General features: G+C 57.4%; 1 protein-coding gene and 1 long non-coding RNA gene across 5 annotated transcripts; one reads left to right on the top strand and one right to left on the bottom strand.

Moving 5' to 3' along the window:
• Nucleotides 1-295,267: 295,267 nt before the first annotated feature.
• On the bottom strand, nucleotides 295,268-490,737 carry TAFA5 (TAFA chemokine like family member 5). Of its 3 annotated transcripts, none has more exons than XM_036073115.2 (4): nucleotides 490,528-490,737; nucleotides 370,227-370,376; nucleotides 326,377-326,504; nucleotides 295,268-296,930 (listed from the first exon to the last, which is right to left on the bottom strand). In XM_036073115.2, exons 1-4 carry the CDS (start codon nucleotides 490,637-490,639, stop codon nucleotides 296,922-296,924), a joined length of 399 nt encoding a protein of 132 aa, XP_035929008.1. In that variant the 5' UTR covers nucleotides 490,640-490,737; the 3' UTR covers nucleotides 295,268-296,921. The 3 variants fall into 3 exon arrangements, with proteins under 3 accessions (XP_035929008.1, XP_077932887.1, XP_035929009.1); XM_078076761.1 differs by lacking the exon at nucleotides 490,528-490,737 and adding an exon at nucleotides 486,455-486,645; XM_036073116.2 differs by lacking the exon at nucleotides 490,528-490,737 and adding an exon at nucleotides 417,314-417,488.
• Nucleotides 490,738-490,943: 206 nt separating this feature from the next.
• On the top strand, nucleotides 490,944-538,348 carry LOC118523519 (uncharacterized). Of its 2 annotated transcripts, none has more exons than XR_004911147.2 (3): nucleotides 490,944-491,211; nucleotides 536,861-537,012; nucleotides 537,371-538,348. It is a non-coding gene; the product is annotated as an uncharacterized LOC118523519 (long non-coding RNA). The 2 variants fall into 2 exon arrangements; XR_004911146.2 differs by having other exon boundaries at nucleotides 536,861-537,065.
• The last annotated feature ends 33,020 nt before the right edge of the window (nucleotides 538,349-571,368 follow it).

Here is a 571,368-nt window from a genome sequence, read left to right as displayed (position 1 = left end):
TAAATGTGTGTGCACGTGTGTGCATGTGTCTCTGTGTGAGTGTGTGTGCGTGCACATGTGTGCATGCATGCATGTAAATGTGTGTGCACGTGTGTGCATATGTCTCTGTGTGAATGTGTGTGTGCACATGCATGCATGCATGCGTGTAAATGTGTGTGCACGTGTGTGCATGTGTCTCTGAGTGTGTGTGCGTGCACATGCATGTAAATGTGTGCATGTGTCTGAGTGTGTGCATTCACACGTGTGCATGCATGTATGTAAATGTGTGTGCACGTGTGTGCATGTGTCTCTGTGTGAATGTGCGTGCGTGCACATGCGTGTGTGCATGTATTTAAATGTGTGTGCACGTGTGTGCATGTGGGCCTGTGTGAACATGTGGGCATGTGCATGTATGTAAATGTGCACAAATGCATGTGCATGCATGTGTCTCTGTGTGAATGTGTGTACGTGCACATGCGTGCGTGCATGTATGTAAGTGTGTGCACGTGTGTGCACGTGTCTCTGTGTGAACATATGGGCATGTGCATGTATGTAAATGCGTGTGCATGCATGTGTCTCTGTGTGAATGTGTGTGCTATACTCGTGTGCATGCGTCTATGTGTGAATGTGTGCATCTATGTAAATGTGCATGCACGTATGTATGCATGTGTCTCTGTGTGAATGTGTGTGTGTGCACATGTGTGTATTCAGTCTGTGCCCCACCAGATCTCATCTGGAATCCCCACCCCTCCCAGCCTGGCCCAGGCCTCCATGGATGGGGAAGGGGAAGTTGGGGGTCCTGGTTCCCAGGTTTGCATCCCCGTGGTTCCCCCCCACCCACTGGAAAGCTGAGCCTGACCCTGCAGGCTGGCTTTGGGGGAGCTGTCAGCAGCCCTGGACCCAGGACTGGGGAGGCCCCTAAGCCCGAGCGCCCGTGCTATGCTCCAGGCTCCTGGACCCCGGGCTGTGCCCTCCATGCTGTGTCCTGTCCCTTCTGGAGGACAACTTTCCCAGGAGCACCGCCCAGCGTGCTGGGGGAGCCACGCTGGGCCCCAGGGGATGCCCGGACGGACAGTAATTCATCATGGGTCCCCCCACCCCCGCTGCCCCACACCCCATGTCCTTCTCGGCTCACTCGGCCTTCCCTTCCATCAGTCGAGCTCATTCGAAAAAACGTTTTTATAAATATTTCTCATCTCCCTAGTCCCCGTGGATCTCACAGGGACTGATGTCACTCTTCAGAGTCTGACAGTGAAGGGGAGCGGATTCGGGAACCACCCCTGCCCACCGCAGGGGGAGGGGGACACTTGACCTGGACGGGCCATCGGCATATCCTGTGTGGCCCCTCTCAGCATGGCCTGTGGAGGTCTCCCACGTGTGCTCTGAGGGCACATTGGGCAAAGTCAGGGGGCAGGAAAGGGACGTGGGCATCCTGGCCCTGGCCTGGCCCACAGCTTGGGACCCTCGTCTGAGCTGGGCTTCCTGGCCCACCACCTACAAACCCCATGTCCTGTCTTGAGTTGGTGACCTCGGTGGTCTCCTTTGCTCCCCCGGGGCCCAGGACTCCACCTGTGGGGGGGTTGGGGGCGGGGGGCCCCACGTTTTCCAGCCCAGCAGCCAAAGGCTCCAAAACCTCACAGGAGCCTCCTCCTCCTCAGACAATCCCTTTAAAACAGTAATAACTGTCCTGTAATCAAAATGAAATATGCCCACATCTAATTTATTGAAGTTTCCCCCAAACTTAGACATCAAATGTTTTATTAATATTTTCTATCATCCTTGTAAGTTAAACCAGCCATGGAAATTACCGTCAACAGAAGAAAAAGAGGTAGAAAGTGCGTTCATCAGTGGGAGTGGCCGCGCAGCCTGGGGGGGGGGTCACGTAATCAGAACTGACTGAGGTGAGCCCTGCGCGCCTTCTCAGATGCAAACACCGAAATGCTTTATTGATGCCGATCGGCGCTGGGAAGCTGATTCACGGGACTTACAGCCACAGGCCCAGAGCTGCTGCTGGGCTGGGCATCAGTCCCGAGAGCAGGGGCAGGATCACCCTGCAGGCGGTCTCGGCCCCCTGTCCCAGCAGGACAGACGGACAGACGGAGGAGCCCGGCCGAGGCCACCAGCAGGGCCTCTCCCACAACCCGGGGCAGACCCCTGACCTGTCCCTGCCTGAGCCAGGGCGGAGCTCAGCACGCAGCCTGCCCTCTCCCCTCCCCCCTCCTCCCCTTCCCTCTTCACTCCTCTCCCCTTCCCTCCTCCTTCCTCCCCCTACCCGTTCCTTCCTCCTCCTCCCCCCTCCTCCCTTCAGTGACCGTCCACTCCAGGAGCCCTCGGACCCGCGGGGCCAGCAAGCTGATGGAACGTCTGGACATGCGGATGTTCCTGGGGCCTGGGGACAGCGAGAGACCCGGAGAAGCTCTTCAGACAGGAAATGAGCCTGCAGGGATGGAGGAGGCCGCAGGCTGGGGCCTGGGCCTTGGGCCTTGCAGGCAGAATTCGAGGTGCGGGCCGTGGTCCTGTCAGGGGGCCAGAGGCTAAGCGTGTGCAGGGGCTGCATGCACATGTGATCGAATTGCACAGAATGTGCACACGGATGCACACACAGGATCTGGGCATGTAGATCGTATTGAGGCCAGCGTCCTGGCTGTGTCCTGTCCTTGTCCAGGCTGTGGTGTTTGTGGGAACCCGGGGAGGGCCCTGGACCCTGCTGTTCCCCGCACCTGCACGCACACGCATCTAAAGTTACAGCGGTTAAACAACCCCATTAAAGATGCTGAAAACACGCCTCCAGCTTGTCTCTGGAAGGGCCCGGAATGACTCAGACCCCACGACACACAGCGCAAGATCGGGGGGCCGCGAGCACTAGAGCCTCGTGCTCCCACTGTGTGCGCGACAGACGCCTCGCTTAGCGCTCTCACCCGGGGCCACCAGGTTCAGCAAGTATGCATGGAGGGGGCCGGTAAATACGGATTTCAGAGAAACAACAGACTCATGTCTAGTGCACTGCGCCCATTTGATAATTGCAGTGTTTGGGACACTGTTGTTGTGAAGAAAGGTGCTGCTTATCCGAAACTCAGACTTGACTGGGTAGGCACCTGGCATCTGAGTTGGTAAAGTCCTTCTCCGGCCAAATGGCAAGAAAGAAGTCGTGTTTCATGGGGCGTGTGCTCTCGTTGGGGATCCGGACGACAGCAGATGAGGGAACAAATGAAGGCAAGTTTGCAAACAGGGCAGTTCTGTGCCGAGGACTTTACCTTGTGCGACATGGGGGCAAGAGAGTCTATGAGTGTGTCCGTGTGTGTGTGTGGTTGGTGTGTGTGCATGCGTGTGCATGCACGGCAGGCGTTTCCTGGCTGTGGTTGGTGTGTGTGCATGCGTGTGCATGCACGGCAGGCATTTCCTGGCTGGGCACCCCCACAGGGCAGACACTGCACTCTGTTCGGGGTCACTTGCAGCTCCTGAGCTGCCACAGCACAGACACTGTTGGTGAGCCGGGCTCTGCAGGGCTGGAGGTGTGGGCCGTGGTCGTAGGAGATGGGGGCAGCCGAGGGGGCAGGACGGGGGTGCCGCTGACCAGCAGGGGACGGCCGAGGGGGCAGGACGGGGGCGCCGCTGACCAGCAGGGGACGGCCGAGGGGGCAGGACGGGGCGCCACTGACCAGCAGGGGACGGCCGAGGGGGCAGGACGGGGGCGCCGCTGACCAGCAGGGGACGGCCGAGGGGGCAGGACGGGGGCGCCGCTGACCAGCAGGTGTCCGGGCTCCGGCCGCCCAGCCCTTGGCCCCCGTCCTCATGCTGCGGCTCTCTGGGAGGGAGTGTGCCGGCGTCAGGGGCCTTGGCAGCCCTTAATAAAGTCGTCAGCCGCTCGTGTCTGGATTCATTCTAGGGACATGATGCGGGGTTCGGAGGGAGACTTCCAGCAGCCCATCCATCCAGAGAGTGCGTCCTACCCTGCAGGGCACACAGAGAATTGTACCACTGGGAACAGAACAGCGAGGAGCCCGTGTGGCGTCCTGCTCCGTGGCCCCCGCTGGACACATGGGCACAGCGGGACGCACCAACGCGGCGATGTTTGAGGGAGGGGATGGAGAAGGCGGGCTTGCCAGACGGGTAATTCCGTACACGAAGGTGACATCGGCCTGGTGTCTTCTAAAGAACTGGCAGGTTGCTCCGCTTCCGGTTAGATGCCCGGACGGGACCTGGGGCGGACGCCGGCTTGGCGGGGGCGTCGGCACAGCTGGTTCATTCGGATGCGCGGTTTCTGCCAGCTGCCGGTCTGCGCACACGCCGTGCCCAGACCCAAATCCACCAGCTTCCTCCACGACCTGCTGCTTCTCTGTAGAAGTACCCACACCCCGGAGAGGCAGCAGGGCCTGGGGTAGTCTGGGGTTCGTGCTCGTCCCCACCCACGAGCCTGAACATCTGTCCAGTTGTCCCTCGGTGCTGCCCACTTTCCCAGCTGGACAGCCGCTCTGGCCCCAATGTCGCCCCCAGTGCACCACACTGACCGTCCCTCAGATGTCCCCCAGCCCCCAGTGCACCACACTGACCGTCCCTCAGATGTCCCCCGGCCCCCAGTGCATCACACTGACCGTCCCTCAGATGTCCCCTGGCCCCCAGTGCACCACACTGACCGTCCCTCAGATGTCCCCCGGGGAGTAGGGGATGCCTGGTGCTCACTGCACTCTGGGCTGCACCTGTTTCTTGTTCAGAAAGAGGCGGACAGACCAGGGCCTGCCTCGTAAAGTCTCCGTGAGGCTGCAGGAGCTGATATCCGCACATCTCGGTCAGGGTCGGCGGTCTCTCTTGCTGGAGCTGTGACACAGAGCCTGGCACCTGGAGGGGTCATGGTACACCCGGGGTGACCACCTCCCTCATCATCAGGAGTGGGACCAGCTTCTCCAGCAGGCAGGACATCTGGAACCGGAGGCCCCCGGCCACGCACTCCCCTTCCACAGGCTCCTGCAGCCGCTTCCCCGGTCCCCAGGGCTCGTCTCACCCACCGTCCCCACCTGCGCCCCACCCGCTGAACGGTCCCCACCTTCCACAAGATGGTCCACATGATAAAACACATAATTATTTTACACCAGAACTTGTGCATGGCACTGAATCCAGCATGCATCCCAGAATCGGGGCAACATCCATGTCAGGAGGGCCCCCCGGCCCCCGGGGCAGAAGCATCTGCACACGGCCCTGCGCGGGAGGGCCCGAGTCCTACCTCGGTCTCCCCTCCCGTCTCCTGCACAAAGTGCTCTGCAGCCCCTCCTCACCTGCCTCCAGGAGGGACGCCCGCAAGCAGCCATCCCTGCTCCCAGCAGTCCTATCCAGATTGGAGCCGCGACGGCTGCAATCCATCATGCGCGGACTCGGCCCTCGAGCCGGTGACGGCTGTCCACTCTCGGGGACCAGCCGGCCGAAGCCCCAGTGAGAGCACTGATTGATTAACAAGCACACGCTGAATTACTCTCTGTAATGGTGATGAATATGGCTTGGACCGTCCTGGCAATAATAGCTGTTTATCCATTTTTAGACCCAGAAACAGCAATCGAGTTCCTTCAGCTGGCTATTAATTACCACGCCAGGCCTGCGGTGGGGGGACGTGGGCTTTCTTTCCAGGGTCCCATCTGTTTTGGGGGAGTGGCGCAGGGCAGTCTGCTCTGTGTTTCTCCCCGAGAGACGGATCCTTCCAGGGCCAGCCTCGCGGGGTCAGATGGGCTCACACGTGGGCTCTGAGACGGTGAGCATAAGCCCGCGTTCGAGGAACCTGCAGAGGTGAGGGCTTGCTGGGTTGGCTGACCTCCCTCTGCCGGTTTCGGGGGGCCTGCGAGTCTGCTTCTCTGCAGAGCTGTCCTCTAGAACCGTGACCTTGGGGGCCTGGCCTCCGCCTCGGAAGCCTTCCAGGGTTGAAGGAGCAGGAATCTCAGCCTCATGGATGAGGCTGAGACAGCTGTGGTTGGGAAAGGCAGGATCCAGGCCCCGGCCTCCTCGGTTCCCGCACTGAGCCTGCAAGATCTCAGCCATCCCCGGTCCTCCAGGCAGGAGCTCCGCTCAAGATCACATTCACCTAAAGTGGCCTCCTTTCGATTCCCAGAGCGTCAGGGGAGACACGATGCAGCTTAGGTGCAGGTGTCCACAGAGTCGTGACGGCCCCAAGTGTCACTGAATTCTTAGTCTCATTAAAACCCTGTTTTACAGGTGGGGAAACTGAGTCCAAGATGGAGGAAATCTCCCCACTGCTGAGGTTTACCGTGGCCACACAGCTCCATTACCACCTTCATGGAAACCCGTGCAGGCTGGTAACGTCCCAGTGCCTCCCGGGTGGCCAAGCCCACGGCGGCGGGGACACGGGCTCACGTGGTGTCCACGCTTCGTGATGCTGGGACGTTTTAGCGCTTCTGTGTGTCCATTTCCCGAGGTGACAGTTCTGCGTGGAGGACTCGTGGCCGCACAAAGGAGACGTTATGGGTCACGAATGAGGCCCAGATTTAAAAACTAGAGCAAGTGTCAGTAATTAGTGCGGAGGGAGCCCTGGTGCCCAGCTGAGGGCTCCGTGCTCCTAACACAATCTTTGTTCCAAGCCCGTGTCTAGGTCATAACAGGATGAGCAATAAAAGTCCTTGTCTGAATCATTACGAATTGTTCTTCTTCAAAAGATGCATTTCCTTCTTCGAACGTTATCTTCAAGGAGGAATAGGAAACATCTACTTATCTTAAAGCTATGCTCCAGGAAAACATGATGTATGAAAATCTGGATTTACAAAGCAGATACATTTAGGGGATATTATTCATTTTGCAAGGAAGCAAGAAAATCTATAGTTGCCCAAGAATGCACGTAGGTTTTCTTCAAATGGCAGCATGTATTTATTCAAAATTCATATATTCCTTGAAGAAGAAGCAAGGGAAGGGTGGGCAGGAAACCTGCAGCCCCGGAGATCAATCAGCAAAGGATCAATCAATGAAAGAACAGAAATCGCTTGGCATAAAAATTCTCAGCAACCTGTGCGGTGCACAAGGACAGTCACACCTGGCAGGATGCAGGTGAGCTCCTCTGCCCGGGGCGGCCCCGCTGAGGAGGACTCGGCCGCCTGAAGCTGCGTGGGAGCCGGGTGGTCTGCACATCGGGGAGGAGCGGAGGCTGGGACAGCGTCCCAGGGTCCCTGGAGGCTCCGGGGGGTGGGGGGTGAAGCCGAGCAGGAGCCCTGACTCTGGATTCATCACCACTGCTGACTGTCCACAGTGGGGAGAGAGGGGGGAGCCTCCAGTCTCCTGGGGTGCTGGGGGCTGGCCTGTGGCAGAAGCCGGGGAATCAGGGGGCCGGCTTGGAGACGGATTTGGAGGCAGAGGGTGGGTGTTGGCTGCCCACGACACAGGAGGTGGGGGAGTTCTCTCCTTCTTTGGTGGAGATCTGCCCAGGTGCATGGAAGTGTGGCCAGCAAGGGAAGACCCAGAGACCCACTCTGGACAGGCGGGGGTCACCAGGTGACAGAGGAGACGTGTCTGTTGGCAGCGGGTTATTCGAGTCGAGATCCTAGACAAGAGGCTCTCAGCTGGGGATGAAGGAGTTTCCAGATGATCCAAGTTAAAGCCAGGAAAATACATCAAGCAGGGACAGAAGGGAGAAGATGCTCTGGCCCCGCGGGATCTGACCCCTGGTCTCAGGTTCCCCTACAGGATGCCCGGCCCTTTGTGGATTCAGAAGATGCCCCTGGGGCTATCCTCCCCCAGAGCCTCGTGTGCACCTGTTACCCGGGGAATGGCTGAGTCCGGCCTTACACGTGGGGCGTCTGTGGTCACCCTGGATGGGGAGGTGGATGGTGCACCAGCTCTGGGAGGTCCCAACAAGGACGCTCTGTGGGACAGGGACAAGATGCAGGTCTCAGCAGGGCGAGCCCCACATGGCTGGGCTTAAGGTGGTGCTTCATTTCCCTTGGATTACGGAGACAGCACGTTTTGGAGCACTGTATTTATTTTTGTTACATATTTTATTTTTATCAAAGGAACATATGTAATGATTTTAGAATTTCAGGTGTGTCAGTGACTGGACCTGCTCTCAGAGGTGACCCTGGGGGTCACTGCTGTCCTCTGAAGTCACGGGCCACCCTGCCCGTTACCAGCTCTTGACCCTGAATGCGGACTTTCTGCCATGAAGAAAGTGGACAGTTCTGCTGTCCCCATGGTTCCCCCCATGGCGGGCTGTCTTGTCTGTAACCTCCACCTTCCTTCCTCAGGTTTCGGGTCTTCTGCAAACATCTGGGTAACCCACTTCTCAGGGCATATTTTAAAGGACAAAGTAGGAAAACCGCCACTAGAATGTGTGTGGAGGCTGGGAGAGGGGGCTCCTCCAGACCCAGGGAGGGCGCTGGGTGGTGGACGTGGGCCTGATGCCGGGACCGCAGCTCAGAACTGGGTCCCCTGGGGTCACCACTGCTTCTGTAGCAAGTCCCCAGCTGTTTGTCGCTCTCTGCCCCCCGCGTCCTGCTGGAGACACTGAGCCCAGAAGCAGAATAGGGACGCTGGGGCCCGAGAGTGTTCACAGGGTCATTTCTCCTGTTCGCAGTAACCCATCGGCAAAACAAAAAGTAATTATTTCTGTACTTATTGTTTTGTTTATTGAGAGGTCACAGTTTGGAGAGGACACTGTGGCACACGCGTGTGCACACACACAGACATAGGAACACACGTGTGCAAGCATGCACCACGCAGTCGTGGAGACACATGTACACACACACACACCACACGTGGTGATGGAGACACACGCACACGCACATGCACACGCACCACACGTGGTGATGGAGACACACGCACACGCACATGCACCACACGCGGACGTGGAGACACACACACACACACACACACTTATGCACGCACACGGGCAAACACCCTGCCAGACCGGGACCCCTGTAGGCCAGTTCTGCAAGGGGCTTCCGTGCCCTAGAAACATTCCTGGAGCTGTCTCCGTGTAGGACACACGTATTTCTCCCTCTCTCTCTCTAAGCACGAGCCTAGAAACCCTTGGGATGTACGTACCGTAATTTAAGCTTACCCTGCCGCCTCCCTGTTGATGGACTGAGTTTTGTGTCGTGAGCCACTGCACGCCGAGCATGTGCACACGCAGCTCTGGGTGACAGACGGGGGTCATATGTCCCATCTTTCCGTCTGGATTTCTACGGGCAGAGTCACTCAGTACCTGTGCGTGGCTTCCTTTATCCACCGTGATTCTTCCAGAACGACTCTGCCAGTCTCCACTTACCCCAGTGTGATCCTGCTCCCCTGAAATCTCCCTGAATTCAGTTATCTGCGCTTAGAAATGACTGTCGTCCACTAAAGCAGGTGACACTCTGGTTCTGACTGACCCGAGTCTGGGAGGGTTGCGCGCCTTTCATATGTCCGTGGGCGTGTATGCATTTCTTTGTGTATCGATCACCCATGCACGTGGCCCGTCGTTTGCCTTTCTCCTCTCATTGATTTGTAACAGCTCTTTCTTTATTCCGAGGGCTAATCTGGTTTCTGTTTTGTGTGCTGCAGTGTTTTCTCTTGCATGTAACTTGCCTTCCCACTTAATTTATGGCGGCTTTTGTTAAAACATTGTTGAAAGGTCCTTATGAGGCCAGTTGTTTTGTGCTTCTGGTTTAAAGTTTTGATTTGGAAAACCTTGTCTGCTCACGATTACAGAGTGGGGTCCTCACCATCTCCTCCCACCCGGTGCAAGCTTCTGCACGCTCTGCCCTCCGGGCCCTGACCTCGCCGGGTTTATGGGGCGCTAATCCACTTCCTCTCATCACGGCCTCGGCTGGAGGGCCTCCTCATCTGTGCACGTGGAGCCTGCCCCACTCAGAAGGCCGCCCAGTCCCGGCCCCATGGGACCCTCCGTGCGCTGAGACGGTGTCACCCACCACAGGACCACCCTCTGCACTGTGTCTTCTCAGCAAGGGGGCCGGGCCGGCGTCTCCCGCGTGTATGCCACGTGGCCACTCCACACGCAGGCCCACAGATGTCTTTCTAATCACATCTGTTCCCTGGAGCCACTCCACCCACTTTGTTCCGTGCAGTTTCCCACTCTATCCCCTGGGCGGACTTGGCAGACAGGCCCCCTCGCACCCACCCAGGGCTCCTTCCTATAGATGTACCAAGACACCTGTTAGCGGGGGGCACTTGGCTTGGACTCCAACGGTCCCCTCTCAGGGAGACACTGGGGAGCCAACGGGATGTGTCCCCAGAGACGCTGGCCCCGCTGGGGTGTCCAGGCCATGGGAGCTGTGAGTCACTGCAGCTCCTAGGCGTGAGGGTCTGGTGTGAGGCCTGCTGTCAGTTTGGACTCTTGCTGACCCCTATTCTTGGCCCCAGGTTCCCCACCGGAAGCTGGAAGCAGCCTGGTCACCTCGGGGCGCCATGGGATTCCCTCAACATGGTGGCTGTTTCCTGAGTCAAGGAAGCTGAGGGGGTCCGCGTCTGCATCTGGCTCCTGATTGCTTGCTGTGCTCAGGGCCCGTGTAGAGAAGGACGGAGGGGATGCTCACTGTCCCTCACGGGCCGGCACATGGGCTCACAGCAGCTGGGAGACCCCCCGACCCACCCGTAAATGTGCACAGGAGCCCAGCCCGCCGTTCTGCCCTGGCTTCGTGGCTTTACGGCACGTGCTTCCTATATGCAGAGCCCGGAGCTAAAGTTTGGGGGGACGGCTGGGAGGAGGGGCAGCTGCCTGGTGCAGGATCAGCGCATAGTGGGGCTCGGCATGCATACGGGGGCTCCACAAGCACACAGGGCCCCCGTCGGTACAGCGTCTGGCTCCTGGGTGGTGGGGGGCTCTGTTAGCCCTGCCCCTGCTCCGCTCGCCCGGAGTAGCTGCTCAGTGACTAGCAAGGGGCCCTCGGGCACACGGTGCCCACGAGCCTCTGCTCCATGAGAAAACAGGGCTCTGTGAGCCGGTCTGTCCTCAGCTGCGCATCTTGGAGCCTGGCTTCCTGACGCTGTGAGCTCCAGCCCCGCAGCCGGTTCTGGATTTCTGCCCCGCACACACTGCAGGACCCCCGTGGGCAACCCCTCCGTGGGCAGCCCCTCCGTGCGCCTCTGACAGAGTGCCCACCCCCGGCCTCCCACCCCCACCTTACACGGCACCTGAGCCAGCGAGGCCCGTGGGGAGTGGGGCCCAGGTGCACGCCAGGTTGCTCAGCCGAGATGAGAGGCTGGGGGTGGGGGCTCGGGGGGCACATAGGGAGATGGATCCATCTGTCTCCTAACCTGGTGGCGTCAATCAAAATTTATGAAGGTTGCAGAGTGGCGCTTCCTTCTGGAGCCGGCCCCATGGTGGACCAGAGCTGTGGCCTGCAGGGACCCTGCCCCAGCCTGGAGGCCAAGGTGGGAAGTCCACGCAGCTCCCGGGCCCGCCTCAGATCAGGGGGGCCCCTGGGCCACACGCCATCCCCAGAGGTGACCCAAGGCAACAGGGATGCTATCTGCAGGCCAAGAAGAGCAGAAGAGGACTGTCCCAGCTGGAGACCCCGGCCATGGCCAGAAGACCCTGAGTTGTCACACTGTTACAGAGACCCCTTGGCATCACCCCACTTTAATGATAGGAAACGAGAGTCTACACCCCTGCTGAACATCCGGGAAGCTGGAACCGGGTCAGCAATGCATCCCAGCGGACAGCTCCCCCCTCAGTGTCAAGTGGGTCCGTACAATGCTGCCCAGAGTGAACAGGCCTGCATCTCCACCCTGACCCCACCTGCCCAGCCCCGGGCTCAGCAGCCCGCCCTTCCTTCCCCTGCCCACCCCAGCCCTGTTGTCCATTGAATAGAGGTCACCCTCCTGGGGTGTTTTCCAGAGCCATCTCCAATGCCGCTCCCACCCCCACGGTCTATGGTCGAGGTGAACAAATACTCGCTTCCCGCTAACAGCCCGGGGTCTCCTCTCCCTCCTGATACCCACCCAGGGCCTCTCCTGCCCTGTGGGTTTACTATTGTTCAGGCAATCGTTCTGCCAGGTCCTGCCTAAACCTGTACATGAGAAAGCTGGCTTGCTCTTTGGTAATTTAAACATAAAATCTTCTCATAAATTCCAGCAGCCTCCCCCTCATCTGGCCCTAGTGAGACTTTCCTGTTTATGGAAGAAAAATTGCCTTTCAGGGCTGGCATCGTCTGTCTCTCTGCTGTCTGTTGTTTCTGGGCAAGGTGGTTCTGGAGCCCTGCATGGAAGGACGCTGACCCAGTGCCCGGGGACACGGGGCACACATCTGTCTCGGGCACCGTCTCCACCCCTAAACTGCACACCTGTGGCCATGGAGTGAGTAATGCTCTGTCCCCGCAAGGGAAGGAAGGCGGGGGGACAAGTGAAGATCTGAGAGCCTGGTCCAGCCCCTCACTGATCCCACATGATGCGTCGGCCAGGGTCAGGACCCAGGTCACCAAACACGATGGAGGACACGGTGTGCCCTAGGAGTGGGCAAGAGGCTTCCTGGAGCTCCCAGGTGCAGGGGGTCTCACAGCCTCCGATACCATCTAGTATTTTCTGTGGAAGACCCCAGAATAAATGAGAGACCACGGACGGACAAGAAGGTCTTTGGAAGAGCCTGAGGTCCCCACCTGTCCGGCCCCTGCTGTGCAGACTGGCCATGAGGGTGCAGGATGGGGATGGACGGACTTGGACCCTGGGTGCCCTGTAGACCAGGCAGTCCCCTGCCCCCACCCAGGCAGCTGGGCCTCTGCAGTGTGTCCCAGCTCCCCGGGGACCCACGGCTAGTCGTGGAGAGGCTGCAGGTCAGCCTGGGACCACTCCCCAAACACCCATGCAGACCCCAGGGGCAGCCACCCATCTCCCAGCCTCAAACAACCTAGGGAGGGGGCTGCTCATTTGTGGAAACTTCTCCAGAGGAGTGTTGATTGAGTTAAAATTGGATTTCTGCTCAGATTGATTATCTAATGTGATAGAAAAATATACAGTCTGGGAGCAAATTTAGATTTCAGTGAAAAATTAAACTGTTATACCAAGTTGCCCAGTGAAGCATTAAATGCATTCTATATATAATTATATCTGCAGATTGCCGCCGTGATCTGGCTGTCTCTCCAGCTGCCTTTCTGGAGGTACTTAGGGCATGTGCGCACAGATGACAGATAGCACCTCGGAAGCATCCGGAAGGGTGAGGGGCCGAACTGATCTCAATGGTGACTCTCCATTAACAGACGGCAGTGTTTGGGGGTTTGGAAAAGAAACCCCACGACACCCCCCTCAGAAATGGCGAGTAAGGCGGCTCAGGCATCGGTGGGCACGAACAGGAAAGACCCCACGACAGAAACCGGGCGTTCACAGGGTCGGAGGTGCTGGGTGCATGCCCGCAAGGATCTGAAAAGCTGGGACAGAGGGCCTGCAAACCACCGGGTGCCCCGCATCCTCCTCATTGCTGTAATTTAAGAAAAATTAAATTCTCACCATCAGCGGCAACGGGCCTGGATTTGTCATGTCAGCCATTTAGCAGTACAGTAATTAGGGTTTTGTTTTTCAGGCCGGAATGTAGGATCGATAGCAGCGATAAGTTAACATAATTGGACTTCTGGATGGGTTTTCCTTCCCCTCAGTCATCCTAAGTGGCAGATGGTCACGCACGCCCATCCCAGCTGTCTTCACCGTCCCGGCCCGCGCCCTCCCCCATCCCCCGCCACGGGCATCACACGCCCATTTCACAGACTGGATTGTGTCCAACGTGCTCTTCCATGAATAGATACATGGAGAGGTGAATACAAGGCATAATCAAGTGTGGCTTGTGACGGGCAAAACCCAGCGCAGAGACTGCCATGAGGAAGGTGGCCGTCAGCCGTCCTCAGGGACCGGTGCCTGTCCTGACATGGACGGAGGCCCACATGAGGTGCTCCAGCCACAGCTGGGACCCGACATTAGGCAGTCCCTGCAAAGCCTTGTTCTCACCTGCAGAATGGCTTCTGCGGCTTCTACCTCCTGAATAATGTTTGACGTGTGAGAAGTAGGGTCAGTGAGACGTGATACGGTCTCATGCAGGACCTCACACACGCAACATACGCACGTCTTCTCTGTCAAGAGCAGGCCTATTCACGCCCATGACAAACCGCCAACTTCAAAGTGTGGACGGAGATGTTCTAATATTGCCAGAAACATCAGTTTGCAGCTCTGGGGTTCACACGTGTGTCTCTGGGACACTTTTCTTGGAGGATACAATGGGAAATGTGCCAGATCCTCTTCTGAAGTTTACAAGCAATTAACCATGGAAGGGTCCCTTTCTCTACATTTTTTATTAATCCTCTGCTATTGTTTGCTAGACAAATCACTATGATTGGGGCCATAGGGAGTTCAGAATTGCTGAGTGGTGCTTAAAATATTGGTGCCTCATTCTGACAACCTTCCCCAAGAAATCTCTTGAGTTTGCAAGAACTCATGGCTCATGTGGAAGCCTACCTTTGTGAGAAAAATGCTAGCATGACTGAAGCGCATGGGACTCTATCTCAGAGCTGGACAAGAACTTGAAGGCTGGAAGCAGAAACCAGTGTGGTACCGGGCCCCCAACGTCCCCACTGGCCCATGGCAGGACAGCAGCTGAAAACAGACTCTTGGCCCAGCCTGCTGTTTTCCCCATGATCTTTCTTCTGTTCAGTTGTTTTATCCAGTGTAGGCCTCAGTGACTGTATTAGTCAGGGTTCTCCAGAGGAACAGAACCAACAGGAAATAGATGATATAGGTGATAGATAGATAGATGTACATTTAGACATACAGATATAGATATATAACAAGATTTATTATAAGAAATTGGCTCACATGATTATGGAGGCTGAGGAGTCCCAGGATCTGTAAGCTGGAGACCCAGGAGAGTCTGTAGCCTAAGTCCCAGTCTGAGGATCAGAAGACTGATGTCACAGCTCAACAGTGACGCAGAGAGAGGGTGAATTCTCCCGTCCTTCACATTTTTTTGTCCTATTCAGGCCCTTGATGGATTGAATGAGGCTCCCCCACCACATTGAGGAGGATAATCTGCTTTACCCATATTCTGATCTCAACCAGAAATCCCTCACAGACTCACCCAGAAATAAGGTTTAACCAAATATCTAGCACCCCTTAGCACTGTCAGTTGACAAATGAAATCAATGTGATGGTGATCCTGATGCTGCTGCTGCTGATGGTGGTGGTGATGGCGGTGATGATGGTGATGAGGATGGTGATGGTGGTGGTGGTGGTGGTGGTGATGGTGGTTATGATGATGATGGTGATGGTGGTGATGGTGGTGGTGGTGATGATGATCGTTATGGTGATGATGGTGATGGTGGTGATGGTGTTTATAATGATGGTGATGATGATGGTGATGATGATGGTGATGGTGATGATGGTGATGATGGTGATGGTGTTTATGATGATGGTGATGATGTGATAATGATGGTGGTGGAGATGGTGATGGTGGTGGTGGTGGTGATGGTGGTGATGATGGTGGTGATGGTGATGGTGGTGATGATGGTGGTGATGGTGATGGTGGTGATGATGGTGATGATGGTGATGGTGATGATGATGGTGATGGTGATGATGGTGATGGTGATGGTGGTGGTGATGATGATGATGGTGATGATGGTGGTGATGGTGGTGATGGTGATGATGGTGATGGTGGTGATGATGGTGATGGTGGCAGTGCTCATACAGTACTAATACTGAGTCAGCCTACTATGTCCACGGAGAGCTTGGACTTCAGCAAGCCCTTCTTATACCACAATGAATCCATCCCCTGTAGCACACCCCAGGTGGTCACATTTCTCCCACTTGAGATCATGGGGAGCAAATCAGGCCGCTTCTGCCCAGTGGCTCCTCTGTTTTTCACCGTGTGATGGTCTCCCACCTGATGGTCTCCTCCAGACCGCATCCCCAGCCTCTGTTCTGTCCCTGTCAATGCTGGGGGTCCTGGCCAGCCTACTCAGAACAAACTCTCACTCACTAATTATTCATTCATCCATTCAGTTAACACCAGGAGGACAGAAGGGAGGCCATGCTGTAGGCCAGGGCAGCATCAGGAATGCATGATCTCCCAGGTGTGCTGTTCACATCCATAGCCAGTTTGCTGCATGGTGACCACATCACGTGGGCGATGCTCAGGGACTTGAGGTCTACCCTCAAGTCTTCTGTCAAGTTGAGCAGCAGCAGAGCCTCAAAGCCCTCAAATTATGGCTGGACAGTGGCATAGGTCCCCTGCAGACCCCAAACAGGTATCAGCTTGCAGAGTCTGAGGTCCTGATGCTCCTCCCTCCTGACCGGAAGCACACATAGGAGATGTACCCACAAACAGAAACTTCCCAAATCCTTAGGGTCACTCCCAAGAATATCTTCAAGACATGGGAGGCCGACCTGATGCTCCTGCACATCCAGGGACTGCTCCTAACACTGGCATGAAGTTATAATCGCCTGTCCTGCTTCAAGATAACAAATCTCCTCCCCTGCACTCACCATGCCTCCCCACCAACCCCATCAGGAACTCCATCCCAGGGGCCACAGCACCCATTAAGGAGAATTTGACAGGACTCTGATTCTGCTTCCTGGGAAAGGCTCCATTTACAGGAGATTGATGACATTGGACTCCTGCTAAAACATCCACATGCATCCTCAATAAAATATGTTCACACCTATTCATTGGTAATAAAATAAAATGACCAATAATAACAATTGTTGGAGAGGATGAGAATTCCCAGAGCCCCTTACTTTATTGATAGAAACATAAACTGTACAAAATATTGGAAAAACTCTTAGATATCATTCCCCAAAGTTGAACGTTGTCTACCATATGACATAATGTGATACCAGCTGCATTTCTAGGTATTTATCCAGAGGAGGCTCTTGAACATGGGCCAGGATGTATAAGAACTTCCAAACACTCTTCATAGCAGCAAAAACTTAGAAACAACGACACAGGTATCTGCAAACTTCTTCTGTAAGGGATCAGATAGGAAATATTTCAGACTTAGTTATATCAGCAAGACAGAGGAATAGGAGGTTCCAGCCCTCAACCCTCCACAGAAACACTGATTTTAACAGCCACCCATGGACAAGAATATGTGTACAGGAAACTGGGAGTATAGATGGGAGGCTGGAGTACAGGTGGGAGGCTCCAGCACACCAGTGGGGCAAAAACATCTCCAAACAGCTGCATGCAAGAGGGTGAGAAGACTAGTTTCACTTTTTCCAGTGCCAAGAGGCCCCCTCTGCTCATAATTTCTCCCACAGGGCAAAGTGGGAGAATGTGAGCACTTAGCTCCCCTTGTCTTGTGGCATGCTGCCCAGGCCCCCTTCTGTCTTGCCCTGCCCAGAGCACTTGCCATGGCAGAATAGTCTGGGGACAGATTGTGGCAGGGAGAGGGGCAGGGGCTCGCTGCAGCCAGTGCACAGATCTCAACAATCAGCTGCAGACCTGACTAATGTGTGCACCAAGAGCCCGGCCCACTAACTCTACAAGACACCACACCTGTCAATCCCCACAACTAGTTCACAGGTGCCCCCCGCCCCGAGATAGCTGGTGCCCTGGATTCCCCTGCACACAGCATGCAGAAGCCTTCACACACAACACACAGATATCAACAGGTGGGTCAACTCTGCTAGGTGGGGAAAAGGCGCACAACCTTGAGCATTTCAGGGCACTTTTCTTGGGAAAATAAATGAGAGGCTCTCAGCATGCATCATTAAAACCATACATGACAAAACACACCTCACATCATACTCAATGGTGATAAGCTGAAAGTTTTCCCTCTAAGATCAGGAACAAGACAAGGATGGCCATTTCTACCACTTTTATTCAACATAAGTACTGGAAGCAAATAGGCAAGAAAAAAGAAAAAAAATGCATCTAAATCAGGAAGGAAGAAGTAAAATTATTTCTGTTTGTGGATATCATGATCTTATATTTTAAAAACACTAATATCACCAAGAAAGAAAAAGAAAACCTGTATGTCCCTCTCCCCTCACCCATTTTGCCCACCCTCCTACCACCCTCTCCTCTGGAAACCATCAGTTTGTTCTCTGTCTTTATAGGTCTGATTCTACTTTTTATTTGTTTATTCATTTGCTTTGCTTTTTAGATTCCACATATGAGTGAAATCATATGGTATTTGTCAAATTAAAAAAATAAATGTGGCTATAGTAGATAATGCTGCTATAGACATGGGGTGCATGTATCCCTTTGAATTAGTATTTTTGTATTTTGGGGGTAAATACCCAGTAGTGCAATTGCAACTTTTTGAGGAGACTCCATACTGTTTTTTAGAGTGGCTGCACCAGTTTGCATTCCCACCAGCAGTTCACAAGTGTTCCCCTTTCTCAATCTCACCAACACCTTTTGTTTCCTGTGTTGTTGATTTAAGAGATGGGTGGGGATGGGATAAATATGTGATGGGGACAAAGGAGGGCACTTGTGATGAGCACCAGGTGTTGTATAGAAGTGTTGAATCACTGTATTGTACACCTGAACCTATTATTATGCTGTATGTTAACTATACTGGAATTAAAAATAAAACTTAAGGGGCGCCTGGGTGGCTCAGTCGTTAAGCGTCTGCCTTCAGCTCAGGTCATGATCTCAGGGTCCTGGGATCGAGCCCCGCATCGGGCTCCCTGCTCCGCAGGAGGCCTGCTTCTCCCTCTCCCACTCCCCCTGCTTGTGTTCCCTCTCTCGCTGTGTCTCTCTCTGTCAAATAAATAAATAAAATCTTTAAAAAAAAAAAAAATAAAAAAAAAAATAAAACTTAAAAAAAAGGAAACTGCAAAACTTAAAAAAGTTTAAAATAAATAAATAAATTAGGGGGGAAAAGAAAAAGAAAAAATCCTGATAGAATTAATGAGCAAGTTCAATAAATTTGCAAAATACAAAATCAACACACAAGTCAGTTGTATTACTCTACAGTAACAACAAACTATCCCAGAAAGAAAGTAAGAAACCAATCCCATGTATGATAGAATCAGAAAGAATAAGATGCATAGTAATAAATTTGGCCAAGGAGGTGCGATACCTGTACACTGCAGACAAAAAAAAAATTAATGAAATAAATTGAACAAGATTAAAATTAATGAAAAGATATCCCATGTTAATGGACTGGAAGAGTTCATATATTTTTTAAAGATTTTATTTATTTATTTGACAGAGAGAGACAGCGAGAGAGGGAACACAGCAGGGGGAGTGGGAGAGGGAGAAGCAGGCTTCCTGCCGAGCAGGGAGCCCGATGTGGGACTCGATCCCAGGACTCTGGGATCATGACCTGAGCCGAAGGCAGACGCTTAATGACTGAGCCACCCGGGCGCCCCAAGAATTCATATTTTTAAAAAATGTCTGTATTATCTGAAGCATCTACAGATTCAATGCAATTCTTGTCAAAATCTCAAGGGCATTTTTCACATAAATAGGAAAAGAAAAATTCCCACATTCATACAGAAACACAAAAGATCCCAAACGGCCAAAACAATCTCGAGCAAGAAGAACAAAGTGGGAGTCAACATGCTTCTTAATTGAAAATTATATAACAATCATCCCCAAACCAGGCAAAGACCCCATCACAAAGGAGAATTTCAGACTGATATCCCTGACGAATATGGATTCCAAAATCCTCAACAAAATCCTAGCTAATAGGATCCAACAATACATTAAAAGGATCATCCACCACGACCAAGTGGGATTTATCCCCGGGATGCAAGGGTGGTTCAACATTCGCAAATCAATCAATGTGATAGAACACATTAATAAGAGGAGGGAGAAGAACCATATGGTCCTCTCAATTGATGCAGAAAAAGCATTTGACAAAATACGAAATCCTTTCCTGAATAAAACTCTTCAGAGTATAAGGATAGAGGGAACATTCCTCAAGTTCATAAAATCCAACTATGAAAAACCCACAGCAAATATCATCCTCAATGCGGAAAAGCTGAGAGCCTTTCCCTTAAGATCAGGAACACGTCAAAGATGCCCACTCTTGCCACTATTGTTCAACATAGTACTAGAAGTCCTGGCAACAGCAATCAGACAACAAAAAGAAATAAAAGGTATTCAAATTGGCAAAGAAGAAGTCAAACTCTCTCTTTTCACAGACGACATGATACTTTATGTGGAAAACCCAAAAGACTCCACCCCCAAATTGAGGTCTTTCATCATACAGCAATTCAGTAATGTGGCAGGATACAAAATCAATGCACAGAAATCAGTTGCTTTCTTATACACTAACAACACAACCGTAGAAAGAGAAATTAGAGAAATGATTCCATTTACAATAGCACCAAAAACCATAAGATACCTCGGAATGAACCTAATCAAAGAGGTAAAGGATCTATACTCTAGGAACTACAGAACACTCATGAAAGAAATTGAAGAAGACACAAAAAGATGGAAAAATATTCCATGCTCATGGATCGGAAGAATAAACATTATTAAAATGTCTATGCACCCAGAGCAATCTATACCTTCAATGCCATCCCGATCAAAATTCCAATGACATTTTTCAAAGTGCTGGAACAAACAATCTTAAAATTTGTATGGAATCAGAAAAGATCCCGAATTGCCAAGGAAATGTTGAAAAAGAAAAACGAAGCTGGGGGCATCACGTTGCCCGATTTCAAGCTATATTACAAAGCTGTAATCACCAAGACAGCATGGTACTGGCACAAAAACAGACATCAGACCAATGGAACAGAATAGAGAGCCCGGATACGGACCCTCAACTCTATGGTCAACTAATCTTCGACAAACCAGGAAAAAATATGCAATGGAAAAAAGAGAGTCTCTTCAATAAATGGTGCTGGGAAAATTGGACAGCCACATGCAGAAGAATGAAACTAGACCATTCTCTAACACCATACACAAAGATAAAATTAAAATGGATGAAAGACCTCAATGTGAGACAGGAATCCATCAAAATCCTAGAGGAGAACATAGGCAGTAACCTCTTTGACATCGGCCACAGCAACTTCTTTCAAGATACATCTCCAAAAGCTAGTGAAATAAAAGCAAAAATGAACTTTTGGGACTTCATCAAGATAAAAACCTCTGCACAGCAAAGGAAACAGTCAACAAAACTTAGAGGCAACCCACAGAATGGGAGAAGATATTTGCAAATGACACTAGAGACAAAGGGTTGGTATCTAAGATCTATAAAGAACTTCTCAAACTCAACACACAAAAAACAAATAATCAAGTCAAAAAGTGGGCAGAAGATGTGAAAAGACACTTCTCTGAAGAAGACATACAAATGGCTAACAGACACATGAAAAAATGTTCATCACTAGCCATCTGGGAAATTCAAATCAAAACCACATTGAGATACCACCTTACACCAGTTAGAATGGCAAAAATGGACAGGGCAAGAAACAACAAATGTTGGTGAGGTTGTGGAGAAAGGGGAACCCTCTTACACTGTTGGTGGGAATGCAAGTTGGTACAGCCACTTTGGAAAACAGTGTGGAGGTTCCTCAAAAATTTAAAAATAGAGCTACCCTATGACCCAGCAATTGCCCTCCTGGGTATTTACCCCAAAGACACAGATGTAGTGAAAAGAAGGGCCATATGCACCCCAATGTTCATAGCAGCAATGTCCACAATAGCCAAACCGTGGAAAGAGCTGAGATGCCCTTCAACAGATGAATGGATAAAGAAGATATGGTCCGTATATACAATGGAATATTACTCAGCCATCAGAAAAGATGAATACCCAACTTTTACATCAACATGGAGGGGACTGGAGGAGATTATGCTAAGTGAAATAAGTCAAGCAGAGAAAGTCAATTATCATATGGTTTCACTTATTTGTGGAACATAAGGAATAGCATGGAGGACATTAGGAGAAGAAGGGAAAAATCAGGGGGGGAATCGGAGGGAGAGATGAACCATGAGAGATTATGGACTCTGAGAAACAAACAGGGTTTTAGAGGGGAGGGGGGAGGGGGGATTGGTTAGCCCGGTGATGGGTATTAAGGAGGGCACGTACTGCATGGAGCACTGGGTGTTATACGAAAACAATGGATCGTGGATCACCACATCAAAAACTAATGATGTATTGTATGGTGACTAACATAAAAGAAAATTATATAACAAAGCTGTAGTAATCAAAACAGTATGGTACTGACATAAAAATGACACATAAACCAATGGAAGTGAATTGAGACCTCAGAACTTATCCCCAGACTCACTCAGAAATACACTGTAGCATAAACAGTCAAGTACCTTCAACAAGAAAGCTAGGAATACAACATGGGGATAGGATAATCTAGTCAATAAATGATTTTGGGAAAATGGGTTTCCACAACGAAAGAGTGAAATTGGACCTCTATTTTACACCATGCACATAATTCCCCTCAAAATGGATTAGAGACTTGAAAGTAAGACTTGACACCATAAAACTCCTGGAAGAAAACATTAAAAAGGAAGTTTCATTTTTAAAGATTTATTTATTTATTTGAGAGAGACAGTGAGCAGTGGGGGGGGGGTAGAGGGAGAGAGAGAATCTCAAGCAGGCTCCCCGCTGAGTGTGGAGCCGAACATGGGACTCAATCTCATGACCCTGAGACCATGACCTGATCCGAAATCAAGAGTCAGACGCTTAACTGACTAAACCACACAGGTGTCCCCCCAAAAAGAAAGCTCTTGGATATCAGTCTTGGCAATTAGTTTTTGAGCTTGATACCAAAGGCACAAGCCACAAAAGCAAAAACAGGCAAATGGGCTACATAAAAGTAAAAAGCATCTGCACAGCAAAGGAAAACCGTCAACAAAATGAAAAGGCAGCCTATGGAATGGGAGAAGATATTTCAAACTGTGCATCTGATAAATGGCTTATGTCTAAAATATATAAAGAACTTATAAAACTCAATAGCAAAGAAAAAAAACCCAGATAACCCAATTAAAAAATGGACAAAGAACTTGAACAGATATTTCTCAAAAAAAAGACATAAAATGACCAACAAGTATATGAAAAGATGTTCAACATCACCAATCATCAGGGAAAGACAAATCAAAACCACAGTGAGATCTGTTAGAATCACCTCACATCTGTTAGAACAGTTAAAATCTAAACAACAGGAAACAAGAGGTGTTGGCGAGGATGCAGAGGAAGGGGACCCTCGTGCACGGTTGGTGGGAATGCAAGCTGGTGCAGCCACTCTGGAAGACAGTATGGAGGTTCCTCAAGATGTTGAAAATAGAGCTTCCCTACGACCCAGCAATGCCACTTCTGGGTATACCCAGAGGAAATGGAATCGGGATTTCCAAGAGAGGGTGCACCCCATGTTCACTGCTGCATGACTCAGAACAGCCAAGGCATGTGAACAAGCTAAATGTGCGTCGATGGACGAATGGATAAAGAAAATGTATGCACATACAATAGAATATTGTTCAGACTTTAGAAAGAAGGAAATCTTGCCATTTGGGTTGGCAGAGATGGACCTGGAGGATGGGATGCTGAGCGAAATAAGCCAGAACCGGAAGGACAAATACGGTAAGATCTCACTTCCACGAGGTGACTGAAATAGTCAAACCCGGAGAAGCAGAGAGAGGATGGCGGTGGTTGCAGGGGCTGTGGGGAGGGCGCGTGGGGAGGTGACAGTGAGAAGTTATAAGGTTTCAGTTGTGCAAGGTAGAGGAACCCTGTGGATCCTCTCCACAGACCAGGGGCTACAACGAACAGCATGTGCTGTGTGCTAAAAATGTGCCACGACGGTAGATCTTACGTTACGTGTTCTGTCCACACACTAATGAGTAAGTGGTTAATCGTAATAATAACAGCAACAAAGGTAATGCCAAAGGTGGCCGGGGGAGACTTTGGGAGGTGATGCGTATGTCTGTGGTCTTTGTGGGTTGGCGTGGCTCCCCTGGTGTGAACTTACCCCCAGACTCACTCAGGTGTGCATATTACCTATGTACAGCTTTTTACATGTCAATCATACCTCAACAAAGTGGTTTAAAAGAAGAGAAAATACATTTAAAGCAAAAAAAATATTTCAGGCTTTGCAAGTCACAAAGAGTCAATGCTCCCAGAGTAGAGCAGAAATGGCCACAGACAATACCGAAGCAAGTTGGCACAGCTGTGTTCCAATAAAACTTTATTCACAAACACAGGAGGCAGCTGGATTTGGCTCTCAGGCAGTTGGGACTCAGCAATCAAAACAAACAGGCTGTGGTTCCCGATACGATCGATGAACACCAGCAGGATCACACTAAGTGAAAAAGTATGAAGGCACGCTGCGTGTCGCCTGTCTATAAACGCTGAAAGCAGCACAAAACCAACAATGCAGCACACATATCCGGATTCAGGAGTGCACAGAACTGGAATAACATACACATGAGGGCGAGTGGGGAGGCAGGCTCAGGTGCGCGGGTGGGGAGGTGCGCGGTCTTCAGATAGAGGCCATGATCAAAGTCCCAGCAGTGACTTTAGCGGTGGGCTCATGGGGCCCATTTTAGATCACCAAAAAAGGATGGATCCTGTTCTTGGCACGTGAGCGGCCCTAAAAAGAAAAGGAAGGAAGGAAAGAAGACAATCGCAGATACAACAGTACGTAAAGGGATGGAGAGAGAAGTGTGAGGCCCGGCTGTCGCCCTCCACAGCAGACAGGTGGGGTGGGTATCTTCCTTCTGCCGGTCTCCAGCAGACTTTCTGCTTTGCCTGGAATCCCTCCTCCGAGCAGGGACAAAAGGCAAGAAGAGAGAAAGGCAGCCTAGCGGGGGGCAGCCTGGCAGGAGGCGTGCTGAGCGCAGCACTCCTACGGGCCCTCTGGCTGGACCAAGTCTCCTGGACTCCAAGCAAGCGGCAACTCTGGCCTGACAGTGTCTAAATGGGCCGAGCCTCAAAAGAACCTGTCTTTTATTCATTAGAATAGGTTTTTATCGGCTAAGTGCTTTTCAAGAGTTTAAAATGCTGTGAGACTCTTCAAAAGCTGTGGGAGGAAAGCCTTTCTCATTTATCAGCCTTCCAGGGGATTGCGGGCATGGGGAACGTCAGCTTGCAGATAATTCTGGCACATCTCCTCTCTCTACTCCAACGAACCTCCGCTCACCAGGAAGATATATTAATACAAGTGAATTTGGGGGGCTTGTGTGTTGAGTCATAAAAATGGCCATAAATAGTAATGACGGTATTTCTTTATATTAGGAAAACGCTTTAGATTTTTCAAAACCCTGCTGTAAACATTTTCTTCTTTAATCCTGACAAGAATCCAGGGAGCGGTGGAGCTCGCTCTCAGCAACACATGAGAGCCAGCCGTTAAATTTTCGGGAACTCTGTGAGCTGATTGTTAAACACAGCCATTATGAAGCATTAATGCATAAGCTTAGGATTAAATAAATTACATTTAAAACAAAGGCAATGAAATAAATAAAGGATCCCTATAACTCAACCTCAAAAAACAAACAACCCAATTAAAAATGGGCAAAGGACTTGAACAGACATTTCTCCAAAGAAGACACTTCGAAGGCCTATTCAATAAGAACACGAAAAGATGCTCAACACCATTGGCCATTATGGAAATACGAATCATAATTTCCAGGAGACACAGCCCCACACCTACTGGCATGGTTAGTATTAGCAAATGGACAATAGCAAGTATTGATGAGGATGTGGAGAAATTGGAGCTTTCATAATTGCTGGTGGGAATGCAAAATGGCACAACCACTGTGGAAAACAGTGTGGCAGGTCCTCAAAAAGTTAAACAGAATTACCGTATGACCTGGCACCTCCAGTCCTAGGTACCTTCCCCAAAGAGTTGAACCCAGGGTCTCAAAAACATACTGGTACGCTGTGTTCACACAGCATAGTCACACCAACCAACAGGTGGAAGCAACCCGAGTGTCCATCGACAGATGAAGGGGTAAACAGAATGTGGTCCATCCATAGCCTGGGATGCCACCCAGCCTCACGAAGGGAAGAGGTGTTAATGCCTGCTCCAGCGCGGATGAACACATGAGGACACGTGTAAAGGGAAATAAGCCGGTCACAGAAGGACAAACACTGTGTGGTTCCTCTTCTACGAGCAGCTTAGAGCAGTGAAAATCATGGAGGCAGAGAGTGGATGGTGGGCGCCAGGGGCTGGGGGAGGGGGATGGGGGCCACTCTTTCACGGGGACCGAGTTCCAATTCGGGAAGATGGAAAAATTCCAGGGATGGATGGAGGTGATGGTCGCACAACACTGTGAATGCACTTCGTGCCCCTGAACGTACGCTTAGAAGTGATAAAAATTGATGTGGGTTTCACATTATATACGTGTCATTACCTTAATAAAGGAATTTTAAAGAGCAATAATGCCAACTCAGCGTGTCCGGATTTGTTCAGTGTGCTTTCCTGTTATCTGTGATCTTGAGGTTTTGCACATGGCTTGTGTCTGTTGTGCGTCTGGTGACCTGTGTTCCGTGCTCCTGAAAGTGGCCAACCTCACCAGCTCCACGCAGAGAGGCCGGAACTGGACGTAGGAACGTCACCTGCTCAAGAGTCTCCTTCCTTTGCCTCCTTAATGGAGTAAGATCAGCTTTAAAGGAAAGTTTGGAAAACCAGCAGAGGTCAAACACAGGGGGAGGAAGACCCCGCGCCGATCCCTGCTCTCCAGACCCAGCGCCGCGGAGCCTCCTGAACCCGCGGGCGGCCGGCTGCATGGGAGGCTCTCTGCGGAGGTCCCTCACCCCGGCCAGCGCCGGCTACATGCGCGGACGACTCCGTCTGGGCGTGGTGGTGAGTTAAGGGCATCTCACCCGAATTTGTGCACACCTCTGGGTTGAACGACACCCCCCACTGGACCACGGCTTGACCTCCTCAGGGGTGTTCTCACATCCTCATACAGAAGTTTATACTTTCACTTTAAAGAAAGACATTGTTTCTTATCGGGAAAGGAAACACATTCATTCTAGAAAAGGTTTGCAGAGCAGAGTGATACACAAATAAACATAAACCAATAGTAGTTGAGCAGACCTTGTTCACATCTGCCACATATTCTCGGAGGCTCCTTTTTATGACAACATGCCATTTTTCCCCTAAAATTGGTATTACACTTTCTCTATTGTTTATGGCCAGATTTTATTGAATTGTCTTGTTTACCAAGTGTGTTCGTCATGGTTTTCCGGAGAAAAAGAACCAATAGGACGTGTGTGTGTGTCAACAGAGCCTTGGTATGTGGAGCCGGCTCCTGGGATCATGGAGGCTGGGGTCCAGAACCGGTTCGGTGGTGCTGTAGCTTCTGCCCCAGGCCGAAGGCAGGAGACAGATGTCCCCTCTGAAGACAGGCCGGCAGAGAGCAGGTCCCATGCCTTTCGTTCTATTCAGGTCTTCAACAGGGTGAAGAGGCTCCCATACTGGGGAGGACACCTGCTTTACTCCCTTCCCCAGGTACTGACCCCATCCAGAAACATCCCCACAGACACACCCGGGATGACGTTTAACCAAGTCTCTGGGCACCACTTGGCCCAGTCAAACTGACACATAAAATTAACAATTGCATAGAGATTACGTGTATCTATTGGAGAACACGTAAAAGCTTAAAAAAAACAACTAAGTGAACTAAAAATGATTGTAGAGATAATTTGGAAGTATTTATGTGAAAGGAAGATTTAGGGGAGAAAAGTGAGTAGGAAAGAGGACTAAACAGCGTGACTTCATCGTTAGGTTACTAGTCACCGGGCTACAGGAACACAGTGGTCCTGGAATCGAGGACAGATCTTTATGATGAACTCAGAAGCCCCAAACAGCAAAACCCTTAATACAAAAGTATCAACAGACGCGTACACAGCAAATCTCAACGTGCAGCCGTGTGGCCTGTCCCGGGGGGTCTCTGCAGCGAAGGAGAAGGAATCCCACGCGCTGTGTTGGGATGAGTGCGTGATGATTTAGCTCACGAGCCCAAAGCCCACGCAGGTGCAAGCTTCATATGGATTCGGTGTACATGGTAAAAAGCAAAACCGCAAATTCTCCCGAAGTGTGGGTAGGTAAGATTTCTGTGACCTTGGGGAAAGGTGGAGAAGACTGTTGTGATAAGCAGAACAAATCAACAGAAAAGGTAAGGCAGTAGTCATGTTTGGCAACCCCGGTGGGGTCTCAGCATCTGAGATGACCATCCGCCATCCCTATTAGCATTCCCCTGGACATGTATTTTTAAATATCGAGACATTTGCATTGCAAGAGAAAGCTTTACTTGGCAGTGCTGGAATATTCATAATATGCTACAGAATTCAATTTTCTCTTATTTTACATGAAATACTGATATCTGTATTCCTAAATGTGAATGCTTTGTTTCTTTATGTTATTTTACTGCTCCTCTCTGATTTTGGAGCCATAGCGGTCTATGCTTCCAAACAAATATGTGGGATTAACTCATTGCTTGGAAGTTTACCAAAAAAATTTTTTTTCTATAAAGTCCTGATGCTCTTGAGGAGGAGCTACCGTGAGTGCGTCTGCGTCCCCCTCCTCGTTCGCTGGCGGAGCATCTAACCCAGGCTCTGTGGTGTGTGTTCCAAGAGGGAGAAGAGGAAAGAGATGAACCAGGACAGACACGGGGAGAAGCTCTGAGATGAGCCATTCCGTGAGAGACACGGCTTTCCTCGCGTCCTGGGAATATTCCCTATTATGATGATGATGATTCCCTAATATTGCTTTAAAATCTCTGCGCTATCTCTCCCTTCCCAGTCCTTTGGTTTTTGTCTTGAATAGACTTGAATTTCAAGAAAATTGTCTATTCTTACTTTATTTTTCTAAAAGAGAATTAATTTTTTCTAATCTCCTTAGAAATTAAGGTTTTTTTTTTCCATTGTCCAATTTCATATGTTGAACGTTTAGTTCATTTCCTTTCTTCCTCTTTTGCACATGAAAAAAGTAATTAACTCCAGATGCAGCCGTGGCCCCCTCTGCTGGGGCAGGCTGTACACTCGGACTTCGGACTTCGGTTATTCTAGAAGCACTGTTACTATTGTTAATGATTACAGTGTTCCTTTTATCTTCCAGGACTCCCCTCTGTGATTGAAATTTCATTGTGTCTGGGTAGGCGAATGTTGTTTGTGCAATTTCTGGTGTTTTCCATTTACTGAAGTTTTCTTGGTGATATTTCTGCAGCACCGTTCTACGCTGGAAAAGAAGGTGCACACATTCACGTGGCAATTTGCAAACACTCGCCAGGCTTGTGGGAAACACCTCCCTTTAGGACACCAAGTTCACGACCTCAGCGCCATGCTTCCCCACTGGGAACGCTGGGTTCCCAGGGCACGTTTGGGCAAGATGGGGGCGTTTCCTGTCATCACAGTTGGGGACACGCTGCTGGCGCAGGGGTGGGGGCAGAGAGGCTTCTAAACGTCCTCCACGGCCAGGACCCCACGCCCTGTGCCGAGGGCACTGCCGAGAAGCCTACACAACACCCCTGCTGTCCTTGAAACCCTAGTTCTCCGTCACGTGTTGGGAGTGGACAGTGTGTGGAGTGGGGTGTGGAAGGCCGGCCCGAGGCGTCCTCAGCCTGGTGGACGTTTTACAGACCAGCCCCGGTCTTCTGCGGACTGCCGGGGAAAATACTGATGCTGCCCCATCTTTCATGGACGTCCGGCTGTACCGGTCCACCTTCCCGCGTCTCACCTCTCGTTCTGCCCAACTTTATCCTTTCTAAATGTCCTCTACTTCGACTCTCTCTGAGCCTGTATTTCTCACAATGGGGTTCGAACGATTGTGTTTCGGGCAAAACTAATGTGCTTCATGTCTTTGTATTTCATTTTCTCTTTCGTTTTCTGTATTTTATACATACAAGTGCTTTATTTCAATCTCCTGCAATGATCTTGGTTGGCCACATTTAATTTATTATTTCTGTCTGAGGCTGCGCCAAGGTTCTGAAAGCCATACCTAAACCTCTGGTCCATTCCCAGACTCACGAGGAAAATAGTGTTTACTCTAACATCCATATATAAGTTAAGGAATTTTGAGTATTTTACTGCTCAGACCCCACCCCCATCCTTTTACTATTAATTATAACTAACACTGAGTTTTAAAAAAATACTAAGCTTCTCTTTTATTATTATTTTTGTTTTATTTGCATCAACTTGACAAACACTCTGACCACAGCTCCTTAGTCTTGTGCCCCATACTGCGAACACACACCTTCTTCTGTGAGCAGATGCTGCTCCTGGGGCGGCCCACCTGAAACACAAACATGACCTGCTCTGGAAACTGAGGACTCACCATGCGCAGACAGGGTCGGCACGGGTCCTGGGTGTTGTCACTGGAGAAAATCTATCCAAGCACGAGAAACTGTAGCTGTGTGTGATTCCATGTGTATATGCCTTCTCGCCACGAGGTCTGGGGGGTGGGGCCAGCCTGGAGCCCAGCTGCCTGGAGCCAGACCGCAGGGAGCCAATGCAGAGTCTGGTCTGGGCACCCACACCGGCCTGGGCCCACCTGGTGGGGTGCTCCTGCCCTGACCTCCTACCCTGAGCCTCTTACCCTGACCTCCTGCCCTGACTTCCTGCCCTGCCCTCCTGTACTGACCTCCTGCCCTGAACTCCTACCCTGCCCTCCTGCCCTGCCCTCCTGTCCTGACCTCCTGCCCTGAACTCCTACCCTGCCCTCCTGCCCTGCCCTCCTGCCCTGACCTCCTACCCTGAGCCTCTTACCCTGCCCTCCTGCCCTGCCCTCCTGCCCTGACCTCCTGCCCTGCCCTCCTGCCCTGACCTCCTACCCTGAGCCTCTTACCCTGCCCTCCTGCCCTGCCCTCCTGCCCACGCATGGCAACATTGGCGTTCTGCCCCCTGAGTCATCATCCTTTCTCTCACCATCCTCCTCTTTCTCATCCATGCATCTTCCAGGTGATGCTTCAGAGTCCCCCACTGCACAAGCGATTGCATCTTACACAATGCCCACTCTGCTTTGACTCCCCCATAATGGAATTTGGTTCAGCCACAATCTACAAAACCTCACATTTCCTCGGGGACAGTCACCGGGTTGTTCGCTTACCTGAATATTCTCACCATCGTATCATGGTAAAGGCAGCTTTATGATCCCCGAATCCTTTCTGGGGAAACTACTGCCAGTGCCCGTTAAGGAGCTTTAGTGCCGCAGGTCAGTGGGGAAGCTGGCACTGCGTCTAAACCTCACTGCCTTGTGCACTTGGCACTGTCCACTCTGGGGCTGGGAGGACAGCTTCAGACCCTCTTCTCGCATTTCTGGCTCTGTCCTTGGGGAATGGGCTTCTGACGTATCTCCCCATTCAGGAGGGTGTTTGGGTGTCCCCGTGGTCTCTCCAAGTTTCCATTCGTGGGAGCCTTGCTCATCCTTGTGATCTAAGCCTGGTGTTCACGGCAGCATGACCCACTGTGCTGGGCGTCAGTTCGTTAGAAGCTGGTGAATCTGAGCACGGTCTGCTGGCCTGAGTCCCTGGTCCATCCACCCATGTGCGGAGTTGGGGGGCTGGAGGCAGGAGGGACTAGCGACTTCTCCCTGACTGCTGCTTTCGCACTGAACCTGGACACGGGGCTACCTTAGCAGACATTTGCTTTGACCCATGGTGCTTTCCCCATTCAGCCATTGCTCCTTGCGTGGTGACTCCCTGGGCGGGAACCCCGGGAGGAAGTGAGAAGAAACCCCTGGGGTCTGGGCGACTCTTCCTCGTGCACTCCCTGGGCACAGAAGGTCACTGAGTGCTCTCCCGACTCTTGAGGTTCATGTCTCTGGGAAGGTGAGGTTTCAGGAGCTGTCCCCGGTGTCACCCCTCTGTGCCCTGCTCCTGGACGCTGTGCAGTCTGAAACCAGCACTAGGCTGGAGGCTTGGGCCTTCCCCTGCTTCCTGTGCCTGGCAGGGGTCACGGCTGAAGGTTGCTGGGATGAAGGAGATCTTCTAGACCCACCACCTTCATTATTGTTTGTGTTCTGGAATTGCATTGCTACAATGTGCCTGGAACTGTCTTTTCTTCCTGGTCAGCTCTGTGAAACCTGCATTTCTCAGCATGAAGCATGCCAGCGAGAGCCCACTCCTTCCCTACCTGACATGTGTGCCCAGGGTGGGGTGGGGGGTGATGCCCCCCCCCAGAGCAGGGACTGCAGCCTCGCTTCTGCTCTCTGAGCCAGGGGAGGAGGGATAGGCAGGCACAGAAATCATCCATCCATCCATCCATCATCCATCCATCCATCCATCCATTATCCATCTATCCATCCTTCCATCCATCATCCATCCATCCCTCCATCATCCATCCATTCATCCATCCATCCATCCATTATCCATTTATCCATCCTTCCATCCATTATCCATCCATCCCTCCATCATCCATCCATCCATCCTTCCATCCATCTATCTATCCATCATCTATCTATCCATCCATCCATCCATCCAGACCTCTGAGGCCCGGGTTTGTGGGTCACGGGTCCTGGTCATTCCCTGTGGCTGAGTTGTCCCAGGCACCAGGAGGGGCCTGTGCCTGTCCCCACATCCACTGCCCTTCACAGCTGCCATCTCCCCTTAGGTTTGGGGGTTCAGAGAGGCATAGAATGCTCTGCTGGTAAATTCAAAGGAATTAATGATACAACTCATAATAGTTTTTAAAGTGGCATTTAATTCAACCTTTCTTTAATGCATAGAGTGTGCATATGAAGTCATAGAGTCCATTAGACTTTAAATAAAATATAAGACAAGTTAATTTCTGCCTTTCTTTTTATTTTATTTTGCTACTATTCAAATGTCCCCAGTTAATGATTTCAGAGGCGGGGAAACCTTCCCAAATAAAACATACTGAAGATTTTCTTTTTTCTGGAGTAATTTATCCAAAACCATTAAAATCATTGAGTTCATAATCGTTACCTCCTAATGGTTATTGAGCCTGATTCTGCCCTGTAGCGATTCAATCCAGAGGGAAATCACTCCTGCTTGGCCTTCAGTCTCACTGAATCTCAAGGTCAATGCTTGTTGGCTTCATTTTAGGACAGGAGCCATGTCCAACTTGCCCAAGAGCTTAGGTTCAGAAAATTAATGGCCTAATTAATAGAAATCATTATTAAACCACACAATTAACATCTTAGAGCAAAGCTAAATCTTAAAATGAAAGTCCTCCATGTGCTAATGGATAGATTTAGCAAACCTGTATTGAGTTTTCCCTGTGCACCTGCTACTGTGGCCCAAATAAGCATTCAGTATAACCTACAGACTACCTTCACCCTCGAAAGGGACGATGGGGTCTATCCTTAAAGAAAATGAATCAGCGACTCACAAAAGGAGCAAGACGCACGAGTGAAAATAGGCCCATAAAGTACATCCACGTGCTAAAACCAAATACAGCAGGGTCGTGGTCTCGGATGTAAGTTCGCCCGTGACCACAAAGCCTGGGAGGTGGACCAGCCCAGCTCGCCAGGGGCACCTGCAGGCAAAGCAGAACGCGGAGCTTCCAAGGAAGGATACTCCACAGCCAGGGGTGGGGCCCCAGGACATCATCAGAGATGTTTCCAAGTGTACGGTTTCTCAAGGAAAAATGAGAAAACCACGAAACAGCCACAGCAACAGCAGAGCAGTTAAACAAATGAGGGGGATCCCCCGCGGGCCAGCACCACGTGGCCGTGAGAACCCGTGGTGGGGCTGGCAGTCTTTGGAGGTGAGGCCTTCCCAGGACAGCCCCCGAAGTGGAAATCATCTCTGAGATTGTGTTCAGAATATAATCAACTTTTCATAGAAAATATCCCTGTCTACACACGTACACATGCAAACCGCGTCTGAGTTTCCACGAATGTAAGGAGGACGTTCTTGGATCTCCCTGAGCACGGGGACATGGGGCGCTGGAGGAGGTGAAGACCAGAGTCGTTTGTGGGAGAGACGGAGGCCTCCTGCCAGGGCCCCGGCACGTCCCCGCACCGGAGACAGGCCAAGCCGGAGGAAAACCGTCCCCAAACACAGAGCATGCCATCCTGGGGCTGCTCCACTCTTCACCATCTCCTCCAAACAAAGGATGTGATGCATTGTCCCTGTGGTGGGTGCTGAATTCAGCGCCCGGTGCCCTGTTCCTGCCCCACTCCGTTCCACGCCCACCTACTTAGACCCCGGCGAAACCCTCCACGTTCGGCAGACACAGGCACCGGAATGCCCCAAGCCGAGGCCGTGCAGCGGGCATCCTCCCGGCCCGGCTCCACCGCACCCGAGAACCCTCACGGCCTCACGTCCCCTCGGGGGGAAGGCGGCCCGGCCACCTGCACTGCTTGTCCTGCTGTGTCTGCATTCCCTCCCCGGCGTCTCCCGCTAGACGTGAGCTGGGGAACGCCGCACCCACCGTAGGCATAGAATAAGGTGATGCCCTTGCCCGGAGGTGGAGTGTGACGCCCACTGCAGAGCGTTCTCCCCTCTCGGCTTGGTGCAAAGGGGCTCTTCGCGGAGACTCTGCCTCCCCGAGTGCCACAGAGCCTCAGGGGACCGGCTCATCAATTCCGTGGTTTGTTCTGTCTGAAACAATGAAGCCCTCGACAATTTCAGCTACCCCTTTGGTGACCATTTCCCCACTAACCCAACACAGCAGGCTGGCTGGGCTCTTCCAGGCTGAGGGTCGGGAGGTGGGGAAGGGCCCGCGGCAGGTCCCCGGGCCGTCCTCCAGGGGGGCATTTCACTCTGTGCTGGAAGGACTCCTTCCCAGACCTCGCGGTGGCTGCCAGGCTGGGGTGACACCCGTGCCCTCCAGCACGCGGGCTGTTGCCCACAGCACACACGAAACCTGGCCCCAAGGACTCTGACAGACACCGTTAGTCAGTGCTGGTTGATTCTCTGAGCACAGTCAAAACTCAGCCCAGAGTCTTCCCGGACAGTTCTTAATGTCACCCCGGCTTGTAGCGTAGAGCTCTCAGAACAGGTGTGTTAAATCGTGCAGGTGAATCATGCGGGGACGAGGCTTCTCCCCAATTCCCTTCACAAAGTCTCTGCTCCGCTCTGGTCCCGCAGCTCAGACCCCCCAGGAGAGATCTCGGGGAGATTCGTTTTTGATTTCAGCAGGTGTCTCGGCCCCGTATTTTCTTGCTCGTTCTGTATTTCGACAGAGCAGTAATACTGAGATCTCTCGTTCTGCCATCCCCGGTGTAACAGGCCCCAAAATCTACATGAGTTTTGGTGGCACAATCCCGCTAACTGTGCTCTGCAGCTGCTGATAAGGGGGCCACATGGCCCGTGGCGTCTCAGCCACTCACCCGTGTGGAAATGACCAAGGATCGATGTTTATGGACATCTCCACAAGGTTTCCAATGGTAGCTCGGTCCCTCTCTTCGTCTTTGTCTTGGTTCCGAGCTCAGGAGGGAGAGCAGTGATGGTTTTGAGGCCACTGCAGAGAAATGGAGACCCACCCCAGGGTCTCCGTCGAGGACGCCGCACACGGGACATAAAGGGAAGCTGCTCTCAGTTCTGGGCAGCCTTGGCTTGAGACCCTGTCTTTAAAAACAACTTAGCCTTTCTGAGATCGGGACGGGATTTTATAGACAAAGGACTCCCTCCAACAGCACCCGCTCCAGCGACCATGGCAGGGAGCGTGGCCTGCATTCGTGTCCTGGGCCAGGTCCCAGGAAGAAGGAGTGGAAACACAGCCTGTCCTCAGACAGCGCAGAGCGGTGGCGGCTCTCAGGGATCAGCGCACGTCCTGGGCGAGGGAGCCCTCCACCTGCCGGCGGTGTGCCTCCCTGGGGAGTAGGAGTAGGCGGGGCCGCGAGCCTCCTTCCTGACGTCAAGTTAGACCATGTGTCCCGAGTCTCCTTCCCAAGTAAAGAGTATCTCTTGAAAACACCTGACGTCAGAGGCACCTGCGTGGGAGAAGTGCGCAGGGCACAGTGAAGGGGAGGATAAGACCTCACCCAAGGCCGCGTTGGCGAAAGATGGGGCCCCAAGCTCAGGTGCCGAGACTGTCAGGGCTTGCTCCCTGAGATCACGGTACGGGGAGAGGCCTGGCGCCCCACATTTCACCCATAGGTTGGGGCAGGTCCGAACGCGTGTGTGCTCAGTGAACGCTCTTCGGTAATGAGAAATCCTCCTTCAACACAGTAGGAAGGGATTCAGAAATCATTTAATGCTTGATGCTGTTCAACTCCACAGCGAATTTCCTCTGGCAGCCCCTTCCCACGCGAGCAGAGGAAGCCCCTCTCCCCCTGAAAGACGGCAGGTGGCTTCCCGGCCAGGGACTCAGAGCCACCAGCTCCTCACGGTGCGGGAAGGACAGCCCTGAGGCCCCAAACAGCTTGGCCAGCTCTGAGGCTGCGTGGGGACAGTACCCCGATTCATACCACGCTTCAGGCTTTCACAGACCTGCCCACAGGGGTCCACAGCCCTGCACGCAGATAAGAAGCCAAAGCTCCCGGCCAGAAATCCTTTCCACTGGGAAGTGGGAACCATGAGCCCCAAGCAAGGGGTTTTCAGCTCGGAGAAGGACGTGTGGGTCACAGGCCTCTTCCTCATGGACATTAATCTACGGAGGGTGCTCTGCTGGTCAACAGAACACGAAGAGGGCGGACGGAGTTGTTACAGGAAGTGAGAAATGTTTCGGTTAGCTGTCAGTGAGAATTTATATTCCAGGGAATGAACTCCTGCATTAGGGTAATGAAGGCTTCAGGCTGCCGGTCACTCCGGCGTCTGTGTGGTCCTCCAGCGCCCAGCACGGGCCTGGACATCCAGCTTAGAAGGGTCAGCCACACCTCTCTGGCTGAATTCTAACCCCGTCAAAAATTAGAAAGGGGATTTGCTGATGGTAGATCAGATTATGGTCATTCTTACAACAAAACTGATTTTTGGAGAATGTGGTTCAGGGGCACAACTCCTTAGCACATCCTTAAATCTCCTCCCTGCCCATGCCCCCAGACCAAGACCCTAGTGGGCACTGCAGACACCTGTGTATGGTCTCTGCCCCCCAAATTGCTCTTCCTTCAGAAGCAAGGCCAAACAGCCCCTGGTCACAAAGGTGGAGGCAGACAGAGGGGCTGGACTGCATACGCCCAACTCCTTATTCCGAGGTGCCCGTAAGCTCCCCTGAGCGGGATGGATGGCAGGATGGGGGGAGGGAAAGGCAGAGAAGGGATGTGAGAAGTTGGGAGCAGTGTCCCTCACTCCCAAGTCCAGATCACAGCCAAGCCTCACAACACACCTGGCCATTCAGTGGTTCACGGAGTTTTGGACCGAGTCAGACATGGGCATGTTTTAGAAAGCAGACAGCGAGACTTCGAGAGCATCCATGGCCCCTCATTATTCCCTAGTCACCACATGGAACCCCATAAACCATTCAGACAACCAGACCCCGCCCCATCCCAAGCCTCAGAGAAGCACGGCTGGTCCCAACCTTGGTTCTGGGGAAGTGATTAACAGGTCACATAGCAAGAAAATGATGGAGGAACCGCCACTTAGGGTGTGCTCACCACTTCCCTGGCCATGGAAAGGGGCCACACCCCGTGCATTAAGAAACTTGGCTTGCAAAATCCTAAGTCTGGAACTGTTCTCTAATTGATGGGTGGCTCAGCCTTCTTTGCAGTCTGAAGGTGACACCAGACATGGGAGACTGCATGTGCTCGCTAAGACTGTGTGGGATGCAGAGGACATCACTGCTCAGAGAGCCCAAGGCAGCTGTGGGGAGAGCAAGAATACAGGGGGTTGCAGGAACAGCTGGATCCAGGTGCAGGTACTCTTGGCCTTCCTCCAGCACCATCTTTTCTTCACTCCACAGCCAGAGTTCTCTCACAACAGGGTGCAAACTGGCATTTCCTAAATTTACACCTTCGGTTTTGGCTGCCAGAACAGTAATGCTCATCACAAGCCCCAACCCCCCTTGGAGGGAAACTCTTTGTCCAGGGTTGAGTCAGATGCTCATGGTGGACAAGCCAGGATAGGCAGGGGCAGGTGCCTCATCTGACCTTGTGGAGGGAGGACCAAGGAGCACAGTGCCTATGGCAAGGGTCCTGGGCACTGCCCACTAGTCTCCACGCTGACTCTGTGTGGGTCTAACATGCTGTATCCTAGGTCCCTGGGACAGGCAGGCGGGGATGGGATGAACAGAAGTGGATGACTTAACATTTTTATTCACAGTCCTAAAGGAAAAATATTCTGGAGCCACCGGGCATAGGGAATATCCCTGCACTCTCATTGAGCACCCCACAGGGTCAGTTCCCCAGAACACAAGTGGACAAGCGACACTGATGAGGATAGCATCCTCGCTCAGCACATGGACGGAGATTCCATGTAATGTCTGCAGTTTCAGAAGCCTGGGAATTATCCCATTTCATAGCTGCATTTGGTATGTTTAATCCAAATCTATAGCAGAGCTATTTTAAGAGAGGGAGAGAGAAAAGGGGGGAGAGGAAAGAAGGGATGGGGGTGACATATAAAATTATGCATAATGAACAAATGGGGGGCTCTCTACACAGTGCTGGGTTAATGGGGTAACTGTTTTCATACCTTTCCTTAAGAGAGAGGTTCACTTTCCACATTGTTGACCTGATTGATTATGCCAACTTGTCATCCATGAAATCCAATCAACAAAAAGTCTGGTTCCTCAACTACATGCATATGCTCTGTTTCTTAGTAAAGAGAGAACGTAACACCAGGGAGCCCAGAGCACAGACACTGTGAGACTCCAGCAAACAAGATGGAAAAGCTCCGCAGGAAGCCAGGCGGCGTCCCAAACCCTGGAGCTGGTGGTACCCGTAGACACACCACCCCCGCTACGGGTCCAGGTGCCAGAATCTGCGGGGGCCCCACACCCTCACGTTCCCCTCTGATATGCTGCTCACTGTGTGTCTGAGTGCCCAGGTCTGTGCTGGGATGTGGTGGTCCTCAGTGTTTGTCAGATGGAGGAGGAGCGGGGACGTGGTGGTTCTCAGATGGTGAAGTCCTGGGACTCAGTGGTTTTCAGTGAGTGTTCGTCAAATGGAGGAGCATCTGCACCACGTGGAGTGGGGTGTCCAGGCTCTTTCTCCATCCTTGTGGTGTCACCCCCTCCCACACCCACCCACCCAGGACCATAACCCTCCCCAAGTCATCACCACATCTCCGTGGGTTTCCCCCAACATTTCTCTTAATACACTGTAATCCGTTTTTTGGATCATTTCAGCTCTTGCATGGGGCAGAAGGGTGTTATTTATTGGGCCTCCATGAAACCCCAATGAACAAATTTTATAAAATGGGAAGGAGATTGTCAGAGTTAACATTTTTGTGTGGGTTTTGTACTGTTTTAGAAGGAGTTACAGGCACTCAGTACATATAGACTTTGTTGGGTTTAGTATAGATGTTACACAATTTAGGTACAGTGGCTTAAGGAATAGAAATGAAGCCTGGTATCTCAGTCAGCAGAAATGTCTAATCCATCAAATAATGAGCATGGAAGAAGAACATGATGTGTAAGAAGGGCTGCTAGTGCAAAACGTAGTCTCTAATGTAAAATTTAATATATATATATGTTATATCATATATAAGCTAATGTATATATTAGAAAGTAAGAAAAATAGTTTTCATTTAAAACATTAGAGAGTAACAAACTAAACCCAGAAAAACTGGTGAGCAGAAAATACCCAGGTTTGTGCTGCAATGAAAGGGTAAACAAAGATATAATAGAGAGGGTCCTGGACATCAGAAGCTGCTGCCTTACCATGACGACAGGAGGACTCCACTCCAGCAAGAAGCGCTACGGAAAGGATGGGAGGAATGACAAACATTCTCAAAACAGTAAAGAAATCCATCAGTGCAAATAAAATTGGGTAAAAGAAGATAATACTAGGAACAATTTTAACACAGTAATTTAAAAACTTAATCAGACTGTACAACCTGAAATACAACATTCCAAAACCATTTTCACACAGATAATGAGTAAGTACATAAATTTAAAAACATTAAGAAATCTAAAAAATGTTTTAAAATCAACTGGCATTTCTGCCTCCCAACCCATAAACAAACAAACAAACAAACAAACAAATAACTTTGCAAGTTTCTTCTCAAGGAATGGAAAATTTCCATTTTATACCAAAGTTTTGGGAAATTAGGAAAAATAGAAATATTTTCAAATATTTTTATGAAGCTATTAAATCCTTGATATCAAATATAGGACTTCAGTTACACAAGAAAGAAAAAAATGTTCCATTTACTTATGAACATAAATTCAAGTTCTTAAAATATAATTAAACCAAAAGTAGGAATGCATAAAAGTACCATGATATTCAGAAAAGGCTTAACCCCAAGAATGCAAGAATAATTTAAGGTTGGAAGGCATTTACACCGACCTCTACCTTCAGAGACAGCACATCAGCATTTACGCGGCTCTGGTTCCGGGCTGCCTCCTGCATCTCCCACCCCTCCCGCGCCTCCCGCGCCTCCCGCGCCTCCTGTGTCTCCTGTGTCTCCTTCTGTCGGAATTCCAGCTGTGGAGTCTCTGATTCTTGTTTAACAAATGGAATGAGATGAGCCCGTCTATCTCCTCTGTCTGTTCAGGAAAGTATTTGATAACATTTCACGTCCTGTTGTGACTCACAGCGAAGAATAATAAAGTCTCTTGGTCGACGCAGTTTAGAAGGGCCATCCTGACTTCACTGTGGGCGAACATTCCACTTCATGTGAAGTACTAGAAACCGATTTCAAATTGAGTACAAATAAGGAACATCAACAGAAATCATTTTTCCTCAAAACTGTGCTTGCAGAACTAGCCAGTTCAATAAGATAAGGGAAATAAATAAGACGTAGAACACTTAGAAAATCATCAAAGGCATTTTAGCTGTCAGTTCGAGGGTTCCAGGAAAGTTTATGGAAAAACCATCAAAGCCAACACAGCGTGTTTGCTCCTGTGCGTATCCACGTTGTCTCTCCGTGGCCCTCCACTCGGATGTCTGCACCACGAGTTTCCTTCTGTTTTGTCCACAAGTGCTTCCCGGCACCTTCACTGGTGCCTCACACACGGCAGCGCTCAGTAAGTGCTCACTAGTGAGCAGTGAGCAAACTCTCGGAGTGCGGGATGCACATTAATAGTCAAAAATCAGTGATGTCGCCCTAGACGAGCCACAGAAATAGAAAATGCGACCTAAAAATATAACTTATCATAGAAAGGGAATCTCTACTTCGCCCAATGGCACATCCTACAAAAGGAGCCTAGAGCTTTGCAAAAACTGTAGGAAATAAACCCAGACAAATGGTGCATGAAGCAGATGACTCAATACCAAAAATATTGCATTTCTTCCCAAAGTGAACCCACAAGTACCCCCAAATTCTGATAAACATCCCAACAGGGTTTTTCATGAACTTTGGGAAGCAGATGTTAACTTTCATTTGGGAAAGTAAGAGGCAAAAAAGATACAGAAGATGATAAAAGTACAAAGAAGACCTAAGGTTTCTTAGAAAATCGTCCCGCTGGTGGCAGACCACAGGCCAGACGGCTGTTGGGATGGAACAGAGGACTCAGGCTCACCTGCATGGAAGCCAGAGCTCATTATGTGGCAGAAGCAGTGTGGCTCGGGGTCGAAGGGAAGGTGTTAACCTTCCTGAGATGAGCAATTTCTGTCTGAGCGTCTGTGGTGTGAGTGTGCATGTGTGTGTGCATGTGTGAGTGTGTGTGCGTGTGTGTCCGTGTGTGCACGCGTGTGAGTGTGCATGTGTGCGCACGTGTGTGCGTGTGCGTGTGTGCATGTGTCCGTGTGTGCACGTGTGTGAGTGTGCATGTGTGCACGTGTGTGCACGTTGTGCGTGTGCATGTGTGCATGTGTCCGTGTGTGCATGTGTGAGTGTGTGTCCGTGTGTGTCCGTGTGTGCACATGTGTGCGTGTGTACGTGTGTGCATGTGTGAGTGTGTGCATATGTATCCGTGTGTGTGCGTGTGTCAGTGTGTGCATGTGTGAGTGTGTGCACATGTATCCGTGTGTGCACATGAGTGTGCGTGTGCGCACGTGTGTGCGTGTGCGTGTGTGCATGTGTCCGTGTGTGCACGTGTGTGAGTGTGCATGTGTGCACGTGTGTGCACATTGTGCGTGTGCATGTGTGCATGTGTCCGTGTGTGCATGTGTGCATGTGTGTCCATGTGTGCACATGTGTGAGTGTGCATGTGTGCACGTGTGTGTCTGTGTGTGCACATGTGTGCGTGTGCGTGTGTGCATGCATCCGTGTGTGCATGTGTGAGTGTGTGCATATGTATCCGTGTGTGCATGTGTGCATGTGTGTCCATGTGTGCACATGTGTGAGTGTGCATGTGTGCGCGTGTGTGTCTGTGTGTGCACATGTGTGCGTGTGTGCATGCATCCGTGTGTGCATGTGTGAGTGTGTGCATATGTATCCGTGTGTGCACGTGTGTGAGTGTGCGTGTGTGTAAACTGGCACGCTGAACATGGAGCTCACTCACGTGTGTGCACTGAGAGCAAACAGAGCTCCAAGTGTCCTCTCACACAGCGCACAGATGTGTGGTGCAGGCTCATCAGGCACATCAATGACATACAGGGACCAAGAAACGTAACTGGAAGTGTAGAAAAGATCTAGGTGACGACGTCATGACAGTGGAGCGGGGACTCCCCCAGCCACAGCCCGATAAGCCTGCGTCACACAGAAGATGGCTGATGGGTGGGGTTATACGCGTGTGCGGTCTGAGGGGTGAAGACGCCAGGAAGAAAGGGAAGACGTACACCTCTGGCTGCAGGTGTTATCCGCAGCACCCCACCCAGAAGAGGCTGGTCTGAATATAAAAAGGAACGCCTGAGGATTAGTGAGAGGAGACTGAGCACGCTCGGAACGTGACCGAACGCAGGCCCGGGGAATTCATGAGAGGCACCCAGCGTGGTCGGTCAGTAGGGAGGGAGACGTGTGCTTGTCCCGGGGAGACGTGGGCTGGATGGCGCCTGGCCGGGGCGGGCTTGCGGAGCGACTGGGGCTGCGCTGCTCTGAGCGCTCTGCAGGGTCCCTGGGCCACGTCTCACGGAGTGAAGCCGTGGAGCGCTGCCTGTGCTCTGGATTCAGAACACTGTGTACTCTCCCTCGAGAAGCACCCAGGTAAGTTGCCCCCCAGGTGCGAAGCACGGCAGACAGAGGACACCACCCAGCATCCCTCACTGAGAAGCGGGAGAGGGAGCTGGGTAGCTCGGGCAGCAGATAACGAATCCTGTGGAAACGACGATGCTAGACATACACGTGTTCACAGCAGTGACATTCAAAGCAATAATTGAGAGTGATAAAAAGGAAAAAAGTCACAGATGACTAAATATGATAATCTGCAAATGATGTAAATGTCTTAAACGCAGACCTAGCTGCAGACTCGATATGACCTACGTGGGCTACGTGGGGGCGATCAACACCCCCCACAGCAGGTGCCCCTCCCGAGAAGGCGGGGGTGGGGGCTGCAGCGGGAGCCGGACCAGGACGGCGCTAAAGCAAATATGCCAAATATTAGCACGGGCCTAATCTCTATGTGTGTACTTAGGTCCCACTAAATTGTTTTCTGAATTTTCCTGCATGCTTTAATATTTCATAATTAAAATAATGTTTTTGAAGATTAGTATTTAATAACGTCCATACACACTGACTGGCCAATGCACCCCATTTCTAGCCCTTGGGACACACAGGCACGTTTACTGTTCTGCTGAAACATCACCCGTCCTCCCGCGGTGCTGTCCGTAGCCACGTGGAGCTGCACTGGCCACTGACCATGTCTCTTACCGTGCTGGAGTCCACGCCATTTGTGTATTTATTTGTTGTTCATTATTTGTGGCCCCGTCAACAAACACAAGCCCCAGCCACGGCAGAGCAGGGGTGTGGGCCTCCCTGGGCTGCCAGGGTAGCGCATGGCCCAGTGGGCGCCCCTGCCCCACCTGCAGTCGGGGAGAAAGGCGGCAGATCACGGGCACCCCGTGACCTCTGGGTCAGGTTTAGGCCACAAGCAGCCACAGGCCCCACCCACCGATGCTATTCCCGTGAGTGAAGACCAGGCTGCGTATTCGAGTGGGTCTGCCGAGCGTCCACGAGGCGGGACAAGCCGCTGCCTGGTCCTCGGTGGTTGCTCAGAAGGAGGTCAGGACCGGCTTCCTAAATGGGGACGTTCAGCCCCACCCAAAGCACTTGAAACGCTGAGAGCAGGTCACACTCGGGCTTGCGCCTGGCCGTCCTGCGGGGCCCTTGCCTCTGTGGCCTCGCTGCCCACCGATCTCCCCTGCGCTGACGGATCGCAGACATGGAAACACCCTCTTTGATCTAAACTCTCTCATCTCTCTTCTGACGGGAACGGTTTCCGTGGCCTGCGACAGCCCCGGGGGCCCTGGGCGCAGCGGTATGTGCGTCCTGGTTGTCACGTCACTGAGACGTTTGAAATTACTTCTGGGCACAGAGCGCTCCCCGCCTTGGAGGCAGTTCTGAGACCTGACCGCATCTTAAATGCTGGGGGCGCCGGTGGCCTTCCTCTTGGTGTCCCCTTCGCAGGATCAGTCCATCCTCCCGACGCCTGCTCGGGACGACACCGTCTCTAGAGTTTTTGCTTTTGGGTCAAATGCTCGTGTATGTTCTGAAAACCAGCTTTCGCTGTGACCATTTTGGAGGGAGATGTTCCCGTAGTCACGGAAGCGCCAGCCTGTGGCTTCTGCAGAGGATCTGTCCCGCTACGAGGACGGGCCTGCCCACGGGACGCACGCTCATGGGTTTTGGAGTCCGACGAGCTGAGTCCCCAGGTGAGGAACATGCTGGGCGGGTGATTACAGCCTCTCACTCAATCCTAGTGGCGGGAGGATGAGGGCCAGGCCGTCTCGTGGGCGCCGGGGACAGGTGTGTGGCGCCTACTGCCACATCCTGGATACTGATCGGGGCTGACAGGCTCTGCCCCCACGCCGGGCCTGGGCTGTATGGAAAGCGCAAGAAACCACCAGCCACGTCCCCAGGCTGGGCATCGGGACAAGCCACACAGCCCAGACAGCGATGCCACGGGGGACTAAGAGCCATGTGGGAAATCCCAGGGCCAGACCGGCCGGGGACATGACTGAGACGCTGCACCGCCACCAGGTTGTAGAAGAGAAACAGAGGGGAAAATAAAACACCGTACAAGTCCCTGTGGCAGTTTAAAATCCGTGGGGTGCGTTCTCTGCTGCCCCCCGTAGATCGTGGGGACCTGACGCCCTCCAGCCCCGTGGACACAGAGGGAGCCGTGGCTGCTCCAGGGAAGGGGAGGCAGCTCGCCAGCGGCTGAGGGGCCCCAACTCAGAGTCCGGGTGGCCTGCAAGGACCCCAAGGCGGCCACGTGGACAGCAAGCCCAGCCACGCCCTAGGCCACGTGCTGGGGAGCTCAGCTGGGCTCCCGCCATCCAGAAAGGGTGGATGGACCGCCTAACAGTGAAAAAGCAAAGGCTTTATGACTTAAGAATGTGTGAAGGTTTCTTACGCTCAATCTGAAAAATAAAAACTGATGAAGATGCGCACATTGAGAGTCAGGCTCCTGCATGCACGCCCTGCGGACGGAGAGCACAGCCTCCGTGGAGAGACGCTGGCAGCACACGCGAGGAGCAACACGCTTCCTCCGAACGTGCAGTGAGCCCTGGAAATTACGCAGCAGGAAGCTGAGGGTGCCAGGGGTTGACCACTGCAGGGAAGGAGCCGCAGACCTGGCCACAGGCATGCTCAGCCTGGCTCTCGGGCGGGGACATTAGAACCATGAAAACATGCGTGTCACACCCTGCGATTAGCGAGAGGCGCGGGCTCGCGGCGGCAGAGCAGGGAAGCTGGGTGCCGTGCAGGCCGGCGCGGCCGGAAGCCCTGAGGAAACACGTGGACCGTATCTCTCCCCCGTGGATAAGACGACCTGCCCCGGAGGGTTCCCGCGGAGCCGGTTGTCACCAAGAAAAGAGAAACCAGTCCGAATGTGGTTTTTTCCGCAAATGGAGAATTACATCGAACTTAACGCAAACGACCTGCAAGAACGTGTAACAGATTTGATAAATCTCAAATGCAGGTTGGACTGTGTAAGAAGCAAAGCGTAGCACAGGATGTACAAGGCAAAGCGCTTTATCTGTTTTGAACACGCCGTACCTCCCTTCACCCGCTGAGGGGAGCACCGCGTGTGCGAAAACTTGAACTCAGGCAGGGGCGAGGGGCGCACCTCTGGGGGTCTCGAGGCCGCAGGCAGGGCACGGGGGCTCTCCGGGAGCTGCACAAGGACTCGACGGCATCGTGAGGGCTTTCTTAGGAAAGTAAAGCAAATATTTTACAAATGACTAAATCTGAGTGGTGGGAAATGACTGTTTGGTATATTATTTTTCTCTAGGCCTGAAATACTCCATTTTTTAAAAAAGTCGAATGAAACACTGCTTCTGGACTAACTAGAGACCCCTGGTGCCTCCATCAGAACATGATAGGGTTGCCTGCCGCGGCCCAGCCTGGCCTGGGGGCAGCGAGCTGGCGCACAGAACTGAGACCAGATCTGGAAGATTCACTGGCTCACACTTTATTGCAGTGTATGCACTGTGCAGGTGTGTGTGCGTGTGCATGCATGCACGCACAAGTATGTACACACGTGTGAGTGCACATGAGTGTGTGCATGCATTCGTGTGCACGTGCGTGTTTGTCATACAGGTGTGTGCATGTTTGTGTGCGTGTGAGCATACATTTGCGTGTGCATCGTGTGTGCACATCCAGGTGTGAGTGTGTGTGCATGCATGTGAGTGTGTGCATATACATTTTGTGTGTACATGGCATGTGCACACGTGTGTGCGTGTGTGTGTGCGTGCAAGTGAGCAGCAATGATTAATTTTTTGTGTCAAATGAACTGGGCCTGGGTCCCCGATACCTGGTGAATCAGTGTTTCTGAGCATGTCTGTGGGGCGTTTCTGGGTGGGATGAGCACGTGGACAGGGCACTGAGTAAAGCAGGTCACCGTCCCCGTGAGGCGACCTCATCCGACCCCATGAGGCCTGAAAGGAGCGAACAGAGGAGGAGCACTTGCTCTCTGCCTGGACTGGAACCCACAGCCCCACTGGCCAGTGTGCCCACCTGGACTCATCATCTACTCTGGGTTCTCCTGGGTCTCAGGACTTCAGGGCCCAACGGGAACTGCAGTCGGCTCTCCTGGGTGCCCCACACGCAGATGACGCTGTCTCGTCACCCGTCCCGGGGCAGCCGCCCCTCTCATGCTGCCTGAATCCCAGCCCAGGTATATGCTCCCCACACCTGCTCACCTCCTTACCCACTTCACTCTCGCTCCTGGCCCATCCTCCTCCCCACCCACACTCCACACACTTGCTAAGTCATCTCTCTCTGGGCCCCTCTCTGGACATGAGTCTGACTGTCTAAGGCAGGTGTCCAGGATCACTCCTCGGAGCCTGGAGCAGCGCCGACCCTTGGCGGGTGCTCTGCAGTGCATGTGTGTGAGCGTGCCTACACGGAAACCGGCAAGCGTGTGCTCGCTTGGCCTGGCCTTTGCAGCCAGGCTTCCGAACCTGCATCTTGTGACCAGAATTTCCCGGAGACCCTCGAGAGTCGCATGATCTGCCTGGTGCCGAGCCACCAGCCACCAGCACGCCCTCACGGTGTGCTCTCGGGACACTTGGGCGTTCCTGGGGCGCCCGGCCCGTGTGCAAGGCCAGGAGGCCAGGATTGGTCCTGCGAGGGCGCCCGCGGCTGCTAACGCGTGTCCTGCCTTCCGGTCCCAGGCTCCCGGCAGGTGTGTCTGCCAACGAGCTCCGCTCGGAACAGCAGAGTCACAGAGTGAAGCACAACGTCCACGTGACAGAGGCAGGGCCCTCGGGATGTCGGTGGGACCTCACATAACTGATGATATTCGAAGTCTGGAGCCTTCCGACAAGGACATTAATTAGGCCGAGGTGGCACATGCAGTGGCATCTTGAGTGAGGCTTAGCAAGCCGGCAGGAGCACACAGACACAGACGGGACGGGGGGCATTAGCAATGAGAGCGATGAGCGGATAGCTGGGCAGTAAGGAAAGACGGACACCGGTCAGCTGCGTACCAGGGCGCCGAGGAGACGCTGGACAGAGCTGTGCATCCGCAGAGGCTCCACCCTTTCCAAAAGATGTTCCACCCTCGTGGGAGATCACGGACGGACGAGGCAGAAGCTGTTTTAAAGGGAACGGCACGGGGCTCAGAGGGAACAGAAAGACAGGTGGGTGGGCAGCCCGTTGCGTCTCCTGGCCCTGCTGCTCCCTATCCCCGGGAGCGTGAGCCCCATGCCTCTCTGGGCCGGCCTGGCTGCTGGGAGGCTTGGAGGCAGAGGCAGGGTGCAGCCCACGTCCCCCCAGCCCGTGAACACACTGCAACTATCCGGAGCTGAACACACTGCAGTCACAAGGCTCTGCGGCTTCTCGGGCAGCTGCCGAAAACCATGGAGACCAAGAGCTTCGGGCAAAAGACTAGAGGTCCCGAGTTATAAGGCCACTGAAGCAGTGGGAAATCTACCTGAACACCTCAGGAATCCCCACTGGGGCTCCGGCTCATCCTGAGGATCATGACGAGCCCGCACAGAGCTGGTGGCCAAAGAGGATTTGTCTACATTGTGCCGAGCTTCAGGGCAGGCGGGCAAACGAACCCACCTCCAGGTGTCCGGCTCGGCGCCTGTCTGTCTGCCCGTTCCGCACGCTGCAAGACCGCCTCACGCAGATGCCCACGTTGGACAGAGGTGCTTTGTGCAAAATAAGCACCGTGACCATGGGAGGCTTTGTACATTAGGTTATTTCAATATTTAATTTGCTAAATGTATGCATGGCTGCTCAGGATAAAAAATGTCTGGAGTTCACTGTCATTCAATTAAAAATGTATGTATTGTTCAACTACTGCGGACTTTTGCCATGGACTGAATGTTTGCATCCCCCCAAATCCCTGTGTTAAAGGCTGACTCCCAGCGGGATGGTGTTTGGAGGAGGAGCCTTCAGGAGGTGAGTGGGTCCTGAGGGTGGAGCCCCATGCATGGGATTAGCACCCCTATAAAAGAGACCCCGGGGAGCTCCGTCTCCACACCTGCCATGGGAGGACACAGCAAGAAGGCGCCATCAGTGAGGCTGGTCTGCACCAGACACTGAATCTGCCGGCACCTGGACCTTGGACTTCAGCCTCCAGAACGGACTTACAAGCCCCCCAGCTGGGTGTTCTCTTAGAGAAGTGCACTGAGACACCAACCTCCTGTAATCCAGAGCTGGGTGGGGTGACCATGCTTCCGGCCTCAGCAGTGACAACCCACTTGTCCATTCACTCGCTCACTGTCCCCGTAAGCCCCATGGGCTCCATTCTTCGTGTCAAGAGCAGCAGGTTGTTAGGGACTAATCAGGATAGCTGTGCCAGGAAGGGTGTGGGGCGGCCGGTCTCGTCCACCTGGGAGGGCTCCCGGAGGAGGACGCCGTGGGCCTCAGTGACCGGAGAAAGGACCCTGGGAGAGATGCTGATTTGGAGCAGATGGTCTGACTGGGTGCATGGGAGCCAGGCTGGGAGTGGGAGCCAGGAGCCCATCTCAAGGTTGGGAGAGGTGGGAGAGCTGGGAGGGACTCCATCACAGCAGAAAGGGTGGGGAGGCCAGAGTCACTGGTCAGACAGGAACCGGGGCCCGCCGCTGTCTGGGGAAGGGTCCTGGCTGGAGGCATTGGGACAACTCCAGGTTTCTGCTCTGGCCGCTGGGTGGATGGTGGTGCTCAGAGGTTGATGAGGACCCCGGGGCAGGTTCTGCATGGTAGGAAGGAGGAAAGGAGCTTAATTCCAGACAGGCTCCACTTAAGGGTAGGACACAGGTCTCCCTAAATACGTCAGTGGCTCCCCAGTGCCTTCTGGATCCCCTTGCCTGACCCTGCACCCCAGGGCAGCCCCCTTGCACACACGCCTCACCTCGGGACATTTGTAGGTGCTGTGTTTCCCCCTTCAACCTGCCCTCCACTCCTTCTCCCCAAGCGCCTGCTCAGAGATCTGCACTTGGATGAAAGGCTCCAGATGCCGACTGGGAGCCCCTGGTCGATGCTCAGCCCTCACGCGGTGCAGCCGTCTGTCCATGTGTCTTGCTGGCCTGAGTGGTCCCGAGGGCAGAGCCTGCCAGCCACCTGTCCCGCTGCCGGGCCAAGCATCTTGCAGGAGCTCGGTGGCTCCTACATCTTTACGGATGGGCCACGGCTTCCCTCGTGCCAGGAAGCCTATTGTTCATGCCTTGGCCTCGCCTCTGGAGGCTCTGCCCCTGAGCTTGTTCGAAGAACCATTGTCCAGGGCGCGATTGGCCACGGGGCCTTGACCAGAGGGTGTGGTGCTGGCTCAGGACACAGGAGAGGGCTTGGCGCATCCCGTACTGACTGCATCCTCCATCTCAACGCCACGTTCTTCCCCAGCCTCGGGGCCGCGTGTCCCTGCTGGTGGCCGGGGCACGCACGGGCCTGCGTTCAGCGTCCTGCTCCCGGTCCAGAGGGCAACGCCAGAGCCCTCCTCTCTCTCCAGGACACGGGTGGCCTCCCTGGGAGGTGGGAAATAGAACAGAGTTCTAAGAGAAGTTTATTTTTATAGCTCTTAAATTTATTTATATATATCAAATATGTAACCATCACTAAAATCTCTTTGGAGGGTTTTCAAAAATTAAAGAACCGCATCTAAAAATACTGACCTTAATATTCAGTGTGCATGGATAACTCCCCAGTCCCAGAGACAAGAGGACTAAGATGTGGCAGGCGCCAGTGGGCTGGGGACGCCGGGAGGAGGTGTCTCTCCATCGCTTCCCCGCGGGCCCAAAATAGTCCCGACGACGGGCTGGATGTGACCACGCCAGACGCGGTAGGTGCAGCCGGAGAATCTGAGATCTGTTCATTTCCTTCGTTTGTTCATTTGTTGGTTCATTCAGCGTGCCCGGCATGAGTGTGTGCAGTCAACAATCATCCAGAGCTGGCTCTCGGGCGAACCCCACACTCTGCCCCCGCTGCTCGGACCCGCGCCCAGCGCGATGGCCTGTCCGGAGGACTGGAAACCTCCCCTTGCGGTGGCTGCTGAGAAGAGATGCTCCGGCACCTGCTCCCATGGGGAATCCCTCCAGGAAGCTCGAGTCGCGACGGCGCTGGGCTGGGCGCTGGGCTGGGCGCTGGGACAGCAGAGCAGACACGAACCCGTCCTCGCTGCAGAGCAGACTGGGTACAGGACAGTGCGCTGGCCGTCGGCCCGGGTGCTTCTCCAGCCAGAGCCTGTGCCCCTACTCTGCGTGCGCCCCAGATGGCAGCCGGCCGGGCTTCCCGGGGGCCGGAGCACCTGACCCTGGGAGAGGAGAGGCCTGGTCTCCAGAAGCTCAAACCTGTGCCTGGGGGTCCTCGGGGCTGGCCTCGCTGCCCTCACCCCCAGACTCAGTGTGGGGAGACTGCCCTGCAGACGGGAGGGGATGGAGTAGGCAGCGCCTCGGCCCGGGAGAGGACACACGAGTCCCCAGGGTCCTGGCCAGGAGGAAGCAGGGACTCTGCAGTGGGTGCCCGAGGAGGGCTGACCTGTCCTTCCAGGAGGGGGAGGAGATAAGGTTCCTCACGCCTCACCCCTACCCTGCACCCCCGGAGGTCAGGGTGCTCAGGGCTGGGGGGGGCTTTCCTGGGGCCCCCGGAGGAGGCTTTACCATCCCCTGTGCGCCCAGCAGAGGACCGGCCACCAGCAGAGTCTGGAAAAGTGGGCTGAACCCCACAGGGCGCCTCAGGGCAAACCCGACATTTGCTCAGTGAGTCCCCTCAGGGTGGTGACCAGTGGGGGGTGCCCAAGAGGGACGAGAGGGGCTCCCCAAAGTGGAAACACCATGTCATTGTTGAAATCGATCCTGACTCCTGTCGAACACGGTGTGCTGGGATCAAGGTGCTCTCCTCATGTAGATGCCAGGGCATCCAAGTGACAGAATCGTCCGCTTACCTCTGCCTTACCACGGCCGGCCCCCTGACGAGTTGTCCGTTCACGTTTCCCTCCTCAACCTGGACGGCCACACGCACCACCTCCTGGGTCCCCCAGTGCTTCCACCAAGGGCAAACAGCAGATGCCGGGGCCTCAGGAGGCCCCCAGCCAGCGGGGGCAGGAGGCTTGCAGGGCTGTGGCCTGAGGCCCTTAGACCCCAGAGGAGAGGCCCACCTGGGCAGGAAGGGGACACAGACAGCCTTGGCCACACCCCCTGCTTGGCAGCCCCTGGCCCTCTGCCTTCCTAGGCCCTCCTCCGGCACACGCAGAGGGCAGAGTGACCCCAAGTTGGGGCAGAGGGCAGTAATGTGGGGTGACAGGGCCTCGAGGCAGGACGCAGGGCTCAACCACCCAGCCATATTAGGGTGAAGGTCCTGACATTCCCTCCCAGCCTGTCCCCTCCCAACTAGTCCTGTCCTTCTCAGCCTGTCCCCTCCCAACTAGTCCTGTCCCTCCCAGCCTGTCCTGTCCTGTCCCTCCCAGCCCGTCCGGTCCTGTCCCTGCCAGCCTGTCCTGTCCTGTCCCTCCCAGCTTGTCCTGTCCCTCCCAGCCTGTCCTGTCCCTCCAGTCCTATCCCTGCCAGCCTGTCCTGTCCCTCCCAGCCTGTCCTGTCCTGTCCCTCCCAGCCCGTCCTGTCCTGTCCCTGCCAGCCTGTCCTGTCCTGTCCCTCCCAGCCTATCCTGTCCTGTCTCTCCCAGCCTGTCCCTCCCAGCCTGTCCTGTCCCGTCCCTCCCAGCCTGTCCTGTCCTGTCCCTCCAGTCCTGTCCTTCCCAGCCTGTCCCTCCCAGCCTATCCTGTCCTGTCCCTCCCAGCCTGTCCCTCCCAGCCTGTCCTGTCCTGTCCCTCCCAGCCTGTCCTTTCCTGTCCCTCCAGTCCTGTCCTTCCCAGCCTGTCCCTCCCAGCCTATCCTGTCCTGTCCCTCCCAGCCTGTCCCTCCCAGCCTGTCCTGTCCCATCCCTCCCAGCCTGTCCTGTCCTGTCCCTCCCAGCCTGTCCTGTCCTGTCCCTCCAGTCCTGTCCTTCCCAGCCTGTCCTTCCCAGCCTGTCCTGTCCTGTCCCTCCCAGCCTGTCCCTCCCAGCCTGTCCTGTCCCATCCCTCCCAGCCTGTCCTGTCCTGTCCCTCCCAGCCTGTCCTGTCCTGTCCCTCCAGTCCTGTCCTTCCCAGCCTGTCCTGTCCTGTCCCTCCCAGCCTGTCCCTCCTGTCCTGTCCTGTTCCTGCCCATTGGCCTTGGGAGCCTGTAGGTGGTCACCAGCCTGTGGGCAGGTGCTCGCACCGTGGCCCTCTGCTCCAGCTGCCTTAGAATCAGGAGGCAGCCGGTGCTCACCTCCCAGGCACAGGGGTACCAGGTGTAAAGGGCCACGGAGGTGAAGTGTGAGCAGGCCCAGGGGGATGAAGCAGTGCCCAGAGCCGAGGAGTCCCCACTGTCCTGTGGGAAAGTCAGGCGAGGCGCTGGAGGGCTGGTCCTCAGGGAGGAGGGAGGAGCAGGGGGCCCTTTCCCAGAATGCCACTATTTTTGTTTCTAAAGTCCTAAAATCTCAGGTGTGTGTGTGCACGAGTGCATGTACGTGCGCGTGTGCGCGTGGGATTCTGAGCGCCTCTGGCTCTGGGTTGGGCTCCCCCAGACGGCGGGACGGCGCACGCACATCTGCAGGTTCAGCCTCATCCTGCAGCTGACTCTCCGCTTGGAAGGCGTCTTGTCTCCCCTCCCACAGACCGCTCTTCCCCTCCCAGCAACTCGGAGCTCCAAGACCTTGTCCCAGGCCGTCCTCGCTGCCGCCCCCACCCCCGGGCGTGCTCCGTCCCATCACATGCACAGACAGGAGAGGTGCATCCGCTGCTTACGAGCATGCAGGGGCCGCGGCCACCGCCCGCCTCTGCCCTTGCGGACCACCGCTGAGGACATCCCGCCCGTCCTCACAAGAACCCTTCCTACTTGTCAGCAGAGGGTTCCGTAGATAATATTCTTCCTAAAAATGCAGTAATTATGTATTTGGTTGCTACCAACCTCGGAGAAAAATATGCATAATTACATAAGAAGCACTTTCTGTCAATTGCATTTTGCTACCATGGACTCTCTGTCCCCTTTATCTTAAAAAAAAATTTCAGAAACAATTACCATGAACACTAAAATGAATCGAGCACCAAGCATCAGGTTAATGTGAAATTAGGGGTTTGTTTGAGCCCACGGACAGGTTCCAGCTCTAGTATCACGGCCCTCATCATGAGGGACCTGGCTTCTCAGCGGAAGGCGGCCCCACAGTCAGGAGGGTCCGGGCCAGTGCCGTCCGGGCCAGTGCCATCCGGGCCAGTGCCGTGCCGCCCGTCTCACGGTCTCTGTGGGGCAGGCAGGAGCCCGTACCCCACACAGGTTGTGTAGAAACCCTACATCTACCCAAGGTTCTTCTTCCTGACCTCACTGCACACAAACAAGCAAAAGAAAGGAAAGCGGAAAACGGTGCAAAGCCCGGCACGGCCAGCTCTCTCTGGGGGCAGCCATGTGAGCTGTCCACACCTGGGAAGTGGCTGTGGCACTCCTGAATCTTCAGAGAAAAGCTCTCAGAAGAAACTGTCAGCTCTTCCCTCTGCCCTTTTCCTTCTTCTACCTGGAAGGATGATGCGATGCCAGAGGGGAAGCGGCCCTTTTGTGCCCATGAGGCAGCCGGGGCTGGCTCAGTGGAGGCATGAGGAAGCTGTGCCCTGACGGCACCGTGGGGCCGCCACACCATTCTGGACTCTTTCCCCCTCAACCATCTTGGTATTGGAGAAGAACGAGGCCCTCAGGTTGTTTTGACAACCCTTGGGAGAATCCTCCCACTTGCAGATTAACAGAAGGCCAGTAAGCTCTCAGCACAGATGCTGTTATTTCAAGGTGGAAATAATAAAGTCTTAGATGGCCCTTGTCCTTTGTCCTTAGTCCTGAGCCTCTGACTTTTTTGGGGGGCAAGGCTGTGAGGGCAGAATCAAGCACGGGGGCTGCATCCCAGGATGGGGTCCTCTCCTGCTGCTGAAGCCCAGGGGAGCCCACCAGCCTACAGGCTGCAAACAGGAAGTCCCAGAGCTGAGTTCCCAAAGCTCAGCTCAGAGCCCCGACCAAAACTTCACAGAAACCAGCCACTGCTGTGTGATGTTTGAAAACACGTGGTGCCTCCAGCCCTTTGCAGAGTCCACCTGCACGCCTCTACACAGATGGGCTGCACAGGGGTGCACGGGGTGGGCATGGTCCACCTGCACGCCTCTACACAGATGGGCTGCCCGGGGGTGCATAGGGGGGCACAGGGCTCCTGTCCTTGTCCAGGTGTGGGCTCTGAGGGGCTGTCCTTCCGTCCCGGTTGTGATGTCCCTCCGAGGGGCCCTTCCCTCGTGGTGTTGCTTCTCTCTCAGGGCCCTGGTCAAGGGTGCTGGGGACGTCATGTCTGTCCAGGCAGCAGACTGGGCCAGGGGTCAGGTCTGGTGGCTGGCAGCCCCTGGTGTGCCGTTTGCCCCAGCAAGCTATGCGGTGTCATCATTCCCACGTTTGCCTGGACCCGGAGCCTCCGTCTGAGCTGGATCCAAGTGCACAGCTTGGCAGGAGCCCGGGCGTGCGGAGGCTGACAGAGCCACGCTCTCTCCACCGGCTCCTCCAGGTCCACAGGCGCGTCCCTGAGCACCCACACCCCCTCGCTCCCTTTATTCAGGCTCCGAGTGCCACCCAGGGAGCCTCCCTGCACAGCGGCCGCTCCGCCCTGACGTGGCCCTGTTTCTGCCGTTGGTCCCCCCTGACGGGCTAATTGGCCTCATGGGCTCAGATGCTCAGATGCACCAGGACAGGGGCGTCCTCAGACAGGGATTTGCTCTGCCCTGAACTTGGAAAGCTGCTGGGCACTGAGTTGCTCCTCAGTGTTTGCAGAATGACAGAGGAATGGAGGAATGAGCAACAAATGAGTGAGTGACACTTCTCCATCCCGTTGGCTGGCCCGAGCTCTGTTCCACAGGCTCCGGACTCACTCGCCCTCCCGGCTGTGGCCCCACACATTGCTCAGACTCGGAGGAAGGCCCATCCCGCTGGCCCACGCGTCCCCAGCCCGGGAAGGCTCCCTGCAGGTCCCTGAGGCACCGGGGATGCTGGCCTCCGTGCTGTCCCTCAGCCCTGCACCCCGGGATCCCATTACACTGCCTGGAATCTTGGTGAATGGATCCGTGAGTGATAAGCGAATGGCAAAATTAAAACCAAATTTCCAATTACTTAAAAGTAGAGAAGTTTTTAGAAGAAAATAATCCAACAGCCAAGTTCTGTGTGCAAGAGCCGAAGCCAGGGCCAGAAAAATAAGAAAGAAACAAAGAAATCTGTCCTTTGATTCCTCTGTGCTGGAGGCGAGGTCCCAGGACGCGGCCACCTTTTGCTGGTTAGCCTCCCCGCACCTGCCAGGGGCCTCCGGGCCTCAGCGACACAGCGGGGCTGCTGCCGGCCTGGGTCCCTGGAAGCACGTTCTGGATGCCACCTCCCTCGGCGGAGCGGCTGTGGCTGGTGTCCCCTGACGGCCGGAGCCTCGCAGAGGCTGCGTCCAGCTGCCGCCTGCGGTCTCTCGCCCGGGGGAAAACACGGCCTCAGGAGCCCAGGCTGCCGGACGACGCTCCACGCGGCTGTGCTCCGGCTGCTCGAGGCCACAAGGCAGACGTAAGGTGGCCTGACCGTGAACACGGGCCTTCACGGGGCTCTCCGCCTGAGCTGCCCTGGGTCTGCTCGGGCCAGTGGGGTCCGTGCGGCCGGGTGGGGGACTCGGTGAAGACCACGGATGGGGAGCCCGGGATCCTGGAGCACGGGGTGTGGGATGCTGGAGGCTGTGGGTATGACTAAAAGCCCCAGTGGCACCAAGGCCTGGGGAGCAAGCCACGTGGTGGGAGGCCGGCGTCTCGGGAGGGAAACGGTGCACCCCTGTTGACCCCAAAGGGGCCTCCGTGTGGCTGGACAAGCCGGCTCCCAAGTGTGGCTCAGCTCCCCAGGGCGGGGGTGAGGCTGAAGCTCCGTGGGCCCTGGCGACAAAGCGGGGCTTGCAGTGCAGGGCTGCGTGGATGGACCCAGCTGCCTCCTGCCCCGCGGAGCACGAGGGTGTCCCCAAACCTCCCTCAGCGTGGCCATGGGGCGCTTGTCAATGTCGCCGGAGGTATGGAAGGCCAGCACTGGCGGGTTGGACATGTCCCCAGGGTCCCCACGAGAGCAGAGGTGGAAGGGTGGCCGGCACTCAGCCCCCTGGTCCTGCCCCAAGGGGCGAGTCCAGACACCGGAGTCCTTCTGAGCGAGGCCTCTGGATGCCCGCGGCAGCCCATTAGCCCGCCAGCCACTGGTCCCTGCGGGTGGGCATCGAGGCTGGGAGGAGCCCTGAAGCCAGGGGACGTCAAGAGCGCACTGGCTTTATTCACCGGGTCCAGCCCTCAGCCACACTTGGTGGAGGGCCACTCAGGCTGGGCTGCGTCTTGCTGAGGTCCTGTGACACGGCACACGTCAGCCCCATGACCACATGGCAGCGTGGTCCACAGGGCTGGCCCAGTCCCTCTGCCCTGTAGCCTTTGGGACTGGCCTCGGAGGGGCTCACACTGCTCAGAACGTCCCCATCCCAGCCACCCCCGCCCCGGGGGCCCTCCAGGTGGCTGCCCCACGCACCGCTGGACAGAGCCCCCAGGTGCAGCCCCCAGGGATGGGCTCCCTGTGGTTCAGCCCGGAGCTCACACGCCCCTTTCCCAGGGCCGGCACCCCCTTCCAGGGCCGGCCCCTCCTGCCGGCAGCAAGGCCAGGAGCAGATTCTCTGCCCACCTGGCTCCACTCCGGCCCCTTCCCTTTCCTGGGAAGCGAAGCCCTTGTGCCAGGCACCACCGCCCCCCAAGACCTCTCTGCCCTCGCTCCGAAGAGCCCAAGCCACGGGGAAGGTGGGGTGCAAGCCTGTAAGAGCTGCATGTGCCTTTCCGGTTGGGGTACAGCCCAGCAGGGGGCTGCATTCTTCCCTGGGGAGCGCACTGCAGGGGAGCAGGGACAGAAGTCCACCTTACTGTTTCCATGACTACCCACCTGGCGCAGCACCTGCTGTGTCCGGGAACGTGGCCACGCCCCGCCTGGGCACCTGGAGCTGTGTCCTCCCAGCAGCCGCGGGAACCCTCCTGAGCCCTCTCTGCAGGTGGGAGAGCCCACAGCCACGCGGGCAGGGCAGGGGCGGGCAGGAGCCGCGAGCGCCTCACCTCCTCAGCCCTCCCAGGTGCTCGAAAGGCTGTGTGTGTGGCTCTTCAGCGGTGCCCCTCAGACCCCCTCCGCTCGCTGTATTAAAGCCCGCACAGACTCCGTACTACGTGTTGGCTCGTTCTGTAAGACTCGTGTCTGCCAGGTGAGCGTAGCTGGACGCACGCGATCCGACTTTCACGCCCTATACCATTTCTCATAAACGAAGCTGACAAATCAGAAAACGAAGCCCTTGGTTTCAGAAGTTAAAGCCGCCACCGTGGTGGCCGCCCGGGGGGCCTCCTGAATGCCGCCATGCGTCAGAGGGCTCCGGAGGGGCAGGCGCTGGGCCATGGCTCCCACGCCACGGCACACCAGCCGAGAAAGCTCCATGCCGGCGCCCTCGGGTGGCGTGTTCGGTCAGAGCGAGGAGACTCAGCCTGGAAACATCCAGGGCTTTCCCGTCACCGCGAAGAGTTGATAGCGACGTGCGTGCAGCCCGTGGACCCCTTTGCAGCCTGTGACGACTCTGCGCACGTTCGTGGCTGTGTGTGAACGAGGCCCCTTCTCTCTCGCAGGGCGGCGCGCCCGGCCTGGGGAGGTGCTCAGGCTGCAGACTGCAGCAGTGGGGTCCTCCTCGGGCAGCACCCTCGGCTGGCCACGCCGGAGGTTACCGACCTTCTGAACTTGGTGACGTGTTTTCCATGCATTTTTAGATTTCCCTCACAAATATATATTTCTGTAAATATTAATTTATTCTATTTTTAGAATTCTACATTCAAGATACACTGTGTGTGTCATTTGGCAAACATGCCCTTTCCTGCTTGTGTTTGGGCTGCACAGTCTTTGGGACTCATCTTCTCTGTGTTGGCACATCGAGTCCGCTCTTACTGACGGAATCACTCCAAACCTGAGTAAACCATGGTTTGTTCTCGGACAGACCCGCCCCTTCCCCGGGCGCCTGCTGGCCCGCATGAACGTGCCTGCCCAGGGCGCGGGGCCGCCCGCTCTCGCGGGGGGATGTGGGGGCCCAGCGGTGGATTGAGCCGGTGCACCAGCCACCTCCCGGTTTTCCTGTGGATTCCTCTTGTCCCTGCTGAGCGGGACACCTTTCCACGGGTCTTCTTGTCTGTTCTGTGAACAGATGGCTCATGGTCTCTGCCTGTCTGTCCATGTGCTGTTTATTTCTTATTTACTTGTGCGCGAACTCTCTATGCTTCCATGTTTCCTTTGCTGTGACCCACTCGTCTCTGTCCCCTCCCTTGGTTCGCGCTGTGCATCCTTGTATCTTAGTCTGACTTCTGGCGCAGGGCTCTTCATTCCTTAAGAGAAAAATCGCCGTTTCCGGCCTTTGTGATAGCCCGAATTGTTGTCTTGCTGATGTTTTAATTCTTCTCTTTCACATTATTTCTTCTTTTTCTGTTGCATATTTATTTTCTTTTGTACGACTCAAGTTTCATTTGTTCCTTACAATGGTCTAACCGCTTTTCCCATCCTCTTTCTCGTCTCCCCTTACGCTCCCGTGTGCGGATGGAGACACACTTACAGACTCGGGTTCTCGCCGTTTTTGTCCATAATAGAAGCGCCCTGTGGCCTCCGTCTCGGGCCTGAGGGGAGACGCGGCGGGCTTTTCTTTCCCACCTCTGCTTCCCTTCTGTTTTGTCAAAATAGCCTGGGATTGTCGAGCTTTTGTTTACTTTTCAAAAGGGCCATTCTCTGGTGTCTGGCAAATCAGTCCCTTCCAGCCGGGCTGATAGCATTACACATAAACACCCAGGCCTGTCGGCGAGAAATCTGAGGGCATTTATTTAGCTTGATTACATACAGGTGTCTGGCAAGAGGAAGATTTATTGAATTTTTAACTGTCAGTTAAAATAGAGAGTATTGAACTTTCTATTTTTGTACCCTTTCTGAGCAAGGTCAATACAGGATGCCTGTCACCTGTCACCTCCGAGCTGATATTCATAATCCAAACAATCTTCTGCCTGTCAGGAGCCCAAAAGAAACAAACAAAGTCCCTCTGCTTCCCCAATAGCAGGAGGGACAGGGCGCACGCCCCGGACCTCCGGAGAAATCAGAGGGATCGCGCGGCCACGCTTCTGTCCCTGTCCCGAGCCGGAGCCCGGCCCGCCAGGGGGAGCGGCAGACACGTGCCCGCACCCCTCCTGCCCCACAGCCTCCGCTCGTGGAAGCAGGGGAGTCGCAGGGGCCATGAGCCGGGTGGACCTGGTGTGAGGGCCGCCCTGCTCCCTCCCAACCGACTTCAGGCAACGGTGCGTCTCCGCGGGCTCGGGCTCCTCATTCGGGACGTCGAGTTACAATAGTAAGAGCAATTTACACATTGCACAGCGTGTGCTTAAAAAGTACTGATCCTTTCCACCCCCAGATCAACCGGGATGCTGAGGCAGGCATGGAGCCAGGCTTCTGCATCCAAGAAGGTTCCCAGGAGGAGGTGTCCGAGCAGGCCTGCGTGGGATTGGGACGGTGACGGCGGGTGGGGAGCAGAGGAGGTGTGACCATGTGTGTCCCGAGGCGCCCAGGGGTTGGCCAGTGGGTTGGGCATGAAGAACGCTGTCACTTCGGGGCGGAGAGGCACGTTGGCATGAGGTGAAGCAGGAGGGGCCGGCCTGGGACATGGCCCCACAGGGACAGACACAGGGGCTTCGCTCAGAGAGGGGCGCTGGCTGTGCCCCAGAGTGGGGGACACTGTGCCTTTCCCAGAGGCTTCCTTGCAGGGAGGGGATGGTCCAGGGAGGAGAGGACCTCCTGCGCCCCTTCCTGTCCCTCTACCCTCTGACCCCAGCGCCTACTCCATCCCCTGCGCTTTGGCCGGAAACCCAGGCTCGCCCCGGGACAGACGCCAGCCCGATGTCCACCAGCCGCCATGCTGCTCGACCGTCTCGGCCCTTGGGGCCTGGTGACATGGCCCACCCATCGGAACAGAGAAGGAAGTACCCCTGGGGGTGTGGAACCTGCCGTCGGCCGTAGTGGGGCGAGCCTGGGCGCCTGATTCGGCCATCTCTCTGGGAGCCAGCTGAGTCAGAGTGGCTGGGTCATTTACATTTGATTTAAATTAAACGTCAAGCCCTCAGTCCCGGGCCCCAGCGACGGTGGCGCCCTGGGTCTCCGCATGGCCCCTGCTCCCTGCAAGCTTGGCCGAGCCCGCGGGGGCCTGAGGGCCGGGTGCTGAGGCTGCAGGCACGCGGCGGGCGGGGGGGCCTGGGGAGCCTCCCACCCAACACCTCCTGCAGCTCCTGAAAATCAAGGCAGATGTAGAATGAGCTGAAGGACAAGCAGAAGGACGCAGACGGGGCCTGCCCGGGGCCGCGTTCCACAGAGAGGACTCAGCTCCGGGCACCTAGAAATGGAGAAATTTCCAAAAACCAGCAAGGCTGTGCTGAGACAAGCCTCTGCAAGTGCTCAGGAACCCCACCCGCAAACACAAGGGAGGTTTGGGGGCCAGAGCAGCAGACTCCATGGGGTACGGATTCAAGGCCAATCCTGCACCCAGTGGTCATTCTAGAACCTTCTGCGTGGCTCCCGCCCAGCTCACCTTCCGAAATCTGAGCTCATGGAGCGCTGGAGCCGAGGAGGCCCTCCGGTTGGGAGCAGGCCCCCAGGTGCCCGGGGAACGGCGGAGTTGGGGCTCCTGGCAGGCGGGTCCCACAGCGCCAGCCAATGTAGCCAGACGGTGTGCACGGGCACGTTCGCACAGCCTCGCCGAGCGCTGTGAGCGGGGAAGGCGGGAGGCGGCAGGTGCAGGAAATGGAGCAGGGCTGGGCTGGCCCGGGAGCGGGGCCAAGGAGGCTGGCTGCTAACTCGTGCTGGTGTCTCCGCGGTCACGAGCCCCGGTCCGCCAGACCCCAGCGCCCTGCAGTTCACGGCCCAAGGTGGGGGCCGCCGGGCAGAAGGAGGGGAAGCTAAGGACGGCCCCGCAGCATGTTGAGACCCCTCCTCGCGGTCTCCTCAACACGTGGTCTGCGTGTCCTGTGAGGTCTGTGGGTCACGGAGGGCGGCCCCTCACAGCCCCCCGCACCCCGATGCGGCCAGCCTGGGGGTTCAGCCCAGTGCGGTGACCCTCCTGGCCTCCGGCTCTGCCCGTCTTCACAGAGCCTTTGCGTCCCCCGGTCATCTCCCCAGTTGAGATCGGCGTCTGGGCGGCTGATCCCGGGGACCCGGTGACGAGGTGTGTGCTCTGCCTCGGGGACACAGGCAGCACCCGTCCCGCACGCCCAGCGGGTCCGCGCAGCCATGACCAGGCTGTGCGGTGAGCCGGCCTCCGTATCTGCCGTCCGGGAGAGGGTTCGGGAGGAGACCCTTTGTCAGCGGAAGGTCACGCGGATGCTATCCCCTGCTGCGCACAGAGGGAAAGGCTGTCCTCTGCCAACAGCTGGGACTGAGCCTCCTGGAAAGCACAGAGCTGAAGTCACCTCCGAGGACAGAGCTGCAGCTTGGCTGCAGGAATCGCTCTGGAAAAGGCCACGGGGCAGGGACGGTCCCCGCAGCAGGGAGACGGGCGCGGAGCCGCACAGAGCCTCCTGCTCCCGCAGAGCTGACCAGCCGCTGCCAGCCCAGGCCAGGCGCCCCGCAAGCTCTCTCTCTCATGGAGCTCCCCCTTCCTGGAGTAGCGCCGCCTCCACCCTGCCCTCCCAGAGTGCACCCTGGGCCGGTTGGCAGGGAGACCTTGGGGAGGCTGTGCAAAAGCTGCCCTTTCCTCCTTCTGCCCCAGAGCTGCCCGCCCCCTTGGGCCCTGAGCAGTCCATTTCTGCACGTGTCTGCCCTGCTCACAAGGCAGAATGTGACCGGCAAGGGTTGAAACAATGAAATGATGGGGGACGCGCGACAGGGGCCCAAGTGCAAGCCCAGGGCCTGATCCGTCACAAGAGCAGCCCAAATCCAGCATCGCTGCATCACGCTGGGCCCAGTGTGCCCCTCCAGCGCGGCTTCCCTGCAAGGGACAGAGTGCCTGCCTGGGGCTCCGCACCTGCAGGGCACAGGTGATCGTGGGATCCAGGCTCCCCGAAGACGGGGCCTTGGATGCACCTCTGGGAGGAGAAAGGAGTTGGTGGGAGGGCAGAGGGGCGGGAGGGAGGACCCGCGCCCAGGATGCCGCGTTCCAGCTGCGCCTGGAGGACGAGGGGCCGGTGTGGACAGGGCTGCCCTCCGACTCAAGTCCAGATGGCGAGGCGGGCCAGCCGTGGATGGTGGACCCCCACTCAGCCCCCGATGGCATCCTCTCTGGGGTTTCTGAGTCAAAAAGAATTCGTCTTTTTAGTATTTATAGATTTCCAGATGCTTCCAAAGGAAGTTCTCATTTTGGCCGTCAATGTCAGGAGGGCCTGGTGCCCTGGTCGGGTAGGACGGCTAGTAATATAATCATCAGTAAAATAAAATTGAGCTTGAGCAGTTACTAACATTTTCCCTCCTTTAAACCACCTACTTATTCACACCCTTATTAAAGTCGTGTTATGTGTCTGCTTGCTTTTCGGAGGCCCTGCCCATTACGGGTGGTTGACCCTCGGGTTTCTGAGCGTGCTCCCAGAGGCTTCCTGCTGCAGGACCCGGATCCACTCTGGCCCCCGCTTTACGCGGTTTGTCAGCGGCACGTGTTTTCCCGGGCATGTGCGTGTGTTCACACAGGCACGCGTGCACGCGCACACAGGAGCGCCGGATACCTTCCTTTCTATCTCGCACGGTTCAGAGACTCCAGGCCAGAGGCTCTGGGAAGGGTCAGGATCCGCAGAAACCGCATGCAGAACACCCCTTACAGACACACCTCCTGTTTGAGATCGCACAGAGTAAGTGCATTATTCCAGCAAAATGCGATTTTTAGCGCAGCTGGATACAAAGTAAATAAATAGCAATTAGTAGCTTTTTCTGCACCGGCAGCTCGCTGTTCCACACGGACATGGAAAATGTTCTCCTGCTCAAAGATGTCATAGTAACTGAACAAGAAAGGCGCGGACACGGCCCTTTGTCTCCTCTAGGAAAACTTGATGTGATAAAGACGCAATTTGATCCTTGGGGTTTTACTGCATTTTGCTTTAAGGATTTATTGTTTATTGAACTAGTGTATGAATAGAAAACCATCCCAGGCAGAACCAAGGTGGAGTTCACATGGAGGACTAACTAAGTCCTCATCCGAGGATATTCAGAGAGAGGTTAACAGTGAGGGAGCGCTCACCTTCCCAGGTCTCGAAGCTCGGCGCCCAGCAGCTAAAATCTGGCCCCAGCACCCATACAGAGACGTGCAGAGCAGAGCAGGGACCACGCACGGCCCCCACGGAAGCCCGGCCCACTGTGGGCTCTGCATTTCATGAAGAAAGAACAGTTTATTGTCTTGGCACCCACCTAAGTGGCTGTCCATTCGGAATAAAAAAGCATTCCTACCTCACGATTATAATAAGTTTAGGATAGATCAACTGTCTGAAAGTAAAACATAGGAACATAGAGGAAACATAGAAGAAAATTTGGAGGAACGTTCACCTAAGTTTCTGCAGATGCAGAAACCAAGAGCCTGCAGGGCCGGGAGAGGCCGTCGTGTTGTGTGTAGCTGGTTGCACTTTGCACTGTTGATGGCTCTTAGAGAGATTCCATGAACTTGCATGGCCAACTCAACAGGTCTGGGCCTTGCCGCGAGGAGGCAAGGGGCTCCGTGGCCCCGACCCCGAGCTTTGGCGCTCGCGGCCTGCAGGGCGCCCAGGCCTGCTCCCCGAGCACCGAGCATCTGGCCTCCAGGGCTCGGCCGGAGCCGGCAAGTCGAAACCGGCCTCTAGGGGGTGGAAGCGATCCGTGCGCCGCAGCCTCGTGTCCCTGGGCTCCCAGCAGCCCCAGCGAACACAGCCACCTGCCTTGGGGCCTCAGCGCACGGGGGTTCCCGCGTCAGACAAGTGAGCGGCTCCCGGAGGCGGCCAGCGCCACGCCTGGCAGGGTCAGCGGCCGGGCCTCAGCAGCGTGAGGACGTCAGCAGTGAAGATGGGGCGTCCCCAGGCGTCCCCAGAATCAGCACCTGCCTTTGCCCTGGGAGGCCAGCCCCTCCCTGGACACCCTCGCGGAACCGTGTCCAGCTGGGGCAGCTGTGTCTTCAGCAGGAGGGCGGGCGTCTGGCTCCCCCGGACCCCCTCGAGCTGACTGCTGAGCACTGTGCTCGCTGTAAAGCAACAGCCCATGGGTGTTGGGGATTTCTTAAAGGGTAAATAAAATGTGTATTTCTTACACTTGGTGAGAACAAAAATCCATATCACACGTGTACTGATGCTAGACAGGCAGGGAATTATTAAGAGCTACGTGGATCTGCATGCCAGGCAAGGACATTCTGAATACATTAGAGGAATAACTTATGCTTTCTTCATGGTAATGCTTTTATTTAGGACTTCCTTCTGTGCCAGAATAACGCTATTTCTACTTAGCAACGCAGATCAGTCTCCATCCTTCCCCAAACATGTAAATAACAGTGAAAGCAGCATTAAGGTGCCCCTGAGGCAGGACACACACCCCTTGGGCCAGCATGACGGATGGTGATGAGCCAGGGATCCCCCCTCCTGGTGGCCGTGCCCCAGGCCCCCCACACTCCATCAGGGATAGGCTGTCCCCAGACTTGGCCCTAGGACGATGGGGTGGGGTCCTGCCTCAGCCTCAGAGAATCACCCTACTCCGTGCCCATCTCTCCCCCAGAGAGGAGCCCACCAAGCCGTGTTCACCATAAAGTTTGCTCATTGCCATTTTGATGTCTTGCTGGGCAATGGGGTCCTGCTCACCAGGCCCTGCCCCCCATCCTCACCCCCCAACGCATGATCCTCATCCTATACAGCATTAGGGGGGACTCTTCCTGGAGCAAACAGCATGGGGGGCACTTCCTGGAGCAGACAGCATGGGGGGGCACTTTCTGGAACAGACATCCTGGGGGGACACTTCCTGGAGCTGACAGCATGGGGGGGGACACTTCCTGGAGCTGACAGCATGCGGGGGACACTTCCTGGAGCTGACAGCATGGGGGGGGACACTTCCTGGAGCTGACAGCATGCGGGAGACACGGTGGTGCCCATCCAATGGACTCCATCAGGCCTCTGGACTCCCAGGGGGTGAGACACACATGGAGCTGGGGCGAGCAGCCCTAGTGGCCCCCATGAGACCCGTGACCCCAGACATGTGAAGGACCCCAGCAGAGATCAGCAAGGCTGCCCAGCAGAGCCCCCAGGGCTGACACTGGCCCTGCAAGGGTCTAACCTCTGTGTCACCACTGGACAGACCAGCGTCTGGGAGTGTCCTCACCCACATCACTGGGCTAATAGGTCCTGAGGCCCCATCTACCTCACCGTCTGCTGAATGAGCCTGAACTTGGAAAGGTGAAAGGTCTTGTCCCCTGCAGGAGGGCGCTGGGTCTCAGTCAGTGAGGGAGAAGCCCTTTGGGGAGTAGGGCCTCCTTGCACTCCATAAGTGCAACTGCACCCCATGAGCGGGCACGGAAGGTTTGTGGGGCAGGGGGGAGGTCCCAGGAACCTGGACCAGTTGGCTACCTGAACCCCAGAAGCAATAGCTGGTCCTTCTGCCTCCACCCTGGGCAGGTGGGTCGGGGTCCGGGCTCCCCGCACCAGCTCCACGGAGGGTGAGCGTCTGCCCTGCTGAGGAGGAGGCGGGCAGGGACCTGGTGTTTCAGAGCACTTGCCCTCCCCCAGCCCCGACAGCCCCGTCTTTAGAAAGGATGTAAAGCACAGAGGACTTTGGGCACAGGCGGGCCCCCCTGCAGCCCTGTGCTGCCCACGCATGGCCGGTCCTGCCCGTGGGAGCAGGTTGTCCGTCCACCACCCGCCGGCTCCGCTGCGGTGCACACGGACACGTCCCTCCCTCTCTGGAGAAGCGTCTCGGCCTCAGGAGGAAGGCCTGGCGTGGGAAAGAGCCGTGAGTCCACAGGTTGGCCGGAGAAGACTGCTTCCGAGCCATCCATCCCCGGGGCGCTGTCTCCGCCCGGGGCCCCCTGCTCTTGCCTTGCAGGGAAGCAGAGTCTGGAGGCCCTGGGTAACAAGGGGGTGTCCACACACCGAAGCCCTGATGAGCCGCCAGAGCTGCGTCACCTTTGACCTGAGGGCCGAGTCGCAGGTGGGAGACGGGGCCTGCATGGTGTTTAACACGGTCATAAAATCCATAACAGCTCATATTCATAAAGTGAGCACAATTCACCGCAGTGCGTTGGGACCCTGGCTTTCTGCAGGACTCTGAGCGCCACCGGACTGACCTCTCAGGCCTTGGCTTCAGCTCCAATGTTGCTAGCGGCGGGAGGAAGCCAGCGCCAGCCTTCGCCACACGTATCCGCAGCTGTAGGCCCTGAGCACGCACCTCCTGTGGGGCAGGCCGTCCTCAGCCCGAGCAATGGGGCGTCCAGGAAACTGGCCCTAATCCACCCCAGAGGGGCTCTTGAACTCAGCACTTCAGGAGGTAATAGTAAGAGCCAACCGCACGCTTGGAAATGAGCGGGGTACTCTGCCCCGGGCAGCTCCCGTCGGCCGCCGACGCACCATTCGCCTGGGCTCACCCCGCTCGCTGGAGCCGCCCCGGCTCCCACGGGGCTGGGCAGAGCAGGCTTCCCCTCCGCTCGGGTCCTGGCCAGGGGATGCTGGCTCTCTGCTCGAATCTCCACCCATGCTCAGCGCGGGCCCTTAACAGGACGTTCTTCTCAGGCTTCCACAAAGGACTTGCTCAAATTCACAACCAGAGCCCTGAGCCAGTTCCTGGAGGCTTCCCACCATCCTCCCCCCGGCTGCCATGGCCCTCACTCTGTGGGTGCAGCCTGGCGGCTCGGCCCAGGGCCCCGTGCCTATCCTGCAGCTTCGAGAGCGCCGGGCATGGCAGGGGCCGCAGGGTCACATGCGAAGGCAGGTGAGTGCTTCCCAGACACGGGGGCCAATGGGGTGCAGGTCCCTAAGCAGCAGAGACTGGGCCAAAGGAGGGCCAGGTGGCCAGGCATTCTGTCCCCATTCTGCACTTGAGCACCCATGTGCACCTGCCCCTCGGCACACCTTCCTGGCTCAGCGGGGAGCACCGGGCTCACGTGGGGCTGTAGCCAGAGCATGACGGAAACAGCCGGCGGCCACCCCAAATCTGCCATTTCAACTATTTCTTGGGGCCAACAGGAGCTGCTTTTTCATGATGCACCTGGACACAGAGTCAAGATCTGCAGTGATGGGGCCATCCTGGGGCTGGTGTGGGGCCCGGGGCTGCCCGTGCTGGGGTGGACGGGTCCGTGGTTCTGTTTGTGGAGAGTGCAGTCTGGGAGGGGGTCTCCCTCTCCCACCCATCAAGGAGGGGGCAGCCCATCCGCCTTGGACGGGAGACCCAGGAGCAAGGAGGCCCCTGTGCCGAGATGGTGGCCGGCCACGGGTAAAGCCGGGCCCGGGAGGCGTGTCCCTCATGCGCCACGGAGGCAGGTCTGGGCTGCTGGCGTGGGGACACTTCCCGTTCTGGCAACCCAGCAGCCCTCGGGAATTCTCTAGAGCTCCAGCAGCAGAGACGGAGCATCTCCGCTGGGGAGACTCCCGTGCGCCCCTCCTGGCCTGCCAGGTTCCCCAGCGGCCTGGACATGCTCAGAGCCGCGGAGAGTGAAGGCTGCCAACAGAGGTGCCAAATGGGGCATCTGTCTTCCTGAGATATCTTTGCAGATTGGCCTTCTTGCTGTTTGCACACACGGAAAGAGCTCTACGCCTCCCACGGGGTGCTGGTCTCTCCTCGTGCACGGACCACAGTAAATATTTGGTTAGCGCCATGATCCCCAGCGCTCCATATGGTGGCGGCCCCACTCCTCCTCCTGGAAAGGAAGAGGCTGCCCTGAATCCCTGGGCCTCCTTCCCCACAAGTGACACTCACCCCAAGTGAGTGACAGGTTCCCCTAGGCTCCAAGGAACCAGAACCTTGGCCCACTTATAGACTCAAACACCCAGTCCTGGGTGGGCACCCAGGGCCTGCTCCCACCAGCCGGCCCTGAGCCAGGAGGACCACGGCCCCGCCTCTGCCCAGGACCCCTCCTGGGGGTTCTGTGACACAGGGACACCTGCCCTTGGCTTTGAAAGGTCTTCATGAGACGCTCCATGCTCCTGGTCACGCTTTGTCCTACAAGGACCCTGGGGTCCGTCCCCAGAGGGCAGGGGCTGCCTGTTTGGGTGGATGTTCGGCCAGTGGATAAGCAGGAGAGCCCAGGGCCCAGGCAGAACTCTCCGGATGCCTCGGAAGAAGAGCCCACCCTCTGGGGACATGTTTGCTCGCTGCTGGTGGTGTGTAGGGTGACATTGGTCAGTTCAGGTCAGGTCCTGAGGAGGCCTAAGCTTCCTGGGTATAAAGACATCAACCTGCTTTAGTTTTGTTCTTCGGGAAACGGAGCTGTTGACCTTCAGAGAAAAAGATGATACAGCCGGGGGCTCTCGGGGGTCTGCACTGCACACAAACTCCAAACAAGCAGCCTATGACAAGACATGAGGGTCTTTGGCTGAAGTACATGCGTGTGCATGTATGTGCACACGTGTGTGCTGGATGGTATGTGTCGATGTGTGCACATGCATGCACATGTGCGTCTAGGTGTGCACACGTGTGTGCTGGATGGTATGTGTAGATGGTGGGCCCCTACATGTGCACGTGCACCTAGGTGTGTACATGCGGAGTGTGCACACGTGTGTGCTAGAAGATATGTGTAGATGGTGGGCCCCTACATGTGCACGTGCACCTAGGTGTGTACATGCGGAGAGTGCACACGTGTGTGCTAGAAGATATGTGTAGATGGTGGGCCCCTACATGTGCACGTGCACCTAGGTGTGTACATGCGGAGTGTGCACACGTGTGTGCTAGAAGATATGTGTAGATGGTGGGCCCCTACATGTGCACGTGCACCTAGGTGTGTACATGCGGAGTGTGCACACGTGTGTGCTAGAAGATATGTGTAGATGGTGGGCCCCTACATGTGCACGTGCACCTAGGTGTGTACATGCGGAGTGTGCACACGTGTGTGCTGGATGGTATGTGTAGATGGTGGGCCCCTACATGTGCACGTGCACCTAGGTGTGTACATGCAGAGTGTGCACACGTGTGTGCTAGAAGATATGTGTAGATGGTGGGCCCCTACATGTGCACGTGCACCTAGGTGTGTACATGCGGAGTGTGCACACGTGTGTGCTGGATGGTATGTGTAGATGGTGGGCCCCTACATGTGCACGTGCACCTAGGTGTGTACATGTGGAGTGTGCACACGTGTGTGCTGGATGGTATGTGTAGATGTATGTACACACACATGCGCACATGCACCTAGGTGAGTACATGTGGAAGGTGTGTATGTGCGTGTCCGTGTGTGCACACATGCCTGTGTCTGTACTGCGGAGTGTGTGCATGCGTGGTCATGTATGTGTCCGCACACATGTACGTGTGGTGTGTGTCCCGTGTGCGTGCATGTTGGGGACACTGTCACAGCATCATCATTCCCCGTGGAAGCCCTGAGTCCTCGCCCTAGAATCCTATGCGAGCACAGTGAGGGGCCCTGGGGGCCCTGACACGTGTGTGTGAACCTGGGTGTTCTGACCCGGGGCCTCTTTCCCCTCCCGCAGTGGGGTGGGTCTCGGGTGCCGGGTCAGTCCTGGAAGCTGAAGGAGGAGGACACAGGCATCTGCTCACACGCTGGTCATGGAGCCTCTGACCCCAAGGGGAAAAGGGCTGAGGGGTTGGCACATTCACGGGCAGGGCTCCCGCCTTGTTTCAGGATGAGAATTTGCATCATGGTTTTCTGCCTTTGAGGGGAAGACGAAACTGTCATCTTTAAGGATTGAGGGGGATTCTAATGATCTGTCTCCATTCCTCAGTCTGGGGTCCCCAACATCCACATTTTGGGTGCAGCATGGCCAGAAGGCCCGGCCTGCTGCTCAGTGACCCCCAGCCTTCTTGCCCACAAGCTCTGGCTCTTCGGGCCTCCCTCCGGGCAGGGTGCTGGGGCTCCGGGCTCTTTCCGCTCCATCCTGCTCCTCAGAGGCAAGTAATTTCCATCCTCCCTTTCTTCCATAAAAACGCGCCTACATCACTTTTCCTTGGTTTTCCTTTTGTGGATTATAGATCCGTTGATTTCCTTTCACGGAGAACGATGGTTTCCTTCTCCAGCACCTTCTTCTGCAAACCCAACAACATGCCCACGGAGGGGCTGCACCCCCAGAGCCGGGCCCACCCTCCGCGCCCGCGCCCCGTGCACGCGCCCTCGGCTGTCGCCTGGCCTGCTGTTCTGGTGAAGGTGGGCTGCCCCACCTTAGCGTTTCTGGTCTGTGCCTGCCCCGCGTGTATCAGGATGCTGGCGGGGGTCCCACCAGCATGGTCAGGACGCGGGGCTCGGGGGTCCCACCCAGACCGTCTGCCCTGCTTGGTGGGCGGCCCCGCTGTGGGCTCAGCACCCTCCGAGGACACCCCTGAGTTTAGGGCAGCATGTCCTGTAGTTTCCTGGGGAAAGTGGGGATGACAGTACGCAGCCCGCACGTCTGTCCTTGGATGTGATGGGTGGCTCCACCAGCTCCAGAAGTCCAGCTGGACACCCCTGCCCCACATGGCGTGGAAGCCGCGCTCCTTCCCCACGCCCCCACAGGGGTCAAGGACACGATGCTGTCCTGACTCTGGGTCTTCTCCATGCTACCTGTTCTCACCTCCTTTCCCCCGACCATGCTCAGTGTCTCCTTCATCTTGGATGCTCTGAAATCTCACAAGGGTGTGTTTCTGGAGTCCGTCTTTCCATCCGTCCGTCCATCTGGGAACTCGCCGCTGCACGCGCAGTCTCCAACCCGGGACCTTTATCACCTGTTTGTACCGCCCCCTCCTGGGTTTCCCGTCCTTGTCGCCTTGCCCATTCCCATGTGGGTTGTTGCCTGTTCTGAACGCCGTTTCCCCACCGTTGGCTTCTCACATGTGGTTTCTGCGTCTGCTTCCGTATTTCTGTTTTCAGAGTTTGGTTCTTGTTCTCTGCAGGTCCTTCGTCTCTGCGTCTCTGTGCTCCGCTGAGACCATCCTCATCGCTCTAGAGCCACGATGTGTGGTTTTGTGTGTGGCGCTTGCTCTCTCTCTCTCTCTGCCCCATGAGGGCCCCTCCAGCACCCCCGAGACCCTTCCCCACATAAGGACGTGGCCCCTGTCTTCACATTCCTGGTTCCCCGCTATCCGAGGACATGCTGATGGGAAGCTCTGTGGACTTTCCCTGGGCCTGGCGGGTCCTTGGAGAAGGTGTTGGAGAGGAGAGTGTGGATCCAAATGCCTCTCCTTGGGGCCCCATCAGAACAGGGCTGGGGACTGGCCTCCCTACGTCCTCCTCCATGCTGTCCCCCTGATGCCTCCACACTCCATGGTCCATGGTGTCCTGGCCTCCAGGGGAGCCTGTGTCCCCCTTCTGAGAGGGTCACTGCTGGGTGTACTCGAGCTGCAGTGAGGACACGGGGTCTGACCCTCCTCAGGAGGGTTTTCCACCAACCTGCACCCTGGCCCGATCCCCACGGGGGCCTCGTGCCTCTGCTGTGGCTCAAGGAGCCTCACTTCTTGCTGGAGCTCCAGCTGCAGATGCTCCTGCTGGCCCCTCAGCATCTGGTCCATGTGCCCCCTCCTAGCTCCTCCCTGTGCCGTCTTGTCTCCAGCTCTCCTTACTCGTGTGGGTTTGCGCGCCCCATGTGCTGAGCAGATGGACGGACAGATGCCCTGTGTCCAATGGGCCACGAGTCGCTTCCCTGGGCCCATGCCATCCCCTTATCCCCCAGGCTCTGCTGGCCCCTGCTTACATGTCAGCGGATCAATGGGGACCCCCGGACCCCCCCGGACCCCAGCACAGGCAGCCCCAGGGGTGCCCAGGACCACTAGTGTTGGCTTGTCTGAGCCCAGGGCTCTGCAGACCAGGCATCCAGAGAGGTGACCGGAGCTTCCTTCATAGGAAGTCTCTCCCTTTGTTCAGACCTTACTTCCCACTCTCAGGGACGTGTGGTAATCTTGCTCATCTTATGATAACGATAATCATCATCATCATGATGGCTGGCGTGCACCAGGCGCCATGCCAACCGCCTTCCCGGGTGCTCCCTTCCTCTTCCGAGCCCCCGACGAAGCGGGCGTCCCCATCAGCCCCCGAGAGGCTCAGCTGGGATCTGGCGGGACAGGGGCAGCCGAGGCTCGAGCCAGGCATGTCTGGTGACAGTGGCCACGTCCCCGTTTTGGGGACACCTGCACTGGCCTGGCCGATGTTCTCTCTGGGCATCTTGTGCATGTTTTGCCCGGGGTGGGGATGGGTGTGGTTCAGCGAAGTGATCTTCCAGGGGGCCCTCAGGGGGCCGTGTCCCTCTCTCGCTCCAGGGCCGGCTTTAGCCCCTGGACCCGGGTCCCTCGGACCCCGTTGCGGCACGCTCGGCGCTCCCATACCAAGGGATCGCGTTCGCTTCTGCAGCAACTGTGGGGGCCTGGCCAGGAACGGATGGCGACGGGCCCTGGGGGACATGCCCAGCCAGGACAGGCTTGGAGAAGGAGGAAGTCCCCATGCAGGGGTCCTGAGACCAGATACGGGTCTGCAGGGTGGAAGCACTGTCTCCCCACAGTGACGAGGGAAACAGTGGTTGATGCCAGATGGAAACGGCCTCCACTGCTTGTGGTCCGGGGGGCCGGCCTCTCTGTGTTGGGGCTGCTGTGCACGCGGGGGATGCGATTACACCCCTGTCTTCCTGTCATCACCTCCTTGAAGCCAGATGGTTTGTGGAAGCAGCAAACGGAGTGCCACATGCCACACGCTTGGCCCTGGGGCACAGAGGTCACCGCCACTGGCTCCCCGGCATCCCGCGCAGATCATCGCACATTGTCTGGTCCGCCGTCCTGCTGAGAGCTGCACCCTCCATGCTGCGAGGCTCCCCGCCAGCCCCACGTGGGTCCCCTGTGGCCTCAGAGCCACGGCCACACTGCGCCGTGTCCTCCGTCCGCTGAGAGCAGGGCTGGCCTCGGCTCCGGTCCGCGCCCTGCCCGGCTCTGAGTGAGCTCTGTAAGCTCCGCGGAGTTCGGGATCGGGAGGTGGCAGGTGCTCGGGCGTAGAGTGAAGATGGGGGATGAGCAGGAGCTGCCCGGACAGACTCGGGGCACGGCTGCCCCCGGACGTGCGTGTCGGGAGCTTCAGGCAAGGCGGTTCCTGGAGTAAGCGTGCGGGCAGGCTGCGCAGGGCCCCCAGGACGTCTTCAGTCCCTGGGACCTGTGGATGCCTCTTCCAGGGACAAGGGCACTTTGCAGGGGTGACTGACTCAGGAGCTGGAGATGGGGGACCCTCCCGGTTGACTGGGTGGTAACCTCAAGGGTCCTCTTGGGAGGGCGGCAGAGGGACAATAGGACAAAGCAAGATGCTGCGTCTGTGGAGGAGGGAGACCCGAAAGTCAGGAAAAGACCTTCTCCCCTGAGCCTCCAGGGGCGTGGCCTGCCCAGGGAACCCGACGTGGACCCCTTTTCTGGAGCCGTGGCAGGAAGTCCTGCTGCTTTACATGGTGCCCGGGATGCTCGTGCGGGCGGGTGAGGGTGAGGCAGCCGTGGGCCAGACCTGGGGGTGCTCCTGTAGGATACACGGGGGATGGGATGGGTCGCTGGTGGGGTCGCTGACGCACCCCCATCCCGAGTCAGGCAGCGTTCTGTGAGGGTGGAAGGTGGTTCCCACACAGGGGCCGGGGGTCCTGGCAGGTGGGACGCAGGGAAAGCACGCGGCTCAGGGCGCAGGGAACACAGCCCTGTATCGGCTGCCAGACGGAGAGGACCACTGACGGGGCCGAGAGGAGGCTGGGGCGCCAGGCCAGGGGTGGACACACTGAGGCGTCTGTCTCAGTGGGAGCGTCCCAGACAGCTGCACACGTGGGACCCAAACCCCAGAAGGGAGTCTGAGTGAGCGAAGGGTGGGTCGCCGGGGTGGAGGCCTGGTTGGACCAGGTTCCCGGACGGCGAGCAGGACGAGGTGGGCGCGTGGAGATGCTCCTGAGCCGCGCCGAGCACCTCAAGCCACTTGCTGCGGACCGCCCACGAGAGGCAGGTCAGCCAAACTGAGGCAGATGCTCAGCTCCAGGGAGCACTTCCCACGTCTCAGGTGCTCGGCGGCTGCGTGTGGCCGGCGGCCACCGACCTGTGAGCCGGGAAATCAGGACGGTCCTCGCAACGCACGTCTGGGTAGCTTCCGAGGTACCAGCAGGTTGCCTGGCTCGATCCCGTCCACTTACCTGACCTCGAGCAGGTCACGCTCTGTGCCTCGGTTCCCTTCTGTGACGACGGGGACAGTGACGACGCCCACTTCCCTGGGCTCTTGGAGGCTCAGACAAGTGTCCCGGGACCGCCCTGAGTTCCGTGGCCTCTCTTTGTGGCGTTGGCCGGCAAGCGAAGCACAGGCTCGGTGCGGCCTCGGTGTGGCTCTTTCTCGGCAGCACCATGCAGGGCTGGGGGCCGCGGCCCGGGGCCCAGGGCTGGGGTCTCCCAGGGGACAGAGCTGGCCGGGCGCCTCGCTCATTGTGTCAACACCAGCATGTCCGTGCCCGCCCCACGCACAGCAGGGAGGGCCGGGCTCACGGCAGTGCTGGGGACGGCGGGGATCCACGCCCCGTCCCCAGAAGTGGTCACCTCTCTGCACACTGGGATGCACCTGGACTTGGGGCCTGGACGAGCGGGAGGGCAGCCTCCTGGAGCCCCAGTGACCTCTGCTCCCGAGGATTTGGATCGCTGGTGTCCACCCGTTCACCCCGTGTCAGCGTCCACACCTGTGTCTCCAGCTCCGTGCTCCCGTGGAGATGCTGGACTGACGGCATCAGCCGTTGAGGGGACAGGGACAGACGGTGTCCTGACATGAGCACCTGCTGGGGCCACCGCCCGGGGGGGGGGCGCTGCGCCAGCTCCTCGCCCGCGCTCCTGCCCCGTCCAGCCGTCCTCCCTGGAGCGCAGCCTCACCCCACACAGCCCCGTGCCCGCGTGCCCTTGAGAAGCTGCAGAGGACACCTGCTGTTCTCATCAGGGGCCCGAATTAATGACCCGAGGAGCCGCCAGGTGAGTGCCACTCCGCAGAGTGGCCTGCAAGGCATGGGCTCTCTGCAGCCCGTCAGCCGGGCTCCTGATGGCCGGCGACGTCAGGCTGGCGGATGAAGAAAGGACAGACGCTAGCTGCGTGTCCGGGAAGTGGGGACCAATGCGCAGGCTCTGAGCATTTACGTGTCAGCAAAGGAGGGGAGATTCATCTGATTTCTGCAAGGTTACGTCCTCTCTGAGGTTCCCCGGACAAGCCAGGAAGCAGGGCTGAAGCCCCACGGTCCGCGACAGACACACATGAGCGCCCGGCCTGCTGCTGCGCTGGCTGGGCAGGGCACAGAGAGCCTTCCTGTCCCCCTAAGGTGACTGAAGAGGGGAGATCGCTGGGCCAGGTCAGCAGGGGCAGAGTCCAGGGAGTCTGGGAAGGAAGGACATGCTGGGCTGGCCTTTTTGGGGGTTTGGGATCAGACAAGACAGGAGCAGGGTGGGCATCTGGGGAGGAGGTGCCAGACAAGGTGGGGAGAAGCATGGTCCTGCTCTGTCCCCAGGCCTGCATGGCCCCCCGGAAGGACGCCAGGGCAGGGCCGCCTCCATCGTGAGCCCCAGCAGGGCCTTCAGAGAGGAGGAGGTCTCCCTATGACCACCCCCACCCACAGGCTCAGGGAGAGACCCTGGGAAACATCACCATGGGGTGGGCAGGAGGTGGGCCAGGAGCCCGTCGGTGGGGACCACGGACTGGGGAACCACGGGATTACAGAGGCTGCGCTGAAGGCCAGTGGGTCCTCAGCCCAGGTTCCGGGGGCATGGACATCCGGAGGCGTGCCTCCCCAGGATCCGCAGCATGCAGAGAGTGTCCAGAGGGACACGGGGGCCTCACCGGGGTGCCCAGCTGGGGTGGGGCAGTTCCCAGCCCCCGGGGGCTGAGCACCGGGCGGCAGACACAGCCTGACGGGCAGACAGGATCCGGAGAGTTTGTCACCGGAAGTTGGGTCCAGGGCACCAGCTCCTACCTACGAGCCAGCGCAGTGCGGAGGGCGAGGCCGGCTGGAGGCCCAGGCCCGGCTCCGGTCTGCAGCTCTCCCCGGGGGCCGGCGGGCAGCGGGCTGCACCCCACAGGAGCCACAGGTGGTGAAGAGCGGCCCCGCACAGGTGGGAGGTCAGGGGTGCCCCCGGCAGCTCTCTCGTGTTCCGGGGGCGTGCCTTGGGCCTCCTGGACAAGTACAGTGTCCCCACCAGGCCACTGGCTCCAGAAGTAGCCCGAGTGTCCTGGGGCTGCAAATGACCACAGACGCGTACTCAGCCCCCGTCTGCACCAGAGTCTGAAGTCAGGTGTGGGCAGCACTCTGGAGGCTCTGGGGAGGGTCCACCCCGCCTCGCCCAGCGCCTGGGGCTCCTGGGTCCCTGGCCTCATGGCCGTGTCCCCAGCATCTGCCTGTCTTCCTGTGGCCGTCCCTGTGTCTTCCCGTAAGTCACCGGTCACCGCATCAGGGCCCACGTAGGTCTGGTGTGACCGCATCTTTACTTGACTGCATCTGCAAAGGACTTTTGCACCAAAAAGGCCGATTCACAGGTCCTGGGGCCGGATGTGGACACGTGTTTGGAGTTCGCGATTCCACTCACTGCCCAGCCCTTCAGAACCCGGCAGAGGGCCAGGCCTCCAGAAGCCGCAGCCTCGTCCGGGCCCAGCTCTGCTGCTCCCTGGTGTGTGCCCGGGGGCCGGGCGCTAACCCTCTGTCTGTCTCCTCCTCCTCCGGAGAAGGGGTGTCGCCGGGAACTTCTCACGGCCTGCGGCGCGTGGCACGGGGCAGAGCCTCCAAGTCTGTATTACTAGCGGATACTAAGGTTGGAAGTTTTAGGAATCAGCAACTAAAGCAAGATGGCAGTCCTCACCCACCCGGAGTCGAAAACAACCATCAGGATAGAGAACGTCTCAGCGGCGCGCTTGCCGGCAAAGGAGCAGTTTCCCAGGTGCGGCTAGTTCACTGTGTCCGTCTTTTGGACCCAAGTGCAGAGTTTTCTTGAAGTTGGAAATGTGACGGAGGGCTCATCCACACCGGGCGCGCCGTCCCTGGAGAGACAGCGTCCGCGGAGGACCCCGCATGCAGAGATGTGCGTGAGGGCAGCGTTCTCGTGGCAAAATAAAGAGGAGGGAAGCGGGCCTCGCGGCCCTGGAAGCACCCTTCACAAAGGGCCTGCGCGCACACGGGCCGTGCCCCGGACTGAGCCAGTGGTGCAGGTGACACTGCTCGGCTGTCCTAGTACGGGTCCTCGGGCGCCGGGATCTCGCCCCACGGGCTGAAAGCCACACGACGGAGATGAACCAAAGTGTGCGTCCACGCAGTAGCTTGACTTCATGCAGAGGAACTGTTTTAAATGAATTTAAAACAGTAATTTGTACCTCATTAGTGGCTAAATCCTCAGGTTGAAAATAACATTAACCCGCTTCTGTAAACAGATGGTTAGTAATCTTGGTATTACGGTTCATACCATGATCCGTTAGCTATTTCTTAATGAGTTCGGTTTCCCTGTGCTGCGCAGGAGGGCGGTCGGCGAGGGAGGGTCCTCACTCAGGAGGGCCCAGGAGTAGCTCCGGGCGGCAGGGAGAAGCGGGGACGGGCACCCGGCCCTGCGGACCCCACGGCTTGTCGCCCCAAAGCAGCATTCCTCCGTACACGCCCTGGCACCCGCCTGGGCTGAGGGCACGTGGGCGGACACTGGGCGCACACTGTCTGGAGAACAGCGCGTCCGGGGGCGCGGGGCTGTCCACCGCCCACTCGGGCACGGCTGGCGGGCAGTGTTTTCCCGACGGTAAGCGTGGTCAGCGGTCACTGGGGCAGCGTGCTACTGGCGTAGGATGAGATGACGTAGCAAGTTTGTGACGTTCCTCTTATTCCCCGTACCCAGCACTAGTACCTGGTAGCCAGTGTCCAGCGCCCGGTGCCCAGTACCCAGCACTCAGTACCTGGTAGCCAGTGTCCAGCGCCCGGTGCCCAGTACCCAGCACTAGTACCTGGTAGCCAGTGTCCAGCGCCCGGTGCCCAGTACCCAGCACTCAGTACCTGGTAGCCAGTGTCCAGCGCCCGGTGCCCAGTACCCAGCACTAATACCTGGTAGCCAGTGTCCAGCGCCCGGTGCCCAGTACCCAGCACTCAGTACCTGGTAGCCAGTGTCCAGCGCCCGGTGCCCAGTACCCAGCACTAATACCTGGTAGCCAGTGTCCAGCGCCCGGTGCCCAGTACCCAGCACTAGTACCTGGTAGCCAGTGTCCAGCGCCCGGTGCCCAGTACCCAGCCCTAGTACCTCGTAGCCAGTGTCCAGCGCCCGGTGCCCAGTACCCAGCACTAGTAGCTGGTAACCAGTGTCCAGCGCCCGGTGCCCAGTACCCAGCACTAGTACCTGGTAACCAGTGTCCAGCGCCCGGTGCCCAGTACCCAGCACTAGTACCTGGTAACCAGTGTCCAGCGCCCGGTGCCCAGTACCCAGCACTAGTACCTGGTAGCCAGTGTCCAGCGCCTGGTGCCCAGTACCCAGCACTCAGTACCTGGTAGCCAGTGTCCAGCGCCCGGTGCCCAGTACCCAGCACTCAGTACCTGGTAGCCAGTGTCCAGCGCCCGGTGCCCAGTACCCAGCACTCAGTACCTGGTAGCCAGTGTCCAGCGCCCGGTGCCCAGTACCCAGCACTCAGTACCTGGTAGCCAGTGTCCAGCGCCCAGTGCCCAGTACCCAGCACTAATACCTGGTAGCCAGTGTCCAGCGCCCGGTGCCCAGTACCCAGCACTAGTACCTGGTAGCCAGTGTCCAGCGCCCGGTGCCCAGGACCCAGCACTAGTACCTGGTAGCCAGTGTCCAGCGCCCGGTGCCCAGTACCCAGCCCTAGTACCTGGTAGCCAGTGTCCAGCGCCCGGTGCCCAGTACCCAGCACTAGTACCTGGTAGCCAGTGTCCAGCGCCCGGTGCCCAGTACCCAGCACTAGTACCTGGTAACCAGTGTCCAGCGCCCGGTGCCCAGTACCCAGCACTAGTACCTGGTAACCAGTGTCCAGCGCCCGGTGCCCAGTACCCAGCACTAGTACCTGGTAGCCAGTGTCCAGCGCCCGGTGCCCAGTACCCAGCACTCAGTACCTGGTAGCCAGTGTCCAGCGCCCGGTGCCCAGTACCCAGCACTCAGTACCTGGTAGTCAGTGTCCAGCGCCCGGTGCCCAGTACCCAGCACTCAGTACCTGGTAGCCAGTGTCCAGCGCCCGGTGCCCAGTACCCAGCACTCAGTACCTGGTAGCCAGTGTCCAGCGCCCGGTGCCCAGTACCCAGCACTCAGTACCTGGTAGCCAGTGTCCAGCGCCCAGTGCCCAGTACCCAGCACTAATACCTGGTAGCCAGTGTCCAGCGCCCGGTGCTCAGTACCCAGCACTAGTACCTGGTAGCCAGTGTCCAGCGCCCGGTGCCCAGTATCCAGCCCTAGTACCTGGTAGCCAGTGTCCAGCGCCTGGTGCCCAGTACCTAGCACTAGTACCTGGTAGCCAGTGTCCAGCGCCCGGTGCCCAGTACCCAGCACTAGTACCTGGTAACCAGTGTCCAGCACCCGGTGCCCAGTACCCAGCACTAGTACCTGGTAACCAGTGTCCAGCGCCTGGTGCCCAGTACCCAGTACTAGTACCTGGTAACCAGTGTCCAGCGCCCGGTGCCCAGTGCCTGGTACCCAGTAACTGGTACCCAGTAACTGGTACCCAATAACCCAGTACCCAGTGCCAAGTACCTGGTACCCAGCACCCATGCCCAGTGCCTGGTACCCAGCACCCAGTACCCAGAGCCTGGTACCCAGTGCCAAGTACCCAGTGCCCAGTAACCACTACTCAGTGCCCAACAGTAGTGCCTGGGTGGATCCTTGCCCAGGCTGGCCCAGCACTAAGCTCCCAACCCTCATGCCTGTGCTGCCCCCACTTCCTCAGCTCAGCTCCTGCCCACTTGTTCTCCCAGGTGCTCAGACCCCTGCTCTCTGGTCAACCGCCTCCGTGGGGCCTGGACCTTACTCACTGCCTCCGGTTCCAGTCCACCCTTCTGGATGTCTCTGCCTAGAGCCCCCAGCTCCCCCATCGCCCCAGCAGGGTGGACTCCAATGGTCCTGCTCCTTTTGGACCCCTGACTTCCCTCTGGGTCGAAGGATTCTGACAGATCCTTCCCCATTTCTCCCCCGATGGTACGCAGCCAAGCCCACCCCCGGCGAGCATCAGACAGCCATGCCGCTGCCCTTGCCCAGCACTGGGAGCCCGCGGTTACTGTAGCCTACGGTCACCGCCCTGCTGGGCCGAGGGGAATGAGTGGGCCACAGAGGAAGGGAGGAGAGTAACTACCCCGTGCTCTGGACGCCGTCTAGACTGGGAACCACAGGAAAAGTACCTTATGCACAATCAGGAGGGAAAAAAGCACCACCACTTCCATCACCTGAAGAGGGGAGAGAGGCGGGCATGCACCCCCTGTGCATTTACCCCAGAGCCACCTGTACCCAGGCCGAGCGGCGAAGCCAGACCGCCCTGAGGAGGGCCACAGAGTCACTCTGCACAAGGCGCTGGCTAGTTCCTCAAACCCCACATCCTCCAGGGCTGCCGTGGCACGTGGCACCAGCCATTCCCTGGTCCCAATAAACCGCCCACTGTCATCTGTCCATGGCAGCCCCCTTCGGAGGGGCTGGGGCTGGGGGTCAGACGTGAACCCTTCAAGGTCGATCTGGTCAGTGTGCCCCCCCAACTCCCCGGCCAGCAGAAGCAGCCAGAATCCAGCGGGGGACACTCTGGGTTCCCACCCCGTCCTCCTGTCCCCACCCCAGCACTCCAGACCTGTGGCTGTGCCTTTAAAGACTGCCGTCTGGAAACCCTTGATAATTCTTCTTTCCAAAGAGACCTCACCTCTAGATTGATTTTTCAGGAGCTCTGGCTTTTTTTCCCCCAAATTGAAAAGGGTTTAACACAATTGACAGATTACAAAAATAGGTCTATCAAAGTGATTTTTCTTCTCAGGGGAAAAGCCGCCCCACCCCCAACGTGCATGCCACTGTGCCTGCCATGGAGGATGGGGGGCTGCTCCTCGCCCAGGACGGAGCGGAACACCCCTAGTTTCCAAAGCCATGAACTCGAAGGGCACTTGGCGGGACGGCTCTGAGGGGCCTCACCCTCCGACTGACAGACCCACTCCAGCCCTGGGGTGACACCACCTCCCGGGGGGTGGACTGGACCCCAAACAGGGAGGAGGAGGGCCCATCTCCCTAGGGGACAGGGGTGTCTCCCGGTCTCCAGGCTCCCCCACGCCCTCCCCGGGCAGAGTGGCAAACAGGGTTCCCGGAGGCCGGGTCATTTGCCGCGGTGGAACCAGGACCGGTCCCCTCGGAGGTGAGCCTGATGCAAACACCGCATCGTCTCTCTAGGCCACAGCCAGAGACTTCCTGAAGCACCGGGCCAGGGAAGCGAGCCCACAGCAGCTTCCTTTCCCAGATCATCAGAGCACATTCCAGATAGAAATCGCTCCCTGCACGCACGGCACGCCCAGGGCAAAGTTGACTTCATGGTTAGATAAATTATAAAGCATCCAATTTATCTGCCCATCTCTCTAATTAGCCTTCCCGGCCGGTATCTGCCGCAGACACGCAGATCCCGCACCTTTAATAAATGGAGGGGAGGCAGCCGCCCTAATCTCCAGGAGCTTGGAGATAACAGATTCACCCTGTTTACTGGGGATTACAGGCGAGCTTTGCCCTTGAGCTGGGAGTGATTGTTTTCTGAGCCGACTTTGAATTGGAAACCTTGTTGTCTTTCAAAGAAATGGGGGCCTGAAGATGTAGCCAGGCACAAACAGGCATGGCTGCTGCCAAGGACCCGGATAAATCCGGAGCTGCCTTATTAAAAGAAAATAACTGATTTCCAAACGTTGTTGCATCCCCAGAGCGAGCCAGAGGCAGCAATGTCTGCTAATCTTCTGGAGCGCGCTGATCTCGATAATGCATGCCTTAGCAATAATTAGATGCTTAGTAGGCTAATTATTTTGTGAATAAAATCAAACAAAATCAAGTAATTAAACAGCTGACAGAGAACGTCTAAAGTCCTGTCCTGAACCCTGGTCAAAGTCCCATCCGATGGGGGGTTTATGAATAAAGATGGAGTCTCCTCGTGCTGCCCGGCACGGTGGGGCCTCGCAGGGCAGGGTCAGGGACCATGGTGTCCTAGGGGAAATGGTGGGTGACCAGTCTAGATGGTCACTTGGGGAGGGTGGCCTGGGCAGGGGGAGTCAGTCACTGTGGACTGCGCGGCTTTCCTGGGCCGTTGGCACCCTGGATGCCCATTCATTCCTGGAGACGTCTTGCCTCTGCCCTGTAAACCGGTGTGCCCACCTGTGTCCTCTGGGCACCGAGCCCTGTCCCATGTCCCTCCATGTGTCACCGTCATGGACCCTAGAGCCAGGCTTGGAAGCCACGTTCTGTAATCAGCTGGGCCTGTGCACGGAGAAGGGCCCCTCCCACCACCGACCCAGGCAGGGAGCACTGCGGGGCCTGGCAGAACCTTCCAGATGGTGTGCTCTGACTTCTCATACAGGGGAAGCAAGTCCTTCCCCGCCTGGGAGTTCATTCTGCTCCTCCTCCTTCTAACTGTGGTGCTCAGCTTACCTTCCATCTGATCATCATTTCCCGGGTGGGTCTGGAGACCAAGGCAGGGGCATGTGGAACGTTCTCTGCAAGACACCAAGTACCCAGTGGAGACCAGGGCTTGGCAAGCGTGTTTTCTACGAGGGTAGATAGTGAAGGACAGTAATGGTGAGCTTGATAAGGGTTAGGTAATTCTATAAAGGGGCAGAATACAGATAGTTTAGGCTTTATGGACCCCCTGGTCCTTGTCACGCCAACCCAACTCTTCTGTCATAGTGCACGAGACACCGGAGACAATAATTAATAAACAAATGGACGTGGCTGTTTTCCAATAAAACTTTATTTACAACAACAGCTGCTGGGCTGGATGTGGCCTCTGGGCCATGGCTGGGGGCCCCCCGAGGGAGATGAAACCGTTCAAATCCACCTTCCTCTCTGGGTGGATGCTCTTTTTAACCACGGCTGCACCTGCCCCTGCCAGGACCAGGTCTGGTGGCCGGGAGCACTTTGCCCCGAGCTGACAGTTGTCAACCACGCACGGGCCCCCTCCCACACGCAAGCAGCTCCGTGTCCCCCCACGGCGGCACCTGCACAAGGAAACCTCCCACCTCGACGGCTGACACAATCCTACAGCATATTGTGTGCACAACACCAACGGATCTACCATTTCAGAAATAAGAAAACAAGCAATTTCAAACCCAAACACCAAACACAGAGCTCATGTTTACTTCTGGGAGGCAGTGTTTCGGAGTGTTTAGGACCAGTCCGATTTCCGTCCTGTTTGCCCCAGGCCATTCACGTCACTTCACTTAAATCTCAGTTTTTACATCGCCTTTTTTTTTTTTTTTTTAATTAATCCTCAAGATTCTTGCAAGCACTCAATGAGATCACGTCTATGAGAGGTTCGTTCTGGATGTCCCTAAAACGCGAGCTCTTATTGGTGTGCCCACAATCGCCAACCAGCACGCCCACCTGGGACAGACCCAGTATCACGTTAGGCACCTGGGGCAGACCCTCCACCCAGGAAGGCGGCATTTCTAGGCATCTTTCTCGCCAAAGAAATCTTGTTTTAAATAATAGCGTAAGAGGAGAGAGGCAACTGCTAACTATAGAATTAACTGCGTGCAGAAGGATTTGGGATTTGGGGACAGGAGGAAAGTCTGGCCAGGCACCCTAAAATAGTACATTTGCGTTCGATCCTTGCCCAAAATGCAGACGCCACATTGGAGCAGGTGCAGCTGCCTGTTTTCATACAGTCTAGCGAGTCTGGAAAATAAACACACCACCCTGAGCGGCCTGCCGGGGAGGAGCAGAGGAATCTGATTAAAGGCATTTCCATGGAGCAGAGCTGTTCAAACCAGAGTAAAATGGATTTGGAAGGGACTGCGTCGTGGACGCTAAAATGCGTGGGGAGGGGGTGAACGTTCACCGACTTCAAATTGGTTTTAAATGTTGTCTGCTTTTTAATAAGATTCAGCTTTACGAAGTTATCCTCTGTGCCTGGGGAATGTCCCCTCCCCTGCCCCCGCCAGACGCGGGCTGGAAGAAGCGGCCCGCACGCTCAGGCTCTGTGTCGGGCAGGCAGAGGCCGACCCGTGTCTGAATCTGAAGACCAAGAGAGGCTCTGGCACCAAGTGGGAGTGCTGTGGGCAGGCAGCCAGGCTGCAGGCCCCGAGTCTGAGCTGGGGAGGGGCGCGTCCCCCTCTCCTCCCCTCCTCTCTCCCTCTCCCTCCTTCCCCACGCACTGGGGCCCCCGCTGGGCCAGCCCTGTTCTGGAACCTGAAAGACAAAGCCCCCAGGAGCTTCCATTCCAGAGGACGGGCAGACCACAGATGGCAGACAAAGCAAAGCATAAGGCAGGTTGCACTTCAGGCAGGGATCACGGGGAAGAGAGAAGCAAAGCAGGGGAGAGGAAGCGGGGCAGGGAGGGGTGCCGCTGGACTCTGGACAGGGTGTCAGGGGACTGAACTTTATTTATTTATTTTTTAAAGATTTTATTTATTCATTAGAGAGAGAGAGAGAGGCAGAGAGAGAGGCAGAGAGAGAGGCAGAGAGAGCACAAGCAGGGGGAGCGGCAGAGGCAGAGGGAGAAGCAGGCTCCCGCTGAGCTGGGAGCCGGACGTGGGGCTCGATCCCAGGACCTGGAGATCGTGACCTGGGCCGAAGGCAGATGCGTACCCATCTGAGCCACCCAGGCGCCCCAAGGACTGAACTTGAAACAACCAGAGGAAAAGACATCCAAGGAGGCCAGCAGTGCAAAGGCACATTCTAAGCAGGGGAGGAGGGGTAGGGGAGAGGCTGTGGCCTTGGAGGTGGGCCCTGAAGTCCTAAAGACTGTGGCCTTTCCCAGGCCTGGAATCTCCTGGCTTTGAGGAACAGGCAGATGTCCCCGGCTCACACGTCCTGGGATCCCCTTGGCTGCTGGGGCAGGGGGGGCCCTGAGGCAAGCACAGAAGCCAACCGCCCAGGCCTAGCCAGGTGTGGACTCTCACAATAACCCACGTGGCCTGCGTGAAGGTTCACCCTTGCCTTCCCTCCTCCTGCCCTCGACCCTGTCCTCAGCCCCTGCCCCACCGGGCAGCAGGCTCCTCTGGCCCAGCAGGACCTCCGCTTTATGGCTCCTTAGGTCCCAGCAAGTGTGTGCTTGCCGTGTCTTATTCTGCAGTGAGCTCCCGCCTGCACGCTGCACAGCCCACTCCTGCAGCTTTCCCTCCTGACACCTGACTCTCCAGGGCCCCACCTCTGGGTTCAAGTGTCCCTGATGCAGGAACTGAAGGGAAGGCATCGTGGCCTCCCTGCTTTGGACCTCCAGCCCAGGTCCTCATCTGGGGCAGAGGACAGTCATGGACACGGACCCTGGTGCCTTGTCTGTGGGCTCTGGAAGTCAGGACCCACATCCGCTGGGACCCCAGCACAGACCCAGCAGAGGTGGTGTGTGCAAGCCGATGGGGAAGGGCACAGCACGTCCACCCAGTGGCCAGCCCCTAGGGAGCGTCTTGTCTTCGTCCTCACGGAAAACCCTTTCTCCCTGGTGGCAGGGGTGACAAACAGCAGTAGCCCAGTCTGCCCGTCCTGGGCACTGACAGGTGCAGTCCCTGCCCCCCACGCCCCCGCAGCCTACTGTTGGGGGTCTGCACTGGCCTCACGGGGTGACGCTAGGCAACCTCCATGACTATAACTAACCTCAATCACAAATGCTACCCCAACAAACGGCATTCACAAAGCATCTGACATCCAGAAGCCCGCGGTCAAGGAAAAAGCATTCCACAGTCTGCGATGAGGTGCCCAGTCTCAGGGCCCCTGAGTCTAAAATCTGCAAATCACCCCAACTCTGTCACCTGGACCTGGCACACGTCCCCCAGTCTGAGGGTCCCCTGGAGGCGGTAGTGAGACCCCACCCCTGCCAGTTACACTAGGGTGTGAGCTGATGTGAGCTCACCCAGTTATGAGATGCTGTCTGTGCTCAGGGTGGGGGTGGGCTGTGTTCTAAATCTGCAACCCCCTACGCAGGCTTACTGAGGACGCCCTGTGCACTGTGCTGGTTCACCGAACCCCCGGGCCCCTCCTCCCTTAGCAGCAGTCCCTCCTCGGCCTGTGCTGGAGCTCTCAAACCTCCCGACCACGCTGGTCAGGAAGAACAATGAGCTTGCCAGCACAGAAAACAGCATTCGGGTGCATAATGCAATTGCAGGAATCCCAGGACAGCAGGGAGAATAAGAAGCAATAAAAACGCTCGGCAGCCAGGGCCTCGGGGCAGGCACTCGGGAAGCTCCCAGACGGTAAATCAGAGACTCTCTTGACATAATTCCCTGAAAACAAGATTGTGAAATATGCAAAGCATGTACCGCTAATGTTAGATTCTGAGTTTGAGTATTTCATCTGTCCTATTTCTTCCCTATGTCACCTACGGGTTGGACAGGCAGGTGGCATCCCGTCCAGGTGACTGTTCTCCAGGGCCTGTCCTGAATAGGCCTCTGTCCGGTGCTGGAGGGAGTCACCATGAGCCCCTCCTTAGGCTTGTCAAGAAACAGGTGACACACCAGGGATGGCTTGCATGGCATCTCCCAGGCCTTGCCAGGGACCAGAGCCAGGACCCCTCCTAGCACCACCTGGAATGTTGCTTATAACAAAGGAGATCCCAAGCAGGACAGATTGCAAAACCCCTGAGAATGAGCAGGGTTAGACAGTCACCAGTCCCTTGCTGGTGGCTGTCCTCTCTGCAAGCCAGCCTGGGGCCATGCACATCCCCCCTGCTTCCAGAGGAGGAAGTCAAGGAGCAGTGTAGACCTGGTTCCTCCAGCCACACGTCTCACATCCATTGTGGGGGGGGGATGGCGGCCCCCAGATGTGTCCCCGGCAACGTGTGAAGGTGGCCTCGTTGGAAGAAGGGTCTGTGCAGATGTAGCCCAGGGAAGGGCCTCAAGGTGAGGTCATCCTGAATTAGGGTGAGCCCTGAATCCAATGACAGGCATCCCTGCAAGAGAGGAGAGGGAGACAGGACAGCCAGAGGGCCCCTGAGGACGCAGGCAGGGACAGGATGGACGGGACCTGGATTCTCCGTGGGGGTGGGGCCTGGACTGGGGGGCGGTACCTAGATCTCTGGGCAGCAGCAGGGCCAGGACGCTGTAGGGGCAGGGCAGGGCCTGGGTTCGGTGTGGGTGGGGCTTAGACTCTGGGGGCGGGGCCTAGACTCTGGGGGCGGGGCCTGGCAGGCTCTGCTTGCCCGTGGTCCCAGGTCATCTGCAGGGGCTCCAGGAAGAGGCAGAGCATCCAGGGGGTGGAGCAGCCCCACCTCCGTCTGTAAAGCGGGAGGAGGGGACTATGACCTCAGAAGCTACTGGATCACAGGCTGCATTAATTTAAACATACTGCCTCTCTTAGCTGGGTCTGCCTGCTGACCTCTCACTTCCAGAAATGTGGAAACTGTCAGTAATCCAGACACCAGCAGTCACCTGGGCCGTCAAAGGGAGATGCAGAGGGACGCTGACCAGGGGTCTCCGGTGGCTTTGCCATTTCTAGCAGAGGAGAGACGTGGCTCCTACCCCATCTGCTCTTTACAGGACTCTAGGCTCTGGGGGCACTTCCATCCCCGCTCACGGCGTCTCTAGAGGTTAATATGCACGGGGCCGGTCGTCCCTGTCCCTCACGTGGGACAGTGACAGGGTTGTGTTTGGCCCGATGTGGGCCTGCGAGGTCGCCTGAGCTCTGGAACCCCACTGGCCCCCATCGAGCTCGTCCACTGCGGGGCTGACACTGATGGGTTCACTCCAGGATGCGCCGGAAACTGCGTCCCTCAGTCCGAGACTGTTGGTGCTCAGGGTCCCGGGGACCAGGCAAAGACACAGGCGACTTTTACAGAAATGTGGTTTCCTCCCCAGTACTACCCGGTTTTGAGCAGTGGCCAGCAAGCCGTGTGGAGGCAGAGCTCTGCTGGCCTAGCTTTGGTTCCTGTGGAGCCAGGAAAGGCCCGTGAGGGTGCAGCCAGCTAGCTCCCCTGTCCAACCCTAGGGCTGGCTTTGCGTGGCCACAGGGGTCCACCAGACATGTCTGCATCATGACCCAGGCAGGGGTGAGGCCAGTCCCATCTCAGGCAGCTCCGAGGGCCTGCCCCTGCCAGGGAGAACTTCAAATCCAACAGGCTAGTCAGCACCGGATTTATATCCCAGGATCGAGCCTCCTTAAGACAAAAAGAAAACACAGCATCCCTCCCTCCCTCCCTCTCACTCACACACAGACATGCACACACACACTCACTGTGGTTTCCAGGGTGGAAACAGTGATCTGATTTGCTGAAACCGCTCCAGTAGGGACATATGCGGCTCTTCTCCCCACACCTGGTTCTTCGGTCTGGTATTTCCAGGAGCAGGTCTGTTCTGTCTTCAGCGGCTGCGAGGATGTCCTCGGGCTAGGAGGATTAGCTGCACTCAGCAAGTGACCCTCATTTCTTCCCATTATTTTCCCTGCGAGTTCCAGATTCCATTATGCCCATTAAGGAGGCAGCAACTCATTGTCCCCCAGAGCATTCTACAGGCCAGAGAGTTCCTTCCGACCCGATTTCCATTTTCTCACAAAGAGAAGTGACATTTCTGAGTTTTGCCAGCAAGTAAACTGCCTGGAAGGCCGCACACATCAGATCCCTGGCGGAGCCACGGGAGCGCCGAGCCTCGTCCGCCTAAGAGCATCCACACCGAAGCTGTTCCCCGCCGCCCGGCGCACGCTGCCGGGCCAGCACACGTGTGCACACGCACACGCTGCAGTCTCACACGCCTCTCAGCCCTCCTGAATCTCAGTCCAAGAGCCCTTGATGATGTGGGCCAGAGCCGGCTTGCGGATAGCTTGTAGTCGGTAGAGCAGACGGCTGCCATCTTTCAGGACCCGCCAGGGGCCGGCACGGTGCTGCCCCCGTATCAGAGTATTCCGTTCTGACCGCAGCCCAAGAGGTCAGTGAGGTCCCTGGCCATTTCCACAGCTAGGACACTGCGGCTGTGGTCCGGTAATGTTCAGGGAGGGGGCAGAGCCAGCACCCAACCCAGCCCTCTGGACGACAGAGCCCACCTCCATCCACCACACCACACTGCCCTCCGCACTGGACACAACGCACCGAGACCCGAGCTGAGAATGCTCAGATGAGGAGATGCAAGCCTGAGTGCACGCCCAAACGCACCTGTCAGGATTTCGGTGGAACTTCAAGGAAGCATTCTGATTTAAAGGCATTAATACATCTCCCACGTTTGTGCACACACGTAAATATTTGCACAATGGTGCCAAAGGCTTTCTAGCAGAGGAGCTGGGAGTTTATCTTGGCTGGGTGCTCTGCTAGATGGGGAAGGCCTGGAGGGCAAAGTAGGTGACCAAGGTCCTCCCACCTGCACCTCACTCCCCCGTCAGCAACCTGGACACCTGCTGGATGGCCCTGCCCCTCTGCAATGTGCTCCACGTGGCCCGGGAGCCCCGCTCTTCCCAGCATCTCCAGCGGGAAGCACGGGGGCAGGGACGTGGTCTCCCTCTGCCACGGTCTGTGGTTGATGAGTTAATGCAGGAGAAGGAAGACGCAGGAGCATCCCAGGAGTGGGCAGCCCAGCAGTCACGTCGGTCTGAATGACGACATGTGCCATCTGCATGACAGACTGGCTGTTAAATGTGACTTTCTCATGCGCACAGATCCAGCCTTGTCCTGGGCTCCACAGCCCCCACTTCCAGTGGGCACACGAGGTGGTCTGCTGGCTCTCTGTGCGCAGGAACCCGCCCCGCCCTGCCCATCCGACTCAGCTTCTCCCACAGGGTCACCTTTCCAGGGCAGCCTTCCGCAGCCATGGCACGCGGGACCCTCAGCAAGACTCCTCATTTCTTGTCTATGGGTTTGCTGTGAGCACCAAGCAGAAGGTGACTGAGCACCAGCCACCAGCACCCGTGTTGTGCACAGAGCATGTGACCAGTGGAAGTCAGGACGTGGGTGATTGCGGACGACAGACCCACCAGCCACTGAGCCCCGTGGCTGTGAAACGGTCCTGCTTCAACCACAGGATGGCACGTCCAGAGGCCGGAGTGAGCGTGTCACACTCCTGTGGGGTTAACTCCCACCCTCCAGCCCACGGCAAGGGGATACACGCATAGCTGGCTCTTGGTAGATATTTGTTGAAGGAAAATGTGAAAGGTTTTCCATTAAGTGATAGTCAATGAAAGTATGTTAATGGTGCTCTAAATAAAACCTAGAATTTGGTTTTACTTTTCCTTCCGGCTACATGGGTGACTACCGCCTGGGAGCAAATAGAGGGGCTGTGCCGGAAGACGGAATGTCTTCCCTGGACATATTTTGGCGAGGCCATTACTTGAGATGCTGGAAAAAGGAAAGTGTTTATTAATGGCAAGTAAACCTCAAAAGTTTCAGTGGATTCTGTTTCCTTCAGATAAGAATCCAGTTATGTAAATGCATGTACTTTCTCGTTCAGAAATAAGGTTCAAAATAATAGAACATCAAATTCCAACATAAAGATTTGTCTATTATTTTTAACTTGCAGTGTGGAGGTAGAATACATTTTATGCTGTGAAGGAAAAGAATATCAGATTCCTGACCCTGTGCCTCCCAAAGAGCATCATATGTTGGAAATATGACTTGGAAAGAAAGGCTCAGGACTGGGGCACAAACAAGGCCAACGTCACAGAATAAATTAGGTCCTGTTCATCACTCAACGAGAAACACGAGAGAACACGGAGTGAAGAAGCGTCATTCCCACTCTAAAGATGAGGGTCTGGAGGCCCAGAGAAGTTAAGGAACTCACCCAGAGTGCTACAGCCGGCGTGTAGCAACCTGGGGATCCAGAGGAAAGTCGCATGATGCCAGAGTCCGTGGTTAAGCTTCTCTGCTAAGACCCAGAAGTGTCCCACCCGAGTCCAGGCCACCATGTTGCTCCTGTTGTCCCAGTGACTGCCCACTGCAAACCAGACCCAGTCGATCGATTCGACAGGGCTTTTATGAAAGCAGGTATAAAACAATCCCACAAAAGTATGCTCAAAAAAGGGGGGGGGGCGGAAATGCAATATTTTAGGGTAGAAAATCTTAATGACCGATTTACAGTGTTTTCCTTAGTCCCCATACAATTCTGTCTGGTTTTAGCTTTGGTTTCTGGCGTAGCCAAGTTGATTACAAATGTTACCAGGAAACAAAAAAAAAGGATCCAAGGAAACCCTAATATAAAGGTGCAGGGTGGAGGGCTAACTTGTCAAATATCAAAGCATACCACGAGTCCTCTGTAATTACAAGAGTCAGTGCATGAACAGACAGGCTGATGGAAGCGAGCAGAAGATCCAGGAATAGACACAATTACATTTGAAACTTTGGTTTGAAATGAAGACAACAGCTCAAGTAGTACAAGAAATATGCACTTTTACCAGTAGTACTGAGTAACTGGAAAGATCCAGTTGGGCACATTTCTCTCCCTGTATATGAGGATCAGCTCCAAACTCCCGAGAAATTAAAAACAACAACAACAACAACAATAAAAGACCAACAAGTACGGGAAGAAATGTGATGAGTTCAGCTGTAACCCAGAGGATTACCTTGACTGCATAAAAAATAAAAAAAAACACTTTTGCAGGGCAGAGATGCCATGAGCAAAGTCAAGTGATGCATAACAACCAGGAAAGCATGCATGGCTTGCTGCAGATAGAGAGTAATTGCACTTAACAAATCGATAACTTTTTTAAATGATGAAAAATAAAGACCAAATCCAGTGAGAAAGATGAGCTAGAGCCATGAACACAAGAAAATAAATGCAAATTGTCATCAATCATGGGGAAAGAGGTTGTTCAGTGTTTCTCCTGAGAAGAGAACGGAAGTTAAAATTGCACCTGTCTGGGCAGGATGCCAGGGAAGATGGAGTCAGCACGCTGCACCCACAGCTGAGTCCTGGACAGGAGATCTGGAGCAGCCAGCCGCGGGTGCTGAGAGGTAGATGCAGCTGACGGTTTGGTGAACAAGACCAGGATCCAAAGTTCTGCCAAACCACCTGTGAATTTACTATGTCTGCCCTGCAGGGTCACCTGGCCTGCATGCAAAGTGGGTATGAAACCTGGACATGCATGCTGAGCACCAAGAGAAAGGACTCCTAAAGAAGTTGTTGTTTTCTGGTCCGAGGAGTGGAAAGGGCACAGTAGGCTCAGACAGAGTGGGGGGAGCCCCTATGTTTTCTTCCCGTTCTCACTTCTCAGCCCAAGGCAAGTGACAGAAGCAACATGGACAGCACAGTGGACACAGGACCACCCGCCTGAGCCCCCAGGGTGTGCGGTGACCTCCTTCTCTCCTCTTGACACCTGAGCCCAGATGAAGATGCTGGAACCTGAGCCTTGAACCTAATCTGGATTTCCTGTTAAAATGACGCAAAAAGAGATCAACATTCAGCTCGGATTCTGAAAGACCCAAAGTCTCATGGAATAATGTTGGGAATGTCCAGAACACAATCCAGAATTGCTCAGCATACAAAGGACGAGGAAAAAGCCATTCAGCTGGCAAGGGAAAACGATGAGCAGGAGCACAGAGACACCACACTGGAGTCACCGAACGGGCCACTACCATCGTGCTCCAAGGAGCAGAGGTGAACTCTCGAAATGCAGGGAGGAGGCTCTGCAAAGAAATGAAGGGTGTAGGAACAAGTCAGATACACATTGCAGAAATAAAATATTCATTAACCAAAGTAGAATATTCACCACAGGGACTCCTCCCCAAAATGGAGGTGGTCATAGAGACAGAAGAGGAATGGAAATTATTTTGAACAACAGAAAAGGGAAAAAAAGGTATTGAAAAAATATAAGCAGAGCTCAGAGTTTTGTGGGATAATATGAAAAGACCTCCCTCCCAAAAATAGTATGAGATTAGAGTCCCAACAGAGAAGAGCCAGGATGGACACTGGAGGTGGGGTCTGGGATGGGGCACGGCAGGTGTCTTGGCTGTGCAGCTGTCTCATGGGCTCATGCACGTCAGAGCTCCCCAAACTGCACAATTTAAATCTGGCTCATAGCTGAAAAATAAACAAATTAAGAGGTAGTCTTGATCAATGAAACCAAGAGCTCCTTCCTTGGAATGCTAATAAAATAAACATGGTAAATCAAAAGAGAGATTCAATAATCCTAATAAAATAAAATAAATATGTCACGATAAATTTTAAAAGCTAAATGAAAAATTCATGTACTTAGGAAAATGTAAATGAGAAAAACTGTCTGAGGGAGAGTAAAAAATAATTGTAAGGAAACATTGTCAAAAAGAAATTCAGAACCATCAGTGCTCAGCCTTCATGGGTATCAGCCCAGGTGGCACCTGGAGTGTTCTACTTGACCCTGCGTTGAACAGACAAAATCTCTAGGACTTCCAAAAAAGATGGAAAGCTGTTTTGACAAGATACTAAAAAACAGTATACGTCACAACTTTCTATCAGAAGCACAAAGCTGTGTCAACTTTAGGACATTTATTCGCATGGGTTAACTGATGATAGAGAAGATAAAACCTGTTAGTATCTTGATAAACACAAAAAGGATTCCATAGATTAAATACCTATTTAGTTTTTTAAAAGTTTTAACAGATTAATAACATGAAGAATCTTCCTTAATTTATTTATATGAATCTATGACAAAACTGCAGCCAATACTGTAATCAATATTAAAATTTAATAGTATTTCCATGATATAAAATAAAGCACATTCTATCACCGTTTCCTTATGCTACTGCTGTTTTTTTTTAATTCAAAGGATTTATTACCACAATGTGCATCGTTGTTCATCTGTTTATGATGTTACCCCCTAAATCTAAGCTTCCAGGAACTTTGTTCCACTCTATATCTCCAGGACCGCAAAGACAGACCCGCACAACATATGTCCTCCTTAAGAAACTGTGGGATGAATGAACAAGCAGCAAGATTGGCAATCAGAGCTACTTGCACACTTAGGAGAGGTGGTCTTCAATGCAAAAGTACAAGACAAAGGAGTTATAGGTATTAAAAAGGGAAAAAAAAGCTTTTAAAAATATATGATTTACAGATGGAATGAGAGTATCTGGAAAATCCAATAGAATAAAATGGAAACTAGTAGAATTATTTCAAGAATACAGAAGGTGGCTAGGTAACAAATCAAAATACCCCAACCAACAGCTTTATTTTATACCTACAAGTACTGAGTAGAAAGTATGTCTACCATATTCATGTTAGCAATAGAAAACTCAGACTCTAGAAAAATACATGCACATATATGTATATATATATATATATATATATATAAATATGAAATACAATGTATGTATTTCAGAAAGTTATAAACATTACTGAAAAGACATAAAAGAAGATCTATCTAAAAGGAGAGATAAGCAGTGCTTCTGTGGGGAAGACAGTACTGTAAGAATATAAATTCTTCCCAAATTATTGTATACACTTAATACAACTTTGATGAAAATCCCAGTGTTACATCTTTTGAAACTTCATCTTAAAATATATGTGAAGTATAAAACTAGCAAGGCTAACCATGAAAACAGAGGTGAGGAACAGGGCAGAGGGGCTTTCAACCAGACAGCTGGGAAAGCTATGCAATAATGAATTCAAAAGATAATGTATTCGCACAGGGGTGAACATAGAAAGATCAATAGATGAAAGAATAATAAAATCCAGAGAAAGACCCAAGCGCATATGAGAATGCGGCACGTGATGAAGATTACATCAAAATCACAGTTTTCATAAATTGTTTTGAGGCCAGGACAGCCCATCAGGGGAAAATTAAGACCGAGAACTACCATAAGCCATAAATAACAAAAAACTTCATTTCTGAGTGACACACAGAACTCAGATCTGTGATAAAAGACATATTTGTCAACATGGAAATGAAACAAATGGATAGCGGTGGCATCCTAAGCAACGTGAGTAGAAATAGTAGAGAAAATATTTGAAATACATGTGAAATCGAAGATTAGTATTAACCATATATCAAGAGATACACAGAACCATAAAGAAAAAGGCAACGGTGGGAACATGGGCAAGAATGTGAACAAGCAACTCACAGGAGAAAAGAACAGCCTGTAAGCCGAACAAACAGGATTCTGGGCTTGGAGATGAGGATGTGGGGCCATCGGACGGGGGCAGCAGGAAGCAGGCCACCGCCACTTGCTGTGGGCGAGGTCCCAGGACCGTGTCCTTTGGTGAGAACGCTCATAGGTCATGGCTTTCTGGAGGCAACCTCACCATGCCTGTCTCAGTTTAACCTTCACTTCGCTCCAGGCATCCCATCTGGGTGAGGGAGAAAGACTCAGGCTTATGTCACAGACACACTCCAAAAAAGTCGCTAAAACAGCATGTTTGCTAGGAAAACTGCGAGAAGCACCTCGGTGTCACCAGCAGGGAAACTGCTCCTCACCGACGGTGCATCTACCCTGCAGATCCCATGCAGTCACCCGTGGAAAGGGCAGATCTTTGTGTGTATGGGAAGACCCTAAAACACAACCTTAAAAAGGTAAGTAAAACAGCAGACACGCAAAAGCGGGTTGATGTCACTGATTTCCAAAGGATCAGCCCACCTGTGCACAGCGCTCCTGTGTTTCACCTATGGGTCTGTGGGGCTGGAAGGGCACCTGTCAGCGTCCCCGTGTCTGCTGATGTCAAGGGAGGAGGCTTCGCCTTTCGCTCTGCAGGTGCTGTTGGCTGAGGCTCCAGTCCTAGGTGCAAAGGCACAGAGTGGTGATGGGAAGAAGGAGGAGAGCGGCCATCTCGGGGTGAGGTGCAGGTATTTTGAAGTAGGGGGTGGAGAGAAGGGGAAGCAGAGAGGGGGAGGAGGAGGAGATGAGAGAGTGACATGGGACCCAAGGCCCTGTGGGCACAAATGGTGGGCAGGGCTGACCTTCACCCAAAGGCACCTCTTCCCTCAGCTCTGCCCCTGAGGTCACCTGGCAGCACCGCGCCCAAGGGAGGTGGCCTGCTCAGCACAGAGCTTGGCTGGCCTTCCCGGAGAGCCCTGCCGACGTGCAGAGTTAGCGGTGCCCGGAGACCCGGAGCGGTGCCCAGGTCGCAGGCCTGGATGGTGCAACTGGCGACATGTGTGTGCGTGTGCATGCATGCATGTGCACCTCTGCGAGTGCCAGTGCTCTGTCTTACCCGTGTCCCTGCTGAGTGTGCTGTCTGATTCTGATTCCTCAGGTCTTGCTTTCTGTTCGTGAGACTCGGAGAACCGTCACTGGCCCTGCTTCAGTGGCAGGGGCCTGAGTGGCAGGTCAGTGACCTCAGAGGTCACTAGGAACGCGTACCCCTTGGATCGTACTCCAGGGGCCTCCGACGCTACCTGACAGGCCCCTCTGGAGCTGCCTGCCATGGTCCTGCTGTCAGGGGTGGGGCTCCGGCAGCCCGAGGCGGCCGCACCCCTCCCCGGCGCCCCTGCCCCGCCTGCAGACCATGCCGGAGCCATCATGGCCAAGCAGTGATCGGTCCTGGTATTGGCGACGGGTATGGACAAAGGCCTTCAAAGTCACAGGTTGACTTGCCAGATCAATAACGATGCAGGGAAATAATTAAAACTGTCAGATTTAGAAAGTATTAGTGGTACTTAGAGCTTTCTGCCAACTATGGAAAACAGGGATTAATGGTGTTATCTCCAACACTTCTAAGTTACAGAGCAAGTTATTAAAGTCTTTCTTTGACACTCATTTGCAGTGAAGGGTCAACATCAACGGTTTCAGAGCAAACTCTGAGAGTCCATTAACCCGAAGCCCGGCTGTTTCCCCACAGAAGTCAGACAAGGGCCAGGAGATCAGAGATGCCTTCCATCAAGAGGCTGTAAAATTAAAAGGCACTTAGAGCGCTCACACCTCGCTGTCCCCGGGGCTCCGCTGGGGGTCTGATAGGGATGGTCTGGACTGCAAAGGAGGAGCCCCATTTGGGGACGACGTGCTGTCACAGAGCCAGGCAGGGCCGGCGGGGAGGGGCAGGGCTCACCGAGACCCCTGCCCGCTCTCTGCATGGCTTGCAGGGGAGCCTCAGCCCTGCTCCCACCTACTCCTCCCATGGGCGCCTTTCTGCATGACCCTCCCGTGGATCCCCTCTCCTGTCACCCTGCCTGAACCTTTCTGTCCCCCTGGCGTTTCTGGTGGAAGCAGGGCCCTGAAACCCAGAGGGTGGGGGTTCTGGGGCCAGAGGGCAGAGAGGATGTGACAGACAGACACCCACTGTTAGGGTGAGCACGTGCCTTCTGAAGCTCGAAATCCAAGTAGAATGCTCCCCATTGCCCAGGGGCTGAGAACGTCTTGGTGGCACAGGGCGTGGCCCACGTGGTCCACCCATGAGACCAACAGTCCCCTGCCGAGCATGTCATGTGGGCTGGGTTTGCGGCCACAGAAGCAGCTCAGTCACCCCTTGGCCTCAAGGAGCTTGCGGGTGTGTGGGCACATCCCCACAGGTGAGCAGGTGACAGGTGTGGTGGTGTGGTCGGGAGGGGAGGGGGCCACAGGGGGCTGGTGAGTGGGGTCCAGCTCTAGAGATTTAGGGCCCCCACACTCAGACACAGAGTGGGGGGGAGAGAGCACGTCCAGGGACTTGAGTGAGGTCAGCGAGCAGGGGGACACGTGGCGTTAGGAGCCCGGCCGTCCGGCGGGGACTGGGGAGCACCACGCGCTCAGGTGCAGCACCCCTTGGCAACAGTGTGTTCAGTAAGCGCTGCGGGAGAGGGAGGGCACCAGGCCGGCTGATTGGGGGACCCTGGGGACTCTGCCCCGGAGAGCTCGCCCTCGTGAACAGCAGCTACGGTCGAGGGCAGCCAACCTGAGGTGCCCGGATGTGGAAACGGCGCTCACCTGGGCCCAGCGCGCCCTCCGTGGCCTTACGCGTCTCCTGGGGGTGAGCGCCACAGTCCCCAGGGCTGACGCGGGCCACGGCATGACCTCCCCGCCTCCCCGGTGGCCTGTGGGCCCTCGGCCGGCTTTGTGCAAGCCTGCTAACACCCCAGGGGAAGCTGACTGTGGGCCGCGACAGCCACCCTGCAGCTGGGAGAGCCCCGGGGAGACACAGCCAGAGGCTCAGGCGCCCGCTGGTCTCCCCACGTGGGACGCGGCACGGCGGGTGCTGCTGCTCACCCGCGGAGCGAGCGGTGGAGGCGTGAGTGACCGGGATGGACATGGCAGAGGAGGCTGGAATCCACAGGCCGGCAGAGCAGGGGCGCGTCGGTGGGTCTGCGGCCTGCTGCTCCGCTTTCTGCCCCCGGTGCGGTTCCCGGTTAGCTCGTGGTCGGCGGCCCTGTGTCACAGCAAGAGCGTCCCGTCTGGGCAGCCTCATCCGCCAAGACCCGTCAGGTGGTGCCTTCAGTGTTTCTCTCTTTTTACTGTCGGGAGCCTCTGAGCTAGACCTTCAACATGACAACCAACAGTAAGAGAGTGAACCTGACTGATTGGACGCGGAGGTGCACACAGCACGTGTGTTGGGACAATCGCTGCAGCCCGGCGGAAGGACTAGGTCACGGGGTAAAAGGCACCACGTAGGGACTATGGCCAAGGACACTGTGATAGCGGCACTCGGGGACCCGTGACGCCCGGCCGTGCCGAGCGCAGCGGAGCGTCGCCATGTCGGGTGGCCACGCGCTCCACCTGAAGCCAGCGGAACGTCGCCTGTCAGCTCTGCTTGAATTAAAGCCGTTCAGAAATAACAAGAGCACCAACGCGACACACGCACATATATATTTAGATTGTGTTTTTTTCCAAATTTTATTGTATTTCTTGCACGGCCAGCCCGCCTCGGGCAACCACGGAGCTGCGCTCTGCGTCCCTGGGCTCGTGCTGTGGGTGTGTTTTCAGATCAGGAACAGGAGAGCCGCGCGGGTCTTGTCTCTCTCCGTCCCACTGGTTTCACTTGGCCGCCTCCACGGCCATCCGCGTCCTCACAGCTGGCGGGACCTCCTTCTGTCCCGGGGCTGAGCGGTGAACCACTGTGCATGTGCACCGCTTCTTACCCGCTGTCGCTGAGGGACGCTTGGGCTGCTTCCGCATCTTGGCTGTTGGGAGTGGGGCTGCGGTGAGCATGGGGGTGAAGGTGGCTTTTGATTTCGTGTTTTTGTTTCCTTTGGAGAAATACCCAGACGTGGAGTTGCTGGATCATAGGGTCGTTCTGTCTTTAATTCTTCAACCTCCCTTCGGCTTTCCAGAGTGGCTGCCCCAGGGCTGAGTGCGTGCCCCTGCCCCCCCCACGCCCCCGCACACGCGCACCCCCGCCCCCCCCCGCGCACCCCCGCCCCCCCGCGCCCCCGCACACGTGCACCCCCGCCCCGAGCCCCCGCACAAGCGCCCCCCATCCCCCCGCGCCCCCGCCCCGCACGCCCCCGCACATGCACACTGGCTCTCTGGCACCCCCCATCCCAGGGGATGCCTAGGAGCCCCCCCCCAGCCATCAGGGCACGTTCTGCGACGGACGTTCCAGATGGGCGGGAAGTGGGGCCTGGGCGCCGACCACAGAGCCCTGTGTCCCCCATGGCGGTGGAGTAGATGCAGCCTGTCTCAGGCCGGGGCTGGGGGCCTTCCTGGGCTCGGACCCAGCAGTGAGCCAGGGACACATGGCTGCGAAGAGCAGCCAAGTCCTGGAGCACCTGCTCTCCATCCCCCAACATCGTCCTCTGGATGCCGTGCTGTGATCTCTGCGCTGCCCTGGCCCCTCCGCCCGGCGCGGCGACCTTCCCCCGGCCTCGGCCCACCCCCCTGCCCCGGACCGCCGTGTCCGTGGCCCTGCCAGAGCCCGAGCCGTCAGCTTTAGCTCCGCAGACCTCTGCAGAGAGCGTCGGCGGGCGCGCTAGGACTGAGCAGGGTCACAGCCTGCGGCTCCTTAGGGAGGGCGGGGACGGTTAATGCAGGAGGAAGACAGCGGCCTTGCCCACGGGGACCCCTGCCTGCGCTACCGACTCCCGTCCTTCACTTGAAAGGGGGCTGCTGACAAAGCACGCCGAGACACTGGGACAGATTGGTGGTGCTTGGAAGGTAAGGAACAAAGGAGGGGGAGTGGCCGCTGGCCTGGCCAGCACCTTCCAGGGGGCCTCCTTGCCCCACCCCTCAGCGTCCTGGCTGGACGGCAGGCCCACAACCTGCCGCATCCGTGTCTGCAGGGGCCAATGTGACCCAGGGCTTCTCTGTGGGGTATGTCCTAGGACTACGTCCTGGGCCCGGGAAGGGCGGACATTTGAACGTGTCTCCTGCCCCAGGAGCCTGGTCTGACTTTTGAGGACCTCGGGCTTGTCACCTGCACAGTGGGGCGTGAAACACAATGCAGAAGGCTGTAGAAGGTGGGGAGGTGGCAGGGACAGAGGGGGCGGTCCTGGAGGAAGGTCCAGCTCCCCGGTTCCCCAGGCCCTGAGCACAGAGCAGGCCAACGTGGGGCCACAGACCCACGTGCACTCTTCACACCACGGTGCGTGTTTGGCCTCCAGACCGGGGCACCTGCTGCTTCTGCGTGGCGCTGGGCCCACTCGGGGCATGGGGGCTGCACCCTCAGGCCCCTGGTCCCTGACCTCCACCCCTCCGTGGACTCACAGGCAGAGTGGGAGCAGAACCAGCGAGGGGACTCGGCCTGAGGGATGCCCAGGTCCCCAGGAACGATGCAGCCTTGTGACGGCATCCTGGACACCTCGAGGACACTTGTGCACCTCATCACACACATGGACACACTCGCTGCACACCACACAACACGCCCCGTCTGGCTAGAAGCAATCACATGGTGCACCCAGCCTCTCCTGGCTCGGCTTCGCAGGGTTTGGGCGCAGCCATGCACATACGGGGCGGGGTGGGGAGGGACGCGTGCAGCCGCGCAGCAACTCCGGGTCCTGCCACACCTCGTGTCCTCGCCTCTCCTGCCCGGCGGCCGGACGTGCTTGCGCACGGCTGCGCTTATTTCTCAGCAACGAATATTCAAGATGGGAAGCCGGGTCCACAGTTTTCTGTATTTTTGCTGGAAACGTGTATTTCCGGACGGCCCTCCGGAGGAGCCGCCGTTCCTCCCACTGCCTGCAGGACCGTGCACGCGCTGTCTCCTTCTCAGCCCCTCCCAACGCTGTCACCTGCGTGATTTTTGCCTGAGAGGCGAAAACTGGTATTTCCTTATTAAAATAATTTGCATTTCCTGGCTACTTGTGACATGGTGTAACTTCTCATACTGAGTTTGGCCATTTGGGGATTTTCTAGTAAGTGCCTATCCATAGACTTGGGCTAATGTTCTCTTGTCTTTTTAAAAATCCATTTTAAAAGCTCTCCCCACACTGTGGCTGGGGGCCCTCTAACTGCTCTGTGCTTTGCAAAATGTCTCCCGATTGTTTTTCTTTGGGGCTACAGTCTCTTACGCTACACATTTGTTTAAACGTAGTGACATGTGTTTCTTACAATTTTTGTCTCTAATAGCGTCTTAGTTGCCAATATTCATTAAAAACATTTGCCTGAAGCATAGCTTATACAGATGCCCACTTTCTTCTAAGACTTTATTGTTTTATATGTTAATATTTTATCATCTGACGCATCTGCTCTCGCTTCTGGCGTGAGCCGAGATGGAAGCCGGTGCCGTTCCCTTCTGCACAGACGGCTTCGGGTCCGCGCCCCTTTGCGCGAATCCACGTTCCTCTGGCGCCTTCCCCTCTGATCTGCCCCCTCCTCCCCTGCGAGGGTGGTTCCTGACCTGTGCGGGGAGCCCACGCTGCTCTTCTCCACCGGACAAGACGCCAGGGCCCCGTTGGGAGAGCGGAGGGCGGCCTGGAAGCAGGACAGCCAGGAGGTGGGGGCAGGAGGCTCACCTGTGGGGCTCATGCCCCTGCAGTCCAGGCTCCGGGCAGGCAGGTCACCCCTGAGACATCCGCACCCCACGGGTCAGGAGATATCGGCCGGAGACGTCCCGAGGTGGCTCCGGCCACCAGCTTGTCCGGAAGGGATGCGAGGGCAGGGGCGCTGTTAATTCTCGGGCTCCGTTTGCGGGGCTCCAGACCTCGCTGGCCGAAGGCTTCTAACGCCAGGAGCTGGAGGTCGAGCCGAGGGTGCTAGCTCTGCGTGAACAGCCTGGCCTGTGAGCGGTGGCCGCCTGCACGCCGTCAGACGGGGAGTGGGCCACGGAGGCGAGGTCTGCCTGCAGGCGGCTGGCGGTCAGGGCCGAGGGGCGGCGTGTCCGGCGGCTCTGGGCTCCCGCCCCGCAGGTGCAGCGGCGGTCGGCCTGGATTGATCATGAAGCCGTGCATCTGCCCTCCTGAAAGATGAATGCCAGCATCGCTGATGGTTTCTATTTCAGTTCTCAGGAGTCGAGAACAGAGAAGGAACAATTAAGCGCAACCTGAGGCAACCCAAAATATTATCCATCAGAAGACTCACATCCAATCCTCCCGGCACATTCATCAAAATGTCAGTTATTCCAAATACGGTTTTATCTTATTAATGCTAATTTCTTCCATGGAAAGACTAACGGCTTTGCCGTTCAGTGCTTATCAGGGAACTGGAAGGAATGCTTTGCATTTTAATTCAGCAGGTTGCCTTATTTATTGTCAGCTTATTTATAGCCAGCTGCCAGTTTCCTCCCTTCTCGGCCTCGGGATGGCTCACCCATGGCTGGGCTGGGATGACAGTCCCCATAAAGAGGCAGCCACCTCCACTCAGGATTTTCCTGCCCCGTCCATGCCCTGTGTGTGACGTAGAAACCCCAAGAACAATTCCAGCCAAGCATGCCACCCCTCCGCCAGCCCCACACCCAGACCCGGCATGCTTGGCTGGAATCACTCCACGCATCCGTGGAACGTCTGGGTGCGCCGAGCTGTGTGTGGGGGCAAAGATGACCTCACGTTGACCATCGATCCCTCCAGATTCCGGGGGCCCCAATCTGCCATCTCCCCCCCAACTCTACTCCTGTGGGCATCAAGGCCCCGGAGGTGCCCCGACTCCTGAGGAGGTAGCAGGTGCATGGGGGATGGGCAGATTTGAGGCTGGGGTGGCACCTGGGGGTGTGGGTGGGAGTCGGGGCGTTCAGGCCCCCAGGTCCCCACCTCTCCCTTAAATAAAGGTCCCCCTGTGGCTGCTCAGGACTCCAGGGAGCGTTTTAAGTAGCATGTTTGGAAGGGATTCGAAGGGTCAGAAATCAAGATCCTGTTTGGCAGAAATGCATAATGAAAGGCCAGTCAGCACATCGGCAGACAATACGGTCCGTAAAGAGACAAGTAACAGATGAACAGGGAGAGATGGGGTAGATGCTGGGATCAGCTGCCGCCGCAGGGGAGGGGGGGCAGGCATGCTGCTAAATACCTCCTAGGTGGTGGCTGGCGTGAAGCATTCACCAGACGAAGCCGAAATGATGCCGCGTCAATGCCCGTCTCCTCGCTCGGCAGCGGGACACCTGCTGCTCACAGTCCTCGCGGTTCTACAGCCGTATCCGGTGGGCGCGGGCGCCGGGCGTTGGCTCAGGCGCAAGCGAGGCACCTGCCCCGGGGGGCGGCCTGGGGCAGACCCTGGGGTGCACAGTGGGCAGAGCACACGGCCGGAGCTCATGGGAGCCACCTGGGCCCAGGTGCTCGGGACCGCCTCCTGCAGGCGGGTACTCACGTCCCTGGTTGGCGGGCTCCAGGCGGGCGCAGCACCGAAGGGCCGTGGCGGCTGTCCGGGGGCGTGTGGACGGGCTGGGACTGAAGGCCACATGTGCTCAGTGGACAGAAGGCATCACTCTGGATTCGGAAAAGCACAAGGAAAGGCCCGGAAGGACACAGGAGGAAGAAGGGGAGACCCACGGCTCAGGCCGCGGGACACACTTCCGTGAAGCAAAACTCTGCGGTTTCCTTGACGGCTCTGACTTCCTTCCAGGAAGGAGTGGATATGCCAGTTTATTATTGTTGTAAGTCAATGAATCATTTCATATCATTAATAGAAATTGATGTATTAAATGCATTTCCATTTTATTTCTGTTTCTTCCTGAGAACTATTCCAAATATAAATAAAACCACAGCAAATAAATAGTGTAAAAAACACTCCTCACTTGTCGTTGTCTTTAACAAAGTTTTTATATTGTCTGTATTTATGTCTGATTATTATTTAAAGGAAATTATTACAGTTGTATGTGAAACCCCTTCTTCCCGTCCATCATTCCAGCCCCTTCCCTGCCCAGGAGTGACCATGAGGCGGGGACAGCACTCTTTCATCTCCTTCCACTTCCTCCTGCTACTGGCCCAGAGTAGAGGTGGGATTGCTGGAGCACTGGCAGCCTTCTGGGAATGCGAGGTGACCTTGAGAACAGAAGCTATTCACAAGGGATGCTGGAACAGAAAAATAGTGGGAGCCCATCACCCTCGCAGCCCCACAGAACCACACACAAGTCCTGGGTTTTGGCCTTTAGACTTCATAATTTTATGAGAGAAAAGCAGTTTTTCACTGTGTTCGATCTGCATTTACATTAACTGGTTTCTGCATGAGGCTGCTGAAGCTATTTCTAGCTGAACTAAGCCTCTCTCCTTAATGGGGTGTTCGTCAACCTTCCATCCCTCAACGAGGATGCACGCATCCCTGCACAATGCGTGATACCACCCTGCATTTGCACCACTGTCTTTTGTAGCAAACTCATTCTGCACCTTGTCACAAGCACGGTTTCTGAAACTCATCCATCTCGATAGACACAGGTCTTCTTTGCCCATTTTCCCCACACAAATATATTCTCACGCCACCCCGACAAACATTTTGGTTATTTCAGGGATGTTTGCATCATTAGAAACAGTGCAGCGTTCACAGGCTTGCAGCCTCTTTCCTTCTGTTTGTGGTGGAAGCTCTGTGGGGTGGGTGTCCGGAAGGAGGGTTTCTGGGTCACGGGGCGGGGGTGCCCTTGTTCCTGCCAAGCGCCGCCCACGTGGGCGTTCCCACTCACCTGCCTCTGATGTGGCAGGAGTCTCCCTGGGGCTGCCCTCACTGTCCTGGCTGTTCACAGGTTGGATGATCCAAAGGGTGTGATTTTTATATTCTATTGCCTGAACTTTTATTTTCCTGATTATTAGTAAGTTCAGACAGTTAAAAAGTTACTGGCCTTCATTTTTCTTCCCTTTTCTATGAAATGTCTGTTCAGACCCTTGCCCAGAGCTTTATTCATTTATGCCCACATTGGGGGTGCTTCCCCGTCCTGGTTTTTCTGCGTTCTATCGGCCCGTTGGCGCACACCCCAGTGTCGTCCACGGGTCTCCTGCTTGGCCCTCAGCTGTCTCTCCCCTAACGGAAATTTCAGGTTTAACGTGGTCAAATCCACCAGGCCTGCCCTAAGGCTTGGGCTGCTCTGGTCTGAGTAAGGCCCCCGTTCCTAGCTCAGGGTCAGTGATGTAATCCCCTATTCCCTCTGCCCAGTGTGTTCACAGTTCAGTGTTAACAATTAGGTCATTCACCCATTGGGAATTCAGTGTTATTTCTGACGCAAGTTAAAGACGGATTTTATTTTTCTTCCATTTGAAGAACCAATCGTCCCAGCACCCCGTCTTGCCCGCCGGCTCCGCCTCTGTGCACTGAGTTTCATGTCACTGGGATCTGACTCTGCCCTCTTCCTATCTCTCGGGGCTTCTGTCTGACCGTCAGTGATGTTTTATACACCTTTTCCCCCAAAAGTTCTTACAAATCTTTCATGTCCTCACAGAGGTGCTAACAGATGGGGTTTCTCGATTGCCCTTCCCTGCTGGGTCTCACTCGTCTACAGAACGGGGGCAGGCGCAGCATCTCAGGGATGGTCGGATCGGCTAGTCCGAAGACTTTCTCGGATCTTCTAGTCAGATAATCATAGCTTCGAATTGATCAAATGCAGAATAAGGACAGCTTTTTCTTTTCTTTCCAGTTCTTACCTGTCTCATTTCTTCCCCTTTACTGCTCTTCTGGCTGAGCCTCCCACATGGCGCCCACCTGGCGCATCCCGCACATCCTAGGCCAGGTTTGCCTACTTGGTTAGATTATTTCTCGAGGGACCAACCTGCGGTTTTCTTGGTTCTCTTTAGCGCTCGTTCACTGTCTAGTTTAGTAGCTGATGGCCGACTCATCACCATTCCTCTCCTCCTCTACTGCCTGGGGTCTGTCCTCGGGCGGGGAGCATGGGTCCCCGTCCCTCCCTGGCTGAGGTGGGCAGGAGCTGGTGCCCCCGAAGCCCATCATGTCTCCAGATGGCAGAGCTACAAGGTGGAAAAGCCCCCCCTAGCCCAGGCTGGATGCCCCACCACCAAAAAATCAACCCGTTTGGTATCAACCCATCAAGACGGGTGACTTATCATCCTAGTGGGGAAACTGACACTTGAAGGTGGGGGACAGCCCTGAATGCGATGTGTGCGCACCACCGGTTTACCAACGTGAGCCTCCGGAACTGCATGGGTGGTCGGGCAGGGGCAGTGCCACCCGCCAGGTCAGGGGACCGGCCCCCCCGGGCGTCCCAGACAGGGAGAAGCTCAGGAAAGATGCGTCTGCTCCGTAAGACATCAGAAACTGAGACTCACTGGGTTGAAAAAGCCGATGGCCTCTAGATCCTTAACATTGAAATGAGCCTTGAAATCTAATCAAGAAAATACCCAGTAGGATCTCTTGGTTGGATAAAGTCACTCAGATAAAGGGTGTGACGTTTGTTTTCAAACCCAAAATTCCCCCTGGAAAGCAAAGAAAGAAAGAATGTCAGGGGGACACAGGTGGACACAGAGAGGATGCAGGCGGGGACACGGGGGCGGGAGCACCGGGCTGGACATTCACTCCACGGACAAATGTGCGCCTGCCGCTGGGGGGCCGGGGTCGTGATGCCCGCCATCCTCCTGTCTCTGGGGTGGGTGTTGTGCATCGATGGTTTAAGGGTGTGCGGGCCCCCGGATGGGTCTGCACGCCACCCCGAGACCCGAGTGCATGTGTGTGTCATGAGGTCGTGCGTGCATGAGAGCACATTCTCATCACACTAGGTGCTCCAGGTGCTGGAGCAGAAACCTGCAGACGGAGGGGAGACCTCCGGCCTCCACGGGTCCCTGGGGGCCGCCCCGGTGCTCCCGAATGCTCCCTGTCACACTCACTGGCCTGATGTGGGGTGTGGCAGAAGATGAGCAACACCGTGGAGAGGACAGGAATGGTGTGTAGCTGGGACATGGAGAAGCCGTCCCAGATGCACGGAAGGGGCCCGCGACGTCCCCGGGTGGCGGCTCCCTGGTGAGACACCTGAGGGTGTGTATCACTGTGGCAGGAAAATGGGCTCTGGCCGGCTGAGCAGAAGTCCCTGCACGGCTCCGGGCCCGCTGTGCGCTCCGGAGCCTGGCCTCTCAGTCCTGGAGGCCGCAGGGCAGGCAGGCAGGAGGGCCGTGCCCAGGCTCGGACGTGGGAGTAGAGGTCAGGGACGCTGGGCGGCCCCATCTGTCCCCACCGCACAGTACTTGGCGGCCGGATCCTCCCGGCTCATGTCAGGGTATCCACCTCCTCCCCAGGCTCTGAGGTGGCATGTTATGGTCTTGGGTTTCCCTCTGCTCAGAATTGTGCTCTCGTCCCCCCACTGTCCTCATCCCCCCTGCTGTCTTCCTCGTCCCCCCGCCATCCTCCTCATCCCCCCACTGTCCTCCTCATCCCCCCGCCTCCTCCTTGAACCCCTGCCGTCCTCCTCGTCCCCCCGCCGTCCTCCTCATCCTCCCGCTGTCCTCCTCGTCCCCCCACTGTCTTTCTCGTCCCCCCAGTTGTCCTCCTCATTCCCCCGCCGTCCTCCTCATCCCCCCACTGTCCTCCTCGTCCCCTTGCTGTCCTCCTCGTCCCCTTGCTGTCCTCCTCATCCCCCCACTGTCCTCCTCATCCCCCCGCTGTCCTCCTCATCTCTCCGCTGTCCTCCTTGTCCCCCTGCTGTCCTCCTCGTCACCCACAATATGCAGGTGCCAGGACAGGGTCAGATGGTGCTGGGCCTCCAAAGCATTTGCTCAGAACTTCCAGCTTGGCTTGTGGTTTGGAATTTTCCAGAAAAGCTGGGGGGGGGGCAGGGAAAGAGAATGCAACCCCTTCATCTTTTCTGTGGCTTCTGCGTCTCCCTGGAGAACAGTGTGCTGTGTTCCCGATGCACGCCGCCCCCCAGCCTTACTGGAGATTGCTCCTACTCCCCACGTCCAGTACCTTCCCCACAACTGTCTTAATTACTTTGCTAATTAGGAAAATCTTCCTTGTTGGATCAGCATTTGGGAAACTCCCGAGAGACTGTGCAAGTGTGTGGGGTCTTCCTGGGAGGGCTGTGCGGGTCCCTGGCTGTCACCACTGCTCCACACGCCAGTTCTTGGCGAGATTAGTGATAAACTGCAGTTCTTGCCAAAATGGCAGCAAACGTGGTCTTTTCATATTTTCCTCTATCTGTCTCTCTTTTTTAAGTGCTTAAAGGGGAAAAATGCCCATGTGCTTTGAGCAAATGTTCTTTCTACTATTCCCGTGGAAAGACAGGGAAAAGTCCTTACGATGATTGGCCTCCCTCTTTTCTAATCAAGGAAAATTGACCTAGAGAGGAAAATGAAATTTAAATTTCCTGAAGAAGCCTGGCGCACGTTGACAGCCTGCCAGTTCCGTGAACGTGGCCCTCTGGGGACACAGGAGATCTGACTGAACCCCTCAGCATGGCATCTCCACCGAAGGGTCCGGCTTATTCTAATTAGGCAGCTCAATAGAATGAGACATTTCATGCTTTCTCCCCCAAACTGTTTCAGATACTGCATCTGAACGCGGAGGGGTCGGCGTGGCTAGCTGTGTGCGGGCACCGGTCCTTGGAAAGACGACCGCGAGGGTTGGCGTGTGGAATACCACGGACAGATCACGGGGACGGAGCGGCGGGACAGGAAACCGGTCGTAGGCCAGGGCAGCTGGGGAGCGCGTCGCGGGCGGAAGCGCGAGGCTGGATGCAGAGGGCCCGCGGACGATGAAGTCCAGCCCGACGATGCTATCCCCCTTCAGGCCCCACGGCGGCCTGTCCATCCTCCTCGCGGCTACCCGGGGCCCAGGATGGGCTTCAGGTCACGGCAGCCCCGCTCTGACCCCACGATGCTCCTTCACACATGGGGTCCAGCCCAGTCTGGCTGTGACCTGCCAAGTCCTCAGGGCCCGAGCTCTCCGTGTCCTCCGTGCCCCGAGCACCCTGCCCCTCCCCCGAGGCTGCGTGGGGTCCGATGGCGGCAGACAGTAGAAACGCCGGTGATGGCGAAGTGCTGCCGGCGCTGTCCTGGTGCTTTGTGTGGACGAAGCCACTCACGCCTGGCCTCGCCTGGTGCAGGGAGGCGTCCGGGCCCAGCACGCGGGTGGGGGCCTGAGAGGCAGCGCGCCCCCAGCACCTCCACCGTCCCGGCCCCGGAGCCCGCCCAGTGCACCTCAGCCCACGGTGGGGCCTTTCCGTCCCTAACCCCGTGGCCATGCCCACGTGTGGGCTCATGGACGTCCCCTCCGATTTATGTCCCCACCACCCGGCCCAGCGCTGGCCCAGCCCCGCCTTGGAGAAGGTTCTGTTGGCTTAGGGAATGGGGCGTCTGGGTCCTCACTGGGAGCTGGGAGCCCCGGGAAATCGGGATGCCTTCCTGGGACGCCAGGAGCGCTCAGATCGGGCCCTCGAACCCAGAGCTGCTAAGTCCGTCCCACATGCAGAGACAGCACAGAGTCCTCCAGGGAGTCGGCAGATGCCAGACGCCCCCAAGCAGTCGTGTCTCCTTATGCGGCTCGCGGACATGCTCCTGTGGTGATGACTCTTTTTCCTCAGATAAGAAATATTTGGCTGTCAGGTTTTAATTTACATATTTGTGGGGGAGAGCCCAGTTGTTCAGCTAGTCTGTAATGAGATAAGCTCTTCTCTGTCACACATTTGTATTTGCAAAAATCTTTTAAAGGTTCCAGGCCAGAAACAGAGCATTCCTGTGTGGGATCGCAGGGTGGGGTGGAGGGCGGGAGGGCAGAGGGGACAGCGGGAATGCCGGAGACCGGACCGCTGGGGCTCAGAGCATACCGGGTGGGACGGCTGGTGGGGCAGGTCACAGAATGCTGTTCACAGAGCAGTCCCCGCTGCCCCTGGACGGCTGACCCCACTGACCCTGGACGGCTGACCCCGCTGACCCTGGACGTCTATCCCCACTGCTCCTGGCAGGCTGGAGGGAGGCGGGGATCCGGACCCAATTCTCCATGCAGGCTCTTCAGCCATAAAGCCAGCGGGATGATTTCTGTCTGCTGCTCCCTCACATCCCACTTCCCAAAGGGCTCCAGACTCGGGGACAAAAGAGGGAATTATTTATTTGCCCCGTAAATTGCCCCAAAGCCCTCCTGATGGGCAGATCCCAAGCCCTGACGTATGTGGTTGTTTTGTGGAACTCGGAACTTCTCCCACGCGCAGACACCACGTGTCCCCATTTGAGGGAAGCTGGGTCACCTTCGCGTGTCCTGGAGCTCTGGACCCAGCACAGGGCACAGGGTAGCTGCTGGACAACTCCACCTTTGATTCATTCTGCCTTCACGACGACAACCCTGCACGCTTGGTTCTGTGGGCCTCGCTCCCCAGCTAGACAGGGTATCCTGAGCTCGACGGTGCTGGCTCGTCCCTCAGTGGCCCTCCCTTCCCTCACTGCAGGGCTGGGGGGACGACAGAGGGAACTGGTGGTTTCCCCGCTGCTGGGAGATTCTGCAGGGAAACGTCTGGGGAGCTGCACCGATGGTCTCAGCCTGGAGGGTCCAGCGTGGAAGCAGGAGGCCGTCCTGAGCTTGCCCGGGAAACCCCTGACCCTCCCATCTGACCGGCTCCTCTGCCCTCCGTTCCTGCGTGGACCTCTCTCAGCGAACTGCAAGCCCAGACCAGGAACCGGGTGGGGAAGGGATGGAGCGCTGCTAAGGTATGAAGGGCCATCCCCAAGTTCCTCACAGGCCCAGGGGCTCACGAGCAGTTCTGACTCTGAACTAGGGAGACTTTCTCTTCCCTGCCCTTGCCCTTCAGAACCCCAAACACAGGAACCCGAGATAGTGAACCCCTGGGCTGTGGCCTGGGTGATGTGTCCTTGTCCCCAGGCCTGTATACAGCATCAGCCCCCAAGTGCCCAGGACTCCCCCAGTGCCCAGAAACCCCAGGCCTGCCTGCCCACTGGCCCAGAAAGCCTTTTGCAGATGGTGGGCTCGGTCCTGGGGTTCACCACAAAGGCAGGTGTGGGGAGAAAGCTACTGCCTGCTTGAGGCCCACTGACGGCGCCCCCAGTCCTGCAGCGGAGGCCGCATTCAGCACTGAGACACTCTTTTTGAAAGCAGCATTTTTTTTTTTTTAATTTCCTTTTCATGGTCACCAATTACCCTCATTTCAGTGCTGAGTTCCTGTCTTGCCTCAAATGCTTCAAATGCAAACCAATGCAGCTAGGTCCGTGGAACGTTCCAAAACCAGAGCCTGGCTTTGTGGAGAAAATGACTCAGGAGCACTTCCGCCCGCACATCTGGAGCCTGATCATGAGACGGAGACCAGTGCGGAGGAGGGCAAGTGCATTTCCTGTAACTGTCGGAGACAATGTGAAAATACAAAGAATTCCCCCCAAAGCATCCTGCACATGCACTCTAATCACGGGGGAGGGGAGCATCTCAAAGGATCCAAGCCTCACCATGCCCCTGAGCCGACCCTACCTCTCCTGGGCGCCCACCGGCCCGGCCCGTCCACGGGGGACAGAAAGTACGCCTCACCTCCAGGGCTCTCCACAGAGCATTCCTCTGCGCCCCGTCCCCTCCCCAGAGACAGGCGGCTGTGGTCCAACAAAACTCCCCACTAGCGTCGTCAGGGTGGTCTGATTCAATATGCTGAATCTTGAGTCTTCTTAACGTGGGATCTGGCTCTGGAGTTAATTGTAAACGTGTACACATTAAATTTTATTGAGATTTGCATGCAGTTGCAAGAAACAGTGGAGAGATCTCTTGCATACCTTGTCCTATCTCTCCCAATGGTAACACTTCACAAACTCATGGTAGAATGTATTGATATCAATATAATCCACCAATCTTATTCAGATTTCCCCAGCTGTTTTGTGTATTTGTGGTGTGTACTTGTGGTGTGTGTGTGTTCATACAGGTGTATATCACCTGGACAGGTTCGTGCATCCACAAAACTACAGTTGAGACAGTGAACAGCTCCGTCCCAAGGATCCCTTTACAACTGCTCCCACCTCCCCACGCCACCAATCTCTCCTTCGTTTCCAAAATTTTTCCATTTACAAATGTTAAATAAATGGAATCATGCAGGATGTAAAGATCTTTCGAGATTGGATTTCTTGGCTCAGCATAATTCCCTGGAGATCACCCACGTTGTGTGGATCAGCGGTTCACTCCCTTGTTGGCATGGACGGGACGCAGCTGGTCTAGACATTAACCCGTTGAAGGCCGGACATCCGAGTTGTTTTCACTTTTGTCTATTACAAAGAAAGCTGCTATACACCTTGTGTGACTGTGAGTTCTCACTGCTCCGGGATAAAGACTCGAGCGTGCTTAGTTTTAGAAGAAACTGCCGAACCATGAGTGTGTGTGTCATCTTGCTGTGCATCCACATTGGCGCCTGCCCTCAGCACGTTCCAGCAGGTACGTAGTTGGGTTTTTGTTCGCATTTCTCACTGCAGACTCACTGAGTTCTCACTGTGGTTTCTGTTGGCATTTCTGCGCTGGCTAATGACATTGGACATTCTTTCACGTGGCCGTTAGTCATCTGCGTGAGCTGTTTAGATCTGTACCCATGCCCTGTTCCCATTTTCTAATTGGGTTGCTTGTTTCTTATGCTAAATTTTTAGAGTTTTTCTTATATATTCTAGATGCTAGCCTTTTGTCAGATGTGTGCTTTGTAGGTATTTTCCCCAAACAGCTTATAGCTCATCGCCTTACCCCTTCACGTGGACTTCTATAGAGGAAAACATTGAATTTTGGTGAGATTCAATTTGTTGATTTTTTCTTTCTGGTTAGTGTTTTGGGTGTCAGGTCTAAGAACTGTTCACTTAATCATAGAGAGATTCTGTGTGGTCGTTTTTTCTAAAAAAATGTACTTCACGTTTAATTGTATGACCTATTTTGAGTTAATTTTTCGCAAGTCTGAAGACTAGGTGGAGGTTCATCACTGTTGCCTACGGATGTCCACTTGCCCCAGGACTGTTTGTTGAGAAGCTTATCCCTTCCTCTACCGGATTAGTTTTGTGTTTTATTAAAATCCAGCTGGACGTACTTGTGTGGGTCTATCTCTGTGCTCTCCCTTCTGCTCTGCTGATCTGCGAGTCCGCCCCTCGCGCTAGCACCACCTTGCGCTGGTGACCGCAGCCGCGCCATGAGCCATCGACCGAGCAGCTCCTGCCACGTTCTTGTTCTTTGTCAGGAGTATTTTAGCTGTTTTAAGACCTGTGCCTTTCCATAGAAATTTAAGAATCATCATGTCTATGTTTACAAGACACCTTATGGGGATTTTGATAGGAATTGCATTGAACACAAAGATCAGTGGGAGAGAGAGGGGTTGGCACCTTCAACAAGTGAAGTTTTCCAGTCCTTGAACACGGTGTTTCTCTCCATTTGTTTAGGTCCTCTCGGAATACTTTCATCTGCAGTTTTTAAACTGCTCAGTGTCTACTAATGTGAAGTATTTAATTTTCTTTGAAGTGATCCTAAACAATATGGTGCTTTCCTTAGGCTCTGTTTTATCACCTGCAAACCATAGATTTGCAAATAATTTTTGTGTGTTGATGTTGTATTCTGTAATCTTGCTGAATCCATCAGTTCTAGGGATTTATCTGTAGATTTCTTGGGATTTTTCTATTCAAAGATAATTGTGTCATCTGTAAATAGAGGTGCCTTTATTTCTTCCTTTTCAACCTGTAGGTATTTTCTCCCTTGCCTCCTGTTAGTGGCTAGAACTTCCAGAACTGTGTTTATACTAAATAAAAGTAGTAAGATTGGACATTTTTGCCTTGTTCTCAATTTCAAGGGGAACACATTCAGTAATTGATCCTTAAATGTAAGAACAGCTGTAAACTTTTAGTGGGTGCTCCGATCAAGGGTAGCCAATCCTTCTTCCTTCTTAACTGGCTGAGAGTTTGCTCATAAACAGGTGTTGCATTTGGTCAAATGCTTCCTACGCCTCATTTGATGTAATTATATGATTTTTCTTCTTTAGGTTATTCATATGCTGGATTACTTTGATTGATTTTCAGATGTTGCACGCCTGGAATAAATCTCACTTGGTTATGATTATAAATATTTTTAAACATTGTGAGATTCGGTTTGCTAATATTTTTTGAGTATTTTTGCATTTAAGTTCATGAGAAATATTGGTCTGTAGTTTCCTATTTTGCTGTACTACCCTTGTTTGGTTTTCGTACTAAGGGAATCCTGGCCTCATAAGATGTGTTGGGACTTATTCCCTTCTCTATTTCCTGGAAGATATTATGTGAATTTGGTATTGACTCCTCTTTAAGTATTTGGTAGAATTCTCCAATGGCACTCTCTGAGACTGGAGATTTCTTTTTCAGGAGCTTTTCAATTACAGGTTAAATTTTTAAAATGGTTATAGGACTATTTAGATCATCTGTGTCCTCTTGGTTGAGTTTTGATAGTTTGAAGTGGCAGGAAATTGATCTTTGAAACTGCAGAGTATGTGAGAGTTAAGTTGCTTGCAATACTCCTGTATTGTATCTTTAAAGGCCATGGGGTCTGTAGTGATGCCCTCTAGTGTGCTCATAATACTGATTTGTTATTTACTCTTCTTAGTTTTTCCATCCTCATAAAGGTTTATCAATTTCATTCATTTTTTAAAGAACCAGATTTTTGTTTAATTGATTTTCTCTATTGTTTTCCTATTTTCAATTCCATTTATTTCTACTTTTATCTTTATTATTTCCTTCCTTCTACTTGCTTTGGGTTAGTTTTGACTTTCCTTTTCTGGATCCTTGCAGTAACTTAGATTTGAAACCATTTGTCATTTCTTATGGAAGCATTTAATATTATAAATTTCATTCTCTGCACTGATTTAACTGTACCCCACAAATTTTCATATGTTGTGCATTTTTTAATTCAAATCTATATATTCTTAAAGTTTCTTAGAGGTTTCTTCTTTAACCTACAGATTATGTAGAAGTGTGGTGTTGAATTTCCATGTATTTAAAGATGTTTTTGTTACAGATTTCTAGTTTGGTTCCTTTACTGTCAGAGGGCACACTCCATATGATGTCAATACTTTTAAATTTGTTAAGGTTTATTTTACGGCCCAGGAGATGATCCCTGAGCACTTGAAAAATGAGGTGTATTCTGCAGCTCTGCAGTGTTCTATACATGTCAGTTAGATCCTGTGTGTTGAGTGCGTATTTCAGATCTTCCTTGCCCTGTTGACTTACTGTCTGAGAGTCCTACCAGTAGCCAAGAAGCCAATGGCAAAGTTCCCAACCACTTATGGACTCATCTTTTCTCCTTTCAACTCTGTGAGTTCTGTTTCTCTCCCACATTTTTATTGTGGTCATATACACAAATACTTTACCATCTTAGTCATTTGTAAGAGCACAGCTCTGTGGCATTAGATATGTTCACAGTATTCTGAGCCTCTACTGCCGTCTGTCCCCATAGCTCTCTTCATCTTGTAAAACTGAAACTCTGTCCCCATTTAAAAACAACCTCCCCCCACCGAACAGCCTCCCCCCAGTCCATGGCGCCCACACCTCCATTGGTTTTGTCTCATGTATTTTGAAGCTTATTGTTTGGTGAGCTCACATTTTGGATTGTCATGTCTTCCCAGTAGACTGAGCCTTATATTGTTACATAATGTTCCAAATGATTTTCTTGGTTTTGAAATCATTTTATTAGGTATTAACAGAGTCATTTCTTTCTTTCCTTTTTTTTTAAATTGATGTCTGCATGGGGAACAATGTATATATTTTCATGTTTTACTTCCAGTTTACGTATGCCGTTAGACATGGAATAAGTGTCTTAGAAGCAATTTATAGTTGGATTGTGTATTTTGCTTTGTTTTGTTTTGTTTGTTTTTTTCACTCTGAAAAATCTCCATTTTTTAAATATCTGTATTTAAACCATTTACATTTGTGGTAATTACTGATTGGTTGGCACTGATGTCTGCCATTTTTTCTTTCCAATTTGTTTCTCTTCATCTCATGCCTCTGCTTCTCTTTTCTTGCTTTCCTCTGAGTTATCTGAACTCATTTTAGGATGTCGTCTTAGTTTATTTATAGGGGTTTTAGTGTATCTTTTATATAGTCCTGTAGTAGTTTCTCTGGATGTTTATACGAACTTATAGCAGTCTACGGGTGCTAGCATGTCACCACTTGGAGTGAAGCATGGAGTCCTCACACCTACTGAGGTTCTTTTATCTTCCTCACTTTTAAATATTGTCTTGGCCATTAGGTGGTGTTGTCATTTTTATTTTAATCATCAACTATGGTTCATAAAACTCTACTGTGTGTGCCCATATTTCTGTTCTTTCCTTTCCTCTATTTCTTTCCGATGTTCCAAGATTTCTTCATTTGTCATTTCCTTCCTGTTTGAAGAACATGCTAGGCCAGTCTCCACAGGTAGATCTAGTAGCAACAAACTCTTTTAGTGTTTCCTCATCAGAGAATGTTTTCATTTCTCTTTCATTCCTGAAGGTAAGTTTTGCCAGATACAGAATTCACAGTAAACAGTTCTTTGAGCAATTGAAAAATAATGTGATACTTACATCTGGTTTCAGATGAGAAATTCTCTGTCACTCAAGCTGGTTCTGTCGGTGATCATATTGCGCTCTCTGGCTGATTTCAAGATTTTGTTTATTTTCATTTTCCTTTAGTTTACAGAATTTTAACTGTGGTGCCTTTGTATGGACGTCTTTGGGCTTAATCTGTATGCTTTGCATGGCTCTCTTGGATTTGTGTGTTTGTGGCTTTTGCCAAATTTGGAAAGCTTTCAATCATTGTTTCTTCAAACACTCTTCCAGCCCCCTCTGTTCCGTCCTCCTTTAACTCTGGGACTACGATGATACGGATGTCGGACCTTTTGTTATTTTCCCACAGGTCCCAGAGGCACCATTCATTTCTGTTTTCTGTTGATTTCCCTCTCTTGCCCAGATCGAGCGAATCCTGCGGTTCTGTCCTCAAGCTCACTGATTCTGTTCTCTGTTATCTCTGTTCTACTGCTGAGCCCACCGAGCAAGTGTTTGTATTCAGTTTTGCATTTTTATTCTCTTTTTTTAACTTCTATTTTTTTTTTTTGCTAAGAATTCCCATTCTTTTGTTTATTTCAAGAGTATTTTTAATTGACTGCTGCAGCATTTTTTTTAAATAATAGCTGCTTTAAAATTCTCGTCAGAAAATCCCAACTTCCGATTCATCTTGGTGTCTGTGACAAGTTATTGTTTTTTCTCCTTTAAGCTGTGATTTCTGGTTCTTGGTGTGACAGGACATTTTGTCTATGATGCCAGGAGACTCTGGGTCCCCTTTAAAATGTTTGTTCTAGCAGGAAATCACCCTGTTTATATTTAGCACGTGGGTCCTGGACAACTTTTGTGTGCTGCAGTTCCAATGGCAGTTTGATTTTCAGTTTTTCTGTGCTATTTCAGTTTTCTTGGTTTATCTGGTGCCAGTGGGACTTACGCTGGTTCATGCTGGTGCTGTCCAAGAGGGAAGAAGTAGTTTCCCCAGGCCAGGCCCAGTGTCTCAGCGGGGACAGGTGCAATGTGACACCCGCCAGGATCCCTAATGTCCGGTCTCAGGCAGAGCAGGGGGCTCTTGGGCGGGGGCAGCTCAGGGTCTTCCCAGACCAGCTGGGCATTTTGCTGTAGCTGAGTCTCCTACCAGCTTTGCCGACTTGTGTCTGCATCTTTTAGCAGGAGAGGGAGTCAGACCTGGCAAAGAAAGAGAGGGCCCTGGCCGCGGTGCTGGCAGGGACCACAGTGGATCCCCTCACGGGTGCTGGCGGGCTGCTGATGCTGTCATGGGAACCTCCACGGGATCTGGGCGAGCGAGCCTATCTGGGATGTCTTCTGTTGCCGCATGAGGGGTCAGCAATCTCTGGGTCTTGCCTCCTTGTTCCCTTGGATGAGGGCATGAGACACCCCAATGCTGAGCTCTTCCTCCATCCCTGGGGCCCCACACCAGCTCACCTTCCTCTTGCCATATCCCCGAGTTCCTGAGTTCATAGCCACGCTCCACAGAAAAGACCTTGGAGAAATGGGACTTCACTGTCTTGTCTGGTCCAGAAGTCTACACATTTTTAAAATTGAGGTATTATATATTTTATTATATACCCTAAAGTTCACTTAAATTACACAATTCAGTGGTTTTTAGTACATTCACAAAGTTGTGCCATCTTTGCCTCCTTGTAGTTCCAGAACATTTTTATCATCCAGAGAAAGAAGCCCCATACTTATTTGCCATCGTCCCCAATCTCTCAGTCAGCCGAGCTGGGGGCAGGGTTACAACTCCAGTCGAGTCACGGTCCTGTTGTTATTTATGGTACTTGCTGTAAGGTGAGAGATTGGTTCTGTTCATTGTACCTTGTCATACGTGAGGTAAGGGAATCAGAAAGGCACCACGATGGGAGGGACAACGTGGACGGCAGGCCGGGCAGGCAAAGTGGTCCTGGGGGTGGAGGGCGTGGTCTGCGCCCGCTGCGGAGCCTTGCCTGTGGGTTTCACCGACCCCAGTAAACGGGCCCGAGTAGCAGCTGTGAGACATGTTTGTTTTCACTGGTTTGGTCTGGGTTCTGATGAGCACGTAGACCGTATGCGTGTGCACACACCCTCGTGCACAGGGTTGGAGGAAAGATTTCTGTATCCCGCCAGGAGCTCCTTCTCGGGGTAGTCGGGTGACAGCAGGCGGCATCACGTGGGTGTGGCCACTGGAAGCGTGACCAGCAGTCCCGGGGTGTGTGAGCTGCGGGGTGCATCCTGCAGTCCTGCAGCGGTCAGTCCTGGGTGGTGCGGGAGGGGCCGCGGCCTGCGCTGAGTAGGCAGCTGGACCCCTGCCATCCCCTCATCCCAGCCCATCCGGATCCGAAGGAAGTGAGACTCGCCTCATCCGGTACTTCACTTTTGATTTCCAGACAGCCCCCGTCACTTGCACTGTTTTTTGCATCTCTGGCCTGATGTCAGTGACTGGGGAAAAGACCACGTCTATCCAAGGGGAGGAGTAGGATCACCTTAGCAGTTTGGGAAGTCGGGACTCCAGAGTTTTCCTTCCAGGGAGAGGGACCCGTGGTATTAGGAGTCAGGAGAACGTAAGGCACACCACGCAGGCCTGGTGAAGGGGCGCGGGCGTCGGGCTCCACCGGGAGCTCACCAAGGGGCAGGCGAGTGGACTCAGGCACGCAGCCTCCCAGGCGTGGATGGAGAGAAACCACCCCGATGGAAATCCCTCCAGGCCTCGGCCTCTGCACCCCATCTGTCTCCTGTGGCCGAGAAGGTCAAGGAGACCGGCGTCCACAGCTCCGCACCCCCACACGCCTCCCGCACTCCTGCAGGTGCTTCAGATTCCAAACGGTAAATGGTACTAAATGATTAGAAGTAAATGCTTGTGAATGGGACAAGAAAGCCATTTATCATTTCAAACACTTCCCTTGAGGTACACAGGCATTATACAACGTTTATCTTTATTCTTCTGTACTGTAGCAGCCAGTCAAAAAGTCAGCTCATCTTCCCGACTACAAAACCATCTACTAAAACGTTTTTATACAATGCAAATTTTCAATATTTATCATCTCCCGTACCCATAACTTAGAATGCATTAAGCTGGTGTTATCAATTTTAATAGTAGGCTTCCTAGCTAAAATTTGGATCAACATCACTGGGTTTTTCAAAATTTCATTACGAGACTCACTGAAAACACAATATCCCATGAAGAAGGCATATTTCTCTTGTCAGGAATGGGGCTAGCCGTGCTGATGGCGGGCTGTGATTTCTCTTCTCCCTCGCGGGGTTTTCGTACCACGCCAGCCCACTTGACTCTGTCATCCCGTGTTTCCCTGTATCTGCGTCTACGGATTTCAGTGTCTGCTCTGCGCTTCCATATGTTAAATTAATCTACTCACATCTCTGATGTGTTTTCTTAGAATTCCCAGGAAAGCATGTGTTCCTTTCAAAGAGCCTTTGATTTCTCCAGGGAATGAAAGCCTGGGCTTCAGACTTCTTAGAAGCTACATCCACTGAGGCACGGCACCCCCCACCCCCAGCTCCCTTCTCCCCGGGGAGAGTCTGGGTCTGTCTCCAGAAGCTTTCCTTGTGGAGAATCCTTGTGTGGTGGGTTCTACTGCAAAGACCAGATGGCAGCTGAGAACCCTAATCTTCCCCAAACCTGGGGAGGATCAGCCTGGGTCAGTCGGCCTGCCCCGCGGTGGCATCAGGTGGACGCCGCTGGGCTCTCGGGCTCTTCCCCCGAGGTGGGCGTCCAAACTCAGATCGCCTGTCCACGTCCACGGGAGGAGCCGCTTTCTCATGTTGCAGATCCCTTTGTAGGGTAACAATGGTCCCGCGCGGCCAATCTGAGTGACTGGCCGCATGAATCAACTATGGATTGTTGACGCTTTTAAGGCCGAATGGTGCCAACCCCCGCCTCCCGCGTGCAGCCCCGTGTCACCCGGGACGGACTCCGACGTGCATGCAGACACGCCCGCGAGTGCTCTCCACCCTGGTCCCCGGGTCGCGTTCCTCTGCAGCGACAAGGCCACGGAAAGGCGCGTGACGATCAGAATCAATCTCTCACCTTTTAGCAAGAGTCATAACATAACAACAGGACCGTGAGATCTGACGTGGAAGCGACAGTGGGAAGTGGCCGGAGTGTCAGGCCGGGCCGGGCTGTGGTTTCCACGGAACAGGAACAGAGAGGCTCCAGGCCTGGCCCCCCTCCCCCCGCGTACTCAGGCCAGCCTCTGACCTGGGGGGAGGGGCAAGTCTTTTTGCCCTTAATTTTTTCCTTCTGGCGGAGGGTATGAGGCGTGGACTCAGGTATTATCTTACGAGACAGACCGTGCACAGTGCAGAACCAAACGCAGTAGGATGCTCATCGAACACCTGACCTCCCGGGCTGTGTTGGGGCTGGAGGTCCTCAGCGGCCCCGCGGGGGTCACCTTCAGTCAGGGCCCCGCTATAAAGGACAGAGACGTGTGCACCGGCACGTGGTGAGCGCAAGGACGGAGCTGCACGTCTGTGATCTGAGAAGGCCGCGGGCACGTCCGCCGTGGTGAGAGCTGCTGCCATTAGACTCGGCGTGAGAGCTGAGCCAGGGCCTGAAGGAGGCCCGGGCCCCCGATGGCTGGGCAGCCGTGCACAGGTGCCTGGGAGGAAAGCCTCAGCGAGCTGCCGCACCTGTGGAGGCCTGGCGCCCATCTGCTGGGCACCTGCCTCTGGGCTCTGGGGGTGAGAGTTCCTCTTGCTGGAGTTTGGGGAATGAGCTCCCTTCGGACGGGGACCCAACAGTGGACGTGGGTCCCCATCTCGTGCACTACACTTTCAGACCTTCACGGTAGAGTCAGAACAACAAAATCAAAATGCCACCTGGTCCCCAGCAAGAGGGCTTTCATCCCAAGGGCCCCCTTGGACAGGATCTGTGCTGGCCAGGTGACAGGCCATGGCCTCTGCCCGTCAGCCCTCACGGGGACCTGAGTCTCACAGAAATCTGAATCTGTGGGCACAGGCGCGTTTGGAGACGTACGGACAGGTACCCGGGGGAGTTTGTGCACACGTATGTGCATGCGTGTGCGTGTGTGTGTGCGCGTGTGGCAGGGAGGGGTCCTTTGAATGTCTGGACTCATGGCACTGATACAGGACGTCATCAACCCCTCCCATCCGGTCGGACCCCTCACGTCCATCCCCCGAACGGGGTGCACAGCTCCCTGTGTCTCTCCCTCACGTCCTACAGCCGGGGCCCGGGGAGGGGGCTGCGCTGCCCGCGCACACGCAGGTGGCACTCAGAGTCAAGGAGGCACGCGGGAAGTCGGGTATGAGGGGCCGTCACTAACCTGCAGCCGGGCCGGGCCCTGCGGGCAGGGGAGGGCAGGATGAGGCGGCCATACAGATCTCCCCACGGACGTCTGCAGGGAGACCAGAAGCCCCCACTATGGGTTTTCTCCGCGGAGCGCACGGAGGTTTGGCTCTCTGCACCACCACCGGCCTGAGAAGCCTCGAGGAGCCACCCGGCTCAGCTCATGGACCCACCGGCCTCCCCGTCTGTGCCGGCGGCTGCCGAGCCCACACCTCCCACCAGAAGGCGATGCTACGGCCCGGCTTGTCAGGACAGCCCTGTGCCCCCATCCAGGAGCCCCCGGGCTGGTGACGGAGCGCTCGGCCTGGACATTTCCACCGAGGTGTTGTAATCATGCTCCTGCATGCCCCCCTTCCGACCTTGGGGGGCAGCTTCTGTCTGTGGAGGTTCAGGCCCAGCGGCAACATGTCTCCCTCCAGGGGCACCTGCCCAGCTGCTGCAGTCCAGGGGCTCGCGCTGGTTAGGGATCCATCGAACGCGGTGAGATTTTACAGGAAATGAAAGGATATCGGGGAGAACGAGGGATCAGACATTCAGCCCCTCACCCTGCCGCCTCCACTCACCTATCCAGGCCGCTCAGCTCCCGCGGGCCCAGGGGCTGCTTACGCCCCGTCCATCTGTGAGCCGGGATCTGCACGCACTCCCTCCAGGGCTCTTGCCCGCGACCTGGGGGGTCACCGCGGGCGGAAGTGCCCCTCCGTGCGTGCCACGGGCCGGCCGAGAAAGGGGAACTGGAGGAACGCGGGCGGTGGTTCGCCCGCAAGCCCAGAGTTCCAAAGGGTCTCGCCATTTGGCCGAGCACAGTGTCATGGACGGAACGTCCGCGTTCCCCCGAATCCATGTTGCGCCCGGGCCGTGAGGGTGTCAGGAGGCGGGGCCTTTGGGCGGTAACGACAGGGGGATGACGTGGAGTGGAGACCCCGCAGAGCTCGCTGTTTCTCCGCATGGAGACCGAGAAGCCAGCGGGCTGCAGCCAGGAGCGGGGGCCTCCCCAGACCCGGCGGCGGCGGCCGCGAGCCCGCACCTGCAGCCCCAGAGCTCCGCGAATAGGCGTCTGCTGTGGGCGCCACAGCCTGGGCTGCTTGCACACGCTCACACCCACGCGCGCACACTCATGCACACTCATGCACGTACGCGTGCACACACTCCCCGGGTACCTGTCTGCACGTCTCCAAACAGGCCGCAGAGCTCAGAGTCCTTGGTGCGGACGCCACCCGTACTTGCTAGGCCCTTGTCCCATTCTTGGGGACAGACAAAAACCCAACGCGCACCCTCTGCGGGCCGGGCTGCTGAGCGCCCCGCCAGGCGGGACGGACCCCTGCCCGCCCTGAGCAGGGAGGCTCCACGCCCGCGGCTCCTGAGTGGCCAGACCAAGGATGTGTGCCACAGCGGCAGTGTCCACCTGTGAGCTTCCCACCCGCCCAGCCCCGTCTACACGGCCTCTCTATTCCACCATTCGGGAGCGCGTATTCCTCCTCAAATTCCCACCCCCTGTGATTGCAGACAAGCGGGAGGGGAAGTGAAGGGACCGGTCGCTCAAGAAGACCATGGCCGGGCCACGCATGTAGAGCCCGCCCCCGGCGCAGCCCTCCGGTTACCTCCGGACAGCTCCTGGTCTCCGTGCCCCCCTGCCAGCGCCCAGAGCCCCCGACGGTGACGTAGGACAGATCAGCACTCTCGAGCCAGTTGTCATCAGCCAACTAGAGCTGCCCTTGTCTGTGGGCGAGGAATGCTGCCTCGTCTCTCCCAGCTTCGGGGGTCCAGGTGCTCTGGCGCTCGCGGCCACATGGCCCCAGTCTTTGCCCCTGTCGGGACGTGGCCTCTCCTCTGTGTGTCTTTGTCTGTCTTCTGTCTCTTATCAGGATGCTTGTCGTTGGACTAGGCCCACCTGCACCACCCAAGATGACCCTTCTTGATCCTTAGCTAATCACACCTGCAAAGACCCTATTTCCGAACTGGGTCATTCACGGGTTCCAGGTGGACGTGTGTTTGGGGGACACGATTGCACCCACTACAGTGGGAACTCCATTTCCCGGCAAATACCCAGGGGGCAGGCGCTGGAGTGGGTAGCTGGCGAGAAGCGGTGTGCCCAAGCCCGCCGTGTCGTCAGGAGAACGTGCTCCAGAAACTTCCCGGGAAGAGAGGCCCCGGGATGTTCCTGCGAGATGCGCTCCAGGGAAAGGTCAGACTTCACACTCGAATGCCCTGAACTTGTATTTCAAATCCATGTGCTGGGTTCCCTGCAGCAAACTTGCAGCCGAGCAGAAAATATTTTCCCAATGAGCCGTCCCCTAAACAATGCCGTAAGCGTGGCCCGGACGCCTTGGCAGCGAGCGCTCGGACAATTGGCCATGATTTAACATCCAGATTCGGATCACAGACTGACGGCCACAGTGACAGACGCTGGAGAGGCTCGCTTTACGGAGGACAAACCGCTCCACGACCGTCCCAGCGCCGAGCCGGGTGGATGCTGCTTCCCGTATGCAAGGGACGGGCTCGCGCCCCCCCTCCCTGCTGGTCCTCACGGGGTGGGCTTCAGGAGAGGGGCGACGGCCGGCAGCGGCCACTCCTCAGCCGGGATCCGCAGCCCAGAGTGTGCCTGGGGTCCAGGCTGAGACGTCCCTGCAGACCATTCTCCACCCTCCCCCTCGGTCTGTGCCTCAGCACTCCCCGGCCCACGACATCCCCACCCCAAGTCCTGCAAAGCGACCCCTAAGCTCACAATAAGGCAACCGTGAGAGTGTGTGCTCCCCTCAGCTGCTCGTGCAAGAGGGCAGAACGCGGTGAAGTCCGGAGGCCACGGCCACTGGAGGGGCCAGGTGACCGGGTGCCTGGGTCCTCCTGGAAGGTTGCTGAGTACCTGACTTCATCCCACCCCTCCCTCCCTCACCCCTGCATCCCGCAAACCCTCAACAGGCGGGGACCGTGCCCAGACTCGAGGGGCCACTGCGAAGACCAAGTGGATCCCCCGCCCCCCGAGAAAGCAAGTGCATGGCACGGTGTTCCGGCCTCAGCGGAGGTGGAGGTCAGCTGGGACATTGCCTTCCCCGAGGTCCAGGGCCCTCCGCTCGCCGCCCAGTGCGCCCGAGCTGGCCGTCCCCTGAGCGGGGCTCCGGCGTCTCATACACGAGTCCAAGGCCCTTGGCTGGGAATGCGTCCCGATTTCCAGGCATCCCCAGGAGCTGCGCACCAATGACTAACCAGTGGCCCTTCTCTCCTGGCACCACGTCTGCAGGTCATGACAAGCCGGTGATGGACGGCCCTCCAGGGGCTCTCCCTGAAGTAACACAAGGTTAAAAGCCCATTTTGCATTCGCTGTGCGTCCCTATCAAAATTGTCTTAATTTCGGGCGCCTGGGTGGCTCAGATGGTTAAGCGTCTGCCTTCGGCTCAGGTCATGATCTCAGGGTCCTGGGATCGAGTCCCGCATCGGGCTCCCTGCTCCTTGGGAGCCTGCTTCTCCCTCTGCTTCTCTCTCTCTGTCTCTAATGAATAAATAAATAAAATCTTTAAAAAAAAAAAAAAAAAATTGTCTTAATTTCGCCAAGACATGTAGTTTCTCTTTAGGGAAACACCCTCTCAGGACTTGAGAGCGGTCCCTCGTTAACAAACCGGCATGTGCAAGGTTACCCGTCAGAACCGCGAGGGATGGGCCCTCAACGGGCTCTTCCGCCCCAGCCGGAGACTCTCAACTCCTGCCTTTGGAAGGTGGGCTCCCTCAGAGGCGCTGTCAGTGGGCACCTTGGGCTGGTGCTCTCTACGCCAGAGTGCCCGCTGGAGACACCCCCCGATACATTCCCCCATAATGCTCCTCAATCCTGCGCGTTATCTCGTCCACCACTGGAGGGACAGCACGGCTGGGAGGTTGATATGTTCCCTCCTTGGCTGCCGGGAAGCTCGCATTCGTCTGTCCCTTCTGACGCAGCAAGGAAGGAAAAGTCTTTATGGCGAAGAGGATACGACAGGGTGATTGGCCGTTTCTGTTTGTCAGAACACCGCCTCCTCTCGGTTTGAGTGGAAAGCATGGCTCTGGGGTCTGTCCGCGCCCCCCGAGTGCTCAGCGGCGGCCCTAACCCTCCTGTTTTTCACCCACCGGGTCTTGCTGAATCCCCACGCGCGGTGGACCCACCGGAACCCCCACCCAACGGGCATCACAAGCGTCTCTGCTAACGGAGCATCAAGGGGCAGTGGGCACCCACACTGCATGTGTCCCCATGGCTTCCACACAGGCTCCCTGGTCCCACTGGACAAAGCACAGGGTCAACGGTGTGACTCTTAGGAGTCTCGGGATGACAGCAGGGCTTTACATCAAGCCTGGGCCCTCCTGCGCTGCCCGGGCCCCCCCTTCTGAAGCCAGCCCTGCAGGTGGATGGGGCAGGTTTGTGGAGCGAGAGGGAGGAGCCCACCTGCTGCTCGTCCGCACGGCCCTGTGCTCACACGTCCGAGAGCCTCACAAACACCTAGAGTGTGGGGCTTAGCAGCAGAGCCCTGCTTACTGATGGACTAGGCATGCCCCCTTCCCAGCCCAAGCACCAGGGGAGACCCACTCTCATCCCTCTGCTCCCATCTGTCCATCCCTCCACACTCCTTCCCGCAGGGCAGCCAGGGCTGGTCTGGGGGTGGCCTTCCAGGTGCATAAGGGGGCCGAGGATTCTGGAACAAACCTGGGGACCCAGAGCTGTGACACCAGGGGCCCCTGGGAAGTTCCCCCTGGGGATACCACAATGCCCAGTCTCCCCCAGGCTGGGAGGGTGGCCGGCACAGCCCAAAGTTTAGAGCCAAGCACAGGCCAGGTTGGAGGAGGAGGTCAGGCTGGCTCACTTGGGAGATGTCTGGGCGTGGGACGAGGTTCCAGAGGGCAGGGCTGCTCGGTGTTGGGGCCTGTGGGCTTAGGGGCCTTGGATGCAGGCCCTAGTGTCCCCCACCAGCGCCTGCCTCACGGGGCATTGAGGAGATCCCGGGGACCACGGGTGGGAGGCACTCAGAACAGCATCAGGCACGGAAGCAGCTGCACGTCACGTGGGCTGCCACGACTCCAGGTGAAGCCCCCCACTCGAAGAGCAGGCAGACCTGCCAGATCCAAGCTTGGATCCTCCGGCCACAAAGGCAGTCGTGGTGAAAACCATGCTGATGTCCGGCTCCTTCGGACCGACAGAAGAGTGGAATAGGTGCAAGCCCCCACCTACCAGCCCGGAGAGCCCGCCGCGGCCTGCAGCTCTGCTCCTTCCCCAGCACGCCCACCCTCCCCAGCATGGCCCTGGGCCTCTGCTGCCCACAGGGGACCTGGCTCCCCACAGGGGGGTGGCGAGCTGGGGGCCCTTCCTCCAGGCCTGCAGGTGCGCACAGCTCGGACTCACCACCGTGGGCCCCGGCCCTCCAGAGCGCCTGCCCCAGAAGTGGGAAGTGGGTTCTGTCCCCCCGAGCCTGGGCAGCCCGTCTTCCTGCTTCTCAGCAGCTCCTTGTCCCAGTTTCTCAGCTCTGGGGACACCGGTGGCCGTTAAGAAGGGGCCGGATGGGAAGCAGGGCAGTCGAAGCGGCTGGAAGCGGCTCTCTGGCGGGAGGCGGCCTGTCGCATCTCCAGGCCCCTGTGAGTGGTTTGTTCCAACTCAGGCTGATGGCCTCACGCTCTGATTGCTTATGGATTCTATTTAAAAATGGGGCCGAGGAGGGAGGTGGGAAACGGAGCGCGCAGATGCCCAGGAGGGACCCCAGCCTGAAAGCAGAGAATGAGGCTTCCATCTGAACCGAATTCCTCGGTGGCCTCTGGCAATGCCAGCAATGTCCCCAGGCTGACGGCTCCGTTACCCTGAGGAGCCCGGGGGAGCCTGGTCACTGGGAGGTGAAAGGGGACGCGTGCAGCTGGGCTGGGAGGCTCGGGCAGGGGTCGGCCCTGCACCAGCCCCCACGCAGGCTTGCGACAACCCGCATGTGCTCGCTTCCCGAGGCCGGAAGTCCCGGGTCAGGCCGGGGGCAGGCTGGTTCCTTCTGAGGCTGTGCGGGAGGGTCCGCTCCAGGAGAAACTCCGGCTTCTGGTGTGGCTGGCCACCCTGGGAGTCCCTTGGCCTGTGGGAGCGCCGCTCAGATGCTGTTCTGTCCGGGTGACTCCGTGTTCTCGGAGGGCCCCGTGGGATCGCGTCAGAGCGCCCTGCTCCCGTGGGACACCGTCCTGACTAACTGCATCCGTAACAACACGGCTGCACACGTAGCCACGGTCTGAGGTTCTGGGGGTGGGGGCTCGGCCTTCTCTGGGGGCCCCCAGGTGCCCCCTCTGGGTGGCAGGCCCGTGGGGGGCAGGGGTTGCTGGGCCAGGTGAGCGGGAGCCCAGGCTGGTCGGCTGAGCCCGGGGAGACCCGTGGGCTGTGTGAGGGGACGCTGGGGATCCAGACGTGAGAACCGAGCCGCCGGCCCCCGGCCTGGGAGCGGCCAGTTCACGCGTCCTGGTGCGTTCCCCTGGTGCACGCGCACCGAGGGCCTGGCCCGCCGGATGCTCGGCTCCTGCCACCGCACGCCCTGTCTTGGCCACCAGAAAGTTCTCTCTTGCTCCGGAACTCGAGCTGCTCAGTTCCCGGTAATGCCGTTCCCAGAGACAGTTGCTTTTTTAGGGCGAATTGTCTCAGCACAGTGATTTCAGGCACAAGTGACCACGTATAAGCGACGCTTTCTGGAGAGGGAAGCATTATGGGAAACTCTCAAATCCCATCTTGTTTGACCCACGAGAAAAACCAGGGCAGGTTTAGAGGCCCGGCTCCGAGTCTGGCGAGATTCGAAGCCTTCTCATTTTTAAGCAGCGAGCGTTGTGAGCATCACCTCACCCGACCACGCTGTGTGACTCACTCACTCGCTCGTCAGCAATACCAGCGAGAGCGCTCACACGCCGCTCCTGGGCTCACAGGGCCCCCTCCTCGAGGCCCACGGCCCCTGGGCAGACGGGCCGGCTACTGTCTGAGTCCGAGGAAAAGGGCCAGGAGCCTGCAGACCAGAGGAGGGAGCCGGGGAAATGACTCCACGGAGGCAGCCCTACCTGCCCGGTGCAGCGTGGACGGTCTCTGCCCGCCGCCACGCAGCACGGAGGAGAGGGAGCGTCCTGGAGATTAACAGGAGGAACGATTACTTGATAACCAGAGAGGACAGAGAGGCGGGCACTAGAGGGAGCTGGGGGTGGCTCCTCATAGATGGGGACGCAGGGGTGGGAGGGGGCTCAGAGCGTCACGGGCAGCACCCCGGCAGCTGGACCGAGTCTGGTGGGCACCGTCTTGTTCTTCCCAAAGTGCTGGAGCCCAAGGTGGTCAGGCAGGGTGTGCCTGTCCCTGACGTGAGCCCAGAGCCCCTCTGAGAGCCCCGCAGTGGGGCCACGGCGAGTGTGGAGGGGGAGTGGTGTCCACGGCGGTGGCCCAGGGTGTGGGGCCCCTCGTCAGTTCTGCATGCCCAGTGCATTTCGGGATTGGGGTTCTCCTATCCGCACCCAGGCCTGGCTTGGCCCTGAACTCAGGAAGGAAGGTGATACCTCTGGGGTCTGCTCCCAATGCCTGGAGAGGGGACAGGGCACTGAACATCCCGAGGGCAGGGGTCTGGGCCCAGCAGCCTAGACAAGCCCGGACAGAGGTTCTCCATTAGCTCCAGAGGGTTAGGGGCCTGTCCGAGCTCAGTCCATCATGCCACCTGCAGCCCGACCACCCCCCACCCCAACTGCCCACCTCCAGTCCCTCCTTCCCGCTGCAGGGTCTCCCCTTGTCTCCGTGACCCCAGGGCGTGGCGTCCTGGCCCACGAGGCTCCAACGTGGAGCCACGGTCCAGCCGGCCTGGAGTGTGCAGGAGAGGGTGGTGTCCCAAGCGGGGAAAATCCACCAGGAAGAATTCCAACCCAATTTCCGAAAGCCTCATTTAGAGCTTCTTCTCGTTCCAAAGTGGAACACGCACGACAGATCGCAATTAGGTTGCAGGCTGGCAAACTCACTCTCCTGGAGACCGTGCAGAGAGGGAGAGTGACATCCACAGCCTGAGGGGACTGTCAGGCCGGCGACTGCGTGAGCCCGGCCCCGCGCAGCTTGTGCCTGCCTTGGGGAAACGCCGTCCACTTCTCCACCGGCAGAACTCAGCAGCCCGGGTCTGCTCTCAGCAAGACCGCGTCCTTTCCCGTCTCTGAGGCCCAGACCCCTTGCGGAGTGGACGCCACCCAAACTCTGGCTCATTCAGGCTGTCTGTACTCGGGGCAACGGAGGAGCAGGATGGAGGGGTGGCTGCAGGGCCGAGTCTGTGTGTGAGGAGAGTGGAGGCTGGAGTGTGGGACCCCCGTGCCTGGGCCACCCCCCAGGCCCCGAGTCGGACTGGGGCATCCAGGGAGGCCCTGCACCACAGAGCCGGCCTCACTGTGGGCAGGACCGTGTTGGGGCCCCGGGCCAGCTATGGTTTCCTCCGTGCTTCCCACACTCTCCTTGGGGCTCGAGGGGAAAGAAAGTCCTCGGCCTTGAGCCCCTCCAGATCTCCCTCGTGGAGCAGTTAGCCTCCTCCACCCCAGCTGTCCGGCCGTCCCACGTGACCCTCATTCCCTCGGCCACCAGACACCGCGGAAGGTCCCTCATCCTGGGTGATCAGACGCCCCACAAACCACAGAGCGCTGGCGGGCCGGGGACTATCCTTACCAGCATGCACACCTCGCCACGCTCCCTGAGCACTGGGGAGGGGGGGCAGCTGGATGCGAGCCTCACCCTGGCCATCTGCTCCCCATGTGCCCTTGGACAAGCCCCTTACCTCCCCATCTGTAACCCAAGAATAAAAACCCTTGTCCAGGCTCCACCCTGGGTCCCAAAGGGACAGCCACAGAAGGTGAGCTGTAATGAGAAGCCCATGTGTGGTGAGCACCCTGCATGGTCCATGAGGACAGGCACTGGAAAGGGGGGGACCTGGACCCCACCCAGAGCAAGTGCGTGGTGTGTGCGTGGGTGTGTGCATGTGTGTGTGCATGTGTGTGTGCGTGGGTGTGCGTGCATGTGTGCATGGATATGTGTGTGTGCATGTGTGTGCATATGCCTGTGCATGCATGTGTGCATGTGTGCATGCGTGTGCATGTGCGTGGGCATGTGTGTGTGCGTGCGCGTGTAGGGGTCGCAGCTGCGTGAGCTAAGAGCCTGCGCTGTGGCCAGCACTAATCGTGGTCCCTCCTGCCCCCAGGCTGTTCTGGATGCAGGGAGATGGAGGAGGAGCTGGTCCTCCCTCCCAGGCAGGTGCAGGGTCCAGAGACCCCTGCAACACACCCCTGCCTCAGGATGAAGGACCAGGCACCCTTCACCCCTGCCCCCAGCCCAGGACTCCTGTTGCCAGAAGCCCTGGGGTTCACGGCACCTGAGGCCAAGCCTGGGAGGCAACCTCACCCCAGATGGCCTCCTTCTTGTTCAGTGTTGTGCGCTGGCTTGACTTGAATCCTGCAGAACTTGTTGGACTAACAGATTCTGCTTCTTGAAGGAAGCATGGTAAGCTCACCAGCCCGGTGGCCTCCTCCATCAGCCCCTGGCTCTGCCCCCCACAGACGCCTCCCTAGGATCCCTGGCCTGGCTGCCTCGGTGCATTCGCCAACTCCTACCTGGAGTGACTCGTCCCCAGCTAAGCCACCCCCTCCTCCAGGCAGGCTTCCCTGACCTCACTCCTACAGGCTGGCCATAACCCTCTGTTTTCTGCGGGCCTCCCTGGCAGTCAGTGAGGTCCTGAAGAGCAGGAGGCTGTTTGCACCCCACTGATTGTTAACGCCCCGCCTGGACCAAGCCCGTGACGAGCCCTCTTGATGCATCTCCTTGGGCTTTCGGCAGGAGGACACTTCCAGTCTCCCTGCTTCTTACATCGGATCCAGGCCCCACGGATGGGATCTTGCCATCCGTGTGCACCTGGCAGGGGGCCGTGCACCCCGTCTGTAGCTGCACTGGAGAATCTGGGGTGAATGGGTCTGGGGAGAAGACATGGGGGCTGGAGAGGGGGCCAGAGTCTAAGCATGCCCAGGGAGGCTTTCTGGACCCTGGGGACACAGGGCCTGGGGTGGGCCTGCCCCTCCCGGAGCTGGGCACTGCCTTCCTGTCTCCCGAACAAATAAGACGTTTGTCCCCCACTCCGAGGGCTGCTTCCTGAGTGATTTATGGCCTTATTATGAAGCCCTCCTAAGGGTATGGATTTTTTTAAAATATAATTTACATTTGGGAGACAACTGATCACCATTCTGCCTTCTCCTCCGAATCTGAATCAGAACCACAGGCTGGTTGCTGAGGGTCTTCTACACCCCGGCCTTGGGGTCCCTCAGCCTGGCCAGCCTGGCCTGGGGTCCAGCAAGCGCCCACTCAGCCGAAATGTGGACCACCCAGCTCCAGGCAGGCCCCCGAGTCTCACGGGACAGGTGACCCTATGGCTGGGCCTCTGGGGTCCAGAGCTGAGGGGGCTATGCTTGTCCCTCTGTGTGGGCAGTCCCCGCACCCGTCCCCTGGTCTAACTGACGTGGACTGGCCCTTCCTTCCTCACGCGGGACTGTGTTCCCAGTACACCCCTGCAGGTGTTCTGTCTGTCCGGGCGGCCAGAACTCGTCACCACCCTGGGACAGACTGGGCAGGTATCAATTCCGATCGGCTAATAGAAAATGCCACTCAGAGGTGTGGTGTGACTCGGCCAAGTCCCCGGCTCGTAAGTGCTGGAACTGGCTGGCCCATGACGGACGCGTGAAGGGTCCCAGCTGCAAACCTGCTCTGTTAACTGTGAATCCACTGTTAGTATATAATTATTATTATTAATTATTATTAATATATGGGGTTCTCAATGAGACCTTATACATGAAGTCCTTAGGGGTTAGCTGTAAATATCCGTGACCATGTCAAGAGCAGGTGCGCTCGTGGAGGCGGGAGCCACGCCGTGGAAACGCAGGCCCCGGACACTCGGGCGCCAGGCCAGCGGCCCCTCCTTCCCCCGGGCGGGGTGAGCCCAGCAGAGAGCCGTGCGGACAGAGGGGTTGCTGTGCCCAGCGTGGCCCTAAGCCTCCCCGCTGGTGTCCAGCAGGCTCATCCCCCGGCTGAGCTGGGAGACCTGCCTGGCGTGGGCCTCGCCGTGGGAGGAGCGGGCTCTCCAGGCGAGCATGTGGACAGTGGGCCGACGGGCCCGGGGAAGCTCCTCGTGGGGGTCCCGAATGTGTGGGGTTGCTGGATGAGCCTGCCGGCCGCCCTGACCAGTGGAAACGGTCCGCATGCTGCTGGGCTGTGGTAAACCCCAGGGCTCCGGCAGGGCCGTTGGTGGAGATAAAGAGCAAACGAATTAAACAGTGAAGAAAGCAGGGGGAAGGGCGGAGGGACTTGGAGGGCCCTGCCTGAGGCAACGTATTGATCCTACTAGTGTCCTGGGGCCTATGACAAATTACCCCAAACCTGGCGGTTTGACACAGTTCCCTACAGCCTGGGGAAGAGAATTCTAAGCTCGGTGTGACGGGGCTGAGGCCGCGGGGTCAGCCGCGTGCTTGTCCTCCTGAGGCTCCGGGACAATGGCCCCTGGCGGCCGATGACGAGCCCCGGCTGGCGGCCGCGTCTCTGCCGGACTCACCCCACGGCCTCACCTCTGTAGTCAACCTCTCCTGCCTCCCTCTGATAGGGACGCCGGTGGTCACATTTGGGGCCCACCCAGAGAACCGGGGATCGCTTCTCATCTCAAGACCCTTAACTCAATTCCACCCCCCACTCGCTCTTGCCGCGTGAGGGGACGCCCGCCAGTTCTAGGGATGGGGTCCCGCACATTTGCTGTCAGGCCACCATGGGCCTCCGCATCTTGAAATGCTTAATAATTTGTCTGTGAACTTGTGTTCCATAGTGAACGCGGTGGGGCCCTGGAGCTCAGAGCCTCCTGCCACCCCAGCCCCTCCCCCCCCAGCCACCAGGGGTGACACGAGACCCCCGTCCGCCGTCCGCCACTGTCCTTCCTCCCCAGGGGGCCTGGGTGGGGCGGGGGTGCACACAGGCAGAGCGGGTGTGCCCCGGATACCTCGGGGCAGGGCAGGTGGGGGTGGGGTGAGGGTGCATCATGCAGGTGGCTCTCGCTGCCCACCTCCTCTCAATCCCGGGGGGACAGCAACCTGCGGGGAGTGGAGGTGACATCCCAAACCCTGGCTGGGCGTGGCAGGTTGGCTGCTGGGGTGTGAGGTCGAACCCAGGGAGGGCACGGCAGGAGAGGATACTTTGTGCCTTTATCCGCAGTTTTCCCACTTTTTGAATAAGGGCCCCCATTTCCCTTTTGTGCTGGACTCCGTCTGGTCTGGGGCGGCGTCAGGGGAGGGAGGGCCTGTGGGGAAACGGCCCCGGTGACCAGGCAGGGCTCCAGGGGCGAGAAGCTGGACAGGTCGGTGATGCTGGCTCGCTTTGCAAGGCCACTCAATGTGGATGAGCGTGGAAGGAAGGGCCATTTGGCCCAGAAATGAAAGGGCAGGGAGGCCACAGAGGGCTGGATGAGCCAACTGGTTCTAGACTCTAGAGGAAGAAGTGAGATCCAAGAATTCTGATGGAAGGAGACCCGAACATTCCTGTTGATGGACTGACTCGGTGCAGGGAGGGCCAGCTCAGGACTGGGGCTTTCCCTGGTTCCTGCGGCCTCGGGGCAGCCACCTCGAGGGAGCAGGGGGAGCAGAGATCTGAGAGCAAGCCCGAGGAAGAGCCTGCTGTGCCCCTGTCCCTGGACCCCAAGAGCAGCTGATGCAGGGGTGACCTCTCAGGTTCCAAGGGGCATCCGTCGCCAAGAAACCACAGTCCCGATCAGGAGCTTCTCGACTGTTGGACAATGAGACAAGCCTGGACTCCCAAACTTGCACGGAGAGGTGGGTGAAGGCCATCCGGCCCACGGGTGTGCACAGAGTGGTGGACAAGGGGTCCTGCCCAAGGCGAAGCCGGGCCCAGAGAACGCCCACCAGGAGTGGCTCTGGGAGGGGATAGGCTGGTGTAGGGACCCCTGCCCAGGCCTGAGCCTCGGCCACCATCTCCCCCAGCTCTGGGGTAGCCCTGGGCCGCTGACCGCTGGGCTCCCCTTCACCACACTCTCCAGTTAGCTGTTGTCCGCGTGTCATTTTGTGATGAATTGTATCACATCTCACTACCTTCATTTTGCTTCTCTAGAAACAAGTAACTTTGTCAGGGTTACCCCAGTGCTGAGCGCCGTTCAGGTGGCTCGGTTTTGTTTTCCTCTCTAAACCTGACACTGTTTTCATCTCTACTTTCCTGAATTTGAACCACAGTGCAGAAATTGCAGAGTACCCAGCCTGCAAGCGTGAAGAGAGTCAGTGTGGCGCAGGATCGTGGAACACGTCTTCCTGACCCCAAGCCCACGCTTTGCCTTCCGTGTCCTGCTCTCCCACCTCAAACAGCAACACTCCTTTCCTTGGAAATTTCCTCCCCATCTTTTTAAAAACTGGTCAGAGCATGCTGGGGCTGCGACACAATAGAACAGAGGTTTTCTATTCAATTTCCAACGAAAGCCAAATTCAAACAGCAAAAGGAATAAAACATAAAGAAAAAAAACTATCTTTACTGAAACCAGAAACAACCAACTGTAAACCATGGATTGTGAGGAAAGTGTCCAACACATGATATTTGGGCAAAATTTAGAACACTAGAAACAGCTATAAAATGTTATAGATTCCAAGAAAGCTACCTATTTCTCCGAAAGCAGACAGAGGAGCCCAGCCAGCAAGCAGATGGCGGAGAAGAAGGCCCGGTGCTGTGTTCCAAACCTCCCAGTAAATGGGCTAGAATGGGCCGGACGTGCAGTCTAGGCAGGGCTGGCAGAGTGGGGGATGTGGTGGCTTCGTGGACTCCGTCACTGTGGGGCACTTACTGAGGAGGGGTGCGTGTGCTGGACACTCGGCTTGCGGCTCCCCCAAGCCCTGCCCTGGATTCCTTCCAGGAAGGCGCAGCTGACCTCCAGGTCACACCCCACACCTGCCTGGCGGGGACCCCGTGAGCGGCGTCAGCTGAGGCCAGTACCAGGCTGCTGGTGCACACACAGCACTCACTCTTCCTGGGAGGAGTGATGTGCTGAGAAGCTCGGTCCAGCCAGGGCCTCCCTGGAGCTGGAGGTAGGATCAGGTTCTTATCAAGAACAGGGACCATGGGTGGGTAGATACCACCCCCAAGTCAACTGGGAGGGACATGTCAAAATGAACTTATTCAGAAATTTATGTGTTAACAAAAGCCTCACAATAACCAACAACGTGTTCACGCAGGACAAATGGATGGATCCTGGGAAGAACAAGGAGCTTTCTGGTATTTTCACTTGCCCTTTCCCATGCCCCCCACCCCCATAGCTTGCCTTGTGGTACCTTGAACACCAGCCACCCCACAGGTGCAGCCGCTGGACAGGGTAGGCCAGATTGGGAGGTCCTCACGAAGTCCAGTCCCCAGGGAAGTGTCATTATTTGCCTTGTCTCTCAGCTCCCTGGAAAATCCCCACTCCCAGAGCTTTTTGCCTATGACTAGACTCAGCATTAGCTGAACACAATCTGTGGAAATGCTCTAACATTTCAGTGGTCTGAAGAAGCAAGGCAGGTTTAGGTAAGGCAGAGGATGACCAAAAAAAAAAAAAATAATAATATCTGGAGGAAGAGGTATCTATAAGGGCCTTTGGAAAGCTCCAGAATATGATTATGAATATATAGAAACATGCACAATGGGCAGGTTTCCACACGTGTCTAGGAAAATCCTGAGAAGTTCCTGGTCTCTCACCTCTGGAATTTGAGGCTCTGTAGAAATGAAAAGTGAAGGGTAAGGCAGGGTTGTAGCTCCCTGAGCACTGAAGACACACCCGACACACACAGGCCTGGGAGACCGACTGGTTCACGGCATTTAAGGACCGTTCTGTCCGTTAGTAGTTGACCAATTGACCATTAAGCTAACCAAGCAGGGACTTGAGTGGCCACATACAATAGCGAGTACAAACTACAGAATTAGACCAGGTAATCACTAAACAAAAAGCACCGAGGAAAACAACAAAGATAGTAATAAGCCTTATGAAATCTGATTTCCAAAGTTGTCAAATCATATTACTAAAAAAGCCCATCTTTAAAACAAAAACTGAGACTTTCAAGGAAACAGGCAAGTATGATCCATACACAAAAGATCGGACTTACTAGACAAAGATTTTAAATACAATAGTTCAGGGATGCCTGGGTGGTTCAGTCCATTAAGCATTTGCCTTTGGCTCAGGTCATGATCCCAGAGTCCTGGGATTAAGTCCTGCATTGGGCTCCCTGCTCAGTGGGGAAACTGCTTCTCCCTCTGCCCCTCCCCCTGCTTGTGCTCTCTCTCTCTCTCTCTCCGACAAATAAATAAATAAAACCTTTAAAAAAATAAATACAATAGTTCAAATATCTTCAAAGGAAGGAAACCATGTCTAAACTAGAGGAAACCATGTCTAAATAATTAGAGGAAAGTATGAGAATGACATTTCACCAAATAGAGAATATCAATAAAGGGAAAGAAATTATTTTTTAAATAATTTACATTTAAAATAATTAAAGAAACAAGTAAGATCTGGAAATTGACTAGTACAATAACTCAAAGGAAAAATGTACTGTGAGACATAACAGGAGTTTTGAGTTCACAGAAAGAAGAGTAATCAAACTTAAATATAGGTCATTATTTATTACCTAACCCAAAGAACAGAAAAAAAAAAAAAAAGATAAAGAGACATTAACAGAACCTCGAGACCTGTGAGAAAAGATCTAACATACCAGCATGATAAGGGTCCCCCAAAACTAGCAGAGAAATAAGGGAGCAGAAAGAACATTTGTAGTAATAATGACCAAGAGCTTTTCAGATTTGATTTAAAATATTAATCAACACATCCAAAGCCCAATGAACTCTAAGTAGGGAAAAGTCAAACAGATCTACACTTGGTTGCATAGTAGTTAAATTGCTGAGGGACAAAGACAAAGAGAGAATCTTGAAATCAACAGGAGAAAAATTATTCTTCATGTATAAGAAATCATCCAAAGAGGAATAGCTGACTTCTCATGAGAAACCACAGGGGTCAGAAGACAGTGAGACGACATATTCAAAGGGCTGAAGGAATATTGTTAACCAAGAATTCTATATCAAGCAAAGTTATTCTTCAAAAACAGAGAAATGAAGGCATGTATGGGAAGGAACTCCTACAACTTAATAAAGAGCATCTATGAAAACCCACAGATAACACCATGCTTAATGATGAAGACTAAATATTTTCCTCATATGATTGGGAATGTGACAAAGATGTCCACTCTTAGGACTTTTAGTAAAGATTGTACTAGCCAAAGAAATTAAGCAAGAACAATAAAGAAATGGTATCCAGATTTGAAAGGGGAAATAAAACTATATATGTTTATAGATGATGAGTCTTTTATATAAGAAAATTATAAGAAATCCATTAAAAACCTTTATCATTTATAATGGAATTCACCAAATTTGCGGGATATCGGATCAATATACAAAACCAAATTCCATATGGTGAAGATGAACAACCTAAAAAATAAAGTTAAGAATACAATTCCATGTACAGTAGCATCAAAAAGGAATAAAGGTAACAAAAGAAGTGCAAGATTTGTATCCTCAAAACTAGAAAACATTATTCAAAGAAATTATTGAAAGGTATTTTATATGAGAAGCTGATCGTAAATTTCATATTTAAATATGAGGAACTTGGGATAGCTAAAACATTCTTGAGAATGAAGAACTTAACATTATTTAATTTAAAAACGCAATGCAAAGCTATAGTAACCAAGACAAGGAGGTGTTAGCAAAAAGACAGAGAGGTCTATCAAATGCAGTTGAGAGGGAAAAAAAAAAATCCCTACATTTTTTGGTCAGTTGACTTTTAACAAGGTTGCCAAGAATATTTAATGGGAATGTGCAGTCTTTTCAACAAATTGTACTGTTTAATTGGCTATCTGTGTGCAAAAAAATGAAGTTGAACCTCTACCTCAAACCACACACAAAAATCAACCCAAAATGAACTCTAGACAACATAAGTGTTAAAACTTATACTATAAATTCTTAGAAGGAAAAATCTGAGCAAATATTTGTAACTTTGGGTTACACAATTGTTTCATAGGTACTTCACCAAAACCGTAAGTGACAGGAAAAAAGTAATCAATCAGATTGCATTAAAATTATGGGCTTTTGTGCTTCAAAGGATGCCATCAAAAAAGTGGGAAGATACCCCACAAAATGGGAGGAAATATTTGAAACATACGCATGTGGTAAGGGTCTTCTAACCAGAATATACAAAAAACACTTACAACTCAATGATGAGACAGTAAGCATGAACCTGAATATACATCCCTCTAGAGAAGATGTACAAATGTCCAGTAAGCACATGAAAATATACTCAAAATCATTGGTCATTGAGGAAATGCAAATCAAATAAAAGTAGATAGTATTCTAGACCCAGGAAGGTGATTAAAATAAAAAAAGACAGACAACAGCTAACATTGACAAGAAGGAAGATAAATTAGAAACACCATTCATTGCAGATGGGAAATAAAATAGTGCAGCCACTTTGGAGAACAGTTTGGCGATCCCACAAAACACATAGCCCAATAATTCGATCCCTTGGTACATACCCACATCCACACAAGAATTTGTGAACGTTCATAGTAGCATTATTTATAACGGCCAAAGAGTGGCTAGAACTCACATGGCCACCGGTTGATGAACGGGTAAAAAAGTGTGGCACACCCACACAATTGCATATTATTTGGCAACAGGAACTGGAATAGTAATAATCACTGCACCATGGATGAACCTTACAAACATGATGCTGAGTGACAGCAACCAGTGGTAACGGACCACAAACTGTATGATTCCACTGGTATTAACTGCTCAGAATAGACGGATTCATGGAGACAGAAAGCAGACGAGTGGTTGGCGAAGCTGGAAAGTGACTACTGGTGGGGGTAGGGTTTCTTTGGCGGATGATGAAAATATTCTGAAAGTAGATAGTGGTGATTATTGCCGAAGTCCATGAGAATAGTAGATACCACTGAAGTGTCTGCCTGAATAGACTGAAACATCTGCTGGGTGAACTACCTCTCAATAAGACTATTTTTTAAAATCAAGGGAGGGCTTGGAAGGCAGGGGATGGGGAGCCAAACAGTGGGGAGACAACTGATGAATACTGATTGGGGGAACTGTCCACAATGCATCCACATGGAGCACGAGAATGCAGAAACCACAGGCAGAGGGGGGCTGCTACTGATTAAAGAGTCCCACAAAATGTACAAGTAAGGGCAAAGAAATGCAGGAACATTTGTTTGTAAAACAAATATATACATAATACTGTATACATGTATTTAGATTTTGACAAAGACACACACACACACACATACAGAGGACAAGTAGGTAAAAAGAAGTGTGAGGGCCCTGATTTAATTTATGAGCACTTGAAAATAGTCCTTGATGATAATAAACCAAAGTAGATTTTTACAGGTGTGAAAGTAACCATTTGAAGTCCTAAACAAATAACTGAGTAGAAAAATCAGAAGGTGGTGACAATATCTAGGAAATATGGAAGTGAATTAATTTCCCCCTTTTACATAGTGGGTGTTAATACACTATCTAAAGTTAATAAATTTAGAAATAATTTTTAATGTCATTAAAATGTATAAAGGCAACCCCCAGGAGAAAAAAACAGATGAATTAACTTTCCAAATTATCAGAAGGAAAACGCACACACACAGGAATTGCAGACTAAGTAGTAAAAGATAGAAAACAAATAAAAATAGAAACATAACAAAGGTGTCAGTAGAACTATAATCAAACACGTGTATCACAACAACGAATATAAATGAGGTAAATTCACTTTATTAAAAGAAGATTCTCAGATTAAAAGGGAAAGATCAGAATCCAGTATATGCTACATTTACAAGAACCATCCAGAATGGAGTGGTGAAGAAAGTGGTGAGCATACACGTAGACGAGTATAAGCAAAGCAGAAGCTGGACTGGCAATGGTGATACCAACGCAAAGTTGTGATCAGTACCAGGAAACCGTGAAGGAGACAGGGAAAGCCACATGACAATGGTAAGGAATACAATCCCCAAAGTCTCTATCACTTGTGCACCAAAAACATTGGTATTTGTAACCAACAGAAAGCAAAATCTACAGGAATTAAATAGCCGGAGGCACAAGAGTCCAAGTGTCTTAATTAGGGTCCCTGGACACAGGGCCAGGAACAGGGTTTGGGATGAGGTGAGTTTGGGAGGTGAGCCCAGGCAGTGGGAGTGGGGGGGTGCAGGCAGTTACAGGTGAGCCATTGAGGGGCAGGGGCTCCCAGTGCGGGGGGCTGCACACCACTCTGCTTCCTATAGTTTTGGGGAACTGAAAGCAGGTGAGCAGGGCTGCCCAGCACAGCAGCCCCATGACCTTGGGGCAGGTGGCTCCAGAGTATGTGGAGGGAGAGCAGCCTGGGACCCCAGAGGTGTCTGCCCTAAAGAGGATATTTATCCTACTTTGCTCATCCCATGAGGTCAGATGGACAAAATATATGTGAGACTTTGGAGGAGTACAGTTGTTAATAAGGATGATGTGCAACTCTGTATCCAACTCTGAAAACAGAGAAAATAGCTTCTTATCAGACCCTGTGAATTATTTACAAAGCTTCAGGAAGCCACCCAAACCTGCAGAAAACCTGGAGGGAAATAAAAATGAAATATGATCCTGTTGAAACCATATGATCTATATTAGCACCACGCCCAGAAGAAGATTATTCATTATGAATATTTCAAATTCTGAATTTAAAAAAGATGACTAAGTAAATTAACCACTCAACTAAAAATAGAAACATAAAAGCAAAATAAATGTATGAAAGCAGAAGGATTTTATAAGTAAATAAATCCAGGAATTAATGATGCATTAAAGAGGAAAAAATACAGATAGTAAATGATTTCCAGAGAAGCTTCTTTACCAGAACCTTATAAAATAAAAAATATCAAACTTAATTACAAAAGGGAAACACAAAACACAAAATGAGAAATTCAAGTGGGAGATAACAGAAAATGGAGGCAGACTATATACATATTATTTCTCTATATAAATAATTTGAAGAGCCAGAAGAATTAGGTGGTTATGTAAGAACTGATGAGTCTGTATCTGTCTATAGCTCTGTCTGTCTATCCATCCATTATTTATCTATCCATCTATCTATCTGTCTATCTATCTATCTATCTATCTATCCATTATCGATCTATTTATCTATCATCTACCCATTATCTATCTATCTATCTATCTATCTATCTATCTATCATCTATCTATCCATCCATCCATCGATCCATCCTCTATCTATCCATCATCTATCCATCCATCGGTCCATCATCTATCTATCCATCATCTATCTATCTTTTGAGAGTCCACAGATCATCTTCAGATGAGAATACAAATCTAAACCGACTAGCTGCTATACACAAAGTTGAGAAAGTTGTCCAGTAGTTATTTCCCTTTAAATCACCTTTGCCATGAAAATTCTTTATTGAATTCTTTCAAAACTTCAGAAAATAAATAATGTAGATGTTATTTAAAATTTTGGGGACCTTTCTTTTTCAGATTTGTCACCAAGTACAACCGAAACATTACATGCACACACACAGAGCTAGAAATGTGTCTAGTTTGTGAATAAAAATGCAGAAGCTCTACATAATATATTAACAAGTACAATCCAACAGTTCATAGAGAGAAAAATATGCTAAGTGTGGTCCTTTCCAGGAACGAGAAATGATTTTATATTTGGAATTTAGTTACAAGTTAAGTCCATAAATGATAAAATAGAGATTGCTAATGACTCAAAATACATTGTTGATAATACTGTATAAATTATTTAAAAAACAAGTCCTCCCAAAAAGTGAGTGATGGACCTGGGAAGGTTATCTTGCACAAGCTATCCAAGTAACCAATCAACAAAATACAAAAAGTTCAAAGCACTAGAAGTTAAGAAAAGCACGTTTCCAGGCCAATGACGGAGCATTCTTCTGAGAGGGTGGCCCATTGAACGTGAGATGTGCGTGGCATTGATGGGCCAGGGACGCACAGGACAAGCCCTCCCAAAGCCCTGTAGCGGCCCCATGACTTTGCCATTTCTCCTCTCTCGGGAGCATATTCTAGAGTGTTTCTCAGATTTCTTCTCATTTAAAACATTACCCTGCACAAATGCCTTACACAAGAGCAAAGATAAACAGTTCCATTTTTTAAAAATAATTACAAGTGCCTGGAACCAACCTAAGTACCTCTCGTTATGGGAATGAGTAAATAATTTATGGATTTCTGTGGAGCTATTTAAAAAAGAATGTATTAGAATAGCTTCAAAATATACTGTTAAATGAGAAAAGCAAAATGCAAAACAGGGTGTATATAATGCTCCTATTAGTGTTTTTAAAAAGGGTGATTTATGTATGAACATACACACAGAAATACCGACAGACCCATGTGGCCCAAAGCAGGTACAATGTCTTAGAAGGGCAAGCATATCTCAGATGGAAAATAGCTGGCTTTTACTTGCATAACCTTTTGAATTATTTGATATATCAACCATGCTGAAGTGTTACTTTTCCATATATATATATATATATATGCACGTCTCACGTTCAATGGGCCACCCTCTCAGAAGAATGCTGTGTCATTGGCCTGGAAACATGCTTTTCTTAACTTCTAGTGCTTTGAACTTTTTGTATACACACACACACACACAAATGCATATGCACAAAGTCTATGTGCATATTCATATTTATAGATATTTATGTATACACATACCTGCACGTACACACACAAGTATGTTGATGAGGGAGCCCGGTTCAGTGGCTGGGAGCACCTGCTCGAGCCCAGGTGCCACCTGATCCAGGCTGCTTGGCAGCTCCATGCCTGAGCTTTCTCATCTCCACAGTGCCTGCCTCAGAGGGTCACTTCAAGAACTGAGCTCACACATTTCAAGTGCTTTGGACAAGGTCAGGCTGAAGGCATATTTCAGGGTCACTGGCGTTGTTTTGTTGTTGTTGTCGTTTGCAATATTTGCTGTGTGTGCTCTCCACCCAGAGGGAGGCCACGTGAGGGTCCGTGTCTGAGCTCAGCTCTGCAGCAGTTTCCAGCACCTCACAGGAATGGACACACCAGTACATCGTGTTGCTCTGTCCTCAACTGGTTACTGCACGGGTTGCAGACGCTGCCCCTCTCACTGGGTTCTCACAACTCAAGGGGCAGCAACTGAAGGGCTCAGCCCCCCAGAATGTGCAGCCCCCCAGGACAAGAACGGGAGAACTTTCTGTAAAAGTGTTTTGTGGGCAGACCTGCAGGTGCTGTGGGAACACGTGGTCCTGCCTCCAGGACTTAGAAAAGCCTTTAGTTTACAGAAAGAGAGGAGGGGAAGAAGAAATCAAACAAATAAAAAAAAAACAAAGATACTTGCGGCCAGATTATACCTGCTACTTCAAAGATATAAATATTCTAGAAAGTGTTAAATGACCTTCAAGCCCAGCGTGCAAGCACGAATAAATATGACCGTGAGGTAGTAGAAAAGGTCCATGAGCATCTGCAAACTTGTGTGCATCCTCGGCTTATGACAAAGATGTCACTGCGATAAGTGAGGGATGGGTGGGCTATCCAATAAATGACACAGGGACAACTGGCTAGCCATATGGGAAGATAAAATTTTATCTTCTTGCAAGCCACACACAAAAATGAATTCCAGATGGCATAAAAATCTAAATGTTAAAACCAAAACTTTAAAATCTTAGAAGAAAATGCGTTTTCTTATTCTTATTCATATGCTTATTTCTTCGATGAGACACAAAAGCACAAAACCTAAAGGAAATAAATAATGTACTTCATTGCATCAAAATTTAAAAATTTATTCAGCAAAACCCCATAAATAATAAAGTAGGATATTTTTTATCCAATAAAATCAACAAAGACTTTTATCAAGAGTAGGCAAACAACTCCCACAAATCAACAAGAAAAAGACGAAAGTAAGAAAAATGTGCAAAAGATATCAATATACAAGTTAAGAAAGAGGAAACTCATATGCCCACAAAACACATGAGAACAAATGAGTCTCATTCATACGAAAATAATGAGATAACCCTAGACACATTGGATTTAGCACAATTAGATAGGCAGTACAAACGCGAGCCAGGTTGTGCACGTGGAGGCTCTTGTGGTGCAGCCTCTCGACCCGAGAGGGGCAGGGGTGAGGCCTGGGTCGGTGTGCACGCCTGAGCCCAGCACTCTGCCGGTGGTGCCTGCTCCACGGTGAGTCTCGCCTGTGCGCCATGCAGATCCGCACAGGAACGCGCACACAGCGGGCTGGTTACAGCAAATACGTGAACACCGCCAACATGTCGGCCAGCACGCACTGGGGTGTCCTCAGAAACGGGGCAGTCTGTAGTTGTTTGCATGAATGAACTCTGCGTATGCACCTCCACAAGAAGAGAGCTCACCCTACGGAGCTGAGTGAAAAACAGCAAACTGCAAAATCATACATACTAGCGTGTCACCGTTTTCATCAAGATTCAAGCATAATGTCTGCATGTCCTATCGCTTATATCTACAGACTTGTGTAGAAATATAAAGAAAAATTTCTGTATAGAAACAGAGAAAGACACTCTCACAAGCTTCATATTCAGGCTAAGTTCCAGGAACGTGTGGAGGCACGTAAGGTGCTTAAACTTTGACCGTATAGATGATGCTTCACTTACTATTTTTGTATAGATTTTACAGTTTCTTACATATTAGATTTACGGAAAACTTGAGCAGGTAGTACTGAGTTTCTAGGCCCACTCCATGCCCGCCTCCTGGAGAGACTTCCCCGCCTGTTAGCATCTTTTGCTTTTTCCCAGACGTCATATGGTGGGACTCATCGCGGTGAAGCCCAGTCACTCAGACTTCTTTCTAGGTTGGCTCCAAGTGTCTTCCCGGCTTGATGGCTCACTTCTGTTTATCACTGAACAACCTCCATGCCGGGGCCTGCCCCCGTTTGTTCATCCATCCACCTACTGCTGGGTGGCTCGGTTGCTCCCGGGTTTGGGTGGTCACGCACAGGCTGCCGTAGACAGTTGCCTCAGGGAATCCATCGCAGGCAGCCGCTGACCAGGTGAGCAGAGCACAGCTTACCTGTGATCTTGGACTCACCTGTGCCTCCCCATTTCAGGGGGTGGTCTGCCTGCCACCTCAGCTCTCAGGAGGTCCACGAGAAGTCACGGATTTTCAGTTTGTTCAGCGTTTTTGTTCTTGTAAGGACGGCGTGAGGTCTAGCGAGCGGTTTACATGGTGGTGCAGCTAAACGGTAGGTCTTGCCTGCTCGGCTTGCCCTTCCGTGTGGACCTTGGCACCCATGGCGGGGAGACTGTGGCCCGTGTACTTGATGCACAGAGCTCCTACCCTGGGCCTGCGCGGCGTCCCTGCCCAACAGCCGTCCCAGCAAGATGCGTCAGCTCAGAGTCTTTCTCTTCCCAGCATCTCACGTTCAAGGCCAGTCCTCACCAGGAAGCTCCCACCTATGAGCAACCCCCACCCCCCACCAGGGCATAGAAGGTGCTCAACGCACACAGCTCACGGAGGCCCCGGAGGCTCTGGCTCTTTCTACGGCACTTCTGCACATTCCAGGCCATTTGGGGCCATGTACAAGCGTGCCCTGTGTTTGAACCTAACTTTCTTTGTCTCTCCTCTTCACATGAATATTTATCACACGGAAAGCAAATCCAGCACACCAGCCCCCCATTCACAGAATTCATCAACAACTCCTTTGTAGAACCTGACCTAGGGACCGAGGATTGAGAAGCAGTGAATGTGTTTCGTTTTCTGAATCACAAGGTCTGTTATAAATAGCCTTTTCTTCTTCTTCTTTTTTTTTTTTTCCCCTGCATGATCCAGAACCTTGGGAGGGCAGAGTGATGGCAGATTTATTGCAAAATAAAACAGGGTCAGTGCACAGGGAGGAGACTTTGGGGGCGTCCCCGCTATGCTCCAGGAGACGCTGACCCCCTGCCAGATTCATCCTCAGTCCCACTCTGGGAGGGCTGTTGGTCCTGCGGGAAGTGCTCACCTGTCTGGAGCTGATGCGGCATGAGCCTCCCCTTTGTGAGCACGGCGTGGGTGCTCAGTGCACAGTGGCCACGGTCATCGGGGTTTGGGGGAGGGACTGAGTACGAGGGACTCTTTAGGACCGGAGCAGGACACACGTCCAAGCCCCCGTCTGCTCGATGTCCACACAGCTATAAATCCCACCATTCTGCAGTGAGATAGAGATCAGCCAATTGTTTGGTGTCCTGGAAGCAGCAGGTGCATCCATAAGCCTCTCCTTTCGGCCGACCTGTCCTCAGGTGTGCAAACCTCACGGCTAGCCGCGGCTGCAGCGCTGGTGGCCCAGACATACGGGACCAGAGCTCGCCATCCCTGGGCCCCCTCCTGTCTCTGCAGGCTGAGAGCAGACCCCCCTCTTCCAGAACGTCCCTGCGAGGCTGCTCCCAGTTCTCTTGACCCCCACATTGCATTTCCTCCTCCCTTTGGAGGTGAGATGTCCAGCAGGGACCCTCTGAGTCTCCATGTCTCTGTCTCTCTCCCTCTGCTCCTTCTCTGTCTCTCTTTCCCTCTCTGTCTCTCCCTGCCTGTCTCTCTCTCAAGCTCTCTGTTTCTCACACAAACACACAACCCAGTTCTCTTATAAAACTCTCCAACCTCACAGCCTCTCCCCCAAGGAGGGTCTCCGGTGCCCTCGGGCCTGGGTCTTTCTCCCCAGGGGCCCGGCTCTGTTCCTGCAGCTCTCAAACTATAAGCTCTGCAGGTGGACTCGGGTCCTGCGTGATCAGCCCTCCGCGCTGGCTCGCCCACGTGACTCCCGGCCATTGAACAAACGTGCCAGGTCAGCACCGTAGACACCAGGGCCCCCGCCCCTCAGGGGGAAGTGAGAGGAGTGGGGGGGGGCACGAGGGGTTCAGGGACGCGGAAGCCCTGACCAGAGAGGCCCGCGTGGCCGGGCCACGGGAGGGAGGCATCTGACTGGAGCCGGCACTCCCTGGGAGGCAGGTGGAGAAGCCAGGCCTCGGACGTCCACGGAGGACACAGATGCCATGACTTGTGCTTTCAGAGACACCGGGCAGAAGTTCCCAGCTCCCGGATCTTTCAAACCCTTCCCAAGAAGGTGATTCAGGGAGGCTGCAGGACATAGTGCTGCTCTGAGCCCCTATCGGTCTTGAGAAGGAGTATTATGTGTCACTCAAATTCCATCATGTGAAGACGCAGTCCTGTCCTAAACGGCACGGGGAATTAGAACAAGGTTCCCAGGCCCTGCAGGCCCCGAGTGGGAGGTGTCTCTGGTGCTTCAGGCTATGAAGCTGCCTAATAACCCTGGGGGGACATGGGTCACCTTGGACAAGAAAGGTGCAGGGCCCCGAAGTCAAAGTGGCTGTTTCTACACCAGCGCAGGGCACAGACCACTTCCCCCAGTCTCCTGAGGTGTCCACTTAGCCCCGACATTGTGCGGGGAAGGCTGTCCTCCGTCCTCCGGGACAGAGATGCACCGCGGGGGACACCTCCCCCAGAGCTGGGCTGCTTCAGGCAGGATGCCCGGGTTTTCCAGCAGGAGCACTTTCTGGCTGCATGTGCCCTCTGGTTTGCCATCTGGCCCCAGGCACTCTGAGCAGGGGCGTCGTCTGGGGTGCTCAAGGACACCGGGGCTCTGGGAGCCCAGCACCCTTCTCCAGCGGACCGCATCTGAGACGAGGCCGGTGGGAACCCGTGCAGGGCGCCACCCCCTTCTGTGGACACAGACGTCAGGCACTCCGGATGCGGGGGCTGCAGAACACCCATCCACGCGAGCAGATGATTCTTTTCCAAGTGGACTGATTATGCATGACCTTTATCATTTTGTTTAAAATGAGAACATCAGATAAAAATAATCATCGGCAAAAAGCAACAAGAAAACCCGATATTTTAAAAAGCTGTCAGTCTTGTGCTCCCACGCTGGAGGATGGAAGGGTTGGCATCCACGTGACCTCCACGGGTCGAGGGTGGACAGAAGAGGAAACCTCAAATCCTTCTCTGCAGGTAAGAACTGACTCATGTCTGCTATGTCACCTGGATTCAGTATGGCATTATTATGCACCTACTGCATGCACGAACTTGCCAGCCGGGAGGCCCCGCATCACCTTTACCTCCCACGCTATTGGGCCCTCACTAACTTGTCACCTGCACACCAAGAAATGCAAATTAAAATGACACCTCCCAAACCTCAGGGATTTGAATGGAAGAGAATGACAGACTCATACGGGGACACATTCCTGATCCACCTGCACTTTGCACCAGGAGCTCACCGATGAGTTGGTCTTCTGAGGATGGCGAGGGGGAGACAGAGAGAACTAGGAGCTCTGAAGTGGGAAAGTGGGTGCATCCGGGGGGGGGGGGAGCCCAGGGCACCGCGGTCCGTGGAACGCTGCCTAAGGTGGATGTGCTCCTTCCAGCCGGGCCAGCGTGGAGAGCACAGCAACCCCTGGTCCACCTTCTGCTTCTGCGCACATGGTGACAGGACAGGGAAAGGGGCCACGGTAAGAATAGTAACTTTCCACGGTGGTAGGCAGCAAACAGTGGCCACGGGAGCTGAAATCCGGATTCCAGAGGCAAATGAGTCCTCTTCGCCCATGAGGGGATGTCTGCCGCTCCCGTCCCTGGGAGGAGGGGCCTGGACCAGGTTTGCACAGAGGGTTAGCCTTGCTTGGAGGGGGAGAATCTGTGAGGAGAGCGGAGCCCGCCGAGCCTGGGGCGTCCTCGAGCAGTGGCAAGAGGGATCAGATCTGGAAACAACATCCACAGGCAAGTCTTCAGACCTGAGAGTCCCTTTCCGGCCACTCCCAAATTACGCAGAGGAGCTGGGAGTGGGAGGGGGCAAGGAGTGGGCTGAGAGCACCTGGACCTGCTCGTCCCTGTGATGCCGGATGTCTGGACCTGCCCGGGTTCAACCGCAGGCGACACGAGGGCACCAGCCCCGGAGCGTCACACGGACGAGGTCACAACAAGCGTGACCAGAGCTGCACATGGTCTAGCTGAGGATTCAGCCCCAGCTCAAGGGGACTCGCAGCCACCTGTGACCGATGAGGGAGGCAGAGAGGTAACACCCAGCCCGCCCGCGGGCCGGTACTGACGGCTCTGGGAAGCAGCGGAGGGGTTTGCAGCATGAGTGGTCGTTGAGGAAACGAATGCAAAAACACGCCAATATTTTTTTAAAGATTTTATTTATTTATTTTAGAGAGAGAGAGCAAGTAGAGGGAGGGGCAGAGGGAGAGAGAGAATCCTAAGCCGACTCCAGGCTGAGCGTGGAGCCACGGGGGGCGGGGAGCTCGATCTCACGACCCTGAGGTCAAGACCTGAGCTGAAACCAGGAGTCGGACGCTCAACCGACTGAGCCTCCCAGGTGCCCCAGCACTCCAATATTTTTAAAAACATCGACTCATAGGTTCAAAGCTCAAAGAACTCGAAGCAGAATTCATATAAAGAAAATTACACTTTGGCAAATCATTGAACGGCTGTTGAAAACCCAAAGTAAAACACAACATTGAGCACACAGAGAGGATAGAGACGCCGGACATGCTGGATCGGCGGGTGACCGCGTCATTGAAAACAATGCAGATGGGGGACAAAATAGAATGGGCGATTATTAAACCGAGAAAAATAATTGTCAGCCTAGAATTCCATGCAGTGAAATATGCTTCAAAACTTGAAGGTTGAGTGAAGGCATTTCCAGGTAAACAAGGCGGGGAGAGTTCGTTTTTGGAAGAACTGTACTACAAAGAAGTTCTCGGCGCAGGAAAGAACTTTGAGCTGGAAATCCTGGTCTGCAGGAGGAAAGGAAACGCAGGAGGACACCAGGTGGGCAGACATGGAGGCCGTTTTTATCTCGGGAAGCAAATGTCATGAAAGCACGGGGGGCTCAGGACATGCGTGGACACCGATCACAGGGCAGCCCCAGCTCCAGACGCCCGCTTCAGGGAGAGGCTCGCCAGACACAGGAAGCGCTTCCGGAACGTTCCAGGGAACCTACGCTAAATTTGGGATGGATTCCCCAGAGCATGTATTCCTTTAAAATAAATAAATAAATAAAAAGGACATAAGTTAAAAGCCAAGAGGTTGATTCTTTTCCCGCCATGATGGAGGATCGGGGATGGGTTTCACCTCCTATCTTGAACAACTAGAAAAGCAGAGCATGTGAAACACTGATTCTTCAGACGCTGGACGTGGAACACAGGACGGTGATCCCGGAGAGAAAACCTAACAAGCGGAGGGGGCCCTGGGAGGCCCTGCTTCCCTCCTGGAGAGGGTTTCCCAGTAGAGGCGGGTGGGCTGGCTCCGCTCAGAAGACACTGCGTGGCATTTGGGGTCAAAATATCAGAGGAGGAGGTAAGTACAGAAGGAATTGAGGGTCTGCGGAGGGGCTTCTGACGTCTTTGGCAGAACGGTGACCGGCATACGAGCAAGAGGAACGGCATCACAGGAAGGGGCAGACGGGCCCTGGGGCTCCCTGAGGCCGGGCAGGGTTTGCGTTCCCGGGGGTGCAGTAGGCCGGTCACCATGCAGACGGGATCACACAGGGCCCTCCAGGGGTTGCTGCTTCCTTGTAAGTCACACCAGCCCGGACCACGGATTGCTCGGGACGCACCCCTGCAACACTGAAAAGCAAGTCTAGAAAAGGTGCAACTGAGTCCAAGGGCTGTAACTGCTTCTCAGGACCTATTCCAACAACAATTAAGGAATACAACAAAATGCAGCAAAAAATAGCAATCAATCCACAATGCCTAACATGTAACACATTTTCTGCTTTTTTGCATAATTTGTATTTTTATTCAAATGTTGAACAGTAAATATAGGCACAGAAATAATGCAAATAATAGAAGGTGTTAAAAGAGCTTTTATGAATAAACTGCATACATTGAGAAGATATGAAAAAATACGAGCACCATTAGGAAAGAAATGGTAGGTTTATATTATATTGTATTGTATTATATTGTATTATATTATATTATATGTATACATTATGTAGTAACAAAAAACTTCTGGAGATGAAAAACGATGTCTCAAAAGAAGAATGGGATTAAAAGCAGATTAGACACTGTTCAAAAATAGTTTCAGTGACCCACTAGAAACTACCCAAAAAGAAGCACAAAGAGAAAAAAAGGCTAAAAAAAGACACAAGTAAGCAGTAACTTTGGGGATAATACTGAGGAGCCTAATATACATGTGATTGGAGTTCGGGGGGAGAGGGAAAATGGGACAAAACAAATAGTTTAAGTAATTATGCTCAAAAATATTCCAAATTGATGAAGTCCAGAAGTCTAGCAAACCTCAGTCTCAGAAACATGATGAGCAGTACATTGAAGCTCATCACCCAGAAACTAGATCAGACAAAGGCATCGAAAGAGAAGAAAACCACAGACCAACATCGATTATACTGATATTAAAATCCTTTAAAACATTTAGCAAAACAACTCCATCAGTGTATTAAGAGGATAATACATCATTACCAAATGAGAGTAATCCCTGGAATGCAAGATTGGTTTAATATTAAAACTCAACTAATACAAAGCACTATATCAAGAGAGAACAAACAAATGGAATATAGAAAAAATATTTGCCTATTAAATGTGCATGCAAAACACAAGCAAATACAAGCTCAACAAGCTGCAGATAGTGGGGGACGGGGGGTCCTCAGTGTGATACAGGACGGAAGCAAGGACCCTGGACAGTATGGGGGGTCCTCAGTGTGATACAGGACGGAAGCAAGGACCCTGGACAGTAGGGGGGGTCCTCAGTGTGATACAGGACGGAAGCAAGGACCCTGGAGAGTATGGGGGGTCCTCAGTGTGATACAGGACGGAAGCAAGGACCCTGGACAGTAGGGGGGGTCCTCAGTGTGATACAGGACAGAAGCAAGGACCCTGGACAGTAGGGGGGGTCCTCAGTGTGATACAGGACGGAAGCAAGGACCCTGGACAGTAGGGGGGGTCCTCAGTGTGATACAGGACGGAAGCAAGGACCCTGGACAGTATGGGGGGTCCTCAGTGTGATACAGGACGGAAGCAAGGACCCTGGACAGTAGGGGGGGTCCTCAGTGTGATACAGGACGGAAGCAAGGACCCTGGACAGTATGGGGGGTCCTCAGTGTGATACAGGACGGAAGCAAGGACCCTGGACAGTAGGGGGGGTCCTCAGTGTGATACAGGACAGAAGCAAGGACCCTGGACAGTATGGGGGGTCCTCAGTGTGATACAGGACGGAAGCAAGGACCCTGGACAGTAGGGGGGTCCTCAGTGTGATACAGGACAGAAGCAAGGACCCTGGACAGTAGGGGGGTCCTCAGTGTGATACAGGACGGAAGCAAGGACCCTGGACAGTAGGGGGGTCCTCAGTGTGATACAGGACGGAAGCAAGGACCCTGGACAGTAGGTGGGTCCTCAGTGTGATACAGGACAGAAGCAAGGACCCTGGACAGTAGGGGGGTCCTCAGTGTGATACAGGACAGAAGCAAGGACCCTGGACAGTAGGTGGGTCCTCAGTGTGATACAGGACAGAAGCAAGGACCCTGGACAGTAGGGGGGTCCTCAGTGTGATACAGGACGGAAGCAAGGACCCTGGACAGTAGGGGGGGTCCTCAGTGTGATACAGGATGGAAGCAAGGACCCTGGACAGTATGGGGGGTCCTCAGTGTGATACAGGACGGAAGCAAGGACCCTGGACAGTAGGGGGGGTCCTCAGTGTGATACAGGACGGAAGCAAGGACCCTGGACAGTATGGGGGGTCCTCAGTGTGATACAGGACGGAAGCAAGGACCCTGGACAGTAGGGGGGTCCTCAGTGTGATACAGGACGGAAGCAAGGACCCTGGACAGTATGGGGGGTCCTCAGTGTGATACAGGACGGAAGCAAGGACCCTGGACAGTAGGGGGGGTCCTCAGTGTGATACAGGACGGAAGCAAGGACCCTGGACAGTAGGGGGGTCCTCAGTGTGATACAGGACAGAAGCAAGGACCCTGGACAGTATGGGGGGTCCTCAGTGTGATACAGGACGGAAGCAAGGACCCTGGACAGTAGGGGGTCCTCAGTGTGATACAGGACGGAAGCAAGGACCCTGGACAGTAGGGGGGTCCTCAGTGTGATACAGGACGGAAGCAAGGACCCTGGACAGTAGGGGGGGTCCTCAGTGTGATACAGGACGGAAGCAAGGACCCTGGACAGTATGGGGGGTCCTCAGTGTGATACAGGACGGAAGCAAGGACCCTGGACAGTAGGGGGGTCCTCAGTGTGATACAGGATGGAAGCAAGGACCCTGGACAGTATGGGGGGTCCTCAGTGTGATACAGGACGGAAGCAAGGACCCTGGACAGTATGGGGGGTCCTCAGTGTGATACAGGACAGAAGCAAGGACCCTGGACAGTATGGGGGGTCCTCAGTGTGATACAGGATGGAAGCAAGGACCCTGGACAGTAGGGGGGTCCTCAGTGTGATACAGGACGGAAGCAAGGACCCTGGACAGTATGGGGGGTCCTCAGTGTGATACAGGACAGAAGCAAGGACCCTGGACAGTATGGGGGGTCCTCAGTGTGATACAGGACGGAAGCAAGGACCCTGGACAGTATGGGGGGTCCTCAGTGTGATACAGGACGGAAGCAAGGACCCTGGACAGTAGGGGGGTCCTCAGTGTGATACAGGACAGAAGCAAGGACCCTGGACAGTATGGGGGGTCCTCAGTGTGATACAGGACAGAAGCAAGGACCCTGGACAGTATGGGGGGTCCTCAGTGTGATACAGGACAGAAGCAAGGACCCTGGACAGTAGGGGGGTCCTCAGTGTGATACAGGACAGAAGCAAGGACCCTGGACAGTAGGGGGGTCCTCAGTGTGATACAGGACAGAAGCAAGGACCCTGGACAGTATGGGGGGTCCTCAGTGTGATACAGGACGGAAGCAAGGACCCTGGACAGTATGGGGGGTCCTCAGTGTGATACAGGACGGAAGCAAGGACCCTGGACAGTAGGGGGGTCCTCAGTGTGATACAGGACGGAAGCAAGGACCCTGGACAGTAGGGGGGTCCTCAGTGTGATACAGGACAGAAGCAAGGACCCTGGACAGTAGGGGGGTCCTCAGTGTGATACAGGACAGAAGCAAGGACCCTGGACAGTAGGGGGGTCCTCAGTGTGATACAGGACGGAAGCAAGGACCCTGGACAGTAGGTGGGTCCTCAGTGTGATACAGGACAGAAGCAAGGACCCTGGACAGTAGGGGGGGGTCCTCAGTGTGATACAGGACGGAAGCAAGGACCCTGGACAGTAGGGGGGTCCTCAGTGTGATACAGGACAGAAGCAAGGACCCTGGACAGTAGGGGGGTCCTCAGTGTGATACAGGACGGAAGCAAGGACCCTGGACAGTAGGGGGGTCCTCAGTGTGATACAGGACGGAAGCAAGGACCCTGGACAGTAGGTGGGTCCTCAGTGTGATACAGGACGGAAGCAAGGACCCTGGACAGTAGGGGGGGTCCTCAGTGTGATACAGGACAGAAGCAAGGACCCTGGACAGTATGGGGGGTCCTCAGTGTGATACAGGACAGAAGCAAGGACCCTGGACAGTATGGGGGGTCCTCAGTGTGATACAGGACGGAAGCAAGGACCCTGGACAGTATGGGGGGTCCTCAGTGTGATACAGGACGGAAGCAAGGACCCTGGACAGTATGGGGGGTCCTCAGTGTGATACAGGACAGAAGCAAGGACCCTGGACAGTATGGGGGGTCCTCAGTGTGATACAGGACAGAAGCAAGGACCCTGGACAGTATGGGGGGTCCTCAGTGTGATACAGGACAGAAGCAAGGACCCTGGACAGTAGGGGGGTCCTCAGTGTGATACAGGACAGAAGCAAGGACCCTGGACAGTATGGGGGGTCCTCAGTGTGATACAGGACAGAAGCAAGGACCCTGGACAGTATGGGGGGTCCTCAGTGTGATACAGGACAGAAGCAAGGACCCTGGACAGTATGGGGGGTCCTCAGTGTGATACAGGACGGAAGCAAGGACCCTGGACAGTATGGGGGGTCCTCAGTGTGATACAGGACGGAAGCAAGGACCCTGGACAGTATGGGGGGTCCTCAGTGTGATACAGGACAGAAGCAAGGACCCTGGACAGTAGGGGGGTCCTCAGTGTGATACAGGACGGAAGCAAGGACCCTGGACAGTAGGGGGGTCCTCAGTGTGATACAGGACGGAAGCAAGGACCCTGGACAGTAGGGGGGTCCTCAGTGTGATACAGGACGGAAGCAAGGACCCTGGACAGTAGGGGGGTCCTCAGTGTGATACAGGACGGAAGCAAGGACCCTTGACAGTAGGGGGGTCCTCAGTGTGATACAGGACAGAAGCAAGGACCCTGGACAGTAGGGGGGGTCCTCAGTGTGATACAGGACAGAAGCAAGGACCCTGGACAGTATGGGGGGTCCTCAGTGTGATACAGGACAGAAGCAAGGACCCTGGACAGTATGGGGGGTCCTCAGTGTGATACAGGACGGAAGCAAGGACCCTGGACAGTAGGGGGGTCCTCAGTGTGATACAGGACAGAAGCAAGGACCCTGGACAGTAGGGGGGTCCTCAGTGTGATACAGGACAGAAGCAAGGACCCTGGACAGTATGGGGGGTCCTCAGTGTGATACAGGACGGAAGCAAGGACCCTGGACAGTATGGGGGGTCCTCAGTGTGATACAGGACGGAAGCAAGGACCCTGGACAGTAGGGGGGTCCTCAGTGTGATACAGGACGGAAGCAAGGACCCTGGACAGTAGGGGGGTCCTCAGTGTGATACAGGACAGAAGCAAGGACCCTGGACAGTAGGGGGGTCCTCAGTGTGATACAGGACAGAAGCAAGGACCCTGGACAGTAGGGGGGTCCTCAGTGTGATACAGGACGGAAGCAAGGACCCTGGACAGTAGGTGGGTCCTCAGTGTGATACAGGACAGAAGCAAGGACCCTGGACAGTAGGGGGGGGTCCTCAGTGTGATACAGGACGGAAGCAAGGACCCTGGACAGTAGGGGGGTCCTCAGTGTGATACAGGACAGAAGCAAGGACCCTGGACAGTAGGGGGGTCCTCAGTGTGATACAGGACGGAAGCAAGGACCCTGGACAGTAGGGGGGTCCTCAGTGTGATACAGGACGGAAGCAAGGACCCTGGACAGTAGGTGGGTCCTCAGTGTGATACAGGACGGAAGCAAGGACCCTGGACAGTAGGGGGGGTCCTCAGTGTGATACAGGACAGAAGCAAGGACCCTGGACAGTATGGGGGGTCCTCAGTGTGATACAGGACAGAAGCAAGGACCCTGGACAGTATGGGGGGTCCTCAGTGTGATACAGGACGGAAGCAAGGACCCTGGACAGTATGGGGGGTCCTCAGTGTGATACAGGACGGAAGCAAGGACCCTGGACAGTATGGGGGGTCCTCAGTGTGATACAGGACAGAAGCAAGGACCCTGGACAGTATGGGGGGTCCTCAGTGTGATACAGGACAGAAGCAAGGACCCTGGACAGTATGGGGGGTCCTCAGTGTGATACAGGACGGAAGCAAGGACCCTGGACAGTATGGGGGGTCCTCAGTGTGATACAGGACGGAAGCAAGGACCCTGGACAGTATGGGGGGTCCTCAGTGTGATACAGGACAGAAGCAAGGACCCTGGACAGTATGGGGGGTCCTCAGTGTGATACAGGACAGAAGCAAGGACCCTGGACAGTATGGGGGGTCCTCAGTGTGATACAGGACAGAAGCAAGGACCCTGGACAGTAGGGGGGTCCTCAGTGTGATACAGGACAGAAGCAAGGACCCTGGACAGTATGGGGGGTCCTCAGTGTGATACAGGACAGAAGCAAGGACCCTGGACAGTATGGGGGGTCCTCAGTGTGATACAGGACAGAAGCAAGGACCCTGGACAGTATGGGGGGTCCTCAGTGTGATACAGGATGGAAGCAAGGACCCTGGACAGTAGGGGGGTCCTCAGTGTGATACAGGACGGAAGCAAGGACCCTGGACAGTATGGGGGGTCCTCAGTGTGATACAGGACAGAAGCAAGGACCCTGGACAGTATGGGGGGTCCTCAGTGTGATACAGGACGGAAGCAAGGACCCTGGACAGTATGGGGGGTCCTCAGTGTGATACAGGACGGAAGCAAGGACCCTGGACAGTAGGGGGGTCCTCAGTGTGATACAGGACAGAAGCAAGGACCCTGGACAGTATGGGGGGTCCTCAGTGTGATACAGGACAGAAGCAAGGACCCTGGACAGTATGGGGGGTCCTCAGTGTGATACAGGACAGAAGCAAGGACCCTGGACAGTAGGGGGGTCCTCAGTGTGATACAGGACAGAAGCAAGGACCCTGGACAGTAGGGGGGTCCTCAGTGTGATACAGGACAGAAGCAAGGACCCTGGACAGTATGGGGGGTCCTCAGTGTGATACAGGACGGAAGCAAGGACCCTGGACAGTATGGGGGGTCCTCAGTGTGATACAGGACGGAAGCAAGGACCCTGGACAGTAGGGGGGTCCTCAGTGTGATACAGGACGGAAGCAAGGACCCTGGACAGTAGGGGGGTCCTCAGTGTGATACAGGACAGAAGCAAGGACCCTGGACAGTAGGGGGGTCCTCAGTGTGATACAGGACAGAAGCAAGGACCCTGGACAGTAGGGGGGTCCTCAGTGTGATACAGGACGGAAGCAAGGACCCTGGACAGTAGGTGGGTCCTCAGTGTGATACAGGACAGAAGCAAGGACCCTGGACAGTAGGGGGGGGTCCTCAGTGTGATACAGGACGGAAGCAAGGACCCTGGACAGTAGGGGGGTCCTCAGTGTGATACAGGACAGAAGCAAGGACCCTGGACAGTAGGGGGGTCCTCAGTGTGATACAGGACGGAAGCAAGGACCCTGGACAGTAGGGGGGTCCTCAGTGTGATACAGGACGGAAGCAAGGACCCTGGACAGTAGGTGGGTCCTCAGTGTGATACAGGACGGAAGCAAGGACCCTGGACAGTAGGGGGGGTCCTCAGTGTGATACAGGACAGAAGCAAGGACCCTGGACAGTATGGGGGGTCCTCAGTGTGATACAGGACAGAAGCAAGGACCCTGGACAGTATGGGGGGTCCTCAGTGTGATACAGGACGGAAGCAAGGACCCTGGACAGTATGGGGGGTCCTCAGTGTGATACAGGACGGAAGCAAGGACCCTGGACAGTATGGGGGGTCCTCAGTGTGATACAGGACAGAAGCAAGGACCCTGGACAGTATGGGGGGTCCTCAGTGTGATACAGGACAGAAGCAAGGACCCTGGACAGTATGGGGGGTCCTCAGTGTGATACAGGACAGAAGCAAGGACCCTGGACAGTAGGGGGGTCCTCAGTGTGATACAGGACAGAAGCAAGGACCCTGGACAGTATGGGGGGTCCTCAGTGTGATACAGGACAGAAGCAAGGACCCTGGACAGTATGGGGGGTCCTCAGTGTGATACAGGACAGAAGCAAGGACCCTGGACAGTATGGGGGGTCCTCAGTGTGATACAGGACGGAAGCAAGGACCCTGGACAGTATGGGGGGTCCTCAGTGTGATACAGGACGGAAGCAAGGACCCTGGACAGTATGGGGGGTCCTCAGTGTGATACAGGACAGAAGCAAGGACCCTGGACAGTAGGGGGGTCCTCAGTGTGATACAGGACGGAAGCAAGGACCCTGGACAGTAGGGGGGTCCTCAGTGTGATACAGGACGGAAGCAAGGACCCTGGACAGTAGGGGGGTCCTCAGTGTGATACAGGACGGAAGCAAGGACCCTGGACAGTAGGGGGGTCCTCAGTGTGATACAGGACGGAAGCAAGGACCCTTGACAGTAGGGGGGTCCTCAGTGTGATACAGGACAGAAGCAAGGACCCTGGACAGTAGGGGGGGTCCTCAGTGTGATACAGGACAGAAGCAAGGACCCTGGACAGTATGGGGGGTCCTCAGTGTGATACAGGACAGAAGCAAGGACCCTGGACAGTATGGGGGGTCCTCAGTGTGATACAGGACGGAAGCAAGGACCCTGGACAGTAGGGGGGTCCTCAGTGTGATACAGGACAGAAGCAAGGACCCTGGACAGTAGGGGGGTCCTCAGTGTGATACAGGACAGAAGCAAGGACCCTGGACAGTATGGGGGGTCCTCAGTGTGATACAGGACGGAAGCAAGGACCCTGGACAGTATGGGGGGTCCTCAGTGTGATACAGGACGGAAGCAAGGACCCTGGACAGTAGGGGGGTCCTCAGTGTGATACAGGACGGAAGCAAGGACCCTGGACAGTAGGGGGGTCCTCAGTGTGATACAGGACAGAAGCAAGGACCCTGGACAGTAGGGGGGTCCTCAGTGTGATACAGGACAGAAGCAAGGACCCTGGACAGTAGGGGGGTCCTCAGTGTGATACAGGACGGAAGCAAGGACCCTGGACAGTAGGTGGGTCCTCAGTGTGATACAGGACAGAAGCAAGGACCCTGGACAGTAGGGGGGGGTCCTCAGTGTGATACAGGACGGAAGCAAGGACCCTGGACAGTAGGGGGGTCCTCAGTGTGATACAGGACAGAAGCAAGGACCCTGGACAGTAGGGGGGTCCTCAGTGTGATACAGGACGGAAGCAAGGACCCTGGACAGTAGGGGGGTCCTCAGTGTGATACAGGACGGAAGCAAGGACCCTGGACAGTAGGTGGGTCCTCAGTGTGATACAGGACGGAAGCAAGGACCCTGGACAGTAGGGGGGGTCCTCAGTGTGATACAGGACAGAAGCAAGGACCCTGGACAGTATGGGGGGTCCTCAGTGTGATACAGGACAGAAGCAAGGACCCTGGACAGTATGGGGGGTCCTCAGTGTGATACAGGACGGAAGCAAGGACCCTGGACAGTATGGGGGGTCCTCAGTGTGATACAGGACGGAAGCAAGGACCCTGGACAGTATGGGGGGTCCTCAGTGTGATACAGGACAGAAGCAAGGACCCTGGACAGTATGGGGGGTCCTCAGTGTGATACAGGACAGAAGCAAGGACCCTGGACAGTATGGGGGGTCCTCAGTGTGATACAGGACAGAAGCAAGGACCCTGGACAGTAGGGGGGTCCTCAGTGTGATACAGGACAGAAGCAAGGACCCTGGACAGTATGGGGGGTCCTCAGTGTGATACAGGACAGAAGCAAGGACCCTGGACAGTATGGGGGGTCCTCAGTGTGATACAGGACAGAAGCAAGGACCCTGGACAGTATGGGGGGTCCTCAGTGTGATACAGGACGGAAGCAAGGACCCTGGACAGTATGGGGGGTCCTCAGTGTGATACAGGACGGAAGCAAGGACCCTGGACAGTATGGGGGGTCCTCAGTGTGATACAGGACAGAAGCAAGGACCCTGGACAGTAGGGGGGTCCTCAGTGTGATACAGGACGGAAGCAAGGACCCTGGACAGTAGGGGGGTCCTCAGTGTGATACAGGACGGAAGCAAGGACCCTGGACAGTAGGGGGGTCCTCAGTGTGATACAGGACGGAAGCAAGGACCCTGGACAGTAGGGGGGTCCTCAGTGTGATACAGGACGGAAGCAAGGACCCTTGACAGTAGGGGGGTCCTCAGTGTGATACAGGACAGAAGCAAGGACCCTGGACAGTAGGGGGGGTCCTCAGTGTGATACAGGACAGAAGCAAGGACCCTGGACAGTAGGGGGGGTCCTCAGTGTGATACAGGACAGAAGCAAGGACCCTGGACAGTAGGGGGGTCCTCAGTGTGATACAGGACAGAAGCAAGGACCCTGGACAGTAGGGGGGTCCTCAGTGTGATACAGGACGGAAGCAAGGACCCTGGACAGTAGGGGGGTCCTCAGTGTGATACAGGACGGAAGCAAGGACCCTGGACAGTATGGGGGGTCCTCAGTGTGATACAGGACAGAAGCAAGGACCCTGGACAGTATGGGGGGTCCTCAGTGTGATACAGGACGGAAGCAAGGACCCTGGACAGTAGGGGGGGTCCTCAGTGTGATACAGGACAGAAGCAAGGACCCTGGACAGTAGGGGGGGTCCTCAGTGTGATACAGGATGGAAGCAAGGACCCTGGACAGTAGGGGGGTCCTCAGTGTGATACAGGACAGAAGCAAGGACCCTGGACAGTAGGGGGGTCCTCAGTGTGATACAGGACGGAAGCAAGGACCCTGGACAGTAGGGGGGTCCTCAGTGTGATACAGGACGGAAGCGAGGACCCGCACTGACATAGTGCAACGGCCTGAGCCAAGTCTCCCCCAAGGCCGGAAACAAGGCAGGAACATCCACTAGCAGCATCTCGCCCACAGGCCTGAGCCAATTCAGTGGGCCAAGAAGGCTATAAAAGGCTCTCGGTTTGCAGAAAAAGAAGAAAAATGGTCTTCATGTACAGGTGACTTGATCATCTATGTAGAAAATTCCAAGGAATCTACAAAAAAGCTATTCTAACTACAAGTGAATGTGGTAAGTTTCCTGGATTTAAGGTCACTTTATGAAAACCAGTGTATTTCTAAATGCTAGCAACATACAACGGAATACTGATTTTTTTTAATCCGTTTACAATAGCTATTACGATGTTCAAGATATGTTTGTGTTATTTGAAATCAAGGTGTCAGTGAGCTGTGTTCCTTTCTGGAGAAACTGGAAGAGCATCTGTTCTCATCGTCCAGCTCCTGAGACCACCTGCTTTCACAGGCTCATGGTGCCTCCTCCATCCGCAAAGCCAAAGAAACCGCTGGTTCCCTTGTTTCCACTCTTCTTCCCGAGTCACACCTCCCTCTGATCACAGCAGGGAAAGACTCTGAATTTAAAGGTTTATTTGGTTCTAAAGGGCCCTCCTGGAGAATCCAGGATCATCTCCTCTTCTCCAGGGCCCCACGTGCATCACGTCTACAAAGTCCCTTTTCCAGGAAATCTAGAACAGCCACGATTTCCAGTGGTTGGTGCTCGGACATCAGGGTGGGGGCACTATTCTGCCTTCAGCAATAATGCAGCCAGTGGAGAGAGAAACCATGACTATGAGTTGGATTAAAAATTACTGTTAAATAATGAGTTCTCGATAAATTCATTTATAGATTTGATGCAATCTCAACCAACATCCCAATCAACGTTCTGTTTTGTTTTGTTTTGTTTTGTTTCTGGAGAACAAAGCTGCAGGACGTATTGCACGAGCTCTCACATGGAGCACAGAAGCAGAAGGGACAGAACCCGGGTAGAAAGAGAGGCGTAGAGATCAACAGAACTGAAATCCAGAAGTTGGCCCACAGAAATATGGTTAATTGATTTTTTGGACAAAGGTGCCAAGATGATTCATTGGAAAAGAACAATAGTTTCAACGAGTGCCCACAAAGAATACACGCCCGTGTGCAGAAACAGTGAGCTGTGACCACGTGTGCCACATATAAAAATTAACTCGAAATAAATCATGCAATGAAATCGAACTGATAAAACCATGGATCTTTGGGAAAAACATATAACAGAAACAATTAGTGCCTTTGTGTTAAGTAAAGATTTCTTAATAAGAGAGTAAAAAACTTGAACTACAAATAATTTACAAATTATAGATGAGACTTTATCCAACTTGAAATGTTTGCTCTTCAAAGCACCCAAGACATGAAAAGGCAAACCACAGACTGGGAGGAAAAGGGAAGTTGTAAAACACATATCACAGACTTCTATCCAGAATATATATGGACCCCTCACAACTCAATAATAAGATGGTAAACAAAACATTTAAGAAATGGGCAAATATTTGAACAGATGCTCTACCTGAGAAGATAAACATGTGGCTCATCTGCATATGATCTGCATATGAATAGATGCTCAACATCACCTTAACCTTTAGAAGAATGCAGATTAAAACCATAAGGACATACCTCTTCACACCCACTAGGATGGTGAACGTTTAGGAGACCAGAAGCCCCAAGTGTTGCTGGGGATGCCGAGCAATCGGCACTCTCAGGGCTGCTGGTGGGAATGCAAAGTAAGACAGCCACTTCGGAAAACTGTTCAGAGGTTTTGTATAAGCTCAACGCACACTTACCACATGACCCAGTAATTCCCATCCTAGGTAGGTATTTTTCTAAGAAAAGTGAAAACATCTGCCCATGCAGACCTGTGGATGAATATTCATGCAGCTCAGCTTCTTTTGTAATAACTAGAGACTGCTAAGAACCCAAATGCCCATCAACTGGTACCCACATGAGCACACAGTGGTGCATTTGTGCGAACGAATGCTAGTCAGCAGCACAGCAAAATAGAACAGTGACTTACCCACGCCGCACAACGACCTGGATGAATCTCAGCGTCGTTATGTTACGTGAAGGAAGCCAGACATGAAACAGCAAAACTGCATGATTCGATTTACACAAAATTCTAGAAACTTCAGAGCTAGGGCAAGAGAAAGCAGCTCTGCATCGATGGGGGCTGGCGTGGGCACGTGGATTGCCTGCAAAGGGCACAGCGGACTTTGGGGGATGATAGAAGGGTTCCATATCTTGGTGGTAGTGGTAACAAAATTCATGGAATTATATACTCTTGAAGTGGATGCATCTTATTGTGTATAAAACATTCTTCAATAAGGTAAAGCATAAAAAGGCATTAGAAGAGGGAAAAAGAGTCATATATACCCAATTAATCTAAAATAAGGCAGGAAGGAGGAGCAAAGAATAGATGCGATAAATTGAAAATAGACAGTAGATTTAAATCAAGTATTCATTTAATATAAATGGACTGAAACCTCCAATTAAAAGTGAGGGACAGTTAGAGTGGATGAAGAGCAAGACTCTTAACAGATGTTGTTTACAGGGGATACAATTAAGTAAGAAGAACCGGGGGAGTCGACGGTAAAGACAAGCGGAGGGCACACAGGTGCACACCGGCAGGGGCTACACGACATCTTTCATGTGAAAGCATGCAAAAATTGAGCTTCAAATCCTTGAAGAGAAAGAGATCCACAGTTCCAGTGGGACGCCGTGACGGTGGTCTCCCAGCAATCAGACAATCGAGTATGTATGTGAGAACAGTAATCGTGAAGTTGGTGAGCTGCAGGTGTGTCCACACCGTTAACCCATTTAAACTGATCCGTCTCTGGAGTGCAGGCCACCCAAAGAAGAACCCACACCCTTTCCCAGCGCTCACGGAACAGTCGTGGAAACACACCTGACACGGAGCCTTAAAACAAGTCCCAATCAAATGCAACGGACTAAAATCACACAGGCTGGATCTTCTGATCACGAGTGAGTTAAAACAGAAATGAATTACAAGATGGTTACATGAAACACCCATCTATTTGAAAACTGAATAGCCCACTTGTAAACAACTCATGGGTCAGAGTGGGAATTCACAAGGAATATTAGGAAACGTTAAACTGAACAAGAGTGAAGATAAAATATATCAAAATGTTGGGATGTAGCCAAGTCCGTGGTTAAGGAAAACTCGTAGACTGAGACTTTTGAGCTGAAAGGAAGAAATGTATGAGTTCAATTATATATAATTCCACCTTCAGGAGTTAAGGGGTGAAGCATATCAAACCCAAGGAATTAGAAGGAGAAATCGATGGAATAGGAAATAGACAAGAGAGAAAATAAAAAAGTCAGAAGGCAGTTATTTGCAAGGATTAGTATAATCAATGAGCTTCCAGCTCGAGCCATGAATGAAACAGAAAACACAAGTCACCTGTCAATGGAAGGACTCATCCACATGTTGGAAGGACAATAAAGGAACATCGCGAACAGCCTTGGCCAATAAATTCTACAACTTACCTACAGTGGGGAAAAAAAAAAACCACAAGAAAAGCACAACTTAACAAAACCAACAAAAGAAGAAATGAAAAATCTAAGACGATAAAGAAGACTTCCAACAAAGAGTTTCCGGAAACCCATAGTTTATGCGGGAATTCTACCACACGTTGGAGGAAGAAATGGCGATGATCGTAGGGAAACATCCGAAGAACAGAGAAGAAGAGAGCACCTGCCTGTCCCAACGGCCAGTGCAGCACAAATCTGAAACCCGACGTGGGTGCCACAGGGAAATGATGATCACGGGCTACAAAATCCTTCACCAAATCCCAGCAAATCAAATCCTCTCGAAGGATAAGAATAATACATCATGACCACGAGCTTCAAAGTCAAAGGAATCATAACTTTAAGAAGAAGAAGCAGTGAATTTAACAACTTCACAGGATATAGTCCTCAACAAATTCAATTATGTGTCTATACACTAGATTCAAAAATCGGTGATGGAAACATTGAAAGTATTCTTTCTATTCAAACTGTCATTAAAAACATAGCCTCCCTGGGAATAAATTCAAGGAGAAATGTGTGAGTTCTCTATGAGAAAACCTGCCATCCATGGGCCACGAGAGGAGACAACCAGACAAGTGAAGACCGTGCGCAGAAGCAGGTCCCCCACCTCTCCGTGTGTCCGCATCGGCTCGTGGGGTTGTGATAACAAAGCCTCCAACTAGATGATCTGAACATCGGGGACCTGTGCTCGGCGCTCTGGGGCCTGCATGCCCAAACCCCACGGGCCGTCGGGCGGGGTGCCTTCAGTTCCGGGCCTCCCTCCTGCTCCCGTCCACGTCGGGCCTGGGACTCCTGTTTCCACACTGTCCTCCCCAGGTGTGTGTCTCTGTGCAGAATTTCCCCTTTCTAGAAGAACGCCCATCGTATGGCTTAGCGCCCACCCTAGCAACCTCATCCGAACTGGGTTTTCTTAAAAGACCCTTTACCCCAATAAGTTCACATTCACAGGTTCTGGAATTTAGGATTAAAATCAATCCCAACCCAAACCCAAACCCAAGCAGGAGTTTTACTTCCTTCTCTAGAAGTGGACAAGCCAAGTCCAAGAAACACCTGGAAAGGGCAAGGACCTAGAAGAGCAAACACAACTTTGTGAAGGGGACAGAGGTTCCAGGACCCACTGCCCGATTTCCAGCTCACCACGGAGTGACAGGATCCAAGAGGCGTGATATGGGTCCGAAGAACGTGGACCGGTGAGTCGGAATGGAGTCCAGAAACACACGCACGGCCGTTCCCTGCAACCAGATTCCAGAGCCACTCTGGGGGCAAGAGAAGTGGGCTGAGCAGCTGGGTTACGTTAGGGAGACATTCGGAGCCCGCACCACACAGAAACAAATTCGAGATCCAGCGCAGGCATAAGCTTGGACAGCAAAACCACCAAATTTCTGGAAGAAAACAGAAGAACGGGTCATAACCTTCGGATAGGCGTATGTTTCTCACTTCAGCTGCAGAAAGCACTAACCATAAAAAAAAAAAAAAATGAAAAATTTGTCTTCGTCAAAATTAAAATGTGAGCTCTCCGAGGGAGAGTGTGGACGGGAGGCGGCTGGCTGGCATGCGCCCGGGGCTGTCCGTCCCGCAGACGGGAGGAAGGTGGGCAGGTCCTGCCAAGCAGAGGGAGAAGCCGCCAGAACCAGGAGGGGATTCCGGAGGCTGTGGTGGCTGCCAGCCAAAGGGGGAGCCTTTCAGGACGGGCCCCGGGAGGCACTGGGGGGTCACCCGACGTCCGCCGCAAAGGCAGACCCAGGAAGGAGCCCCACGGGTTCGCTTCAGAGAGGAGGAGGGTACGGAAGGATTTCGTGGTGTCCCCTCAGTGCCCACCATGTACGGCGGCTACTGAGCCAGGCCCCGTGCAGGAACTGCACACGAGGACACCTCCCGCCCCCTGGCTGACCGTCCAGGGGCCGGCAGAGGCAGGGGACTGCATACCCGGCCGGGGCCAGACGGGGCCTCGCTGACGGCCGGGCGGCCCGAGCGCCTACTTGCTGGGCTGCTTCTTCTCAGGAAACACGCCCTGAAGGCTGCTGCTCGCCTCGGCTGCCCGCCCACCGGAGCCGGCGGAAGGTGGCTGGGGGCACTGTCGACATAGTCATTATCACACGGGGTCCTCTACCTTCTGGAAGAGACCCTCCCTTGTCACCACGTCATGGTGCGGACCGCAAGGACACGGGCCGGCCTGTGACGTCAGCCCCACGTCCACGGTCCCGCGGCTCCGTCTGTGCCCGGCTTTCGGTGGCCTGGTCATCGCCTCTGCCCCACCCCGCACGGGCCACATGCCGTATGCTCCCAGGCCAGTGTCCCCTCCAAACCCCAGGGACAGCACGTGGGCTCGGCCCCTCGGGTCACGAGATACAGTCTCCTTCAGGCCTTAAGCAGAGCAGAAGAAAAACGGTCACTGGTCAGCTCAGGCCCAGAGCCAGTGGGTCCTCAGCATCCGCCGAGCTGTCGGCTCGGGATCCTGGAACCGTCTGTGAAGACACACGGACCAGGGTGGACGGGGAGGACACTGGCCTTGGGTGGTGGACACTCCGTGATCCTGGCGGGATGGGAAGACACAGCAAGGCCAGTCCACCACCTCCTGCGTCCTCGCGCCCTGCTCCAGCCAGGCTGAGGCCCCGAGGCCTCGCTCCATGATGTCTCCTTGTCCACGTCTGGTTCCCCTTTCTTGGTTCACAACCCCGGGGGTCCCGCCAAGCTAGGGAGGTCACATCGCTTTGCAAGGGGCCGGCAGTGTTCAGGGCCCCCGGAGGAAGGTGGCGTCACAGCGGAGGTTGGGGTCCGGCCACCCCTCCCTCACTGCGGCTTCCTGACCCCTGCCCAGCCTTGCCAGGCTCCTTTGTTTCCCCATCATTCCACCCCGGACTTGGGGTGGCTGAGGTTTAGAGATAAGATGCTATTCATGGCCCCCTCCCAGGGCGTGCTGAGGCATCAGAAGCTCCGTGGTCAGGATGGCCAAGGCTCAGGCAGGTTCAAGGGGAAAATAAGTACGCAGACAGGCTCAGTCTCCCTCCTGCACGAAAGCCGGGGTGCGCACCCTCCACGGACAGCTCGCACCGCATGTCTGCTGTGGCTTCTCCCAGGCCGTCAGCCCCCAAATGTGCGCTGTTTCAGAGCATAATGGGCAGAACATGCCCCGTTCTCCAGCAAGCCAGAAACAATGGCATACTGGAGCGGTGTGGGGACGTGGCTAGGAGGGAGGCTTGTGCCCCCAGCAGAGTTTGGGCTTCATTTCCCTTCCGCGCAAACCCCGAGTCGTCCTCCTACTTTGCGTCCCTCGCCGGCCGAGGTCTCTGCTGAGTCAGGCTGTTAATCTTAGCGCCTTAGGCTTTCCCACGAACTAGGAGTCAGCCGGAGCTGGTGCGAGCCCCCGGGACCCGCGGCGGGCGATGGGGCGTCAGGGACCTGTTCTCGCGCAGCCACAGACTCCCTGGGGATGCTATCCCCTGCTGTCTTCGATGTCACTGCCCCATCAGTGGGCGCGGTTGCCAAGGGGCACAATTTTGTGGGAGGTGGGGGCCGGGGAGAGGCGAGTCGAGGCCTGGTGGCCAGCCCAGGGGTTCGGGGGCGACACAAAGCACAGGGATGGCCATGGGGGCACAAGGGAGATCCAGACCCGGGGCCTCCAGGACAGACGTGTAGGCCCAGGTGAAGAGGTTAGTGGGCCTGGGACCGCAGACGCTCGAAACATCAGGAAATCCAAGAGCCCCTGGATGCGATCAGCATCCACACGGCCCCGGGCTCGCCCTAGGGCATCGGAGGGGCGGCTGGACCCTGACAGCGCAGCCCCCTCCTCCGGGCAGCCCACAGAGGTTACTGACGGGAGAGGGATGCTCCGGCTCCGGGTCTGACGGGATTGATTAGCATCCCTCCCTGCACTTGAGGAAAGGCCACACTTCCCCCCGACAGTTGTCACACTGACCTGGAGCCCGAACCCTCACACACCAGGCCCAGTGGCTCCCAGGGTTGGCGTCCAAGAGCTCTGGCATTTGGCCTTCCCAGAGCTTTGTGCTTGGCAGCGTTCCAGAAAACACAATGTTAATTGCAAGGCTCGGCCAAAGACAGGCCCGCCGACGGCCCCGTCCGGGAGAAGCAATTAGTGGATGAATTAACGCAGGCTCCGAGTCGACATCCGCTCGCAGGATCGATGGCGGCTGAGGAAGCGCTTCGCCTTTTTTTTTTTTAAAGCTGCCTTCTAGATTTTTCACTTTCTGTAGAAAGACAAATAGAGCAATCCACTGCACGTGGGTGAGCCACGGGCAGCCGGTGCCGTAAAGGCTTCTTAAGAAGGTGATCACAGCGGTGATGGATGCCTTCCTCGGGCTCACCTCCACCCGTCCCACCCGGCGCAGACTGCTTGCCCTGGCCCTCGCTCCGCGGAGGGGAGCAGCAGGGCACCTGGGCATCTTCCCCTGCTTTTTGGGTTTCATTTCCAATCTCCGAATGTCATTCACCAGCCCAGCCCCGTCTCTCTTCCTCACTGTGGCCGTGGCATGCCTCAGTTTCTACATCTGTAAAATGGGGAGAAAGGGGCCCCCTTGCTGGGTCGGTACAAGGATTCAACGTGAAAACATGCCGAGGTCCCCGGCATCGCACCTCACATTCAACAGACACGGGGATGGAAACTCCTCCTCTCAGAGTGACCCAAGTGCGTGGTGCGTCTGGGTGTTCGGGAATCCCAGCAGTGCTCTGACAGGTGGCATCCTCGGCAGCTGCCGGTCAGGTCTCACGGAGGAGAGACAAGTGGAGCCCGAAGGCCTGGGAACACACCCGACCTCAGCCTGCAGGGTGACTGGACACATACACCAACGGGGCCACCAGTGGAGACGTGCCCAGAGAGGCCCACCAGGCCCAAAAGGGCGGAAGGATGACAGGCTCTTGTGGGGGGCATCTGGATTGCCCTTCTTTTTTCAAAATTCAATTTATTTAAACAAACAATTAAAAAGAAAAATAGTTTGCCCGTTTCTCGTACCCCCATCCCCTGCCTCTAGCAACCAGCCATCTGTTCTGTGCATCTATGAGCTGATTTTTTACGATCCACATATAAGAGGCATCATATGGTATTTGTCTTTCTCTGTCTGACTCATTTCACTCAGCATACTACCCTTGAGGTCCACCATGCTGCTGCCAACGGCAGGATTTCATTCTTCTTTTGTGGCTGAGTCGTATGCCATTGCATAGACACCACATCTCCTCTATCCTTCCATCCGTCCGTGGACACGTGGGCTGCTTCCATATCTTGGTGGCCGTAGAGAATGCTGCAGCAAATATGGCTTTTTGAATGCGTGTCTTTGTTTTCTTTGTATAAATACCCAGAAGTGGAATTCCCGGGCCGTAGGGTGGTTCTATGGTTTAAGGAACCTCCGTACTGTTCAGAGTGTCTGCACCAGCTTGCATTCCCACCAACGGCGTAAGAGGGGCCCCCTCCCTCCGCATCCCCGCCAACACCTGTGGTTTCCTGTATTGCCTTGTGGCCATTCTGACAGGTGTGAGGTGGGATTGTGGCTTTCATTTGCATTTCCCTGATGACCAGGGAAGTGTTGGACGGCTTTGCATGTACCTGATGACCATCTGTATATTTTTGGGGAAATGCCTATTTAGATCTGCCCACTTTTAATCAGATTGTTTTATTGCTGTTAAGTTGGATATTTCGGATACTAGCCCCTTATCAGACACACGACGCACAGATTTCTACTCCCATTCTGTTGTCTCTCCTTTCATGTTGCCGGTGATTTCCTTTGCTGTGCAAACGATTTTTAGTTCAACGTCCCATTTGTTTGTTTTTGCTTTTGTTGCTTTTGCTTTTGGTGTCAGAGTCAAAAAAATCCTCACCAAGAGGGATATCAAGGAAAAGGGTTTTGCCTCTGTCTGGGTAGTGGGTCCAGGACCTGAAGAGCTCGGGGAGGCAGCCGGGGTCACACACGTGGGAAGGGAAGTCCGCGGATGGTCCTGCAGGAGAAGCCGGCACTCTGGTCTCTGCCGTCTCTGAGCTCACACCGTCTGATGGAGGCAGACTCGAGCCACAGCGCCCAGATGCTGAGGGACGTGAGCAGGGGGCTGGACGGTCTTCCATGGTGCCCGAGAAGGAGCAGCCGACATGAGTGTGGGATTTTCCTCAGCTGAGTTTTGGAGGGTAAGTTGGAGATACCCGGGCAGAGCTGAGGGTGTGGAAAGTGGTCTGCGTGGGGCACGGAGAGTGCCGGCGGGTGGGCGAGTCGGGGCAGAGGCTCCCGTCACCGTGCAGACGGCGGCGGGCAACCTGGGGTCCGATCTGGAAGGTGTGGGATTTATCAGTGGGTGGGGAGTCGCCAAAGGGTCCGAATGGACACGTCATTGTCCGTGTGCACAGTGGGGCTGCTTGAGCCTGGGTTGGAGGCTGGTGAGCCTGGAAAGACAGAGGAAACAAAACTGGCTTGAGCAAAGAGTCCTGACCTGGACAACGGCGTGGCGGAGAAAGAACAGGGAGGAGCCAGCTCCCGAGAGGACGCACAGTGTGCCCTGCAAACACCACGCACAGTGGGCTTGCGGAAACTCGCAGATACTCTCCATAGATTCAGGCAGAAGTTCAAGAGACAAGCTCCAGACGAAGCTGGAGTCCTTGGTAACCAACAGAGGACAAGAGAACAGAAGGCGAAAATGCCCAGAATTCACGGACATGTGGCATCAGGGACAGGGTTTGTGTTTTCTGGTTTGGGGCTTGCATTGCACAGGTTGGGGATGACAGAGAAACTGTTAAAATTTATAAAGCACAATGAAGAGAAGTCTCACCCCGGTGACTCTGACACGTGGCGAGAGGGTTGCGCAGAGGGAACGGCGCCGCCCACTCCAGGCGCACGTAGCGGGGAGGGGTTTGTGCGCCGTGACGGGAGGACCCGGCCCCACTGCCAGTGTGGAAATCCCGGAGCCTCCCCAGGCTGGGGAGGAGGAGGCAGAGCGGGACACACTTCTCCACGGGAGACCCGTGCACGGCTGGGCTGGAGAGCGCGGGAGGACGGTGTGGACGTGCTCCCTGAGCACCCGGGACGCTCAGGTCACATCAGGATTGCCCTTTAAGGATCGCCGTTCACCAACCGGCCAAGGTCAGAGCAGTCACCTTCCCCTCAGGCCGGGGAGCCCCAGTACGACGAGGGTGGCAACCCGGACCCTGAGGTCTGGGAAGGAGTCCCCAGCTGTGCCGACACAGCGGAGGTCGGGGAGCCGCGAAGCAAGCGCTGAACCCACGGCTGGTGCAGCCCGCCTCTCCAGGGACCTGCACGGCTGTGTCCAGCGTGAGCGACGTGAGAGACGGGGCCAGCCCAGGGCGCCACCTGTGAAGGCACGCGGGCGGCTGGGAGAGGCGGGACCAGTGACTCAGAGCGCGGTGACGCTGGTCTAGAGGCGGTGGGAGCCCGGCCCGTGCGCGACGTGGAGAAGGCCGGACTGCAGGACACGGGAGAGTTCTGTCTCCTGTTCTGCTTGAGTCCACTCAGGGGCCCTGAAGGAAAGGTGTTGGATTGATTCTGCGTCGCTACAAAGGTCACTCAGAGCGTGAAATTATAGGGAAGCACAACTCTGCTCAACGGGAGGAACTGAGCAGCCAAACTGCCCAGAGCTGGGAGTAAAGGAAACCGGCCTCTGACCCTGGAAACGCTCCAGCTGGAGGGCCACCTGTCGGGGTGCCGGCCGAGACCCCCGTGCAGGGGCCGGCATTCCTTCCAGCTCGGGACCCACACCAGCAGCTGCAGAGACACGGATTGACACACAGGGTCCCGCTCCTGTCTTGTGACTCTGTGACGATGCTCGTCCTCTTCGCCGGCCCCTCCAGCCTCCCTGTTATTGCAGAGCCCCTGTGTGCGTGGCCCTGGTGTGCGTGGCCCTGGTGTGTGTGGCCCCGGTGTGCATGGCCCCCTGTGTGTGTGGCCCTGGTGTGCGTGTTCCTGGTGTGTGTGGCCCCGGTGTGTGTGGCCCCCTGTGTGCATGGCCCTGGTGTGCATGGCCCTGGTGTGCATGGCCCCGGTGTGTGTGGCCCCTGTGTGCGTGGCCCCGGTGTGTGTGGCCCCCTGTGTGTGTGGCCCCGGTGTGCGTGGCCCCCTGTGTGCGTGGCCCTGGTGTGTGTGGCCCCCTGTGTGCGTGGCCCCGTTGTGTGTGGCCCCGGTGTGCATGGCCCTGGTGTGTGTGGCCCCGTGTGCATGGCCCTGGTGTGCGTGGCCCCGTTGTGCATGGCCCCCTGTGTGCGTGGCCCCGGTGTGTGTGGCCCCCGGTGTGCGTGGCCCCGTTGTGTGTGGCCCCTGTGTGCGTGGCCCCCATGTGCGCATGTCCCCGGTGTGCATGGCCCCCTGTGTGCATGGCCCTGGTGTGCGTGGCCCTGGTGTGCATGGCCCCAGTGTGTGTGGCCCCTGTGTGTGTGGCCCTGGTGTGTATGGCCCCCTGTGTGTGTGGCCTCGGTGTGCGTGGCCCCCTGTGTGCATGGCCCTGGTGTGCAGGGCCCCGTCCCTTTCCACAGCGCCCGGCACCTGGTATCTCACGGCACCTCCCACGACCCAGGATGTAGGCAGTGCCGGGCGATTATTTCCGTTTGCCGCGGAACCCGGGCGACGTTCCAAACACAGCGTCTCGTCCGATGCCGTGGCGTCCCAGCAGCGGTGCCGGGCTCCCCAGGGCCAGCCATTGTCTTCCCACCCCGCTGTAGGATGGGGCATCTGCACAGGAGGCGTGGTGCTGCCCCCATGACCTGTGACGGACACACAGCGCACTCCCTGCACCAGCCCCAACACGTCCCACCTGCCGGCCGCGGGGCCCAGACATGCGCCCGGACCCCCGCACCCCTGCACCCCGAGGTCCAGAGGAGCCTTTGGAGAGTTCCCAGCACTGGGGCCACGAGAAGTGGGGTGTCTCCTCCTGGTGGAAGCAAAGGTCACGGTGTGAGGTGCTGTGTCCTTGCTGCCGTGAGCCGGGAGGGCCTGGTGGGACGGGACATCCCAGGTTGGAAGCCGGAGGAAGAGAGGGAGCAGAGTCCCCACTGGTGGGGACGCCCTGGCCACCGCCGAACCGGAGTGGGGGGAGGCGCCTGGATTCGGGGTCGAGCCCGAGGGAGGCGATGCCTGGGGACTGCAGGCTCACGCGTCTGTCCACCCCAAATAGCAAAACCTAGACCCAAATACCCCTCTTCACATCCGCCCCCAAGTATCCGGGCTCATTTTTGCCGTGTACATGATGACCACCCGAGTCTGGGGAAGCTGGATCCAGGCTCCTCTGGCTCATTCCACAGGTGCCCACCGAGGTCAGTCGCTCTCAGGCCTGGGATGTGAGGTCAGCTACAAACCACACAGGAAATACAGCAAAGCAAGCAAACAGGACCGGAGTCAGCAGGCAGGACGAAGGCGGCGGTGCCCCCGGTGTGAGCGATGGAGGGCCTCTCCCTTTGGGGTCCTCTCCCCAGAACCCAGAACCCACCTCCTCACCAGAAAACGTCAGAAAAACCCACATTAGGGAGGCGCTGGTCCTGAGGGGACCTGGCCGGCGCTCGTGGAGACGGTCATGCCCAGAGGAGCGGGGATAGGTCCAGTCCGTGAGGCTCAGAGCCAGGACAGGAGCCCGGGCAGCATGGGGACAGTGGTGGGGGGAGCAGTGGAGTCCGGGTAAGGCTGGCTGGAGTCCCTAGTGGGGGTCCTCTCACCTCGGGAGCCGGATGGGGAGCCCGCAGGGACGCTCTGTGAAGCTAAGGTGACTCCGACATAAAGAGACTAGTGGGCACGGGATGTGGGAAGGAGGGGAGTCGGTGAGCAAGACCGTTCTGGGGCTCGGCTGCACATAGGGTCCAGGGCCTGAGGCTGAGCCAGCAGCGCTGCGGAGTGCGGGGCGTCCGCTTCCTAAGGCGGGTTTGGCGGAGGAAACTGAGATGCCCGTCAGGAGAGAAAGCAGCACACAACCCCCGTCCGGTCTCCTCCCGTCTCTGGGAGAGCGGCTTCCGTGGCGGAAACTTCTAGATCAGCAAATGCGCAAAACATGACAGCGCCTCATTTCTCCACGGGGGACAACGCGGCCCCAGCTTCGCGTCTGCCAAGGGCGGAAGGTCGCCAGGGTCATTTTGTCTTGTTAGCGATGGGAGGGGAGCCAAGCTCCCAGCGCTGCGACTTCATGAGCCGTTCACGGACTCGTTCTCTCTTCACTGACACAAGCAAGAGCTGTTACAGCGCAAGCTTGTAAGTCCCACCCCGCGGGTCCCACGCTGCGGCGGGGGCCTTGGGCAGCCGCGCCCCGGGCCCCAGGGCGCCGGCATGGCCCTTCACGGGGTCACTCGTCACTCGTCCCGGGGCAGTGCCTGTGGGCCGCGGAGGCCCCAGACCCCCTCAGGAAACCGCATTCTCCCGCCGCCGGGACTAGACGGGGAGGGACATCTGAGCCCGGCCCGCGGCGTTCACACCGGCCTCTCGCGGAGCCCACAGACGCGCTGGCTGGTGCGTCCTGGAGCCACAGACAGACGGTCGTGCGTGGGAAAGCCTGAAAAGGACCCTATAACCACAGTCCCCGATGTGTTTATGGGGGGTTCCCGGTTGGAGCAGTGCCGGACTCCCCGATATCCGGGCGAAGTCAGGTGTTTGCAGAGCCGTGAGGGCCGGTAACCGCGTCTAGGAACACATGGAGCCGGGCCACAGTCTGGAAACACCAGGACGGAGCCTGCGGCTGAGGGAGAACAGCTGGGCCTGGGGGAGTCCCACACGGACAGAGGAGCCCGTTCCTGGCCTCTGTCGCCTGGCCTGTCCCACCGGCCGGGGCCACCCCGGGGGCCACTCCAATACAGCCCACATTAGGCACCAGAGGGGACGCCGTGGGGTCTGACCCTCAGGGCGAGGCGCAGGGGCCGATGCTGGGGGGCGACAGCCTCTGGGTCAGCACCCCGCGTCCAAGGCCTTGGGCAGCAGTGTCCCCGTCCCTGCTCTGGCCTCGCGCTCCACACAAGCTGACTGATGTCCACCCATGTCCTGGACCAGCAGGGTCACGCATGTGCCCACAGCGTGCTCCTGACATCCCAGGGCTGACCAGGTCAGGGGTTCGGGGGTAGCCAAGGGCTCCCAGAGATGGAGACACCCCCTCGAGCACTGATGGAGAGGGGCCCCCGTCACACGGAGAAGCAGGGGGCTGTCGGCCCCTCTCCTGCTCAGCCGGGGTGAGGTCAGGACACACGCTTCCCCTGGATGCACGGCTCCACCCAATCTTCCCCGCGGCCGAGCGCTGTGCCAGGCTTCCGAGCATCACAGCAAGCCCGCCGGGCCTGAGAAATGAGCCACCAGGGCCAATGGCCGCTGGTAAGACGCCACCAAGAGCAAGGTGCCGTGAAGTGTTCTGACGCAGCAGGAACGAGAGCCAGACTGCGAACGGAGGCGTCCTGAGATCCGTGCTCAAAGCGACCGAACGAGGTCATCCCCAGGTGGGGGTCCTCGGGGCTCCAGGTCCAGGGTCACGTGGGACGGTCAGTCGGGGAGCTGCAGAAGCTTGTCTGCGCCCAAGACCTGGGGCGGGCTCCGAAAGAAGTAGGAGGAGGCAGGGAGGCCGGAGGGAGGATGGGGGAGGCTCCGAGCCTCCAGGGCAGGGTAGTGAGCACACACAGGGGCTCAGGGGGCCCCGGGAGCCCTACCACAAGGCCCGCGGGTTGGCTCTGGTCAGGACAGAATCTTACAGCTGGTGCCCAGGACCAAGCCTGAGCCGCAAGGCAGAGGAGAACCAGACAGGACTTCGGGATTCCAGGGCCCCAACATGGGACCTGCCCAGGCCTTGGGGGGTCCACCATGCGGGCTGGGACCCCTCCTCTGCAGGGGCCACAGTGTCTGACCGGCCGCTGGTCCCTCATCGCTGCCCCGTGGACGGGAAGACAGGGGATGCCCCGCCAGCATCCATGGTTATCTGTGAATTCCCTCAAGAACTCCCGGGGCTCCTCCCAGTCCTGGTGAGCCCTGCCCCCCGGGGCCATGTTGGGGTGGGCGGACCCGGCCCCTGGCTCCTCCCAGCCGCCCATGGAGACCCCGCAGTGAGCCATGGGGTTTACCCGGCCTGCCTCCCCCCTGGTTCCTCCAGGTCCAAAAGCCGCTCAGGAAGCACCTCCCCCTCTGATTCCAGATGTAAAAGGAGCATAAAGATGCTTCCATCTCACACACCTCGAGAAAGTGCTGAGACATCGAGGAATACAGCCAGTGTGGTGCCTTTCAGAAGCTGGCTGTAGCCGAGCGTCTGAGCCGTTCCGCAGACACGAGGCGTCCCCGTCCCGGAGCAGATCCCAGGAGACGGGAGGCCGCTCTGCACTCCCGGCAGACTGGACGGGAGGTGATGCATGCAGCCTGGGGCGGCGGTGCCGACGGAAACCTGGGCCCAGCTCCGGTGCTGGGGCTGCTGGTGTGGGGCGTTTGGACTGAGGTGTGCGGGGGATGGACTATGGATGGCGGAGCCCACCTCCCCTGGGGCCACGGCCACCCTGTCCACCAACACCCAGCAGCTTCCCAGGAAAGGGGCCTCCCAGGTGGGAGCCTCCCGGCCCTGAGAATCATACCGCCCCACACACGGAATTGTGGGTGTGTGCGAATGTGCACACGTGTGCTCACGCATGTTCATGCATGCGGGGGTGTGGGTGCCCATGTGTGCGTGTGCCCGCATGTGCGTTTCCGTGTGCGTGTGCCCATGTGTGCATTTCTGTGTGTGCGTTTCTGTGTATGTGTGCCCGTGTGTGCGTTTCCATGTGCATGCCTGTGTGTGCGTTTCCGTGTGTGCATTTCTGTGTACGTGTGCCCGTGTGTGCGTTTCCATGTGCATGCCCGTGTGTGTGTTTCCGTGTGTGCGTTTCCGTGTGCATGCCCGTGTGTGCATTTCCATGTGCGTGTGCTCGTGTGTGCGTTTCCATGTGTGTGTGCGCGTGTGTGCATTTCTGTGTGTGCGTTTCTGTGTACGTGTGCCCATGTGTGTCTTTCCGTGTGCATGCCCGTGTGTGCGTTTCCGTGTGTGTGTTTCCATGTGTGTGTTTCCGTGTGCATGCCCGTGTGTGCATTTCCGTGTGCGTGTGCGCGTGTGTGCGTGTGAGCACATGTGTGTGTTTGCCTCCTCCCTTTAGGCGGGTCTGTCAGCAAGCGGCAGGTGCGATTCGGAGCTCAGAAAGCCTGCCGCTCGCTCAGCCCTGTTTGTGTGGCCCCGCGCGGCTCCCCGGTGCTGACGCCGCATTTTGAAGGTCGCAGGTTCTGGCGATGAGGCGGCGGGAAGCTCCCGTAGAGCCTGTCAGTGTCCTTGTAGGAACACGGTGGGGTGTGCGGATTCCAGTCATTACCTCGGGAGGCAGAGGGAGATGCGGCCCCAGCGGGGGCGATCGGGGGGCAGACGTGACTTGGGAGCAGGGGACAATCAGAGCTCGTCATGATTCAGGGTTCTCCTAACTGGAAAGCGTCTTGTGTGAACGTCGCACGTCCGTCAGGGGCTTCGGGAGGCGCTCAGAGGTCTCGGCCTCGGAGACCAGGACGGGCGGTGGCTCCCGTGTGTGCCACCCCAACACTGGGCTCCTGGGCAGGGACCCGCGTCTCCAGGACACTTGCTGCCCTGAGGGCGAACGGAGCCCTGGCCGACAGCCCTGGGTGGATTTGGGGGTAAAATCAGTCCCGACCAGCTCCTTAAAGCACTTGGAGAAATCAGTCCGACAAACGGGTGAGGTGGCTGCCCCTTGCTCTAAACTCCATCTTACTAGTTTCCTGGGTCCAGGGGCTGGCCTCTTTCTGGGACTCCTGTCCCCTCCTGTCCCCTCCACTCTTGTCCCCTCCTGTCCCCTTCCCTCCAGTCCCCTCCTGTCCCCTCCTGTCCCCTGCTGAAACAGGACCCGAGGAAGCTCCCGGTCTGGATCTTCTGGGTCCCCCAGACACTGACAGGGACCGTTTGCTGGAAGCACTTTGTTCCGTCAGCTTCGAGGACACTCCCTGACCCCCACCTCCTCCTGAGCTTGGCCGGCCACCTGCTGCTCTGGGAGCCATGTCGCCTTTTCTCCACAACCTCACTGGTCCTGTCCTGCCTTCCCGCCCCCAGTCCACCCGGCCAGCCCCTCTCGACACCGGACAGCTCCACCCGAGCCCCAACAGGACTCTGCCTCCACAGCAGCTGGGGCGTGGGGGAGAGATCCCACGAGGCTTTATAGACTGTCCCCAGGTGGCTCGTCCCTGAGTCGGGTGCCCCGGAGCGCTGGAGGTCACGGGGGCGTGTGCAGGGGCGGGCGCTTGGCCCCAGGGCCGACCCCAGAGCCCTCACCCCCAGGGAGGGGCTCATCAGCAGCGCTCCTCGTTCCTGGACCTGGGTCCCTGCACCAAGCCCACCGACCCCGGTCCATCTGGCTGGGGTGGAGGGTGGGCGGCACAGTGTCCCCCGAGTGGAGCCCCCTGTCACCCGTGGACAGGAGCCACCTCACAAAGCACAGGATTCACCAGAACCAAGACCCAGCTCGGCTAAAGGCTGATGGAGTTGTCCTTCTTGTTATCATGTCCTCAGAATAGGAAGGATCACAAGTCTAACAGTGGAAAACAAGGAACACGCCTGCAGTGAGAACCCGCGCGGCCCAGGTTCCATCCCAGGCCGACGGCCGCAGCATTAACAGACAAACATGCAGGTGGATCCAGGGCTATTCTCCTTCTGGGATGGGCCGTGAGCCGCTGTGTCCCGGGGCGCGAGGCAGACAGACGCCAAGCTCTGGTTCTCCTGGGGAATCTCTTGGGGAATCGCCATTAGGTGTTGCTGAGGGTCAGGGGTGGGGGCCTGGGTCCCACCTGCCGCCCACAGACCGCAGGCGGCCCTGGAGGGGGCCGAGCCCAGACGCAGGTGCACACACAATCTGTCCCTTCATCCACTGATCCAGGGAAGACAAGTCTCCTGCCCCAGCACGCCGCACCCAAGGAGCCCCAGGAGGGTGCAGGTGCCCCAGGCAGGGGTGGGGCTCCCGGGGCCTTGACGCTCCAGAACATCACTTCCTCCATATTCCCACGCGCAAGTACATCGCCAGCCCAGCCAGACGCCAGAGGAGAGGCCCGACGCCCCACCTGGGAGGTGCCCTGAGGAGCACGTCCCCGACAGGCCTCCTTGACCCCGGGCCTGGCTCAGCGGCTGCCCTGCCCACACGCAGGGCCCACTTGTCAGCCGGTGGCCACGGTCCAGGGCTGGATCTCCCGACTGTCATGTCTCCTCCAGGGTCCAGATCACCCGCTGCTGGGGCAAAGCAGGTCCAAGCCCCCCGCCCCATGGGCCAGGGCGAGGAAGGGTTCCTGGGAGAGCGGAGGAAGGACTGGCCAGGTGGTCAGACCTCCGCAGCCCCGACCCCACAGAGCACAGCAGAGGCAGTGGGCTTAGAGAACCCGGAAGACCAGGCTTTGGCAGGGCCCCTCCTGCAGATGGACCCCAGTGGCCTGACCTCCTCCAGGCCCAGCACCATGCAGACCTGAATTAACATACAGAGGACGAATCAGCTTTTTGCTCTGGCCACTGGACTGGAGGAGAAGGGATGGGGAGGGAGCTCCTTCCAACTCTGGTTCCTCCAACCTCCTCCGAACTCACCCGACCTCACCCGGCTTGGCTGCGCCGTGCATCTGGCCCCAGGGCCGCCTCCTCCCCTTCCCCCCACTGGCTCCTGCGGAAAGGAAGCCCCACCTGGGTCTGGGGGCCGGTGGAGGGTCCACAGATGCTTCAGATAAAACCATGACCGCAAGATCAGCCACTGCCTGCTTCCCTGGGCTGGAGCGGGGCCCAGAGCTGGACGCTGACCTACAAACCCCGCTGTAGGAGGACCTGTGTCCCTGAGTGGGAGCCGGCTGCCGTCCAGGTATAGGGACCCCGGTCCAGGGCTGCGGCCTCTCCCGTCCACCCCAAACCAGGTGCCATACGGATGGGCCTGAAGCGCCGAAGTCCCATGCGGCCGCCTCCAGGAACCTAATCCAGATTTGCTCCAGAAGGACCCCGCAGGTGGGCCCACAGGGGACCCCCATGGCCCTGCCAAGCCCCTTCCAGGCCCCGTCAACCCAGCCAACCTGCTGTGCGCCTGACCGGAGCCTGAGGCTACTCGTCCCTCCCTGCTCCATCCTGGACCAGCTCCAGCCTCTCCGGTTACGGAGGCAAATCCTGGGCCGCTGAGCAGCCGCGATGGATTCTGCCCTCCCGCGTCTCCCACTGCGGAAGATCCCTCACATTTGCTGTCGCCCGGGTGCCCCTGCAGGTCCATGGACCTCACAATTCAGGAGGAAACTGGAAGCAGCCCTTGTGACGTGACGGCGTTGGGAGGATGCTAGCGCTTGACCCGCAGGACTAATTTTTCTCAAACACCGTTTACTGTCTGGCTTGAAGCAAGCAGACTCGTGAGAGCCCGGCCGTTTCTAGGGCCCCATCAGGGAGCGGCCGACCGCGAGGTCAGCCACGGGGACTTGGCACATGAAGTGGAAGGATCCCTGCCCCCAGGGTGACCCCTGCGGCCCTGGTGTCTTTTTCTCTCAGGAACAGCTAGGCTGCCTCCAACCCTGTGGGACAGAGTCGTCCCTGGTTTGCTGTTTGCTTGATTTTCAGAACGCTGAGGCTCTGGATGCGGGGCCCCATAGGCTGCGGGGTCCACGTCCCCGTGCCGGGCCTGAGGCCCCCCTCCAACCTCTGCCTCACCCCTCCCTGCCCACCTGGGACTCCGTCCTCCTTCCCGAGACCGCAGTCTTACGCTGGCGCTCTGCCCCACCTCCAGAGGGGACCCCAAAACGCAGTGGAACCGAACCTCGGGTTGGGGTTGCACAGATATTCTCTGCATCCGTGGAATTAACCAGATTTCACTGACGGCTCTGGTTCTGGACTGCGGCACCAAGGGCACGCACGCTGTCCTGTGGGTTTCGGGCCAGGCCCGTACACCTGTGTGTCCTCTCTGACCATAGACCTCATTCCCCAGCATGCACAGAGGGAGCGTAGGAATTAGATTCCAGAGCCAATTTCTAGAAAGATGATCATATCGGTGACTTCCACGACACAGCCCACGGGAGGCAAGTCTGTCTGAGCCACTGAGGGGGGACATGATGCCCAACACAGCCCCTCCTGCCCTCAGCACCTCCCACATCATCTGTCCTCAGGCCCCGCCCAGCCTGGAAATGTCTAGAAGCCGTGCTCTGCTCCTGCCCGCCCTGAGCCCTGTCCTGGGCTCACTCGGGGTGCGGCCAGGGGGGCTCTCCCGAAGCCCAGGCTTGGCAGCAGTCTGCCCCTCGTCCCCACTCTGCTGGGCTGGTGGGGTCCAGGACACAACCCCAAGTTCTAAAACCAGATGACCCAGGGGAAATCAGGCATCTTTCTGGGCTTCCATCCCCTTATGTCTTTATAAAAATGGTGGTGGCAGGAATATCCATCCTAAAATTCAGAGAAGTAGCGTGGGCCCCTAGATGCCGAGGGGATCCCACGTGTCCTGGGCTGCAGCACTGGGAGGGAAGTCAGCCTGGGGGGCCTGTTGTGCTGTCTCCTCGCTTCTGTGGCATCGATTTATGTCACTAAGAAATGCTGTCCCTGTACATGGTCTCCGGGGATCCCTTTGTTAGCAAATGCAATACAAACAGGATTAGTTAGCACTAAGCTATTACACCTGAAGACTGTGATTTAAATGGTGTTCAGAAGAGGGAAGGAAAGCCACGCTGCGCCTTCTATCCCACGCAGGTGCTCCCAGAGCGCCGGGAGGCTGTGTCCTGCCCCCCGGCCCTACACCCCACAGGAGGCACGGCCCCCAAAGTCTCCCGTCCCTGTGCACTCGGCCCCGAAGCCACCTAAGTGCCCACAGCCGAGGGCACGTGTGGTCAGTGCATCTGGCGTGTCCACCTCTGTGTCCCTCTCCCAGGGTCACCCAGGCAGCAGTGAGCTCTGGGCTGTCCCCTCGATGTCACCGTCCTGAAACGCCCCTCACGGTGAATGAGAGAAACGGGCTTGAGCATTACAATGTGAGGCCGTCGGAGGCCATGTGGAAAGGAAGGGAGGGCAGCAGGGACTACGAGGGTCCCCGCAGCCACTGCGCACACCCGGCCGGGGCCAGGCAGAGGGTGGCGTGAAGGGGGGCGCTCTGATTTCCAGTAATCAAGGGCCGAAGACCAGAGACGCTTTCACTCCACAGCGGCCAGAGAAGACCTCAGGGCTCTCCAGAGAGCGCTTCCCCGGGTTTCTCGGGGAGGTCTTGGTTCCCTTCCATGGCCCTTGACCCTGTGAGTGGTCAGCGCCCTTGATCGTGTGGGTAGTCAGTGCGCTTGACCCTGTGAGTGGTGGGTCTGCACCCCCAGCGCTGCTTTCTCCCCGGGCCACACGTGGCCTTGAGCAAGGCCACCGGGACCCGCTCCAGGGTCTGCCCACCTGCCCTTGGACGCATGCTGAGGGCCTCCCGCAGCAAAGTGGGCTGCGCAGGTGAGCGGGGCCACTCACACGTCCCTGAAGTCCTGGGGCTCCCGCTGGGCGCCTCTCCACCTCAGGAGTCCTGGCCTGGAGGGGCCCAGGGTGGCTGTTCTGCAAACCGTGACACTGAAGTCACTGAACCCAAGGCCGGTGCCTGAGCCGAGCCGAAGAACTGGGACTCTGTGCCGGGCAGGGGCTCAGGTGGGCAGAGGAGCCAGGCGGGGGTCTCCCCACGTCCCCTGGGGCCGGCCAGCAGCCCCCCTGCGGCGAGGCTCAGGAGTCCTGGCCCCGGAGAGGTCACCTGGGCGCAGTACCCGTGTGTACATGTGAGCATGTGCGTGTTCATTTGTGTCTGTGTGTGCACTTGTTTGTGCACCTGAGGTTTGTCTGTGTGCGTGTCTGCATGTGCACGTGTGTGTCTGTATACATGTGTCTGTGTGCACATGTGTCTGTGTGCACGTGTGTGTCTGCGTGCACGTGTGTACATGTGTGTGTCCGTGTGCATGTATGTCTGTGTGCACGTGTGTGTCTGTGTGCACGTTATGTCTGTGTGCACGTGTGTGTCTGCGTGCACGTGTGTACATGTGTGTGTTTGTGTGCATGTGTGTCTGTGTGCACGTGTGTGTCTGCGTGCACGTGTATGTCTGTGTGCACGTGTGTGTCTGCGTGCACGTGTGTGTCTGCGTGCACGTGTGTGTGCCGTCCCTCGGGGCCTCCGCTATCTCCAGCCCCCGTCCCCCCGCACTTCTGCAGAGGAGAGCAGGGGTCTATGTCCTTGCACCAACAGCAGCTTCCAGGAGAACCCTCTGGAAAGTGTGCCCTGCACGCACCCCCGACCCGACTGCAGCGCCTGGGCGTTGCCCCGAGACAGGTGTGAGCCCGCACGGGTGTGTGTGCAGGGCCGGCGCAGCCCGGGTGAGGACGCCCAGCGGTGGCCCGCGGTTCGCCTAGGGTGCTTGCGGACGGATGGAGGGACACACGGAGGGCAGGACCCGGGTGAGGACGCTGGGAGAGCAGCGGCAGGCTGTCTGGAGGACCACGAAAGACACAGATTCCCAGACGCGCTTGGCGGCGCCTTACGTGTCCCTGTGCTCTTAACGGGAGGTAACTGTAATTAGCACCGAGGCTTTTATTTTTAATATCGTCCAGGCACTTTACATGAATTATCTTCTACCCAAAACTCTTCAAAATGCTTATTTCACAAGCTGGGACCAGGCGAGATGTTGACTTACCAATTTGCATATTTCTGTATTCTTGTTGGTCAGCTTCCACTTGTTTGTTTTTAAACAGAAGGGCGTCCTCCCCAGCGATGGCTTCCCAGGGGTGGGAGAGAGGCTGGCTGCGTGCTGTCAGCTCTGCATCTGTCCCCGACATCCTCCACTTCCAGGAAGCCCCCCTGGGGACCCCTCCCTGGTCGGCTGGGGGCGGGGGCAGCGTCGGGTGGGCGGCTTCCCTGGTGCTGGGCGCCCGCCTGCTTCCTGGGAGGACTGGCTCCCGGCCGGGCCCGAGGAGGGGAGAGGGACGGAAGCCTCCCGCACGCGTTCTGCGGGTGCCAGCGGGCGGTCCGAAGGGCGGCGGCGTTCGTGTGCACCGTGCCCACAGTACCCACCTGCAGCTCCGGGAGGGGGACGCAGACTCCGCCAAACAGCCCCCAAGGAGTGCCCACCACCGGCACCCGTGTAACGCCCTCGAGGTGGCGAGCCCAGCGTGCAGGACCCGTAGGACACCCCAAGGGCGGCCACACGCTCTGTCACGCAAGCCCGGGCGCTTTGCCTGAGCACAGATAGCCTGGGGGAGGTGCAGGGCACGCCCCCTCGCTCCCCCCAGATGCAGGCCGGCCCGCAGGACGGAGCACCCCTACTGAGAAGAGCAAATCCACGCAGGCTCTCCCCCTGCCACCGGCGCTCCAGGGTGGCCAGGTGGACCCGCGCTGGACCCAGAGCGAGCGGCCAGCGTGGTGGACCAGGCGCCCACGGCAATGGCTGCTAGCACTCCACCGTCCTCCAGGCTCCCATTTCCCCTTACACCTGGGGGCGGGTGGCAGCCCAGCTAGAGGTGACGCTTCCCGGACTCTCTCGTGTGGCATGCGACTGAGTTTCGACCGACAGGACCTAAGCAGAAGGAATGTGCCCCCCTCTCGTTGCTCTTCTAAGTAGCGGGCAACACTTCCTTTGCCCTGGTCTCTCTTTCAGCTAAGTGCAATGCAGATGTGATGGCAGGAGCTGGGGCAGCCACCTTGGGCCCAGCACTGGCAGCCGTGTGCTGAGATGGTGGGGTCACTGCCCCCCCCCCCCGGCACCAGCACAGTGACACTCCTGTGTCATTCCAGAGTGGATGGCACCGTGACTCATATCGGTCCAGTGAGCGTGGGTCAGTGACAAGCTGTCAGTGCTCAGCCACCGGTTTGGACATTCACAAGGGGCGAGACGCAGACCACACCCTGAGCTTGAAATGCCAAACTGCTCCCACCGCTAAGTCCCTCTTTGTCGGTCAAGGAACTCTCTGCCTGGCCACACCACCAACCCTCCCACCCCAGGGAAAACGAGCTACCTCTCCTGTGTGGGTTCCTGCAGCCTGGGGCAGAGCCCTTGCGGTCCAGCCCTGCTCATGGGCGACAGAAAGACGGAGCGTGCACACGGACACCAGATCTCAGTCGGCTCGGACCGAAGGGCGGTGTCCTTGCGATTACCTTTCATTGGCAAGAACTGGCCACGTGGCGCGGTGCCCCAGAGGTGTGGGGCTGGGACTGTGGGAACACACGGACACTTGGGCGGCCTTGCTCAGCTTCATGTTTTACCGGGAGATGGTGATCCGCTCTGCTGAAATATGTAAACGTTACCCTGTCTCCCAGGCAGCCGGGTGACGCAGAGAATCATAACAGAAATCGGAGGAAGGACGGCAAGGTTGCCCTAAAGAGACAGGAGGTTACGTGCTGCGAGGAAGCCAGACAAGAAGAACGCAATTTCACACAAGCAAGAAGCTTCTCGGGACGCGGGGATGTCTCTCCTCCCGCAGGAGGGCTGTGGACACACGGCGGGATCTTACAGAACCACCGGGCGCCGGAAATGTGGGCACGTGCGGCCATGTGGATTTATAAAAGTCCTTGACTTTGAACAAAAGGGAAAGTTATACAGTATTTAGTGTCCGATTAATGGTCGTTCCTGCATCTAATTACTAAATGTTGAACACATATTTAAAAGGCTATTTGAAGGACCCGCATGTTCCCCCTCAGTCTGGCTGTGCCCTGGAATGAACTTTCGCAGGCGCCCACAGCCCCAGCCCTCCCGTCCGACCCCCGTTCCACTAGGATGCTCCTCAGTGTCCACGTCCTGGAACGCCTCCCAGCACAGAATGCCACTCCCAGGGCACCTTCGACCGCTGCCTGTCCCCAGCCCACGGCCGCCGCCCCGCCCCTCCCCAGGGCCTGCTTTGATTCTATACCCCCTGCACTCTGTGCCCTCGGGAGCCTGGCCCCACTGAGCAGCACTTCACCGCTGCGGACAGACAGGCCCACACTCGCAGGATGCCCTGTGCCCTTGGGCAGGTCATCCCAGCGCCCCCACCGGGCTCCTTCCTTCCTAGCTACACAGGCTTGGCTTTACTCTTTCCAAGTCCCAGCTTGGCTCGGGGACATCGGGACGGTGCCCAGCTCACAAGGCATGTGGGAGGGTGGGCCTGGAGGAGGCCGCGAGACCGGGAGCGAGGTGCCGTGAAGACAGAGCTTGCTGGGGCCGCCGCAGAAACAGCACGGGCGGGCGGCTTTCAGAAACGCCTTCTCTCTCAGTCCGGAGCCAGAAGTCTGAAATCCAGCTGTCGGGTGTGAGCAGGCCTCTTCCTCCAGGGGCTCTAGGAAAGGGTGCTTCCTACCTCTTCCCCCTCCAGGCGGCTCCGGGGTTGCACAGCTCTCGGCTACGTCTCCGCCTCCCTCTTCACGTGGCTTCTCCCCTCTGCGTGTCTGAGTCTCAGAATGTCCCACTCCTCTCTCCTGTGAGGACTTCCGTTATTGCATTTAGAGCCCACCCAGACAACCCAAGATGACAGCATCCTGAAATCCTTAATCACACCCCAAAGACTCACAGCTTCCAGAGATTAGGATGTGGACGTACCTCTGGGGCTCACGACTCCGCCTGCTGTAGGAGGCGAGTACCAGCACTTCGAGCGACTCCATTCCTAGCCTCTACTTGTGTGGGCAGGAGACCTGCCCCTTCACCCCCTCCCATCTGTGTCCCATCAGCTAAGGTTGCCCCTCGCCCAGGAAGCCTGCCCTGACCTCCGGAGCCGTTTCTCCTTTCTCCAGACTCCCAGCAGCCGTGCCCACAGGCACATGTCCGGCCCCGGTGGCCCAGCACCCCGAGCTGTCCCATCAGGGCCTCCCTCCCAGGCCTCCACCTCCTCTACCTCGGTCAGAGCCCCTGCCTCAGAGGGTGTCTGGCTCGGAGGCTCAGAAACACATGTGGCATCAAACCCAAGCCACACTATGTGAGAGCTGCGCCAGGCAGACCCCGAGGGCTCACAGGCTGGAGCAGGAAGCCGAGGCAGGGCCTGGAGGGGGAGAGCCCGCAGATGGGCGCGCTGCAGGGGGGAAGCTGACCAGGGCCCGTGAGCGCTCTCTGCTCTGAGAGTTTGATTGAATGGGATTTCTGGTTTAGCCTCACTGGTTATTGTAGTTTTCCCATTATTTTATTGTGCAAATTCCTAGGAGCGTCAGCAGAATCTAGAGGTAAACTGAGCAGCTACTGTGAAGTGTGAAAAATTACCCTCAACTAATACAATCAAACTATTTGCTCGTGGGATCACAGCATGGAAATGAGGCCTCGGGGCTGGCAATCTGGCGGAGGGCTCCGGTCACCTTCCCGGCCGCCGCAGCCCAGGCTGGGGACCATGGTGCTCCCAGCCCCACAGGACGGGCATCGGGGTCATTTGCGTGGGCTCGACAGCACCATTACTTGTACATTGGCAGCACACCCCCGGGAGCCCGGCAGGGAGCACGGGGGGTGGAAAATATGTCCATTTTAGATATTCACTCACCCAGCAAACATGAACGCACCTCCCTCTGCGCCCCCACCCCACCCCGGACCGCAAGTCCCGGCAGACTGCGGACAGGAGGCTGCACTGTCCAGGGCGGCATTGGCTAGGCTGGGAGGGGGTGTTCAGTCCCTGCTGGACACGCTCCTCCTGTTCTACGTCCCCAGGGTCCGGCTCTCCAGCCAGGACCCCCGAGGAGGGCGGCAGTGCTGTGGCTGGCCACACCAAGACCATCAGAATATCCAGCTGGGAGCCTGGTTTTCGGTACTCCTCACGTGCCACACAGGTGTTTTCCGGAGCAGCAGTGTCTGGACCTGCCATCGTAGACAGAATCCTAGTATGTCACACTCACTCATCGGAACATGTGCCTGAAGGGTGGACAGAAAGGCCTTACACGCAGGGCGCCTTTCTGTAGCTTGTTCAGAGACTAGCCGGACACGCAGGCTTTTCTTCAGATCAGTAAGAACTTAAGGAGTGAGTGGTGAGTTAATGGAAGGAAAGAAGGATGAATGGACTGATGGATGGGTGAATGGCTAAGGACAGATGGATGGATGGGTAGATGAATATAGATCTATGAATACAGGCATGGATGGATAGATGGATGATGGATGGGTGGATGATGGATGGATGATGGATGAATGGGTAGATGGATGGATGGAGGATGGTGGATGGATGGAGGGATGGGATGGATGGATGGATGATGGATAGATGAATGGATGGATAGGTGGGTGGGTGGGTGGATGGAGCATGGAGGATGGATGGATGATGGTTGATGGATGAATGGGGGATGGATGGATGGAGGATGGAGGATAGATGGATGGATGGGTAGATGAATATAGATATGAATACAGGGATGGATGGATGGATGGATGAATGGGTGGATGGGTGGATGGAGTACGGAGGGTGGATGGATGGATGAATGATAGATGGATGAATGGATGGATAGGTGGATGGATGGATAATGATGGATGATGGATAAATAGATGGATGGAGGATGGAAGAGGGAAAATAAATGACAGACGGAGATTTTGCTGGAGGACTGCACAAAAGCATAGGATAGCACCCCTAGCCTGTAGGAACTTAAAAAAAATGGTTTACTGAAGCAACATGTGACTCAGCAGCTGGCTTGAGGAGAGGTATGGAGATCCAGTGACTGACACTTAACTGAGTACATGTTGTGTCCCTGGCCCTGGGCCTGGAACATTCCACAGGAGTGGCCTCATTCCATCTCTGCATTGTCCCTGACCACAGTTCTCACCATCTCCCCACTTTACAGGTGAGAAACTGGCACTGGCAGGTGCCCAGCTGCCATCCTGAAGTTGGGCATCTGGAAGACGGCCGGACTGGACCAAGCCTGGGCGTGCTTGGCTGCAGACCGGCCCTCTGCACCACACACATGGGGACTCAGTGCCCAGTGGGTGCCAGGAAGGACACAGAGAGAAGATGTGGGCCTTCTTTGGTCTCTGCATACATCAGGTAGGGTGGGACCGCCCAGAAGGGCCTGGGAAACCACCCGTCCCGTAGACGCCCTCCCTCTCCTACCGGCACCTCCAAGCATGCTCTTGGACAGGTTCTGAGGAATGAGGGGAGTTTCGGGCAGAAACTACTCTGACACTACAATGGTGGAAGCATGTCATCATGCATTTGTCCAAACCCACAGAATGCACAACCCCCAGACCAAACCCTAAAGCAGTTATGCACTCTGAGTGATAATGATGTGTCAACGTAGGTTCGTTGGTTGTAACAAACATCCCACTCTGGTAGGGATTTTGACAATGAAGGAGGAAGTGTGTGGGGGGCAGGGGGTGTATAGGAAATCTCTGTGCCTCCTGCTCAAGTTTGCTGTAAACCTGACATTGTTCTAAAAAAATAAAGTCTTAGTGAAGTAGAGGAAGAGGAGGAGAGTCCCGGGCTGGGGCATGGACTCTCCTGCCCCACTCCCTGGGGTCCTGAAGACAGTGAAGAGTAAGCTGTAGGTACGAGCAGGGGGAGAAGCCATAGTGGGGACCCAGCCCAGGGCACGAGGCTGGGGACTGGACAAGCAGCTGGCTACTGGCCCCCACAGCCAGCCGTAAGCCGGCCGGTACCCCAGACCACCAGCTCCATCCCCACGCTGAGCTGTTCAAATAAGCCCTTAGCCAATTGTACATAAATCCCCATGGGAGAATGCCTATGTGGTCTGATTCTGAGCGTGGTTTCTGCAGCATTCATAATGATACCATAAATCTCCAAAGCATGTATCTTTAATCTGACATAATTAAATGCTGAGTTATTTGCAAATGAAATGTTTAAAACAAGAACAACAGTTGTAAGGGTCCCAAGGCCGACACTTGGGAAGTGGGTCTCACCTGCGCCCCTTCTCCTTGGCCCGACCCTCCCCTGTGACGGCTGGTGGTGCTGAACAGGAGTGTGGGCAGGAGGGCCGAGGGCCCCTCTCGGCGGCACGGCCCCCCAGGGCCCGGCCCCCACTTCCGAGGCAGGGGCGGGAGGGATGGGCCAGGCCGGCGGCAGGTGATGCTGCCGCTCCCGCAGCTTTGCTCTGGGCTCTCAGAGGGCGGGAAGCTAAGGGGGACGTCGCAGCCAGGTGCTCTGAACACTCCCAGCTGTGACAAAGCCTCATGACAGGAAAGATAAGTGATGGGTTATTTACAAGCCTGTCTCCTCACCCCTCCTCGAGCGGGAGTGTCGGCGATGCAGTGCAGAGCTGGAGAGACTGCAAAGTCAGCCCCAGCGCAGAGCTAGAGGTCGCATCCTTGCAGGATGCCACAGAGGCCCAGGTCCAGCTGTGTCTCCCCGTGACCCAGGGCATCGGTGTAGGGGTGAGTGTGCGTGTGAGAAAGAGAAAGAAGCTTTGTGTGCATGTGTGTGTGCATGTGGGTGTGGGTGTGCACGCACAGGTGTGTGTGTGTGCATGTGGGTGCGGGTGTGTGCACAGGTGTGCGTGTGTGTGCATGTGGGTGCGGGTGTGTGCACAGGTGTGCATGTGTGTGTGCATGTGGGTGTGGGTGTGCACGCACAGGTGTGTGTGTGTGTGCATGTGGGTGCGGGTATGTGCACAGGTGTGCGTGTGTGTGCATGTGGGTGCGGGTGTGCGTGCACAAGTGTGCGTGTGTGTGTGCATGTGGGTGTGGGTGTGCGTGTATGTGTGCATGTGGGTGCGGGTGTGTGCACAGGTGTGCGTGTGTGTGCATGTGGGTGCGGGTGTGTGCGCAGGTGTGCATGTGTGTGTGCATGTGGGTGCGGGTGTGCGCGCAGGTGTGCGTGTGTGTGTGCATGTGGGTGCGGGTGTGCGCGCAGGTGTGCATGTGTGTGTGCATGTGGGTGCGGGTGTGCGCGCAGGTGTGCGTGTGTGTGTGCATGTGGGTGCGGATGTGCGCGCAGGTGTGCGTGTGTGTGTGCATGTGGGTGCGGATGTGTGTGCGCAGGTGTGCGTGTGTGTGCATGTGGGTGCGGGTGTGTGCGCAGGTGTGCGTGTGTGTGCATGTGGGTGCGGGTGTGTGCGCAGGTGTGCATGTGTGTGTGCATGTGGGTGCGGGTGTGCGCGCAGGTGTGCGTGTGTGTGTGCATGTGGGTGCGGATGTGTGTGCGCAGGTGTGCGTGTGTGTGCATGTGGGTGCGGGTGTGCGCGCAGGTGTGCGTGTGTGTGTGCATGTGGGTGCGGATGTGTGTGCGCAGGTGTGCGTGTGTGTGCATGTGGGTGCGGGTGTGTGCACAGGTGTGCATGTGTGTGTGCATGTGGGTGCGGGTGTGTGCACAGGTGTGCGTGTGTGTGTGCATGTGGGTGCAGGTGTGTGTTTACAGGTGTGCATGTGTGTGTGCATGTGGGTGCGGGTGTGCGCGCAGGTGTGCGTGTGTGTGTGCATGTGGGTGCGGATGTGTGTGCGCAGGTGTGCGTGTGTGTGCATGTGGGTGCGGGTGTGTGCGCAGGTGTGCATGTGTGCGTGCATGTGGGTGTGGGTGTGCGCGCACATGTGTCGTGTGTGTGCATGTGGGTGCGGGTGTGTGCGCAGGTGTGCGTGTGTGTGTGCATGTGGGTGCGGGTGTGCGCGCGTGTGTGCATGTGGGTGCGGGTGTGTGCGCAGGTGTGCATGTGTGCGTGCATGTGGGTGTGGGTGTGCGCGCGTGTGTGCATGTGGGTGCGGGTGTGCGCGCGCAGGTGTGCGTGTGTGTGCATGTGGGTGCGGGTGTGCGCGCACATGTGTCGTGTGTGTGCAAGTGGGTGCGGGTGTGCGCGCAGGTGTGCGTGTGTGTGTGCATGTGGGTGCGGGTGTGTGCACAGGTGTGCGTGTGTGTGCATGTGGGTGCGGGTGTGTGTTTACAGGTGTGCATGTGTGTGCATGTGGGTGCGGGTGTGCGTGCACAGGGGTGTGTGCAGGTGTATGTGTGCAAGGGCGTGCAGGTGTGTGGGCGGATGGGTGTGCAGGCCTATGTGTGCAGAAGTGCGTGCAGGTGTGTCTGGCCCAGGGAAGTGGCCCCAGGTAACTTGATCAAACCCAGGTGACACCTTGTTCTGAGTCGTCCAGCAGTCAGCTACCCAGGCCCTGTGGACGGCCAGCGCCGTGCCAGGCTCTGTGACACAGACCCCAGGGGGTCACTGCCTGGTGAGCCCTCCTGGCCCGTGTACGTGTAACAATGGCACGACAGCAGAGGTCCCAGGAGAAGGCGTGTGCAGAGTGCCCGGAAACAGATGGGAGGGGGCAGCGACCCCCACCTGGAGCCTCGGAGTGCTGGGAAATCGAGAAGGAACGGAGCAGGCGATCTGAGCGTCCCCAGGAAGGGAAGGAGGGACTCCAGGTGTACGAAGCCAGCTCACCTGGAGGCGGCAACACTGTCGTGTGACTGGGCGAAGCAGGGCCGTGGGGCCAGCAGCGGGGACACGGCGCTCTCAAGCACGCTGAGCCCCTGCAGAACCTGGAACGGGCGCGTAGACGAGGATTTGGCCGTTCTCCTCCGAACGTTACACCACGTGCCCGTTGGGGCCCCGACCCCACATCTAGCTCTGCAGCTGCCCTGAGGCCCCCCTCCGTGCTCATTCAGCGAGGAAACATGCTCCCGCGGTCACATGCTCACCACCTCCATCTGTGACACGACGCCATAAATGCGTTTGTGCTTCGCGTGTCAGGACGGGATCGTCGTGCGGTAGCTGGGGTGCCCCAGGCCGCGGGACCCAGATCTGTCCCCTGTGGCTTCGCCCTCCCCTATGGGGCTGGGATTCTCCGCTGGGCCCTCTGAGTCCCTGGAGGGGAAGAGCGTGCGGGAATGTGGACGCACATCCTTCATCCATGTTCCCCCGGCAGAACGCGGGGCGGCGAGCACTCGTCCGTGGAAAGAGAGTCTGTGAGCCCGGGAGGAAAGAAAAGGGGTTTTGTCAGCACCTGGGGGTTTGGCAAAGTCCTCCTCAGAGATGTGTGGGCATCGCTGGGAGGTACAAGGTGGCAAGACCAGCCCATGGAAAAAAGTGGGACCCGTGAGTCCTCCTCATCCCCTGGGCCAGGACCAACGGACGCAGGGTGGACACACAGACAGCGAGAGAAAGGGAAGCCCCTCCCTGAACATGTGGAGTCGCGAGGGAGTCAGAACATCACCCATCACCGTGGACAACCCGCGTGCGGTGACTGAGCCAGACAGAAACCTCTCACGGCGACGCGAGACCAGAAGTAAAGCATCACCCCAAATGTTATTCCTTCCGAAGGAGAGCGTGGTGACCTCGCAGGAGGGAATCCCCAACAGACGGCGCCTGTCTCTGGACCTGGGACCCAACGAGGGCCACAGACCAGACCGCGCCTGGCTGGCTGAGACTTGCCCGGGGCACGCTGGAGGCTGGCGGTCCCATAGGGGCGCCGCAGGTCGGCTCGTGGTGAGGATCCTGTTCCGGTTACAGATGGGAGACTTCTCGTGGTGTCCTCACGGGGCGCTCCCTGGGGTCTCCCCTGTAAGGGCCGTAACCCCGTGCATGGGGCCCCCCAAGTCACCGCCTCCCAACAGCACCCGCGACCGCGCCTTCACCGTGTGACCAGAGTCGACGCCCACGATGGGACAGAGCCACCACCTGCTTCCCTGTGAGCACGGGGAAGGGACACAGCAAGTTCCGTGGCTCCTGGCCACAAAGGGGCCACTGGAAACCCCCACGGAAGCATGGCACAAACCGCAGGATGTCCTGCAGCACAACCGGCATGTGGCCACGGCGGACAGCTGGTGGAAGGCGACCGTGGACTCCGGGTGCTGAGACAGGACCGGCTGGGCGGCAAAGGGCCTCGCGGTCACGTGAGGAAACGTGCTTCTTAGGACATACGGCCAACGCATCTGAGCCAAAAAGTTCTGAAAAGTTCATGGTTCTGAAATTCACCTTTTAAAAACATGTGTGCACACCTGTCCGTGTGCCCCTCCCCATGTGCCCCTCCCCATGTGCACACCTGTCCGTGTGCCCCTCCCCATGTGCCCCTCCCCATGTGCACACCTGTCCGTGTGCCCCTCCCCGTGTGCCCCTCCCCGCGTGCACACCTGTCCGTGTGCCCCTCCCCACGTGCCCCTCCCTAAGTGCACATCTGTCCGTGCACCCCTCCCCGTGTACCCCTCCCCGTGTGCACACCTGTCCATGTTCCCCTCCCTGTGTGCACCTGCCCGTGTGCACATCTGTCCGTGCGCCCCTTCCCCGTGTACCCCTCCCCGTGTGCACACCTGTCCGTGTGCCCCTCCCCGTGTGCCCCTCCCCGTGTGCACACCTGTCCGTGTGCCCCTCCCCACATGCCCCTCCCTAAGTGCACATCTGTCCGTGCACCCCCTCCCCGTGTACCCCTCCCCGTGTGCACACCTGTCCGTGTGCCCCTCCCCGTGTGCGCCCCGCACCGGCACAGCCACTCTGGATTCGCCCAGGAACTGCAGTCTGTCTGATGGGGCACACTCACCCCAACTCTCCCACCATTGGTGTTTCTGGTAAATCATCACCACCACCTTATTTTCATTTTTTGTACTGGAAACACATCAAACTCGGCGAGCAGCTGCTGGAGCACACGAGGCGCATGAGCACGCAGCACACAGGGCCCGACATGCTGACATTTGCTGCTTCCTGTGTCAACTCTGCCTCGGGTACACGGGGAGGGGCACACGGACAGGTGTGCACACAGGCAGGTGCACACGGGGAGGGGTACACGGGGAGGGGCGCATGGACAGGTGTGCACACAGGCAGGGAGCACACGGGGAGGGGCACACAGGTAGGTGCACAAGGATAGGTGAGCACACGGGCAGGGAGCACACGGGGAGGGGCACACAGGTAGGTGCACAAGGATAGGTGAGCACACGGGCAGGTGCACACGGGGAGGGGTACACGGGGAGGGGCACATGGACAGGTGTGCACACAGGCAGGTGCACACGGGGAGGGGTACACGGGGAGGGGCACATGGACAGGTGTGCACACAGGCAGGTGCACACGGGGAGGGGCACATGGACAGGTGTGCACACAGGCAGGTGCACACGGGGAGGGGTACACGGGGAGGGGCGCATGGACAGGTGTGCACACAGGCAGGTGCACACGGGGAGGGGTACACAGGGAGGGGCGCATGGACAGGTGTGCACACAGGTAGGTGCACACGGGGAGGGGCACACAGGTAGGTGCACAAGGATAGGTGAGCACACGGGCAGGTGAGCACATGGGGCAGGTGAGCACACAGGCTGGCTCACATGGGCAGGGCTCGGGCATGGGGCTTGATGACCTGGACACGAGAACAGACTCTTGCAGCCCCAGAACATGGGGTTGGCCCATAGGATCTGAGGCCAATTAGCAATGCTGCAGATTTTATTTCATCTTTCTCAGTGATTGATACAAGCAGTAGGAAAAAAATTAGCAAATATCCAGAATATTCAAATCATCCAATTAAGGAGCTCACAGCAGAAGACGTAGAGATGATTTTACACTAAGAGGTGCAGAATACAAATCCTTTTGGGCACCAGGAGCAGCATGTGCTCAGAAATTAGCCATGCACCAGACAGACTATGAAGAATCCCCCAGGTTCCAAAGGATGGGTATCACTAGCCTGTCCTTCTGGCCAAAGTCTAATGGAATTAAAATCTATTAACTTAAGAGTATCCTGAAAAATCTCATTGGAACCTAAATTACATGCAACTCAGCATAATTTGGGATAAAAATAAAATCACATGAAATTATGAAGTATTTAAAATGAAAATGAAAATATTACATTTATTTGTGGGGCACAGCTAAAGTGCTAGGAGGAATTTATGAAATAAAATATATTTATCGGCGAAAAAATGAAGCTAGGTTTTCAAGTCAGGAAGTTAGAAAATAAACAAAGCAAATACCCGCCACCCGCCATCCCGCAAAGGAGAAGGGGGATCATAAAGTTCAGAAAGCAACGAAATCGAGGATAACATGTGAAAAAAACCAAAGGCCTGAAAATATTCACAAGATCGTAAACTTTGGTCAAGACCAGGGGAGAAGAAAGCAGAGATGATGATGATATAATTCGAAATAAAAGAGGGTGGTAAAAACAGGCTCAAGAGAAATAAAATTCTATTTCCCCAGATGGCACGGTGTTAATGAATTGGAAAACTGAGAAGAAACACATTTTTTGAAAATCTTGAAAATGCAAACTTGGGCCAAGGAGGGAGCTGACTTGATGAGAACGGGGGGGGGGGGGGCGGGGGCTGCAGGCCTGGGGGTCACCGGCGCGGGCCGCCACCACCAGCCGACGGATTCGCTGGGGCACCTGGTACTGCCTGGTTCCCAAACCCGATGGCTGCCTTGTGAGGTAACTCAATTTTAGGTGGATTTTATTTATCACCATAGATACACAATAACGTGTTACAGACTCAAGTGCGTATTGGAAGGCTATTCGATGTGATTGATTACGATTTTTCCTTGAATGCAAGTACGTTTCAAGACTAGGATATCCATCCAGAGATCCCCTGATTCAATGAACTAAAAGTTAAAACTACATGATTCCCCAAAGAGATGTAGAAAAAAAACTGTTTAGAGTAAAAATAACAATCTGTTCAGTTAAAAAATAGAACTATCAGAAGGTTAAAGAGAATGTTCTTGGTTAAGACGACGCAATAAAATCCTACAGTGAATGTCATACTTCACAGAAACTTCACGTAGATCTCCAGCAAAGTCAGACCAAAGACAAGTTCGCTCATTAGACCTTTGCCATCCCTGATTTTTAATGTGGCGCCGGGAACTCTGGCCGTGGACACACACGGGTGTGAAATAAAATGGTTATTATCCCCAGATGAGAAGCCCGTACATTAAAGTACCAATACAGGAATCCAGCAAGTTCATCAAACACGAGGTCAACTCAACGGTCACCACCACGCTAGCCACGCCCAGCTCAGTATTAATGCAAAATAGAAATATAATTCACCAAAACAACAAAAAGTTTGGATAAAGTAGTTTAACAAGGACTTTGTTGGTCCAACAAGAATGCACAAGATCTTTATGAAGATTGCTTTTTAAGTCTTACTGAAGGGTGTAAAATAGATTCAACACAGTCCTGCTCAAAATTTCATCAGGATGATGTGGGGAATTTGATGAAATCACTCAAAAGTCTGCACAAAATCTACACAAACAGCTGAGTCAGTTCTAATAAAAGAGCTTCCAACACAGGTGAATCACCTAACAGGTGTCATGACATGTGACAGTCATGCAGATGAGCACAGTGACAAGCACAGAGTGGCTGTGGGGATGGGGCGGGGGAGCTCCGCGGGGAGGGAGACCCGGATGGGGACGGGTGGGGGAGCTCCCCGCCTCCACACACACCCACCAGCTGGCTAACATGGGTCGGGAAAGGCTGGGCGCGCGGGCGCAGAGTAGCAAACAGGACACTCCCCCGTGCTGGTGGGAAGAAAAAACATTATCCCTACAGAAGCTAACGTCCCAGGGACCCTGGGACTCAGCAATGTGGGACTGAAATAGTTCAATGGAAACACTCGCACGCATCCGCCAAAACACACACGGGAATGCTCAGCAGCACCGTCACCATCACCGAAAACTGGAAAGCATGCCGATGCCCACCATCAGCACCGGGGGGGAAGGGACTGTGCTCTGACCTCCCAGTGGGATCACCTGCAGCCAGGGCGGTGGGGACCCACAGTGGGATCATGTGCAACCAGAGTGATGGGGACCCACAGTGGGATCACCTGTGGCCAGGACGATGGGGACCCACAGTGGGATCATGTGCAACCAGAGTGATGGGGACCCACAGTGGGATCACCTGTGGCCAGGACGATGGGGACCCACAGTGGGATCATATGCCACCTGACTGATGGAGACCCACAGTGGGATCACCTGTGGCCAGGACGATGGGGACCCATAGTAGGATAATGTACAGCCAGAATGATGGGGACCCACAGTGGGATCACCTACGGCCAGAATGATGGGGACCCACAGTGGGATCATGTGCCGCCCGACTGATGGAGACCCAGAGTGGGATCGCCTATGGCCAGGACGATGGGGACCCACAGTGGGATCACCTGTGGCCAGGACGATGGGGACCCACAGTGGGATCACCTGTGGCCAGGACGATGGGGACCCATAGTAGGATAATGTACAGCCAGAATGATGGGGACCCACAGTGGGATCACCTACGGCCAGAATGATGGGGACCCACAGTGGGATCACCTACGGCCAGAATGATGGGGACCCACAGTGGGATCGCCTGCAACCAGGAGGATGGGGACCCACAGGGGCTGAGTCACTCAGACATAAGAATTTGTGGGGGTGGGAAACAGCTCTCTGCCTAGAGAAAAATGAAGCCAAACTCCCACTTCCTACATCACTCAGGTTAAATCCAGGGAGATTAAAGTGTAAGCATATGAGGAAAGACAAGGAAGCTGAGAGAGGGAAATACAGAAGAATATGTGTGTGAGGAAGGGTTGGGAACCCTGCTTAATTTAAAGGTCTTAGAAGCACAAGCAAATTATGAATTTGAGTACATCAGAGTTAACCATTTGGGGGTGTCCTGGTTTCAGGGAACACGGAGTAGGCACACTCCAGCCAGTGGTGTACCCTGGACAGACGTGTGGAGCGGCTCCCCGAGCACTGGGAGGGCACGTGATAGCAGGTGCTGGGGGACAGGCCAGAATGTGAAGGACCACCAGTCCAGGGTGGGGAGGTCTCGTCCAACTGCACATCTCGTCCAAAGGCAGCTCACAACACAAAAGTGAGCCCCTGGAGCAGACGAAATTTGCTTCAAGAGAAGCCCCTCCTTCAGCCCAAGGAGAGGAGACGGGGACCCTGCGGCTCAGGGAGAGGAGGAGATGGTCGCCTGTTCCTGGTTCCTCTCTTCCGTGTCCTTCCCCAGCCTCTGGTAACAGCACCGTGGTGGGCAGCCGCCGTGGCCCCTGGATGCCCGTGGCAGGCAGACACCGAGCCTCTGAGGGAGGGAGGCTTCTCTCCAAGTGGACGGCTCTGATCCCAAGAGCACCCCACATGGACCCCGAGTCCTGAGATGCAGGGATGGATGGGGCGGCCCCGAGAAGCTGGTGCTGCCGCCTGGGGTCAGCCCCGGGGCACTGCCCCCTCGACCCCAGCCCACCCTTCCGTGTGGGAACCTGCCGTGAGAATATCCTTCTTTAAAGTAAAAAGCCACATCTGGACAAAGACAAATACCACTCCTAGCCCCGGGGCTCTTTCATGCGCCCCAGCGAGAAGCGGGCAGGCCCGGGGCGTGTGGGCTCCCTCCTGCTGCGGAAGGAAGGCTTGCCCAGAGCCACACACGGAGTGTGGTGTAAATGCGCTCTGGCCTCATCATTTAGGGGGCACAGCACTATGATGGAAATTTTGCCTGAAATTATGGATCAGGTGTAATAGGTGACCCTCTCAGATATTAGAAACAGTTAAGCAATCTGTTTTTCCATCTCAAACACACATTCAATTTTATATGCATACCTGCATGGGAAAATGACTTCTCACAAAAGAGCATTTTCATTATGTCAGCTGATTGGCTTCCGGATGTGCATTTTGGAAGGTAATTCAAAACGCACAGGCAACCAGGCTGAAAGGGGCGCGTGATGCCAGGAGCTGCTGGGCCGAGGAGCCGACCTTCAGCGTCGGCCTCACAGCTGCCGCCGGGCGTCCCAGCCCCTCTGTGCACCCCGGGGCCTGCATCCCCCCAGGCCCAGCATCGCGCCCAGTGGGTCTGATTCTTTGTCCTCCCCCAACTCCAGGGTGACTGGCCCCGTGGCCTGTCTCCCCACGCAGCCGTCAGCCCCGAGGGTTATGACCGTGGTGTGTTGGTGCCGTATGTTATTGAGTGAACTGGAGAATGGGGAGAAACCCAGCAGGAGACAGGGCTCCCGTCCCAGAGGCGCTTAGTGGGAGTGGAGGGGCGCACAGATGCACACACCCAGTCTTGAAGAAGCGCAGGAATGCTCAAGGTGGGAGCACTGAGCGGGCACTGGGTGGGGAAAGGAAGGAGGAGGGTCTCCTGGCAGGGTAAGCAGGCAGAAGGAAGCGAAGGACCATGAGGAGACGGCGCAGGGCCTTTTCCAGCATAATGGGCGGGAAATGTAAAAGATGGGAACGAAACACTACAAAGACACGGTATCATTCAGATTGCAGTTTGACTACATACCGGGAGGGAGGGGAAAAGGAGCGAGGGCCTATACACTGTGCAAGGTTACTTTCCTCTTACGTGAACATGACAGGTGGTCCCGGGCAGGTCTTAGTGGATGTGGCATCATCAGGGGCTCTGGCCTCTTCTGCCCGACTGCTCTTGGATCCTTAACCCTATTTGCCTCAGGGTCCATTGCAGCGGCTTCTGCTCCGGCCCTCATACCGGCTTTCCTGGAGGAAGAGGACTTCCCAGAATCCCATAGGACGCTCTGCCGGCCTTTCATTGGCCAGAACCTGGTCAGCCAGACACGCCCGACTGCAAGGTAGTCTGGGAAGTGTAGTCCTTCCAAGGAAGCCGTGCCCAGCCTACAGGGAGTCCTGGCTCTCCGAGGACGGGAAGGCCGGGGCGGGGACGCCCGGCAGCAGCCCCTCCGCGCAGGCCCGATCTCGGTGGGCGCACAGGCCCGGCTGAGGAGGCAGGCGACTTCGCGTTTACTCGGGGTGGGTGGCGGAGGCCTCTGAGCGCGATGCTCAGGTGACCGGCTCTGGCTCTCGCGCAGGAGCCACGATGGTCTGGGGGCGCGAGCGTGCGGGGAACCACACAGACGTGGGGACCCATCGGCGGCCAAATGCTGCGCTAGTCCCAGCGAGTAGAAAAACTAAGCCCCCTCCGAGTGCGCGCCCTCCGTGCCTCCTGACCAGTGAGTGAAACCACAGCCCCCCGGGGGTTCGGGACAGACGCCTGCCCGGCCGCTCCCACCCGCCCCCCGGCGTCCCCACGGCCCGCGAGTCCTGACGGCAGGGAGGACCGTGGCCGCCCCCACTGGGCCTCGCCACCCTGGGAGCGCGCACGTGATCCATGCATGTCCGGAGTCATGTGGCCGCCCGTGGTCAGAGCGCAGGACAGCCCTGTCTCCCCGGGGACCTCCCGTGGGCCGCCCCATCGTGGCCTTAGCCGTACCTGAGACAGGTGGCCAGGTAAAACTTAGCGGACCCAAGCACTTTGAATCAATAGTCAACCATAAATAAATTTCAGTGTAAGTATGCCCCCAGTATCGTTCGGGACATACTTACACTAAAATAAATCATTCACTGTTGGGGCGCCTGGCTGGCTCGGTCAGAGGAGCATCCAACTCTTGATCTCGGGGTCGTGAGTTTGAGCCCCATGCTGCGGGTGAAGAGTACTTAAAATAAGTAAGTAAATAAATAAATAAAACGCAAATTTAAAAAAAAATTCACTGTCTGAAATTCAGATTTCCCCGGGCCCCTCTGTATTTTTCTTTGCTGACTCCAGCACACTGGATCTGGCTCTCCAGACAAACAGAAAGACTCAGGAGTGCAGGAGTTACCTCCCGTGGTTACGGAGGTCAGAGTCCCCGGATCTCTGCCGCCCGCCTGCTCGGGGCCCAGGAGGACTGGGGAGTCGCTCCATCCATGTCCCGGGGCGCACAGCAGGGCAGGTGGAGATGAGAGATGCCCCAGCAAGGCAGGGAGGCAGAGGGAAGGGGCAGCGTCCTCCTTCCCGGGCCCTCTGTGCTCCAGGGGCCCACCCGTGGGGAATCCTCTGCGGTGCTCCGTCCACCAGCTGAGATGCTCAGCTCTTCCTGAAACACGCTCACGGACACCCAGCTCTCGGGCCTCCTGTAGCCTCGTCACGTTGACACAAAAGGAACCATCACAGAGTCTTTCCAGAAACTATCTTTGAGCTTTCCTGAGCCATGTTTATTCTGGAACAAGGAGAGGGTCCAATTTCCAGGAGAAACCCACTGGTGATCAACCCCACGAACCCAGGGGTCAGTAGGCACGCGCCCACCTAGAGATCAATCCGTGTCTGAGATCTTCCAGAGGGGACCCCTCAGGGGGTGGCATCTGAACCCCCCCATTGGCAGTGGGCCAGCCGCGGGCTGAAAACACCTCCCTCGGCTTCCCTCCGGCTCCGGGGCTGATGAACCCCCAGCCCCGGCCGCCGCGCACCAGCTATAGGCAGAACCGCCCTGGTCCCTGATGGCCAGGACTGGCGGGTGGACACTGGCCTCCCGGCCTCCCTGCCGAGGGCAAGGCTGTCCCTCCCGTGCATCGTCCCAGAGCACGACACACAGTTCCCTCTGCTTCTGTGAGGCGGTCGCCAGAAACGCAGCTCTGAGAACGTGTTGGACGGGGCACGGACTGCATGGTCCTGCACTCGGAAACTGGAACAGGGAACGGGAACTCCCTCACCTGTCTGTGCAGACAAAATGGCCAACTGCGCGGCCACCCGTCTGCAGCGCCAGAGCTGAGGCTCTGTTTTAGACCTCGAGGTGGTTAAAGGTAATAAAGAGGTCACGTAGAGAATCTGCAGGACGGGGAGCCTGGCCGCTGCAGAGGACCTTGTCTCCCGCGCTCCCGAGCGGGTAACGTAAGACGTGCACAGCTATCTACTGCTCGTTTCAGGAGCCGAGCACGGAGACACACGGTGTGGCCCTCCTCTGATGCATCCGCATGCCGGACACCCTGCCTCTCTCCTTGGCCGCCCCGTACCCGACGGGCTCCAGCCCTCCCATCGCCCCACCGGGCAGCCTCCACGTCCACTTCCGCAACACGCTCTGCTCTTGCAAAGACTTGGCACGTGGATCCTGCTTCCTGGAAGGACGTGTCCCCCCAGATCTGTTTTGTAAACTCCTACTCAACCCTCAAGACCCACCACATGAAGGTCTTTAATTATCCGGGGTCTGGCTGGTCCCTCCCTCCTGAGTGTGCTGCTGCCCTATCCTACACCATCCCTTTACTGGAATGGGACCTGTCCAAGTGTGGGACCTGCTCATTTGGGTCTATATCCCCAGTGTTTGGCACAGAGCAGGAATGGTCTGGTGTTAGCCGAATTAATAAATTATCTCCTTATGTTCAGGCCTTCCCACGATGCCCGGAAGCCCGGACTCCGATGGCATGGGATAGACTGAAGTCAAAGTTTTACTTGAGTCAGTTAGAACGGTTTTCGGCGAGTGCACCCACCTTCCTGGATCTCTCCCCAGCTCTGCCCCCTCACTCTGTCCCCTCCTTCCTTCCTACAGGGTGTCTTCTTTCCAGAAGGCATTTCATGCATCGCAGAGCTGGGTGAGGGGCAGAGCAAGGACACCTGGACAAGCTGAGGCCACCTGGGGGAGCGGCGGGTCTCTGGGTCTCTTCCGAATGGGGCGTCAGATGTCTCCCCGAGGACTACCACTGGCTTGTCCCAGGAACCAAGCCTGGAGCTGGGGTTAGCGGGGCGGCTCTGCTCTCTCCGGGGACACCCAGGAGAGCATCCCGGCCCCAGGCACCCTGACCCCACTTCTGGCTACTGGGCGCCTGAAGTGAGGAGGGTCCGGGTGGAGATGTGTGCTCGAGGCATAAAATGCACATCGGATTTCAAAACTCACTATGAGAGAAAAATGTGGAACATCTCATTAATCATTTTAAAAATTGGTTACACATTACAGTCACAATAACTGGATAATTAGAGTTGAAATGATAATAACCAGATAATTGGATTAAATAAAATAAATGACTAAAATATCAATATTTCACCTGTGTGTTTTCCCTCATGGAGTGTGAGCGGCAGAAACCCTGAGATGACGCCGTCGGCAAGCACGGTGTTCCCACGGGCCAGTGCCAGCCGCACACGTCAGTCGCACCCACGTCCCCGTGTTTCCCCGCGCGCCTGGGCCCCCATCCCAGCCCCGAGCTGGGGTCTCCCCATTGCCACCGCTGGACCGCGTGTCGGGCCTCATGGCTGCCCGTCGGTGCATCTCTGGGAACGCGGTTCTGCGTCCGCGAGGGGAGTAGACCAGGCGGAGGCGGGAAGTTAATGCTGAACCCGGCCAACGCTGATTCCCCACTGCTCTAATCCTGGTTTGCCCCCAGCTCACACGTGACTCCCGGGTCCCACAGCAGGAAGGACTGGGGTCTGTGCACCAGCTTCTGATGCCCAGCCCAGAAACGACCGCGCCCGGGCCCCGTGAGGCCCACTGGCCAGAACGTGCCGCAAGCCTTAACGGCACGGGGGCTGGGGCCGGCGGGAGGCTCTGGGAGGCTCGGGGAGCAGCAAGTGTCCCCGAAGCCCGAACTACTGGGTTTGGGGCTGGTTCCAGGAACTACCAGCTGCTGTCTGGGACCCCACTTCCTGGGGTCCTACTGTCACTCCCCGTGGGGCTGGGGTGGCACGCACAGCCTCGGGCACCCTGACCGTCTCAGAGCTCAGGCCACACGCAGATGAACTGCTGCCCCACGAGCTGTTGCCCATGCTACTGAGGCTCAGACCATCCCACTGCCGTCCCCCCGGGGCAGCTCCGGGGAAGGGGCCGCTGGAACCCGGGCCAAGCTCTGGCACCGAGAGCGGCCATTGGAAGGGGCCGTGTTGGGGAAACAGAGGCAGGCACAGAGCTTGATTCTCCCCGCCACTAATGACTCGGAAGTGGAGTCCCCGGTGTCCAAGTGATCCCGTCCTGGTCCCATGATGGCCATGGGGAAGGGGGATGTCATTTGGAGACCCTCTCAGAAAGATCCCCGCTGATGCTGGGTCTGTGGAATCACCTCCGAAATTAGGGAAAAACAGAGAAAGCAGATTCATGCTTTATGGATATGTTTACAGACAGAAAACTAAGAAACTATTAATTTTAAAACAAATTAAGAAGCTCAAAATAATGCCATCTTTTCCCCGAACTGTCATAGATGAGGAGCTAATGTGTTATTTTAAAGAATGCCTCTCAGATGACACTGTAAAGTCCATTTTTATTCTAGCGATTAAACCAGAGTGATTTATGGTCTTTCGAAGGCACTTCCCCCGTATCTTAAAACATGGACAGAATGCATCAAAAGGACCCATTTACTGCCACTATTTCAGACCGATTGCATTCTATTATCTTATTTCGTGATTTATAACTTTGTTTTTCTTGAGATTCTAATCTTAATGTTGTTGACCTATTTGTAAAGCAGGACGCCGTATCTTCCTCTGGTGGAATAGAACCGTTACCCCTTCCCTTCCGTGATTCCCGGTCGCCCCTGCCCTGACGCGGGCCACACCCCTGAGGGGTTGGGCGCACCCCTGCCTGCACGCCTGGGAGAGAAGTCTGTCGCGTCGACGCTGGAGGGGAGGGCCTTACAGACCCCAACACCCACCCTGAGCGGGGAGGAGACGGGTGCAAGATGAGGTTAAGCTAGATCCCATAAACATTGCCCAATGGCTGCTTCTTTCCAGAAGAGACACAGCCAGTGAAGTCACCGGCGCATTGCCCGTGCGGATCACTGACGGGGTTCTGGCACTGAGTGATGGACAGACAGATGCACGGCAGACTGGGGTAAGCTGAGGCAGGCGCAGCTGTGTGTGGGGAGAGAGGAGAATGGCCCGTGGCGCTGATCCGGTGCAGGTCAGAGCTCCAGTGAGCCGCCGATGCGCACGCCCCGGGGTCAGACAGCCGGACACACACAGGACAGACCGTCGTTTTCAAGAAAGCAGTCCAAGCCCGTGACCCAGAACCGGAGCAGGTGCTAGTCCAGCTCCCCTACGAGGCGGGGTGAGGTCGGATGAGCCCGCAGGACCCGAGGCTCCTCCGCCCACAGGGGGCCTCCGGGACCCGGGCAGTTACAGAAACCTCCGTGTGGCCAGCCTGACTTGTGGTGTCTCTGCCCTAATCCCCGGCCATCTCTTCTGGATTCTGGGATGACCAGAACTGGCCTGTCATGCAACGCTTGGCCCAACCCATGAGCATCTCCAGCTGCTTCCAGAGAGCGCCAGCGTCCCTGCCGTCCTCAGTGCAGAGAAATGTCCTGGACCCCCTCTCCAGGAAGAGCTCAGGCACCTGCCCTGGGGTCTCAGCCCTGAGGGGTCCACGCCCAAATTCCTGCCAAGGACCCGGTGGGGATAACTGATGGGGAACGAAGACAGTGCCTGCTTGCTCACCGTGCTCCCCACTCCAGAAGCTCCTCGTCCTGCTCACCTGCACCAGTCACCTTTCTAGGAAGCTCCGAATCAGGGAGCCCCAGATTCATCCAGAACCAGGCTCCACCCCACAGCCTCGTTGGTCCCAGGACAAGAGACGAGAGGTGTCCACGCAGCTATGAAACACCATCTGCTTATTCTCTTTGGCAGTTTTGGTTATTTTATTTTTGTGAAAACGATGTACATGCATTGAATGTTTTTTAATATGGAAAGCAAAATATCCTCCCAAACCCCATCAGCTGGAAAGAGCCTGGCATCAAATGAGGGAAGCATCCTGCGGACAGCTACGGGGGGGGCGGCCCGGAGCCGAGGGGAGTCCTCCACTCACCTTCCCCCTGCCTCCCGGGCTGCCCTCGGGTCTCTGAAAGGCTGTGTAGCCTTCATTCCACACTTAAACGTGTCTCAATAATGCATGTCGTGGACACACCGGCGTTTTTACCAAACCCTCTTCCTGCACCAGCCGGTGGCATTTGCTTGCCCAACACGCCCTAGGCTGGATGATGGATCTCGTGCTTTTCCCAGAGAGGCTTACCGTTTCCCAAATTTTCTTATAGAGAATTTTATTCCTCTTGAATATATGGATGTGGGTTTTTTTTTAAAATCTATTTGCCTTCATATATGAAAGAAACTGGCTGGCTTTAAAATCGTGGAGCCCCCTTCCCACTGGTGCTATCCACGCCACCCCATGAGACGTGGCAGGAGCCACTGATGCACTCCTCCATTGTCCCCGCGGCGGCACCTGGCTCCGTCCCCCACACAGGAGGCCTGGGATGTGGCCAGCCCCACGGCCGGTGTGACCCCAAGTCTGAGCGCATAATGGCCAAGCCCATCCGTCCCTCACCGAGTCTTCGGCGTCCACTCGCCACATCACGTCATCACAAAGCCTAACGCGGGACGCAGGGGCTGCCGCGAATCTTACAAGGTCTGCACCTGCTTTGCAGGAAATGACGTCATCCGGGAGCCTTCATCCCCCGTCCCTCCAAACCCTTAGATGTGTGTCCCTGTGGGCTTGTGGGGAATGATGTGGCGGGAAGAATGGAAGGTCCGCGTGTCTCTCTTTAGCGCTTTCTTGTGTCTCCCTGGACAACAGCGATCTCCGGGTGGCCGGGGCCCAGTGAGGCCACCAGGCTCGCTCCTTTCTGACGTGGGCGCTGGCTCTCCCTTCCAGGGAAGGCTTCTCTTCTGTGACATCTTTGAGGACATCCTCTGTTTCCCAATGTGTCATGCTGGTTCTTCGGGGGGCCCCCTCGTGTTCCTGGGACCCCCACATCCCGTGTCCCCGTGTTCTCTTACTTCCCGGCCTCCCTGTGCCTCTTCACTGGCCCTGAGCCATCTCAACCACTCCCTGTGGCAACAGCTTAATTTTCATGCAAATCCCTCCTTCTTGGTGCTATTTTAAATGAATCTCCAGTTTGGGGATTGTGGCCCTTCTTTCTCAGCTTGTCCCCAGAGCCTGGAACATTTGCACCTGCTCGTGGTTTTGCGGTGGCCTCACGCTGAGCCGTGGTCTCGTGGGAACTGTGCTCTCCCTACGCCCCTTCTCTCTTAGGCTAGATTTTCTCCAGTTTGCTCCTTTGATGCTCCTTGTTTATTTCCTGTCTCTTCTTGCCGTGCATCCCCCCCCCCTTTGCCAACACGTTTGCTGAGTCCCCAGACCGTCTGTCCACGAGACCGTCCTGAGCGCTCAGGCCTCCCTGGTGCCCACTTGGCTCTGACGTGGTGGGGGTGGCTCCTTGCGCTCTCCGTGTGCCCAAGGACTGCTCGGGTCACCTCTGCCTCCCTGGCTGGGCAACCGGGCACCTGCGGCTCGTTGCTGATCCTGGTTTGTCCGACAGGGTTGAGCTGGGGGCACGTGGAGAGTGGCCCCAGGTGGGCACATGCATTTCCGTGGGGAACCCAGACTCTGACTTCTGTCTAGAGGTTTCTAAATACCCAGCCAGTATTTACTTTATCTCTCTAAGATGACCCTCCTTCCTTCAGCCCCGGGACCTAGGACGTGGCGAGCACTTGGTGCTCCTTCTCCCTCCACCGAGATCCGACCGTGCCGGCAAGGACTCCTGCTCTTGATAATCCTGTCTTCACTTGCCCCAGGCTGCCTACTGGGCTCTTGGTAACCTCCCCCCCCCCGCCCCCCTCCCCGTGTCTGGGAACATCCTTCTTCACCTGGGACGCCTTCTGCTGGACGGGCAGGAAGGAAAAGCACCCAGACACACAGCTGGGTCTGTTTGTTTTCAGGGGCAGTGATTTTCAAAAATTCATACGTTGACGTTGTGTGCTCTTTCTTCCTGGTGCAGTTGCTAGATGTTTTTAATATATGATCACACTCAACACTTCACCGCTTTTGTTCTCGCCCCCTTGATCCCCTGGCTCTCTCGTACCTGTGACCCCCTGGTTCTCTCGTACCTGTGGCTCATCTTCCTGGGAATCCAATGCAGCAAAGGTGGCTGGTGCATCTGCTAACACACCCTTGGAGATTTTTGTCCCCCAGCCTTAGCTCCCCACACAGTCACCGAGGTACCTTCCCGGGCCACTCACTGCCTGCCACACCCCTCCTACTGGTCCCGCTGCTCCCTGCTGCGGTCAAGGTGAAGTTCACACTCTTTAGCCAAACAGTTAGGTCCTTTCCTCCAGTAACAACTGCTTCTCCCGCCCTGACCGCAAACTCAAGCTCACTCCCATACCCCTCTGTTTAAGTTTTCCCATTTTCATTGCCTGGGACTGTTTTCACCCTGTGACACGACGCCGCATGATGTGGTGGAAAGGGCGCCTGGAGGGGCACAGGGACCCCCACAATTACTAGCTGTGCGTCCCTGGTCAGTTTGCTTGTTCACAAAACACCTTCCAGGCAGAACACTTGGGAGGATTAAATGAGATACACGTTTTCAACACTCAGCACAGAGCAGGTGGTAAAAGGCGTCACATTCCTCTTCCCACAGCCCAGCCTCACTCACATGTGAAGTCTCCCTGTCTCTTGGAGATCAGGAGCAGGTGTCCTCCATGTGCAGAGCTGTATGGTCTCCCCCTCCTGCCCCTCGCTGTTTCATCCCCCACTCCAGGTTATTCATCCTCCCGTTAGACTGAACTCCCTGGAGGAGGGGACGGTGTCTCAGCCCAAACACCACACCTGACGGTCCTCAAGAGAAAAAGAGGGAGCCAGAGCACCACTTACCACCCATCTTCCTGGCCTTCCTCATACATAATCTACAAAACCCAGCAATCCCACCTGGCAGGGCTCCAGCCTTCCTGTATCACAAGCAAGTGGAGGCTCAGGGAGGCTGAGTAATGCACAGCAAGTCCCATAGATGATGACCACAAGGTCATGATGCCCATGCATTCCTGACCACAGCAATTCAGCCACCATATAGTCAGGCATCTCTGTGGGGTCCAAGAAATGGGAACGGAGGCCAGGATTCCATGAGGCGGCCACAGCTCTTGTCAGGTCAGACTCCAGGAACAAGACCTTTCACGGGAGAGATGTCAGGAGTCGTCAGTGCAGACAACCATTTCAAGAGGGCTTCATGGGAAGATGTGGGCTTTGGGGATCATTCATCTGATATGGGACTCTGACACTGAACTTAACTTTCTTAAGCCCACCGTTTTCTTCTGTAACACGAGGTTAATAACAAGAGTTATCACTCCCTCCTAAGTTTTTGGAAATATCAATTGAGTTAACCTATGTGAAGCACCTGTGACTGGTACACAGCACTCAATAACTGTCACATAGATGGATGAATGGATGGGTGGATGGAAGAATAGATGGATGATGGAGGGGTGATGGATGGATGGATAGAAGGATAGATGGATGATGGAGGGGTGATGGATGGATGATGGATAAATGGATAGGTGGATGGAAGGAAGGAAGGAAGGAAAGAAGGAAGGAAGGAACGATAGTGAATGGATGGATGATGGATGGGTGGATAGATAGATGGATGATGGAGGGGTGATGGATGGATAGATAGAAGGATAGATGGATGATAGAGGGGTGATGGATGGATGATGGGTAAATGGATAGGTGGATGGAAGGAAGGAAGGAAGGAAGGGAAGAAGGAAGGAAAGAAGGATAGTGAATGGATGGATTATGGATGGTTGGATGGATGGATGTTGGATAGATGGATGATGGATAGATGGATAAATGAATAGGTGAGTGGATGGATGTATGATAGATGATGGATGGAAGGAAGGATGGATAGATAGTGAATGGATGGATGATGGATGGATAATGGATAGATGGATAGTTGGATGGATGGATGGATGATGGATAGATGGATAGGTGGATGGATGGATGATGGATGGATGGATGGAAGATGGAGGGAGGGAGAATGGGAGAGAAGGGGAGGTGGTAGAGGGAGAGAGAGGGATGGATGGGTAGGCACCTACCATAGACAGTCTCCATGCCAGGCATTAAGGAAACAATGATGTGTAAAATCTGATACATACAATACCCATCCTCATGGAGTTTACAAAATAGTGGGATAAACAGGCTTATTCAAATAACCACACAAATGTAGAATTGCAACTTTGACAAGTGCTGTACAGCAGAGATATGCAAATTTATGAGGTGCCATCCCAGAGGATTTAATCTGGTTTGTGAGACCAGAAAATATGTCCATGACAAGTTGACCTAGGCTGAAAAGTTGTCTGGCTTAGGTTGGGCATGCCCCAAAGCCCATGAGGGGTGGACCAGGGCAGCTGGAGCAGACAGAGCCAAGTGCTGCTTGATCAAGCTTCAGAGATGCTCAGGACACGGAACTGACCAAATGTAACACTTGCCTGACCATGGAGCATGTAAGGGATTGGAAGAAGACAGGGATGGCTTCCAGGTCTCTGGCAATATCTACAGGATGGTGTTGGTGCCACTCTCTGAGAAAGGGAGAGGGGCCATGAGCTGGGTCTGGGCATGTTGAGCTGGGCACTGCAAGACGTCCATGAGAAGGTGCTAGGGAAGGGGATGGATGCAGGTAGAGCCCTGGAGCTCGGGGCCAGGAGGGAGCTCAAGTGGGAGTGTGGGTGCGATCTGTATGTGCCCCATACCTGATGCTGTAGGTATGGATGAGGTCACCCAGAGAGAAGGCGTCAGGGAAGATGGGAAGAAAGAGGGTCTGGTTATCCTTGAGGAACCCCATCACCTAGGGGCTGGACACCCAGGAGAGAAGGTATGGCCAGAGAGAAGGCACAAAGCTCAAGGTGGCCATCTGGAGAGAGTCAAAGGCAGGGGGACGGGAGCAGGAAGCAGAGTGGGCTGGGAAGGCCTGGCCATGAAAAGGCCAAGTGGGAGGCACAAACCTGGAGGGAGAGGAGGCAGCAAGCCCTTGCCACATCTCCATCACTGCTGCCCACAGACATGGTCACGCATCCGATGAGGTCACCTCCCAAGGCATGTGCACTGGAGCCTTCTGGGAACTTCTGTGCTATCTCTGCCTCACTCACTCTCTGAAGGGCAGCCACACACCCACAAACACACACAGCAGAATTTTATCCTGTGTTCATATTGTCCTTTATCTGGCTGGCAGTCCTTGAACCCTGCAGTCCTTGGGAACATTTGGGGACCTGACAGCTAGACCTCAATTCTCCTTAGGGTTCGGGAGTCAGTTAATACAGCGGTCTACTCAGTCCTGTGTCTATCCACTCCTTGCTTCTTGGTCAAGGTTTTGGACGGGCTCGTATTCACACATGTACACATACATGCACACATATGTACACATGCACACACATGTACACACTCAGACACTTGTGTGCATATGCACACAGATGCACACACAGCCACATGCACACACATGTGCACACTCACATGCATGCACACTCACACATGCACACATGCATACACACATACACACTCACATGTACACAAGCCACGTGCACACACTCACACGTGTACACACGCATGCACACACATGCACACATACATTGCACACTCACACACACTCTTACACAATGCACAAACTCACACGTGCACACACTCACAAACATACAGACATGCATACACATGTATACACTCACATGCATGTACACGCATGTACACACATGCACGCTCCCATGTACACACGTGATTTGATTCTTCCTTCAGCCTAGTCACTCACTTAAAAATGATTGCATTTCAATTTCCTTCAAATTGATCCATTGCCAAAAAATCCTTTAACTTACTATTACGAAAATAATCATTACTATCTCCATAAATCGTGAACGTAGGACTCTCACTGTCATCATGGCATAGCGGTTGCTCTGGGGAGACGGATGGCATCCTAATCCCTGAGCCTTCATCCCCGCCACAGCCACCAGGAACTGCACCCTCCCTCGCACGCCAGGACAGGCCTCCGGGTCCGGCGCCTAGGCGACACCCCGCTGGCCCCGGTCCACCGGACAGATGCCCGCCCAGCCCAAGGCTGGCCCTCAGGCCCACGGGCCCTCCTCCTCGGGCCTCACAGCCCAACCCAGCCAAGCTGGGCCTGAATTTGCCCCCCAGGCCAGAAGCCCCCCAGATGCAGGATTCCATAAGCCTTGGTGTCCGAGGAGCATGTCTGCAGCCGGGGAGGCCAGGGGGCCGGGCTGCCACGTGCTCTACCACGTACCACTCCCTCAAAAGGCCAGCAGAGCTGCTTCCTTCTGAGGGTCTGAGTGGGAAGCTGGTGGAGGGTTGGGGTCAGGGCCGGCCAAGGGGGATAGGGGGAAGCTCTGGGCAACTGGGGCATGGGGAGGGCGAGGACTGGGCCTTGGTGGGCTGTGGAGGGGTCAGGGGGCTGCCGGTTCCATCTGAGGGGTGCTCGGTCATGTTGGCCCAGAGGGCCTGACGACATGTTGAGGGGAAACCCACCTAACGGAGGCACAGTGATGGGGCGTCCCAGACAAGATGACAACGGGAAGGGAAGCTTCAATGTCTATTGCAAAAACATTAAGATTTATTGACCCAGAAGTTTCCATCAATTCACAGGGAAGCAAGGTCGCCCCCTCCCCCGCCCCCCGGAGGTAAGTCGGCTTCTTGCCTGAGGCGGGAGCCAATATTTGCTCTTCTCAGGCTGTCTCTCCGCGGTGAGGCCACCACTGTCCGTTCTCAAGATTAATCCAGTCAACCCGGCAGGGAGGGCAGAGCAAGAGCCGTGGGGAAGCCCCAGCCTGGCCCCCCGGAGCGGACGCGGCCCGTTTCCTCTTCGCCTCGGAGATGCCCCCGGGTGAACCCAGACACCCCTCCCCTCGCCCCCGAACCACCGTCCGCGGACCGCGCAGGCTCCGGGACGCCCTCCCTGCCTGGCGCTGCCCTCGTGGTCGGGAAGAGGAGGCTGAGGCCCAGGCGGCACCCCCCCCGACCGCCCCAACCTGCTCCCGGGGTTCTAAGCAGGGACCCCTCCGGTGCCTGAGGACCACACGGGAAGGCAAGTACGGGACCAAAGCCGGGCTCGGCGCACAGTCGGGGCTGAGCTGCCCCCGCCTCACTCGCCCGGACGCAACGACGCCAAGTGAACAATGGACCCACCTTGGCTGCTCCCCTCAGGGTCACCCGAAGGCACCCCCTCCCCGAGCCTGGACACTCGAAGAAGACGAGGCCACCACCCCGCCCACGGCCCGCTCCTCTTGCTCGCATGGCCTCTGGCCTCTCGGGGCCCCTCCTCAGCACCTGGCTCACACACGGGGTCCCTGGCTCCGGTGCCGGGTCCACGGTCAGCCCATCACTCACCCTGGGCCCCACATGCCCCTGGGAGCCCGTGTCTGGCACTGGGTCCACCCAGACACCAGCATCATCATCGCCCTGTGTGTGCGAATTATCTCCTGGACCCCTGCCCCGAATGTCCTCGCCCTCCGCCTTTCCCTCCAGAAGTGGCACACCCGCCCGCACACTATGGGGCCCTCCAGCCCTCTGTCCAGCCCGTGCCTCTGCCTCTCCCTTCCTTCCCACCCTCCCCCTGCTCTGTCAATGGCTCCCCATCCTCCGCCTCTGTCTTCCCTCCTCCAGTCTTTGAGGGTCCGTGAGCTCTTCACACTCCTCACTACTTGTGCAAACATCATTCTAACCATCCTGAAATGCCGGGCACTTTCCTGCTAAAATCCTCTCCAGTCATCTCATTGCCCCCGGCACAGAATCCAGCTCCCCAGCCTGGCTCAGGGGGACCTGCCCCCCATACATCTGCCCCTGGGCCCCCAGGACTGTCCAGATTCCAAAGGAAAATGCCTCCAGGGCCGGGGGGTGCAGCATGCCCCTGAGTGTGCACGTCCGTGTGAGCACAGACTCGGCCTGGTCACTCAGCTCTGGCATGGACGCGATCCGGCGCCTCCCCATGGCCTGCTGATATCCGCCTTCATACCAAACTCCCTCGAAAAAATAAGCAGATACACAAACACCTGCCCAGGACCCACTCCTGCCAACGTGCTGCTTCCCCCAGAGGAGAGGGCCATGTGCGGAGGCTGCGCGAGCCTGGGCCAGCCGGTCCTGGGTCCTCTGAGCATGCCCTCCAGCACCAGTGAGCTCATTAAAGGTGCATTAACTAGATTAGCCAGGCCAGTCCCAGGGGTGGGCCCTGCTTTTCAGAACAACCAGATAAATTATGCAGAAAGCTCGGCCTGACCGTCACCCAGCACAGGGGTCCCACGGTGGGGCTGCCCCGGGAGGGGTCTGTGACTGAGCCCTTGGGGGCCTGGGGAGCAGAACCAAGGACAGCTGGGGATGGAGCTTGGCATGGACGCTGGGCATTTGGGTCTTGTCCACTCAGCAAGTGCGTGCTATTTACGGCTTTGGGACCTACACAAGTAACCTTGCCTCAGTGAGCCTCACTTTGCTCATCTATGAAATGGGACTAACAATTCCCTCCCCATCCACAGCCCCTGTCAGGTCTCCGCTTAAATGTCACCACTTAGAGGCCTCTCCGTCCCACATGCTTGATCAGTGCTCTCCTCCCCTGCTTGGCCCTCGTGCCTCCCACAAAGCCTCTCGTCCCCTCCCCAAGCTGCCCCCTGGCTGACCCACCCCCACGTGCCCCTCGGTGCCTGACGGTGCTGCAGACCTCATCTGCTTGCTCACACCTGCCTTCCCCAAACACAGGAACAGACGTTTGTGCGAGCAGCTTGGGAGGGCTGGAGCACCAGCTGGCGAAGCTGGAGGCGTTCTGCATACTCAGGAACCCCCACGTGTGGGGACGGTGCCAGCCCCCCACCCTTCCTCTCGAGGAGTGCCGCCCACAGTGGCCTGGACACGGCCCAGGGTCCTTGTGTGTGGATCCCACCTCCTCTGAGCTGTGCAAGCACCACAGGCCTGTCTCCCATGAGAGAACCGGGGGGGGGGGTGACAGCCAGAGGTACTGAGAGCCCCCTCCGAGAAGGGGCAGGACACCCCACGTCCCTGCACCGCCCCTCCTGCCTCGTGGGCCAGCCCGCCCTGAGCTCTGAGCCCGGCCAGCACCGCCTCTGGGCCTGTGGGCAGCAAGGCCGCAGCAGGGGCCCTCTGAGGCCAGAGCCCAGGTGACGGCAGGGGGGCAGCCCACTGGCCGCACCTGTGCCCCCCCCCACAGTGACCCTGACCTTGCACCAGGCCCCACTGTGTTATTGTGAGTGGGCCGGGTGTGTATCATCTCTGGGCTGTAAGCCGGGTGCAGGGGCAGCCCCTTCGGCCCCTTCCACCGCTGCCCGGGGTCTGGGGTCACGTCGGGCTCCATGCATGTTGAAACCGATTCCCCAAGACACTCTGGATGAGAAGCAGCTCTTCAGCCAGCTCCTCATTGCATTTCTGCTTTTGAAAAAGCACTTATTTTTAATAAGTGGTTGGAAACTCTAGGACCTTGACAGCACATCCACTTTTAATGAAGAATGTGTTTGTTAATAAAAAAGAGAAAGAAAAGCAGCCATCTCTGAGCAGCCCGGGGGTGACAGTTCCCACGGTCTCAGGCGGCCGCTCTCCTGCGCTCAGGCAAGGGGCCCTCGGTCTCAGGGACAGAGAGCGAGCCGGGATTGGTGGCCGCGAGGTGAGCCTGAGTTCAGCTCAGCTTAAGTGTGTGTGTTCACACACCCACCCCCACCCCCAACCCTCGTTAGTCAGTTTGCAAACGTCTCCGGCAGAGAGAACTTCCTCAGACACCCCACCATTGGCCCTGCTTGGCCCCAGCGGGACCTTGGAGCACCTCCTCCTGTGAGAAGCCCCCCTCGACCAGGGCGCCCTCACCCAGAGAGGCTCTTCTTTCCTAGTGAAGGCCTTCTAGGGCCTCTGGGGGTGGGTCAGAGGGACCGACAGTCCCTGAGGCCCAGGTGCCAGCCTTCCTGCCCGCCGTGCCCAGCACAGGAGGGTGTCTCTGCGGCTCGCCCCCACCCAGGTGCTCAGACCCACAGACCCGGAGTGGAACAGCAAGGGCAGAAGTGCTGACCCTCAGGCCACCTGTGGGGAGGGCCCCAGGGCAGTGGGTCCAGCTCCTCCCAGAGACAGGCCGTTAATTAGGGTCTTTACTGATGGTTGGGCTCCCATTTCCTAACAGTCAAGCCGCGTGTAAGCCCTCCCCGTGAGCGTAGGGGCCTAATGAACAGAACACAGCAGGAGACGTGGGGTGTCACTCTGAGATGAGGTTCCCAAGGGTCAGGAATTCCCCCGGGCTCATCCTGACGGAGCTGACCACAGACCCGTGAGGAGCTGTGTTCTGCCCACAGCCAGGGGGCTCAGTGGAAGCCGGTCCAGCCCCAGTCCAACCTTCAGATGAGACCGTGGCTCCAGCCACACCTGGATCACAGCCTGGGAGAGACTCTGAGCCACAGACCCCCAGGTCCACTGCAGGTCACCTGCAGTCCCTGACCCAGAGACTGTGATGTGAGAAATGTTCAGAGACGCTCGGTCTTGGGGTACTTTGTTACGCAGCAAACACATAACTGATGCAAGCTGTAACTGTCCATGTTTCATTTTATGCAGCCAGTCTCAGTAACACCCGTTCGAGGGAAGCAGTGCAGGCAGGCGGCTGCCAGACCCTCCCAGGGGCTCTGGGGCAGAGCAGAGAGCAGGTGGCTGGGGCTCTTTGCCGAGGACCCTGTCCTGGCTCAGGGCGGACTCCCAAACCTCATCACTCTGGCACGTCCAGATGCCGCCCAGTCCCGTTTGTAGCGAGGACCCTCATTCCACCGAGGCATGACCACAGGTGCCGCCAGGCCGGAGGAAGTGGGCTGTGCCAGGAAGGCCCTGGGGCCGGGTCAGAGGGTGTGACCTAGAGGTTGGTCCTGGAGAGGGGGCGATGGCCCGGTGACCCCCCATGCCTCAGTCTCCTCATTGGTAAATGGGGCACAGGGCGCTGTTGCCGGGCCGCAGGGAGGCCAGGGGGTGGACAGTCCTGGAGCCCTGACTCTCTCTCCCATGCCGAGGTTCCTGTGGTGGGAGGACTCAGAATCCTGCTGACTGGCTCCCGTCCGGCAGGGGCTGGGCCTGGCACCACGCCGAGGAGATGGGCAGGGATGGTGAGGGCTGTTGGCCAGGGCAGGGCCTCAGGCCTGCCCTGCTCTTGAGGAGGACATTGAGGGAAGGACAGTGCCCACGGCGCCCACGGCTCAGGGCTGGGGAGCCTCTGCCCTGTCCCTGCTCTGTTCTCTTCTCTTCCATCACGGGCTTCTCTTCCACTGCTTGTGTTTTCAGCCGACCCCAAGGCCTCCAGAAGCTCCACCCTTTCCTCCAAATTCCCTGATGTTGGTTCCACCGCAACCATCCCTGGCCAGGGGCCAGCTCAGGAAGCACAGGGGTCCCGGGAGGCCCCGCAGGGCTGGGCGGGAGCAGCGGCCCCAGGCTCTCGGCAGCCTGGTCTGGAACATTTTCACCCCGTAGCACTTCCCAAGTGTTTCAGCCCGAGAAGTGCGCTTCCCCAGATGGACTGCGCTCCAGTCTGTATTGTCTGCAAATCCACTTCTCGATGACAAATGGACTATGACCGTGGAGAAGGGAGACGTCCCCCGTAATGCTTTCATAACTGTGCTCTTCCCGCGGGCGCCGAGCTCCCGGACAGCGCAGCCCTTAATAGAGAGGGCTCTGTCACAGCAGCGCCCCCTCCTGCCGGGATCGGGTGGGGGGCTGCGCGGGGTTGGGGAGGGACCCTCGGCTGCACACCCGGGGTGGGGGCGGCCCTGGGAGGTAGAGGGGCAGCTCTCCTCATCCCTGCACCCTGCATACCAGGCGACCTTGTCAGACCACCCCAGAGAGGACTAAACCGGCCGCAGACTGGTGAGAGGGTTCACGGACAGACAGACACACTCGTGGTGCAGGTTCACCTCTGACCCGGCCCCCCGTCATCCTGAGCTCACCCCGCACTCTCCGACTAGCTGCCTGCCCTGCCCTCCGGCTCGGGCTGGGGGATTTGGGGAAGGGGGGCTTGATACTAGCAGATACATGGGAGGGGACGAGAAAGCCGGCCATGGTCCCTGGCCTGGAGATGAGTGAGCGGCGACCACGGTGGACACGGTGGACGCGGTCCAGCCAGCGGTGGCTCTGGAGAGCAGCAGATGGGGAGGGACGGGATGAAGACAAGGGAACCGCCTCCTTTTCCTGAGAGCGGGGCCCAGGAGGGGGGCGCTCCAGCCCGGGAGATGGGGAGCCCCGGGGAGATGGGGGGCCAGCCGCAGTGTGGCTGGAGTCCCCAGAGTCCGCGTCCCCTCTCAGGTCCCCGGGACCCCAACCCCTCCCACCCCAGCCTCAGGGGAAGAGTGGTAGTCATGGAAACCCCTCCCTTGTCTCACTGTGCTTCAGAACTGAGAATATTGGAGTCAATCAAGAAATTCAATTAGCTGAGCGACGTTTAGTGCCGCACGGCTATGTGCGGTAATTCCTGCTTTCTGGGAGATAATTGGTGTATTTGTGAAGAACTCCGATTCACTATTTATCAGCTGCTGGTTTTCAGTAAATGAATAATCTGTTAGAACCCTCTCCTTAGGAATGTCACTTTTACTCACACCTGCTGACGTGCATGTCCTCTCTTGGACGCGCCCCGACTTCTGTGCAGACGGGCTGGGCGAGGCGGGCACAGGGACTTGGGGTCCAGTTCCCGAGGGGCCACCCGCCGTCGGATCCTGGCCCGGCACCAGGCCTCTGTGGTTCAGCCTGATGTTCGTGCTGTGGGGCCGGCGGCCCACCGATCCCGGGAAGGTCCGCACTTGGGCCCAAGCGGCAGGGACGTGGGTGGTGCTCCCAGGCCCGGCCCCAGCTCTCCCTGGAAAGATGTCCGGCAGACACGGAGGAACAGGGAGGAGCCTGGGCTGGAGGCCTTGGGGGAGGTTGGTCCAGGGGCCAGACCTCCAGCTTTAAGGTGAGTAAGTCTTGGGACCCACTGTGCAGCCTGGGGGACCCTCAGTAACTGTACCGCACCCCTGAAAGAGGCTGAGGGAGGAGAGGGACGCTCTTGCCTTGCACAAAAGTAACTACGTGAGCGGAGGGAGGTGTTTACGATCTGCGTCCGGGATGTACACGGATATCGAATGATCGTGCGACGCACTCTAAATAACTGACAATTTTGTTTGTTAACCGTACCTCAGTAGAGATGGAAAAATAATCATAATAAAAGTTTTTCAAACCCTGCCTGACAGAAATGACCTTGAGATGCCCTTGTTCGCTAATGGGTCCCCCGGGGGGCTTCCTCCTCACTCCTGCTATCCTGTTCCCTGGGGTGGGGGCCCACGGAGTGCCCCTCCCCGCGGCTGGAGAAAGCGTGCGTCCGATGAAAACCGTCTCTGGACGGTCCTTCCTGGCAGCCTGGGGGCCCCCTGCCCCGTCGGCGGGTGTTTGTCAAACCCTCAAACTACACCAACTTTAAAGGCAGAGACCTGGGTCCTGCACACGTGAGTGGCCTAGAGACGTCGGGCCGAAGATCCTGCTGGCTGAGGACGTGCTCTGGCATCTCCTGGCACACACACCACCTGCGCCCCGCAAGGAGCCCACCCCCACCCCGGGCAGCCACTCCCTCGCGGCTTCTTGCGGGGACAGGGGTGCAGTCTGGGGGACGGAGGTGACCAGGTCACTTCTTCAGGGATTCGAGTTTGTCTTCCTGGTTCACTCACCTCCATCCCACATCCTTCATTCCTTCCCTCACTCAGGCCGCCCCAGGCCCATGGGCTGACTGTCCGTGCCCCCCAGATCCACCCGCCAACACCCCAACCCGCAGAGTGAGGGCGTGAGGCGGCAGGGCCCCTGGGCGTGAGGGGGTCGTGAGGCTGGAGCCCGCGGTGGGACCCGAGCCTCCGTCAGTGCCCCTGACACCTGCCGCCCCGTCCCCGGGTGCGGACACACTGAGGAGCGGCCTGGAGGACGGGCTCACAGACCCGCCCCTGCTGGTCCCTGCACCTTGCGCCCCAGCCTCCAGCGCGGGAGACGTAGGTGCCCGGGTGCAGGGTCACCACCGTCCAAGCTGAGACCTGAGCTGAGTGCCGACCCCGGGTTGTCACAGGAAGTGCCCCTCCCGCTCCCTTTATTCTGGGAAATGGGCATATGCTTCCCTTTTGGCCGTTCAGACCCCCATCTGCCCGTCCCCGCTCAGGCCGGCCCAGGCCGCCCCCCACCCGACAGGTTGCCTCACGGGGGAGCCCCTTCCAGACACGGAAGGAAGCAGAGGACAACACGCCGGGCCTTTGGTCTCGGGCCGGGGACGAGGAGGTGGTACAAGGGGTGACATCCGGCTCTCACCCCCCTGCCCCTGGGCTGAGCTCCAAGACTGGGGGCTCCGTGAATCCCCTGTGGGCACGGGAGACGCCCCGTTACCTGAGCTGCCAGCCAGCTCCCTGGGGGTCCGTCCGTCACCCGCCGGAAGCTTCTCCTGCACCCGTGTGAGTTGGGGTATTGTTGCAGCTCGGCTTTGGCAGAGGAAGGTTCTAGATATAGGCCCAGGTGTGGGGGGGGGATGATAGGGTGCTCTCATGCCTGTGAGGGTGCATGAAGGTCAGGACCCCACAGGGGCCGGGATCTGGGGCTGGGGACACAGGGAGGGGAGGCTGGGCGGGTTAGAGAGGGTCACCTCCCAAACACCCCGCAGGACACATCACCCCCAACCGAGGCTGGCGCTGGGCCCATCGCTAGGAGCAGGAAAGCACAAGCTCGGGACTCCACAGGTCACAGCACCCGTGTCCCCAAACACCTGTTCTTCACTTTGCAAAGTATGGGACTTTGCCTAAAAGGGGTTGCATTGCCCCAACCAGATGGCTTCAACAAGACCTGCGTGCAGCACCGCTAACCAAGAACCAGAGTGGCCCACACCACCCGCCCTGCGCACCGGACGCACTTGAAAGGGGCTTTGCCGGGAAAGAGAGAAAGACAGGACCCCTGCGTTGAAAGCCCTCTGAGACCTGCTCCCAGCGCGTGTGCCCTTCTCCTGCCCCGGCTCAGATGTGACGCTCCAGCCGAAATGGCCTGGGTGACGTCCCCCCACGGAGTGGACGGAGGCCCCTTGGTCTGCTCCAAGGGCTCCTCAGAAATGGCAGGACTGAGCTTGCTGGCAGGGGAGGGGGGATGGGGACAGGACACAGGGGACATGCCGGCGGGGGAGGAAGGACAGCTCGGGGTGGGAGCCCACAGAAATCAAAGCTAAATGTTCAGGTCTCTCCAAAGCCCAAAATAAATGGAAAAGCCTCTGGGCTGGGACGGTGGTGATCGATGGGGACACTCGGCACCATCAATCTCCGGGGGAGCAAGGGGCTGCCGTGGGGGACCTGCAAGGGAAATGGGCCGGAATTGGATTTTCTGGTGGTGTTGACTTTTGACCAAAGAAACAAACAGCTGCGAACATCTGACAGGATGCAAGGACGGGAGCTGTGGATCTCTTCACGGGTTAAGTGAAATAAGTAACTCCTGCTTTCTTGCAGTTACCCCGGTGCACATCTGAGGTGGGATCACATCGGCAGGGGAACAAGGGAGGGGTCTGTGCAGATCCCCCGTCCCCCGAGAGGCACCCACTCCTTCCTTTCTGGCTGGCCGCTGGGCACCTGCCACAGAGAACACGTGTCCAGATTCTGGGTCCTCAGAGGACTGGGGGTGGGGGGAGCCCCTGCCCTCTGTGCCCACCCCTGCAGCACTTGGCAGGCGGGCAGGTAGAGGGAGGGCCTCCTGGGGAGGGGTGAACAAAGAACGAGGCAGGGCCATCCCTCGGTGGGAATAGGGCCTGGGAGGCCAAGCCTCTCACATGTGTGCCCACATGCACACATGCACACGGGTACACATACTGGAAGTCATGCTCGCGTGTGCATGCACAAATATGCACACGTGTGTGTGCACACATGAACGCAGGCGGGTGCTGACCACAGAGGGACCAGCTGCCGTGACCTGCCTCCACGGAGGCTCTTACCCCACAGCGGGCGGAGTGAAGAGATCCAGTCTTGAGGCCCGAGTGTGAAGCCCATGAGAAGACGCGGCCACAGGACGACGCGTGAGGACCGTGGCGGCAAGGGCCCACTTACAACAGCAAAGGAGAAAAAATACCCGTGAGTACGTTTAACAGGAAATGGGTGAGACCCGTATGAAGGCAACTCCAAGGCATTCCTTAAAAACCCACAGTAAATTTGAGCAAATAGAAATTCATGTGGTCAGGAGACAGCACCACGAAGATGTCGATTCTTGGTTAATAGGTAAATTCAACACAATCGGAATGAAAACGCTAACGGGCTGCTTTCTCTGGGAACGGTCGAGGTTCCTGAGACTTTCTGGAGAAGGTGGAACAGGAAGCAGCCGGGAAAGTGGAGAGCAGGAGCAGCTGGCTCTAGCAGACACGGAAGCTTCCCATCCCTGTGGTCCTGCAGGGCCGTGGACGCACAGACCAAGGGCACGGAGGGACCCAGAATGAGACCCTGGTCAGGAAGCCCTCCCCTGAGCGTGGCCTGGCCTCGCCCCCTCCATGGCAGCCCCACCCCTCGAACCTGACGCGTGGCCCCGTCTCCCCAGCAAGCGTGTGCCTGTGCCTGGCTGGACAGACACGTGGACGGCTGAGGCCACCGGAGAATTCACCACGGGCTCCCAGGCAGGAAGCTTCAGGAACGAGCCGGCCTTCAGCCTGCCACGCCCTCCCTCCACGACCTGCGGCAAATGACTGCCCTTCTCTCTTCCCCGTGCCACGGGGCTGTTCCCAGCGGCCGATGGCTGTGAGGCCCTGCGGGTGGGCGGGAGAGCTCCTTCTTTGCCCCACGGTGCTGAGATGCTCGGTCGTGGGGCTGGGACCCGCTGGAGCGGTCTGGGCCCCCACACCATGCGGGTTGCAGCAACCCCAGACTGCGGTCCAGACGCCGTGCTGAGAGGACCAGGCTGGGCAGGCAAGCGATGGGCCGACAGGAGGTCAGCCGAGTCTGGGGGGCAAGGACCAGTGCGGCCAACACAGTCCTGGAAAGGCCAGCAGAGGTCAATCAGTTGTTCCTGTTGTTCCTGCACAACAAAACGTTATTCACATTTTCTAAACCTAAACCAGGGCAGATGGTCCGGGCGGGGGGCAGAGCAGTCAGTGGGCGCTGCGAACGCAGGACGGAGGAATTACCAGCCGCCCCTCAGTCTCAGGAGCAGGTGCGGGTCCCTCTGGACGCTGTGATCAGAACTGGTGCACCCCCGTCCTGCTGCTTCCCCACGAGGATGAGCCTCTCCTGGTCTGGGGTGCCTTCCTCACCCTGGACCTTGTCTTCCCTCTTTCCACAGGGTCCCTGGGCTTCCCCTCAGGAGCATGGTCTTCCTGAAGACCTCACGTGACCAAACGCTGGCGCGGCCACGGGCAAGTCCATGACCCCGGGTCACACTCCATCAGGCCACCACTGGCCTCCAGGGCGTGTAGGCTGAGGACCGAGGGCCCCCAGTCCAGGGGAGACACGCCACACAACGGCAGGCAATGGGGCCGTTCTCAAGTGCACAGTGCGGTGGTCTTTACTGCAGCCACAGGCTGCCCCCACTCACCTCTACCTGTTCCCAGACATGCCCGTCCCCTGAAGGAAACCCCACAGCCACGCACCACCTCCCCACCCCCTGCCCTGGAAACCCGCATCTGTCTTTAAGGATTATTCTGTGACTACGGACTTCATAGAAAGGGGACGATACCATATGTGGACTTCGGTAACGGGCTTCGTTCACCTGCACCCTGTCCTGGGGCTCATCCACATCGTAGACGGCGCCCATGCTTCCTTTGTCTTTTTGCTGAAAACTGTTGTGCTCTGGGGATGCGTCACCCCCTCCCCCTCCCCTCCCTCCATTCCAGATGGGATTACACCGTTACACCCTGATACATTCATCCATTTTTATTAGCATCCCCTGTCAGTTAGGAGAATGCTCCCTAATAGGGGTTTAATCCCATCGATGCCTCTGAATCCTCAAGGCTGGTCGTCAACCCCTGGACACGCTGGCTTCACGTTTTACTATTGCAAGTAAGACAGACATGAACATCTACGGAGCAAATCCTTTGCATCTAGATTTATATATATTTTATTTTATTTTATTTTATTTTTTTAAAGATTTTATTTATTTATTTGAGAGAGAGAGAACGAGAGACAGAGAGCATGAGAGGGAGGAGGGTCAGAGGGAGAAGCAGACTCCCCGCCGAGCAGGGAGCCCGATGCGGGACTTGATCCAGGGACTCCAGGACCATGACCTGAGCCGAAGGCAGTCGCTTAACCAACTGAGCCACCCAGGCGCCCTAGATTTATATATATTTTAGGACAAAATCCTGGAAATGAAATTTCTAGGTCCCATTATGTCCATTTAAAGACTTTTTTCAGTAGGACTTGCTAAACTGGCCCCTAGAACCTGGAGGCACCAGGTTGGGCTTCCCCTGGTGCAGGACGTTTTCAGCTCTGGGCAGCTTTACGACAATCGGCGATGTGGTCCGCGGGGAGGAGCGGGGACAGAGCGCGTGTGTTCCGCCGGCCACTGGCCCCCGAGGCAGGTGCAGGTTCGGGGAGACGCAGCCCGGAGGGAAGTCAGCCACGGCTGGATTCGCATATCTGAGAAGCCCAGCCGCTGGGTCCCCGCAGCAAGGCGCTGGTCATCACCTGTGAGCCCTGGTCCGGTCTCCTCGCTTTCTGATCTGCAGGCTCATCCGCACAATGGGCGGAGGACTCCTGCCACGTCCAATCGGTGGTGCCGTGACCTTGGAGAAACAGTGTGGACGCGCTCTGTAAACCGTGAGGGACTGAAGTAATTAAAGTAGGAGACGGAGGCCCTCCTCCCCAGGTCGGTGCCCTCAGAGCTCGGCCGGGTCCCCCTGCTTGGAGGGAACCAGGCCTCCCCGCGTACAGGTGAGAGCCTGAGCCTGGGGCCACCGTGACTGCGCCCCCCAGGCGGGATGCACAGACCATGTTCTTAACACCCTTCTGTGCAGCAGGGAAATGGAGATTATCATGGGTTCCCGTCCTTACCCTGGCCTCAGTCCTGGGAGCACAGGGTCGCAGGGAAGCCGGGCCTGTCCGTGGGGGGGCTGAGTTGCAGGGAGCCCATCCGTGAGCAGACGCAGCCGGTGCGCAGAATCCCGGAGGCGGCAGTCCAGTCTAGAAGACACACTGATTTTAATTAGTGAGCATGCGCAGAGATAGAGACAGAGATCTCAGAGGCTCCTTCTCTACTCTCAGGGGGAGACCGTGTCTCTTGGCTGTGTTGACCCCACGCCCCTCACGGAGTGACCGCAGGTCCTTGGATCCTCTCGGTTTGGGTGGGAGCCCGGCCCCAGCTGCCGTCTGTTTCCTTGGGCCACTGGGTTCCAATGAGGGTCTCCCAGGGGCCACAGCCATGGGGGATCTTCACTCTGAGACGTTAATTCACGAGAACTGACAGCGAGGAGCTATCCCCGTATCCCTGCCCCTGCCTGGGTTCCGACGGCCCCACTGACCAGGGGAGGGGCATCTGCAGCACCTGCTCCGACCCCACTGCTTCCTGATGGCGGGACCCTCACTCTGCTCCCATCCCCCTGCTGGCAAACTGGCTAATTCTGTCCTCAGCTTAGGCCTTTTGTGGGGACCCCAATGCCCAATTCAGCCAACAGTGTCCAAGGCATCCCGACCTCAGGCCCCCGGGTGGACGGGGGGGCCGCCCCACAGCTCTGGGGCCTGTGCATGCTGCAAGCCCACGCAGACCACGACCGGCTGCCCCCCAGTCCCACCCGAGCGGGGCGCCCTGTGTCAGACCAGCATGGCCAGGGGCAGAGCCAGGCTGCACCCCACGCTCTCCAGGGCCCTGCCTTAGGGTGGGCAGTTCGCAGGGGAGAGGAAACTAGAGAAGAACTGTGAGAAACGGAGCAAGGCTTGGTCGTACGCATCCCTGTGCACCTCCGCTCGCCCAGCATGCACACAGTAGGAGCCAAGCCCTGGGGGGAGCACCCGGTCTGAGCTATTGACCGCCACTCAGGGCTCAGGACAGCCCACGGGCCTTGCCGAGCAGCCCTTCCTTCGGCATCCCTGGAAGAACCAGGGCATCCCCGCCCAGCCCTCCAGCTGCCCGGGAGCCCGGAGCACCCCCCGCAGCCTCATTCATTAGACCCTGCCCCCCGAGAGGGTTAATGAGAAGGGAAACAGGTCGTGGCGATGGAGACCCCTCAGCCGGAGACGCCGCGTTGTGGGGGAGCCAGCGCCCCAATAGGAAGGCCCTCGGGGGCGGGGTAGCACCCTTGAGCCCACAGAAGGCCCCAGTGGCCCTCTTCGGATGTTTATTCTTATGCTGGTATCAACTACCTCGAAGCTCATCCAAAGTCATTAGTCTCTGCTTAGAATTGCCCTAAATGAGTTCCCTTCCCAGCAGGGGCAGCGCTGCACCCCCGGGACGGGTCTGTTAATCACTGCTCACCGCCCACCGCGCAGGCCTCCCAGAGATGCTTCCAGAATGAGCTGCGGGTGGGAGGCAGGACACCCAGGACGGGGGAAGAGGGGATGGGGCAGAGGAAGGAAACAATGCGGGTTTAACAAACAGCCCAGCAGCATGTCTTGGATGCCGACCCCCACCACCCCCATGACCCAGGCCGGGGTCTGAGCGCGCTGCCACCCCAGAGGCCGCAGACTGGGCAGCAGAGCCGGACCAAGCATCGCTTTCCAGGGTCTCGGACAACAGAGCAGGCAGGCTGCCCCGTCCCCTACAGGGGACACAGGCCCGGGACAGACCCTCGCTGGGAGGTCTGCTGAGAAGCTCAGCAAGAGGCTGGTGTGCGGAAGTGAGGGGGATCCCCGGTGGGGGGCAGCCCCCGGGCATGGCGGCCCGCTCAGGCCTGCACGCGGTGCTCAGAGGGCAGGAGTGCGTGATGCCGCGGCAGAGATGCTGACTCCTGGGCCCCAGCCCTGCGGCCGGCTGCAGGGATCCAGGAATCTGCAGTGTGGTGTGGCCCTGGGGCCGCTCTAACAAATGACCACAAACAAGGGCCTGACAACCACAGACGCAGGCCCTCCCGCAAGTTGTGGAGGCCGGGAGCCAGAAATCACCGTGTTAGCAGGGCCCTGTTCCTTGTTGGGTCTGGGGGCGTCCTGGCCGCCTCTTCGGGCCTCTGGTGGTTCCAGACGGGGCTTGCCCTGCGGCCATGTCCCTTCACTCTCTGCCTCCTCTTCTCTCTGAGTCTTTTCCTCTCTGTCTCCCGTAAGGACACTTGGCATTGATTTAGGGCCCCCCTCAATCCAAGATGATCCCATCCTGAGACCCTTAACTTCACTGCATTTGCAAAAGACTCTTTTTCTAAATAAGGTCATGTCACAGGCTCAGGTCGGGACATGAACATAACTTTCGGGGGCCTCCACTTAGGCGACCACACACCCCAGGAGCTGAACGCAGAATCACTGATCGGGGCGTGTCTTCACACGGATGAGGTTGGCAGCCTGCCTGCGTGTGGTCACAAAAACTTGAAGGCAGAGGCGGCACAAGGGGACAAGTATGCCGTAGGCCGGGGAGCGCTGGGCAGGGGCGGCCCTCCCAGATGGACACAGGTGATGGGAGCAGGGTCGGGGGCCCGGGGGCTGCCCCTGGTTCACAGTCAGCTAGGGGTGCCTGCGAGGGAGGTGGTCCGAAGGGAGAAGCATGACCAGGCGAGCCCGTTACACCAAGGGCCACTTGAGGTGTGGGGCGGAAGAGAGGTCAGCAGGGCTGAGGGCGGGACATTCCTCAGTTGAGTGGATCCACCCAGTGTCACACCCTGGCCACGGTGTGACATGCCTGGTCCTAGGAAGGGGCGGGAACCCCCAGGAAGGCAGGGTTCAGGGGGCAGCAGGGAGGCGAGTGGAGAAGGTGCTGGGCCCGGTGACGGTCACCAGGCTGATGGGGACGTTGGGGAGCCCTGTCTATGCCAGGCTGGGGAGCAGGGTCCCTCCTCCAGGCCGTCCGTCTTTGTGAGTGAGGCAGGGTTTGCTGCAGAGCTGAAGCGGTGGGTGTGAGCAGACCGCCTGGCTGGCCGGTGCCAGGCTGCTCTCCGCTGGGCATCACGGCTCTTCTCACAGAGCACGGTGTTCTGGCCACCACAGGCACTTGGGGAGTGGGCGGCAAGGCTCTGGGACTCTGGAGCTTGCTGGCAAGAAGAGGTGAGTGGCCATGTGAGGACAGGTCCAGGGGGAAGGCGGCTGGGGCACACGGAGATGGACAAAGCCCCGTAGGCAAAGCCCTGTTTGGCTGATGGGGAGCTGACGCCCCAGGGCAGAGCTGATGTCCCCAGGCGAGCAGAGGCAGGAGAGCCACGCTGCAGGACAAATGGGAAACCAGGCGTGCAGTGCAAGCACCTTTCAGGCTGAGCCCTGGGCCAGTCCAGCCCTTCCAGCTCGGTCCACCTCCAGCTTCCACTCCCGCCACAGGGAAAGCCTGACATCACCCCAAACCCTCATGCTCACCTCCACAAACCCATCAAGTTCCCATTTACTGAAAGCAAGAAACAAGGAAAGAAAAAATAAATAAAACTCAAAGCAAGGGAGCCAGCATGGAGGAGGTGTCCAAGCCACAGGTTTCCTGGAAGCCCATGTAGGGATCCCAAGTTACAAGTTTCTCTGGGCACTCTGTGCCCCGCCAAGTTTGGGGACCAGTGGCCTCTGCCAAAGGGACCATCCTGGGAGGGGCTCCTGTCCTTGCCCAGGCTCCAGCTGGCCCCCCAGCATGACTGCCACCCTCCTGCGTCCTCGCTGCCCACACCACCCTGGATGCCCCACGAGCAAACGGGGCTGGATCAAAGGCAGTCACGTCTGAACAATCCCGATGAGGAGTTTTTCGAATGGCTGTGCACATTCCTGATAATTGGCTGATATGTTTTGTCCAAAAGGAAAGGGGTTGAAAAAGAAAAATCTTTTCTTTAAAGTATTGGGGGGCATAATATCCTTGTTTGTGGGGTGGAATTAATATCTCATTGAGAGCATTTGCTGTTGTGTATCTGTCTTTCTCAATCTAGCTACAGGAGGTGACCTCCAAATAGAGTTAATTTAATCTGCAGAAATAACCCTGCAATTGACTTTCCCGAAACTGGTATTAGATGAAAGCTCTGTTTTGCTGGGCCTGGCTGTCATTAATGATTCCCTGTGAAAGTCCTAATGTACAGTGTTTAAAAATCTCCCCTGATGTTGTCAGATTTCATAAACGCACTCTTTTATTAAGGAATTAGCAACACGGGCTGCAGGGCTGATGGTGTGCCCGCAGATCCCAGGATCCTGTCCTGAACACACAGGGCTCCTGTGGACCGAGGCTGTGAGTGGCCAGTGGCAGAGACACTGACGCCACCTGCCCACAGGGCATGAAGGATGTGGGGACCCCAAGAGAGCAGAGAGGAGAGAGGACGCCTCCCCAGAAACCATGGCATGCACATCACTAACCCGGGCTCTGAGCAGGCTTGGGGTAGCAACAATGCAGGGACATCCGCTTCCCTGGGGGCACAGAGAGGACACGCGCTGCCCACCTCGACCTGAGTCCCAGGTGAGTGCCCACCCCGCCCCTGGTTCAGGGGACTGCACATATTTGCTGCAGGTTGGTGAGTGCACTCTTCAGGTTGGCGCAAGGAGCCTACGTCAGAGCTGGCTTTGAATCTCAGCTGCCTCCCTCCTTGCCTCCCCGTCGCTGTACCCAGATCCCACATCTATAAGTGGGCACGTGGTGGTCCCACCTCACAGGGATGTCAGGATTCACTGAGGCAACGCTGTCAGGATCAGCCCACACTAGACACAGACCTAGGGTGTCCTACACGTAAGCATGGATTAACATGTTCAGGTTCTCAAAAGGCTTCCTGTAGTCTTCACTTCATGGTACCTTAAGATGTGTAATGGGGATGGGCTTGTCCAGGGTCCCACAGCTCATCAAAGCCTGCGGGGTTCTTGGTAGAGTGTCCAGGCCACCCACTAGTTCCCAGTCCAGCAGTGTGTTTAAGGGGCAGAGCTCACCCTGAATTTTGATCTTATCTCCAAAGGAGACTGAGCATTGCTCCCCAGTCACCTAATGGGATGGAAGAAGGTCTCTTGCCTGAATCTTGGAGGTGCATCCACTACAGTCCACACTATCAATAGCACAATAACAGTGGGATTTTACTATTCTGGAAGATATTTTGGTATTAACTTTATATTTAATATCAACATTAAACATCTTGTAACTTGATTTAGCCTTGCTTTGTTATTTAAAATATACTAGAACCTAGCAGACAATCTCAGCTCTAGGGCCAAGCAAAGAGCCCTTGGACTTGGCACCAGAGCACGAGCCATCAAAGGAAAGACTGGTACAGTGGGCCTCACCAAAATGTAAAATTCTGTTCTATGAAGGTTAAGAGGATTGAAAATCAAGCTAAACACTGAGAGAAAATATTTGCAAACAACATATCTGACTCAGAATTAGTAGCTAGAATATATAAAGAACTCTCAAAACTCAACAGTAAAAAATAATGAAGCAATGCATTTAGAAAATGGGCAAAAGACATTTCAACAAAGATGATGTCAAGATGGAGAATCAGCACCTGAAAAATCTCTCCATTTCATTAGCCGTTAGGGAAATGGAAATTAAAACTATGATACAGTACTACACATCTATCAGGATGGCTGAAGTCCAAAGGCCAAATAGAACATATACTAAGAAAGGCAAGGAAGTTAAAGCATATAAAATACTCAGTTAAAACCACGGACGGCAGAAAAAGAGTGGAAGACAAAAATAGGAGCAGAGAACAAGGGCCACAAATCAGAAACAGTAATGAATGTGGTAGACGTTAATTCAACTGTATCAATAATCACTTTAAACATCAATGATCGAAATATGCCAAGTACAAGACAGAGACTGTAGAGTGGATCAAAACAAGATTCAGCTATATGCTGTGTACAAGAAACCCACTTTTTAAATTAAGTTTTTATTTTAGTTCCTGTTAGCTAACATACAGTGTTATATTAATTTCAGCTGTACAATATAGTGATTCAACACTTCCATACATCACCCAGTGCTCATCATGGCAAGTGCACTCCCTAATCCCCATCCCCTATTTCACCTATCCCCCTACCACCTCCCCTCTGGGAACAATCAGTTTGCTTTCTATAGTTAAGATTCTCAAGAAACCCACTTTTAATAAAAAGATGCATATAAGGGCACGTGGGTGGCTCAGTCAGTTAAGTGTCTGACTCTTGATTTTAGCTCAGGTCTTGATCTCAGGTTTGTGAGTTCAAGCCCCATGTTGGACTCCACACTGGGCATGGAGCTTACTAAAATAAAATAAAGTAAAATAAAATAATAAAAAGACATATAGATTAAAAGTAAAGAGATGGGGAAAGAAATGCCATGTTAACACTAAACAAAGGAAAGCAGGAGTGGCTGTATTAATTCAGACAGAGTGGACTTTACAGCAAGGACACTATCAAGAATAAAAAGAACATTACATAGTGATAAAGAGGTTAATATTCCAATAAGACATAAGAATCTTTAATGTGTATGTGCCTAACAACAGGGCATCAAAATACATGAGGCAAAAACTGATAGAACTGCACAGACAAATTTACTATCACAGCTGGAGACTTTAACACCCTCTACCAGTAATGGATGGATCCAGCAGGCAGAAAATCAGGACACAGTAGAACTCAACAACACCATCAATCAACTGGGTATAATTGACGTCTGCAGGCTACTTCATCCAACAACTGCAGAATACATATTCTTCTCAAGTCCACATGGAATATGCACAAGATAGACCGTAAAACACAGCTTAGCAAATTTAAAAGAATAGGAATCATAAAATATTTGTTCTTAGGCCAAAATGAAATAAATCTAGAAATTAATAACAGAAGGATAGCTGGAAAGTCTCAAAACACTTGGAGATTAAACAACATACTTCTAAACAACACATGGTTTAAAGAAGAAATCTCATGAGAAATTTTAAATTATTTTTAATTAAATGAAATAAAAACACAGCTTTTTAAAATTGGGGGTGTAGTGAAAGCCGTGCTTAGAGGGAAATTTGTAGCATTGAATGAATATATTAGAAAAGAAGAAAGATCTAAGATCAATAATCTAAGCTTCCACCTTAGGAATATAGAAAAAGATGAGAAAATTAAATCCAAAGTAAGCAGAAGAAAAGAAATAATAAATACTGGAGTAGAAATTAATAAGATTGAAAACAGGAAATCAAAAGAGAAAACCAACAAAAACCAAATGTGGCTCTTTGAAAAGATCAATAAATTTGATAAGCCTTTAGCCAGGCTAACTAAGAAGAAAGGAGAAAGGACACTAATTACGAATAACAGAAATGAAAGAGGAGACATCACTACAGATCCATGGACATTAAAAGAATATCAAAGGAATACTATGAACAACTTTATGCCCACAAATTTGATAAACAATCTGAACAAGCCTGTATCTATTAATGGAATTGAATCAACAATTAATAACCTTCCAAAACAGAAAGCATCAGGTCCAGATGAATTCCACCAAACATTTAAGTAAGATATTATACCAATTCTCTAATCTCTTTCAGAAGGTAGAAGCAGAAGGAGATACTTCCTAACTCATTCTGTAAAACCAGAATTACTCTAATACCCAAACCAGACTAAGACATTAAAAGAAAAGAAAACTACAGACCAATATCTCTTAGGAACACAAAGGCATAATTCCTCAATGAAATAATAAAAAATCAAATCCATCAATATATGAAAAAAAATTATACGTCATAACCAAGTAGGATTTGTCCCAGGTATGAAAGGCTGAGAATCACTTAATGTAATCCACCACATCAAGAGGCTAAAGAATAAAGATCACATGATCATATCAAGATAGCGAAAAATACCTTTGACAAAATCCAACACTCACTCATGACAAAAACTCAGCAAACTAGGAATAGAGAACTTTCTGAACTTGATAAAAAACATCTATAAAAACCATAGAGCTAACATTAGACTTAACAGTGAGAAACTCACAGCTCTCCACTAAGATCAGGAACAAAGCAAGGATGGGAGTCTTAGCTAGTATTGTACTTCACCTAACACTCTCCAGGGTATTCATTCATTGCTAGCTGTACAGGGGATGAGAAAAGAGCTAGTACATGGACATGTCTGAAATAGGCTGCCATATTTTAGAATTGTCAACATTCTCATTATTGAAGAGTGTGATGGGGACATTACGCCTAGCTGTTTAGAACCCAAACCACCATAACACAGGTTTTATATCGTCCGTATCTTTGTGGTGCAATGGTCTTATTAAGGCATTTACTGAAAATTGCCATTAGCTAGTCTTTCTTTCTTATAATAAATATTTAATAAACTACTTTAAAATTATAAGAAAAGGAAAGGAAATAAATGGTATACACACTGAGAGAGAAGAAATTAAAGTGCCTTTGTTCACAAATAACATGATAATCTAGGTGGAAAATTTAAAAGAAATAACAGCAAAACTCCTAGAACTCATAAGTGACTATGTAAGTTTGCAGATGCAAAGTTAATATGCAAAAGTCAATCAGTTTCCTATATACAAGCAATGAACAGGGGAATTTGATATTTAAAACCACACCATTTACATTAACACCCACACGATTGAAGTGCATAAGTATAGACCTGACAACACGTGCATAAAAACTCCATATGAGGAAAACTACAACACTCTGATGAAAGATATTTAAGAACTAAAGAAATGGAGAGACAGTCCATGTATTTAGATAGGAAGACTCAGTGTTGTCAAGACGTCAGTTCTTTCTAATTTGATCTATACATTCAACATAATCTCAATAAAAATCTGAGCAAGTTACTTTGTGGATATGGACAAACTGATACCAAAGTTTAGAATGAGAGGCAAAAGACCCAGAATAGCAAACTCAATATTGAAGAACAAAGTTGGAGAACTGGCCCTACTTGATTTCAAGATCCATTATAATCTTCAGTAAACAAGACAATCTCGTACTAGTGAAAGAGTAGGCAAGTGGATCAGTGGAGCAGAACCGACAGCCCAGATACAGATCCTATCAGAAACAGCCAAAATCCAGAACTCTGACAGGAGCACATGCTGGTGAGGTTGTGGAGCAAACAGAGCTCTCATTCACGGCTGGTGGGAATGCAGAATGATGCAGCTGCTTCGTCTTACAAAATTAAACATACTCTGACCATATGACCCAGCAATCACACTCCTTGGAATTTACCAAAAAGTGTTGAAAACATGCCCGAATGAGAACCTACACATGGATGTTTATAATAGCTTTACTCATAATTGCCAAAACTTGGAAACAACTAAGGTGCCCTTCAGTAGGTGAACAGATAAATAGACTGTAGTCCATCCAGACAGTGGAATATTATTCAGTGTTAAAAAGAAGTGAGCTATCGAGCCATGGAAAGACATAGAGGAACCTTAAATGCACATCATTAAGTGGGAGAAGCCAACAGAAAAGGCCACATGGTATATGATTCCAGCCCTATGACATCTGGAAAAGGCAGAACCGTGACAACAGTAAAAGGGGCGTGGTGGCAGGGGTTATGGGTAGGGATGAACAGGGGGAGCATAGAAGATTTTTAAGGCAGTGAAACTACTCTGCATGATACTATAATGGTGGACTCATGTCACTATACATTTGTCCAAACTCATTGAATTTATAACACCAAGAGTGAACCTCAATGTAAACTATGGACACAGGATGATGATGACATGTCACTGTAGGTTCATCGATTATGACAAATTTCCCACTCTGGTGAGGGATGTTGAGAGTGGTGAGGCTGTGCCTATGGGGAGGGGGATATATGGGAAATCTTTATACTTTCTTCTCAATTTTGCTGTTAACCTAAAACTGACCTAAACAATAAAGTTTATTAATTTTTTTAAAAAGGGAAAATGATAAGGAATTGTCCTCCAAAATTGACAAAGACATTAATCCACAGATTTAAGAAGCCCAACAAACCCCAAGCAGAATAAATAAAATGAAATACGCTCCTAGATGCATAAAAGGAAAACTACTGAAAACCTAACGCACTGAGAAAATCTTAATGATAGAGAAACATGACCGTTTACCTTTAAAAAGGCTGAAGGAAGTCCTATTTAAAGGTCCCAGCAGAGCTGTTGACACAACAGCACAGTGAGATCAGAGAGTGCCAACAGAGCATACATCAAAACAGGATTCTGCCTCCAGTAGAAATATCCTTTAAGAATAAACGTGAAATAAAATCATATCCAGACCCAAGAAGAAAACAAAAAAATGAACCAGCTAAAACCCCAGGGAGATCCACTTCAGCAAACCCCAGTCTGTGGCTTTGTTATGCAGCAGGTTTGTGGAGAGGACCTGATTCAGGAAGGAGGGAGCAGGTGGGTGGAGGAGAGAATGAGGAACCATGCAAGTGTGAACATCGCAGGAAATCCAAACGCAGATTGTATAAGATGCTAATTTTGAGACATTTGAGATAGAGAATTTGGATACGTGACAATACAGGCATAGAAGATGAGGGGACAAGTGGGATAAGTGTTCTCAGGCACTTCCTCTATTAGGGAAGATGGTGAGAGCAGCAGCGGCTATCAGACAATTCTGGGTCCAAAATGCATGCGGGAATTCTAGCACGTCTGACAAATGACAAAATATAGCAAACAAGTGTATAACTTTCAGCCAGAGGGGGAAAGTATAATAATGATAATTATCAGTGCAAAATAGAGCCAGAAATGAATGAAAGGGAACATAGAGCAGACAGACACTCACACGACCTTGTAATTAATCCCGAATGTATCACTAATTCTGTCGAATGAAGAAGAATCAAATGCTTCACTTAAAAGGCCATTAATGCTCTAACTGGATAAAATAGCAACACTCATAGATAGCATGTTTTAAAAATTATATGTAAAATAAAAGGACATAGAAAGTTTAAAGGTAAAAAGACGGAGAACAGTAAATCATGTGAAACACTGAGCAAGATGATGTTGGGGCAGCACCAGGAGCACCTGATGAAGACGATGCCCCAACTCAGCGCCGAAGAAACTTGGTTCACGGTGATGCGGGCTTCAGTCACCAGCAGATACAACAATTCTATCAATCCATCAAGGAAATGTACAATGTACTCAGAAGACAACAATCAGATTTATCTCAAGAGTTGTGAATTTTTTTAAATCATGGCGAACACAGGGAAAGAAAACTTCGCTCAGCTGACAAATGGTCTCTCAACCACAACAAAACCCAGAGCAAACACGCCAGATGACGGAGAACATTCCAAAGGTTTCTCTTTGAAATCGGCGACAAACAGGGAAACTCAAGCCTTCACCACTTTTAGTCAGCGGTGCTGTAGGAACGAGCCAGAGCATAAAGACAAGAACAATAAATAAAATCTATAAGGCCTGAAAAGGAAGAAATAAAACTCTATTAAAGATGATACGATTGTGTACACGGAAACAAGTAATAGCATTTATATCATTTTAGAATTAATATGTCAGTTTAGTAAGGCTTACATACAAAGTCAATACAAATTAAGTCAATTATATATATTTTTGAAGATGTATTTATTTATTTGAGAGATAGAAAGAGTGAGCAGGGGTCGGGGCAGAGGCAGAGAGAGAGAATCCCAAGCAGACTCTCCCCTGAGCTCAGAGTCAGACTGGGACTCAGTCCCACGACCCCAAGATCAGGACAAGACCTGAAATCAAGAGTTGGGACACCCAACCGACTGAGCCACCCAGATGCCCCAGTCAATTATATTTTTAGGTACTACAGTTAAAAAAGATTTTCTTAAAAATATAAAATGTACAAAGATATTGAAACTATAATAGCAAATCTAAAAAAAGACATGCAGGTGGCCAGACCCCTCCATCGGCCATCAAGACTCACAGTATCTGAAAGTCCAGTAATTAAGGGAACGTGAGTGAGACTGGAGCAGGATAATCACATGCAGGCTGGAACCGCACAGACAATAGGACGACAAATGTGCCAAAGGTAATCGGGAAGAAGAGCTTCGTGATCTGGGGTGGAGAAATTTTCCCAAACCACACACGTTGCACAACGAAGGAATTGAACATGCTGTGTGGTGCCGTCCTCCCCATCCATTTGCTTCTCTGTATGCGGTGAATCTCGCTCCCATGCCCGTCTGCCTGACACCCACCCGCACACATGGCACGATCGTGCGTGAGGTGTGACGGTGCCCGGCGCTGGTCTCTCGTGGTCCGTGTGCACGACCCTAGAGAGTCAGTCCAGTCACTCTCAGGACAGTCTGTGGTCCGTGGTGGCCGAGGAGCGTGGGAAGGTTTCAGCGCGGCCATGTCCTGTGTGACCTGGTGTTTGTTATGTTGGTGCTCGTTGGATGAAGTTTAATTCAGAGGCACGTCTTGTTTGATGAATTATATGCATTTTATATATATTTTTTTGCATCAGAACGCTTAAAAACAGTGACATCTAACATCTCAATCGTAACTCTAAAATGGTTGCAAAGATGTGATTTTTGCTGCATTTCAGAAATTAAAACCGTTACATTGTTACTTAAAATTTTTGCAACAGAACCTGAATACACAGCCACGGATACCGGGCATCATGCAGATTTTGAAGAAATTGGTAAATCCTCGCTTTTCCGCTGAGGTTGTTGAGGAAGCACTGACGTTCACCCTGCTGTCGCGTGCGGCGAGGCCTCCCCCAAGTTGTAGCCCCGGCACGGTATGGTTTATGCTTCCAGGGCTCCGAGAGTCCCACCACGACCCCTGTCGGAACATGAATAAACACGTGTGTAAACTGCTCTCCCTCCGTCCGGGTGCCGCTGGGCTCTGGCGCTCACATGTCCTCCAGGTCCAGTCACAACCACTAAGAGCAGCGGATAGAAAGCACATGACTGAGTTTTGCATTTTGACCAATACTTAGAAAAAGGAAAAAGCTCTGTGTCCCCTGCGTCTCCTAATACGGCGGACGCAGCTTCTGCCCACACCTAGATGGCACCCCGTGGATGACGAAGCCACGTCCTGCATTGATTTTATTCTTCAATTTTCTTCTAATTTAGGGAATTGAGAAGGGGTCCGTGTCAAAGAGATGAGGATGAAGGAAACTTCTCCAACAAATGGATCCCATTTTGTTGAAATTGCGCTTTGAGCCACATGCCGGGGGGCACACGCCTTGCCCCGCGTTCACACCGTCTGCAGGTGGGGTTGCCCGTGACACCCACCGGCCCCACCGTCGGCCGGCCGGGGACTCCGGCTTCCAGGCTGGGGCACAAATGGGGCACAGGCGGGACATGCGCGCCTCGCACCCACCAGGATGGCTGATACCAGGAAACCCAGCCAACAACAAGCGTGGGTGAGCGCGTGGAGGGTCTTACCGCAACCCCAGTTGGCCCCCCATCGCCCCGCCTGGTGGAGGCCCGGCCCCAGCCACGCTCTGACGTGGTGAACATAGCCATTCCTGAGTTAGGATGTGGGTTTATCCGGGGCGTCTTGGGGCAGCGTCTTGGGGCAGCCCCGCCTCACCGGTCATCAGCTCCAGCCTCCCGCGGGCATCCCACGGCCCCCTCTCACAGGAGCACTGAGAACATGCCCCCCACCACGGCCCGGGTGCCCGGGTCAGGCCGTCCTGTGGCTCCAGCCCGAGGAGGAGCGGGCGGTGCAGGCCCTGAGGGGTGGGAGGAGGGCCGCCCCAGGACCTGGTGTCTCCCCGCAGGCCTGGCTGCACCGTGGGCGCCGCGGAAGGCACCAGCCTCTGCCCCTGCTCTGCCCTTGTTCTCTCTCCTGGAACGCGACTCCCAGTGTCTCCGGGGCCAGGGGACCCACACCTTGACCCGTGGCAGAAGGCATTGGGTCTGCGTGCTGGCTCCATGGGGCCCCCTTTCCCCCAGGACACTCACCTGAGCCGACACCATCACCACCAGGCAATTCCCCCCGCCCTGGTTTCGGTGGCAGACAATCAGGCTCCCACCTTTCACTGCTGTGAGCATGGTGGTCACCTGCTCGCGAGGGCCTGGGACCCGACTCCTCGCCCCACGCCCTCGCCGGCTCCCCTGTGACAGAACACTCCCAGTGAGGGGGCTGCCTGGCTGTGCCCCCAGCTCTCAGCAGGTGGTGCTCCCCATCGGGGGGGTTGCTGGAGATTCTGGGGTTCGGCCACAGCCAGGGTCCTCCTCCCAACTTGAGGATGCAGGGGAGGCTAGGGTGGCCGAGGACGTGTGGGTGACAGGGACAGAGAGACTGAAGACAGGGCTGGACAGCAGGTGCGGGGCCAGCTGGGAGGAGCAGGATGAGGGAGAGGCGCATCCCCGCCGGCCCCTGCCTTTAGCCGCGTGGAGCAGAGACTCGGCTCTCCCAGGGCAGCTCCAGAAAAACAAAGACAGACATTAAGGGAAACAAATCTGCCTTCAGATTCCTCTGTGTTCTTAAAGACACTTGGAGGGCAGGTTTTCACTCCACGTTAAATAATTCACTCCGACACCAGAAAACCACAGTCGGTATTCTTCCAATGGCCACAGAAGAGCGCATGAACAGTCGGGGCTGGAGCGAGTGGGAAGGAGGCTCTTTGTTCTGCGCGGGCCCGGCCTCCAGCCTCTGCAAACCCTGCGGGTGCAGCGGCCGGCCGCTCACACTGGGAGCCTCCAGGGAGGAAATGTCTGAGGTCGCAGACGGGTTAATAAGACGGTCTGCACAAAGCAATCTCAGGTGACCCAGCCCCATCCCTTTCTTTGACTTCGGGACCCAATTCTCGGGAATATGATTGCGTTATCCATTAATCTCCGGGAGCTCAGGCTCTGAGCCAACCAGGTCCCCGCTGGGTGGAAACCACAGGTGCGTGCCACGTGGAAAGTGGGCCAGTAGAGCCCGATGCCCGGGGCACGCTCCAGTTGCTCCTTTAAAAAACGATCCTGAGGCACTCCACGGCTCGCTCCCTGACTCCCAAAACCACAGACTTGGGAGCCTGGGGGCGGCCGGCACCTCCTCTTTCACGCCTGAGGACATAGGCCCCCCACCTGCAGGTCCGGCAGCCTGAGCTCAGCCCCCCATCCGCAGGGCCTGGTTCTGCCCACACACACCTGCTTCCTTCGGCAAAGCCCATGCTGGGCGCCGGGTACGGGGGGTCAGCAGAGACCCTGCTCAAGGGGATGTTCGGGAGTCAGGCGGGCGCGTGGGTGGCCAGCTCCCTTCTCTCCTGGAGAAAGCTCCCGTGGCAGGAGGAGAGAGTAGGGACGGGGACTGTGACGTGATGGGGGGCAGAGGTGCGGGCGCAATCCCACGTGGCTCAGACAGACGGGGCCCTGGTCACAGCACCAGAGGGGCGGAGGAGGAGGTCCAGCAGAGGGGTCTGGTCAGGCTTGCGTGGGGGCAGCCCGCCATCGTCAGCCCCCCGGGGATGTGCCCACCCTGGAATCAGACGTGTCTGCACCCCAGCCTTGACACCCGATGCCACCATTCCCCTGTGCCAGACCAAGAGCCTGGCGCTCTCTCGAGCCCGCTCTCCCTCGAGCAGTCCTGCCCATGGGTTGGCCTCGGTGGCCTGCCCCAGCCAGCCCTCCCCTAGCTCTCTGCTCCAGGCGGCTGCTATCTGCTGCCGGATCCCGCAGGGGCCGCCGGCCTATTCCCTGCACAGAGGCATGGGTCAGACCATCCCCCTGCTCAGCATCCCACAGGGACTGCATGTCACAAAGAGGGAAACCCAACATCCTCACTTGGTGGCCCCTGGGACCTGCCGGAGCCTGTCGCCCCCTCCAGCCCCACTGGCCTTGTGTCCCTTCCTCTGGAAACAGCCTGTTCCCCAAAGCCTCGGGGCCCTGCCCCGCTGTGCCCAGCTTCCTCCTCCTATCCAGTCACGTGACTTGCTCTTGCAAAAGTCACCTCCTCAGAGAGGCCCTCCGGGACTATAGTATGGAAGCTAGCCCCTCTGCCCCGCGGAGCTCCTCCCCTGCTTTTTCTTTCTTTCCAGCGCTTTGCCTTGTTCTGTTCTTTATTTGCCCTTTGCCTTACTAACCCAGCCGCTTCCCTCCCTGTCCTACAAGCTGCAGGCCCAAAGGGCACGTCCACCCTCTCCCCACTCCGCAGGGAGCCTTCACAGGGGCTGCCCAGAGTCCTGATGGATGAACTGAGCACCTGCCGTGGGCTGGCACCAGGCTGCACCATGTCCTTGAATCGTGCAAACAAACCTGAGCCGGGAGCTGCCTGCGTCCTCTGGCGGCACCCCGCCCCCTCCGCCCCGCCCCTGTGCACCGCGGACTGGGAGGCCTGGGGACCCTGGAGGGGGCCTGGTGAGAAACCCCACAGCCCGAGGCTGCCTCGGGCCCTGAGTGACACATCGGTCTTCATATCACTCGACCGACCACAGTCCGGATATCCCGCCGCGTAAGTGCGGTGCGGGAATGCAAACAGGACGCAAGGCCATAATTGCTCCGTGAAATCTGTGTCCTCTTCCTGACATGCATTCTGCCCACTCAAGTAATCATTAACTGATAGGTTGCTGCATGGGGATAATATCTCTAATATGTAATGCAATTTCCAGAGCATAGAAGTGCTTATGGACACAGCTGCTGTTGGGGGTCAGCGACCTGCTTGGAAATTGATGAAGAAACTCCATTGCGGAGCCTGAAAGAGGCGGCCGCGCCCACGGGCCTGGTGCGTGGCGTTTATCTATGCAGAAGACGTATTTGTAAATCAAGGAGAAAGGAAAATCGATGCATTTGCATCTTTTCTCGCTCAAAAGCCCATTAGATGTACTTTATTTAATGTGAGGCTTATTTGCCGTCCATCACTTTGGGTGATGCATACGGGTCAGGACCCACCAATAATTTTAATCTCCTAAAAGCACATTTCTATGCTAATTTTTAATTACAATTAGTGGCGATGTCAGCTGTTAGCTTTGGTGATTGACTTAATGACCCACCCGTACTACCCCTCTGATGAGAGGTGCCAGGGAGAGGTCCCCGGACACAGCCACGTGGATTTTAAGTGGCACGCACGACAGCTCACGCATCTGACGTGGTGCGTCCGTGGAAAGACCAGTGCGGCTGGTCACCCCCTTTCTGTCCTTGGTGCCACTCCGTCTTCCCCTCCTCCTGAACCCGCTCAGCTTCCAAGGAGCTCTCGGCCCATCCTTGTCACCTGGGCCTTGAGCAGGACCTTGGCGACACCAGCTTTGCAATGGGCCACAGCAGAGCCTGGTTCTGGTTCTCAGGTCTGGGCCCTGATCAGCCGCGGTGGCCTCTGCCTTTGCGAAGGAAAATCCAGAAACAAAGTCTAGCCCCTGAGAATTTCCCCAGGAACTCTGAGGTCGCCATACTGACTCGAAGCTGACACTGTCATGGGTTCATGAGTGAAGGCCTGTCACATGGACAGGTGGGAAGGAACATGACCTGGAGTGGCCGCATGGAGTCCAGGTGGACGGTCTTCATGGGCACTCCTGTCCCTGTGCCACTCCTCCGCACAAGAGCCGGAACCGTTCCTCCCGCCCTGGCTCCGGGCTGGCCGGTGACCCGCTGTGGGCACATGAGTGGGGACCCAGGCATGAGGGGCAGGCAAGGCCCGGGCTCTGGTGGCAGCCCATCCAGACCATCAGAAGACCAAGGCCACACGGAGAACTGTGCCGCCCCCCCAGCCGAGGCACCCAGGACGGCCCAGCTGCAGGTGGACTGAGCCCCGCGAGGTCAGGCCAGCCACCCTACAGGCTGTGGGAAATGATAAAGTGCCACGGAGTTTGTAGGTACCTTGTCCCCCAACCGTGGAAAGCATGCGGGGGACACTTCATGCCTGGGGGGCTCTGCTCCTCCTGCCCAGATTCCTGCTGGGACGCTGGGAAAACCCCAAAGTGGAGGAGACTCTGGTCTCTGGCCCCCGGTGCCTGGACGGCAAGGAGGAGGACAGAAGCCCCCCCACTTGCCAGGGCTCTGGGGTGGGGATGGGGGGCCAGCAGGTCGGCTCCTCCGCACACCCCCGCTCACCACCCAGGCCAGGCCAGAGCCCCCCCAACATTCCCTTCAATATCTGAGGCTCCCTTCATAATGGAAGCTGACAGAATGCAAATGAGTTTCTAAAGGAACCAGCAAAAGTGGCAATTTTTCTCATTTAATCTTTGGATGAGCTGTCTGTCTTGCGGGTGCACAGTCTCATTAGAATTCGGAGATTAATTTTGTCCATCAACATGAGATTATTGGTTTGAGTGAGGTTTGGGGGACGTCCTGGGGGTGAGGCCGGCTCCCCCTGAAGAGGCCGAGACGTGGCCGGCAGAGCGGTCCTGACAGCGACGAGCCCCCCTCTGTGAGGCCTCTGTGCAGGGACCTGCAGGAGAAGCCGCCTGGCGAGCTCACGGCCTGCAGGGCAGTAAGCACAGAGGCAGAGGGCCTGGGGTCCAGGCTTCCAGGCTGACCTCCCCAGCGAGGGGAGGCATCCCAGGCCCACACCCGTGGCACAATCCCACACCCGCCACGTGCTGTCTTAGGATGGTCGGGGCCAGGTGGGCAGACGGCCAAAGAAAGGCAAAGGCCAGCAGACCCTGCAGGACCACGGCTCCCTGGGGGCCGCAAGACCCTCCAACACGGGCTCATGGCCCAGGGACAAGGGGCAGCTCCAGGACCGAGTAGGTGCCCCTTGTGGTCCATGTGCACCAAGCATATCACTTCCATTACCGCGTTCCATCCACACAGAAGCCCTCTGAAGGGCAGCATTGACCCCACTTTACGGAGGCAGAGACCCCGACTCGGACAGGAGCAGCCTCTCCAAGGGCGCCTGGCGCTCCGTGGTGCGGCCGAGCTGGGATTCCAACCCAGATCTGTGTGATTCCAAAATCCATGCCCTAGGCCTCAGTGGACAAATCCTCTGGGCCACGACACCAGTCATCGTGCCGTGGGGCTCCCGGGGGGTCACGAGACATGGGAGCTGGTCTTGGAGGGCTAGTGTAGACTGGCTCAACAAGTGTAGACTCTAATCATGGCACCGAGATGCAAGCTGAGCTCAGGCACCACGTGGGCTGCCTACCACGGCAGAGCCAGACCGGGGTGCTGAGTGCCCACCACGTGCCCCCGACCTGGGACCGCGCTCCAACTGTCAGTCTGACGGGTGGTCTTCACATGCAGGGCTGTGGGCAACGCGACCCTGCACAGATGTCTCCCTGAGTAAATTCACACGCAACACGATCAACACCGGCTGAGAAAACTTAGCAAGGTCTGAGATCAGCAATCGTTCCGGAAGGTGCAAACAAGTACGCACAGCGCGATCCGAGCTCCGGCGCTGCCGGGGTCCACGGGAGGAAGGGGGTGTTTATGGAGCACCTTCCACGTGCCATGGGTGGGCTCCACTGTCCAGGGATCACACCGTGCCACCGTGCAGTCCCCCAGGGGACAAGGGCCATCATCCACCAGGTCCAGCCGGGGGAGGCCACGTCATAGGAAGCTGCCCAAAGTCCCACAGCAGAGCGATGGCAGCACCATGGCCACATCGGCATGTGGCGGCCCAGCAGACAACCCACAGTTCAGGCCGCTGTTCTGAGCTGCTCCTTCAGCAGAGTGTACCGAAAGAGTGAGTTTTGTGGAACATCGCAGAAAGCCAGCAAACCAGACACGGTGACAAGGGTTTCCATTTTCATGAACACGAAAAAGCTGAATAACCTGGAACTTCTCCGACCACAGAGCCCTGGAGACACGGGGGCAGGACAAACAGCCGCATAAGCCAAAGTGTCTGTGGTTGGGTGGGATCCCGGTAGCAATGCTGTTTGTCTGTCCCCAAGTTGCCCACAGAAGCAAACGGGCTAGGACAGCCACAGACAGAATCCTACAGACGACCCTAATGAAGCCACTGAGCCAGGCACCTCTGCTCATCTCAGGATGTGGGCGGATGGCGTTGGGACCACGCGGACCTCACGGGTGCTCGGATGCAGGGACCGAGGCGGAAGGGCAGGGAGAGCCCCGCGCTCAGAGGCACAGGCGCAGAAAGACGCATCTGTTGATGGGAATCATTCTTTAGATGGGTCTGGACCTGCTTTCCCACTTCGAAGGGCAGGGCTGGGGCCTTGGGGGCCTTCCCAGCGGCGGGCCCATCCACAGGTCCACGGCAGTGTCCCAGCTGGAGGTGCACCCTCACGCCCTGGCTCCTGCCCCTGGCGGCTCTCAGACCCCCCACCCCGACACACACACACACACACACAGAGCGCTGCCCTCTTGGGCCTGGTATGTGCAGACAGCGGGCGTGCACGCTCTGGCCCTCGCTAGCCCCCACACTGAACACATCAATCATGCCCGACTGCGACCCTAAGAGAAGCCGGGGGACAGGCGCTCCCTGGGCCCCATTTGCCAGCGTGAACCACACCTCGGCCCGTCCCTCCGCTCGGGTCTCACGCCCCTGGAGGGGGCCTCCCCCTGCCCATGGCCTCCCTACACCACCTTGGATGAAGGGCAAATAGGCTGACCAAGGGCCCGCCCTGGGTTACAGTGATGGTGGGTCTCACCCAATTTGGGAAAGTCACAAAGACCTCTAAAGAGGAAATCAGTAGAAAACAGCACAAATGCAAACATCGCAGAGTGAACGGGCAGGTGGGCTCGTCTGCGGCTGTCAGGGGCTCATGGAATCCTGTCCCGACAGCCCGTTAAGGAGCTCCCGGCCGCTTTGGTGCATCTGCGCATTTTATTTTCCCGCTCTGATTGAGCCAGGCGCTGTGGTTCCCCGGCTTGAGGCTGCGGCTGAGCGCTCTGTTGGACGGTAATGGGCACCTGGAGGAGAGGATAATCTTTTAATGTTCTCCAAGAGGCCTCAATTGAAACCGTTCTTTATTAATACACCTGAGGAGTCAAATCGCTGCTTATCCTCCATTCAGAAGAATGTTTGATGAGAAGGTTTTGTGACTGGCTCCAGGGGGGACCAGCAGGTATAAATCCAGCTCTTTGTAGAGGAGGACGGGGCGGCCCAGCTCAGGGGTGTGAGGGGGCCCGTGGGCCGGGCGGCGTTCGGGCTCCTGCCCAGTGTGGGCATGCACCTGCAGGAGCAGAGGGGAGGCAGACCCAGCCTCACATTCACTGGGACCCTCACGGCTCAGGCACAGTCTGGGGGTCTCCCCAACACCTGTTAGCCCACAGTGAGGCTCATACCCAGCCCAGCTGCTGGGACCTTTAACTCCTGAGAGGCTGAGGTTCAGACCAGAGCAGGGGGTCTATGCCCTGGGGCCTTTGCAGGACGGGGTTGATGAAACCGGAGAGGGAAGCTTCCTGGAGGAAGTAGCCCAGGCTGAGGGCCGGCCTGCTGGGGGAGGGCACCAACAGCTGCGAAGCCCTCAGCCAGTGCCCTTCCCCTACTCTGGGATGGGGCTCAGGGGAGTCCTGGAGAAGCTTCCAGAAGGGTCTCTTGCTTCTCATCCTCACCTGCATTTGCTCACTGGGCAGGTGTGCCAGGTGGGGGGATGTCCGCTGGGTGAGGGTACCCAGCAGAATGCAGAGGCACCCGGCTGGGACATCTACCACGAGGCGCTCCCAGACGGGATGGTGGGGAAGGCTTTAAAGGCAGCTAACCAGGAGCACGGCAGAGGGAAAGCAGTGAGGCATGGCATGGGAAATCCAGAAGTGGCCATGGGTTTGGGTCACCCAGCCAAACTGGATTTTAATCCCAGAAAAGCTGACTTGCTGATGACCTTGGGCACATCACCTTGTTCCCGAGCATCCATTGTGTCTCCTGCCAAACCTGCCAAATGCCTTCACCCAGCCATGAGCACAGGCCACCGGGACAGGGCCCAGGACCCGGCTGCCCTCCTCCTGAGGGCTGCACGACCGGGGAGCCCGACTGCCCTACCCCATCTGCCCGAGAGGCCTGTCTGTCGGCTGCTGCTGGTCTGGAGCTCTGAATGCACTTGGCCCCTGCCTGGGAGAAGACGCGGGTGCGGCAGTGGGCCAGGGCCCATCCATCTCCTTAATGAGCCCATTTGTCACGCGAGGGGCTGCATTGTTCACCTGCCCGATGGAACGGGCCTGTTCCAGCCAGACGAGAGCCAGCCGGCCCTGGCTGTTCGGGGACACTTTTCAGGCTGGTCTAGGGGCTTAGCCAAGGCTGCGTTGCTGGTGGAAAGGGGTCTGTTCAGACCCCTTGGCTTGCTCTAGACCACGGGGTTCCTAAAGGTGCCCCTCGAGGGTCTGTGGGTCCATTTGTCCAGAAGCAATGTGGTATGATTGGTGGCCACACTTTCCTCACATGATAGGATGACACACGGGGGTCCCCACATGCCATGTCTGTTCCCAGCTGTCCGAACCTGTGGTCCGCAAGGACATCAGCTGACGGCTGCCCCAGTTACCAGCCATGGACAGGGGAAGGAGGTGGTCCCACTGTACCCCTCCACGGCTAAGCGACTTTGGGGAAGTCACCCAGGCTCCTGTATCCTCCAGGAGGCTCTGAAGGGCATAACGAGGTGCCACGACCTCGGGGTGCTAAGATGCTGAAATGTCAGCCAGCATGAAGGGCTGTGTCCCTGTGTAAGCATCTCCCAGGCAGGGACACACCCACGCTGCAGGAGGAGGCCTGGGAATACATGGGTACAAGGCTTCAGTCCCCAAAGCCGCTCCTCCTAGATGCACAGCTCCCGGGCACCTGCCAGGCAATTCCGCAATTCCACAGGGAGTGCCCAGCTGGCTCTGCACGGCCAGATTCACGGAGAACCAGAGAAGCCAAGGTCTGGGCAGTGCCAGGTGGGGTAGTCGGAGCAGGACGTGGTCCCCGCCAGGTGGCTGTCGGGCCCTCAGGGTTGGGCAGATGGGAAAGAAGGAAGACCGTGTCTGTCCCCGAATTAACCACCTTCCCCCTGCCCCTTGCAGAAGCATCCTGCCCTCCGCCGCTTCTTCGGGAGGATGCCCGGGCCACCCTGGGGGGGTGGGACTCAGGCAGAGCAGAGAAAGGGGGATTCGGGATAAAAAGAAACACAAATGTGCACACAGAGCTCCTACAGGGAGGCGCTGGGTGGCTTGCAGGGGTAAGACCCGGTTTGGGTCCTAGCTCCACTCCACTATCCCCTGGGTCCTGGAATCAACGGAGCAGGACACCCCCACTGTAGCCAGACTGGCCTGGGGCTGTGGCACCCATGTTCGTACCCCACCCCGCAGACCCTTCCTGGGTACCTGCCGGCCCGAGCACTAGCCAGGCTGGTGTCCCCAGTGACAGCCTCCCAGTGCACAGACACCTCATCTCCCTTCCTTCCCAGCTGCCCTGCTCAGCTGCCCTCCAACTGAGCAGGGCCCCCCCGAGCAGAGCCCCCCGCTGAGCAGAGCCCCCCACTGAGCAGAACCCCCTCCCACCGAGCAGGGTCTCCAGGGGCTCTGCTCCAGAAGATCCTCTGGACCTTCTTCTCAGGGAGACCCACAGTTGCTAAGGGCCCATGAGTCCATCGGGGTCCCTGTCCCCAGACCTCCTTGTCCCATTTCTCCCGTGTCTCCTTCCCTGAATGTCTGACCAATCAGACAAACCTCTGTCTATGGCTTCTTCTCTGTCCCCTAGGAGCATGCCCCTCTCTCAGGGCCACCGAGTAGGGATGCCTTGCGGTGACAGCCACATACTGACCCACCCAGGCATCAGAGATCAGCCCTGGTCCCCTCCAGCAGCCGGCCACGCAGCGGGATGTGTGGGCCAGAGAGGGGTGCACGGGGTGCGCGGCCGCGGGGATCGGGCGGGGGCCGCTCAGACGCTCAGGCGGCTCTCTCCAGCCCTCTGGACCCACCTGCTGGACATTTGCTGCCCACGGCCGATGTTCCGTTCCTGGCAGCCCCCAGAGCCGGCCAGACCCCTAGGGTGCACATTTTGGACCTCTTATCTGCGGCTCTCCATAAAGCCCATTGTTAGCTTTTCCCAGGACCAAACTGTCCACCATGGGGGCTGCTGGGCTGACCGGCTCACCCCGAAGTTACTCTGGGCCCCACTCAAATCCAGCTGCTGTTAGTGTCACCAAGTCGAGGGCTGGAGCCTCTCAGTGTGGGGACCCCCTCGGGGGGGGCGTGCACGGTGCAGTGACCCGACGTTGACTCAGTGGGGAGGGGGTGCTGGGCCGTCCGCCTCTGGGCCCTGGGAGCTCCGGCTTGGCCAGCCCCAGAGATGTTGTAGGGTCTGTCTCCTGCCTGCCAAGGCCCCCACTCCTGTCTCTTGTCCATCCAGCCCAAGGTCTTCCAGAGACTGGCGCCACGGGATGTTCTGGGCAAAGCCCAGGTGTTGGGACGGCCGACAAGAGGCTTCCACAGCCTGGGATTGAACTGTGGTCCATCCCAGTGACCGGGTGGGAACTGTCCCGTGGCTCCTTCCCGTCAGTGCTGGGACAGTGGCATCCGTAGGAACGGGCCAAGTACCAGGCCCGGCTCCTCTGCCCCTGGTAGCCCAGCCCCTGTGACCGCTGCGGCCACCCGACGGAGTCTGTCCACTGTCACCCTCCGGGACCCATCTGCTCAGCCGGCCAGACTGGACAGCGGAGGAAGGTGTGTGGGGAGCGCCTGATCGCAGGTTTTCTGTTAGGAAATGCAGCACGTTCCCAGCCGGCTCTGTGGATGCTTAACCTCGCTGTTGGCCTGGGCCCAAGACGGGGGCTGACCTGGGGTACGTGCTGTCTTCCAGGGCAGACACCGCTGCACCCCTTCAACCCTTTCAACCCCTGTGATTTTAGGGGGGAAGCCGTCAAGCAAATTCCAATTCTCTGGATCTGTCTGCACTCTGGTGAGGACAGCCCCTCTCTCATGGGAGAGCATGTCTACTCTATCTGCTCTCCCTCACCCGTGACCTTGGAGCACCACACAGTGTCCCTTCTTTACATCAGAACTGTCTCCACTCGGGGCCCAGACTTACCCACCTCAGTTTCCCTTCGGCTGTGAGGTCGGGGCCCCTCCCCACAGCAGGGGGCAGCTTCTCTCCCTACCTGGGACAGCCCTGGCGAGGGGGTGGCATCCCTGGCGGCCTGAGCCCCTCCCACAGCCCCTCTCCCTGCGCCCCCACCACCCTCAACTGCAGACTCTGATAAGTATTCCAAGCAAACATCCCCACATTCCCTGCTCATGGTTTTCTGACCTCCTAATGCAGAATGATGTTGTTTTCTCCTGCTCAGCAGCCTGAACCCAGAACCCTGAATTCACCCAGTCTGTCCCCCGAATCCCAAGTAGCCTCCGCACATCCGCACACACAGCCATCCGTCAGCCGCTGACAGCCGTGGAGAAGCGATTACCAGGAACCGTTAAGAAGGAAGGAGCGGGCGCTGTCCCAGCAGTGTGGAGGCGCGGGGAAGAGAGCCTCCGGGCCCAGGGGCGGCCCAGCTGGGGTGGTCACGCTTCCCACGACTGCCCCTGCTCAGAGGGGTCCCAGGTGACCGGAAGGGCCCAGGCCAAGGGTCACACTGCGTGCGTGCGTGCCTGATGACAAACCTCCACGTGCACGCCCTGTGGACTCAGACCCAGCGGCGGGGACACGTGGTCCTCCCATGTCCTGTGGGGTTCCTGGTGCAGCTGTCTCCCTGGGATCATCCTTGGCACCCCTCCCGTCACCCTCCATCCTCTTCCCTTCATCCCTTCCCCCCATTCCTGCCGCCCTCGTCTGGGCCCTGCCCAGGCCCACTGCCCCGCTGCCTCTCTCAGCCTCCAGTCCATTCTTCCACAAAACATCACTTTAAACCGTAACGGAAGCCTGATCAGTGCAATCCCCAGCTAAGCCCGTCCACATCCTGCCCTACAGGAATGCATCGCACCCTCCACACCCACCGCGCCCTGGGCATCCCATCAGGATGCAGTCACACTTGATCTACGTGGCACTAGGCTCAGCTCCCACGGCCGCTGGCCCCTTCCTGGTGGTCACAATCAAAACTCAGCCAAGAATCTGGGTGCCTGTGATGTTTCCCTACTGGAGGGGGTGCTGGTCAGCTCTGGGTGGAACAGTGTGTGTCCCCCACCTCCCATCGGCATGGCCTGGGAACGTGGACTCTGAGCCTGGGGGCTGCAGCAAGGCAGTGACCCAACCCTCCCCCCCCCAGGGTAGCCAGGAATTTCCCAGGAGCTTCTTTCCCCCACCCCTACTGCCCCCAGCTCCAGCCCGGTCCCCACGGGACTGGTGTGTATCTCCTCCCTGAGCAAAGGGTGGTCTCTGTCTGCACAAAACCTCCCTCCCAGCCACACCCATGAAAGCTCCAGCTCTCAGCTTGAATTGTGAGGCCCGCTGTGGACTTTTCTTTGGCAAGAGCCATAAGACAAGACACATCTTTTGTCTGTGGTCACTGCTGGACAGTTATGCTGCCACCCGGAATCAACCATGCCCGGTGCTTGATCTGGACACCGTGCTGGGCAACACTGGCCCTTACAGCCTTGGGATGATGATCGGCCAGGCCGGCGGCTTGTGGGATCCTGCACTGTGCTTCCTGTGAGAAGGAATTCACGGACCAGGGTCCCAATCCTGGGGTCTGCTCTCTGCCAACTCAGCAGGAGCTCAAAGGACACAGTATGAAAGCTGCTGGGCAGCGAGGCACAGCCTTTAATTTAGTGTTCAAAGCACACCGAGGCGGGTTCCCAGGGCTGGGGATGATGGGGGACAGGCAAACCCAAATCAGGACCCATGGGAACGCCCTAGGCCAGGCACGCTCTCCACGGGGAATGCTCTTCCTTTCCCGGGGGACACTTGTTTCCTGCCTGTGGCACGGGCAGACACACAGACTGAAGCAGATGGACGGACCCATGGACCGAGCCATGGGCGGAGGGACCGGAAGGAGATGGGTGCCACATACCTGCACGTCTGCCTGCCTCGCAGAAAGTGGTGCCTCTGAGCACCTTGGCCACAGCTAATTACTTGTCATCAGAGCCTCCTTAATGTGTTAGCGTGTTTCCGTAAGGGAAAGATAAACATTTGTCCTACTTCACGGAGTGCATCCAAGGCAACAATAGCAGATCAGATGCTCCCCACATCACGTGTCTTGGCGTGTTCTGTCCCGTGCTGCACGAGGCAGCAGGCTCCTGCCTTGGGCACCCAAGGGCCTGTGTGACGCCCCACACAGCCATGCTCCACGGGCTCTGAACGGCATGGGGACCAGGGAGAAATGTGCCACCCTCCTCATCTTGCACAATGAGCCCCGACCCCTCAGAGTTGGAAAGAGAGAGGAGAGACATCTCAGAAAGAGAGGGGGGCTTCCCTCCTTCTTGCCACCAGAGGTGATGGTTTCTTCCCACTCGGGTCCCTGGACCCGGAACCCCAACTCCCCATCCTCTCCCGAGCCCCAGGTAGACCGCATGCAGGTACACTCACAGTCCCACCTGGAGAACCACATCCCCTAGACATAATGAGCCGTACCTCTCACAGTATAAGACCCAACGTTACGTCTTGGAGGGGGCCTCCTCTTCACCCTCAGGGGCCTCACTGAAGCAAATGTCCCTCCTGAACCTCTGGGGACTGGAGGTGTCTCCTGAGAGATTTGCTCAGATTTCAAATGTTATGGTTTGAATTGTATCTCCCCCAAATTCATATGTTCAAGTTCTGATCCCTAGAACTTACTCAGGATCTGACCTCATTTGGAAATATGCAGATATAATTCATTAAGATGAGGTCATACGGGAATAGGTAGAGCCTAATGCAATATGAGGGGAGACCTTAGAAGGAGAAACACTAACGCAGAGCGAGGAGGGACACCTGAGGACAGAACATGCAGGGCGGACTTGGCCAGAGTCAGAGGTCAGAGGGAATGCCGGGGGTCAGCAGACACTGGAGGGGCCGCTGGAGGGAGCCTAGTCCTACTGAGGCCTCCAGAATTGTCCAGGAACTAGTTACTGTGGATTTTAGCCATCGTGTTGTGGTCCAGCAGCCCTGAGAAACTAGTACAGGCACTACATACAAGAGCCCCATGTGTGAGCTGCATGTAACCCAAGGACAGTCCTCCTGGAGACACACTCAGGAGAAGTGTGCACAAGGAGATCACCCACAGCAGCACGAGTCTCAGAACAACCTAAATCACCACCACCAGCAGAAGGAACAAAACCTAGCATACGATGACTGTGAGTACGAGCAAGACAGAGAAACCGCGGCCACACACACACACGTGGAGAATTTCACCAGTGTGGACTGAGGAAAAGAAGCCAGACACAAAAGAAAAGATGCTGCACAATTGTAGTCATATAAAGAGGAAGCAAAATGAACCTGGTGTCAGAAGTCATGGTGTTGCAGACCCGCAGGGGGCATCGCCAGCCAAGACGCCCAGTGCCCGCAGTGCTGAGCTAGGTACTTCCTAGAAAGACATAAAACACACTGAGCCAGGGGCGCCTGGGAGTCAGTTGAAAGTCTGACTCTTGGTTTCAGCTCAGGTTGTGATCTCAGGGTCGGGGGATGGAGCCCCACCTTCAACGCAGAGTCAGCTTGAGATTCTCTCTCCCTCTGCCCCTCCCCACACTCTCTCTCTCTAAAATAAGTGGGTAAATCATAAAAAAAAAAAAACAAAAAAGGAAACGTGGCCTGCCATGGCCTGAGGGGTGGGTACGTGGATCGTTCACAGCCTCACCAGGCTGGCCCTTGAGCTGTGGCACCTTCTTGGATTAAACATTTTGACCGCAGCTCTGAAAACATCTGTCACTGTACTTTCTCCCTCCCTTCACTGACTCTGGTCTGATGAACGGTGCAGTCTTATTTACCGTGCCTCTAAAAACCCCAATGTTAAATCCTACAGAACCTGACCAAGAAAATACAGGACAGAGTCTAACCAGCTGTGTATCTGGCGAGGGGTCTTTTGAGGGACACGGAAAGCATGGGCCTCCAAGGAAAGGTTGTCAAGTTGGACTTTACTCAAATCAAAACTCTGTTCTGCCAAAGACACTGTTAAGACACTAAGAGAAACCATACACCGGGAGGAACATTCTGATAAAGGACTCGTATCCCATATACACAAAGAATTCTTGAACTCAGCAAGGAGGAAACAACACAGTTGAAAACTAGGCAAAAGATCTGAGGAGCCTCATCGCCAAGAAGATGCAGGGATGTTGACCAAGCGTGTGAACGGAGGCCCCCAGCACTTGTTATTAGGGAATCTCAAAACAATAAGACACCGCGACACTGACATCCGTAGGTCCCTCCATCCGTGATGGGGTCGGGGAGGGGACGCACATGGCGGTGAGACCCTAGCTGTAGGAAGGCCGAGTGACACTTCTTCTCTGGAGCAGCCGTGGGGAGACAGGTGTGGACCTAAGAAAGTGGGGGGTGCTGTAGGGGTGCAGGCTACAGGCGGAGGAGAGTGCCGTCATCCAGCCACGCAGGCCTCCCCCCTCATCCCCCGCATCAGCAAGGGCAGGAAGTGGGAGCGACCCATGCGGTGATGGACCCGTGGGGAGACGGCAGTGTGAACTCGCGTTTATCCGAATACACACAGGTAGTCATGTACACGTGTGTCTGCACACTCGTACCTCCTTGCCCTGAGGGTACCTGGAAACAATGAGACCCCAGCAGCAATAAGCTCAACTAGACCTCAGATTCTAGCTCCTCTCCCTGCACGTGGAGGAGCCAGGGCGTCTGGGGGAACGGCTGATTGTAGGACTGGGGCGGGAAATAATCAGTCTACAGCATCACATTGTGTAGTGCGGAAAAGTAAGGAGGTGATGAAGAGGAAGGAGGGAGGGAGGGGGAGGAAAGGAGGGGAAGGGAAGGAGGAAGGGAAAGAAGAAGGAGGAGATGCCTGCTGCACAAAACACCTGCCCGGTGCTCCCCCAAAACTGCCAAGGTCATGAGGACAAGGACCGTCTGAGAGGCTGTCCCGGCCAGGAGCCCAAGGAGTCAGGACACCTGACTGTGGTGTCCTGGGTGGGGCTCAGGCAGGGACAAAGCACCGACGATGAAAGCGAAGGACACCTGGATAAAGCAGGGCCTTTAGCTCCTTAGAGGGACGGAGTGCAGTGAGGAAGCCTGGTCCCCGGGGACCTCAGGGTCCCCAGGCCTCCTTTGCACCCACGGGATCTGGGACCCTGTGGGACTCGGGGAGGCGCCCGTATCCACATGGTCCCAGAGTTAGCCTTCGGGAAAATCCTGGCCTGCGGGGGTGTTTACCTTGCCCCGACCCCATAAGGAGCCCCACAGTGTCTTCCCACCCCTGTGAGCCCCAGGGCTCTGCCCCCCTCACTCACCCTTGCTCCTGCTCCCCCTTCGCAGCCGGGACTCCCATACAGGGTCTCAGCACCATCCAAACTCCACCTCCTTCTGGTTTTGCCGAGCCCACGCCCACCACCCCGGCCCACCACCCCAGCCCAGCTAGCTCCTCCTCTCCCAGCCTCACCCCTCATTCCCGAGCTTGGCTGCCTGCTGTAGCCGGAGTCCCCGCAGGTGAGCGGCTGGCCGCCGGCCCGGCACTTCGGAACACCTGGCCCAGCTGTGCCTCTTGGCGGCGCCTCCCCATCCCGCGTGGCAGGGACCCCCGCCCACCCCTCTCAGGGGACAAAGGCTGCGCCCCGCACCGGGCACCAGGCTGGCTGTGTTCATGACGGAAGCCCCACGCCTTCCAGCCGCAAAGCAGAAATTGCACCCAGGTGGCCATGCGCTTGCCAGGTTCATCCACGCAGCGCGTTCCGTCCTCGCTAATTGTCTGAGCTGCTAAAAATAAGAGCCCGTAAAGAACACAGCACCAGTCCCCATGCGCTGTCAGCGGGCTCCACGCAGGGCTGAGACTCAGGTCGGATCCTGGCTGCAGGTGTGGGAGGGGGGCAGCACCGGGCGCAGTCCCAGGAACACGCGACCTCCACCCCTCCACCGAGGGGCTGCTTCTGGTGCACCCACCCCCACGGTTCAGGCAATCCCCAAAGCTCCACGAGGCCAGGGAGAATCGGGTCACCTCGATCAACACTCGAGTCCCGCAGGTGGAGAGGATCGGAAGCCAAGGACGCAGCGTATCAATGTCATCTGCCAACCAGGCCGGAAACAGTCCCGGCCACCGGGAGGCCGTGCCCCTCACTGGAGACAGAGATACAGCGGGAAGGACGTGTCCCCGTGGCAGATCGAGCTGGGGAAGGAGGCATAGTTAGAACTCAGGCTTATTCCTCCTTCTACCCCTTCCCTGGGCCTTGGGAGGGTGGGGGCACGGCCACTTCCAGACCCACCATGTGAAGTCCCTGACCTCCCGGCAAGGTGACGTGTAAGCTGACCACTGAGCACAGCGGTTCAGGGAGCACAGGGCCCAGACGCAGAGAACCGTCATGGGCCACCAAGCCATCACGAATACCAGCGCAGGAGTCCCAACAAGTCTGGCGGCTGACGCCCCGAGGAAGGAACTCCTCCAGCCCACCCTGTCCCTCCCCCAGGGCTGTCCCGGGCTCCAAGCTCCTGGCTCCCCTGCACGCCCAGGCCCAGGCTCCACACGTGCTGGGACAGGCCCTGGCGGCGTGCTGACCATCCCCAGGCTGGGACAGGCCTTGGTGCTGTGCCCGCCAGTCTCGCTGTGAACCGCTCCACCAGGGGCCGGATGCGGTGAATCTGTGCATCCTCTGTGAATCCCACAGGGAATTCTTACCCCAAGACGGTCAGCACACATGTCTCCGGTTGGGAGATGAGGAAACCGAGGCTCATCCTGTAAGGCACCGAAGCCCCGTGCTGTAGACTGGAGTTTGCTTGCAGGCCCAACATTACCCCGGGGCGTGGGAGGGAGGAGAGCGAGGACCAGGAGCCCACGAGACAGAGCCACAGACACGGGTCTCTGAAGCAGAGGACAGGAAGGAGGACGTCCAGAAGGCCCGGGCAGCGGGACCCGTGGTCCCACAAGGACTCCCAGGCCTTGGCGTTTACAGACCGAGGGGGCCAGGGGCACGGGGACATGCTGTCTCTACGGCAACATTGGTGGCCTCCTGCTGTGGCCACCACACCCCCTCCACGACCTGGCACTGCTCCCCCGGGGCAGGGGCACTTTCCAGAAACAGGGTCACACTTTTTCCATCAGCCCAACAACACTGTGGATTTGGGTCAGATCTTACAATGAATGATAGAAAATAAGTTATATTCATGCATAGCTCGCTTTTAGGACTGAGCTCTATACCCAGGAGAGATAGAATGTGTGTGCGTGCCCGTGTGCACGTGTGTGTGTGGGTGTGTACCTGTGTGCACGTGTGGGTGTGTGCACGTGTGGGTGTGTGCACGTGGGTGTGCACACGTGTGTGCATGTGTGGGTATGTGCACATGTGTGTGCACACGTGTGTGCATGTGTGGGTGTGTGCACGTGTGTGCGTGTGTGGGTGTGTGCACGTGTGTGTGGGTGTGTGTATGGGTGCGGGGGGTGTGCACAAGCACACATGTGTGTGCACACGGGCTCCCGTGGGAGATAAGAGGAGACAACAGCCTGCAGGCAGTGCTCCCAAGAGGTAAGAGCCTCCAAGGAAGCCCCCCGCCCCGGAATCCCTGACCCTGTGTGCTCGGCTCTTGAGACCCCTTCGGGGAGGAGCCTCACGGGAGAACCCACAGGCCTCTTCCCTTGTGTTGCTTGTATGTTTGGAAACTCCAGTTTGTTCCGTGTAGACTTTTCAGGAGCTTGGCGTGTTGACATCTCTCCATGTTCAAGTGAAGGCCAGACCTCTCTGACCTGGGCGAGTCCGTGTCCTCCCCAGGCACTCAGGCTGGGGGCTCCCACCCCAACGCGAATCCCGCCCTGGGACCAGGTCCTGCAGAAGGGCACCTCCACCTTGACGTCCTAGGTCGCTGCCTTCCTCCTGCATGTGAAACTACCCTTCCTTGCGAGGTTCGTGAGCCTTCCAGGGTTGGAGTGAGGACGGCAGACCTCAGGGACACCCCACCCGAGGTCACTAGCCTCCCAGGTGGCCTCCAGCTCCTGGGGACCGAGGCACAGGTCATCCAGAACCCACAGAAGTCCTGTTCAAAAAGGGAGTAGGACCCCCAGGGACGAGTCTGCCACCCAGGAAGGGTGAGGCGGGGGACCCACTCTGGGGCTGGCCACCTTGGCAAGTGACCTGGACTGGGCAGTGGGGACGATGGAGTCACCCACAGGTGCTCAGGAAGTGCTGACCCTGCAGCATCTCTACGGAGCGCCCCAGAGCTCTGCCTGGCTCTGAGTCCCTTCCCCCGCCTGTGCCTCAGCTTCCCCAGCTGATAGGAGATCAGCTCCAACCACAGGGACGGCTTTAAGTTCCACCACGGAGTCTGCGAATCCCTGTGAGCCGTAGAGCCCCCTGCTCAGCACAAGCCCCCCTCCCCCCCCACACACAATGACCTGGTGGCTCAACGTAATAAAGGAAACCTGATCTCCCCCACCCCCAGACACCCTGCCCTGCTTAGGACACGGGGTGGCAGGAAGCTGGGGCTCCCTCCCGGCGCTCCACCCCCACCCAGCCCACAGGGAACTTGGCCGATCCTTCTCTACTCGCCCTGCTCTTTCTGCGGTCTCCTCCTCGGCCCAGGCACCGCCCACCCTGGAAGAAGGCAGGAGCCTCCTGACTGCAGGCCCACAGAGCTCCCTGGGCTGGCCCTGCCTTCCCACTGCCCACTTGTCTCCTGGGCCCTGAGCCTGGTGCTCCTCTGTTCCCCAGTGCCCAGCCCCTGCCTCAGGGCCTTTGGACGGGCTGCGGCCTCTACCTGCAAAGCTCGGCACGTGGACTTCAGCTCACGGTGCCCACGGCCCTCGGACCGGTCGTGATCGGGAGTGTGTTGGCTGGACACTCTCCCCGAGTCCTCGACTCTGTCTTCAGAAGCAGCGCCCAAGGGAAGGATGGCTCCAGGAAGTGCTTGTTCCTACCTGACTGACCCCTGCCGTGGGCGTCTGTCTCAGAGACTGGACCTGAGTTAGCAAAGGCCACGGAGGGAGCCAGCGCGAGCCCCACCAGGAAGGGGGCCCCGGAACGCTGATGAGTGGGGGGTCCCGTCTGCCTCCCCTATGGCCACAGGGCCCAGTCCCTCCACGTCTGGGCTAGGAGGCCACGCCAAAGTCCTGCTCCCGGGGACCCTCGGGAGGTCACTGCCCCCAAAGATGGAGGGAGGCTCTGAGCTCTCTGGGCCCGAGCCTGTCTGCTGGCTGGAGGCCGTGTGGCTTCCTCCCGTCTGCCCCCCAGGCCTGCAGCAGCCTTCCCCATCCTCGTGTCCCCCCACGGCCCGTGCTGCCAGCCAGGCCCTCCCGTGGCCAGGGGAGGCCATATGCACAGCTAACTGATACCAGCCATTTAGGGTATTGAACGGGCCTTCGGGGCAGGGGTGACAGAGAAGACGAATCCCCTCCCCAGCGGCAGCCTCGGGGTGGGGACCCCCCCGCGGACCTGGGGGCCACCCTGCCCACTTTCTATAGATGGCTCTCCTTCCGCTGTGCAGAAGAGGCGCGGCCTCCCGACTCGCAGTTACGGAAAGTCCATACCTGGAGTATTATTCTGAGAAGGAGCATCTACGCTTGTGCAAAATCAGCAGAGACCTGCTCCGGCCGTAACTAAGCAAGCTGCATGGCCACGGCCATGGCCGTGGCCACGTCCCGCCCCGGGCGGTCCCCCCGCTGCCATCGTCTCCAGCAGCGGCAGAGAAGCCCCTCGCCTGGCCCAGCGTCCTGGTCAGCTTCTCTCCCTCCTCAGGCTGCAGTGTCCAGTGCCTGGGACCTGCCCTGAAGGGCACTGAAGGCGTCCTGATGTCTGGCTCCTGGGAGGCCACGAGGGGAGGCCCAGAGCACCAGGCGCAGCCCAGCCTCCAGGAGCGTCTGGTGGGAGGGACGGGCAGGTTGGGGGCTGCCTTCCCCCACGCTGCCCGGCCCGCAGCCCGGCCCCTCCTCTCCCTCTGGGCTCCCCTTCCCGAAGGCTCACCTCTGAGCGGGTTCCCTTCCGGGAGCCTTCCCTGCAGACCACCCCTTGCTGGCCCAGCGTACACCCATCGCCCTGCTCGGGCCTCCCGGGACTCCTAACCTCGGCCCCAGTGCCTGGGATGCCCTCCATGGACATGGGACAAGGGAAGCATGGCAGGAGAGCTCTCTGGCTCTGAGGGCCTTCCTTGGGGGGCAGACACACTGGACACGTCCAGTTCAGAAGCTCAGGGTGACTCACAGTGCCTGGCCAGGGCTCCCGGTGAATGGGGGCGCCATTCACGGAAGTGGGGGCTGTGGGGGGCAGAGCAAGTGTAGGGAGGTGGTGAGGGTTTGCTGGGGCGGGGTCACCGCTGGGTGCCGTGGGGGACTGTCCTTCAGGCACAGTGCAGGCGGATCGGCCAGGATCGTCCTCCCTCACCCATGCGGGTAGGGGTGCCTGCAGACTGCGGTAAACGCCGATTTTGCAGACACTCTCGGGGGTCCACAGCCCCCACGGGCAATCCGTGCTCTGGCCATTCAGGTCCACGGGGCGGGCAGTCCCGGCGCGGCGTGAGAGGGGATGGGGTCAGTGACGGAGTCTGCTCGGGCCACGGAGAAATACCACAGACCAGAGCAGACACGTACTTCTCTGGGTGCTGGAGGCCGCAAGTCCCAGACCAGAGGGTCGGCAGGGCTGGTTTCTGCTGAGCTCAGGGCCGCCTTCTCTGCGCCCGCGTGACGGAGACAGGGCTCTAGGCTCCCACTCCTCTTACAGGGACACCGGTCCTGGGGGATTGGGGCCACCACCTCCAGACACAGTGACCCCAGGGTCAGAGCCTCCGTGTGTGAAGACTCAGCCCGTGGCAGGCGGCAAGGCCAGGCTGCAGAGGTGGGGGTGGCGGGGTCAACGGGGAGGGGTCACCAGGTCCAACCCCAGCAGAGAAGACCCTGTCAGCCAGCGGGACCGGGAATCCCCGCCCCTGGGTCAAGCTGTGGGGCCGGCACCAACCGGGACTGTTTCTGAAGCAGGTGCGAGTCTGCGGCCCCCTTGACCTGACATTCGTCAGAGACCGTTTCCTGAGATCAGGACTTGTCTCCACAACCTGGGCTCAATGGGGGACCTGGGGACATCCCAGGAGGACGTGAGCCCTTTTCTGATCTGCAGCGCCACCCCCCACCTCCCCCCCCCAGGTGGAAGGACATCCTCTGCAGCGAGGCCAGGCCAGAAGCCCTCGCCTGGCCCCGTGGAGGCGCCCCCCCCGCCCCCCGCCTTGCCTGTGGGTCTGCTCCACCCCGCTGTTTTCCGGTGTCTTCCAAACGCAAAGACAGTGATGGACGGCCCAGGAGCTCACCGTCCACCTCCGGCAGCGGCAGGCCCCAGGCCCCGCGTGCACGTTGCCCAGAAAGCTGCTGCAGATACGGAGCTCCCGCCGCGGCCCACCTGGGGGATGGGCTTCAGGGCCTGGGGGGTCTGCAGGTTATCAGATGCCCTCTGTGGGTTTGAGAACTACCCTCTCGGCCCTGACTGTGGTCCTCAGCTGGGATTGGTGGCCTACCCGTGGTTGATCACTCATGGCCTGCGTCCCCAGGACACGTTTGAGGGAGCCAGCGAGGGAGACATCCCGGATCTGGAGGTTCCCTCACGGGAGTCTGATCAGGGCAACGGGTCACGGTTCCACAGCCAGCAAAGTCGGGGCGGGCTCGCTGCGGCTGCTGCGGGAGCCAGGCCTCTGGGGGGGCCCGACCGCTCTGCTGACCCCTCGAGGTCAGGCCCAGAGATGGACCCTGCCCTCCAGGCCCCCGAGGCTTTATGGACACTGGATGGGTATTATGGACAGACCATGCATTTCATCGCTGGGATTATTATTTTTTTTTAATTTTGGAATTAATAATCCAGGATTCCTCTACATATTTTATGAAAAGCCCTATCTACCATTTAACGAGCTCTAGGTGAGTCATCAGAAAAGAAAGCTTAAGAAGCAGAATGATTTAGCGGGTAGAATGAAGGTGAAGTAAGCGCAGGGAGCTGGCTGGGCCAAGGGAGGGTCAGGAGGGAGGGTCCGCGGACGGAAGGGGAGGGCGCCGGCTGCACCTGCGGGTCAGGAGCCCACGTGCCCTCGCGCAGCCCGGGGCTGCCTGCACTCCACGGCCCTGGGCCCATCCACGCAGGAGACCGCACAGCCGCCAGGCCCGGCTCTGAATTTGGGGCCGGGCAGTGAGGCTCCCGCCAACGACCGCTCACAGCCAGCAGAGGAGGCTGGGTGGAGGCCTGCTGCGCGGCCCTGGCCTCCCTGCCAGCCACCAGGCATTTCTTTTTTGGACATTTAGCTTTTAAAGGCTCCGGAGCTGAGCTGGGGTGTTCTTGGACTCTTTAGCTAGAGCAGAGTTCCCGGTAGCGTGCAGATCTCCCAGAGCTGAGGCGGCCAAGTGGCGGTCATCCAGCTGTAGGACCCGAGGGAGGCTGGTAGGGGAGGGTGGGGGGTGTGGGGGACCTGGTATGGGGGACATGGTATGGGGGACATGGTATGGGGGTGGCGTGGGGGATGGTGCAGGGAGACCTGGTATGGGGGCACACAGCACAGTACGGGGTGGGGGGCATGCTGCAATGAGCATCTAAATTGCCATGCCCGGCCTCTGCCCTGGCCTGGAGCCTTACGTGTCCTCCAGCCTTGGCACATTCTCAGCGCCCCTGATACCGGAGGCCGCCAGGCATTTTAAATGGCTTTCCTAAATGCTAAAGACGTATTTACATAAATGGCCAATAAACATATGAAAAGATGTTCAAACTCAATAGTAATCAAAGATATGCAAATCCAAACAACAAAACCCATTGATACCTTTTTCTGTTTAGCAAATTGGCAGAGATTAAAAAGAAGATAATCCGGGGTTTGGGCAGCAGTGTGGGAAAGGCGGGCCCTCTCCCATGGGTTGGAGGGCTTCTGAAAAGTTCCTGCTTCCCTGGAGGGGGGATCTGGCAACGTGCAGCTCCTGTAAAAACGTACAGAGCTTTTATACTCCTCACGCTGCAATCCCAGCCAAGGGTGGATCACGTCGGGTTACGAAGTGAGGTGCAGGGGTGACGCACACACAGATCCCCCGCGACGTGGGGCCGAGGCGGTGCGAGCAGGGAAGGAAGGGCTGCCAGCCCTCCGACGGGCTCCCGGCTGCCCTCTGAAACTGCAGGATGCATTTCTATTTATTCACAGGGAACAAGGCGGAACACAGAGTCCACTGAAGAGAGGGGGTACAAAGCCCTGAGCCTCACGCCTGGCCATCCCCCTGCTGTGCGCCTGGGAGGGTCTAGGTGCTGAGATCCCGGCCAAGAGCAGGACAAACAAGGCTCTGCCCCCAAGGGACAGGTGCAGAAAGACAGGGTGGCAGCTCCCAAGGGCTGCCCAACACGGGGCCGCAGACTGGTGGCCTGCCCCGAGGAGAACTGATTCTTGCCAGAAGTCGGAGGACAAGGCGTGTGCAGAGCTGCGTTCTGTCCGAGCTCTGGGGAGGACCCCGCACAGTGTTTCCTGTGGGTTTGCAGCCCCTCACTCCAGCCCCTGCCTCGGTCTGCACGGGCCTCTGTGCCAAGCTCCTCGCCTCCTCGGAGAGCTGGCCGTGGGGCGCAGCACCCGCCCCGCTCCAGTCCTCAGTGCGACTTCATCCGGACCTGTTTCCCAAAAAGGTCCCATTCCCAGGTGCTGGGCTCAGAAGTCCAGGGCGACCCTCTGGGGATGCGACCGGAGCCACAGCAGAAGCTAATCGTGGCCAAGAGTCGCTGAGGACTCGACCACCCCCTTCATCTTCAGGACCATCCTTGTCAGCCCCGCGACGGAAGGGGGATCTCAGAGGGAGGCCGGGAGCTCACCCGCGGCGGTGGGTGGTCAGGCTGTCTGTGGGAGCACGCCCCCCATCACACACCTCTCCCCTCTCCGTCCCCGGGCACGGCCGCCTTCCTGCCCCCGGGGTAACCAGTCTCCTAGTTTATGGACAGAACTTGCTTGTTTTCCTTCAGTGTGGACATCTCTGAGAAGCAAAGCAGAGTTTTGCGTCTTTCTGAACTTTATAAAAACAGAAGCCTATGTCACGCTTACTTCTGATGCCCTATTTCTTCCACTCGAGTTATGGTTTTAGGATTAACCCCTGCTTTGCCTAGATTTGTGGCAAATTCCTCCTCATCACTAAATATACCACAACGTATTGATTCATTTGGCTGCGGACGTGCCCTTGGCCTGTCCCCGCTCAAGGCCATGACGGGCAGTGACACTGGGTGCCAGGACCCCTGGGGCCCGTGTCCCCGACGTGCCGGCGCCCCTGCTCTCCTGGGAAAGGCCAGATGGTCCCTGGGGGGCCACACGAGGTTGGGCTTCATTTCCCCATTTCCCCCTCCCTATTTTGGAGGTTTGTGCACATTTCTGAACACTTACTGTTTAATAACTACATTATTTTGGAATAATGTTAAGAAAGAAGAAGCTGTATAGCGTTGTGTTGACAAGGTGGACCTGCGCCGGATGGACAGCCCGCCCCCATCCGCCGTCCCCGCGTGACGCTGGGCGAGTGCCTTGCCTCCTCCGGGCCGGGGGTCCTCGCGGGGCTGCCTCCCCGTCAGAGGGGAGATGAGAGGGATCGCCCCCACACAGGATACAGAGGGGGGCCCGCTGTGCCTCCAGGCCCAGGGCAGGATTGCTGGGATTGTCGGCATCACAGAAACAAAGCCATTTTCATTTTGGAAAAACAATGAAGCCACGACAGAGAGCAGATGGACTCACGGCCCAGCGTCCTTTGTAGGGCCCGGCGCCATGCTGGGATCACGCGGAGCCTCCACCTGGGCCCCGGGACTGCGTGTCCTGCTGAGCCCCACCCCAGCGTGGGTGCAGCCCTCACAGGCCTGCGCTCCTCAGGGACAGCCCTGTCCGGGGTCAGAGTCGAGGTCCAGTGTCAGGAACTGGCTGAAGACTTGGAGCCGCACCGTAGCCCAGGGTCTAACGAGGCAGCAGTGTGGACACAGCGCCCATCCTCCCCACGCACCTGCTTCCAGGGGCTGAGCTGGGTCCCCCAGGTTCACAGGCTGGACCTCAGGACGTGACTGTGCTTGCTGGGGCCCTTACAGGTGGTGAAGGTAAATGAGCACATGGGTGTGGCCTCGAGCTGACGTGACTGGGGTCCCTGTAGGAAGAGGGGACCAGGACGCAGACACAGGACAGCTGTGTGAGGCCCCGGGAGAGAGGCCTGGGGAGGCAGCCGCCCGCCCGCGCCTGACGTGGGACTCCAGCGACCGGAGCCGGGAGAGGACCAGACGACGCACCTTGGTTGTCGCCCACCCCCCAGCTCCCCGAAAATAACACATCTACATAACGTTTCTCTTTTAGGCTCAGCCTGAGGCTCAGGAAACTGCTTCTTCTTTGGTCCCCAAAATAGTCAATCCTCTCCCTTTTCTTCTGTTCTCTGTCTTCCTCCTCAAGTGGGTCCCTGTGACCACATTGTCATGGGACAGTTAATTTTATGTGTCCAGCTGACGGGGCCACGGGATGTCCAGAGAGCCAACACACATTGTTCCAGAGTCTGTGAGGGGGTCTCCCGAAGAGACGAGCATCTGAGTTCATGACCCGAGTCCAGCAGGGGCCCTGCCCAGTGTGGACGGGCCTCACCCGGTCCAGGGAGGGTGTGAATCCTCTCCCTCTGGCTGAGCCCAGACCCCCACCTTGTCCCCCTCAGACCCGGGTCTCCTGCGGGCAGATCGAGGAACTGCCCAGCCTCCACGGCTGGGTGAGCCATTCCCAGCCATGCATCTCCTCCGACTTAAATCTGCATGTCTCCTCAGGGCTCGGTTTCTCTGCAGAACCTGACTGTCGGTTTCTCTGCAGAACCTGAGGCCGCTGTCCCCTCGGGTGAGGCCCGGGCTGCCCCCCAGGCAGGGTGCACAGCAGGTCTCTGCAATCCAGCAGACTGGGTGCAAATCAGCCCGCTCCGTGTGGCCTTGCGGGGGGCAGGGGGGCTGCACATCTCTCTGAACCTCTGTGTTCCTCCTCTGTAGACAGGCCAGGCGGTGCTCCCTGCAAGGCTGTCCCACGGGTGGAACCAGGTGAATGTTGAGCCCGGCACCCAGCGCATGCCCAGCACTGCCCTTTGCCCCCGACGAGAAGGGGTCATCTTTAGTGTCCTAAAAGCAAAAAGGGGAGCCAGCAGGTGCACCCGCAGCAGCCCATCTCGGGGTGTGCACTGCCCTCCCGCCCCCGGGACCTGAAGGCAACAGCTCAGCGGGCAAGACGAGAGGGAACTGGACTTGGGGCCTGTGGACGCTGCTGAGCCAGACATTTTGCTGATGTTCAGTTAAATTCCAAGTAAGTTATTCAGAGAGTTTTGCAAAGTCCAAGGTTACAGGAAAATAAAGGCAAATGGCCCATTTTATGATTTTACATCAGCCACCATCGCATGGTAAACGGGCACCTCAGCGCAGGAACGGATGGATAAATCTCCCCTGTGTCCACATCTGTCCTGGCTCAGGGAGCAGCTCCCTGTCCTTTGCCGCTCTCGCTGGTGGGGCTGGTGTCCCTGGCCCTGGTCAGTGAGACCACAGTCTCGTCTTAGAGAACAGGCTTCTGGGGCATTCCGCCGGCGCTCACAGGCCCTGCCGCCCGGCTCCCGGCTCCTCCCGGGCCCCCCCCAAGGTCTGTGACCCCACATGGCCAGTGAGCCCATGAAGGCCCAGTCGGAGCGTGCTGCTTCTCCTCTCCAAGCCCTCCCCTGGCTCCGCTCACACAGAGTAACGGCCAGAGTCCGGCCTGCTGCGGTGCCCAGGTCCCCAGGATCCGTCCCTCGTTGGTTCTCTGACCTCACCCCCTACCGCCCTCCCCTGTGAACCCTCCACCTGTCCACTCCCGCCTCCTGGGTGTGCCTGGAGCACAGAGGGCTCCCTTCCTCCTGAGGCCTTTGCACCTGTGCTCACGTCTACCTGAGCCCAGGTATCCCCACGCCTCCTTTCCTTCAGGTCTTATGTAAGCGCCCTTACCCCCCTCCCCGTTCTGTGTCCCTTGGTGCCTCTTCCCATCTGACAGCAAGTCGGCCTCAGGAAGGAGCTGGTTTGGGTCCGGGTAACCCTTTCTGCTCCAGCAGTGCCCAAGACTGGGATGGGCGGGGCCCCCGCACTGGGTTCTCTCCTATAACCCTGAGTTCTGCGAGACCCTCTCAGTCCAGATGGCTTCACCTCTCGAACACACATGAAAATGTGTAATAAACATCCTGCTCTGGGGGCGCCTGGGTGGCTCAGTTGGTTAAGCGTCTCCCTTCGGCTCAGGTCATGATCCTGGGGTCCTGGAATTGAGTCCCGCATCGGGCTCCCCGCTCCTCGGGAAGCCTGCTTCTCCCTCTCCCACTCCCCCTGCTTGTGTTCCCTCTCTTGCTGTGTGTCTCTCTGTCAAATAAATAAATAAAGTCTTAAAAAAAAATAAACCTCCTGCTCTGGGGGTCACCCCTACAGCAAGCTGGCTGCCTTCTCTTCTGATACAAATGAAAACCAGGAGAAAAGAAAACAGGTGGGAACAGAGTCTCCTGCAATGAGGAGGGATTGATTACTTTGGATTCCATTGTATTTATAATATCTAATCACTGAGAGGGGCAGCAATGAGATAAGGGTAAGAGATGCCTCCCTCCCTGGCTTCTGCAGACCTCAGGGGAACCCACACGGCACACACCCACTGGTTTCTGCAGACCTCAGGGGAACACACACAACACACGCCCACCCCCTTCTGCAGACCTCAGGGGAACCCACACGGCACACACCCCCAGCTTCTGCAGACCTCAGGGGAACCCACATGGCACACACCCCCAGCTTCTGCAGACCTCAGGGGAACCCACACGGCACATGCCCCTGGTTTCTGCAGACCTCAGGGGAACCCACACGGCACACGCCCCCAGCTTCTGCAGACCTCAGGGGAACCCACACGGCACATGCCCACTGATTTCTGCAGACCTCAGGGGAACCCACATGGTACACGCCCACCCCCTTCTGCAGACCTCAGAGGAACCCACACGGCACATGTTTTCAAAGCAGTCAGCACACGGAAGGGCAGCTGCTCAGGGGAAATGATACAAAGACACACTGGGCTGGCCACATAGGATCCCCCACAACTCCTAACACCATAAAAGGTCATAACATTTGCAGTAAACAAAGAAAAGCACCATCTGCCACCTTTGCAAGAGGCTGCCAGTCCAACGTGTGATCAGAGGGAGGAACATTGTAGGTGAGAAAGGGTTTTGAAACCACTGATGTTGAGAGAGGCTCTCCCATACAGACCAGTGTTGCACACAGCGCCACACGCATGTCTGCACACACACCATCACACAGCTCTTAGCCAGCTGCACACCATGGGCCCCCTGGCCCACAGTGTCCCTCTACAGACGTCTGGCTTGGAATTAGCATTCCTCGTTCAAATCAAAATAACAAGAAAAGTTAAGATTGATACAGAGGAGGAAACTAAAAATGTACAACAGAAAAATTTGGCCAGAAAACCAATAATAGCAAATATTATCAAGGAAAGATAGTATCTCATGGATTTAAATACCCTAGTTTAAAAAACAAAAACAAAAAAAGTTGTGATGAGTCAGGAACTTAAAGCCAAGACACAAAAGAACAATGGAAGTGATAATAAAAGAGAAAAAAGAGATGAAAATAGATTACTAGATTTTGGCAAGGAATGGCAGAGGACAGAAGAAATGTGCATCACTGAGAAGTCCATATTGGAAGCATCTTAAGGACAAATAGCCATAGCCAGGGGGGGATGAGTGTGAAAAACGAGCAAAATGAAATAATTTGTCTAAGTGTTTGAATATAAGAAAGAATATGAGAGCTATATGAGACAAGGCAGATTTCCAATGTCTATATAACTGTTAGCCCTGATGAGGCGGATGTGAGATCCCTCGATTTGTAAGATACCCTATCCACCTATTCCCCCACAGAGTTGGGGGAAATATTGAGCTGTCTCTGGGCTTTTCCATAGGAGCCTTCAATGTTGGAAGAGTGTGGAGCAACATCCACAAAGATGTCAATGAAAGAAAATGCCACACAATAATTTTATACCCAGCTAAATGATTATTTGAACAGAAAGCAAAGAACAGATCTTTCCTCAAATATGAAAACTCTCATCAACTTTCCTAAAGACCAGAGCTAGCCAGCAAGGAGCTGAATAAAGAAGCTGGTGATAAGCCCCTTAGGGAACATTATACATTTAATAGTAAGGCTAAAGCAACTGCACAGATGATGGTTATGGGATTGACAGTAAGTAGTATAAGCTATAACAATGTAGAAATGATAACACAAGTAACCAAATAGTAGGTGGATGGGGAAGGCAACTACAGATTGAATGAAGAGAGATCTCACTGTCATTCTCAGTTCAGGAGACCACAGGTACTACGTAAAGCTCATAAATCAAGTAACAGAAGTATGATTAAATTGTATGGGCATGTAATGATAACTTCTAAAATAAATCAGAATAACTATGTAGCCAGTGATACTGGATATCTTATGCTTACCCCTCAGGCTCTTGAACCCACTGGCTTACAGCTGAATTTGTGAAAAAATTGAGCAAAGGGAGATCCAATGAGAGATCAAAGGAATGGAGAAGAATGGGTTCAGGGGGCTCATTCCCCAAGTTTCCTTGCTTCAGTTCTCCTTGAGCTGCTGTGCCCCTTGACAGAAGGCTACTCACAGTGGTCTACCTCACCCATCCCTTATTCCTCCCAGGGTCCAGGAAACTGTCCCTGTCCTAGTCCCTTTGGGTATAGTGCTGGCTCTTCTGACATGAAGTTCATGCACACATACACACAGATCCTGCTTCTAAGAGAGAGAAAGAAGAGAGAGGAAAAAAGCAAAAAACTTAGATAAAACAGAAAAATAGCACAAGGAGTTTTACATACATGGAAAACATTCAAATATGACTAATTATGACAATATCATGATGCAAGGAAAACCTACAACATAAGGAAACACATGTTGAAATCAAAGAGAATGATACAGGCTTGAAAGCTAATGAGACAAAAGCTATCTTGGCGTAACCGTGTGAAAAACGGAAAAAAAGCTACCAGAGGTGAAGAGGGTGGCTTCTCAGTGAAAATGGGAAAGTCATCAGGGAACATTAAAAAGTCCAAATATGAATGCACATACAGAGCTCCACATTTTATAATGTCAGGGAGAGATAGGCAAACCCAGCACCGTACTGGAAGATTTTAAAAGAGCTTTCACAGTAAATCAAGATGCAAACATATTTATTGACAAGTATATAAAAGATTGAAATAACACAATTAACAAATGGATCAAATGAAAATACAGACTGCAGAACTGTGCACCTTAAATTTGCAGGATATACTTTCTTCTTAAGTACACACAGAACACTTATGGAAATTGACCTGTATTTAGACTATAAGCCAAATCTCAACATATTTCAAAGGCAAAACATTTTTTTACCTTGAAACAATATATTCTGTGAACATAATTACATTGCAAACCAATGACAAGGTAACTCAAAAGCCCAAACATTTAGAACATCCAAACAAACTGGGGTCCATCCACACCCTGAAATACTACTCAGCAGTGGAGGGCAATGAAGGACTGTCCATGCATCTGCTTGCATGGGTCTCCAGGGAACTGTGTGGAGCAAAGCATCCATCCCAAAAGATTGCATACCATATGAGTCCACAGACATGACACTTTTAAATGACAAAGCTTTAGAAATGTAGGAAGTGTTTGCCAGGGGTAGGAGGGGGAGGGCAGGTAAGAGGGAGGTGGGCATGGTTAGAAAGGGCCGTGGGTATGGGAGCTGCTTGGTGTCTCGACTGCGTTGTTGGATGGATGGTATTCTATGCATGTGGATAACACTGCATAGAACTGAATGCACACACACGAGTACAATAAAAATGGGGAAATCTGAGTATGATCAGTGGATTATATCACTTAGTTGTGACATAGTGCTATAGTTTTGCATGACATTTTCAGTGGAGAAAACAAGGCAAAATGTACGCAGGACTGCTCTGTATCATTTCTTCCAACTGCACGTGAATCTCCAATTATCTCAATAAGAATTTCAGTGAAAATTTCTCTATATTAAAAAAATTTAAACATACTTATTTTTGATTACTTATTGTCTAAAGAATAAGTAGTAATGGAAATTATACAATACATATATCTCAACAGTAAGAAAATGCTATGTGTCCAAACATGTTGGATGCAGCTGATGCAAAACTAGAGAAAACTTTTAGTCTGAAATACTCATATTGGGAAGAAGAAAGATTGAGAATCAAGAGTTAGGAAATTAGGAAAAATAACAAAAAACAGTGGTGTGAATACCAAAAGTTAAGAATAAAGGCAATTTAAAAAGTGTGGAACTTAATGAAATCAAAGTCTTCTTCTGAATGAAGAACCTCAAAACCTAAAAGCTAGACTTTTGAGAAAAAAAGAAAGCATGATTAAAATTGACAACCTCCATGAAATTTATTAAAAAAAAAAAAACAAAAAAACCCCACACCTCAAAAAACAAAAAGACCAGTGCATTTTCAGTCAAATAAACCAATGCTAGGAATATAAAAGAGGATCATAATTATAGATGTAGTGTTGTCCTATTATCTCTTTAAAGATAAGACAATTTTCAGATTAAGATGGTAGATCACACATTCCATTTTTTTGCAACTTCCCCCAAACTCCACTAATACTGTATATTTTTTTAAAATCTGAAAATCTTTTCAAAAAATCTTAACAGATGGGAAGAAAAGGAACAAAATTTTTGAAGCTGAGAAACAGACCAGTGAATAATAACTCATTGAGTGAGCCTGAGAAATCTGAATCCCAAGCAGCAACCAGGAATGCTGAGAACCAAACTGATTTTCAGAGAGAATTCAAAAGGGAGGAAAGGGGAGGGGGAGAGGAGGGAAGGGGAGGTGGGGAGGGGGAAGGGAGGGAAGTGGAGGGAAGGGAAGGGAAGGGGAGGAGGGAGGAGGGGGGAGGGGACGGCAGTGGAGGGAAGGGGAGGAGGGAGGAGGGAGGAGGGAGGGGGAGGGGACGGAAGTGGAGGGAAGGGGAGGAGGGAGGGGAAAGGAAGGGAGGTGGAGGGAAGAGGAGGTAGAGAGGGGGAAGGGAAGGGAGGGGGAGGGAAGGGGAGGTAGAGAGGAGGAGGAGAGGGAGGTGGAGGGAAGGGGAGGTAGAGGGGGAGGGGAGGGGAGTGGAGAGAAGGGAAGGGAAGGAGGGAGGGAAAGAGGAGGGAGGAGGAGGGAAGGGGAAGAGGGAGGGGGAGGGGAGGGAAGACCCCCTCCCCCCATGCCCCAGCTGCATCAGCACCACCTCTGCCTCTGACCTGGGAGCTGAAAGGGGGCTGGAGGACGCAGTCTGAGATCTGGTCGGGTGTCCAGTTTTCTGCTCCCACCTCATAGCTTCTCCTGCACCCCTGCTGACATCTGCAGGTGTATTTTCTCTACAGGGCACAACTGAGATGTATAAAAAACATATAAAAACAAAAACAAACAAACAAAAATCCCCAAAAAACCAAACCTAGCAGACACTCCTTCCCTTTTTGGCAAAAATGAGAAGAGAATTTTCTGGGAAATAAGAGCAACCCAAGAGGAAATATTGAAAGAACTGACACAAGGTGGGGATTTTCCAGCAAAAAGCCCATCCCAACCCCCTTGTAGCAAAATTCAAAGTCAGTGATTTCATCTGTGTACAAAGAGATTCCAAACGATGTTCTAGACCCCCACTCTTTACCAGGAGCTGTCTGTTAAGGGTCCTCAAGTGTAGGGAAGTTCTCCCACATGGAGGGGAGAGGACAAAGCAGACAGAACCACACCGCTGGAGGTGCTTTTCAGAGAGCAGAGAGTCTCACGAAAGTCATCCAATACCCCAGAGAAATAAGGAGAAGATTGCAATAATAAATCACAGAACAAGGACTATCTGCAAAACAAGAGCAGATTCCAACAGCAACAGCAAAACAGCCATTGGGAATTGAAAACATGGCAGTCAAAATGAAAAACTCTATAGAAATCTGTGAGACGAAGCTGAGACAACCTTATAAAAACTTAGCAGAGGTAAAAACAAACAGATGAAATGGAAGAAATGAAATTTGAAGACCAGTCCAGAAGGTCCAACACCCAAATAATAGAGGTTATAGAAGAGATTAAGTCATCAAACATGTTTTTCAGAAAACGTTCTCAGAAATAGAGGACACGTGTTGATGGATTTGAAAGCCCCACTAAATATGTAGGTTCACCCCCAGGCTCATCTTTGTGAAATTTTAAAACAGAGCACAAAGACACTCTGCTTCAGTCAAGGTCAGATAAAAGGATGGGGAATCAAAACAGCTTTGGGTTCCTCAAAGCAACACAGAAACCAACAAGACAATGAAGCTTTACCTTCAGAAGTCAGAAGGGAAATGGTTTCCAACCAGAATTTCTTTACCCAGCCAAACTCTTCAGTATGTTTTAAGATTCAATAATGAAATACATAGACTATGTGGAATAAAATTAAGAGTTACTGTGGATAGGTGGGGTCTCAAAACATTGCTTCTGATGAACTCCTTCTAGAGAGGTGCCCCACAAGCTGGAAGAGCAGACCCACAAAGGGGTGACGTGGGCTACAGGACATGGGGGATCCAACATGGGAGGATGGTGTCCGCCATGGTTGGGAGGCTAGTGAAGGATCACCCTGTGTGGACAGCTGTTCGTCAGATGCAGACTTTAACCACCCTGTCCCATGGACAGGCATTTTACAGTTAACCCAGAACCTTCACCACCACTGTGCCTTCTCTTTCGCCCAGCACCAAATGCCTGGGGGTGCCCGTCATGGTTCTTCTCTGTGGCTGGCCTTGGCTGTGTGCTCTCCTCTCCAGCCCTGGATTCTGGGCCAGCTGTAGAGGCTGCATGCCACCCCATGGTGCATCTGCTTTGACCTGCTCCTGGTTGTGATCCTCCAGGACATGCAGCTTCTGGTCTGTCTGACAGCCCCGCCCCCCAGGTGTCCCAAACACAGCAGGCCCTCAGGGTCCAGCCTCATGCATGACCTGCTCCTGGAATCCTGCAGAAGCCTCAGATAAACTCTCCAAGACCCCAAACCAGGCTTCCACCCGGAAATTCTCTTCCGCTTGTTTCCTTGGGCACATTTGCCTATGTAGTAGGGATACTACTCTTTGCTCATAAAGCCTGTTCTGTCTTTAATACTCACATCTTAAACTAAACAATATAATGTTTATGGATACATTCCAGACCACAAAACTATAAAGAAACATAAGAAAATGATTTTCACAATGTCAGAGCAATGATCCCTGGGGACTGGGCATGGGGCTTCCGAAGGACTGCCCAAGATCTGATTCCTAACACAGGATCTGGAAGGATGAGTGTGCCATGTTTTACTGTTCTCCAAACCCTTCTATACAATGTGGCATGCATGATAAATTCCATAGGAAAGTTGGCAAAGATGGGAGAATTCTATAAACAAATTTGCACTGATAAATGTGCAAACTTCAGTAAGCTAAAATAAATTGTTGGAAAAGTATAACCGCCAAAAAATGACCCAAAAAGAAATAGCTAGCCTACATAGACCTATAACCATTAAAGAAACTGGGCAAGTATTTTAAAGTCCACCCACACTATATTTTCAATTTCAAGAAGAGGCACAGATGGTTTTATGGATGACTTCTACCAAATAGTCAATGAACAGATCATTCCAATTTCATAAAGAATTTTACAGACAATAAAAAATGAAAGAACTCATTTTATGAGGTGAGTATAATCTTGATCCCAAGCCAGGCAAGGACAGTATAAGAAAAAAAAACTGTAGGTCAGTATAACTTACAAGCATAGATTTTTAAAAATCAATCAAAATATTAACAATTCAAATGCAGTAATCCATTAAAAATTACTCATGACCAAATTGGGTTTTCTTAGGAGTAAAAGGGATGCATTAACACCACACACTATAATTCACCACATAAAAACTGTACAATTATTGGAAAAGATGCAGGAAAGTACATTTTTAAAAATTTAACCCTGGGGCACCTGGGTGGCTCAGTTGTTAAGCGTCTGCCTTCGGCTTGGGTCGTGATCCCAGGGTCCTGGGATCCAGCCCCACATTGGGCTCCCTGCTCAGCGGGGAGCCTGCTTCTCCCTCTCCCTCTCCCCCTGCTTGTGTTCCCTCTCTCGCTGTGTCTCTCCCTGTCAAATAAATAAATAAAATCTTTGAAAAAAAAATTTAACCCCATTCTTGATAAAAGCTCTGAGAAAACTATCAAATCTCTTAGCTTGATGTAGGTTATCTATAAAAATTGACAGCAAACATACTTCAGAATAAAACTTGTAGACACATTCTCTTTAAAACTCAGGGCAAGCTAAGGATACTCTAATCTGGTGGGAGTAAGACAAGAAAAATAAATAAAAGCTATAAAATTTAAACATAAAAACCGACATTTTTGCCAGACAATGTTAGTGTGCCAACAGATATATTATTCAAATTATGAAAAGTTTCCCAAAATGCTCTGTGTAAAAATAAAAGGAATAAAACCTTAAGATGTAAAAATCTCCTAAGGAGATACTAATAACATTGAAATATTGAAGGCCAACGAGAAAATCTGAATAAATGAAGAGATCTGTGATGTTAATTTGTGTAAAGTCTCAATTCCTTAAAGATGCCAGTTTTCCCTCATTAATCCATAAGCTCAATGTCTTTCTCATCAAAATTTTGTAAGATTTTTGGTGGAACTAGAGAAACCGAGACTCACGTGTGTGTGCTCAGATGTGTGCTGTTACATGTGGCATGACTCAGTTATGTGCCTGGGAAGGTGCAAAGTAAAACTATAAGACGCAAACCCGAGGAACTCGGCAGATCTACATGAACAACATGAAATAAACCCCAGCACAAAATACTATTTGTAATAGAGAGGACCACAACATAAAGATAAAAGTTTTAATTTAATGGTACAATACAGCAACATTTATCATGCTTACTCTTAATAAAAGAGCTTCCAAATATATAAAGAAAGAAATGAGCAGACCTCTTGGGAGAAGTCTATACTAATCCATCATGTTGGGGGAATATTTCAAGCCTCCTTTGTAAAGGCCAGGCTGAGAAAAGACCAGCAAGGACCAGATTAGACTTAGGGATCCAACATGTGAAAAATAAATATTTTTTCCAAGCATACATTGAAAAATCACAAAAATCAATCACGCATGAGGCCGAGAAGAGGGCCCTGATTTCTAACTAGATATATCTAGAATTCAGAGCAGGACTTCTGACCACCACTCAAATCGGGAAAATGTAAAAACCAAAAGATAAATTAAAAATCACCCGTAACTTTAGAAATTGAAACACCATTGCTAAATAACTCCTGCATTAAATCCATAATAACAATTAAGATGGAAAAGGATCCAGAGCTAATTGATAATAGAAACACCACATGTCAAGACGTGGTGAGCTAATGCTTTGGGTATGGTAGCGTGAGCCCCCGCAGCCTGGTCCTATAAGAACAATGAACCCTGGGCAAATGCAAATGCAACCACCTGAGGACACTAAGAGTGAGTGGGAAGGCGTGGATGGTGCAGAGACCTCAGAGCACGGAGAGGCCACTGATATGGGGAGAGTCTCTGGGCTTCGGTGCCTTGTCCTGAGTGTGGGCACAGCCATGGACTGGTGACAGCCTGCAGCTACAGCTCTTTCTGGTCTGGGAACTGGGGGAAAACGTCTGGGGAACTTCCACCAGTGATGGGTAAGGAGGCAGAGCAGAGGAAAGAGAGCCAGAGAAGGGGCCCCCAGTCTGTGCACGACCCACGTTTTTCCGAGAAGGCATAGCGTGTACACCGTAAGCGTATGAATGCAGGGGTGGCTACGAGAGTTTCAGGTGACACGGACTGGGTCAGCACTGCCTGAGCTGAAGACAGACCTCAAGCAAATGATAAAACGGTCAAGTGTTCAGGAAGAGATAAAAAATATAAATCTGTATGATAATAACAGAGACTTTGGATACTGAAGCAAACATTCATATAAAATCAAATGGAAAAATACACACCTCCATAACCAAAGTAGGAGACTTCCACACCATCTCAAGAGATTCATGAAGCAGCTACACACAGAAATAGTGAAGACATACAGGATTCAAATGAGGATATCAAACATTTTCATCTAATTGATATTTATAGACATTAAACAAAAAATATCAGAGTTAAAGGAAAAATGAGCAATTTTGTATCCATAGTAAAGGATGTTAACGTGTGTCTTTTAGCAAATTCATAGAAAACTTGGCAGAAAATCAGCAAAGACAGAATATTTGAACATCACCAACTACCTTGCTCTACACTACAAAACACTAACCCAACATTTACAAAATAGACATTTATTTCAAATTAATATAGTACATTCACCAAGATAGAGCATGTGATGGGCCATAAAACATGCAATCTCCATACATTTTTAAGAGGACCGAAATCACTGGGACGGTTTCTATCACCACAATGCCATGTCTTAGACGTCAACTATACTAACGTATCTAAAAAAAAAAATCCCCAAGAAATTAGAAATTAAACAACACATTTCTGAACAATTCATGGGTGAGAAAGAAATAACCAAGGAGATTGGAAAAATGTTTTGAACAGGACAATCATGAAAATTCAGCAGATCAAAATGTGGGTAATGCCTCAAAACCAACACTTGGAAGGACGCTCACAGCTTTAAACACTTAGGTTAGAAAAGCAGAAAAGCCCAAAATAAAACCTGTAAACTTTCACCTCAGTCATCCAGAAAACAAGAGCCAAGCAAACTTAAGTAGAAGGAGGGGACAATGACGAAGGCAATGTGAACAGAAAGCAGACAGGAGTGAGGGCGAGGAGGAGGAGGGTCCTCAGGGTGGTGGATGTGTTCTTGACTGTGGTTGAGAGACCGGCTGGGGCTCCTCCAGGTTCCCGGGTCCAGGTCCTCACCCCAGCGTGGCGGTACTCAGAGATGGAGCCTTTGGGAAGTACGTGGGCTTGGACACGGCCACGAGGGTGGAGCCTGGTCCCACAGGGTCAGTGCCTCCATCAGAAGAGACTCAGCTGTCTCTCCCCACCGTGCAGGACACAGTGACCGGGAGGCCACCTGGAAGGCAGGAGGAGGCCGCCGGCACCTTGGTCTTGAAGGACTTTCCAGCCTGCGGACCTGGGAGAAATGCATCCCTCTCATTTGGGGGCACCCCATCCACGGCATTTTGTTACTGCAGGCTGAGCGAAGAAGTGGCCACGAGGGAGCGTGCACACGGCGGGACGTGTCGAGCTGTGCACTTAACCGGGTGCAGTTAATCACCTGTCAATCATAACTCAGGAAATCCGTTGCTGAAAAACAAGCTTTGGGCTTCATTGCTTCCCTCTGTTATTCGAACGTTTTCCTTTTCACTGATGTGTGCTGTTCTCTGTGATACTACTTTCTTTTTAGTAACACTCAGTTTATCTTGCTCCTTTTTTTCTAGCTGTGTAAGATGGAAGCTTACATCACTGCAGACTTTCTATTGCTTTTAAAAGCTTCCAAAACTATATAATTTCTCTAAGCATTAGCAACATTGCACAGATTTTAGTATTTTGTGCTTTTGTTACCATTCAAATCAAAATATTTAAATTAATTCAATTAAATATATAACATTTGAATTTTCATTTTTTTTCTTAACCCATGGGTTGTTTAGAAGAGATTTCAGAATATTTGCAAATTTGCCAGACATCATTTTCTTACTGCTTTCTAACTGACTCCTGTGCAGTCAGATGGTCAGAGAACATACAGCGCGTGATTTTCATTCTTTGACATTTTTTGAGACTTGTTCTGCGGTCTAACATTTGGTCTTAGTTCATCTTCCATGTGTCTTAAAAACTGTGCAAAGTTAACAATCCCTGTATTTTAGAATGGCTAAAATTCAACAAAGACTGTTCAGACAGAGTACAGCCACTTCTGAATGCAGTTTGGCAGTTTTAAAAGACACGAGCACCTGAGGTCATGTGCTCCTGCTCTTCCCAGGTGCTCGCTCTTGGGGGCTCGGAATGTGCTATAAACGTCCATCAGATATCAGCTGCTGGTGTCCGCGTCTCCGGGCACTTGCTGATCCGTTGTCTGTTTGTCCTCTCAGTTACTGATAGAGGTGCAATGAAATCTCCATGGGAAACACTTACCCTGTTTCCTTTCCATTCTGTGGGTTTTTCCTTCATGTACTTTGCATGTATTCCCAGGTACATATACACATATTGTCACTCTCTTATTTTCCTGCTAAATTGACACTTGGTTACTATGAAAAGCTCCTTTTGTCTGAAGTAACCACTGGTCCTTGTCTGAAAGTCTGCTTTCTCTGGTGCTAACGTCCACTGAAGACTTCTTCTTGTTGTTCTTGTTCTTGTTCTTGTTCTTGTTCTTCTTGTTCTTGTTCTTGTTCTTGTTCTTATTCTTGTTGTTGTTCTTCTTTTTCTTCTTCTTCTTGTCCTTCTTTTTTAAGAGAGAGAAGAGAAAGAGAGAGAGAAGTGCAGGAGGGTGTTGGAGGGAGGGGTGGAGGGAGAGGGAGAGAGTCTTATGCAGACTCCAAGCCAAGCTTGGAGCCCGAGGTGGGGCTCCATCTCAGGACCCTGAGATCATGACCTGAGCCGAAATCAGGTGTAGGATGCTTTATGGACTGAGCCGCCCAGGCGCCCCCCACTCCAGACTCACATGCTCCTGGTCGCCCCGCTCTGTCTCCATCCTCTTGCTGTCCAAGGAGCTGCACTTTGTGGCAAAGTTGCTGAGAGTGTATATTGTGTTCCTGCTACTTTATCCCGTCCGTCTGTTCCAGCTCCTTGACTGGAGTGTTTCTTCTATTTGTACTGAATGTAATTGCCGACAGGCTTGGAGTCTGTGGTCCCTCCGTGACTTCTTTTCTCTTGTCTCATCTCATTTTTCTTTCTACATTTTTTGTTTCCTGCCTTCTTTGGTGGTCATCAGATATCTTTAGCATACCACTTTATTTCCACTTTCTACCTTTTACGTAAAATGTCTTTGTTCTACTTTCTAGTGGTTATCCCAGGGATTATATTATGCTATCACAATCAATTTAAAGTCAATACTAAATTCTCTATTTCTGAAAAACATGGGAACCTTGGGACAGAATATTTTCTATCTGTACCGTTCATTGCTTGGGCTAAATGCCTATATAACAAAATAAATAAAACCTCTGTACGTTTGAACCCAACAATACAGTGATAACATTTTTATTTTAACCAGCCACATGTTTCCTACAGGAAGGAGGAGATGATGCACACACACACATACTTACTTATATTTGTATAATGCTTCAGGAGTTCTTGCAATTATGCATGCTGGCCAGCGAGTGTTCTCAGCTTTGTTTTACTGGAAATGTCTTCATTTCACATTCTCTTTAGAAGAATCATTTTTGGGGATATAGAATTTTTGGTTGACAGATTTTGCCCTCCACACTTTGGAGGCGTCTGCTCCACAGCTGTGGGCTCCTTTGCTCATGACAGGGAGGAGATGACAGGAGCTCATGGTGTCCTGTCCCCTCTGTGGCAGGTGTCATCCTTCTCCTCTGCTCTCGGGACCCCCTCTCATCTCTGTCTTTCGGGGGTTGGACTGACACGTTCTTGGTGATGGTTTCTCGTGTTTATATGCTGCTTTGGGTCATGGGTCTGGATGGGTCTGGAGGTCCACGCTTTCCCCAAATGTGGGAAATCTTGGCCATCACTTCTTTTTTTTTTTTTTTTCAAGATTTTATTTTATTTATTTGACAGAGAGAGACACAGCAAGAGAGGGAACACAAGCGGGGGAGTGGCAGAGGGAGAAGCAGGCTTCCCGCCAAGCAGGGAGCCTGATGTGGGGCTCGATCCCAGGATCCTGTGATCATGACCTGAGCCGAAAGGCAGACGCTTAACGACTGAGCCACTCAGGTGTCCCTTGGCCATCACATCTTCCCGTGTTTTTCCTACACCGGATTTTCTCTTCTGTTCAGGGCTCTAATTCCACCTATGTTGGACCAGTTGATATTGTTCCAAAGCTCTCTGAAGCGGTTACGTTTTTCTTCAATCATTTTTCTGTCTCTCAGATTGGATCATTTTTATTGATTTATCTTCAGGTTCCCTGCTTCCCTCGTGTTTTCTACAATCTGCTGTGGGTCCATCTGGTAAAATTTTCCATTTTCCATTTGTTTTCTGATACTGTATTTTTCACTTCTAGAACCACCATTCCATTTAAAAAAAATTTCCACTTCTCTGCTGAAATTCTCGACCTATTTGCTCATTAATACCACATTTTCCTTTAATCATTTAGACATAGGAGCTACTTTGAAATCTTTGCTAAATACAACATAAAGGCTGCTCAGAGCTGGTTTCTCTGCCTGAGGTTTTTCCTAAGTACAGGATCCCACTTAACTGCTCCTTAAAACTTCAGTGGAAAGATCACCATTCTAATTAATATGTTGTGGACACTCCGAATGTCTGTATTTCTCTGAGGGCTACTGGTCTTTGTGACAGAAGGCCATCATCTTGCCCGTGCTCAAACTGTGAAATCTTCTTCCCCGAAGTGCGTAGCAGCTGATGTCTCTGCTTCGGGCTGCTGCTTTCTGGTTGTGCCTTCTGGCTGAGCTCTTTTAAAATCCTGAGCCCACGTGTGTGCATCCTACACCTGCACGGGGCATCCTACTCCTGAGCATTTGGACAGGGCTTATACTTGGACTTGGGGGTCAACCACTCTCACGGTCTCTTGCTTCTGAGACTGCCCTTACCTTTCACTTCCTCCGGGCACCCTGTGCTCTTCCTTTGGTGCCTCAAGCCAGAAGAACTTCCTTCCTCAGCTGCCTGGACGGTGCAGGTCAGGGAACGCGCTTGATCAAAGGCACAGAACTCTTGTGCCCACTGCCAGAGTCATTTCCGCTCTGCCTTCTGCCCGCGTGCCGCTCAGCCAGGGATTTGGGCAAAGCTTACACGGATTTTGGATCTTGACCCCTCTGTGCCCCTTGCTAGCACACACCATCCTCACACCCGCAGCTGCTCTGAGCCCCAACAGCTGCTCCCTCAGGCTGGCAGGGCTGTGCTCTTCTAGCAACAGGCTGGGGGTCTGGGGAGCAGCCCCAGGTAAGAAAGCCACAAAATTGCAGTTCCTACCTGACACAGTAGCATCCCTGCAAAAGTAGATTCTGCTCAACTTCTTCCTGCCTTTATCCATCTGCCCAGAGCCTCAAATGGTCGTTTTGAAGAACTGGGCTCACACCGCATAACAGTTACCCCAGGAAGGACCTGTAACCTGGTCCTTCTTCTACCAGCATCCCCACCTCCTGTCGCCCTCTAGTCCTTCCTGAACCTTCCGGAACCTTCCTCGGACCACTGCCCGTGCTCCCCCATCCTTTGGAGGAAGAGTCTCTGAGGAGACTGAGACATTCTCTCAGTTTTTATTTTCCTGCAAGTGTCTTTATGTTACCATCATCTGAAAACTATACCTTCGCTAGACATAGAGTTTTGAGTCGGAAAAGGTTGATTTTTCTCCCCAGATCTTTCGAGATACTCTGCTGCTCTCTGGCCGGGTTGTCTCAGAGTCTAAGAGCAGTCAGGGGCCCAGCAATCGCTCCGTGTGTCTGCGCCGTGGGCTGAGCTTGGCGGCGTGTTTCCGCTGCCGATCTCAGCAGGGTCCACGACGGCTCATCAGCTGGTAAGCTGGCTGCATCCTCCCGGTCAGAGGGTGCTAGGGCGTCAGGAGTGGGCACATTCTGACAAGCCAGCACCTTTTCAGTATCACATTTACTATCGTCCGTTTAGTTGAAGGGCATCATGTGAGCAAGCTCAGCGTTGGTGTGGGACCCACAGAGGGTGCGGAATCAGCTCATGGTCTGTTCTCACACCCTCTCCCCTCACACCAGGCTATTTGTCTGCAAGTGTCCAGGGTGGTATAGCCATGCTATCCTGCTTCATAGCAAATGCTGATCTGCTGCGGTGCACACACCATGGAACGTTCTAGAACCCAGAGCTGGTTCTGCAGGGGACAGTTTAGCTACAGAAAATTTAGTCCTTGTTGCTCGCAAAGATGCCTCTCCTTCACGAAGAGCCCTGCCCGTGACCACCGTACCCCTCCCATGGAGACCCCAGCCCTGAGATCTTGGGACCTAGAAGCTGCAGGGTCTTCAGAAGAATCCAGGCACATTCGTGCTGATACTTCCCAAGCTTCTGCCTACAGACACTCAACAAACATTTATTCCAGCAAACATCTGGACATTCCTCTAACACATGCGTGGAGAGAGCTCTGGAGATGCAAGGCAGGAGAGGCTCCTTCCTGTGTGCCTCGCAGCATGCAGAAGAAGCAAGAGAGGAGACACAGGTGCACCTCAGGGTGGGTGGAGGGAGAGAAGAGGAGAGAGACGAGCACCCCAGGGATCCGCGTGTAAAGGCAGGAGCAGGAGCTGTTCCCTGAAGAGGCAGACATGGACTGTAGACCAGGAGGGGGAGCATGGCGGCAGCTCAGGGAGACTTAGGGGGGAGCTCATCTGAGCCCTGCCAGGGAAGGCGAGTATGCAGGAAACATGGGTGTCGGGCTCTGGGCGGCTTTTCTCCCCAGGGGCTCAGGTCTCCTCCAGCTTGGCAGAGGCTGCATTAGGCCATCTTGTTGTCCATCCTGTTCTTGCTCAGGGAGGCTCCTCAGTGCCTTTGAATCTGCAGGACGCAGGTTGACCCATACGGGTTCTGGACTCCACATGCCTCCTGAAGGAGGTGGGTCCTGGGTGCTGGGCCACCCGGGTCCGTGGCCGCTCTGCTCCTCCATGGCCACCTGCATCCCCCTGCTTGGGCCCCTGTCTCGGTGGTGGGAGGGCTGTCTTCCTGGGCTCTCATTCAAGGTCGGTTGGCTCTTTCTGGAGAAGGAAATGGTGGACAGAGCCCAGGAGATGATGCTGTGGTGGGGCCCCTGTTTCCGGCACATCCCCTGGGCTGTCACAGGCATCATCTGTGTGAGAGGCCATGTGTCCCGTCTGTGCCCTGCAGGGGAGGAGGGACGTCACGCAGAGATGTCGCCGCGGCGTGGGGTGGAGAAGCCGGCCATGAGGACAGGGAGTAAGTGCTGGCTGGGGTTTCAAAGAGCTGGAGCGGACAGGAAAGCAAACAGAGCTGCAAACTTCTGTTTCCAGCACGCCCTGAGAGCAGGACACTGCGGGTGGGGAGCAGGGCGCCCAACCCCAGAGGTTCCCAGGCTTCCCGCTTCCCATCGGCCACAGGGCTCACCGCGCTTCTCTCCGCCTCGTCCCAGGCCCCCTGGAACCCAGGCCCCCGTGTGGGAGGTGCCCGTCTGGAGGCACCGGGAGGGAAAACGTGAGCCAGCGCGGACGGCGGGACTGGATGGCTCATGAGACTGTGTTGGGAGCAGGTCCGAGAGCTGCTTGGCCCCCTGTGCCGGTGAGGCCCCAGCCAGCGCCCCCCCGCCACCCCCCCACAGGGCCAGCGGGGCAGGACGTGACTTCCCTGCCGGGAGGAGCCTCATTCTGTTGACAAAAGCGCTGTCATCCTCCCAACCCCTCTTGGTGACTGTGCCCGGGAGGGTCCATCAGTCAGGGGGACCACCCAGGTGACTTAGACCTCAGCACAGGGGACCGTGTGACCACATGCCACGGCCGCCCTCACTCCACAGCCGGGCCACGTGCGGGACACGGCGGACTTTCTTCTCTCGCCTCTTTCCGTGGTGGCTTAGTATCGTCCCAACAGCAAGTAAAAATGAGGGGGGAAATGAGGGGCCACTGCAGCTGTCTGCGCGGGAGCAACAGGGGCAGATGTGTGGCTCAGCCCCCGGACCGCGGGCTCCGGGCGAGTCATCACTCCTGTGCATCACGTTTCGTGGCTGGGAAGGTGGATGGCGTATTCAGAGGCGTGAACACAGGTGTGATGGTCGCTCTCATCCTTCCCTGGGAGGGAGGAGGGGACAGGACACCGAGGCCACAGCTGCCCGTGGGCCCAGGTTCCCCGGCAGAGCCAGGGCTGGGGCTGGGCTCCTGACGCCCCCAGACCCCTTCTGCTGTCATTATGAGCACTGGGCCCAGCTCTGGGGAACGGGGCCGCCAGGTCCCCAGAGGCCCGATTCCTGGGAAAACACACTCATCCTACCTCCCAGCAACCTGGCCAGGGCCACGGGCGCCCCTAATCCGCCTCGCAAGCCGCTGCCTCTTCTGCAACTCAGGCCCAGGGACGCGGAGAGCAAGCATGTATTTCTGATGTATCTCGGCGGCAGCCGGCGCCCCAGGAAGCCGAAGGCTGGGGTTTATGTGTCCATAAAGTGATGCCGGTGACTTTGCTAAAAGAGTCTGAGCTCTGCTCTCAGCAAACACCAAAGACGGCATTTTTTATGCCCCAGCAGGGATCACTCAGACATTTATGAGCAAATGAAAAAAGATTGTTATAAAGGAAAGCATTTTTCAGTCTCATCTCTGCCCTCGCCCACCTCGCCCACCTACTGCAATGTTCGTCCCGGCCCAGAGGACATGGGGTCAGCCCGGCACCAAGCAGGGAGACGGAGCTTCCTGTCTGCAGACCCAGAGGAGCAGACCCCTGTCATCAGTGGCACAGGCTGCCTGCCAGAGGCCCGGCCCTGCCTCAGGGCCTTTGTACCTGCTGCGGCTTCCTCCAGAAATGCCTCTCTGTGGACACGGCCTCAGATCCCTCACGCCCGGCCACAGAGGCCCACCTGGCCGGCTGTATACGAGGCGGGCTCCCCAACTGTCCCCCCCCCCACCTTGGAGGCTCCATTTACCATCTGCTTGCGGGTCGTCTGTCCCCCCGCCCTCCCAGCCGCGCCGTGCTGGAACGTGAGCTCCACGAGCACTGGCGTGTTACCTGTTCTGCTCCCTGCTGTCCCTCAAGGCCCGCGCCAGTGCGGAGCTCACGTCAGCTGCTGGACGGGTGTGTGCAGGAAGAACGGGTGAGCAGTGAATGAATGAATGATGCCCGTCGTCAGAGACGACAGGGCTCATCTAGATGAGTGGCACTTGCTGAGGAAGGCCAGAAGGCGGCGGCCCTGGGAGCAGCAATGGCCCCTGGGGAGCGGTGACCCCACCTCTGGTGGGTTCCCAGGTGCACCTGCTCCTTAGAGCACCTTCTCTCCGTCCACGTTTTCTTCTCCATCCTTGAAACAACGGTTTCTTTGGGAGTGCCTGTGGGACGGTGCTCCCAGGGCTGATTCGGCAGCAGGCCGTGTCCGTGGTGGGGCATCCTGGGCATGGTCCCCTCTGTGCCTTCTGGGTTGGGGACTCGTGTTTGGGGGACTTGCGGGAGGGTCTCATGTGGCCGAGGGGAGGGTGTGTCCTTGCCACATGCCCCAGCCTGGAGCAGGCAGGCCACACATTCGTGCCCCTGAGCCCCCGAGGAGCCGCTGCTCCCCGGAGACAGGCCAGGCCCCACCTCCTGGGGCCAACGGCCGGGACGGGTCGAAGACACGCAGACACTCACAGAGACACACAGACACCTCCCAAGATCAAGGCCAATCAGCAAGACAAAACGTCTGTAGCTTAATCTGGTAAAGCAAGAATGTGCTGACGGATATCCCAATTGAGTGGCGGTGGTCCAGGTCCAACCACCCCACCGGCTCCCCAGGGCAGGCGTTTCCCTGGAGCAGTGGGTGCCTGGCCTGACACCCACCCTCCAGAGGGGCCCCCAGAGGGCTGTTGGCAAGCAATATTGGCCAGAAAAGGGAGACACCTGGCTCCCCTCCTCCACTGAGAGCTTTGCAGAATGACATCCGACCCTGACCTCACCTTTGCCCCTGAGTAAACCTCAGCCCCTCCTGGGGCAGAGCCCACCCGCCCACGGGCCCTTCCTGCTGGTCTTCACCAAGGGAGGGGTCCTGGTTCCTGCAGGGTGGGGGCGCCGCGGCTAAGGGCTGGACCCTGCGGGCTGCAGAGAAAGGCCCAAACAACTCGGGATTCCTGTCCTGTGGCCTTTGGCCTTGAATATGGAATATTGAAACCAAAGCACCTGTGAGCAAAAGCAGACTTTTCTGGATAAAAGCAACCAAGTTAGCCGTTCCTTGATTTCCTCCCGTAGGAGCACAGAGAATTCCCCAGGGACCTCGGGGTCAGAGGGGGTCTTCATTCCCTGCTGGTATCGGTTCTCCTGTCTTCCTGAAAGCTGACCCTGTACCCGCGGAGCGCTCCCCGTGAGGACTCCCGCCCCTCAGCTGCGCCGACCCGGTGATTTAGGGGCTCTGCAGTCGTAATGAACGGACAGTTTATGAATCCGAAGCAGAAAAGTAAGTTTAATTATTTGAAAGTCAGAAAGCTCATTCTCTCCCAGTGACTTACGACATTCGGCCTCCCAGCCTCGGGAGCCTACGTGAGGGTAAAATTGGGCTACATTTTAGGAATTAAATTGATAACTTGACCAAATCGATTTCATTAGTGAATGTGTCATATTTGCGGTTAATGATGGCGATCCCCGAAATGGGAGCTGACAACCGCTGTTGAAAAACTGGGCGGAGGGAGATTACATCAAGCCGGCGGCCGGGACCTGCCTTGGCTCTTGGCTCTTGGCTCGCACCACGCCCGCCCTCCACACCCAAGTCATCATCTGCCCTTAGTCTTACTGTCCCACGTTCACCAGCCCAGAGAGGAGGGAGGCTCCTTGTCCAGGTCCTCGGCAGGTGCCAGGAAGGGTGGCAAGCTGGGGCCGCCCCAGAGCATCATGGGGTGACTCCTGGGGGGTGTCCCCATCCTCCCCACAAGCACAGCCCATCTCAGCTGCTCCTGGAAGATGATGTCGTTTCTAGAAGACTCGGGTGCTTCCTTAATGCTCATGAAAGCCAAGCCCGCTGTGCCCTCCTCCCTCCAACCAGACTGGGCAGAAGGGAGGCCAAAAGGTGGACCCTGGGGCTCTTGTCAGTGTCCACAGTTAGCAAGTGCTCCCGGCTTCCCTGGGCTTTTGGCCTGGTGTGGCCCCACCTTCTCTGGGCCCGTGCTTGGCCTGGCAGACCCAGCCCTGGACAGGCCCGTGCATCCTCACTTGTGGCCCACGGGCGATGGTGCATCTGCCCTCTCAGGGAGGGAGGGAAGTCAAGGGCTTTGCCAACGGGCCGTGCGCCCACCCTCTGCTGGGAGCTGACCTTGCCACGGTCTGCACGGTATCGGACGGAGCATCACCCTCCTCCCCTCTTGTCCCCAGGGGAGCGTTCGAGTCCTGGCTGTGACCATGGGCTCAGCACGAGTCACGCCATCTCCCTGGGAGTGGGAGCCCTTCCGTCTCCTCTGTTCCCAGGACTGAGGTAGGGCTCAGGGAGAGGGTCGCTGGCTGCTTCTGCGTGGAAGTCAGTGTCTCGCGTGTGGAGAACGTGCCCCTTGAGCAAATTGTAGTCAGCCTCCTGGAGACCCAGGCCCGGGCTAGCGCGACCCGGGGCGTGTGCTGAGACGCTCCTGCCCTTGGTGGCGACGCCCTCGGCCCCACCCTGATGTCGCCGGCTGTGGGCCCCGCCGTCTGGGAGGGACTCTGACGGCCCCGTCCTTCCCACGGCCCTCGTGCTGCTCACCTTCCCTAGCGTCTCGGGCACAGAAAGCACTGCCGTCTGCAAGGTGTGTGGGCGCCATGGCGCTGGAGGACGCGACTGGATGGAGTGGCGGGCCTGGGGGCTGGGTACAGCTGGGCTCGCTCCTCCGGCCTGGAGGGAGGCTCTCTCCCTGAGCGAGACTGCGGGGGATGCGGGGCAACATCATCAGCAGATCCACCCACCCAGGAAGGAGACTGGTGCCCTCCCCACCGCGCTGGCGGGAGGGATAAAGGCGGTGATATTCGTAAAAGCAGAAAATAAATGTGGTTATTATTTGAGAGTAATTCCAGGACTCTGAGCACAGAAGGAAGAAAGAAGAGATATATAAAGTGCAGTGTATCTCCTAAATTAGCCGACAGCTAGACGAACACGGTGCGCATGCCCACGAACGTGGATCCGTCAGCGCAGGGAAGGGGCGCCGAGAACCACAGACGTCCAGGGGACGTGTCCAAGGGCTGGTGCCCGAGGCTGGCGGCTGGTGCTGGGCATGAGGGCTGGGTGCTCAGATGCTGGTGTGAGCCGGTGGGGGTGGGGGCTAGGAGACAGACGGACACCCAGACGTCTGGAACCAGAGCACGAGGCTCACGCACTAACCCCGCCGGGACCTCGTGCTCAGATGCCGCCACCGGCAGACGCAGCAGCAAAGGGCCCGCGTGAGGCAGGCGTGTGCGTGCGTGTGATCCGCCCTGCAGCCGTGTCCCACATCTCCACGCGTCCCTCCCCACCCTGGGGGCCGGGGAGAGGCCGGGGGCAACGCTGTGCGACATGTGCCCTTGTGGACTTTCAATTTGGTGGGGAGGCCGTCCGCAGGTCACGGCGAGGGGGTGAGGAGTGCTGGGTGGGCACATGGGGGGCAGGCGGCCAGCCAGACTCCCGACATGGGGACTTCTGGACACGTGTGCGTGGGGAGGGCGGGCTGCTCTCCCCCGCCGTCCGGAGGCCCCAGCCCTGCTCCCACCCCGGCCAGCCCCTCACCCATGGCGCCACCCCCTCGCCGTCTCCCCCACCTGTGCTCACCTCCCGGGACCTCGCTGCTGAGTGGGAATCGCCCCTCCCCCACCCTAGCATTACTTCTCCCTGGGTTGGCCTGAGGGGCAGCGGCAGTGGCTCAGGGGCCCTCCGCGGACCCCACACAGCCACATAGGGCCCAGCTCACCAGTCCTGCTGGGACCTGGACCACCTTCAGAGCAGATGAGCTGGGGCTGGGGAGGGATGCACGGGCCCCCACCTCTTCTTGCTGAGCCCAGCACCCTGAGAATCTCTGGGTCTTTCCATCCCACGAGGAGTTGCCAAGAGAAGCACACTCTCCACGGGCACCAGCTTCTCAAGGTGAAGGCCGCTTAGGACAAGGATAGCCAAGTGGTCACCTCCTGAACGTGACGGCATGATGGGATGCCCGGCAGGAGAGGATGCAGCCACGCAGGGTGGAGGGGAGGCGCCTGGCGGGCTGGCAAGTCCACTGGGACAGCCTGAGGTTCTGACAGCAGGTCCACCATGGGAGAGCCCGACTCAGCAGCCCTCCGGATGGACGCCTCTGAGCGTGACCTTGAGGTCCCTGACCTTGGTGGTCCTTGAGGTCAGGAGTCATGGAGGGCTCCTCCTCGAAACACTGGCTCACAAGATGCTTAGCACATGAGGGTAGTGGTGACAAGGGCACTCGTGGACACACACTCGTGGACACACACACACACAGGGACGCACACACCACTTGGACCACAGATGCCCTCCCTGCCCCGGAGGCTGAGCGTGTCCACTGTTGGCCTGGCCGGCCCAAGAGTTGGGCTGGAAGAGGAGGGCCCGCCCGACGGCAGCTGCGGGGTGATGCTCTGGCCACGGAGGCCCGCCGGACCCCGACAGACAGGCAGGGGCGCGGTCCCGCTCCCCCGCAGCCTGGGCTCACGTTAGCACCTGGTCAGAGGCAGACAGGGGGCCGCGGAGACCAGCGTTAATGCGGCGGCAGACGGGGTTCTGTGAGAGGGCGCGCGAAGGGGTCACGCGGTGGGCTGACGGAAGCATTCCTGCTAGTTAAGGATGTCCTGTGTGCCACGCTGGCCACAACCTCTGTCTCCCTTCATCTTCAGAAAAACCCAGTGAGCTCAGCACAATTCTCTCTTCTCCACCAATGAGGAAGTCGAGGCACAGAGAGGAGGTGTGAGCTGCCTACACCATGCCGCTAAATCATGACCCACCCAGCCAGGCAGCCTCCGCCAGGCCTAGGCCGTGTCCAGGGAGCGTGGCCTCTGCCGCACCACTGTCGTGGCCCTGGCTCAGGCCACCGGGACCGGCGGGCTGCAGGCGCGGCCAGGGTGCAAGCGGTGTGGAGGGCTGGCCCGGGCAGCCTCCGGGCACCTCTCAGTCTCTGTGCCTGGCACGGCTGGGACAGGGCACCACGGATGGAGCGCACGCCGTGCAGACCACGCGTGGCCATGCCTACAGCAGTGAGGTGGCCCTCACACCCTCGTTCAGGCTTTGGGGCATTCAAGCCAGAGAGGACTCTTCCCCAGCCTGGAAGTGGGCAGCAATCATGCCTGTCTCATTCGGTGCGTGAGCAAACTGAGGCCAGACCGCTCAAGTCAGCAAAGGCCAGAAGCCAGGGAGGTGGCTTAGTTCATCATGGAAGCCTTTGTTGCCAGGGCTGGAGGCTCGGCGTGTCTCCCCCGATCACAGAGACGGACTCACGGGACACTTGTCCCCGCCAGGCGCACCGGCTTGGGAGAGGGGAGGAGGGGAGAGCCATGCTTAGGTGAAGGTCGGCCTCCGAGAGTCTGGGCTGTTTGTTACGCAGCCTGACCCAGCCCATCCTCACTGATGCACGTCTGGCTCTGTTGGAGGCGGTCATCCTTATTCGAATGAACCCTGGTGGTCATGAAGCTCATTATCCTTTTCTCTAGCTTCACTGTTTGCGTATTTCCCTGCAACGCGCCCAGAAGACTGGGGAACGGTGATGTCGGGCCCCCAAGCTGTGTAAGCAGCTCAGGTGGCCGAGCCTCCCGGGAACTCCTGCCCCAACCACATTTCCTCCCTGTGGACTGACTCCCTCCTGCACCTCGGGCTTGTCCTTCCTCTGCATGGATGGAGGAAGGAGGCGTGACCCTGTCCTGGTCACGCGGGCCTGCCCCGTCCGTGCTCTGATGGCAGAGCCCAAGACCGCCCACCAAGCTGTGCCCCTGCCGTCCAGGGGGTCCAGTGGCCACTCCTGGGCCTGCACTCTGCCCCCTCCTCCCTCCCAGGACAAGCCCGCTCTGTGCCACCACAATGCTGCCAAAGGCCAGGGACGTCTCCTTAAAATCAGGAGCAGACTTCAAACTGCCTTTGATTGGCCCACCCAGCCACAGCCCCGGGGGTCGTGTTTTATAAAGAGTGGCTGGAAACGGACAGATGTGGCTTCCCCACCCCATACAGGTTCAGTCCTAGGACTCTGGGCGGCAGAAACAGTCTGACGCCAAAGACCACTCTTTGCAGATCTGAGCAGATTTTCCAGGAAAGGGGAAATCCTTTGGACATGGGTCTCCTTTGGGGTTCTACTTCTCTGTGTCCGGGACTTGGCCTCCATGTGGGAGGGGGTGGGCGCTCACACACAGGGCAGGGGGGGCCCCAAGAAGCTGGAGGCCGGGCGCTGTCCACTCACCAGGGCTGGGCTCCCAGAAGCACCGGACAGGTCCGGGCAGGCCCGGGCAGGAGGACCCTGCCAACCATGCCTGCTACGGCCCCCTCCCAGGACACCCCAGCCCGCGAACAAAAGCCATGCTTACCAAAGGATTTTTTCTTTATTTTCATAATTTAGCTGAATCAACACAAAATTGAATACTGTAAAACAAGGAAAAAACGCTGTAACATCTTAAACCTCCAGTGTCTGCCTCTGAAGGGGTCTACACTCGCCGTGGGAAGACACAGGCTCAGGGAGGCGGCAGAGACCCTCCCACGGCCACTGCCCCGTCTGCGCTGGGAGCCCAGCGCCCGCCATCTCTCTCCCTCCAGACACTCGGGCCTCTGAATGTGTGGTGACTGGAAAGGTAAATTAAATACTTGTGGACATCGAAACGGGTCTTAAATAAATGGGTCTTCTCTCCTATCTTTAGTCTATGGGTTGCTGGGACAGCTTCTATATATTTATTATTATTATTATTTTTTTTTTTTACTTTTTCTTTCTTTTTTTTTTTTAGTAGCATAGAACTAGCATAGTGCGCCTGTTAATTGGACCTCAGGTAGTATAGTTCTGCACAAACTCAGGAGAATGAAGGACCCCACGGGACCACGGCCCAGTCCAGGGACGGAGACGCAGAACTGTCCCTTGCTCGTCGGGCCCGGCGACCCCGTGCTCCGGGGAGGGTGCGGGAAGGTCAGGTGCCTGCCATTCTCTGCAGGGCGGCCCGCCCCAGCGACTCGGCCAGCAGACGTGAAGACAGAGAGGGAGCGGGACATCGACCGGGAGAGGAGGTCGGCGGCAGCGGCCTCAGAATCTGCCCATGGGGGAGGGTCAGGAAAAGGGACACCAAATCCGTCGGAAGAGGTGTGACCGACAAATCGCGCACTTGGCCTTCACCGAGCTGGGCCCAAGGCGGGTGAGGACGGCCACCTCCCACGGGCACCCGCCGCGGCTCCCGGGACGTCAGGCGCGTCCTCAGCGGCTGTCCCCGGAGTCCTGCCTGTCCACACCGGCTCCCCCCGTGCCCACCCCGGAGCCCTTCAGAGACACCAGTGCTCCGCCCGCCGCGCGGGCCGGCCGGGGGCTACCACATTAATTGTTAAATAGGATTTTCTACAAATATACAACATATAAAAACTGTTAAATATATAACTTTAGGCTTTGCAAAATACATTTAATGATCTCTTTCAAACAAGTGTTACTTTAGGTTTCTTTAATTTGCTTTCTGGAGCTAAATGGTGTGTCGAGCAGACAGCAGTCACGGGAGACCCAACATGCTCTTGGCGAATACTGGATTATCCCACTATCAGAAATGAGCTGTAGAGAGGCATGTTTAACTGGTTAAAACAGAAAGTGATTTTAGTCGGTCAAGTCCATCTAAGTACAGAGGAGCAGGGTGAGTGCGGTGGTCGGTGTTCCCGGCGAGCGGCACTGGCCCGCGGGGTCCGCGTGGGGGCATCGCCGGCCGGGCCCCGCAGGGCTGCCGTGGCGTCCTCTGCAGGCTCGGCCCTCTCAGCGCACCCCGCAGTGTTCGAGGAGGTGACACTGGTGCTGGGGCCGCCCTCCGTGTCCCGCCGGGGCCGCCGGCATGTCTCTGCCCCCGCGTCCCCCCGTCGAACCCAGGGACTCTGACGGTGAGGGTGAGTCCAAGTTAAAATAGATTTTGCTCTTTGGTCTATTGGGTATACTGAAAGGGTACGAAAATAAAAGTGATTCGCACAGTCTGGGGGGCGAGGAGAGGCCTCTTCTGAGCCCGAGGGCCCGTCCTCCCCCGGGCCCGGCGCTGTCCTCCTCTCCCAGGCTGGCTGGGCGGCCGCCCCCTGCGGCCGCCACCTCGTCCTCCTCGGAGAGCGCAGCCCAGGCCGCGGCCAGGGAGGGCGGGTGAGGCCAGGCTGCCACGGACACCCGGCGTGGCCCCCGCTGTGTGGCCCAGGCCAGACTCCTCACTGCGGCAGACACGCTCAGCTCAGGACGCCGAGGAAGCGGGCCGTCCTTGACGGGCGGGCTACAGAAAGACGGAGGGCGGGCAGATGGCGGACAACACGTGGAGTCCGCGGCAGACAGAGGACCGTGGCTGAGGTGTGGCCACTCCTGGGGCCCCTCTGGGGCTGCGTTTGTCAGGAGACCTGAAGGACAGAGAGAAGAGAGCGTCAGCCCCGTAGACACCAAGGGTCCCCACTGGGAACGGACAGGCCCAGGACATGCCCACCTGTCTGGCCTCGCGCACGGGGCACAGCGCATCCCAGAGGCCGGTCCTCATCCCTCCCCGACTCAGGCCGGCACACCCGCTCGAGGACATGACACTAGACTCAGGCTACGCCTGCCACACGGAGTGGCTCCTGGAAACACCGGCCTTCCTCTGTGTGCACAGTGGGGACCCGGCCCCCCTGGCCTGGGCACGACCAGAGGGCTCACGCCCCAAGCACTGCTGGCTCAGGGCACCAGCTACGTATCCTCGGCCCTGTGCCATTTACACAGCAGGTGTTGCATAATTGCACGGTTCAAGTGATAGGAATGCATGTGTCACACACCCGTGGAGACACCGGGAGGCCACAGAGGTGAGGTGGCATGCAGGTCCCCGGCTGACGAGGTCCCTGCATCCCCGAATCCCAGGACGTCCTGCCACGTGGGCTCCCTGGCTCGAGGCTGCCTCTGTCCTGCACCTGTCGCGTGGCCCTCCTTTTCATCCCAAACCTCGCCCTGGTCTCTCTTACAAGGACGCTTGTCACGGGATTTAGAGCCCAGCCAGGTCCAGAACAACCCCATCTCAAGACCCTTAACTTAATCACATCTGCAAAAACCCTATTTCCAAATAAGGCTGCATTGACGGGTTCCAAGTGGCCACACCTTTCTGGGGGCTACCGGCAACCCAGTCCAGCCCATCTGACCAGCTGCCCCAACTCAGCCCGCAGATCCTGACCCTGAATCTGGTCCACACCCTCCACCTCCAGTCGCCCCGATCTTAGCAGAGGCCCCACGGTGTGCTCTGTGCCCAGCCCAGGAAGGTGAGGCGGTGGGACCCTCACCTGGCCTGGACCCTGCACGCCCCTGGTCCCGGGCCCTCCCTGTGCTTCCTGGAGCACGTGGGGGCCGTGCCCCCCACCCACGCAGCCAGGTCGGGGAAGGCGGCCGCAGACCCTCCAGCACACACACGCACGAGCCCCCATGGGGTTAACCGAGGAGGGACGCACCAACTCTACTTTTCTCTATTTCTAGAATTGTACAAATCGTACTCGCAGCTGACGGCAAAGAGCGAAGAACAGAAAAAAAAACAAAATCCACCTACATTTCCATTTCCAGAGAGAGGTAACTATTTTGAAAATTCCAGCCTATTTCCTTGCCCTCTTCAGCAGTGCGAGCAGGCGGACAGGGCGGGTCCTGCACCAGTGACCGCGCACACGTCCACGGGGTGGCCCACGTCCCGGCTCCACCCGGCTCCCGCCTTTGTGTGTCACACCAGACACACGAGGTCCTCTTTCTCATGCAGGGAGCACCGTGAACGTCCATCGGGTCTCCAGCGCGGCTTTAAGCAATGCGGTCACTGCACGCATACTAGCAGCCTCTTAGAGCCACGGATTTTAGCACCTCCGGTCTCGTGGTCTGGACTCTCCTGACTGAGTCGCGGCTGCAACAGGGACTGTCAGTGCCGGCTTCCCGGGTGGGGCCGAGGCGACGCGCATGGGGGTGACCAGCCCCCCCAGCTCCACGAGCCGCACACAGGCCTGATCCTTCAGCCGTGTCTCTTCTCAGACCCTCCCCCTCTCGACTCACTCACAAGGTGCAAATTTCCACGTGGCCCACGCGGCAGGGGCTGCACCAGCAGCTCCTGAGAAACACCAAGACTTCCGTGGGGCTAGAGGACTCGCTCACGGTCCCCAGCGACACCGGCCCCTGGCTGGTCTCCACGGCTGTCACTCTCCTGGGACCCTGGGGGGAACCTGGCTTCTAGAGCCTCCGTTACGATGCATCATCTCCTCCTGCTTTGCTCGCCGTGCCCACAGCCCTCCCCACAAGGCTGGGCGGGGGGCCCCACGGGACAGCGCTGCAGTGGGGGGCCGTACCCCGTGCCGGGTGACCCGGTGCACGGAGCCCGCCCCTCCAGGAGTGCAGGCCTGCAGCCTGACTCGTGTCCCTTCATCTCCCCAAGGCCACTGCCTCACTCCCCACACGCCCGCGCCTGCTAGCGCCCAGACACCTGACCTCACCAGCACGTCATTCATTCCGTGGATTTCAACAGCAGCCCCGCCCCCACCCTGGGAGCAGCGCCGGAGGACGCTCAGGGCCCTCGTGGAGTGCTTCCCAACTGGGAGGTCCTGGCGGCCGTGGGGAGACGCTGGGCCTCCCACGGGGAAGGGAGGCCTGTGTGTGCATGCTGTTCGGGACGCCTCCGTCAGGCCCCACGTCCACCAGCACACAGAGCCAGCTCCACGTCAGGGTCACAGCTCCAGGGGGTCAGCTGCTCCCTGTGGACCAGGGAGCTGGGGTGCTGCAGGGCCCGGGGACACCCCCCTCCCCAGCCCCCACCTCCTGAAGGTAAGAGAGGAATCAGGTTTGCTTGCCACGGAGACCAGGAGCTGCTGACACTCCTCCTCGGGGCTGGGGAGGTCTGTGCCGGTGCTCCAGCCGAGCCTCCTGGAGCTTCTTGAACCTGTTCCCCCCCAGACATCTGAGCCCTGGTCCCAGGTACAGACGGGAGTGGGGCGTCCACCGCAGCCCTGGGCCTGGGGTCTGCCCACCGTGTCTCTGGGGCCGGGCAGCTGGTGGGACAGGTTGTCCCAGGGGCAGGACCACCAGGACAACGGCAGGTGGACGCCTGGCCACCGGGGACGCTGGTGGAGCAGCGGGAACAGGGCCTGGAACCACAGATCTGGAGGGCAGACGGCGGTCTCAGGAACCAGGCCTCTGCAGGCCAGCCGCCCTCCCCAACGTGGGGACAGGATGACACGGCCATCATCGTCGGGGCGGGCGCCTCCTCCCAGAAGCCCCTGCCACTCGCTGGCTCACTAACCATGGGTTTCAGATAATGCAGCCACTGACCTCTAGCATTTCTAAGCACAGATATTTTAATTACCAAAATAGCTCTGAATAGTCCCGGAACCCAGGAAACCTGTAGCGAAACAACCGTGAGCCCCGGGCAGAGCGGCAAGCCCGAGGCCCTGTGCCAGGACACACCATGCCCACCCGGCAGGTGCCGAAGCAGGGGCTGCTGGGGAAAGTGTCCCGGGAGGGTGAGAGCCTGGAGGGGCGGGCGGCAGGTCCTGCCCGAGGGCGAGGCCGCGTCTGACTTGCACCCAGCCGGGCATCCCCTCCTGGTCTTGCGCAGACATGTGGGTCCGTGAGGCCGGCCTGTCTCCTCTGTGAGACCGGACCCGGGCAGCGAGGGGTTTTCTCCTCTCCTGGCTGGCAGGCCGCGTTCAGGAGGATTCTGGGGCCCTTCACAGGCTTGGTGCAAAGGCTGGTGTGCGTGATTTACAACGCCGGCCTTGCTGCAGAAGGGCAGTCCAGGGGCTTGGGCCCAGGACCTGGGGTGCCGTCCGCACCCCCCAGCCCCCTCCACCGGGAAGCAGCTCCACGGTCCCCACCCTGAGCAGTTCGCACACCAAAGCCTGTCCCGCGTCCCCTCACGTCTGTCTGTGCCGACTTCAGTGGACCAACCGGCTTCCCAGCAGGCGCGCCCCACGCTGGCTCCCCACCCTGCCCCAGAGGACCGCGGCCCCCGGCTGATGCCGCTTCCCATCTTCCTCCACATGCCCTGGCCTCACGCTTCCTGCCGCTGGGCAGCCCGGGAGACAGACACCAAGCACAGCGGAGCTGAGGGGTCCCCAGGCTCCTGTCTGCTTGGGCCGGCTTCCCCACCAAAGGCCGACCTGGACTCGACAGAGGAGCCCTGAGCCCAGCCTGTCGGACAGACGCAGATGCAGGTCTGGCTTCCCTCCTCGGCGCCCACCTGGCCCCTTCCTCCTGCCTCGAGGCCCAGGGCAGGAGGACAGCGCAGAGAGGGTGCGCTGCAGGGGCCAGAGCCCGGGCCTGCTTCCCCGGCATCCGCCTGACCCCAGGAAGGGACGCGCAGCCTGATGCCCACAGTGCTGGCCCGGCCCACAGGCCCTCCCTAGGCCTGGACACAGGGACTCGCGCTTGCAGTCGGGGCTGCCGCGGCAGCATCCAGTGGGGCCTGGAGGCCGGATCCTTGCGGGCACTGGCAGAAGCCAGCCGGAGCCCTTCCGGCCCTGGGGAAGCCAGATGCGTCTGCAGCTCGGGAACCCTTGGTGGCGGCCCGTCTCAGGGCCCGTGCCAGCCGCCACAGCTTCACGGAAACCGATGGTGTGTGGGCCTCTGCCCGAGGAGGGACATTCCAGCCGGCTTTGCTGGCCTCTGGCTCCCTTCCTCGGGAACACCCGCTTCTGTCGCATCCTGACATCAGCCAGTCCCCCGAGGGGACACCAGGGAAGCTCTCCTGCATCCTGGCAGGTGCCCCTCACCCAGGGACTGCACGGCTGGGCTCCCGCGACAAGAAACATGAGTCACACCCGTGCAATGGGCCCCCACCAGCTCAGGGACAAGCTCAGCCCGTGACCTCTGGCTTGGAGGGACTCTGAGGGCCATCTTGGGCTCTGGGACAGCTCGGGCGGAGGGGACAGTCCCCCGTGAATGTCCCTGCTTCTCGAGAGCATGCCCTCGTTGGGAGACCCCTCACCACCAGTACACAGTCCCCGGCTCAGCAGGTGGGGTCCCTCCGGCCATGACCCCGTGTCTCTGGGGAAGGGTCCTGCTCGGGTGGTTCCTGAGCCCTGTCGGCCCCAGGAGGATTCTCGCCGACACCAGACACCGGCCTGCCTGCAATGGCCCTGGGGGCACGCCGGGGGTCCCGTCCCAGGGGGTCGTTCCGCCCACCCCGGAAAGCGCGTGTTCTCCATGGTGGCGGGCGGGCTTCCCTCAGTCCTTGGACGCTACAAAGCATCATTTAAAAAGCAAAACGAAACTGTCCAGCCCCTGTGAGTGCAGCGAGCGCTATTCTCTCTTCCTCATTAAAAGCTCGTGTTTGCTGTTAGGTCGGGACAAGTGTTTTGTAGGAAGGAGCCCAGTGTTCTGGACTGAGAGTCCCGAACAAAGGGTCCTAATAAACAGCAGACACACGGGCACCGTGAGACAGGGAGGTGATGGCAGCCTGCTCTGACAGGCTCGGGACGACAATGGCCGTTGCCATGGGAAAGATAAAGACATAACCAGGGCAGAAGCTTCTGGAAAGGCTACGCATCATCCCACCCGTGTCCTGCCATCCGTGTGATTGTGTCTCTGGGACCGTTCCCTGAGGCAGCACAGCTGGTCCACGTGCAAGGGAGCCTGGACCCCACGTCCTCCCCAAACCCGAGCTCACAAAGGTGGCTGGAATGGCCATGGTTTGCTGTTGGGTTAAAAAAAAAAAAAAATCAAACAGCACGACGGGGCCTAGGGCAGCCCCTTCTGGTAACCCGGCAAGTTCACGATCTCAGACAAGCCCTCACCCCATACCCTCTCCCCTGACATCTGAGCAGGTGCGTCCGGGCCGGGTGGGGCGTGCTCGAATCACCCCCTGCGTTTGCTCACTGCATCCACCCCCTGACCATCTGCTACCGCCGTGTGACTCACTGCCTCCCGGGCTCACGCTGCAGGGTGCTGGGGCGGGTCCCGGGGGACGCAAGGTCCCCGCCCCGGCCTCTCGTGGGGACGAGGCTCCAGCCTGGGGCGGGCCGGGCCAGGAGGCTGGGAGCAGGTGGCCTTTCCCGTGCCCTCAGGTGACAGGCTCGGAGGTCCCTCCTGCTCTGGCCCTAGAATGAGGCCCGACCACGCAGCCATCCCAGGGCCTTAGTGCCAGGTGAGGACTCACCTCAGGGTCCCAACGCTGCTCTGCCACATATGATCCAGGTGTCCTAGGTTACTTCACCGCTGCCTGCCTCAGTTTCCCCCTGAGTAAACACTTCCCCACCTCGCGGGTTCCTGACTTAGAGCCAGCACCACGCAAGCGTCTCTAACACTGAAACTAAGACAGGCGGTGGCTTCAGGGCCCCAGAGCGGGCAGTGAAGAGCCTGGGCTCTAGTGTGAAGGGGCCTCGGCTCGTCCCGGGCCGGGTGTGCACGCTGCTCCGGCCTCCTGCTCTGGAGTGGGGCGAGGGCAGCCGGGGCCATTTCAAGGCTCGAAGGGGACGACCCACTCCTGGAGCCAGGCTCTGCCGTCCAGGGCCACTTCCTCAGGACTCACTGTTCGCGGAGGAGGCACCGGGGTCCTGCCCCCGGCCACGGACCGTCTGCTCCCGAGCACCCGCAGGGCCAGGCCGGGCGCCGTGGGGTCCTCATGGTGAAACAAGGGTGGTCGGGAAGCCACAGGCTCCACTGCCCAGCCCACGGCAGAAAGGCAGCTGACAGAAGGACTCCTGACCGGGAATGGCCCGAACTGTCCCAAGAAGATGCTAACAGCCTGGCCAGTCAGCCTGCGTCTCCCAGGCCCGTTCCTGGAACGGCCCCTGTGGCGGAGCGGGGCTCAGCGGCTCACACCCTGGCCTCCGAGGGGCAGACCCTGTGGGCTTTTCCAGGTTCAGGTCCTGCTCATGACTCAGGCTCCCGTCCCCCGATGAGCACCCCTCCCTTTGTGAGAGCGGAGGCAGGGTCTGCCCGCGGTGCTGGCGGGAGGGGGCGCCCCACCATTACGCTGGGGTCGGCGGGCCCGGGATTCATGCCATGCCAGGCTCCCCTCGACGGGGCTCCCTGCTTCCTGGAAGCCCCTAAGCCACCCAGCAAAGGCACCGCCGTTGCCCCGAATTACCGAACGTTTGCTGAGATGGAGCACAGAGTTAATGCTAGGACCTGGGTCTTTCCCGCAAACGCCAGCACGCAGGTCCATCCACCGAAAATAGCAAACGTGTGTGCTTTGCTGGCTTGTGTCCCCCTGATCAGCATGGATGACCACACAGGCTGACTGAAAATCGCCAAGTCGAGCCCTGAGTGACCAGGGCTCCAGAACCACCGGGCCTGGGGTCCCAGCCCCAGAGAGGACACCACCCACCCTGCCTCGCGGGGCTGCAGTGAGAATTCCACGTAGGACGTTCGTGTGTGAAGCGCTTTGTGAACGCTCACACGTACAAGTTACCTTCAACAAAGAGAGTGACTTTGTCTACCGCCCCCCCAGAGGGTATGTACCCAAGACCTCGAGGGGGAGGAGGCCATGGGTGGGGGCAGGGGGCCGGACTTGGCTGAAATCCGGCCACCCTGGGCCTCCACCGTCTCTCTGCCATGGGATCTGACTTCCCTGGTCGTCCTGCAGCCTGGAGAACGGGGGAGGGTCCCATGGACAGGCCTCGGTGGCCTCAGTGCCGAGTCCTGGTGGCTTGATTCTTCACCAGGCACAGGAGCCCCTGGGTTGGTAGGGTGAGGAGGGAGGGGCAACCCCCCGATAGAACAAGTGCCCCCCACAGAACAGGTGCCCCTTCCCCTGATATTACAGGTGCCCCTCCCCCCCGATAGAACAGGTGCCCCTCCCCCCGATATTATAGGTGCCCCTCCCTCCAATAGAACAGGTGCCCTTCCCCCCCGACAGAACAGGTGCCCCTCCCCTGATATTACAGGTACCCCTCCCCCCCATAGAACAGGTGCCCCTCCCCCCAATATTATAGGTGCCCCTCCCTCCAATAGAACAGGTGCCCTTCCCCCCCCACAGAACAGGTGCCCCTCCCCTGATATTATAGGTGCCCCTCCCTCCAATAGAACAGGTGCCCTTCCCCCCCCATAGAACAGGTGCCCCTCCCCACCAGGCCCTGCCTAGAATCTCGTGGCACCTCTGAGGAGCCGGAGGGCCGGGCCAGCCCTGGAGCCTCGAAGCCAGGCCAGGCCTTGCAGGGCAGGAGCTAAGCAGGTGCCCGGGGTGGGTCCTGAGCCCTCGGCAGGACAGGCCCTTTCTACTCGGTCACCAGGCAGAGGGGCCTTCCGGAAGGCACAGCCGACGCCAGGTGACAGGGGACGGAGAGGAGTGGGCCGCTGAGCGGCTGCCCCAGCAAGGTTCCCTGTAGCCCAAGACCCCCCCGCCCCACCTCCTCCCCAACGAGGATGAGGTCTGACCCCGCTACCCTCTGGACGTTCCCTCGCGGGGGTTCTCCCTCACCCCACATCTGGTCAGCGGGCTCCCCACAGACGAAGCTCATGGGCCGAATCCTCAGCGTGGAAGGTCTAAGAGGCCCAACCCCGTGGAGGGAGGGACACGGCCCTTCCCGGAGGAGCCCCCAGCTGCGCAGACACGTCCCTTCACCACGCTGTGAGGCGGGAAGCTGGGCACCTCGACCCCATGAAAACACACTCCGGTGTGCGGAGCGCAGAGCACCCGAGACCTCACCGTGGCTGGGCCGGCCACAAAGGCCAGAGGCAGAGCCCAGGCCAGGTGTGAGGACAGCACCCTGGAGACGCAGGTGTCCCCCGGATGCACCTGCGGACTGATGTTCTGGTCACGGCGGCTGTTCTAAGGGCGTCTGTCCCCTCCCCCACCTCTGTCGCTCGTCTGCCGCCGTCCAGCAGGTGACACTGGCCACTTGCTACACACCGCTGGGGACGGGGGCTCTGTTGTCTCCTGCTACCGCGGAAGCACTTAGTAGGCACAGAGAGAAGCACCTGACCCCCCAGAGCCCATAGCCCACAGGGTCAGGTGCGAGGCCCCTCCTCTGTGAAATGTCGCCCAAACCCAGGCAGCCAGCCATGAGGGCACGAGACACGCACCAGGCCCGTCAGCTCGGGGGAACGTGTCCCGGGCTGAGGGCCGACGGCCGGTGCCGGCTGGGCCTTCCCTGAGCCGCATCTGTAGGCGCCACGCGGTGCCCCGGTGAGGGGGCGGCAGGGCCTGATGCACGGGGCAGCCCGGACGGGGCACCGAGCTCGCCAGGCTGGGGCCCCTGTCCCTGCCCTGCAGCCTCACAGTGCACCCCGTTCTCCTAGTAAGCAGTACGCTCAACCCCCCCGGGGGCAGAGTGAGCAGCTGGGCACTGCTGTGTGTTGTCACCCCCAAAGCACAGGGACAGGCCCAAGGAGCCACGGGCAGCGGCCAGGTGACCCCAGGGCCCATGTCCCTATGTACAAGGCCCGTAGGCCGGCCGGCCACCTCTCCCGGGGTCTGAGCAGATAGGCCGCGAGATGAGCTTCTCGCTGAGCGGGTTAGGAGCCAGCGAGAGGTGGGAGGGCTGCCAACGAACGGCCTACACGGGGGAGGGAACACACTGAATCTTAGAGTCAGCACGTTTGGGTGCTAATCAGACTCCCACTTGCAAAACAGACCAGGCGGTCCCAGGCCAGGCGCCGAGCCAGGTCCCCCGCATTGGCTGGGGGGGGCTGAAGGGCGGTGTGCATGCCAATCCCGGGGGTACCGGCACGAGATGGGGGCACGGAGACAGGATGGAGACAGGGAGGACCGCGGGCAAGCACACAGGGCGAGGGCCGAGCCACCACGAGCCCCTCCCCCCACATCTGTCTTAACATGTGTCCTTGTTGCTGCCACTGAGTCCCGCTCAGCCCCGCCCATGACCTCACTGCCTCCCTGCGCCCGCCCCCTGCGCCCCTGCTGGGCACCGCCAGCCCTCTGCCTGAGGGAGCACTGACTGGCCTTCATCCTCCCTAAAGTCTCCTGTGTGTTTGCAACAGCCCGGCTGGCCAGGCGGCTTTTCCTAAGGGCGTGTTGACAATTGCGGGACAGGCTTTGCAGCCTGGATTCCTGTCCTCTTTGTCTCCGCCCCAAGGCAGCGCCCACTTTGAAGCTAGTCCCTCGCCTGCGCTAATCCAGGGCAGGTGCCCCTGCCGGCCCCACGCTGGACCCCAGCCAACATCAGAGCCTCAGCCACCGGCCGCGGCAGCACACCTGTGGCCCACGTCCAGCCCACGTTCTCGGGCGGGTGGGATCAAGGGGACGCGGAGATGACAGAGCGGGCAGGAGGCGCTCTTCACAGACAGCACCAGAAACGCTCGGGCCGACACCGTGCCATCCGCAGTGGGGAGGGCAGGCCCCGCAAGCTCAGGATCAAACCCCTTCCCTGGTCTCCTTTCTGGGTCCACTTGCGGGGAGGACGACCACTCACGGTGGGGAGGTCACCTCTGCGAGACAGGGTCTGGGCCTCTGAGCTGGGCCAGACGGTGCCCGCACTGGGGCGAAGCCCCGCCAGGCCGCTGTCTGTCCGGAAGCCGGGGGACCAGGACTGGCCATAAGGACATGCCCATCTTCCTGTCCGCTCGTGGCGGCTTCACCGTGATCCAGCTCGCACGCCACACAATCACACTTTCAGAGGGTGGAGGCCACGCCTTTGTGTGGCCAACGCCACGCCCCGCCCGCGTGGAAGACTCGCCCCCAGGAGGAGCCCCTCCCCGTCAGCGTTCACTGCCACCCTCCGCCAGCCCCTGGGCAGACTTTCTGCCTCCGTGGATCTGCCTGCTGTAAACGTTTCCTGTACATGAATCACACCGCACGTGGCCTTTGTGTCCGGCTTCTTGCACTGTGTGCGATGCGTTCAGTGCTGGTCCACGCTGTGGCCTGTCCAAGGCCTGTCCTTCAGCCGAACGCTAGTCAGTGATCTGCTAGACCGCGGTTTGCTTACCATTCGTTGGCAGGTGGGCTCTGGGCCACCCCCACTTGCCGGCAGCTTTGCTTAATGCCGCGGTGACCCTGCGTGGACGAGTTCTTGCGCACACGTGGGCTTTCACATCTCGTGGCTCGACACCCAGGGTCCCACCGGGACAGCAACGGCTGGTCATGCAGTGGCCCCACGTTAACTTTGCAGTGACTGCCAGCCTGCCCCCTGGGGGGCCCGAGCATATATTTCTGCTTCTCTTGACGCCTACCCCACAAATCCACATTCTTCCCCACACCCTTCGTGAGGCCTCGAAATGAGACTGGAGGGAATTAAAGCAAACCACACAGGAGCACCTCCTTCGTGGGTCAGCCACCGCTCCCTGACCGCGAATCTCTCTTCCTACTTTCCTCGGCCGTTCGCGTGTGGGGTTTTAGGACCTCTCTACCTGTGGGCTATACTTATCTCCGTCCACCACGTGGTTCAGAACCAGCCGTGCTGCTCAGGTTCCAAAGACTCCCAACCTTGCAACCTGCCTGTTTTTGAGAAGTTGGGTTTGGGAGATGGGAGGTGAATCAGGGCTGCCCCTGGGACGCGGGGCCCTGCGTGGGCTCTCGGTCTGTGGCTGACGCAGTGCATGACTTGGCCCCTCCGTGGCTCAGTGTCCTCATCTGTAAGATGCGGATGAGAGCAGTCTGGGGCTCACGGGAGGCTGTCAGCATGAACAGGTGGATTTATGCACAATGCTTAGAACAGCATCTGAGCATGTGTATTTAGCATCAGAGGGTCCGTGGTTACTCTGGATTTCCCAGACTGGACTTACGATGACACATCGTCTCCCCAGCCTGAACCCAGATATTCCCCGCCCGCCCTCCAGCTAGTCCACAGCCTCAGGACACATATTCCAGTCTGTAATCCCCCTGGAATTCAGGCTGGGATGTGGTGAGTGGTAAGGCTCCGACTTGAGTACCCCCAAACATGAAGCCCGTTTTCTCCCACCCGCCATCAGGGACCCATCCCTTCCTCACCGGTCTGTGCTCGCTGCACCCCACAGTCCATCCCCCTGATGCCAGGGTTCCACTCAGGGCCACGTGGTCTGCTCCTTGGAGCAGAAAGTAACAGTAGCAAGACCAACATTTTCTCAGGTTTTAAGTGTGTCCTCGGGACTTGGACAAACTCTGTCCCCGTATCAAGGACAAGTTGGGTACCGGTGGGGGGCAGCCCGGGGCTCAGCCACTCACAAGCCGCACACCCAGGTGCACACCGTGGACACTGGGGAGGCCTCTCTCCCAAAGCCTTCCCACACTGTGACGGGTCTACACGCCCAGCTAAAATGTACAATCACCGGTAATGTTCCCAGAACCTCATCAGGGATCTGACTGAAACTGCATTTAATCTAAAAATTAAATCTGAAAGAATAGACAACCGCACAGGGTTGGGGCATGCACTGACTTCATCCAGGTATGTGACAGCTTCCTGCTTATTTATTCAGATCTCTTTAATTTTCTCCTAGTAAGACTCTGCCATCATCTTTACACAGGTGATCAGCCTTTTCTTAACGAAAGAGTTATTATTCATACATTTCCTGCTGTCTTTAGCAGAGACCTTGCTTCCCTCTTATTTACTCAGGTTTATTTTACTTACATATTTTAATTAAACCATTACTCTTCTGAAACCTATTTGCCTGGAAGTGAGAACACAACTGACTTTTGTCAAGCCTCTCCTCCCCGGCCAGGTAGGCAAGTTTCTTCCTTAAAGTCAGCCTGCGAGCTCACCTCTTCTCACCTAAGCGACACATTCCCCAGCCCGCTAATTCCGCATCCTGGCGGGCAGGCTCGATGGGCTTCCATTAACCTAGTCTGGGGTCGGCAAACCCATGTTGCAAAGGTCCAGGGAGTGCATCCCTAAAGCCTCTGTAAGTGAAAGCAAGGCTGCGTTCCAATAAAACTTTATTTATAAAAATAGGTAGGGAGCCGGATTTGGCCAACAGGCCATAGTGTGCTGACCTCTGATCTAGACCACAACTTGTTTGTGTCTATGAAAACTTAAGGCTGAATACAAGTAGAGAACCTTCTGTATTCATAATTTGTCCAACTTAATAAACTCCTTAATTAGTTTTCAAGGAACTTCAGCTGCTCCTGCAGAAATGTGGAAGCACCTGTTGACCTCATCTGTAAGTAATAAAGATTGCATTTTCTCATATCAAATACTGATGAGACTGCAGTTGCCAGATCTTCCAAGAGGTCACCGTGCGGATGGCTACAGGCCTGCACATACAGCCTGCCTCGGTCCTGATGTGAGAGGGCAGGGCGCCAGCGACAAGGGCGATGTTGGTGTTCATTTCAGAGGGACACTAGGTTCCAGGGGGCCCACCTTCTCCTCCAGGTTAACTCGGAGGTCTGCTGGTCCTGAGGGCGTTGTCTGTTTGATGTTTTTCTTAGGAATAAATGTGGTGCCTGCCTCCTGCCCTTTTGCAGCATCTACTTAATTAGAGCACATTTTTATCTGATCATCCTTTGGGGTTGGTCATTCTTCTTGATTCTAAAATATTAAAAATATATTTTTCTTTCTCATATAAATCTACTTTTGTGTTGTTTTAAAGGACCTCAGGATTCAGCGCACTGTCACTTCATGCAGGTTCAGGTGACGTGTCCCAATCACGCCTGCACGTTCCTGGGAGCAGGGATCCCCCAGATGTATCCACAACCTCAAAGCAAAGCAGGGTACACGGGGGCCTCAAGGGCACTTCGCTGAACCAGTCCAGTGCCTGGCACAGTACCAGACCCATGTCACAGACTCAGGGTCTTCGTGGAACACAATAGCTCCGTGTGTGCTCTCCTACCCTTGGGGAGACTTCGGCATCAGGGTTTCACCAGGCCCTAAAACGAACTGCGCAATTTTCCAGTATTTGGGGAAAGGACACCAACACATTAATGTTTTTAAGACCGTGCCTATTAAGCCATCTCCCTCTGTGATTTCTACTGGAGGATGTTAACATCTTTCTATTCCTTAGTTATGGTAATTTTTTCCCCAGAAAATCATATATGTAATGAAACCCTGTAGATTTATTGATCAATACACTAGCCATGTATGCACTCTTGAATAATCTGAGACCCCAATACAGGCTGGTTTTCCCTCCTTCCTATCAGATTTATTTTCTAACAAAAGAATTTGCACGTGATAGAGGTCAGGGCGCATATGGTTTTGCCAGATACGCAGTGAATGATCACGTCCATGTCTTTCTTTTAAAAGTTCACTAACAGGGCTCTTGGGGGACTCAGTCTGTTGAGCATCCGACTCTTAATTTCGGCTCAGGTCATGATCTCAGGGTCATGGGATTGAGTCCCGTGTCAGGCTCTGTGCTCAGTGCAGAGGCTGCTTGAGATTTTCTCTCTCTCCCTCTGCCCCTCCCCCCACCCTGCATGCACGGGAGCTCTCTCTCTCTCTCTTTCAAATAAATAAATAAAATCTTTTTTAAAAAAGTTCACTAATATTCCTGTTTCATGTTTTGTCTCTTTCTCCTCTCCTTTTGTGGGTGGATTTTCCATAGCTTAGGTTCTTTATTTTCATTTTTCCTGATTTAAAAATAAAGTTATTTAAAGACGTAAGTAGACCCAAGTCCATCTTTCACTGTGCCTGCAAAAACACCCCGTGTTATCCTCATAACATGCAGAATGCGATTCAACAATGAAGACGTGTGGACTTTATCATCAGGGACGTGCTGGCTCTGCTCTGATGATGTTACTGTTCTAACTCCTTCAATCTTAAGGCAGCCCTAGGAGGCGTGGAGCAGCGTTCCGCCCATTTTACAGATGTTGACCCTGAGGCACAGAGAGCCAGGTGACAGGTGCTCCACCAGCAGACTGACTTCAGACCCTGCACACGGCTGCACACTAGGCCTACTACACACCGTCTTTCACCTTTCGCCCCCTATTTGACCAAAACGTTGTGGGAAGGTACTGGGTTATTATTATTATTATTTTTGCTACATCTTAAATATAATGTAAGTGACTGGAAAAGAACATTGCCACATTTGTCTTCTATGCAAGTTCGATTCATAACTTGGATTACGGATTCTTCTGCACAGATTTCACAAATGATGGGGAATTAGAAGCAGCCTGTTTGTATGTTAAATTGTTCAATATGTAGTTGCAAATTCAGTCATGATACTTTTATTATTCAGAAGATCTGTGTCTTGGTTCTTTTAATTGTTGTTATTGGCGGTTTTCACTTGACCTTAATGCAGATTTAAGGGTTGTTTAAATTTTGAACTGAAGATTGTGTTCCTGATCATTTTGTCAATTTGAAATTGGGCTTGCTTCATATAAACATGTGCTAATCTGTGCCCTAAGGTTTCTGTGATACGTTCATTACTTTGAACTGTAATGTATCAATATGTGTCAATAATCATATATACTCGTATGATCTTACATGTATCAATATATGACCTATTGTTCCAATTTAATCATTTTACCTATTGATTTCCCTTTCCTCTCCTTGGCCTGGTATACTTTGCTTTATTATTTGCTTTAAAACTTTTATTTGTAGACATGCTCATAGAAAGCAATGTATATTTGACTTTTTTTTTTTTTTTAAGATTTTATTTATTTATTTGACAGAGAGAGACACAGCGAGAGAGGGAACACAAGCAGGGGAAGTGGAGGAGGGAGAAGCAGGCTTCCCGCCAAGCAGGGAGCCCGATGCGGGGCTCGATCCCGGGACCCTGGGACCATGACCTGAGCCAAAGGCAGACGCTTAGCGACTGAGCCACCCAGGCGCCCCTATATATTTGACTATTTTAAAAGCCTGATTTAAATAGTCTCTGCCTTTTAGGAGAGGAGATTAACCCATTTACGTTTATTTGTCACCACTGGCAGGGAAGTTCTGTCCTAAGAGGCATGCCCCATCCTGATTTCCGGTTATGCTCCTTTCATGGGTCATTTCTTCACACACATGCATAGCATTTCACCTGCTTTCTCTGCCATGGTTTCAAGAAATCATGTTCTTATTCCCATTAGTGGTGGCCTTTCTGTTAATCAAATGCACTCTTAATGATTAAGCCATTTCTCTAATGACTTAAGTCATTATGGCTCCTTCTACTCCACATTAAGTGGCTCTTCTCCTACTCAGCAGCTGCTCCCCCACCTCAGCCTTTATTAATGTAGCCAGAGGTTACAAATCAGTTTACTACTACACAGAAATTGTTTTTCACAATAAACACAGCATATTACATTATACGCTGTGGATTTTGTGTTCAGTGTTCTAACCACAGTCACGGGAATGATATTTACATTTAGCTCCGTATCTTTGTTGGTATCAATAGTCACCATGATTCTTCTTATCTATGACCTTTTCCATCATCAGCCCCTGATTTTTATTTCTTTGATTGGCTTGACATTATCTTTCATTTTTTTCAGGAAAGCTTTGTGGGTGGTATACTTTCTAAATCCTTACAAATTTAAAACCGTGTTCTTTAGTCCCTTGGTGTGAAAAACAACTAAAAGTAGGATTGAATCCATAAGTGAAAGCATTTTTCAGCCAAATCGCTGGCTGTGATCTTTCCTTTCCTTCTGGTTCAGAGGGCGGCTGGTCTGCGCCTTCGTAGCTTCTGCAGACTCCTGTCCTCTTGTCTGAATTTCATTTCCCCCATTTAACCTGGATTGTTACGAGGCAGCTTTCTTTCATTCTTTCAAATCAAACACACCCATGGTGTGTGTGGGTCGTGATGGTGTTGGTCTTGTTTTTAATTGGTTTTTCTTTTTTTTCCAGTCCTAGTTTCATCCTGATTATCCCTCCCCTCCTGGTCATGGTGGTTTGGCCTCCAGAGCACCTGCTTTCTCAGATTAGGTATCTGCCCTCCATCCTCCACACCTACTGACTTTTTTCTCTCTGACTCCATTTCTTTGCTTTCTCCTATGAACCGCCCCTTGGCTGAAGACTCGCCCACATCACTCCGTTGCTTTTCTGCAGGGACAGTTCCTTCGTTTGCAACTTCCAATACAGATCTCAATTGCACTCATATTTTGGGTATCTTAGTGTTTATCCCCCAGGTCACCCAGCAAACCTTGGATCCTTGCCTTTGCCCCAGCCTGTCCTTTCTCTGTGGTTCCTGGCTCCTGGGTCACAGAAGTCACAGCCCCTTGTAGCTCTCTGATATCAACAAACAGATGTTCTCCAGAAGTCTCCTCTGTGTATGTTAGAGGACTTTTCAGAGCTATCTCTGCCTTTAATCCTTTAGAAAGTATTCCTTTCCACAGTGTGCATTTTCCCACAGGCTCATGTTTGAACTTCTTTGGCTCTGATGTGTTTTTTTAATCCCCTTTAAACAGGCAGAGGCCTATTGGGGGCTGGAATGAGCCAACAGGCCCAGCAGTGAACAAGTCTTCATCCTTCATGTCAGCTCCTGGCTGGCCTGGAAGGTCTAGATGTGCAGAGACCCTGAGTCTTCATGCAACCCTCAAAAGTCTACCAAGTGGAGGGTGTGGCTCCCAGGAGTATCTCATTCCCCTTGGGAGGTCAGGGCCTCTGCCTCAGTTGGACATTCTCTTGAGAAAGGAGAACCAAGTGGGTAACATAGGCCCCTGTGTGCCCCAATTGTCTGCTGCATCCTCCTGCCCACCTGAGGGGCTCTTCCTGCTAACTCTGCCCCTTCCCAGGAGCCTCACCTCCACCCACCACCTCCTCTCCTGCCTCGCTGCTGGGAGTCAAGTCTCTGCAGTGGGACGGGGAGAGCTCCTGCTCTTCAGACCCCGACCTCTGCCCATTGCCTTCCCGGTCGGTGCAGCAGCGTCTGGGCCCCGAGGTCAAGCTCAGGCACAAGGAGGAAGTCTCAGCCTCCTTCTGCATCTTAGGAGGTCTTTGTCACTCCTGGGGCTCAGACGGTGGGGCAGGGGCCTGCCAAGAAGGTGCCTCCCATCCACTTGTGATGTGCCCACGGGGATGTTACCAGACCTCAGCACGTGTCTCTTTTCTTTGAGTCATGATGTGATTGCCAGTGGTTCTCATTTCCAAAAATATTTGGAACTGGGAGCTGGGCAGGGGCTGTGCCACTGGTGTAGGGGGTCTGCCACTGTATTAACCCAGAGAGCCAGGCCACTTTACAGACTTGGCCGAAGGACCGGACTGGTCCTCTCTCCTCCTAGTGTCGGACCAGCTTGTTTCCGCATGGTGGGGATGGCTGTGGTTGTGGGGAGGAGGGACGCTACCTCCCAGACTCCCCCGGTCCTATGGAAGCTGAAGCCACATGGCCGTGACGACACAAAGTGAGATGCAGCCAGAATTCAAACAAAACTGAAAGATGCAGCAACACAACCAGCACTCTGGGGCTTTCCCAGACGGGGGGCGGGGGGCTTCCCAGAAGGACCACGGGTACGGCTTCTTCTCGATGCAGCCTCTGGGGATATGAGCTCTCCAGAATGCTCTGGAAGGTGCCACACAAGGAAAACAGCAGTGCTTTTATCCTCACAGACTCCCTGGTCTTTCCCTTTCCCACCACCCCAAGGACCTGTGAGGCCAGCTGGGGGGGGGCACTCTTACCTCTTCCATGGATAAGGAAACTGAGGCAGGGACACAATCCCATGCAGAAAGTGGAGATGGCGACCCTAGAGGGGGCTTGTCATGGTGCAGGGCGTGGCAGGTGCGCTCACGGCGCCTGGCAAGGCTGAGCTCTGTGCTCTGGCTGGTGTGCGGGGGCAGGCGGGGGGACGGTGCCAGAACCCAGCGATGGTGAGGCGGGCATCAATACTACCCAGGACCTACGTCACCCACTACACCTCGGGTCTAACGGGGAGTTGACATTTACAGTAGTTTGGGTTGAGACACAGATCCTCCCATTTCATTTTTAAAGACTCATTTCTAATAAGTGACCATGCCAAATGCCATATTTCCTTCCCTGTGCCATGTGCAAGCACCGCTGGGAAGGGGCCCCTGCTCCCGGGAGCTGCCGTCCGGTGGGAAGGGCTGGGCTGAGAGCGCCCGCCAGACCCCGGCACATGGAGGACAGAGCGCGAAGACAGCAACAGAGACAGGCTTGGCGTGACCCGAGCCCGGGGCGTGAGGGGCAGGCCGGGACACGGCGGGCATGCAGATGACCACCGGCCCGCCTCGTGTGGAATGCAGAACCGTGCCAGACGGGGAAGGAGATCTCGCCCTGGTGGCTTCTGCGCCGTGCGCACTGACCGGCTTCCTGCTTACGTGATCCTACTTTTCACAGCACAGCTGATGGGGTTATGTTTACCTTCGTTCCTTACAAAGAAAAACAGCCCTGAGCAATGTCATCTGGAAGATCATAAGGACTTATTAAACCAAGAGGAAAAAACATGTTTTCAACCACTTTGCCAGTATTTCTGCCCAATGAGCTCATGAAACCTGGAATCAGAGAACAGAATTAACTCTCACAGCTCCGCTGGGAACTCGGGATCACTCTGAACTTCCTCCATCCTTCTCAAGTGCTCACTGTTGACAAGGTGACTGCCTCACGCTCGGGGGATCACAGGGACCCCCTTGACTTCGGCGCAAAGGAGCTCTTGGCAAAGGGACATGGCAGGGGAGGGCCATGGTGGGCATGGACAACCCACGGTGGGCACGGCGGGCTGGCGGAGACGGACAGCGTGGTGGCGGCAGCCCATCTGCTCGTTCCGGAACGCTGCCCTGTTCAGCGAGTTGTTCTCTGAAGGTTCCCCTACGGGGCACATACTGTCCCAGCCTTCCCTTAGGACTGCTGAGATCTGGGGCCATTTGACCTTTTCGGATTCCAGAGCACCCCCCCATCAGGATGAGCTGGGGGATGCTCCCCCCAACACACCGGTGGTGGGCATTCTCTTCCATTTATTCAGCACTTTTGACCTCACGTCTAAGCAAGGGCCATCTGTGCCAGTGCAAACGGCACCATGAGCTGCCCCCGCAGGGATTCTCGTGGGGTGCCCATCAGCGGTCTGAGAGCCAGGGGCTGCGCATGCTTCATCCCTGCAGCCCTCGCATCCACCATGGAGCCAGAAAGAATGAGGTGGCTGGGAACGGTGTTGGCGGAGGGGAGGGAGTAGCGATCAGGCGACCCAGCTGCCCGCGCAGGGCCAAGGGGACAGCAGGACTCAGCCTCCCAGACCCCACGCGGGGGCCTGTCCCCGACCCTGACGTGGTGCTCTCTGCAGGCTGGTGTCGTATCTACGGCACCAGGAACACCCACCCCCAGGTGGTGGGCTCGCCCCAGGACCACAGGCTTCTCCACAGCGCACGTTCCCTCCCAATTCAATGATTTGCCGTTTGTGTACTTAAAACTATTCAAGGAACCACGCCTTTAACGAAAATGGAGACTCACACAGCACCATTACCGTGAAAAGCTGCCGGCACGCGAAGCCTCCCGTCATGAAATTGGCCAACAGTGGCCATGGAAATCGCGTGGGCTTGGTCAAACCGATTTTTTGTTTCTGGGTTCATTTCTGCCAAGAACATGAAGAATGTCACAGCTCACGATCCTCGCTGATGCCTCGCCAGCCATATACGTTTTGTGTTTATGCACGGAATCTATTAAAACATCCAGCTATTACTGTGGTGATGAATAGCGGTGATTCAGAGAACACAAAATTGATCGCAGACAGAGATCAGAGTAATGACTCGGTATTTTTCATTGTTTGTGCCGAAGAAAGAATTAGCTGGGTGTAGGCACTGAGCTACTTTGGGGTGAGTCCCCGCCATCCGCTCTGCCTCCCTGGACGCTAATCCTAGAAAACGGACAAAAGCCTTTCGTCCTTGGGAGGACGTCCTATTCACTGGGGGCTCCTTGGAGGGCAGGTGGGAGGGGCCAATTTGGGTTGGAGTCCACCCCAGTGTCCACCCTCCTCTGCTCTTCTCTGGGCGGGTCTCCTCACGAGCCCTGCTGCCGCGCCTCATCCTGAGCTTGCTCGAATGCCTGTCTCCCCGGCACACCGGGTCCGTGCTCTGTGCACCGTCTGGGCTCCAGTGGACCCGCCATCAACACCATCCCATCAAGTTCCACATGACTGATGGACGGCACTGCTGGCCCCTCTGGCCCCTGATCCCCGCAGGTGGTAGGGGCGGCCCCAAGCCCCAGGCACGGTGCAGAGCCCTGCACCAGATCAGGAGGGACAGGTCAGTCAAGGACCCTCCCCGGGAAAAGGAGGCAGACCCTAGGAGCAGGGGCTGGGGCTGAGTGTCCGGGGGCTCTGGTCTCCTCCTCAGGAGCCACTGTCTCTGCTCCCAGACGAAGCTCCACCTGGCATCAGCTGCAGGAACAGAGGGCCCCACACACACGTCCGAAAGCACGTCCTCATGGGCACCTGCAGGGCGGGAGGGGCTCAACCACAAGCCCCCGCCACACGGATTCAAACAGAAGATCTCCAGCTGAAAATCCCGTTTGCCCACTAGAGGCAAGTCCACGATCCCTCTCGTTCTCGTGCCAAGACGTGTAACGGCGTTCTACAGTGGTATGGACGCTCGCCAAGTCCCGCGGCTGGGACCCAGCGTCCACGCAGGAGCTGCCCAGACGGCAGCGGGTGGACGGGGGACGATCTGACCCGCGGCTGGGACCCAGCGTCCACGCAGGAGCTGCCCAGACGGCAGCGGGTGGACGGGGGACGATCTGACCCGCGGCTGGGACCCAGCGTCCACGCAGGAGCTGCCCAGACGGCAGCGGGTGGACGGGGGACGATCTGACCCGCGGCTGGGACCCAGCGTCCACGCAGGAGCTGCCCAGACGGCAGCGGGTGGACGGGGGACGATCTGACCGGGACCCTCGCCCCTCCTCAACGATGAGGGGTTTCCTAGGCCCCAGGCTTGCCTCCCCTACCCCATCTTTGGTCCCTGCATGCTGCTGACCTGCATCTCCTACCTCGAGACCCATCTCTTGAGCACCTGCTGGGGTGTCCTCACCTGTATCCCAATCCCCCAGACAGGGGCCGAGGTGAGATGTAGCCCAATCTGCTCTTCAGGTACCTGGAGCAACACAGAGCCCAAACTGCCCCTCGGCCCCATCCCTCTGCCTAGGTGTCCTGGACCTGGGACAGCTCAGAGAATGCCCAGGGCGCCTTTCTATGAGGCCGGCCTGGGGCAAGGTCTGCAAGGGGGAAGCCCAGTCTACATGGCACGGGGGCCCCTGGCAGGGGAACGTGGCCAATGAGCAGCCCCCAGAGGCTGGGCATGCCAGGAAGGATGCACAGAGCCCGGGGGGCAGGGGGCTCTGCTGGGGCTTGGAACAGCTGCCTGGCCGGCTGACGGGAACCCCGGCAGAGCCCCAGGGACCACTGTCTCCCTGTTCCCAATGAACTTGTGGCCTCTGATCAACAGAGCCCCACGCTGCCTCACGCGCAACCCAGAATCATTTTTCTTGTGTTGTTTTTCAGAATGAGCGCAGAATGGCAGCTGAGACTCGGCTCTATAATAAAAGCTTCTAATTGCTGGGATGGCTCATTCGAGATCAGAGACAAACCCAAGCCCGCCGAACACCTCTGGGAGGCACTGCGCTCCTGGCTGGTGTCGGGATCACCCCATGTGCAGGAGCTCAGAGCTGGCGGGGGGCAGTCCACAGCACCATGGAGCCCCGGGCTCATGAGATGGACGAGCGGCGAGCTGCCGCGCGCTGGGGACAGGGCCCGCGGAGCCGGGCTGCGAGCACAGCGTTTGGGGGACGGGACATGCTGTGCCCAATGTTCCCCAGAGTCCCGGAGCTCGGGAGTGAAGGAGCCGCCGGTGGCCGTGAGCGCGCAGGGAGGTGCGTTCCCAGCAGCCCACAGCTGGAGGCGGACTCACAGGGGGAGAGAAAACTGGGGGCACAGAACCGCCAGGCGCCGCAGAGACCCCCAAGGCCGCAGTGTCAGCAAGGCTATGGGAGGTCCTGCGGGAGGGGGCCCAGGAGGACCAGAACAGGGGGGCCACCTCGTGGTGGATTTCGCCTGCCAGGACGCTGCTGGACCTGCCTCCACGGCCACGGTCTCCGCCCTCCCCGCTGGGGGCCTCCAAGCTGCCCCGCACGGATGCCAGGCGCTCTGCCACTCTGGCCTCCCCAACCTCGGATGGCCTCGTGCCCGCATGTGCGCAGGCCAGGAGGCGCTCACGGGCTGGTGTGGCAGTGACCAGGCCGGAAACCCGAGTCCATCCCCACACGTGCCCCTCCTCGGCCCTCCCTGCACCACGCCGGTGTCACGGGGTCCCCTCACAGACGTGGCAGACCCCCGCTCCTCCTCTCCGGCCACAGCTTCTCATCAGAGTGGCCTCACGCCCGTGGCCCCAGCCAGCCTCACCAAGGCAAAGCTCACTGCCTGCCCCAAGTTTCCCCGGGGCCCCTGGCGCACTCCGAATGGACGCCGGCATCTTCCATAGGCCCCCGGGGCCCCGCCTCACCCCTGGAGATGACCTGGCGCCTCGAGCTCCTAGGAAGCCAGGCTCTCTCCGGAGCTGGCCGCAGGGCGGGCCCTGTGCGCACCCATCTCCCCGCTCCCCGGTGGGATCCGGAGTTCCAGGTCCTGGACGCCCTGGCGCGCTGGACTCTGGCTTCGAGGGGCTCGGCTGCGCAGCAGGTACGCTGGCGTCTGAGTCTTTGTACGTGACCCATTTTTCCTTCTGGGTTTAGAGAGGGTGCTTTTCCACCTGCAGCCCGCGCAGACGGCCGCCGACAGATCTGCGCTCCCCCATCTCGGCGGGCACGCGCCCTTGGGAACCCGCGTCTGGGAGCTGTGGGAATTCCGTTTTTAAGTACTTCTCTGACAATCTCTTCTCCACGTTTCTCTATTTTTGGACCTTATATTCTTCAGAACTCCTGAATTGATCTTCTAGTCTGTTTTTTTCCTACTTCTCTTAAAAAATCGACTCCATGGCTGAGACTTCCTCATTCTACTGGATTGTGAACAACATCCATTAACACACTCACGCTGTGTACGTGCACACAAATGCACACACGTGCATGATCTTACATGTACGTGTTCATCTATGCGTGTTTTATACATACTTTATACCTCTGTTCTTATAAAAGTGATAACAGGTTATTTCCAAAAGTGCTCTTGATCTTCTTGGTGTCCAAGTCAGTGTCCTGAAACGACCATGACTCTCTTCTTCTCCTCGCAATCCTGGGGCTCGGGGGCCTGCAGGTGACAGCTCACCCCTGCGTCATGGGCGGCCCGGCCCAGTGGGGGTAGGTCGGCGGGGGCGTCTTGCAGGGGAGCATGCCAGCCGCGGGGTGATCGCACCTCCTATGTGGGGCTCAGGGGTCCCGGAGCCAAACGACCCCCAGGGTAGGGAGGGCCAGGGTCGGGGCATGCGGCCCCATTGGTGTGCCCTCCTCCTCCTGCTTCCTGACCCGCCTCTGCCCCCACGGGGCACCTGTCCGCTTCACGGCACTGCTGTGTGGCCTCCTCCCCCACCACCTCCAGCGGCCTGTTTGCTCCAGGTCCTCTGGCTCAGCGGGCGGCCTTTGGTTGCTCTCGTCAAGCAGTGACCCTTTGCTTCCCCCACATTGGCGAGTGGGATGTGAAGAACCGATGGGCAGATGGTGGGCTTCCCAGAAGGGTCCTCAGGCCCCAAATCACAGCGACCCATGGGTTTCAGCCTCAAGCTTGGTATGTTAGTGAGGGGAAGAGGACACCCCCCCAAACTCATGTCCACCTGGAACCTCAGAAAGTGACATTTTTGGAAATGGAGTCATTAATGATGTGATAAAGTTTGTGAGCTGGAATCATCGTTGATTTGGGAAGAGCCTGGGTGGAATGGTGTCATCACGAGGCCTGGTTCTCATGGCACGTGGCCGTGGGAGGACAGGGGCACACACTGGGAGACGCAGCCACACGTCCAGGAGGGCCTGGAGCCCCAGAGGCTGGACCAGGCCACACCTCGGCTTCACCCAGCGGGAACGAACGTCTGCCGCTGTGAGCCTCCAAGTGTGGGGTGATGGGGGGGCCGCCGGAGCCTCGCAGGGCGCGTCTCCACAAAGAAGCCGCAGCGACCCCTCCGGGAGCTGAGGGGCCGCACGTCTCAGGACCTGGGTCTTTAGGAAGAGTCCCCCCTGCTGGTGCTGGCGTGGCAGGGTCCAGAGTTGCCAGGCTTCTTCCCCTCGCTGGTGTGAACCCCCGGTGGGGCTGTCGGCCGCGGGGCCGGCTGCGAGGGCTGAGCTCTCCCCTGCAGCCCTGCCTGCAGGCCACCCAGGGGCCTGCACCCCACTCCCGAGCACCCGAGCGCGGGGCCCAGACCGGCTCATCCACCGAGAGCGTCTGCTTCCTGCCATTTCCTCTCCTGTGCGCTCTGCCTTTTCTCCTTTCCGTGTCCTGTCACTTCATAGACGTGTCCAGACGGCAAAAACGAGAGGCATGTATGTTCTCTTCTTTTAACTAGGAGCTCACAACAAGCGTTTGCTAAGTTTCTACAAAGAGCCCCTGTAGGAATCTCTGCACCAGTGTGTGGGGCTCAGATCTGGAGCCCAGTTCTCAGGGCCCAGCGCTCAGGGCCCAGCACTCAGAGTCCAGCACTCGGGGCCCAGCACTTGGGTCCCAGCGCTCCAGGTCCAGTGCTCGGGGCTCGGGGTCCAGCACTCCGGGTCGAGTGCTCAGGGTCTGGGGCTCAGGGTCTGGCGCTTGGGGCCCAGCACTCGGGGCCCAGAACTCAGGGCCCAGCACTCGGGGCCCAATGCTTGGGGTCTGGGGCTCCGGGTAGAGCGCTCCAGGTCCAGTGCTCAGGGCTTGGGGTCCAGCACTCTGGGTTGAGGGCTCAGGGTCTAGCGCTTGGGGTCCAGTGCTTGGCGACCAGCACTCGGGGCCCAACGTGCTCGGGGCCCAGGACACAGGGCCACATGTGCCCCTCCTCCTGCATGTCTGCCCCGGGCGTGGGCCTGGCATGAGGAACCCGAGTGGTGGCTGACTGGCAGAGCCACCCTCCCGGGCGCCCAGAGGGCCCAGACCTGGCACACGCTAGGCCCTCGGTGGTGCGTGGAATCCAAGGATGCAGAGACCTCCCGGTTACCTGGACAAGGCGAGCCATCCTCAGGACGGTGGAGAAGGGCAGCGGCCCCCAGCCTGCCCCACGCTCGCTCACACACCCGGGGTCAGACGCTCGGCACTGCAGGAGACGCTCGTCGGCAGAGCCCGACGGGAACAAATGAGAACATAACCCACCCGAGTGCTTCTCTGTCACGTGAACCGGTCTGCAGTGAGCGCTGACCTCTGGGACTGGTCAGCAGGCTGGGCCGGTGTCCCCTCCCAGTGTCGTCCAACAGAGATGCCCAGCCGCCCGCCCACACCTCCCGTGGCCACCCTCCTGGGACCGCTGGGCACACGGGTGCTCGGGGAGCTGCTGCTGTGCCTCCAGGCAGGGCCTGCTCTTGGGAAGTGTGGTTTGGGGGAAGCGAGTTCCCAGGAAATCCAAGTTCCTGGACAGAACTAGACGGACACCCCGTGAATGCTCCTCACCCCCCACAACGGGGCCTTCACGCAGTACAGAGTTCAGGTGTGGTGCGTGATGCTCCTCGGAAAGATGGGTTCCCATCTAGCTGGTCGACTCTGATTCGGGAGATGGGGCTGCAGCTCCTGCCGGGCACCTTGTAGTACGTCCGCGTTACAAAGTGTGGCAAAGCGACCACCGATCACGGCGTCCTGATCACCACCGGCACATGCTGCTGGCGGCCTCAGCAGCTCACATCTGGGGCGACAAGAGGCGTGGGGAGGGCAGGAGGGCGCTCTGCTCTCGGGGGGACCCACACCACCCGCCGTCAGTGGGCACAGCGGAGGACTGCGGAGCTCAGGGGAGACCGTCTCTGGGGGCGTCACGGGAGGGCACTGCTGCGCCCTGGGGTGGGGCCTGCGGCATCCCGTGCGTCTCCTTTCCTGGTGCAGACCGGCGTCCACAGGGCCGACACGGCGTGGGAAGCAGAGGCTGGGCAGCCAGCACAGAGGCCAAATCCTCCCCCGAGCCCCCAGCACAGCGGGCTCCCCACGATTCACCGTGACCTGCCGGAGTCACCGCGTCCAGCCAGTGACCCTGTGCACACGTGTGAGCCTCACCAAGTGGGACCCCCCTCAGGACACGGGATTCCCTGATATTTTTACTTAATTTCTTCTTCCCTCTCTTAAATGCAGATCATGATCCAGTAAATTAATTTCATGACCCACTAATGGGGTGAAGACCCGTCCTCTGAAGAGTAGCGCTCTCGGAAATACAAACATCAGCGTATTCCTGGGCTCTCTTCACAGGTGACCACATAATTTATCGCACGTTCTTATGTGGGCCCTGAGCGAGGGGCCAGGGGGGTGCCCGTCAGGCCCAGTGCCTGCCGCGGGTGGTTGGTGGGCACAGAGACGTGAGCAGCGTGGCCCTCACAGAGGAGTGAGCCTGACACGGTCAGCGGGGGGCGCCACTGAGACACGGCTGTGGCCACTGAGGCGGCGTGGGCAGTCACGTGGCTGAACAATCACAAGGGCTCTCAAAGCCCATCTCACGGAAAACCTACTCGTGGTGAAATGGGAAATCGCAGGGCTAGCCGGCATCTGTAACGGAATCGAGATGCCAACGCGAAAATGGGGATATACACTCCGGTTACACGGTGTTCGGGTCAAGAGCTCAAGTGACCTTTGAAGAACGCTGTGCAAACAGGTCACCGCACACCAGGACTGCTGTCAGCGCCAGAGATGCGTCTGCAGACACCTGGGGAGACCCCGGGCCTCCAGCATCGGCACGCAGCCCCTCCACGGGATGCACCAGCCCGAGCCTCAGTGCACACGCCCTCCATACTGCAAAGGGCACCATGCCCCAGGTGTGCACCCCATGGGGGTGAGGAGCCCCGAGAGCGGGCACTTCTCTTGGACTTGCCCCGAGCCTAGCAGGTGTCCTTCCCACACCTGGACCAGCAGGTGCATCTGCCCGAGCACCAGCTGGGGCATGCCGGCTGCCCCCCAGGGCAGGCTCCCCTGAGAACGGGCAGACGGGAGAATCGATCTTCAGAGCTAAAAGACCCGTGGGCTCGTGCAAAGCCAGACCCAGCGTTTGAGGGGGGAAGGCCCAGCAGACTGAAAGGCTGCCTTCGTGGCCCACTACCAGCTGTGGTTTCCACAGCGGTCAGACCAAGGCGATGGTCGCGAGCTCCTGGGCCCGTGGGGCCACGGGACTGGCTGCAGCAAGGGGGATGCATCCAGGAACAGAGCCTGCCTACAGACGCTGGGCCTGCTAGAGGGGCTGCAGGGCAGGGAATGCAGAGCACGGAGTGGGGAAGGGCTTGGGAGCCTCAGTCCACCTGTGCGACCGCGAGGGGTGCTGCTGGGCCACCTCCTTCAGCGGGCCTGCCCCCAGCACCGTGCTCGGGGCCTGGAGTGCAGGCCGGACCCCACAGCCACGCCCCAGGGCCACCGCTCTGGGTGGGCAGTCTGGAACCTCCCCCAGGCCTCCCCTCCTCCAGGTGTTCGCTCAAAAGACCCCATCACCTGGCATGTCCTGCCCACAGGGCTGCCGCGGGCCCTGCGGGGAACCCACATACTGACCCACAGGCCCCAGGGATGTGGGACGGCAGCCCTGGCCATGTAGGATCTGCTTGTCCCCACGTCTCTGCCTTTTGGGAACAGCACACAGACGGGGACTCCGGAAAGATCAGCTGCCTCCTGGATGCCCCTGGAGGGGGCAGCCTCACGTCAGAAGCCGCCCAGGCTCCCTCAGAGCCGCCACGTGGGTGACAGGTCACGAGCTGGCGATCCCCGCACACGTCACAGGTGCGAGGACAGGATCGCCTGCGTCTGTGCTGGACATGGCTTGGGCAGCTGACATGCTGGGGAAGGCCCCCGCTGGCCGCCCTTGTCTCTCGGCTGACAGCCGTGCTTGGCAGGTGCCCTTGGGTCCTGCCCACCTGCCGTCAATGCAGAACCACCTGATTCCCACAAACAGACGGCCTGTCCTCAGAATGTGCCCTGGAGGGGCCCTGATTGCGCTCTCCTCGGCAGCCATGGAGCTAGGCCCCCTGGACACATGGCTGGACGGCCCGCCGGGACTCCCTGCGGAGGCTGGCATGCGGGGAGGGAGGAAGCGCGTGGGATTTCCTCTGCTCCAACTCCGAGGGGCTACAGCCCCCACCTTCCTGCGCGACCCCACAAGGAGACTCGGATGCCAGCCCAGCTTTCCGGATCCTTCCCTGGGGGCCCCAGACCTCCCTGACTGGACATTGCCAAGGCACAGAGGCGGGAATCAGGGCCAAGAGATCACAACCCACTTCAGGTCTAGGTTTCTATGTGGAGCTCATGAGGAAGAGCCGAGACTGGGGTGATAATCAGCCTGGGGGAAGGAGAGGCCCCTGCCGTGCGGGCCGAGGTCTGCGGAGCCCCAGCGCCCAAGCCAGTGGACGCAGGTCCCGGCTCCCGTGGCTCGCACCGCCGAGCGTGTGCCTTGAGGAACTTACCTTTGGAAAAGGGACCTCAGAGAGCGGCCCCAGAACCCCTTCTCCCCCTTCCCTCCCAACCTGTGGGTCAGCAGCCACGGGGACCAGGCGGGTCCCGGCTCCTGGAACAGAGCATATGCGGTGTGCCCCTCAGCAGGATCTGGGAGGGACCAGGGCACCCTTGGGGGTTTTTGAGGTCTCCGCGCAGAGTGGCCACCACGCGGTGCCCAGGGCAGGAGCCGACCTTGAGGACCAGGCCCCTCCCCAATCCTTGCTCTTTAAAGAGGCTTCACCTGCCGTGAGGGGATCCTAACCCGTCCTCCTGCCTGGAGTCGTGAGCACACCCTCCGCCCCAGAAACGAGACGACGTTACCAACCACCCTGCGTGGACACTGAGCTACCTTTTGGGTGGACGCCTTCAGGTGGGCCCATCTGCCATAGGGACAGTCTGACGGAGCCCAGGGACAGACTGATCCGGCCCCAGAGGGTGAGGGGGTTGGGGAGGGGAGGCCGCGAGGCTGGAGGCCTCTCCGCACCAAGAAGCCCACTGCCACTCTCCCCGTCGCCGCCGACATGCAGCCCCCCTGCCCACGGGTACCCGCTGCCCGGGGCTGCTTGCCCTCCCGGTGCGAGGAGCGAGCGGGGCTGCGTACGCACCGTGGTGGTCTTTATCCGCCCGCCGGGCTGTGTGCACGTCCAGCCTGACCGGTTGATCAGCAGGTCACAGCCTTCGCCCTCCAGACACGGGAGCATGTCACACCACTGCTTTGTCTTGATGATTCGAGCTGCGGGAGAGAAGAGAGCCGTTCAGCCGCTGCTCACGGGCGCCCCGGGTGGCACCAGCAGCCCCCTCCTACACGGCGGTGGGAAGGGCGGTGGGCAGCGCCTGGTGCCCTTCGGGGTGGCCGGGCCGCTATTCCTCCCTGGCTCCCCATTTAGCGCTGCTCCCCGGGTCCAGCTCTGCCACCAGCCCCTCAGTAAGTGGTAGCAAGGGGTGTTGAGGACAGTTTCCTCCCTGACGGAAAGGCCTAGAAGCAGGGGCTGCGTCCAGAAACAGAGGATGATTGTATTCACTTAACCCTCACTCAAGGACCCCCGCAGAACAATGGGCTGTTCTCCAAATTAGGACCAAGTGCACGTCCTTCTAAATGCACGTATGACTGATTGGCTGCACGTTTATAAATCCAAGGCTGATACGAGAAGGGGGGTACTCCAGTTACAAAGTCTGGGCGCTCAGATCCGATGCCCACCATGGGCCAGACATTATTTTAGCTCAAAGCTAAGTCATCAACATGCATGCTTCCAAACACGGCATCCTCCCCAACTCTGGGCCACTGCTAGAGAAGCCACAAAACCTGCCATTTCCCAGGAACGAGGATTTGGAGTCCGGGTCAAGGCCATGCGAGGACAGATGCGTCTTTGGGCATTTGCCCTGTGCTTGCCACACCGGACTGTCCCCTCCGGGGTGGCAGGAAAAGGCAAGCGGGCTGGGAGAGAGCTTGGCCAGCCATGGTGTGGGTCTCCGGGCCGTTCCAGGGGATACAACAGCTCGTCACCCTGACACCAGCTCCTTTCTAGGCCCTGCCACGGACGGGACTGTGCCCCCAGAGTCACGTGGTGAAGCCCTAACCCCTGGTGTGGGGGTCCTCGGAGACAGTGTTTTATAGAAGTCGTTCAGGTTAAGTGAGGTCATGAGGGTGGGGTCCCGATCTGATAGGATCAGTGCCCTCGCGAGTAGAGACACCGAGCCGTGCGAGCCCTCCTGCCAGCACCTGGGCCGGCTGGCCCGTCCTCTCAAACTCCCGGCCCCCAGGGCGGTGAGAAGGCAAACGTCTGCTGCTGAGGCCGCCCGGCCTGTGGTATTCTGTCCCCGCAGCCTCGCAGGCGGTGACGCGAGGGAGACCCACCCCGCGGACGTGTTTCTCATCCCGCTGGGAAGTCGGCACAGGAAACACACCAGCCGAGCACCTGCACGGTTCCCCAGGCGGGGCGGGGACGCGCCAGGTTCTGCTCACCGGGGCACAGCCTCCGTCCCGGCAGGACCCCGGGACGGGAAGCTGGGTGCAGGCGGGAGCCCCTCTCTGGACCGCCGGCACAGGAGCTCGGCGCCTTTCCCCACACATCCCCGGGGCCTCGTTCCTCCCCTGCTCCTATCCCTGCTGGAGCCCCGAGCAGCATCGTCTTCCCAGATGCACCGTTTTGTGACAGTAACAGATGCCCCAAAAGGCCTGCTGTGTGCCCGCACGTGCACCCCTTATGCCCACAGAGAGGCTACGGGCGTGGAGCACACACACAGCCCAATCCCTGGAAACCCTGCCGGGGTGCCTGAGCCGCGATCCTGACGAGTAAAGGGGGAGTTTCCCCGGGATCAGCCGCGAGGAGCGGGGTGGAGCAGGCTAACGGGCGGATCGAAGAGCATCTGCAGCCACGACCCCAGCCGTGCCCCCCGAGCCCCACCCAGGGGCACGCGGCCATCGTAGCGGGCCAGCGGTGCAGAACCTCAGCCCGCAGGAGGCCCGGGGCCGCCCCAGCCCCTGCTGAGGGCCCGAGAGCGGGAGTAAGGCTGTCTCGGGGACAGATGTGCCCTCCTGTGGCAAGAAGGCAATGAGGTTCTGGAGGCAGGGAGCCTGAGCTCGCACCTCCCGCGAGGGCCCGCACGCCGGGCCTGGGCCATCCCGAACGGGGCTGCACGTGTGAGGGCAGGGCCTGGCCCGTGCTGGGCGGCCTGGTCTGCAGGACACGCGGTGACGCGGGAAGGCGGCAGAGCCAGGCCTGGGTTCCCTCCTGCAGTGCCGTGAGCTCACCCTGGTGCTCTGTCCCCCAGGGGAAGCACGGAGCTGGGGGCAGAGAAGGTGTCGCTGGAAGGACCCGGCCCAGGCTCGGCCCGTCAGCGCGCACGGACACGCAGCCCTCACGGTCGGGCCGCCTGCAGTCACTCGGACCGGGGCGTGAGGGGGACAGACGCTGACCTCGGGACTCACCCGTCTGCAGGCCTCACGGCAGCCTCCTTCCCCCACCTGGCCCGCGGCCGAGGCCCCCTCGCCCCGCGACGCCACCCTCAGTTCCACTGGGCCCGCTCGCCTCGCTCGAAGCAGCGTGGGGCTGCTCTCTCCACGCCTTCCTGACCGTCGTGCACTCAGCTGAGAGCAGGCAGACGTGGGAGGGAGCACGTGGCCCCCAGCCCTGGCCCCCAGCACGTGTGACCACGTGTGACCGTGGCCACAGGCCAGAAAGAGGGACAGCGAGGCAGGACAGGGGGCCAGGTCCTCACAGCCTTCCGGGGGGGAGGCACACGAGTCCCGCCCACACTGCAGCCACGCATCTGACCATACATGTACACGCTTGCGCACCCAAACACGCGTGCGCACGTACACACATGGTGAAATGTGTGAACACAGGCAAACATGCATACACAGACCCACGGGCATGCAAACAGCACACACGGACACGTACCCATCTGTCCGTTCACAAGTGCACACACACACACGCGGACACATACCCATCTGTTCACAAGCGCGCACACACACACGCGGACATGTACCCACCTGTCCGTTCACAAGTGCACACACACACACGGACACGTACCCGCCTTGTGTTCACAAGCGCACAGACACACGTATCGACCTCGTGTTCACAAGCGCACACACAGGTGTGCACGCACAAGCAGTCGCTGACTGTCCCCCTCCCCCATGCCGTGGGGCAGCCTGGGCGTGCCGGGTGCCAGGTCGGCTGAGGGCACCGCGGGGCCGCTGCTGAGCACACACGCCTTTTGTCTGCTGCTGGGCTTCGCTCACCCTGCCTGAGCCCACTTCCTGCTGGAGGCACAGCACTGGCCACCACATCGCAGGGACAAAGGGACCTTTCATGCCACACGTCACCACTTCCGAGACGCTCCAGCGCCGGGAGGGGGTGCACGGGGCCATGAGCGACAGTGGCTGACTGCGGGCCTCTGGGGACACTGGTGGCAGCCAGCCGTGTGCCACAGCCAGGGGAGGTGCCTCGGCCCGCGGCACATCAGGGGTCATCACCACGTCGCCCGTGCCTGTCCCTGGGCCCGGGGAGAGCAGCTTGTGCAGACGGGTGTGGGGGCTGAAATGGAGCCACTGCACCAACCCCGGGCCTCTGACAGGGCGCCGTCTGGCCTTGGGGTGGCGCCACCCCCTTCTCCCTCGGCGTGTCCCCACCTGCCCTGTGTCCCCAGAGAGGCCACCAGGCACCCAGCACTCCCGAATACGTCTTGCTCGTGAACAGGCTTGCAGCCACAGCGTGCGCCCCATGCACCTGCTGCCGGCCAGGCGGGGGAGTGAGCTCACCGCGCCGCCCACACGCTCTGCCCCGAGAGCTGAGGGCCTCAGGCTGAGGCTCCAGGCCGCCCTGCGTGTGGACATTTAGGTGCTTCTGGGACAGGAGCTCTGCCTCAGTCTCCCACTGCCTCAGCCCAGGCACGCGTCAACAACGGGAGCTGTGGGCACCGTGCGGGCAGCCAGCTCGGGACACTGACGGTGCTGGGCCGGCATTACGGGGACAGAGGGACAGCAAGGCGATGGCTGGCCAGGGCCGGTCGCCCTGGTCTCGGGAGAGCGGCGAGTGGTAGCCGGTGCCAGGCGTCAGGGAGAACAGCCGAGAAGCGGAGAGCGTGCGAGTCCCAGACACAGCATGTCAGATGGCCCCGGTCCATCTGCTGGAAGGCCAATCTGCCAGAACAACATTCGGGCAGGCCGTGAACGTGAATGGGGCTGAAGACAGATCAGGGCAGCCCCAGAGTGACAGGGGCCTGATGGGGGCAGCACGGACACTTCCAAGAGAGGACAGGGGAGTGAACTGCCTTCAAGGGAAAGGACAGCCCTTCGGAGACAGAGCAGGGCCGTGCTGATGCCCGCTCACGCAGGGCGGCGGCGGGATTGGAGGGAGGGTCCTCCCGGCCCACCAGCAACCCGGCCTCGCCTGCCTGAGGATCCGGCCTGGGGCACAGACCCAAGTGCGCTGGGGAAGCGCTATCTTCCTGCGAGAGATGCAGGGGTGGTGTGGTACCCGGTCCACGTAGGGCCTAGTGCCGCACGCAGCGGGGACCGATGAACACAGCCAGGAAACTCTCTCCACCAGCCCCTGCCCCCAGCTGGACCCCGAGAAGGACCAGCTAAGGGGGCTCCCTGCCTGGAGCAGGACTGGGCGGGGGGCATGGGGCCTCGGAGCCGGAGGGGTGGGGTCTGCGTCCATCACTCTGAGCTGGACGCTCTCATGACTGAAGGGTAAGCTCTCCACCGAGCCCCTGGTACTCTCCTGGAGCAGCCGGAAGCTTTCATCTGGGGCCAAGACGGGTGGCGAGTCCAGCTGTGGAGTCCCTGGCCCCATGCAGGGGTGCAGTCAGGGCCCCTGCTCTCTGCCCCTCATACAGCGGCTCGGGGGCACGACGCACATAGCCCTCCCGCCACACTCCCCGGGGTCCCCCTCAGTGACCAGCTGCCTGAGACCAGGGTTGAGCCGCTGTCCCCGAGCACCAACCCCCAGGGAGGAGGCAGAGCCTGACGGGGTCTGCAGAGGGCCCAGCCGGCGTCGGGGCCCCATGACCGTCTCCCACGAGAGTCTGGACTTCAGACACACAGAAAGGACCAGTGTCTCCCCCAGCTACTTGTATGACATCAGAATGACGGCTGTCACAGCATCGTCCTTCCAAGGCCTTTTCTAGAGAAAGCTAGGGACCTGCCCCCACCGGGAATCAGCTTGGCCATCCTGGCGGCACTCCCCATTCTTACGGGTGTCATCCCACACCAGGGAGAAGAGGCTCCTCAGGGTTTGCACAGGGAGAGGGGGTGAGTGCTAGGGCACCTCGTGTCACATGGCAGGCTGCCCCAGGGCCGTGGGGCGCAGCGCCCGGGGACACACACCCCACACGTGCGCTGCTTGCTCCCCGCCCGTCCAGGAGGAGAGCGTGTGGCAGAACACATGCAGGGCTCTGTCCCCAGCCCCCGTCGTGACTGGATCATGCAGCGAGGCCAATGTGTCTAGGTGCATGAGAAGCTCCGGGCAGGTACTGGGAATGCCTCTGGACGGCTCTAGATGAAATATAAGGTCTGCTCACGACACACAAAGACGCACAATGATCAGCACGATTTCATACAACGTGACCCCATGCGTGATCAGCATCCCCAACCTCACAGCCTCCAAGCAAGTACAGGAGGAAATTTAAACATGGAGCGAACCTGCAGGTACGTCCCTGCGGCGAGCACAGCGCTAGAGCTATGTCTTCCCCAAACATCTGCCTTGTAAAATGAATGCCGCAAATTTAAATTTTATTGGTTTTGCAGTTTTGGTTGTGTTTAATTTGTAAATGGTTTCACTTTATTCCAGTTTATGCTCTGGTGAGGGTTCCCAGCTTGGCGTTTGCTCATATTCCTGCAACATTACAATAAAAACGATTTAGGTCAATAGTGAGGGGCCCAAGGAAGTAGTTTCCCCTTAAAAGGAGTTTTCAAATGATTTAAGTCCCAGGAACGTCCCAGGAACACTGCTGCCCGCCCGTGACTAGCTGGTCAGAGAAGGAGGCAGAGCTGGTGCCTGAGACTGTTCAGAGAGCGGTTGCCCTAGACATACACGGAGCCTCCACACCCAGTGGACCAGCCTGGGGCTGCAGAAGGGAGCCCAGGAGGAGCCTGCCCTGTAGCCCACCACCCTTTCTCCAGCCAAAGGGGCTTTGGTCTCCTGTGACGGCCTCCTCTGGGGTCTCCCTCCTGTGGCCCCAGCCCAGAGACATGCGGATCTGGATGCAGGTGTGTGCAATGCTCATGGACCGTGGGGTAGCCTTGGTTTCCTACGGTCCCTCTGACCCCTCCAGTGGGGGAAGTGTCTCCCCTGGGATTCTGATAGATCCCACATTCATTTTAGTCATTTGGGTAACAGAATATGCTACGTCGCTGCCAGGGTCATGCAGTAATTAGAGCTGGCCCCAAACTCGATTAAGCACTGATCCATCCCTGCCCACAGCTGGGCCCACCCCTCCATGGAGCCTGGTCAGCTGCTTCTTTCTCCTTCCTCCCAAATGACCTGTGAAGGGCAGTGTGGAAGAGGGCACAAATGGATGTTGCCACACAACGGCACTACACTGAGCCTGGAGGATGCTCAGTCCTGGTTCTCCCTTTCCGGAGCACATTCCAGAAACCTCAAAGGCCCAGGGGTCTGGCTGCAAAGTCTTCTCTGCTACTCTACACTTACTCTCAGCAGATCTAGCTTCCTCAGGCTCAAGAGGCCTCCTCATCACCACCACCATCAGTACTACTACCAACACCACCACACCACCATCACCATCACCATCATCACCACCATCACCACCATCATCATCACCACCATCACCATCACCACCATTATCATCACCGTCATCTTAGTATATGTGCTGAAGTGAGCACATTCATCACCATCATCTTAATTAATCATCACCATCATCGCCATCATCATCATCATCATCATCATCACCATCACCACCATCACCATCATCACCATCACCATCATCACCACCACCACCATCATCACCACCATCACCATCATCACCATCACCATCATCACCATCACCACCATCACCATCATCACCATCACCATCACCACCATCACCACCACCACCACCACCACCACCACCATCACCACCATCACCATCACCACCATCACCATCATCACCACCATCACCACCATCACCACCATCACCATCACCACCATCACCACCAGACCACCATCACCATCACCACCATCATCATCATCACCACCATCACCATCACCATCATCACCACCATCACCACCATCACCATCACCACCATCATCATCACCACCATCACCATCACCACCATCACCACCACGCCACCATCACCACCATCACCATCACCACCACACCACCATCACCACCATCACCACCATCACCACACCACCGTCACCATCACATCACCATCATCACCCACCATCACCATCGTCATCATCTCCAGCACTATAGTAAACCATCAGCAGCATGAGCAGCTCCTGGATTGAGCCCTTGCTGTGCTGAGCACACTGGCCCCTTCATTCCCACCAGAGTCCTTGGTAGAGGCTCTCAGGAACCTCTTTCAGACGGTGCAGGTTCTGAGTACCCCTGGGACATGGAATCATGAGAAGCTGGGGTTTGAGTCTAGCAGTCCACCTGTAACTGCCCCCTGTGGCCCTTGTCATTCCAGCACAGCTCTCCCTTTTCAGACCCTCCCCGATGCATCCCAGCCTGGTACCTCCTGCCTTGTGCCCACAGCGCAGCATGGGGGAGGGCTAGTGAGGACTCGCATACCTTTTCCCGAGCCTGTGGATGGAGGAGCCCCCTGCATTTCATTCCTAACAACCTCTAGCATTGTTGGAGAACAGCAGATCGCGAAGGCTGCTGAGCTGCGTTTGCACAAACATCACACCCAGTTTCCTCCCATCAGCAGAGGACTCTGTTGGAAGCAGAGATGCCCAGCAGAAGTGCCTATGCAGCTGCGGGAAGCAGGGCCCCAGCTCAGCACCCCCAGGCCCAGTGGTGAGTACGCAGCTACTGAAGGCCTGTGGGCACTGGGGAGCATCCAGCCAGGACCACCTGCCTGCCCCGATTCGGCCTGCAAGGGTGTGTGTCCTCCCCAGTCTATGGAGTCTCAGGACTCACGGCGGAGGGTGAGCAGTGCTGGGAGGCAGGAGGCATGGGTTCGAGTCTCAACCCTGCCACCGGCTGGGCTCCTTGAGCCTCTCAATTCAGCTCCTGGTCGGTTTCTCCAAATAGATCAACAGAGAACACACTGCGCCCGATGCTTGACGCTCCCTGTGCAAGGGCCTCCAGATGCCAGGCTGCAGGCAGGACCTGATGCTCCCACCATGTCCACATGGCAGTAGAAGGTAAACCTGCGTCCCCACCGCACAGCAGCCCCAGGGCCTGACCTGGAATCGGGGTGTGACAGTGACACCCCAGGTCGGCCAGAAGCCTCGCAAATGCTATGTGCCATGAGCTGCAGGTTAAACGGGGAGCAGTCAGGAAGTGTGCTGCACCAGCACGGGTCCCCCTCCCCCGCTGTGAGTGCCGGGTGCGCTCCGGAAGGCACCTGCTCCTGCAGAGGCAGGTGGGCACCGAGCGGGGTGCAGTGCCCCAGGGCAGGTGCTCGACAGCACGAGGAAACAGCCAAGCATAGACAGTGCAGCCACAATCACCAAACCCAACTTCTAACAGGTCAGCTGCTCGCCCAGGTGTCCCCAGCAGCCCCAAGCGCGAACCTGCCCCCTTGGCCCGTAAAGCCCATGAGAGTACGGCATCCTGGAGCCTGAATTCTGGCCTCCTCATTTCTGTCCAGCCCCAGGGCATTCTGCCCTAAGTGGGATCACATCCTCTGTCCACTCGGCCTCCCAGGCCACCCTCTCCCCGGGCCCCTGAGCCCACGGGACCACCTGCCAGGCCCAGCAGGTCCCCCTCCCCGGGGACACAGCCCACAGACGCCCTCATTCCCCTGGAGCAGCTCTGCAGCTGGGCCACGTCGGCACTGGGACCCGGAGCTCACACCAAGGGCACCGCGATGCCTCGGAGCTCACGCAGAGCCTGGTGCACCTTCGGGGGTGCGTCCTGTGCGTCCGAGTTCACAGAGCGCACCCCCCCCCCCAACTTCCACCTGTTCAGTGGAGTCCTCAATCAGAACGCTGACTTTACAGGCAGGAATTAGCATGAGACCCGAGTCCAGCAAGGCATCCTCGTCCCAGGAAAACAGGTGAGCACAGCCTGCCGGGAGCTCTCCAGCTGCCCCGGCCTGGGGTCTCCCCCGTGAAGATCTGCCCCCGAGGCTGGGCCGGGAGCCGGGCTCCCAGGCAATCAGGCTCTGAGCTCACTCGGACCTAATAACAAGCAGAACGCTGAGCCATTTGCTGAGTTCATTTACTCTCCAGAAGGGTAATGGTGCTTTACTCCTGTGATTTCTCATGAATCCTCCAAACAGCCGCATCTTTCTCCAGAAGGCCCGGAAGACTTTTAATCAGCTAACGTTCCCTGAGCACTTGGCTCTGTGTGAGCGTGGCTCCGCACCAGCTCCTGGGGCAGCACCATGGCCCCGGGGGAAGCCCTCGGCCAGGAGTGTGAACCCCCTCCAGGCCACAGTTCTGAAGATGTCCGCCAGGGAAGACAACCGTGAGAGGCAGAGAACGCTCAAGGTGACAGCGTCGTCTGGACAAGCTCGTAAGGTGAGGCCCCGTGAGGAGGGAAAGGGCAGGAAAGGCCATCACGGAGCCCTTGCTAATTACAGGTAACTTGTATTAACAACTTCATCAAGCCCCAGGGCCCTCCTTCAGGGAGGGAGCATGAGCCCCTTTCACAGATGGGAAGACTGAGGCCTGGGAGTTTCTGTCTCCTGGCTCTTCTCTGCACCACCAGGTGAGTGCCGCCCTCCAAACGGGCCCCCTACCCCGCCACCACCACTCCCGTAGCCTCCTAGGAGGCCAGGGTAAGGGGCCACTGCTGGTACCCAGGTCCAGAAGCTTCTGAGCTCTGTCCCCCTTCCCTGCCCATTTGCTCCAGCAGCAGAAGTCCCACCTGGGTTCCCCGATGCTCCTGGGGGTCACACCTTCTAAGATGCTCTGCCCCCTTACTCTTCTGCCCCCCAAGTCTCCCTTCCCCCATGCAGGCATCCCCTCTCCCGGAAACCCTCTCTTCCACCCCCTCCCCCTTCTGCCTCTTCCTCCAGGACAGCACAGCCCCCCCACTGCTGTCCCTGTGGTGGGCTGTGGGGGTCTTCTGTCTGACAGCCTGACCCAGCATGGTGCAGGACCACCCACAGCTCTGTGAAGGTTCCCGGGGCAGGAAGGAGGATGGATGGAGGGATGGAGACACACAGGACTGGAAGGCCCCTGGTCCACCTGGCCCAACTGGTCATGGCTACACAGATGCTTAGAAACAGAGTCTGCGCAGGTGTGGACCCAGCGTGGCATCGGCATGAGGGCAATGGGCCTGGGGCCGGGCAGCCTGCTCGCTCCACCTCCCTGACGACAAGGGAGTCCTAGGACTGGTGTAACCACCCCGATTTCACTCCTCCCATTCCTGCCCATCAGGGGTCCACAGGGGATGAGCGTGAGGGTCTCAGTGGACCCCAGTTCAACCAGCTCACCAGAGCCACGAGCACTTCCCACGGCCAAGGTGCTCATGCTTCAAGCTGTCAACCATGTGTCCATAAGTGACTGAATCGGACAGTGTGTTTGTGTGTGCACACACGTATGTGATGCTGTATGCGCATGCACACGTGTGTACATAGTGCACACGCGTGTGCTAGCATGCAGATGTGTGTGCATATATGCACGTGTGCGCCCCTGCATGTGGTGTCCAGTTTAGGAACCGAACGGCACGTGTGGGAAATGCAGAGCCAGCTACCCCCCGCCAGGTGGGAAGGACCTGGAAGTCCCCCCTGGTTTCCTGGCACAAATACGCCTCAGTGCAACCCCTCTAGAGGGAAGCTCAGCAATGCACCCCAGCAGACTCCCTCGCCCGCCCCGAACCGGAGGGCCGCAGACGCAGCTGAGCCCGAGGCACCCGAGTCTGGCCGATGGCAGTGTGCGTGCACAGAAGTGACACCGCCCAGCGTGCCCCCGCTCCGGTCTGGACAGATGGACAGGGATGGACATGCTAATTTGCCTGGGGACCACGGAGACTGCGTGGCTCCACTTGACGCCAGGCTCTTTGCTGCTCATAAACTGCATGGCTCCCTTTAGAATAAACTGTTTCTTCATTTCCATTAGCATATGAATCTGCTTATTTTACTCAACAGCTTGGAAAAATGAATCATCCAGAACAAAGCCAGTGGGGCTGCAGGAGGGCTCCGGCCACGTTCTCCGGGGCGATCACACACGGACCCGGTCCCAGTCTGTCCGAGGCGAGGGCGTGACCCTCTCCGGCAGGTCTGACCCAGACGTGCATGTCCCCTGAAGCCTCCCAGATCTTACCGGTGACACGGGGTCAGGCCACATACCGGGAAAGGGGTGACTGACAGTTAATACACAGTCATACACACTAATTATAGGTACACACACACACTGACCCACAGGAGTCAAACATTAAGTGGGACGTACCAAGGTTCCAGAAAAATCTGCCGTGTAAAGAGCTGATGCAGACCTTGAAGTCTAAGTGAGCCAGGATCTTGGAGCGAAGGGCTGGAGGATGAGGAAGGCCCTGGGCTCCCATCTCTCTGCTCCACGGGGCCGTATAAGGTGCCTCCCGGCAGGAAGGCCCACGGGGCTGGGAGGTCAGAGGGCACCAGGGGTGGTCCCCAAGCTGTCCTCAGCCTCCCCTCCTGGAGCCCACTTTCTGCTGGCCCTCCCTGGGCAGCCTGGCCCTGAGGACACGGGTGAGTCACCTGAGCACTGCCCTGAAGGACAAGGACAGTATTAGGACAGGTGACTGGTACATGGGGACACGTGTGCAGGGTCTGGGGTGCACGGTGAGGTACCACCTGGCCTGGGGAGGGCTGGGGCCATGTGGAGATGAGCTAGCACATCCAGACCTCCCTGGACCCTGCCCCACCTGCGGGGTCAGCCGCACCGGGCTCGGGATAACAGAAAGCTAGAATGTCCGCAGGGTCACCCCCATGGCCGTGGGAGACATGTATATGCTCTCGCCCCCAGAGGCACCTTCTATGCTCCAGAAACGATCACCGGAAACACCAAGGCCCGAAGGCAGTGTGGGATGGAGCAGGGCCACCTGGCCCTTAGGGAATCCCACACAAGCCACTGGGGACATGCGTGAAGCCTGAGGACGCGGGGACACCTTGTTGGTCCTCCCAGGGAGTCCCGTGCTCATTTGTTGCTACGATTGCTGCTGCTCATTACTTAGCAAGGACTGAATGGCCTTATCTCGACATCACAGAGGGGGACCCGGGAGCTCAGAGGGTCAGGAAACTTGCCAAGTTCACACAGCTGAGGAGTGACCACGTGGGGGGCTGAGCTTTGGTCAGCCCAACCAAAGCCCCACGTGCACCACGGGCAGCAAGCGCTGGAGCCGTGGGGACACAGCGGAAGGGAAAGGGAGACGCGCCCGAAGGCAGGGCCCAGGACGGTGTCCGCAGGCAGCCCCGCGGGTCCGTGTCCCGTGGGGCCGCCCGCAGCGGGGCCCTGACGGGGGTGCCGGCCCTCTCTGCGCCCACTTCCCCACCTGCCACACGAATGACAGCACGACAGGGCGGGGCTGGGGAGGGCGAGCGGGTGGCGTGGAGCAAATCGGAAGGCCTCATGGTGCCCCGCGCTCAACAGCGGGCGGGTCGCCGCACGCGCGGTGCTGATGGTCACACATGACAGTGGCCGGCCTCGCGGCAGCACCACACCCGATGACCAACGCCGGGGGCCACCCGAGAGGACAGCGCGGTGACCCCCCCACACACTGGGGCAGACGTCCCCCCCCACCGTGTTGCATAACGGGCCTTCTGCTCGAAGCCAGCAGGGTGACTTGTCAAATTCCAAAGCCCCCCATGACAGGGCGCCCTGGTTCCTCCACAGAGGCCCCGCCCACGCAGACACAGCGTGCAGCCCGGCCCTGACCTGCGGTCAGAGAGCCAGCGTCTGCACGTGGGCCTGCAGGACAGGTGACCTGCCCCGTGCCCAGCCAGCGATACGGCACAAACAGTAGGGAGGTGCAGGCTGCGGCCCGTGATGGACGCGGGGACACTGGAGGTCAGGCACACACGGGGCTCACCGTCTGCAAAGGAGGCTGTGGACGCACATGGTGGGGGAGATTACAGGGGCCAGAAGCACAGTGGGACTTGGGGCGAGGGCCTGGCCGGGCCTCCACTCCTCGGCACCGCCACAGGCCCGGGCAGCCACACACACGCAGGCCCAGCTCGGTCCTCTCTGTGTCTTGGCCTGAGCTGGGGGGTCAGCCTCCAGCCCTAAGATCTGAGGGCTGGCGGTGGGTTGGGGGGCCCTGCAGCCCCTCATACAGCAGACACACTCACGGGGCCATGTGCAACGTGCGTCCGTGGAGACCGTGGGGTCCGCGTGGTGGTGGCCACACTGACCGTACCCCAGAGCGAGGCCGGAGTGGAGGCCAGCAGAGGGACAGCCCAGCCGGAGAGCAGGGGACGGGCCTCAGGAAGAGAGCAGGCTCCCCTGGGTCTCACGCTGCAGCTTCTTCCGCCCCCCAGCTCTGCCACAGCCTCCACGTGGCTCCGTGGCCGCCCTCCCTCTCGCCGCACCTCCACCCGGCGTGGCTGCTGCCGGTCGGCACACCGTCCTGATGGCGGGCGTTCTTGCTGTTTGTGCTCTCGGGGTGAGGCTGCTATCAACACACCTTTCCTCCCTTCGTTAGAATTATTTTCTCAAGACAAATTTCTAGGAATGAAAATACGGGATCAAGGGTCTGCGCACTTCCGTGGCCCTGGACATGACCCACCAGCTTGCACATGGAACAAATTCGACCCCAAAGCCAGGCCCTCCATGTGTCGCGGACGCCTGTCTTTCCCACGGGAGCCCTGACCACGTCCTGCACTTGGTGTGTGAGTCTCAGGGGAGAGAGGGTCACAGGCAGCTTCCGACGCCCTTGGGCCTGAATAAATCCCTCCACGAACATTTATTCTGCCCTGGTGTGGAAGTCGGGGCATAGTAAGCACAGCATCTGGTGATCCGAGAATCACACATGAGAAAACAGCAGTCCGGGCCCTCGGTGGAGGGCGTGCTCCTCGATCACTGCAGGGACCCAGGGCTACCAGGGGCGGGGGTGGGGCAGTCTTGGCAGGGGAACCCTCCCCCCATCAGCACCCGAGCAGTGCCTTGTCCGGGCCTGCGCTGTCCCCACGACAGGAAGCCTCTGGGGAGTAAATGAGGGTCTGGGGTCCCGGGGCTCTCATCGTGGTGGGCCACCAGATGACCTGGGAGCATCCAGCCCCCAAGGGGCCTCCAGGTCCCACCGCGGGCTCTGGGATGCTCCTGCTCCCGAGACCTGCAGACCCTCACAAGGACCTCCAACAGAGAGGCAGATGAAGAGACAGACACCCCTGTCTGTCTATTGCAAAAACCTCCAAATGCTCCCCAGTCCTACTGAATTTCCAGTTATTACAACCGGCCGTGTGTGTCTGCCGCACCTGGGTCTGTGGGGTGTGCTATGCTGATTTCATCACAACTTAGAGGACTCATTTCATCCCCTCATCTTTCCCCCACCGTCAGGCTGTGGCTGACTCCTAAGAACTGGGTAAATAAAATTGCCTCCAATGGCCCCGAAATATGCTTTAGATCCTCGCCTCGAGCTGGGTCTCTGCCAGGGTCAGCTGCGGCTGGTGGGGGCAGTAACTCACAAGAGGCTCTGGCCGCCCACCTGACGTCCCAGCTGAGAGCCTGGTGAGGGTCCCCAGGGCAGCCAGGACAGTGAGCACCCTGGGGAGGAGGGCACCAGAAGGATCCCCCGAAGCCTTGGCTGCCCGGGGAGGAGAGGCCAGGGGCCGCGGGAGGGACGGAAGCCTGCAAGCTGGGCTCAGGTCGGGAGCCCAGAGCTGCAGAGTATGCCCGCCCTCGGTCCAGCTCCCAGTCTGAGGCCCATCTGGCAGCAGGTGGACATCACCCCAGAATCAGGGCGTGAGGGCACGGCCCCCAGCGTCCCGTAGTCCCTGCTGCAGAGGTCTTGCTGGGTTGAGTTGGAAAAGGGGAGAGAGGACACCGGATTAACAGAGAGTGTCCTGGGCAGGGGACATGGCCACACCTGGCAATCCTAAGTCCTTTACGCAAGAGTGCCTGGTCCAGGTGATATGTGAAGGGCTCGCTGTGGCACACGGGGAGTGCACGAAGGAGGGCCACGGGGTACCGCGGGATGGGGACAGGCTGTCACCATCACCCAGAGAGGATCGGGCCAGCAGGAGGGCAGCTAGAACGCAGACCAGGGGACATGGGAGGAAACCGGGAGGTGCAGGAAGGGGTCAAGGAGGGACCATGTGCAGGGCCTCATGCAGAGCCTGGCCTTCCCTCTCCTAGACTTCCAGAATCCTCTGTGACCTGTCCGGTTGTGCTCCTGGTCAGGGGTGGGTGCCCCTGCAAATGTGTCCATCATTTCCACCCGGGGGTGCCTGAGAGCAGGTGCATCTGGTGGGTGACTGCCCATCCACACACACCGCTGCATGGGCCCATCTCCCTGGCCCTCACTCAAGACGGGCACGAAGGTGAAGCCAAAATCATCAGGGGAAGAGGTGCATCCATACCTCCGTGAACTAGTTCACTCAGTGCCCAGCACACCCCACCCCCGGGATCCTCAAGGGGCCACAGCAGGAAGAATGCTCCTTGCTGAGCAAGGTGAGGCCGCCCCCAGAGCTAAGCCAGGAGCAGCCCGCCGCGCCTAGGGGTGGCGCCTGGCCCGAGGCCCTGACCTGCTCTGGTCTCCTTGGTTACAGGGGAGGGAGGAGCTCGGCAGCCAGCGCCCACGCAAAACAAAACATCTCGGATGCAGAGCTGTGTCGCTCAGGGAGAATGCTGCTGGCGGCCTTCCCTGCCTCCTCACGCAGAGCTGTCAGGGCCAAACGCAGGAGGCCCGTGAGCTCCGGCCCGGAGAAACCCATCGGGAAAGCGAGGGGCTGGGAGCAGGCTCAGCTCGGACTCTGGGACCCCCGAGCTCAGGGGGGCGCTTTGCCTTCCGGGCAGAGAGAGGGCCACACTCACTCACTCAGGCTCAACCGAGTGTCCCCTGCCTCAGAGACACGGGCCCGTGCTGGGGAGCTCGGAGCCAGCAGTCCAAGAACAGGTTACACTAGGGATGTCCACAGGAGGCCCTGGGGCCAGCCGGGAGGGCTTCCTGGAAGAGGCGAGGTTCAGGGACGAGGGAGAGAAAGCACTGCAGGCAGTAGGGGCGCGTGGGGAAGACCCAGGCGGGTGTGCGGTCCCTGCTGTGAGCTTGAGCATCACAGAACGCTCTGCTGCGTTCAGGGAGCTCCAGAGGCCACTGGAGTGGACACCGCCCTTGGGGTGGGGGCAACACGCTGGGTGACCAGGCCCCCGGTGCAGCTCGGCGACCCGCCAGGGTCTTCAAAGGGCCACGGTCCTCCAGGCCACGCAGGGAGGGGAGCAAGGGTCTGAGGGCTCACAGTTCATTAGCCGGGGCCCCCCCACCCCGCGGCCCCCTGACCCTGCCAAACCCGACCTGGACCCTCAGGCAGCGTTTTCTGGAACGTGCTGCCCATCGTAGCTGGGTCCTCTGTGAGGTTCCAGCACGTTCAGTGAGCACCTGGTCAAGGGGTCAGCCAGCCCAGGCTCATTCCCTGAGGACTGTGTTGTGGGGGCGGGGAGGGCCACTCCCAGGAGCCCTGGCTAGGAGCCCCCACCTTGTCAGGGAGAAGGGGGTTGTTTGGGCAGTTTGCCCGGCCTGCCAGTCGGGGACAAGAGCAGGGATGCAGCATCTATGGGGCCAAGAGAAGGGGCACCCCCCCCCCGACCCCAGCTCCCCGTCTGCTGAGCCCCGTCTCGGGACATGCGGGCAGAGGCACTGTCCCCTGCGGGCGGTACCTGGACAAAACTCTCGTGGTGCCAGGAGGCTTCCTGACAGACGGCGGCTCCACGGGAGTGTGTGCCAGGCGGGGCGAGTCCCCGGGGCATTCGTGTGCCCCGGCCTGCCGGCCTGGAGGGACAGGAGCCCTGGGCACGGAGGACCCTGCCAGTGACAACAGGAAGCATCCAGCTGGACAGGCTCAGGGGGCAGGGACTGGGACAGAGGGAGGCGGCATGGAGCAGGCAGGCAGGGACAGTGGCCCACAGGAAGAGCAAAGCAGCCAGGGCGCCCACTGGAGTCGGACCGGGTGGCTGGGACGGGGCGTCTGCGTTTCTCACGCTCTGCCCAGGAGACTCTGACGTGCCTGGGTGCCAGGACCACCCCGTGGGGCCACAGCGGCGACCTGAGCTCCAAACCAAGAGCCCGTGTGCACTGAGTCCGCTCAGACTGTCGACCAGGATGGCCACCCATATCACCTGGTCAGACAAAACAGCCAACTGACTGGGGGGCCCACACGCTCACGTCACCGTGCTCTCCCGGCAGACACCTGCCCGTGCTTCTGCAACATTCGTCGCGAGCCTGGAACTCTCCACTGCGCTCTGACTCCCGGTCTGAGGTAGGAGCTCACCTTTTGGGGTGAATGTGTGTCCCAAGTAATGGATAACTGAAGTCTCCTGAACCCCGAGGCCCCGGGAATGTGGGAGGCAGGGGGGCTGGCCGGCCTGGCTTAGCAGAGTGGGTGAGAAGTCCCCCAACGCTGGACCAGGAGGTCGGTGTGCTAATGCCCTGAGTTAGAGGTGGAGAAAGGGCCCTACGCATTCCCCCAACTCCCCCCCCCCCCCACGCCACATGGCCGTTTTGCATGTCTGCAGCTCCTCTGTGAGCACCAGGTCCCAGGAGGGACGCCGGGGGTCAGGGAGGGAAGGATCGCAGCGAAGCCACACACCAGTGGTACGAGGCATGACGCACACTCAGGCTGGCACATCCACAACCATCTCCGGAGTCAGGACACACTGCTTGCAGGAGCTCATGAAGTCAAGAGTCCCCTTTTAACCCCCTATGCCAGGAAGGCAGGCAGGGAGCTCCCCACCCCTGGAGCAGCCTGGGGGTCGCATGCCTCCAAGGCCTGCTTGCTCACGGGCACAGTCCCCGAGGGGAGCGAGGGCCTTGGCCTGCGTGAGACTGGCCCTCCACACGCCCGAGGCCCGGAAGGCAGGAATGCTCCCACCCTGGCCACCCAGCGCTGATTCCTTTAATCACTCAGGAGAAGAAAAATCTGCAAAACCCAGATTACATCTTAAAATTAGACAAAATTCTCTTTCTACAACTTCTAGACAGCATAATTTAGTGAGAACAATCTCAATAATTATTTTTTCTTTAAATAGTTACAGGAGAATGTATTAATTTTCGAGATGGCTCTCTGATTAGCGTGATTCATTAGCTGCCTAGAACTATCCCCCAGCACTCAGGAGTGGAAGCCTCACTTTGCGATGAGTGTACCGTACTGCACCAGTGGAAAACACTCCAAATTTGGGTAATCAAATTAGATTGAGAGGAAGAAGGGGAAAAAAAAAACAGTTTTCATGAGCTAGCTGTTTCATTATTTCATTAGGATTAAGGAATTTAAGTAGAGGGAGAAGAAAAAAAAACACTCCAATCATTTTTCTTAGGCAAATTCCCACGAATTGACAGGAGCTACTGAACAGGGAGGCCAAGAGAGGAGCCAGGTTTTAATCTCAGTGTATGGAGAGGAGAGCGTCCCCTCTGGCTCCAGGAAGCAGAGGGCTTCCTGCTGGTGGAGCTGCACCTGAAGCCCCATCGTGTGGGGACAGCCCCCCAGTCCTTCACTCAGAGTTGGGACATCCCTTCATTGAGAGAGGCCATCGGGGACAGCTGTGTATTAGTCTCTGGGGAAGCAGCAGAGGTGGGGGCAACCGCAGAGGTGTGGTCCTGCTGGTATGGGAGACACTGAGGCAACAGCACGGACTGCTTCCTTGGGCAAGCCAGTGCCCCGCTAGCACACGGACTTACCCTACTCAGAGATTTCACGCACTGTGGAGCCCACAAAATACTGAGAAAGCCATCCTTTGTCTATCCATCCATCCACCCATCCTTCCATCCACCTCCCCACCCATCATCCACTTACCCATCCATCCATCATCCCTATATCCATCCATCTACCCATCATCCACCTACGATCCATCCACCCACTCATCCATCCATTCATCCACTCATCCATCCACCTACCCGTCATCCATCCATCCCCATCTATCCATCCATCCACCAATCTATCCTTCTATCCATCCATCTCCTCAATCATCCATCATCCCTCTATCCATCCATCCAATCATCATCCAAATACACAACCAACCATCCATCTGTTCACCTACCTACCCATCTACCTACCCACCCATGCATCCATCCATCCATCCATCCATCCATCTACCATCCATCTACCATCCATCCACCATCTGTCCATCTACCGACTCATCCATCCATCCATCCATCCACCCACTCATCCATCCATCCATCTACCCGTCATCCAACCATCCATCCATCCACCTACCTGTCATCCATCCACCTACCCGTCATCCATCCATCCCCCATCTATCCATCCATCCACCCATCTATCCTTCCATCCATCCATCCATCCCCTCAATCATCCATCATCCCTCTATCCATCCATCCAACCATCATCCAAATACACAACCAACCATCCATCTATTCACCTACCTACCCATCTGCCTACCCACCCATGCATCCATCCATCCATCCATCCATCTACCATCCATCCACCATCTGTCCATCTACCGACTCATCCATTCATCCATCCACCCACCTGTCCATCTACCCACACATCCATCTATCCAGCCATCACCCATCTATCCACTATCTGTATGTCCATCCATCCATCCATTCATCTGTCCATCTGCCGACCCAAATCTTGGGTGTGCTGAGCACCATGAACCCCTGAACTTGCTTTCCTTCCCCCAATGGTCAGAGATGTGTGGTAGCCTTAGACAAGGTCATGCCTACTGGTAAGGGCAGATGAACCCACCCCTCAGGGATGCCTCCTCTCCTCCCGTCCTCTGGAGTAAGCTTCAGAAGGAAAGGAGAGGAGGCTGACATCCCTAGCTGTGTGGGCCACACCCAGTCTCCCTCTGTCTGACTCCGTAGCATGCATGGCCTATATGCTGTCAAGACCAGGATTCTGGACTCCCGGCCTCTCCCTCCTCTGAGCTTGTCCTGCGGTCCACAAGGAAGGTCAGTGGGCAGTGATGGGGGGAGTGGGGACAGCCCATGGGCTCCACAGCTTCTGCCTATGGCTCCCTGTGCCTGGCTGGGAGCGGAACTGGGAGGAAGCACCGTGTGAGCACCTGCGGAGGGGCAGCCGTGGGGCAGACACGGGATGTAGGGGCTTGGGGTCTCCACTCTAATGGGGGGGAGAACCACCAGGCGTCCATGAAACCAGAAGCCCCAGCGGCTCCTGGAACATTTCCTCCAGGCCCAGCCTCTCCGTCTTCCAATAGCCCTGTCCTCTCTGGCCTGCTGCGGGCCTGTGACCATGGGGCCTGACCGCCTGGGGGACCCTCACCTGCCCCCACAGCAAGGATGCCTGGGGGGCCTCTCGGGCTGACCGGTTCAGGGACGCTCCAGAGACACAGCTGGTCCCTTCACTGGCACGGTGCCGACCTTACACCCCGGGGGTCCTCAGTGCCCAGAGCTCTGAGTGGGAAATGGCACCACATTTCTGTACCTTCCTTAGGTCACATCCTGAGACGAGGGGACTGTTCGTACAGAACAGTTACTGGAAAGTTCCCAGGAGCCCACCTTGCTCACTCTTCCCCAGGAAGGCAGGTAACTGAGGGTTTCTCCAGCTGACACCCCCGTTTCTGGGTTCAATGCTGCCTGTTCCCATGTCCCTCTGAACCCAGCTGCCCAGACTCAGGAAGCCCCGCGGCTCGCTGGCCCACAGGCACCCCTGCCCCCACAGGGGCCTGCAAGGGGCCACGCCCTGGTCCCCTTCCCAGGAAAGTGACCGTTGTTTTGACTTCGGGTAAGGATCTGCTCCAGGGTGAGGAGAATCACGGCCCCTAGAAAAACTAGAAAATCGAGGGCAAGTCTGACACTTTGTAGTTATTTCGAAAGCATTCTGTGAGCAGAGGCTCTAATGCAGCAGGTTGGCCTGGCCGGCGGAGTGGGGGCCGGGGAAGTGGGGGCCCGGGGCGGGATGCCATGGTCCTGGCTGCAGGGACGGGTGGCCGCGCAGGCCTGGACTGGACCCAGGCGAGCTCTGCAAACAGAGTCTCATGGCCTCACTTGGAGGGGGGCAAGCAGCCCCTATGGATGGCAGCTGCAGCATCGGGATGGTCCAGACCGAAGCAGCCTCTGCAGGTCAGGCCCCTGGCCCGGGGGTGCACAGGAGCCCGGTACCTGGTTCTCTCCACCACCAGCACCCCCCACCTCGAGCTTATCCACCTCAACTATTAAGCACCGTGCTTGCTGGTTTCTGCAAAGCACTGGGACATGCCCCAGGCTCACATCTACGCCTCCCCGAGCTCACTGGCGCACCAGGACAGTCGGTTCCCGATTACACTGATGACAGCTGGTGTTCTATATGGTGCAACTTCATCAAAGTTTCACAAGTCGGAGAGCCGCAGGGAAGGAAGCCAGCTGTCACTCCGCTAAACCACTAGCCGCACTTTACGGGAAGATCCAGGAACAGGGACTCGCTAAGGGACCTGCCGTGGGCTCAGGCGTGGATGAGGCAGCCGTGAGCCGTCGGGGCATCGGACCGTCCCTCCGTGACACCGGCACTGGTTGCCGAGGCCGTGAGTCTGGTCCCGACACATGGGACAGAGCTGCGGTGAGCAATGATGCACAGACCACACCCAAAGCCAAATGCCCCCGTGTCCCCACTCAGAACACTCAGGTGGAGCCTTTGTGGTGGTTTTCCTGACCCCTGGCCAGGTCGTCGTGGGCCCCAGGTGGCCCCGACAGAGCGTGCAGTCTTCAGGGGACATGGAAAACACCCAAGGAAGGCACAGCGCCAGGAAGCTCCCAGCGCAGAGATGCAGCGGGTCCCAAGGCCACCGGCCGCCCAGCCCGCGCCACTCCGGCTGCAGCCTCGGGGGCCAGTACTTCCCACCAACAGCTCTACGAGGCACGTGTCATAACAGGTACCCGAAAGGTGAAACCACTGGCTTCAGAGGTCACGTCTCTCATCCCAAGGCCAAACCATGGCGGAACTGGAGCTCCCACAGGCCGTGGTCTCGGGGACCCAGGCTGCTGGGCACGTCAGGAGGACAGCACTGGGCAGGAAACATCTACTGTCCCCAGGGCCTGGGGCCAAGGGGAAGCTGAAGGCCGCTCTGGGAGCCATCATCACGTCCTGGAAGGTCTGAGGGATGCTTCGGCCATCTCCACGCATGGGGTGGGAGTGGGGAGCCACGGCCTGGTGCTGGGCCTCCTCCTGAGTCTAGACACAGACCAGGTCTGAGGTCAGGACAAGAAGGAGACATACGGGGAGAGGGGCGACCTCCAATCCCCCAAGGAGCAGGGCCGTGCGGTGACCTCAGGTGAGTGGTCAGCCGGACCCCCTGCAAGAGAGTTCGCGCAGCGGGCACTCACTCCGTGGTGGTGTGGGTTGAAGAGAAAGCAGGTGGATGTGGGCAGGTGGGAAGGGGATGCCATCAGAGTGGTGTGTGCAGACCCCAGGGCCGGGCTCTGCCGAGGGATGCCTCCAGCAGTGGCCGCATGGGGCCAGGGCTGCCACGGAGGAGCAAGCTCGTGGCCAGGCGCCCTGCAGGGGGAGCCAGGCTGGAACCGCTGGGAAGAGGTGGGGCCAGGGCACCTCCTGGGACAGATGTCACGTGCCAGGGTCCTGGGGCCACCGTGACAGCACCACACGTTGATGGCCCAGAACAATAGGAACTTACTCTTCACTGCTCTGGAGTGGCAAGTCTGAGACCAAGGTGTGGGCAGGACCGGGCTCCCCCGAAGGCTCTGGGGGAGGGTCCTTGTGCCTCTTCCGGGTGCTGGTGGGGCCGCCATCCTCGGCCTTCCTTGTCCCTCAACCATCCCTCTGATCTCTCCTCCATCGTCCTGCAGCCTCCTTCCTGTGTGTCTCCGTCTCCACAAGGTGCTTCCCCCTTCTTACAAAGATTTAGGGCCCACGTTTAGGACCCCATCCTAACCCATTTCTCCACAAGGCTTCATGACCAGGCCCCAGGGTCAGAGCTCCGATGCCTCTCTCTGGTGAGTTTGACCCCCCAGTCACCCTTCCTGAGGCTCTGAGCACAGAGCACAGTGCAAGCCATGTGCCACGTTCTGTGTCCCAGGTCCAGTAAAAGGCCCGTGGCTCCGGGAAAGTAGACTGAACTGTGTGCGAAGTTGCTCTGATCCAAGATGACATCTGCCGGTGTTTGATCAGGTGTATGTGGGAGAGGCTGTTTGGACAACACTCCGGGATCCACTGTGTTTGCGAAACGGATAGCCGACTCCAAACTAAATCAAGCAAGTGCGTCTAATCCTGGAATCGGAGACAGGTGTCTCTATTGGAAGCTGCTCGCCTGGGTTTTGAACTTTACAAAGCTCGAGTAAGTAAGAGGGATTCAGGATCTCCTGATCAGCTGTCTGCTTGCTGGTGTGATCCCCGTGGGGTCTGAGAGTCTCCAAACTGGGGGTGAACTAGGTTCTGGACGGTAGGTATGGTTTCCATGGTGATGGCACGATCCGAGGTCACCTTACCTCACCAAAACTCTGCACCCAGGCCGGCCCGGAGGGGACTGTGGCCGGCCTCGCTGATTTTCTTGCCGAGAGGCCCGCACGGTGGACCCTGCGCCGAGATGTCTGCAAGGCTCTGGCCGTGTCCTGGCCACGGCACGTCGGAGCGAAAGGGCCCCAAAGACCAGACAAGCGCTCCCGACGGCGGTGGCTTCCACAGGCCCTAACACCATCTGCTCACGGGTCTGAGCCCGTGTGGAAGCGCTGGGCAGTGCACGGCGTGGACCTGGTGGCCTGACCCCTGCCCGCACTCCGACCTCAGAGGAGGGCGGATGCAGCTCCGCGTGCCCCTGACGTCCCGAAGCTTGTGCCGCTGCTGGATGCAGCATGACGCGTCCGGGGTACCTGATTCCCCCCCAGCTGACCCGCGGCCCCTGCGAGGTGAGGGCCACGGCGTGTGCAGACGCAGACTGGCAGCCCAGGGCATCAGCTGCACCCGCCCGGCCACGGTGGGCCTTCCCTCGAGGTGGCGTCTGTCCCCCACGGCCCGTGCTCCCTGCTCACGGGGGCTGCTTTCCTTACCAGCAGGGGCGGCCCTGCCCCCTCCGTCCAGGGGCTCTCACCCTCCCTGCCCACCTCTGGCTGCCGAGGACTCGAATGGGGATCCAGTGCCCCAGGACGCAGCAGGAGGGTGGCAGGGGGAGGCGCTGCGTGCAGGAGACCGAAGCTGAGCCCTAAGCTGAGCCCTTTCTGCGCGTCCTTCCCTTGCCCTGCCGTGAGAATCAGCCACGGCTGGCGGCCACAGAGCCACGGACTCGGACTCACTCACAGCTCTGCCTGCACCGACGGCACAACCGAGCAGGCTCCTGGGTTTGGGGCGAAGCCGGCATATCCGCCGCGAGAGGAACGACACCCGCGCCTCCTGCACACAGCGCCTGGACGCGGCTCGCTCTCAGGGCAGAGCCCGGCGGCCTCCCTGACTCCATGACAGCAGTGGCCTCTAGGTCCACAGGGGAAACTGGGGGCCCGGGCTTGGCTCAAGGCCATCTGGGAGAAGGGGGCAGAGCAGGGCGGCGAGGGGTGTTCCCCACAAGCGCAGTCCACACGGGGACAGGCGGGGGCTGTGCTTGGGGATACCTCGCTTTCTTAACAAGTGCTATTTCCTCGGCGCTGTTCCTAAAGACGGGGACGAGAGACCGCCCTGTGACGCCAGAGCTCAGAGACAACCTGCCGACACCGGAGGGGGGTCCCTGGGCTCCTCCTTCTCGGCTTGTTCCCCACATCATCGGGATAAGCGGCAAACCTACCTGCCACTTCTTACTGTTCTTTGTTTCCCTCCCAAAAGTTCGAGCCTGTGTGTTGTTTCCCATGTCACGATGATTTGTTCCTGCATGTTTTCAACACGTCCAGGCTTCAACTGTGTGTGTGCTGGGAGACCCTGGCCTGTCATGGGACCAAGACCACTGGGCCCCCTGCCTGCTGGCCCCCGTCCCCGCACATCCCCCAACATTGAAGGCAGAACAAAAGCACGGTTTGCAAACTGCGATTCGGTCCATCAAGCCCCTGCCCTGGGTGCACTCGGCCCAGCCCCTGGTCCCGAGCACCAGCTGCCTTTCACACCACGGTCTTCATGACCCTACAGAGCCCCACCTGGGTACGCGCCTGGGCATCTGAGTCTGAGCCCCACAGACGGGGAAGACTGGGGACAAGGGCGGGAAGACAGCCCAGGAAAGTCCCCGAGCGACCTGTGTGTTCTGTTCAAAGTGCCCACTGAGGGCCAACATGCCTACTAGGCCCAAGGACCCCCTGAACCCAAGAGCTCTGAAATTTGAAGAGGAGGAGGGTGCACGGGGCGCGGGGGTTACTGGTGCCAGACAGCATCACGGGGGAGTGGGAGGGCCACACGAAGACAACCAGACCAGCCTGCGCTCTGGGGCAGCGCGTCCCGGGCTCCCCGCCAGCTCCTCAATCTCCCGTGGGTGGCATCCCACTCCTGATAAATTCCAGCGAAAGTAATTCTTTCCAAAGAGCAGTTCTCCCTGGAGCCAAAAAAAAAAAAAATACTCCCAATCTCTTCTTCAAGCTACGTCGTTCTCCACTGTCCAAATTACCTGCTGTAAATATTGAGTATTTCACGCTAGTTTTAAAGGTCAGAATTAAAAGAAAGCGGATGACGGTATCGGGGCCAAGACGGGCAGCACGTGTGCGGGAGGCAGAGCAGTTTCCCACGAACCGGGTCTCCAGGATCCAGCAGGGGCACGACGGCCCAGGAACCAGGAGCTGAGAAATTAGCAAAGAACATCGAAGCCCAGGAGAGGGGGATTTGTGGGATGGACGTCTGCGCGGCGGCCGAGACTGGTAAACTCCGTGGGTGACACGTCCCCTCTGGCCCGAGGCAGGCGTTCCGCCCACTTGACAGATGAGAAAACGACTCAGAGAGGTTGAGGGGTTGCTTCAAGACACACAGGCACTAGCTAACTGCAAGACGCACGGACCCCCACGTCGCTGGCTGCATGCTCCGGGCCGCCCCCGGAACCACGAATCGCGCGGGTCTCAGACACAGGAGCTCTGCCCACGTCACGGTGAGGCCTGCTCCCCGGGCAGGGCCATGGGGCAGCTATTTGCTCTCCGCCCCAGTCGTGCGTCGGGGAGCACGTGGCCATCGCGGAGGTCACGGCTCTCCCGCGCGTCTGCGGAACACGGCTGTCAAGCGCATGATTTAGGAAGTGTGTCCGGGCAGCCTGTGCAGTCCTCCCGGGCTGGCTACGTCCTGGAATACCAAAGACCCTCCAGCATTTCCTGATAAACACCTGGGGGTGATGTTTCCCTCTGGCCTCCTAATTTACGGGTAATGAGCAACGGCAGTTTGACTTAACAAGGTTTAGGCTTTTGATTCAAACAGATAAGTTAGTACCAACTGTCCCAGCCTTTGGAAATGGTGCTTCCCCGCCATATTTATGACATGGAATATAGTCACCAGAGGCCCGTAAAGCCTGCTCGAGAGACGCTGCTGTTAATCATGGTCCATCTTGTAAAATCGCCCTCATCCAACACAAGAATTGCTCTCTCGCCGTCAGCGCCGCGACAGAAGGCCTCGGCCCAGCGATTTCCTACATCCTGATGAGACGGCAGATTTGTGGGGCCGCCACCCAGTAGCTCCGAATCCTGCCCCGCCCCGCTGGGAGCTTCGACCTTGGGCTCTACTCCGCCGGCGCAGCCCGGCCCCCCGAGCCTCACGCAGGGTCGGGCCGGGGCGCGCTCCCAGGGTCCGGCCAGCTGGAAGCCTGGCACCTTCAGCGGCACCTTCAGTGGCCCGTCCTCCCAGCGCCTCTCCAGCAAGGCCCTTTACTGAAGAGAACATTCCACCGCCCCCCCCAGCCAGATCGCAGCGACCTCTCCGAGGAACAACGCCCTTGATATAGGAATTGTCACAAACCCCGTATTTATTTACCATAAACACCACAATTAAGACGGCCATCCCACCAAGTGCTCAGGCCATCATTAGCCACCAATTACGGGATTATGGGCAGCGGACGCCTGCCCCTTGAGGACACCAGGGTCGCAGAGCGTGGTCAGGAGGGGACGCCCGCGCCGCCCCGTCTGGAGGACGTCAATGCGTAGCCTGGGGTCAGAGCCCACGCACCCCGCTCTCCGCGCCGTCCCCCGTTTCTGTGATTTGCACGGGTTTGGACAGAGGGCAGGGACATGCTGCCAGGCCTGGGCACACGGGGGGTGGGCCGGAGGTCGCGTCTCTCCGTTCCCAACTAACTGAATGGAGAGACAAGAGGCAGCCCGGCCTGGGGTCTGCACCATCTGGGTCCACGGCCCGAGCTCCGCCATCTCCTGGGACGGATGCTGACAGGACCCTTTCCCAGGGGTTCCTCCGCAGGGAACCCGCCCCATGCAGTCTTGGGAGTCTGGCAGCACAGGCAGGTCGGTGCAGACTCTCTCCTCCAGGCGGCCTGCGACCAGGTGCGGGGGCGGCGGGCTCCCTCCCCCACTAGGACGCACCTGGCAGGACGGCCCGCGGCCCTTCCAGAAACGACTGCTCGCTTGCTGTGCAGGCACCTCTGACCGGGCTCCAAGTGGGGGCCGGGGTACCTGCGGCCTGACTGGGTCTTGGGTTTGGTGCAGACAAGGCCAGGTGTGCTGAAACGCGGTCCCCCCTCCTTTGTAGTTCCGGAGACGGGTCAAGCCCTGCTCTGAGCACCTGGTCCGTTCTCTCATCTCTAACAGCCCGAGAAGGCGGACGCCCCGGCCTCCCGCCTGCATCCTCGCTGGGCCGGGCGCGTGTGAGCCAGGGCAGGAGGAGCTGTGGTGGGGCCGCGAGGTGGAGAACGGGCAGCCCACCTGCTCACCGCGTGGAGCTCTCGGCAGGGACTCCGCGCCCCCGCGGCCGCAAGCCGATTGCTTTTGTCAGCAGTCAGAATACAGGAGAAATTGAATTAAATGGGCGGCAAGATACACTGCAGTGTGGGCGTTCTGAGGAGCATCAGTATTCAGGTAAAGCCCGCAAGATAAACAAACATCGAGGGGACAGGGCCAGCCGAGAAGCGGGCGCGGTATTAGCGTGGAAGACGCTTTACCAATGTGCAGCTTCACGTCGGAGCCAACAAGGCTCCCTCATCGCGGGCTAAGGACCGAGGAATAATGGTGCCATGGCAGCGGGAGCCAGCCCCAGGCCTGGTCTCGCACACGAGCAGGCCCTCTCGGACCCCAGAGCACCGGCTGCTGGAGAGGGCACCAGACCCGGGCGCCTTCCCAGCCCAGGACCCTCCCCTCCACCAAGCTCCTCACACAGGGCCTGCTCCCCCAGCCCCAGCCAGGGATGCCCCAGTTGAAGGTGGGCAGGGAGCAGGGGTCCTGCCCCGCCTGCCCTCTGCGTCCCCAATCCTCCGGGGTTCACATTTGGGCTTCCCATCAGGACAGCCAGTGAGGATGGAAGGATCTGGAAACTCAGCTACTCTGGGCGTTTCTGCAGCAGGAGTGGACCGCTCTGGGGCACGTGGGGGCAAGCAGCCCAGGTCCTGTCTTCAGGGCTCGACCTCGCCCCTCGGGTGGCTGGCGGCCACTCTGTAGGGTCTCTGGACGCACCAGGTCACCCCGTCCATGGGTGCCCGGCACCAGGTCCTGCGTGGCCACGGCCCCCCTGGGGCCCCCACCGAGGCCGCCCGGAATCAGCAGCTCCCCCAACGCTGGCCCCTCCATGTTGGGTGGGGAGATTGGGAGGGTGGCCTGCCCTTGGGGGCACACACTCGAGGGGCCAACATGGACGCACCAGCACTCCTTGCTGGCTCCTCGCCTCCCGCCTCCCCGCCCGCCTGGCTGCCCAGCATGAAGGGCCAGATGGGAAACAGAGGCAAGAGGCAGACTCCGTGCAGCCTCCCTAGAGACCTTGAGGAGGAAGGTGCCGGCCACAGGCCTGGAGCTGGTGCCCACGGGCCTGAGCTGGGGGCAGGCCTACTCCTGGACCCCAGGGCCCATCCTTCCGCTACAGGGACACTCCCCAGCCCTGGGGAAGGGCCCCTGCTCGGACAGTGGGTCTTAGGACAGGTGTTCTGTGACATGCTGGGTCCTTGCCGTGATGCGTGTGGCTAAACCCAATCTGTACGACACGGAGACTGAGCCGGACGTCGACTGTGGGATTTGGCCAGTGCTGGTGTGTCCACGTTGGCCCCTCGAGTGTGATGACACACACAGGTGCCAGTAATCAGGGGCACTGCACAGGGAGGAGGACGTGAACCCTCTCTACTCCCTGCTGATTTCCCATAAACCTAATACTTCTCTAAAAATAAAGCGTATCAATTAAAAACAAACTACCTGCTCCAGCCAGACCTCGTGAAACAAGACACAGGCCCGTTTCTCTGCAGGGATGAGAGGAGAGTGCATACCCTCTGTGCAGGGCTGGGCCCTGGGCTTCCCTGCACTGGACAGAGGACCCCCCCAGCGTCTGTGGGGTGCAGCTTGGCCGCCCTGAGCAGGCTGACAGCCCTGGATGGGGGAGCTCGCTGCACGTCTCTTCTGCCCGTCTGCCCTGCTCTCGGGGTGAGGGTCCAGCTGCCGGAGAGGCTGCTGGGAAGACCACCCCTCAAGGCGACCAGCACCCCACCCCGCGGCAGGGCCCCTAGGCCAGGGCTGGGCTGGACACAGTGTTGGGGTGTTGGGGGACCCGGGGAGCACTCCCCCTTACTTCCCCGCTGCAAAGCCCCCGCTGAGAGTTCATGAAGGCAGAGGAGGGACCGAGACGCAGAGGTTCCCTGAGCTCAGTACCAGCAGGGAGGGGGCGTGAGTGCGGACAGTACGCTGGTCTCGGCTCCAGCCGTCAGCCGCGGAGACGGTAAGAGATGATTAGCTAATTAGGCATAATGTAATCACGGATGAGACCTATCTCTTCCATTCTGCCTCAAAATGTATTTTAGTGCTTTACATAAAACCATTATGAGTAAAAAAGGGGAGAACTTTTCAATAAATGATGCTCGGCCTGTCAGATATCCACGTGCGGAGAACAAGATGAAATCCGAAACTGATCTCAGACCACGTGAAACATGAATCAGCAGCGGGTCACAGGCCTCCGCGTGCGACGTGCTGGGGCAGAGCCCTCGCAAGAGCCTGAGAGAGGCCCCGCGGCCTTGGGAGGACATACTTCCTTAACGGGACATGGGCCGCACGACCCGGGGAGGGAAGATTGATAACTCACCCCAGTGAAAACTGCGGATTTCTGCTTGTCCCGGCTCACCGGCCAGCAACGGGAAGGCCAGCCACAGAATGAGAGAAGAAATTAGCAGACCACCACCACCCACACAGGCCTGGCGTGCGGAATACAGAGAAGGTGCCGGCAAGTCGCTTTAACAAAGACAAACAGCCCAATAAAAAGGGTGGGAGACTTGAACAGACACTCACAAAAGACGCGACCCAGCTGCTGGACGGGCCTGTGAAATCCTGCTCGGCGTCACCGCTCAACAGAGGAAAAGGCGTGTCCACACCACCCGGAGATGCGCCGCGCACCCAGCAGTGGGCAAGGACGCGGGGCCAACGGGACCCACGCACGCGGCGGGCAGGTTCAGCGGTACGGCCGCGTGGAGGAAGGCTCCGGTGGGGCCTGCTGCGTGCATCGCGTGTCCGCCGCTCCCAGGGACGTGCCTGGGAGAAACGAGCGCACGCGTGTAGCAGAGGACACGCGCACACGTGTTCACGGCTGCCGTATCCATAGTAGCCCAACACCGAGAGCACCCAAACACTGCCATCTTCTGTTGAACGGACAAAAGGAGGGAGGTACCGTCCTCCCGTGAGATTCTAGAGCGCTGGAAAATTAACAAAATGCCGCTACCCGCAGGGACGGTTCACAGACACGAGGGGAGAAGCCAGGTGCGGAGAGCCCGCCCACACACCGATTCCCCGTCCGGGATTCTCCGGAGCAGGCGAATCCGCAGTTACTCTGGGGACCCGCGGGGAGGGGGCCCACGTGGCTCGGCGGGCCCGAAGCGCCCAGGCCTGCGCTCGAGGGTGCACACGCCGCTCCGCGTTGTATCTCGGTCTTCAAAGGGAACAAACACCTGCTCCGGGTTTCTAAATCCCGCGCAGGGTCCTGCGACCTTTCCTGAGCGCGGCCACAGGGGCCTCCTCGGGAGTGTGTGTGACCATGCTGGTGTAGACACACAGGGTCGCCGAGGCCAGCGGTGCCGGGGAAACAGCGCTTCCTGAGCCGCGGGGCGTGTGTGCAGACGAGGGGTTGGGGCATTTCCTGGGCGCATTCAGCTTTCAGAGGCAGTGCTCGGGGGGAGACACGTCCGTGAGCAGATCGGCCCGCGGTCTGCGCTCACCGCAGCCGGGAGGTGATGGGGCCCGTGTCGCCCGCAGGCAAACATGAATCACGGCGTGCTGGCTTCTGCATTCCTTCTCTTCCCGTTAGTCTCACAGGCCGGCGCTCCACGAACCCTGGAGCTCGGGAGACAGGGCAGAGGCTGGGGAGGTGACCAGTCCAGGTCACTTGGGCAGCCAGGCCCAGGGGGACGGAGCCCCACCATGGGGCCCTCAGCCTGCAGCCCCCGCCTGGCCTTCGGGACCGGCACCCTGCTCCCCAGCTTACGGCCTCAGAACGTGAATACTGCACCCTTCCCAGTTACAAATACGATCTGTGTTCAATCAACTGGCTCGACGATGAGCCTTGGACACTTAAAATGACAAAAGTAAAAGCCCAGCGGTGTAAAACCGTTGAGGCCCAGGCCGGGACCCTCTGGCGGGTCCTGAGAGCCACCCTCGTCCTGCAGCCCTGAATCCTAGGAGCCTGTGCACCCTGCCCTCGGCTCGTCAGGCTCTGGCGGCGAGCTCGGCTGGGCCCTTCTCTGCCATCAGTCAGGTGACACTCTGGCATGAGCCGCGGCCGCCAGTACCCTGCCAGACATCCTGAATAATTAAAGGAGCCCACTGTTCCCCCTCAGCTCCTTCCTCCCACCATGCACAGCCCCCAAGCACAAGGAAGGCGAGGCCCTGACCTTTCTGCCCCGCCTCGAGCTCCTGGAGCATGGCCCTGTCCTGTGTTCTGAGTGGCCTTCTCGTCCCTCCCTGCTGACCTGCTCACCTTCACACCCACCCAGGTGAGTTGTCCACCCGCCCCTGGGCACCCACACACAGATCCACAGGTGCACTCGCACCTGCCAGGGTGGGGCCGAGCGCTGCAGGCACCTGTCTGCACATCCCGTGCGGCCTCCAGCCTGTGTCGGGCACTTCCCTTCCCCCACAGCGAGTGCCACCACCTCGGCCTCCCGCGCCGCCCATCCCCATCACGACTGTCACCAGGCTGATCTCTCCCCGCGTCCACTCCTGCTGCCCCAGATTTACTGTCTGGGGGCAGGGAGAGATTTTCTAGAAGGCCGCCAGCCAGCATCTGGGCTCCCAGCGCGCAGGATTCAGTCCCTGCCCTGCAGGCCTACGGAGCCTGATCACAGAGACCTGCCCCTCCTCCCTCCACCGCCCCAGCCTCCCTGGAAGCCGGTGCCAGCCTGGGGAGCACGGGGAGGGGAAGCTGCGTCCAGGGGGCCCCAGAGTGACCAGGGCTGCTACTCCATCCGTGCACAGAGCCCCAGAACCGGCAGGGTGTGGGGGGACAGGCACACTCCCCATCACCCCGATATCCCATGATCAAAGCCTCTCCCAAGATCAAAATAAAATTATTTCATCTAGAATCTCCCTGACTTTGATTTTTTTTTCTCATCACGCAGTTTAATTGAGTTCGAAATCTCCAATAACATCAAAGACAGAGGGAGGGCTCCGTGTTCATTAAAGCAGGGCCTGCTCTGGGAGACGCGGACACCGCTGGTGGTCCCGGCCCTCAGCAGAGCCCCACCGCACGCGGCCAGAGAGGGACGCCGCCCCACAGGGGAGACAAAAGCAGCTGAGGCCTCACACAGCACGGACAGGGTGGTCGCAGGGAGGGAAGGCGGGCAGGGCAAGGGGCACCCGTGCCCCACCCAGCTCAGCGCCTCCTCCGTCCAGGCCCCATGCTGGTGCCTGCAACAGTGCCTGAGTCTGTCTGCCGTCCTGAGCGGGGTCCCCGCCAGGGACAGGGACGCGACCCGCGGTGACCAGCTTCCCCGTGCCCTCCTCCCTTGGACTCAGCCTGGAAGCGGCCAGTAGGGCTGCGTGCACGCTTCTCCCTCCACAGGTCCCTGCAGACCCGGGGCGGGGCGGACCACGCGGTTGGGGTGCACCCCTCCACTGGCCCACAGCCCAGGAGGGACCGAGGCCATGGTGCCGAGCACAGGTGTGCGGCTGTGCGGGGCGTGTGTGCGTGTGGACAAGGGCACGCACCGGAGGCAAGGGCCGCTGTGTCCCTCCTCTACACGCAGGAAGACTGGGGGACCCTTGGCACGGCTCTCGGACTCGGCCCACAACCGCACCTGCTACCCAGCAGCCAGCAAGCTCCCTGGACGCGCTGCCTGGTGACGCCCACCTGCTCCTGACAACCACGGCCCCCACCACGGCTGCAGGTGGCACCTCCTCCAGGAAGCCCTCCCTGGATGCCGCAGCCCGAGTCTGCACTCGTGTTTCCTGCTTCCTCCACCCCCCACGCCGATCAGCTCCAGAGCAGGGCGCCCTCCCGCCCTCCTTCCCAGAGGCGACCGAGCAGTCAGCCACCTCAGAAGGGGTCCTGCCTCCATCAGCCTGGGCAGAGCGTGGGGTGGCAGGATCCCACCACCCTGCAACGAGGCGCGGCTGCGACGTCCCTGAGCCGAGACGCTGGCCCAGGGTGGAGGTGGCCTGGGGACGTGTGTGGACATCAGTGCAGAACCCCCACCCCTTGCCCAATTAATGCCATGCGCGTCCCTGCTAACGGGCCCAGTCAGAGCACGCGGGTTCCCACCCCACGCTGGGGCCCCTCAGCGCCCGGCTTCCTGGAGAGCGTTTCCTCAAAGATCTGTCTTCTCGCACATGCTGATCGTTCTCAGAGGCTGATTAAAATGTATAGGATGAGGGAAGTCACATTATCAGCACAGCTCTGGTTTACAGCTTTCAGAGCATGACTCTGACACTTGTTACGTCTATTTTTGACTATTTTGGGTTTCTTTGAGGTGACTGTAAATGGAATTGTTTTCTTAGGATCATTTTCAGACTGTTCACCACCACTGCAGAGAAATTCGATTTTTGTATATTGATCTTGTATCCTGCAACCTTGCTGAAATCCTTTCTTATTTCCAAGCATGTGTGTGGATTTCCTAAGATTTTATTTACGAAAGATCACATCACCTGTGAATTGACAACTTTACTTCTCCCCCTCCAGTCAGCCTTTTACTTATTTCTCCTGCCCAGCCGCCCAGGCGAGAGCCTCCAGGACAGTGCCGAAGAGAAGTGATGAGCACACGGCTTGTTCCTGAAATCGGGGCCAAAGCATCCAGTCTCCCTCCACGGAGGACCACGTCGCGTGCGGGCATTTCCTACATGCTCTTTGTTATGGTGAAAAGCTCTCTTTTTCCTAGTTTGTTGAGTGTTGTTGAGTGTTGTTACCCAGTACGCTGTCAGATGTCGTTAAATGGGTTTCCTGCAGCTACTGAGAGGATCACGGGGGTTTTGTTCTTGCTTCCGTGGGTACGGCATCCCATACGGGCTTCCAGATGCGGAACCAACCTCACACCCCACGGTGAGTCCCACTTGCTAGGGACTGTAGCCCTCCCAGTGTGCCCGTGGGTTCCGTGGGTCAGCGCCACATTGGGGACTTCTGCCTCGACACCCAGAAGGCCTGCAGTCCTCCCGATGTCTCTGCCTGATGCTTTTGGTGTGAGGGGGACGCTTGCCTCACAGAGCAAGTCAGAAGTGTGTCCTCTTGCATCTGTGTTTTTGGAAGACTTTGAGAAGGATTGGCACTAATTCCTTACAATTTTCCTGAGTCCGTGTGTGTTTCTGGGAACGTGCCCGCTTCATCTAAGTTACGTGACGTGTGGGCACACAGTTGTTCACGGTGTTTCTCTTAACCCTTCGTGCTTCTGTGAAGTGGGCGGTCCTCTCCTGTATTCCCGAGTGATCTCAGTCCTCTCTCTCTCTCTCTCTCTCTCTCTCATCAGTGGAGCTAAAGGTTTGCTAATTTTGCTTACCTCAAAGAATTCTGGTCTAGCTGGTTTTCCTTGTCGCTTCTATTCCCCATTCTAGGTATTTCCATTCTAGTCTTTATTACGGTCTGCCTTCTACCGGATTTGAGTTTAGCTTGCTCTTCTTTTTCTACTGTTCCAAAATGGGTATCTTTGTTTTGTTTGTTTTTTCTTTAAGATTTTACTTTTTTGGGGGGGGAACAAAGGGAGAGGGAGAGAGAGTCTCAAGCAGACTCCCCGCTGAGCACGGAGCCTGACGCAGGGCTCGATCTCACAACTGTAAGATCATGACCTGAGCCAAAACCAAGGGTCGGACGCCCAACCGACTGTGCCCTCCAGGCACCCCTGGATATCTTTGGTTTTAATATAGTTTACTCAGGTATACTAACGTGACTTAATTTTTAATACCGGCTGTATGTAACAGCTCACGAGATCCCTGAACACTGAACACACTCTCCCGTTACCGCAAGCCTGCCCCAGCACCCCACGGGGGCAGTTCTGGTGAACCCCACAACACGAGCAACACCGTGGGAGGAGGGAGGGCGTCCTCACGTGGTGAAGGAGGCCTGGTGGGGCTGCCTCTCGGCTCACACCTTCTGCGGCCCCTCCGCCCCCAGCTCACAGAGCCTCGGTGGTCTGCCGGAGGCCCCACGGCCACCCAGCTACGCACACACACGTTTCTAACTATACTGAAATCCTTACAGCCGGTTTTCTAGGTTTGGAAACACATAAAAGCTTTCCCCCCAAAGCCCGGAGGCCTGCTGTCCACTCTGTATCCCGCCCGCCCCTTCAGAGGCTATGTCCTCACAGTGGATGGGGCTGGGGCTCCGGACAGGGCCGGATGTGGATGTGGGGCGCCCTCTCTCTCACTCAGGCCTGCAGCTGGAGGCCCCCGGAATCTCGGGCGCAGCCCAGGGAGCAGCCGCGGGGGTGTGTGGCCACCTCCCCGGACGCGGTGCTCAGCCACTCCAAGAAGCCCCGAGAAGCCCCGAGCTGCCAGGCTGCACCGGGGCCCATCAGGTCCCTGCTGCCCTGTGACACCCCCTCCTCCTATCTATGCCTCTGTCTCTGCACCCCACCCTCAGCGCTCCCCCCATGGCTTCAGGGAGACACGGGTGCTCCCGGCTGGGCCCGGCTTCTCACCCCTCCTGGAAGCACACAGCGGCTGCTGGAACAGGACTTGTTCACACAGCCTGGGTCACAACCCAGGGTCACAGCCCAGGGTCACAGCCTGGGTCACAGCGTGGGGGTCACAGGATGGGGTCACAGCCTCAGTCACAGCCTCGGGTCACAGCCTGGGTCACAGCCTGGGTCATAGCCTGGGGTCACAGTCCAGGGTCACAGCCTGGGTCACAGCGTGGGGGTCACAGCCTGGGTCACAGCGTGGGGGTCACAGCCTGGGTCACAGTCTGGGGTCACAGCGTGGGGGTCACAGCCTGGGGTCACAGCGTGGGGGTCACAGCCCGGGTCACAGCCCGGGTCATAGCTCGGGGTCACAGCCTGGGTCACAGCCTGGGGTCACAGCCCAGGGTCACAGCATGAGTCACAGCCTGGGTCACAGCGTGGGGGTCAAAGCATGGGGTCACAACCTGGGTCACATCCTGGGGTCACAGGGTGGGGTCATAGCCTGAGGTCACAGCCCAGGTCACAGCCTAGGGTCACAGCCCGGGTCACAGCCTGGGTCACAGCGTGGGGGTCACAGCCCGGGTCACAGCCCGGTCATAGCTCGGGGTCACAGCCTGGGTCACAGCCTGGGGTCACAGCCCAGGGTCACAGCATGAGTCACAGCTTGGGGTCACAGCCTGGGTCACAGCGTGGGGGTCAAAGCGTGGGGTCACAGCCTGGGTCACATCCTGGGGTCACAGGGTGGGGTCATAGCCTGAGGTCACAGCCCAGGTCACAGCCTAGGGTCACAGCCCGGGTCACAGCCTGGGTCACGGCCTGGGTCACAGCGTGGGGGTCACAGCCTGGGTCACAGCCCAGGGTCACAGTGTGGGGGTCACAGCCCGGGTCACATCTTGGGGTCACAGCCTGGGTCACATCCTGGGGTCACAGGGTGGGGTCATAGCCTGAGGTCACAGCCCGGGTCACAGCCTGGGTCACAGCGTGGGGTTCACAGCCTGGGTCACAGCCCAGGGTCACAATGTGGGGGTCACAGCCTGGGTCACATCCTGGGGTCACAGGGTGGGGTCATAGCCTGAGGTCACAGCCCGGGTCACAGCCTGGGTCACAGCGTGGGGGTCACAGCCTGGGTCACAGCCCAGGGTCACAGTGTGGGGGTCACAGCCTGGGTCACATCCTGGGGTCACAGGGTGGGGTCATAGCCTGAGATCAAAGCCCGGGTCCCAGCCTGGGTCACAGCCCGGGGTCACAGCCTGGGGTCACAGCCCGGGGTCACAGCCTGGGGTCACAGTGTGGGGTCACAGCCTGACATCACAGCCTGGGGTCATAGCCCAGGGTCACAGCCTAGGGTCACAGCGTGGGGTCATAGCGTGGGTCACAGTTGGCTGGGTGTGTTCACACCACTTTGCTCAGCTGCCCCCAGCGCACTCTCTCCCCTCCCATCAGGGCCTGGAAAAGCCTGGAACCTCCCCCCCTCCCCAGCCAGGCTGCCATCTGGTGACACACAGCCTCTGGTGTGAGTGCGGCACCTTCTCTCTCCGTCACCCAGGCCCCGGTGTTCCTGGGGCTCTGCAGTGGGGGACCCCAGCAGAGTCTGGGATAGGAGAAGAGCCCCCCGCGGCAACAGGCTGATCTTCTGATCTCTTTCCATAAACACCAAGTGGCCACACGGCCAGCCGCTGTGTGGTCATCCAGGTAAAGGCAGTAGATTCTGGAAAATGACTGGTTCTCTCCCTTCCAGTAACACTGGACTCACGAAGCAACGGGCCGGCAGTAAGAGGCCAGTACCCCTGTGGGCGCAGCCAGTGGGGGCCAGGGCCCCAGTTCGTTCCTGATCCCGGACCCCACCTGTGCGCCCGGCAGGCTGGGGCCGGCAGCGGCCACATGCACCCCCTCTCCCCGGCAGGGCTGCCGCAGGGGCCCGAGGTGCTTACCATCCCTGGGCTGGGCCTTTCTGCACACAGCCCCCACCTTCCTCCCGAAAGAAGGACAGAAGATGGGGGGACCTGCCAAGCGCCCACCTGTCTACACCCTGCCTCCCTTCCCAGATCAGACCCCTGCTGGCCCCCCAGCCTCCCACCTGATGGGGAAACAAGGTACCAGCCCCACTTCCCAGGTCCAGACCTCGGCCCGGCCCTCCCTGCTCCATGCAGTCTTCATAATGGGGAGCTGCCCTCCTCCTCTGGGCCCCACAACCTACATCCTGGGCACCACCAGCCAGCTCCAGTTCCCCCTCATCCTGGGAACACCCCATGCCCTCCACCAGCATCCAAATGGCCTCAGGGTGCTTCCCCTTGGCTTTTTTTCCTGAGCCCCCAGGCCTCCCCCCCCTACTCAGCCAAAGGGCTCCCCAAGTGCAGGCTCGAGCTGCTCCAAGTGGGCCTGGACACCCCCACCGCCCGCATCCGGAGAGGCTGGTGCTGAATGGAGGCGCATCCAGCGTAATCCAGGGTCTGCTGAATCTAACAAAAACAGACGTCTACTTGAGTGCCTTCTGAAGGCTTGTTTTCCAGTGATTTATTTTCACCATGTCTCACAAACGTCAGCCCTTCTCCACCAAGAGCCTGAGAAACGGCGGTCTACGCTAGCCTCTCCTGGCCAACCGTCTCCAGCCACAGGACGGCCCCCGTCCTACCCCTCTGTCCTCGCCACCAAGGTGGATGGGGCAGCGCTGGCCCCGAGCCTCCCGCTGGCCCCGCCAATCCACCTTCGTCCTGGGAGGCTGAGAGCACCCCCGCACCGTGACTCACACACCCTACAACTCACCCACTTGGAGTGCGTCACCCGTAGTCCTTCGTGTGTGTTCGGGGCTGTGCCCCCACCGGCAGTTGAGAGCACGCTCACCACCTGGAAACAGCCCGGTGCTTGCTGCCTTTCGCTCCCCGTCTCGCCCGCCTGCCAGCGTCCCCGCAACCACTCATCTGCTTTCGTGCTCTACAGATTTGCCTGTTCCGGACACTCGTGTCAACAGACTCACACCGTGTCTGTCCTTTCGTGTCTGGCAGCTTTGATTCAGGGTCCCTCCACGTTGTAGCGTGGGTTGCTCGTTTTTACGGTTCAATCGTGTTCTGTTACACGGACACTGTGCTTGGTCACTCATCCACTGACGGACATTTGGGGCGTTTCCACTCTTGGTCCAGCAGGTTTACAGGGCTGAGAACATCCGTGTGCAAGGGTTTGTGTGGACACACATTTTCCCTGCTCTTCAGTGAGCACCTGGGGTTCCACAAGGGATGGAACGGCCCGGCCATGTTATGTGCAAATCCTCTCTCCCCTCTCGTGGGCTGTCTTTCCACCTTCCCGATGGTGTCCTCCGAAGCACGTCCCAAGTGCCGGGAGCACGTGGAGAATCAGGACCCTCATGCGCCGCGGGTGGGAAAGCAGAATTGTGCAGCTGCTTTGGGAACCGGTCCGGCTCCATGTCACACTGTCATGTGGCCGGGCCATTCCATCCCTCATGGAACCCTTATCCATTCTTCTCTCTCTTGTTGCTCGTGCTTTTAGTGTCAGATCTAAGAATCCTTCGCCAAATGCAGGTCGTGAAGATTCACCCTGTTTTCTTCTACGACTTCTATAGTTTCCGTCTCTGATTTATATCCCGTCAGCTTCCGTCCACGGCGGGAGAAGGGGTCCAGCCCTGCTGCAGTGCACATGGCTTCAGGTGGTCCCAGCACCTCTGTCAACCGTCAGCTGACGGAATTCGTCTGGGTCTATCTCTGGACCTTCACCTCCCCCCGACGGAGGACCCCATGCTCTGCAGCACCCATCTGCACACAAACCCCCCAACGTCTGCCCTGCTCTGCGTGTCATCGGCAGGGCACCCAGGCTGCACCTGGGACACGGGTCTCCCCCACTGCTGGCAAGAATGTACGGGGGATGCTGGTTCCCTAAGTCGGGTAAAGCAGGTAGGGGTTTAGAAAAGGCATCTACGCGTCGTACCTCACGTGCAGAGTCGACGACGTCCCGTTTGTGGATGAAGATGGGGGCTCAGCCTGCCAGCGCATGGGGGACTGCAGACGAGACCCTCCACTCCGTCCCCGGGACTCCCGGCACCCCAGGCTCCCCTGGAAAGGAGGGGCACATTACAAGTTCTGAACTTCCCGTGAGGGCACATGACGTGCTGTATTCCCCGCTCAGGAATAAAGGGCAAGGTCACCCCTGGAAGACAGGTGGGCTTCTCGGCCAGGGGGGCCCGGCAAGGATGTCGGAGAGCCTGGCTGGCCGGGCACTGACGGGACCGGTCACTTCCTCGGAGTCTCTCCAGGCAGAGTGCCAACCCCGGTCACCCTCCCGCTCCTCGGCCCTCACCACAGGCCTGCGTGGAGCTCAGACATGGCCCCCCACCCCAGGCTCCCAGGGACACCTCTCCTCTCCCCCCATGGCTGGGGGCCGGGCACCACCTCCTTTCTTTGCTTTGATTCCTTTCAAGAGTTTCATGAGAAGCCAGCCGATGGAAGTAAGAGCCTCCCCGTACAAAGACAGAGGCTGCTTCCCTGAGAAGGACCACAGGGTCGGTGGCTTCCTGCTGCGTGCCGGCCAGGGCTGCGGTGTGGGGCCAGCGCCTCGGTCCTCGCGACAGCCCTGCGGAGGCCCCGGGCCTGCACGTTCCTGCCCACAGGGCGAGGGGAGCTCGGGGCTGCACGGAGCCGCCGCTGCGGGTGGAGGCAGCTTGGCCCGGCGCGCCCGGACAGCACTGACTGCGGTGTTCACGACAGCGACAGCCCGGAGGCAAGCTGGAGGGCCCGTGTTTGTGTTGAGGACGCACGGCCTTGCAGAGAGGACTGCGGTTTGTTTCAGAGCCTCCTGTCCCACACAGGTCTAGCGGGTCACAGCACTGCCAGATACAGGCTGGGGAGACATCCACCCAGAAACACCTGGGGTTCAAAGACACAGCCAGGACTTGTCCCCTCCTTTCAGGAAAGAACGCTTCCCCAGCGAGCTCCTCTTCATCCCTCAATACCCTGCTCAAATGCTCCCTTGCAGATGTAGCTTCACCAGTGCCCTGGACAGGAAGAGACAGCTGTGCTCTGGGGTCCCACAGTCCCTGCCCCACAATCTGGGCCCCAACCCCGCAGCAGAGTCAATCCCCCCGGAGCACACACTGTATCTGAATGAATGAATGAATGAGGGAATGAATGGATTAGCAGCAAGTCAATTACCAAGTGAACAAACAGGTGCGCAGACACAGGTGTGTCCCCCTCGTCCAAGCTTCCCCGGTGAGCGAACAGTAGGGTCAGCCTAAACCGTCCCGGTTCAAACCCGGCTCCCATGGTTCCAACCAACCCAATAAGGCTCAAGTCTTCTCTCTCGCGGCTCCACCACACGTGAGGAAACTTATTATGCACACAGAGCAGGAAAATAGAAAAGTAAAAATTAAATTAGGCGGCAGCCGGGAAAATGCCCACCATGCAGAACACGAGCCAACTAATTTGTCTGGCGTCCCCTGGAAGCAGCCAGGTTTTAATTTGGGTCCCTGGGACCCTGCTCCCGAGGCGCGGGAAAGCTCGCGGGAGAGGGGCAAGAATGTGGTTTCAGATGAGCAGACCCAGATTCAATTAGTTTTCAGTTCTGACCCCAACTCTCCCCGCAGGCTCGCAGGGCTGAGAGAGGCGGGGACGCGGCTGTGAGCGTCCGCCTGGGTCCTGCGCCCCTCGCCCGGCCCGGGGCAGAATCAGTCGGCCTCAGCAGGGAGGTGTGCTCGCGGCCTGTTCCAGTTTGGGGAGCCGGACGGGGCGGGACGCGCGGGGAGGAATGCAGCTCGCTGGGAGCCAGGAAGGCCGGCCCGAGCTCCCCTGGAATCAGGCTCGGCAGCACGGAGGCCCCGAATCCACAGCCAGCAGCCACACCCCTGCGGGCTCAGTCACACGCCTCCTCCTCCCGGATGCCCACGGAGAGACGTTTCTAATAAGGACAGAGGACCATTCTTAAAACAAAGCCGGTCTCCATGACGAGCGCCAGATCCTCGAGACACTCCCGCCCGCCTCTGGACCCCCGCTTCCCCACAGAGCCCTTCAGGGCGTGGGGGCCAGAAGGCAGCCGACGCAGGGCCTGGGGGGGCAGTCAGCCGGGAGCCTGCGGGGCCTCCAGGGTACTCTGGCTACCGCAGGACCCCCTCGGCCAGGCGGAGCCGCCAGCTCAGCCCCAAAGGTGCCCCGGGCATCTGGACGGGGCGTGGCTGCGCCGGGCCAGCTCCTCCCTCCCCTGCCCTGCCAGAGGCCCAGAGGGGCCGGAGCTCCAGAGCAGACTCACTGCCCCTCCACGATCCCAGAGAGTCCTAGGACAGGCTCATCGGTGATGCTGGGGCACGGGGACCCCAAGCCGATCAGCCAATCAGTCTCCATCCCCCAAGGTGACCTTGTGGCTCTACTCTTCCCTTCCCTGGGGGCCTTTCTGACTTTGGGGGCCACCCTGGGGCCTGCCTGGCCTGTTAGAAACCTGCCCCCGGTGACGGTAGGGTCTTCACTCCCAAAGCAGCCCCACCACCAGAGCAAGTGAATTTCCAAGCTCACGTGCTCTGAGCCCTGAAGGTGTCCCAGCCCCTGCTCGGCACCTGCTGTCATTCCTCAGGTGACCTTCCCGAGGGCTGCGTGTGTCTCAGGGTCATAGGTCAGCAGGAAGTGGGCTCCCAAGCAAAGGCAGCTGAACCGGGGAGGCGCCCAGAGCCCCATGGTCGAGGAGGCTGCTGGGGCGCAAAGGGCACGCTGACCACTGGGACCCTGCCGTCTTGCCAGGCTGTGACCACACCTCCTGCAGGCCCCGAGGAACCAAGGCCTCAGCTCAGCCCTGCATGGGGCCCCCCACCCCAGGGAGCCCACAGCTGCTGTCCGCCTGGCCACGGGAGCCCTGCAAGGCCACCTGCTCTGGTCACAGGGCTCTGGGCAGGGCCCCGCCTGCCTGCGGTGCTCCCAGCCCGTGGGGAGGCCCCGCTGTGCACCGAGGGAGGCCCGGTCTCACGCTGGACGGCCCACAGCAGCCTCCTCGACCAGTGCACGCGCCCCAGTGCGTCGAGGGCTTCCCTGTACTTTTCCAAGAACGTCTGTGATTCTGTTTCAAAGACAATCCCCAAAGGTACCGCCTCACACGAGGCGCCTTTCTGAGCTCCTTCCGCAAGGACGTTAGCACGGCGCATCTCGGCAGTCGGACAGCCTGACCTCGGTGGCCGTGGGGAAGCCGTCACCACCTCCCTCCCGCCCGAGGGGGATGGGGCCAGCCCGCAGGTGCCTGTCGCCTGCCAGACCAGAAGCAGGAGGAGCCCACCTTCTGCACGCAGCCTCAGCGAGAAGCCACAGGGGATGGATGTCACCACGTCCCAAGCCACAGCCCATCCGGCGGACGGCATGGCCCGGGATCCGCTCCCTCTGCCCACGGCGGCAGCAAGGGGCCAGGAAGTCCCGCAGGCCGCCCGGGACCCTGGCTCCCCGCCACCCACAGCCCTGCGGACACCACGCTGCAGACAAGCCAATGCTGCCCGGGGAGCAGTCACCCCATGGGGACTGTCCAGCCCCAGGCCTGACCCGGAGAACAGGAGGCCTCTGCAGACGTCCCGGGCTGGGGGAGGGCTGGGGTGGGCTGTGTCGGGCGGCACCTCGCCGCCCCTGCCTTCGACGGGGTCCCTGGCCGTGGGCTCTTACCGTCCACGCAGGCGGGCCGGGCTCTCGTGGTGCCCGCGATCTGCCCCTTCCTGCAGGCGCAGCGAGCCGTCTGCCGGGCGATCGTCCTCCGAGGCTGGCTGCTGTCCCGGTCCAGGGTCACAATCTCACACGTGCCGGCAGCCAGCTGACCTGCAAGAGAGGCACAGGCATGCGCTGAGTGTGTGAGGCTGGGGGACGAGCCGCCCAGCCCCCCGGCCTCGGAGGCGCCCTGCTGGCCGCGGGGAGGCAGGCCGCCGCCCCAGAGCGCCCGTCTCGGACACCTTCAAGGACGTCGTCGGAAACGCGCCCAGGGAGCGGGCGCCGGGTCGGGCCCGCGGCCTCCACTGTACACGGCCCCACGGTGGCGTGCGAGGCCCCGCCGGGACGGGCAGGAAATTAAACGTGGCCCCATCTGCCACGCCCGGAAATGAAAGGCCACGTCACGCTGCCGGGCATCTGATGGAAGGAACCAGACTGCGCGCAGTACGGTGATCCGAACCCACGCTTGGCTCCGGGGTCTCTGCGCCCACCTGGCCCGAGGGCGGTGGACGCAGCGAGGACCCTCCCCCGAGTCTGTTAACGGCGGTGAGGGAGAAACTCCCTGTCGGCACAGGGCTGGCTGAGAGCAGCAGGGACGCGGCTGTCACCCTCCACGCCGGGCCGTCCGTGGCTGCCCCTCCCCCACACAGGCTGGTGCGCACACACGCACACTTAGCACGTGAGATGCACACACAGGCTACCGGATGTGCCCCTCTCTCCTGCTTTCCCGTGTGGACACAGCCCCAGCTCCCCAGAGTTCGTGGGCACAGGACTGGCGACAGCAGGGTGCTGAGGCCTTGGTCTGTCTCTGGGCCAGCGCAGCACGCAGAGAAGGGACACGCTGACTTTGCAGGGGACAAGTCAACCAGTGAAGTGGCCTCCCCCTCCCCTCCCGTCTCCTAAATCACAGCGGGGGCGCCTGTCTGGCCGAGGGCCCATGCGGCCCGCATCCCAGCAGACGCAGAACCCCGCCTTCCGTAGGACGTCCCCCTGCCTGGAATACCGGCGTGGTCTCCGCTAAGTGCCGAAAGCTGACTCGGACGATAAAGATGCTGTCAGCTCTGGACGGAGGACGGACCAGACGAAATCCGGCCACCTCGCCCCGTGGGAGACGGGAGGTCGTCCCTCACTCCGCCGAGCGGCACCGGTCCATCCTCGGGCCGGGACACCGGCTGCCCCCTGGCCACGCAGCCACGGCCTCTCCCTGCGTGCCCACTCCGGAGAACCACCGGAGGTCCCACTCACTCACGGCCTCGTGCGTCCATTCCCTCGGCAGGTAGTAAGCACCTACTGCATGCTGTCTGTGATGTTGGACCCTGGGACCCAGATGCGAGTGAAGCAGATGGCACAGTGCCCCGAGGGGCTCCCCCTAACTGAGAGCACAACCTCATACAGATGCCCGGATGCAGGGGTCCCAGCCTGCCTGTCTGTCACGTGGGGGCCAGGAGGGAGACGGGACAGTGCGGGGGGGGGGCTGCCCCTCAGAACAAGGGAATAACGAGGAAATGACGCCCAGCCACAGGGCCCAAGGGGCAGGTGGGGAGAGGGGCCACTCCCTCCTTGCTGAGGGCAAACAGGCAGCACCCTGGGGCTCCCGGGTGGCATTTCTCAGTCCTGGTGTCCTTCCTCATCCACACTACTGCGGTCACTGCAGGGCTCTCCCCCAGGCAGGCCCCCGGGTCCTCCGGGCAGCTCACTGCACAAGACCACCCTGCTTTTCTCTCACCTGTGTCACCTGGAGGTCTCCAGCCCAGCCAGGAGCTGCGTCCAAAGCAGGGGTCACCCAAGTCGGCAGGACGAAGCACGAGGACTAGCCACCCACTCCGGCCAGCTAGGAGCTGCCCAGGCCACCCTCGACCCCTGGGGGTGCTGCGTCTGGGTGAGAGCCAAGAGTCACGGGGGCATCGGCGGTGGGCACCAGGCACGCCCAGCCCTGGGCTCCGCATGGGCTGTGTGCAGTGACCAGAGCCTGCCGCGGATCACAGGGCGTTTGCTGGGGGCACGGCACAGGAGCCCAGTGGGGGTCTCCTGGGCACCCCCTCCCCAGATGCTGGGACCCCTCCCCATGCGGAACAAAACCCGACCACGGGCCGTGCCCCAGCGCCACCTCCCTGTAAGACTTCGGCTGCACGCTTGGACTTCCGTCAGCTGATTACATGAAAAATTACATACTGCACAGAGAATGAAGTAAAAATAAACAGGTAAGTAGACAAACAAATGCAACAAAAGGAAAAATGTTGGGATGGACAGAACAGTCCTCTGTGACAACAGCCCCGTGGATAAAGCCTCGAAGATGTGACCACGGGGAACCACGCACCTAAGCTGGTCCGTAGGCCACGGTAAAGACGCTGGGACTCACAGGCCGTCCGACGCTGTGATTTGCAGCTGGGAGGCCTCTGTCCCAGCCGCTCTTTTAAGCTCTGCCGGTGGACATGGGGCTTTTCCTCACTGCCGCCCAGCCTGACTCCAGACCCCTCCGGCTACGTCAGTGGGCAGCAGAGGCCCGTCTCCTACTTTCCTGGACACCGTGAACCCCGGTTGCTAATTAAGCAGCCAACCAGCCACGCGACTCCCCACTGAAGGCCAGTGTTTCAGCACCAGCCCCCGAGCCGTGAGAGATGCCTGCCTGGGCACACCGAGGCTCCTGAGCCTAGATCCCCACGTATGGGGATGGCTGCGCGGGGCCCCAGCACAGGGACTGGCAGGCTCTGCACGACCTAGAGCACCCCTCACCCAGGCAGGGTGTAACCAGGAGCCGTCAGCCTGGCACCATCACCCCCAGGGCCCGCAATGCTGGGCTGCACCCTACGGAGCAGGGGTGCTGGGGTTCGGAATGACAAGGCCGCCAAGGGCCCCCCACATGCTCTGCATGTGCATCCACACTGAGATGAGACCCAGAGCAGGTGCCTGGGAGGGCAGGTCAGCGTCCTGGGGTGGCCGTGGGAGGAACCACAGACACTGCGTTCTCCTACTCGGGAGCGTCCCCCACTGTGGCGCTTACTGAGCTGAACGGCTCGGGTTGCTAAGGGAGCCTTGTCTGTGCGGGTGTGCGGGGGGCTCTGCAGGGCCAGGCTGTGGACAGACACGCTCACGCCCGCGGCCCGCCTCAGGGCCCTGCTGGTGGCCGAGCCAGCCCCGGCTGTCCCCTGGAGCCCGGGACAGCAACGGTCAGGGACGAATCAACAGGCCTGGGGATGGGTCTGGGAGCCACCGGCCAGGACATCAGAGCCCTGCAAGCTGAGCACCCTCACTCCCCTCTCCCTGAAGACTTCACAGAAACTGCTCCCGAGGTTTCATCACCCTCCCGGGGCCATGATTTGGGGCCCCGGGACTCAGCGGAGGGACGGCGCAGGACACACCTGTGGATCAGGACTCGCAGGTGTGTGCTCGGCCCTGGGGGCCTCCTCGGTGTCCAGGGCCCCGGGCCGGTGTGGACGGGAGCCCCCACCCCTGGAGCTGGGGTCCACATGAGCACGTCCCGGCCTGTCAACGCTCACGTGCGCCCCGAGGCAGCCCAGGCTGGGGGCAGGACATCGGCCCCCCAAGAGTTCCAGCATGGTCCCCAAGGGAGGCCCGCCACCGCCCAGACCCGAGCGCAGTCCCTGGAAGGACCATGAGACTTAAAAACAAGCTGTGCCAAACTCTTTCTCAGGCTCACCGCGCCATTCTACATAAAATCGTTTCAATTGAGATTTATGGTCCAAGGCCTTGCAACCCGCTGGTCCAGGGACTGGAGCCCCTTCCTTCTGTGGGAGTCCAGAATCCCAGGCCCCAAGATCCAGCCTGACCTGGTCCCATTGCTCCTGCAGGGCGTCTGCCAGGGGCGGCCGCTCCAATGACAGTGACCGACCACGGGGAGCCCCAGGGGGACCAAAGCTCTCCATTGGCCGGGGGGAGACAGGGGCCCTCGCTCCTCAGGACGGGCTTGCTGGCCTGCAGAGGGCTTCAGACGCTGTCCTTAAGCTGTCCCCAGCCCTTGGAGGGCCACCAGCCAGGGACTGGAGCCGGAGACTCGGGTCAGGAGCAGAGCGGCCAGCACCCAATCCCACCTCCTGGCACTCCGTGGCGCTGCCTCGCCCACGCTGGCGTCCTGAACGTCACGGACACGGGGGATGCAGCCACCACACCCTGAGCTCGACGCTGACACTCCTGGAGTCGGCCCTGGGCTGGCCCCCACTGGGCTGGATCCCGGCCACGGGGCGAAGCCTCCCTCGGGACAGGCCGCAGACAGACAGAAACACAAGGACCAGTGGGGACAGGAAAGACTCTGCAGCCCCGGGGACCCGGCGGTGACAGGAACATGGCAGCCCAGGCGGAACCTGCGTGGGGTGACATGGGGCTCAAGGCCAAGACCCGAAGATGCTAGGCGCCCCCGATCTGTGAGTCGACCTCCAGGGTCTGTGTCAAGTAAGGGCGCGCAGACGCCAACGAGCGGCACGTCACGGCGGGTCACGGTCGGTCGCAGCGGGTCACGGGGACAAACCAGCGAGCGTGGAGCGCCCAGCCCCTCAGGGTCGTGCTCGCTGGCACTGCCCACCAGGGTGCGAGTTTCAACACGGGACACGGGTGCCCACGAACCATGTTCCCAGGATGCTGACAGGTCTGCAGCCGCCACCGCAGCGGGGCGCCACATACCCAGGCACCCAGGTCAGGCGTCCCTGGGGCTCACGTCCCCAAATCCGCGAATTTGTGCTTGGCTCCAAGCGCGAGTCAACGAGAAAACATCAGCAAAACCACGAGGAGGTGTGATTAAAGAAACCCCTGGTGGTGGAGGGTAGCACGCCCCCCGGCGCCCGACGGCGGACCGTGCACACGGCCTGGGGGGCAGGTGGGGCCGAGCTCGCCCTCCACCCACACTTCAGGGGTGCAGAGGCTTCGTCACACGTCACAGCGGCACTAGATAAAGGCAGTGCTCAGGGAGGGCGAGGCCGCGCTGCGGTAAAGGAGGTGGAGGGGCTCTGCTGTCCTAACTCTGACTCACAGCCGCTGTCGGGATCGCTAATGTCGCTGTTTTCATCAGGACGAGACCCGCAGCAGGACGGCCTGAGGCCAGGGGACAGGGCTTCAAGGCGGCAGCGGGAGGGGAGGCCTGGCAGGAGCTGCTCCGTGTCCGGGGTCTGGGAGACACGCAGGTGCACGCACGCCCCGCACACGTCCGCGGGCCCCGCCTCGCCCAGCACGGCCCCTTGGAGCCCCTGCCTCCATCACCTGGGAAGGCCGTCGAGGTAGGTGGAAGAGAGAAGGTGCGGGACGGGGGCCGCCCAAATGTGCTGGGAAGTCTGCAAACGGATCCTCAGGACAACGACCTTTCCTCCCCTCCCCCAGCAGCCCACGACACGCACCTCTCGCCCAACATGGACACAAGGACCCCCAAGTGGACAACTGGCTTGACTCACAACACGGGCGGGCTGGCCACGCAGATGCCACGGCGTCCTCTCCTGCCTCCCATGGAGGACCGTGTGGATGGCCGCTCGACCACGGCTGCAGCCTGAGCCCACGCTGGTTCTGTCCCCAAACCGCGGACTCTGGCGGGCGCGCCGGGGGTGCGGCCCCACCGGGCAGGACACAGCAGAGGACAGAGCCCTGGGCGTCCCTGCCCCACACCTGCCTCTCCCATTACAGAAGAGACGCGCTCCCGATTCACACCGTGAAGGACCTGGAGGGACCCGCACAGAGCAAGCGACATGTGGTTTTATCCCGATCACAGAGACAGTCGGTGAGAGGATTAAAATATACAGAAAAACTACACAATCCGACGGAGCATTACAGCCTCAGGATCTGAGCTACAGGAGGCCCCTGGACCCGGGGGTGTCCCCACATGAGACCCGCCTGCGTGGGGGGAACATGCTCCCACTCCCCGCGGCATGGGAAGGTCCGCGGTGGGTCACCTGCCCACATCCCTCCGCCGCCTCCCTCAGGGGGACCGGTCACCGGCTGGCCTCACGGGAGGATGGGGAGGGCAGTACAGGGGACGTCACGTGACCTCCGCCACGGTGCGCGTGGAACCGTCCTCTTCCAGTACTCGTCCTTGCTGTCCGTCGCCTACCGCGCCTGGCCCACGACTTCACGTGGGGCCGGGTCCTCCCCGCAGCTTCGGGCACCCACTGGGGTCCTGGGGCGTGTCCCCCGCAGGGAAGAGGGCTCTTGCACACTGAGATCCCCGGCCTCAGATTCTCTATCGCAGGTCGACCCGGTGGAGCCAGTTAAGTGCATGAGGCGGACAACCAAGCACAGCCCCTCGGCTCAGGGATGGCCTGCGCCATGTGCAGGAGGGGAGACCAAGAGAGTGAGGGAAATCGGGATTTACAGAAGCGCCTCCTCCAGCCAACCAGTGCCGAGTGGCAGACGGCGTGCGGTGCCCCCGACCCGGGCCGAGGCCAGCGCGTGCGGACGGCGTGCGGTGCCCCCGACCCGGGCCAAGGCCAGCGCGTGCGGACGGCGTGCGGTGCCCCCGACCCCGGCCGAGGCCAGCGCGTGCGGACGGCGTGCGGTGCCCCCGACCCCGGCCGAGGCCAGCGCGTGCGGACGGCGTGCGGTGCCCCCGACCCCGGCCGAGGCCAGCGCGTGCGGACAGCGTGGCTGGCCCCCATGGTTCATGTGCACAAATGACAGAATGTCCCCACAGGAACCAGGGGCTCCGGGGACCCAGAGCAGGCCCAGCCGGCCCACAGGCCCCTCAGCGCCTGTGCGGCCCCTGGGAGCACTGTGAGAGCTGGTGTGGGCCACAGACCACACGGCGTGAGCTCAAGGCCGAGACGCAGACTCCCGTGCACGCCCACTGCAGTGTAGATGCACACGTGTAACATGTTCACACGCGTGTGTACACAGGGCTCGCCCCCAGTGGACGTCAGTGCTCCCTCCCACGCAGCAGCTGGGAAGCAAGTCCGTTCCCGCTGCCCACAGACCCACTGGCCACCCCATCCGCCGGCCAGCCCGAGAGGCTCCCGTGACCACCATCAGCTGTGCGCCGCCGTCCTCCGAGAGGACCGCTCCCCCGTCTCTGCAAAGGGGTGGGGGGTGCGGCCCTCCAGCGGGGAAGCCTCCACCACGGCCCGCGCTCTGGAGATGCCCCCTGAATCGGCCCAGAGGGGAGTCAGAGGGCCCTCAACCCCGCCTGGCCCTTGGGTCCCCACCGCTGAACTCCCAGCTGGTCCCCGGGCTCAGCGAGCCCAGAAGAGGGAGGGGAAGCAGGAACGTGCGTGACCGCGGAGGGCCAGGTTCCAGGTGGTTCCCAGGACCTGGGGGCGGCCTGGCGCGCATGCCGGCTCCTTCCTGGTTCTTGCACGGTGCCCGACGGTCCACAGCGATCCTTCCCTGGCTTTACCTTACAGGCAAGCTCAAGGGCAGGGGCCTGAGCTTGGGATAAAGGCGGCAGGACGCATCTGCGTGGGTGGGTGGTCCTGAAGCTGCTCACAACCGGACAGCTGCTTCCTTCCCCCATCCCGAAGGGAGCCCTCGGCTCACCCTACTCTGCAATACAGCCCCGAGTCCCCTGGCCGTCCCCACTAACACAGCTCCGAAATACAACTACGGCTTTTTCCAGCAAAGTCAACCATCTCACGAAAACCTCCCACACCGGGCCGACCTTGTCCCAGCCTGCTCCTGTCCCGCTGCCCTTTCTCTCCCACGGCCATCCTCCCACCCGAGCCACGTCCCCTGCCCCAGCCCAGAAGCCGGGTGGGCTGCGCCAAGAGGGGCAGAGGGCGGCCCCACCCACGGCGGGGCACACCCTTCCAGAAACTTCTGCCAGCTTACCGCCAATACAAAGAGCCCCCAGCCCGCTGCCTGGCCTGTCCCTCAGCCACCTGTGAGCTTGGAAACATGAGAGGTTCCATCCCCGGGAGCAGGTGGGCTGTGCCAGGAGGGAAGGACGAGCCCCCTCCCTGCACACCAGCTCCGAGCGGAGCCTCAGCTGGAAGGCGCCGGTGCCGGCAGGCCCTTCCAGGTGCTGCTCAGGCCAGGCTCTCTGCGCGCTGGGCTCTGGAATCTGCGGAGGAGCAGGTGCAGGGCCCATCATAAAGAGCGGGGGAATAATAGCCGTGATTACTGCCACGAGGCAGGTTTTCAGGGCCTCCAGAGCCGAGATCAAAGCCTCTGTAGGTAAGTTCCCTCAGCTGGCTCCACAGTGAGCCTTAAATCCCGACCCCTGCCACGCCGCCCCGGCCCGAGCCCCTCCCTGCTCGGGAGTCCCTGGCCTGGGGCTCACGGGGCCGCACCGAGACTGGCGGGCAGTCCTGCACCTGCCGACACGGGTGGGGGACAGCCAGGCCAGGCCACGGTGTCGGAGCGAGCAGAAACCACCTTGTGGGGTCGGGGGCCTGCCCGTTGTCACTGGAAGCCGTTGATCCTGCTGGGGACAGGGCGGTGCCCAGAGGCGGTCGCTGGTCCAGGAGACACGGGATTTCAGAGCCAGCTGCCACCTGGGCCAAGCTGGCGGCCTCAAGAGGGAAATGCGGGAACCTGCCAGGGGCCCTGATGCACCCTTTACAGCCAACACCTGGGAAGACAGCTACCTGCATACAGAGAAGCAGCTGTTTCTAGAAGGTTCATGACCCCCAACCTAAGGAGGGGAGGGTCCTGGAAAGGGACAACGCGGGCGGAGTGGTGTGGGTCTGGGCTCTATGCTGGAGAAGGCTGGGAAGGGGGAGCCACCTCCCCGTACGACCTCGGGGCCCTCCCGCTGCCCAGCATCGCCTGCCTCCCCTGGTTGCTCCCTCACTTGCTTCACCTGCCGGAAAGCACCTGCTCACCCTTCAGATCCAGATTTGCTCCTCCCCACTCCTGCCCAAGGCCCCCCGTCTGAAGGACGTTCGCTGGGGGGAGCCAGGTGACCCCACCTGTCCCCTGCTCTTGCCCTCGCTGGGAGAAGGCAGAGGCAGCAGGAATGCGGAGGGCCACGCCGCGCTCCGCCCCGATGTCAGCAGGCTGGGCGCAGCTCCTCAAGCTCTGAGTCCCACAGCTCAGCCCAGGAGGCTCTGCAAATCGTGTAAAGGAGGGATGGCTGCAGGGCTCAGGATCAAACCTGGCCATGGGGGGTTCCCTCTGCCTCAGCCCGCACCCTCCGCGGTTCCCTGACCTGTCTGCTCAGCAGCACAGAGCCAGGCAGAGTCTCGCCCCTCCACCCAATGCTCTGCGCTCAGGGATGCCACAGCTCGGCGTCTGGGGTCTCTGGCGTTCACCGTGGGCCTGAAGACCAGCACCCACCCTCCAGAGCCAACGCAGGCCTCCAGGGACCCCTCGGACTTCATCCCTGCCAGGGACATCCTCCCTGAGGCCGTGTGCTCTCCGCAGTGACGACAGGCAGTTGCCACTTAGCACGGCTGCCAACCTCACACTGGCCAGGAAGCCAGCACAGAGCTCCGAGCAGCGGGTGCCCAGGCCCCTGTGGCCGGGAGCGCTCGCCCAGCACCAGGGTCAGGGCTCCAGAGCATGAATGACTCAGGCCACAGCCGCCCACAGAGCTCGGGGGAACCCCACCTGCCCGCCCCGCGTCACAGCCCGGACAGCAGGTGGCAGCCTCGGTCTCCCCATCTGTAAAATGAGCCGGTGGGACAAGCCCACATCCTTCCCTCTCCGGACTGGGCCACCATCATGGAGACCAGACGCTGTGCGGAGGGGGCAGCGGATGGTGGAGGGAAAGCCCCCTCTGTGGCGAGCCGGTGGGTGGGGGGCGGCGGGCGAGAAGGCGGGCTGACAGCACACAGGGTAGCTGCAGACAAGCCTCATGCGGACACGGAACCCAGCCTGAGGGAGGCCCACATCCCAGACCCTGGAGCCTGTGACTCGGGGGCCTTCCCCACAGAAGGGGGGTGTCACCTGCAGGGCACGGATGTGAACAAGCTCGGGACCTCGTGTGTGGATCATCTGGTGGCCCGGGTCACCTCGGAGTCCCTGCAAGAGGGAGACACGGGGAGATCTAACCACAGCGAGAAGACCGGGTGACGACGTGGGACACAGAGGCTGGAAGGACAGATGCCCTCGGAGACGGAGCAAGGGCCACACGCTGAACAGTTCGGGGAAGACAAGGAGCAGGTTCTCCCGGGCAGCTCCGGGGTAGCACGGGCCTGCCCACGCTCGGACTGGGGTGCAGTGAGCCCCCTTGTTGGATGTGAGACCTATCCAACTGTGAGGGAACAGGTTTGCATGGTTTGAAACCACGAGGTCCACGGGGGTCTCCGACTCGGCCACGGCAAACACACCCAGGGCGTGTGGTCACCACAAGGGCACGGGCCTGACGTGCAGGGGCTGCCGGACACGGGCCACCATGGGTGAGGCTGGCTGACCCAGGGCAGAAGGGCCTCAAAGGTACAGGCCGGGGAAGGGTGGAGGGTAGGGGTGCGGGGAGGACCACGTGGGGGTCCTGGGCTGGAGCCGGGCAGGAAGGGCTGCTGAGGGACGGGGCGCGACCCGAGTGCCTCCCAGCCTGGCACACAGCATGGAGCCGGTCCCCGCTGGTCCTCTTGCTGAGCCTGCCCCTGACACCCGGGCTGCCTGCACAGACCGGGGCGGGCCACACCCAGAGGGGGCTGAAGCTCACAGCAAACACCTGGGCTCCAGTCCCCTGAGCCTGCCGGTGGAAGATGACCTCTAAGTACACACAGCGGGGCCCGGGGCTCAGAGGATTCAGATTCTGTGCTTCACATTAAATAGTAATTATCGGTGAAAATACCGTTTGAACTCGATGCACGGTCCCAGGCCCCATGCCGAGCGGGATCCTGGCTGGTCCCTGCAACCCCCACAGCTCCCGCAAGGCAAAACGTGTGTCTGCATCTCAGAGAGGACTCAGGCTCGGGTTCCCCCAGTCACCCAGGGCTGGGGGTGTGGCCGAGAGCCTGCGTTCCCACCTGGGAGCGTCAGTCACCACCCAGGCTCCTCTGTTGTCCTTGGAGACTTCATTACAGACTCTAAACCCTGTGACATGTCAGGCACTTCAGAAAACCCTGAAGGGGTGACTTTAAGCAGAAAGGGGCTCAGCTCAGGCCAAAGGGACAGCGACCCAGGTCTCTGCTCCGGAGCCCAAACTCTCTGCTGTGTCAAGACCTCGGCCCGGAGAGGCCTCTCAGGACTCGGTAATGGAGCTGTAGGGGGCCCTGACCTAAAATAAAATGCTCAACGAGGACACAGACCGAGAGCGGCACACTGGGGCCGGCGGCAGCCCCTGCCACGGAGCCTCACGTTGCCTGTCCCCCATCCCCAGCCTGGCCGGCACAAAGGCCAGGACACCAGAGGTCATCAGGGGCTCCCCAGCTGGTCCCCAGACCTCATTCAGGGCAGCTGGGCTCGCCCTGCCCTTTGGGAATGGCCGAGGCTCCCAGAGCCCCTGATTCGATCTCTGACCTGGCCCAGCAGGTACTCCCTGGGTGGGGGAGGGCCACGGAAGGGGGACTGGGCATAGACCCTCCCCAGAATGTTCCTGAAGGACAGCTCATGACTCCAGGTTGCATTCCAGAGGCTGCCCCCGCCTCTCTGACCCCACGTCTCCCACCCCAGGAACAAGCACCTGGCCGGCCTGCCCCAGCTGGCGGCCCCAGGCGCCGAATTATGTCGACAAGGGAGCATGGTTTCGGGGCTCCCTCCGGCAGGTCCTCCTTGGGCCTGGCTGCTGGTGTCGGGCAGAAACACAGAAGGAGCCCAGAGTCCAGGCCCAGCGGACGGCATTTCTGCTTCCTTCCTTCCCCGGCGCTGGATTCATCCGGCAGTGGTTCAGGGCCCGGGATCTCCGGATGGCCCCATGGCCCTGCCCCTCTGCTAATATGCAGGCATTTTACGGGGGGACACAGTAAGGAAGGCGCAGACGCTTTTACTGTTCTCCTTGAGGCAGCGAACGTTGCCCTGAGACGTCCATTATCGAGCACCTCACCGCTGCCCAGCTGGCTCCCAGTCAATTATCCCCGGTAATGTGCCTACTAATGAGGCGTCGCCCCTCCTGGCAGGTCCGCGCCGCGGCCCCAGGGCCCGTCCCGAGCGGGGCTGGAATGGGCTGGCACAACATCGTAAACACTGGCTAATTACGCCGCACTTTATGACTTCGCAAAGGTCAATAAAGGCACGCCGGCGTCGCTCTCCAGAGCGGAGTGTCCGGGGGCCGGCTGGGGACTGCAGCAGAGCCCGGGCCAGCCTTCAAGCAGACGCACCAGGAAAACAGGGCAGGTCCTCAGTGACAGGCTCCCGGCGGCCCCCCTTCTCCGCCAGAGCCTGCAGCCCTCCATGACGTCCTGTGCCGGTCAGAGCCACGGCCTGGACGAGGCACGGAGCCAGGAGGGAGGACAGCCCTCCCTCAGCTAGAAAGAGCCCAGCCCTGTTCCGTGAGCTGAGCCCCTCTTAGAGCCTCTAGGCATTGCTGTGTTAGCTCCTCCTGGCTTGGGCTCTCACCCTCCCCACCCACCTACTCCCAGGCAAGAGACCCTCCGCCCAGGTGGGTCTGGCTTCTCCTGGCCCAGCTGCCTCCGTGGCAGACAGGATGAGCTCGGGATCCCCCGGCCCCTGGATCCCAGAGGAGCCACCAGGGTCACGGTGGGGGAGTCCTGGACGAGGGGGCTCTGTGTCCACCTGTGGAGCATGGAGGTCAAGGCCATTACCCCGGGGACACTCCCAGCCCGTGACCCGTCCTCACTCCTGGTACCCAGTGTTGTTGGCAGCCGCCCCCTTGATGACCAGAAGTGCCCCTGCAGGGCGGAGAGGCCAGGCTCCCTGGGCCACGGGGTCTCCCACACAGCTGTCTGCCCTCGGCCGCAGGGGGCTGTGAGCCAGGCCCTGTCCTGGGGGCACTATGGACGGACGGTCAAGCAGCTCGTTCTCGGGGCTGGGTTGTCCTCCGCCGCTCGGGGTGTTCAGGCTGTGAAGACCACACATGTCTGCAGAGCTTGCCGGATGCCTGCCCCCGGGGCCAGCACCTCCCCTGGCTGAGAACCCGCCAAACCCTGACACCAGCACCTGAAAACCATTTCCGGCTTCAATCTGAAATGGCTTCATTTGTCCTTCAGATCATTTCTGTGTCCTGGGGACACGGAGATGAAATGGATTCACCACAAACAGCAGCAGCAAAGCCAGGGCCTGGGGGGCCTGGGCGGGGGGCCGGAGAGGGCAGGGCAGGGTGCAGAGGGACCAGGCCCCTAGCTGGGAGGTGGTGGGAGAGGGTAGGACCTGAGCTGGGAGGTGGTGAGAGGGGGAGGGGGAGGGGCGGGGTGCAGGGACCAGGCCCCTAGCTCCGAGGGGGCGGGAGGGGGTGGGACCCAAGCTGGGAGGGGACAGAAGGGGAGGGGCGGGGTGCAGAGGGACCAGGCCCCAGCTGGGAGGGGGTGGAAGGGGGTGGGACTGGAGCTGGGAGGGGGCAGGAGAGGGAGGGGCGGGTGCTGAGGGACCAGGCCCCAGCTGGGAGGTGGTGGGAGGGGGAGGGGGAGGGGGAGGGGCGGGGTGCAGAGGGACCAGGCCCCAGCTGGGAGGGGGTGGGACCCAAAATGGGAGAGGGCGGGAGGGGGAGGGGGAGGGGGAGCGGCGGGGTGCTGAGGGACCAGGCCCCAGCTGGGAGGTGGTGGGAGGTGGTGGGAGGGGGTGGACCTGAGCTGGGAGGGGGCGGGAGGGGGCGGGAGGGGAGGGGAGGGGAGGGGAGGGATCCGAGCTGGGAGAGGGTGGGAGGGGGAGGGGGAGGGGGAGGGGCGGGGTGCAGAGGGACCAGGCCCCAGCTGGGAGGTGGTGGGAGGTGGTGGGAGGGGGTGGACCTGAGCTGGGAGGGGGTGGGAGGGGGCAGGAGGGGAGGGATCAGAGCTGGGAGAGGGTGTGAGGGGAGGGGGAGGGGTGGGGTACAGAGGGACCAGGCTCCAGCTGCTCCATGTGCTGTGACCCTCAGAGAGGGGGGCCCTGGGTTATCCAGGCCATCAGTCTGTCTGTCCTGAGCCGGAAGGTGACACCCAGGGAGGGCAGGGCGCTTGCCCGCAGCTCACATGTGGTCTGCAAGGCTCTCCCTTCCTGCTCTGCTATCTTTCAGGATGTGCAGGAAATGAGCTGAGAAGGGTTAAAGTCATGTTGAAGAAACCATGATTTCCACTCATGAGCCAACTCAAAGGCCTGGACACCCTGGGAGTGCTGGGGTCCTCAGGTGAGACTGGGGCAAGCAGGGGAGCCCCCCATCATCCGGGAAGGAGGGAGAGGCCTGACGGGCTGAGACGCCCCCTGCACGCCACTGCTGAAGGGGGTCCCACCATGAAGGGAGCCGGCCTGGGGCCCAGAGAACCCACACTCCTCATTCCCAAGGGTGTTTCCTCCTCCGGGGGGGCCTGTAGGCCCGACGCCCCTCCCCAGGTCTCCTTGCTCTCGGGGGAGGGGGCCCCTCGGCGCACCTGGGTCCCTGGAGGATGCTGCTCAGTCGCACCAGGCTCTCAGCCCACGCAGGGCAGAGCCCTCTGCTGGTCTAAATGCCCCCCTCAACCCTGTGACAGCACATACAGGTGTCCCTGACCTTTCCTGGAGGTCGTGACCATGGGAGGGCATTTTCGGCAGTGGCTATTTGTCCTAGAAAAAAGCACTCTTCGAGGAACCAGAAATGCTAACCTGGCCAGTCTCTCCCTGCCTTGGGCACCAGGGGGACAGAGAATAGCTGCAGGGACAGCTGCTTGCCCTCCATGAAATCATGCAGGGGTGGGGTGCTCTGGGTCCATTGGCCCCGTCTCCGCACCAGGCGGCCTGGGGTATTTGTCCCAGAGGGGACACAGGGGAAGTGCCTCTGGTTCGTCCAGCTTGGACAGGGCACCTGGGGACAAGCCTCCCTGGCGCATCAGCAAGAGGCCCGTGGAGGCCTCCCGTGGCTGCAGAAGGACCAGGCACTGCCCTGCCCTCCCTGGCCGACCTGGCCGACACCCACGCTGGAGGCACCTGGAGGGAGGCAGGTGCAGGGATGGGGGCTGTGTGTAAGGAGCCGTCAGCCGGGCCCAGGAGCAAGACGCGTGGAGGGAGGGGACAGGGTTCCAGGGGCAGGAGGGCTTGCAGCGGGGAGGAGCTCCACGGAAACCCCAGCAGCCTAGGATCCAGCGGAGCAGAGCCCATCCCTGAGCGGGCACAGAAGCAGAACATGCTGACGTGTGCTGACAAGTGGCCCCTTGCCCTCCTTCCGGCTGGATGTCCCCTCCCACACTGACCCTTCCAGCCCCTGCAGGCCAGACCAAGCCAAGTGGCAGCACTTCCTGCCCCCGCTTTGGTGGAGGCCCCCACCCTCCCTGAGCCTCCGCCCCTGCCTGGGCAGCAGGGGTAACAAGGCTAAGACCCCTCAGCGGGCAGCCTTTCCACCCTGTGCCCAGGTGCCTCCCGCCTGCAGTCTCCCACCAACCCCAGTGAGGCAGAGGAGGCCTTGGGGACGAGAATACCCGGTGGGCAGTTGTCCTAATGATCGAGGGGATCCCCCAGCAGCACCACTGGCCCACCCAAGGCTGCCGGTGCGCCTCCCCCAACCTGCACCGTGGGCCTGCGGACGGGGCGCACGTCACCGTTCCCAGGGCATGTGGAAGGCGCCTCCACCCGGGACAGCCAGCTCCCCAGCGCGTGCCGGCCGCAGGGACAGGTGATGGAAGCTCCCTTGCCGTGGTGGCTTTACCACCACGAACCATCCTGTGTTGGGAGGACCCACCCTCAGGATGCCCAGGATGGTTCAGAAAGGACAGATCATTCGTAACCATGTGTGGCCTCTCTCGTGGGCTTTCTTTACGCAGCACGGGTGGCACCCAGGCCAAGTTGCTGATCGGAAAACCACGTTTTCCAGCCTTGGCGTGCATCCTTTGGACCACAGGAAGCCACGGGATCTGAGGGCCGGTTACCTAGGAGGGTGGCCGGTGTGGTCCATGCTGAGGGGGCCCGCCACAAGCCTTAGGACAGCGACAGAGTGCGCACTGAGCCAACTGGTCTCTGACAAAGCCGCGAAGGCAATTCCATGGAGGAACGATCGCTCTCCAGCAGAAGATGCTGGAATAATTGGGAGTCTGATAGGCAAAAAGTGAATCTGGACTCAGACCTTACAGTGTTCACAAAAATTAACTCAAAATGGGGATCTAAATAAAAAACACAATAATATAAAACTTACAGAAGAAAACGTAGGAGAAAATCTATGTGACCCTCAGTTTGGTAACGAGCTGTTAAATAAACCACCGAAAATATGGTCCACGAACGAAAAAAAGCCATAACTGGGCTCTACTAATGTTAAATACTTCTGTTCTCGGAAGGCGCCGCTCAGAGCACGGAAGGGAGAAAATCCTTGCAAACCACACACATCTGACGAAGGGCTCGTGTCCGGAAGGTGCGTGAACCCTTACAACTCAACCATAAGAGAATGAACAACCCAGTGAAACAATGGGCACAAGATCTGAACAGACACTTCTCCCCCAGAATGACAAATAAGCACGTGAAGATCTACTCAACAGTGCTCGTCATCAGAGTTTCAGACGGGAGCAAGGAGATAGCCACGCGCCCCGCCGAACGGCTAAGGCAGTAACACCTGCAGGAGCGCGTGCACAGAGCGCAGGGCAGCCCTCGCTCACCGCGGGGGGACGGGCACCTGCTGTGCTCACTCTGGAGGACGCTCAGGCAGGCTCTCAGCAACCCTCTGCGCGATCATGCCATCGTGACCCGGCACCTGGGCTCCTTGGTATTTACCCTCATCGGCGCTCACACTTGCGTCCTCATGGCACGCCGCCTGGGAATGTTCATGGCACCTTTTTACTCACTCTTGCCAAAACCTGGAAGCAACCCAGAGAACCTTCTGCAGACGACTGGATGAACAAAGTGGGGAGCTTCCAGGCAATGGGACGCTGCTCGGGTGGCACCCAGGCCAAGTTGCTGATCAGAAAACCATGTTTCCCAGCCTTGGTGTGCAAGAGAAATGGGACATCCAGCCACGGAAAGACACAGAAGAACCTTAAACGCACATCACTCAGCAAAAGAAGCCAGTCTGGAAAGGCTGCATGCTCTAGGACCCAACTCTATGATATTCTGGAAAAAACAAATGACAGAGAAAATAATGCAGTGGCTGCCGGTTTGCGAGGAAGGAAGGAGGGAGGGAGAGGCGAAGCATGGGGACATTTTCGTCCAGGGAAACTATTCTGGGTGACCCTTACCATGATGGCGACCCACCGTGCACCTGCCAGAAGCCGTGTTACCTCACCACACAAACAGTGACCCTGAACACACTGACTTAAAGAACTCGTGTTGGGACCCCAGGACGGGGTTCAGACGCTGTCGGGAGCACCCAGCCACATGACAGGTGCGTGACCCTGACTGCGGAGTTTGGGGACACCGAGCCGCCCTACACGGGCAGAGGAACCAGGCAGAAATGCCGTCTCTAGCTACTAACGCTGTTTCCCTTGGGGCTACAAGTGCACAGTTCTGATCCTGCTGAATGTCTGCACTCGAATGGAACAATGGAGCCAGTGAAGGCAGATGGTGGGGCCAGGCTTCGCACGGCTGCAGTGGGAGGTTGGATCAGCAGGGCAGGAGGCTGGAATGACCCACGCAGACATGGGTTCGTCGGTGTGAACTCGTGTTTAGCACGCATGCACGCGCTGTCTTGTCCACACAGAGAGACACCCCGCTAGCCCCAAGGACACCTAACACCCAATGCTGGTCTCGAACACACTGTCCATAAAGGAGCCGGGACTCCTTGGAGAAATGGCTCATTTTAGGACCAGGTAGGAAATACGGCCTGCAGCATCCTGTGGAGCGAAGACGGAAGTGCTCAACAGACAAACAAAACCATTGGCGGGTGAGGGTGTGTCAAAGGCACACGGGAGTTCCCGATGGCCAAAGCTAAAACGTTTGAGCAACCACATAAATAAAGTGGATCTGACTCAAAACACAAACATGCTCTCAGTCTGTACTGACGTCCACAGATGAGTCAGGCCGTGCTCAAACGGGTGGAAGGAAACAAATCTCCAAAGCTGAAGAAGCCCCACTCACGTCGGTGGAGGGGGGCTGCACGGTGAGGGGAGCCCCCCTCACAGGACAGTCACGTTCCATGGTGACTTCCGTCCAAAGAGAAGAGCACGAAGGGGCACAGGAGACACGTTACCACGGAGGAGCCTCGGCCACGTTCACGGCACGAGCCCTGATATGATGGGACGAGAGGGGCACTTCACCTCTGTGGTCCTCCTTCCCCAGACCCACACCCCAGTTTGACAAGCCTGATAGAGAGCCATTCTGCAAAACACCTGCCCAGCCCCCTCGACACCGCCGAGGTCATCAGACACAAGGAAAGTCTGAGGAACCGCCCCAGCCAGGAGAAGCCCAAGGAGCTGCAAGGACTGGATGTTGTGGGGCGTCTCCTGGATGGGATCCTGGATCCAAAAAAGGACAGTCGGCAAAAACTATGGACTTCAGTTAATGACACAATAAAACTGTTTCTTTGGTTGTAACAAAGGCCCAGACTAGGGTAAATAAGGGAAGTGGGCACTGTGTGTATGTAGGGGAACTTTCTGAACTATCTTCCTGATTTTTCTATGGATCTAAAACCTTTCTAAAAACACGAGGTCTGTTAAAACACCTGTGGAGAGCATGAAGGACCACGCGTGCTGAGGACCCTGCAGAGCGGGCAGCTGGGGGAGGCCGAGCCAGCCTCTGACGCAGAGACATGGGCAGGGATTGGCCCCACGGGACTTCCAAGAACTAGGCGGATCCCTGGCAGCTTGAGGTCAGACTCGGCTTGGCAGTAAACGACCTCACTCCCTCCCCCTCCCCACCCCTCGGATCCCGTGTAGGCACTTCTGGGCACAATGTGACATGCCTCGGGCCAACATGCGTGAGCTACACCCCACAGTTACCTGACAGTGACCCTCGCCGAAGAGTCAGGTTCACGAAGTAGGCCACAAAGAAGCCAGTGAAAATGTGCAAACCCTTTCCTTGTCCGTGAGCGCTTCCGCCGAGGTCAAAGGTGATAGCTCTGGAAACACGGCTCTTCCCGGGGGCTCAGCTTTCCCTTGCTCTGTGCTGCGTGGGGAACTCAGAGCCGCCCCGGACCCCCGGAGGCAGGAGGGAAGCAGGGGCGGGAGCGCAGTGCAGGGCCTGGAGGGCGGGTCTGGACAGATCAGTCAGAACCTTCTAGAACCTGGGCCCCGGGCTCAGGCCCTGATGTCCGGCTCTCAGGAAGTCTGAGAGACCTGCCACAGGACAAAATGAAGGCCCAGGGCGGGAGGGGAGAAAGATGTTCACAGGACAGCAAGGACAACCGGGATCGGGACCAGAGGGCGATGGGCGAGGGACGCCCTCTCTCCTTCCGTCCCACCCCCGGCTGCCCTGAACTGGGGGTTGCTCTTCTTCTTGTTCTTCTCCTCCTATTGGATTGGACTGTCGGCATTTCTGTGAAAAGTCTGCAGCTCCGGGCCCCACAGAAAGCCGGGGCGTGGAGGGCGGCACGGCACCCGTGGCCCGGGACAGGGGGCAGAACGGGCTCCTCCCAGCCCCGTGGCCATCCCTGCGCCACCCCTCGCTGGGCGCTGGACATGCGTCCCCGAGCGCTGAACACTCCGCACCACAAAGGAAGTGTCTGGCAGCGTCACCCAAGTCCTCACCGACTGGGGTCCTGCGAGTCCGGGGTCCGCTTCCTTCCCGCGCTCCGGGGCGCACCCCACCAGCAAGGGACAGACGGAGCCTTCAACACCACACTCAGCGCAAAAAGGGGAGGGCGCCATGGCTCGATTCGAAGGGGAAAAAGACTAGAAATTCCTGGCTCTCTCCTAAAACACACCGAGGCTGGCGGCAGATCGCGATCTTGGAAAGCCTAGCAGCCGGTGTGTTTATCTGTCCCGTGAACAGCTGCGTTGTTCAGAAGGACTACAGAGGGCAGCAAAGCAGTCGGCTCAGGTCGGGAGGCGAGGGGGACGGGATGGGCATGGGGATGCTCTGGGAGCAAGGGAGGGCCAAGGCACCCCCTCTGGCCACTGCGCCCTCTGGGACGCCCCCCACGGCCCAGCAGAGGCACAGGGTCCCCGTTGCTCACACTGCCCGATGACACGGGACGGTCATGAGGCCACGCCCATCAATTACTTAACACCAAGTCAACCGTCCACGGTCTCTTTATGAACAAGTGAAGCCTGAGAGCTTCTTCCAGTAAAATATTTACGAGGCCTCTTGTTTCCAAACTGCACGGATGGCCTTTTTCCAATTCCGTCTACCCTGCAGAAGTAAATGCAGAAGCATCGGATGAAAGGCCCCACACGGGGAGCACCACGCACGCTCGCGGCGTCTCCCCGCCACGGCGCATTTCGGGCTAGGGAAGCGGGGTGCCAGGGAAGGCCGCTCGGTGCCCACACCAGCCTGCGGTCAGGGCACGGGGTAGAGGGCCCCGGAGCCCCGCTGGGCCTGGTCCTGAGGAGGGCGGGGCTACCCACTCTGGAACAGCCCCCTGCATCTGAAATTCGAGGGCCTCCTGCCGGCATGTCCTGTTTCCCTGCAGCCCCGAGGCCGCGCACACAGCCCGGGCTCACCGGGGTCACATCCTGCTCCGACACTTGCCAACTACCTGGGTCTCCCAGGTGTCAGGGCCCTCAGGACGACTGCCTGAGGTCCTCACCGACCAAGTGCTCAGGACGGGGTCCACAGCCCAGCACGTCAGGTGAGGTGCGCTCCATCAATGGGGAGCGGCGCAACCCCAAGTACAGTGTGGACGCAGGGGCCTCGGGGCATCTCCCAGAACACCCGGCTCATCGGCCACCGGGACTGGTCAGCAGCAGAATGGGGCAGCCCCACCCCCGGGAGCCTGCGAGCGCGACTGAGTCCCGCAGAGAGCGGTGATCCTGGAGGCTCGGGCGCCATGTCTCTGGCCGCATGTCTCTGACCCCTGTACCACCCTGTACATCGCCCACGGTCTCCCCTGACCTTCCTGCCTCCCCCTTTGCAGGACCCTTGTGACTGCATTTCAGATGGACCCGGAGAACCTGGGCAAACTCCCCTCTCAAGATCCATAATCTCACGGCACCTGCAAAGTCCCTTTCGCCCAGAAAGGTAACAGGTTCTCAGCTTTGGAGGGTCAGGACACGACGTCCGTGGGGTGGGGGGGTGTACTATTTGGCCGATCGCATGCTGGGTCTACATGATGTGTGACCCCAAATGAGCACGGGAACCAAGGCTCCCAGCACAGCTCTCCCTGCTTCTCGGCCAGTGAGCTCCCTGGGACGGAGCTCCTGGGACGGAGACAGACCCACAGGTCCCAGTCGAGCCCGGGCATCACCGAAAATCCTGTCCAAGGCGGTGCTCAGGTCCACGCAGGGCCGCGGGGCTGCTCAGGCGTGCTGCTGACCTGCACGAAGCCCGGGGCTGCTGGGCCTTGCAGGCGTCTCCGGGGGTCGAGCTGCCCCCCGCCTGGGCTGGCATTCCCACCGTCCCAGACCAGGGGAGAGGACCACGCCCCACGTCCTACCAGACGTGCCTCCGTGACATCGCTCCTGACGCCCACGCCCAGGCATCCTTCGCGGCCCTGCCTGCGGATTTCCCTCACGACGCCAAACCCAGCAGGACTCAGCGGCGCTGTAGACAGTCCGGATGGCCTGGATGTCCTGGTGAATCAGGACTTACCCTGGTAAGGTCAGGATCTTAGAAAAACAGGACATCGGTGTTGGCAGAAGATGAGAATGAATGTCACACCCCCTCCCTTTGGCCTCTCCTCTGCGCTCTGCTGGGTTGCTCCCCAGGACAGGATGCTCACTGCCCGTGAGAGCCCACCCCGCTGCTGAATACCTCTGTGGTTGCTGGTCCCCATCCACAGTGAGCCCAGGCCGGGTGTCCTCACGGGCCCACGCCCCCTTTCGCAGCTCCAGAAGCCAACATCTGATGGGCAAACCGCGGCATCCACACTGAGACCACGCTTCCATCCACATCCTTCCTACCACGGAGGAGCCGAGAAGGGTCCCCTCCATTCCCACTGAACCATTTACTCCTTGCTTGGGGACAGGTCTCAGGACAGGGCCCTCCGCCTGTCACTGCAGTCAACGAAGGGTGATTTTATTACAGCTTTGGGCACGAAGGGCGAGTGTGCCGATCCTGGCTGGGGAAGGCGTCCGGACCCCGTCTCCCTCTCCCCTCGCAGCTCCGGCCCCTGGGGAGGTGCCACCTGCCTACCCCCATTGAGGACGGGCAGGTCCCCCCACACCACTGTCCTTGACGATGCCGACACACAGGGGAAGCAGCCCCCAGGATGGAGGGAGGGAGGGCGGGGGCCAGGCTGGGGATGCTCTGCACACAGGGAGGCGTCCGCCCGAGAAGGAGCTGTGCTGTGTGTGTGTGTGTGTGTGTGTGTGTGTGTGTGTGTGAGAGAGAGAGAGAGAGAACGTGTGCATCCACGTGCCCACGGCTGTGTCCTCGCACACCTGTGGCCGTCGTGCTGGTCGTGGGGGACGTCACTGTCCAGCTGCTTCCCAATGGCCTGAAGAATGTGGCCGCCACGCCTGTTCCAGCCGCGCGTCGGCCTCGATGCCACCAAATCTCACCGAGTCCTACCAATCCCGGCCCCGCTCTCTACGGAGGAGAAAACTCCAGGTTACCACGGAACCAAGGACGGGATACGGGTGCTGCCGGTGAAACACGGGATCCGAGGCGGCAGCAACGCGAGCAGGTGCGTGGACACTGCTCTCACCGCGGGACACGCGTGGCCACCATGTGTGAAATTCAGTCACGCACAGCAAACATGGAGGGATGAGACTGCAGAAGAATGTGGGGCGCAGATGAGCTGCTCTCGTCGGGACGCCTGGGCTGACACCTGTGCTGTCTGCACCAGCCCCAAACTTCCTAGAGCCTGGTCGTTTGGATGAACTAGAAGGTTGAAGTCTGCGAGAAAGCAGGGATGCTCCCCGGGCGAGGGTGGAGGCCCCTGACCCCTGGGTTAGTGCCTGCTGAGCCCTGGGCATCAGGAGACCGAGCCCAGAGCTGACTTACGGATGCATCAGGGCACCTCGGGCGCCCCACATTTGGGTCCATGGTGCGTGCAGACCGAAAGGCTCCAGAGGACCTCTCAGGGCTCCTGCTTCTCACTTCGGAGCCATGGTGCGGGGGCAGGAGCTGTTTGCTGAAGGAAAACCATGCATCGGGGCTGCAGAAGAGCAGAGGGTGTGTGTTCCCAGCCGTGGGACCTTCATGAACACGTAAGCAGAGACGCAGTCTCCTGTCCGAGCTGGGGGCTCTGTTTTCCCACCAAGGGCAGCAGGACAGATGCTGTGTGGGGGCCCCAGCACCCAACACGCCAAAGGATGCCCCCAAGTGACGCCCCCAGGTGCCCCCCACGCTGATGCTCCTCCAGGACCAGGATGCCCACACGTGATGCCCAAAGCACGAATATAAGCCGGACCCTGACTCTGGGAAAAGGCTACAAAGTCCCCCATGGGACAGCCGGGAGACGTGACCTGGGGAGTCGGCGACGCCGTGGACCTGTGGCTCACCGTCCTGGGGCGGAGAGGAAGCTTCGCTGTGCAGGGACACCCACCATCAGGACACGCTCCGGAAGGCTCCGCTGGGGATCGATGCCCCGTGTGCCCACAGAAACAGCAGCAGGGCATTAAACTGTCGAGGCTGGGACAGGCCATGGCTTCCACGGCCAGCCTGCAGGGAGCCACCGCCCCACCTCCCCCTCCTCCTCCATGCCAGTCAGCCCGCTGGTGCGGCCCGCGCCCCGTCAGCAGCCTGACGTCCAGGGTTCGAGGCAGCGGCCAGCTAAGGGGCTGAGCCCTGCCCTGGGGGGCTCCTCCTGCTGGGCACCTAACAGGACCCCTCCCACCAGATGTCCGGCACCCTGTGGAGAGAGGGAAACTGAGGCCCAGCGGGCCGGGGGCTCCTTCAAGGTGACACTAACCGTCGGGAAGGATGGGTCTGCTTCTCGAGTCCACATCGGCATCTCACATTAGAGACATCTGAAAAGCTGGACTGAGGACACTCAGGCCCCCACCTCGCTGGGACCTCATGTCTGGCCTCCCGCGACGCACTGACGTGGCCACGGAGAGCTAGCCAGAAGGCCCTGGGTCCTGATGCTGGGGGGGGGCCTCCCTGCACAGCTCCCACATCGAGGGCCCTGCCCGCCCTCCCCGCGGGGCCCAGAACTGGTCTCCAGACCCTGGCCACCCTCCTCCCACCTGAGGTCACCTGCTGGTGCCCACCTCCTGCCAGCCAGCATGAGTGGTTCCAGGCAAAGACCAGGACAGAGAAACCATCTGAGACCACCACTCCTTCGGGGGACCCTGTGTGGATGGAGGACGGACACGTGGACAGAACTGGGGACACGAGGAGGGGCCCCGTCAGCAGGTGTATGGACTGCCAACAAAGTAGAGCGCACAGAAAAACACGCAGAGAGTACAGGCCCCACACGTGGGGTTCAGGCCATCCCGGCTCAGGAGGGAGGGCCTGCTGGACCGGGGACGAGGAGAGAGGACGCTGCCCATGCCCGAGGCCGAGGGCCCCCCTAGAAGCCACAGGTGGACGTCTTGCAGGGAGCAGGGACGCACCTGCAAACCCACAGTGCCGGCTGGGAGGGGAAGGTGTGGCTCCATCCCCTTCTGGTTTGCAGGCTTTCTGCGGACCATAAACCACGACCGTCTGGCTAGGAGCTGTACATGCCTGGTTCTGATTAGTCTAATCCCAACCCCAAGGTCCACTCCAGAGAGCACCTGCAGGGCCGTGCCCCGCCCCACCCGCACGGGGATGACCTCCCTGTGTCCACAGATTGTGGTCACCCACACTGTCCCTTTAGGACCCTGGGACCCTTGGTGTCTCCTCCCACGGCCCTCGGCAGGCAGGCCGTCCCCAGATGCCCTCAACTAAACAGATGAGTCTCCGCATGGCCCCGTCGTGCTGCTAATCACATCCAAGGCGCCCAGGTCATCGCACTCCAGACCACGAGGCGCCCAGTAAATACCCCACTGTCTGTGTGACCCTTGGCGGCCTACACACCCGCAGCACCCGGTACACCTGCCCGCCGCCCCCCTGCAGCGGACGAAGCACCATGTGTCAGCACGTGGACCCCACTGGGAGCCGCTGGTCTGCTGATGGGAAGGGAAGGAGGCCCTGCCCACCCCAGGCAGGCTCTGTGTGCCTGTCCCTCTGAGACGTGAGGCCAGGGAAGCCTCAGCAGGCGGCCCCGGCCACAATCCCAAGGCTGTGGGCAGCGCCGGGTCCTCTGACCTCAACCCAGGCCGCTCCCTGGCTGTCAGCCCTCCTTCCCGCCTGGATCCTACTGATCAAGGCACAGGGGCCCGGCCCACAGGGACAGTCAGGGCACCGCTGGGCCGGGCTTCAGGTCTGGGGACACAGAGGGACCAAGAGTGACCAAAGACCCCAGCAGCACCGGGTACAGGAGGAAGAAGGGGCCCCAGTGCGATGCCTCACGCCGTGCACAGGTCCCAGACTCCCGAGAATGAATCCTGAATTTAAAGGAAGGAGATTTCTATGGGGCGCCTGGGTGGTGCAGTCGGTTGAGTAACTCCTGGTTTCAGTTCAGGTCATGATTCGGGGTCATGGGATCGAGCCACGGCGGGCACGGAGCCTGCTTAGGATTCTCTCTCTTTCTCCTGCACACCACCCCACTGGCACGCTCACGCTCTCGCTCTAAAGTAAGTAAATAAACCTAAAAAAATAAAAGAATAGAAAAGATAAAAGAACGGCGATTTCTAGAAGCTGTTGCCTCTGCTGCTCACTGGGGAAATAGGGCCGCTGGTGAAGACTGACCGAATGAATGCCAGTAAACGACACTAACAAGTCAATCAGGCGTAAGAGGCGACCACAGAACACAACACGAAAGGACGGAGGGGAAGGGAGGAAACCGAGGACCGGGGCCTTGGGGACTCGCTGATGGCGGTTGTTAGGCAGCTCCCCGAAACGACCGGTGCCAGTGATGCGCAAGCAGGTGCGCAAGCAGACACGTCACCGCCCGCGTCCGCACCCAAACACGAGATCCATGGGTATAAACCCGACAAAACAGGCACAAGACCCCCTCCACTGCTCCATTTGGGGCGAGGACCCCCACTTCTCTGTCCTGAGGGACAGACACCCCCCTCCCCTGTGCTGGGGGCAGACCCCCTCCCCCACCCCGTGCCAGGGGCAGACACCCCCTACCCCCCATGCCTGGGGCAGATATCCCCCCCCCGTGCTGGGGGGCAGACCCCCTCCCCCACCCCGTGCCAGGGGCAGACACCCCCTACCCCCCATGCCTGGGGCAGATATCCCCCCCCGTGCTGGGGGACAGACCCCCTCCCCCACCCCGTGCCAGGCGCAGACAGCCCCCTTCCCCTGTGCTGGGGGGCAGACCCCCTCCCCCACCCCGTGCCAGGGGCAGACACCCCCCTTCCCCCCATGCCTGGGGCAGACACCCCCCCCCCCCCGTGCTGGGGGACAGACGGCCTCCGCGTCACCCATAACCTCTAGTCCGCTGCCAGCCACTCTGTGATGGACTCAGCCCGGGAGGAGCCAGGGGCAGAGCCCCGTAGAGGAAGGTCATGAGGCATCACTTACAAAGTGCAGGGGCCACACTGCAAGTGGCTCCCTTCAGGAACCTTCCTCCCCAGAAGCCTGGCCCTCTGCTGGAAGGTGCTCCGCCCACCTCTGCCCAGACCCAGTGACCCGACCTCAGGGTCAACCCTCTGGCCCCACCGGAGGCCATGCGATGGCGTCCTCCACCGCCCGTCATGACGGGTGCAGGGGTGTCCCCAACGGGCATGTCCATGCCCTAACCCCAGCGTGGGCATGAGCCCTCACGTGGGCAGAGGGGTCATGTTCGGACAAGGTCATCGGGGTGGGTCACAATCCAATGGACCCTCAACCTTCTAAGAAGAGGAGCGGCAGAGACGGACTCCCAGAGAGGAGGCAGCTGCACGGTGAGAAGACGGAGGCGGGATGACGTGGCCACGAGCCCAGGGACGCGGGGCCAGCAGCAGCAGGAGGAAGGCCTGCAGCAGATCCCCCCTCACCCTCAGGAGGCGGCTCTGCCTGACTCCGGGCCCCCGAGCTCGGAAAGGAGACACTTCTGTTGTGTCGGCTGCTGTGTGTGGTCCTTTGCCCCAGCAGCCTCGGGAGACTCGGGCCCCTGTCCTCACTTAGTGAGTGTCCGGGTCCCCGGGTCTCCTGTGCAGGAAACGTGAAGCGCTTCGTCTGCCGACCGAGGACGGACACCGAGGAGACCTCCCGGAAAGCTGGCCCAGCGTGCCCTTCCCGAGGACCCTGGCCCGGGGGTGCCACGGGCCCGACAGCTGCCCGGCTGAATGATGGCCGTCCCTTCCTTTGCTCAGTGTCACCAGAGAGCTTGGGGCCTTCCCCAAACCTGCCCCCTTTCCTCGGGCCTCAGGCAGGGACGCGAGCGGTTTCACACGGGCTCAGCACCCGCTCAGCACCTGTTGGTGCCCAGGGCCCGCCTACTCGCTCACCCACACCGACTGGGCCTCCGCGGGCTGGACACACCATGGCCGGTGGCCACCTGCCAGGGTCCAGAATGTGGACGCCAGGGCTGGAGGAGTGTATTCAGGCTCCAACCTACATGCCCTGAGGCTGCAGTGTCCGCACCCAGCAAGGTGGCCACTCACCCCCCGGGGCTCCTGTACTCTCTGCCCCACCCCTGCCTTCCCACAGCACAGGGATGGCTCCTCTCTCGGTCACACGGCTGTTCAGTCACTGACGGGACCAGCTTACTGGGAGTGGGGCCTGTCCTCCACCCACCAGCCTCCTCTATGCCCAGGTGGGTAAACTGAGTCAGGGCAAACGTCAAAAAGAGCCCCCACCTTCCACAGGCATTGCTGGGAGTGCCACTCACATTGGTGGATCTGTGCCACGTGGCTGCTCAGAGGGTGGCATGATGCCCATGGGTGTGAGCTTAGAACACGGGGGAGCCCCGAGCCCCACCTCCCACCCATCCAATGCCCTTCCCAGGTTGGCAGGCCAGAGAAACGGAGCCCTTGCTCCCCACAGACTCTTCCCAACACCCTGGGTGCGGGGCTCACTTCTGGGTGGTGCTTGTCCCAGGCACACGCCCTCACGCTGTTCTGACTTAATTGTCAAGCGCTGCTATTTCAGCTCTCCATCACCGTGACGTTTCCGCTAATGCTCTGTGAACTCGGCACTACTTAGTGACAGCACTCCTGCATTCCGGGCAGCGTGGGTTTACAAGTTTCCAATAACTGGACGTGAAGCCTTGTCTGCACTGAAGATCAAAGGCGAAACGTAAGCACAGACCCTCCTGGGAGGCCAGGTGCACATGCAGCGCCTGGAGGAGGGGCTTCAGCAGACCCTCACCCTCTTGTTCCTCACGACCACAAGGCAGGTTCAAGGTCACTGCTCAATGGAGCCACGCCCCTGAAGAGAAAGCTCCAGTGCCCACCTGTTGGGAAGTGATGCCATCCTGATAGCAACCAGATGTTTCTGCATCACTGCTTCACCACACTGACCCATTGTGGTTTCCTATTCTGCCTTCTGAGTCTAGCTTGGAAGTCACCACCACCACTAGGAAGAACCCCCCATATCCAGTCCATGATCAGATATTGTGAGTCCAAACCAGGGAGCAGAACACAGCACCCATACTGCTGTGGGTTGTGCCCTAACCACAGGGATGATGGGGAGACTTTGTCACTTGGCACAGAGCACCCTCGGGGTTAGAGGAGCCTTCCCTCCACCAGAACAGAGGTTCCTGGAACTCCAGCTTCCCCAGTCACAACAGCAAAAACCAGGGTGCTTCCACAGAGAGACCTCCATTGTCCTATCACCCAACATACACACACACGCACTTGTGCACACAAATACACAAGAAAGTGAGGGATGGAGACAGAGCCAGGGTTAGGGAAAGAAGAGGTGAAAAGAAGGGGGGCTTAGAAGGAGGTGCCAGACCTCACTGGGGCATCCTGTAGAAAGAAGGGCAAGTAGGGGGCAGAAGCTGCCCAGTGGGGCACTGAGCTGGCACTGGGGCACTCACAGTTGGGGGGGCAGCAGAACAGGTATTCTAGCCTTTGAGACATGCAAGTCAAGTGTGAACACCCTCTTAGCCTGATTGTCACCACTGTCATAACTGCCACCACCACCATTATCACCACCATCATCATCACCACCATTGCCATCATTGACCATTATCATCACCATGATCATCACCATTATCACCATCATCAACATTCATCATCACCATCATGATCATCAACCATCGCCATCATCAACCATCATTAACCATCATCATCATCATCACCTTCATCACCATCATACCATCACCAATCATTACCATCATCACCATCATGATCATTGACCATTACCATCACCAACCATCATTAACCACCATCACCACCATCATCACTGTTACCATCATCGATCATCTCTCTCATCACCATCGTGATCATCAACCATCACCATCATCAACTATCATTAACCATCATCATCACCATCACCACCATCATCACCATCATCCTCACCACCATCATCATCATGATCACCTACATGACTATCATCACCATCACCACCACCATCATCACCATCAGCACCCACATCACTAACATCACCACCATCACTATCGTGATGGACCATCACCAACCATCATTAACCACCATCATGATCATCAACCATCACCATCAACTGTCATTAACCATCATTAACACCATCATCACTACCATCATCGTCACCATCAACATCATTATCACCATCACCACCATCGTCACCATCAACATCATCGTCACCATCATTATTGTTATCACTATCATCACCATCATCCTCACCACCATCATCATGATCACCTACATGACTATCAACATGATTACCACCACCATCATCACCATCACCACCACCATCACCATCAGCACCAACATCACCATCATTATCACTATCATCACCACCATCACCATCATGATGGACCATCACCAACCATCATTAACCACCATCATGATCATCAACCATCACCATCATCAACTATCATTAACCATCATCAACACCATCATCACTACCATCATCATCACCATCACCATCATGATCATCACTCTCATCACCATCATCAACTATCATTAACCATCATATCACCATCAACACTACCATCATCATCATCACCATCAACATCATCACCACCATCATCATTGTTATCACTATCATTACCATCAATCATCCTCACCATCACCATCATCATGATCACCCACATGATTATCAACATGATTACCACCATCATCATCACCATCACCATCATCATCACAATAGTCATCTTCTCCTCAAAAACTAAAATGAAGATGCTCTATAAACAGAGCCCAGAGAACTACTCCTTCCCAAATGTCCTGCTTCTGCTCATACCCCTCAGAGGGCACTCAAACTGCTCCTTGCATCCCCCCATTGCCCTGCTTCTGGGAGGCCAGCAGAAGCCTGGAGGGAGGAAATATCTAGGGTCTGCAGATAACCCAGAGGCCACCACGATCCCAGAGCTCACCTCCCATGAATGAACTTGGAGATGACTGAGGAGCAGGGCCTGTCACTCTCCACTCACACTGCCATTCCTGACATGTTGTCAGCACAGAGGTGGGTAGGAAAGGAAGTAAAGAAAGGGAGCTTGGTCCCAAAAGCACCTGTCCCCAGGCCACAAGAGTCCACAGTCAAATCCCCCATCCGCCTGGGAATCAGTCTCCATGGCAATCACAAGCCCTGAAGACCAGCTAGGAAGGAGCACCCCACGGGGGCTCCAAAGGGATGTGTAGAGACCACTGGTGGCAGACAAGGTGTCTGGTGTCCTCTCTCCAGAGCCTCAACATACAGAGCCCCGGTACCTGCCATGAAAAGACAGAGGGAAGGTGCTGGGACCTTCTCGGGCACCCTCGGGATGCCCCCTGCATGTGTCCACACTGCATCATGACCCCGCCCGGAAGTGGGTCCCTCACTCTGCCCCGCAACTCCCCAGGCTGGGTGAAGTTGGGGCCTTTGTGACCCCAGGCAACGGAGAGGCAGAGGGGGGCCTCGTGGGGCAAGCAGGATTTTTCAGGAGACAGCCCACCCTGCAGTGCCTCTTCCTCAAGAGCCCAAAGCGGCATTCGGAGGCGGATGTCGCTGCAATCACGCAGCCCTGGCCCTGCTTCCTGGCAAGCCCGTCGCTGAACATCTGGGAAGCTGAGCAGCTGGAGGCCCTGCTCCATCTGCCTGGGGAGCTCCTGGCCCCGTCGTCTCTGGAGATGCGGGAACAGGGACGCGGCTTACTGCTGCTCAGACAGGCTGCCCAGCCAGAGAACCACCGAATAGCACCAGAGCCAGGAATGATGTCCGTGGCTCTAATGCAAAGTCTTTTTTAGTAAATGGAACCCCTTCCCAGGACAAAGGAGAGGCCGGCACCTCCAAGACCTGGTTTGGATCCGCTCTGGGCGCCCTCCTGCCGGGGCACGCACGGCTTTTCATCACGAGCACATGGTAAAGGCACCGCCTTGCGGTGAGGTCATGCCCTCCTTGGAAGGTCCAGCCAGGTCCAGAAACGGCAGCTTCTGCCCAACGTGCCTCTGAGCTCGTGCCTCACAGAGCAGCCCTGCCCCGCTCACAGCTTCCACGGCTTCTGGGCACCTGAAGCCATCGCCTCACCATCCCTCAGAACCCTGCAAAGGCTCCTCACGGGACAGAAGTCAGAGAGATGGGCCCTACCTGCTAACAGGGACTCCAGACTGGGCACGCCCCATGGCTGCTGGACACACCGGCCACCAGCCCCCAGAGAGGACAACCGTCCCCTGGGAAAGCAGCCTTGCTGCCCGACTCGGCCAGGGCTGGTCTCTGCACCTGCATGGCCACCTCCACCAGGTACACACCTGGGAAGTCCATGACCCAGAACCTCTGGCCCCAGGCATCACAATTTCCCCCCATGCGACAGCCCCACAGACCTAGCCTCCACCACGTCTGCACTGGGCCCGTCAGGGCCAGGCCTGTGTAGAGCATCTAATGAGGCATGGCCGTGAGCAAGACCCAGGAGGAGGAGGACCCACACGGTCCTCGCAGATCCGGCCATCATCCGAGTCCGTGATGCGTGGGTGATGGTGCCCACGTCCGATGGCCGAGGGTGCCCGTGTCAGCTGCAGTGATTTTCTGTAACATCCGTGCAGAAACGAAGACCGTCCCAGAAAACGGTGAGCCCTGCGGTCGGGACACAGTGAGCACCCCCCACAAAATGGTTGTGACAATAAAGAGTAAGGGGAATAAAAGGACTCCGTCGGCCTAGAGGGAGAAGCGGCATGCCAACCGCCCCAGACACCTGTCCACACCGGCTGATGGGGGAGGCCGCGCAGGATTGAGAGAGTACGTCGTGGGCACGGGCTTGGGGAGTCACCAGCAGGGGAACTCCTGGACGGGGTCCCTGGGCTCAGCTCCACGGAGCTGTGAGCGAGCGCAGACCCCCCACCGAGGGGCTGTGTGCGACGGCGTAGCCGCTCACGGGGCCCCAGAGGTGTGCATGGCCGCTCTCACCAGCACATTCCCTGCCAACTTAGACTCGGAGTGGAAGTGCCAGCAATGGGGATCCATCCCATGAATGAGTCGGAGCCCATGCCGAGGAATACGACACGACCGTCTAAGAGAGCCCGGCCACTCGCCACGCACCGTTCTAGAAAGAACTTCAGGAAATACTGCTGAACAGCCAACCCGAGAGCAGCTTTACCAGCACGCTCTCCCGTGTGTGCGCGTGTTCCCGGGGAGGGCAGGAGTTACGCACCGCACCGGGGGGAGAGCAGGACTGGCTGCTGGGGGCGCGCGGGGTCACGCCACACCGCCTGTACCTTTCGAAGCGCGTGCGATGCGAGGTGTCCCCTACTCAAATATACGCGGGTACACACACAGCATGAGCAAAGATTCCTACCGGCCTCCCTGGGGTCCCCGTGGGGTCTGGAGGGGCCCCGCCCGGGCACGCACCCCCAGCTTCGGGCTGTCCCCGCAGGACGCGGCCGCTCTAAGCTGCGCACCAGCCTCTCCGGGGCTCCCGACCCACCCGCCACTCTCTGGGCTGTCACGGTCCCCAACATGGTGACAGGCCAGCCGTGACAGCGCGCGGAGGGCCCGACGCCCGGGGCCCAGGGAATGCAGAGCCCCGAGTCGGACCCCACGGCGAACTGCAGGCTCCCGCTGACGCCGATGCGTGTGTCGGCTCATCACCGTAGCGGATGCACCGCAGCACCCGGAGACGTTAATCACGGGGGACGCCGCGCGGGAGCAAAGGGCACGTGAGGAGCGTCTGTACCTCCGGCTCAATTTTTCTCTAACCCTTCAACTGCCCTTAAAAAACCCTACAGTTTTACAAAATGATAATATAACAACACCGTTCTTGCCCTTTGATGCAATTGAGAACGTGCCTTTCTGCCCCCCCGCGGTAGGATACACGTAACGTAAAATTTACCACGTTAACTACTCCTAAGTGCCAAGGTCAGCCGCACCGAGCACATTCGCAGCCTGGCACCAACACGCCCATCGGCCTCCCGAACTGAATCCCCGTCCCCACGAAACACGACCTCCCCATCCCCTCCCCCAGCCCCAGGGAACCCCATCCGACCTCTGACTCCATGACCTGACCCCCCGGGTCCCTCATTTAGGTGGAATCATTCAGCACTTCTCCCTTTGTGTCTGACCGGTTTCACTAAGCACAAGGGCCGTCCGCGCCGGGACAGGTGTCAGGACGCCCTTCCTCTTGAGGCCTGAGTCACACCCCACGTTCTGGCGACGTGCGCGCTGCTGTCCGTTCACCTGTCAGGGCACGCTCTGGAGGTGCCTTCGCAGGACTCGGGAAGGCTGCGGTCTGCCCCTCCCCGGACGCACACGGGGCCCAGAGAGGAACACAGCCTCGGCCGCCCCTCACCTTCTCTGAAACGACTCTATCTCGGGAACTCTCAGGAAAGCAGTATGTTGTTTGTAATTAGGTGAAAAAACTCCTACTGGCACAACAACCCTAATTTTCACAGATTAGTGAGCTTTGCAGGTCCTCATGCTCACTCCCTTGTTAAACCGTGAGACGCAGAATCTGCCTTCAAGATACATTTCAAAAGCTTCGGAACGCGTTTGCTTAACACCAAAGTTAAGATTTAAACAGTAATGCCATTAATTCCCCTGGAATCAGGCTTAAGTACAGCAGGACGGGAGATGAACGGCCAGAACCACAAGGAAAGTTGCGTAATCGTACTTAATGATTTTGTTTGCATAATCTTGCCACTTAATAAGGCTACAAAATATCACGTACCAGAAGTGTTAATTTATTTGGCCTGGAACTCGGCTGTCGTTGGAGACAGTCTCTGTTCTCAAGGGATTAGGCCCCGAGGAAGTTGGCCGGACACAGACGCCGATTCACCAGCTCCCGGGATCCTCCCGGACCCCAGAGGCTCGAGGGGGGTGCTCGGCCCTTCACCTCCGGGCAGCAGCTTGCCGCGCCACTGAGCCCAACGTCCGTCCCCGAGCGTGTCACTTATCGTCCACAGCACTGGGACGGTCTCGGCGGCCCCCACAGAACCCCACTCGGCCCAGACAGCAGCTTCTGGCGCAAGGAAACACCTCCAGACTCACCGCCAGGGACACGGGGCTTCACTTGCCCGGTGCTGATGGGTACAGTGCATCTGGAGAGTCACCCAGCGGTAGCCGTGTCGTCTGGCAAGCCGAGGGTGCGCTCCTGGCACTCGGGGGCCAAAGGGCTCCTCTGGGCAGAACAGGGCATGTCTAGGAAGGGAACTCTGCTCCACCTGCCACGTCCATCCCAAGCCTTAGGGACACGCTGGACCTCCACACTGAGAGCTCCATCTTTCCATCCGTCTGTACTGTGCCGTCCACCCGTAAACACCCCCAGGGTGCCTGGTCCGAGGTAGACACAAGCCGAGAGACAGAGACCACAAGCCACAGCCCCACCCCACAGCGCTATGGTCACGCTCACAGACGAGCAGGCAGCTGATGGGAATGGGGGGCCCACGACCCCGGGCACTGACTTGTATGTGGCTGATACATGCTCAGCACGGGGAATAGACCGCTCCTGTCCCCCAGCCCATCGGCCACCTCCAGGGCGTCAGACACACCGAGGCCTGCGTGTCCTGGGCCATCTGTAACCCCTGAGCCTGGCCGGGTCCCAGCTGCACTCCAAGGCCGGGACAGCCCTGCCATCTAGAGCATCCCCCACGCCCCGGGTGCCCAAGAGCAGATGCACACATGGCTCAGTGAACAGAGAAAGCACAGCTTTGAGGGCCTGGGAGGGTCTGCGGGCCCTGCACAATGGCTGGGAGATGAACACTTCTCCGCAATCTGGTAGCTGGCCAGACTCGGCCCCAGCCAGCCCCAGGCCCCGTCCCCAGCTCCCCCATCCGTCCCCTCGTGCAGGGCCCCGGGCACCCCACACACAGCCTGTTGCACTGGGGAGAGACATCTGGAAGCCCTTGGCCACACCAGTCTCCCAGGCTGAGAAAACATTTCCCCGGACATCCACCAACACCATTAACGGAGACCCACGAGACCCTGGGCGAGTCCCTCCCCTGCCCCGGGCCTCAACTTCCTCATCTATAAAGTGAGGTGGATAGACCATCCCACATGCTTCTGCAGCCCTCATCTCTAGCATCTGGGTGAACGGGTTCTAAGGCTCCTTTTTATAAACAGACCGCGGAAGGCCGCCGGGGACAGGAGGGTGGGCCGATGGCCTGTGCGCAAACACTCAGGAGAACGCGGTGGGCGACCCGCAGCTGAAGATGGTCCACGGGCCCCCACCCCGGTCTGCTGACTTTCTAACCGGGTCACGAGGGGACGGCCCCCTCCCGTGGCTGCGGGCCAGGCCATCACTCTGACAGCTCCCCTCCCCCGCTCAGCAAGCCCTGAGGAAAGCCCTAGGCCCAGGTCCCCGCTGGTGGTTCTGCAGGCACCGACCCGACGGCCCCATGGGCTCAGCCCCAGAGGCCCTGACCGTCCTCCTGAGCGACCTCCCAGGATCAGCCCCAGAAAGCACCGGCGAGACCTTATGAATGCCCCCTTTGCTAAGTATTCCGGAAAATTCCAACTACACTTGAGTCCTCACCCAACATTGCGCTCCTCCCTCTGACAGCCTCCGTGCAGAGCCCCTCAGAGCCCAGCTGAGAATGGCCTTTCAGCACCCGAGGGAGGGGTCCGCATGAACACCGAGGAAGCAAAGGGGCGGGTGGGAGGACGGGGGAGCCAAGGGGCCACAGTGGCCGGTCCAGAGGCCTCAGCCTGTGTCGGAGGACGGGTCGGCAGGAGGGTGACCCCGAGCACCTTCCACACGCAGCTCTGACCCCCTGAGTGCGTGCACTCACCGCTCCCTCACCACCTGTCATGCCCCCTGACGGGAAACTGAGGCACGGGCACACAAGGTCACATGACCGAGAAGAGCACCAATTGCACCCGGGAGGCCACGGGAAGGGGGGCGGCTCGGTGACTGGTGGGCTGGGACGAGCTGGTCCCTGGAAGGACATTAGCCCACGCCCCGTCACAGGGCCGCTCAGGAGACCACCCGGACCAGGAGACTCCCGCACGACCCCCCAGGAGCCCTCCCACCCCACCCCCCACGGACCGCCACCAGGCATCGGGGGCTCAGGGCCACGTGGCCAAGCTTTGCCCCCCTCACCTGCCACATCTGGGGACACTGCAGGACCCAGGCACAGGCCAGGCATGTGGGGGGACAGACTCCTTGCCGTACAGAGCAGGCAGGGCTGTACCCCTATTTCCTTCTACCCAGCATGGCCCCAGCAGGCACCCCCGTCTCCGACCCCACCGCGGGGGCACAGTCCTGCCCTCATCCTCGCTCACTGGGACCGCTCCATGGCCCACGTCCCCTCCCCAAGCAGTAAGAGGCCTCTCTCCACAGTGAGGCCCCCTCAGAACCTTCTGGACACCCCCCTCCCCCATAGCATGCTGAGCCGTCCTCCAGGGGGGTGACTGCATCCGGCCGGCCAGCCCAGGCGTCCGAGGCACTCACTGACAGCCCTGAGAGCAGGAGCCCAGGGGCAGCCAGCGATGGGGCCTGGGGACCCCTCTCCCACTCCCCAAGCTCCACGGAGGAACTGCCTTCCCTTCTAGAAGCTCCCCTACAGAAAGTGGGGTATGGTCTCCCCGTTCACACCCTCCCAGCAACAATGGGGTTAAAACTCAAAACACAAACGTTTGCATTTTGCTCTCATTGCCAAGCCACGCACTTAATGAGAAAAAAAGTGCAGTTCAACTAACAGGAATTAGGATGCTAAGAAAAAACCAGGAATAAAAGAAGAAACACTAGAAAAACATTCTTAATAACTTAACAGGTAACCATTAAATTGGCAAGAACCTATTCCAATTGGAATCAGAAACGTTTTGGGGCAGGCCAGGCTCAAGTGTCAAACCGGTTTTCAAAATTTTCTTTTAAACAAAGAAAGAAAAATTAATTTTCAAAGGGTCATGAGCAGGCCAGCTGCCAGGGTGCTCCCAGGTGCTCAGCTGAGGCCCCGCATGGCAGGCCCGGGGTGGGGGGGATAGACAGCCATAATGGCGCCGGCACCTCCAAACACAGGACGCGGTGGACTCCACAGGGCTGCCCCTCCCAGCAAGGAGCAGCTGGGTCCACGAGAGGCAGGAAGCTGCCGGGCTCCCACCCCACCTTCCCGCCCTCCATGCCCAACCACAGCCCCCGGGAGAACTCCAGCACAGAGGGGACACTGGACCAGGGCAGGTCAGCCGGCTTGGGGCCTCTGGCCCAGGGAGATGGCGTCAGGCCAGGCACAAGGTACATTTCCTTCCACCCCCAACATGATGGGCTAACAGTGCCCCCCAAAGACGGGTCTACCCAGAACCCTGGAACGTGGCCTTGTCTGGAATCAGTGTCTTTGAAGACAGGATTAAGGCTCTTGAGATGGGATCATCTGAATCTGGGCGGCCCTAAATCCAATGATGGGTGTGCTTGCAAGACAGGACAGGGGGATTTGGGAGGGGTGAAGACCCAGGCGGAGACAGGAGAGAAGGCAGCCACGAGCCAAGGGGTGCCCAGGACTGCCGGGACCACCAGAAGCAGGAGAGGCCCCCGGGAGGACCAGGAGCTTCCAGAAGGAGCCAGTCCCGCCCACACTGTGGTCTAGGATGTGGCCTCCAAAACCAAGAGACCACAAGCTGCTGCTTGAGGCGCCCCATCTGCGGTCCTATGACAGAGCCCCCAGGAAGCTGATGGAGACACCTGCCCATTCCGATGGCCATCACGGGGCTTGGGTCCCCAGCTGAGAGCCTCTCTTTCCCCAGCCAGCCTGGACACCCGAGGAAGTGACCTGGATTCCTCAGGAGCACCCACATGCCTGTGGAACTCTCCGGAGCTGCCGGTGCCATGCCATCTGGCCCCCGTCCACTGGCCCCCCGTCCAGCGCTCCTTGGCCCAGACGACTGCCCGTGCCTGGCACTCAGTGGGTGCTCAGCCGGCGCGCGATCCTCCTGCTCAGTGTCTCACCATGACTTCCCCATGCCCGATACCACGTCCCTACCCAAAAGGAGCCCTCTCTCTCCTAGCCAGAGAGCCAGTGCCATGGCCACAAATAGAAGGCAACCGTAAAAGCAAACACACAGCTATTAAGATGAAAAACGCCCATCCGTGCCCGGCATAGAGCCATCTTGTGTGCCGAGAGTGGTGCGCGCCTCACTTTGGGAACCACTGGATTTATGGACGAGGCACGTTAGGAGTTTCCGGGCTGCTCCATCCCACCCCCGACCCGGGGAAGCCGCTTCCGCCCCAACCTGCAGCTCAAAGGTCGTGTTTCCGTGGCCCAAACACCCCGACGAGACCCCACTGCGAGCGTGTGTGCCATCCAGGCCGTCTGTGAGCTGGAGGGGAGCAGAGCCCCGAGGCCCAGCATCCTCCGCCCACAGCATGCCTCCCGGAGCCCCCGCCACACACGGCGTGAGTCCCTGCGGCATGGGGAGTGCTCCCCCTACCATCTGTGTGCGGCCCCTCCTCGCTGCCCTGACAAATCACAAACATGAGGCTTCAAGCAACAGAAGCCCACCCTCCCACAGGCCTGGAGACTAGGGGTCCTCATCCAGGTGGGCAGGGCCACCCTCGCCCTAGAGGCTCCCGAGGAGGCTCCTTCCAGCCTCCTCCCCTGCTCCTGGCAGCCCCTTATCCCCCTGCCTCTCCCCCCATGTCTCTCATAGGGACACCTGTCATGGGATTTAGGGTAGACCCTAACCCAAGATGATGTCGTCTCGAGACCATTAGCTTAATTACAGCTGCAAAGACCCCGTCTCCCTGTGAGGCTGCATGCACAGGTTTTAGGATCCCCCCAGCTGTGCATTTCTCACAAGTGCACACACTCAAGCCCCCGTTCTAACTCCCCACACAGCAGATCCACCGGCTCCCCAGCACAGAGCCTGGCCTGGCATACAGTAGGCGCTGGCTATGTGCTCCAGGCGTGTCCATCCGGCTGTCACCGAGGCAACGGGTCCGGGGAGCAGAGTACGGTGCAGGTGGCCCCGGGGTCAGAGGGCTGAAGACAGATGCACGGTCTCCAGAGCACAGAGTCATTACAAGCAGGGCCGGGGCTCCTCGCTTGCCGAGGCAAACCGGAGGGCCTGGCTCCCTGCTTCCACGGTTGGCGAAGAAAGGTAGTGAGTTAATAAAACCTGTCTTCCCCAGGCACGGCGCTTTTCTTTTTCTTTGTTTTTTAAGTAGGCTGCACACCCAGCGAGGAGCCCCAGGCAGGGCTTGAACTCACGACCCTGAGATCCAGACGGGAGCTGAGATTACGAGTCAGACGCTTCACCGACGGAGCCCCCCTCGTGTCCCAAAAAGCGTGCATTTTAAAGGCAGAACAGCCTCCTCTAAATATACGTGGTCGGAGCCCGTGGGGCCGAGGGTGGATACGGGCAGTCTGGGGACAGTATTCTGGCAGGGTCCTCGGACAGCATCCCCGAGGGCAACTCACTTGAATCTGCAGCCTTCTAGAACCACCCTCCCCACCTGAGGTGGGGGCCCTCGGAAGCAGGGGGCAGGGCAGAGGGGGTGCCCTCGGCACAACCAGCTGCGGGATCCTGCCGTCGGACCAGGAGACCAAGGCCCAGAACAGGCCCCTGGCCTCCAGGGGTCTCAGCGCAACGCCGGTGACCTCACCTGAGTGCACTGCAAAGTGGGGGGCTCATGGGCAGGCAGCTTGGAGGATGACGCCCCCCGAGACCGCCCGTGGCCCCCCTCCTGCAGAGACACTGCCACGCCTCGGCCTGGCTTTCCAGGATGGACACCTGCGTTCCCATGCAGAAAGGGCAAGTGACGTGCCCGCAGGTGACCACCCGGCCCGTGCAGGCCACACCCCGCCCGTCAGGAGTCCGCGGCACGCGGGGAAGTGAAGGCCGGCGGCGGCCGCCCTCCCTGTGCCTGAGCTGCAAGCCTGCCCCGGGGTGCGGCTGCTCCTTCCGTGCACCTCAGCCGCTCCGGAGGCAGGAGCCCTGAGGGTGTGGGGTGACAACTCGCCAACGCCAGGCTACGGCGTCACCGCGACGCCCCACTCGGGTCACCCCCAGGCGGCCGTCCGAGCCTCCGACACACAGGACGTCACGGCTGGATAGGAACCTGCCGTGGGGTGACCAGGGTTCTCGGACCTCCCTGCCACGGCCCGGAGGAGCCGGGGCGCGTGCGCTGGACCTCCACTCCACTTCCTACAAACCGTGTGCACGATGGGGTCCCATGCTCTCGGGGATCATCTGAAGAGGCCGTGGGCACCGTCAGGGTCACGCAGCTGAGCACGGCAGGTGCAGACCGGGCACGGCGGCCTCAAAGACACCCCATGACAGGGAAACCAACCTGTGTACCCCGACTTCTTCCCGGGCTCAGTCAGGCATGCCCTGCAGGCAGTGTGGACGAGGGAAAGCAGAATGATCCGGCAAAGCCAGGATTGCCAGGGAGATGCTCACCCTCCTCCCCACGTCCCCTTCCAGAGAGGTGGCCCCCCAGCACCGGGAAGGTGTGTCGACGGCACGGGCGTCCCACCTGTCGGCTCAGACCCAGCTCGGGCCGACACCAGGGAACCTCGCTCCCTGCCTGCAGCCGTGGGCCGGTCCTGTCAAGAGCATCTGCGGGGGGACGTCAGCAGTGTCCCCCAGCACTCAGTAACTAAGTAACGGCCAGAAAAAGCAGGTGCATCCGGCTTTCCTGCACCTGACTCACCAGGTCTACTTAGAGATGACAGCCCCCGCCAGGAAGTGCAGAGCACCAGCCCAGGCTGGTGAGCAGGCCTGCGCTCGCCCCATGTCCGCGGCCACCCCAGCCCGCCGGGCTCTCAGTGCCGGCCCCCTCTTTCTAGGACGCAGGCTGGGCCCCAGAGAGGACCTTTGTGGCCCGGGCGTGTCCCCCACCCTCGGCCACCCCTCCCCCTCTTCTGGTCCTGAAGCTCCCTTCCTGCTGGGAAGCCCCCTCTGGAGGGACGGTCCTGGTGGGCACAGACACGGGCCGGCAGTCCGCGCCCCCGGGAGGGAGGGGGGCCTTGCCCTTTCCCACGGGACTCCCCGGAGCCAGGACCCAGAGTCCCAGGAATGCTGTCGACCACGGCTGAGGCCTGCCATGCTGAGAGGGGCTGGGAAAGCGTGCTGGCTCTCGGAGAGGCAGAGGTGGGCGTGGACCCAGCAGAGACAGGTGTGAGCACCTGGAGGGCCGCTGACGAGATCGGCTGGCATCCTCTCCCGTTTCGGGGGTCTGGGCCCGGCGTCTGCCCCGCGCACCCTGAGCCCACCTCCACCTTCCCGAGCACCCCACCCAGTCTGGCTGATGGAACCAGGGGACCGTCTGCCCACGTGTGCTGGCGAATCAAGCACAAGTTGACAGAAACCGCACGGCTACCAGGTGCGTGGCGTGGGGTTAGAGACCCATCTGTCAGATACCCTGCACGGCCACCCTAAGCTTCAGCTTCTCGGACCCGTCCCCTCCTGCCAAGGAGGGGGCGGAGGGTCCCCGCTGCCCAGTGCCCTGCCTGACCTCAGCCTGCAATCTGGTCTCCTAATCCCCAAGGCTGTGTGCACAAGCGTGTGTGAGCCAGGGCCCAGGCCCAGGAACTGCCAGGATGGCAGCCAGGACACGGGAGGAGAGTGAGCGCGTGGGGTGCGAGGAGCCCGAGCAGCTCCGTGCGGCCCTGCTGCCTCGGGGCCCATGCAGAGAAAGGAAAACGTGAGCACACTCGCTGGCACCTGTCCCGCTGACCTCTGTGACCTAGCTGGGCCTCCCTCTGTTAAAGCAGCCCTTCCACAGGGTGGAACGTGGCCACGCGAGGTGTGGAACCTTCTAGAGGCTCAGCCACGTGCCACGTCAGGTATCAGACAGAGCAGCAGAGACCTCACCTTCCACCACCCTCATCACGCTAAGAGGCTGCAAGCACGCGGGGCGTGGGCTCGTGTGTGTCCGTGTGCGAGAGAGCGCGTCCGTGTGAGTGGGGGCAAGGCTGTGCCGTCCATCCCCTGGAGAGGCTGGGTCCGGGGACGGATCCGGCGTACGTGGGAGGCCGAGCTCCCAGGAGGGCCGGCTGGCCACTGCAGCAGGCAGCCACGAGGTCACCCACGTTCATCCAAAACACACCCTGAATCCAGTCACTAAACCCGTCACGTACGTTTAGATACTTGTTAGCTCTACGTGAGAAGAAAGGAGCGGCTTCCCTGGGCCCCGGTCCCGGAGCCGTCACAGGCGCTCTGTCCCTGAGGACATGAGGGCGCGGCTCTAGTTTAAGCCAGGTTCACGACGACCGTCGCAGATTCCAGACGCCCAGGGCGTTGTGCATCCCCACAGACACGCGCGGAACGTTCCAGTAATCCAACCATGTGCTATTTATTAGTCACTGACACAACCACCAAGCGTGGGGACGTGGCCGCTCCGACTGCCCTCCTGTCGTCCCCAGTGTCCCCAGAGACAGCACACACTCCGACATGCAGGGACCCGGAGCGAGGTAGCAGGTCCTCGGCTCCGCTTTCCCACGTCACGCCCAGGACAGAGCGAGGCCGGAGGCTGTTGTGGGAAGTCAGCCTCCGCTCGCCTGCTCTGCGTGTGCCCACGTGTGCAGCCCGGCTCCGCGGGCCCCCGGGGGGTGCGCCGGCCTCCGCGGGGGCCTCTGCATGCCGCCCCCGCCACCCAAGCTGGTGCTGAGCCGCGTCCCGTCTGAAACCTCCTTTCCCACCTTCTTGGAACTTCCAGCCGTCAGACGCTCAGCACTGAGGTTCCCGTTAAGGTGAGTGGTGAGTGTGGGTTTTACTTAGATTCTTTGTCACCCAAGAAATGATAGTAAATGATCAAGGAGTGGTGTTTTTTTAACGCCTGTCCATCCCCCCCGTCCTGCAGCCACACGCACTCGCCGGGCCCTCGGGAGTCTGCTGGAGCGCAGGGGGGAGTCGCCAGGCGTCAGGTGAGGTCAGGGTTAGCAGGACACGGGAGAGCGCTCAGCGCCCCGGGCCGCCATCCTCTTCGTGCCCGTACCCGCACCTCGGCGGCTGCACCCCGATGGCCCCAGCATAGTCCCCGGCCCAGAACTCCCAGGAACAGCATCCCCATGCGCAGGAGCCTCGCAGAGGGTCCTCCAAGCCCTCACCAGCGCACGCGGGCCTCCCACCAGCCCCCGCCCTGCTCATGCCTCGGGGACACGCGCTGTGCTAGAACGGGGAGGATTGTTTTTGATTCAACAAATATTTCCGACGGAACCCTAAGTTCAGAAAGGTGCCGTGTTAGCCCTAAATTCCCTGTCCGTTGTTTAAAATTAGCTGATGGTGGTAACAAACAGGGCAATGCTCGATGCTGGAGGCTAATTAGTGATCAGCACACGGAGCTGCGTCCCTTAACAGGAGGCCAGTAAGGGGACTGGACGGGGTCAAGCACACCCCTTCCCACCCTCGGGCTCACGGTTACCCTTCCCTTTCAGAGTAACTGGCTCACTCAGGGTGTGAACGTTGAGTCGTGTTTACTCAGTCCCGCTGTGAGCCCGGAGCTGCCCAGAGGCAGGGAGCCCTGGAAGGGAGGCCACCGACCCTGCACTCATCTCCCCAGGTGAGCGCTCAGCAGGAACCGCGGGAGAGGCTGCTAACACGGTGCTCACCCATCTCACGCATTCCCCTGCCACCCGAAGGATCTGCAGAGATGGACTTCACCTCCTGTCCACGTTACAGAAACAAATCCGGCCCCGCTCCTGCCTCCTCCACGTCCCAATGCCCCAAAACCTCGCCGCCCAAGTGGCCCGGCAGGCCGTCAGCTCTCACGTCTCGCTGCTTCTTTTTACTGTTTCTGTTCTTCCTGTTACATGAAGCATCAACACAAAAGCCGTTAATCTGCGGACAGGGCCGTAATCTGTCAAGTGAACGTAAGGCGGGAGAGAGAGCTACGGAAGACTGTTGAAGAGGGAGGTGGGAAGCTGTTACAATTCCAGCCGTTTCCTCACCCCCGTGTTCTGAGACCAAACGTAGTAAGGAGATGAAGGAGCGGCTTCTCTCTGCCCGGGGCCTGGCTCCCCATCACAGAGGCGCTCGGCCCCCTGAGTAAGCAGCTGTATTTCAAACCAGGTCCCGAGATCCCCAAACACACATTTGCACGTAGCATTCAGAAGCAGAAAACGGCCTCCTGCATCCAGAGGAGGGTCAGGGTGTCCCGAGGAGCAAGCAGAGAAGGTGCCGTCCAGGCCCCAGTGCGCCCCCGCATCCCACGCACGCCACCGCCGCGTCCAGGGGCTCTCTCTTCGGCCCTCCGGCTGCCCGAGCCAGGCAGGGCACGGTGACCAGGCCGTTCCTACAAAGGCTGGGCCGGCCAGAGCCACAATTAGGGAACCACAATGCGCGTCCCTCTCCGGTCACAGCCCTATTCATCTTCCCAAACAGTGGGAGGCAGGCTGGCCAGAGGGGGACCGATCAGCCACAGGGTGACCTGCATCGCCACACAAAAGGTGAAGTGTGGAAAAACGGCTCCCCGCGTCCCCATTCTTCATCCCTGAAACACCAGACTTATGGAAATGGCTATTTAAACAACTCTCCCCCACTCCTCTGCGGACGAGTCCCAGCTGCCTGCCGGCCCGCCTCGCCGCCTCCCTCCCACTGGCCAGCACGCTACTAGAGGAAAGTGCGTGGAGCTTGCGGGCCTGGAACAGCCCTATGTCTCCCGGGTGAGGTGAGGCAGCCCCCCCCCCGGGGGGCCAAAAGGGCCAGGTCACAGGACAGGGATGCTTCTCCCCATCCCCGATCAGTGGGAGCCACCATTTAAAGACCGACTAACAGGACTTCCAAGAATCCTGGGGGGCTGCCCAGGCAAACCCTCGGACTCGCCCAGTCTGTCTGAAGGATACGGTGGCTTCTGAGCACGCACCTGCTCCACGGCCCCGTGTCCTACGTCCCCATTCCTACACTGCCTTCTAGAACACCGACACGTATGTGTCTGCTTCAAAGTAAACGCCGAGATTTTCTGTGAAGGGCTCTCAATAACCCGTCCACGCAAACACTTCACTCCATGAGCCCGATGATTCGCTTCAACGTTGACCTGCCCCACGCCCAGCATCTTCAAACCCAGGGATAGCGGCTCTTGCCTCTTGACCAAAAGAAACTGTCCTTAAGATGCGAGGCCTCAGGAGGATGGCACCATCCCCCGAAGAGACCAGGGGCCGAGCGGGAGGGAAGCGTTCAGCCACACGCAATCAGAGAAGCTCCTGGCTTTAGTCTCTTATTAAATCACAGCTTCGGAATCAGGGACGATCCCCTTCGTCACAGAAACTCCCCACACAGACGGGCACTTTCGACCTTGGAGAGACGCAGTGAAACTTTAACATGCATTCCCTTTCCAAAATGAATCGCCCCAAAAGGAGAGATCCGTGGGAAGGGTGATGAACTTAACCCCCTAAACAAGGCCCAGCTGCCCAGGGACCCTCTGGCCACTTGGTGGGTCCTCGGATCACCTGGCAGAGGACAGAGCTGAGAACAGCCCTCTGGAGACTTGCCAGCCGTCCGGGACCAGCCCAAGGCAGAATCACCCACTCCTGAAACAGGTCAGGTAGCCAGTGTCATGGGGAGCTGGCCTCCAAGTTCAGGGGGGGACTCATCGGGCCCCTGCAGGGCAGGACAGGCCTGCAGCCAACCCCTGGGACAGCCACCTCTCCCTTGGGGGCCTGGACCCAAATTCAAGGGAGGGAGATGGACACCGGGCCAATGGAGGAGGTCACCCGGCCTGGGGCTGGCCTCCCACACCTACCTGCTTCCCTGGGAAGCCAGCAGCAGCTCATTAATTAGGCAGGGAAGCAGCTGAATGTTGCAAATCCTTCCTTTGTAGGAACCCAGAGCTAATGAGGATCTGCTGGCATTACCCACCCCCACCAGCTCCGGCCCATGCTTCCCGCTCCCTGCTGGTCAGGGGGAGCACCAGGCTCTGGTGGCAAGGTGCCCGAGGGCAAGGGCACCCGACAAGCCTGGGCAGTGGGCGCAACTGGGGGCCGGGAGTGCCTGGGTCTGCTGTTCTGCCGCGGCCAGACAGGCTGAGCACGGCTGTTCCAGGACCAAGCTCCAGGACAGCCCTGCTCCTGGGCCAGGAAGTTTCCAGGAGTGCCCACCCAACCCTATGAAGATCTGGGGTGAAAGGCTCCCCTGTCCCAAAGAACCCTCCAGCCTAGGGTCCAACCACCAACTCGCGCCTAAACCAAGTCTCCCAAGAACCAGATCCAGGAGCAGCGCGCTCTCCAGCATGCTCCCGGAGGGCGAGGGGCCGGGCACGCTGGTGGCCAAGTCCCCACTCCCCCAGCCCTCAGGTGTCCCCGATTCTGCCCCGGAAGGTGGGGAGCGGTGTGCTGCCCGCAGGCCTCTCGCCCTGGCTCCTGCCGGTCCCCCAGCCCCGCGCCCGCCCGGGCCCGCGGGCGTGGAGCTCGGGTGCCATCTACCGAGGGCCCGCGGAGAGCGGGCGAGCGCCGCTGCCAACGGGCCGTGTGGAGCAGGGGACCGGCACGGCAGCCACAGCGAGGGCTGGGGCCCCGGGCGGCGCGAGGGCACCGAGGCCCCCGAGCCCGCCCTGCGCTGCGGGTGAGCCCCGAAGGGCCGGACGCGGGAAGGTCCGCGCGGCCGCTCCCGGCCCGCAGTGGCGCTCAGCGAGCCTGGCGGAGCGCGGCGCCGGCAGCTGGGGAACGCGGCGCGGGGACAGCGCCCGGAGACCGGCCCGCGCAGGGGACAATTACCTTCTTTGAGGAACTGCGCGTGGATCACCAGGACGAGGAAGCAGCAGAGCGCAGCCCCTGCGAGTGCCCAGAGAGCCTTCAGGAGCTGCATCGCGGAGTGCCCACTCGGCCGACGCCCCCGAAGTCGCGCAGCGAAGGTCCAGGCGCCGCATCAGCGCCCCGCCGGGTGCAGCCGCCGCGGCCGCCCGCTCGCGCCCCCCATCCGCCGCCACCGCCGCGGCCGCCGCGACTGGAGGCACCACTCCGGGCGGCGATGCGCGTCTTTCGGGCAGGGGGAGGGGAGGGGCGGGGGGCGCCGGGGAGGGGCGGCGGGGCGGGGAGGTTAGCAGAAAGTCTCCGGCCGCGGCGGCCGCCGCTCCGGCCACTCGGCCACCATCGCGGGCTGCGGGGCGCCGGGGGCCCGGGCGCGGGGGGGCGGCCGCCGCGGCCCCATGAATCAGCCCCGCCGCCGCCCCCGGAGCCGCGCCGCCCGCAGGGCCCGGACGGCGGGCCGCGGATTGCGCAACGGCCGGCGGCGCGGGGGGGTCCTGCGCGTCCCGGCCCCTCCGCCTCTGCTCGGCGTCGCCTTCCTCCCCTCCTCCTCCTCTTTCTCCTCCTCCTCCTCCTCCTCCTCCTCCGCCGCCGCGCCGCGCTCGCTCCGGCCGGGGCTCAGGGGGCCGCGCCGCCGCCGCCGCGGAGAGCCGGGCTCGGGGCCGGAGCTGCGCGCAGGGCGCGGGGCTGCCGCACCATCGCCGCCGCCGGGGCCCGGCCGAGCCCGCCGAGATCCAACTTGCGCGGCCCGGGGCTGGCGGGCCAGTCGCCCCCGGACGGGGCCGGCCTCCGCGCTCCCCGGAGCCCGCGCCTCAGCCGCTGCGGTCGGACGAGGCCCGGGCCGGCGCTTCCGCGGGCCGCCCTCGCTGGCCGGCGCTGCCGGGGCCGGGGCCGGGAGAAGGGCCGGTGGCGGCGGCGGCCGTGCCGACAGGTGGGGCCGGCGACGCTGCGCGCCTCGCCGCCCGCGGGAAGCCGCTGCTCCGGCCCGGCGGCGCGCGCCCGCTCGTCCGCTCGGCTCGGCCCCTTTTGGGGAGGCGGCCCGCGCGGCGCTCGGACTCCGGCCCGCGCCTGCCGCCGTCTGCGCTCCGCCCGATCCGCGGAGCCGCCGATGCGCACTGGGCCGCGCAGGGGACCCGGGGGACCCCCCGCCGCCCTGCAGCGCCCCCGCCTGGCGCGCCGGCGGGTCAGGCGGGGCCTGTCCAGCCGAAAACCGCGGGTCGGGCTCCACCTAGGTGCGCAGGGGCCTCACTGCAGAGCCTCCGCGGCGGGTGCCCCAGCGGGGCGGGCGGCCTCCAGCGCGCCCAGCCCCCTTGCACCCCGCGGCCGGCGGGGGGTGGGGGGGGTGGGGAGGACATGGCCGAGGCCTCAGTGCTGCCCAGGGCTGACCCACGATGGGTTCTGAAAAACGGCACCTCTGCCCGGAAACACACACACCGCGTTCGGGGCCTGGTATGTGAAATCCTCCAGGCCAGCCGCTAGGCGCCCGAGCGTGTGGGCGCACAGTAAATGCCCAGGGACTGCTCTAGATGAAACAGTGGGCACCTTCCTGCCCCGCCTCTGTCCCGCCTCTAGGCAGGGCGGGTATTTCTTTCTGGCCAATTTTCCTCACCTTCCCGGTGTCCTGGACCAGGAGCATCTGTGTCCTGTACCGAGTGGCTCCAAGAGGCCAGTAGGGTAGGCCTGCAGGCAGTTTTGCCTGAATTGAATTCAAATGCCCAGCAAAGAGCTTTGGATGTGGGTCCGGTGCCCTGGACCAGGAGCCTCTCGCCCTGTTCCAGGTGGGTGGCGGGGCAAGGACCCCCCGGGGCAGAGGGTCATTGAGGGATAAGGTAGAGCCTGGAGACACAGTGCAGGGCGCACATGAAGGCTGTTTCCTTCCTGCCCAGACATCTGTGTACCAGGAAAGGAAAGAGGCCAGACCTGGAAAGGGCTCTTAGAGGTCAGCTAGGTCTAGTCCCTGAGTGTACATGTGGGGAACCTGGAACCCACAGAGGCATGGATGCTGATGGACATGGATGCTGATCCAACAATAAAGAGCAGGCCAGGAGGAGCGCCAGACTTGCTACTGTCTGCTTCCCACGATTCCACTGTGTCAGCCCCTGATCACAGAGCCCACCTGACAGTCAATCCCATACCTGTGGGGGCATCACTCCCCACGGCCCTCACCCTCCTGGGAAGGCGTTGGAGAAAGAACGCCAGTCCAAACCCTCCCCTGGGGAGAGGTGGCTCTGGTCTCATCCCAGCCGGGGACTCGGGACCTCAGAGAGGGTTGATGTTCTGCAGCCCCTCCTCAGAGCCTCGTCTCCGTCCGGGTCCTCTGCCTTCACCCCTGAGACACTCTCCAGGGATGCCCTACCTGTAGCAATCACCTGGGGAACCGCCCTGCCTCGTGTGCACAGCCTGACCTCCACCAAGGTCATTGCCTTCATTCCGTGGAGCAGAGCTGTCCGCTTCAGAAGGCATGAGGGTCACCAAGGTGCTTATTTCACACGCACACCCGAGACCCCAAAGGGACCTCAGTCAGGAAACAGAGCCCATCTCTCACATCCCCTGTGTTCCCAATTAGGTACATATTATTTGAAATTTTGAAAGTTGAAAAATATTTTAAATTCACCAGGAGGACTTTAAAAACTAACCATTTGGAGGATCCTTCTGTAAAGAGAATTAAAGAAAAGAAAGTTCATAAAGAGAAGCACGTGGGCATTTATTTTCAACAGGTGGAATGGCAGGACCTATGTGTCCTGCTGTGGGGACCAGAGCATCCTCCTCCTCTGGGCACCGGGAGCTTCTACCAGTGAATGTGTGTGGCATTGCTTGCACCCTGAGAGGAGGTAAGGGGGAAATCGGGGGACTGTGGCCGGCGCCCACAAGAGTCGGTGGACAGTGCACAGCACGGAGACCTGCAGTGCCACTGGGAAGTCTGTTCAGAAGGGTGGTGTGAGTACCAATGCAGACCTTGGGAGGAGACATCCAGTTTTGACCGGAAAGACATTTTCAGAAATGATAAAACTGTAACGCTGTTGGGAATGAAGAACGCAGACAATCTGTAGGCCAGAGAGGGTGAGAAATTTTGGGACCAGTGGCTGCAGGAAAGGGGCTGCAGCTGGAGCCGCCAGAAGGATGCCCTGGTCCTCCCCCACCCGCTCCCATGTTGCCAAAGGAGGAAGCAGTGCATCCAAGGGGCACAAGCATGGGCTCACCAAGGGGACACTCACTGGAAAGGGTTGTATTTTCAAAGTGCGGGGTTGGTTTGTCGCCCACTCCCCCATCACACACAGCTGGTGTCAGACAAATTTAGCTCAGGCCTGCGAGAGGGGAATGCTGTCCAAAGAGAGAGGTGGTCTCCACCTGAGGAGGGTCCCCAGAGTGCCAGAGGTATAGGACCCTGGATGGAGAAAGTGTGCATTTTGTTGAAGTCTCTAACTTACAATTGGCATTACCTTCCATTGGGCATGTGGGCAGGAAACACAATGGTTTAGGTATAACTGTCACTCTGTCACTAACAGAAACCATAGGGATCTTCATATCATATCACAGCTCTTTCAAATAGAGCAAAACAGCATTTATGTTCACCCTGACTTCAAATTACAGTTGTCCCACTGCCAGACCTTTTTATGTAACATTTTAATAAAGCAAACATATTACTATATCAAAATCCACTTTCCAACATTTGATAAAACTCATTTCGATATAATTGGTTTTCTTGGTATTCTTATGTATTTCTATGTTATTATGAGAAGGGTCCTAGCGGCGTCCCCAGATTGCACAAACAGGACTGGGAAACACCCTCCACCCCAGAATCTCCCAGACAAGCTAGAAGCCTGCCAGGCTCCACCAGACAAAGGTGGTCCCACACTGACCAGTCACAGCACACACCTCAGCCTTTATTCCTAGACAGAGAGGACCCGGCAGGTAGGCAGGACCGCCAGGTAGCGGCAGAAAGGCAGCGGCATGAACAGAAAGGAAGGCTCAGGACGCTGATACTCTACATCTGACAATGAGGTGGCAGAGAGCAGAAATGATTCAGGGAAAAGTGAAATCATAATAATCATTCTAAATAACCTCATTCAGGCTACTATGAAGGAAAGGAAACTGAGAGCAAGAAGGAAGTCTGAAAATGAATGTGCTAACCCACTTTAAGCTCTGGGGCATTCCTGAAAACCAGGGTACAGAAAATACGACAATGCTGTGTCCCAGAACAGAGCGCAAGGGGAAAGAGCTGGGAGAAGGTAGGTACAAGTCAACACACGTGGGGTATATCCTGGGTGCCAACCTTTCATTCACTAGAAATTCTAAAGGAGAAAAATAAAGACAACAGAGAGGAGAAATAGTCAAATAAATGAACACACATATTCAGATAGTAGGGGCCCCCATAGTCAGAACAGATCCAACAGACAGGCCCAGACCCAAGAAATGCAAGAAACCCTCAAAATCAGGCAGAATAAAAAGAACACCGACAACAATGACTTTTCATTAGCAATACTGGCTTCTGGGAGCTATGGGAGCAAGGGTCTTTAAGTTCGGACGGGAAAAGATACGGCACCTGGAATTTGATACCCAGCTAAACTGTCCACACAGCAAACCACTGGAGGGCATTTGGAAGTTCAGTTTCTCAGTGACAGACCCCTAAACAAAACCTGGTCCAGGATGACACTCTAGCAGCCAAAGGAATCCAGAAATGGGATGTGGGAATACGGGATCAAAGAAAAGGTAGCCTCTCTGACTCTTCAGAAATACAATAAAATGTAAAGAATGTGCATACAGATACACTTGGCCCTCACACTTGGAAGAACCTCCTTCTACTGGTAAAAACCTTTACAATAAACTCTTTCTCCACAGTTAGCCACAAATCTGATCTCTGCATGAAATCTGTGGAGCAGTACTGTACTCACCATATTTTCATTTTCAAGTTTTAAAATCAAGATGTAGATAAAGCTCGGAAAATTATTTATAGTAGAAAGATAAATAGAAATTCTTAAATCTTGTTTCTTCTTAATTATGTGGGAAAAGTTAGGTGGAAAGTTAAAGCAGAGAGTGGGCTCTGTGCCTTCTTCCCTGCTCGGAACGCAGGGGGCAGGTGCCGGCCACGGCGGCGAGTCACAACATGTCAGTATGCACCTAAAATCAGAAGGTCAGGGAAAAAGAAGTAAGTAAAAATTACAGCGGAAGGGCCAGAATGGGGAAAGAGTACACTATTAACAGTTTTGTTCCTGGGGAAAAGGTCAGGGTGGTAGAATCTTGCTTTGCATTTTGAACCTTCATTTGTTAACTTGCATTTTTTAACTTTCAGGTCATGCCATGTTCTGTGATTTGAGAAAACCTGGTATCCCAAAGATAATGGGAAGTGCATTCTATCCATGTAATGGAACAGTTTGCACGAGTTGAAGAGAATAAGATAATGGTATATACATCTGTGGGTAGGTATGTGCACATATCCATCTGCAGGCATTTGGTAAAATGGTGTGAATGCACACACTTTCTAATAACCAAAGGCATGAGAGTAGATGGGGCGGGACTTTGGCCTTGGTTAATGGGGAGAAGTCATCTAAGTGGAGGAGAGTCTAGGTGGCATCCTCGGAGGGAGGAAGACAGGGGTAAATGCAGGAGATAAGGAGCTAGCCGGCAGGCTTATGGAGCGGACAGCATGAGTCCAGGATTTGAGGAGAGGAGCAGTATTCAGGCCAGCATGCCAACCTAGAAGGCCACAGCCTCGGGAGGCCTTGGGCACAGGAAGCCATGTGGGAGAGGAGCTGGGGATCAGGACATTGGGGCAAACCCAGCATAGCCTTGAGGATCTATAGATGCTCCCGGAAGGTCCAGAGCAAGGTAGAGGGTAGAATGGGTCGAGGATGGGGAGGTGGCAGGAGGGCAGTGTCCTTGGGAACACCTGGAGGAGAGCCCCAAGCCCCCTGAGCAGTGTGCCCCCCCCCCAGAGTCAGAGCAAGGGCTTGTGGAGACTCTGCTGGAAGCGACCCCCACCACTCCTGCATGGATGGGCATGCATTTGCATGTCACTTTGTGAGACCCAGCCCCCACTTCAACAAGAATAGTGAATGCAACAAACAGGCAAGGCCTGACCCCAGGAAGCACAGAGCAGAGTTTCCATGGAAGCCTCAGGTACACCGGCCAGGACAGAGGAACGAGGCTCGTCTGCTGAGGCAGGCCATCCTGCCCACAAAGGACACCTTGATGCCTTGATTACAACCATACTCCCAGTGTCCTTGGGAGGCTCCAACCAAGGAGAGACAAGCCAACCCAGAGGCCACAAAAGAGAAAGCCTCCCAGACCAAATGGTGACGTCCAAATCACGGGATCACCTGTACTCATGCCGAGCGTATTCGAGAGGTGAGGGGAGAGAATGGGTGGGTTAGCAAGGATGGGACAGGCAGAGAGGATGGGCCACTGTCCTGGAATGCCGGGCTCTGCCTCATTGGTTGGGCCACAACAAGGCTCACAGAGATGAGACACTCGGGGCAGGCGCTCTCGGCCCACAGCTGAACACCACAGGTGAGACCTGCATCTCTGGCTGTGAATGGACCCAAGGTGGGTGTCCTAAAGAGAACAGATCTCTGGGGCTCAATCGAGGAAGCAGGGAGGCCGTGTAGGCCGTCCAAACCCAGAGCAGTGGGACGTAGTGGAGTGGGCAGACCTGGGCAAAGATCTACAGCCAGTTCCAGCAAGACCTGCGGGAGGCCTGGGTGTAGGAGGTGGGGTGGAGATGAGCCAGAAGCCTGCTGTTGGGGCCAGGAGTGCGGATGGGTGTTTGGCTTCCAACAAGCCAAGTTTGGGCCGTCTAGAAGGTAAGGGGAGGTGGGAGTGGACAGCTGGTGCCAAGAGTCTGGAGTTGTGAGTGAAGGTCTGGGTGCACAGAGCGGAAACAGGCCCAGAGTGGCCCATGAGCACCTGGAAGGAGCCCACGGCAGACGCCCCGTGGCAGGAACCCCACGGCAGCAACCCCGTGGCCAGCTCCCGCATGCCCAGCAGACGTGGCGGAGGGAGTCTGGCAGGTACCACGTGAGCCCATGGGTCACCACTGCTCAGCATCTGTAAGCAGCGTGCTCGTCCAGCTCGTGGGCGCAGGGAGCACGTGTGGAGGGCCGCCCGGGACACGCGCACCCTGCACAGCAGTCCACACAGGGGATGGGTGCAGAGACGGCTGTGGGAGGGCGCGTGCCACACGCACATCAGCGACACGTGATAGTCACGTGGCACGTGTGACTGGGCACAAAATGCACATGACAGAGGCATGTGGGACACATGTAATGGGGCCCGTGTGGCACTCGTGCCATTGACACAGAACACACATGCTGGGGACGTGTGACGACACGCTCTGGCGCCATGCTGAACACATGCGGCAGGTGCACATGACCCATACAGCGGAGGGCACACGCATCACCGGCGACCGAGGGGGCATGTGACACGTGTGACCCCATCATCGGGAAAAAGTGAGGACAGGTACACAGGAGCCACCTAGAAACACAGAAACTGTCGTAACGGACGGTGCCGGCCCCTCCACTTGTGTGCAGACGTGTGTGCGTGCTTACACACGTGTGAGTGTGTGCCCAAGTTTGTATCACGTTTGTGGGTGTGTGCCGTGTGAACATGTGCGGGAATGTGAGCGCATGTGTCCGTGCATGCACACACGCTTTGCACATGCAGCTGTGTGTTTTGTGTCTGAGCACGTGGGGCTATGAAGGGGGCATGTGTGTGTGCCCGCACATGTATGTGAGCATGTGTGTGCAAGCATGTGTGGGAGCATGTGTGCACATGCATGTGAGCGTGTGTGTGCGTGTGTACACGTGTGTGCTTATGTGAGCATGTGTGCACACGTGTGTGCTTATGCGAGCGTGTGTGTGCAAGCATGTGTGTGCGAGTGTGTGTGTGCACACGTGTGTGCTTATGCGAGCGTGTGTGCGAGCATGTGTGTGTGAGCATGTGTGTGCATGCTTGTGTGTGCACGCGCACAGCCCACCTCTGGAAATCCACACTTCAGAGCATTCCGAAGGAAAGGCATGTACTCCCAGGGGACGGTTCTCTTTCTTAAAGCCTCAAGTTTCAGAGACAGGTTTGTCAACATAGTGAAACAAATCCTCGTGCAGAACCCCTGCTTCATTAGCACACGCACTGCAGACGTGCGTGCCAGGCCCTCCGCCTCCAGGCTGGCTGCACAACGTGGGCTTCCTGGGGGGGAGAGGGGAGGGGGCCCAGCTTTTTTATTTTAAATTCTGTTTCACCATCTGGAAAGTCTTCCCAGCTGGGCTGGACTTCAGGAAGCCAGTATTTGTTGTTATTATTTTTAGTATCGAAAGGAGAAGAAACTCACTCTAAATCCGCTATTTCTGAAGACCTAAGGCTAAAATCTTGCATTAAATAGCCAGTTGGAATGCTGCCTCACCCAACCCCGTGGACAGGAGGCAAAGGGATTCTTCAAACCCAAAACCGCGCTGGTGGCCCTGCCCCGGCCAGGCTGGAGTGTACCCTGGGGAGGGGGACGCCTGGCCTCAAGCCCGTCCCACCCAGGCGGCTGCTGGCCCCCCACCTGCAGCCGTGAGGGCTGGGCCAGCCCTGCAGGTACCACGAACTCGGCGGCCACACCCCCCCCCCCACTCCTCTGAAGCAGAGCTCTGTGTGCCCACTGAGCTCGGCCACACGCCCACCGGTCCCTCCGGACCACTGCTATGACCACGTCCCAGAACTGAGCACATTGAATCCTCCCCAAACTGGCCTGTTTCACGGAGAACACTGAGCGGCTGAGGGCACAGCTGTGTGTATGAGTGCCCACGACCCACTGGGGGGGCAGGGGGGATGGACCCCACCCCAGGCCCGGATGCCCCCAGAGCGGGAGGATGGCCCCTCGTGGGCACCCCCACCCCAGGCAGGAGGTGAGCAATCACTGCAGGTGGGAGAGGGTGATGGGGACGGGAGGAGTCGGCAGACAGCCAGCGGCAGAACGGGCTAAAGAGAAGGGCAAGGACTCTAGGTGGGAGGCCCCACCCCGAGCCACCGGCCCTAGAACCCTGGAACCGCTGGCCGTTCGGTAATCCCTCTGCAGCCCCCTCCCCCCATCCCTCGTTTATGCTCAGGGCAAGGATTAGAGCAACTCGGGTAGAGCGCATTGCACGGAGATGGCCCCCAGCCAACCGATCCTCTCCCTTGTGCGTGCAGAGGACACGCCGGGTCTTCCTCCAGGGAGATCTCCGGAGCACACTGTTTCGGGGACACCCCCACCAGCCCTCATCTGGAGTCACCCCGAAATGGCATCTCTGTCTGAGCTCAAGCGTTGGTTCTTCGTACGGGGCAAATTCCCCGGCAGGGCTCGCTCTGAGCTGTCGTCAGTCCTGGAACCTCAGTCCAGGGGGAGTGCATTCCAGGTCCTTTCTCCAGAGCAGAAGGAAGGAAGGGAGCAGAACCGGGGCGGGCGGGCGGACACCGAGAGAACAGGAAAGAGAACGGCCACTGGCTGAGGGCGGGGGCAGGGCAGAGCGAGGCTCGGGGCTGGGGGCTGGGAGGGCGTGTCCAGGTGTCCTGCCGATCAGCTGCACTGCGGGACAGCAGAGCCCAGCGGGCCCCGAGGCCTCGGCCACACCGTGAGCACACACCTCCTGCTGGCCTGCAGTTTTACCCTTTTACTGTCACCTCTTTGTGGCCCCCTCCTGCTCTCCCAGAACGTCCAGGCCAGACTTCTCGTCGGCCACCAGCTGGTACTGATCCTCCTCCCCCTGGCACTCACGGCCACCCATGACCGGCTCTCACCCCTCACCAGCCTCGTCTCCCTGCCCTGGGGCACTCGGACCCCTCATGTCACACCTACCTCTGCCGGTTCCCAAGCCCACCGTCCTGCCAGGCTCAGCCAGGAGTCCCCGGCTACACCCTCATCCTCCTGGGCCACATCATGCACGATGGCATCTGGTCCCTGTGCCCCCGCGGCAGCCCTGGCCTGGGGCCCTGAGCCAGCAAGGCTGGGTCTCAGTGCTTTGCACTGAGGACCTCCTCGTACCAGTGCCAAGGAGGAGGAGGAGGAGGGGGCTGAGCACATCGGGGAGGAGCAGCGATGCCCCCCAGGGCTGGCCTCCCAGGGCACCTTTGTCCCACCTACCAATCCAGCACATCTGACGGCTCTTACCTCCCCACCCTGGACACTGTCACCATGCTCCCCTTTGCAAATTCTTATCTTGTCTCCACACACATCAACTCACACTTTAGCTGAGTTTACGTCCCATTCGCTCAGAGTGGGTGCTGTCTTTGGAGAGCATCTCCTGACGAGCCTAGGAGTGGCCCCCGATCCTCTGAAACAGATGTGCGCCCGCCGTGCCTCCTGTGGGCCTCGGGGGCCTGCGGAGCACTCAGGAGGGAGGAGGACGCAGACCCGCTGCCCTGAGCCCACCATCTGGAGGGGATGGACGCCGCTCCCGGCACCCCCGCCCCACTAGGCCGGCACCTGCTGTGATCGGGGCCAACATGGGTTGCTGAGAGCTGAGCACGGGGCTGGGTGGGCGGCAAGACAGGGGTCTAACGTGGCCAGAGGGCTTCCAGAAGGGAAGACCTGAGAACAACAAGGCACAGAAAGGCCTCCATCCGAGGGAGAAGAATGCTAGCTTCCGTTCAAAGCGCTGAGCAGTGCTGGAGATGGTGAAAGATCCGGGGCTCTGGTCTTCAGAACATTTCTTTAAATGCTGCTGGATGGAAAATCACGAGCCTTGAATGCTGGAATGGGAATTTCCCCACGCCCCTGTTGGGATAGGAACCTGCTCTGTCCATATAGGTGAGAGCTGGATCTGGGGACATCTGTGTCCCCATTGTTCTATACAGCCCTGGGGAGCCACTGCTGGTCCCCTGCAGCCAGCATCCAAGGAGTGCCCCCAACTGTGCATTCTGTGGGCCCAGGCCCCCCGCCCGGCACTTGGCCACGAGAGCGGGGTCCCGGCACCCACCCCATGCCTGAGCCTGGTGCCCTTGCTGGGGCTTGGGATCCTCTCCCACCTGCCCCTGGCCATGGCTGTGGCCTCTGGAGAAGCTCCAGCTGCCGGGTCTGGTTCCTGCTCCATGCCCACCCCGCCACCCCAGACTCCCACCCACTGTCCATTCCACTGCAGCCCCTGGGAAGGCCGTGTGGCAGAGGGAAGAGAGGCTTTGTCTCCTGAGGTTTCCGATCCCTGCCCCTAACTCCCTTCACAGCTATGGGTATGAGCTCGAAGCTCTCTGAGACTCAGTTTCCCCTCTCCATAGTCGCCCAGAGGATTCACTGCAGCTGGGGGCTGGGGGGGGGGGGGTACATGGCCCTGGGCTGCCGTGCTGACCTGGCTGCAGCTGATGACAGCTATCATGGGCGTGAACCGGCCCCAGGACATTCCCTCCCGGACCATGACCTTCCCTCCGGACATGACTTCCGAGGCCGGCCTCCGCATGGCTGGCCTGCAGGCTTTCTGCAGCCACTGGAGAGGGAGGTCGGAGTCTGGGGATGCCCACGCCCTGCATGGCTCCAGCCTGCTCCAGCGAAGCTCAGCGACACATGCCCACCCCCCTCACCGTGGCCCGTGGCTGGGACCTCCCCGACTCCGCAGGGGGCTGAGGAGCTGACCGCACAAACGGACAGTGGACGGTGGTCAGGCTGCCCGTGGAAGTGGGACTCTGACCTTCAGCTCTGTGCCAGCCACCGGGAAGCCCAGCCACCACCCCCCGCCCAGCCGCCCAACCGCTCAGGGCTTGGTCAGAGGCCAGCAGCGTCCCCAGTGTTGCCCCACCCCCAACTCAGGACCCACGAGAGAGCCAGACACGTCCCTGCCGGTGACGGGGAGGCCCCTGCGCTGCTCAGCTGCCCCGGCAGCCCCCGAGGCAGCACGGCGGGCCCTGGGACCCTGCCTCCATTCTCCCCGTGCGCCACCCCCTCCCCCCACCGGCCACCAAACCTCTGCTTGTTCTCCTCTGAGTGGCCTTCCTTTGTCCCTGGGTGGGGGGAGGGCAGCTGCCCAGCGTGGTGACTTAGCGGCCACCACCCTCCTGCCTCACGTCCTCACAGCGGTTCCCTTGGGCCTCCTCGGTGCACCGCCTGCCCACAGGTCCTTGTCTCGGGGCTGCTCTGGGGATGCCGGCCTAAGCCACCTCCCTGGATGATGCACCTTGTGAAAGACAACAGCATGGGGGTGGGGTGCATCCTGTGCTGCCCCCACGGCAGGAAGGACAGAGCATCTAGGTACGGAGCGGGACGTGGTCCTGGCAGGGGCCGAGCCAGGACAGGGCGCTAGGAGCAAGGACACAGTCAGGAAGCCACCGGGCATCACTGCTGGGCTCTCTGCCCTCAACCTCTTGGCCCCACTGGCCCCCCACCAGTTAACCAGACTCACACAGGCCTTCCCCTGACTTGGCCCTTGGGGTCCGGGGCTGGGTCCAGGCCATGCCCCCGCCCCCAGATGGACTCTGGCCCTGGGCAGGGGCAGCCATGGCTCTCTGCTGGAGGCGGTTGGCCCCTCCGAGTCACAGACCACCCCACTGCTGGTCGGGAGCCTCCGTGTGCCCCACCACCCCACTTTCTAGAAAGGGGCCGAGGAGAGTGACAGCACTGGTAGGGAGAGCGGACGTCCCACACCTCCCGGCCGGGGACACACCATGACCCTAACCCCTGCGACAAGGAAACCGAGGCACAGAGTCCCAGAACCCGTGCCAGGGCGGGAGCCCCGACGCCGATCCCCAAAGCCCACCCCATGGCTCCCCACCCAGGCCCCGTGTCAGAAACGACTCTGGTCACCTGCCACCTTTTCCGGAGTGTTGGAGGCCTGGGGCCCGACCCTGAGCAGGGACACCGGGAACCAAGAACACTTTGTTCCACATAAGGCCGAAGCCTGTGTCAGAACGTCAGAAAACAGCTATTTGATTTTAAGAAACGCGTGGGTCACCATCTGTGAGCACAGCGTATTACCACCTGCTGGCATCTGGAACTTTCCATCAGGGACGCTGGTCCTCAGCTGGGAGCGTCACCTCAGTAATAACAAACGTCCATCATCTGGGCACTGCAGAAGCGGCAGGTCGTTGCAGGGGTGACTAGCAGGTGAGTGCGGGGTGACTAGGCCAGAGGAGGCCGCACGTTCCCTGCGCTGTCCGGTGCCCGCCCCGGGAGGGCCTGCAGGAGCCGTGAGGCACCCAGAGTCCGCGGGCAGCTTCCTCCGCTGACCTGGCTGGAAACAGCCGCTGCCCCCGGGTGCTGAGCAGTGCGGCCCCCGCGCCTCCCCAGGGCCCCCGCGCCGTCCTGGAGCAGCCAGGGCCTCGGGCACCTGCACCGTGCCCCCGGGAGACGCCGCGGTAGGAAACCCCCATGGGTCCGACGCACCGCAGGCTCTGCGTCTCTGCCCTTGAAACGGGAAGGACATGCGTGCAGCGGTGGGCGTGCCAGGCCAGGCCCCGAGCCCCCCAGACACCCCTGCCGAACCCTGGGGCGCGGAGGGGCTACGAGCCACGGGGCCTCACGAGGCTGGTCGCGGCCAGCCCAGGTCCCCCAATGACACGGGCGGGCGAGGCACTGTCTGTAATTGCTGCCATGTGGGTGCCACGCCGCTGCTCAGGGCAGGCTTCAGTCACGCCAACGGGGCAGGCGGCAGGGACAGCGGGGTCGGCTGGGGAAGGGTCACGGGGGGTTGGGTGTGTCGGGTCACCCCCAGGCGGGGCCTCTGCCTCAGGAGGGCCGCTCACGAGGCCCCCCGACTGTGGCCCGCGTCCCTCACAGCCCTCGGCCACACTGAAGGCCCACGGCTGCAGGATCGTGAGTATCCGCTGCCCCCGTCTGCGTGGGCCACGGGACAAACACCACGGCCACGGAGGCTCCAGGGGCACACTCAGTTCCCCACAGTTCCGGAGGCTGCAAGGCCAGGATCGAGGTGTCGGTGGGTCCAGGTCCGATGCCAGGCCTCCTCCCGGGTGTAGACGCGGTCTTCAGAGACACGGAGACCACCGCTCTCCTGTCTTCTTAGAAGGGCACGAATCCCACCACGGGGACCCTGCTCCCTGCCCAACCGCTTCCCGGGGGCCTCACCTACACACACTTTGGGGGTGAGCGTTTCAACATATCCGCGTGCAGGCACAGGACCCAGGCCACGGCGCCCACCACGGTAAATGTCCCACGCCGTGTCTGGGAGCCCGCGGGCTGGAGAGGACATCCAGAGGTGACTCGCGTCGCCCCCATCTGTCCGGCCCACATCCATCCGTGTGTCCTTCTGGACCCCATGGATGCTCGACCCTCCCACTGCATGCCCCGCACCTCCCTTCCCACCACCTGCTCCATGTGCCCACTGGGGCCTGGCTCTCCTGCCGCCCTCCCCGCGTGGGGATGCTCGGGACATGCCTGCCGGTTGGCCGGAGGAATAAACAAACGCAGGAACAAACAGGGACTTCTCCCTGAACCAGAGCCGCTCCTCGTGGCCGCCTGCAAAGCACCGCCGGCGGCGGGACAAAGAACGGCGAGGTCCCGGCCGGGCCCGACTCCATTTAATAAGTTCATTACTGGCTTTGAGGAAACGTCCCTGTAAATAATCTGCAGCTGGAAAATGCAGATGATTATGGGCTAGAGACACGGAGAGGTGTGACGACTATTAAAACACATTATGGCAGCTCCAGAGAGGGACACATTCAAACCAAGATTTAATTTGTCCGTGTGTAAAACGCGAGACTTTAAGAAACACCTCGGGCAAGTAGCAAATGAGTGTGTGCCGCGGAAAAGCAGAGGCCGATTTGCTGGCTCCCAGCAAATTGAACATAAGCTCTCATTATAATGCAGCCACAGCGAGTGAGCACGCGGTAATGACTACTTCGGGACGGTGGGGGCCTGGCCCTGAATGAGAATGAGCGGCACAACCCGGCTCTCTACCCTCCCGGGAGTTCCTGACACCCGGCTGGCCCCGGGACCTTGTGCTGATCCTTGATGTGCAGAAACTGGGGGAAACGGGGAGGGGGGTGGACATGCAGACTGGCCTCCCTCGTCCCTCCATCCCTCCATCCCTCCGCCGATGAGCACCTGATGCCACGGGCTGCCGCATCTCCCATACCCGCTTCCCCAAAAGGCAGGCGGTGGCCCCAAGGGGAGTGAGCACTGTGACTCAGGTGTGGGCAGAACCTGGGGGGGCTGCTCTAGCAGGAGCCCCACAGGACGCTTCAATGTGGGAGGGCGACAGCCCCTCTGAGCCCCGCTGGACCCCCTCATTGTGCCTGTTTGCTGGTCCCCGAGGCTTTCGTATCTCCCAGAGGGAGCCCCTCAATCCCCAGGACCTGCTTATGAAGGGCGCTGGCCATGTCTGGAGCAGCCCCGGAGTGTCCACTGGAAGGAAAGGCCACTCTGCAAGGTCACAGTGAGGACTCAGTGGAAGGACGCACATCCAGGCCTTCCCCATGGTGAGGTGGGCATGCAGGGTCAGGCTGGGCCCAGCGGAAAGGCGCTCACCAGGGAGACTGTCAGGAGGCCGTGGCCCCGCCCAGGCCCCAGCAGGTGCAAGACCTGGAGGTAAAGTCTCAGGGCTGTTCCTCGGGGCCCCGTGGATCTCACGGTGGTGCTGGCACAGCGGTGGCCGCCCGAGGCCAGGGCCACAGCGACACTGCACTCACAGACACTCCTGTCTCCCCCGTGGCAACCTCCGGGCTGGGGGGAGTAGAAGATGTTTGGGTTGTTTTGCTGAAATCTTAAAGCGGAACTGGAGCCTGGGGACCCCTATTCCTCCCGAGGTGCTCTCAGCCTCCATCAACAGAGATGACCATCAACTTCACAGCCAAGAGCCCCCTTTAACTGTGGCCAGGATCCCGACTCCGGCGCGTCCCCCGGGTGCCAGGACGGGTCCTCTGCGAGCACGTCTTGATGCTTCTCTCCTCGCCAGCCGCGTGGTCCAGAGAAGGCCCTGAGGCTGCACCCTCCTGGTTGGCACCGTGTGCCCTGGGGCTGGGTGCCTGGGTGCCTGGAGTCTGGGCCACAGGAAGCTGGGTGCATGTTGCTCCTCTGGACAGCCCCCAGCAACAGGGACGCCACTGTCCGGGGCACAAAGGAGGTGGGCCGACAGTGGAGGCCGGGGGCTGAGAACCCGCAGCCTGGAAGGTCTCCAGTCAGATCCTAGAAAGAGGCCCCTGCAGGCGGCATAGGGCAGCGGGGCCAGCAGGCGGAGAGCCTGGCCACGGCTGCGGGAAGAAGAGGGGCAGGCGCTTCCGGGTCCCCGAGGTGCCCCTCGATGGCGGTTGGTCCTGGGAGCAGCCTCTGAGGGACCCCACACCCCGTCCGCCTCACCCTGTCCGGGCTGTCTGCAGGGACCGTCTGGCCTCGTCCTGGGTCGCGGCCCATCACAGCCGCTGGGAGTTCAGGCCCCTGCTGTCCCCGTGTCCCCCACCGTCACCAGCCCCTCCAGGACTCCCAGCCTCCCTTCACAAAGCAAAGGTGTTCCAACGTGGGCCTGCCTGGGAAGCGTCTCTCCCGGATGAATACAGATGGCAGAGGCTGATTTAAATAAATCTATTAATTATCCCCAGCTTAGCATGCGTGTGTATGTGTGTAAGCTGGAGCTCCTAAATAATGTAATTTCAAAAACCTCAGCGTCTATTACATTTAATTACTTCTCCCTGAGGTGTGCAGGATCGAGGCGCCGCGATAACCGTGTAGGCCCCCAGAGCCCGTGAGCCCCGCAGGGGGCTGCTCCACGGAGGGGCTGGTGGCCGCTCTCCCCTCCACCTCCAGGGGCGCGGGGGCCGGGAGCACTTCCTGCCGGGGACTCGCCTTCCCCAGGCCCCTTGGAGGCCTCATCTCCTCCGCCCTCTGCCCGAGAACCCCTCCCAGCCACTCCAAGCTCCCAGCAACATCACCTCCCACCGGTGGTCCCACAGGCCACCACCCTCGCCAAACTCCCAATCCACCTCATCCCCCTCCCAGGCTTCAGAGTTTGCAGTCGTAGCCAGGACCCTGGGCTGGGGACCCTGCCCCGGGGAGGTGGAGTGGGCTGTCCAAGCACGTGGCTGGGGTCCAGCCCTGCCCGTTGTCTCAGGACCTTGGCCTTGGAGGACTCTGCTCCAGAAGCGGTGAAGATTTCCGGGGTGTGACCCGACCCTGCAGTCCTGGGCCTTCAGCCCCAGCCCCACCTCCTGGCTGATGCCTTGGGGCAGGGGTCCTGACGGCCTCCACCCTGGCTTCCTCCGCTATGGAAGACGGGCTTGGACAGGTGGTCCCAGCAAAGGTCACCCCCTTCTCGGAAGCCCTTTGGCGATGGAGTCACCCGGCGCAGGAAGCCTCAGGCCACGGGGTGCCCAGCGCGTGGGGGTGCTCCACAGCCCCCGGCACTTTCAGGGTTAACTATTCCCCCGCCGCCGCCCCGTTTCCCTTCTCTCTCTCTCTGTCTCCAGTAAGGATCAGAACTTCTGAAGACACAGATGCACTTGCACATCCACTGCGTGACAGGGACGGGTTCCAGACAAAAGCCACAGCGGGAGCCGGAGGGGGACGCGGACCCCCTCAGCCCTGGCCCCGGAGGGAGCGGGTGTGGGCCCAGCGGTGGCGAGAGTGGGCAGGGGGAGAGGCCGGGCCGCCGCGGGCCGAGGGGGCGCGCTCCCAGATCACAAGGAAGCATGAACGTGTGCGAAGGAGGCCTGCAGCCCTCTGTGCCCACGGGAGTGCTGAGCCCAGTCCCCGCCACGCCCCACCCCTGCACTGCTCATCCCCCCCACCCCCCCACCCCCTCCCACCCCCACGGGGACAGCGACGGGCTGCCCAGGGCGTCCACCATCTTCTCCCGCTCCCGGCCCATGCTGGTGGCTACTCTTGTCCTGCTCCTTGTCCACCCCGCTGCCTCTCGGAATCCCGGCCCCATCCCCCCCACGGCCACCTCGGGGCCCTCTCGCCAAGGGCACCGTCCAGCAACCGCCGCAGATGCAGAGGAGCTGCCCCAGGGAGGCTCTCGGCGACCCCCTATCCCCCCGCGGATGAGACACCTGACCACAGGGATCTCCGCAGAGACCATCCCGAAAACTGACATCCAGGGACTGATGTGCCCACAGTTTTGGGAACACTACCACCTGCAAGAGACGGTTCTAGGTGTCAAGGGGATCTCGGCACCTAGCAATTCTGAAATCATACCCCAGACACCTGGGAAATTATGAAATAATCACAATTTGGAGGTCTAATCTGTTAAAACAATAGCTTTTAATATTCATTTGTTACTGGCCATAAATGGCCGTAATAATTTGTTGATTAAGCTGCCGTGACCTTCCCTGAGCCTCAGTGGACCTCATCTGCATTCTCATTAAATGACAGGCTCCCGCTCATTCTTTGAGATCTGAAATACTCTCCTTCCCAGAAATTCCAAAGCCTCCGTAAAGAGTAATTAACTCATGTGATTAAAAATGTAATATGTTGGGAACATTTTTTACTTTACGAAGGTACCAGGTTAAAAGTTTTAATATGCACTGTATTAATCATAAATCATTCTGATTAAAAAAAAAACTCACAGAATGAGAAGTAAATGAGAAAGCTTCATTGTCAATGTTGGATTATGATAATTTCCTTCCTATCTTAATTTTTATTAATGAAAAAAATGATGAACTAAACCAGCCATCAAACTCCTACACCTTCAGAACCAGGGGCCTGGGGAGTCCTTCCAGAACATCCTGAAGACGCCCGCAGCCCCGGGCCCTGCCGGACTCAGGGGCGGGGCCACCGGACGAAAATGCCGTGGTCTGCCCCGCGGTGTCCACTCTGGGGGAGTTTCCACGTCCCCTTCACATTCAGAGCACACTGGCCTGCACACTGACGGCTGTCCCCGCTCCCCAGGGAAGGACCCAAGCTTTGCAGGGTGCACCTGCCTGGCGCCCCGTTCCCGGCCATGTTCGGGGCTCTGAGGTGCCCTCCCAGTGAGGAAAGGCTTCGACAGAGAAGGGCACGGCCCCACGTGCCCGGGAATAGCGGGGTCTGGCAGACGGAAGAGGAGAGCACCGTCCACCAGGGACAGAGAGCCCAAGGGCGTCGGGCCTGGACTGAGGGGCCATGAGATGTGAGCTCAGGAACACGGCAGGAAACTTCCGGAAGGCTCGGTGAACCCTGGAAGATAGCAAGGCCCCCAGGCAGAGGAAGACTCGGGGAAAGGGGGTGGGCGGGCATGTCACAGGACCCTGAGGTGGCACCTACGTCTGCCCTGCCCGCGTCACACACGGCACTGGGGAGATGCGAGTCCCCCAATCACTCCTGTCTGTTGCCAGCCTGCCCGAAGCCTGTCACCCCTCCTGTCATCAAGGTCACAGGTGCCTAGTCCCCTGCCCCCGACCTCGTCGGCTTGCACCTGCTCCCCCTGCACCATGTGGCCCCTCCCTGCCCTGCAGCCCCCCCTTCTTACCCTTTCACACGGCACCCCGAGGCTCCCAGGGTCATCCCAGGACCTTCATCTCCTCTTCCGCCATCCTGCCCTGAGTCACCCTCCCAGACACAGGGTGACGGGGAGAGGGGGTGGAGGGCTGTCTGCGCACTGGTTACCCCCCACCTCCACCCCTGTCCCTCGTGCTGCAGGCCCCTCACGAGTGGCGGTCCCTGGTCAGGGTGCTGGGGATGCTGCCCTGAGCGCAGATGAGCCCTGACCCACATCTGCTGGGGCCGCGCATCCCGATGCCCCAACCATGGTCTGTAACACCTGCTGGGTGTGAGTGACGTCGCCACGGGGACACGCTTAGCGGGGCAGGGACAGCACGGGGGTGGGGTGGTCTGGGTCACGCTGGTCCTGGGCGGCCGCTCCCGGGAGGTGACATTGGGCAGAGACCAGGACTGCACAGGTCCAGCCGACGTGTGGAGGGACCACTCCAGGGGAGGCACGGAGGGCCGGGTCTGAGAAATGTGCAAGAATCTGCAGGCTCTCGGGCACGGCACGGGCCTCGCGAGGGCCCGCTGGGAGGCAGAGCATGGCTGGGCAGCAGGGGGCATGGGGCCGGGCAGCTCCGCAGGCTGGGGACCCCAGAGGGGGGTCCAAGGCCTCGCCCGCATGGGCGTCTCTAGTGTGTGGATCAGGCCGAAGCCGGGGGGTCTGTTGGGTGTCTCTCCCCTGCTTAGGTCTACACACAGGGCGCTGCTGGACTAGGGAACGTCCAGGGAGCACATGAACGAAGAGCATGGATGCCCAGAGTGGCTCTCGTCAGGTGCACAGCGAGGGGCCGAGCGCCCCCCCATCAGCCGCAGGGAGCCCAGCAGGGGAGGCAGCCCACCGTGGGCCCCGGCCGTGGCTCCTTCCCTCAGCGGGAGCCCAGCAGATGCCATCGGGCTATTCCTTCTCTTCCCTGGGAGCCCAGGCAGACCCCCTCCGTGCACGATAAATATTTATTTAAGGTTTTTCCAGTTGTCAGTGTGATAAACGGACCCTTGACACAATCAATGAATCAAGTAAGCGGAGTTAATCTACAGGAAGCCCTCCTAAGGGCACACCCCACTCTGCCCGCCACTCAGAGTGTGGGTGGGGGGAGCGGTGGCCGGTGAGGCCCCCCGTGACACGCAGAGCTGGGTACCACGAGGTCCAGGACAAGGATGGGCGCAGCGACGGGCCTGAGCAGGTGTCTGAGGAAGGCAGAGACCCAGGTCACCGAGGACAAGCAGGGACACGGATCTCGGGCAGGTCAGTGCAGCCTTGCCCCGTTACGTCAGCTGCCTGCAGAAGGGGACCCCGTCCCAGGCCGTCCCCAGGCCATCGGGCCTGTGGTCACACCCACATTCAGAGCCAGGAAGTCCCAAGGGGGCTTGTCCCTGAAGGCGCCCCTGACGGGGACCAAGTTTCAAGCCCAAACCTCACCCACGCGAGCTTGAGGCCGTGAGGCAGGAAGGGACAAACTAGGCCCATTCCCGAGACCAGACCCGAAGCCCTCCACCTGTGGTCTCCCACCAACGGGCCCACTTCTGACCCAGGCCTCTGCTGTGCTGGCCAGTGTCTCTCACTGTCCCCAGTGGGAGGGCCGGTCCTGGACATCGAGACAGCCACGTGAACACAGGCCTGACCTGGCCTGGCTGGGCCCCCAGGGCAGCCGGCCTCCCGTCAAGCCCTCCCCAGCCAAGGCCAGTCTCACCCAGGCAGAGCCAGGGGCCCTGGGCAAGCCCGGGCGAGCACCATGACCCGAGAGGCTCCTTCTGATGGATGGAGCGGAGCTGCTAACCCACACGGATCCTCCAAGGATCACATGCTTGGCACAGCATCTGGCCCGTGGCCCCAGGACACTCGGCCCACATGTGCTTCAGCCACGGGAGGGCTGGGGTGGTGGAGGTGGCTCTGGCCACGGGAGCGGGTGAAGAGTAGCCTGGGTCTCCGGGACAGGGGTCTTAGGAAAGATCCCGCCCACGGTTCCCCTTACCTCCTGTGTCTTCCTCCCTAAAGCCTCAGAAGGTAAGAAAGATGGAGAAACACCGGGCCCCTGGGCCTCCCCGCGCACGTAAGTACACACGCACCTAAAGACAACATTTTGTGACATACCGCAACGGGTCTATATTTAGAACTGAACTTTAAGTCAAATATCAAGGAGTTCTGGAATGGAATCCTTGATGGGCTCGTCCCCTCGGCGTGTGCTCAGAAAGCTAGTGAGGCCCTGTCTCCTGCCCCCCCTGGGTGGGACGTGTGGGGCCCGTCCCTCCTGGACAGACTTGCTCTGAACCGTGCCATCCTTCCATGGGGGATTCCCAGGGCCGCACCCCTTGCTTGATCAGACCTCACCCCTGCACTTCGGGGTCGTGGGGGGCTTTGCATGATGCTGAACCAGGGGGCCCAGGGCACCCCCGGATGAGCCGCAGGGGGTCAGCGCACCAGCAATGCACGAGCACCCTCCTCACCAAGACCCAAGGCAGGACCGTCAGCTGAGACGTGGTGAACCTTTTTCAACAGCTGAGCGTCTTCTGCACAATGAGAGGGACCCAGCTGCTTCTGGGCACCCTTCAGTCCAGACGCACGCCCCTGGCTCCTGGGGCAGGAGGAGGTGAGAGAGGGTGTTTCCATCAGAAGACAGCGTCCTGGACCAGGTTCCCCGGGCGCACCGGCTGCGCGGTTCCTGCCATGCCTCTGTCCACACGCGGGACCAACAGATCCGAGTCTGGACGGCCTTGGGCCTGTAGGGAACCGTCAGAGGGTGGGTCTGCCTCGGGATAAGACGCTCCTCTGGGGCTGGGTCCTTGAATCCGCACTGGAAGTCCCCACAGTGGGCCCCTTAAGCACCATGCACTCCACCTTCCAGTAAAGCTTGGATGGAAGGTGTGGGATCCCAGCCACAAACACCTCCCTCGCAGCTCCGGGGAGGTGGAACAGCTTCTCCAGGGCTCCCCCACCCTGCGCTCTGCTCTCCCGGCTGCACCCGCCACAGCATCTTCTCAAGCCCGGGGAGACGGGCTCCGGCTGCAGGAGGGCATCGCTCCTGACCAGTGCAGGGAGGGCGCGGACGGATAGACAACGGCCACACTGGCCACAGCCCTGTGGACGGGAGGGGAAGCGCCCAACCTTCCTGTGACCTCACCCTCGACGCCGGAGGCAGCCACATAACCAGGAGCGGAGCAGGATTCCTTATCGGCTCCCAACGGCCTGGTCCTCCCATCAGGACCAAGGCAGCTACTTTGGACACATCAAAGGGAGTGAGGAGATGCACATGCTTTTAAAATGCGCACCCAGCTTCAAAGAACTCATTCCCCAGCCCACTGCTTGAATCCCCTGGAGAAAATCAGTCCGAGGCCGCGTGAGGCCAGCAGGTTCAGCACTTTGGTTCCGAGGAAGTCACTGTGCTCCCTCCCTTGCCCGGGGTACGTATCCTGCGCCCTCTGCGCGGCCTGGCCCAGCATCCTCACCCTCAGCATGGGCAGGCTGCCCATCGGCCAGCCCAGAGCGGGCAGCTTAGGCTGCTCTGACCCCAGGTCACCGTCTGCGGGGGCACATGCTCCAGGGCTCCGCCATCACCCTGCGTTCCGATGACTTGGGCTGCAAAGTAGGCAGTCATGATTCTGGGGCTCCCAGATCAGAGACCAAGGGTCCCATCCCCTGCGCTCTGTCTAGCTGGGCCCAGCGCCCACCGGAAGTCAATGGAAACTCGGGCCGGGCTTCTCAGGCGGAGGTCGCTCTCCCCTCAAAGGCCACTTCATTTAGAAGGTCATTTGCGACCGTTCCTTGGAGAGTTTCTGCCTCAGTCCTGGGGGCTGGGAACTTGGGCGACCAGGTGGAGAAGCATCTAGTGCTGACTTCGAGGAGTGGTCCCGTCATTCCTTCACCCCACGCTGGGCGGGCACTGGCTGAGTGCCGGGTCCTGAGCTGCACCCTGGGGACATGGGGCCGGCAACACAAAGCTGCCCTGCCCTCGGGGGGCTGACGGTCACGGGGCCAGGTCATGCAGGAAACCCGTGCATAGCTTGGGGAGGTGCTCGAGCCACTCGTGAGGGGACATAAAGGCCGGCAGGTGACTCAGCACGCGGTTCCCGGCAGGCCGTGTGCATGGAGAACAGGTGGGGCCGCGTGCGTGATGGGAGCGGGCACAGAGACGCAGAGCGGGCTGGCCCGGGTGCTACTCTCCCCAGCACGCATGGGGGCCTGCGGCTCTGCCCACTGCCCCAGGCCACGCGGCTCTTGGAGCCAGAGGTGGATCCCGCCCGATGCAGCCCGCCCCAAAGCTGCCCACGGCCTGGCCCGGTCCTGCCGCGCCCCTCCCCGGGAGCACGCCGTCTGGGGTGGTCCTATCCAGAAGAGTGGCCTCGACACCAGCCAGCCCGGCCCCTCGGTGACACCTGTGCTGTTTGGCTGGAGCTGCTGGAGCCCGCTGCTTGGTAATCCTTGGTCCCCTTCTCCAAATGCCACCGCATGAATTCGATGAATAATATTTAAATTCAAATGAGGGCCCCTTTCTGAAATGTGTGCAGAATCATTTGCTGCACCAAAGTTCAGGATTAGCATGCTCCTAGTAATCCACCTCTGCCAAGGTGACGCGGTGGGCGCGGGGCCACGCGGCACCGAGCGGTCCACGGACGGGCCTCAGCGCGGACACGCTGCTGTGCGGGGTCAGGATGAGCCCGCTGCCGGGCGGAGAGAGTGCGGACGCCTCGGCCATTCATCTCCGGTGACTGGGAGGACGGAGGCAGAGGGACGGGCTGACGGCCCTGCATTTGGCCAACACCCGGTGCCAGCCGAGGAAGGGGTGACATGTATTCACCCTTCAGAGTTCCAATCAGAGACGATTTACCGTGAGACGGGAGGTGTTTCCTGCCAGCGAATTCACGTTTTAGGTTTGAGAACTCTTCTTTAGGTCAATTTGATTTCCGTAAAGAATTTCCCTTTGGCCGGAAGCCTCGGCATGGGTGTGATGGCATCCTATAATTGCATCCTATAATCTCATTCCCAGAAAGACAATGAATTCAGGGAACGACTGACTTTCGTCGAGCAGCGAGCGGGGCATGCATTAAGCCCCTGCTGTATGACACGTAATACAGGGAACTGGATGGAGGAGCTCGGGGAGGGTGGTGGGCCACTGAGTAAACGCCCTCCCTGCCCCCCCCACCGACGCGGGCTTGGTGGTGCCGCCTGCGTTAGCCGGCGGGATTTGTCCCTCGCAGGGGCAGGGAGTGACCGTGAGCTTGGCATGTGCTTCTGAGGTTGGGCCCCTCGAGCTTCAGGCACAGGGCAGCCCTGAACCCCGTGCTCAGGCTGGAGTGCCCCCTGCCCAGATCAGCAGAACCCCAGGGAGTCCACAGCCTTGACCTGGAGCCCGGGACCCGGTCTGTCCAGCCCCACCGTCACGGACCCACAGACGTGAGCGCCGCGCCTCGCCGCCGAGTTTCCAGCCTGCCCCACAGCATTGCAGCGCCAGGCTAACGGCGCCAGGCCTCGGCTTCCCACGTGGACTGGCCGGGGATGCGAGCTCACACCGGCCCTGGCGGGGACGGCAGTGTGGGGAGGCTCCGGGGAATGCGGCGGGCGGCTCACCTCTGGGGACTCGGCACAATCCCCAACGTCTTCCCGTCACATTTCACTCCTGAGAAGGAGCCCCCGCACCAGGGATGGGTCTCCCAGGAGTGCAGGGCCCCGGGAGACCTCCGGGGGCGGGCTCCCCCTCCGCTGTGCCTGGGGTCTCCTCAGCTTTGGAGCGAAGGCCGCCACGGCCCCCGGCACCGGGGCCCCAGGGACGTCGGAGGCTCCGAGAAGGAAGAGCGCGGGGCAGAAACACGCGTGGGGCCGAAGGCGTGGGGCTCGGGCTCTGGACGAGGACGGCCCTCCCCCGGCTCGGCCCCATCGCTGCTGAGCCATCCAGTGCCAGGCAGGTCAGATGACGTCGACTTCCCCGTTCCCCCCACCCGTAAAGGGGGCGGGTACAGCATCCCTCGGAGCAGAGGAGAAAGGTGTGAGAAACCGGCCCCGCTGGGAGTTCCCGAATCAGGAGATCTGGGGGCGTCGAAGGCGGTCCTGAAACCCACCCCCAGCTCGGCAGGGGCGGAGCGCATCCCAAGATGCGAGTGGCGGGCGGACGGACCCAGAGGCTCTGAAAGCAAGTCCCTGTCCCCTTCACCGCTACTGGTGCTTAATTACAGTCGTCCTGGCTGCCCGAACGCTGGCCAAGTGACCGGCCACGGCCGAGGACCCTCCGCCTCTCACCAGCACCCGGGCGCGAACCTCACAGGCAAAGAGACAGAAGCCCCAGGGAGGGCGTGGCCCACGGGGGACCCCAGCCTCCCCCGTGGACAGCTCAGGGGTGCCCTCCGTCCCGCACGGCCAGGGGCTCGCAGGCGCAGGACACCTGCACGTCCCTCCGGGCGGAGCAAGACGGCCCCAAACGCTCAGTGCACCAAGCACGGGAGACAGGTGGCCCCGGGCCGCGGGACCCTCCCATAAACGGCTCCGCTGCAGGTCTGCACCGTCTTTCCATTTCAAAATAGAGATACCATCAGACGTTTTGATCATTTCTATTTCTGTTTCCACGCTTCGATTTTGGCAGCACTCTCTTGGGAGCTTGGGGGGGAAACACATTTTTCTCTACCACTTTTAATCTTCTTTTATTTATCAAACTTAGCTCTGCTTTTGGTGGATTAAAACAGACTTGGATAGAGTCTGGAAAAACAAACTCTTTTAAAACAAGACAAAGATTGAGTCTAGCCAACTGGCTATTTTCAATCCTCATCAAATTGGGTGAAGGTGGTCGGGTGGGGGGAGCGGCCTGCCGCCGTCCGCCGCCCCTTCCCACGCAGGGTGGCCGGGCGTCCTGGGGCCAGCAGAGCGCGACACGTGTTCGCCGCACGAACACGCACTTAGTGACCCCACACCTGCTCACGGCGCCACGACCCGGGACAGGTGTGCACACCATGAGGTGAGAAGCTGCTTGAGAGCACGGGGGGCTTTCCCTGTGGAGGAGGCCCTCGCAGGTGAGCAGCAGAGAGGCCTCCTCCAGGCTGCCTGCCAGGGCTGTTCCGTGACTGAGGAGGAGGCCCCGGCCGGGACCTTGGGTGGCCCACACTGGCCCGGCTCCCTTGGGTAGGCCCTGCCTGAGGCCCACAGACCCCGGACCACCCGGTCCCCAAGCCAGCGCATGACACAAGGCATTCACTCATTCGTTCACTCATTCCTTCATTCATTCACTCAGCAGACACTGAGGGCATCTGCCCTGCCAGACTCTGGGGCGGACCCTGCTGCTTCTATAGGGTGGGCCGTGGGGACAGGGCTCTGAGCCCCACCATGTGCCAGGACTGCAGTCCACGGGGCTCCAAGCACCTGCAGCAACCCCCCACCTCCTCTGCAGGCTCTGGGGTCCCCCAGCCCGCAGCGGTCCTGCACCGTACCTGCCCGGGCCTGGTCCTGAATCAGTTCTGGGAGTCCGCCCTGGGTCTCTGGGAGACTCAGAGCCCTGGGGAGCGGGACAGCCTTTCAGCCCGTCCTCCTATCCATCACCAGCACAGGATGCTTAATGATGCCCCACCGGGCTCCACGAGCTTCGCACGCCCCACAGACACTCATTAAGCACCTACTATGTACCGGGCTGTCTGCTGGGCGTTGGGAACACAGAGCTGGTAAGGCCTGGGTTTGCTGCCGTCTTAGGGGGTCCCATTCCAGCCAAGGATCCAAGTCACACTGGTTACAATAAATTATAAGTGAGTTAGGACAGGCGGGTGCAGCCCCCCCGGAGCCAGGGGCTGCCAAGACATTTGCTCAAAGAGCGCAGGTGGTGATCAGAAAAACTGGCCCCAAGAATGTTGGAACCAAGTGGCCTTAGGCAAAGTGGTGGCCGTGGCCATGGGTAGGAAGGGCCTCACTGAGCTGATGGCAAAGCTCAGGACAAAGTGCAGAAAGAGAACAGTACGTTCTAAAAACCTATTTCCTCAGCGTCTGAAAACTAGCTTAGAACCTAAATGTCGGGGACCGATTTCAGAGGTGGCCGACATTGTCTTATCTAGGAGGATTCTTCTACCAGCTGAACTGCTGGGGGCTGGCCTGGGAGCTGCTCCCACCCGGACAAAAGGCCACTCCGGGGCCAGGTGCTGCCCTGATGGAAAATACGCCACGGAAGCTTCAGTCCACACCTGACCTTGAGGGCCTGGTGGTCCCGAATCCCAGCACAGCGCCCAACCTCCTCCTGGATGCTCGTGACCCCGATTTCAACACCACACCCTTCCCGATCGCCATAAAAGCTCGACCAGCCACTCTCTCCAAGGCCCAGACGGGTGATGGAGACGCTCGGGCCTTCCCCTGGCCTCGCAGGGACGAAGCAAACCCTCCAAGCTGGTGTTCACGAGGGAGTCAGGGCATTGGTGACAGAAACGCAGCCCCTGAACCCGGCCGGCGCCTGCTCTCCTGTAGCCGGGGGGAGCCGGCGGTGTTACTGCCTTCCGCCGCATCTTCACCCCCCCCGGCGCCGAAGCCCAAACTAGCATTCCGGGCAGAAGTCCTCACGCCCCCATCAAGAGCTGCCTTGCCACACGTCACCGGGTCCCCAGCGGTGACGAGGCCCCGGCCCCCTCTGCCTGCTGGGGGCTGCTGCCGTCGGCTGAAGTATGGAGGGAGCTGTCAGGGCGGGGCCAGGAGCTGGAGGGAGGCCAGGGCCCCCCAGCAGCTCTTCCTGCAGGGGAAGCCCACCCAGCCCCCGCCCGGAAGATGCCATCGCCACAGGCCCGGCCATCCCGCTAGCGCGTGCGGGGCTCCCACGTGAGGGTCTCCGGAGCCCAGTCTGCCAGTCCCACTGAGTACCAGGCGTCTGTGTGCAGGCTGGGCTGGCCTGGCCACCGCCATCCGACGACATGGTGTAGGTCCCCTGGGGCAGGACATCTGCTGCCCACAAGCCGCCCCTGAGCAGAGCCCGGAGTCCGTAGGGCTCCGCGGGCTGTAGGGACCCCATTTCCCTGCCCCGGGGGCCGCTGGAGTCCTGGTGGGGGCATTTCCAGCTGAGCAGGTGGAAAACAGGGCCCCTCCCTGGCTCGGGGGCAAATCCTCAGCAGGACCCACTGGCTGGGACGCCAGCTGGTCCAGGCGTGGGGTCTCAGGGACCCGTCCCCCGGCCGGGGCAGCAGGTCCCAGGCTGACCCCCAGGCGGCCCCAGCCCCACCTTCCCGCCCCTGGTAGCGGCTCTGTCTTCTCTCCAGACTGCGCGCGGCCGCCGGGCAGCTTCTGAGCGAGCCCCGCGTCTGCGCCTGCCTGTGGGGAGGCGTCTTCCAGCGTGACACCCCGCCCGCCCTCCTGGGTGGCATTTCCTCCAGAGTGTGGCCAGAAAGGTCACCTCCTGGCCATTCAGCCGGCTTCGTAGCATGATTACGTTTTATGATACTTCCATGAAGATTTTTGTGTTTAAGCTCCACAAATGTTATTGCAAAAAACGACTCGGGTCAGGTCTCCCGCCCTGAGGGGGTGATTCTCTTGACCGATGGGTGTTTAGCGAGAGGAGCGGACGCCGTACGAAGTCTTTACCCCAGCACAACTACAGGAAACATTAAAACTGAGTGGACCGGACCCCTCAGGCTTCCCTGGAAATACCCTGTGGACACGGGCGGGTGCAGGTGCCGGGACAGGGCTGGGGAGGGGCGAGGGGCCCGTGGAATGGGCACAGACGTGCCTCCCTGCCTGTCCCCCCGGGCACTGCGGGGCCGTCCATGTGACCCGCCGCGGGAGGTCGGCGTGCGGCTGGGTCTCCCCAGGCCCTCCTGGGGGTGCCCTCCCCGGGGGGCCCAGCACACCCGCCTGTCCCGGGGCCCCACGTGGGGCTCTGCTGCCTGCCCCCTCCCACTGCGTGGTCTCACAGCTGCAGGACGTGGGCCGGGCGCTGGCCCTCCATCTGGTCCTCCAACACGCACGCCTGGCAGGCTCACTGGAAGCCGGGGCTGAACATTTGCTGCGGGCGCGTGGGCGGGCGCACTCCTCTCCTGGGGACAGAGGAAGGGTATTCCCAACCTCTCTGGTGCAAGCCCAGCATCCCCAGCGTGGCCCTCCTGGAAATGGGGCCATGGCTGGTCGCTGCTGACCGTGGTCCTCCCGTTCGGGCCGGAGCCCAGGCAGACCCACCGGGACCACCACTCACCACCACCCCCTGCAGCCGGCATCCCACCCGTGCCTGGCAGTGGGTGTGCTGGGAAGGGGACTGCTCCCCTGGTCTGTGTCCAGGGGGCACCCCACGCTCCTGGAATGGGAAGCTGGACCCAGTCACCATCCCCCCACACCGGTTTGTATTCGCCAGGAGGGTGGCTCAGCTTTGTTTGAAATAATTCGTGCTACCTTCCACCAAATGTAGGCCTGTCCCATGATAGGTATTTTTTTTTTTTAAGATTTATTCATTTATTTGAAAAAGAGAGAGTGTGTGAGTACAAGCAGGGGCAAAGGCAGAGGGAGAGAATCTCAAGCAGACTCTCCACTGAGCATGGAGCCCAACACGGGGCTCGACCTCACGACCCCAAGGTCACGACCTGAGCCGAAATCAAGAGTCGGACGCTTAACGGACTGCGCCCCCCCAGGCGCCCCCCACCCCCATGCTAAGTATTTGCATCACGTCTCCCAACAGCCAGGAAAGGTGGTGCTAGATGGGGACACTGAGGCACAGAGAGGTCAACCTGCCTCTCAGGGGTTGAATTTGTCCCCTTCAAAGGGATGTTCGTGTCCCAGCCCTCAGAAACCTCAGGTGTGGAAATGGGGTTGCTGCCGATGTAGAGAGTGGAGGGGAGGTCCTGCCGGAGGGTGTGGGCTCTGATCCCGCCAGGGAGGCTGGGTCCCCGTCCAAGAAGAAAGGGGGCAGAGAACTCGCCATGAAGCCGGAGCGGAGGGTGGAGGGCACAGCCACAGGCCCGGGCACGCCGCCCGCCGTCCCCGAGCTGATTCTCCCTCAGAAGGAAGATCCCTGCCCCTCAGGCTTCTGGCCTCCAGAATGAGAGGCGACACATGTCCTTGGTATTAAGCCACCTGGTTGGTGATGCTTTGCTGGGGGAGTGCCCCAGGGCACACGGCTGGGACACAGCGGGTCACCCAAGCAGGTGGGTCCCAGGTGGTGGTCACACTGCCACCCGCCTGCGGAATACAGAGCCTCCCGGGCACACGCGGGTCACCGGGCCACCCTGAGACACAGGCAGAGTCCCCTGAGCCCAGAGCCCGGCACCAGGCCCTGCCTAGGATGGGAGCGGAGTCCTACAGGGGAGGGCTTGAGCCCAGAGCCTAGGGCCGTGCGGAGGGCGAGCTGAGCCCCCAGCACTCACCGCCCGGCAAGAACTCCCATCACCACCTCCTCCAGCCTCCCTACGAGGGAGATGCCGCCCGCACACAGCCCCTGATGCGGACAAGAAAATGTGACAGCATGAACCACGAACCTGCCCGGCACTTCGCCTAGAGCCGAGGGCAGCCCGGAATGCAGGTCTGAGATCAAACACGGAATCCTGGAGCCAATCCTGGAGCCTCCGCTAGAAAGACAAGGACCTTCAGGAAAACTGTGAGTCCCCGCACACAGCCCAGGAGCATGAGCATTGGGAAGGGTCTCTGGTCCCGGAGCACACAGCCAGGAGGCACGGGGCAGTGGGGTCCTGGGTCCCTGTGCTCACAGCCAGGAGGCACGGGGCGGGGGGGTCCTGGGTCCCCGTGCACATACCCGGGAGGCACGGGGCAGTGAGGTCCTGGGTCCCCGTGCACGTACCCAGGAGGCACGGGGCAGTGGGGTCCTGGGTCCCTGTGCTCACAGCCAGGATGCCCGGGGCGGGGGGGTCCTGGGTCCCCGTGCACATACCCAGGAGGCACGGGCAGTGAGGTCCTGGGTCCCCGTGCATATACCCGGGAGGCACGGGGCAGTGGGGTCCTGGGTCCCCGTGCTCACAGCCAGGATGCCCGGGGCGGGGGGGTCCTGGGTCCCCGTGCACATACCCAGGAGGCACGGGGCAGTGAGGTCCTGGGTCCCCATGCACGTACCCGGGAGGCACGGGGCAGTGAGGTCCTGGGTCCCCGTGCACGTACCTGGGAGGCACGGGGCAGTGAGGTCCTGGGTCCCCGTGCTCACAGCCAGGATGCCCGGGGCGGGCGGGTCCTGGGTCCCCGTGAGAACGGCTGGGAGGCACGGGGTCATAAGGGCCACAGCTGAATCTCTGGCACACCAGGGCCTGGGAGCGGGCACTGCCTCCTGGCCAGGTGGCCTTGGGCACATCCCTCAGCCACATCCCCGTTGCCCCGTGTGACTCTTCTCAGGGTCCTCGCACACACGAGAGCTACACACCCACACATAAATCACCCGTCAGGCCTGACGCCACCTGGCCAGCTTTTAATAAACGGCTGCTTTTATGATTGGCGATGAAAAACAGTCCAATGGGCAAACACGGAACAAACCCCTTGCACCGAACCCCACAAATCTTCCTCTGAGCTTCAGAAGCTGAAAATGAGACCCTGTGTTTCACAGCACATTAATCACTAAATTCTAAATAATATCATTTTGTAAATAAGGAATAATTGGCAAATTATAAGATTATTTTAGCGCAGTAACTTGAAACAGAAGAGAAAGACGGAAACCAAGGCTTGGATCTGTGAAAAGAACAAAGAACATGTTCGAGGGACAAAGGTGAGCCCGTGCAAGCGTGCGCCGACTTTTCGGCTGGAGGAGGAGGGAGACCCCGGAGGTCAGTGGTTCGCACGCCCCATCGGACGCCGGGACCCAGGAACGCAGAGGCGGGAGGACCTGGTCACTCATGAGGCGTGAGATCCTTCGGCTTCAGGACACCCCAGACAAGTGGCCTCTGAGAAGGGCTCTCTTGGGGGCCAGCAGCCTCTGCCCGCCCAGCCCCTCATAATGCCCACAAAGCCTCCTCTCGGGGGCCACCAGCTCCAGGCAGCCATGGTCCGGGGCAGCTGGTCCGTCCCCACTCGCTTCAGCACATCGGCACTTTCCACTTCTCCCCAGGGGCAGCCCAAAGGCAAGAATGGATTTTGACCCACGCTGGTCCAGCCTGGACGCACCTCCACCTGCCTCCCGGAAGGCGGGGGTCAAGTCTGTGCCCGGCACTGGGGGGAGGAGGGCCCAGCCCCGGGTGCATCTGGCAGGCTCACGGGGGTGCTGAGCAGGCCAGCCCAAGAGGGGTGAGGGCCCCAGCAGGCCCTGGGCCTGGACGCTCATCCCCAGCGGCCCCTTTGCAGCTTAAGCCAGTTTGGGCCGAGCTGTCTTGTCGCCTGCAACCAGAAGCATCTCCACTGCTCTGATTCCCTGGGGGTCACTCCAGCAGGTGCCCCAAGGCCGTGGGCACCCCATTCCCACCACACAGCGCTGCCACCATACACCCTGACGCTTCTGTCAGCCTCCCCCCAGCTCCCGACCCCCACCCCTGACCATCCAGGAGAGCCTCTCGAGCCTAACTCAGACTGCATCTTTCTTCTGCTTCCTTCTGCCTTCCAGAGGCTTTGGTCACATGTGGCATCAAACCAAACCCTCCCCCACCCCCCACGGCCCCAGGACCACGCACCTGCTCCCCTGTCCCCTAACTCTGCCCAGCGAAAGGCCAGTCCAGGGCTGCTGTAGATTTGGGACTCTGCGGTGTGCCCACGGAGAGCAGGTCTGACTTCCTGCTACCCCAAACGCGGCTGAAATGTCACCTGCTGGGGGCGACCCCCGCCTGCAGGCTCCTTGCTGATGACAAGCTCCCCGTCGCAAGGACCATCTAGCTGCCAGATGTAGGTGCTGCATCCATCTGCATTAGCTCCCGGCCCCTCCTTCCCCGGAGCAGGGCCTCCTGCCGCGGGTCCGGACGGGCTGCAGGGGCTGGTGTCCGGGCTCAGAGAAGCGAGGGCACCGACCCAACCCCGGCGTGTCTCATGGGGGCACAGGATGGAGTGAACGGTCACAGGAAGCCCTGGCGGCCTCGAGCACCTTCACAAACTGCGCCCCAGCGCCCCACCCCTCAGCCCTTAGCGCCAAGTAACGCGCCCCTGCCTTCCACGCGCGCGGCGCCCACTGAAAACACAGGACACCGAGGGCGGCGAAGGGAAAGCTGCATGGATGGGCTCCACCTCCAGGCACCTTTGTCTTTCGGAAAAGTCAGCCTAGTGATTCTCTTTGTTGCAGACCAGGTGCCAGAAGGGAAATCAAACAGCTTTTCCTGCCTGGGAAACGGTCACAGCCACTTCATAGTGACGGCCGCCCCCGTCCCCGCGCATCCCACGGGGGCCGGGCCATGCGCCCGCGATACAGGAGCCCATGTCCTATTGCGGCACCTTCTCTGCCTCCGATTATCTGGCAAGTAAACCAATTTGGGGGCCCGACGGGGTCTCTCCGGCCGCCTCTCCAGGGCCCTGGCTGAGCCGGCCTTGTCTTCACCTCCGTAGAGAGAGCATCCTCCGTGAGACGGAGAAATGTCATTACTGACCAAGAAAGCGGGGCCTGAAAATGGCAATGACTCGGGAGGTACCGCACTCAGGGGAACCGTGCCCGGCCCTGCCCGAGCTGGAAGGCGCAGCGACGCCCCGAGCCCGCGGTCTGCGAATCTCTGTGCACTGGCATCAGATCGTTTACAGAAACGACCGTGCGGCCCTCCGTCTGCGTCCTCACGCCGAACGCAGGCATCTACTCGCACCTTGTGAAACACACTAAGACGGGACATAAAGGAGGAAGAGGGACACAGGACGGAGCTCTGGTTTTTCCGTGGACCCTGGCGGGGTGTCTCCGTGGCTCCCGGGTGCCGTGGAGGCCGCCTGTGGTTGGATCTTGCAGGGTGCACTGCGGGCAGAGACGGGTTCCCGGTCCTGGGGACGCCGGGATGCCGGGTGACTTCCTTCAGCCAAGCAACCGCGAGTGGGTGTGACCCATGAAGGAGCCCCATGGGCCTGAGTTTTCTCAAGAAAAAGATGCTGGGAAGTCACTGGTCAAGAAAGCAGGAACCCCACGAAGACCTGAGCCCCTTGTTCCAGGCACATGAGGAGCTGCGAGCTGTCTGGAGCTCACGAGAAGCCTGTGAATTCACCTTGACGTCCAGCTGCCACGATTCAGAGGCCACGCTTGCCCAGGACCATGCCGTCGGAACATGGCCAGGCCAGGATGTGAGCCTCAACCCCTTCCTCCACGCCACGCGGTGCCTCCTAGCATGCACACATGGACTGCCCGGGCTTCGGCACGACCATCCCGGCAAGACCCACGGTCGTGGAGAGTGGACGAAGGCGGAGGAGGGGACACCACCCAGGACTCCCCACTTTTCCCCCACAACGTTCCCTCCTGGAAAACACTGAGGGAAATGTGCCAGGGACAGAGCAGAAATGCGTGTCCTCCGGTCTCTGGGGACCAGCCACGTGGCTGACAGAGGACACGGAGGGCATGGGGGCCACAGAACGGCCAGCCCCATCCACTGCCGCTGCCCAGCCTCTGGCCCATGTCAGCAGGGGCCTCCCTGATGTCCCCAAGCACGGCCCGCTCTGAGCTCTTCCAGGACAGGCACCCGAGGCTGGGAGGTCCCGAGGGTCCAGGTCCCCGACTTCCCCTGGGGAATGGGGCCAAGCCAGGCCTGGTGGCCACTTCTCTCTGGCCAACTTCGCCCCCTCAGAGCCCAGCCACATACCCGAGGAGGGCGCACCCTTTGCGTGAGCTCCACCGTCCGGCACCACAGACAGCGTCGCCGTGTCCCCGTGTCCCCGTGTGGCCACTGCAGAAGCAGGACAGCCCGACCCCTGTGTGCTGTGGACACAGACATGCAAGAGTTAAATGTTCCTCAGGAGGCTTCGAAATGTCCGATTTTGATAAGCCGGCGGGAATCCCTGTCCCTACATAGTGAATGTCGGCTCGACAAGCCCCACTGCGGGCTCCTGCCCGCGCGTCCCCGGCCCCCGGCCCCTCCCCAGCGGGCACGCTCGTTACGGGGCGGGCTCCTCGCGCTGACACGCTGCCACAGCTGAGACCAAGGCCTGCTGCGCGGCCGATCTGGTATGGACAAGACCGTGTGGGCGAACGGGGGACACCCGCTTGTTTCCCGGCTAGAGGAAGGGCAGCCCGGAGACAGACGGCTCTCCCTCTCGCTGCTCCGAGAAGCCTGGGTGGCCAGCACCGGCCGGAGCTGGGCGGGAGGGTGCACAGTCCACACCGATTTCCTGACACGCGTGTGTGCGTGTGTGGAGGACACGCTCCCATGAGTCACACACGTGGCAGGACTGCGTCTTCACAGAGGCCACGACCCATCCTCCAGGAGTCAGCCCCACACAGAACCAGAGCGTCCCCGTCGCCCTAAAGCCTGGCCAGGGCAGGGGCGGGAAGCCGGGCGGGAGCACGGGCACCGTCACAGCCTGGGGGACGGCGCGGCCAGGGGCCGGCCTCTGGCGGGTGAGAGAGGGAAGCGCCGGAGGGCGGAGGGGCCCGCCTAGGCCCAGCGGCCAGCACTCCGGCCCACCCCTTGCCTTCCACGGCCGATGGGCCCCGCGCTGCCACCCGAACCTGCGATCCCCGCACCCCACCTCTCCCGGCCGCACACTGCCTGGAGTCGGGCCCGGGCCACGTCCTCCCTGCCGGGCCCCTGGGCGCCCTGCCCAGCCCTCTGCTCTGAGCGAGCGCGACCTGCCCTGTCACCTGACCGCGGTGGTCAGCAGATCCAGGCCCTTCCCTGACCCCACGGCCCCCAGCAGGCTGCACGCGGTCTGCATTTCCTCCAACCTCCATCTAACACATGAAATAGGGCTGGAGGGCCCCACAGCCCCCACAGGCGCTGGCCACAGGCTCCCTCTCACCTGGGAGCCCCGTCCCTGCCCACCTGCCCCGCATTCCCCCGTACATCCCGCCGGGTAGTCATGGCCTCTCCTCTCCCGTCAGCCCGGAAGCAGACCACGCAGGGTCACCTCCATGGGGGCCCCAGGACGACAGGGCAGGAAGGCCTGGCCAACCCCGTGCCCCCGTCCCTGAGGGAAGCGGGCCACTGGCCTGTCAGCTCTGCCCGCCCTCTCCAGACTGTCCTCAGCTGCAGTGCTGGGACCCCAGCTCCAGGCATACGTGCTCGGCTTCGGGGAGCTGCCCGTGCCCGCACACGGCTCCATCCCCCGTGCCATCCTGTCTCGTCCCTCAGCCCAGTCACGATGAGCATGCGCGTGCTCAGGGCCCACGCCCTGCCCTGGCAATCTTCTCACCGCGTTTCTACTCGGGCTCGTGGCGCCGCCCCTTCCTGGCATTTGGGAAGGCGCTGGAGCCTCAGCTCTGGCCGGTCACCTCCGCGTGGTTGGGGAACCTGGGCACATGGGCTCTGGCACCCGCTAGGGCGGGCTGTCTTTTCTAGGCCCCTGGGCTCCGTGCACGGACCCTGCCCCTGGCTTGCACGCGGGTTGCTCACACAGGAGACCGTCCCTTCCGTCCCTGCTCCTAACCTCGCCCAGCCCACCCACCCGCCTCAGTGATGTGCCCCCCACGCCGTTGTGCCCCCAGCCCAAGGAGTCTGCTCCTGCCTTGTGTTTGCATCTGTCCGCTCTCCCCTCATCCCTGGACAGGCCTGGGATGCAGCCTCGCGCTCCCGCCTGGGGGACAGAGGACCGCACCTCTTGTGCGGGGACGCAGGGACCACAGCCCCAGCAGCCCCGCATGCAGCTGGTCCCAGAGCAACGCTGGCTAGGGCGTCACAGCCAGAGCCGCACCGACCCCTCTCTTGGTCCTCGCCCCTCCTCCGTGGGGACCTTGGGAACCGCAGGCTGGGGGACAGTCTCAGGAGACCCAACGACAGGGTCGCTGGGAACTACCTCAGCCACGGGCCCTACGATGCGCCCCGGGCGCTGAAACCCGCTCGGTCTGTGACCGCCAGCCAGTGGGTTTACTGTCTGCCACCTCCATCCCCTAAGGGCCGAGAGTGGTCCCCTGGTAGCACAGACCCTCTGAAGAAGCCACTTACACTTAATGCATAATTACCGACAGACCCGAAATTCATTACTTAAAGCCCTAACACCAAACCCCCAAAGAGTCCTGGAAACATGACCAGGGTCTGGTGAGCATGTGAACAGTTGTGGGACGGGGGGTAGGGAGCTGGTCTCTTGAGGTAAGACCTCCCCTGCTTCCAGAATGGAGCTTCCCCCGAGCCCGGGCGAGGCGGGAATCCCACAGGGGCTGGCAGGGGTGCCCACGGCCCGGGGGGGAGGAGGCGAATGCCCAGAGGCGGACTTTGGTCCCCGTAATCTCCCGCAGAACGCTGACCACGCACACGCGCAGGCGGGGACGGCATTAGCTCCATCTTCATGGATCCGCCCAGCTGACTGCCGTTTTGACAGAAAGGAAAGGTGGAGACCCCTCTTCTGTCAGAGAACAGAGGGCACAGTAGGGTCCAGCTCCGGGAGAAAGCCACCCGCCGCCCGCTCAGGGACCGTGGCCACTGAGGGGCTCAGCCTGGGGAATCCCACCCAGACCCTCCGTCAGATGCAGGGCCTCGTCTCCCACCTGCCCTGCGAGGCCGAGGGGGTTGGGAGCACCAGCGCTGGGCCGTCCTGGACAGGCCCTCTGTGCACATTGCTCTCTGTTCCCAGGTGTCCCAGTGGCCTTGTGCTTTCTGGTGCAAGGCCGAGGGCCTGCGGGGTGGTTTGTGGGGAGCTCCCGCTATGACCCCAGGAACAGGGTTGAAAGCCCGAGGTCCAGGGCGGGAACACCCTGCACGGAGATGGCTGCTGGGACGCAGACCTGCCTGCCCCACCACGCCCTGATGAACTCATCGGTGACCGACCTGCACATGCACCTGCTCCAAGACAGCTGCCTCGGGGCCTCCAAGGTCACCCATCCCAGGCACATGCCAAGCACACGCGCAGGAGAAAGCACAGCTTGCTGTCCACTCGCTCTAGGGAGGGTGGTGAAGCCAATTCCCGCAGGGCCTGCCCCGCCTCCCACAGCGCCGTAAAGGAGAGCTGGGGTGGTCTTCTCTCCCTGGTGCTGCACATCCCAGCGGAAAGGCCGCGAAGGGCCGGCCAGCACCGGCCAGCGGTGGACACGCTGCGTGCGGCTCCAGGCTCACCCGGCCACATTCTGGCTGTCCCCTGCCTGAGACCGCGTGTGCACGTGGCCTGACTCCTGGCGGGACTGACGAGGAGCCTGCAGGAGTTGAGGCCGTCCTGGTGCACAAAGCTCGGTGACTCCGGGCACCACCGTGATGCCACAGCCCTCGTCATTTGAAGCCCCGGCGGCTTTTCTGTCCTGTCATCTGCACATGCTGGGTCACCCCCCTGCCCCACACCCCCCTTCCTGGGACTCCCTCCACCACGACTCCTGCAGGAGGGTCAGGCCGGGACGGCCGGGTCTGGACCACACCTCACAGAGGAGGGCGAACTCCACGCCGCAGGGTCTAGTCAGCAGGGATTCGGGAGCCAGCCGGGGGGGCTCTGGGGTTCCCATCCCACCCAGGAGCAGAGGAAGGAGATGGGAGACCCCGGGAGGCCCTGGGGCTGACTCTGGGCCTCCGTTTCTCCCTGTCAAACATCAACAATTTGGACGAGATGATCCCAAGGTCCCTGGGCAGGGCTCCGCGGAGGAGCAGAGACGCGTGAATGGTCCCAGGAGAGCGCTCTGTCTGGCGCCCGGCCCGGGCGGACCCTTGGGGTCCAAGCTCTGATGGAGCCTTGATTTGGAAGGTTTGCTCGGCCTGTGTCCGCTCGGGGAGACGCACGATGGCGGGGAACACAAAGGCTCAAGAGTGTCCTGCTTGGTCATCACGGGGCAGGGAACACAGGCCTGAGACTCGCCAACTTCCTCCTGCTGCAAAAATGCAGATGCAGTCCCGCCCCTCTGTTGCCATGGTGACCGAGCTGGCTGAGGGGTCAGCAGCAGAAGGAGCCAGGGCTCCCCTGCCTGATGCCTGATGCCTGAGGACTTGGGGCCAAAAGCCCCATCCACAGTAGGCCTGGGAGGAGAAGCCGGCCCCCAGCTGTCCTGGATGTCCTGACTCTCATCCCAAAGCCCCTCGTTCAAGAGATGACCCCCATCTCACCCAGGGCTACCATCGCCTCCTCGTTCACGTGTGCCGCACCCGCGGGGGGCCTGATGCCCACCCTGCCACGTGCCCTGTGCCCACACCCACCCCATCGCCCGACTCTGCCACGGGCCCTGGTGGAAGACCCCCCCCACTTCTGCCTGGACACGCCCGTTCCCCTTCACAGGGGCCTCACACACATGGGAGCCAGAGACCACTCCTACAAATAAGCAGGGTCTAGCTGGTCTGCTCGCTGCCCCGTTGTGCCCCGCAGGGAAGCAGTGGACGGCTGCCTCAGTGCTCCCAGCCCCTCGAAGGCAGCCCAGTCCCCCTGCACGTTCCCTCCAGGGTGCTCCCCGCTGGGCCGGTGGGGCCGCTCTGCAGGCTGATGCCTCCTCCTCTGCCCGCTGAGGACCCATGTCTCCCTGGGAAGGCAGGAGCACCACCCACTCTCTGCCCCGTGGCTGCCCCGGCCAGAGCAGAGGCGCTGCAGGAGGCTGGGAGACCCAGGCCCACCGCAAAGGGCATGGTGTAGCTGCCCACTCAGCAGGACGCGGGCAGTGCCAGTGGGCCGCGGGAGACTGCAGAGAAGCCGCCTTCGTGGGAGCCCTTTTCCATGCTGGGGCTGGACTTGGGGTCTGCACAGCCGATTTGGAGAAGGAAGAGCAATCCCGTCCTCCCCTTTCTCTCTCCTGCAGGCTTGCGCACCAGCGACCACGGCCTCCGAGCCTGAAGGGCAGGGCTGAGGGCACAGCCAGGGATGTGGGCAGGGAAGAGGTGCGGGTGGAGGGACGGAGCTCGGACAGAGCCCTGGAGCCTCAGGCTGAGTCAGAGCAGCCTCCCCCACACTCATCCCCCAACACGTGCACACGTGTGTGCATTCACACATGCATGCTCACACACGGCCACACTCACACATGCATACTCATGCATGTGCACTCACACACGGCCACACTCACACACACACGCTCACACACGGCCACACTCACACATGCACACACGGCCACACTCACACATGCACACTCACGCATGTGCACTCACACACGGCCACACTCATGCATGCACACACACGGCCACACTCACGCACGGCCACACTCACACATGCACACTCATGCATGCACACTCACACATGCACGCTCACACACGGCCACACTCACACATGCACACTCATGCATGCGCACTCACACACGGCCACACTCACACATGCACGCTCACACACGGCCACACTCACACATGCACACATGGCCACAGTCACACATACACACACGGCCACACTCACACATGCACACACAGCCACACTCACACATGCACACTCACACATGGCCACACTCACACACGGCCACACTCAGGCATGCACAAACACATCCACACTCACACAAGCACTCACACAGTCCCATCACACATGCACACAGGCACGTCCACACTCACGCATGCACACTCAGACACGGCACGTGCACACACACACACACACACAGGCCCATCACACATGCGCACACACATGGTCACTCACCCTCACACACATGCACGTATGTGCGCTCACAACTCAGCACACATGCACATGCGCAGAGATGTACACACAGTGCACTCACACAAACCCACGTGCACATTCACACGCATGCTCTTGCAAGCAGGCACACACTGGTGTCAGCTTCCCGAGGGCAGGAGCCCTGTCTGTCCGATGCTTCCCTGCCAGGCTGGTGCTCTGGGCGCTCAGTGCAGACCTGCACACACGTGGGTTGGGGCGACCCGAGAGGGGGCATCTGAGGCTCCATGGAAACAGGAGCCACGCGCCCACGACAGGGATAGGCTGCTTTACCCACTGGCCTCCTAACAGTCCCTACAGCCCATGTCCCCAGGGCACAGGGAGCTCCAGAGAGCCGCCAGGCTGGAGGAAAAGGTGCCTCCAAAGCCCGGCCGTGTGTGCGGCGGCATCGGGACCCGGTCTCTCTGGATTCGGCCACAAGGGCAGCCGTGGGAAGGGGCGGGCTCTCCTCCGCTCACTTCCCAGACCCTCCACGGCGGCCCCAGTCCTGACAGACACACGGAGGAGGATGGACGCCACCCTGCAGGTTCTGGTGCAGGTCCCGGGAGAGGCGGGAGGGCACACGGCCCCTGAGCCTGACCCGTGGTCAGCCCTCCTGCGCGGGGCCCCCAGGACTCTGGTGTGGCTGGGGTGGAAACTTCCAGATGAGGCACGGGGGGGGCCTGAGCCCCTTCTGGAGAGTCTGCATTTCAGCTGTTGCACGATGCACATTCCCTCCCCAGTACAAAGAGAATTACTGGAAGGTACGTCCTCGCTCTGCTCCCACGAGGCCTCTGGGTAACCGCAGTTCCCGGGCTGTGGCCGCCTTCCCAGGCACCCCTCAGGCCTGGCCGGCTGGAGGGCGCGGGGCGGTACTATCGAGGCTGTCTGCTGCTCATCTCGGGCACGCCGGGGCTGAGGGCGGGGGTCCCCCCACACACTATGCCTGTGCCCCTCGTCCCTCAACCACACCCTGCTCTGTTTTCTGGAAGGTTCCGGGGCCCAGTCACAGGGTGATGCATCCTCCGGGCAGGAGGGAGAGAGGGAGGACAGTTGGGAGTGGCCACCCCCGGGGCCCCAGGGATTGCCAGGCTCAGCACACAGCCTTCCCCTGCTCTGTTCCCGCTTGGCCTCGGGGCCTCCCTGGCTCCCGGACGTGCAGCCCCCCCGCAGCCCACCTTGGCACGCGGGCATCATTCATTCCCCCGCCGACGCAGACACATCTGCCTTCATGGGACGTCACACCATCTGTTCCCGGCCGTGTTTTCTAAGTGTCCTCTGAGGGCAGGACTGTGCCGGGCTCCAAAACACACTGCGCCTTCCGAGAGACCCCAGAGGCGCTGAGGGGCCACGCTGGGCACGCCGCTGCCGCCACAGCCCACCTCCATGGGCTCAGATCCCAGTGACGGAAGCCCCCCACCTCCTGCCCCAGGGCCCCCTGGGGCTGGACTGGGCTTCCACGGTGCGGGGAAGGAGGCAGCGCTGACCTGGGGGCTCCACAGGGAGGGGGGCCGAGGCACTGACCTGGGGGGGCATCAGGGCTGGACTGAGCCCCCGCAGGGAGGGCGGAGGTAGTCCTGACCTGGGGGGGCACCGGGACCCCAGTTTGTGGCATCTTATGTTTGATTTCTCCAAACGCACACATCTTTCACAAAATGAAAAAAAAAGTTCTGATGAGTCTTCCTAATGAGAAATGTAATATTTAAAGGCAAAGAAATTATTTTTCAAAATTACAAGGACAACTCTACACCCCCTCCGAGAGGATCTGCAGCCCGTCCCACAGTTGATGCCATTGTTAATTTTTCCTAATGACACATTCAAGAAACAAAGCAAAACAAAAGAACCATCAACTCAGCATTTAGAACAACATATTTTGACAGCATATTTTTAAACTAATTCCCCTCTTCCAATGAAAGTGCCATCTTGCAATCTTTTTAAGTCTATTCAGTATATACCAACATGATTATCTCATTCTTCTCTCGATAAAAACTCCGAGATACATAATGACAGCGTGATCAACATGCAAATGCATTCGCGGGACATTGTCTCTTCTTGCAAGGACCAGGAAGGAGGAAACAATGTGCGATGTCCCCCGGGAGCTCCCGCGCAGCGGGCGTCCTGTGTGGTCAGCTGTGCAACAAGCCGCTCGTGCAGAGTTGGGGGAGTGGGCGGCACTCAGACGCCCATCCTGTCCCCTCCCAGGACAAAGGCTCCAAGGACAGGGACTCCGTGGGCCCCCGCACTGCCCACAAGGACCCGGATATCCCTGCACAAGGGGAGCTCGTCTGGGCTCCCAGCAAGAGTGGAGGGGACCTCCGTACAAGTGCACACAACACGGTCACCGTGTCCCCCTCACCTGGGAGGCCATGGGCTTGGCCCTCCCAAAGTGCCCACTTTCCCCATCAATACCGCGAGGCCAGTGGCATCTAGCCTCCCACCCGCTGGGGACTGTGAGCAGCACGGTACAGAGGGCCCTGAACCCGCAAAGGGTGGCACCAGGCGTGCATTCTCCACGTCTTTTTCGGGGGCCCCCTGTTGCCCCTGCCCAGACCTGCTGCATCAGGAACCAGATGGGGACAACAAGCACGCTCTTCTGAGCCCTCCAGGGACCTGACCCACGCGAGTTTGAGGACCGCCGGGAGAGCAAGGCAGGATGCGCCTAACAGTGTGGGTGTCTGGATGAAGCCAGGAGGAATCCAGGTGCCTCCCCAACCCCAAGGGATCAGCCAAGGTGGGACCCCACCACTCAGTGGGTGTGCCAGACTGCATAACGCCCCCAAACAAGAGCAGGACCTCATCCCCGGTGTTTGTGCATGTGATGCCGAAGTTGCAGGTCTTGACGTGGATGATACTGGGTTTCTGGGGGCCCGGTGTCCTCATAGGGGTCCCCACAAGAGGGAGGTGGGGATCTGGAGGCAGAGAAGATGGGGGGACAAAAGCAGAGGAAAGCAGAGGTCGAGGGGAGAGCAGATGCCGCTGGACAGGATGGGAGGTGGAGGAGGGGACAAGCCAGGGGACGCGAGCTCCTCCCGACGCTGGCAAGGGGAGGAAGCAGCTTCTCCCTGCAGCCTCCAGAAGGAACAGATCCTGCGGGCACTGACTTCAGCGCCAGGCCTGGGGATCTCATGGGAGCCATTCTGTCCCCCTGCTCATGTGGACTGTGGTCTCAGGCTCCAGCACCGGCGGGAACGGCGTCAGCAGGAGACCCATGTCCTTGGAGCAAAAGGGCAGTGTCCCTCGCCCGAGAAGGAGGCTGACTCATCCAGAAGCCCCGCAGGGCAGGGATGGACCCCGACTCCAGAGAAAGCTTACAGGGGCCCCACGTGCAAGAAAGGGAAAGAGGAGAGGTTTCCAAAGGTCTGTGTCCACCAAGGGAACCGTGTCTGCTTCTTGGGCCGTGTCACCCACTGGGACCCTGGAGGGTGAGGAGCCGTGGCAGACAGCCCTCTGCTGGAGGAATGCCACACAGGGGCCTTCCACAGCCTCCCACAGCCGGAGGCGGCTCTCCACCTTCCCCGCATCAGGAGGCTGCGGTGCGGTTTGGAGGTCAAGTGGACCAAGTCTTCGGGGGCAGCTGGTCACTCACACCTCTGGCAAAGTTGTCAGGTGCTCGGTCTTCACTGCAACGTTCACCTTCAGGAGCACCTCACAACGCCTCACTGGGGAGACCGAGGGCAGGGAGGGCGCATGCATGCTTTGTGATTGTGCGTGCATGCCCATGCACTATGTGTGTGTGGTGTGAATGCATGTGTGTGCATTGTCCACGTGTCTGTGTGCACGTGTGTGCATGTGTGTGCACTGTCCACATGTGCACTGTTTGTATGCAGGTGTGTACACCATTACGTGTGTTTGTGCATGTGTGTGCACTCTCCATGTGTGCATATGTGGTGTGTTTGCATGTGCATGTGCACTGTCCACATGTGTGTTTGTGGCGTTTGTGCTTTCAGATGTGTGTACTGTCCATGTGTGTGTTTGTACACGCATGTGTGCACATTATGTGCACTGTGTGTTGTGTCTGTGTGCATGTGTGCACTGCCCATGCGTGTCTGTACATGTGTGTGTGCACTGTGTACACTGCGTGCTGTGTCTGTGTGCACGTGTGCACTGCCCACGTGTGTCTGTTTGTGCATGCATGTGTGTCCACTGTGTGTTGTGTCTGTGTGCACGTGTGTGCACCGTGTGTTGTCTCTGTGTGCACGTGTGCACTGCCCATGCGTGTCTGTTTGTGCGTGCCTGTGTGTCCACTGTGTGTTGTGTCTGTGTGCACGTGTGCACTGCCCATGTGTGTCTGTTTGTGCGTGCATGTGTGTCCACTGTGTGTTGTGTCTGTGTGCACGTGTGTGCACCGTGTGTTGTCTCTGTGTGCACGTGTGCACTGCCCATGCGTGTCTGTTTGTGCGTGCCTGTGTGTCCACTGTGTGTTGTGTCTGTGTGCACGTGTGTGCACTGCCCCCGTGTGTCTGTGTTGTTCCTGTATGCATGCACGCCGTGTGTCTATTCCATGTACTGTGTGCTGCAGGCGTGAACGTCCCTCCTGTCTCTCTGGGCAGCGGGGCCGTGATTTCTGGCTTGTCCCAGTGCTCCTTGCTGCGTCCTGCCCTCCCAGCTGCACTCCATCCGCCACGCTGACCCTGAGCCAGGCCCCAGCCAGCCGTGGCTTCCCCTCTGTGCTGACCCCACGGCGCTGTCACCACTCCTCAGCCCTTGCCCCCAGCACGCGGAGCTCCCAGACCCGCAGGGCCCTCCGCTCCATCCACCAGTGCAGGCTGTGCCTGAGGAAGCTGGGTGCTGCGGGTGCTCCGTGCAAAGGCCCAGGGTGGGCCCTTCCTCCTGGTGGCGAGATGGGGCAGGGCGGGGGAGAGTCACCTGCCGGAAGTGGCCAGTGGAGGTGTGAGGGCATGTGGCGCTCCCCCGGGTGCTGGACAGACCGGTGACAGATGGCCAGGGGGATGGAGGCTGTGGAAGGCAGCTGGCTCGGGACCACGTTCAGGCAGAGTGGACAGTCTGCCCGCAAATCAGAGGCTGTGCAGCTGATCTTCCTTCCAGGCAGGATGCATTCAATTCCGGGACCCCCGCCACAACGTCCCGCTGACGGGCGGCTCGCTTCCAGCTCTGGGTGTCCAGATCATGTCGGCACGGCTGGTCCTTCGAGGCCGTGAGGGAGACTCTGCCGTGCCCATCCCTGCTCCTGGGGCTTTGCGGGCATCTTGGCGTTCCCTGGCCAACCCCTGCCTTCGGGTCCACTGCCCTTCTCCTCCTGGGAGTCGTCCCTCTCCACGTGGGCCTGTTCTTGTAGGGACACCAGTCACGTGGGGGCACGGCTCCAGCATGGCCTCATCTCGCCTGATTACATCTGCGACGCTGCCCTTTCCAATGAGGTCACACGCCGAGGTTCTGAGGATCGTGACCTCCACACACCAGTTCTGGGGGCAAAAGCCAGCCCAGAGCAGCGGCCTCGCCCATCTGCAGAGGGACCTCCAGCTACACGTCAGAGCAGAGCAGGTGCTCAGGCCCCTAACTCTGGCTCTTCAGAGAAACGGCGTGCCCTTGATCCCGGGGGTGAGCCGGGGGATGATTCCCTGCAGGAGGAGTGGTAGGGCAGGGTGGGGACACCAGGAAGCCGCTATGTGGTGGTCACTGGGGGCCTGGGCACTCTGGAAGGAGGGCGCTGGGCTAGGGGTCACCGGTGGGCGGCACGGAGCAGAGGGGACAGGGGGAGCCGGATACGGAGGAGCAGGAAGAGGAGGAGGTTCAACAAGGAGAGGGGCGCACACAGCTCTCAATGATAGCTGCCCCCGGCCCTGGACCCCCGGCGCCGCCCGCTTCCTTCCTAGGACTCCCCGTCCCAGACCGGGGCTGCCGGGGTCAGGGTTCGAGGCTTTAGTTTTGCTTTGGCTGGGGTACTCAGAAAGTGCTCGAGGCCACGGGACCCAGCGGCCAGCCTCAGGCCGCATGGGACGTGCTCACTGTTGGATGTTCCCGCATGCGTCTTGCGTCTTCGGGAACAGTGGTCTGACTCGGCCCCACTCACGACACCATCAGTCCAGCCTGCGCCTCTCTTCCCGGGCAGACCCCGCAATCCACGTCTCTGGTGACACCAGGCTGGAAGGGCTCGGTGGCTTTCACGTGGACAGGACAAAAGAGCAAAAAGGAACGGACTTCTGGTGCACACAACCCCACGGGTAAACCTCGAATGCTCTAGGACAGCGCAGGAAGCCCGTCTCAAAGACCGCACCAAGCAGAGTCCCTTCTAGGACATTCTGGAAAAGCAAGAGCCGACCAGCGGTGGCCAGGGGGTGGGGTGGGGATGCACAGCAGAGTCTCTGGGACCTGGGGAGCGCTCCATGTCCTGACCGTGATGCTCCCGGGAACCTCTGCACGCATCACGCCTCATAGAACTGTACCCCACACAAAAGGGAATTCTGCTGTGGGTAAATATTTTTACATTATTAAAAATGATCCTGACCCATCAGATTGATTTTACATCAACAGGGAGTCATAAGCCATAGTCTGAGAAATGCTGGGCTTGGCTGATTTCTGGAGGAGCCTCCTCTGGGGAAAGATGGGGACTCCTACATCCTGGGTCCAAAACTCCTGGAGGCAAAGACTCAGGGGACCCTGGATGCCGCTGCTGGTGCTGACGACAGAGATGACAGTGGAAATGAGACGCAGAGACAGAGAGACACAGAGACAGAGAGATGCAGAGACAGAGAGGGACAGAGACAGAGAGACAGAGAGAGACAAAGGAAGACAGAGACAGAGACACAGGGGCGCAGGGAGGGAAGCTCGCCTGTCCACGGAAAGATCACGAGCTCACGAGTGCAAAGACTAACACCCCGAGGGTCCCACGCATGGCCAGGGGAGGCGGCCGGGATGCAGCCTCAAGCCTCCCCGAGGTGGTCAGTGAGGGCTAGACCACCGAGACCACGTGCGGCGTCCAACCAGGATGCGTGTGTCTCCCTCCCGCGTGCGCCCACGGCACATGCTGCCGCCTCTCTATCCGACCCCACCTCAGTTCCTCCTTCACACAAACCATTTTAATTCATTTACTCGCACATTCGGTCGGCCCATCTAGGAGCTAGCGGACGGTCACTGGGTCAGTCTAAAGGGGGCCCGAGCCCATCACAGTAACCACCTTCCAGACCCTACTTCATGGGCGTCCGGTGAGAAATGGGCGAGAGCCAATCCGTGCCCCTGGGGGGCGGTGCGGGGACGTGCCCGTCCCGGGTGGGTGGCCGAGTGAACCACCAGCACCTCCCGACATCCCCATGCTCCTCAGATCTCTACCCAAAACCCTCAGCCCGAAGTCCCACCCAGAACGCGTCCATCCAGGGCCCTTGGCCACGGGTCCAGGGTCCCCCCACTCTGCCCCACAGCAGCCTCAGACCTGAGGTGGGGCAGCACACGCGGTTCTCCCATGGGGAGGAAATGAGGGGGGTCTCAGGAGGGCATCTGCCCTGCACTCTGCAGAGGGATGGGGACCCCCAGGCACCCTGCCAGGACATCCGATACGGCCGTCTCCAAAGGCCATTGCCAGCCCTCTGGAGCCCCATCGTTCGCTCCTCGGGGGGACCCTGCGACCACGCCAGGCCTGGCTTTGTGCCTGCCCTTGCCGGCCTCTCACTAACCCATCCTGGAGGGAAGTCCGGGCTGCCCTGCACCTGGGGTTCCATTTCTGCAACAAAGTCTGCTCCCGATGGGGCCCCTCAGTCCTCCCAGCAGAGCCCCGCGGCCCCGGTTCACTCTGGGCTCCCCTCCTCCCTCCGCCCGCGGACTGACGGTGCCCACAGGGGCCTAGACCGCCAGAAACCAACCTGCTGTGTTCACCAGAAACCCAGCCCAGACCTGCACCGGGAGGCTGCAGCCCTGCCCTACCGCCCCACCTGCCTTCCGCCCCTCCTGGGCCGGGAGCTGCCGCAGCCAGGCGTCCCCAAGCGTCCCGGTGTGCCCCGGACGGACCCCTGAGGCCCCACATTTGTAACCAACACCGTTCATCACAGACACGACACCCATGCTGCAAACTGCTTCAGGACTTCTTTGTTTCTATCCCCAGCTTAATGATGACTAATGCCTGGGTGATTTCCTCGTGCTTTGTGTGTGTGGCGCTGGGAAGAAAGCAACCATGAGAGCACAGCCCGGGACAGGAAGCGTGAGACAGAGGCTGGCGGGAGGCAGAGCCCGAGGCCAGGCAGGAGCGAGCTCGGGGCCTCGGCCTCACCCCCAGGGTCTCCAGGTCGCGATCTGCAGCCTTCCATTCCTCGACTGTCTGATGCTGCAGAATAAACTGAACCCGAATAGTGGAGAAGAGTCCCCCGGATGCACTAACATTATTTTGTTAAAGTGCCCAGATGTGCATTTAAGAGCAACATCCTGCTGGTAAATAAAGCCAGAGGGCGATGATAAGGGGATAATTGGTGAAACGCGCCAGGGCAAACCCATTTACGGCCCTTCCTTCCACGCCCTGGATCCCACATTGTTACAGCCGCAGCAGGAAGAATTCACCAGGCAACTGACTTCCAAAGAAAATCCCATCCGTGCGCACGATCCCCCTACAAACAGACACGTTTTGGAATGCAGGCGTGTTGCAGCCCACCCACTGGGTTCTTCCTGCAGTTGGTAAGGGAGCTGGATGCTCGTAGCAGGGACAGGGGCGTGACGTGCCGGACCCTGGCCCTCCCCACGCTCCTCTGCACCCACCGCAGGCCCGGCCAAGCCCCTACCTTGGGACCCTCTCTGGCCCCTCCCTGAGGGACATTCTGGAGCCCAGGGTCTGCAAGCAATGGCAGGCCTGTCCTGATGGAAACTTCTAGACTGGAGCCCGTATACTGTCCTTCGAGATGTGTCCTATCTACTGTCCCTGGCTCTCTGGAGAGCTCCGTCCACCCTCTGTGGCTGGGCCTCCACCCCTGCGGCTACTCAATAGCCCTGGGGAAGCCACGAGACACCCGAAAGGGGCTGTTCCCTATCCTCACTCTCCAAACCAAGGGAGGTGGTGCCACGGCCCGGGGAGAGGTCCGGTGGTCCGAGGGCCCAGGGGAGAGGTCGGGTGGTCCGAGGGCCCAGGGGAGAGGTCTGGTGGTCCGAGGGCCCAGGGCAGGGGCACGGCCGGGGAGAGGTCGGGTGGTCCAAGGGCCCAGGGGAGAGGTCGGGTGGTCCGAGGGCACGGCCGGGGAGAGGTCGGGTGGTCCAAGGGCCCAGGGGAGAGGTCGGGTGGTCCGAGGGCACAGCCGGGGAGAGGTCCGGTGGTCTGAGGGCCCAGGGCAGGGGCTGGCCCTCCCTGAGTGTGAACCCCAGAAGCAGCATGGTGTCCTCAGCAAGCCCGGGCTCCGGGGCCCTGGCAGGCAGAAGGACACATTAGCACTTCGGGGAGACCGTCAGGGAGTTCTGCCACACCCCTGCCTGAGCCCACTGGGCTCTGTCTGTCTCTGTGCCCTCACCCCGGCACCCTCCTGGGCTCTCCATTCATCTACACCCCGCAGGTCACCCACTGTCATTGTCCAATCCCAGTATTGCGTCCAGCCCTCAGCCCCAAGGGTGGGGGCTCTGCCTCCAACCGCCCTTCCCTCCAGCCAGGTTTCCTGCACACCCAACAGAGCAGGGATGCCGCCGGCCCCTCCCTGGCCCAGAACACCAGCTGGGCCTGCCGAGGTGACCTTTCCCCGTGTCTGGCCCCATGGAGCTCAGCCGTGGGTGGGGGCCCAGGGCAGAGAGGTGACCAGCCATGGCCGTGGGCAGGAGGGGATGGAGGTGGTGAGTCAGGTGCCGCCCGGGGCCAACACGGTCCGCGGGCCGTGGGGACACCGGCTCAGGGCTCCCTCACACCTGCCCTAAGTGTGGCGTGTCTGCTTCCAGAGCGGCCGTCACAAAGCGCCACAGACTTAGCCGTTTGCACAACAGGATTTCGTCCCCTCTCTCTGGAGGCCGGACGTCCGCGGTCCAGGTGTGGGCAGGGCTGGTTCCCTCTGAGGCTGCGGGAGAACCTGCTCCCGGCCTCTCCCCGGCCTCCAGCGTCTGCCCGAGACGCTGGCACCCCTTGGCTTGCAGACGCACCCCTCGCTGGTCCCCTGCCTTCTCCCCGCGTGTCTGAGTCTCTGTGTCCCCTCTTCTCTTTACAAGGATCCCAGTCACGGAGTCAGGTCCACTGCAGTGTGACCGCACCTTAACCCATTACATCTGCAAAGACCCTACTTTCAAATACAGCCACGTTCTGAGGCCCGGCTGGACTTGGATTTTGAGGGGACGCTATTCAGCCCCGTAGAGTGGCCGGTCCCTGTTCAGCAAGGAGCCCACGCATGCAGAGAGGCTGAGGTCGCTCCACGGCTCCCAGACTGGATGCGGGTTTGGTGGAAAGGCCGTAAGGGGTGCACCTGCTCGGGCCCAGGCCGTCCACGCTGCAGATGGGGACACCGAGGCCCCGGGAGGGCCGCAGCCTGCCTCTGCTCACACGGTGCTTGGGCCGAGCTGCTCCTGGGAACCGGGTCTGGAGCCTGCCTCTACCAGGATGGTTGGGCTGTGCTCGGCCCCCAGAACGGCCGCCCTTGCAGATGCAGGCCCGTTTCAGGCATTCCGGGTGGGTTTCTGGGAGCGAGAGAAGCATGGCCCCTGCTACCTGGTTGCATAATAAATAGATTAGGGCATTAGGCACCAGAGTTATTAAAAGTGAAAGATCTTCCAAGAGAAGGCGAGGGATTCTTAGAGCCTCTATCTCCTACAAATATGTAATGAAATTTAAATTGAATCTGGTTTAAAATCATTTACCTTTTGACATCATGTATCAGTACACTAAGCATCAGCTGAGAAAGCAAATAACCTTTCAAGCAGAATGAAAAATTACTCTGTCTCTTTTGATTTCATGTTAATTTTCAAATTTAAACTACCCTAGAGCTCTCTGCTTGGGGTCAGTCCCTAAGAGCCTGTTGACTGCACAGGTCCGGGCTGTCCCCAGGCGCCCTCCGGGCCCGCACCGCGGACTCAGGCCCGCCCTCCCGAGCTCCTCAGTGACTCCCGGGGGGACAGGCGAGTGTGGGGAACGTGGGAACATGGCCATCTTCTCTCGCTGGGGAGGACAGCGGTGCCTTCGTCCCTCCTGTTGGGCCCCGTCCCTCCTCCGGGTACAGATCCAGCTTCCACGCCGGTGAGAGCAGCTCCCAGGGCAGGAGGTGAGCACCAGCCGGTCTCAGAGTGACTGCCCGTGGAGGTCACGGACACGGAGTGCAAGGCCCACAGCGTTACAGCGTCCCTCGGGGAACGGTTTCCTTCTGAGAGTGTATAAATTGGCCGTAACAACCCAGCCCGCTCGCCTCCGAAGGACACCGGGGCTCTAAGAGTCCCTTGTGGCACGTGGAAGGTGTGGCCGGGGGGGTCCCTGGGCCCCCGCACGATGAGGTCCCAGGCGGTGACGATGCAGCAGGGATGGGGGTTCTAGGTTCACTCCGTGTAGACAACCCACGGAGGCCTCGCATCCAGCCTTGGGGCTCAGCCCTCCTCTGCTCCCACCCCCGTTACACGGACCAGGACACCAAGGCCCCATGGCGCCGAGCAGCTCATCTGGGCCTCGGTCACTATGTGTCCAGCCAAGAACTGGACCAGCTTCAGGAAATCCGTAAGAGTCGGCCCCCAACGTCAGAATCCAGGTGGCCCCCATCAGGTTCTCAGAGGTCAGACCCTGCCGCCCCATCCCCCAGCCTCGGCCATGATGAGCGAGGGGCTAACGGGGCTGGGGGGTCCTCAGCCGGCCCTCCATGCCGGGCACAGCCCTGCTCCTCAGACAGTCGTGGGCAGCAGGAGCCAGACACCCACCCCCCGGCCAGGGACAGTCCCCGAGGGAGAGCTTTGCGTGAGAATCTCCGTGTCCCTGGTGCACATGCAGCGTGCAGATGGGAGCTTGGAGGAACACTGTCACTGTCCCATTTCACAGACTCAGAAAGCTGAGGCCCCCTCCCCATCCCGGGCCTCCTAGTGCAGAGGGAGAATCAGGGCCCCCCTTCGAGTCCCCGGTGCCCAGACGCTGTGCCCACTCCCAGGATCATCTCCGCTTCCCCGACTCTGAAGGACAGCAAGGCGACGGCGGGCTGACCCCGGACTAGCGGCCCCACGGGAAGTGGCAGGACGCTCTGCTGGGCCCGGGAGGTCTCCCCTGAATCCTACTCAACTGCTGGATGTGCTTGTCCGGCCCCTTATGACCATGGTCGATGTCCAGAGAGGACGTGGAGCCTGGGCCCCTTTCGAGGCCTGCTGCTATTTCTTAATTAGCCAGAATAAACAAAGGGGCTTTTCATGAGGACTGTCCCCTCTCCTGTCACATGTGAGCGTCACTGGGCTGGAAAACAGAGTGGGCTTTGCCAGGACTCACCCCCACTGAGCCTGCCCAGAGATGCCGGCTGGGGGAAGGAAGAAGGAAGGGGAGAGGGGAGGGGAGGGAGGGAGGTCTGGCCCCAGGAGCCACAGAGCCGAGGCCCGGGGAATCACGCCCGCCAGCCTCCCTGCTGCTGCCTGGTGCAGCGATCGAGGGTCCAGGCAGCGGATGGGAGGGGGCAGGAGCCCACACCAGGGTCGGCTGCTCCCCAGCCTGGGGCTGCCTTCCACCAGGACACAATCCCAGGCCTGCAGTGGCCCAGAGCCAAGCCCTCCGGCAGAAACCCCGGATGTCTGTGTGTGGGACACACAGGCCCCCAGCGTTCCGGGCAGCGTCCGGAGGCCGCCCCTGCGCTGGCCGCGTCTCGAGCCCAAGTCCACGAACAGTCACACAGTAGGTCCTCAGACAGCAGGGGGAGGAGGGCAGGAAGCAGGCAGGGGAGCTCGCACCCTGGCAGGTCAGCAGAGAGGGTCGAGGCACATGGCATCCTCTGCCCACCATCCGCGGAGCACCAGGCCTGAGCTCAAGCCCCCGAGCCGAACCTGCCGAGCCAGAGGGGACAGCAAGCCTGTTGAATGTCCCCAGCAGGACTGTGCCCCGGCGGGCTCTGCCCCGAGGTCAAGCAGGGCTGGGCCGGCTCTCCCCCGAGGTCAAGCAGGGCTGGGCGGGCTCTGCCCCGAGGTTAAGCAGGGCTGGAAGCCGGGCAGCCAGTCCCCAGCCCAGGCTGGAGCAGAGCGGAGGTCTTTGTTTCCCTGCTCGGGGCGGGGAGGGAAGACCATGTGTCTGCCCACGTCTCCAGCCCCTCCTGCTGAACGTCCCCCTGCCCCGTCCAGGGGGCTCCCTCGGCCTTTGCCTCAAGGACTGTGAAGGGGGGACTTCGGGCTTCAGGGTGGGCGGGGGGAGCGGGCTGCTTCACGGGGCCGGGGCCTCCGGGGAGACGGGAACGTTTGCAGACTTGGCAGGGGGTGGCTGCACCACGCCCCGCACGTGCCGGATGCCGATGAAGTGCGTGCTTCAGAATGGTTAATTCTGTCATGTGAACTTCAGTAACAACATGAACCGTGCACACTTTTTTAAGGCAGCAAGAACAGCCAGACTGTGGGAACGAGCAGGAGTGAGCGCGCCGGGCTCAGAGAGCGGGCCCAGGTGCGGCAGCATGCGCTTCCCGGGGGCCCCCAGGGCCCTGCCCGCCCCCCACACGGGGCGCCCCCCCCCCCCGCCTGTCCCTGCAGGCTGCCTGCGGGCCTGGGGTGGGGGCCCAGCTCGGCCCGGCCGGGCTGCAGGCCCCAGCCCCCAGAAAGCAAGGGCGGGTGGGGTGTCCTTGAGGGACCTGGCTGCCTCCGAGCCCGGGGCCCCGGCCAGGGGCGCAGTGACAAGCAGCACAAGGGACGTGGGCAGGGCCGTCCTGCAGGCGCCGGCCGACCCTGCAGAGACAGTCACACCACGCACGGCCACGGAGACGCCTTCCGACAGCGCCGCCCCGCCTGGGAGAGGTCCCCCCGCCCCCCAGGCCAGCTGGGGTCCGTCCCCGTTGGACGGCCTCCGACAGGGGACTCGCTTGAATCCCACCTAAACCCAGGTGACCGAGGGGACCGCGGGGACCGCGGGGGGCAGGGCTGTGCTGACTTCACCAGGAAGGGGATCGGGAGGAGCCGTTCATACGTCGTTAAACGTTCTTCATCTCCACCAGCATATGCCGTGGCACTAATTTTGATCAACTTAAATGTAAAAACGTCTCTGCGCCTGCACTCGGGTTGTACCGCCATCTGGTTTAATTAGTCCTCGGGTAGCACCGCACCAAGTTAATGGCGGAGCGTTGCTGGGCCCGTCAGAGAGCCGGCTGCCACCGCGTCCCAGCCTGTCTCTCCTCAACCCCGACAGGGGAGGTCAAGGCCGAGGGGGCAGAGGGGGTGGCGGTGCACCCGGCGGGTGGGCGCCGGGGGCCGGCGGGACAGCCGCCTGGGCGGCCCCGGGCATGGCGGGGTCTGGGCTCGGACCCTGGACAATAGGCCCTTCCCGCAAAACCTGACGGACATCTCCGGTGGCGCCGGCTGGGGGCGCTGCTGTGAAGACCGACAGAACCTCCTGTCCGAGCCCGTCTTTCCAGGAAACCTCGGGATGAAACCCCGCGGAGCCCGGGCCTCTGCCCACTCCTCCCTTCAGACTCCAGGCGCTAGTGTTCAGCGCGGGGACGGTGCCGTGTAAACAGGTGACCGAGGCCACCGGGGAGGAGGACCGGCGGGCGTGGGGAGGGCGAGATGCAGCAAGGCCCCCAGCACGGGAGGCTTCAGGAGGGGCCTTGGGGTTGGCAGCTGGGATGGGGACCCTGACAAGCCCTGACGAAGGGTGGAGAGCCTGTGGCGACGGGCACGGGGAGGTGAGTGTCTACGGAGAAGGCAGGAGGGGAGTCGGGACCCCAGGGCAGCGTGGAAGAGCTGCGGTCCTCGGGTCCGAGGCCACGGCACCAGGGAAGTGGGGGAGGCTGACGACCAGGGGCAGGAAGCGGGTTCCATCCTGTGCAGTGTCCGAGCACCCTGCGACCCCGTGTCAGCCAGCTCTCACGGCGTGCACCCCTGGGGAGGCCGGGCCTGTGGCTCAAGCTCGCTTTCATCGGGCCACTTGCCGGGTGGGCAGGCCCACCTCTGGGACTCCGTGCTTTCACCACATCCGTGGAGAGCACAGTGTTGACCCTGCGGGGTTTTGCAGGTTGGACATGATTGGCAACTTTTGCAACTTCTGCCTCAATGCCCTTAGCGCACAATGAGAACCGCCCGCCCAGGGGATTCTCCCTCTTGTCTGGTCCCCCAGGAAGCTCGGTTCCAGGAGCTCCCTAGAGCCTAGGCTGCTGACTCCCGTCTGGGATGAGTCCCCAGCTGACGGTGGGGAGGGGGCGGGCCCGGGAGGCTCCCAGGCTGCCCAGCGCAGGAGCCATCTGGGGAGACCCCGGGGGCCCTCTCCACGTTGCCTTGGAACGCTCAGCCGCGTCCACGGGGAGGCAGCTGACCAGGATGGCAGCCGCAGCGCCGCCCACGTGCACTGTCCACGGGGAGAACGATGACCCCACGCAGACGCGCAGAGAGAGCCCACATCCAGAGGTCACGGGAAAGTTATCCCCCAACTACCAAGATTAATTTATTAAGAGGTAATGGGTTTTCAGCGATTTTATTAATCAATCTGACAACGCCTGGGGATTGTAATATAAAAATAACCAGTTGGCCTCCTCACGGACGTGAGGTGCCAAAAGGTGTCGCTTAATTTCCAACGCCTACCGCCACCTCTCCAAACTTATTGTGACGTTAACTGAGATGAAAATTTTGCAATTTGGAACTTCACAGGAGCGTGTGTTCATTGCGTGCAGAGCCTGCACGTCCGGGGAGTGACTTGGGGGTCCCCCCTAGAGCACGGGGCAGCCCCCTGACACCAGGGGTAAGCTCCGGCCGGCACAGGGTTTCCAGGATGGAGACACGCTCCCTAGAGATCTACTGCCTCAGAAGTGCCGGGAAACCGAAGGCGGGGTCTTCGGAGGCAGCGTCTTTCCCTGTCCCCTGCCCCGCCGGGCAGCCGTGGGTCCTCGTCCACACTGACGCCACCTGGGCCAGGCACCCCTTCCTGTCTGGCCCCAGCCAGGCAGGACGCCAGGGGACAGCACTGATGAATTTCAGGGGTGGTTTTTAATGTCACCTTGAAGGAAGATGTCTGACAAATCTGGAGAGCACCCCGAGCCCACAGATTGCAGCTCCAAGTCTGCAAGTAGACGGGGCAGGACGGGGCACCCCCCTCTTCCTCGGGGAAGCCCTCTGCACAGGAAGAGCCCCCAGCCAGGGAAGAAGCAGGTGGAGAGCAGTTACGTTGGGAGGAACATGTGTGCACACACAGGCAGGGGCCCAGACCCCGCACACGCAGACGCACAGAGAGACACACGTGCACACGGGACACACGCACACACCCCAGGGCCTACAAGCCAGTCTGTTCCGTACCCGTCCTCATTTCAGATGTGCTTATTTTCCCTTAGTCCTTTGTGAACGTCTCTGGGCAGAGCAGAGGGGATGACCTCCTGGCCGGAGTGTGTCCGTGACGGGGAGAGGGAGTCGGGGGCAGGAGCACCGTGGTCACCTTGTGGCCTGGGCCCAGCAGGCCGCCCTGACGCAGGCCAGACCAGCTTCCCTGCCGGCAGGTGGTGGCCAGCTCTCTCCGTCCCGTCCGTGCACAACACAGAATGGGGTCGAGGGGCAGACGGGAGCCAAGAACAGCACAAAGCCAGAGGCCACCTGCTGACCAAGCCCGTCCCCGCCCGCCCCCGGCTCCCGGAAGCCCTGTACTTGCACCTCCCAGGTGACAGTCCTGCCACCTGGGCCCAGACACACCTGGGTCGACCCTCTCCACTCAGGGGAGGTGGTCCCAAAGGAGGGAGCTTTGCAAACAAGCAGAGTCCTTTCTGTAAGCCCTCAAGTGCTTCTGAGCACTGGATGGGAGTCCATAAAATGTGTCTCAGGCACAGGGAACAGCAGGGCCGTACGACTCAGCGTCTTTGCTCCTCACCGTCTCCTCTACCACCAAGGCCCCCGGCCGCCTGGGCGAGGAGCAGAATGCAGCGGGTTCCTGCCCTCCCTCGGGGACACAAGTCCCAATGTGGGTGGGCAGAACCCGGAGAGCTTCCCGGAGGAGGGGCCTTCCCCCAAATTTCACAGGGGACTGAGCAAGACTCAAGGGTACGGCTGCTTTCTCCTCCCAAAGTATCGTATTGCTACAAAAGGGGTTCACGTAGAAGCCCACTCCTCCTCCCCTCTCCAATCTGAGACCCATCATTGCTAAATGGAGGTTTACTCTTAATTTCATCGTAAAGCTATCCTCACGACGGGCAATTTTGTTCTCAAACACAACAACTACTGAACTTGTATGAAAGATGCCGCTGACGCCACGGCTGTGGGAAGCCCAGGGGTCCGGGGCCTGCAGTCCCTGGGGTGCAGCCAGACTCTCCCCGGCTCCCTCGGTGGCCCGTCCGTGAAGCGAAGGGTTAACACTGCCCGTGCTCTCGGAGTGTTTCACCCCGGACACAGGCCTCAGCACTAACGGTGACCGAGCAGGAGCTCAGCGGGGACCTCTGTGCAGCTCCCAGCGCATGGGCCCCACCTCAGGACGGCACAGACATCGCGTCTGGACGCACGGCCGCTCCAGGAGGGCTGACGCTCCCTGTCCGCACACAGGAAACCAGCCGGCCCGGCTCCCGAGGCTGGGGGTGCAGAACGGGGTCCCAACACGGACCCTCTGACCTATCGGCCGCGCTCTGCTCCTCCCCGGAGGCCTGGGCACGGGCCGGATCAGCCCTGACAGTCCCAGGAGGGGCTCCCCTGATACCCCAAATGCTTCCCGCAGACCTCCCAGCTTTCCTCCTGGCCGCTGGCTCCCTGAGGGGTGGCCGGCCACCCTCGAGTGTTCTCACCAAGCCCCTGACCAGGACAAAACGCATCCTGTGTTTGGAGTGCCCAGCACACATCACCCCGAGCGACGGCACACCCGGACACATGCCCTTGCTGAGGCCAGAGAAAACCCCAGAGAGTCCACCAGTAGCACAAAGGGGTTACCAACTAGTGAACACATTCCAGAAGCTTCCTCAGGGCCCCTCCTCCAAGGAACAAAGTGCCTGGTCAATGCCATCATGTTGGGAGCACTTTCCAGGGACTCCCCAGGCCTCGGGTCTCTGCCAGCCACTGGCCCTGGGTTCGGCCACACAGGTCGGGAGGACGGCCCAGGCCTTCCTCTCCTACGTCCTTCCAGGAGCCCAGCGGCCTGCCGAGCAAGCTGCCTGAGGGGCATGCGGGTTTCTCACCAAGCCATCTGCCACCCAGAACCTCTCAGGGGCCCAAAAGCGATGCTGGGGCATGTGGGTAAGTCTCCCCTAGCCCCCCAATTCCCTGTGGAATGATCTCTCTTCCGGGTGGCTGGCTGTGTCCCTGGTCTGTGGGCAGACAGGCCAGTGGGGGACGGTGCCCATCCTCAGCCTGCACAACCAGCTCTGCACCCGGGAGGTCAGAGGAGGCTCGGGGGTGGGGGCGCGGTGTGGGGGTGGGGGGCAGCCTGTCTCTGGGTCACCCTGCCAGGCGAGGGCTGGGGAAGGTCCCCCCACCATTCCTGCAGCAGCTCCCGAGATTCTGGGAGCCCTCCCTGCAGACACACGTGGGGACACAGGGAAAGGCCACGGCCCAGCAAGAAGGCCCAGGAACACCTCGGCACACCCACTCCCCTCTCTGAGCCACGCGAGTACACGGGATTTTTTTTTCCCTGGGTGTGATTTTGACCGTTTCATATATTCTACCACAAATATATATTTTGTCATCAGAGGCAAAAAGAGGAGCCCAACGATGTCACGTCTCAGGGCGCTTATGTCTACGCCATCTCCAGCCCAGGGGCTTTGGGGAGGGCGTCCGGGGAGCCGGGCCCTCCCTGTCCTTGGACCCCAGCAGCACCGGCACTGGCCACCCTCCCCAAGGGGCCCTCGCTCCCAGGGGGACAAATCCCCATCACCCTCATCAGCTCTCCTCAAATGCTCCCCCTGCGGTTCCCACAGGAGGTTAAGGGCGGGGACCCACCCCCCCGGGAAGGACCCCTTCGTGACCTCACCTTCCTGTGACCGCCTCACTTAGGCACTAATAGGACAGGTCAGTTTATTGCTATGGCTTTAAAATAGCAGCCAGGTACCGTTCTACTGAGCCCCCTCCTCCCTTCTGTCCGTTATTCAAAAACTGTGATTCGAGCTTAACTTGGAAACAGTAAAGATGGCATCTGGGGGCATCTCCTCACTCCTCAGGACCGAGGAGTCAGGCGCCCATCCCTCTCTCGCGGGGTGCTCCAGTGCGTCTGCCGCGGCCCTGGGCACGGGTCTCCCTCACCTGACCAGGCTGGGGGCCCTGAACAAGGTTCCAGGTTGGACGATGTGCCCCCCACTCGGCCCAGAAGGATGGTCAGAGGATTCTGCTGCCGGCTGAAGGAAGGAGACCCTCTTGCCACCACCCAGAGCCCCCCCAGCTGCAGAACCTCCGGCCTGGCCGACCCACAGCTGGCCGCCCAGGAGCCAGAAGCACAGGCTGAGGGCTCACAGTCCTGTTCCGCTGCCACCCGCCAGGGGACCCCGGGCACGTCCCTTACCTTCCCCGAGCCTCATTCACCTCCAAAACAAGAACAGAAGCATCGACCTCTGATGACCATCATGAGGATTCAAAGGGAAACAGACACGGGGTGCGTGGTGCTTGCTCGAGACAGATCCACAAGGCCGTGGCTAAGGGGCACGGCGACGCCAGGGCACACCTTTCCATCCGTGGCCCGTGTGCACCCCGGGGGCTTGACTGCGCGGACGAGCCTGGTGCCAGGGGTCCCACAGCCCAGGTGTGGGGGCAGCACGTGCCCCTTCGGGCCTCAGATCCAGCCTCTCACCAAAGCCCCGCGTGTAGGAACTGCCAGGAATTTGAGAAGTATGAGGGCTTCGATGGTGACCCTGGATTCCAAAACCAGGCAAGGGCCCTGCGTGCAAAGGGCGCATGAGGAGTCCCAAAGGGGGAGACTCTGGGGCAGTCGGTCTTAGTCTGGGCTACTGCTGGAACCAAAAGAGGTGGCATTGACCACAAGGACCCCTACGGGCCTGGCGCGTGCTGTCTCCTGCGCTCAGCGGACCAGATGTTGCCGAAGGCCCTTCCCCCAGGCCGGCAGCGACACCTGCCAGAGCTGGTCCTCCACGTCAGGTCAGACAGCTGAGGCCCTATCTGCACACAGCCCCTGGTCAGGCAGAGCAGGATCGGAGCCTCACTCGCACTCAAGTGTGAATGACTGACACCGGCACTCCATCCAGACGAGCTGGCTCTGACCTAGCAGATGCAGAAAACATGACAACGGAGAGACCTCAGTCCACACCTCTGCGAGGGTCACGGCCCAGTGTCAACATAAGACCCGCACCGCGTGGACACGGAGGGTTTAAGTCTCCTCCTGAATGGAGACGGGGTGCTTTCCTCACGAGCACACACAGCAGGAAGGGGGCACGGGGCCCCCGCTGACGCTCGCGGATGCTCAGTAACTGCTGGGCCAGAGGACCTCAGGTCCAAACGGTGGAGCCTTCGGGAGAGCTCGAAGGACCCCAGCCCAGCAGGAGCCCTCCCTGGACTCCTGGGTCAGCTCTCGAACCTTCCACAACGCGTCGCCTGAGTCGCAGGGAGAACATGCTGAGCCAGCAGCCACTTCTGTGGAAATATGACCCGCAGAGACTCTGGTTGCCCGAGTGCAGAGCCGCGTCCTGCCTGGTGGCACGAGCTTCTCCAGCCCGGTGGCCTCTCCCGTGTCCGGCAGCCCCGGGAGCTCCATGGCCCACGGGGGTGTCTCGGGGGGCGGGGGGGACCGAAGTGAGTTACGTCTGCCCCGTCACTGCTTTGCAACGGTAAGAAAGCCAGGACTAATGTCACGGAAAGAGGTCCTTCTACAGTCCACAGGTCCGTTCAGGTAAACCCAAGGCCTCGGCGGCACTTTTCACCTCTGACCCGCAGACGCGCCGGGGCCGCGCCTCCTTTCCCAGCCGCGCAGGAGACATCGGGGGCTCCTGTCCCTCGCGCATCGCCCCTTCGCGGCCCGGGCCCGACAGGCTCCAGAGGCTCAGGTGAGACGCAGGATGTGTGTTCGCTCTCAGGGCCCCTGTCGCCCGTGCGGCGGCTGCCCCTGGCTCGACCGTACTTCTGAACCAGCCCCAGGTGGGGGCAACGGGAGCCCCCCGCCTGCCACCGTGAGAGGCAGCCGGGGCACCTCCTGCTCAGAGCCCACGTCCCCGCCGGTGAGCTGGCCTCACTGGGCCCCAGCCCCACGAGCAGGACGAGGCTGTGCCGAGCGCCACCCCCCATGGGTGGCCTGGTCCACCCCATGGAACCTTCTTGCTCACACATCCGCTCGATGGTGCCAAATCTTGCTCCCCTGTGTCTCTGAGGTGCCCCGGCCCCATCGCTGGCCCCAAGAATGGAGAGAGGGCAACCCGGGTCTCAGCTCTGCCCCCCACCCCCGGCTGTGAATACACAGCCTGAGGAAGGTTCCAGACCTGGCCTGTGGAGCAGGAAGCCTCTTCTCCAAGGGGTCCTGGTCCCCGTCGACGCACTCACTGCCCCGCACCCCCAGGCCACGGTGGGTGGTGCTGACGTGCTGCGTGGACTAAGGCCCCTCGTCTCTGGGGTCCCGGCCACTTCCCAGAGTGCAACAGACAGAAACCATCTGACCCCCGAGAGCGTGACCGTGAGGAGCCTCCTGCGAATCTGCGTGACCACGGCCTCCGGTGAGGCGGCGTGCGCCACGTCCGCGGGCTCCTGGGCGTCAGGGCTGGGGGAGGCCGGCCGGCCCCCGGCTGCACGGTCTGGGCTTCACGTGCCCGCCGTCTTTACAAATGCCCCCCTTTCCACATCGGAACCCCAAGATGAAGACGGAAGCAAAGACCGAACGCTGACCGGTTCGGCAAACGCATTTCTATTAACAACAACACGCTACTTTTGATGACAGCGACGTCTGAGAGGCTCGCGGTCTGTAAGGCGGCAACGGCCGTGTCTCACAAAACCCAGACGGGCTGGGACGGACTCGAAAGGCCACCGGCCGCCCACCCACTCCAATGTCCCAGACGCTTTCCGAGGTAAGCTCTGCTCTTAGTTTGGGGAGCTCCCGCCCCACATGGGTGGCTAGAAAACGTCGGGGGTTCCCTAACAAGCCTGCTCCCAGGTCTGGAGAACTTTGCATGGCGTCCGTGTGGTGTGGCCGGACGGGACAGCGGGGTTCCCCTGGTGCTAGGCCGTGTTTTCATGACGCCACCGATGGGTTCAACCAGATGCCACCCTGGCCGGTTCTCCAGCGGGGAGCCCAAGGTCGTGATGGGTCTCCCCACACAGAGCATTCCTCCAGCCAGCAAAGCCCCCCCCCCCCCGAAAGAAGCCAGTGACCAAGGGAAACACAATGAGTGCACGGAAGTCCACGGAAGGCCCCGCGTGGCTCCCGCGGCCAGCGTGCTTCTGTCACCTGCATGCAGCAGCCGAGGTACGTAAATTAGCCTCAATTAATTAACACGAGTCCTATACAAGCCATTAAAGGTATTTAGCTCTATCTGGGGATGTGCTATCAGGTAATGGATACTACAGGAGAAAAATAATTCGAAAATAGAGCCAAAGTGCTTTTTTGAAAGAGAGGCCACTCATGTGAGTCCAGCGGCATTTAAGACAGCTTCCAAGGCATTAGCATTTCAACTGTGAAAAAAGATCACACAGTGGAAGCGCTCCACAGAGCGCCCCACCCCCCCGTGGAACCCCGAAGCTTCAAGGTTACGGGAGTGCTTACATCAACTTTCCTTTTAATCAAACCAATCTGAGCAGGTGTTGCAAAGACAGCAAATGCATTTCTCCCCAACTCTGTCCCGACTGTCTGTCGATAGGAGACTGTGGCCCTCGGCACACAGCTCTGAGCCACCTCATGCCCCACCAGGTGGACCGAGCCAGGTGGAGCCCTCCATCCTCCCTCATCCAATGGGCTTTCAGAGTACCTAAGCGAACTTGGCGCCGGCCCCCGGCCTGTCTGCTCCTGAACCTCAAGCAAACCCGCAGAAGCGAGGGAATGAGAAACCAGCCCTCCGGGCGGTCAGCAAGGTTGCATGCACAGACCGGCCCCGCCCCTTGAAGTTCAAGACACGAAGACAAGGTAGGTGGGACTGGGTGGGATCCTCTGGGGGAAGGGCTGTCCCTGCAGCGGCCCACGAGGGGGCCGGCAGTCCTGCTTCCACGGCTGAGCACGTGGGCCTGGGACCCAGCGTGGGAGCCGAGGGAAGACGGGCCAGGCTCACCCTCCTGCTCATGTCTGCAGCTCCAGGGCAGAGAAAGGAGACCCCCCAGGCTCCCCCGCTCTGTCTGGGTCCCCGTTGCCCCGTCAGGGCCACGACATCACCTCCCCCAGGGGCACCACTCCCAGCGAGCAGGCCCAGTGACCGGTCAGGACCTGCTGACCATGGGTTCGATTTGCCAGGGCCCGGGAGGCCCCCCAGCTCAGCAGCGAGTGTTCACCTGCACCTGCAACGTGAGAAAGGCATCGGCCCGGCTCCGGCAGAGCCCCTGTGCTTGCCACGCAACCTTCCTGCCCCCGAACGCCTCCCGCACCCCAAGATGATCCCCTCAGGGGCAAAACAGCATGCGCCCCCGTTTCTCCTCCTCATTCTCCCCTTCCAGGGTGAACAGCAAACACGCCCGGCAAGAGCCACCCCCTGGGCGGTACCGCAGGACCCGGGTGCACCCCCTGGCCTCCCCCGGCCGGGTCTGCAAGGCAGGGAGCCCCGAAGCGGCTGTGGCAGGTTTCACTGTGATACGGGGGACGTCAGTCAGGGCAGGGACCAAAGGAAGGTGGGACCCAGCTCCCAAGGAGCGTTACTACAAGCCACATCCCAGATGACTCACTTCTCAATCAGCCACCGCGTTATGGGAAGAGCCTGTCATGCCCGCTGCATGTCAAGGAATGCTTTGACAAGGTTTACTCTCCAGCTCAGCCAGGGCGGAAGTGGGCACAGCGCCGGGGCCGCGGGCTCCCCTAGGCGGGGAGGGTCCCGTGCACAGCCTGTGTGCTCAGGGATATCGGGTCATCGATGTGCAGGGAGCTGACTCTGCACCAGGTGACCCGACTGACCCAGCCCTTGTTTGAAAGCACACTAGCGCTGTTTGTCCAGCAATGTTCCTACTTCATCATGTGAACTACAGGTGAAATCCCACTGGCCCTTCAGCCCACAGAGCTAAAGCAGAAAGCAAACAACGGTCCCCGTAACGTGGTGTTGGGGCTGGGGGGGTGGGGCGGGCAGGGTCCAGGAGAGCCTGCCCCGCAATCTTCGGCCTCCATGTCTGACCCTGCGGCCCAGGGGATTCAGCTCTGCTCTTACTGTGATAAATTCCCGGCCTGGCACAGTGATGAGCACCATCAGCTCTGGGAGGGAAACTGAGGCCCCCAAAGGGAAGCTACAGCATGTGTCCGTGTTGTTTGTAGACATGTACGTGCGCACACCTGTGTGTGCACAGACACAGCGCAGAGGGGTGGGGCAGGGGGAGTGGCCGGCCGCGGGAGGGGGCCTCCAGTCACGCCATCGCCCACTCCTGATGGGACACACCTGTGGATCCTGTCCCGCAGGTTGAGAACGTCCTTAGGAAAAGCCAACCTTGACCTTCTTTGTCTTACCAAATAGGGGGTCTCCCAGGATGGCTGACTGGGCAGGTTCGGCTCAGGACACGGTCTGAGGGAGACAAGCGATGTGCACGCTGGGTCTGGGGGCCGCAGGGAGGCCCGCGCGCGTGTGTGTGTGTGTGTGCGCGTTTGCAGGAGTGCTGTCTGATGCACCAGAACGCACATTTCGCGGGGCTGCCCCCACATAAACAGCACCCCCATGCGTGTGAGCTAAGTGACTTGCACCCCCGTGCGTGCGAGCTAAGTGACCTGCACCCCCGTGCGTGCGAGCTAAGTGACCTGCACCCCCGTGCGTGTGAGCTAAGTGACTTGCACCCCCATGCGTGTGAGCTAAGTGACTTCTCCGTGCCACCCCATGGGCAGTTCGGGGACTAGGGAGGGAGGGTTCATTTTCCCCCTGAAAGGAGGGGAGGAAGAATGTCAGGAAGATGGTGCTGGCAATGCTGAAGTCCTGAGTCACACGGGGCATCCTGGTGGGTGGTGGGTCTGCGGGCTCCGCCGGACCCCGGGCGCCACTCTCCCTGCGGGGCGCTCCTGGGGCCCAGCCAAGGCCCAGCGACAAGGCAGCAAGAGGGGCAAGCTGGAGCCCCCCCAGGGTAGCAGCCCCCGGCTTCCCCCAGAAGGACTGAAATTAAGGCATTTCTAGGCAGCCAAAGGTCCTGCCAGTGGCAGAACTTTCTGGAGGGAAAGGCACTTAGGAGGTTTGTTCCACTGAGCTCTAGGCAGAAATCTCTGAATCACGCCTAGGGACTGGAGGGTCCCTTGGAGAGGCGGGTAATTAAGTAAGTGGGTCGGTGACAGGGAGGGTGGATGGGCTCCCGGGTCACCGCAGGATCGGGAGTGAGTCTACTGCCTCCAAATGGCCTGATCCCCACCAGCCACATGTGGAGAAGCTACAACGCAGACAACAGACTGCGAGCAGCGGGTGAGCCCCGCGCGGGTTCCCAGCTCTGGAAAACAGACGCGCGGGGAAACGTGCGGAGACACCTCCTCTCCAAGCAGACAGCCTTTCCAACAGTCTGGGCTCGGCTGGGAAGGGCCGGGAAGTGCCGGATGAGCAGAGAGAAGTCAGGCCGGGTGCACCTGCTGGGGAAGGCGCGGGGGCTGAACACCCTCCACCCCGTGAGCGCTGGGCCCCAGGACAAACCAGGAAATACCAGCGCAGGCGGGTTGGGTGGGGACCCCCGAAATAGAGCAGGGGTCCCGGCCTGCCGGCGAGGGTCAGGGCTCCTGCCCAACACCCCACAGCGCCCGGAGACCACCCTGCCCCGCGTCCACAGTGCTGAGGGGAGAAACCCTGAACCACAGCGTACAAGGGACACCTGTTCAAGGTGCAGAGGGGGTTGGAGGCAAAGCCCGCGCCCAGTGGAGGAGGGGAGGGTCACGGGAGCGCTTCCGGCAACGTGCAACCCACCAGGGATGCTTTACAAAATACGGAGCATTTCGTCAGCGTTCCACACAGTCTCCCTCTCTTCTCCCCACCCTTTTAAATCCCTTTGATCACTTCTAACACTTGAGAAACAGATCGATCCTCAGGGATCCAGCCAGTCCTTTTTCAGACTTCTCTCCAGCCCCGCCCCAGCCTTCGGCCCCGCCCCCAGCCTTCGGCCCCGCCCCCAGCCCTCCGGCCACGCCTCCAGGCCGTGGCCCACCCTCGCAGACCCTCAGCCAGGCCTCCAGCCCCGCCCGAGTCACCGCGCACCGTTCAGGGAGCCGGGATCAGTGCGTGTTTGCCCCGAGAATCAGGCGGTCGACCGTGTAGTGGCCACAAGTCACGCCCAGGGCTCAGAGCCTGAAACAGGAGGAAGCAAGCAACCAGGTGAACGCGCGCTGCACTGGGGAGGGGGTGAGGCAGTGTGTTCAGGGGAGGCTTCCTGGAGGAGGAGGCTCTGTAGCGCTGGGGACAGCACCGCTCCAGCTCAGGGTTGCTGCCCGCATTCAGCAGCACTGCGGGGTGTTTGAAGGGACCTGGCAGGCCGTGAGCGGAACAGGCGGTGAACTAGACAGACCCGGGGGCACACACACCGCCTTCCTGGGAGGGGACGCCCCACGGTGGAGGGAAGGTCCAGCCTTGGGAGGCCCGGAGGGACCTGAGCACGGGGGGAGCGCTCACCGATGGGGAGGAGAGGGTGCAGCGCTTTCACTCAACGGGGGGCCACAGGTGGGGTCTCAGGACGGCCAGCCTGTAGGCAGAGGCAGCCCCGAGGACAATGCTGATGTGTCCAGGGGGGCTGGGGTCACGGCAGTGAAGGCGGACCTGGAGGACTGTACACGCGGGCTAGGCACGGGACCGCCGGTGCAGAGGCCCTGCTGAAGGGAAAGAGAAGACTGCGGGGCACAAAGGGGATTCGGGGCCAGACCCTGGGCCAATCCTGATGGGCGCCTGCCATTCCGGGGTTGAGACTGGCTGTGACAGAGGGTGGCGGTCCCACCACGAAAGCGGTCCCGGCCTCCCAAGGCTGGACCTCCCCCAGCACTGCGTGTCCCCTGCCGCACTGGCCCTGCTTTGTGCTGGCCGTCAGGCCCCCGCTGGAATCCAGGCCCAGGGGGCCACCAGCACAGCCACCTCCCCTTCCCAGGGGCCTAATTCCTAGTTACCTGAATCCACTGGAGACTGAGTCTCCACAGATGCCTGGGGCCGGCCCTCGGCCACTCCTGCCTCCCTCAACAGATGTGGAAGGAAAGCCAGGTGCCGGGGCGGGGGCCCCCGGGCCAGTCCCTCCACGGGAGGCTGGCCCACGGCAGGAGACTGCTGGCTCCGGGGGACGAGAGCTCTCTCCCAGGGAGACTCTCGCTAAGCGGCCACCGTCCCACCAGGCCCAGGCCGCCATTCTCCAGGACGCCGCTGGAGTGGCGCGGGGCCAGGGCCTCCCCAGGGCCACGGGGAGCAGGGCATTCCGGAGGAGTCCTGCTCGCCTAGTTGCAGACAGAAGTGCTTGCATACTCGACCCTGGCAGCCATTTTAATAAGTGCGGGTTACAAAGCCTCCGGAGCCCTCCACCACTTTCGCCAGGGTGGAGAGAGGAGAACAGCCGCCCCGATGTGCGGCCGGCTGCTCGGCGTTTCTGGAAAGCCCGGCCAGCCAGCAAGTCTGTGCTGCCCGCCCGGAGTCTCAGTCCGCACTCCTGGGCCGGGTCTGGGAAGCTGTGGACCAGAGTACGAAAGGCAGCAGCCTCCCCTACGGGAGCTGGGGGCACTCCGTGGGGCTCTGGGGTGGGGGGCTCCAGTGCCGAGGGATGCCCTGCAGAAGCCACCGGGCTCTGGGGTTGCCCTGGCGCCCCAAACTCCAGCTCCCAGGGTCTGTGCACGGCGAGCAAGGCAGAATTTCAGAAGGGACACCACCAGATTCTGTTAGCCTCCTGACAGCCAGGGACAGCCCCCCACCCCAAAGAAAAGACAACGGGCAGGCCCACAGGCCCTCGCCCTCCCTGCAGCTCTCACTCCACAACAGTCCAGGCCCCCACAAGCAGGAGACCCTCAATCTCCTCCCCATCTCTCGGCCATCACCCACGGCGCTCTGGGTGACAGGTGGCATTCTGTAGAGGTCATTAACTCCAGAGCACCACATTTTAATGCAGAAAGGAGCCCTTCTCAATCGGCGCAGCTGCGAAGCTATATAAAGAAATGGGGATTTTAATGTTTTGCTTTTCTTCCCTTTTCTAGTGCCACATTATCATAACATTTCCCTATAATTACGCCCATAAAAGTCACCTGAAAATACTTCATGCCACAAAAGTTGATCTACACACGTCATTCCGTGGATGTCGAGTGGCGAGTCCCGAGCAGGATCTTCCAGGGTGGGATTCAGCCAGGAGCCCGGTGCCGAGCAGACCAGGCAAGCCCACGGGGGATGCAGCCCCCTTTTTGGGATTCGCCGTCCTCTGTCCTCACTGGCAAGAGAGATGTTGTAGACAGTCCTGGAAGGCTGTGGGCTGCCCTCTTCACAACACTATTCCCCAGAACCCTTTCCCTGGGGGTCTGTGCTCAGGAGGATGCTTCCATGGACAAAACCCTCTTACCTCACTGATGCTTGGGCATCCAGCTCAGCAAATACAAATCCCACAAACAGAGGGTGACTTATCTTTATGAAGCTGAAAGAACCAACACCACATCCTCTCCAGCCAGAAATTCATCAAAAAAAATAAAACATAAAAAACCACAGGAGAAAAGGAAAAAAAAAAAAAAGAGCCCAAGATGAGAGAGAAACCTCTGAATGGCATCACTTCATTAAGCCCAGTATTTTCAAATTTACCTCTCCAAGAACTCCAGAAATAAAATTTGAACAGCAGGAAAGTAGCATATTCTAATCTCTCCTAACTATGCAATAAATTATATTTATAAAGAAAATGCAACAGCAGAGAGCCCATGCTCGGTTAGTATTCTAATGGACTAAACACAATTCAGAAGTTGTTGGTAACTTCTCATCGTTGCAGCCGAGGATGTGAGATTTAACTCAAAGCCACAAGTCAGTTTTGATGGGTTCAATTGGGAAAAAAACTCCATGTCAGAAAGATTTACATGCTGGGCATGTCTGTCCGCCAAGCCGTTCCCAGTGGGGACAGCACAGAGCTGTCCACCTTCGGACTAAATACTGCACACAAGTGTCCAAGTCAAGGCTCGGCGTCCCACGACACGACATCCCACTAGCTCATCGTGGTCCCCATCCCCCTTGCTGGTGGGGGAGCCCCGGTGCTGTAAGCCAGCGAGGAAGGACGACCACATCCTCAGGGACGGACACCCCAACACAGTCACACCCCTCTGGTGGTCCCAGAGTGGTCCCAACTCCTTCTGAGAACCACATCCATCCAAGCCAAGCCCTCTGCTCTAGATATGCCGAGGGGCCGACGGCAGACACCAGCTCCTTCTAAGACACAGAGTTCCCCAGGCAAGATGAAGGAGTTCCAACCTTCTCCTCCAAGCTCATCATCCCAAGACCAACGAGGCGCCAGCCCTGCCATCAACAGGACGTCCACGGGCCACCGAGTGTGCGTTTGGAGAAAGCCATCGAGGGCCCCCTTCTCTCTCCGCTTTTCCTGGCAATTCTTCCCCAGTGGGAGAAAAATGACAAGACTGTCACTATAGCAACTAACCTAATTGGTGGACTGCAGGTCTCTCTCCAGCCAGAGGGTGGAGCCCATCTCCTTAACTATGAGTCTCAGCTGACTGGGCCCCGGAACAGAACATCCCCTAACCGAAAACCAGGCCAAGAAATAATCCAGTTTTCCTTACGCCGCGCCAGAAAGTGAACACCTTATGTGCTGCAGAGAAATGCTCAGATTTAATAGGGAGGATAATTCAATCCTGTATGATACTTATCAGTTTCCCTAATTAATATGATACAAATATATCTGCTCCGTAACACAAAAACATTTTGGATAATAAAAATCCTGACTGATAACAAAAACAATTTACAAACAAGGATGCTAACTATTCTTATTCATCTCAGATATATTGGAAAAGAGAATGGAAATCATAAGAACGGTTTCATTTGCATTTTATTTGCTTTATCAATTCTAAAAAAAAAAAGTTTTTTTTTCCTGCAGGACTGCTGTTCCATGCTATAAATTATTATTATGTCTATTTTGTATTTTAGTAAAATGTTTTAATTTCTCCAAGTGCATTTCCGGTGAAATGGGGTGTGTCTGAAAACGTCTTATCTTACTGTCAATTACTCCATTACGTGGAAATGGCAACCACCATGAAAACGTGGTTAACCCAAGCTTTCATTATTAACGATTTCTGCTCTTCTGAATCAGACATTTTACCAAATGTCCTTGTCCCGGCGGAAGATTTGTTTCTAGAACACCAGGGAGGCTGCTAAGGGCGGGCTGAGTGCGCGGGCGGGGACCTCGGGTTTCATGGTGTTTCTGGGCGGCCTCGAGGCTGCTCTCTGGCCTGGACCTGGGCAGGCAGCAGTCCTGGGAGGGCGTGAGTGTGGGGGTGACGTGCTGCAGGGGTGGGGAGCGCACCGACAAGGCGGGAGCCAGGGAGGCCCAGGCTGGCCGTGGGGGTGTGGAGTGTTGAAACCACCGCCAGTGTGTCCTGTACTTAACCATCAGCGGTTGCTCTTTTCCTCACCTGAAGGGCTGCTTCCCCGCCCAGCTGCTGTCCTGGGTTCGCACCTGGGACCCACCGACCTGTCGCCAGTGCCGGCCAAGGACAGCATCCCGGGGGACGCTCAGGGAGCTAGTCCCCTTCCCAACACTGCCGAATGAGCCCCCTCTGCCCCATGCCACCAGGAAGAGCATTCAAATGGCACCCAGGCAGTACCGGGACTTGATCTATAATCAGCCCTTTGCACATCACCAAGGAACCCTGTGAACGCAGCCGGAGGGCCGGGATGGCCGCGGGAGCCCCAACCCCGGCCCCCCCAGACCGCCCCGCGAGTGTGGAGGTGCCTGGCTGCGCAGTTCGGGTCACGACCCCGCTGGGGGCCTTCCCGACTCGCGCCCCCTCCCCACGCGGGGCGCCAGCCGTCGCCTGCAGTTGTGGGCAATGCACAACGGGGCTGAAAGAAGTAGGGCCATGCCCACTCCCGCCCGGGTCTCCCTCGCGGTTCCGGCGGGCTGGGCTGTCCCAGGACGCGGGGACCGCGCCGCCGCCTGGGTCTCCGTGGTCCGCTGTGGGCTCGTTCGGGAGGCCCCGGAGGGTTCGGACTGCGAGCCCTGAGGCCGGGACTTCGAGGTGGTGGCGCGGAAGCCAGGCGCGGCGCTGGCCTCTTTTTTTTTTTTTTTTTTTTTAAGAATCCATATTTTTCCATCACCTCCCGCGCCCATGGCAGTTCTCCATGACAGGTGTTCCTCAGAGCCCGTCCTCTCCTCCCGCTAGGATGGGAAGGGACCAGGAGCCTGTGCCAGGCGGCCGGCCGGGGAACGGCGCAGCCCGCGCCATCCCAGCCCCCTGGCCACTCCCCGCCACCCTGTCGGACGGCGAGCGTGCGCCCGGAGCACTGACCACCCACCCACCCCCGCCGCGGCCCGGGCTGCCCCGGGACTCCGACAACCCCTCCTTCACCCAGCGCCCCCACTCACCCCGGCCGCCCCCGAGCCTGTCCCTGTCCCCGGCCCCCGCACCCACCCCAGCCCCGAACCCGCGGCCCCGCACCAGATCAGCAGGGTCAGCGGCTCAGGTCCCCCGACACGACTCCAGAAATGCCCGCGGCGGCGGCGGGCCCTCTCCATACCCCACCCCTCACTTCTCTTTTTTAAGAAAGCGCCCGGCGAGTCGGCTTCCCCGGCAGGCAGAGGCTCCAGCCACGCGTCCGAGCCCGAGCTCCGCTCCCGCGGAGGCACCCCGCTCCTGGCTCGGCCGCCGCGTCGCCCCTCGTCCCCGGCGGGAGTGTCGCCCGCGGGAAGCGCTGGGCAGGGCGCTCCGCCGACATCCCCAGCGGTGCGGCCCGCCGGCCCCCGACCTGCCGCCGCCTCCGGAGCGCGCGGCTCGGCTCGGCCCGCCGGCCTGGGCCGGGAGCGGCGGCAGCACACCGGGCAGCCCCGGGCATCGCCGCGCCACCCGGGGCCTGGCGCCCGGGCCCTGCCCCGGAGTCGGGGCGGGAGGCTCGGCGGCGGCGCCCGCTTCCGAAGTGCCCGAGCGCCGGGAGCCCCGCCGGCCCCTCTCCCTCCTGGCCCAGGCGTTGGCGGCGGGACCCGGGGACGGCGCACCGCGAACTGGCAACTCCGCACCGACTCCTGGCGGCCGCCGGGGCCGGGGCCCCGACCAGAGCTGGGGCCGGGGGCCGGGGGCCGGGGCTGGGGGGCCGTGCGGGGGCCCGGGCGCGCGATACTCACTGCAGTAGGCGATGAGCAGGCTGGCCAGGATCATGAACGCCCAAAAAGTTGAGGACATGCTGGGCAGGGCGGTCGCATCTTGCCGGCTGCTGGTTCTGGGCGATGGCGCCATTGAAGCCGCGGCGCCCGCGCGGGGGGCAGCAGCGCGTCTCAGCAGCCGGCCCTGCCCGCGCCCCCGCGCCGGCCTCCACGTGCGGGCCCCGCGCGCGCCATCCTCCGCCGCCGCCGCCGCCGCTGCCGCCGCCGCCGCCACCGCCGCGCCCGGGCTCCGGCCCACTGCGCCCCGCGCCGGCCCGCCCCGCGCCGCGCCCGTGCCCGCGCTCGCGCCCGCGCCCGCCGAGCCCGGGGACGCCGGCCCCGCGGCTCTGGGCGTCGCTGCGCGCCCGGGCTCGGCGCGCCCGGCCACCAATGGGAGGGGCGCGCCCGGTGCGCGCGCCCGACGCCGCGGGGTCCCGGCGCGGTCCCCGGGACTGGCGGGGGAGGCAGGCGGAAGGGACGCCGCGCCCAAGCCGCGCCTCTGGATGGCGACAGAGACGGCCGGGCGCGCCCGCTGCCTGGGCACCACGCGGGGAGGACTGGCCTGGCCAGCGCGAAGTTTGCGGACTTGGGCTGCGTGGCCCGTGGGCCCCAGGAGCCCCCACTCCTTTCCGCAGAGGCCTGCACCACCGAGGCCCAGAGTTCACTGTAAGTACAGGGTGCTTTGGGCCCTTTCCCCAGATGCGCCCTGTCACCCCTGTTCTGGGTTGTGCGCTGGTGTCCCTGAACCCACAAAGAGCACAGCCGCAAACCCGCGCAGCGCCTTCTCCCTAGGCCGAGCACAGCCAGGCAGGGACACATGTCCCTAAGAGCATCCTCCTTGTCCTCTGTGTGGCACCTCCAGGTCTGTGCCCTGGGCCTTGGTAAGCTGTCTCCCTGCCCCTCACCTGACAAGGACCCAGTCTTGTGTCTCCAAACTCCGGGTCCAGGGCCTGGTCTCCTCAGGGTGGACTTTGTGAGCAAGATAACAATGAGTATAATTCATTTTATTTGCATAGTTAATTATCATCAGCAAAACCGATTCATTCCTATAAATAAGAGGAGAGTGGATCAAGTATGTCCTTTGAGGTCAGATTCCCCAACCCCACTCCTCCCTCTCATGTCCCCCCAGCAAGACAAGCTCCCAAGACCAGATGCTCAGCAGATGGCCCTGCTACCCAGGGAGACTCTGGGCCCTGCAGTCTGCAGCCGCAGCGCCCACCCCAAACACTGCCTTCCCGCGGGTCAGCGCACGTCCCAACATGAGCTCATCCTTCCTGATTCGGAGGATCTTCTGATCCTGCACAAGGAGGGGGAACTCCCAAGACCCCATGAGGTCTTGTTAGAACCGGAGAACCCTTTCCCAGGAGCCACTAGAGGGCCGGAAGCAAAAATGGTCACCAGCATCCCCCCTTCACCTCGGGTCCTGGCCAACTGGGCCTGTAAGGAGGCCATGGCCCCTGTGATCATGGCTGCTCAGGACTGCTATGGGCGCGAGGGACCTGCACACGCACCACACACACACGCACACACACATGCACACACACACACACCATGCACCATGCACAAAACACACACACTGAACACACGCACCATGCACACACACACACACCACACACACGCACCACACACATGCACCATGCACCATGCACAAAACACACACACACCAAACACACGCACCATACACGCACACACACACGCACCACACACACGCACCACACACACACACACACACACACACAGCGTATACACACAGGCACCACACACACACACACCATACACATGCAGTGCACACACGCACCACATACACACGTGCACACACACACATGCACACACGGTACCTACACACCACACACACACATACTTCCACTCCCACGTGCACGTGCGCACACACACCGGTGCAGAGGGACCCAAAGCAGACAGGAGCAGTCCCCCGGCCAGGCCACCTCACCCGGTCCCATGGGTGGTTCAGGGAGGAGCCCTCGCCAGAGGCTGTAGTGTGATTGTGTGCAGCGGGATTTTTTTCGTAAATTTTCTATTCCTGATTAAAACAGTCTGACTTCCTTCTCCGTATCTTCCCAGCGCAGAGTCCTGGTTCCCTTTGCTGGCATGCAGGTGCTGCAGACCCGGGGCTCCTGAAAACCTGAGGGAGGACAGGCAGGAGCCCTGGTCCCGAGGGTGCTGGACTGGGGTCCGTCCCTGGGACAGGGAGGGGCTCCCTCGCTCATAGTCCCTGCAGCCCCCCAGGGATGCCTGCCTCTCTAGCTCTAAGGTCCCCCCTTTGACGGAAGCCTTTTATCCTGTTAAAAAGGATGTGACTTTTAAAAACATGACATGTTCCCTTTCATCCCATCCATCCTGATCCCCTCTCGTGTTGTGGGCCTTCCTTCATCCAGCCTCTATTCCTTGAGCACCTTCTAGATGCTGCCGCTGGAGGAGGGGAGTTCAACAAGACACACAATTTCTGTCCCCTGGAAATGTGTGCTTGGTTTGGGAAACAGATGAGGAAACCAGCACTTACAGTGCGGAGTGGTGGGCGCCACGATGGGGGGCTGAAGGCCGGGCAGCAGGTGTGGGGCGCAGGGAGGGTGGGCCAGGGAAGCTTCCCGTGCCGTCCTTAGGACAAGCATGCGTGTGCACAGACACACACACGTGAAATGACAGTTTCACAAAACAATACCTACACTCTCAATACTCGTGGTATTTTCCACTCTGTCCTAATTCATTTCCTAAAACACTGGCCGCCCACCGATGGTTGTGTTTACTGTAATTTTCTCTGCTTGGCAAGCACTGCTCCGGGAGAGATGTGGTCTGCGTTGAATTTGGGAGGATACATTGGAGCTGTCACACCAAAGGTCGGAGGGCAACGGTGATGGTAGGCAGTGGGGAGCACCCCAAGCAGAGGGAGGGCGCGGTGAGCGGCGCGGCCCGCTTTCTCTCGGAGCTCACGCCACAAGATTTCTGTGGCTGTGACATTAGCGTTTGATGTGTTAAAGGAAAAGGTATTCAGAGACACTCGTGGGGCAGGCCGGGTGCAGGGCCGTCCAGGTGGACAGAAGGGTCCTTGTGACAAGATTGTGCTGTGGGGGAGAGGCTGCGGGGTGAGGGGGTTCTGGCCACACCGGCCTGACAGGATCATGGCTGAAGGCCGACCAGGTGACCAGACATCTCCAGGGGACAGTGGAGGATGGGGAGCCTGGGCGGCTGTCGGGGGGGGGCGAAGGGGGGAAGCCCTGGTTGAACTGACTTAGTGGGGTTCTTGCTAAAACCGGATCACACAAGGAGGTATCCAGGTGGGCCTCAGAGAAGGGTCGGGAGCCTGACCAGAGTTTGGTCAAGCCAAGAATGTTTGTCAGACAGGAACATTTCATGAATCTGGAGCATATTGACCAAGTCCGTGCTGGGTCCGGACAACCCTACCAGGAAGAGGAAAGAGAACAAAGCCCGTGGTGCCTGTGGCTTGGAGTCCACGGATGGTGGTGAGTCTGGAACCCAGTGAGGCTGGACAGGGCTGAGGCCGTGGGATGAGAGAGCAGACTGATGCGTGCAGGGTCCTGACAAGGGGAGGACGGGTCGCTAGAAGGCACAGCCGGGATGCAGGCCGGAGGCAAGGGCAGGTGCTGGTGCCTCCCGGGGGCTGGGGAGAGACCTCGATGGGAATTGAGGACGGGGGATGAGCAGAGCGCTGAGTTCTGTTGCTAGGAAACAGAAAGCGCAGCTCCGGATCCCAAAGCGTGCTGCCAAGTGACAGTTTGCCGTTGTTGATTGGCTGGTTGCAGAGACTGGCCAGAACCAACAGCACGTTCAACTCTGAAATCGAGTAAGTTTAGTGGAGACTCAGTCCCCACCCTCGCGCCACGCCTAGCTAACCAGAGATGCTGTCCTGCAGCCTTGGGCAGGTCCTGGGTCCCCCTGTACCCCGCGCCACGTCCTGGCCCACAGAGGGGGCGTCCTGCATCCCAGATGGCTCAGGGGGCCACGGGAGCCCCAGACACGCAGAGCGGCCCGTGGTGGAGGAGTGGCGCATGAGGGTGGTCGGCCGTGGCACTCACTCCAGGTCTGGGCAGGGAACGTCAGCGTCCCCTCCACGACGTGTGTGCAGTTGTCCCTGCTCTGCTTGGAAACACAGGGATGCTGCTGTGGTTTCCTGTTCTCCGCCCCCGTACTGGGTGTGGGACATTTGTCATTGACGTCAGGGGCTGCCGGGCTGACCGAGAGATTCCCAGCTGGACGTTTAACTGGGTGAGATTTGGGGGTGTCCGCTAGGGCAATGGGGAGGGCAGTGTACTTTGTGGAAAAGCAAGCACGGTTTTGTGAAGGAATACAGGGGTCTGTGTATGGCAGGCCGCTAACGGGGTGGACTGTCCTGGGCCTGTCGGTTCCTCTAGAAAGAGCTGCAGGTTTTCCTTGGCGAGCCCACCGCCGGCCACCATGTGTCCCACATGCAGTTTGCAGAGCCGCCCCTGAGCGCCGAGGGATGCGGGAGCGGGGAGCGAGGGAGGCAGGACAGCCGTCCTCAGCAGGTGTAGAAGTCCAGGTGAGACAGGTGCTGGCCAGGTGGGGCCAGGTGGGGACGGTGACGTCAGTGAGGCGTTCAGGCTGACGGAGGAGTTGCAGCCTGTCAGGCAGGAGGTGTGACCGGGCCGAAGGTCCGCGGGTGCAGACCTCCGACCACAAGTCCCGTGAGCACAGAGGGGCCTGGAATTTCAGCCCCGGACACAGTCTTTCATAGAGTCGGTAGATGGAATCATCACGTTATTTTTAGGAGCAATTACCCATTTCACCCACCCAGTGTCAATGATGAGAAGTAGTATTTTTCTGTTCCGTAGTATGTTCCACGCACCATTCCAAGCCCTTTGCCTACAGAGAGGGAGCACTGGACACCTGTGCTTAGGTGTGCACGCCGTGGCATGGAGGGGCCGAGGGCGGGCTCCGGCGCCGGCCGCGGTGGCACCAGGGAGGGGTGGCTGAGGCTGAGGCCGGCAGCCCAGCTCCAGATAGCGCTCTGAAGCCGCTGAACTAGATTCATTTAGAGACAGTTTTGTAAAACGGACGGATGAGACAGAGAAAGGAAACGTCCCTCTGTTGTGCCCCCAGAGTGAACCACACTGAGCGTTTTGTTGGTAATGTTAACTTGTTTTGTTGGCATAGTGTTCTGTCGGTCTGCAGTAAACAGTGTCCTTTAGAAGGTGGCAAGGGCTATTTCATGCTAGTCTATATTCTCCCAGACACTGTTTTCACGGCACTGGGAGATTCTGTCGTGCATAAATACCACCACTTATATAATCAATATTGTGTTTGGACATTTAGACTATTTCTGGAGTTCTGCTCTTTCGGACATTTCGGCAGTGAACACTTGTCCCTAAGTCCTTTCCTATAGTTGTGCTTGTTTGTAGGGAAAACAATTACAGAACTAGAATTCTTGGGTCCAGATAAGGACACGACTTTGAGGCCTTGCTATAGGTTTGCCAAATGAATGTCCAGAAAACGTTATATTAATTTACATTCCTCCCAAGGGCCCCTGGGAGCAACGTTACAGGCCGCCCGCCCCGGCCCACTTATTGTCCTCAAGGAGAGAGCCGCAGAGAGCGGCTCAGGTGACAAACACTTGTTAACGTCTTTCCCATTTGCAGTATGTGATCTAATGAGCATTTACGATTTCCGAGCACACGTCACGTTCATATCTTCTGCGAACCCCCTGTTTACACCCCCTGCCGAGTTTTCTCCTTGTGGGTTTGCCTTCCTATTATTGATTATTCAGAACTTTTAATTTGGGGAATAAATACTTTTTAAATTTTTGGGAAATTTGAAAGTACCGAAAAGTATAAGTCAGACCACAGCAGGTGTCAGCAGCCTTTTGCATCTGTTAGCACCATCCACAAACTGTCTTTGTGGCAGGCATCATGGGCCGGTTTTTCCTTTTGGAGATTTGAATATGCTGTCAGTGGGATATGGGTGAGAGTTCTCATCTTGCTTTATACCCTTTGTTATTTCCTACAGCTTTACAGAGATGTATTAGCCAGGGTTCTCCAGAGAAACTGAACCAAAAGCAGGGGGAGAGAGATGGGGAGAGAGGGAGAGAGAGAGAAAAGTATTTTAAGGAATTAGCTCATGCAATTGTGGGGGTGGGCTGGCAATTCCAGAATTTTCCGGCAGGCCAGCAAGTTAAAGACCCAGGAACGTATTGCTATCTGAGCTCTGGAGGCAGAATTCATTCCTCCTCGAGGACCTCAGTCTGTTTTCTGTGAAGGCCTTCAACTGATTGGACGAGGCCCACCCACATTATGGCGAACAGTCTGCTTCACTCAAAACCTGCCGATTCACATGTTAATCACATCTAAAAAAATACCTTTCCAGCAGTCTCTGGACTGATGTTTGACCAAACAACCGGGTGCCATGGCCCATCCAAGTTAACCCATAAAGTGAACCAACACTGGTCTCCATCAGTATACATTAATTTGCATTTCCTAGAAGTCTATAATCACGGAATCATACAGTACAGCCTCCTTTTCTTCCTGGCTTGTCTCACCCAGTTAAATTATTATTGTTATTTTGAGGTTAAATCATTCTGAGGTTCATCCATGTTACTGTAGGCACCAGTAAGTTGTTCATTCCTTTCTACTGCTGAGCCCAGGGATCCACCACACGGGTACTACCGGCTTTTTTACGAATTCACCTGCTGAGGCACACACGGGTTGTCTACAGGTTGGACGCGTACAAATAAAGCTGCTATGAACATTCCTGCCCATGGCTGTGCAAGAGCTCGCGTTTTCGTTTCTTGGGGGTGGATGTCAGGGAGGAGCATGTCTGGATCATAGCGTAGCTCTACACTTAATTGTCTATGAGAAGGTCAAACTTTTTCAGCATGATTTTCCCATTTTATATCTGCACCAGGTGCGTGAGCGTGCTGCATGCTCCATATTCTCGCCATGCCTTGGTGCCTTTTTTATTACCGTCATCCTAACTGCAAAGTGCTGTCTTATGAGGTCTTGATTTGCATTTCACTAAGGACTAATGATGTCAGGAATCGTGTCCCATGCTTCCTTGCTTTTGTGCGAGTAGCCACTTCTATGGTGAAGTGCTCACAATTTTTTTTTTATGTAGTTGTCGGTTTTCTTGATAGTTGAGAGTTCTTTATATATTATAGATACAAGTTTTTCTTTTCAGACATGTAATTTGCAAATATTCTCTCCCAGGCTATGGCTTGTCTTTTCTTTCTCCCAACAAGGTCATTTGAACAGCAGGAGTGTTTGATTTTGATGACCTCATCAACGTGTTCTTCTAGGAATTACATCTTTTGGTGTCGTATTTAAGAAATCTTCGCCTAGCCCCACATCGTAATTTTTTCAGGTGTGTTTTCTTCTAGAAGTTTTACAGTGTTCAGCTTTACATTTCGATCTCTGTTTTATTTTGAGTTAGTTTTTGTACAGAGTGTGGGTTGTAGACACAAATTTAATTTTTCTCGATATGGACCTTCGGTTGTTCTCGCACCATTTGTGTGAAAGATTATCCTTTCTCCAAGGACTATTCTCTGCACCTTTGTCAAAAATCAGTTGACGGGGTTTGTGTGCACTGATTTTGGACTCCCCATCCTGCACCACTGACCTCTTTATCCACCTTGATGCACCCTGTCTTGATCGCTGTTGCTTTATATTAAGTCAGGAAACCTGATCGTGTTTGCCCACTCTTTTTTTCTTTGAAAAAAACGTTTTGAGTTTTCTAAATCATTTGCATTTCCACAGGAATCTTAGGATCATTTTGTCAATTTCCACGAAGAAGACTGCTGGGTTTTTAGCTGGGATTCCCTGTAACGTAGACATCAGCTGGAGACTATTCATATCTTCAGACGTGGTGTCTTCTGACTCATGGACGCTACGCGCCTCTCCTTTTAGGTCTTATCGAATGTCTCTGAGCGATATTTCATGGTGTTCAGTGCACGTGTCTTCCTCATCTTTTGCCGTATTTATTGTATTTTGGGTACTATTTTAAATGGCATTTCAGGTATTATTTTAAGTGCTTTGATTTCTGTTCTGATTGTTCCAACAGTATAGAACTCCATGTGGTTTTTACGATGGTCTCTTATCCCGTGCCCTTGAGCTCAGACACTATTACATCTAGTAACTTTGTTGTTGATTCTGTCAGATTTCCTAACACCGGTGAATAAAGACGGATTCACTTCTTCCTCTTACATCTGGATGACTTTCATTTCTTTTTGTGGCCGCCTGCATTGGCCAGACCCTCCAGCACCAGGTCGAGTGGGAGTGGAGGGAGCAGGGACCACCGTCTCACTTCTGTAACTTGGAAGGAAGACCGTGTGTCCTTTTACCACGATGCATGATGTCAGCTGGAGGTTTCACACAACTGCCCTTCCAGCTTGTGACGTCCCCTTCCATGCCTGGCTTTGGGGGGTTTATTAGAAATCAGGTACTAACTTTTCTGAATGTTTTTTCTGCGTCTCCTGAGATAATCCTGCCCCGTGACTCCTTCAACTGTGTCTCATTCCCCCTTGAATTTCTTCTTGGACCCACGGGCTCTTTAGAAGCCTGTTACTCGGTCCCTCACATCTGGAGGCTCTTCCAGAAACTTCCTGTGACTGATTCCTGTTGTATTTCCACGTCAACAAACAACATACTCTGTCTGAGTGGACCGCTTTCATCTGAGAGGAGTTTCATGCTTGCAGCGCGGTCTCTCGCGGTCGCCTGCGCTCGGGAGCAGTGTGCACGCTGCCACCATCGGGCGCGGTGCTCTGCGAACTTCCATTTCATCGGGTTGATCAGCAGCGTCCCCTCATCGGTGTCTCCAGTGATGTGTTTACTTCTGTGAATTCCCGAGAGGGAGTCCCGGTGACCTCCCGCGATCCTTGTGGGTTTGTCTATTTATCCTGCGGTTCTGCCACATTTGGCTTCAAGTGTGTTGAAATTATGTTGTTAAGGACATGACCATTTAGGATCCTTGAATCCTCTTGATCAATCGATCCTTCTGTCGTTAGAAAATGACCATATCTATTCCTGGTAGTAGTTGGCTATGAAATGCACTTTGCCTAAAATGGACATATGCACTCCATTTAATATTGCGTATCTTTTCCCACCTTTGCCCTTTCAACCCACTTGTGTCTTCATGCTTGAGGTGAATTCCTTGAAAACTGCATGCAGTTGGGCCTCGCTATTTTACCCAATCTGTCAGTCTCTGTGTGGACCATTTAGACAATTTTCGCTTACAGGTGTGTGCAGGGGGGCACGCCCCAGCCCCTCGTGGAGCTGCTGCTCAGTGTGGTCCCTCCAGCCTCTCCTCAGACCCTTCTAGCACTTTCCAGAAATGGCCCTAACAGAGGAAGAGGCTCTGCAGGGCTGTGGACGGGGCAGCTCGGGCTCCCTGGGCTCCACCCGGCTGCCGAGGTATGAAGATGGTGCCGGAAGCTGCCAGGCCAGCAGGCCCTGCCTCTGATGGGCGGCCAGTTCTGCAGGGGGGTTCGCCCCAAAATTGCATTTACTAAGTACTTCTTAAAAATCAGCTTTTTATTTTAGAACACTTCTAGATTTACGGGGAAATCCTACCGGTAGTACGGAGTCCCCATATACCCAGCACCCGATTTCCTCTTGGTTAATGTCTTAAATTTGTACAGTCTATTTTTTTTTTTTTTACTGTTTTCTTCTTTTACTATTCATTATTTTTTATTTTGAACCCAAATCCATACTTTCTTCAGATCTCCCTGGTTTTCACCCAGCACCACCTTCTTTCTGTTTTTCTCTCTCGTCCCCGGACCGGACCTGGGACAGCACATCACACATTCAGTCCCCGTGTTCCTTAGGCTCCTCTTGCCCGTGGCCGTCCCGCAGGGGTTCTGCGCCTCTGATGACCTGGAGGCTCCGAGGAGGCCTGGGCGCGAACTGGGAGGGCTCCGTGGGGATCTGTGTGATGCTCTTCTCGTGGTCAGACCGAGGTCCTCGGTTTCTGGGGTGCAGTGCCCCCATCACATCCTGTCTAGGGCACACACATCGACAGGCCTCGCCAGTCTCAGCGTTGACCTTGATCGCCGGGCGGACGCGTGTGCGCCAGTTTCTCCACTGTGATGTCCCCCCATCCACACCGCCCTCCCTGGAAGGAAGTCACTCTGCACAGCCCACATTAGGGGGCTACGGAGTATCTGGACTGCTTCTGCCTGAGAGATTTGTCTCTTCTCCCTACGTATCGACCGACTCAATCATATAATTATGTTAGTATGGATTCATGGCTATTTATTTACACTCAGGGTTGTAACGTAATGCCCAGTGACTCGTTGTGCTGCCCCCACCGTCCCTGTCGTGGCCGCCATCGGGAGCTCCATCAGCTGGCCCCTGCATCCCTTGGGCCTACTCTCCCCAGTGCAGGGCGTTTCTTCTTTACCGCTCTTACTACGTATTTTTAAATGATGTGTTTATCCGTCTGCCGTCCTGTCTGCACAGCAAAGCAGCTGTGGGGGCTCCCCGAGTTAGGGTAGCCCCAGGAAAATCTCGCCGGCTGACCGTTCAGAGAGGCGGGACTGCCTTCTGGTAGAGGACATTCTATTCCCCGCTGGGCTTGCTCCTGCTTTATGAGACATAATGATGTACAACGTGCTTAAGGTGCACAGTGTGCTGATTTTATATACGTATATGCTGCAAAATGATCACCACGACCGGGTGCGTCAATATGGGGTTTCCTCAAAAACTTAAAAATAGAGCTAGCACATGATCCAGAAATTCCACTTCTAGGAATATATCCAAAGGAAGTGAAATCCAGGTCTCAGCAATGTTTGCACCCCACGTTCGCTGCGGCTTTGCTCACCACGGCCGAGACGCGGGTGTGACCTCGTGCATGTCGATGGAGGAATGGGTAAAGAAGACGGGTGTATATGCAACATGTGCATCCAGTGGATTATCACTCAGCCACGAGACAGAAGGGAATCCTGCCGTTTGTGACAACGTGGATGGACCTTGAGGGCATTCTGCTCTATGAAGTAAGTCAGACAGAGAAAGACAAACACGGTGTGATCACGCTTATACGTGGAACCGAAAACAAACAAACAAGAAAACCAGGCTCCCAGAGACAGAGCGGATTCGTGGGTTTTTTCTTCTGACATGATGGACTGAGACGCCAGGCCCCTAGTGGCGGCCCCAGGTCGGGGTGGTGGGCTGCTTCCGTGCATCGCTCTGCGGGTGGCCTTCAGGTAAAGACTCCAGGTGCGTTTATCTGGACACTGACTTAAGGGTGACCTCTGGTCTGTCGTGGTTTCTCCGTGTGACTGTTGGGAGGAGGGAATATTACCAGATTTCACCCTGTTTTTCGGAGCCCTGGGGGGTGAGGACAAGTGCCTTGGCCTTGGGGGAGGGGAAGGAGAAGTGGATTTGAGCCTGAGCACCATGCCCTCCCGTCTGCAGGGCATCTTCTGTTTGCTTGGAGCTTTGAGCTTCTCCGCGAGACTTTCCTTGAACAAAACTCCAAAGCCAAGGGTCCGGGAGCCTCTTCGAGGCCTCGGCCACTTCGCAGCAGACGTCTGTCCCCTTGCTGCCTAGCCCTGGTTCCCGCTATGACTGGATTCTCCCACAGGGAACTGAGCCCCCTTCTGTACCCGCGTGTTTGGGGAGGGGCTAGTCCGTCCCCTAACCCAAAGTTAGCAGGATCCCCACCAGGACCCAGCTCAAAGCTTCTGCAGAAATTACCAGGAAAGAAGCACCAACACATGCTGGACCTACACCCTGAGCTGTCGAGAGGCCGTCGTCGTGGAAGGTTCCTGCCTGATGGTTGTGTCACCCAGAGCCCAAGCTGGGGGAGGCGGGGAGGCCACCGATGACCCTGGTCAACCTTTGGCCTCTGAAGCCAGACTCATCCCCTGAGAGAACCTTTATTTATTTTTTTTTTTTCCCACTGTGCAAATACATTTCTCTTTAGGAAGAAGTGGATCTGAGGGAGGCCTTTCATCCCAGAAAAAGACTCCAACCATGTGAAGGTCTGTGATCCCAGGATTGGCTCCAGCACGGGGCCTGCCCCTCACTCAGGGGGGCCCGTCCTTGCCTACGAGCCTCTGTCCCTGCTGGCCCCGTGGTCCTAGGTGCGGCCAGCTGCGGTGACCTTTCCCGCCCCATGCAAGGCCGAGATGTCCAGCCAGGAAGAGCGACCATCCCAGAGCGGGGCCGGGTCCCTCAGGGAAGATGGATTCCTGGGCCCTGCACTGGGAGGACCCTGCTCACCCCGGCCCTGGCCGGGAACACATTCTCTGTTCCACTTCTCGGACTTTGAGGCCAAGAGATTTATGGGCCGAAGTTTTTTTCAGGGGAGCTGTCTTTTGAATTATCGTGTAATTAAGATGCTAATGGCTGTTTATAGAACCTTCTCTTCTCAGCCCAACTGCTTTGTGAATAATAAGGAGCGTCCCCTTTGTTGTGGTGAAGAGCATCGAGAGCAAAATCTTTCATTAAATCACAGGTTCTATCTTCTTTTTTCTCTTACACCGAAAAGGAATTTACTTATGCTCATTAATTTTTCGTTGTGTGAATGAAGTATAGAGGATTCTTTTACTTACAACCCATTTCCTTCGTAAATAAGGGTAAACAACGTCATTCCTTGTTGGGGCGTTGGAAGGTGCCCTAAGAGAATAGATTCTTAATCGGCGTCCTTCAAGAGAAACACTGGGCCCAGCCTCATTCAGGAAAACGTTTCACGAGCTCTGCAGGATTGGTGTGAGCGCGGGCCCCCAGCCCCGGGCCCCCAGCCCCGGGCCACGTCCGCTCTCCCGACAGTGGGGCTGAGGCCCGGCCTGGCGCAGCCGCCTGACTGCAAGGTGACCCGCCAGGACGCGGGCAGCCTGGGCCAGGAGCCAGGCCCACGCTGCAGCTTTGCTGTCCGGCCGCCGCCTGAAATGGCTGCACCGTGTGTTGTATTCGGAGCGAGGGTGCTCCTTCCAGCCCAACCCCACGGCGGGGGAGGCTGGGCCTCTGGGGGTGGGGTGTGTGCAGAGCATCTGCACCCCTGCAGGTGAGGTCCCCCGCACCGCTTCCCCACTGCCAGGAGACCAGCAGAACACCTCTTGGGGTGTCCCTCTGCCGAGTCTCCTGACCCAGGCGCCCCCAGCTGCCCCCTAGGACTCAGGATGCGGGGTTTTTAGTGTGATCAGAACGTAATGGGGGGGAAGGCGGGCTAATTCAGTTGGACGCAGGGAGAGAGGCCTGACCCGATGCTGTCAGAACTGCGTTTTGGCTGACTGACGTGCCTCCCGGGAATATTATCTAAAACGTAAGAGACGGAATGCTAACGTCTGCCCCTTGGCAGAAAGATGCCTTTATTGTTGTGTTATTGTGAAAACTAGAGTTCTATCCTCTCATGGCTCAGGGCCCAGAGACCTCCTGCTGACCCTTGCGCTGGGTCTCACCTCCTCCAGGAAGGCCTCCAGCCTCTCCCGTGCATTTGTCTCTCTGGGCTCCCTGCTCCCGGCCCCCACTGGGACCTCGTGTTGCTGTCTCTTTCTTGGGGACAAGGCCGCACTGCGTCCTCGTGGCTCCTGCACAAAGCACAAGGCTGGGTGTGCCCAACAGCAAACATGAGCCGACAGCTTCGAGGCCTTTGTTAGAACACGATGGCCTGGGGCACCTGTGTGCTGCAGTCGATTAAGCATCCAACTCTTGGCTTTGGCTCCGGGCGTGATCTCAGGGTCATGAGATTGAGCCCTGCGTTGGGCTCCGTGCTCGGTGCAGAGTCTGCTTGGGGTTCTCTGCCCCTCCCCCCTTTGTGCACATGTGTGCTCTCTCCCTCTCCCTCTCTCTTAAATAAATATATCTTTAAAAAAAAAAATTGTTAAAAAAAAAAAACTCCGTGGCTTCAACCACTGTTTTGTTCAGAAAGTGTTTTTTTCCTCTTTCAAATGCTAATGTTTTAATATACTTTTTTTTAATTATAAATGCTAGAATTCTTCTAATTGGTATCCCAACTGCGTGTAGACTTGACTTGTTTCTTGCAGTTAAGAAAAATCGCCTAGGCATTAAATACAATTACTACTTTGTTCTTCTATCTCTTCAACCTACCAAACTACTATAAACTCTTGATTATTGTAGCGTTAGTCAAAATAAAAATCAAAGAGAAACGTATCTAGAAGCCGTCATGGTCACGCATGGAATGTCTTACTCTCTAAGTTCTGTCTCAGGCATTGACCACGGACATGTCTAATCCCTGCCTACACCACATTAATTCTGTATTCTTTTCTACTTCATTCTACAAAATAACCATTCTTTGTTCTGCTCTGTAATCTTTATGATGTGTTTTTGTTTGAAATATTCTGAATACCAGGCAAAACTAGGAGTCATTTAGATTCCTGTCACTTAAAAACAATTGCAGGATTTCCTGCTGAGACGACACAGCAAGTGTATGTCACAATAACACCTTTTGCCCCACACTTCTGGGGATGACGAACAGCACAGGAACAGGGAAGAGACAAAGACAGGCTCAGAAGCCACGATTTGCGTCTCTATGGCCAGGAGACACAGGAGAAGGAAGCACACCTGTTGAGCGAAGTGAGCGCCAAAGGCCAGCTGGTCTCCAGGCCAGAGGTAAGCACAGGTGGACGAGGGGACAGGGGTGGTTTCCTGACAAGTAATGGTGACCAGAATATCAGACTGGAGCTGAGAGCCAGGCTCGTCACCTGTAGTCATGGGGTGACATGGAGCACTGACCCCATGAACTAAGACTGGAAAGAACTTGCTCTAGAACCCAGGCTCTCTAGTTTGAGGACAGTGCAGCCCTGGGAAGCCAGTGGAGACAGACACGATCGTGTGACCAGGATGCAAGCCAGTCCTGCTGGCGTCGTGGATGGGCGTGCAGCATCTCCAGTGTCCCTTCTAGGTCATCACGTGACTCCTGTGATGAGAGCCAGATCTGGACGTGCCACAGGTGGACTCGCTGTCCTCAGTCCGGGGGGTGAGCACCGAGAGAAGGAGGCAGGAGGGTGACGGGGACACAGATTTATGGGGACAAACCCAACTCCTCCCACTCATCTGGCTTGGAGATCGAAAGGCTTACAAAAATATAATGCTCGGAACTATAACCAAGAAAATAAACTCCTGGAATATGAATGGACTTTCAGTGAAAATCATTCATGTCTTCATGTAAAGATGAAGCTTCAAAATGAGTATGTTGCTGTGTCTAAAGAGATAACTCAAGTTACAGTTTCATTTACAAAAGAATAAAAAAAGCTGGGGGGGGGAACCACTAAATGCTATGAGAACTCTTCTTTGGGATAAAGAACTAGTTGGAGATCTGAAATTTAAATTAAAAAGGAGTCACTGAAATACATTAAGTGAAAAAGCAAGACAAGTTAAACTCTAGCTTGCCCAAATGCAGTCAAACAAGAAGTCGTGGTTTGGAAGGAAATCTCCCAAAATTCAGTAGAATTGCAGCCACATGCTGAAATAAGTTTGTTTCAGTTTAGTTTAGACACAATGATAAGAAATTCTGTGTTCCAAACAGAGACCTCTGTACAAAAATTTCAAATTCAGTGGTTAAGAACTGGTGGGACAATTCTTAAAAGCATCACCAATATCAAGGTTGTATAAGGTCAGGGAAGTAGAGGCTGAAGGAGGAGGTTTTGGGGAGAACCTCAAAATTCCCCACTATGATGACTGTCCACTTCATTAAGAAATTAAGGTTAAAAAAAGATAACCTACATATTGCTCAATGCTCATCAAGATAAGTGTAGTCTTACTCTTGTGCACCTTTTTCACTGAGTAACCTATGGAAGTGTGGAATCACTATATTGTACACCTGAAACTATATAATACAGTTATTGATATACTGATACAATATTGATATAACACTGTGTGTTAACTACACTGGAATTAATTTAAAAAAAAGATTGCCACAAGAGTTTCAATAAAAAGTACTGAAAAAAGTCAAGATCCACTCAGGATTAAAAACTGCTTGCCAACTAGAAATTAAAAGTAACTTCTTAGCCTGAAGGGCATCTACCAGAAATATGAACAAGAATCATAGTTAGTAATAACTGATAACATCTTAAAAGCATTATTTTTGAAGTCAGGAACAAGCTAGAAGCCACCTGCCACTGCTTCTCTTCAAACTTCCACTGAATTCAAGCCAATGCAATAAGGCAAGAAAAAAATTAGATTCAGAAAGTATATCTATATTACATATATAATTATAAAAGATAAAATTACACTTATTTGCAGATGATATGATTATATACATGGACAGTCAGAGAAACAAAACTACCAAAAAAGTTTCTGGACACACAACTTAAAAATATGTCAGTAGCATTCCAAAACAAACAAATAGAAAATACCACAGGACAAAGTTGCTGTTTATCTTCCAAAACATACTATAAGGTATCAAGGATTTACTAGGCATTTATGGTCATTATAAGCCTCAAAGGACATATAAATCTGAATAAATGACTAGATAGTTTGGAATTGGATGTCTTAAGAGTAGAAACCAGATGATCCTCCTTAAATTAGTGGGTAAATGGGTATTTTCCAGGGGACATGACAGGTTGATGATCACATATTAGAGAAGGGCAAAGAGTAATTGAGTTAATTGAGAAGGAAAAGATGAAGAGCTTGTCCCCCCATATATCAGTATATATTGGAAAGCTGTAGAGTTAAGACAATGTGATAGACAAATCAGCCAGTGGTAGGAAATCACCCAGGACAGACTGAAGATGATGGAATCAATAAGGTAGCAGAGTTGATACAGCCTCAGTGAGAAAAATATAAATTTTTTTTTCAATAAATAGTGTTTGGAAAAATGACATCATTATTACATACCATACTCAAAAATAATATTCAGGTGGACTGAAAACTAAATATTAAAAAGTAAAATTTTGACTATTTTAAGAGAGACTTTTTTTTTAAAATATTTTATTTATTGAGAGAGAGAGAGTGAGTAAGCACGAGTGGAGGGAGAGGGAGAGGGAGAAGCAGCCTCCCCACAGTGCAGGGAGCCTGACGTGGGACTGGATCCCAGGACCCTGCGATCACACAACCTGAGCCGAAGGCAGACGCTTCACCGACTGAGCCACCTAGGGCCCCAGGAGAGACCTTTTTTGATAGCATTATAATGGATGAATATTCTGGATGATATAATACTCCTCAGAATGGTAGGCAAAGTATAATGTACCTGCTTGTAAATGCTTGTCTTTACTCAGAAATAGTAAGTGAAAGATTCAGAAATAAAAAGTACCAGGAAAAATGCAAAACCAGGCTCTGGAGACGTCAGTTGCCCGTACAGCACCAGGCGGTTACGGTAACACGGCTTCTGGGTGGTTAACAGTTGTGCGGGACACAGGACCCAAGGTGGGGAGACAGGTCAGCATCCTTGTCTGCGTTTGAGGGCCCGCAGAGCTGCACGCTCAGAAAGAGAGGAAGCCAGACAGACACTCGTCCCATCCATCGGCTCTGATTCTGGGTAGAGGGCTGGATGTCGATCCCTTTGACAGCCCATATCCGAAAACCTGTTGGTTTGGGGCTTGAATTTGTATTTTCTGTGTGGTCCCCAAACACTCTCTCAGATGCAATTTTTTTACACCAAGCTTCCCAGGCCTTGAAGGTCCTGGTTGAAGGAAGTGCAATCTCCTCTGTAATTATATGCTGACAAAGCCGCCCTGAGCCCGCCCAGCGTGTGCCCCACTGCGAACACCATGGACGCCCAGAGACACAGGCAAACAGGCACATCTGGGTTCCAAACATGTGTCCTACATTGCAATGTAAGAGGGGGTGTCAAACATGGAGAGAAGATAGAACATTATTAGAAATGAGTTTAGTAAAAAAAAAAAAAAAAACAACCGAGTTAATCACTAAAAATGAAAACTGTAATAATAACATTAAAAGCTGATGCACAGACGAAATGTCAAAGAGCTTGGCAAGTGCACGACGGATCTGAAGAAGGGAGGGGGCGGATCCACCTGCAGATCTCCGAAGACACAGGACTTCGGCGGAGTGGATGCAGGAGACGCTTGGGCCCTGCAGGCCTGGTGGGGCGACCCCCTGGTGGCCGCCCAGGTGTCATGGAGTGCAGGCGGTGGTGACCAGGGTCCAGAGAGCCCTTGGGGAAATGGAGGAAGCCTCCAAACATGGCGTAAAGTTCAAACTACATTCCTGCTTTTTTTAAACAAGACCTCTGAAATGACAGAAAAGGATTCTCCACGTACCATCATGACATTTGTTAGAAGAATCACTTTGGAAGACCCACCGTCAACATTTGAACTATGTATTATTCCTTTGGAAAATGAGGACATGGTTGCTTTATAAGCTTCATTTTGTAAAATATAACATAAAATCATATTTATGGTCTATACATATTGTTAATGATAAAACCCAAATTAGACTTTGAAATAATTTGCTGTGATATTCTAATTTTTTATTTAGATTTTATGTGAGTGGTGCTTTCCTAGGACTGGTGTTTCTTGGACACCAGGGCTGTTGGCACTGACCGGTGACCCTCCCTTGAGACAGCACTGATTCACATTCATATTTCCATCCCCAAGGTGTGTGAGTCCTGTCCGTCCTCATCCTCATCACAGAAACAAACATTTAAGTGATGGGCAATCAGATGGGTGAAAAGTGGTGTGGCTTTTTTTTTTAATTTGAATCCCATTAATTACAAATAATGTTAAGCATCTTTTCATGTGTTCAATGGGCATGCTTATTTCTTTTATCTGAAAATGGCCTGTGGTTCTTTGCCTGGTTTTCGTTTGGGTAGTTCATCTTTTACTTTAGGCTTGGACGCGTTTACTGTAAATTAAGGGACAGCCAGTTGTTTGTCATATATCTCAAAACACATTTACCCGTCTTTTATTTAGGTTTTGTGCTTTCTGACATTTTTAATTTTGAAAAAAAAGTCAATTTCTAGGCAGTTAGAGTAAAAAGACTCTGCTTCACCTCATCTCCTTTGCACCTTTGTCCAAAAAAATCAGGAGTCCGTGTGTGTCTGAGTCTCATTCTGGACTCTCTCGACTGCTCCACAAATCCGTGTGGACATCTTCATACCCACAGAACGCTGTCCTCATCCCCTCTATTCTGCTGTAAGAATCGGGCAGTGTGCGGTCCTGATTGGGCTCCCGGCGCTGTGCGCCCCACTCAGGAGGCTGCCTGTGCGTCCCCTGCCTGCGCGGGGGCAGCGACTCTCTTCGGGGACCACCCCGTTTGTCCCCTCCCACCTCTCAGGGCTCCCCGCCCTTCGCGCCCAGTGTCTTCAACATCGTTTTCATTTTTATTCTTTGCTGTTGTTGCTCTCGGCGAGAGGTCCACCTAGCACCTTCACTCCATCTCAGTCAGAGGCAAACATCCGCTCCGTCTCTAATACTGAAATTTTAGGACGATTTGACAACACGTAAAACGAACAGGCATGAGTCCCTGTGGACGCAAGGGGTGACGGAGAGAAACAGACGAGGCTTTGTTGCGGAGAAATTCCACATGCAGTAGCAAATACTCCTCCTGCAGGAGGCGGAGAGTCGGGTCCCTCGGGCTGGGCGCCAGGGCTGGTTCCCAAAGAACAGGCTAGAAAAGGAGAAATGGGAACTGGACCGTGGGGAAACTGGCCGATACCACGTAACCACGTGATGGAGGTCAAGAGCAGGGATGACAAGTCACATGGGTATCCTGTACCCCTAATGTGATGAGGAGGGCATTTCTCTCTGTTATTTCCAGAAATCCATAACCCCAGTCTAATCACGAAAGGAACAACAGGAAAAAGCGGGCTCGGGGACATTCTTTGGGATGCATGGCCTGCCCGCTTCTGGACTTTCAAGGTCACGGGAAACAAGGAAAGACTGAGAAATTGGTGGACAAAGACTGGGGGGGATGTACGGTGTGGGATTCTGGATTAGAACCAAGGGAAGAAAGAGGACATTAGTGGGGAAACTGGTGAATAAGCTGGAGTTTCATTTAAAAAATGATCTGAAACATTGCCAACACTACAGGACACAGAGGAGAGGACAGGCTCTCCAGTAAATGGGGTGAGATCAATTGGGTATCTGTATGGAAAAAAATCATCTTGATCCCTACGTTTCACCTTACATAAAAATCAATTTCAGATGGATTAGTGGTCTACATGTAAAAACAAAGGAGCCTTTAGAAGAAAGCGTAGGAGCATATCTCTGTGGTCTTAGTGAAGGCAGATTTTTTTTAAACAAGACCTAAGCTGGGAAACTGATAAATTGGATTATATCGAAACTCAGAACCCCTATTTATCAGAAGACACCGTTAAAAGAGAGAAGGCAATGGACAGAGTAGGGGGAGACGCTCACCACGCAGGTGTCCAACACTGGCCTTGTGGCCAAATACGTAAAGAACTTCAAATTAATGAGAAAGAAAAGACAAATCCCCCATAAAACAGGGCAACGTGTTTGAATAAACACTTCCCAGCAGGGGACTCCCACGTGGCCCGCGCACAGGCCACCTTAGTGAGCTGTCACCCCACCTCCGCCAGAAGGGGAGAACCCAACGGAGCAGGAACATTGCCACCAGGGGAGGTGACGTCACAATCCCTTTGGGAGAACAAAGGCTCCAGCCCGGCACGTTCCGCCGCAGAGCCATCCCATTCCCAGGGTAGACCCGGCGGAACTGAGGACGCGTTCACCACAGCCGCAGACGGAGATCTGCAGGGGAGTGCTTCTCTGGATGGCCCCCAGTGGGTGGCCACCCACGGGCCCAACAGAATGGGCCCAGCAACGTCGATGTAGTCACACAGTGGAATCCTACCGAGCCGCGAGAACGGATGAGACACAGCCTCGCGCCACAGGGTACAGAACAATCTCGCAAACATTGCTGAGCAGAGGAAGCTGGACACGAAAGACATATGCGCTGGATTCCGTTTACAGAAAGTATAGGACGGGTGAAGGAGGTCTATCCCGTTACAGGCGGGACTGTGGTACCGTTTAGGGAACGGGGGGGGTCGCTCGACAGGAGCACCGGGGGCTTTGGGGAACGATCGTGTCCTGCTTCTGGATTTGTGGTTTGGTTATGTGGGTGGGTTACCACTTTGACATCTATTTACTCGTGGGCAGCAAGAAGTTGTTGAAAGAGATTTTACTTTTTTTTTTTTAAGTAGTCTCCACGCTCAGCACGGAGCCCAGTGTGGGACTCGAACTCACAACCCTGAGATCAAGACCTGAGCTGAGATCAAGAGTCTGACACTTAGCCGACTGAGTCATCCAGGCGCCCCTAAAGAGATTTTACAAATGTCATATTTTGATTTGCTGAAGCCAGGTCGAGGGTACAAGGACGTTTATTATGTCCCTCTATATTTTTGTTTTACATTTGAAATAATTTTAATAAAATAACATAATGTAATATGTAACATATATATTTTATATAATATATATTATGTACGCATTTTCTGTAATATATATTGCATATGCGTTTTATATAATGTATATTCCATATATACTTTTATATTATATATTTACATATGCTATTTTATATAACCTATATTACATATGCATTTTTTAAAGATTATATTTACTTATTTGACACAGAAAGAGAGAGCACAAGCAGGGGGAGCAGGAGAGGGAGAAGCAGACTCTCCACTGAGCAGGGAGCCCAACACGGGGCTTGATCCCAGGACCCTGGGATCATGACCTGAGCTGAAGAAGGCAGATGCTCAACTGACTGAGCTACCCAGGCGCCCCACTTATGCATTTTTATATAACATATAATATACATGTACTTTATCTAATATACATGTTACATAGATAACATACATATATATGTAAGATGAGAAGTGAAAATTTCATATCCTTGTATCTGGCACCCAGGCAGGCAGACATCTGGGCCAGAGATAATTCCAGAAGGTCTCGTGGGGTGGGGCGGGGTTCAACGGGAGGAACCCTGGAGCCTCAGCTGGAGATGCACCCGTGACCCCCACGAGGGGCCCCCTGCCCCTGTGTTTTGGAGCAAGTTCTTTAAACTCCGCAGCCCTCAATTTCTTTCTTTCCTGGAAAAACGGTCATCATTCCACCTGTCTCTCTACCGGTATGGATTTTTTCAGGGACCGTATGGGATACTTCACTGAAATCGCTGCGGAGTCTGCAACATGAGATTGGGTGAGTGTGGCCCCCACATCACGAAGCCGCTTCGGACACAACGACGTCACTTTCTCTTCTGGGTGTGTGTGCGAGCATTCCTCACTCCATGAACTTCTCAGCTAACCGTGGTTTCCTAGAGTTTCAGAGAAGACTCTGTGCTTGCTAAGCCTCAGCGTGCAGACGGCTCTCTGGACGTGCGTGTCCCCCCGGGAGCATCTTGCAGAGCCTGGCAGCCTGCAATCACCCCCTCCACCTCCTTGAGATGCAGCTGCTGCATCGAGCTGACCATTAAATACACTCGGGGAGTTGGGTGTTTGAAATGCAGAGTTAATTTGTGTTACCGCAGGGTCTTCACTTATTCGGGCGACCTTGGGCGAGTCAATTAACCTCCCTGGGCTCCACTGTCTTCATCCGTAAGACAAAAGGGCTGCAGGAGACGGCGTGCTCGAAGGTCCCTGAGACCCCCACCCTCCTTCGCTGATCTGACGCTGGGGTCCAATTCGCCAAGGTGCACGGATTCCCGATGTCGATGGCGCAAACGAGCACCATACGTGACCCGTTTCGAATGTGAGGATGTTGTCGTAAGACTAATAGGTATCCTCAGGTAGAGAATAATTATAATCTTCAGTGAACAAGAAAACTACCTAAAATTATAACAAATTCGAGAAAATCCTCTTGATTACAAAACACAGAATATAATTCAGATGCGGTTTTCTGTGGCTGCAAAATGATATGTTATTAAGGTCTCAGAGTAACAGCAGAGATTTTTCATCTTCGACTGTGCGTCTTGGAGGGACGCTTTGTGCCACAGACGTGTTCTCGCCAGCCTGCCGAAGGAGCTGAACTGGAAGATATTTAATACTGAACTATAATAGAATTCAATGCTCATTATTCAAGAGCAGGCATGGGTTCTGGCCCGTGGTAATTATTAAAATCATGTTTATGCCAAGTAATGCAATGAACATCACCTATTTTTGACCCGGCTGCGCTCAAAAGGTGGGGGAGGTGATGTTTTACATGTTATCAATTGGATTTAGAATGTGTTTGTGCTGCGGCAGGAGCATGAGGTCCTTTCACGGTGATTAGCGGCGCAGCTCGCGGACGAGGGGCTGTCAGGCTGCCCATCCCGCTCAGGTCCAAGGGACCCCAGGGCCAGGTGTCTCAGCAGGGGCTCTTTTTAGCTACAGGACGAAATCCCGATTTCCTGGCCTGGATCAAGGACCTCCTCGGCTGGGCCCCACCTTGCATTTGGTCAGTAGCCAAGGAGATCTCGATGGTGCGGCGCCAGCCCTGGGGCGGGAGGCAAAGGTGAGCTACTCGGGTTCCAACGTGATGCTGGCCAGGTAGTGGGAGAAGGGAAGCGTGCCCCATCTTCCGGCAGACACGGCTCCTCTTTCTTCATCCGCTGGAGTGGGGGCTGGGTTCATGATGAGGAGGGGCCCAAGTGTCCCCCACTCTTACTGTACCGCTCACCCAGAACCCCTGTTCTCCGTGGCCTACTGAGCTGTTTCTGCAGTCCACGCACCTCAGCCCGCAGCTGTTGGCGCCACCGTCCGTGCCCATGACGGTGGGGCTCCGTGTGTGTCTCCTGCTGCGGCAGCCGCCCCTGGAGGTTCAGAGGGAGCTGTGTCCCTGAGGTCTCCGCACGCCTGACCTCGGAGGCGGTGGATCTCAAACATGCAGAGAGAGGGGCCCCCGCTTCCGTCCTCCTTACACTCAGCGGTTCTGCCCCGGGGCTTGGCTTCTTGGGCACGCAGGAATTCCGTGTCTTGTGAGCCCCCCACCTGTCCCACCGACCACAGGACTCAGAGGGAGCCTGGGTGCTGCACCGGCGGCGTCCCCGCCTGCTTCCCCCGTGCTCAGCGGCTCGCGCACCGGGGGGTGAGGGTCAGCTCCCCGAGGCGGGTGGCTGTGTGCACGGTCGCTCCCAGTCAGCACCAGACCAGGGCCTGGAGATGCCTGGCGGGAGCGAGGAGGAACACGCAGGCCCACGCAGCCCCAGAGCGGCTGCCTTCTGATGCTTCTCATCACGCTCTCAGGGGTGCCTGGGATCTGCCTAATTGTTGGAACCTTCCCCAGAATAGTGTCCTCCAAACTCCCATAAGGCGCCGCTCGAGGCCGTGAACACATTGTTCTCATTACTTGCCGTAACAGCATATCTTGATAAGTGCAAATAGATTTGTTTTCAGCTGAAAATCTGCTATTCCAAATTTCTTAAAGCTCATTCACTGTTCCGTTTCAATTCCTCTGTCGAGTGCCTTTGCAGGAGGAATTTTGACTACTGTGGGTGATCTGTGGGCTGATGAAGCCGGCAGATGAGAGCCGGGTGGTGGAGAGTGGGGTTTGTGCCTGCTGACTCACTGGGGAGGAACAGACGAGATTGGAGGGCGGAATTAAAAATTCAATTGAAGAACATTCTTAATTTATGATGCACAGCACCAGATTCCGTGCAGGTTGTGGTCGGTAAGTTCATTCTATCACCTATGTGCTCGTGTGCGTACACACACACGTGGTTTTCCTGTTTGGGGACAACTGATCTGTGTGACTTGCTCGTTACTTTTTTAAGACCATCCGGCAGCCCTGGACAGAGGTCCGTGAAGACGAGGTTCAGCGGTTTGGGGGATGATTGGGAAGGTGGAGGGTCCGGGATGGGGCGGTGCCTCGGCTGGTTGGGAACTGGGCGCCCTGGGCTGAGGGCTGGGACGGTGAACCTGACCTGCTGCCTGTGGTCACTGTGGTCACTGTGCACGGGAGCTTGGCCAGGCTGCCGGGCAGGGGGCTCTGGCCTTCGGGTGCCCCCAGCCTGGACGGACTCTGCCCGCAGAGGAAGCTGGGACAATCTCGAAAGGGGCTGATGTTGCCGCTCCTGCAGTCCCTCCCTGCGGAGGTCAGGCTGGTGCCATAATCGGGGAGCCTGGGGGAGAAGCATGAGGAAGGTTCTGGACGGCTAAGGGCCGGCCAGGTGTGGATGCAGAGACCCCAGGGGCCTCGGAGGGAGGAGTGGGTGTTGGACCACATGGACATGGGCATCCTAGGGCATGAACGCGCTTGGTGAGCCAAGCTCAGCCTGCAATGCCCTAGGCTCCTAGAGTTCTCCTGGTGGATCAGTCACCCCTTGAGGTGAGAGTCAGCTGCGGCCTCTGACCTCCAGGCGGGCATCCTTGGGTCCCTGGACTGTGATGCGGGGGAAGAACCACAGGGCCGTCCAGGGCTGCTGAGTGTGAACCTCAGCGGGAAATCCACAGGACCCATCTGGCTTCCTCCTCTCTCCCAGCCTGGCAAGACCTGGCTAGTGGCTTCCTCCTTCTTCCCTCTCACCACCCCCCCACCAAACATTGTGCCTATGATGCGGGAGACTTACGAAAACCAGGCATTCCAGCCCAGAGCTGCCCCCGAGCTGGGACACAGACTCCACCATCTCCCGGGGGCATCCTGCAGCCTTTAGGGCAGCCCCCTGCAGCATCTGTCTTCCGCACACCAGCTAGGTTCCCACAGCCGCCCGGAGAGATGCAAGCATCCCCAAGTTCACCTGGCCCCTCGCCATCTGGATGGGCTGAGCGGGTCCCCCCAGGTTCACGTGTTGCCATCCTAACCTTGAAGATGAGGTCACATGGGGTCACGAGCGTGGCCCTGATCCTAGCTGACCGGGGTCCTTACAAGAGGAGGAGGTCAGGACACAGAACACACTCGAGGACATGGGGAGAAGGATGGTGTCCACACGCCCAGGAGAGCGGCCTCGGGGAGCTGGCCCTGCTGGCACCGGGATCTCGGACTCCAGCCTCCGGGGCCCGGAGACAACAAAGGGCTTCGTTTTAAGCCGCCCGGTGTGTGGCTGTTGGTTGCAGCCGCGGGAGGCGAATGATAAACCATCTCAGACGGGGCTCTGTCACCTGCATAGTGACCTGCTTAGAATGACTGTCAGGCATGTAAGGGCCAGAGTAGGTGGCTCGCAGGTCCAGGACCGGGCATTCCAGGGCAAGGCTGGGCCCCACAGGTGACAGCGTCCGGGCACGTCCCCGTCATCCCGCCTCACACCTGCTTGCTGCAGAGCCCGGGGCCCAGGCCAGTGACGGCGCCCCTTTCACGCCCCCCTAATTATATGCTGAAGGTTTAGTTGACCCTGATATTTGTTCCTAAGGCGCTTCTTCCTTCCCCATGGAAACTTTTAATAGGAAAAAGAAAAATAAGATTCTAACTATAGAAATCAGATAAAAAGGGAAATAAAACACCAGAGCTTGTTGCTGATCAGTAAAAAGTTCAAAAATAGATAAATATTATACATTCCATCAAAGATTTACAATTAATTACCATTTTCATACCATTGAAGTTGTCAGCAAGTTTGATTACTATTCTCAATTATAGACTTTGCAAACCCCCTCTTCCCCAAAGTACAAGTGACATTTCTAATTGCTGATCTAAGAACCGCTTCCCAAAATAGATCGAGAAGACAAACATAAGTGTGACGAATGATGAAGCTTCAGGACGCAGTGCTGAGCTACGGGCCACGGAGGCAGCGTGGGCAGGGGGAGGGGCGGGCCGGCTCCGTGGCCGCAGACCCAGCAGGGACGCGTCCCCAAGCCCTGCCCTTCCACTGCGGGTCCCGCCTTCATTTCTCTGTTCCTAACTCCAGACATGAAGCAGGATGCGTGGCAGGTGCCGCTGGACCCTCAGCTGGAGGCAGGTGGCTTGGAAGGGAGGTTTCCTGAATTGTCTCAATGTTCCCGTGGCTGAGAGAGGGCAGGTGACCTTCCCAGGGTGGGAGCGAGCCGTACCCGGAGCCGAGCCTCCGAGGGCAGGGTCGCAGCTTTCCCGCGTCTGCCTGCAGCCACAAACCCTCTCCCTCGGCAGAGTCTGCAGTGTGGCCCACGTGGCCAGAGTGGGCAGAGACTTCCCCAGCCCCTCATCCTCCTTGGCAGCCCTGTCCCGTGGCTTCCCTCTGCTGAGGACCCTCAGATGGTGATTCCTGGTGCGGTCGCCCCCTTGAGCCGTAGACCCATCCATGTCCCACACTTGCGGCCATCGGCCCCCAGACGGCCCTCAGATGCCTCATGCACAAACAGGCACGCTACCCTCCTCCTTCCACACGCCCTCTGCCCCGTCTCGTGGTCCCTGCACCCCAGAACGTGTCATACGACCCCCCACGCCAGAGCCCTGCGCCCACCCCCGCCCTCTGCACGTGGTCAGCCAGCCGGTCCCGTTCCTGGAACCCCGTGAGCAGCTGTGGAGTCCACGCGCCCCCTCTTCGCCCACTGCACTGGGCCGTGCCTCTGCCCTGCCTCCCGTAAGCGCCTTCTCTGGCCTGTCCCCATCTCTGGCCCCGTCAGAGCTATGGCCCCGTCCACAGAGAAACCACGTGAAGCTCAAGGGCCTCCTGCAGGACACAGCCAGTGGGTGGCAGAGCAGGACGGAAGCTCGCCCCCCGCACCCGCTGCCCCTGTGTCTGTCCTCCCCGCGACCAGACGCCTCGGTACGTGTAGGCGACCCCAGAGACACAGGGGAGCACAGAACAGCCTCCGGAGGACGGGTGAGGGTCCAGGCTGTGGGGCCAGTGCCGCGGGCGGGATGGCGTGGGGCTCAGGCCGTTCTGACGCAGGCCACCCCGGGTGAGGGCCCCATGTGAGTGTGGAGCTGCCCCAGCGGTCCCTCGCCATTTGGGCAAGTGGCCAGATGTCTGAATGCCAGCTTCGCACACCTGTTAACCGGGGCTTCGATGCAGGTCCAACTCAGCTCCACAGCCAGTCACTAAGTCCTCGGCTCTGTCTGTTTCTGTTCCTCTCCGCGGCCGGCAGGCCCTTCTGGAACACCGAGCAGGTGTCCGAATTCCCGTCAGCGCGGCCGAGGAGCTCGTGACTCCCCGCACGCGGCGAGTGGCACTGCGGTCGGGTTATTCAGATGGAGAAAGTCCCGGATGACGTCGGAGAGCGAGGCCAGCCACCCTCGCACGCATCGTGCGCTCCGCGTGTGGGCAAACGTGCGGGAGGACGCCCGCGACGACCTAGCAACCGTGCCCCGCGGGGTGCTCCCCACACACTGCCTCACTCATCCCTGCCGCCATCCTGCACCGTCCGAGCCCAGCGCTGCTTTTCGGGGGATGAGATGTGGTCATGAAGGGTCAAGCGAGTCCTTGCAGCTGTGGGCGTGGGGCGACCCAGGCAGAGAAAGTCCCAGCATCACCTTGGACGGCGTGTGGAGCCCAGTGTGGAGGGAGCCCCACCCAGAGGCGTCGGACCACCAGGGCCCCCCGTCCCGCCGGCTGGTCGGCGCAGCGCTGAGGCCTGAGCTGAGTGTGGTGAGGGGCTCAGGTTGGAGGCGCCTGCAGGGCGTCCATGCACCTGCGCTGGGGACGGGCACAGCGTTCCTGGACATCACGGAGTGTGCACGCTGCTCGGGTTAATTTCTTGTGTCACACGGGGCACCAGATGTTTGGTTAAATATTATTTAGGGTGTGTCTGTGCAGGGTTTCTGGATGAGATGAGCATGTGGATGGTGCACTGAGTAAAGCAGCTCACCCTCCCGGGTGTGCCATCCACTGGGGGCCCAAACAGAACAAAAAGTTGGAGGAAGGGAAAATCTGCTGTTCTTCCTGGCTGATAAGCTGGGACATCGGTCTTCTGCCCCAGACTGGGATCACACCATCAGCTCTCCTGGGTCCCCTGCAGGCAGACGTCAGGTCCTGGGACGTCTCAGCCTCCATAATCGCGTGGTCCAATTCCTACAATAAGCCCCTTTTTATACATCTCCTGCTGGTTCTGTTTCTCTAACACACGCAGCTCACAGGCGCCGAAGATCTACCAAGCTCCAGGGGGGGGTCGAGCTGGCATCCAGGTTCCCGTTAAAGGACAGAGCCCCTCTGTCTGTAGGGCACCATGGGACTCGGGGGCCACGTGCTCCGCCCCTCGGGGGTCTCAGGGGCTGGGTGGTGGGCTCCGCAGAGAAGTACAGAGTCCTCACGGCTGTCAGTGGCGGTCACAGAATTGAGGCCACGCCGGAGACTCGGGAGGGGTGACTGTGTCATGAGACCCACCATGGGCCAGCATCTGATTTTTATGACTCAGCCTGGGTCAGCTATTTCATTAAAAATTAGAGTTCCTGCTTAATCGTTTGTGTGACTCTGACTCATATCTGATGAGAGATTTTCATGATCACCCATAAATTTAAGTGCTTATTTAAGAAAAAAAATCAGTGGTGGAAATTTATGATCAATCGTGTAAATTTTTAGACCCCAACGTCGAGCTGCCAGAGGCCATCTGAAGTCTCCCAGCTTGGGAGAGGCTCAGAGAAGCAGAGCCCCCTCTGGGATACGTGTCCCTGGCCGGGAGTCACTGTTGGTCGTGGACGGGAAGACCACCCCCTGATGCTGCAGGTGAAATGCTTTAGGGTGTGGCTGTGCTTAGCCAGAGGGGCAGGGAGGCCCAGAGCCCCCCCCCGACTTCCAGTGTTCACGCCGTCGTGCTCCACGAGGAGCGGGACCAAGAAGGGGCAGCGTCTGTGTCCCTCAAGAGCCCCTGGGCCCACGTGCCATAGGCAGGCAGCACTGAGGCGGGCCCTGGGAGGGGAAGGTTCCTCTGCTTCCTCGTTTCCTGGAGGGTCCCCCGACATCGCGGTCCTGGAGCGAGTGGTCTGCCTTGGGACTGGGCATGGGTGTCCTTCCCTCGGGTGCCCCCACCTGCAGAAGGCCTTCTGTCCCTGCTCAGCTGCCCCAGCCTGGTCCTGGGTCCTGCACCGCCCGGGGTAGCCCGGCCCTGCACCTCTGTGCTCAGCAGGGCCCCAGCGGGGCCCCCCAGCTCAGCCGGTGCCCTGGAGTCCGCTTCCCGCCACAGCAGGATGGTCCTGTGTTGTGAGGTTGGTGTGTTCGCGTGTTTACCTATGACTTTACTTCGACTCCCATCGGCTTGAATCCTTTCTGTCTCGCGTGGTCCTGAATCAGGATGGCCGACTTCTTTCTGTTTATCCCAGACTTGGCTTGTTTGAAAACTGAAGGTCCCCTATCTCGGGAACTCGGCCGCCCCCTTCTGCATGCAGGGGTGAGAGGGCGTGTGCTAGTCCTGGACAGATGTCCTGCCTGCAGACCTGAGACACCGGGGGACACATGGGAGACACCACACGGGAGACACCACACAGGAGACACCTGGGGGACACCCGGGAGACACGCAGGGGACATATAGGAGACATGCGGGAGACACGCAGGGGACATGTGGGAGACACGTGGGAGACACGCAGGGGACATATAGGAGACATGCGGGAGACACGCAGGGGACATGCGGGAGACACGTGGGAGACACATGGGAGACACACGGGGGACGCGGATTCCTGTCCATCCCCCACCGCCTGCAGACTGCTGTCCTGAAGAAGGTCCTGACTTCACCATGTTGTGGTTTTCACATGTATTTAACGGAGTAAGTAGGTAAGAGTTACCGTATACACGCTCGCCTACCGCCACGGAACGGCCACGAGCAAGCCAGCGCACATCTGGTCGTAGCTGGGGGCCTGGGGGTTCCTGGGCAGCTCCAGCCACCACACAGGTTTCCCGCCATCCGCCCTGAGATCCGCAGTCAGGGAGGACGGGCGCTGGGCTCCTGGTGCGGGGGGCTGAGGGCGGGTCCCCGATTCTGCAGTGTTAATGACAACACCACTGATACACGGTGGGTGGCGTTGCCCCCGACGCGGGGCCGGGTCGTCTGCGGTAAAATAACATCATACGTCGCACTGGTCTGCAAGGACAAACAGCTCTGCCAACCCGAAAGTCCACGGAAAAAAAGCAAGTTTTGTTATTCATGGGCTGAAGCCGTGCTCCCAGAATATTCCTCATTCTGACTTAAATGTATCTTCTGCCCACTCAAAGCAAATGCAATTTTCCTTTTTATGACTATCAGTTATTTACATGGCAAAATTTTAAATAGAGCTGAGCTGCCAGCAGCAGGCAGCTCGCTGCTGCCCCGTCCACACGCAGGAGCCCAGAGGCGCCGAAGGGGCGGACAAGGCGGGACAGAGCTGGGGGCGGCTTGGCCGGACTGCCTTCCCTGTGCAGGCAGGGGGCTCCTCCACGGAGCCCCGTCCCTCCCCTCTTCCTGCCCCTCCCCCGCCCCGTCCCGCCCCCTCCTCCCGCCCCTCCCCCTGTGGTCACTTGTTTTCTGTCCTGATGTCATGTCCATCAGGCGTTCCTCTGAGTCATGGGGAAACAGGCAGGAACCAACAGTCCCTCCACCACGAGGTCGCACACTCACAGATGAGTCCGCTCCTCCGTTCACGGCTCCCCGCTCCACGGCTCCCCGGTCCACGGCTCCCCGGTCCACGGCTCCCCAGTCCACGGCTCCCCGGTCCACGGCTCCCCGGTCCACGGCGGGCACCAGCCAGGCTCAGGGAGGCGGTGGGGAGAGGAGACACAGTCCCAGCTCAGCCTGGAGCAATGACGGAGGTAGCGAAGGGTCGCTGTTTTATGGAGGATGCATGGGGACAGAGCGCGAAGCCCTGCCCTGGGCTCGCGGCTCACGTCCTGGGTCCGGCGGCCAGTACAGAGGAAGGAGGGACGGGCACACGAACGGGAGCCTGATTCCTCCCTTCCAGGCCTCAAGGCCAGAGCTGACCCTGGGACCACACTGAGCTGGCCCCGTACTCATCTCTAAATGGGGTGGTCATAGGGGGCACCCTGCTGGCTCAGCCAAGGGGGCGTGCGACCCTTGATCTCGGGGTTGTGAGTTTGAGCCCCACACTGGGCATAGACATTACTTTAAAATTAAATAAGTAAATAAATAAATAAAATGGGGTGGTCACTGCTCTCGCCAATGGGGGTTGTTGCAATAATTCAGGGGAAAGGGAGAAACGGGGAACGGACAAGGGTTTTATGTGAAACTCGTGAGCGGGTTTCCCTTGCAGGCCCTTGCTGGCCGTGTCTACACTGCCAGACGCGGGGTTCAGGGCTCAGGACCCGGGCCCCAGGCTGCGTGCAGCGTTCTCTCTCCCCCGCTTGTCCGGGGTTGGGTGCTGGTTTGTGTTCTTGCCGTCACTGGGGTACTGATGCCGGTTATTTATGATCTGGTGTTGATAGAGCATGGCAATCATGTAGGCAATAAAATATATGGGAACTTGATGTTATTACAGAGCCCACGCAGGGGCACGTACCAGGGCTCTGAGACTTTTCCAGCTTTGCTCCCTGCTGAGCCCCCGGCTCTGGAACCGGCTTGGTGAGGGCCCTCCAGGGGGGAGGCCTCCGCGGGCCCTTCCCTCCTGGGGGCCTGGGGGGCCGGCCAGTGGGGTCTGCTGGGACACGTCTGCGCAGACACATGAGGCTGTCGGGCTGGGCGGCAGCTGACGGTGGGCCGTGGAGCGCCTTCACCGCCCGGGCGCCTGCAGCTGGAACGGCTGGGCCCGAGCACGGGGTCTTGCCCTCGGGGCACTTGTGACCCAGGTCGGGGGCAGCAGCAGGTGTCGATCACACAGTGATGCCATCAGGAGACGTCGGATGAGGGCCACCAGCTCTCTGCGCCGTGGCAGGGAGCCCGATTTGTGCCCTAAGGGTCAGTGCTGGCTGCAGCAGGTGAGCGGAGGGAGGAGGCCCCTTGGAGGGTTGGGGGGCTTCTGAGCAGGAAAGGGGGTGCAGGGCTGATGGGAGGGGTGCAGGGGACTGAGCAGGCTGTGTGCCCTTGAGCGTCCCGTGGAAATGGAGCAGATAAATGTGAGGAGACAGCGCTGGGGACGGTGGTACGGGCAGGGACGCTGCGGCTGATTTCATCATATGCTCATTTGTATGTTCTTTGGGGACCCCGGGGATGCATTAGCCCCAGGACCCTTTTATAATGCAGCTGCAGAGAGACGGTACTGCTTTTGTGCCCGTCAGTCAAACAGCGGGGGACGCGACTCCACATAAATTATATCTATTTTACTCTTGAAAACCACTTTTGGAAGAATGCGTGATGAATGTATGTGCCCCCCTCAATTACGCTGATAAAGCCGCCTTGGCCGCAGCACGGAGAGATCTGGAAGAGAAGGTGTCAGATCTGTGATCTGCTTGACGGCACACGTGCTCTTCTGTAGACCTTAAGCGTGGTCAGATTGAGCTGTCCTGCATGAACGCAGAGGATGAAAGGCAGGGAATAGGCCATTTTGCCAGGTTAGAAAAACCGGAAGCCTAGGACGGTGCCAGTCTGTTGCGTGAAAAGTGAACATTCATCCCGTCGGGATGGTTCGGGACTGGGAAGGCCTCAGCTCCGGGATTCGGAACGGGGCAGGCAGATAGCGCCGTGGAGGCATGGCGGCTGGGGCTCAGGCTGGAGGGGGTGCGTGGGGGGTAGATGGTGCGTCCACACCGGTGTGGGGCGGTCAGGACGCTGCAGAAATCGTCAGCGATGATGGAAAATGATGGAGCGAAGACAGGTGTTGGCAGTCCACCCCTGTGCGTGGCCCCAAATGCACATTTTCTGCCCAAAAGCAGGTCCGAGAAGGGCGCACCAAGCGCAGGAAGCCGGAGTCCCACTGTGGAGTCAACTTTTCACTCCTTGTTCCCTGAGCCACACCTGACCATCCTCCTAAGCGGCTCCCCTGGCCACTCCCTCTCCTTTCTGCCCAAAGTCTGGTCATCCGAGAGGTGTGTCCTCATCCATCGTCCGCAGCACGGGTGTGCGGCGGGAGGACTGGCGGCCGGGAACGCACCGCCGTCAGGGGCTCAGCTGCAGGCCCCCAGGTCACGTGAGGAGTCCTAACCCCCAGGATGGAGCGGGACTGCACTAGGGGACGGGGTCTCTATAGAGGAGATCGAGGTAAAATGAGGTCACGAGGGTGGGCCTGAGCCAACCTGAGCCAGTCTTCTAGAGAGTAGGACACAGACACGCACACTGGCACGGTCACACGAGGACGCAGGGGGAGACGCTGCGTGCACGCCGAGGGGCCTCAGGAGGATCCAGCCCCGTCCACGCCTGATCTCAGATGCGGGGCTGAGAACGTTTAAGCGGCCAGCTTGTGGTATTCGTCACTCGCCCCCCTGACTGGCACCCCCACTGTCCGCCCACCAGGGACAGCTGCCCCAGCCCCAGGCACCTTCCCGTAATTGCTCCCTTCGTCCTGGCCGAGTGGGACACTGTGGTGGGAGCACAGGTGCGAACCTTCGCCCGGAGTAGGGAGGACAGGAGGGGAGGCGAGGTTCCCGCTGAGACGGGGTGGGACAGATCTTCTGCGCCGCGGCAGGAAAGCAGACTCTGGGGAGGGAGTCCTTTCCGTGGACGCAATTCCAGAGAACAGGAGGTGGTGAGAGTCCCCTGAACCCTGTGCGTCAAGCGCCACAGGGGCTCGTGCCTCTGTGCACGTAATTCACACCCGGACTCGGGCTTCAGAAGTGATCCGAGGGGCACTCAGAGATTTCCGTGCAAAGATCCTAATGCCACCAACACGTAAGAGGAACACGAGACCAGTGGCCTAACTGTCCTGTTTATCAAATGATGCTGGCTTATCTTCATTGAAGATAAATCACTCACAAAATAGTCCCTCCTGCACGTATCTGTTCACTCGCTATCTGTCTCCTCCCCCTGGAATGTCACTCCAGGACACTGGGACCTGATCTGTCCCTGACACCCATCCCACTCCCGGGCCCCCACCCCCATTCCCGGGCCCCCACCCCGTTCAGAAGGCAGCATTGAACCTACCATCCCCATCCCTCCCCCAAGTATCAGATGGGGTTGAACTAAACCGTTCCCTTTTAGTTCTAATATTCTTTGAGTCTTTTATTTTATTTTTGGGTAAAATTAGATGAGAAGAAAGCTTCCTCTGTGTAACAGTCACTTCTGAAGAAAAGGCAAATTAAATTATTCCTATGGGCTATGTCTCCTTTCATGGAAGAAGAAATAAAATTTGTACAGAGCGTTTCCTCCCCAGGACCAGACTTGCATGCTGAGGAAGAAAGGCCTTTCGTTCATTCACTGCAGGTGTCGAAGGGACGGCTGTCTAGGCCCAGGAGGAAAAGACGTGTGCATGTAGGAGTGTGCTCACTGCACGTGTGTGTGCATGTAGGAGCATGTGCCCTGCACATGTGTGTGTGTGTGGGAGCGTGCTCACTGCACGTGTGTGCACGTGTAAGAGTGTGCTCACAGCACATGTGCATGTAGGAGCGTGCTCATAGCACGTGTGTGTGTGGGAGCGTGCGTACTGCACGTGTGTGTGTGTGTAGGATCACACGCACCACACATGTGTGGGTATAGGAGCATGCTCACTGCACGTGTGTGCACATGTAAGAGCGTGCTCACAGCACGTGTGCATGTAGGAGCATGCTCATGGCACGTGTGTGTGTGGGAGCGTGCTCACTGCACGTGTGTGTGTGTGTAGGATCATGTGCACCACACGTGTGGGTATAGGAGCATGCTCACTGCACGTGTGCACGTGTAAGAGCGTGCTCACAGCACGTGTGCATGTAGGATTGTGCTCACAGCACGTGTGTGTGTGGGAGCGTGAGCACTGCACGTGTTTATGTGAGTGTAGGAGCGTGCTCACTGCACGTGTGTGTGTAGGTGTGTGCTTATGGCACGTGCGTGGGAGTGTGTGCACTGCACATATGTGTGCGTGTAGGACCGTGTGTACTGCACGTGTGTGTGTGTGTAGGATCATGTGCACCACACATTTTCGGGTATAGGAGCATGCTCACTGCACATGTGTGTGTGTAGGTGTGTGCTCATGGCACGCATGTTTGTAGGTGTGTGCTCATTGCACATGTGTGTGCGTGTGGGAGTGTGTGCACTGCACATATGTGTGCATGTAGGAGCGTGCACACTGCACGTGTGTGCATGTGTGTGTAGGTGTGTGTGAGCGTTATATGTGCAGGGGCTCGGTCATTTCGGGAAGGTTGGGGAGGGACCTGATGTCTGTGGAAAACAGACCCAGAGAAGAAAAACCAATGGCACAAGATTTGTGTTTCCTGTTTAGCAGAAGAACAGAAAAGTTCCACGTGTTTCCTTGTTAAAGTTAGTAGACTCTAGCACATTTTTTATAAATAGAATAAACATACAAGTGAAATGCAAACGTCCACGTGCAAACACCCAAATACATGAAGGGACGGACCCTCATGACCACAGCGGGCTTGCCGCCCGGCCGGGACCTGCCCCAGCACCGCGTGCGAGAGCCGCCTGCAGGACGCGGAGCCTGCTTTCTCCCCAGAGGCCTGGGCCCTGCGGCATCTGGCGCCATGGGGGTTCCGCACGCGGCCCTCCCACCCGGGCAGAGGGAGAATGGGCGCCCTGCAGCCCGCGTCATCGGGCCAGTGGTTCTGGGCAGGGCCCTTCTGGCTGCGAGGGTTAGACAGGGACTCAGACCAGCTCAAGGGAAGGGTGAGCGGTTTGCAAAGGACAGCGTGGGGCACCCCTGTCAGATCCCCTTCCCCGAATCCCTTTCCTGGCCAGCAACCCCCCCACCCCACAACCGTGAGGCTTCTTGAATGGGGGTGGAGAGACATGACCCCCTGGTGGGGGGGTTGCGTGTCACAGGTGGCCGTGTCCCACTTTCCGTTCCTGGGATCAAATCCCTGTGGGTCTAGTCGTCCCTGGTGCATCCCGAAATCCATGCTGTGGTCCGTGTGACTTCCCAATCTGCTCCGGGGTCTTCCTGCTTCCTTCTCTCCACAGTGGGGGCTCCGGTGAGCTGTGGCCCCCGCTGGTCCCCCACCTGCTGCCTCCTCTGCCCCCTGGGTCATGCCCGCCAGCAGCTCTGGCGTCTGCAGGAAGAAAGACCTCTCCCCCGTGCACCCAGATTCCCACCCTGAGAGCCAGGAAGGGCGTCCAGAGGCGCTCAGAGCCTCCGGGTGGCTCAGCCTTGGAGGATGCTTCTCCTCATCACGAGGCATGTTATTTTTGTTAAGTACATCTGCAAAACACATCTGTTAATTTTCTGTATTTGTTTATCCACAGTAAAAATCTGAATTAGTAACCGTTTCACACTGTAGCTCACAAATAAACATGGAAAAGACAACACAACAGAAATACTCAATGATGATGAGCCCTGGGTTTATCACACAGGCGGGCAGTCCGGAGAGCGGGGGAGAGGGGAGGTCGGGACACGCCGAGCTGGGCGCCCAAGCCCGAGTTCCACCCTGTGGCTGCCTGGTTGTAGAGCGCGGGAGCCTGAGAGAGGAAGGCAGGCGAGCGGAAGTCACCCCAGAAGTGACCCCAGAGCTCGGTCCTGGTGCAGCCAGAGGACCCCCCGGCAGCCGGGCAATAACCACCTGTCCAGCGAGGGGCGAGCGCCTGTGCCTGCAGGCTCCTGAGGGCCACCCCGGCTAGTCTGGGCGCCCCAGCGCCCTGCAGGGCCTGAGCGCCAACTTCCTGAATGAGAAGGGGCCACACCTAGGATGCAGCCACTCTCCGTCCTGGTCGGTGCAGGAGCCCCGACAGGTGCCACTGGCCAGAGCTTCCCACCATCTGGACGCCGGGGTCCGGTGAGGCTCTCTTCCTGAGCTGTAGGTGCGGCGCTGACCCCATCATGGGGCTCCACCCTCCTGCCTGATCTCCTCCCGAGGCCCCTGCCCCCTGAGCCCGTCCCACTGGGGGGTCAGAGCTGCCACCTATGACTTTGGGGCACATTCAGTCCGTGGGGCACTTTGCGATCCAGAAGTTTCCGTGCACCTGTCAGCTAACTTTTGTCTTAGCTCTGCAAAGCGGACAGCCTCACCCATCTTACAGGTAGGGACACCGAGGCTCAGGGAAGAAGAGCTGTGTGTGCCCCCGTGCGCACGTTTGTGGCCGGAGCTGAGTCAGCCTCACGAAGAAACGTTCCCATGTATGTGCCTCCCTGATCACGAGGCAAGAGGACAGAGAGATGGGAGGCAGGAGAGGGGAGGACGCCTTGGGGCCTGGGAGATGTTGCCCCTGGGGACCCTTGGCAATGCCGGGGGACATTTTTGGTTGTTACGACTCAGTGGGGGGTGTTTCTGGGTGACCGACATCCCGCGGGACAAGCAACGCCCCGGCTCTAAAGGTCAGCAGTGCAGGCGAGAGCCCGCCGTCACCTCAGGGGGAGCCGGGACCCCGGGGGGCGAGGGGCGCGGCCACGAGGGGCTGCCATCCCCGGCTGGTGGCAGAGCCCCCTCTGCACGCACCCCGTGGCAGCTGAGGGATGGAAGGATCTCTTGGTGAAGGATTACGCATCTCCAGAGTTTAATTACGAGTCCTGTCAGCCTCAGATTAATGGCAGAGGGGTGTTTTGTTTCCTTTTCTTTCTCTTTTTAACTTTAGGTGATTGCAACTCAAGGAAGCAATCACCCAGCGACCTCTGGGGCCTGGGTGGGACAGGCTGGGTTGGGGTGACAGGATCCTCCTCTCTGAGGGGCAGAGCAAGGCGGCAGGGTGGGCAGGGGCAGGAGGCCGAGGAGGGCGCACCGCCGAGAGCCTCCCTGCCCTGGGGGAGCGGAGGGGACCGGGGAGGTCCAACAGGCCCGCAGGCGCATGGGGTGGGGGTGGGGGGACCCCTGTGCTGAGGGCCCCAGGGCCAGCTCCAAACCCCGGGCTCTGCCGCGGGCCTGAGGGCTCTTACTGCTTGCAACTGTCCTGGGGAGCCTTCCAGCAAGACAGGTCCCATTGCCACGTATCACAGCAGACCGTGGGCCCGCCGGCCATGAGTCACACGGCAGGATCCCGGTCACCCCCCTGCGGGGCCAGGACCAGGCCATCTGTTTTCCCGGGCCCTGTCTTGTCTGGCGGACACAGGTCTGTGGGTCCTGCAGCACTGGTCGGTCGGGCCCGTGACCCCCGCTTGGCCCCGGGGTCTGGGCTGCCCAGAGCGGGACCTTTCTCTGTGCACAGCCTTGGTCCTGCCTCCCGGGGCGCGTGCCAGGAGCGGGGGGCATCCATGCGGCCAGAGAGGCACGGAGAGGGAGAGTCCCCCCTGAGCTGGTGATCACGCCACCATGGCTCTGGACTTGGTTTCCCCAACAACATCGTATCTGCGGTGTCTAATAGCAGTCCCTGAGTTACCAGACTGTGATATTGTATCTGGCCCCTGTAGAGATCCTATTACCCATTTACATAAACAAATAGCACAGACTCATTAAGATATTAATATCTCACGGAGGCACAATCACCGTGTTTACGTTTCGGAACAGATTTATGAATATTACAGCCACACGCCCCCCGGAACCGCGCACACCCAGACGTGGGGGCGTCGGGGGCCGGCCCACCCTGACCTCCCTTCCCCAGAAGAAGCGTCTCCCTCAGGTCACGCTTGCCACCAGTCTTGCCCGGGAGCTCAGCACATCCTGCAAACGCCCGCTTCCCCGTGGCAACTGCGGTGGCTTCTGTCCCAGTGTTTGGTGGTGCGGGGCCACGTCTACTCAGATTCCTGTGTCCCACTGACCTGCTCTGTTGTTGGCTGTGAGTTTGTGGCCAAAGTTTGGACTCACGCCCGCGAGCTGTCCACGGGAGAAGTACAAAGCGCGTGGTCCTCAGGGCGCCTGAGGGTCGTGCACGGGCAGCCAGGTGGGCGCCGGAGCCCGGACGTCGTGAGTGGGCGGCTTGCCACCTACCAGAGCCCGGAGTCGCATGGAGTGTGTGCTGACGGAAGCGGTATCCCAGAGTGAGGGTGTGCCTGGCCCGTCCATGCGGCCCTGACCTCCTGGAAGGCCCCTGTCCACACAGGAAGGCCCGTCGTGGACGGTCCCACCCGACGCGCTCCTCACTCCCACGGTGCACACGGAGGAGCCGGTTCCTGGGCCGCGGGCCGGGGCGGGCTGGAGCCGGGCCTGGCCTCGGGAAGGGGTGCGGCTCCATCAGCGTGCGTCTGCGGGGAGCCAGCTTCGCGGAGCCAGGAGCGCCGAAGGCCGCCGTCCGGCTGGGCGGCTCCTGGCGGTCCGGTGGGGGCTCCGAGCGTAGCCAGCCAAGCACAACCCTGGCTGGTTTTCAGCTGTGGGTGTCCTGTCCACAGCCATTTGTAGAAATCTCCGGGTACGGAGCCTTTTCACCTCCAAGCTGCTCCTTCCTGCTCAGCCAGGCCTCAGTGCACCTGCGGCCGGCGGCCGCAGCTCCAGAAGCCCCGGGGGCTCAGGGACTGGGCCCGGCTTCCCGCCTCATCTCCGCTGAGGTCCTGTTCTCTGCACGACGGCCCCGAGCGCTGCCCATATGAGGCTGGTCAGGCCTGCTCTGACTCCAGCGCGACCCACGAGCCCCGGGGACAGAGCCCGGGCCGACAGGGCCGTCCCCCGCGAGCTCTTGGGGTCCCCGCCTCTCCCACCTGCCTCCCTCCTGTTCCTTCCCCTGTCCACACACAAGCGTCCTTCTGCTTCTGAAAATACCAGACGCCATCTTCCCATATTTTATTCGAAACTGGCGACAGGACCAGGGTCTGTCCCTTTTTCGCGTTTCCTTAGTAAATTGCCATCAAGACACTAACTTCCCCTCTTGCCGAATCTATTCTGCGGAGTGTTATTTGCTGAGGGAGGATTTTTCATGCAAATGACCCATTTCACTGGGGGGGCGGGGTCCGTGGGAGCATCTGAGTCCTCGGAGCAGCCGGGCGCTGCGCCCCCAGACCGGAAGGCTCCTGGGCGGGACCGTGTGGACAGGAGGTGCGGGTGAGGACAGCGCCAAGACCACCCCCGTCCCACCGCGCCTGGCTCGCTCTCACCAAGGGAACACTCTTCAGACACGAAAAGACAAAACGCTACCGTGTGTGTTGTGGGAGCATTTTCCACATTTGAGCCGCAGCGGCCGGATTGAGGACATCAGGGCGCGGGCTGCGGAGACGCAGGGCGGCCGCTTCCTCACCTCGCTCCGTGTCAAGGGAGGAAGCTCGTCTATCACCCGGCTTACCCACAGCATAAATTTAATTACGCAAACCTGATCTAAGGCCTTAATTAAATTTTTAAAAATGTGGCCTGTTCTCTCTGGAACAACGGGGGTCGATTTCCACCCCGCTTCCTACTGCATTAGCTCATCGGCGGAGCCGGCTTCTGGGGAGGCCTTGGCCACGCGCATCACCGCCACCAGCCCGCGACCCTCCCGGGCTCTCCCGGCACCTCTCCTTCTCTGGAAATCTCTGTGCCCGGATTGGCGGGGCCTCACGCGCCCCTCTGACAGACACCCGCAAATCAGAGACTGGAGCCCAGCAAACCTTCGCTGTTTGTCAATTTAATATCCTAGAACAAACAGCGTGAATCTCTGTCAACAGCCATTACATGGAATCAGATTGTGTTTCCTTTTCTATAAATCCAGCTCATTACCCCGCTTGACGGGTTTGGGCCCGTTCCTCTTGTTTGCCTTTCCCGGGGGCACCGTTCTCCCTCCCGGGCGCGCGCTGATAGGGGACAGGTAGACACGCGTCTCCTCTGCGGCTCCTGGCCAACCCGCTTCCCCGGGCTCAGAGAAGTGGGGAAGGGGCCCTGGGGCGTGTGGGACGCCCTCTGCTCCCGCACTGGCCAGGTGTGCCCGCCCCAGCCTCCATCCTGCAGCTTGCCCAGTCCACCCAGGTGCGAGAGCCGCCCCCCCACGGGCCCCCAGGAAGGCTGGCTTGGGGCCACTGTCTCCAGGGCTTGGTGCCCTCTGCAGGTCTGTCCCCCAGGGGGGCCACGTTGTCCTCCTCCCAAAAAGGCCTCATTCAGGCCACACGGGCTGTAAGCACAGATGCCGCCGCCGGGAGCTGAGCGTCTCCCATGTGGGCTTCTAGAGGTCTAGCTCTCTGCTTTCCTCATTTCTCCCTGAACTCCCCTGGGCAGTGGGCAGGGGGTCCCAGGGTGCCTGGCCAATGGCAGGGACAAGGGCGCTGGGGTGCATTTGAGGGCGGATGCCAGACACAGAGCTCGGGTGGGGAACGAAGTCAAGCTCTGAGGTGCTTCTGGGGCCACAAAAGAGGCATCCGGTTCCCAGGGTTCCTGCTGCAGAGGGGTGAGGAGGAGGCGGCCAGAGGCTGGGACATTTCCAAGTGACAATCAGGGGCGTAGCATTACGGTGCCCACACGCACACGCGTGCACACACCACAGACTCACGCTCGCACCCGTGCACACGCACGCACGCGTGCGCACGCCAGGCTCACGATCGCACCCGTGCACACGCACGCACGCGTGCACACACAGGCTCGCACACGCACTCACGCCCCTCCCACGCCTGGGTGCACGATCCTTGTGGTCGTGGGGAAAGCAGGCAGGCGGCTGCAGTCGGGCTGGGCCGGCCCGGAGAGCGTGCCGGAAGCCACACGCAGTGCAGGACACAAGTCACACTCCCATCGGCTCTGCGAGTGTGCAAATCTCACTGACTTCCCACAACGGAAAACACAGCCAGGAGAGAAGGCAAGTCTTGTGCACTCCCGTCTCAGCCGCCAGGGTCCCGCGCCATCTGGACCTGCACTTGGGCACCCCACCCCTTGGAGCAGAAGCTGCCCCTGTGCAGCGGCTCAGCCACGGCCCCATCCGTGGAACCCGCGGACACATACCCTGCCTGGCCCAGGGGCTCTGCAGGGGACGGGAAGGACGCGGGATGAGGGAGTGACCTTCGGCAATGTCTGTGGGCCCTCGATGGAACCGCAGGGCGCTGGCAGGTGGGAGGATCCCAGGCAGAGAAGGGGGTGCTGGAAGCAGAAGGGGACAGGCAGGGGACGTGGGGCCACCGCCCAGGAATGCAGGAGAACGGAAGTGTCTCCTCCACACCAACTAAGGGAATTCTCTCTTCTCTCTACGATTCCTGTCGCTTCTGACACCCTGTGTGTGCGCACTTTCCATGCCCAGCAAACCTGAACGGCGAGACTGCCCCCACTTCAGACCCAACCGCAAGGGCAGGTGGTCGCGGGGCCTCTGACCGCTGTAAATCGGGCGTTCCCACGACCTCTACGGGTTCAGCAACTTCCTAGAGCAGCTCACAGAACTCAGGAAAAGTTCATGGACGAGATTACTGGGTTTTTATAAAGGATACAACTCAGGAACCACCAGACAGAGGGGTGCACAGGGCGGGGCTTGGGGTGAGGGCAACAAGCCCCGAATCTCCACATGCTCCCCGCCCCAAAACCCCTCGAATCCCATCCTTAGGGTTTTCATGCAGGCTCCCTGACTTTGGCAAGTCTGATTGAATCATGGCCACAGGTGACAGTCCACCTCCAGCCCCACCCCTCTCCCCGGAGGTCCGAGGTAAGAGGTCAGAGGGTGGGCTGAAAGTCCCAAGCTCCCATCAGATCAGGTGGTCGGTTTCTCGCAACCGTCCCCTCCCCCACCCCCAATCCCCGTAGGTGTTTGATCAAAGTCCGCTCATTAGCATATGCTCAGGTGTGGTGGGCGGGGCTTCTCCTAAATCGGGGAGGGTTCTGCTTTCTCCCTCCTGTCCCTCATCCCCTAGGAAATGGCCAGCATTTTGGGAGCTCAGGGCCAGGAAGGAAGGAAAACCAAATCCACATTTCTCATTATAAATCCCATTAGCACAGCCAGGAAAAGGTCCTTCCTTGGAGCCTCCAGCAGGAACGCAGCTCAGTCTGTGATTTAGCCCCGCCAGTCTGTGCCTGACCTCTGACCTCCAGCAGTGTCAGGTAATAAACGGTGCTGTTTTAAGCCCCTTGGGTGTCCTGGTCCTTTGTTACAGGGGTGGAGTCAGGGTCTTCCACTCAGGCCTCTTCGTCCCCAGACAGAATCCCCTGAGGGCTTAGCAGTCTTTCCTCAACACCCTTCTTGATCAAAGCTTTGTTAATTTTATAATCACGTAGATTTGGGCCTTTTAAACAGACCTCGTTTTTCTCTTTTTTGTTTGATTCCACATCGTCTGCGTGCTCTCTGAGCGCTGGACCTGGTTGATGAGAGTCCGTGAGGCCGCCCACAAGGTGTGCGTTTCACCTGCTGGTCCCAGCCAGCGATTCACTGGGGTCACTGGCCTCTGGATTGTCGTCACAGATTACCCCCTAGGCTCCACTCCTGACCTCCAGAACCAGGAGTTCATAATAAATCTGCGTTGTTTGAAGCCACTCGGCCTGCAGCCGCCTGCCCCCACTGCCTGTGCGGGACCAGCACGCAGACCGGCCTCTGTGCCGCTCCCACCCTGCCCCTCGGGGCCGGTGCCGCTGATGGGCCCAGGGAGCTGGGTTTTCATTCAGTTTGGTGTCTGACCTTGAGCCCTCCCGTGAGCATGTAAATCACGCGGGTGTGCAAGGGATGGGCTGCCCCAGGCTCCCGCTGGACTGCTGCCCCTGCCCAGTGCTGGGGGCCACCATCTCCGATGCCTAGAAACCACTTCGGCTTCTGCTGCTCGGGGCACACAGGTGGGGTAGAGAGAACCGGGCTCGGGGTCTCGGGCAGAAGGAGCCCTCCAGGCTCAGACGTGCCCACAGACAGGCAGACTCCCTTCAGAGACGGCCCGCAGGACGAGAAACAGGAAAAATGCCCAGGGACTCGGTGTGCAGTCAAGTCGTACAAGGCTTGTGCGTGGACACTCCCTCCCTCCCAACCCCCTGCCTCCTTCCCTCACCCCTGCCCTTCCTAAGTCCCTGTCCTGCTCCCACAAGCACGTGGGAGAGCCTGCTCAATGTGGAGGCTCCAGCAGAGAACCAGGCCCAGGACGCACCTGCCCCTCCTCTCTCCCTGCCAGTTCCCCGGGGTCCCGTGTACAGAAGGGAGCCGCTGTGTCCTTCCCAGACAGCCCTTCGGTGCAGCTCCACGGACGCCCCTCAGATCTTCCCTCTGGGTCCGGCTGCAGTGGCCGGGCGAAGGCCGCCTTCCTTCCAGGTCTGGGAAAAGGATCCAGCTTGGCCTCCCCTGTGATGCGGCATTCCAGTGAAACTGGTCCCAAATCCTCGGGGGAGGGTGCCTCTACTGTAAAAGAACATACAAATAGGCATTGGCCTCAGGACCCCTTTAAAATCCCACAGCAAAGAGACAGCCCCAAACCCTTCCACAGCCCCATTCCTGTCTGAGAATCTGCCAGATCCCAGCCGAGACCCAGAGGCCCCTGACCTGTTGTCCTCAGTCTTCCTCCCGCTGCTCCCCCAGCACTGCGCGTACACCCACCCCAGGGCTTGTGCCTGGGGTCAGCCCACCTGCCCAGAGGCTCAGACTGTCCTACCTAAAATTGCACCCCTGGCCCCATGCTCCCTTCACCCTTTCCTGCTTTGTGCTTCTCCCTGGCGTGCCATCCTGCATCCTGCATCCTTATTCCTCTGTCTGCACAGCACAGCTCCGGGAGGGGCCTTGGGTCTGCTCAATACTCCTCGGTCTGGGGCCTGGAAGCATGCCTGGTCCCTCCGGGCGCTCTGGGAAGCTTCACTGAGTACCTGGGCGGATGAAGGGGTGAAATGATGAACAGGCACCGTTTGCCCAAGAAGGAGGATCCAGAGTGGCTCCTGCTTGGCTCTTAAGTGTTGGAATGCTGACGCCAGCCTCCTGTGGAATCTAGGGCCTGTTCCTGTGAAGTGAAATGTCGGAGGGAAACCTATGCTCCTTCTCCTGTCGCCCAGAGAAGTTCCGCGCCTCTCCCGTCTCCCTGCTCACTGAAGCCCCTTCTCTTTAGTTCATAAATTTAGCCAACAGCAGAGTTTCTGAAAGTGTATAAAGTAGAATTAAAGCTCCCTCCAGACAGCAGAGCTGTGCAGCGTAAATGAACCTCTTTCCCCTCGGGCCTTTTATGGGGAGGGAGATGGAGGCCCCACCATGATCTCCCCGCAAATCAGAGCCTCGCTCCTAAAGCACGTGCCTGCCAGCGAAACCAATGTGAGTGGTATTTTCCAGTATGCGTCTCGACGAAATGCAAAATATGTGATGATCATTATTCTAATGCCACTCGGGCCCTCTTGGTCAAGTGAAGATATTTCCAATGCTGCATTTCCAAGTCAAAGCTGGCTACAAAATATTTAGGGAATTCCACAAAAGAAGAGGCGAGCCATGAATCAGAGGTGCTACACTGGAGTGCATTTTACGGCCGGACAGACCTCAGAATTCAGGGGAAGAGACATTCTCGCCGTGTCTCCGGGCCCCACGGTCCTCTCTGTCTGAGGTGCCAGCACTCTGCTGTCCCTGGCTCTGTCCCCAGACCAGCGTGGCCACGGGCCTTCAATAATCTCGAAGGTGGCCCACGGGGCAAAGGCCGAAGACAGCCGTGTGCACAGAACAGGGCTTGTCCCGTGTCCTGCTGCGTGCGCTTACACACGTGTACATCCCGTCCACCCTCTGCTTCCTCTTCAGAAAGCAGAGGGGCCCTCGGTTGCCTTTCACTTGCTCCCTGGATGAGCTCCCAAGGCCCTCTAGAGCAGAGATGGGCAAACTATGGCCTGTGGCTGGATCTGGCCCTCTGCCTGCTTTGTAAATAAAGTTTTATTGGCACATTACCCACTGCCATCTGTTTCTTTCTTATCCACAGCTGCTTTCGAGCTGCAGAGGTGGAGATGAGTGGTTGTGATGGAGACCATGTGGCCCAGAAAGCCGACAGCCTTTACCCCCTGGCCCTCGAGGAGGACGTTCATGTTTATAGACAGCTCTACGGACAGCGCCCTGCCTGGGCTGTTCTTCCAGGTGAAACTTTGCTTGTCTTCAGGCTGAGGACACGTCTCGCATCAGCCATGAAGGTTTTTTCTCATAACATCCCTGTTATCCACTTCCTTCCCCTCCATTCCCCAGGGGGTTGCAGAGGGGTCCCTCCCCATCTCCCTGCAGCAGACGTCCCCACGGTGCCACCAGCTGGAGCCTGCTCTGCCCGATGGGGGGTGGCACCTGTCTGGAGTTGGTGGTAAAGGCCCAGGCCCCAGGCAGGACACCTCTGTGGGGCGTTCCCAGTGGGTTGGTGCCCAGCGCCCACATGGGTAATGGCCTCAGAAGCCATCTTCATCCTTTCTCTCCCTTCCCGATCCCACTTTCCCCATCCCCTCCCCAGCTTCTCCTGGGATCACCTCCCTCTCAGATGTCCTGTGCCTGTTCCAGAAGAGGTAAGAGCCCAGAGAGTAATGGACTGGGCTTTATCCAGTGGTTGCCAGGGGCTGGAGGAAGCTGCCTTTGCTGGAAATGCTTCTATAGCATTTGTCTTATGATGTTTATGCCCTGGGAGACCCGAGAGAACCACTTCTGAATTCCATGGAAAGTGGAGACTCAGAAAAACCCCGTCTTTGGTGGGATTGGGGTTTCTGGGAGAGGAGGCCCGGAGAGGTAAGAGGGACAGAAAGCAGAGGAATTTGCTGAACCAGTGCCAAGAAGAGGGGACAGGCTGGAGCGGAAGAGCCTCCCCTGCTCATGCTGTCATGCGGGGGTGCACCAGCTGGATGATCTTACAATGTGCATGTCCAAGGAATGTGTGACTGGTCATCCAGTTCTTGGAGAAAAGCCTCAGACAGGAAAAAAAGGATTTCTAAGGCTGCACAGGGATGCGATGTGTTTCAGGAATGCAGAGGGGACAGGTGAGTTGTGAGCATGCCCCTGGCAGGGGACGGAGGGCCCAGGAGTGGCATCGGGACAGTGGAAAGGCATCGGGGTGAAGGATGGGCAAGGAGAGGCTGTAGGGGCAGGAACGGCCAATGGCCAACGGGACAGCCCGCAGCCCCTGCCCTGCACCTGCCACCACCCTTCCCAGAGCCACCCCGGTGGGGGCCTTGCTGTGTTTGACAAGGAAATCACGGGTCGCCTCTTCCTCCCTGGAGTCAAACCCTGGGGACACTCATAGCAAACCCCAGCGTGAGCCCTGGACCTGCCCTCTGACCCTCTCGCGTTGACATCACCTATTTTCACCCCTCTGTTTGCTTTTTGGTCCTCAAAAAAATGGCAACAATGTGAAGAAATCCTGAACCAAACAGTGAATCTAGACTATCCGAGGGGAATTTCTCACAATTTTCCTTTGAAATAAAAGAGACATATGGACTCTCCATTTTATTTATTTCATACTGAACATTGCTGGTAGAAATAACACAAAATAAATGTGACAAGGAATAAAACTTCACACAGTAAAATGTATTATTATCGCTTCCACAAAATTTAAATATGCAAAATTTAACTAGGAAAATCTGAACTGTGGAGGAATCATGCACTTAAAAAGCAAACAGTGCTTATCATTGGTATAATTGGCAAAACCTTGTATGGCCAAATGGATCTTTGAGTCAGATAGTTGTTGTGTAATTTATATGAAACAAATGATTCCCATAAAATTAATTTCAGTAAAATTAAAATGAAAACAAAACTATTTCTTTGAATCATATAAAAATAATGGGGCTCATAGTAGATTGAAAATTTCTGTTATGGTAAACCTTGATCAATATATTGGTTGTAATTCTATGTTTAAGATTTATATTTATTAAAATTGAATCAAATGTCCGTATGGCTTAAAAATGTCCTATTCCTGTAGGCTAGCCACCTATCCATCCATCTGTATGTCCATCCATTCATTTATCTGACTGACCATCTATCCATCCTTCCATCCTTCCATCCATCCATCCACCCATCCATCCATCCATCCATCCATCCACCTATCCCTCCACCCATTCATCAGTCCTCTCATCCATTCATCCATCCATCCATCCATCCACCATTCATGAACCCATCCATCCATCTATCCATCCATCCATCCATCCATCCATCCATCCATCCACCTATCCATCCATCCACCTATCCATCCATCAATCCTTCCATCCATCTATCCATCCATCCATCCATCCATCCATCCATCCACCTATCCATCCATCCATCAATTCTTCCATCCATCTATCCATCCATCCATCCATCCATCCATCCACCTACACCTATCCCTCCACCCATTCATCAGTCCTTTCATCCATCCATCCATCTACCATTCATGAACCCATCCATCCATCCACCTGTCCATCCATCCTCCCATCCAACCATCTATCCATCCATCCACCCATTAATCCTTCCATCCATCCATCCTCCCATCCATCCACCCATCCATCCATTAATCCTTCCATCCATCCATCCTCCCATCCATCCACCCATCCATCCATTAATCCTTCCATCCATCCATACTCCCATCCATCAACCCATCCATCCATCCATTAATCTTCCCATCCATTCATCCATCCATTTATCATCCATCCATCCTACCAACCATCCATCAATCTTCCCATCCATCTATCCATCTATTCATCCAACCATCTAACCATCCATTATCTGTTGATCCAGCCAGTTAGCCATTCATTCAGTCCTTAATTCATTCCACAAAGTTTAAACTCATTTAGAAGAAAATATAGTAAATAAAATAACCAATACGTTGGAATCTGGGGAAAAATATCAGAATTAGATGTCAGGCCAGTGGCAAGATGGGAATGAAGTTACTTAGGTCTTGAGTTCTGGATCTGCAACAAATGGGAGGACACATTTGGTTCTGAGCTTCTTGGTAGAAAACGGAACGGCAGCCAGTTACATTTCCTTACCGTCGAGTCGGAGAAAACACACCAGTGTGTTAAGAAAAGCAAATCCTCACTTAGCATTCAGATCTGAAACATTTTCATCAGTGACACCTCATTGGGGCAATCACAGAACAGATAATATCCTCTGGCACTTCCCCGTGGGCCCTGCTAGAGTAGCGTGCAGCTGTGGGTGACACGGTCACAGGTCACAAGTCAGGAAGAATGACCTCTGGGCGCCGTCAGATCTGCTCTATAGAGCTCAAAATAATGAGATTATATTTCTTTGTAAAATGTGATAATTCAGACCCTCTAGTCACTGAGAGCAATCATTTCAACAATGAATCTGAATTAGTAAGATGAGGTTAGATTGCCAAAAACAATCCCTGTCCCTGGCCCCTCATTCTGGTTGTCTTGTTAAATCGTGGTTGAATTGATGAGTGAATAATACAGCCACATGCAGTGAGTGAAGTGGTGGGGACACCTAAAAATATGTCCACCTGGAATCATGAATGTGACCCTATTTGGAGAATGAGTCTATGCAGATTTCAGGAAGTTAAGGATCTCCAGCTGAGTTCATCCTGGACCATCCAGGTGGGCCCTAACTCCAATGGCAAGTGTCTTTATAAGAGACGGAAGAGGAGAGACACAGAGGGAAGGGGAGGGCGCTGCAGGAGGACGGGCAGAGACTGTAGCCGTCCCTCTTCAAGAGGAGGAGCACGGGGGACGGCCAGCGGCACCACAAGCTGGGGGGACACGGAGCGGACTCTCTTCAGAGTCCAGATGGCTCAGTGTTGTCGGTACCTTGACTTTGGACTTGTGGCTTCTGGAACCACCTATCTGCGGTCATTTGTTGGGAGAACCTTAGGAAATGAATACAGCATGTATCAAAGTATTCATTCAGTTAGTATCACTAGCTGGAAGACAGATACCCTTGGATGCAGAATGCAGCTAGCTTCAAAGAAATCTATAAAACAATAGATACAATCTCTGTATGCAAATTTTTTTCCTCCCCCCAAGCCCATGGACCTTAAAATAAGAACAGCAGATCTTGGTAAAGAGATACGCTGCCTCTTCCAGTTCCTTGAGCAAAAAGCTGATAATGAAAACCCAGGTCCTTCATCTGTGAAGCGCCTTTGAAGATTTGCTGTGTGCAGGGACTCTACTGGGTGTGTCTGGGGGGGGTGAGGGTAGGGGTGGGGTCCTAGTGGCCCACTGGGAGGGGTTGGGGGGATGCAGACTGAGGCCACCCCAGGGCTGGCAGTGCCCATCCCAAGGGCAGGGGGAGAGGGGGCACTTGCTCAGCAGGACAGAGTGGTCATGTGGCTGCAGGCAGGTGTGTCCAAGGGAGACCTTCCGAGGTGGACACGGTGTCAGGTTTAAAGGGATCATTTTCAGCTGGTCCCAGGCTTGAGATCTGAGATTTGAGATTTCAGATAAAAACTCTCAGCATCACACTTTCAGAATTAACCTATTCGGCGTTCTTCCTCATTCCCACAATTAAAGGCATCGTTTTATCTGCTCCTGCCCAAAGATGATTTTTTTTTTCGCCCTTAACACTCAAAGCAGTGCCTCTCCAAACTTCATCCAATTACCTCCCTGCAGCTCGATCGGACTGTTCCTGAGCTGCTTTTTCTGGAGACATCTACTTTTGTTGCTAAAATTATACTTGGCTATCCTGAACTTGGTTCAATTATAATTCTCACTTCTGAAGATTTATTTCCTCCAAAAAAAAAAAAAAAAAAAGAAAGAAAGAAAGAAAAGAAAAGAAAAAGAAAAAAAGAAGAAAGAGAAAAAAAAACCCTCCTGTGAAGCAGTATGGAAATGTTTCTGCTCCTCATTCCTGCCCACTGGGGGCCTGTCCCCCCACCTCCTCTCCTGGGAACCCCTCACCTCCAGGGAGCCCTCCAGCCTCCCCCTGGCTGGCAGGAGCCCCCTCACCTCCAGGGGATCCTCCAGCAAGGGCAGCAGGGACCTCCCTCTTGCTCTTTCTAAGGAATTAATAAAAGAGCCTCTATTTAATCTAATGGACTCATGATCTCTATTGGGTAAATTTGCTTCTTCTCTTACTCCTGATCCCTTTAAAATAAAAACAGCAGAACTAGGAAAGGAGTTAATGAAACTGCTTTTCCAGAACACAGGGAAGATTGGAAGTTGCATCTGGACAAATAATACATCCCTTTGTCTCTCGCTGCAGGAGCCCGTGAGCCCCACCGAGGGCTGTGAGCACACCTCTTCACGCAGGCCACAGTGCCTAGGATGCTGTCCTTATTCTGGAGGAGGAATTCGCGGAGTTCAGGATCAGCCATGTAGGGGCTGATTAGACCCCAGCCCTGTCCGGGAAGGAGTCTAGCCCCGGACCCCGGGGCTTCACAGCGCAATGTCCTAGCTTAATGTTACCAGGGTGGTCTTGCCAGGCGACCCCTTAAAGCAGATTGTGCCCTAGTGAATCTATGAATCGGGGCACGCAGACCCCTTTGTTAGAGACCGCCACGCACATCACTATTTTATTTTTCATAATACCTAGTGACACACCCAAACTAGTGAACGTCCTAGGCTCAAGCTTGGGGACAAGACCTTGTAGAGCAGGAAAAATAATTTCCCCTTGGCCCTTCAGAGTTCTTGGCGGAGACCCATCCCCCCAGCCCCCATAACAAAAAAACTAATTAACAAGAGAAAAACAGGAGTTTATTCACATAGATACATTGTGTATTTGTGCAGAGACCCAGGAAACGTGAGTAACTGCAAAATGCCTGGGCCACCCACCTCACCTTCCTCTCCAGCTAAAGACAAAAGGAGGATGGGGGTGGGGAGCCAGCGCTGGGAGGGGGCCAGGAGAGAAACACTAAAAGGGTGAGATTGCGGCGTGGATGACGCCTGGCTCTCCCAAGTGATAAGAATCACTGGCAATTTAGAGCCTTCCTTCCTTCTCGTCCTGGTCCCCAGAAGGAGACAGCCTCAGAAACAGAGAGTCCCCTTACAAATGTGCATTTCCCCTACAAAAGGGGAATCGCTACTCTGTCTTCGGAGCTTCTCTTGCTTCTGCTGTTTCTTAAAATAAGCAGCTCAAAATAATCCTTATGGCAAAGAAGCCTATTTTGAGGTGGCGTCCTTCCACATGCTGGTCTGGGTCATTCTGTGAGACAGAACGAGGAGCAGACCCGACCCCCCAGACCCGCCTGGGTCGGGGAACCCCTCCCTCGCCCGGCACCTGTCTTACCCGCTCCTGCTGCCGCCCCAAAGCACCGGCCTTCCTGGGCCACCTGCATTGCATCTCGAACTTTCATATAAAATACCAGTTATTTCACCAGCAAAATGAGTTTATTCGGGAACAGCAGGGGAATTGTGATTTGAGATAAGCAAGCCCAAAGAGACAAAGGAACTGTCTTTCATGAGGTTTTAGGACAAAACTGGGGAGATTGGTTTTGGGCAAGAGTTCCTTCAGAAGAACAGGAGTTGGAGGGATGGTGGCTTCTTTCTGGCTTGCAGCCAGGAAGTTTGGGGGACAGCAGGGACCTCCCTCCCTTTTCTCCAAAGCAGGAGATGAATTCCTGTGTGCATGACCTCCCTCGTTAGGATAATCCTTATCTGTGCAGCTGCCTGGGGTGGTTCCCCTGTGAGCCCCCCACGCAGGGCTCTGGACTCCATTTAATGAGGTTTCACACCCCAGGGACATTTTTACCGTTTCTCCTCCAGATTCAGCAGCCCGGGTTATGGGGACACTTCCTCCTGAGCCCCACACCTCGATCCTTGATCCTCTAAGCTCCGTCACCATGGAGGATAGTTGGCATGTGGCCACTGGCGACCCCAGGAATGTGGGCTGGCCCCGCAAGGAGCCAGGAGCTCAGTGGCCCTGCGGAGGAGCTGGGGTGGAGGCAGGAGGGACCCAGCCCGGAGCTGAGCCCGCTCTCCAGCAGCTCAGACTCAGTGTCCCACCTTCCCTGGCCCTTCGGGCCTCTTCTCTTCTGTGTCCCCAGATGGGGGTCCAAGCCTCCTGCAGGGATTTCCTGTCTGGGGGGGAACGAGGTAGAGCAAAGGGAAAGGCCTCACTATCAGAATGCCCAGGTCCAGCCCAGTGGCTTTGGGGTAGATACTTGGCCCTAATCCCAAACTTACTGGCCTCCGAAGGCCGCTTGCTGGCAAAGCAAGCAGAAGGAAGCTTGTAGTCTGACCCCAAGTCAGTGCGCCCCACTCTGCCCCAACCCGTGCCCTGCTCTCTCCCTCTCTCACCTGGCCTGCGGAAGCGGCCCCTTTCTGGATGTTTCCCGACTTGATAGAGTGGGTCACCTTGCCTTCATGTCCTCCCCGACCCCGAAGCTCCACCAGAAACCCCACAAGGCGGTCTGGCCGAGGAGGACCCTGGCCACATGGAGCCCACTGTGGTGGGGAGACGCTTCTCTTCTCCCCTTCTCGGGTTTTTGGCTGGCCTATTAATTAAATGGACATAAAACAGATTAACAGGAGAAAAACCAATTTAATGTAGTAATACAGGAGCCCCACAAAGATAGGCAGGCAATCGAGGCCGGGTCGAGGGGGCTGGGTGGGGTCTGGGGATCGGAAGGGAACATGACTCCCAGGAAGACGGGAAGAGCAAATGTTTAGAAAACGTTGACCAGCCTTGGGGATGAAACTTTCTGATACGAAACAGTGAACTCATTTCTGGTAACCGCTCTCTCCCCGGGGCAAGCCCCTGCCTAAATCTGCCAGGCACTGAAGTGGGTGGTGCGGAGCTGCTCGAAGTCCTCAGGCCCTTTGCTGTCCTCGCTCCAGACGGAGGCACTTTCGGGGCGGCCTCTGTGCTGGGCCGGGGGTCCTGCTCAGGCCCCAGGCTCCAGCCCCGCCCTGGGCGGTGGGGTCCTGTTGCCTGCGCTTGGGCAGGTGTCGGGGACCCCACCGTGCGGAGGTGAGCTGTCTGCTTGGTCCTCCGGTCGAGGACTCCTTCATCTTTGCCGTTGTCCCGCTAAGTGCCCGGAGTCCCTTGTCTTCATTAGCTCCCCTGTGGACAGCTCACGGTCCACTGGGTCCCAGGGAAGGAGAGGCGCCCACAGGTGTGGCTGAGAAGCACCCTGAAGACGGCAGGTAACTCCTTCTGGGTCAGGCTGTGTGGTCCTTTCTTCACCTCCTGCCCGCGGCGCAGGGAGGGGGTGGTGGGGGTGCGGGTCACAATCACCTAACTGCTGACGGATGACGTGGCGGATGTCACAAGGTGCAGCACGGGTTCTGAGCCAGTTCCCCGAAGGCCGGTCGGGGGGCAGGGGCCGAGATCTGCCTGATGAACGTGAGGGTCCGCGCGGGCTCCGGGTCCGTGTCTTCACGAGGCCTGAACACAAGTCCACGGCGGCTGGACTCCACCCGTGTCTGGGGAGAAGCAACTGCACACAGACGGCCCCGATAAACCCCGGGGCTCCGCGCTCGGCTGGGAGAGGGCGTGGGGGGGGCTGGGCCACGCGCAGGGCTCTGGCCAGTCCTCCAGGTCCCGCAGGTGGTGGCCGGGGCGCTCTCCCAGGTCGGGGGGCCGTCCCTAGGGCGTCAGGAACGGGGCAGGCTTCCGCGGACTCCCGCTCCTGTGGTCTTCAGGCAAGTCTCGTAGAAACAGGTGAACTTACCGGAAGTTGCCTCTGTTCCGGGTGACCCTGAGCACACCTGTCCCACCGGAAGCCTTAGTCCCAGGACTCTGGACTTTGGATCCAGCTGACTTTGAATTCAGGACACGGAAATACTCAGCCCAGGCTCCTTAGCAAATGCTTAGACAGGTATGCGGAGCTGTTGGCTTTGTAATTCACAGCTATTAAAATCCTCAGAGAGGTGATAAAAACTTTTCCTTGGGGCAAGAAAGTATGAGAAAAGATGAAGAGAAGTGTAAAATCACTTTTATACCAGGGGCTTTGATACAGTTTGGTAATGCGAAGTGATGAGTAGCTATCAGCTTGGAATTCACACCTAATCAATTCAGCAACTAGTTGTATAAACCAGGGCTCCGTGAATACCAGGGCAGGGAGGTAAAGCCAGGCAAACCCCCGGCGTTCCTTGGCTCTAGTCTCAATGTATAATTTCATGTTAAGGGACGTAAGCAAAATATTTAAAATGCATAATATATTCTTTATTTTTTGGCAATCAAGCCACTTAATGTAAAAACATAAATTCATCCACTAAATTATGTTTAAAGAAAAAAAGAAAAGTCTGTCCTGAGAGAATGCCACCCAACAGATGGGTAAAAGTAAAATCCTAAGCCTGGAGCTCAAGGCCAGCACGTGGGTCCTCCCTCTCCCGCTCTGGCTCAGGCCCCGGGGCAGCTGGTCTGCCCATGCACCTTCCCTGGCCGTTCCGACGACACAGGGAAATGGCGTGTTTCTCTCCGACTCATCTGGTGAATAATCACGCTCTGATGAGATATGTTTTGAATTTCTTGTTTCACTTCTCAGAAAAAACTCCAGTCGACATGCTAAGTGTGGGAGAATGTCACCAGGGCGCATACCTTAAATTTTTACCTGAAGTTTCTGAATGAACAAAAGGATTTCAAATGTGCTATTGTTCTTTGTTCAAATAGAACTTGCTTGCTAAAATGCAGAGAGGCAACGTATTCTTTGGACAATTTGGAAAGCAGTTATAACACAGACAGAAAAGGCTCTTCAGTTTCTGCTTCTGGTTATCTCAAAAGACGTCATAGGACATACTTGGATGCCTGCTAATTTGCCAGATCTCAAATTAGAGGGAAAGCCCATGCAGGCCTGGCCCTGACACGGTTTTGGGACCCGAAGCAAGAGTACATTCTGTACTTTGTGTCTAAACATCCGAGTTAAGAATCCGTTAAATGCATTGTGTTCTAACCTCCAGCTTAGACAAACTTGCTGCCATAATGACCTGGAGGTGGAGGGTTGAATTTAGGATTCTCAGATACCTAGGAGCCTCACACCTGTGGCCGCACGTGGAGAAGCAGTCCCTGTCCTGGGTGCTGGCCCAGTGCTGGCTCCGTCCACTCCACGGGGCAGAAGTCTACATCCTGGGCAACTGGGTCTGGGCAGGGAAGTAACTATACCCACAATAGGGACACAGCCGAGCAGGCCCTCTGAAGTTCCTGGGCAGGAGTGAGAGAAGGACAGCTCACCTTCGTTGCCCCAAAAGGAGAGAAATGAGCATTGTCACCAAGGATGAACATCTTATCCAAGGCAGCAGTCACGGCTAGGTTGGGTCCATGACTCTGGATGTGACGGAAACTCCTTTACTACCAACCTGCTTAAGATGGGGAGTAGTCAGGGGAGTCCATGACTGTGTGGACCATTGCCAACAATTCACTTGTTTAGGAAAGTAACTATGGGAATAATATCTAATTATTACCAAATGCAATATTGAGCATGAAACAGACATCTGAACAAATTCTATTAGAATTCTGAAAACCATTTATGTGCGAACTTATATAGAGAAACTTTTAATAAACTGGCATCCATCAGGAAGAAGGGGGTCCCTGATAGTTCGCAGAAATCCCCGTGAACGCTTGGGTGGGGATGGATTTGCTAGGCTATGCTCTCAGCCCGATCCCTCCAGGTGGCTGAGAGCTTGCCCATAACAGCTGTGATGAGCATCCACACGTGAACATCTCTGTCTGAATCTCTGTTGCTCTGAGGATAGGTTTTTGGAAGTATGATTATGGCATTAAAGGGTATAAACTCTTTTAACTCTATTCCCATATATTACCAAATTGCTTTGGAGAGAGGCAATTCTAGTTTATATTTCCAGCAGCGGGGAAGAATATAGCCATTTCCTCCACCCTCCCTAACATCAAATACTATGCTTCTAAATTGCCAATTTGAAAGATGAAAAAAAGTTCCATAATTGTTCCCATTTGCATTTTAGAATTACTTGTGAGGCTGAGCATTTTTCATGTTGGGTGCTTCATCTGTGACTGATCTGCTCAGTCACAGGTTTCCTTAATGGTGGATAAGCATTCCGGAAGTTCCAGGGATATTAAGACTATGCCACTTTGTTCTTAATATTTTTCCTAATAAGCTCTTTATGTTTTAATGACAGAAGAAAGACAAAACATTATTTAATGGCAATAAATATTAATGAGTTAAACCCTCCTATTAAATGACAAAGACTACCAGATTAGGGTGAAGTGTAGAAGGCACTTATAGAAAACATACAAAAAACCAAAGGTAATTTACTGATAGCAGTGATAAAGACAAAGTTGTGAGTGTGTATTGGCTATTAATTACCGGGGCAACATGGTGTACAAGGCTTTTCTAATTGGATTTTCCTCTTGTAAGCGCTCATGCAACCTCTTCGTTCCAATGGCATTAACACACAAGATCTCCTGCGGAATATTCACACGCACCTGTCTTCCAGCCCATCGCAAGGTCCCAGAGAGCATCGTGTGCCTCCTTCTCATCTGACAGGGCCTGGCACCCTGTGCTTGCTAAATAATTGTTCACTGATGGACCCTAAATTCACCATCTCATTTAATTCTTCCAACAACCCTGTGAAGAGCTATTACTGCTCCCGATTTACAAGTGAGGAATGGGGCTCTGCGAAGTTGAGTGATTTTCCTAAGGCCACGTGCCTTCTGAGTTAGCAAGCAGAGAGGATGGAGCCCCGGTTTGATAGATAGCCAAGCACTGTCACTGTGCCCAGGAAAGGCTGTGGACAGAACAGCAAGTAAGATTGATTGAGCAAAAGCAAAGGAAAAGACAGGAGGGTTGTCCATATGAATTTAGAAGAAAGGTCAAATGCAAGACAGCAATCATGGGGTGGACAAAAGGGAGCCTTGTGTGTTGATAAGAGCCCTCTCACACCACTCAGTGAGGACGTATCAGTCTTGGACATTTTATATGAAATACTAACAGCTAAATATACAAACAAAACTCTAGGAAGTACAGATATAACTGAGCAGAAACTCATTTATAGGAGATGATGTGTCAAATAGACAATATATAAATTAAAGATCTGATGACTCTGGATAGTCTTACTTGTGATGTTGCATGAACTCATTTCTAGAAAACATTGCGTGGCGCAGAATTATCATCTCATCCTTTTAAGTTGTTATGAAACATTTGCAAAATCGTGCTTATATGTTAGACCACAGTCATAATATCAATTAATTCTAATGCATTAAACTAGAAATTAATAAAAAAATTGCCCACACAGAGTGCATTGCTCGTAAAGTTAAAAAAAAACAAACAAACCCACAACTCCCTAAAATGACTCTTACATCAAAAGATACATAAAAATAACCAGAGCAGGCGAGTCAGGCTCTTGGAACCGCCGCCGTGAGACCCCAGCACAAAGCCACTGGTGGGAGGAGCCCACGACCTGTGTGCAATGCAGAAAGATACAAGAATCCCCTTGATCAGTCCTTCCTTTTTGAAAAACGTTTCTCACTCTAATTAGGCTTTTGTGCACAGTTCTCAAATCTCACAGCATGAAAACTAGGCTCCCAACTCCCATCCCCTCTGCTTGCCATGATTTTTCCTGCTCCCTCCTGTTACACTTTGGAGTGGTGAGTGAGTTCTTGGCCCACAAGACCTCAGTCCTCAGCTGGAAGTTTCCCACGGCCTCAGGGCAGGCCGGGGTGAAGGCATCTCCCGTCCTTGCCTGGAGGACAGAACCACTATGGACTCTTAGAGCAACAAACTATAGGAGCAGGTCATTCTGTCTTGATCTTAGCTCCCCTTCCCCTGAAGAAAGCTCCTTGAGAGAGCGGATCAGGACGTTTCTGAATCCCTGATCCTAGTGGCCAGAAAAGGGAGAATTAACTAATTAACCAAGTGTCTGATTGGGATTTAATAGTTAATGACACACAACATACATCAGAAATTATTGGGGACTTCCAGTTTCTGCTCCCACATGTCAAAACCTTGGAAGTCACCACGCTCATCCTTATAGGAAAGGACTGCAAAACCTAAAAATCAACAACTTTTCAGGAACCATCAGAAGATGGAGGTCAAGGGCAAATCACTGCACACAAGAGACAGGCACATCCAGAGTGATAAAATTTAAGATCTGCTTACCCAGGCGGAAGCCCCCAGAGCCATAAACGGGTGGGAATACGTAGAGAGTCATTTTGGCACATTGCTGGAGGCTGAGTGTGGGCTAGTCGGAGAGCCAGAAACTTCTGGGGGCTGAGTCAGGGGGCTCTGGCCGGGTAAGGGAGGGGTAATCCTTGTGAAATATGCCAGAAGCTTCTCTATAGGGAACAGCTACTCTGCAGGGCAAAGGACTTTGCCAGAGGCGATTCCAAGTTCTTGTCCCAGCTGGGGAGACACTCTCCCGACTAGAGCCCCCTGGAGCCTTCCCATGTGACCCATTGTCCACGTGGCACAGTGCTCAAAGAAGTGGATGGGGAGTGCCACATGTGGATGGAGGAGGGAGGAAACGCTGTTAAAGAACATGGCCCAGAGACACACGTCCACAGCAGTCACTTCTGGGGGCTGCCCTCCCAAAGGGCCACACGCGCGGAGTTTGCAAAACCACAAATCTATTCTCTCACAGCTCAGGGGAGCAGACGTCTGAAAACGAGGTGCCCACAGGGCAGCAATACCTCCAGGAGCTGCAGGGGAGGGTCCTTCCTCGCCTTTTCCAGCTTCTGGTGGCTCCAGGCGTTCTTCGGGATCGCAGGGGAGTCGCTCTGGAACGGGATGCAGCCCGTGCGGGGATCTGCACTCTAGCAGACGAAGCTGTTCCCCGCACGGTGTGGGTTAACGATTCTAATACTGCTACGTCTGTGTCCTGGGACCAGCCGGTTCAATAAACAGGCGGTGGATGGGTTCACAATGTCAGAGTGGGATTTACAGATAAGCAGTAGGAAGAGGCTGGAATGATCCGTGAGGTGACAGACACGATGAGCTCATGTTTAGCCTAATATAGATACAGATGGCTATGTATAGGATATTTATAGGTACGCGGGTATTCATGGGTTTGTATAACACATGTATTCCTTCACTCTGGAGCTGGAGGGGTCTTGGAGCATTGAAACCCTAATGGCAATTATTATATATATATATTATATATATAATATATAATATATATATATGTATATGGCATCAGTTTGGATTTCTCATGCCATTCTCTAAAAACAAACCAACCAACCAAAACGGAAAACGAAAAGCAGGCTCACTGGAGAAGTGGCTAACCCCCCGGGCAGGAAGGACAGGAGCTGAGTCTGAAGCAGCCCGTCATGCCAGATAGTCCGAGAGTGCTCGGGACGGTCAAACAACGGTGCTGGAGCCACGTCCAAGAGCTCCCGACGGCCGAAGCCAGACAAATTCGGACAATAGCATCAATAAAGCAGTGTTGGCTTACGACCCAAAGTGTAAATATCCACGCATACACAGTGATGTAAAGAATTGCACAGATAAATAAATGGGGTGAGACAAATCTCTCGTACAGAATAATCCCGGCTCATTTATGCAGGCACCCTGTCCTTGGAAAGATGGAGCGAGGCGCCTGACTCCTGACACGCGGGTTGCACGTCGAGGACCATGTGGAAAGGGGAGCGACCCGGCAGTGGGGAAGCCCGAACGACACCCTGCAGCCCGGTGGTCCAGGGCGACACCAGCGTGGTCAGTTGTGTGATGGCAGGTGTCCTCCATAGGATATGATGGGAAGGGCACGTCACCTTTGTGGCCTTTCTCTCCCAAATCTAGAACCCCGGCCTAAAATGAGGAGAACATCAGGCAAATCCCAACTGAGGACCTTCTAGGAAATACGTGATTGGTGTTCCTCAAAACTGTCAGCTTCCTAAAAAACAAGGAAATCTAAGAAACTGTCTGGGCCAGGAGTCACTAGGGGGACGTGGTGATGGAGTAAGGTGGTGTGGGCAGAATCCTAGCGAAGGAAAAGGACATTAGGTAAAAAATAAGAGAGCCTGGGTAGAGTATGAACTTTAGTTAATAGTACTGTATGAGTCTTAATTCATCGGTTGTGACAAAAGCACCTTGTTAATATAAGATGTTAATAAAAAGGGCTACTGTGTGGCATAGATGGAAACTCTATTATCTTTGCAACATTTGTGTCAGTCTGAAACTCTTCTGAAATAAAAAGTTTACTGAAATAGTTTCGTAGAGGGCAGATGTATTTTAACAGCAAACCACTTTTAATCGGCAAAAAAGGGACAGAGTCTTCAAAGAAGAATGAGCTCTTTTTTCTTGCAAACTTACTGTGCAGGCAAACAAGGCTGCATGACAACAGAAGTAAATGACAAAGGGAAATCAGGACAGGCAAGAAACTGCATCACGATACCTGGTCTCTAGCTCAGCTAACGGTTGGCTCCGTGCACCAGAGGGACCGGCATCCACTGGCAGCCGAAGCTTTATCTGAGCCAGACACTTCGCGTGTATGATTATGTGCCGAGTGCCTCACATAACTGAAAATGCTTTCCAGCGCGCTTCAAGCTTGCAAAGATAATACAGAACATGTACCCGTCTGTTAGAGTGTTCTATTTTCTTACTTCTTTCAAAGCATTTCTTAAAAGAAATAATGCATTAAAGTTCAGCAGGATCCCACCTTTTCTGGCCTCTGGTCCAGTTCCCTCCTCTGTCTCCCGAGATTGGCTTCTGGTTTTCCTAGTCCTATTTTTGCATTGATAAATAAACGAGATATACTATTGATTTCTATTGCTTTAAAATTTTTATGTTGATAGAATTGTTATCTTTGCTTTTGTAACTTGTTCTTTGTTGCTCAACATTGTTTTGAGTTTTATTCTTGTAGAAATCCATGCAGTTTTAGCTAATTCATTTTAAATGCTGATGGTATTGCTTCATACGAATATAATAAATTCTCCTTGCATCCATTAATGAGCATTTAGGTTGTTTCTGAGATTTCTGGATTGAAAGGTCTGTGTATCTTTGGCCTCCCAAATTAATTGCATCCCCCTGTTGAATCAAACCATCCAGCACCTGGCTGTGTCCGAGCTCTGCAGCCGAGCTGACCCCAGAAACCCTGCTCCCTAAGGTTCTGCTCTCCTGGAAACATCTGTGGGGCCAGCTTGCACGCCAGGCAGGGTCAGGCAAGCAAGGGGGTGCTGAGTGCTAGGCTTGATTATAACACACATTCTCTGTGCTTCTTTTGATGGGGATTCGGGTTCGTTCCAACACTGCTGTGTCCCTGGGGTCTGCGCATCTTCGGCTTCATCTGATGCTGCCAAATGGCTCGGGAACCTGGTTGTATCTGGTTACTCTGCCTGACAGCACATGCAAGCATCCGGCCCGCCATCGGGAGTGTTAAGAGCGCGTGGGATAAGAGGTTCTGAGCAGGAGTTGGCCTTGATGCCATTGTGGACGGGCTGGAGAACACCTACTTGGACCGGCAGAGGGAGCGCACGAGACACGGTGTGTCGGGAGCCGTGGCCTCCGTGGCCGCTGGCTGTGGTCCTCAACTGAGCGCCTGGGGCCACTGGTCTGCAGTGCGGTGGCCCAACAAAAAGCTGGGTGTGCAGCAGCGTGGGGACGAGCTGGAGCCTGCCAGGCCCCTCAGTGTCTGCTGGCCTCCTTCTCCAATCACGAACTTCAGAGAGCAATGTTCTCTGCCTCTGTTACTTCTGCCTTTTCCCAAATCTCACGCTCGCAATGGAACCCTGAGGGAGGAGGATGGAGGAGAAAAGATTTAACTGGGCTTCAAGCAGGCTGGCACCGTCTGCCCCGGGGCACCTGCTCCGGAACTGACCTCTGACCCGTGTGCACCATGCTCTCCTGCGTGTCTTCTTGCTCGTGCATCTGTCTGTCTTTATCCTCCCCCTTTTGCAAGCTCAGCTATTCTATGAAAAGTATGTGTTCATAGTGTTGTATCTTACAGTTCTAGGGGAATTGCATTTGTAACGGATTTTTTTCTAATTTATCGATCGGCTCTGTTGCTGGAACTAGAAATTCGACTATAACAAGTGATGCCCGTACACGAACCTCCCAGGTACATCTCTATGTACATGTTACCGATGATACGCATCCACACCTGAGAGGAGCCCCGCCACGCCCCGTCAGCACAGTGACTGTGGATGAGCAGAGAATGAACCTGTCTCCGCCACCCCGGAGCCTGTAGATCCCTGTATGGACGCTGTTTCTGCAGGGAGCTGTCAGGAGACTGTGCTCTGTCCAAGCTGGGCTCTGTCCCTCCTGGTGCGACCCACCCCACCACCCCGCCCCAGGAAGACGCTGGCTCCGGCCCAACCTGGATCCACCTGCGGGTGCGGCCCTGTGGCCAGTGGGGCCCGGCGGGCTGGGTGTCAGCTGGGCATCGGCTCTTCGCTTGGCTGAGGCAGCCCAATTTCCCAGCGTCTGTCTGTCCCTTTGGGCAGCGATCCTGGGCCTTCTTTCTCTGCTGCCTGTCGGCTCCGGAAGCCCACGTCGGGCAAACACACATCCTCCTTATAGTCTCTCCTGCCTCAAATTCAGTCTCTTAGTCTGGTAAAAAGTCCAAGAGTTTACTGCACCATGTGGTTTATGGTCACGGTGGGATGACCCTTCTCACCCCAGAAGGTTCAGGGGTCCACTGTGCATGCTTGGTGGCATGGGCTGCTGTGTCCCCTCTGATTCCATATGTCAGAGTCCTGACCCCCAGGACCTTAGAACGTGATGTGTTTGGAGACGGGGCCTTTTCAGAGGTGACTAAGGTAAAGTGAGGTCTTTAGGGTGGGCCCTGGCCCAATCTGGCTGGGGTCCTTGCAAGGAGAGGAGGTCAGGACACAGACAGGCCAAGGGACGACCATGTGAGGACACAAGAGAGTTCAGCTGTCTGCACGCCCAGGAGAGAGGCCTCGGGAAGAACCACCCTTGCCGACACCTTGATCTCAGACTTCCAGCCTCCAGGACCATGGAGAATCTGTGTCACAGACCCACCGCCCCAACTGTGATCTTTGTTACACAGCCCGAGCTGACTAGTGCACCTGACCAGTGAGTGTATGGTCGGGGATGCCCGGGCCCCTGAGTGTGCTTGGGGATGGGCACGTGAGCCACGTGGGGGCTCTTCCTGCAGCCACTGGGAAAAAGAAGCTCCCTGTCCCCAGAGATTCTGGAGCAGTCAGCGTGGAGGCCAGGGCAGCTGGTGGTCACTGTGGGCCCCTCGTGGAGGAAGGCTGCCTGAGCGAGGGTCGGCACGGAGCAAAACGGCGCTGGGACACGGACGGACAGAGACTCCACTGAGGAGGCTGGTTCCTGCCCAAGCCCGGCTGTGTAGGCCCTGGTCGCCGGGCATGCCGGGGCAGTGTCCTTGCCCCGCGCGTCCCCTGTGCCCCTGCCACCTGCCCGCGGCTGGAGCAGGTCTGCGGATGGGGCCCTCCCTGAGCCGTGGGTGTCGTTCACATTCCAACGACCTCCTGCCGCCACGGGAGCGTGAGGAGCATGATGGAAACGCGGGCCGACGTGAGTGATGTGCATCTCCAACTCTGTTTTCCTTTTCTTAAGCAAGTGGCCTGATTTCTGTGCAATGTGGCTTTTCCCCGAGGGTCAGGGAGCAGCTTTCTGGAGCCTGAAATGGCAGTCGTGATTAAATTAACCCGCTTCCCCTTAGAACATCTTCCTGGTTTGTTCTGAAAATGACAGGGTGACCCCGCGGCCGGCCCTGCTCCAGGACCTCCTCCGTGGGTCACCCCAATGGTAGGTCCTGCCTCTCTTAGTTTGGACCTCACCGGGAAAAACTGCTCAGTTTCCCCCTCACTTTGCTGGGACAATGGCAGGATAAGCATTAAATTGGCCTGGGCTCCCTCGCTCATTCATTCATTCATCCATTCGCTTATTGGGGACAGGTGAGGACCACACCTGTGAATACAAGCAAGTGACATAGGGCACCTGACATCAGAATCAATATTGCCGATGTAATTAAGAAACTCATTTCATGGAGAATCACCAGTTGTGGGTGTAAAGCACTCGCCGTGGACGAGACACACTTCGGGGAGGGCAGAGATTTATGAAAGGAGAGCGCGGACTCGGGACCTCATGGAAATGCGAGAGCAGATGCGACCCGCCTCGAAGTGAGGCCGAGGCAGGCGGGCGGATGGGGGGCGTGCTGCGTGGACACCCCCACGGGGAGCGGAGGCAGAAGCCTGCGAGCCGGAGGCCGGCGTCTGGAGACCACAGTCCAGCAGCCACCAGCCTTCCTGCACCGCGGGGCCGGGGCCGCTATCGGCCTCGCTTCACGCCCCGAAGGGAACACTAGGCCAGCTTTACTCTTTTATCGGCTCTTGTTTGTGATGAAAGGGGGAGTGTCCTCTCCGTTTGGTTTTCTTTGAACTCTGACCCCTGTTACGACGCCTTGTTCCTTCTTTAGATCGTGTTTACGGAGCACCTACCAGGCCCTGGGGTCACCTGGGCCGTGGACGATGATGTTAGGAAAAAAGGCCAAAAGTAAGAACGAGGTTTCAATTCATGGCCCCGGGGGAGGTAGGCACCCACCCATCTTTCCTCCTGTCTCTCTCTGTGTCTCTCTCTCTCTGCATCTCTCACACACGCACCCCAACACAATCGCAGACCTCAGCAATTGTCCCCACGCAGGTAAAGGCTGAGAGCAGCTTCGGGGCGGGCGCGTCAGGCCCACCGCACTCGTCTGTGACGTGCTCCCTGGTGTCCAAGGCGCAGCCCCCACCCGTGCGGTGTCTTGCCTGAGTGTAAACCACAGGGGCCGTGATCCGACCAGGGATGGGGGAGCATGTGACAGACAGCACAGCAGTGACGCGGCAGGATCTAGCCCGCGGGGATGTCTAAGGACAACAGCACTGCCCACCCCACAGCCTCCACCTCCAGCAGCCCACGGAGACCAGAATGTCACTTCCGGATCGAAGGAACGTAAGACACGGCAGCCGAAGGCCATGGCACCGTTTGGGCCTAATGAGCAGACCGCGTGAGCGCCGCGCGGGAGGCCACAGGGACAACCGAGCATCGCGGGCTAGGGTAGGATTCAGGCGGGGTGAGCTTGTCGGGTTGTTCTTACTTGTGGCCTTTTTTCCTGAACATCATCGTCCACGGCCCGGGTGACCCCAGGGCCTGGTAGGTGCTACGTAAACACGATCTAAAGAAGGAACAAGGCGTCGTATCAAGGGTCGGAGAGGCAAGAACGTACCAAACCCTCTTCCACTGGAGACCTGAAAATGCAAGTTCTCTAAGTGCGGGAAGCAGGTGCTTTGTGGATTTGGAAGACCCAGCTGTCACCCCCCGTGAATGCGATCGGCGTGAAGGTGGGGTGCGGTGGCGCAGAGGACAGAACCCGGCCCCCGACCCCCGGACGGCCCGGGACCCCTCCTGCTGGGTCCTGTGAGTGCGCTGCTCTCTGACAGGGGCCCTGGCTCCTTGGCTGCAGGGGGGGAGGGGTGGGCGTGCTCTCTGAGTGCCCAGCCCTGGAGAGGGGCCATGTTCCTGATTTCACGGGCCAGAGCCAGGACTCAGATGCTCGCCTGGCTTTGGACGCCTGGCCGTGGCAATGATGAGAGAGGATGTGGGCCGGCCCAGCCTGAGCACGAGTCTGTTCCAGCAGCAGACCTGGAAGGAGACCAGGAGGAGGCGGCCTGGACGGGGCAGCCAGACCCGAGGAAAGACAGACAGACACACATGCATGGGGTTTAAGGGCTGCCGCTCTGAAATTCTCTGGATCTGACTTTGCATCTCAGCTTCATTGTTTGCTACCCTTTTGGAACTTGAGTAAAACTCTCTGTACCTGGCTCTCGCATCGGGACCGCGTGGAGGTGCCGAGACAGGGCTGAGTCCTCACGGCTTCTCCCAACACCCGGGTCTAGTCGGCTTTTGGTGAGCACAGGCTTGGCTCTGGACCCACAGAACACGGGCCCGCGGGTCTCCTCCATGCCAGATGGGCATCTCACCCCCATTCGTGCTCTCTGCCATGCGTCCTCTGCATTGACCACCGCTGCCGTGGTCCACCCTCCAGGCACGACGTCTGACGTCACCGTCCACATTGCCCCCACCCCTGCACCAGGGTCCTGTGACTGGCTGGCAGGTCGGGCTCTGCCTAGATGCCCACACACCCTTTCCTGTCCAAAGGGGTGTTGCATCCCTGCTGTGGCTGGCTCCTGACTCCCTTCCTTCGTTGGGAACCGGCCCCCGGCTATGGGCACTACACTGGCCAAGGGTCAGGAATGCCTGGGGGAGGATGGCCTGGCCCTGCCCCCTTGGCATGGGAGGGAATGCCCGCTCCCCATCCTGGGTCAGGACATCTTGGAGTGTCCCAGAAGGCTCAGGGGAGGGTGCCTTCCATGACATTGTGCCAAACTTGTTCCTGTGCTGGCCCCCTACTCTTCCTGCCCTGTGTCCTCTGTCCCTTGGCACCTCCCTTCAACACGTCCTCATTGCAGCCCGAGTGCAAGGATCCCCAACAATGTAGGGTCCACTTAGGGGCAGCCCGAGCTGAGACTGCTATCTTGTAGTCCCCTTTCCTTCATCCTCCCTGCCCCTGCCCTGGGCAGGCCCCCCACATGCACAGGACACACCAGCAGCTTCCTAAGGGGCCCCCAGTCTTGGTCAGAACCCTGTCACCTGTCACACAGGCTCACGGCAAGGGTCATATGTGCTCACACACTTGTGCATGACCGGTTTTGGACGTCTGTTTTTCTAGTAGCCTGTAGATGACATGGGGGTGCATTGCACCTGCTTCTGTTTCCGTGATGCTCTTAATACTGAGCTCAGCACCTGCTGTAGGTTAGAGACTCCGATATTGTATTTCAGTGAATGAATGAGGCCAATGGTGTGGACTCTGTGTAACCGCAGTGGAAGATCTCAGCTCCGTACCTTCAGCTCCATTTTCAGTGCTCCTACGTGAGCTGTAAGCTCCCACCCTTCCCTTGTTTGCGTGCTTGTAGGTTGCCCCTATTCACCTGTGTACATGTGTGTGGGCGCGCGAGCATATACACATACGTACACACAGCAGTGAGGTCGATGCACTCAAGTAGGTGTTTGTGTGTGTGTGTGTGTGTGTGTTCCTTTAGGAGGCAGAGGGAGAATACACACACACACACACACGTATTTGTATTTCCCTTCCATCGGCTGAAGAAGTGCGTATATATATATGTATATTTGAATGTGTATTTCCTCCACCTGGTGAAGAATCTCTAATGATCCCCACCCCGCCCTCATTCAGTAGTTCAGACGACCATCTCTCCCCCACCCTTCCATGTGGACTGAGCTTTGTGGCACCCCTCTAAAGAGGACAGTGTGGAAAGTCAGGGAGAGGAACTCTGCGGCGGAGACTTACGCTGACGAACGCAGCTCAGCCGGATGATGATGAAGGTCAGCGTCAACGGTGAGACGTCATGTTGATACCATGTGTCCCTGATATGATACGATAATGGAGACACTTTGCCTCTGTGGTCTTCACACCCGAAACTCATAACCACAGTCTAACCCTGTGCAAAATGTCAGAGAAACCCAGCGCAGGGACAGTCTGCAAAATGCCGGATCAGTACTCCTCCAGCCATCAAGGTCATCAAAGACAAGAGCACTCAGAGAAGCTGTCACAGCCTGGAGCTGTCTAAGCACACTAAATGCTGTGCCATGTCCCTGGATGGGATCCTAGGACAGAAAAAGGAAATTAGGGAAAAACTAATGACATCTGGATGAAGTATGAACTTTAGTTAATAATAGCGTATCAATACTGGTTCATTAGTTGTGACAAATGTACCATAGAAATGGAGGAGGCTAACAATAGGGAAATTGGATGTGGGTGTATATAGGAACTCAATGTACTATTTTTGCAACTTTTCTGTAAATTCTAAAATAAAAGTCTATTTAGGGACATCCGGTTTCCACTGTGACAAGGAGGGAGCTCGAAAGTTGCCACTCTAATCCTTACAATGAGAAAAACGCTGAACAAACTGAAACCTGACGACTTTTCTGGAACCGTCGGAGAGTGGAGGCGGCAGGACAAACGGCCAGCCCCAATCCAGACACAGAAATAAGGAGAGTCATGGCCAAGGCCGGTTTATGTAGAACAGCAACCATGGGAGACACAAACTGAAAGGACGACTTCAGTGTTAATTCTGACACATGATAGAGGGTGAGCGTGAGAAATTGCCGGGGGGGAGGCACCTCTATGGGTTTTGCCCACAGGAGCCCCGATGGGTCCTCACTGTGAGAAGCCCAGGAAAACTCCCTGGGGGCTGTGGTGGGGGAGAAGTAGCCTGGCTGAGATACACTCCAGGCATGTTCCATCACAATGACCTACTCTCTACAGAAACACCTTTAGCAGAAAGAACCTCCTTTCACCTGGGCTGGCGGGGGAAGGGCAATGGGCAGACTCCAGTCCCCCGCAACCCTCCTGAGTCCCCAAAGGGGAGGAAAAAAGCCAAGAAGCTCTTGTGAGGGTCACAGTTCAGGGCACCGCTGACAGACAGTGTTCTCGTCCTAAAACTGGACATTTCCCCTTTTCCACCCCAACCACCTCATCAACGGGACTGTGCCACGGTAACGGTACATTGCGGCCAAAAGAGGCAGAATGTGCAGACTTGTAAGAAGGAGTTATTAGGAAAACCTAGAGACATCAGAGATGACAAAAGCAAGGACATTACAGGAATCTGAAGCCTCTGAGGCCTACAGCTACAGTGAACATGAAATACAGCTCAACTCCTAGCCAGGCTAACAGGAAACACACCAAAGGCCTTTTATCTCCATTTTTACCCAATAAACCGTGTCTGTATTTCAACCAAAAAAAAAAAAAAAAAAAAATACAAGACACGCTAAAGGCAAGAAAAAACATAAGAAAAAATAAGCATAAGAAACAGATTCAGATATGACACAGATGTTGAAATTTTCAGACAAGGAATTTCAAATAATCATGATTAAAATGTTAAGGGGTCTAATGGAGAAAGTCTGCCACATGCAAGAACAGATGAGGAAGGTAGCAGAGAGATAGAAATTAGGAGACAGAATCAAAAGGAAATCCTAGTGCTGGGTCATGTAGGAACGGCATTAGAGTTCAAAGCCGATGGTCAAGAAAGAATTCTTGAGATGTCTTTGGTACAAAAGGGTGGTTTTATTAAAGCACAGGGACAGGACCCGTGGGCAGAAAGAGCCGCACCAGGGTCACGAGGAGTGGCCCATTATATACTTTGAGGTTGGGAGGGGGTCAGGGATAGCTTAAGTCTCTAATTTTGGAAGCAAGGTTTCCAAGACCTTGAGGGGGCTAACTATTGTTGGGAAAAGGTCATTTATATCATCTAATAAAACCTGAGTCATGAGACCCTTCAGATGTATATCAGTAGACCATATGCTTGGGGGATGATTGCCAACATGTATACTGGGGAGTTTAGAGATAAAGGAAGTTTCCCAAGGAATTTTTCTATGTTAAAGTAGACTTACAGGATCCTGGGTGTCAGGCTAGGATTGCCTTTTGCCCTTAGCAAGGTGCCAACATCGAGGCAGCTGAGTTCCTAGAGGAAGGTCATTCTGTGTGTTTCAAGGACTTGTCAATGGGCTGTAGGTAGTAAGGAAATTTAATAATTTTTCTTCTGTCTTTATTTCCCAAATCACTGGGGAGGAAATTTTTTTCTATATCCTTCATGATTCTTCTGAATATCTAAGAATTAAATTGATAGGAGATAGATTAACAGGAGAAAATAAAAATTAATTACATAATTGCTTAGAAATGCAATTCCAAAGACAGTCAGGCCAAGTGACGTATACGTGTCATCCTGAACTACGTACAGAGAAAAGCGTGGGTGTCCAGGACTACAAAGAGGAGGAAAGCAGTTTATAGGAAGATGATAAAGAATAAATGTTTGGTAAACAAATGTTTGCTGGGCCACTCAGGAACAGTGGGACCGAGAGAGAAATTGTAATAATCAGACTTTGCTGGGTTCCTCTGTATCTACCTCACCTCGTTCATATTATACTGTAGTATCTGTGGTGATAGCTCCCTTCCCAGAGCAGGTCCTCTAGCTAAATTCTCTCAGGCAGTCAGAGAGAAGGTCAAAGTTCCTTCTGAGCCTTCTGTTTCCTAAAACTAATTAGCCTAAAACAGTCCATGTGCTAAGGGGACACATTTTGGGGTGGCCAATTTTGCTCCCCACACTAAAGAGGACATTCTTCATCCTGTAACAGAAATGACAAATGCCTTGGAAGGACTCACAAATAGACTAGATACAACCAAGAGAAGAATCAATAGGTGAAGGTATGTCAATAGAACTTCCTAAACTGGATCACCAGAGAAAGAAATAATAGTAATGATGTACTGAGTGATTAGAATATATGGATAAGTGATGGGCACCTGGGCAGCTCAGTCAAAGGAGCATGCAACTCTTGATCTCAGGGTCGTGAGTTCAAGCCCCACTTTGGGTGTGGAGTTTACTTAAAAAAAATTTTTTTTTAAAAAGAACATAATCAAGTTTCAAAAAAAAAAAGAATATATAGGTAAGTGAAAAAGAACAACAGTAGGGGCCGCTCGGTGGCTCAGTTGGTTAAGTGTCTGCTTTTGGTCAGGTTGTGATCCTGGGGTCCTGGGATCAAGCCCCACATTGGACTCCCTGCTCAGCTGGGAGTCTGCTTCTCCCTCTTCTTCTGCCCCTCCCCAGCTCATGCACTCTCTCTCTCTGTCTCTGTCTCTCTCTCTCTCACTCTCCCTCTCTCTCTCTCGAATAAATAAATAAAATCTTAAAAAAAAAGGAAAAGAACAATAGCAGTGTTATAAGGACCAGAGGGAGGAATTAGTTTACTCTGTTATAAAGCATCTGTATTATTGAAGCAGAATACTGTCATTTGAAAGTAGACTTGGATTAGTTGTAAATCTGAAGGCAAACTCTAGGGAAACCACTAAAGAGTTAAAAAAGGAATATGATTGATATACTAAGACAGGAGAGAAAATGGAATATACAAAAAGCTCCAAAGAAGAAGAGGGAAAGAAAAAATGAAACAAAGAACAACAAACAGAAAATAGAAACACAGTAGATACTCATTCAACTATATCAATAATCATTTAAAATGTGAATAGTCTAAGTCTATGTCAAAGACATAGCTTGTCAGAGTGAACAAAAAACCAGAAGACTCAACTATGTGTTGTCTACAAGAAACTCACTTCAAATATAAAGACACATAGAGATTAAAAGTAAGGAGATGGAGAGAGATACGCCATGCTAACACTAATCAAAAGAGAGAGTTGTTGTATTAATTCCAGACAGAACAGACTATAGGCAAGGAATGTTATCAGGGATGAAGAGGGGCAATACATAATGATAAAGGGGTCAGTTCTCTAAGAAGACATAGCAGCCCTTGCTGTGCGTATACTTAAAAGCAGAATGTCAACGTGTGAGGCAACCACTGATGGAACTTCAAAGAGGAACAGACGCATCCACCATGAGGGTCGAAACCTTCAGCACCCATCCTGAGTAACTGATAGATCCAGCCTGCAGACAATCAGTAAGGAGAGCTGACGTGAGCATCACCATCAATCCACCCGATCTAATTGGCATCTACAGAAGGCTCCATCCAGCAACAGCATAATTATGCATTCACCTCATGCTGGCATGAACATTCATCAAGAAAGACCACATCCTGGAGCATAAAACACACCTTAACAAATTTAAAAGGATAAAAATCTTATAAACTATGCTCTCAGACCACAGTGGAATTAAATAGAAATCAAAAACAGGGATCAAAAGTTGCCACAAACCAAAATATTTGGAGATTAAACAGTACCCTTCTAAATAACAAATAGGTCAAAGAAGTCTTAAAGGAAATTAAAATATGCTTTGAACTAAACACAACTTGTCAAAATTTGTGGGATTCAGTGAAAACAGTGCTTAGAGGGTATTTTTAGCATTGCATGCATATATGAGAAAAGAAGAAAGACCTAAAAGCAATAATCTAAGCTACCATCTTAAAGAGATCAGAAAAAAAGGAGGGCAAATTGTGCCTAAAAGAAGCAGATGAGAAGGAATAATAAAAATTATAGCAGAGGGCGCCTGGGTGGCTCAGTCGTTAAGCGTCTGCCTTCGGCTCAGGTCGTGATCCCAGGGTCCTGGGATCGAGCCCCGCATCGGGCTCCCTGCTCAGCAGGAAGCCTGCTTCTCCCTCTCCCACTCCCCCTGCTTGTGTTCCCTCTCTCGTTGTGTCTCTCTCTGTCAAATAAATAAATAAAATCTTTCAAAAAAAATTATAGCAGAAAGAAATGGAATTGAAGATAGGAAAACAATAGAGAAAATCAAGAAAACCAAAAACAGGTTACTTGAAGAGATCAATGATAAAACTGATAAAGCTCTTGACAGGCTAACCAAGATTTGGCGGGCAGGGGGGGACACAAATTATTAATATCAAATGTAAGAGAGGTCTTCATGGTTGATCCTATGGGCACTAAAAGGATATAAAGGTACACTATGAATTACTCTATACCCACCAATTTAATACCTTAGATGGAATAGAACAATTTCTTTAATGAGAAAAATTCACCAAAACTCATACAAGGAAAAATAGATCATTGGAATGGTCTGTATCTATTAAAAAATTGAGTAAATAATTAATAACCTTCCAAAATAGAAAGCACCAGGCCCAGATGGATTCCCTGGTGAATTCCACCAAACATTTAAGGAATAAATTATACCAATTCTTTACCATCTCTTCCAGAAATTAGGCACAGAGAGAATACTTCCTTAAATCATTTTATAAGGCCCACCCACATTACCCTAATACCAAAATCAGATAAGACATGACAAGAAAGGAAAACTTTAGATCAATATCTCTCATGACCATAGATGCAAAAATCATCAGCAGTATATTCATAAATTGAATCTAACTATGTATAACATGAATTATACATCATGGCCAAGTGGGATTTGTTTCAGGTATGCAAGATTTGTTCAATGTTCAAAAAAGTCAGTTAATGTAATCTATCACATCAACAGGGTAAAGAAGAAAAAAAATCGTATGATCACATCAATAGATGCAGAAAAAGCATTTGGCAAAATCCAACACCCAATTATATCAGAAAACTAGGAATAGAGGCGAACTTTGGTACAGAACATCCACAAAATACCCACAACTGATATTTAATGGTGAGAAACATGATGTTTTTCCCCAAACATCAGGAACAAGGCAAGGATGTGCTCTCTCAAAAGTCCTACTAAACATCTTTTTTAAAAAGATTTTATTTATTTATTTGACATAGAGAAAGCATGAGCAGGGGGAGTAGGAGAGGGAGAAGCAGGCTCCCTGCTGAGTAGGGAGCCTGATGCAGGGCTCGATCCCAGGACCCTGGGATCATGACCTGAGCCAAAGGCAGACACTTAACCATCTGAGCCACCCAGGCGCCCCAAGTCCTACTAAACATCTTACTGGAAGTCTTAGCTAGGGCAACAAGGCAAGAGGAGGGGAAGAAATGTATATAGGTTGGGAAGAAATAAAATTTTGTTCACAGATGACATGATTGCCTAGGTAGAAAATCCCAAGGAGAAGACACGGCAACTTCTGAAACTAATACAAGATTATAGCAGGCTGGAAGGATACTAGGTTATTACACAAGTCAATCAATTTCTTATGTACCATCTATGAATAATTGGCATTTGAAATTTATAAAACAAATACCATTTGTAATAGCACCTCTCCCCGTAAAAAAAAAAAAACAACAAAAAACCCCACGAAAACTAAAAGACAAAAACAAATCCAAAATGATACACACAGGATATATGCACGGGAGCTATACGCAATAAACTATAAAACTCTGATGAAATACATCAAAATTCTAAATAAACGAGAGATATTCTATGTTCCTGAATTGTCAGCTCCTTTAAATTGGATCTGTTGATCTAATGCTATCCCAAACAAAAATCCCGGAAAAGTATTTTGTAGATATTAACCAAGGATTCTAAAGTTTACATAGAAAAACAAAAGCCCAGAAAAGCCAACACAACAGTGATGAAACCAAGCTTGGAGGACTTGCACCGCTGACTTTAAGACTTACCAAAACGCATCAGTATTTGGAGGACAAGACTCCAGTGAAAGAATGGGCCATAGGTAATGGAAGAAGAACGGGGAAGCAGAAACGACCCACAAAAGACAGTCAACTGACCCCTGAGGAAGGAGGAAAAGCAAGTTAGGGCAGAAAGGATAATCTTTCCAACAGATGATGCTGGAAGAAAGTGCAAAACAAAACTTAACTAAATGACACATCCCTTATATCTTTCATAAAAATAAACTAAATACAAATCACAGATCTAGAGACAAAATGTGAAACTATAACAGAGAAAGCACGGATGAAAACAGAGGTGACCTTGGGTTTCATGACAAGATGTTAGATGCAACAACAGAAGGGCAATCCACGAAGAAAAAAATTAAGAAGCTAGATTTTATGAGAATGAGAAACTTCTGCTCTTCAAAGACCTGTCTCGAGAGGATGAGAAGACAGGTCTGAGGCTGGGAGAAAACATGCAAAATGCATCTCTCAGAAGGAGCAGTATGCAAATTCATAGGGAACCCCACAAGGAAACAGCCCAGTTACAAAGTGGGTAAGAGGTCACCTCAAAAAGACGCATCGATTGCAAAGACGTTCAACATCACCGTCATTACGGAGTTGCAAATTAAAACGATGGCAGGATGCAGATACACCTGTTAGAATGGCTAACACACACACACACACACACACACACACACACACACACACACACACCCCGGACCACACCGAGTGCTGTGGGGACAAGGAGCACCAGGGACTCAGTTCTATCCGGGGCTGGCAGGAATGCAGAACGGTGCAGCCACTTGGGGGACAGACAGGAAATGTCTTTTGTAGACACAGTCTCACTGATCAGCAGTCGTAATCTCAGGTATTACTCACCTGCTGTGAAGACTTGTGTCCGCATAACACCTGCACGTGAGTGTTTATAGCAACCTTGCTCAGAATCACCCCAAACTGGTCGCAAGCGCGATGTCCTTCAGCAGGGGAGTGGATAAGGAAGCCACGGTACATCCAGACAATGGAATCTTATTAAAGGGTAAAAACAAACGCACTAGGGAGCACGAGAAGTGTGGGTCAACCTTAAATGCTTACTACTAGACAAAGGAGATCAGTCTGAAAAACCTACAGGCTACATAATACCAATTAAATGATATTCTGGAGTGGGCAGAATTACAGAGGCAGTAAGATCATGGTGCCAGGGTGTCGGGAGGAGGCAAGAGAGTTAAACAGACGAAACACGGGCTTCCTCCAGGGCTCTGAGAGTGTTCTGTATGACAGCTGTGTGCATGATTAATTGTATGTATCATATGTATGTATGTATGATGGATGATGGGTTCTGTGAGCAGATGACATTATGCATCTGTCAAAACTCATAGAACTTTATGGCACAAAGAGTGAAGCATAATGTATGCAAATTTGAGCCATCATCTAGGAGGTTATGGGATCCTAGGAAGGAAGACCGAAGGTATGAGAAGCTCTCACCCTCATTCTTGCAGACAAACTCACCAAACAACCTCGCTGAGGCACGTGGGGCAAGGTGCCGACCTAAGTACCTGGAAAAGACTGGAGTCTATAAAGCACAGGAATGGCCCGCGAGCCCGGGGCTCTGGCTGGTGCAGTCCTCCCGCAGGGGCAATGGTTAACCATCTGACACTCCTGGCAGGTGATGCTGGACTTGAGCAATCTGGTAAGTGGACGGCCGGTGGTGGGAGCCAGGTTTGTCACCTTGGAGTGGGAATTTACAGATAAACAAGGAGAAGAGGCTAGAAATATTCACGGGAGGATGGCGTAGAATCGGGGGCATCCATACGAAGTCATGTTTAATGTAATATAAAATCCAATGGCTGAATACAGGCATATTTATAGCGACGCACGTATATGTAGGCACACAGATTGGTGTATAGACAGGCATTTCCTTGCTAAGCCAGCTCTGGAGAGGGTCTAAACCACGTGCAGCCCAGCAGCAATGAGCAGACCATGTGCCCAGATCTTGGTCTTGGATATGATTTTCCAACAAGAGGAACCAGTGCTCCAGGAGAAATGACTGATCTGATTCTGGGGCTGAAGCAGGAAATATATAATGGGGGTGGGGGGTGGGGGCGGGGAGCAGGGCGTCCCCAGAGGCAGTTCTCAGGATCAGCGTGAACGAGCCCCCAGCAGCGAAATGCCCCCCTGGTGCCCGCCGGCCTTTGTGCTCTGGACAAATGGTGCCTGTCGGTGCGGGCACAGAGCCTCATCACCCCGGAGAGATGCTGCCGTCCCTGTGGGCTGCCCTGGGAGGGTAGGAGGCCACACCGGGCCAGTGGGAGCCTCCGCCTGGTTGGACCTCCTCCAGGGCAGGGAGCCGGGCCTGTGCCCTCCTGCCTGACGCTTGCGGGAGCCGCGGGGTGACGGCACCAGATGGTCTCAGACCCCAGCAAATTGTCAGGGAAGTTTTCAGACATGCAGGTTGGCAGAGATCACGGTGTAACGACCCCGCGTGCGTGCCCCCACCAGATCCAGGGACTGCCAGCCACTGTCCCCGTGTCGCCGTGGGCTGACCATGGGGAGGCTCCAGCCGGGGGGCCGAGGCAGGCTGGCCCCAGGGGGACTGTGGAGTCCCGTGGCCTTCCCGGCCTGTCCTCACGGAGACCCCAGAGGCCACCACTGAGCCTGTGGCCTGCCTTCTGTCCCTTCTTCACTCAGGGCCAGTGGCTGCCCCATTTCCCCCTGTGCCTTCCCGTTTTCTCCCCTCTGAACTAGTGACTAGATCCCACCCCAGAGCCACATATTTAGCCCTCAGCCATCTGACCTGGCTTTCATAGCTGTCCCTGTAACATGGGGAGGGATTCATTCATTCATTCATTCATTCACTGCCTACTCTGTGCCTGACCCAGTCCTGGGTTCTGTGAACTCATTAATGGACTAATTAGGCAACAATCTTATGTGCTTCATTTGTGGGTACGGAGAGCCAGGTCAGGGAAAAACACAATGTAGAGGGAAGACAAAAACAGTTAGAGGGAAAATGACGCTCAGCCAGCAGAGTCTGAGGCCCTGCACTGTTGCTAAGGCCGAGCTTCCTCTCGTGCTGTGCTGAGCTTCCTGGCAATAGAAGCAAAAGAAGAAACAAGATGACCACGTGGTGTGCATTCCCCATGGGCAGAACTGTCGGCCCTGATTCTCATTTCCTCTTTCTATCCGTGGCCTTGCAGATTCCCAAAAGGACTTTGATGCTATAAAAGAAAGAGAGAAGGAGGTTTATTTGGGCCAGATCCTGGCGGGGCCTGAGCGTTATGTTAATAAGTGCAGTGAGCACTGGGAACAGTGGACAGAAACCAGCCCCGAGCCAGAGGCCGTCCTCTGCTAGTTAGATTTTTCTTACAATATTAAGTGACTTTGAGCAAGTCACATTGCTTTTCTGAGCCTTAGAGCTTCTATAAAAGTGGGATAAGAACCTCCCCGCCTTAAAGATGGCTTTATTTAATGAATTAGTATGTTTGAGAACACTCTTTAAATTGTCAGTTGTTACAAGAGGAAGGGTGAGAGCAATTACTCGTTCCCTTGGAGGGGGTGTGTCAGAGGAGAGTGTGGGGCCAGACGGTGGGGGTGACAAGTACCCGCTGACAAGCCCCTAGGAGCTGTGGGCTCCCAGCCTTTCCGGACAAGCTCCCATGCTCCCCCTCCTAGAGCCCCAGGGATGAGGTGGACAGAAAAGGGTGGGGGCCCGCTGGGCCGCGTGCTGGCTGTCTCCGCTGCATGACCAAGGCACATGGCTGATTTATTATGCTTGTGAGCTCTGCAGGGCAGCAGTTTGACAAACGGGAGGGCTGGGGGTGTCGTGAAGGGACTAGGGACCCGAGCTCTTTCTGTGGCCTCTGCACGTGGCTTGGGTCTTTCCCAGCGTGGCGGCTGGGTTTCTGGAGGGAGCACGTTGGGCCAGTGAGTGGAAGCCATGTGGCCTCCCTGTCCCTGCCCCGGGAGTCACATACGAGATGACACGAGGCTCCTTGGCTTATGAAGCCAACTCCAGCGTTGCCCTCCAGTAGCCTGAGTCTGCGGCCTCGAGTCCGAGCTCCCTCCCTATCCTCAGCTCCAGGTTCTTCTCCAGAAGCTGAGCTGCCTTGGGGGGAAGGGGCCCTGAGTCGGGAGCTCTGTGTCCCTTCCCCACGCCTGCCCTGCCCACCCCTGCCAGCTCCCTGGGGGCTCCAAGCCCAGCATCAAGATGCCGAGTTAGGAAATGCTGCCTTTAATTACTAGCGGCCCCTCAAACTTCTAGGAAGTCACCCACACTCACGGAGAAACGTGCTTGTTGTTTAATTGCACAGATACGAGCAGCACGGACCTCACAGTTGCACCACCTGGAACAAGTCCTTTAAAAACCTCAGGTCCTAAAGTGTGGTGCTTCCAAGCTGTTGCCATTAATGCCCAGAAGCTGAAAAAATACCTATCCAGAATCCAGACGCTTCCATCCTTCCTGTGGGCAGCAGTGTGTGGTGACGCTGCGTCCTCCAGCAATCACGGCACAGGACAGGGCCCTCAGAGAAGGGTTTCCAGCGCAGTAGTGGGGGGAGCGCCCGCCGCCTCGCCCCACCACCCGGCCGAGCTCCCTGCACGGTGCACAGCTGGCTGAGGGTCCATGGTGCTTCCCGGGGCTCCCGTGCCTTCTCCTCTCTGTCTGCTGGATTCCAGTCTTGCTTTCTTGCTCCAGGAGTCTCTTCACTGGGGGTTTGGTGGAGCCAGAGACCCTCGGGTTGCAGGCTCTTGGAGGTGACTCTTGAGCACACAGTGACCCGAAGCCCCGGTGACCAGAGGCTTTGGGGAAGGTCTGAGCCACATGGGCATGGCGTGCTCAGGACCCTACTAGGTGTTGGGACATTGAGGACCTCACCAGGGCTCCCTGGTCACCCCCAAGCCTTCTGGAAGCTCCGCCTGGCACTGAGCCCGGGGAACCACCTGTGGGGACGTGTGGCTGTCTTGCTGCTTGAGGACATCAGGACACTAAGGCAGCCCGAGGGTGCTGGGACAGGGGTGGGGACCTCTCATGCATCATCCACCCTGCCAGAGTTGCATTTGTGAAACGCAAAGCCAGCATTTTGGGTAAGACCTCCCACTGCACCCGAACCCCAAATCCTGTTTGTTAGTGAACAGCCACGTTTTGAAGAATTTCTCGAAGAGCTGCAGTGGGTACTGCCTCTAATCCATTTCCACAGCTGGAGAAGCGAGTGCCTGCAGAGCACATTTAGCCAAATGGACTTTTTCTCTGGGAGCAGCTCAAACTCAGTCCTGCTTCAGGCACAGACCTTCCTATTTAGATGACAAACAGCCCTGCTTCCCGTTTAGAAGAAATGCCCTTACTGACTTTTTCATCTGGTGGAAAGCAATCATTCCTGGGGGTGTGTTCAGAGCTTGCACGTTGAGGGGGCGTGCGGGGAAGCTCCCGGGACACGCCTGGGGCGCTCCGACATTGCACCGGCAGACACCATGGGGTCCGCCCGGCCCCAGACAGGAGAAGGGTCTGCATGGCTCGGCTTGAAGCCTGAAGTCCCGGGGAGAAATAATAGGCCGGCGGTCGGAGCGGCGGGAAGCCAGGTTCAGGTCCCGGTGTGCGTGCGCACCCGCCCAGGCCACCTGACGCCTTAGCCGCCGTCTTCCAGGGTTCGACACCTGCCTTGCCCGGTGCGTGCCTCCCCAG

Source organism: Halichoerus grypus, chromosome 6 (assembly GCF_964656455.1).
Source record: "Halichoerus grypus chromosome 6, mHalGry1.hap1.1, whole genome shotgun sequence".
In the NCBI taxonomy this organism is placed as follows: Eukaryota; Metazoa; Chordata; class Mammalia; order Carnivora; family Phocidae; genus Halichoerus; species Halichoerus grypus.
This window is presented reverse-complemented; position numbering and strand designations above follow the sequence as displayed.

Bases quoted from the DNA above. Each gene is read 5' to 3' on its own strand.
- TAFA5 (XM_036073115.2), bottom strand. From the start codon at position 490,639: ATGGCGCCATCGCCCAGAACCAGCAGCCGGCAAGATGCGACCGCCCTG. The intron at 370,377-490,527 runs GTGAGTATCGCG...CCTCTCTTGCAG, and splicing joins CCTGCTCATCGCCTACTGCA to GTCAGCTGGCTGCCGGCACG. The intron at 326,505-370,226 runs GTAAGAGCCCAC...TCTCTCCCGCAG, and splicing joins CCGGCCCGCCTGCGTGGACG to CTCGAATCATCAAGACAAAG.